The sequence below is a fragment of the Scomber scombrus genome, chromosome 17 (assembly GCF_963691925.1).
Source record: "Scomber scombrus chromosome 17, fScoSco1.1, whole genome shotgun sequence".
Classification (NCBI taxonomy): Eukaryota; Metazoa; Chordata; class Actinopteri; order Scombriformes; family Scombridae; genus Scomber; species Scomber scombrus.
Window position 1 is genome coordinate 718,837 of NC_084986.1, and position 432,500 is coordinate 1,151,336.

At 41.0% G+C, this 432,500-nt stretch overlaps 9 protein-coding genes, 2 long non-coding RNA genes and 1 pseudogene across 11 annotated transcripts in view; all 12 read left to right on the forward strand.

The window, feature by feature from the left end:
* kidins220b (kinase D-interacting substrate 220b) overlaps nucleotides 1-15,850 on the forward strand; it is a 33,006-nt gene extending 17,156 nt beyond the window's left edge. Inside the window, 15 exon segments of the mRNA XM_062436802.1 lie at nucleotides 1,600-1,889; nucleotides 2,730-2,870; nucleotides 3,695-3,938; nucleotides 4,106-4,194; nucleotides 5,013-5,157; nucleotides 5,873-6,035; nucleotides 6,114-6,292; nucleotides 7,264-7,277; nucleotides 7,279-7,500; nucleotides 8,848-8,965; nucleotides 10,410-10,447; nucleotides 12,209-12,346; nucleotides 12,439-12,537; nucleotides 12,895-13,125; nucleotides 14,478-15,850. Of these exon segments, the coding sequence (XP_062292786.1) occupies nucleotides 1,600-1,889; nucleotides 2,730-2,870; nucleotides 3,695-3,938; nucleotides 4,106-4,194; nucleotides 5,013-5,157; nucleotides 5,873-6,035; nucleotides 6,114-6,292; nucleotides 7,264-7,277; nucleotides 7,279-7,500; nucleotides 8,848-8,965; nucleotides 10,410-10,447; nucleotides 12,209-12,346; nucleotides 12,439-12,537; nucleotides 12,895-13,125; nucleotides 14,478-15,650 (3,284 nt within the window). The 3' untranslated portion in view covers nucleotides 15,651-15,850.
* A 16,583-nt stretch (nucleotides 15,851-32,433) lies between these two features.
* Nucleotides 32,434-39,507, forward strand: LOC133997985 (NLR family CARD domain-containing protein 3-like; annotated as a pseudogene).
* Nucleotides 39,508-45,976: 6,469 nt separating this feature from the next.
* LOC133997986 (NLR family CARD domain-containing protein 3-like) lies at nucleotides 45,977-53,196 on the forward strand. The gene is made up of 8 exons (XM_062437725.1): nucleotides 45,977-46,128; nucleotides 46,460-46,544; nucleotides 47,704-47,974; nucleotides 48,867-50,664; nucleotides 50,765-50,938; nucleotides 51,147-51,320; nucleotides 51,962-52,008; nucleotides 52,240-53,196. The coding sequence occupies exons 1-8, from the start codon at nucleotides 45,977-45,979 to the stop codon at nucleotides 52,788-52,790; spliced, it is 3,252 nt and encodes a 1,083-aa protein (XP_062293709.1). The 3' UTR covers nucleotides 52,791-53,196.
* An 11,733-nt stretch (nucleotides 53,197-64,929) lies between these two features.
* LOC133997281 (uncharacterized) lies at nucleotides 64,930-68,317 on the forward strand. Its single transcript, XR_009927284.1, has 3 exons — nucleotides 64,930-64,946; nucleotides 65,423-65,533; nucleotides 68,305-68,317. It is a non-coding gene; the product is annotated as an uncharacterized LOC133997281 (long non-coding RNA).
* Nucleotides 68,318-76,126: 7,809 nt separating this feature from the next.
* LOC133997239 (NLR family CARD domain-containing protein 3-like) lies at nucleotides 76,127-82,397 on the forward strand. The gene is made up of 2 exons (XM_062436812.1): nucleotides 76,127-76,388; nucleotides 80,626-82,397. Exons 1-2 carry the CDS (start codon nucleotides 76,127-76,129, stop codon nucleotides 82,395-82,397), a joined length of 2,034 nt encoding a protein of 677 aa, XP_062292796.1.
* Nucleotides 82,398-90,196: 7,799 nt separating this feature from the next.
* Nucleotides 90,197-330,547, forward strand: LOC133997987 (NLR family CARD domain-containing protein 3-like; the record flags this gene model as incomplete). The annotated part of the gene is made up of 11 exons (XM_062437726.1): nucleotides 90,197-90,208; nucleotides 90,391-90,619; nucleotides 126,154-127,954; nucleotides 128,046-128,219; nucleotides 183,759-183,932; nucleotides 184,437-184,610; nucleotides 211,368-211,414; nucleotides 231,832-232,384; nucleotides 233,434-233,480; nucleotides 234,613-235,189; nucleotides 330,469-330,547. Coding segments are annotated over 11 exons (3,867 nt in total), but the record flags the coding sequence as incomplete, so codon positions are not given.
* Nucleotides 330,548-331,689: 1,142 nt separating this feature from the next.
* Nucleotides 331,690-332,611, forward strand: LOC133997989 (stonustoxin subunit alpha-like). The gene is made up of 2 exons (XM_062437727.1): nucleotides 331,690-331,858; nucleotides 332,025-332,611. Exons 1-2 carry the CDS (start codon nucleotides 331,690-331,692, stop codon nucleotides 332,609-332,611), a joined length of 756 nt encoding a protein of 251 aa, XP_062293711.1.
* A 16,017-nt stretch (nucleotides 332,612-348,628) lies between these two features.
* Nucleotides 348,629-377,159, forward strand: LOC133997990 (NACHT, LRR and PYD domains-containing protein 1a-like; the record flags this gene model as incomplete). Its single annotated transcript, XM_062437728.1, has 12 exons — nucleotides 348,629-348,700; nucleotides 348,883-349,111; nucleotides 349,391-351,188; nucleotides 351,284-351,457; nucleotides 352,744-352,917; nucleotides 367,094-367,140; nucleotides 367,372-367,945; nucleotides 374,041-374,087; nucleotides 375,331-375,473; nucleotides 375,822-375,868; nucleotides 376,107-376,321; nucleotides 377,023-377,159. Coding segments are annotated over 12 exons (3,657 nt in total), but the record flags the coding sequence as incomplete, so codon positions are not given.
* LOC133997260 (uncharacterized) lies at nucleotides 377,160-379,722 on the forward strand. The gene is made up of 4 exons (XM_062436834.1): nucleotides 377,160-377,282; nucleotides 378,056-378,172; nucleotides 378,314-378,455; nucleotides 378,733-379,722. The coding sequence occupies exons 1-4, from the start codon at nucleotides 377,166-377,168 to the stop codon at nucleotides 379,131-379,133; spliced, it is 777 nt and encodes a 258-aa protein (XP_062292818.1). The 5' UTR covers nucleotides 377,160-377,165; the 3' UTR covers nucleotides 379,134-379,722.
* A 9,359-nt stretch (nucleotides 379,723-389,081) lies between these two features.
* On the forward strand, nucleotides 389,082-389,544 carry LOC133997282 (uncharacterized). The gene is made up of 2 exons (XR_009927285.1): nucleotides 389,082-389,135; nucleotides 389,442-389,544. It is a non-coding gene; the product is annotated as an uncharacterized LOC133997282 (long non-coding RNA).
* A 12,973-nt stretch (nucleotides 389,545-402,517) lies between these two features.
* Nucleotides 402,518-408,925, forward strand: LOC133997991 (NLR family CARD domain-containing protein 3-like; the record flags this gene model as incomplete). The annotated part of the gene is made up of 5 exons (XM_062437729.1): nucleotides 402,518-404,292; nucleotides 404,393-404,566; nucleotides 404,754-404,927; nucleotides 408,085-408,131; nucleotides 408,363-408,925. Coding segments are annotated over 5 exons (2,733 nt in total), but the record flags the coding sequence as incomplete, so codon positions are not given.
* Nucleotides 408,926-411,193: 2,268 nt separating this feature from the next.
* LOC133997247 (NACHT, LRR and PYD domains-containing protein 1b allele 5-like) lies at nucleotides 411,194-423,537 on the forward strand. The gene is made up of 9 exons (XM_062436820.1): nucleotides 411,194-411,282; nucleotides 411,941-411,987; nucleotides 413,234-413,373; nucleotides 419,663-419,709; nucleotides 419,939-420,153; nucleotides 420,855-421,114; nucleotides 421,883-421,999; nucleotides 422,141-422,282; nucleotides 422,560-423,537. Coding segments are annotated over exons 1-9 (1,371 nt in total). The 5' UTR covers nucleotides 411,194-411,280; the 3' UTR covers nucleotides 422,961-423,537.
* Nucleotides 423,538-432,500: the final 8,963 nt, after the last annotated feature.

Consider the following 432,500-nt stretch of genomic DNA (forward strand, 5'->3'; position numbering starts at 1 on the left):
AAAGAAGGAAGGGAGGAGGAAGGAAGGAAAGGAGGGAGGAAGGAAGGAAGGAAGGAAGGAAGTAGGGAATGAAAGAAAGAGAGAAGGAGGAGGGAGGGAGGAAGGACAGATGGAAGGAAGGAAGGGAGGAAGGATAGAAGGGAGGGAGGATAGAAGGAAGGACAAGAAAGAAGGAAGGAAGGTAGGACGGAGGGAGGAAGGAGGGAGGAAGGAATGAAGGACAGAGGAAAGAAGGAAGGGAGGAAGACAGGAAGGAAGGAAAGAAACGGGGATGGAGGGAGGAAAGAGAGAAGGAGTAAGGAAGGAAGGAAGGAAGGAAGGGAGGAGGGAGAAAGGAAAAGAGGAACAGTCAAAACAGACAGGGTCAATTTGACCCGAGAGGACTTTGAATTTGACTTGTATAGAGACGGAAGTCCTTTGACACCAAAACGGTCGCCCCCTGGTGGCCTTTTGATAGAATGCAGTTTTAAGTTACTTCCCCGTTGGCCTCATTTCAGAGGACCAGAACTGAGACTGAGACAGAGAGCCGCCGCCTTCCTGTCCCGCTCATAATGACTATCATCTCCAGAGGATGTGATGTCACTGTGATGTCACTGTGATGTCATGGCGTCTGTCCCCCCCTCCGCAGGTTCCTGTTCACGGATTATAACCGGCTGTCGAGCGTCGGCGGCGAGACGTCGATGGCCGAGATGATCGCGACGCTGTCGGACGCCTGCGAGAGAGAGTTCGGATTCCTCGCTACGCGACTGTTCAGAGTGTTCAAGACGGAGGAGACGCAGGGTACACACACATACACACACATATACACACTATACACACATATACACACTATACACACACACACACACACATATACACACTATACACACACATACACACACATACACACACATATACACACTATACACACTATACACACAAATATATATACACTATACACACACATATATACACACATATACACACATATATACACACATATACACACACATACACACTATACACACTATACACACAAATATATATACACTATACACACACATATATACACACATATACACACATATATACACACATATACACACACATACACACTATACACACTATACACACAAATATATATACACTATACACACACATATATACACACATATATACACACATATACACACTATACACACATATACACACACACATACACACACATATATACACACATATACACACATATACACACATATATACACACACACATATACACACATATATACACACACACATATACACACATATATACACATATACACACACATACACACACACATACACATACATATACACACACACACACAGTAACACACACACATATACACACTGTAACACACACACACACATATGCACACATACACTGTAACACGCACACACACACACATATAAACACATACACACACACGCACACACACACACATATAAACACATACACACACACGCACACACACACACACACACACACACACACACATATAAACACACACACACACACACACACACACACACACACACCAACCCCTCCCCTCTGACCCGCCTCTCTCTCCTCAGGAAAGAGGAAGTGGAAGAAGACGTGCTGCGTTCCGTCCTTCGTCCTCTTCGTCTTCGTGCTGCTCTGCCTGCTGACGGGTTTGGGTCTGCTCGCCGTGTTTAAGGTGGACGGAGACAACCGCACGGTGAACGCCGTGCTCATCGCCATCGGCAGCGTGGTCGGTCTGGCTCTGCTGCTCAACTGCAGGACGTGGTGGCAGGTCAGCGACTCGGTGCTCAACTCTCAGAGGAAGAGGCTCCACAGCGCCGCCAACAAGATGCACAAGCTCAAGAGTGAGGGCTTCATGAAGGTGAGAGGGCCGCTGGCATCAGCTGTTAGTCATCAGCTGTCAATCATCTGTTAGTCAGCTCAAGGTTCCCACCATAGACTGTATATAAAATGGACGTAACATCCGTGACGTCACCCATTGGTTTGTGGACTGCTGCTCGGAGGCCAATAGTATCGGATCTGAGCAGCGCCATCTTGAAAATTTCAGGTGCATGCTGGGAAAAATAAAAACAGGGATTCTACTTATATGGGCATCAGGAGGAGCATGAGGCGCCCTCCTGAACCTGTGAACCAATCAACCTGTCAATCACCACGTAGCCACGCCCTAATGCATACCCTGCTTTATCGTCACATATAAAATCAGGGAGGCCAAAATGTCCCAAATGAACATCATACTGCATTGAAGAAGGCTTTAAACTAGCGATTGAGACCATAAACACATTTTGAAAACGTTTACTGAGGTTAGAAATCAAGTGAGAAGTTGGTGAATTCTCCATTGACTTGTATAGAGACGGAAGTCCTTTTGACACCAAAACGGTCGCCCCCTGGTGGCCTTTTGATAGAATGCAGTTTTAAGTTACTTCCTGGTTGGCCTCATTTCAGAGGACCGGAGCTCCCCTCCTGATGCATAGTCTGTTCTTACGCTGTCTAATATTAAGGTACAGCTCTTCTATCCAGATATAAACTCTTCATGTTGCTCTCAGAGTGAAAACGTATAAACTCTGCTTTCTGTACGCTCTGCCTAAACCACGCCCACCTCCACATGAACCAATCAGATTAATCAATAATAAAATAATCATTAGTTGTAGCTATAGATGATGTCATGTTCCTCTCTGACTGTGTGTGACCTCTGACCTCCCAGGTGCTGAAGCATGAGGTGGAGCTGATGGCGAGGATGGCGAAGACCATCGACGGTTTCACTCAGCACCAGACGAGGCTGGCGGTCGTCATCGACGGACTGGACTCCTGCGAACAGGACAAAGTTCTGCAGATGCTCGACACTGTGAGACGATCCGTATTATTATATATATATAACGTTATTATAATGATCCGTATTATTATATATATATAACGTTATTATAATGATCCGTATTATTATATATATAACGTTATTATAATGATCCGTATTATTATATATATAACGTTATTATAATGATCTGTATTATTATATATATAACGTTATTATAATGTTTAAGCTTCTTGTCGGCCTCCCGGGTCAAAGTAACCCCGTCTGTTTTGACTGTTCCTCCTTTCCTCCCCTACTTCCTTCCTTCCTTTCCTTCCTCCTTTCCTTCCTTCTTCCTCCCTCCCTTCCTCCCTCCTTTCGTTCCTTCTTCCTACCTCCCTTCCTTCCTTATTCCTCCCTTCCTCCTTCCTTCCCTGCTTCCTCCCTCCCTTCCTTCCTCCCTTCCTTCCTTCCTCCCTCCCTCCTTTCCTTCCTTCCTTCCTCCCTTCCTTCATCCCTCCTTTCCTTCCTTCTTCCCTCCCTTCCTCCCCCCTTCCTTCTTTCTTCCTTCCTTCCTTCCTTCCTTCCTTCCTTCCTTCCCTCCCCCCTCCCTCCCTTCCTTCCTTCCTTCCTCCCTCCCTCCCTTCCCTCCTTCCTCCCTCCTTTCCTTCCTCCTTTCCTTCCTTCTTCCTCCCTTCCTTCCTTCATCCCTCCTTTCCTTCCTTCTTCCTCCCTTCCTCCCTCCTTTCCCTCCTTCCTTCCCTCTTTCCTTCCTTCCTTCCTCCCTTCCTCCCTCCCTCCTTCCCTCCCTTGACTCGAGGAAAACAGTAGTTATAAACTTTAACCCCGTGTTCTCTCTGGGTTCTCTGGGTTCTCTTCAGGTGCGCGTGCTGTTCTCTAAAGGTCCGTTCATCTCCATCTTCGCCAGCGATCCTCACATCATCATCAAAGCCATCAACCAGAACCTGAACAGCGTGCTGCGAGACTCCAACATCAACGGACACGACTACATGAGGAACATCGTGCACCTTCCCGTCTTCCTCAACAGCAGAGGGCTGTCCAGCGCCAGGAAGATGTGCACGGCCGCGCCCGCCAACGGGGACGCCGCCAACACCGACGGTAACAGTACGGTGGCCCCGGAGGTCAAAACACAGCAAGCATTACAGACATTACTGAGTCAAAAAACACACACATCTTATTAATATTCATTTACGAGACTGTACTGTGTGTGTTTGTGTGTGTGTGTGTGTGTGTGTGTGTGTGTATGTGTGTGTGTGTGTGTGTGTGTGCAGGTTGGCACGAGGAGTTGGACAGGAAACTGTCTCAGCACAGTTTAGGAGAACTCACAAAGTTTGGCAGCAAGACGACGCTCAACCGCCGGGTGAGTGTGTGTGTGTTACTGTGTGTGTGTGTGTGTGTGTTATTGTGTGTGTGTGTGTTACTGTGTGTGTGTGTGTGTTTCTGTGTGTGTGTTTGTGTGTGTTATTGTGTTTCTGTGTGTGTGTGTGTGTGTTTGTGTGTGGTACTGTGTGTGTGTTTGTGTGTGTTATTGTGTGTGTGTTACTGTATGTGTGTTTGTGTGTGTGTTTGTGTGTGTGTTTGTGTGTGTGTTACTGTATGTGTGTTTCTGTGTGTGTGTTTGTGTGTGTTATTGTGTTTGTGTGTGTGTGTGTGTTTGTGTGTGTGGTTGTGTGTGTGTGTGTGTGTGTTACTGTGTGTGTGTGGTACTGTGTGTGTGGTACTGTGTGTGTGTGTGGGTTACTGTGTGTGTGTTACTGTGTGTGTTTCTGTGTGTGTTTGTGTGTGTTACTGTGTTTGTGTGTGTTACTGTGTGTGTTACTGTGTGTGTGTTTGTGTGTGTTTCTGTGTGTCTGAGCTCTATTTGTGAAGCTTTAAAACACATTTACTGAATATTTACTGATGATGAGGATATGACTAATAACAGGAGTGTTTTTTATTGATTTAGATTTGCGCTGATTCTTCAATCAGTTGATCTCCTGATTATTTTGATGATTAATCAATAAACTGTTTGATCTATAAAATGTCAGAAGATGAGAAATTAAGAAACTGAAAGCAGCAAATTACAATAATGATCTGATTATTGAAATAGACTAATGGTTACAGAGTTCTATCTATCCAGCAGCAGTATGTATCAATCAATCAATGGATCAGTGTATTGATGAGGCATGCTGTGTGTAGGATACGTACCGGCGCCGGCAGGTCCAACGTAACGTGACCCGTCAGATGTCGTTCGACCTCACGAAGCTGATGGTGACGGAGGATTGGTTCAGTGACATCAGCCCCCAGACCATGAGGAGGCTGCTCAACATCGTCTCTGTCACAGGTAACGGAGGAAAGGAGAGAGGAAAGGAGGGAGGAAGGGAGGAAGGAAGGAAAGGAGGGAGGAAAGGAGGGAGGAGGGAGGGAGGAAGGAAAGGAGGGAGGAAAGGAGAGAGGAAGGGAGGGTAGGAGGGAGGGAGGAAAGGAAGGTAGGAGGGAGGGAAGGAAAGGAGGGAGGAAAGGAGGGAGGAAAGGAAGGTAGGAGGGAGGAAGGAAAGGAAGGAAGGAAAGGAGGGAGAAAAGGAGGAAGGAAAGGAAGGAGGGGAGGAAGGAAGGAGGGAGAAAGGAAAGAAGGAAGGAAAGGAAGGTAGGAGGGAGGGAGGGAGGGAGAAAGGAAAGAAAAGAAGGAAGGGAGGTAGGAGGGAGGGAGGGAGAAGGAAGGAAAGGAGGGAGGAAGGGAGGGAGGAAAGAAAAGGAGGAAGGAAGGGAGGGAGAAAGGGAGGAAGAAGGAAAGAGGGAAGGAAGGAAGGAAGGAAAGGAGGAAGGAAGGGAGGAATGAAGGAAGGAAAGGAGGGAGGAAAGAAAAGAAGGAAGGGAGGGAGAAAGGGAGGAAGAAGGAAGGAAAGGATGGTTGAAGGGAGGGAGAAAGGGAGGAAGAAGGAAGGAAAGGAGGAAGGAAGGGAGGAAAGAAAAGAAGGAAGGGAGGTAGGAAAGGAAGGAAGGGAGGGAGAAAAGGAGGAAGGAGGAAGGAGATCAGACTGACTGTAACTGTCCTGCAGGTCGTCTGCTGAGAGCCAATCAGATCAGCTTTAACTGGGACCGGCTGGCGTCGTGGATCAACCTGACGGAGCAGTGGCCCTACAGAACCTCCTGGCTCATCCTGTACCTGGAGGAGACCGACGGCGTCCCGGACCAGGCCACGCTCAAGACCATCTACGAGAGGTCAGAGGTCACACTCTGGGTTAAGGTCTAAAGGAATAAAGATCTCAGAGTATTGATCTCCGTGTGTTTTCCTCTCAGAGTGTCGAAGAACATCCCGACCACTAAAGACGTGGAGCCGCTGCTGGAGATCGACGGAGACGTTCGCAGCTTCGAGGTTTTCCTGTCGTCCAGAACTCCCGTCCTCACGGCCAGAGACATCAGAACCTTCCTGCCCTGCACCGTCAACCTGGACCCCAAACTCAGGGAGATCATAGCAGGTACTGGACTGATAGTACTGTAATACAGATGTTTCTCTCTCTCTGATCCAGATGTTTCTCTCTGATCCAGATGTTTCTCTCTCTCTGATCCAGATGTTTCTCTCTCTCTCTCATCCAGATGTTTCTCTCTCTCTCTGATCCAGATGTTTCTCTCTGATCCAGATGTTTCTCTCTCTGATCCAGATGTTTCTGTTTCTCTCTGATCCAGATGTTTCTCTCTCTCTCTCTGATCCAGATGTTTCTCTCTGATCCAGATTTTTCTCTCTCTCTGATCCAGATGTTTCTCTCTCTCTCTGTCTGATCCAGATGTTTCTCTCTCTGATCCAGCTGTTTTCTCTGATCCAGATGTTTCTCTCTCTGTCTGATCCAGATGTTTCTCTCTCTGATCCAGATGTCTGTCTCTCTCTCTCTGATCCAGATGTCTCTCTCTCTCTCTCTGATCCAGATGTTTCTCTTTGATCCTGATGTTTCTCTCTCTCTCTGATCCAGATGTTTCTCTCTCTCTCTTTGATCCAGATGTTTCTCTCTCTCTCTGTCTGATCCAGATGTTTCTCTCTCTCTCTTTGATCCAGATGTTTCTCTCTCTCTCTGTCTGATCCAGATGTTTCTCTCTCTCTGATCCAGATGTTTTGTCTCTGATCCAGATGTTTCTCTCTCTCTCTGACCCAGATGTTTCTCTCTCTCTGATCCAGATGTTTTGTCTCTGATCCAGATGTTTCTCTCTCTCTCTGATCCAGATGTTTTTCTCTCTCTGATCCAGATGTTTCTCTCTGATCCAGATGTTTCTCTCGCTCTCTGATCCAGATGTTTCTCTCTCTCTCTGATCCAGATGTTTCTCTCTCTGATCCAGATGTTTATCTCTCTCTCTCTGATCCAGATGTTTCTCTCTGATCCAGATGTTTCTCTCTCTCTCTCTGATCCAGATGTTTCTCTCTGATCCAGATGTTTCTCTCTCTCTCTCTCTGATCCAGATGTTCGTGCGGCCCCGTGAGCAGTTGAACATTGGGCCGGTGCCGTACCCGCCCCTCCCCCTGCAGGAGGCTCAGCCTCGGCCCACCTCAGTGTACAGTCAGGTGTCGTCAGCTTGTTCTCCGTCCGCCTCGTTCAGCGGCGCCTTCACTCAGCCACCAGGGGGCGGCGTCTCCCCGCAGCCGCACAGCAGCTACTACAGCGGGCTGGCCGGACCCCAGCACCCCTTCTACAACCGGGTGAGTGGGGGGGGGGGGGGGGGGGGGGGGGGGGGGGGGGGGGGGGGGGCAGAGGGGGGTAATTACAGAAACACTAAAGTACTGATGATGTGAGACTGTAAACTATTTAAAGGGAAACTCTATGAACAGGTAAGATTTACTGTTTCCATCTCCTCCTGCTTCAGTTTGACCATTTATTTCATTTTATGTTTAAATATAATTTGATTTGATTTAATTTAATTTAATTTAATTTAATTTGATTTGATTTAATTTTCGCTGTGTGCTGTTTTCATTAACCTGATCATTAAACTCTGAGCTCCCTGCAGGAACGTTGACACTAAATTAAAGCTTCAACTAACAATTAATTCATCAGAAAATAGAGAGTAATAATAATCTCTCCTTTACTGTCACAGAATATTAAAGAAACCAGAAAATATTAATATCTCAGAATCTGGAATCAGATAATTTGGAAAATGACTCAAACTACTAATCGATTATCAAAATAGTTAAAATCATTAATTCTGTTATTCTTATTAGATTAATTGACTCATTGCAACTTAACAACTTAAATCTGCATTATCACATTAACTACATTAATATAATTTTGATATTTTTTATGTTTTCAGTAAAGATGTGATGAAGTTAATTAACATATTTTAGTGACCATGTGGTTTAAATTTAACCTTCCTGTCGTCCTCCCGGGTCAAATTGACCACATCTCTGTTCCTTCTTCCTTTCCTTCCTTCCTCCCTCCTTCCTTACTCCTTTCCTTCCTTCCTTCCTTCCTTCCTTCCTCCCTCCCTCCCTCCTTACTCCTTTCCTTCCTTCCTTCCTTCCTTCCTTCCTCCTTTCCTTCATTCCTTCCTTCTTTCCTCCCTTCCTTACACCTTTCTTTCTTTCCTTCCTTCCTTCCTTCCTTACACCTTTCTTTCCTTCCTTCCTTCCTTCCTTACTCCTTTCCTTCCTTCCTTACTCCTTTCCTTCCTTCCTTTCCCCCCTCCATCCTTACTCCTTCTGTCCTTCCTTCCTTCCTTCCTTCCTTCCTTCCTTCCTCCCTCCCTCTCCTTTATCTTTCTCTCTAGGTCAGAAAATATGTAATATTTATCATTATTTAGTGGTTACACCATTTGACATGTTCAGGAGCATTCAGTCTTACTTTGGGTAAAATATAAACATATTAATGAATCGATCATCTTACTGTTATTGATCTCTGACTCGTATTCAGAGTTAAATCAGTAAATATAAAGTTCAGTGTTTCCGTCCTGCAGGGATTCACTGTGTTGTTTTAAGTTTTTGTTGTTTCATGTTGAATCATCTCCATGAACATTATTTTGGTTTTCTTACCCCCCCCCCCCCCCCCCCCTTCAGCCATATTTCCCCCACCAACACCTTTACCAGCTGCCACGCCCCCTAGTGGCCGCCTACCCATCATACTTTGCTCCACGTCCGTTCTCTAAAAGCTGCTTCCCCCGAGACGCTGCAGCTGTAAGTACGACACAGTGAAGAGTTTATATTTAACCTGAAATGTTTTAATCATGTTTCCTCCTGCAGAGTCTGAAGGATTTATAACCAAGAAGAGTTTAATGTGTTTTACCTGAGAACCAAACCTGAGCTGAGACTGAAAGAAACAAAGTGGTCAAATAAATAAAAGCATTAAAAAATACCCAAAATTTGAATTTAACAAATGAGTAAATGTTTTGTAAAATGTGTGAAAATATGCAGTAAAATTGATTAAACATTATTTAATCTTTATTTTTTTTATCTGTAAAACTTATTTTTCAACAGCATCATGTTTTATTTTCTATTTTCAAACATAGAAAAAATAATCTGATGAACAAATAAAATGTATTTAACCACTTTAGTTCATTAATTAATTATTTTTTCAATCAGTCGGTTTGTATGGAAGACGAATGATAAAGATTAAAAAATATATAAAAATTATTGTTATGTATTAAAATCATAGAATGTATATATAATGGACGTAACATCCGTGACGTCACCCATTGGTTTGTGGACTGCTGCTCGGAGGCCAATAGTATCGGATCTGAGCAGCGCCATGTTGAACATTTCAGGTGCATGCTGGGAAAAATAAAAACAGGGATTCTACTTATATGGGCATCAGGAGGAGCATGAGGCGCCCTCCTGAACCTGTGAACCAATCAACCTGTCAATCAGGACGTAGCCACGCCCTAATGCATACCCTGCTTTATCGTCACATATAAAATCAGGGAGGCCAAAATGTCCCAAATGAACATCATACTGCATTGAAGAAGGCTTTAAACTAGCGATTGAGACCATAAACACATTTTGAAAACGTTTACTGAGGTTAGAAATCAAGTGAGAAGTTGGTGAATTCTCCATTGACTTGTATAGAGACGGAAGTCCTTTGGACACCAAAACGGTCGCCCCCTGGTGGCCTTTTGATAGAATGCAGTTTTAAGTTACTTCCTGGTTGGCCTCATTGCAGAGGACCGGAGCTCCCCACCTGGTTAAAACTGAGATATTATATAAAAAGTAAAGCTGCAACTAACAATCATTTTCTTTATCATTTGGTCTCTAAAATAGTTAATTATCAGTTAGTCAATTAAATTTAATATAATAGTTGCTGATTAGTTAAAATGTCACAATTAAGAGATTCTGAATAATTTAAAATCTGTGATTCAAAAACAAACTTTTGATTCGGTTAACATTAATTTTTAGTATTTTGGCGCTGTTGGACTTCCATAGGATTTGTTTCTCACTACAGTTTAAAACCTTCAGAAAGGCTTTTATTTTCTCAAGCTTTGGGTTTCTACTTCCTTCTCGCTCTTCCTCTCCTGACGACGAGCCTCCTCTTCCTCACTTCCTCTGAGTCACAAAACGATCGTCAGTGTTTCCAGATGTTTTCTCTCCAGCTGTGTTTCATCCCTCACCTGTCTGTCTGTCTGTCTGTCTGCAGTGTAAGGGTTCGTCTTTGAAAAGGAAGCAGGTATTGACTCCTCCTCTCTGCTGACTAACTCTACTACAAATCCCAGCATGCACCTTGCCTGGACTAGCCTGTAGCCTCCGTAGATTAGCTGCTTTCATTTGACCCGTTATCTCGTTAGTTTTTTAAATGTTTGGTTTGACCTTTGAACCCTTTTCCCCCAAACACCCTCTGACACCCCCCCCCCACCTCTAACCCCTCCTCCTCTACACTGTAAAAAATCATCACTTAGAAGCTCAATTAAGTGTTAAAAAAGGTTAAATTTAGACGAGAAGAAATTACATTTTATAACAAACATCGACTAACAATTTAAAGATATTGTTGCCAAAACGAAATCTTTGATACTTTTATGTAGAGAATCTAAAAAAACTTGTTAAATAAACAGAATATATTCTAAAGTTCTTTTAAATCACAGAAGAATCTGTAACGAGCTTTAAAAGGAAACCTGAGGACTAGAGCTTGGTATCGGTGCTCGATGCCTTTTAAAGTATCGACTGATATAAATCGATACCAAGTTATATCTAAACGTCTCCCATCAAACGATGCCTGCCATCGATCCTTTTTGCACATATCTGTTTGGACTTGCTCACAGCCAATCAATAGCAAGCGTTTAATATTAATAAGTTGAAGACTTTCAAAATACATTTGTGTAAAAATCTAATCATTTAGATGTGGAGGAGTTAAAGCTTCTATTCACATGATGAGTGTCTAATAAAGATGGTATCAGTGTCACTTTAAGAGGACTTAGATTGGTGTCATAGTTTTTAAATGATACTGAGAACCAGCTTTAAACAGTAACATATGATAGGATAATAGCTCACCAATAACAGACAGAAACAACATAAGATCCATAAAATATGTAAAGTATAAATGTAAATGCAGATCAGTTCCTGTGTGTCTGTTGATTATTTTGTGGAAGACATTATTCTAAATATTCCTGGTTGTAAAGGAGTAGCGCCTCATAGAGAGAGAGCTGCTCCTCCCTTCCTTCCTCTCAGTGAACAGTGCAGTTCAGAAAGTTTGAGATCAACCAACTATTTTATTATCTTAGAGAGTTAATTTTTAGAGCGTACCAGGCTGAGAGATGAAAGATTAGAACACTCTATACAAGACTCTTATACTCAACGTCAGTAAATACCATAGACACGGATTCTACTTATATGGGCATCAGGAGGAGCATGAGGCGCCCTCCTGAACCTGTGAACCAATCAACCTGTCAATCACCACGTAGCCACGCCCTAATGCATACCCTGCTTTATCGTCACATATAAAATCAGGGAGGCCAAAATGTCCCAAATGAACATCATACTGCATTGAAGAAGGCTTTAAACTAGCGATTGAGACCATAAACACATTTTGAAAACGTTTACTGAGGTTAGAAATCAAGTGAGAAGTTGGTGAATTCTCCATTGACTTGTATAGAGACGGAAGTCCTTTTGACACCAAAACGGTCGCCCCCTGGTGGCCTTTTGATAGAATGCAGTTTTAAGTTACTTCCGTGTAGGCCTCATTTCAGAGGACCGGAACTCCCCGCCTGGATAATACAAATAAATTAAAATGATAGTTAAAGTGAGTAAGATCAGTGAATAACTTGTTTAAACTCTAATAATCACAGCAGTGTGTTTGGAGTGTGATGAGCCGGTCAACACTGTGCACGGCGGCCGCTGCCATCAGAGTGAATGAGACATTTAATGTGAAGCTCTGTGAGACTCTGATCAGCTGTTTAATGTGGAGGGAATCTAACCTGTGTGTGTTTGTGTTCAGGGTTCGGCCTCGGTGGTGTCTGGCGCTCCGTCCGTCCTGCTCAGCTCCATGGTAACGGAGACCGTGTGCGAGCGCGTGCGGCAGATCGACGGCATCGACCAGAGCATGCTGGGACAGTACACGGCCACCATCAGGAAGGTCAGAGAAAGGAAGTGGTCGTTACGTTTCACCTCGTTGGGAAGTTAATGTTTGTTTAACTTCCTGTTGACGTCTTCTTCTTCTTTTTTAAGGCGAACGTGAACGGACGAGTTTTGTCTCAGTGTAACATCGACGAGCTGAAGAAAGAGATGAGCATGAACTTTGGAGACTGGCAGCTGTTCAGAGCCACAGTGAGACACACAAATACACACACACAGTAACACACACACACACACACAGAGACAGAGACACACACACACAGACACACACACACACACACAGAGACACACAAACAACAAACACACACACACAGAGACACACAAACAACAAACACACACAAATACAGACACACACACACACACACACAGACACAGAAAACACACACAAATACACACAAACACACACACACAAACTAAATTGTAAATTGATGATTTAATTCATCAGGTAAAATGTTTGATCCTTTAAATGATGCGTTTCCTGTTGACTCAGGACATTAAAGAGTTAACGCTGTTGGAACAGATTCAGTGTGAAACGTTTCCTCTTTGCAGGTCCTGGATCTGCGTCACATAGAGAGTCAGGTGCTGCACGAGGAAGCCGCCAGTGAGACAGGAAGTGTAGTGGGCGGTCACCCGGAGGCAGGAAGGCGCGCCGTGGCTCCGCCTCACGCCGGCGCCGCCAACACGGACGGGTCACCGATGTACAGCTTCAACCTGAGCTTTGAGGAGCTGAGCAACGTCGGGCTGGACGAACCTCAGCGGCACGGGAACATGCCATGGATGGTAAACACACATCAATACTGGTTATAGTTATAGTTAGGATCCAGATTCATTTAACCCTTTAGAGACACTAAATGACTTACATTCAACATGTTAACCCTAGAGAGTTATTGGGGGATATTACATGACTTTGAATGAAAATGTTCATTTTATGTTGCAAATCAAGCTCAGTGAAGTTTCCATATATGGTTCCTGACCAACCTATGAAGTAAAACATTTACCATAAAATTTAAAAGAAACTCCACATGGTTCTACACCCTCACATAGAGACATGAGGAGGATGTTTTGGATGTTGATGGAAGTTACCAAATATAGTTAATCGCCCGTTAAAGGGTTAACTGGAACTTTATGGCGCTTTTCCACTACACAGTTCCAGCACTACTCGACTCTCCTTGGTTTTTTTTGCGTCTCCATCAGGGATAGTACCTGGTACCTGCTCCTCCATCAGGGATAGTACCTGGTACCTGCTCCTCCATCAGGGATAGTACCTGGTACCTGCTGCTCCATCAGGGATAGTACCTGGTACCTGCTGCTCCATCAGGGATAGTACCTGCTACCTGCTGCTCCTCCATCAGGAATAGTACCTGGTACCTGCTGCTCCATCAGGGATAGTACCTGGTACCTGCTCCTCCATCAGGGATAGTACCTGGTACCTGCTGCTCCATCAGGGATAGTACCTGGTACCTGCTGCTCCATCAGGGATAGTACCTGGTACCTGCTGCTCCATCAGGGATAGTACCTGGTACCTGCTGCTCCATCAGGGATAGTACCTGGTACCTGCTCCTCCATCAGGGATAGTACCTGGTACCTGCTGCTCCTCCATCAAGGATAGTGCCTGGTACCTGCTCCTCCTCCATCAGGGATAGTACCTGGTACCTGGTACTTTTTTAGTATCTGCTCTGCCGAGGTTCCAAGCGAGCCGAGCCGATACTAAATGTGACGTCAACAGACTGATTGGTCAGAGAGTCACTGGAAGAGTCATGAGCCGTCCCACACAAGAATCAAACCCGGCATTTTTAAATACCAACAACAGCGTTACAGAGATTAGTTTCTCTTCTCTTGCTTTGTGTGAGACAGAAAGCCTCATACAGCAGCAAGTACACCATCGCCTCCATGTCCTCCATTGTTTATGTGTTTGTGTCGCGTAGAAGACAACATGTTGCTATGACGACCCCGCTCACGTTGAGGAGGTACTATAGTAATGGTTCCTGGTACCAAACCGAGTCGAGTCGAGCCGAGTAGAGCTAGAACTGTATAGAGGAAAAGCGCCATTAGAAACTGAACATCAGAATCAAACTCAGATATTTGCTGCTCTTGGTGCTGAACTCAGATGTGATCTCTCCTTCTGTCCTCAGGCCGGTCCGCATCGCACCGCCAGCATGACCAGTCTGAACTCTCAGGAATCGTCCAATGACATCGTGAGGCTGACGGACAAGCAGCAGTCCGAGTACCGCGACGCCTACCAGGAGTACATCGCCCAGATGGCTCAGCTGGAGATGAGCGGCTGCGTGGGAGATAAACCGGTCCAGCCTCAGCCGGGTCAGTTCATGACATCATCGTCTGAGGACAAGAGCAAAGATGGCGGCGAGCAGGACGGACGCAAATCCTTCACCAAGAGGAGCGGCGCCAAACCGCCGGCGGACAACACTGACTTCGTCTCCAACGGCGACGGCCTGGACCCGATCACAGAGGAGGACGAGAAGGGCGACCACGGATCCTCCAAGTCTCTGCTGACCAGAAAGAGTTCAGCGGAGCGAGGCGGGTTGTTTCAGGGCGCCGCAGACCTGAAGATGAAGGCCGGCGGCGGGCTACGATACCAGAAACTGACCAGCGACGACGAGGAGTCGGAAGAGTCGGACAACGCTCCGCTGCTGAAAGACGGGAAGAAGATAACGGACATGAAACCGGCTGCCGGCTCGCTGGCGCTGAAGGGGAAGGACTACCTGTCGGACGCCATGCTGGACAAGAAGGACTCGTCGGACTCTGGCGTGCGGTCCAACGAGAGCTCGCCGAACCATTCGCTGCAGGACGAGGAGGCAGACCTGTCGCAGCTGGAGAGAGCCAATCTGATCGAGCTGGATGAGGAGAGTCTGGCCAGGAAGCGCGGTCTTCCCAGCAGCCTGAGCGGCCTGCAGGACCCGGCCGTGGCTCGCATGTCCATCTGCTCCGAGGATCAGTGCAGCCTGCTGGCGAGCAGCCCCGAGGAGAGCTGGACCTCCTCCAAGTCCTTCAACCTCAACGTCACGCCGAGCAACGTCACGCTCAACAACAACACCAACCGCCCGCCTGCAGAGAGCTCCACCTCCTCCTCCTCCAGTGATGTCATCATCCCCCCGAGCTCCGGCACCACCGGGACCACAGGGACTACCGGAACCACCGGGACCACCAGCACCAGGCCGGGGCCCAACAATGAGAACGTGCGCGTGGTTCATCTGAAGAGAGGTCTGAAGCCTGGAGACCCGCCGGAGATCTGCACCGTTTCATCTGACACCGTGACCTTCGGAGAGGAGCGGGAGAGCATCCTGTGACCTCGCCGTGACCTCACTGTGACCCCAGGAGCCGCTCCTCAAACCTTCTGAACCAATCAGACGTCAGGATTCAGATCAGACCTGAAACTGATTTTTTAAATTCGTTAAAAAAAAAAGAAAAAGAAAAATCAAACCTTTAAAAAGTTTGAGGTCACTTCCTGTTGGAATCAAATTAAAATATTTCGGACTTTAAACACTAAAACTAGTTTTATCAACATCTAAAGTCTCAGAGGAGGGGGGGGGGCTGCTGGGGGGAGTCGGTAGTTTAGTCCGTGTTGTGATGATCAGACGTAGAATCTGCATGTCGGTGTCGTGACGTAACCCTCCAGAAACTTTTTCACATCACAGATATTTTGTCACTTTATTTTTTATTTCCTGTTTTCAAAATAAAACTGGAAATAAAACATTTAAATCAGATCTGAATGAAAGTTTAACAAACAAACGTTTACATCAAAGATTTTAACCAAATCTGATCAAACTAGATGTTTTTAGCACATTTAATCACGTTTAGATATTTTATTGGTGAAATCAAACATTTATAAAAATTATGTCCTTTTCCAAAAATATGGAGTTTGCATATTTTACAAAATCTACAAAAAGCTTTTAAAAAAGCCAAAAAATGTGACGGCTGTTAAACAAACCTTCTGATTGGTCGACGAGGTTTTATAAACAAAAACAAATTAAATCATTTAGTTTCAGATCATTTAATTCATTTTTATTTTCCTTCAGTTTAAAGATTCGAACATAAAATTTATAAAAATCATCGATCGTCATCACTGGAGGTTGTTTGATGTTTTAAAATGTTAGAAGAAAAGAAACTTTAACTTTAAATGTGTTGATTGTGACAAACAGTAAAACAGTATTAAGTAGTTTGTGTTGTTTCATCGTGTAGAAACCGAAAGTAGTTTTTAGTTTTTTAAATCAAAACGAACCAATCAGTGATCGTGTTTCATCATCGAGGAGTTTCGTGGTTAAATTGAACTAAAGTTGGTAAAATTATGATTTTTATTAATAAAGTTTGACACTGAAGATCATCAGTGTGGAATAAAAAATAAAAACCAAAACAGTCGATTTATGCAAATGTCTCAATAAATTATAATAAAATTAAAAGTTTGTCTTAATGTTGGGTCTCTTTAAATAAAGTTAAATAGTCTAAACCTGCTCTGTGTGTTAAATGAGACGACTTGGTTGTGATTCGGAGCTATAAATAAAAATAATTACAGAATATTAGAACAATGTTTCTCTAAAATAATAATAATGAGACTTTTTAAAGAAAGCTGGAAATGAAACGTCATCATTCTGCAGTTTGATCCTGAATTAAAGTCACTGAGATCAATAATAAACAATCAGCTGATATTCACATTTTAAGTTATAATTAGAAGCTGAATATTTTGGTGTTTCCTGCATGAAGCTGCATGTCGATGTTTGATGTTGAAGCTCGTTAAACATCTGTAATCGTGTAACTCGTTATAACCCTAACCCTACGTCACTACAATTAATAAACTGGATGTTTAAATGTTGAAGCTGCTTCCTGTTTTTAATCTGATCATATTTATTGATCAGGTTCAGATACACAAACACTCACATTCATCATCACAAGTAGAAACACTGATTATACACAACTCTGAGTTACTGTTGATGTGTTAACATGTTAACTGTGTTTTACTGCTGAAGCTCAATAATGTAGAATTTATTTTAATATAATTATTATTCCCATGACATGAGGGGGAAATTTACGGCATTACATCAATTTATATAAAAGAACAATAAAAAGAATAAAGAACAATAAATAAGTAAAACTTTCTGAATAGGAAATAAAGAATAGTAACAGTGTTGAAAGGAATATTGGTGCAATTATACCTGAGTGATATATTTATAATGCAGTTTAATCTATAAAGTATAAAGCTGAGAAGTTTAAATTCAGTTTTATTATCATTTTGTATTTCTGTACAAAACTATTATACAGCGGTTTGATTTAACTTCTATTAAACTATTTTTATTCTGTGACACTTTGTCAGTAAACAGGTCAGATACAGTTTTAGTTTATGTGAATAAAAATAAATAATTTGTGGTAAAGAGTTTTTTTTTTTGTCAGATTAAGGTTTAAAAGCTTTGAGGAGAATTTGTAAATTAATTAAATAAAAAAGTTAAAGATCATTTCAGACATAAAAACACTGCTATGAATTCAACTATCACATTAAAACTTTGAATATTAAAACATTTTCTCCTTCATTGTAAAGTTTCATACTGGACCCCGATTGGCTGCAGACCAGCTGTGACGTCATAACCCCTGCAGGTAAATTCAGGCGTTAAACTGAGATTTAACAAAAAAGAACAAACACGTGACCGGAAGGGACCGCAAGCTTCTTCCATAAAACTACATTTAACTGTAATGACCGACTTTCTCCACCAGATGGCGCCACTGAGCTGCGGAGAGGATCTACAGCCTGAGGAACTGAAATAAAGGTTTAAATATAGACTTTAAAAACAAGTGTTTAAGGAAGGTTTCATTTTTAATGTCGCTGGTTTCCTTTAACTTCCTCCTGTCGGACTACACCGAGTCACAAAATACTGAAATAAACATTTAAATCTAATGTCGGACATTTAAATAAAAATAAACATTCCCGCGCTCCTCTAGACTTAACAGATGTTATCACATTAAAAAGATCCAGTTGTGATGATTTCCTTTTACTCTCACTGTCTTGTTTTCAGTCTGAGGTCAGTTTTAGTTAAATCTCTTCATGATGATCTATGGGGGAAATACTCGCTGTAATACCGCGACCGGCCACTGAGCGTCGCTGTTTCAATTAATATATTAAAGCCATGATGAAAGAAAGAAAACAGCTTTTACCTCCGTCTGATTCCTGAGCTGAAGGTTTAATATCTAACATTAGATTATATTCTGCAGTTTCAGTTTTACTTTTACAACATTTGGATGAAATCTATTTTATTTTAGAGACTAAAATGTAATAATTGATGTTTAAAAAAAAAGTGTCAAACACAAACCTTCACACTGCAGTGAAGCTGAAATAAAATCAGACAGATAATATGAATGAATGAATTAAATCAACACGTTTTAATGTGTAAAACTTTACAGATTAAAAGCATTTTTCTGCTGAACTTTTTTTTTTTTTTTTTTTTTTTTACAATCACAACAGGAAACTCTGCACTCCTGTCACAATAAAAGGTCAAGTGCAGGTAAAATTACTGAAAACACAAACTGCACTTCCTGCATGCTTTTCAAAATAAGACAACACCAGCAATCAGGAAACAAAAAGCAGGAAGTTTTTACTACTTGTCAAAGTAAAAGTCTGTCACATTATTGTAATTATAAATCGGCCTAATTAGAAAATTAAAAAACACATTACAGATTTTAAAGAAGCAGCAACATCGCTTCAGACTTTTACTTTGAAGCAAAGTGGAGAATTTTTCCTTTTCCTTTTATAATATATCAGCTTTGAGTCTTTCAGGATATTTCTTCAGTCTTCTCTTAGAATAAAAAGAAGAATAATCCCAACGTGCTGTTTTAGTCTCATCAGGTCTAATTAAAGAAGATTTCTCTCCTTTCCTCATCAACTCATCAGCTGTTAAAGATGGAGTCTGAGTCGATGGATCCTCGGCCTGACTGCAGGAAACACGGCCGTCTGCTCCTGAAACAAGTTTAAAGACAGAAGAATATTTAGTGTTGGAGACATTTAGGATGAGTCTGCAGAGGCCTGTTGGAGAGTTCAGACCAGGTTTTAATGTTAAAGGACAAGTTCACAGTAAACTAATGAAATGTTTTCCTCTCTGTAATCATTCCTCATGTTCATACTGACTATTAAAAGATCTGCTTCTAATGTGCTTTCAATGTAAAGTGATGGAGGACTGTATCACAGTGATTCCACACAGTCATTATAAAGTAGCTGATCAGCTTCTATTGAGCTTCATCAGTGTGAGTTATTATATCAATGATATCTGACACATTTACAGTCTGTTTAGCATCAGATTCCCTCTTAGTGTTTCCTGTTGAGCTGTGCTGTAACCATAGTAACACGAAGACTTTGCTACTAAAAACACTAACGTTCAAACATAGAAGATGAAGATTTGACTCATTTGGACGCTGAAGCTTCATTTTAGCTTCAGATCAGTCCTCACTCCTCTGATCAGACTTTTCACTAACAGTTTTATATTAAAGCTGCAGAGATTCACTGGTCAGTAAACTTTATATGTGTGTGCAGAGGGATCGTAACTTCTTTTCCTCTTTCTTTCTGTCTGTCTGTCTGTCTTCCTACTTCTTGTTCTTTCTCTCTCTTCTTCCTCCCTTTTCTCCTTTCTTTGTTTGTCTTTATTTCCCTTCTTCCCCCTTTTCTTCTTTCTTTCTTTCCTCCTACTTCTTGTTCTCTCGTATTCCTCCCCTTTCTTTCCACTCATTCAGACGACTGAAGCTTCATATTAGCTTCAGATCAACTTTTAAATCCATGTTTCCACAGAAGGAGGACTGTGGGTTTAGTCCTCCATCACTTCCATTGTAAACATGATGAAGGGATCTTCTAATGGTCAGTATGAACAGGAGGAATCATTACAGTAAACATGATGAAGGGATCTTCTAATGGTCAGTATGAACAGGAGGAATCATTACAGTAAACATGATGAAGGGATCTTCTAATGGTCAGTATGAACAGGAGGAATCATTACAGTAAACATGATGAAGGGATCTTCTAATGGTCAGTATGAACAGGAGGAATCATTACAGTAAACATGATGAAGGGATCTTCTAATGGTCAGTATGATCAGGAGGAATCATTACAGTAAACATGATGAAGGGATCTTCTAATGGTCAGTATGAACAGGAGGAATCATTACAGTAAACATGATGAAGGGATCTTCTAATGGTCAGTATGAACAGGAGGAATCATTACAGTAAACATAAACACATGCTTTAATGTTTGGAGGCTCAGAAATTAATTATGTTATTGTCTTTCTGTACTTGTGAGGACTCTAAATCTCATGTGTGTTTTCTCACCTCTTCAGTGCAGCAGAGTTTCTCTCTCTTCGTCCTCTGAGTCTTTTTTGGAGAAATCGGACTGAAGAGACAGAAAGAGTCACGAAGTCAACAAATCCTGATGCTGCAGTTAATCATCAATAAAGGAGATAAATGATCAATATTTCTTCCTCTGACTGTCTTTAACCTGCAGTCTCAGTTTCATGAGTCAAAGTTTTCTTTACGTGTCTGAAGAAATGTTTCATTAATTTTATAAATAGGTGTTTTTTTCAGACATTTAATAATAATTTTAGTTATTTTAAGCATTCACACGGGAACATTAGAGCTGATGTTAAAGCAACACTGAGTCCATATATCAGATGGAAATGCAAATGTAAAGTAAAGAAAAAAACACATACAGTATATAAATAAATAAGATGCAAATAAAAGGAGAGGAGTTCATGTAAAGCAGAACAGTTAAAGAACAAACTAAAAACTATGGAAATGTATATAAACACATTTACAATAATAAAGACAAAACTAAATAAAACATTAAAAAATATACAAAACGTAAATGTAAGAGTGATGTGATAATGTCAAAGATGTGTTAATGTGTTTCTATCTTTTAAAAGGGAGTTTTTAGGATTTATATTAAATATTATAAGAGCTGATAGAGCGCCACCACTCAGCCTATCAGTGACACCCAGTGGTCAGTCGCGGTATTACAGCTGCAGCCCCAAAAGTCATTTTCCCCCAGAGTTTTTGATGTGTGACTTTTCTTTTTTTCTGCATCTAATCTTGTAAATGTTTAATTGATCATTGATCATAATGCTGATATATATATTATATATATTTGCTTCTTTTCAGGGTTTTTCTTTTTAATGTTTTCAAAGTTTTCATAACAACCTGATGCCACAATTTAAAATTACTTTTAGTACAGTATATTTATATGACATCATAGTTCAGTGCAAAATATACATTAAAGCTGCAATGATTAATCAGTTATCAGCTACTGATTAATAGTTTTTAGTCTTTTTTAAGAGAAAAACGTTTAAATTCTCAGATTCAGCTCCTTAAATGTGAATATTTTCTGGATTCTTTAGTAAAATGGATCGTTGAGACATCTGATGACGTCATGTTGGACTTTGGGAATCTTCTATTCACATTTTTCACCATTGTATCGATCAACCAGCTGATCACCAGTATTGATGATATTGATGAGGGGAGAGACTCAGCTCAGCATGTCATTGACAGTTAATTATGTCATCTGTGGTTCTTAAACCGTGGCCCGGGGACCTCAAGGGGTCAGATTAATGAAAACAGAAGAATAAAAAGGGAAGATTTCACCGTTTTATCCTAAAAAAAAAAAAAAAAAAAAAACCCACATCAGATCTACTGACATTATTACAGCTGCAACGAATAATGATGAAAAGAAATTAATCAGCAACTTTTCATCATTTCAAGCAAAAATTCAAAATGTCTCTTGTTTCAGCTTCTCAGATGAGACAACTTGCTGAATATTATAATTTACCAAGACTTACATCATCAATCATCTTCAAACCAAGAAAAACTGAAAACAAACATTTGGAACTTAAATCCTGAAGTTTTGAAAACTGTCACAAAACATTTTTTACTAAAATATAAATAATCACAAACAGAGAAAGAGCTGCAGACCTAATCAACCATCGATACCTGATCAATACTCAGACAGCTGAGTGATCTCCTACCTGTCTGCAGGTGTGGATGTTTGTCCCGGGGCTCTGGCTGCTGTGTGGCCGGTGCAGGTACAGCTGTTGCCGGTCACAGTGGAGCTCCTCTCCCCGCTGCTCCCCGCAGGCTGCGGCCGGGCAGGTCGCCTCCAGCTCGGTCTGCAGGTCCAGGATGTAGTCGATGACGCGCTGCAGGATCTCCACCCTGCTGGCGGTCCGTCCGGCCGGCAGACCGGGAACCAGCTGCCCCAGCAGCCGGTAACACAGCCCCATGTCCTGCAGCAGGAGCACCGGGATCCTCCGCTGCACCGCACGGGTCTTATTCTGCGGGAAGCTCGCGCACCTGCCCGCACGCGGCGCGGGGCTCGCTGCTCTCATGACACCGAGCCGACACCGAGACAGAGTCCACTCATCCTCAGAGAGACAGACACTGATCCAGTAACACTTACCGAGGCTTTATTAGCTGCTGCTGCTGCACGCTGATTGGCTCACACATGACGTCACTCACCTGTTCATGAGAGCTCAGGTGGATTCAAACATAAAGAAACATGGCGGATTCACTGCAATCATAACAAACAAGAAAAAAATCAAAATATTTTTCAGAAACAGCAAAATGTAAAAAACAGATTTATCCTTTTATGTGTTTACTGCAGGAAAAATATCAACAATGTAAAAAAATAAAAAAAACTTCACCTGAGAAAACAAGACTCATTATTTTACAAATATTGTCTGGTATTTCATATTTAACACGTGTGGAAAAAAGAAAAGACGAGAAACAAATTAAAAACCCAAATAAAATGTTCACATGAAGAACTGTCTGACAGAACAGCTGACTCAATCTTTATTCATATTTAAAAATCAACGTCTGTTTTTTTTTATCTTATTAAACAAACTTTGAACAAATCCCAATAAAAATGAAATAAACTGGAATCATAACGTTTAAACAGATCTCAGCTGAACTCACATAGATCTTTGTGTTTTATATCCAACAAAACTTTAATATTCAGTTTTTATCATCAGCTTGTTTCTCTTTATTCTGATGATAAAAAACAACCTGAGACTCTTCTTCTCAGAGCTGATTTAATACAAATGTTTAAGTTTTTATTGTCCTGCTCGTCTCCTGTCCTGCAGACTCTCTGTAGGAGCTGAACTCTGAACTCTGAACTCTGAACTCTGGTTCTCTGCTGGAAGAACCAGAAACAGTGAAGAAGAAAGAAGAACTTCAGTGTCTCTGTATTAAACTGGTGCTGCTGCTCTGTATGTTGTTGCTGGATCAGTTGAATGTGTCAGTAATAAGCAGGTGAACTGAGTGACAGTCTAGACACGTTAATGTGATGCATTCAGTTTAATTACAGCTTTGTTTTTTAATTGTGAGCCCTGCAGGTCATTTCTATAAAACTCCTGCTGCTTCTTTATGTACCTTGAACTCAGAGTTTTATAGTTTTTTTCTTACTGTAAACACGTGAAGACTCAAATCACCAACGTTAGTCCGTCTCTCAACACTTTCCTCTCAGCTCCAAACTCATTTACTCAATATATAGTTTCACTTCTAAAGCTGACAGCAGATATCCTGAGGGTCCAAACAAGCTGGAAGTGTTTCTTATTTTAGGACACTTTCATATAAATGAGTTTCAATAAGAGCTGTTTTAGTTGGGAATGAATTTTAATAAACTGACTGATGTCTCTGGTCTTGGGATACAAACACATTGAACCAAAACAGGTTGATATTCAGGCCGGTCTGTTTACTCGAGGTAAAGCTTTTTTAAACTGGTTGTGAGAAAGACAAAAGAATGAATCATTGATTTCAGAAGGAAGAAGGAGGATCTCTCTCCAGTTGTTATTAAGGGTCAACAGGTCGAGGATGTCTCAGCGTCTTTCTGGACAATAAATGAAACTGTAAAAATAAGACTGAGGTGATTTTAAGGAAGAATCAGTCAAGACTCTTCCTGAGAAAACTGAGATGCTTTGACATTAATAAAAACCTTTCACACGTCTTCTATCAGAGAGTCTTTGTCCTCTTTTATGCTGTACTTTGCATCTGATAACAGAAACACAATCAACAAGCTGATAGCTTTATGATCAGCATGAACCAGGTTTACTTCAGGTCATTCTAGATGAGACAACGTTGAAGTTCGTCCTTTACATAAAGTCTTTAACAGCCTTAAAAACTCTTTCAGTGAATTCAAACTGAATGTTTTAGAAGCTCTTTTTTATCCCAGCAGCAGTCACTTAGTCACACATGCTCTGATATATTGCTTTAGATCAGGGGTCAGCTGTTAGGTTCAATGATGGGCTGTTTTTAGAGGATTTTCATTGGGGTGGGGGGCTGTTAATCGCTGCAGGTTTATATGATTATTTCTTTTAATTAATTTAAGAATAAAACAGATTTACAACACTGTTAAAGATTGTATTTAAAGGGGAAAACAGCATCAACACAGTGTTTCTCTTCTACTGCCACAAGTTGCTGAATTCACGTATTAAACTTTAATTTCTGGAAGGTTTACTGGACAGTTTGGGTTGCAGGATAAGACGTAACTAGGATATATGACAATAATTAGGATTTAAAGGAGCCTTGAATTTATTTTATTGTTTGTAGATTAATGAAAATAATGATGTTAAAGTTTTGACGTAAACTATAAAAGTCTGAATTTTGTGCCAAGTATATCTGCGGCAGGACCGAATTTGACCCAAGGGTCGCTATTGGTCCACCTCTGCTGTAGATCATGTTTCTAATGTGTTGTATTTATTGTATGTATTGTTCATATTGTTGTATGTATGAACTGTTTGGTGGCAAATGAATTTCCTCACTGAGGGATTAATAAAGCTGATCTAATCTCTAATATTCAAATGAAGAATATCTTGTTGGAAAATGGTGCAGCTGTGTTTTACAACTGCTTGTTCAGTATTACAATGTGAGTTCAGACAGTAGGAAACACTTTGACCTCTCTGCAGTTAGAGCAGCTGGACTCCTGCAGGGACTCACAGCCTCAACATTTGCAAGACAAACAACAAAAGCCGGCGGTGCTGCGTGTTGCAGACTGAGTCCTCTGTTATGAAAAGTCCTAACAGTAAAACACCTCTGTGGCTCCGTGGATTTGAATATGAGACCCTGGAGTGCTGCGGGCCGTGTTTTGCATGTTCCAGCTGTGTGTTGGTTGGATCAGAGCGACGCTGAGACCTGCTGAGCTGCAGGCCGACGCCGATCAGAGCTGAAGATAAGATGCAAAGTGTTTGATGATGTCAGAGCTGCTTCACCTGCAGCCAAGTTAGAAACCAATGTGACACCAGTTAATAACCAGTATGTGTTAATACAGGAAGTTTCTCAGTTAGAAAGGCGACTGTGGGACCAGAAAGACTTTAGAGGATGAAGTTTCTATGATTATTATAAAACGTATTATTACAAGAATCATCAACATTGTTGGACTCTGCAGAGGAAACAACATCAAACAGTTTAAACACTGTAACTAAAAGCAGATTGTTCAAATTCTGAAGGCAGTTGGCTGGAAATCACTTTAAGTGTCTTTTAGATTCTTTACATTCATACTTTGATTTCTGGGCTGGATGACTTTGTTGTATCTCTCCAGTGCTAACATTTAAATTCATGTTTATAAAGCAGAACAGTTTGTGTAAGCATAAAACACATAATGACATACATACTCCAATTATTGTCAATATTGTTTGTTACTGTACCTCTCTCCTTCTTTCTCTCTCAACACCAACCGGTCAGTTGATGCCTGAGGCTTCTTCCTGTTAAAGGGGAGTTTGTACTTGTTGCTCATGTGGGAATGTTTCGTCTCTTTGAATAAAATGTATGAGTTCAGTCTAGAGCTGCTCTATGGGTAAAGTGCCTTAAGATGACTTGTTGTTATTTGGCGCTATATAAATAAAGATTGATTGACAGCTAGCACTGGGTTCTTAATGTTGAAATACTTGAGGTCGCTCTGCTGCGTCATGCTGTCTCTGGTACATTGAGATAATTAATTTAATCAGTTTGTACTTGTTTTCTTACACAGGTCTTTAGCTGTACCTGTTGGAGGACTGGGTAAAAGACTTGCAGCACAAAAACATGAGCTGCTCAACAAACTTGAGTTTCTGTGGTCAGTTTAACAGCTTCATGAATTATAATGGACTCACTCTGCTGCATCTGTGTATTTTACTCTACACTCATCACTACTACACAGCCGAGCTGAAGCTGACCTGTGAAGAATAACAGTGTGTATGTTTCAGGTGTCAGATGACGATTCAGAAATCTTTGACTTTATACTCAGTGGCTGTTTGAAATCACTTCCTGTTTACTACACAGAGCTGTACATTTAACCTCCGTCATTTTATCTGAGTGTCTGAATGCTGAGTGTGTAAATATGTCCACTAAATTTTGCCCTCAAAGAGAAAAGTAGTGTCCATGTCATGCACACTACTGTCTGCTAACAATCACACAATGCAATGATCCACATTTTAAAGATGAGAAAACTACCGTCATGTGACTCTACAGCTGATGGTGACGACACAAAATGACAATGATTAGTTAATATCTGAAATCTTGATTTGCTGCTGAGTTAAACTATTTAGTGCAGATATATCTAAACTATTCCATAAAGGTTCATGTGCTTGCAGGTTTTCATTCCAACCAAGCAGGAGCACAACAGGTTTGACTCATTCAATCAGCTGATCTCAGTCTTCGGACAGTTGATTGGTTGGAACAAAAACCTGCAAGCACATGACCCTTTATGGAATAGTTTGGACCTCCCTGAGTTAGTGTTTATTATAAAGGGAGCAGTGAAGGAGTGAATAAAGGAGTGATTTCTGACTCAGCGTTTGGTCATGCAGTTCTGTATTTTTGTAACTAGAGGAATAAAACAGCTCTTTTATACGTAGCTTTTCTTATTTACATGTGTGCAAATATATCAAATTGTGTTTTTAATTCAGTGTTTGTCCTTACAATGTTTATGTGTGTAGATTATTTCACAAACAAAAAACACACGAGTTTAAACAGTCTGTCTGAATGAAGAATTATGACTCAGCATTATTTCTACAGCAGCAAGTGAAAATAAGTCAGGTGGTTCCAGAAGCAGGAGACATCAGACTCATGAAGTGATGAACATGTTTATTAAATAACAGAGACTAAACTGAACAGAACAAAACCGAACAAATGTCTCCTCCAGCTTCATTTTATATAAAAATGAAAATGTAAAGGTTAAAGGCTTTACTGTGCAATTTAAAGTTAACCTGTGAAAACCTGATGATGCTGATGTTAGACAAGGACTCTGAAGTTATGAGGATGTGATGGCATCAAAAACACAAACAGAGGGACAAAATGAAGGGAGCTGGAGATCTCAGGCTCTTTCGATGAATTCATGTTCCATTAGCACCATCTAGTGGACAGACAGCAGAACTACATGTGATGTGTGATTTCTCTGACACTGACTGGTTAGACTGGTTTTCACGTCACTCTGATGTTGTTTAGACTTGGACTGTGAAGTTATGAGGATGTGACAGCGTCCTCAGATCAACACAGACAGCAGGACTGACGAGGGAGAATGAGCAGCTTCTTCTCTCCCAGTGTTTCCTCTACACATGAAGGTGGAAAGTGTCTGTAAGTTGACCTGAAGTGAGTTCAGCAGGTGAGAATCCTACCAGAGAAATCTGTAAATGTCTGATGAACACCATCACTTTGATCACATTGTGTTGTATCACTGTTTGACTACAGCTCAAATGTTTCTTCATGCTGATTGGCTGTTTAATGTTTATTAGATGCTTGCTGGTATAAATGTACATGTTTTTGTTTTTAAAAAATCTAGGTTGAACTACATGTATTTTATAGAGATTTACATGTATCACTGTCAGTGATTACGATGTAAAACCAACAGCAGTCGGAATTTAATCTCTGATCAAAAGTGAAAAATGCAGAAAGTGTCATAACTGGTCAGACAGCTTTGATAAACTTGAAATGTTCATTCTCACAGAGTTTTCTAAGTAAATGACTGACATGATGTATCTATTATACTGAACAGTCATATACATGGCAGTAAAATGTGCTACTATTATTATTATGATTATTATTATTATTATTACTGTTAGCAGCAGCAGAAGTAGTAGTACCATTAGTTGTACATATGATAGTGTAATTTTTCTTGTTCGTGTTGCTGTCCATTGTCTTCTAAGCCCATCTGGGCTGGACACCAATAATCACATTTCTGTATTACTCCTCTATTTAAGTGTAATTTTAACACAGCTGAATGCCCATATGACTGTAGTCAAGCAAAGTGCTGCTCCTGCATTATATCTGTCTGTGCCATAGGGCCAAACATATTTGAAATTTGTTGTAGTGTTGCAAATTTTTGGACCTGGTCTTTGGAGTAAAAACATTTTCAATGATCAACCTTTAAAACTTCTGATATAACTGATACTCAGGAGCACAGAAAAAAGAAACAGAAGAAAAAAAGATAACATATTGGCCAACGTTAAATGATTGTTTGATGGAGCTTGTGTGCTAAACAAAGGGAGAGAGTGCTTATACTTGTATTATTAGAAATATTTATAGTAAAGACTGTGACAGAAAAAAGTTGCCCCCGCTTGGTTGGGAACCAGGACTGATGAACAGGATAGATCTGAGACTCTTTAGATTATTAGATTGTCAATTAGCACCATCTAGTGGACAGATAGCAGAACTACATCAACAGGTGTATGATTTCTCAAATGTTTCTTCATGCTGATTGGCTGTTTCAAAATATCAGTTTGATGTTTGCTGGTATTAATATTCTCCAGATTTTCTAAAGAGGTTAAACTACATTTATATTATAAAGATTTACATGTATGACTGTTAGTGATTAACAGGGAAAAACAACAGCAGTTTGATTTTAATCTCATCATCAGTGAAAAATGCAGGACGTGTCAGAACTGGTTGAACAGCTTTGGTCAACTTGACTAAAGTTCATATTTTAACTGTGTTCAATCTTCCATCTTACAACACTGAGACTGACTCTGTTGAACTGAAGCACATTTAACACAGTTCATGTCTCAACTGTCAAAGACTGCAGAATCCTTTCTAGATGGACCAGAGCCAGCTGTAAGGGGCCTTAGAGGCTGCTTAGGGCCCCTCAGTCATGGATGAATGTACAAAATCAAACTTTTAAAATATATTGACATGTGTTTGGGTGTTATAGGGCATGTGTTGTAATAATAAATAATTTAATTATATAATTTTGTACTTTGGGGTTGTAAAACAATTCTCTGATTAATCTCTTTTTAGCATATCACCAATGTCCAGATCGCCTCTTGATACTTGTGACATGTTATCACAATACAGTGTGATAGACAGCAGTGTGTGTGTGTGATGTGCAGCTGGTTGTAATGAATGAGCATGTTGTTGTGTTTGTGTGAAGGTGTTTCCTTGCTATGGATCAGTGTGAGGACAGAGAGGAGGGAGTCCCTCCCTCTAAAAGCTCTCTGTGTGGGGAACATGACAGCCAGACCAAAGCTCAGAGGTGAGATGAGGATCTCTAACTGTCCATCACTGTTCTCCACTCACATCACTCCACCATCATTATTCACACTCAAAGCTCTGTGTGTGTTGTGTTGAAGGACAAATAAGCAGCTCAGACCAGACTCTGCTGGACTCAGCCTACCTGAACCTAAGAAGTTCAGTGATGAATATAAATCTTCTGATCAGAGGTAAGAATGTAAAATCTTTGTTTCTGTTAGTTTCATCACACCTCAGAAAATGTTGAAGTCTTTGTCATGAAGTCATGAACCACTTCTCATTCTTTCTCTGTAGTGTTAAAAACATGAACTACAGCACCACATCATCAGATCTCAGTATGTTTTAAGGTTGATATGATAGTTCTGACTGATTGTCTGACTGCAGGTTTCTGCTTACTGATGTCACTGTGGTTCCACATTTCAGAGTTAATTTAATGAGCCCAGTGTTGTTAGTTCTGATGGAAATGAGACAAAACTCAGAGAATAAGACCAAACTTGTAATAAACTAGAGTTATCCTTGATGTACAAACTACAGAGTCTCACAGGGGTCAATTAGAGGAAGAAGAATATTGAGGAAATCCTCACAAAAAGATAAACAGATAAACAGTTCCTGTTTTACACTGAGACATTAAACCTCTGTTCTGGCTCGTCCTGCTCTCTGTGATCACCCAAACTGTGTTTTAACAAAGCTCAACTCATCATATATGTAGTTGTTCTTCTGTTGTACAGTATCTTAATACTCGAGCACATTGGTATTCTTGCTTCTTCATTTCATGAGGAAACATACCAACATGTTGGTCAACATAAACTTCTTCAGGGCTTTTAATGAGACACACTCTGAGAACCTGAAGTGAACAAAGGTGTGTGAACTTTGACAGGAATCTGTTGTAGAATATGAAATTCGATCACGGTTCATTTATACTTTCCCAGCAAAACTTCAGAAAAACGTCCCAAAATGGTTCAAAAATATTTCCACAGTGAAAGTTGTGCCAATGTCCAAGAGATTACCTGGATGTTCCAGCAATGTAAGAATATGTTTTTACCATCATCAACAAGAATATTTAACTATCGGTTAATGTTTCTGTTTACAGTGTTCATTCTGATATATGTTGAGATCAACAACATTAATATGTTCTGCTTTCTAAAATGGTCCAGCTGACGTCCTGGTCTGAACCAGACGTCTGTTATATGTTTTAAAAACATGTCACTTTCTAGATTCTAGGTTCTAGAAGACTAAATCATTTAACAGAAACACACTGAGTCAATACTGATGTGTAACAAAATGTTATTAGGATCAACTAAACAGTAAAAGATGATGACCAGAAGTTCAGCTTCTTGTAAATAATCTAACAGTCTAAATAGTTGAACTCTTAAGTTAGGAAGGTAGCTGTGGAAGACAGTGAATCTGGATTGAGTCTCAGGTGGGGACAGTAGTGATAGGTCAGACAGGATCAGGATTGAGTCTCAGGTGGGGACAGTAGTGATAGGTCAGACAGGATCAGGTACCTTTCTCACCATTAGCTATGACGAGGCCCAGGGCAGGACAGATAGCAGATAGTCCAGGAGAAGCTGCAGGCAGGCATCAATGAGACTCACAGCAGCAGGATGGTGAGTATGCAGCAGCAGGAAGCAACTCACTAACAGCTGGATGTGAATCTGACACAAAACTACACAACTAACACAACAAGTCCTCCACATTCAATTTAAGCAGTGCTTTGATCATGTGACTCCAGGTTTCTAATGTGGTGCCTCTATCAGCAGTAATCAGCAGGATGACATCATCATGTATCTGTTCCACATCACTGTTAATCAATAATGATGTTTGATGATGTGACAGCGCTGTGGTTGAGGTCTGGTTAGGTTTATAAAGATGATGGTTTGTGTTAAAATCATCACTGTGTTAAGGTTAGAGAAACATGTGCTGTGGGTTAAACTTACTAATTCCTAAAGTTAGGCCACCTTCATCATCATGGCAACAATAATAACCACAGGGTTAAAGGTTAGGGGACGATCGTAGTTACGCTTCTTAAAAACTGTCCCGACTCATTGTTGGAAACAGGAAACAAAGTCCAGTATTGGGTTAATGCCTCCATCCATCCCTCCTCCTCTGAATGAGGACATCTGTCCACATATATATACGTCATCTGAACTGCACCACTGCTACACCTCACTGTTACTACGGCAACTAGATGGCAGCTGTCACTCAAACAACGACAGGTTGTGTTCAGTGATGATCAGCTGTGTGGTTTTTCTTGGTCTCCACCAACATCACTGACCTGATGCTGTCCTGCTGTCAAAGGTCTCATAGCAGGAGATCATGTTTGAGCAGACTGTGTCCTGGGAAGATCAGAGATGCATCTGTGCTCTCTAAGCTAGTTAGCCAAGCTAACAATGTCAGTTTGTTGTAGCTGTGTGGATCAGTTTCTTACTGCAGGTTTATGTAGAAACACCTGATGTGTCGTAGCTGTCGTACAACAAAACACACAATCTTCAGGATCAACACTGTAGTTACACTTGTTTTATCTCTTCTCTGTTTCCATCAGGATCCATCAGCAGAGACCAGATTCTCCTGAACCCAGCTGTGTGTCCATGAAGAGTGACCGGTCTATGGGTGAACCTGTTAAATTCAAACATGGACATCAGCCTGCTGATCAGAGGTCAGACTGTAAAATGTTTGTCTGTTATTATCCAACTCTCATAAGAAGAAGTTTGGTTGATGACATTGAATTCTTGACCTCAGTGATACATAACTGTAGGAAAAACTCTAAACAGTTTTACTAACTTAGTTCGTTCCAGAACTTTCTGTTGTATTCCATGGTCTTCTTCAGTGAATGACCTCTTCCCAGTGGATACTGTGGAGTATTGTGTGTGTATTAAAGCCTGATATATCTTATTATCATGATGTTGTCCAAAAACTATTAAAACAGGTCAGTGAGCCACATCGCTGCACTGGGTGACTCACTGAGGACAGAACTTCCCAATGCAGCTTTCAGCTTGAATAGCTTGTTGTGGCTATGCACGAGATTTCTTGACAATAAAAAAATATAGAAAGTAATGACCATACCTGAACAAATCCATTATCTGATGAAGGCTATGGGATACAGTTGAGAGCTGTAGGAATGACAACAGATGTTGAATTTAGAGTATTTACCAGAGAAGAGGCATGAGAATAATTATGACTGTGTATTTATTTCCATCAGGATCCATCAGCAGAGACCAGATCCTCCTGAACCCAGCTGTGTGTCCATGAAGAGTGACCGGTCTATGGGTGAACCTGTTAAATTCCAACATGGACATCAGTCAGCTGATCAGAGGTCATACTGTAAAGTGTTTGTCTGTTATTATCCAACTCATATAAGAAGAAGTTTGATTGACTGAAACAGTTTTTACACACAATGTCCTCATAAACACAAACACACACACTCCTCCTACAAACACTTTTATGAAAACCACAAACTTTATCTGTATAACAGTGTTTAAACAGAGGTACAAAGTCTTTACAGAGACAAATGATCAGAGGTAAGACAGAACAGCCGAGTGTTTTAACTGGATTCACTGTGATAGAACACAACACCTTTAACACTGAGTGTCATTATTTATTCTGAGACTTCATCTTTTCTTCACAGAGTTCATCAGCAGAGCTCAGAGGTTCTCAGTGGTCAGTCTGTCCAGCAGCATCAAACACAGCTGGACTCCATATTTATGGTGTGTAAATGTAAAGCACAGCTACTACTGCTAACTACAACAGCCACAGACTAAATACTAAACTATCATTCTGGTCCTAACAGTCTCCATGCTGCACTCTGTAGACCAGCAGCTTTTCAGTCTGTCATTGATGATCTGATGTTGACTTCTACCAGTTACATTTACATTTGATTCTGTTCCAGCTGCTGGAGGAGAACATCAGCAGGTTTGTGAAGAACGAGCTGAAGAAGATGCAAAAGGATCTGAGTCCAGATTACCCAGAATGCTTAGAGAGTCAGAGTGAGGATGAGGAGGTGTTGGATGGTGAGGAGGAAGAGCAGAGGAGGAGCAGCAGAGAGGCATTTCTTGAGATCGCACTGCACTTCCTGAGGAGAATGAAGCAGGAGGAGCTGGCTGAGCGTCTGCAGAGCAGTAAGAGGATTTTAACAGATTTAACATGATGGAGAGGAAATGGTGGCAACATGGGAGGTTTATATTTCAAACTCTGCTGTTAATATGATACACACATCTGCATCAGATCTATGAATTCTTCTGAGCTGAAAACAGCCAGAAACTGTTTGTCCACAACTGATGAGCTGAATAGATCTCATAGTGGAGGAAAATATAAACATCTGCAGTTTAGTGTTTACATTCTACCAATTTACTGTAGAATCATCTGATTGATTTCATTTGTTGTTTGTTCATTCAGGAACCCCTGCTGAAAAGTGTCAACGTAAACTCAAGTCTAACCTGCAAAAGAAGTTCCAGTGTCTGTTTGAAGGGATCGCTAAAGCAGGAAACCCAACCCTTATGAATCAGATCTACACACCGCTCTACATCACAGAGGGAGGGACTGCAGAGGTCAATGATGAACATGAGGTCAGACAGATTGAAACAGCATCCAGGAAACCAGTCAGACCAGAAACAACAATCAGACATGAAGACATCTTTAAAGCCTCACCTGGAAGAGATGAACCAATTAGAGCAGTGATGACAAAGGGAGTGGCTGGCATTGGGAAAACAGTCTTAACACAGAAGTTCACTCTGGACTGGGCTGAAGACAAAGCCAACCAGGACATACACTTCACATTTCCATTCACTTTCAGAGAGCTGAATGTGCTGAAAGAGAAAAAGTACAGCTTGGTGGAACTTGTTCATCACTTCTTTACTGAAACCAAAGAAGCAGGAATCTGCAGGTTTGAAGAGTTCCAGCTTGTGTTCATCTTTGACGGTCTGGATGAGTGTCGACTTCCTCTGGACTTCCACAACACTGAGATCCTGACTGATGTTACAGAGTCCACCTCAGTGGATGTGCTGCTGACAAACCTCATCAGGGGGAAACTGCTTCCCACTGCTCGCCTCTGGATAACCACACGACCTGCAGCAGCCAATCAGATCCCTCCTGAGTGTGTCGGCATGGTGACAGAGGTCAGAGGGTTCACTGACGCACAGAAGGAGGAGTACTTCAGGAAGAGATTCAGAGATGAGGAGCAAGCCAGCACCATCATCTCCCACATCAAGACATCACGAAGCCTCCACAACATGTGCCACATCCCAGTCTTCTGCTGGATCACTGCTACAGTTCTGGAGGATGTGTTGAAAAGCAGAAAGAGAGGAGGGCTGCCCAAGACCCTGACTGAGATGTACATCCACTTCCTGGTAGTTCAGTCCAAAATGAAGAACGTCAAGTATGATGGAGGAGCTGAGACAGATCTACACTGGAGTCCAGAGAGCAGGAAGATGATTGAGTCTCTGGGAAAACTGGCTTTTGAGCAGCTGCAGAAAGGCAACATGATTTTCTATGAATCAGACCTGACAGAGTGTGGCATTGATATCAGAGCAGCCTCAGTGTGCTCAGGAGTGTTCACAGAGGTCTTTAAAGAGGAGAGAGGGCTGTACCAGGACAAGGTGTTCTGCTTCATCCATCTGAGCGTTCAGGAGTTTCTGGCTGCTCTTCATGTCCATCTGACATTCATCAAGTCTGGAGTCAATCTGCTGGAAGAAAAACAAACAACATCCCAGACACATTTCTACCAGAGTGCTGTGGACGAGGCCTTAAAGAGTCCAAATGGACACCTGGACTTGTTCCTCCGCTTCCTCCTGGGTCTTTCACTGCAGACCAATCAGACTCTCCTACGAGGTCTGCTGACACAGACAGGAAGTAGCTCACAGACCAACCAGAAAACAGTTGTGTACATCAAGAAGAAGATCAGTGAGAATGTGTCTGCAGAGACAAGCATCAATCTGTTCCACTGTCTGAATGAACTGAATGTTCATTCTCTAGTGGAGCAGATCCAACAGTCCCTGAGATCAGGAAGTCTCTCCACAGTTAAACTGTCTCCTGCTCAGTGGTCAGCTCTGGTCTTCATCTTACTGTCATCAGAAAAAGATCTGGACGTGTTTGACCTGAAGAAATACTCTGCTTCAGAGGAGGCTCTTCTGAGGCTGCTGCCAGTGGTCAAAGCTTCATATAAAGCTCTGTAAGTGGATGAAATAACATGAATGAATAATGTTAAATATGTTCATTTTATGAATGGCAAACATTTTGTTTAATCTGTTTTCAGTTTGAGTGGCTGTAACCTCTCAGAGAGAAGCTGTGCAGCTCTGTCCTCAGTTATCAACTCCCAGTCCTCTAGTCTGAGAGATCTGGACCTGAGTAACAACAACCTGCATGATTCAGGAGTGAAGCAGCTTTCCGCTGGACTGGAGAGTCCACACTGTACACTGGAAACTCTCAGGTCAGGATACAGGTGTTAAAAATGTCATCCTGCTTTAGGTCCGTGTTGGTAAAGATTGTAAACATCTAGTATCTAACAGATTAAAAAACATTGCATGGTCATTCTTTCTATATTTCAAGTCTGTCAAGATGTCTGATCACAGAGGAAGGCTGTACTTCTCTGGCCTCAGCTCTGAGCTCCAACCCCTCCCATCTGAGAAAGCTGGACCTGAGTAACAACAACCTCCAGGATTCAGGAGTGAAGCAGCTTTCTGCTGGACTGGAGAGTCCACACTGTACACTGAAGACTCTCAGGTCAGTATACATCATGCATAATTTCTTTGTTGCGAAAGCTGACAATAAAGCTGGTTCTGAGAGACTTCTTATGCAGATTATAGTTGCTACTTTACTTTCAGATTTATGACAGTTATCTTATCAACATCTGTAGGATGTACTTGGCACTTATATTACTACAAAACATTGTGCTATCAACATTTTCCAGTCTTTCAGGATGTCTGATCACAGAGGAAGGCTGTGCTTCTCTGACCTCAGCTCTGAGGTCCAACCCCTCCCATCTGAGAGAGCTGGACCTGAGCTACAATCATCCAGGAGACTCAGGAGAGAAGCTTTTGTCTGCTGGACTGGACACTCTCAGGTATGGACAGACTGGACACTTTCAGGTAAACAACTTTGATTCAGAACATAAATGTTGATTCATGACGTAACAATTTGAAGATCATGTGATGTGAGTGAAACCTAAGGAAAAAACAAGTGGACCTAAAGTTATTCTTTATTAAACTTTTATGATCTCACTTCACTTGTATCGTGTATCGTCACAAGATGCGCTTAAATGATTTATTTAGACAATACAATTGATGAGCATGGTTCTTCTTCTTGCTGACTGTGTTGCGGGGAGGCTTATAAGTTTACCATAACACACAGTCAGTGTGGACCCCCAAAACCTCCAATTGAAGAGATCTGAGCATGATTGAGCAGATCTAAAGATATTTAAGATGTGAATGGTGAATGGTACTGTTTTTATGTAGACGAGTCAAGACAGTTTTTTAAAATATATCGCCAGATCGCAACTTGAGTTATCTCATTACACTTTCATACAGAGCAGGTCAAGACCATCCTTTTAATTTACTCAGTGTTGTCCTATGAGCAGCACTTGGCAATGACGACAAGGAGAACGTCCCCTTTTATTGGAAAAAACCTTTAACAGAACCTGACTCTAGTTGGGCAGCCATCTGCCTGGACTGGTTGGGTTAAGAGAGAGACGGTGTCATCTGAGAAGGAAGACCAGTCTGAAAGCAGCCATGGCAGCTTGGGTCAGATTGAAGAGTTGCAAGGGTAAATGAATAATGACTATGAATTTCGAGCAGTGTTAGGAATCTAGAGCAGATGGTGTGGATAGAGACTGACACTACATTGGCAGTAAGTGGAAGCTGCTGAGGATTTTAACTAGCTCTGAGCAGTGAAATTAACTGGGATTGGATGGATACCAAGCCTGGCTGTCAGTTAGGAGTTTAGAAAAAAAGCAGAAGATGCTAAGATAAGGGAAAGGGGCACAGATAATGAAATGGTCATGGTGAAGAGATCTAACAACAGATATACATTGTACTTGTCATAAAGCAATAATGACTGGGTAGATCTCATGAACACTTGAAGATGTTCAAGAATGTTTGCAAGCAAAAGCTGCATTATCTCAGCTGGCCTTTTGGTGGAGAATGATCAATCACCAGGGAAACCCCAGTGTCAGGTTTCCCTGCTTACAATGCTTGTAATGGCAGGTGATTTTGAAGTGACGTTTTGTTAGCTGTACAAGTAACTAGCACGTCAAGAGAGATGATACTGAAATGACTTCATATCACTTTTATAAGCAACTTGCAACCTTGTGCTTGTGACACGGATGATATTGAATTTTTTTTAGATTAGTTGTATTAGTAACTTGCAACTGTGCACATGTAATGGCAGGTGACACTGAAGTGACATTAGATTAGTTGTTTTAGTAACTTGCAACCCGGTGCACATGATGATAGATGTTACTGATGTGATGTTAGATTAGTTGTGTCAGTATTTGGCACCCTGGTGTGTGTGAAGGCGAACAATGCGCCTTTAACTTAGTGACTTTAGCTTAGTTGTGTTGTAACTTGCGATGGATACACATAACATTAGACTTTATGCAGGCGACATTAGATTGATTTAATTTGTAACAAGATGTAGATGTTACTAAAGGGACAATGCTAGCTGGTGCCAGTAGCTATATATAATATTAGAGTGACGTTATAGTTGTATTGTAACTTGCGGCTGTGCCTGTCACGTCTCCAGTTTTCTGCCCTCACTGATTGAGGAGAGGAAGCCTGGGATCTATTGGGAGTTAGAGAAGTATGAGTTGAGGTTCCCAAGAGGCTGGTATGTGGTGGTACAGCTAGAAAATCATTCTGACTGTGTTTCTTCCTCCAGGGTGGACCATGGTGGAGAGCACAGGTTAAAACCTGGTCTGGAGAAGTGTAAGTGTGGATTGAATTTGTTTCATGACAACTAAACAGCACACAGTCAGTTTCTCTTTAAATACAAAGTTGGTCTTTGTGGTATTTATTCATTAAAACATTACTGACAAAATGTGTCATCATGAAACTTTATAGAAATGAACAACAGATCAGAAGTTAAACAGAGAATAAATCCATCAGGTGCGTCAGATGATAAACTGCTGCTGTGTTGTTTCTTCTTCTCTTCATCAGATTTCTGTGAACTCACACTGGACACAAACACAGCAAACAGAAAACTCAAACTGTCTGACAACAACAGGAAGATGACATATGTGGAGGAGGATCAGTCATATGATCATCCTGATCATCCAGACAGATTTGACGGCTACTATCAGCTGCTGTGTAGAAATGTTCTGACTGGTCGCTGTTACTGGGAGGTCGAGTGGAGAGGAAGAGTTAGCATATCAGTGAGTTACAGAGGAATCAGCAGGAGAGGATACAGTGAAGACTGTGTGTTTGGATATAATAATCAGTCCTGGAGTCTGATCTGTTGTAATTATGGTTACTCTGTCCGTCACAATAAGACAGAAACACACATCCCCTCCTCCACCTCCTTCTCTTTCTCTGACAGAGTAGCAGTGTATGTGGACTGTCCTGCTGGCACTCTGTCCTTCTACAGAGTCTCCTCTGACACACTGATCCACCTCCACACCTTCTACACCACATTCACTGAACCTCTGTATGCTGGGTTTGGGTTTTGTCAGTCTGGTTCCTCAGTGTCTCTGTGTCCTCTGTCTGAGTGAGAGTCTCCTCCTGTGGAGACAAACAACATCCAGACATCAAAGATGAATTTATCAGATCCATAACAGAGGGCCCAATAATATGGAAAACGTCCTTAAAAAGACGGGGTGGGATGCTGTCAAGAGGACAGTGAGAAGGCCTGAGGTGCTGGACAATATCAGTTAAAGCTGAAAGAGACACTTGCTCAAATGTGTCAAAAACATCAGGGCAAATGGGAGAGACGGCAGGATCTAATGCAGACGGCAAAAGAGAGGACCTAATATCTGAGATCTTGTCAATGAAAAACCTTAGGAAATCTTCACACAGCTTAAGTGAAGGAACAACACCATTGTGGTTACAGGGGTTTAAAAGAGTATTTAAGGTGTTGAAAAGGAACTGAGGTTTATGGCTATTAGCAGACACAAGATTGGATAAGAACAGACTCTTGGCAGTTTTAACAGCTTTCTGATACTGCAATAGACTGTTTTTTAAAATGTCCAAAGAAACGTGTAGATGATCTTTCTTCCACTTCCTCTCGGCGCGTCTACATACACGTCTTAAAGTGCGAGTGGTGTCATTAAGCCATGGCTCTGTTACTGGCTTGGGGCGTTTACACCTAAAAGGCGCCACCAAATCCAATATGTCAATGCAAGTACAATTAAAAGTGTCTAAAAGTTCATCGGGAGTAAGAGTACCATACTGATCCTCAGTATGTAGCACAGAATGATTAAAAGCTTCAGAAAAATCTGAAGCAGTGGAAGGGTTAATTGTGCGCACACGGCGGTTCGTGGCGCACCGTTTCACATGGGATAGAGGCAGTGTAATATTAAATAAAACAGCGAAGTGATCGGACATAAGTGAGTCACAAATCTCACTGACATTTAACTGCAGACCAAAAGATAATATAAGGTCCAGTGTGTGACCTTTCTCATGTGTCGGATCAGACACAGACTGAGTAAGGTTAAAAGAGTCAATGAGATTCAGAAAGTCTTTCACCAAGGGACGGGATTCGCAGCAGACATGGATATTAAAGTCCCCAACAATTAAAAACCGATCATAGTTCACTGACACTCCTGCCACAAAGTCCTTTATAAAATCCTTATTGAACTGAGGCGGACGATAGACTACAGCGCACAGGACGGGTGTAGTAAAGTCTACAATGAATGTCTGCAGCTCAAAGCTGGAGAAAGAGATCGACGGTGACAATCGACACTGAAAACTGGATTTAAATACAGATGCTACCCCTCCACCTCGGCCGGTGGTTCGGGGGGAGTTAAAAAAGAGACAGTTAGGGGGGAGCAGCTCGGAGAACTGAATAGACTCACCAACTTGAATCCACGTCTCTGTCAAAAACATGAAATCCAACTCACGACAAAAGTCTTGTTTGCTAGCGATCTAGCATTTAAGAGAGCCAGGCTAAGAGTAATCTCCTCGCGGGCCTGGGTGAGAACGCGGCGCAGAGGCCGGAGATTCCTAAGATCCACACCGCCGCTGCGGGCCCGACATCTGGGAGGGGGGACCTCCGCCGGCAGGTGAAGGCATCCAGCGGCTTGGCGGGAAGGAACAACAGGCTGGATCCAACGAAGACACAAGGGCCGCACATGAGATCCTCTGACAAGAAGGCGAGGATCGGTCCAACAGGTGGATCGTCTGAGGATCTTGAGTTTCACCAAGACACCTGCCCTCTTTCCGCGTCTTCTGGAGCGCTTCCTCCGTAGGATGACAGCCGGTGAGTGCAGCAGGTAAGCTGGCACAGACGCCAGTGGAGGAGGAAGACCCGAGGTTTGATCACCCAAATCAAAGTTTGGCAGTGTTTTTTGAGATGCTCTAATGCCAAGAAGTGCTTGGCGATCATACACAAACAGAGCAAAGGAATCTTGGCAGAGATCACAAAGTAATACAACAGCAAATATCAAACACAGCAGAGCTGGCAGACGGCAGGCCGCACATGCTGGCGCCATCTTCAGCAAGTTAAGGGCTTCAGGCCTTAACTTAATAAATCTGAATTTATTGTGCTTAGAAACACATTATGTAATGATATAACTACTCTGGATGACATTACTTTGGCCTGCAGCACCACTGTAAGGAACCTAGAAGTTCTTCTTTCTTATTTCACTCTCCCTCCCAGCCAGACAAGGCAGATGGCCGCCCACCTAGAGTCGGTTCTGTTTGAGCTTTCTTCCGGTTTAAGGAGTTTTTCCTTGCTGTTGTCACCAAGTGCTTTTAATGTGGGAATGTTGGGTCTCTATAAATTAAAGAGTCTAGATCTGCTCTATGTGAAAAGTGTCCTGTGATGAATTATTTTGTGAATTTCTTTGTAAATAAAATTGAATTGAAAATAACTTATGAAGTTATAATGAGTTATTTCATAACTATGACTTAAGTATCTATTAAATAAAGCGAAAGATCTCATAATTATGAGGACAGGCCTCAAATTTTTTCTTCAATTCAGCTCATTCAATATCCTTTTGTATTTTTCTGCTCCCAGATTTACTTCTTTTTTAATTCTTTTCTGTCTGGATGAATGAATAAAGATTCAAGATTTCTTTATTGTCATTTCACACACATGTATTTGCATACACAGGCTGAAACGAAAAGTCGTTTCTCACCAACTCCTTACAGTGCATTAAAGAAAATGGGGTAGTAAAAAAACTACATTAAAAAACAATCAAACATGTAATAAAATTAATAAAATAAAATAAAATAATTAAAAAAACCGTCATTCGTTTCCACCATTCAGACAGACATTTAGCAGCATTTTGGGTTGAGTAAAAAGTGCATGAGTGACCCTTAATAAAGTGCTACACAAAAATGGTCTTTGCCAGAAGGCTGGCTTCCAGCCATTTTTGAATAATGCAGCATGATTACTTTCAATTAATTAGTTAGACATGGATCGTAAAGTTATGAGGATGTGATGACATCCTCAGGAACAGAGTGAAGGGCCCCACCAGAGAGCTCAGGCTCTTTAGATTAATTCGTGGTCAGTTAGCACCATCTAGTGGACAGATAGCAGAACTACATCAATGGTGTGATTTCCCTGACACTGACTGGTTAGACTGGTTTTCACGTCACTCTGATGTTGTTTAGACTTGGACTGTGAAGTTATGAGGATGTGACAGTATCTTCAGATCAAATACACACAGACAGCAGGACTGACGAGGGAGAATGAGCAGCTTCTTCTCTCCCAGTGTTTCCTCTACACACGAAGTTGGAAAGTGTCTGTAAGTTGACCTGAAGTGAGTTCAGCAGGTGAGAATCCTACCAGAGAAATCTGTAAATGTCTGATGAACACCATCACTTTGATCACATTGTGTTGTATCACTGTTAGTGATTAATAGGTAACACCAAGAGCAGTTTGATTTTAATCTCCCATCATCAGTGAAAATACAGGAAGCATCAGAACTGGTCAAACAGCTTTGATCAATTTGACTGAGGGTCTTCACTGTAAAAATCTGAGTTTCACAACACAGGCTTGTGGAAGTGTGTCATGGCTCAAACAAAGGAGATTTCTGAGAACCTTAGCTGAAGAGATTCTGATACTCAGCATGCTGCAAAGGATTACAAAGCCATTTCTTAAGAGTTTGGACTCCAACAGTCGACTATCAGGTAGATTGTGTAGAAATGGGAGACATCCAACACCAGTGTTTTATCTCCCCAGGAGTGGTTGAACAACAAAGATCACACTAAAAGCAGGTGTGTAATAGTCCAGGAAGCCACAGGGACTGCAGGCTAGCATCTAGGAAACTAAAATACTTTTTTGCAGTGGCTACAGTCAACGTTCATGAGTCCACCATCAGGAGAACATTGAACATCAATGGCGTGTATGGCAGAGTTGCAAATAGAAAGCCACAACTTTCCAAAAAGAACATTCCTGCCATCTACAGTTTGCTCAAGACCGCATTTATAAGCCAGAAAGTGAATGGAAAAATGTTCTGTGGACAGATGTTTTGGTATGGCTGAGATAAAGTCCCATCCCTAATTCTACAGAAATACTGTGGAAGGACCTAAAGCAGGCAGTTAATTAAGAAGCTCACCAACGTCCCCGTTAAGACTGGTAAAATCATTATAAGCTGATGTGCAGGGATGATGGATCATTTTCCTAAATAAATAAAATAAAAAATATTTTTGTCTGGTTTCTTTAATCGGGTTCTTTATCTAGTTTTAGGACTTGTGTAAAATTCAAATCATGTTTAAGGTCATATTTAAGCAGAAATAGAGAAAATTGTAAAGTGTTCGAGCAGCACTGTACATACATACATACAAGAACCATCAATGCTAATATGGAGTATATAAATACAACCAGTGCATAAAAGACATGGGATCTACATGATATTCTTTGTGTCATGACAGGTATTTTTGTGTAGTTTTCTTTGTTATACTCACTGGATATTCACAATAACAATGCTCTGTGGCAAAGTATTACTATTTGTGTGGAGGAAGAAGATGATATTAGAAGTGCAGTTGGAGAAATGACTATATTATTGTACTAATACTTTGATGATCTTTAATCCAGTGTAGGGAAATGTAAAAACCACATTGTTCTGTTTTAAGTCATATGTCTCATCAATGTCATGCAGTGTGTACGGTGTCGATGAATTGAGTGTCTCATCTGTTAGGAAAGTAGGAACAGAAAACTGCAAAATACACATGATGATTTTAAGAAGTGGCTGTTAGAAGGAGGAACTGAATACAAGAACAGGAAGCTGTACAGGAAGGCATGACAACATGAAGGGTGGTGATGTACGTTTGCAGACGTGTTACTACACATGAGGTGTGCACGTGATGGATTGAGCACTTCTGTTAGTGGTTGTGTTGGGCGGTGGCTGAAAGTAAAACACGTATGTGTGAGCTAGTCAGTGTGTCTCTCAAAGGCTGTCAGACTGCAGAGCACGGAGTCTCAGGTATGTAATCACCTTTCTCACCTAAGACAAATTGATATTTCAGCTGTAACGATACCTGTGTTTGATGATACAATGTCAGTGACTACCTGTTATGACTTATCAGCATAATTGGGGATTGATTACAGTATTATTAGATCAGGGATTGAAGTGAGTATTTCTCTAAAATATGATTTATTGTTTAAAACTGTTTGATATTTCTACCTATAATAAGGCTTTACATAAAAGGCTGCTTATTCACAGTAGAACCATATTTTGACAGTCTGGTTGCTTTGGATTGTAAGAAAGTCTGCTGAAAGTCTGCAGTAGGATACACAAGCTTTTGTGTGTCTTATGTATCTAGAAGAGCTGGTGCTAGATTGGAGCAGCTTGGAGGGATGATCTATTAAGAGATTTGTACACTAACCTTAACTTTAACCCAACACTTACCACTGGAATAACTAAATCTGATCAGATGGGGATCACTGACTCTACATCTTTTCAAATACAGGTCTGTGGCCTGATGTGTATCAGTCTGCAACTCTTTAACTAACAAAAAATACTCAGTTTTCAGTGTGTAGTTGTGTGTGTCAAACTACACATCAGCATAACGTTGTTCTTAAAAATGCTGTAATGACAACATTTCCTGTATACAACCAAATGACGTAATAGTAACACAGCAGCCACTTTAAGGAAGTTAGCAGGAAGTTTGAAGCAACCTAATGAGCTCATATATATTTTGACACACAGTTCTGTTTGTTCTTACAATTTGTAACAAACGGCACCACCCTCTCTGTAAAATGTCTTAAAAATGAACCGTTACATTTCTGGGAAGTCAGAATAAAATGAAAGGAGCTGTAAAATAAAGCCTCGCCACAGATTTTATTCCTTCAAAGAAAAATCTGAAGTCGACACACAAGGTTAGCTGAAGCCGACATGGTGAGTGAGCTGGAAGACGTAAAGACGTGAAAGGAAAAGATTTGATCTGCCTCATGTGAGGTGCAGCAGGTCATCAGAAACATATAGGAACTGTATTCAGAAATGTATGATATTAAAATGGAGAAGGACACTTCATAAGGAGTTAAAGATGTTAACAAAGACATTAATAAATGTTTATATAACAAACATTGGGGTTTACAGAAATTGTTACCCTGAATGTTTTAAAGAGATCAAACTATAATAATTATCATTATTATTGATATGCAGTCAGTTTAAATGGTTTTACTGAAGATCATTTCATCCCACAGACTTGTTCTCTGCTGTCAGAGTGATGTCATCAGATGGTTGAGTATCGAGGGTGAGAGAGACAGCAGACGTTCAGAAGCACAGAGACACCGAGGGTTAACGTCTGCAGATGGATGAACAGGTAAGAACATCACAGCTGTTTGATGTTTTTAGTTTTTGTTGAGCTCTGAGAGGAACAAACCACTTTTTCTCAAGATTCAGGCTAGAATTTATTGTGATTCTCTCCAAGTGAACTGCAGCGCTGCACCAGAACAGAGACAGTAAAACAGGAAAAAGAATGAAACCAATAAGATTACGTCTGGCAACAATGACCTTTACAGAACTGCCAGGTCCAACCTGAAGAGAGCCATTGAGGTGGCTAAGTAAGACTACAGGCACAAAATGGGCATTTCAGTGAGGGAGACCCACGGAAGGCATGGCAAAGTATCCAGCAGCAGTGACACTTTCGTAGAGGAACTGAACCACTTCTTTGCCTGCTTTGAGGTGACCAAAACAGCCACTGGCAACCTGCTGCCTCCACCCTCAGACTTACTGTCAGCACAGAAGAGATTGCTCTGAGGCGTTAACCCCAGGAAAGCCTCTGGTCCTAATGGTATTCCAGGGAGGGCACTCCCTGCACTGACCGGCTGGCAGAGGTATTCAGCTAAATCTTTAACCTCCCTGTCTACATGTATTGTCCCCAAATGCCTTAAATCTGCCACCATCGTTCCTGTCCCGAAAAAAAACATACATCAGCAGCCTTAATGACTTCAGACCAGTAGCTCCCGACTGTGTAGATCTCCACTGTGATGAAGGGCCTGGAACATCTGTGAGGTGGCTGTTTATAGACTTCAGCTCTGAATTTAATACAATCATCCCCAGCAGAATGGAGACCAAGCTGCTGGACCTGGGTGTAAACCAGCACGCATGCAGCTGGGTTAAGGACTTTTTAACCAACCGGTCACAGATGGTCAGGCTCGGGACCCATCACTCTTCCTCCCTGACACTCAACACCAGAGCCCCACAGGGTTGTATGCTGAGTCCTCTTTTGTTGTCACTCTACACACATGACTGTACACCAACACACAGCACAAACACCATCATAAAGTTGTTTTAGATTGAATCTAATTGAATTATTGTTATTAATATCAATATAAATTGGTCGGAACTTTAAGTGAACTTTTTGTATGTTTGTGTTTATTATGTTCATATTATGTACTTCATGGAAATCAGTGAGTCTCATACAAGAACTTGAACTTGCTCACTAACAGTATGACTTTTACTCGGACGTCTTCACATTACATTCAGTCTGTCACAAGGAACAACAATCCTATCAATCCCAACAATCTCTGCTAGTGCTGTGTTGTTTTGCTATTTATAACCGCTGTTGTTCATGATTGCTTGCTTAGTGTAGTTGTACTATAGACGTTTATTAAATTAAATATTATTGATGATTTATAATTGATATTGCTAAAGTTAACAAACTCTCAATTTCCTGTGATTGTTGGCATACATACTATGATAACAGCTTGTTAATGGCAACAGTGCTTGAATTCAAATCATTACTGTTTATCTTTTAGATGTTAATGCTCCTTTTTTCACTGTTTGGTTATTGGCTCCTGACCTCAGGGTAGTGCCCCAATATTATTAATTCATAATAAGAACTGTATTGGTTTTTAATAATTATCTTTAATCATTTTAATTATTATTAACTATTGTGAATAAACAGACCTGTTCCTAACTGAGTTGCTGATGTGACAAGCTGCTGTCAAAGCCCAACCTTTCGAAGTGTTTCCTGGTATAAAATAACACACCTCTAGTGTTTCACAGATGAAAAGGTTTAATTTGTTCGTAAGAAGACTCTGTTTTATGGGATGCGTCTGTTGAATTCGTGACATCCTCAATGTTGATCTGTTGTTTTCTAAACTCAGTATAAGGTCCATTTCCAATAACAGAGGCATGTTCTATTCACTGCTGTGAAAGTTCATCGATTAATTCAAGTCACTCTCCAGAGCCACTGAAACTTTGGAAACATTTGATGGTAAACAGTGAGCAGCAGAGTGATGAGATGGGATGTGATGAACTGTATTTTTGTTTAAGGTTGAAAAGGTTTTCTTTCTTTCATACAGGGAGGAAAAACAGTGGACTCTATCCCTAAAGAGGATCTCTTCAGAACTTTACAGAATTTGGGAGAAAATGACTTTAAAACATTTAAGTGGTACCTGGAGCAGCCTGAGGTCCTGGAAGACCTCCCAACAATCCCAAAGAGTCGACTGGAGAAGGCGGACCAGTTGGACACAGTGGATCTGATGGTCCAGACCTACAGTGAAAACACTTTGCAGGTGACCAAAAAGGTTCTGGGGAAGATGAATAAGCAATGCTCACACACCATCTCTAAACGTAAGTCATGCTATGACTGTTATTATCAGTAAAAATTAAAAAATATAAAATTAAAAAATTAAAATCACATAAGGCTGACGGGTACCAGGAGGCCAGAAGGACTTAAGTTTCTCTTAGTAAAAGAAGGAAAACTGTTGTGGGATGGTTCTGAGAGATCATGGAGAAGTTGACCCGAATGAGGTTCTAGCAAGCAGTTGGAAGATATTACTTGACAGACGAAGCAATGATTTCACAATCTCCTGACCCTGACTGACACACCCTCTACAGAGGAGACTGGGCTGAAACGTTTGAGGGAAGTCTCATCCAGCTCAAGGTTACAGGTACAGGTTATTAAAGTACTCAGAGAGGTTCACAGTGGTAAGGTGCCAGAGGTGGATGAGGTTTGTTTTGATATGTTGAAGACTATGGACACTGTAATTTTGTCTTAGGTGACACACAAGACCAGATGTTGTGTTCCAATGATTTGGGATGCACATTACTCAGGCTATGCCAGAAACCAGTGTGAGAGTAGTGGAGATGTGGCTTAACCATTGTTCTGTGTTAGGTTACTCGTTACATTAAAGAAGTAATCAGAGTAGTTTAACATGTTACCTCCAACACTGGTGAGGAGAAAAATATAGTATATTTGTAAGTTGTTTGTAGGACAAAATAGTTCCTCTAGGATCCTTAGGGACAAAAATGGCCCAATTGACACCCATTATAATTATATTTTGACACCCCTACCAAAATATGACTCTTTCATGCATTCCTGTGTTCTGGGCTGTCATTTTGGAGCCCGGGCTTCAAAATTGTAGTTTTTTTTTCAACAGATAATGTCATGTAGCTGTATTTTGCCTATTACTCTTACTCTAATGTTAATCTCCCATGTATGTTGTCTCTTGCATTCATTCAGAGATTCTTGCCATGTGTCAGAATAAACTCAAATCCAACCTGAAGGAGAAATTTCAATATTTGTTGGAGAAAATCACAAAAGCAGGAAATTCAAAGCTTCTAGAACAGTTCTACACCGAGATCTACATCATACTGCAAGAAACTGGAGAAGTCAACATGGAACATGAGGTCAGACAGATTGAAACAGCATCCAGGAAACCAGACAGACCAGAAACAACAATCAGACATGAAGACATCTTTAAAGCCTCACTTGGAAGAGATAAACCAATCAGAACAGTGATGACAAAGGGGGTGGCTGGCATTGGGAAAACAGTCTTAACACAGAAGTTCACTCTGGACTGGGCTGAAGACAAAGCCAACCAGGACATACACTTCACATTTCCATTCACTTTCAGACAGCTGAATGTGCTGAAAGAGAAAAAGTACAGCTTGGTGGAACTTGTTCATCACTTCTTTACTGAAACCAAAGAAGCAGGAATCTGCAGGTTTGAAGAGTTCCAGGTTGTGTTCATCTTTGACGGTCTGGATGAGTGTCGACTTCCTCTGGACTTCCACAACAATGAGATCCTGACTGATGTTACAGAGTCCACCTCAGTGGATGTGCTGCTGACAAACCTCATCAGGGGGAAACTGCTTCCCTCTGCTCGCCTCTGGATAACCACACGACCTGCAGCAGCCAATCAGATCCCTCCTGAGTGTGTCGGCATGACAGAGGTCAGAGGGTTCACTGACCCACAGAAGGAAGAGTACTTCAGGAAGAGATTCAGAGATAAAGAGCAGGCCAGCACCATCATCTCCCACATCAAGACATCACGAAGCCTCCACATCATGTGCCACATCCCAGTGTTCTGCTGGATCACTGCTACAGTTCTGGAGGATGTGTTGAAAAGCAGAGAGGGAGGGGAGCTGCCCAAGACCCTGACTGAGATGTACATCCACTTCCTGGTGGTTCAGGCCAAACTGAAGAACGTCAAGTATGATGGAGGAACTGAGAGAGATCCACACTGGAGTCCAGAGAGCAGGGTGATGATTGAGTCTCTGGGAAAATTGGCTTTTGAGCAGCAGCAGAAAGGCAACCTGATCTTCTATGAATCAGACCTGACAGAGTGTGGCATCGATATCAGAGCAGCCTCAGTGTGCTCAGGAGTGTTCACAGAGGTCTTTAAAGAGGAGAGAGGGCTGTACCAGGACAAGGTGTTCTGCTTCGTCCATCTGAGTGTTCAGGAGTTTCTGGCTGCTCTTCATGTCCATCTGACATTCATCAAGTCTGGAGTCAGTCTGCTGGCAGAAGAACAAACAACATCCTGGTTGTCTAAAGTCTTTAAAGACAAAACTAAACTAAAACATCTCTACCAGAATGCTGTGGACGAGGCCTTAAAGAGTCCAAATGGACACCTGGACTTGTTCCTCCGCTTCCTCCTGGGGCTTTCACTGCAGACCAATCAGACTCTCCTACGAGGCCTGATGACACAGGCAGGAAGTAGCTCACAGACCAATCAGAAAACAATCAAGTACATCAAGAAGAAGATCAGTGAGAATGTGTCTGCAGAGAGAAGCATCAATCTGTTCCACTGTCTGAATGAACTGAATGATCGTTCTCTAGTGGAGGAGATCCAACTGTACCTGAGATCAGGAAGTCTCTCCACAGATAAACTGTCTCCTGCTCAGTGGTCAGCTCTGGTCTTCATCTTACTGTCATCAGAAAAAGATCTGGACGTGTTTGACCTGAAGAAATACTCTGCTTCAGAGGAGGCTCTTCTGAGGCTGCTGCCAGTGGTCAAAGCCTCCAACAAAGCTCTGTAGGTGCACACAGAACTATCCAGATTAATGTGGTTTAATCTTTGCTCAATGAAGAAAAGTAATGGATGCAACTCTTTTGTTCTGTTGATTCTTCTCCAGGCTGAGTGGCTGTAACCTCTCAAAGAGAAGCTGTGCAGCTCTGTCCTCAGTTCTCAGCTCCCAGTCCTCTAGTCTGAGAGATCTGGACCTGAGTAACAACAACCTGCAGGTTTCAGGAGTGAAGCAGCTTTCTGCTGGACTGGAGAGTCCACACTGTACACTGGAAAGTCTCAGGTCAAAAAAGCTGATTCTGACTTTATATACAGTGGATAGAGTTGATGTTTTACATTCAGATCTAATTACTGCAAATTTGTAGTATTTTGGATACAGATGTTTCATCCTGCTTTAGGTTCAAGTTAATGAATTTGTTAAACATCTGTCACATTTTTCTGCTAACATGATTATCTACAACACTGAGTTATCTTTATATTCTGAATTCCAGTCTGTCAGGATGTCTGATCACAGAGGAAGGCTGTGCTTCTCTGGCCTCAGCTCTGAGCTCCAACCCCTCCCATCTGAGAGAGCTGGACCTGAGCTACAATCATCCAGGAGACTCAGGAGAGAAGCTTTTGTCTGCTGGACTGGAGGATCCACATTGGAGGCTGGAAACTCTCAGGTATGGATGTAACAGTTTGAAGATCATATAATGTGAGTGAAACCTCTGTAAAAAAAACTAGTAAGTGGACCTAAAGTTGTTCTTTAGTTAAACTTTCATGATCTCCTGGTGTCCCTGAACTCATCAGAGGATAGTCCATCTGTTATTTTATTATTAATGTATTTACTGTTTATATAAAGAAGTTCACTTGTATCATGAACTTTATTTAGAACTTTCTAACTTTTCGTTGTTTCTTCTTATTGTGTCTTTCAACTATTATTATTATACATTCAAACCAAATGAATGAACACATGGAATAATTACAGTCAAATGTTCTTCTATATCATTGCTGCATTTATTCTCTGATAACTTTTCATATTGAAGTGATGACTGGCTCTATCCTCAGGACAACAATATAATAATAATAACAATATTTAATATAGTGATTTATCATGTGGGAGGACATATTTGTTCTTCACATCATCTTCTTCAGGTCTTTTCCTCTCAGACTTCAGTGAAAGAATCCAGCAGACAGTTGAGACAGATGAGTTTCAGCCTGTTTCTGTGTCACTCTGACAAACTAAGGAACACTGCTTCATGTTGAACAGCAGTTAGGACTCATGTTGGATAGAAAATCATTCTGACTGTGTTTCTTCCTCCAGGGTGGACCATGGTGGAGAGCACAGGTTAAAACCTGGTCTGAAGAAGTGTAAGTGTGGATTGAATTTGATTCATGACAACTAAACAGCACACAGTCAGTTTCTCTTTAAATACAAAGTTGATCTTGGTGGTATTTATTCATTAAAACATTACTGACAAAATGTGTCATCATGAAACGTTATAGAAATGAACAACAGATCAGAAGTTAAACAGAGAATACATCCATCAGGTGTGTCAGATGATAAACTGCTGCTGTGTTGTTTCTTCTTCTCTTCATCAGATTTCTGTGAACTCACACTGGACACAAACACAGTGTACAGAAACCTCAAACTGTCTGACAACAACAGGAAGGTGACATATGTGGGAGAGGATCAGACATATCCTGATCATCCAGACAGATTTGACTGCTGGCCTCAGCTGCTGTGTAGTAATGTTCTGACTGGTCGCTGTTACTGGGAGGTAGAGTGGAGAGGAAGAGTTAATCTATCAGTGACTTACAGAGGAATCAGCAGGAAAGGACACAGTAAAGACTGTTTGTTTGGATTTAACGATCAGTCCTGGAGTCTGATCTGCTCTGATGAAGTTGGTTACTCTGTCCGTCACAATAAGAGAGTAATACCCATCTCCTCCTCATCCTCCTCCTCTGTTTCTGACAGAGTAGCAGTGTATGTGAACTGTCCTGCTGGCACTCTGTCCTTCTACAGAGTCTCCTCTGACACACTGATCCACCTCCACACCTTCAACACCACATTCACTGAACCTCTGTATGCTGGGTTTGGGTCGTGGTGGTCTTATGGTTCCTCAGTGTCTCTGTGTCCTCTGTCCAAGTGAGAGTCTCCTCCTGTGGAGACAAACAGTCACACTGCTGACTGAAGACAGCTGCTGAAATCACTGTTCACTCTGTTCACCAGTGAACAATAGAAACAGGAAGTGACAGCAGCTTCCTGTGTTTAAATGTTGATGGTGGACGAGGTTTCACTCTGGTTTCATTTGGATCACTGACTGTGCTTTAATGTCAGAATATAGTTTCTATTAGAAGTAGTGAAATGATCTCCTCTGGACTGAATTGATGTGTAAAAACTGTGTTGACTCTGATATTCACTTGAGTAAAGTTTTCTTGAAGCAGCATCTAGCAGCTGTTAGTGGCTGTTAGTTATTCCATTTTATCAGGATCTTAAAGTGAAGTTTTTCCTGAAAATGTCCACCAGACATCCCAGTCTGTTTGACATCAGCTCAGTTTGTGTTCAATCATGTACCACAGTCCTTTGAAGTAGCTGAAATCTAATCTTCCATTTCTCTCTAAGATAGTTGAGAAAGCAGTCAGCCAGTTGTGGAACTTGTGAAAACTTGTGAGAGTTGTGTACCTTTCCACTTAGTAATAGTTTATCGGAGGATTATCAGTCTGGATTTAAAGCACATCATAGCACAGAGACAGCACTCTCTGTACTACTTTTGTTAGATCTTAATGCTGGTTCAAGTCCTATTTATCAGACTGATTTCGGTTTGTGTACATTAATGATAAATCCTCCATGCACACAAAAGTTAGACATGGAGTTTCACGAGGTTCAGTGCTTGGACCAATACTATTCAACCTTATATGTGCTTCCTTTATTAATATTATGGTACATCAAAGTATATACTGAGAATACAGTGTAACCTGTGCATAACCTTTATTTCGAAGCTATAACATTCCTACCAGTTGAAACCCCTCCTGTCAATTGCTTGTCCTGTAGAAATCTCTGAACTAGAGACTTCATCTTTTCCTTGCACCATTCAACCATTCTGGGTCTCTGCTCATGATGGTAGGGTTCAAGCATGCAACTTCCCTGACAGTGGGGTATTTCAAAGGGCTCTTGTCTTGCATTGTATTACCATTCTGCAGTCCCTTCTAAAAATCAAGGGCACTGAGTTCACCTATTTTGTTCTGAACAGCCAAGCAAGGAGGGATTGCACACATCATGTTAGTTATATATACGGAATGAATGTAGTCTTATTTTTATTTGCACTCATAGAACAAGAATAATGCATTACCTTAAGCACAGACTCTGCTCCCAAGCCAATGTCAGTGTGGCCTGCTGGTCATCAACGTCAAGTTTGGTCAGCTTATAGGTAGTGATGTCTTGGAGTACCTCTCTTTTGATGAAACGTCTCATCAGATTCTATAAAAGGAAAAAATAAAGTCTTGTTACTTAAGATCCTGTTAACCAGCTTTCCTATTCCACCTCACAAGGGTATTATATATAGTTATTCAATGTAGTAAACCTTCAAAAGCCCATACAGCTCAAAATAAAAATCATGTCATTTAAATGAATCAAAAATTAGATTATTACCATCATCAATTCTCTCAAGTCAAAAACGGCAAGACTGGCTGATCATTCTGGTATTTTGTCAAGAATGGACAAAATGTTCTGGATATGAAAAACTGAAGTTTGGCTAAGATCAGGTGATCTTCATTTGCTGCTTCAACGGTATCAAAAGAGGAGGTTACAAGTAACGACGTTAGTCCCAACACTGCATTTCACGTTTTCCCAATATTGTGCAGCCCTACAATAAGATTCAATGAGCTATGACAGACATTGGTATTTTGATTTGCATTAAAAACGTAGTATACTATATGAACTGAATACAAAAGGTACTGTAACCCTTGTAGTCTATATAAAACCTGTCTCTCTTCATCAAAGTTCAATCCAAATACAATTCCATGAACCACAAGTAAATAATATAGGCCTACTTACTTTGAAATGGTGCAGCAGATCCTCAGTCTTTGAATTGTGATCCAAGATAACGGGACTGGACACAGCCTGCTTCCCAAAATTGGACATGGACATCTAGTTGTTTACTTTTTGTGGACTGGTTGAAACTTTCATCGAACACAAGCACAAATGGTCCTGCATTGTTAACTGCAGAAGTCAATATGTTTTTGAAGTACGGGGCCAGTCCAAAATTTATAATGTAGCTGGTTTTGTCCTTTCCACAAGTGAAAGACTGTGATTTGCGAATCAGGAAACTTTGCCGCAAACAATTTAGAAATGCCTTCATTAGATGGCGTATTCAGACACCAGAACACCTCCGCCTGCAATGTCGCACTGGTGCCAAACACTGCTTGAAGATTGCTAGTTTTCCCTCGGTAACGGCTGCTGCTGTAATGGTCACAGTTGCTGCTGTTGTGGTGGCAGCAGGTACTTTATCAGATACTTTATCTGACGCGGCAAAATAACTAGACACTGGCTTTTACTGCCGACCGGTGGCTATCAGACTCTGCATGTGTGATTTCACTGCGTTAATACCCATTGTGCCCAGTTTGAACGTTTTTTGCGAACATTTCAAAATCCCTCTCCGACCTGACCACTAACAGGCTGCAACCATGTTTTAAAGACTTCAACCTCCAGCCACTTCTGCTGAAACTTGCAAACTTGTTGCAAATGTCCATAACACTAAGGCTACGTATTTTTTCGACAAATTATCAATTTTATATTCAAAGAAAACTGATATTTTTTCGTTCTAAATCATCTAAGATTTTTAATGCCTGTTGGAATCTAATTTAATGCTTTTTAATGCCAATTTAAGGCCTTAATTTTTGCAAAATCCATTTAATGATTTTTTTAATGCTTTTTAATATCCCGCAAAACCCCTGATAACCTAACCTTACTGACTTTTAACTTTTCTCAGAAGTTATGTTTCTCTTGTATACCAATTTTATAACACTCACACACACACTCCCCTCTGCAGCAAAATAAAATAATGTCCTTTAAACAACAAAAAAAGAAACAACTGTTGCAGGCCTGAGTCGATGCTTGGGAGGTAGAGACCTAAAACAAATGGCCGCCGTACCTGCCGAAGCAACAAACAAAATAGCATGTGCACTGGTCAAGAGTTACTCACAAGTCCTGAAGCTGATAGAGGGCAAAAGAGGGATGGAGCAGACGTGATGCTGAGAGGAGAGAGGTGGGACGTGACCGGCTGGTGGGCAACAACAGCCTCTCTATATTGACCGCAGAGTGGGAGACATCTACTCTTCCAAACGGTCCAAGGAGGGTTTCCTGCTCCTATGTCTGATAGATGTGTACGACAGTCTTTCAGTCACTTATACTTTTCACAAAAAGCTTACTTTTCATATCATGTCAAGCTTTACACACATCACCATAATAACACACACTAACTACACACTATAGTTAGTGTGTTTTATTGGTATCTGAGTGTGTGATAGGGACAAGAGAAATTGATCATTTTGTTTATTTTGATTTTTCATTATTATTTCAGTGTGGTTATACATGTAAAGCTTATTTACTTTTCATATCATGTCAAGCTTTACACACATCACCATAATAACACACACTAACTACACACTGTAGTTGGTGTGTGTTATTGGTATCTGAGTGTGTGATAGGGACAAGAGAAATGGATGACTGATAGACTACAGTATTTTCATTTTGTTTATTTTGATTTTTCATTATTATTTCTGAGTGGTTATACATGTAAAGGTGTGTGTGTGTGTGTGTGTGTGTGTGTGTGTGTGTGTGTGTGTGTGTGTGTGTGTGTGTGTGTGTGTGTATGTACCTTGTCCTTGTTTACTTTATTATAATGTGTTAGCAAGACTGCAGCTAATGGGGACCCTAATAAAACTAAACTAAACTAAACTGTAACATTAGCTGCTAGCAAAGTGAATAACTTGTGCAAATATGCTAACGCGCTATTCGCGATTAGCATCATCTCTATTTTACATGCATGAATCATGAAGAAACACTACACACATACACAGAGGTTTGTTTTTACCTGCTGCAAGTTGTATTATATCTGATACCATTGATGTGACTCTGCATCCATCCAAACATGAAACACAACACACAGCTCATGTGTCTGATAGCTCTGTTATCTCCTCTACATCTCGCCTCTATACATCTCCAACTGGCTGACATGTGAATAACAACCAGTGTGATTGAACAAATGTAAGATGGACAACTCTGTGCCCTGCAACACTACATTAAAAGACTAGACTAAACATGCTTCACAGCAACCAAACTACTTGAACTAACATGAGCTGCATCAACACAATGACAAAGATGAATTAATCTGCCTGTAGTGATTTTTAATACATTAACTATATTTAACTTTGTACTGAACTTGGTTTTATTAGAATAACTTTTTTTTTTAAACATTGAGGATTATTTATTTAATTATTTACATATTTATAAATGATCTTATGATTGACTTTAATCTTAGAATCATAATTAAATACAGATTGCAGCAATTTTTCAGTAATGAAGAATGATTACTTTAAATGAACTAGTTAGACATAAACTCTGAAGTTATGAGGATGTGATGGCTTCCTCAGATCAAACACACAGAGGAACAGAGTGAAGGGCCTCGCTCTGAATACACGGTCAGTTAGCACCATCTAGTGGACAGATAACAGAACTACATCAATTGGTGTGATTTCTCTGACACTGACTGGTTAGACTGGTTTTAACGTAGTACTGTTTAGACTTGGACTGTGAAGTTATTAGGATGTGAAAAAAAAAGTTATGAGGATGTGACGGCTTAAACTTCACCCATTAAAACATGTTGTTTTTTTCTCTTTTTCTTCAGAATGTAATATTTGATATGACTGTACTGCAGTGTTTTCACTCAAGGAAGCAGGACTTTCTTACAGTAAGTTAAAAGACAGAATTGCTTAAAAAACTAATTCATAGCAGTGACTCTGACAGCTTGGTGGAAACTCACCCAATGATATTTATGGAATAATATATTGAAACAAACAGATTTTATACATCAAACATTTATTTGAAGACAGCTCGCTGATTTATACCTTAAACAGAGGTGTGATATCAGTGATAACAGCTTCCTGTAATAGCTGAAATACTGTCTGAAGGTAAATCAACCTATCAAACACTCTTCAACCACCTCCAATAATCAACTCAAACAATGAACCGCTCACCCTAAAAACCTCAAAAACCTGCAAGATTCTGTTAAACACTGATGATAAAAACTCTCCATTCAACCCAAAACTGTGAGAAAGACGAGCTGTTACTATCGATGTTAACTATTAACACAACTGACACTAAAATACAACTGAGTTCACTTCACCCATTAAAACATGTTCTTTTTTCCTTTTTCTTCAGGATGTAATATTTGATATGACTGTACTGCAGTGTTTTCACTATATTATTGTGATGTATTTATGAGACATACTGCATATTTATGTGTTATGTGTTTTATGTTGTTTGTCTGTAATCATCTGTGTTGCTGCCACTCTGAGCCAGGACTCTCTGAAAAAGAGCTTTTTCATTTCAATGAGCTTTTCCTGCTTAAATAGAGTTTAATGTTTGTCTGCAGTGTGTATGAGGACACACATGATATAATAATGAATCATAATAATGAAGACAAAGAACTATTTATCATGTTTCGCACATATCACAGAGAACAAACATCAGACTTTATGATCCAACTGATAAAGATTTATATCTGTTAATGTTTGACTTTTGTTCCGGGTTTTTCGTTCCAGAGTTCAGAGCTGCTGTTCTGTGATCAGATTCCCTTAAAGAAGACTTCAGGTTACAGATGAATACAGAGAGTTGAGACCTTAAAAAGCTCCTGCTGTCAGTTCCATGTTTGTTCTTCTTCTGGTCGGTTTCCTGCTTGAAGCTGCTGATTCATTTCACCTTCACTCATCAGCTTGATTCAGATGATTTTCAGCATCTAAAGGTAACGTAACCAACAGTTTCATCATGTTTGTGTCAGCAGCTGTTAAAATGATCTGATAACAGTACAGATGGAAGTTATACTGATGACTTATGTTCATTGGTTGATGCATTGATGGAATGAACTAAACTACAGAAGAAATAAGAAAAGCTGAAATAAAACATCTTTATTTCACATGTCAAAGTTTTTAAATGTTTCCATGTGAAATAAAGTCATGTGATGTTTCTATAAATGGTTCAGTGAGTCTGGGAAGTTTCTGCTCTTTATATTTCTGATTGAGACGATGTTCTACACATGCAATGATCCCTTCACTAAACTGAAGAAACACTGAAAGTGTTGCTGCTGTGTTGTAGTTGTGTTTATCATGATAAACTGATGAGTGTTAGCTCTCCATCATGTGTGAGACTGTGAGTTTGTATTTTATTCATTAAAGTCAGAGCGTGAGCTTCTAATAAGGACGTTCACACATCGCGTCTCTGTGGAAATAAAACTAACTTTCTCCTCATTCACATCTTTTTTTCTTTGGCTCTTTCATCCTCTTTTACTAACCTCTTGTTAGAGTCACGCGTTCAGCCGACAGACGCCATTAACCATCGTCTCTGTTCATATCTCGTGGTCACGTCCGCCATCTTGGTTTCAGTGCTCGAATTCAAACCTTCACAGTTCATCCTGTAATGTTAATATCTCAGATGGTGACATTATAATTATGATATATTTTTTAAACATTTATTTTTTGGGGTATTTTTTTGCCTTTATTTAATAGTACATGGCATAGATGCTGACAGGAAACCGGGAGAAAAAGAGTTTGGTTATTGGCCTCAGGGTGGTGCTATTATTAATTCAAACTAATAATTTTATTGATTTCTGATAATTATCTTCAATGATTATTACTTATTGCTGATAATCAAACCTACATACATGAATATGAAGATGAACTGTGTGCATCAATAGATCAGACTCAGATCAATAAACAGTTTGATTAGCTTTCAACACAACACTGACTGTTCTGTACAGACTGATGTGATTATGTTCTGACACATTTTACATGAAATCAACTCAAACTGTTTGTTTTTCTAAAAGCTTTTCTTGTGTTGCATTAATGTCCTTGTTAGAGACGTTAGGAGACAGTATGGAGTCTCCTCCTTCATCACCTTTAAACTGCTGCACATTTTAATCAGCAGTGTCACTCAGTCAGTGAGGGACATTCACTGTCCACAGTCCAGCACAATGCAGCCTGCTTACTGATGAACTGTAATAAAAAGTCATAAATATGTTACAGTCAGAGATCTCTGACAATGTTTTAGTCTCAGAAATACTGAAATCATCTTTTCATTGATGATATTCAGTTATTTAACCAGCTGAGAGCTGCAGCAGCAGCAACATGTTTCTACTGTAGCTCTGCATTTACTGTTTAGTTTCACACATTTTACATGAACATCATGTTTACACATGTTTAATATCAAGGTTCAAAGTTCTGATAATTCAACCATATAATCCTCTGAAATAACATCCTTATTGTCCAACACTGACTAAAGGGCAGAAACATGATATGAGTATAGAAGCTCTGTTTAATGTGTTTATGGGTCAGTTTAGTTTAAGATTAATAAGATATCATAAATATAACGGTTAACTTTTATCTACAGTGATATTTATTTTATTGCATCAGTCTTTATGTGTATTCAGTAAATGATTGTTTGAAAGCCGTCATGGCTCTGACTGTGACATGTACAGTCAGGACTGTTTTTAGACAAAGACGAGCTGGTTGTTTAGCAGCTGGAAGAAACCAAAGAGGAGGAAATATTTCATATGAATGTCAGACGTCCAGTCTGCTGTTAAAGTCAGTCACTGATGTCCAATGTAAAGCTGCTCACTGCTCCCCGCAGTAAACAGCTGATACTGAGACTAAAGGCTCACTGTCCTATCATTAACTGAAACTGCTGATACTTAATAAACTAGCTGGCAGTTCATTTGTTCACCTCATCATGTAAGAATCATGTATGAGTAGCAGGTTACTTGTTCCATGTAAACATCATCATATCCTCCTCATAGATAATAATCATAACCAGGATATGGATGATATGTGTCCTCAACTCCATAAAAGAGCCTGATGATAAACAACCATCTACATCCTGAAATTAAAGGGAAATAATTGATTTTCTGAGCCAATGAAATCAAAGCATTTAGACAAAATCTAAAACTCTTCCTTATGGTAGTGCATGATGTCACTCTGGATTCAACCTGGTCGTCCCGTTTTTTCTTTATTCCTCCCAACAATGACAGACAGCTGATCAAAACATGAGATATTAGTAAAGTTATGACACAGGAATCATAAATTAATCTATTAATCAAAATGAGCACATCCCGTGAAAAAACACACAAATCATTTATTGTTAACGATTTGAAATCACTTGTTAAATGTAACCTTATTGGCCTGTCACCAATATTACTGCTCTTCTAAACCACTTCTCATCTCAGAATATTCACAGAACAATAATAAAGAGTTTGTTGAATTAATATCTCTGCACGTGGCCGAGCTTATTGTAGGAAAACTAAATGATGTTGAATGGAAACGTATTTAGAAAACGTTACCAACAAACGTTATCCACAGGAAACAACAAAACGTTGTATTCCTACAATTATGTGGGGCACTTGAAACCTACTTCATAATAAGTGATAAACTAGACATCATATACATTCACTGATCAGCGATTGTGAAAACAAAATGCATATTTCTCGCTAGAAATGTCATCAAAACACATTTTAATGCAGAAACTATCTTAAAATATTACATTTTTCACTGAGAATTAAATGAATGGCAGCCATTTTATTTGTTTTCTCAGAGAAAAACCAGAAAGTCACGTGACGTAAACGCAGTCCTATAGAAAAGAATAGAGCAGAAAAAACGTAGCCATCTCACAATTTATGAGCCCAATTTTTTGAGATGGCTACGTTTTGCACTGTGGACCAACGTAGCTGTGATACGCTTTGATGTGAGACTGGGTTGCTCTCAGAAAACGACCATAAAAACAACCTGCATACCGTACAAGTTAACTGAAACTAATGTTAAATTAATATGACAGCAATTTTCAGTTTATTGCAGGCTTAAATTTTCTCAAACAGAAAAATTAAAAACATGCCCATGAATTTCTGCTAGCAATAATATCTCACATCTCGTATAATTTTCTCAGAAACTGCACACATGACTTTTTTTTTTTTACAGTGCTTCTGTTTTAGTCACAGACTCGTTTCTCTGATCAGTTTTTTATACCCACAGTCATGAAGTTAATATGAGTTAATATCTGTTTTTTTTAAGCTGGAACTGAAAAAACACAGAATTAGTCACCAAGAACACGTCTACTAGTGATCCTCCTTCATCCTCTGGTAAACTACAATATCCTGAACCAAGGTAAGTCTCTTCTGGACAACTTTAACATCAGACTTCAACAAATATAACAAGTGTTTCTCTCTTTTTCTCATTCTCACTGGTACACACGGTGAACTCTGTTTTCTCTCTGCCATGTACTGCCCCCCCCTTCTCTCTCTACCGCATCAGCTGCAAGAACAGGCTCATTCTACAGGTGTTTACCGCCGCCCTCTGGAATTTTAGTGAAACTGCAACAATAACTAACATTTAATTGGACTGAATATCTGTTAGATTCAGGTAAATGGAAGTTACTATAACTATAACTGTAACTTTCTTATGTCTAATGTAAACAACTATAAACAAATGGACTTAAACAAGAGTTTTAAGTCTGTTTTAATTGATGGGGGTTAGACTGTGTTTATTATACACAATATTTATTATACACTGTATTTATTACACACAGTAATTACTATACAGGCAGTGCTATAACAACAACGTCTTATCAGTGCCACGGGTGCTAAGCTCCGAGGCACTCCCTCTACAGCAGTAATGCTGTATAAGGGGTGCCTCGGAGCATCTATTAATCTTGCTCCTACTTATTCTTATTCTTCTGCCAAATTTCGGCGCGTAACTCCTCCCGCAGCTTTGAGAAAACCGACAATATATACATCAAAACGTGCGGCTCGATCGGGAGATGGGTGCTATTATTTGGAATGTTCAAATTCCAATTTTCCCCAAAGTTATTCCCAAAATACCGGGAAATTTCTCCATTGAAAATGAATGGGAATTTTTTTTTTAACCACTAAATTTCACCTTTTTTCGGAGTCACCTAGCTCTCTCATACCTGCACGTAGAAATGTGATTCAAACTTTAAAACGGAGGAAAACTTGTGCTCTCTCCAAAACACCAAACTGTTTTTACATAACATGTAAACTTTTCAAACTATGAGCAGTCAAACGAGGAGTGTAAATCACTTTTTCTTCAAAGTTGGAGTGGAAGCGTCAGTTAGCTTGAGTGTGAGAAGCAGTAAAAAATAACCTTAATTTTTATTTTTAACTTGAGCTCACGGCCAAACCGTAAAAAGGAAACAAATAATTTTTGGTCAAAATGTAGACATAGGTGTTGGGATTCATAAAATGTGATGTTAACAGGCGGGGTCTGCACAAAATTTAAACGGGGGGGCCGAGACCGGCGGCAATACCTGTCTCGCTCCCCATTGACCCTAATTTATTCGTCTTTTTTTTCCAAAAGAATCTCACTCTGTCTTCGCACTGAGCTTACGCGCTCATTTTAAGGAATATCTGAATAAAATAAACACTGTCAGAATCTGCCGGCTTCTGTGTCTCTCACAGTGTTTTCGGTTTTTGGACAGGAGTTACGGTTTTCTCACAGTCTGCAATTGTTCGGGACCTTGTCAGAAGCCAAATTCTGGGGCATTTTGAGAATTTTTTCCAAGCAGATTCTCAAATCGCCGTAGCAACCGTAAAGCCTTTGCTGTCCTTAGCAACCTGTTGCTAGGCAGAAACTGAGCTACATTTTTGTGATTGGCTGATTACTGTCTGTCTGTTTTGCCAGTTAACCGAGCTAGCTCTCAGCAATAGCATCCATGTTTAGGGTAGAGGTGGTGACTTTGATTGACAGGTGACACTCAGTAGGGGGCGGGGCTTCAGCGAACTCAGCGGGAACACCCACAGCGTTTGGGAGCAGAGACCAGAGGCTGATTTTTACACAACTTTGAAGCCTAATTTCACTTATTTAGCAATTTTTTTAATCATTCACATTTGGCAGGGTGGTTAACAACACACTTTTCTGTGTAATGTCAAACTCAGAACACATATTTATTCTTACTTTACACGGACTTTATTATATATATTATTTGTGCTTAAATATGATTAACATTTACTTAATATTTTCAGGGATGTTAAGTTGAGAATAAAGTACATTACACCTGATACTGACTAGTAAGATGTACTTAATACTCGAAACCAGAATATGATCAGGGTGACTTTTGAACACTGGAAATAAATCGTGTACTCGTTCCGGCAGCAGCCCCGTGGCACTCAAAATTTCCCTGGAATTTTCTAGTTCAGTTTATTTCACTCAGTTTTATCCAGACAGCTGCTGGTTGTTTTCTTCATGTAATATTTTACTGCAGTGACAGTTAAAGATGAACAAAGATGAATATGAGCCTGTTTGTGAATCAACAGACTTTACTTACCAAACTTAAAAATCTTATCTGTTAATATATATATATATATTTTATCATTTTAGTAACCTAGTAATGGAGAGCTATTGTAATAAATTCTACTATCAGCCCTCGTTTAACACAACTTTTAGTGGGAGGGTGTGATCTCAGTGAAATCCAATTTATCAATTAGAAATATGTTTAATTACATCTGGCTCATCAGTGTCTTGAAGAATTATTTTCCAATGAAAGTATTCACATGTTATGAACCAGATGTTTAAAATTCCTCATACCTCCAAAAACAAAAGAAATCCTTTTTAAAATAATAAATGGTGTATATCCATCCAGTGACTGGTTAAGTAATTGTGTGTTTTTGTGATGAAACTACTGATTGTATATATCTGATGTCTACTTTATTCACAAGTCCAAACATATGAAGGTTTAATGTTTCATGATGAGTTTTGATTGATTTAAAGAATAAACCCTAGTCCTTTTAATTTATTCACTTTTAACTTAATTTTCTATTTGTCTATTCTGTATGCAGCTGTTCCTTTATAACAGTTTAATGATCTTGGTGTCATGATTTTTTTAATAAAAACTACTTAACTAAAAAAAACCTACAAAAAAACCTCCCACTGTCACATGTTTGTTCCTCTTTTGTTTGGTTTCCTGGTTGAAGCTGCTGATTCATTTCACCTTCACTCATCAGCTTGATTCAGATGATTTTCAGCATCTAAAGGTAACGTAACCAACTGTTTCATCATGTTTGTGTCAGCAGCTGTTAAAATGATCTGATAACAGTACAGATGGAAGTTATACTGATGACTTATGTTCATTTCTTAACTGTATTCTTAAAAAGTCTCTAATCCAATAATCTGAATTTTATGCTTTAAAATGTTTTAAACACGATTTTTTTTGACAGATTGATTCGATTATAAAGAAAATGTTACTTCTATAAAGTTATTTTAACTTCAGTTTCTCTTTTAAATGTGTGACACGGTAAAAAAACGCAGCAAATAAACTTCTCATCAGAAGTGACTGTTAGAAAGAGGAAGTGAACAGGAAGTCATGACTCCATATATGGGGGTGAAACGTGTCTGCAGACAGTAAAATGGGACTTTACATGAATGTGTACGTGACAGATTGAACTCTTGTGGTAGCTGCTGTGTTGGGTGGAGACTGAAAGTATGAAATGTTTGTGTGAGCTGTTTCCAGACTGCAGGACAGAAAAGAGTCTTAACTGGCTCCAAAGGGACCAAAGGAGGTCCAGGTTGTTGGTGCTTTGGTCCGTGGCTTTAAAGATTCCCTCCAGATCAGCTTTAAGAGGTATGTAAAATACTTTGAATAAGAATTTGTGTCTGATGTGATTTTTATACAAAACAAATCTAAATCATCTTATTAAAATCCTGAAAATGTATGTATGTATATATCGGGCTCTTAGATGGTTCCTGTTTTCGGTGCCAAACTGGTTGTGCACTCTTGACCTTATGTATGCTAACCACATTGTTGTAGTTTAAGCCAGATGTCAGAAGGATGCATCTCTGCAGGCAGTGAAATGTGACAATACATCAATGTGTACGTGACAGATTGAACTCTTGTGGTAGCTGCTGTGTGGAGACTGAAAGTATGAAATGTTTGTGTCAGCTACTGGCTCCAGTAGTCTGCAACCTGCTTTCATTTTAAGCTCTGTAATGTTTTTATAAATATAATTTAAATATGAAATCTCCATTCTTTGATAATGACTTCCTGTCCTGAACCACACAGTTAGTCTCTCAGCAGTGTAACTCATCTAGTCTAGAGCAGCAGGCTGTTTGTGACTTCATCAACAGGTCAGGTGGTTTAGAGTTGATCAGAGTTCAGCCAGCCAGTGTGTCTCAGTTCAGGAGTCACAGCCTCCAAAAACTGAGGTGTTCACATTTTTTTGTCCCTTTGTTTTCCATCACTGCAGTTCTCTTAAAGTGTGTTTGTTCAGAACAGCTGATTGTTTGTCCTCCAGCTGCTGATCAACACTCTGTTATACACACATGATAGAAATAACAGGCTGAGTACTCTGATAGTAAATACATGATCCTTTCTCATTTAGAGTGAAATAAGTCTGCATTCAAAATAAAATAAAGTGGATGGATCATATTGGGCTATGTTTTATATGCTGTAAGCACATTGTTGTGGTTTAAGTCAGATGTCTCACTAAGTTCATGCAGTTTGTCTGGTGGAGATGAAATGAGTGTCTCATCTGTTAGGAAAGAAGAAACAGAAAAGTTCACATGATGATTTTAAGAAGTGAATGTTAGAAGGAGGAACTGAATGTAAAAATAGGAAGCTGTACAAGAAGACATGACACCATATATGCATCTCTGCAGGCAGTGAAATGTGACTTTACATCAATGTGTACGTGACAGATTGAACTCCTGTGGCTGCTGTGTTGGGTGGAGACTGAAAGTGAAAACTTCTTGTGGAGTTGTTTTTTTAGAGAAACTTTCCACTTTGAGATGAATGTAAAAACAAACGTACATCATTCTGCACAGAGAAGAGAACATTTAACCAAAGGACCAACAAGAAAAACAAAATGTAAGTGGAGGGGAAGAAAAAAAAGATGATGATTAATCCAGTGTAGAAATGTGTTGAACTGATTAATTTTGCCTTTAAAGAACACGATGACCTCTTGACCTTATGTATGTTTTATATGCTGTAAGCACATTGTTGTGGTTTAAGTCAGATGTCTCACTAAGTTCATGCAGTTTTTCTGGTGGAGATAAAATGAGAGTCTCATCTGTTAGGAAAGAAGAAACAGAAAAGTTCACGTGATGATTTTAAGTAGTGGCTGTTAGAGCGGGAACTGAATGTAAGAACAGGAAGCTGTACAGAAAGACATGACACCATATATGGAGTCCTTATGTAGCTTCTTACAGGAAACGTATCTGCAGACATTGAAATGTGACTTTACATCAATGTGTATGTGACAGATTGAACTCTTGTGGTAGCTGCTGTGTTGGGTGGAGACTGAAAGTATGAAATGTTTGTGTGAGCTGTTTCCAGACTGCAGGACAGAAAAGAGTCTTAACTGGCTCCAAAGGGACCAAAGGAGGTCCAGGTTGTTGATGCTTTGGTCTTCTCCCCACTGACCAAAAACATGCAGGTTAGGTTAATCGGAGACTCTAAATTGCACGTAGGTGTAAATGTGTGCATGAATGATTGTCGGTTTACTCCATGTTAGCCCTCCAATGGACTGGCGACCTGTCCAGGGTGTACACTGCCTCTCACCCAATGACAACTGGGATTGGCTTCAGCCCCTCCGCAACCCTCTAGAGAGGATAAGCAGTTTGGAAAATAAATGAATAAAGCAGAAACTAATGTGATCTGTGGTTCAAAGTGATAACAAAGGGAGTCTGCTTTTATCTGTGCAGATGTCACTGTGCATTCAGTGTGTACTTTACTTTAAGTAGTAATGACAATAGTTTTAGTAATAGTGACAGTAGATTTAGTTGAATAGTTTTGAACAGCAGTGAAGTTGTACAACAGAAAGTCATCACACTATGAGACACACATAATAACACTTGTTATATAAATTCACTGTTGGATTTAGTCTTTTCAAACATCAGGATGCAGAATAATAGATGATAATCATGAAGAGATCAAATCATGTCTGTTATCAAACAGTCCCTCACTCCTCCAAATACAACAGATTTGACTCATCCTGCAAAACTGTTTGTATGATAGTTTTATAAAAAGTTACAGCCTTATTTTAATAACATATTGTGAACTGTTGATGTGAAAACTCTGAAAGACATTTCTTCAGTGTGTGTTCAGTTCTTTGGGGTTCTGTTTCCATCAGACAGACAACAGTGACATTAGTTTGTGGACAGATGAACATGAGTTTCCAGTGAAATCTGTCAGATTGTTTCATGTCCTCACAGAGAGTCTTGGCAGGTTCCTCCTGTGTGTTTGGAGCTGAACTCTGCTGCAAGCTTCACTGCTTTAATATCATCTTGATGCTTTTGGACTTTGACTGTGAAGTTATGAGAGTGTGACAGCGTCCTCAGATTGATGATGAAGGACTGATGAAGGAGAATCAGCTTCTCTCTGTGTTTCCTCTACAGGTGAAGGTAGAACCACTCTGTGACCACATGTGGATCTGAATTCACCTGGTGAGTATTTTCTTCTTTCTGACACACAGCTGGATGAACATATATGCATGTCATCAGTTTTTAAACACAAGTGAACTATAACTTGCTGCATATGAGCTCTGTAGTGGACACAAATACAACTGTATGAAAAGGAATCTAGTTAATGCAGTTTCTTCAACATACAGTTTATAGTCAACTAACCAGGGACATCACCATCATCTAATCATATTCATGTGTTGAAACAGACAAATGTAATAATAGAGCTTGATGCTTATTGCGTCCAAATTTTCAGTCACTAAGTCACAAAAGTTAAATCAAAATTTCAAACATTCATGTAAATGGTGTTAATAGGATCAGTGCCATCAACAGGACATCAGGAGCCAACAAGAGTAATGAAAGTATACATATAGTTGGTGTATTGATATTATGCTCCTATAGTTTGCACTATTCATATTAGTGATAATCCAGGAAGATCACAGTGAGTCTAAATATAAGCATCCTAAACAACCCACAATTTACGTCCCAAAAAGAAAGGAAATAAAAGTGATTTTGGAAGAAAATGACACGAGGAAGTTGACCCAGATATAGTATGGGATACTCTAAGAGCGCATGTTAGAGGTAAAATGATCCTCTTGCGCTCATAAAAAGAAAACGAAACAATTACGGCTAATTGCCCTTAATGAAGAATTAAAATGATAAAGTATGATAAGTATAAAGAATATTAGGAATTGAATAAATATACTATATTTACAGAAAATTGGAAAAAAAGATGGTATTTACAAAACATAAATATTATGAATTAGCTCAAAATCAGTAAAACATATATATATATATATATATATATATATATATATATATATATATATATATATATATATATATATATATATATATGTTTTAATGATGTATATATATATACACATTCACACATAGTGTCCAATATAGAATGAATAGAAACAGACTAAGAGAATATCACAGCTCATGCATGTGTATAGATCCTAGAAGAAATTAGATAGGAAAAAGTGTTCATATCAACCTGGACTCTGAGCATATGTGTTATAGACACTAATGATTAGATAATCTACAAGAGGGGTTTATTGTAAAAAAAAATCTATAATTTTATAGATATGTTTTGTGTGAAGTATTGTACTTTGCTATATTTTAAATCACATGCGTTACTGAGTAAAAAAACGATTGCTGAAAGTAAAAAAAAAAGCAAAGGGTAGTCTACAAAAGCGTTAACCAGCATGATACGATAACTTAACGTTCATGAAGTATTGCAGCTAGCTCTCATAGCGACATATAAACTCTAACAGAACACAATAAACTTGTATATCTATGGACGCACAGTAAAAGAAATGTCCATTAAAAAAGTAAATTTTTAACCAGCTACTTTTTACGTTTACTAGTTTTACTTGTAATTATGTAAAATGTCATCAAAGTAGTGGTACTTTTACTCACTAAAACTTGGAGAGTTTGCTTTAAAAACTGGCAAAATTAGCATTTAAGCTACTAGCTAGCGGGGGAGCATGTCTATGTCGCCCTACTAGCTGTCATAAAGCTACTTCCACTGCTGTGATTAACTGGTTCCCAATTCCTGTTGTTATTTCACATCGCAAATCAATGCATAGGCATAAGAGCAGACTAACTGTTGATCATAGCTTCCTAGTTAAACCAGCCAGGTCAACTAACACCAAACCTCACATCAGCAATCTAACCCTTGGGTTATTTAACATCCGTTCGCTGACCAACAAGGGACCTCTGCTCTATGATCTACTGAATGATCGTAAGTTCGACTTCTTCTGCTTGACTGAGACATGGCAGCAACCTAATGACTTCTCACACCTTAACCAAACTATTCCTCCTGGGTTTGTCTACATATCACAACCCCGTACCTCTGGCAGAGGGGGTGGCTTGGCAATACTATACAATGAAAAGTGGAAAGTGTCCTCTATTACTGTGCCTGTGTACCCTTCATTTGAGTCCATTGCTCTCCAACTCCTACCATCCTCGCCACTATTTATCGACCACCCAAGCCAAATAATGCCTTCCTACAGGACTTCTCTGCCTTCTTAACAACCTTATGTTCTGTGTCCCCAAATGTACTACTGCTGGGAGATTTTAATATTCACTTGGATAACATCAACAATGCTTTTACAAAGGACTTTACTTCATGCCTTGACAGCTTTGGAATACAGCAATATATTGACTTTCCGACACACTCCAAAGGACACATTCTTGACCTAATCTGCTGTTCTGGTGCAACCCCTCATAACTGTTGTGCCTCAGATCTGCCTATCTCAGACCACAAGTTAATATCCTGCAAAGTCAATCTAAGATTATCCAAGACTAATATGCATCGCTCTATCACATTCCGAAATATTAAGAATATTGACTTGCCGGCCCTCCTCAATGGAATTGATGACTTCCCTAGCAGAGAAAATGGATCCACCACAGATGAACTCGTATCTCACTACAATGATGGACTTCATTGACTGCTAAATACTCTTGCACCTCTGAAAAATAGGTCTGTTTATTTTACCCACTCTGCTCCTTGGTTCACACCAGCACTACACCAGCTCAAAACCAAAGGCCATCGATTGGAACCTCTATGCAAAAACCGGCCTTGCAGTTCACAAAGAAATGTATTATAATCACATACTTCAATATAAGGATGCTCTTTCTTCAGCCAAGACCACATACTACTCAACCTTAATCAGGACAGCTGATGGGAACACTAGAGCCTTATTCTCAACTCAACAATATTCTGAAACCTCCTGATGCTCTACCACCTCACTTACTCACAGTTACACAGTGTGATGCCTTCATGACCTTCTTCAATGCCAAAATTGAAAATATCCACCAGACACTGACTGCTACAAATAACTCTGCATCCTCTCTGCACTCGTGGCCTACATCTTCCTTCAGCTCTACGCTCGCCAGCTTCATACTGCCAACTGTCTCCGAAATAACTGGTCTCATTCATAAATCCAAGCCATCTACCTGCCAGTTAGACCCCGTACCTACCCACCTGGTAAAAATCTGCCTACCTGCCCTGTCCACATTAATAACTGACATCATTCATTCCTCACTGACTTCTGGTGTTGTTCCATCATCACTAAAGACTGCTGCAATAACTCAAACACTCAAGAAACCTGGCGCTGATCCGAATGATTTGAACAACTTCCGTCCTACCTCAAACCTGCCATTTTTCTCCAAAATACTAGAAAGAACTGTTGCAGCTCAGGTCCACACCCACCTGTCTGACAATAATCTCTATGAACAATTTCAGTCTGGCTTCCGTCCCCTCCACAGCAGCGAGACAGCACTAGTGAAAATCACCAATGACCTCCTGATGGCATCTGACTCTGGACTTCTCTTATCGGTACCAGATCAACCTTAGCAACACTCAACACTTTCTCCATGTCCATCAACAATTCCACTGTTCCTACATCCCCTCAGGTAAAGAGCCTGGGTGTCATCCTGGACAGCACATTATCCTTTGAAGCCCACATCAATAACGTTACTCGCTCTGCATACTTCCATCTACGGAACATCAATCGTCTCCGTCCCTCACTCTCACCAACCTGCACCGCTATCCTGGTAAACATCCTGATCACATCCCGTCTGGACTACTGTAACTCTCTCCTCTTTGGTCTTCCGCGGAATTCTCTTCACAAACTCCAGCTGGTACAGAACGCGGCCGCCCGTATCATTACCAGAACCCCCTCTATTGAACACATCACTCCTGCCCTGCAGCAACTTCATTGGCTCCCTATCAAATCCCACATTGACTTTAAGATTCTACTCCTCACTTACAAGATCCTTCCCAACCTGGCACCATCATATCTCTCTGAACTGATTCACATCTACACACCTTCCCGAACTCTCTGATCCTCCTCTGCCAACCAGCTCTTTGCCCCATCTGCCAACTTAACTACAACCATGGGGTCCAGACCCTTCAGCCGATCTGCCCCCCGCCTTTGGAACTCTCTCCCACCAGACATTTGCACTTCTGACTCTGTTTCCACCTTTAAATCCCGCCTGAAAACGCTCCTATTCAGAGTGGCATACTCTGTCTCACACTAACTATGCATCACGTTCTTGTTTATTTATTGTACTAATGCACTTTATAGTCACATTCATATTTATTTCTTTATCTTTGCACTAAATGTTACCTGATTTGTATTGTTTGATGTACTGTTGTTAAATAAAATGCATTATTATTTATTATTATTATTATGTTCCCACAGCTCTATGTTCCCACAACCTTATGTTCCCACATATCTAAGAAATTATTTAAATTTAGGCCCTATGTTCCCATATTTCTAAGAGATTATTAAAATTGAGACCCTATTTTCCCACAGCCACAGACATGTGTGGTGTCCTGGTATCTCTGTGAGGCTACGAGTGAAAGTCCCTCATGAGCAATAATTTACAAATTAAGCACTGGGGCACAACGCTGTCCTGATTGGGCTGTCTTTTTGTGCTCGCAAGATCAGGTAAACCAGGCTTTTCTCCTCATTGGGTTGACCAATCCATCTGATACGGCACATGGGCTTTGAGCATTGGCATAACCAGGGACTTATGGAGCTGAATTTTCAAATTTCACAAATTTAAAACATTTAAATGTTGTAGGTCTATCCAATCTGCTGATGCCCGACTATCATGCTGGAGACTGGGGTTTGTTTCTAACTTGGGCCATAAAGATTTACGTGCCGTAGACCCGGACGAGTGTGGGGAAAATTTTGGAGGGTGAATGTTATGGATGCAGTTGTAAAATATAACCCTAACCCTGTGGGAACATAGGGCCTAATTTTGAAAAGAAAGTTAGAAATGTGGGAACATAGAGCTGACCCCAGCTAGCGATGACCTCACAGATAACGAGGACAGCAAAACAGCGGCCTCCATGGCTGATGTAGAAAAGCTACTCACGGGAATGAGCGACTTATAGAATAGACAACCTAGGCAAGGCAGCTTTATTTATATATCGCATTTCATATCCAATGGCAACTCAATGTGCTTTACATAAAACAAACATTTAACAGTAAGAATTGGAAATAAAAAACATAAAAACATGCAATTTGAGAAATAAAAATGAAATCCAATAATAGTGAAAACATAGAAATTCAAATTTTTTTCGACCACACCACCTAACACTATCTCTCCCATAGATCCTTATCATGTACTCTACCAGATGGCCCTCTGGCTCTCTGGACTAGTTTCCTGTCCCATGATTAGCTAATCTTTCTCTTTAGACGTAGTCGACACTACGAATCCTGGATCTGTTTATTCAGCACAATCAAAGATAAAAGCCACCGTACTGTACGGTACCTTTAAGGAGTCAAAGGACTTTTAATACCTTATCTTCCCCCTAAACATGACACTACAGAATAGACGTACAAAATTAAAAAACATTAAAACCTACAATTATGTATTATTATGTAATAGTACAAATAAAATTAAAAAAACAGTAAGAATTGGAAATAAAAAACATAAAAACATGCAATTTGAGAAATAAAAATGAAACCCAATAATAGTAAAAACATGGAAATTCACATTTTTTCGACCACACGGACAACCACCTAACAAGCTACGTACAGGGTGATACCCGTCAACAACTGTAAGAAATACTCAGGTGACACCACATTCTCCTATCTTAGGCTTGATGGACTGCTGGTGAGTGGAAAAACAAAATTGCTGGCTGCTTAATCTGACCGGCAAAAGTTTCACACACTACATTCAGAAAATAAGGACATATGGTTAACATCATGAGCAGTTTATAACCAGGTAGAATGTGTTTATAGAACGTTGTGAAGGTGTTAATAATTTCTCAATAGCAGTTAAATCTGTACCTCTTAATATAGTTAATTAAATGTTAAATTGTTGGTTACACAATGGTCTCCCTCTCTGTTCAATTTTTAGTTAATTGACACCGGCCCGTTCCCCTCTGCCCCAATCCTTGCTCACTGTGTTATACTCAAACAAGATATCCCTATGGATGGGTGGATGGTATTATATCACTGTTTTTGAGGATAATGCACTTTTGTATTTGGGGGGTGATTGGGTGAATTGAAGTCATACATATATGTCTTGTACACTTCTCCTTTATGTGGAAACACTTTGAAAACCAATAAAACATATTTACATATAAATTAAAAAAAAGAGATAGATCTTTCCAGACAGCGCCAAGCAAGGCAAGGCAGACTCTGTGATCCTCGATTTGCTAGAGTAGCCAGAAGAGAATAGTTGCAGTAGGTTCAATGACACAGCTTTGACTAAATCCAGTCTCAGAGTAGCTGAGAATGCATAGTGGACTCACAGCAGAAAGACAGAGTCTCAGTCTCAGCTGCATTCAGTGGCAGGTTACAGAGTTGGATGCATGAAGCTCTAAACTAATCAGAAGAGTTCTTGGTAAACTCTTTAAAAAAGTTCAATTATACAATAAAAATACAAGATTAAAAAAATAATATATTATCATTTTTGCAGTCTTTTACTTCTTAGTTGAGTCTCTCTCAGGTCCTCTTACCTCTCAGTCACAGGAAGTATGGCCATCCTGGCTAAAGGGCTGAAGGGAACACAGAGGAAGCAGCAGTGGTCAGTAAAGCAAAAACCATGATGATGAATAGAAGCTTGTTTTAGGTTCATATTTTATTTTATCATATTAAAACTGTAACTTCATTCAGATGAATAATTTATGATTCTACATTAAACAAGTGATTCTCTCCTTGTAAAGAAAGTCAGATGTCTGTTCACATTTCTTTGTACCTCAGATAAAACTGATGAAGACCACAAACTTTTTTGAGCACTAAACAAGAAATCTGTTGGTACGAGAGCTTCTTACATGAAATCTGTTCACTATCAGCTAGAGAAAGAAACAACCCAGCGTGGCACAAATAATTATCATGACTTGACTTTGTTTATGTAGTTCAACAGAGATTATTCAGTACATTCATCTGTATCACACTGATCACTGTAAAGTCTTATGTTGAGACGTCATGTGTCATGTTGAGGTTTAGTGAGGTAGCAGCATCTGAGAAGATGTTTAAAGTGCAGATGAACAGAGAAGTTAGACAACATTTCATCAACATCTATGCCTCTCATTGAATTTTCCTGTTTTAGATAAAGGTATAAAGTAATAAAATAAGTAGTAAATTCTTACAGATTCTGCATTCCCAGATAACAAACAGTAATTATAGATATAAACTACAGTAAAACCTAAATAGATTCAGTCAGTGTTTTAAGATTTGACAAGCTGCTATCAAAGCCCAACATTAGCTTTTGAGTGTTTGCTGGTATAAAATAACACACCTGGTGTTTCACAGATGAAGAGTCAACAGATGAGATTACTGTGAAGTGTCCTGCATTTAATGTGTTTGTAAGAACAACTGTTTTCTGATGTGCTTCTGTTGAACTCATCCTCCATGTTGCCTTGTAATCTTAAACTCAGGTTGTTGTCCATTTCCAACAACAGAGGCATGTTCTACTCACTGCTCTAAAAGATTCACATATTAATTCCAGCTGCTGTAAAGGCGCTGTCAATAAAACAATTCCTGCACAGATGTACCACATTAAAAGCTTTTAACAGGTATAACCCCTCATGTTTTTGGTCGTCTTTTAATTCAAAACATCTAAAGTTAACTTAAATTTAACTGAGGGTAAAAAAGCAGAAAAGCACAAACAAAGCAGTATTTGATGGTAAACAGTGAGCAGCAGAGTGATGAGATGGGATGTGATGAACTGTATTTTTGTTTAAGGTTTAAAAGGTTTTCTTTCTTTCTGACAGGGAGGCAAAATGGCAGACTCTAACCCTAAAGAGGATCTCTTGAGAACTTTACAGAATTTGGGAGAAAATGACTTTAAAGCATTTAAGTGGTACCTGGAGCAGCCTGAGGTTCTGGAAGACCTCCCAACAATCCCAAAGAGTCGACTGGAGAAGGCAGACCGGTGCGACACAGTGGATCTGATGGTTCAGACCTACAGTGAAAACACTCTGCAGGTGACCAAAAAGGTTGTGGGGAAGATGAATAAGCAATGCTCACACACCATCTCTAAACGTAAGTCATGATTAAACTGTTATTATCAGTAAATAAATCTCACAACAGTGAGTTCCAGACACTGAATGAGATTTTCTAATTCCAAGAAAGAAAGCAGAAATATTAAATGTTTTTGATAAATGTAGTTAGGTAGGTTAGGTAAGGTAAGTTTAATTTTCCATGAATAATTTCTTATACAGATGTTCATGCAAACAAAACAAAACAAAACAAAATAAACAAAAAGAAGAGAAAAAGATATAGGATATATAAACAAAACAATTATTATGTCATCATTCTTTCTTCATCCCTTTCACTTCTTACATAACTTTCTAATGTTTTGGTTTTAAATAATTTCTTAAATGAAAACATATTTTTAATTTCTTTCAATTCAATATCACAATCATTCCATAACTTCACACCAAACACTGACACACAGCTACTTTTCATATTCTTGCCCATTTCCCCTCAGTGGATAAGAGCTAGTCCTCTTTGTGAATAACCCTTATATACAGTCTGGAAGTGTTTTACAATGAGCTTTATACATTAACTGTAATGTTTTAAAGTTAACCAAATCCATACATTTCAAATTTTGAGAGTGCACAAATAACATATTGGTGGGGTTTGTATATTCAACCTTGTTAACCAGTCTTATAGCCCTTTTTTGCAACAAAAAAAATGCAATTTGTATTAATTTAAGTATTTGTAATGTAAGGAAGACTGAGTGAGGAATACAAAATGAATAATGATTAACAATAGATTTTGATATTTTTGATGTAATGTAGTTTATGTGGAGTTTCCTGTTTAATTTATGTAATAGTGTTAACATCCTTTATTGCTTCATCCTACTGCTGAACTGATCCTCCATAATACTCACAGTCCATGATGATGTCATTAAATAAGTTATTATCTGGGTCAATATTGTTCTTGATCTCATGTCGTTTGTACTCTGTAGTGACATTAAAGTGCAACACACCCAGGTATCATGTGACATACACCTGTCACACATAACTGATGGGATACAGTAACAGGCTTGATGACATCAATGCTGGGAAATAGGACGGTGTTGTATCCTGATGCTTATATGTTATCCTGTGGAGTGATGTCTCGGTGGTTAGCACTGTTGCCTCACAGCAAGAAGGTCTTGGGTTTGATACCCGCCTGGGAACTTCCTGTGTGGAGTGTACATGTTCTACCTGTGCTTGCATGGGTTTCTTCCCATTGTCAAAAACATGTAAGTTAGGTTAATTCTTCTGTCAGTGACCAAGTTAATCACATAGAACTGGAGTTGGTCCCCAGGTGTATAGTAGCTGCCCACTGCTCCTAATACTAAGGATGGATTAAATGCAGAGATTGAATTTCATTGTACAACTGCATGTGTGACAAATAAAATACATGATTACCCTGTAAAAATCTGTCCACTACCACAATGAGGTTCAGGTATCGGAGGTTCAGTTCTGCAGTACGTCCAGATTGGCCGTGTGAACCAGCAATGAATTTAAAAAAAATCTTCGTTATATCTGTCATAACTCCCTTTTACAAATATGTATATAAAAAGTCTCGGTTGATGGATTCTTCTGATCAGTTGCCATTCTCATTGTTCTGTTTCCTATTCTGATCTGTCATTCATTTTGTTGAAATCACACTCTTTACTGCAAACATTTTCGTCATTATGAGTCTGCTGTATTTTGCGTGGATTGCTATGATAAATTAATATATGACTCCTCTTAGTTTTTTACTCACAAAGCTCTTATTGTATTATTATATTATAGCAACGTAACGAGTTTACTTGTGTAAACTCTCCACCGCTGTTTGTCTCTCTGCTACTCTACTGTGCAGGTGTGCAGTCTCTTCTCCATGACGCTTCCCATTTCTCCATCAGCTCCCTTTACGTTGTTAGCCAACTTCTGTGTATACTGCAGGAGGGATGTTCATGTTACACATGCCCTTATCCTCACAAAATATATTTAACACTTTAAAATTATTACACCCCTTAAAATCAAGAGGACTTCACGACCCCCTGTGGTTCTTTGGCGCCCGCCTGAGGGAGTCACTCATAGTTGATTTATTGAAAAAATAACTTTTGCACAGGCACAGCCTACATGTCAATTTATCTATATTTCCCTCATATGTTCCCCTGTGTGTGGAGCACACACTGAAAGGCTCAGCTCCACCTGCTGTAAACAGCTCTTTAATACAGACATCATAGCCATAAAGAGAATCTCTCATTAAACTTTTGCTTTTTAAAAGCAGCATAAAGCTGCTGCTGTGTGCTTTTAAACAGCACTCAGGTGTTTCTCATTCAGAGGTTTGAGGCTGAGCTGCAAGGTTGAGTGGAGGTGTGTGGGGAAGTTTATTAGTGCTGCTGAACGTAACCGCTGTGAAACAATCAGAAAATAACGTTTTATTGATCTGATTCACCGGCTTTCTTACTGTCAGCGCTCCCTCTCTTCATTCACTCTCTACCTCGCTCGACCACAGCTAACACATCAGCGTCCTGTAGCCACTTACTGATGGAGCAACTCTGTCCCCCATTCAGTGTCTGGACCTTTTATACAGAACAGCAGCAGAAGAGAGCAGCGCAACCATTAATGACAGCAAATTGCAGCAGAGGCTAACGTTAGCTACTCCTCTCTCCCAGCGGGTGTGGTGCTTAGTCCTCCATGTGCAGCAGACACAGACAGCGGTGAAGAGCTGTCACAACTTAACTCAGTGATTTGACGATGTAATCCACACAAAAGAAGACTCAAAATGACAAAAAGTATAGTTATTTTCATGCAAAATAAACTATATCTCGCTTGAAAGTACAGCTGCATCTCAATAAATTAGAATATCGTGGAAAAGTTAATTTATTTCCGTAATTCAATTTAAAAAGTGAAACTCATATAGCCTACTATATGGATTCATTACACACAAAGTGAAATATTTCAAGCCTTTATTTGTTTCAATCTTGATGATTATAGCTTACAGCTAATGAAAACCCCAAATTCAGTGCCTCAGAAAATTAGAATATTGTGAAAAACCCTTTGTGTGTGATGAATCTATATATTATATGAGTTTCACTTTTTAAACAGAATTACTGAAATATATAATATATTATATATATATATATATATATATATATATATATATATATATATATATATATATATATATATATATATATATATATATATATAAATAAAAACTTGACATACTACTCAGCCCTAAAATAATGTAATATTTTGTAGAATGTACAGACATGTTCAGCCACTATGAAACTGTGGCGGCACAAAATAATATATAATATATAATTGAACACTAACTTTATAATAAGGGCTCAAAAAAGCAATGCTTCACTCACATATCTACATATATGCATATATCACTTACATGCAATACCGCTATCACAAAGTTATCTGGTGAAGAAATTAAGCTTTTGTAAATACTTTAGTTATCTTACTCATCATTAACACTTTCTTTGACTGCTAGAACATTTCAAATGTAATTTTTCTTTGCTTCATATTTCCTCATTTAGGTGAGGAACTTGCCAAAGTGAGGAAGAAGTTTGTGGAGGGGGTGTCCGAAGACGTATTTAAGCAGCTCCTGGACGACGTTTTACATGATGGCATCGTGAATGAAGGAGAGAAAGACTCAATAATTGCGGAGAAAACCAGGGCAGACAAGGCGCGTGCCCTTATTGACACAGTGAGGAGGAAAGGAGATGAAGCCAGCAAGAAGTTCATTTCTCATCTTCATGTCAGAGATCCTACACTTCACAAAAACCTGGGTCTGTCTTCTGATCAACCTGTTAAGCCAGGTGAGTTGACTTATTTCACAGGAGTAGTTCACAAGAAGAACTTTATATTGAACAAGGGGGGATTTTTTAACTATTACACTGCCTGGCCAATATGAAGCTTCTCAGTTGAACGTTTGAATGTTTTGAAGGAATTCCACATCTGGCCTTAAGTTCTTCAAATGATAAAAGAGCAAGATTGTCATTTTAGAGATCAGTTACTCTGAGAGGTTCACAGTGGTAAGGTAAGAGGTGGATGACACACGTGACCAGATGTTGTGTTCCAATTATTTGGGAGGATTCAGGAGGATGTTGTGGTGTTAATGGTTGTATGATTGTTAAGTGATTTATCACAATGTGAAAAATATTTTAATCTAAGGAAATATTTTCTGATGAATCAGAAATCTGCTATCTAACTATCACAAAACTATTAGAACTTACTCTAACATTACTCTCTTGTGTATTTTGTCTCTTGCATTCATTCAGAGATTCTAGCCATGTGTCAGCATAAAGTCAAATCAAACCTCAAGGAGAAATTTCAAAATTTGTTTGAGAAAATCACAAAAGCAGGAAATTCAAAACTTCTACAAGAGTTCTTCACCGAGATCTACATACTAACGCAAGAAACTGGAGAGGTGAACATGGAACATGAGATCAGACAGATTGAAACAGCATCCAGGAAACCAGACAGACCAGGAACAACAATCAGACAAGAAGACATCTTTAAAGCCTCACCTGGAAGAGATAAACCAATCAGAACAGTGATGACAAAGGGAGTGGCTGGCATTGGGAAAACAGTCTTAACACAGAAGTTCACTCTGGACTGGGCTGAAGACAAAGCCAACCAGGACATACACTTCACATTTCCATTCACCTTCAGAGAGCTGAATGTGCTGAAAGAGAAAAAGTACAGCTTGGTGGAACTTGTTCATCTCTTCTTTACTGAAACCAAAGAAGCAGGAATCTACAGGTTTGAAGAGTTCCAGGTTGTGTTCATCTTTGACGGTCTGGATGAGTGTCGACTTCCTCTGGACTTCCACAACAATGAGATCCTGACTGATGTTACAGAGTCCACCTCAGTGGATGTGCTGCTGACAAACCTCATCAGGGGTAAACTGCTTCCCTCTGCTCGCCTCTGGATAACCACACGACCTGCAGCAGCCAATCAGATCCCTCCTGAGTGTGTCGGCATGGTGACAGAGGTCAGAGGGTTCACTGACCCACAGAAGGAGGAGTACTTCAGGAAGATATTCAGAGATGAGGAGCAGGCCAGCACCATCATCTCCCACATCAAGACATCACGAAGCCTCCACATCATGTGCCACATGCCAGTCTTCTGCTGGATCACTGCTACAGTTCTGGAGAATGCGTTGAAAAGAAGAAAGAGAAGAGAGCTGCCCAAGTCCCTGACTGAGATGTACATCCACCTCCTGGTGGTTCAGGCCAAACTGAAGAACATCAAGTATGATGGAGGAACTAAGAGAGATCCACACTGGAGTCCAGAGAACAGAACGATGATTGAGTCTCTGGGAAAACTGGCTTTTGAGCAGCTGCAGAAAGGCAACCTGATCTTCTATGAATCAGACCTGACAGAGTGTGGCATCGATATCAGAGCAGCCTCAGTGTGCTCAGGAGTGTTCACAGAGATATTTAAAGAGGAGAAAGGGCTGTACCAGGACAAGGTGTTCTGCTTCGTCCATCTGAGCATTCAGGAGTTTCTGGCTGCTCTACATGTCAATCTGACATTCATCAAGTCTGGAGTCAATCTGCTGGCAGAAGAACAAACAACATCCCAGACAGGTTTCTACCAGAGTGCTGTGGACGAGGCCTTAAAGAGTCCAAATGGACACCTGGACTTGTTCCTCCGCTTCCTCCTGGGTCTTTCACTGAAGACCAATCAGATGCTCCTACGAGGTCTGCTGACACAGACAGGAAGTAGCTCACAGACCAATCAGGAAGCAGTCGAGTACATCAAGAAGAAGATCAGTGAGAATGTGTCTGCAGAGAGAAGCATGAATCTGTTCCACTGTCTGAATGAACTGAATGATCGTTCTCTAGTGGAGGACATCCAACACTACCTGAGATCAGGAAGTCTTTCCACAGATAAACTGTCTCCTGCTCAGTGGTCAGCTCTGGTCTTCATCTTACTGTCATCAGAAAAAGATCTGGACGTGTTTGACCTGAAGAAATACTCTGCTTCAGAGGAGGCTCTTCTGAGGCTGCTGCCAGTGGTCAAAGCTTCACATAAAGCTCTGTAAGTGAATGAAGCACTGGATATTTGAACCATTTCAAATATGTTTGATTTAAAATATGATAAATAAAACGTTTTGTGTTCATTACTAATCCTTTCTTCAGGTTGAGTGACTGTAACCTCTCAGAGAGAAGTTGTGCAGCTCTGTCCTCAGTTCTCAGCTCCCAGTCCTCTAGTCTGAGAGATCTGGACCTGAGTAACAACAACCTGCAGGATTCAGGAGTGAAGCAGCTTTCTGCTGGATTGGAGAGTCCACACTGTACACTGGAAACTATCAGGTCAGGGTTAAGCATCTATAATATTATTGTACTGAACAATGACAATAAAGCTAATTCTGACTTTCTATACAGTTGACAGTTGCTCTTTCCATTCGAATTCATGTCAGATATCATGTTAATCATCTGTAGGATCCTCTTATTTATATGATTAAAAACATTGTCCCATCACCCTTTTTATATTTCCAGTCTGTCAGGATGTCTGATCACAGAGGAAGGCTGTGCTTCTCTGGCTTCAGCTCTGAGCTCCAACCCCTCCCATCTGAGAGATTTGGACCTGAGTGACAACAACCTGCAGGATTCAGGAGTGAAGCAGCTTTCTGTTGGACTGGAAAGTCCAAACTGTGAACTAGAAACCCTCAGGTCAGTATAAAGCATCTACAATTTCCCTGTCCTGAATAATGACATAGTTTGCATGCTATGTTACATTCCAATGTCTAATGTCAAATATTCTGAACATCTGTAAGGTACTTATATAATTTTAAAAAACCATTGTGTTATCAACCTTTTTATATTTCCAGTCTGTCAGGATGTCTGATCACAGAGGAAGGATGTGCTTCTCTGGCCTCAGCTCTGAGCTCCAACCCTTCCCATCTGAGAGAGCTGGACCTGAGCTACAATCATCCAGGAGACTCAGGAGAGAAGCTTCTGTCTGCTGGACTAGAGGATCCACACTGTACACTGGACACTCTCTGGTATGTGTAGAGACCTTTTAAAATGTAGATAAAATGAAAGGAAGTGTGTTTTCTTTAAACTACACATACATGTATTCAAAGGCTATATTTACCATGATCCTTTGTTTTCTTCAAACAATCAATACATCTTTATTTAGCGCCAAATCACAACAAAAATCATCTCAAGGCACTTTACACAGAGCAGGTCTAAATTGTGCTCTTTAATTTAATTTAAAGAGACCCAACATTCCAACATGAGCAGCACTTAGCGACAGTGTGCAAGGATTCCTCTGTCCTGTTTGTTGGGTATGTTCAGTATGTTATGAATGATGTAATCTAAACCAATCAGAGATCACTTTGGGGGAGGCAGACTGTAGCCACATGTGTGGGAGGAGAGCTGTGTGTGGATGTGAAGTAGAAAACTAAGAGTGAGGCTGAATAGTGTTTTTTGCTGAGGAAGGTTCCTAACTGAGTGAAATGACCCAGAAGTATCTAAATGGCATCTATGCCAAGAGCTGGTTGAATTCTCTAAATGTTAAGGAACGATGATTCAGTGCTTCCTTTCTAACCTCCTTTAGCTCAGGGTACACCTGACCATCCTTGAAAGGAAAGGAGATAATCCCGTCCCACAATTCCTTGTGGAAGCAATATTTAACACGACCAAGTGACGCAGCATTCACAAACTCAAACCATTAAACCTGCATTAAATGTCCACAGTGGTCTCTGTGTGTCCTCTGTCCAAAGCTGTGTTCAACATGTTTGATAACTGGATAAACTAATATTAGGGGGGGGGGGGGGGGGGGGGGGGGAATGTATTGATTATATGATGCATCGCGATGCGGATGTAGTCGATTCTGCATTGATTCACAAAAGTCAAGAATCGATTATTTAAACGTTAGTTATTAACTTGACGTTGACGGACGACAAAGGCGGAACCAAACAGTGAGGGCAGCGCAGCAGCAGGACAGTCTTATAGGGCGCACATGCAAGACTTCATCTGTACTTCATCTTAAAAAGAAGCGACTGCAGCATTTTTTTTATTGAATGACTAAATAATTTCCTTTAACAGAGCAGCTGACCAACAAACACTGCAGCATGAAACAACGTAAACTCTGAGGATTTGGGTACACACATTGATGATAAGCTGAACTTCACTGAAAATGTTGATGCTATGCAAACAGGCCAACCAAAGATTGTTTTTTAATTAGGAAACTAAAGGGCTTTGGCATCAGCTGTAATATTCTTGAAAGGACATATGTCAGCCTGATAGAGAGCGTCCTTAGTTACAACATCTCTGTCTGGTATGGTCACCTGACTTTATTTAACAAGAACATGCTGTCCAGCATTGTTAATATGGCAGGGAGAATTATGGGAAGACCTCAAAACACACTAGAAAACCTACACAGCACTGCAGTACACAGAAAAACTATGAAAATATTAGACAATGACACCCACCCCCTCCATTCTGAGTTCAAGCTGCTTCCCCTAGGGCGGCGCTATAGAGTACATAGAGTAATGAACCTATATTTTTGACAGAATTCATGTTTTGGTAGGTTGACATGGTGATGTGGTGATGCGAATGCTTATGTGAATGCTATGATGGAGGGTTGCAGGTGGTATGGGTGTATATTTATAGCAGCAGATGTGTAGGATCGTCCAGTGTCAGTCTGTGTTTATTCCATCACTGTCTTTTTACGTGCTGTACGTTTGTACTGCATGTTGTTTTTATTGTATGTCATTTATTTGCTGCAACTTTTCCCTATCTCCGAAACAAATTTCTCCTTGGTGGAGACCAATAAAGTAACCTAACCTAACATACGGCAAGGAAAAAAATCTACAAAGACTCTTTTATTCCAAATGCAATTTCCATGGTCAACAAACTATGGAAAGCTAGATGAAAGGGCGGTGTAGCCAAGAGCACTATAAATGGGCTGGTTGGTGCTTTCTGCCTTATACCTGATATGTATGCATATGTGTGGGGGCTGGGAGGGAGGGGGGGTACATGTGATGTGCTGTGTCCATCTCGCGGACATATGTCTATGTGTAATGGAATGAATGTGTTTATTCTATGTCCTTTGCACTTCGGACTCTGTTTCCACCTTTAAATCCCGCCTGAAAACGCACCTATTCAGAGTGGCATACTCTGTCTCACACTAACTATGCAATCACGTTCTTGTTTATTTATTGTACTGATGCACTTTATAGTCACATTCATATTTATTTTTTTATCTTTGCACTAAATGTTACCTGATTTATATTGTTTAACGACTGTTGTTGTGTTTTATGAGCCTTGTAAGGTGTCCTTGAGTGCTTTGAAAGGCACATTTAAATAAAATGCATTATTATTATTATTATTAATATATAATATAATAGTAACGTAACGTAATGTAATATAATGTGATGTAATATATTATAACATAACATAACATATTATTATAACAGAACAGAACAGAATAGCATATACTGTCGCCCATGAAGTTGGAATAAAATATTTTTTACTTCTTCCCATGAAATGATGGTGACAATGTGATTTATTCTTGATAGATAAAGTGTGAATATTCAATATCTCAAAATTATATTGATCAATCTCATTGCACCTGGTCAAAGGTGATTAGTGAAGAGGAATGTGTCTGAAAACAAAATTATTCCAACTTTATGGGCAACAGTGTATAATGTAATGTAATATAATGTATTATAATATATTATATTATAATATAATGTAATGTATTATAATATAATATAATATAATATAATATAATATAATATAATATAATATAATATAGTTTAATATAATATAATATAATATAACGTAATATAATATAATATAATATAGTTTAATATAATATAATATAATATTATATAACTTAATATAATATAATATAATATAATATAAAAACTAGTAAGTGGACCTAAAGTTGTTCTTGAGTTAAACGTCCATGATCTCCTGGTGTCCCTGAACTCATCAGAGGAGAGTCCATCTGTTATTTTACTATTGATGTATTTACTGTTTATTATAAAGTAGTTCACTTGTATCATGAACTTTATTTAGAACTTTCTAACTTGTGGTTGTTTCTTCTTATTGTGTCTTTCAACTATTATTATTATTATTATATATTCAAACCAAATGAATGAACACATGGAATAATTAGAGTCAAATGTTTTGCTGTCTTATAGCTGCATTTATTCTCTGATCACTTCAAAAATGCTCCTTTTTTCTCCTTTTGATATTGAAGTGATGACTGGCTCTATCCTCAGGACAACATGCAGAGATCAATATTTAATATAGTGATTTATCATGTGGGAGGACATATTTGTTCATCACATCTTCTTCTTCAGGTCTTTTCCTCTCAGACTTCAGTGAAAGAATCCAGCAGACAGTTGAGACAGATGAGTTTCAGCCTGTTTCTGTGTCACTCTGACAAACTGAGGAACACTGCTTCATGTTGAACAGCAGTTAGGACTCATGTTGGATAGAAAATCATTCTGACTGTGTTTCTTCCTCCAGGGTGGACCATGGTGGAGAGCACAGGTTAAAACCTGGTCTGGAGAAGTGTAAGTGTGGATTGAATTTGATTCATGACAACTAAACAGCACACAGTCAGTTTCTCTTTAAATACAAAGTTGGTCTTTGTGGTATTTATTCATTAAACCATTACTGACAAAATGTGTCATCATGAAACTTTATAGAAATGAACAACAGATCAGAAGTTAAACAGAGAATAAATCCATCAGGTGTGTCAGATGATAAACTGCTGCTGTGTTGTTGTTTCTTCTTCTCTTCCTCAGATTTCTGTGAACTCACACTGGACACAAACACAGTGAACAGAAAACTCAAACTGTCTGACAACAACAGGAAGGTGACATGTGTGGACGAGGATCAGTCATATCCTGATCATCCAGACAGATTTGACTGCTGGCAACAGCTGCTGTGTAGTAATGGTCTGACTGGTCGCTGTTACTGGGAGGTCGAGTGGAGAGGAGAGGTTGAAATATCAGTGAGTTACAAAGGAATCAACAGGAAAAGAAAGAGTGACAGTTCGTTTGGAAGGAACAATCAGTCCTGGTGCCTGTTCTGCTCTGATGAAGATGGTTGCTCTGTCTGGCACAATAACAGAGAAACATCCATCTCCTCCTCCTCCTCCTCCTCCTCCTCTGTCTCTAACAGAGTAGCAGTGTATGTGGACTGTCCTGCTGGCACTCTGTCCTTCTACAGAGTCTCCTCTGACACACTGATCCACCTCCACACCTTCTACACCACATTCACTGAACCTCTATATGCTGGGTTCTGGGTCTACTCTGATTCCTCGATGTCTCTGTGTCCTCTGTCTGAGGTGAACAGTCTCAGGTAAGAACAGACATGTCAATCAATCAATCAATCAATCTTTATTTGTATAGCGCCAAATCACAACAAAGTCATCTCAAGGCTCTTTCCACATAGAGCAGGTTTAAACCAAACTCTTCAGGTTTAATTTATAGAGACCCAACATTCCCACATGAGCAGCACTTGGTGACAGTGGAGAGAAAAAACTCCCTTTTAACAGGAAGAAACCTCAGAACCAGAACCAGACTCACAGTGGGAGAACATCTGCCTCAACCGGTTGGAGTAGAGAGGAGAGAGAGGAAGGAGAGGAGAGAGAGAGAGGAAGGAGAGGAGAGAGAAGAGAGAGAGGAAGGAGAGGAGAGAGAGGAAGGAGAGGAGAGAGAGAGGAAGGAGAGGAGAGAGAAGCACATTGAAGGTCCAGATTACCTGTGAGACTAGAAAGCACAGACAACTCCAGGGAAGAAGTTTAGCTTATTGATGCATTAATAGTACATGAATGTTAATGGATATAGATGGATAGAGAGAGAGAGAGGAGGAGAGAGGAGCTCATTGCATCATGGGAGTCCCCCGGCAGTCTAAGCCTATAGCAGCATAAACTAGGAGCTGGAACCTAACTACTAGGTTCATAAGGTTCTATGAGCTCGGAGCGCAGTGTTCTAGTAGGTTCATAAGAAGAATAGTATCGGTCCAAGCACTGAACCCTGAAGAACACTGTGTCTAACTTTTGTTTGCATGGAGGATTTATCATTAACATTTACAAACTGAAATCTATCAGATAAATACGATTTAAACCAGTTTAATGCAGTTCCTTTAATGCCAATTAAATGTTCATGTCTTTGTAACAGGATTTGATGATCAATAGTATCGAAGGCAGCACTAAGATCTAACAGGACGAGGAGAGAGAGAAGCCCATTGTCTGATGAAGTTAGGAGGTCATTTGTAACTTTTACCAGTGCAGTTTCTGTACTATGATGAGCTCTAAATCCAGACTGAAAATCCTCAAATAAGCTGTTATTATTTAGAAAGTTACACAGCTGATTAGCAACTGCTTTCTCAAGGATCTTAGCGAGAAAGGGGAGGTTAGATATAGATATAGATATAGAGGTTAGATATCGGTCTATAGTTGGCTAAAACCTCTGAATCAAGAGTTGGCTTCTTAAGAAGTGGTTTAATTACAGCTACTTTAAAGGACTGTGGTACATATCCTGCTACTAAAGACATATTGACTATGTTTTATAAAGGAGTGCTTATTCAGGGAAAAACTTCCTTAAGCAGCCTAGTTGCAATTAGGTCTAAGAGAAAGGATGCTGGTTTGGATGAAGTAATCATTGAAGTTAATTCTGCAAGGTTGATAGGAAATAAACTGTCATAAGACGAAGTTTGATTTAAAAAAACTTTTTATACTCAATTTCCTCATAAATACAAACACACACACTCCTCCTACAAACACTTTTTCTAAAAACCACAAACTTTATCTGTATAACAGTTAAGAAAACACTTACAAAGATATATAGATTGACTACTTCAGTTTTAGTTTAGTGGATATATAGATTGAATGCTCTATTTTATTTTTTGGTGCATATGTTGAGGAGTTGATTTGAGATACAATTTTCCTGAGTTCAGATTCTGTAATATTGCTAAGACATAATTTTGGAGGGCTGTTCTCGGGTGTGTCATAGTGGTTGTTTGTTGTATTTTGAATGCCCGCCCTTATATGTCTGGCTTTGCCTTGGAATAAGGTAGCAAATTCTTCACATTTCAAGGCTGATCCCTGATTCACTAAGTCAAAGGGAGTTGGACTCAGTAGTCAATGGAGGATGTGTGTCAATGAAACAAAACCTTTGTGTTTCCACTGCTCTCTGCAGTAATCCTAGAGAAGTTGGACCTCATTTCACTTTGAACAGTTTTATTATAAGTAGCGATTTTTTTCTTTCAGAATGGCACAGTGAACTTGTAGCTTTGTTTTTTCCCATGTTATTTCTGCTTTTCTATAGGATATTTTTAGATCACAGACATTCTTTTACATCCAGGGTGTGACTTCATCAATTATGTATTTTTCTCAGGATCCATCAGCAGAGACCAGATGACGTTGAACCCAGCTGTGTGTCCATGAAGAGTGACTGGTCTAATGATCAACCTGTTAACTTCAAACATGAACATCAGTCTGCTGATCAGAGGTCAGACTGTAAAATGTTTCTGTTATTATCCAACTATCATAAGAAGAAGTTAAACTGACGTAAATTGTTTTCACATACAATGTCCTCATGAATACATACAAACACTTTTCTAAAACCACAAACTTTATCTGTATAACAGTGTTTAAACAGAGGTACAAAGTCTTTACAGAGACAAATGATCAGAGGTAAGACAGAACAGCCGAGTGTTTTACCTGGATCCACTGTGATAGAACACAACACCTTTAACACTGAGTGTCATTATTTATTCTGAGACTTCATCTTTTCTTCACAGAGGTCATCAGCAGAGCTCAGAGGTTCTCAGTGGTCAGTCTGTCCAGCAGCATCAAACACAGCTGGACTCCATATTTATGGTGTGTAAATGTAAAGCACAGCTACTACTGCTAACTACAACAGCCACAGACTAAATACTAAACTACCATTCTGGTCCTAACAGTCTCCATGCTGCACTCTGTAGACCAGCAGCTTTTCAGTCTGTCACTGATGATCTGATGTTGACTTCTACCAGTTACATTTACATTTGATTCTGTTCCAGCTGCTGGAGGAGAACATCAGCAGGTTTGTGAAGAACGAGCTGAAGAAGATGCAGAAGGCTCTGAGTCCAGATTACCCAGAATGCTTAGAGAGTCAGAGTGAGGATGAGGAGGTGTTGGACGGTGAGGAGGAAGAGCAGAGGAGGAGCAACAGAGAAGCATTTGTGCAGATCACACTGCACTTCCTGAGGAGAATGAAGCAGGAAGAGCTGGCTGAGCGTCTGGAGATCAGTAAGAGGATTTTAACAAATTTAACATGATGGAGAGGAAATGGAGGCAACATGGGAGAGGTTTATATTTCAAACTCTGCTGTTAATATGATGCACACATCTGCATCAGATCTATGAATTCTTCTGAGCTGAAAACAGTCAGAAACTGTTTGTCCACAACTGATGAGTTGAATAGATTTCATAGTGAGGAAAATATAAACATCTGCAGTTTAATGTTTACATTTGTTGGGACCTCACCACGAGGGGAACCATCAAATGTTGGGTTAATAAAAATGATCAATAATGATCAAAAATAATTATTTATAATTAATAGGAAATTAAAGAATAATCAATTCTAATGATTCATTTGGGGCACCACCCGGAAACCTGGAACAATAACCAAATTGTTAAATTAGCCTCAATCAAGAATAAAATAGAAAAGTGAAGGAGTAGTCTGAGCTCTGACTATTTTGATCAGCCACTTATCACAACATATACACAATAATCACAAAACTCTTCTCTTTAAAGCTAAAACAATGTATTAACAAACTATCAATTAAAAGGTTAATCAATGTATGGTTATAAATTGTTCTACCATTATACTAATCCACAAACAATGTCAGATGTGTATGGAAGACTGAACAAATAAACAGGTGTGTGTATGTGTGTGAGAGGGGGGGTGTTCAGGAGCGACAGCTGGACAAAAATGACTTGTGGTCAACGCTCCCAAACACACCGACTCAGCAGCAACACACGTGGCTGAGGATGATGCTACTTAGCATGTAGCTTAGCTGAGCCTGTGTTGTCTCATCAACAGCGGAGTGATGAGGGATGTGAATATGTGTGTGTGTGTGGTTAGTAAGAAGAGAAGAAAGAGAGAAAGAGAAGCAGGGAAAATTGCAATCAAGAGACAGAGAGAATGGCAAGCTTTGTACACAGATAAACATGCGCACAGCGTGGCGGCTGTGTACACGTAATGTAGTTATGCAGATGACACGCAGATATACCTAGCACTGTCCCCGGATGACTACAGTCCAATACACTCAATGGGCCAGATGCAAGAATATGTTCGTATTTTTCTTCTTAAATCTGTCGTACTTTTCTCGTGAGGTGGAATTTACGAGTGAGCCACGTCGGATTCACCAAACACTCGTATCACCAGGAAACAGTCGTAAATGACCTTCGTAAACATGATGAATCCCACCTGTTCTAAATGAACGCGCGTTCCCGAGAATAGTAAATTAACATGAATGACGCCCCCAAAATACCAAATAAGGTCAGACGACCGGCAGGTTGTGGAGAAGCTCCATTCATGAAAATGGCACTAAAGACTAAAAATAAGAACTTTACGAGCTCTCAGACTGAGGTCTCAGAACGCTAATGCTCTCAGAAATAGATCAACAGAAACACAGATTATTATTTAGTGTTAGTGGAATTAAAGGTCCTGAGAAAGACAAAGAATGAGGAAAAATGACCCGTGCTGTGAACGCTGTCTCAGCTGTTGCACCATCACAGAAATAAAAACAAAAATGATTTAACATGAATTATGTCATCAGCCAGGGAGTTAAACTATTACTAAGATAAGTAATATTTCAATTAAATGAATAACAGTTATTAATAAATAGTCAGTTTATATTGTGGAAAAGTAACTGTGGACAAGTCACTTTGTAGTTTCGGCCGCTAATATTTATATTGTAAGCTTGCATTATATCATAGTTTCAATTGTCAATTTAAATGACTGATACATCTACCTAAATTGTTAAATAGCCTACTTCTTTATACTAAATAGCCTAATTATTTTACAAACAGAGTAATGTCATCATGATTATGGATTCAGAAGTGCAATTTAATGAACGGGACATAGTATACACTTTTCACCCCCTTCTCTACATCCCCTGTAGTTCACACCCATTACTCAGGGGTCTCTAAAATACTGTCAATATAATATACGCTCAGCCTGCGGATCGACATTATTCATTTCTCTGTTAAGTGGTAGTCAGCATACAGTGATGTTAAAAAGAAAATCCAAGTCAGTTGACTCTGAAGCTCAAATGCTGATGTTACACCTGCTGCCGGACTGCTGTCAGCACAGACCTGCTAACACCCGGGATGACAACGCAAGGCAAGCCGGCAGAAGAAGTTGGAGATGAGGGTACCCGTGTGGAGGTGTTATGTGTTCATTAAGTGATTATCATATCTTGCTTATAGTATATGATGTCAAACCCCCCCCCCCACGGAAAAAAATGGAGTTCCCCCAAAAAACATGATATCGTTGGCACGCTGCCATTAGACAATTAGACAGTAACAGTGATGTTTTATTGCTTTGGAGGACTGCAGGTTGGTTGTGCGTGACAGGTACGACAGGTGTGCACCACTCGTAAATTTTGTTCGTACCTAAGAGAAAATCCAAAATACGAGGAAATTGGTGAATGCGGCAAATCCTCATAAATCACTTGTACGCATGGTTTAAGAACTAATCTGTGCGTACAAGTGGTTCTTGCATCTGGCCCAATGTGTCACTGTTTAGAGCAAGTAACAAATTGGATGAACCAAAATGTCCTTCAATTAAATCAGGACAAAACTGAGGTAATTGTTTTTGGCAATAAAGAGAAGAGGATTGCTGTCAGTAAACATCTCGAGTCACTCTCTCTAAAAACTAGCGACCAAGTCCGAAACCTTGGCGTGCTGATAGACTCAGATCTGACCTTCAGCAGTCATATCAAATCAATCACCAAAACAGCTTCTATCAGCTTAAGAACATATCCAGAGTGAAGGGTTTTATGTCTCAAACAGACCAGGAGAAGTTGATTCATGCTTTCATCTCCAGTAGACTCGACTACTGTAACGGTCTTCTGACTGGACTCCCACAAAAAAGCATTAAACAACTGCAGCTCATTCAGAACGCTGCAGCTCGAGTTTTAACCAGAACAAAGAGATCAGAGCACATTACTCCAGTTCTAAAGTCTTTACACTGGCTCCCAGTCAGCTATAGAATAGATTTTAAAGTTCTGCTACTGGTCTACAAATCACTGAATGGTTTAGGTCCAGAATACATGAATGTCATGTTAGTAGAATATAAACCCAGTAGATCTACTGACTCAGGTCAGATAGTGGAGCCCAGAGTTCAGACTAAACATGGTGAAGCAGCTTTTAGCTGTTATGCTGCACACAACTGGAACAAACTACCAGCAGAACTGAAATCAGCTCCAACTGTGAACACAACATCGTCACGCTTTTCAAATGCAAATATTCTGGCTGGACTACTGTAAGATAATTCCGTGATAACTTAATTTTACTAACTCTTAAAGTAAGAGACCGAGAACAGAAGTAGTTGAACAGTCAACTGGGATCTTTATTGAAGATGCGATAAACACGGCATACGACAACCAAGACTAACGAAAACAGCTCCCGCCTCAGCCTTTCTCTAGGCTATTTATATCACTGGTTTGGCAGTTTTGGCATTATGTGTGTGCCAGGTCAAGGCGACCTGGCGTGTCCAGCTAAGATCTGGTTTCCTGTAAGCAGAACCCCTTCCAGTAATGTTGTCTCTCAAAACATCCTTTTAAGGATACGGACATGGCAAAAACTCCCTACACAGGCTTGTTGCGACATGTCCCATTTGTACATCTGTTGACCTTTGTTTTACTTGTTGTTGTCTCCCTTCACCATGATGCACACAGATCTACCACTACATAGTCCCTCCTCTTTATGATTTTATCATAAATGTCCGTAGAGATTAAGTATGATAAATCTACCTCTGTATGTGTGTGCTTGGGCGAGATATATGTCTCCGAGTGCAACCAGTGGTTCTTTAGCCTAGAGATTGGCCTGGGCGACTTCTTTAAACATGAACATGATGTACATGCAAACACGCACATGATATGGTGATATATGAACTCTTGACACAATCAGAGTCTAATACACAAGTATATTTAAAACATATCTGAACCATTAAACACACTTCTAGTTTCTGCTTTTTTCTGATGAAGGCGAAAAACCTGACTGGCTGTTGAGCACAGGAAAATTCCTCCATCGCCCCCTCCCAGTGGGCGGCCTATTTCTATTTCTTAGATTTTTGCAGATCGTTTAATATGTTATTGATGGACTAGTAACATACACACACAACACATTTCTTTAGCCAAATGTAACATACTTGTTTGGGTTATGATTCTGTTACCTATTGACTATGAAAACACTTGTTAACTGTGAAACTGCAACCTTAAAATACGGATATATATATGAGTATGGGTGTATTCTTTAAACCACAAAGTCAAACAGCAAACTTAAAATGTGAATATATGTATGATGACAAGGATACTTTATTCCATCTTTCCTTCTGAGGAGTACATCAGCTATTGTTCATTTTCCTTTAACTCACGATTCCTCATCATCATCTGAAATGTCCTTATTTTTGATGTAATCAGGAACTGGGAAAAGATCCTGATCCTCCCCCCTTTGCGTCAGAAGGATTCTGCGCGCAAATTGTTCAGGGGGCATTATACTTAGCATTTTTGCTCCTTGTATGTCTGCTGCAACGTTCAGCTTTTTGTCCATTGCTCCCATACACCAATCTCTTCAGGATAGGCACGATGCAACATGTCAACAAGAAAATCAGAATCAGTACTATCAGGGTGATTATCCCTATTTTGGCCAAAACAGCTCCATATTTTCCAAAGATTTCCTCTAGCCCATTCTACTTAATGATTCCACCCCTACCAGCATTTTCAGACATTTCAGATTTTAGCATTTCAGATTTTTCATAGCAACAGAAAATGTTCCATCAGCTGCTGTGTTATTTGAAATATACGTGCAACAGAGCGTCTTAAACATTTTACACACTCTCCCCTTTTCTGCTAACATCCAGTTTAATACTTGTCTATTCTGCCATGCCATGGTGCTGGTTTCATGCAGTTGTTGACCCAATTGCTTAAAGACCTCAGTAGTGTAGTTGACATATCTCTGTTGGTTGTAATGTATGTAGTTAATCCAATTTACATTTTTATTAATTGTTGTCCAGGGAAGTATGGACTCGTAAACCAATGTTGTTAAGAAGGTATCTTTTAGCTCGTTTGTTAACCTGCCCCTGACTATCTGGCTTAGGGACATGGTGAGTTATATATGAGAATGTTGGCATGGGTTTCAACACAGTGTGGATTGGGAATTTAGTGTTTGCATCATACTTATCTTGGACATGGTCATGCGTTGTTTCTTGGAGTGGCTGTGACTCCAATGGACGTTTAATTGGCCATGCCTCCAGAGTCGGGCTTTGGCTCCTTAGTGCAGTTTCCTTCGTCTCCAAGGTGCCTGGTGATTGCAAACACTAGGCTGCACATTACTGTCGCAAATAGCCACATAATTTTTGTCATTGTTTTTCAGTGTTATACAGCCCTTTGTCTCTGTCTGGACTTTGGTGCAGTGGTTCAGATGATACCACGTCGTGCTTCCTTCGACCTGGGCTGCTGTCGGCGTCGCTCTCACCACGGTGTACGGCCCTTCTCTCCTTGGCTCGTGCCACTTTCTTCTGAAGACTTTTACGTACACCTGGTCGCCTGGTACCACCTGTCTCTCGACGACCTGTCCGGCTTCTGGTTCCTTTGCTTTTTCCTGCAAATATATAGATCACTGGATGGCAGTTAGTTGGTTCATATATTCAGACAGTTCAATTTGCAGTTGCTCAAGGTTCGGTCCTTTATGAGGACCTTTCAAGTTTGGAGCAGGCATGGGACGTCCCGTTAGCATTTCATGCAGTGTTAGATGTGTGTTTCAGTGAGTTTGCATGCGATAGCTCATTAGTGCGAGTGGCAATGCATCCACCCAGTTAAGCTTTGTGCTAGCACAGATCCTACTAATTTTTCTTTCAGGGTTTCGTTGATTCTTTCAACAATACCTTGGCTGGCCGGGTGATACACACTTCCGAGTCTTTGTTTGTTTATTAGATACTGTAGGACTCCTTTCATTTTTTTTGGAATAAAAGCAGAACCATTATCTGAACTTATTTCTGATGGAAGGCCAAATCATAGTATGACCTCTCTGGTGAGGAATTTAATGACCATATCTGCTCCAAGAGTTTTAGATGGAGTTGCTTCAACCCGTCTGCTAAAGCGGTCGATTATCACCAGCATGTATCTTTTACCATATACCGGTTTTATCATGTCTACATACAAACATTGTTTTTTGCTCAAATTCCACATTCATTCATACTTTTTCAACCATTGCTTGCATGTATGGGGACCAATATCCTTGCTTTCCTACGATTTTCAACACTTCCCCCCTTGCACAATGCAATTGCTGAAATCAAATCGTTATCTGTTTCTTATGCTGTATAGGTGTTCCATCTGACTGTACTGGCTCAGTAAGATCTCCCAGCCAGTAGACTCTTTGCACATGCTTTTGGAAGTCCAATCCTGAAGTGTCAACGTACACTCCTTGTGGAGTGCACCAAATTTGGACTTTTAGTTTGCATTGTGCATCTCTTTTCCATAGGTTAAATGGAGTTTGACTGGACGCTAGAATTGGAATTTTTATTTCTCCTCCTTTTGTGACCAGGTGTACTGGAGCTGTTGTTGTGGTTAGCTGCTTTAATCCCGAAAGTCCTACTGTCTTGACAAATTTGCCTGACATGGGGAGGTGGGTGGCATATTCATTACTCACGCATGTGTGCGTGGCTCCAGTATCTATTAACATTGAAGTTTGCCTGTTCTCTATTTGAACCTGCAGCATTGGTTCTTTAACAGCCGCCATGGCAACTGACCCTCCCCACGAGGACCAGCAATTTGTCTCGTGTTGTTATATTGTTGTCGGTGGACATTGACACCTGGCAATGGCTGTGGGGGGGCTGTGCTGGTTGAACGGTTGGTGTATTTGTTGCCGTGGAGTTTGCTTTCCAGTTGTGACAGGTGCTCGAATTCTGCTTGAAGTTTGCAATTCATTAGATTGGAGCTGTGCCAGTCATTGTGCTTTAGCATGTTTTCCATTGTCGAGGCTCCAAGGGTTTGGGCCCACACTGTCTTTGTATCCCCCAGTGCCAACAGTTTGCCAATGGTGGCTTCCTCAAAGTCTCTGATCCACTTTGAGGCCCCATCATGAATGTCAGGGAATTTAGAGACCAGGCCCGTCAGATCAAGGGTCTGCCATGGGATATAATGTCCCTGTATATTGCCAAACGCACATGGTGAATTTTGTTGGTTTGTTTTGTTTTTACTTTTGCCAAATCAGAATTGGTGTAAGGAAATTTTTTGAAACAAAAATTGCCTTACCTTGCTTGGGCCCTGATAATGATTTTAATTATGCAGCCCATACATCAATGGAGAGAGTAGACAGGATGTCTTGCATTGAAAAGGTTTATTTACTTGATCAAGGAGAAATGAGCGAATGATCAGTACACGTTATGTTCTGATGCTCCCTTCAATTCTGAAGTTTCTCTCCTCCGGGGATAGACTTAAACCACACAGATAATGCCCAAGGTTGAGCCCTGCCCAAATATGGGCAGACCAACACATCTACAATATACAGAATGTAGTCTACTGGTCTATAGCCAAAACATTGCTTAGACCTCACTCAGGACCTTTGTCCTACATCCAACACTATATCAAACATCTGACTCCAGTTACCTTTACCCCATTCAGGGAAAACAGTCAAACACATATCTGACCCCGGCTGCTATAGCAACACTATCAGAATGCCTCCTGTTTTCCCCAAAAGGAGCAGACTCACTGCTTACCACAATCTCAAGGGGAGACAGTGTCTAAACCCAATATGTGGTGTGGCCTTGTTATGACCACAAAGCCTAGTTTGACCCAGTGCATATTAGTTATGGAAAATTCCCTAACAATCCCCTCTTATTGATCATGAGATCAATACTGACTACCCATACTCTAGGCATTACAGTGGCAAGACTACCCACGGAGTACCCCAGAACGGAAACAGCATTTACAGTACAAATCCACAATAGTCACATAAGATAAAATCAAATGGTATTGAAAACATAATTTAACATAGTAACATCATTCTGTTACAATGCATGTACCCAGGGAAAAATAAAAATGAATTTAAAAACATTTCATGAAAATCATAACATTCCCCTCTTATGTACCACATATACCTCTTCTGTCACATAACACATGAGTTCCGCCTTCCGGCCAACAAGGACAGTGGAATGAAGAACCCCTGAAACACTGAAGTATTAAAGGAGCTCAGGACGGACATCATGAGTCACATGCACCTATCTCACAGAAGCTATACTTCCCTAAAGATCCTGAAAAAGCAAACAAGAACCCTGTGCTGACTACTTCTAGTCTAGCGAGGGGCTTAAGGCCACGCCTCGATGGTATGGAGGAAACAAGACCTATGCGTTTACTCTATCACATCTCAAAAGGAAACCTTACACTTTAAAAGGTGGTACATACAGCAAAATACTCATCTCATCCCTGAAAAGGAAAAAGTTAGGGCGCGCAGGTGGTCGAGTGGTTTAGAGCGCATGCCATGTACGCAGCGGACCCCGGTTCAATTCCCGGCCGGCGGACCTTTCTGCATGTCACACCCCCCTCTCTCTCCCGTAATTTCCTGTCTCTCTACTTTCAAATAAAGGTGTCTATGCCAGAGAAAATCTTTAAAAAAAAAAAAAAAAAAAAAAAAAAAAAAAAAAGGAAAAAGTTAAATCACAATAACAATTTTAATCATTTCACACATTAATTTATGCACTGACGAGTCTTCAACCCATGTACTTAACATACAGTCAAGGGTCACCAACCATGGAGAGGTTACTAGCACTTTCGATGCATGGTGGCATGGAATCCTTCAATTTCATCCTCGTAAATCCTCTTCATCAGTTTCAGTTTTTTTCCCATTGCATTCAAATTCACATTCATGAAATCAAAATCACATACAACATTCTCTATAATCGAAACAGCGATTTGACTGTACTTCATTAAACAAAAATGATTAAAGTGATTAATAGTGTCATTTTGAATTTTCGAACACACAATAAAATCTTGAATCATTAAAACAATGGGATCCTGAAAGGAAAACAAAACACGGAGTACATGAACACACAGAAGCCTCTGAGTTTCATCTGCAGACAGCAGGTGATACGCATCTGCCTCAGTTTAACACTCAGACAAATCACACCTCCCACTATCTGACTCCCTGATTCATTAATCTAAATACTTTTGCTTACAGACCTGAGGTCTCCTCCTCCTCGTCATCATCCTCCAGGGAGAGGTCATCCAGCCCAAAACGCTGTATCCACTCCTCAAAGCCTCGAAAATCATAATATCTCATTGTCACATTATTGTTAACATTTGCATCAACAGTTGTACACACCTGGGGTGCTTGAATGACGGATTTTCTTCACCATCAGCTTAATCAGCCAACTCATACAGGCACAGAGGAGGATGAGGAGGAGAACGATGACCAGCAGTATAGTCAAAAGCTTGATCAGGCCGGACCCCCATGGCCCGAAGATACCTGAAAAACCTGAAAAATTAAACCCATGGTTAACATGTAATTCCTTTATGCCTAATGCAGTTTCATGAGCCATATCCATCACTTCAGCTATTGCATCAGAAATGTAAGAACAACATTCAGAGCCTATAATTTTACAGGTGCCACCTTGTGATTGCAAGCAGGAGGTCAAGAGCCATTCTGTTCTGCAGAACAACAGTTTTGACTTCCTGTAACTCCTTATGTTCAGCCAACATAGCTCTACTAGAGGCATTCAGGTGACTTTCCAAGACCTTAGATAAAGATGCAAGTTCCTGTTGTGACACATCAACACCATACCAGGGTAAAAGGACACTGATGACACGTTGGGAGGATGTTAACTCCCTCCTGTATCTATGCAATGGAGGATACAGCGAAGCTAATTCTTCGGCATCTACTTTTCTGATCAGGGGAATCTAATAAGCCAAACAGCAAATGCCTTGTGATTCTTCGTACGGCATGCAGGAATAAGCTTTATCACCGCAAATTAAATACACTCTCTCTGGCAGGGGAGACTGCTTTAGAGTGACATTTACTACCGTATTACAACTGCTCTGTCCTAACTCCTCCTGACCTGACCCTACTCCTCGGAAACACAATGGAACATTTTGCAGTGCATGAGTGGGCACAGGGGGCAAATAAACTGAACAGTCCCTCACGGGTGTCTTCTCTCTTTGCTGAGGCTCTGTACAGTTCCGCACCCGTACTTTAACTGACCCTATTGACAAACTACCAGCCCATGGTTGCACATAGACTAGAGCTTCAGCCAAAATAGTGGACGTGTACGGTTGAGGAACACACACCTGGTTTTCAGGAGGTTCCGAACAATTTGTTTGGGTCAGACTAACTTGGACTCTATACTCAAACCCAAGTTTCAGTATAGGTATAGTATACGGAGGAGGATTGTATGGTTAAATCCATCCGGCAAATACTGGTCATTGATACTTTGTGCAACATGTTGTGCAATGTCAGCATGTTCTTTGGTGTAACAATCACCTGCGTAATCGTTAAGTCTCGAACTTAGATCATTCCAATTAGACTTTTCATAGTCAGCTTTGGTGAATGGAATTGGGTTAAACATAGGTGAGTGGATTGACACTGGCATATTTTGACACAGCCAGCAATTACTGAAATTAAGATCACGTGCATAATCAATCATAAGACTAATAGCTGAATTTACTTTTGGCTCAACAGGCTGTTGAGCTTTGCCTTTAGTCAAGTCTTGCGCAATCTGTTCAGTCTTAGCATCATCTCGGTCTTTGGCTGACGTGAAAAAAACATAGGCCGAAACGGCTTCATCTTCATACCATGCATCAGCATTACAAGATTTAGGTTTTCCCTTTTTCTCTGGATAACTAATATCCCATAGTTTACAATCAGGGGAGGAAACCAGTTGTTGTTTAGTGAAACACCATAACTCTAGAGGTATAAGTTGAGGAACTTCGAGTGTGAATTTTACCTTCATCCTTCCAGGCTTAATTAACTCCATCTCCACCAACCTCTTATCATAGGTGGCCCACGTCCACTTTCTCTTTGTAAAGATGTCAGGTCTTGCAACATAGCAATCATTTTCTTCACATCTGTAAGTGGGACACTCAAAAACAACAGATTTCACAGTTCATTTTGTACGAGACAGAGCTGAAGGTGCTGGACCTCCAGTATTTTCTGGCTCCATTTTAGCAACATAATCACCTTGTTTTTCAGTTCCATGTGCATTTTTGTTGCTACTGAGCTTCAAAAAGTTGATTACTCCGTCCTTGCATTCAGAGTCTATTACCTGGTTTGTTTCTCCAGGGCTGTCCTGCAGAGGCTAACCCTAACCCTAACCCTAACCCTCTTCGAGGACTCTGTAACTATGACTGTATCACAAGCAGAGAAGCCTCCCTGCTCTCCATCTCCTGAAACTTCCAGACCTGTAACTTGGCCCAGCCCACCTAGCAGGAGTGAAAATATGAGTAATCGTCTGATTACCTGCCATTGACCTGCACATCCTCTCTGGCGGCTGGGGGGGCAAGTCTGCACCTTGTGGCATGAATCCATTCTGCCTTGCCTTCGACCTTTAAAGCTGTCCTGGTTGTCAGCAGCACCTGGTACGGCCCTTTCCACCTAGGACACAAAGACACTTTTTCCAAAGATTTGATTAGTACATAGTCACCCTCCTTAAAAGGATGAATTGGTTCCTCTGATGGTTTGGGGAGCCTCTTGGATACCTGCAAATGATATTTTCTCAAAATCTCTGTTAGTTTTTTCACATAGTCATTCATGAACTCATCCGTCCAGAGCAAGGTAGTTTTGTGTGGAGTTAAAGTGGGGCTTGTCCCTGTGGACATTGGCCTCCCTATCAACACTTCATGAGGACTTAGTCCTGTGGTTGCGTTTGGTGCACTTCGAATTGAATACAACACCAGAGGTAGGGCGTCAGGCCATTTCAGATCCGTCGCAAGTACCGTCATCCTTTCAACTTGCCCTGAACTTTGTGGGTGATAAGGAACATGTAACTGCCACTTGAATCCTAAGATAGCTGACAGTCCCTGTGTGATTTGTGATACAAAAGCTGGACCTCTGTCACTATCTATTCCCTGTGGCACACCGAATCTTGGAATTACTTCCCTTAGAAGACATTTTACAACAGTTCTAACATCTTCTTTCCTGGTTGGAAAGCATTCAACCCACTTTGAAAATCGATCAGTTATGACTAACAAATACTTGTAGCCTTGACAACTGGGCATATGTGCAAAATCTATTTGCATATTTACAAATGGACCTGATGGGGGTTCCAAATGGTCATGTCGCACAGTGCTGTTCTGTTTTCTGGTCTGTTGGCATATCAAGCAACTTTCAACAAGAGTTTGTGAGACCTGTGTGATACCCGGGGGAAACCATTGTGAGCGAATAACGTCATTGATCACCCCTCTTCCGACATGCGCTGGTCCGTGTGTGACACGTGCCAGTACATGTAGGAGAGCTCGAGGACAAACTGGTCGACCATCAGGGTGGAGCCACAAGCTAGACTCCGCATCAACTGTACAACCTTTTCTCAACCAAAGACTACGCTCCCTATCATCAGCGTGATTTTGCAGCATCACAACATCATTAACGGAGGGTAGCGAAAATTGATGGACAGGCTGTGTGGAGGCACACTGACGTACCATGGAGGAAGAGGAAGTTGCCGCTTGTTTGGCTGCGAAATCAGCCATTGCATTTCCTCGTGAAATAGGATCATTTTCCTGAGTGTGAGCAGTACATTTCACAATTGCAAGCTGTAACGGGCGCATAATGGCATCTAGCAGGTCATTTACCAACGCATGATGTTGTAATGGCCTGCCAGACGATGACACAAACCCTCTCATTTTCCATAACTGACCGAAATCATGAGCTACACCAAAAGCATATCGTGAATCAGTGTAGATGGTGGCAGTTTTACCAGAAGCGATAATACAGGCCCTAGTTAGGGCATATAGTTCTGCTGCCTGCGCTGAAGTGCCAGGCGGCAGAGCTCGTGCTTCTAAAACTTCCCAATCATTTACTACTGCATAGCCAGCTAGGTGAACGTTGTCGGATGGTCTGCTAGCTGAACCATCAGTGTAAAGAATAATTTCAGAGTTAGGTATTGGTGTCTGCAATAGGTCTGGCCTTGGTGATGTACACATATCAATAGTAGCAATGCAATCATGCTCATATTCGGTTGTGTCAATCAGTGGAAGGAGAGTGGCTGGATTTAGGGGGGGTGAGCGCTTTAAAGTTATGTGTGGGCTGGAAAGGATGGTTGCCTCGTAACCTGAACGTCGAGCTGCTGTCATGTGTTGAGTAGCTGATGTGATTAAAATGTGTAATACTGCATGCGGAACGTGCACGACACAGTCATGAGCCAGTACAATGGGAGCGGACTTATCAAGCAGAATAGCAACAGAGGCCACTGCTGTAAGGCAACCCGGCATACCAAGGACTACAGGTGTCAGTCGAGACGAGTAGTACGCCACAGGACGGTAGTGAGACCCATATTTCTGTACTAGAATGCCTGTAGCAAAGCCTTCTCTCTCATGTACATGTAGATGGAATGGCTGATGATAGTCTGGCAATCCTAATGCTGGAGCCATGGTGAGAGCATGCCTTAAGTTCTGAAAAGCTTTGTGCATGTCATCAGTCCATTGAACCGCAGGGGGAGCTGACTGCAGCGTGGCTGCTCACAATACACAGTCCATAGCCGCATACTCAAAAATCCAGTGTCTGCAATAGTTCGCCATTCCTAAGAATGAAAGCATGCCCTTCTTAGTTCTGGGGGGGGGGCATGTTGACCAGCAGTTTCACCCTTTCTGGTGATAGGAGGCGCTGTCCATCCTTCAGGAGGTGACCCAAATATGTAACTTCAGATCGGCAAAATTGCAGTTTGGGCAGAGATGCTCTATGTCCACACTCAGCCAACCTCTGCAGGAGCAAGATTGAATCAGTTCGACAAGCTTCCTCTGATGGAGAGGCTATCAAAAGATAATCTGCATTCTGCAAAAGTGTTGAACCCCCTGGGAGGTGGAGGTCATCCAGGTCTCTTTTTACCGCTGCTGCGTACACTGTTGGACTCTCAACATAACCCTGTGGCAAACGCCGCCATGTATACTGCATGCTATTGAACGTGAATGCAAACACATACTGGCTATCTGGATGCAACGGTATAGCGAAAAAAGTTGAACATAGATCAATGACTGTGTAGTGTTTTGATTTGCATGGTAATGAGGCTAAAATTGAATTAGTGTCTGCCACAATGGGAGCTGTGGGCACAACAATATTATTAATAGCCTGCAAATCTTGCACAAATCTCCATTCATCTGGACGATTGGGTATTGGGATGGGCAAAATGGGTGTGTTGCATGGACTGGAAGTTTGCACCAGTACATTTTGATCCAATAGAGATTGAATAACTGTTTCAATTCCAGCAATGGCTCTGTGAGGCAAGTTGTACTGTCTGATAGCTGGCAATGTGACATTTGGTTTGAGTGTGACTTTATGAGGTGGAGCCGAATTCCCAAAACCTACATGATTTTTCTGTTTTGCCCATAAAGTTAAAGGAACCTCTGACAACTCTGACGGAGGCCCATATTCTGCAGGGTGAGGTGGCTGAAACAAAACAAATGTGCTCTCTGGTAACTGAGTGTACTCACTTAATGATAACAAATACAGTTCCTCGCCCAAGTGGATTATTGTTTAGTTTTGAGAGGCTGTTACAGCTCCTCTCAGTGCTTGGCATCGAGCCACCATTTTACCAAGATGTTTTGCCTCTTTTCCAGACATGACAGCTACAGTGATGTGTGGAAATTAATCTTTAACATCAAACAGTGTATGTTGTGTGTCAGACAGTCGAATCGGAATAGTGCACCAACAATCAAACAATGCTCACCCTCCAACCCCTCTTGTTTGTTTAGGAAACCATTTGCCAATACCATATACTGCTCCAAAGGGTTAAAGGCTGCTGTGCAATGACAATTCAGGAGAGGCTTCATGGCAGACATCAATGACGCACATGCTGGTGATGTTGTGGCAATTTTATGAATGTTGGGCACTGTGAACATAGAAGACATGTTAAAATTTGGCACTGTCCAACAATACAAACAATCAACAGTGGATTGCAAAAACTGAAAAGCTTGGTCTGCTCTGTGATCAGGTAGGGTTAAAAACAACCCATCAGGGGTGCAGTGAATTGTTGCATGGAGTCCGATCCTCGGCTGCAGAAGCTGGCTCTAGGGACGTGGAATGTCACCTCTCTGGCGGGGAAGGAGCCTGAGCTGGTGCGCGAGGTTGAGAAGTTCCGGCTAGATATAGTCGGCCTCACCTCGACGCATAGCAAGGGCTCTGGAACCAGTCTTCTCGAGAGGGGTTGGACTCTCGTCCACTCTGGAGTTGCCGCTAGTGAAAGGCGCCGGGCAGGGGTGGCGATACTTATTGCCCCTCGGCTTGGTGCCTGTATGTTGGAGTTTACCCCAGGGGATGAAAGGGTAGCCTCCCTCCGCCTTCGGGTGGGGGGACGGATCCTGACTGTTGTTTGTGCCTATGGCCCAAACAGCAGTTCAGAGTATCCACCCTTTCTGGACTCCTTGGAGGGGGTGCTGGAGAGTGCTCGCTCTGGGGATTCCATCATTCTGCTGGGGGACTTCAACGCCCACGTCGGCGGCGACAGTGAGACCTGGAGGGGTGTGATTGGGAGGAACGGCCCCCCCGACCTGAACCCGAGCGGTGTTCTGTTATTGGACTTCTGTGCTCGTCACGGATTGTCCATAACAAACACCATGTTCAAGCATAAGGGTGTCCATATGTGAACTTGGCACCAGGACACCCTAGGCCGCAGTTCGATGATTGATTTTGTAGTCGTGTCGTCGGACTTGCGGCCGCATGTCTTGGACACTCGGGCGAAGAGAGGGGCGGAGCTGTCAACTGATCACCACCTGGTGGTGAGTTGGCTCCGATGGTGGGGGAGGATGCCGGTCAGACCTGGCAGGCCCAAACGTATTGTGAGGCTCTGCTGGGAACGTCTCCTGTCAGAGAGAGCTTCAACTCCCACTTCCGGGAGAACTTTGACCATGTACCGGGGTAGGCGAGGGACATTGAGTCCGAGTGGGCCATGTTCCGTGCCTCCATTGTCAAGGCGGCCGACCGGTCTTGTGGTCGCAAGGTGGTCGGTGCCTGTCGTGGCGGCAATATCCCAACCCGCTGGTGGACACCGGCGGTGAGGGATGCCGCCGGTCCTATAGGGCCTTTTTGGCCTGTGGGACTCCGGAGGCAGCAGGCAGGTACCGGCAGGCCAAGCGGGGGGCGGCTGCGGCGGTCGCTGAGGCAAAAACCCGGACATGGGAGGAGTTCGGTGAGGCCATGGAGAACGACTTCCGGACGGCTTCGAAGAGGTTCTGGATCACCATCCGGCGTCTCAGGAAGGGGAAGCAGTGCACCATCAACACTGTGTATGGTGGAGACGGTGCGCTGCTGACCTCGACTCGGGACGTTGTGGATCGGTGGAGAGAATACTTCGAAGACCTCCTCAATCCCACCGACACGCCTTCCGGTAAGGAAGCAGGGTCTGGGGACCCGGGCGAGAGCTCTCCTATCTCTGGGGCCGAGGTCGCTGAGGTAGTCAAAAAGCTCCTTGGTGGCAGGGCCCCGGGGGTGGACGAGATCCGCCCGAAGTTCCTCAAGGCCCTGGATGTTGTGGGGCTGTCATGGTTGACACGAATCTGCAACATCGCGTGGACATCGGGGGCAGTGCCTCTGGATTGGCAGACTGGGGTGGTGGTCCCTCTTTTTAAGAAGGGGGACCGGAGGGTGTGTTCCAACTATAGGGGGATCACACTCCTCAGCCTCCCTGGTAAGGTCTATTCCGGGGTACTGGAGAGGAGGGTCTGTCGGATAATCGAACCTCGGATTCAGGAGGAGCAATGTGGTTTTCGCCCGTGTCGTGGAACTGTGGACCAGCTCTACACCCCCTGCGGGATCCTTGAGGGTGCATGGGAGTTTGCCCAACCAGTCCACATGGGCTTTGGCATTCGACCGTGTCCCTCGGGGGGTCCTGTGGGGGGTTCTCCGGGAGTACGGGGTATCGGACCCCCTGATACGGGCCGTCCGTTCCCTGTAGGACCGGTGTCAGAGCTTGGTCCGCATAGCTGGTAGTAAGTCAGACTCGTTTCTGGTGGGGGTTGGACTCCGCCAGGGCTGCCCTTTGTCACCGATCCTGTTCATAATTTTGTATGGACAGGATTTCTAGGCGCAGCCAGGGCGTTGAGGGGTTCCGGTTAGGTGACCTCAGGATTGGGTCACTGCTTTTTGCAGATGATGTGGTCCTGTTGGCTTCATCAGACCGTGACCTCCAACTCTCACTGGATCGGTTCGCCGCCGAGTGTGAAGCGGCCGGGATGGGAATCAGTACCTCCAAATCCGAGTCCATGGTCCTCAGCCGGTAAAGGGTGGAGTGCACTCTCCGGGTCGGGGATGAGATCCTGCCCCAAGTGGAGGAGTTCAAGTACCTCGGGATCTTGTTCACGAGTGAGGGCTGAGCCGAAAGGCGAAGCTCTCAATTTACCAGTCGATCTTCGTTCCTACCCTCACCTACAGTCATGAGCTTTGGGTAGTGACCGAAAGAACGACATTACGGGTACAAGCGGCCGAAATGAGCTTCCTCCGTAGGGTGGCTGGGCTCTCCCTTAGAGATAGGGTGAGAAGCTCGGTCATCCGGGAGGAGCTCGGAGTAGACCGGACGCCTCCCGGGTGAGGTGTTCAGCGGTAGGAGACCCCGGGGAAGGACACGCTGGAGAGATTATGTCTCTCGGCTGGCCTGGGAACGCCTCGGGATCCCCCGGGAAGAGCTGGACGAAGTGGCTGGGGAGAGGGAAGTCTGGGATTCCCTGCTAAGGCTGCTGCCCCCGCGACCCGACCCCTGATAAGCGGAAGAAGATGGATGGATGGATGGAATTGCATAAATCGCTGAATAAATTCGGGCACACTCTCATTAGCACCTTGAGCACAGTCAACCACTTCTGAGAAATCACAACGCTTTTTATCACATTTTGTTATTGCTGTTTTAGCTTTGTTGTTCATCCATTCACTCATAGGTTTGACTGGCGGCCACCGGCCATCCAGTTGCACAGGGAAAAAAGCAAACCTCAGTTGCAGCAGGGAAAACAAACTCATCCTTACACAGAGACCAGTGAGTGTGATACGTACATTCAAGCAACATTTGCACAGCAGGCATCAGACTGTTATACACCTTACATGTTTGAGACAACCACACCCAGTACTCTTCAGCCTGCGTTATTGGATTTGGAGACTTTGTGGCCAAATCCAAAATTTCAGCAGGTGTCCATGGTTTGCAAACAGCTGTGTCTCCAATCATTATTTTAGGAGCATTTAAGAAACCTGGCTCTCTGTTAGCATTTCCTGTCTGTCTGGTAACTCTGGGTGTTGACTCTGTACTCCCAGGTTTTCTGTGTGTGCTACGGCAACGGGAACTTTTAGCACCTCTTGGAGTTTGTGCTCCTCTTGTTTTCTCAATACATTCTCCGTCTTTGTTAAATTCTGGTTCACTTTCACAGCTCTCATCTGATGCATTTGAGTTTTCAGCCTCAGTTAAGAGAGTTATCATTGGTTATTTAAGCCGGCCTTTTGATATCTTTCTTTCTGATCCTGATTTTACAATGCTATCCTTTTCTTTCGGCTTAACAGCCTGTGATTTGCTATCTCTCTTTTCCCTTTCTTCGGCCTCCAGCTTCTCTCTTTCCTGCTTGGCCCTAGCTTCTGCTAGCTCTCTCTCCTGTCTGTACCTTTCTGCAGCTTCTACTAGCTCTCTCTCCTATTTAGCCCTATCTGCAGCTTCAGCTAGCTCTATCTCCTGTCTAGCCTTATCTGCAGCGTCTGCTAGCTCTCTCTCCTGTCTAGCCCTGGAGCTTCTACTCTTTGTACCTCTATCACTGCAGCGTCATGCAGGGGAAAATCTGTATCGGCTGTAGCTTGCTGTAAGCTGGCCTGTTCATCTGTGTTACTGTGTCGGGCAGGATTTGTTTTAGTGAGCTTGGGATAGTTGGAGACTGAATTTTTTACTTTTCTGTAGCTCTAGTCCTGAAAATTCAACATCTTTCAAAGCACTTAGCAGTTCTTGCTGAGAGGGAATCTTAGCTTGATGCTTTGCCCAATTGTACATCATAGCTGTGGCACATGCACGCAAATTATCACCATGCCATTGCTTAATGTTGGTCAACTCAATAGCTCTTGTCTGCAAAGCCGCTTCCATCATAGGAATATGATGCATCTCTACATGGGCAGCAATTTTATGTACGGCAGCTTTCAACTCAGCCCAGGCTCAAACAGAGCCACGTTTCCCAAAGGACCCAGAGCAGATAGTCCGCAATCTTGATTTAAGCGAGGTAGAGCCAATTTCTATCCCAGAAAATGTCTTTTCTTACAGCTTAAACCTCATGCAGGTCCCCCTGTGCCGAGTGCAGCCCGAAGCCGCCCCCGAAACCAAAACAGCCACAATGTGGCCCTACGAGGGGTCGGAAACACCCACTCGCAGTCTGACCCTCCAACACCACACACTCTGCTATTACAACCAATCGTTGTCAATCACATTGATTCTGATACAGTATCCATGTTTTAGTAAAATGGATATTTTGTTTGAATCAATGTCAATTTATGGGCTTCCTTATTTTTGCCTTTGCTAATTTGCAAAATTAAAATCAAAAGGTTCTATTATTTTGATCTCGTCAAACACCAACATGGTAAGGCATAACATTTAAAATCAGCACTTACCAGTCTTTCTTATGTTGAGATCCAGTTCGTGACGCCATTTGATAATGATTTTAATTATGCAGCCCATACATCAATGGAGAGAGTAGACAGGATGTCTTGCATTGAAAAGGTTTATTTACTTGATGAAGGAGAAATGAGCGAATGATCAGTACACGTTATGTTCTGATGCTCCTTCAATTCTGAAGTTTCTCTCCTCCGGGGATAGACTTAAACCACACTGATAATGCCCAAGGTTGAGCCATGCCCAAATATGGGCAGACCAACACATCTACAATATACAGAATGTAGTCTACTGGTCTATAGCCAAAACATTGCTTAGACCTCACTCAGGACCTTTGTCCTACATCCAACACTATATCAAACCTCTGACTCCAGTTACCTTTACCCCATTCAGGGAAAACAGTCAAAGACATATTTGACCTCGGCTGCTATAGCAACACTATCAGAATGCCTCCTGTTTTCCCCAAAAGGAGCAGACTCACTGCTTACCACAATCTCAAGGGGAGTCAGTGTCTAAACCCAATATTTGGTGTGGCCTTGCTATGACCGCAAAGCCTAGTTTGACCCAGTGCATATTAGTTATGGAAAATTCCCTAACAGGCCCTTTCACCTGCACAGAGAGGAATGCTCCTCGGAGCCCCCACCGACCGTTGTTTCCTTTCGAAGAAATGTTCGTGATGCCAATACTGTAAGATAATTCCTTGATAACTTAACTTTACTAACTTTTAAAGTAAGAGACAGAGAACAGAAGTAGTTGAACATCCAACTGGGATCTTTATTGAAAATGCGATAAACACGGCATACAATCAACGAAGACTATCGAAAACAGCTCACAGACCCTCTCCAGGCTATTTATACTACTGGCTTGGCACATAGGCGTCCTTTTGGCGTTTTTTGTGTGCCAGGTCAAGCTGACCTGGCGTGTCCTACCAAGATCTGGTTTCCTGGAAGCCTAACACTCTCTCTTAATGATGACTTCCTAACCTCCTTTTAGGGATATGGATATGGCAAAAGCTCCCTACACAGGCTTGTTGCGACATCCCAAACTGGTACAACTATTGACCTTTTGTCTCACTTGTTGTTGTCGTCTCATTTTACTATGATGCACATATATCTGCCACTACACTACTACAGTGATATCAGTGTTTGAAATTAACATGATTCCTTAATGTCTGGTGACATATTAGGTCCATTTTATGATTACTTGGAATATATTTCTTACATACGGCTACTTTAAATCCAGGTTAAAAACACTTCTCTTCTCCTGTGCTTATGATTGAGCTCTTTCAAAGCACTTTAAATTTTAATATTTCATTTGCTCTCTATGTCCTTTTAATGATTTTAAAGCAAATCATTGTTTTATGTTGCAACCTTATATTTAATTAAAGCCGCAAGCGGCGATGGCGGGGCCTCGCTCACCCATGCCACCACGGGGCCTGAGGCATGGCGGGGCTGTGGCATGAAGCAGAAAGTGAGAAAAAACCTGGAAGGAGGCCAAAAATGCAATGTTCCGTTCATCCAGTAGGGGGCAGTCACAGGTAGTTACACATATGGTCTGGTGTGGTCTGGTGTGTTCAGGGCGGCCACTCATCAGTCATGTGAAGTTTGGAGTGAATCGGACAAAGCAAGAGGGAGTTATGAGCAGTTGATGGTTCATCCACCAGGTGGCAGTAATGGGATGCATGCAGGTGTGTTCAGGGTCAGTCCCTCATCACACATGTGAAGTTTCGTGGAAATTGGACAATGTTGATGCAAAAAATGGCACTTCCTGTTTCCACTAGGGGGCGACATGAGCGACACCCCTATCAGATGGAAGAGGTCTCCACCCTGGACCTGTGTATCAATTTTCATGATGATACGTGTTCAATAAAGCCATTAAAAAGCCAAACGTATTTTCATGGCGAGGAATTGATGGTAGCCACGCCCCCACAGGGACGCCATTACTCGTAGCTTCACAGTGTTCATAATGTAGCTTCACCAACTGGTTCTGCATGTTTTAGAAGTGGAATGAAGTTGATGGGGTCAACTATGTATTTTTCATGAATTTAAGTTAATTTCCTGTTACCACCGGGGGGCGCTATGAGTTACGCGGGAAGTTAATATATCGGGATGTTCAGGGCGGAGCCATCATCATGTCCAGGAAGTTTGAAGCTGATTGGATGAAGTATGTGGGCGTGAGAGCCACTCGTATGTACATGGCGAGCAGGCCAAAGTTAGTTGAGCCCTGGCAGACACGCCCTTTGACCTACGGATGCGCAGAGCACAACTTAAGCTCAGCTAGGTCTGGAGATGTTGCGTACCTAATTTGAACTTGATCGGGCGAACGCTGTGGGAGGAGTTAATTTTAGGCGGGAAAAATCAAAACCAAAATGGCCGACTTCCTGTTGGGTTGAGGTCATGAGGTCAAGAGGCTTTTTTGCATATGTGGGTATAATACATATGTGTACCGAATTTTGTGAGCATAGGACAAAGTTAGAAAAATTCCCTATGGGCATTTTTGGACTTTGTAGGGGGCGCTATTCCGCCATTCTGTGTCGACCATGTGCGACCACCCTAAAATATCGAATGTCGGATGAGGCCGGACGTCCGTGCAAAAGTATAAGCATTTTCGCATTTGGGAAAGAGGCGAAATTGGGGCACGAAATGTCGGAAGAATAATAATAATAATAATTAATACAACATTACAAATTCAATAGGGCTTTCGCCAGGCGACTTGCAGTCGCCGCTCGGGCCCTAATTATCTATTCTAGTATTTTATTTCTCTCTCTTTCTATTTTTCTTTACTTTGTTTTTATGTTTTATTATTTTAAGGGGGGGGGGGGGGTTTAATTGTATGTTTTAATGTTTCCATGTTTTACTATTATTGGGTTTTATTTTTATTTCTCAAATTGCATGTTTTTATGTTTTTTATTTCCAATTCTTACTGTTAAATGTTTGTTGTAACAATGTAAAGCACATTGAGTTGCCATTGTGTATGAAATGCGCTATATAAATAAAGCTGCCTTGCCTACACGTGATACCTGATGCTGACTAGCAAAGCTGTAATTCCTCTCGCTCCAGATGGCGTTAACCCACAGCAAGTTAAATTGCCAACAAAGGTAAAGACGTGATTGTTTGATCCAAAAAAAGTTACGGGCATTGTGGTCCAAAACACAAGCTTAAACAGCAATACAAAATAATACAAAACTAGTATTATACACACACTAATAACTCTGCCCAGATGACAACCTCTTACTGTAAGATGGGCTTGGTCCGTTAGGGAAAAAGAAGAATGAGCAGTCAACAATTCGTCGTCTACGGGTTCAAACGAGTGGGTCTCCCTTTGTTTCTTCTGCGAGAAAAGGGTTTAAAGAGCTGCTTTTCGTTAGCAGGCTCTTGCGGAAGTGGCGTTCATGGGAACGCGGTTGAAGTCTTCTTCTTGTCCCGAGGGTCGAAGCTTTGAAGAAATATGAGAGGAGGAATACACGTGTACGGGTGCCTTCTTAAGCCAGTCACTAACGGAGACCAACATCTTCGGTCACCTGTTGACTGGTCAAGGCGAGGCGTTACTCGGATGGCGTGTCCCCATTTGAAAGATTCCGGTGACGTCAGCGCCTGGAAGTGACGTCGGGTGTCTCACAACCAAACAGGGGCGAGGACCGAGGGATTATGGGATTTTGAGTTGTAGGGTGATTTGACCCTAGTCCGAGGGAGGGCACTTGTAATGTATACGACTCAAGGAGGAAATGGCTTGAATCAGACTGAACAGTGTTTACTAGTGCAGCTTCAACATATACAGCACAACACTTGTATTCTTATAGCACCACCTATTGGTGACTCCAGTACTACAACATAATACATGACATCTCCCTTTCTTTAAATTGTTGTTGTTGTTTTTTTCTTTTTTCTTTTACACAGTTCTTCTCAATAAAACAGGTTAGAACTTAATAGAAAACTGTTTCTGCTATTACTCCCGGTACCTAAGGAGAACTCTTATAGGTCTACCAAAACGTGAGGTTTGTGCACGATTATCAGTGCTCACAGTCTCTTTTATCACTGACGACTTTGGTGTTTGCGGTAGAGACCTTGCAGGCACTTGACTTTCTTGGTAGTCACACTGTTGTGGTTCAGTTCCTGCTGGCTGTTGTCCACTCTCCATCAGTGGCAATGAATTGTGAACACTTTCAGCAGTCTCATGTTGTGCTTGTTGTGGGGAACTTGAGGTTTCCTTGGTTTTCAGAATGTGTCTCCTGTTCCTTCTGTAGATTTGATCATTGTCAGTTTGTACAATGTACGACCTTGGCTGATCATGTCTCTTCAGTATGACAGCAGGTTGCCATGTGTTCTGCTATCTGACTCTTACTGCTAAATTCCTCCGCATCCGATCCGGAACGGCTGCGCTGCTTTCCGGCTCCGTCCTCCACCGTCCGTCAACTCCCACCGCCTCCGTCTGTGTTGCGTCTCCGCCCGGCTCCGGCAAGCAGCGGAAGGGGTGAGGACCCACGAGATCACCCGAATTCACGGATAATGGCGGGATGTACTTTCTATATAGATAACCGCAAAACCAACACATCCATTCGGAGGAGTAGTAGGGGTGCCTGAAAACCATGACTTCAGGTCTGGCTCCGCCCATTATGACGTTTTCAAGGTATAGTGCTGGGAAATATGATCCGCCATGAACACGGTGTATTTTATTTTGAAACCAGACGTTTTTTATTTTGTATTTGTGCTCGACTTCCTGTCCCGCACGATCTGCTCTGTGCTGAATTGCTGCGCCATGATCCGGCAAAAATAGAAGCTCTGCGTATGTCCGCCGGAGGCCTCCGGACTGCTGGAGCCGCTCCGCAGCTGGTGGAAGTACACACATTGACTAGAGTGAAAATGGATCGGATCCGGTGGAATTTAGGGGTTACTCTTTCTCCTTCTCCCACCACAGGGAGTTTCCTCGTTCCACGGTCAAAGTAGCGTTTCTGCTTCTTTTGTCTGTTCATCAATCTGCTCCGTACATGTCTGTACACTCCTAGCATTAACAGGTTCCTTGACACAGGTATTTTTGTCTTCAGCCTCCTTCCCATAAGCAGCTGCACAGGAGAGTAGCCGACTCCTTCCAGTGGCGTGTTTCTGTACTCCAAAAGAGCAATGTATGGGTCCTTGAGACTTTCCTGTGCTTTTTTCAGCAGATTCTTCACTGTTTGTATAGCTCTCTCGGCTTGTCCATTTGACTGTGGAACAAGTGGTAGAGTGTTTGAATTCCCAGCTGGTCGCAAAGTCTCGCATTTCTGCACTTACCAGCTGTGTCCCATTGTCAGAAAAAGGTTCATCAGGTACACCGTGTCTGGCAAAGACAGACTTAAGTGCTGTAATGATGTGCTTGCTTGTAGTACCACTTAATTTTGAAATCTCTGGGTACTTTGAGTAGTAGTCGACACACATGATGTACTCTGCATTATTGAAATGGAAGAGATCCATTCCAACTTTTGACCACGCTCTTAAAGGAACTGGATGAGGTATCAAGGGCTCTCTGGGATTGTTGTTTTTGTGTTGCAGAACATTTGTTTTGCCATTCCTGGCCAAAACAGGATGTCTCTTGCAGGTTCCTTACACTTCACAATTCCCATATGTGCCTCATGAATTTTTCAAGCATCCCCTCTCTCATCTTTGTAGGAACAACCAATTTGGAGTTTTTGAACAGTAGTCCATCAGAATATGTCAGCTCCTCTCTGAAAGTCCAGTACTTTTGAATTGTCTTTGGAACTTGGCTCCGTGACTCATGCCATCCATCCTGTACTGCCTGTCGACCAGTCTCTCAATCACTTGATGAGGAGGGAGGGACCAGACCATCTAGGGGAAGAAAGAAACACAGGAGTAGAAGGCAAGGCAGACCATCCCCTCTACCATGGAGGCCCAGGGCCGTCACATCCCCCCCCATAAAACAAAGACCCCTACTGAAAAAGGTCTTCGGTACATCAAACAGGAGCTCGAGACAATGCGTCAGCCATCACATTATCCCGACCTTTCACATGACATACCTGCAATGTATATGGCTGGAGAAACAGCAACCAGCGCATAAGCCTCTGGTTACCATTCTGCATAGTAGACAGAAAAGTCAGGGTTATGATCTGTATAAACTGTCACCGGCAATGAGGGACCAACATAAACTTCAAAAAATTTTAGTGCCCAAATCAATGCCAATGTCTCCTTATCAATAACTGAATAATTCAACTGGTGACGATTAAACTTACGTGAAAAGAAGCAAACTGGATGTTCAATTCCCCCCACCCCTTCCTGCAGGAGAACAGCCCCAGCACCAATGTTGCTTGCATCCACCTGTACCTTAAAAGGTCTGTCAAACACTGGAGCTGTAAGGACAGGAGCAGAACAAATCAGTTTCTTCACACCCGTGAAAGCCACTTGACAGTATGGAGACCAGATAAAGGGAGTATTTTTCCTCAAGAGGTTCGTCATTGGAGCCACCACAGTGGAGAAATTGCAGCAAAAACTGCGATAATACCCTACCAGCCCTAGGAACCGCATCAGTTCCTTTTTGGATGTTGGTGCAGGATATTTAGCGATCGCCTCCACCTTAGCCTGCACAGGACGAACTACCCCCTGACCTACCACCTTACCCAGATATGTCACTGTCGCTTTTGCAAATTCACACTTTGTCAAGTTCACCGTCAAATTTGCTTCAACCAACCTGTCAAACACTGCCCGCAAACGTTGAACATGGGCCTCCCAGGTGTCACTGAACACCACCACATCATCCAAATATGCTGCACACCCAGACAAACCAGCCAAAACCCTGTTCATAAGGCGCTGAAATGTTGCTGGGGCATTTCTCAGCCAAAAAGGCATTACAGAATATGAGAACAACCCCCAGGGTGTGATGAATGATGACATTTCCTTAGCCCTAGCTGTCAATGGCACCTGCCAATACCCCTTCAAAAGGTCCAGCTTAGTCACAAATTTTGCACCCCCCCACCTGATCGATGCAGTCCTCCATACGAGGCATTGGATAGACATCAGGTTTGGTGACAGCATTTACCTTTCTGAAATCTGTGCAAAATCTATCAGACCCATCTGCCTTATCTGCCAACAGGCATGGAGAAGCCCAGCTGGAGCATGCTGGCTCAGCTATTCCATGTTGTAACATACCTCCTTCTCCATCCGCTGACGCTTCCCTACAGGCATCCGGTAAGGACGTTGGCTAACAGGCCGAGCATCCCCTACTTCTATGTCATGCTCAATCAGGTTGGTAACTGAGGGAGTATCTGAGAAGAGAGACAAGTGAGAATGCAACAACTGCACCACATCTAACTGCTGAGTATCCGACAAATAACTCAACTGACTGTCCAAACAGTTCAAATACGCAGAATTGTTGAGTCTCCCTGTAAGAATAGGCTCTGATGGAACATCAAAATCCTCTGCAGGCACCACCCCAAATGTGGCTACTGGCCTCACAGACCCCAATTTGTGACTGCTGACAGAAGGCAAGACCCCCTTTTCCTTAGAGACGGAGTGAGACAAATGATAAGATTTCAATAAATTCACATGACACCACTGCACTTTCTTCCTTCTGTCTGGTGTGTATACCAAATAGTCCCTGTCTGACACACGGCTTTTCACTGTGAAAGGCCCACTAAACCTTGCCTGGAATGGGGAACCTACCACAGGCAACAAAGCCAAAACTTGATCACCTGGCTCAAACAGACGGGTTTCAGTTTTCTTATCATACGTTTCCTTCATTTTTTCCTGTGCAGTGCCAAGTTTTTTATGAGCAGTAGCACAGGCAACATGCAGTCGACAGCGAAAACCATTTACATAGTCCAAGACATTCCCTGGTGGCTCAGCAGTTTTCAGGTCATCCACCAAGACAGCTAATGGACCCCGAACAGTATGTCCAAACACAAGTTCATTTGGACTGAACCCAGTGCTCTCCTGTGACACCTCCCGTATAGCCAGCAACAACCACGGCAGGCCCTCCTCCCAATCCTGTGCCAATTCAGTACAGTAAGAACGCAACATGGACTTCAATGTCTGATGAAAACGTTCAAGGGCTCCCTGAGACTCCGGGTGGTATGCACTGGATACCTGATGCTTAACCCTCAGCTGACCCAACACCTGGGCAAAAGTGCGAGACATGAAATTACTCCCCTGGTCAGTCTGCACCACTTTAGGAATACCAAAAGTTGAAACAAAGGATGTCAATGCTTTCAGTACTGGCTTGGTTTTAATTGAGCGCAAGGGGAAAACAGCTGGATAGCGAGTACTTTTACATATCACCGTCAGTAAATATTTACTCCCCGCCTTACTTTTTGGAAGTGGACCTACACAGTCCAACAGCAGATACTCAAAGGGCTTTTCAACCACTGGAATTGGGTACAATGGAGCTGGCCTAATGTGTTGGTTGGGCTTCCCAGTCAACTGGCAGGTATTGCAAGTTTTACAGTACATCGCTACATCCCTTTTCAGACAAGGCCAAAAGAAATGGTGAAGCACTCTATCATATGTTTTTCTCACCCCAAGATGACCTGCCACTCCATCAGGTGATGTGCTCAACACCAGATCTCTGAACTTACAGGGCACCACAACCTGAACCACAGTATCCAGTTGCACCCCATTCACCACATGAGCCCATTTTCTCAACAGCAAGCCATCATTAAGAAAATAGCCACTAGGAACACCCTTGAGCTCACTTTCTGGACGGACAAACTCAAACAATTTCCTCAGTGTGGGATCTGTGTTTTGCTCTGCAATACACTCCTCCCTAGACAGTGATGGCAATGGGATAGTAAACAATTTGACCTGCCCCTTTCCCTCAGAATCCCCTGCCTGAGAAAACTGAATCTGTTCAGACCCTTGTGTCTGCGCTAGCATAGCTTTACTCCTTGCCCGTGTCACTGCACAGGAAGAAAAAACCTTAGGATACTGCCTAGCACAATCATCCGGCTGTCCAGACACCTGAGAGGGTGAACTCACATACACTAGGGGCGGACCATCTTTCCAGACCCTTGCACCAGCCAAGTCGTTCCCCAGAATAATGTCTATGCCTTGGATTGGCAACTGGGGACGCACACCCATATCTACCTCTCCACAAACAAGATCTGAGAAAAAATGAAAATGATGCACCGGAACCAACAGTGGAATCAACCCAACCCCAACTACCGGAGCTTTACTTCCAGTAGCAGTACCGGTTGAAAAAGGCAAAATGCCCTCCACAATGAGGCTCTCAGTAGCCCCAGTGTCTCGCAGAATCTTAACAGGGGTCTTGTCTTTCCCATCCAAGGACACAAAGCCCTCTGAAACAAATGGTGCATACATCTCATCAACACTTTTAGATGAAGAATTTGCTCCAGGAAGACCCGACTCAGACTCAATATTTCGTGCAGAGGACACAAGTCCAGCAGACTTCACATATACACTAGAATCTGCTGATGTCTGTCCTGTCTTACTGATTGGACACTCCCCTTTCCAGTGTCCCTTGTTTTTACATACATGGCAAACCCTAGCTGGATCAAACCTCCCATTTGTCCCTGGAACATGCCTCACTGATGGATGAACTGGTTCTTGGGCGACCCCTAGATTCCTACTAGGCCTACCCCTGAAATCATCCCTCTGCTGCTCATTTCTGTGGGCCCGACCAAAACCTGAGCCACCAGTATGTGTTAACACATACTCGTCAGCAAGAACTGCCGCTGCCGATGCTGTTTTGACCTTCCTTTCATTGATGTATGTAGCAAGATGAGCCGGCAAAGAACTCTTAAATTGTTCCAACACAATCAAGTCACAGAGATCCACATAATTGTCCACCCCAGAGGCAGAACACCAGCGAGAGAAACGGGCCAAAATATCCTGCACAAATTCAATGTGTGTTTGCTTGTCCCCTTTCTTCCAGTTTCGAAATCTCTGCCTATACGCCTCAGGAACTAATTCATATGCCTTCAGAACCGCCCCTTTAACTGTAGCATAATCGCCACCTTCAGCCGAACTAAGGGCAGAAAAAACTCTCTGGGCCTTGCCAGTGAAAACACACTGCAACATAAGAGTCCTGTGACTATCTGGCCATCCTCTACCATCTGCCACCCGCTCAAATAATGCAAAAAATGTATCTGGGTCTTTCTCATCGAACTTTGAGAGAATACGCAAGCTCTCAGCAATATCCAAACCACTACGCCCCCCTGCAGACTCACTTCTTCCTCCAGTCCACAACGATTCCTGTGCTTTACCATCTCTTATCAGCGCTAGCTTCAATTGCTCAACCTGCAATCTCTCCCTTTCCAGCGCCACTTCAGCTCTGATCTTCTCATGTTCCAATTCAAACTGTAGTCTCGCTTTCTCCCTGTTTGCCTTTTCCCTCTCCAACTGCATATACTGGTCAAAAGACAAAGTCCCACCAAAAAGCTCAGAAACTGATGGAGCCACTGGAACCTGAACCCCCTCCAAAAGCTTGGCAGACACTGCTAACCCTTCCACGATGTCCCTTAGCTCTACCTTCCGTGGCACCTGATCAGTTTTTGACCATCCCAACAATGTAGCCAAATCAAGTAGATCTGCCTTCCTAAACTGAGCTAATGTACTGCGAGCTGGTCTTTCCAAAAACTCAGAGACCAACGGATTACTATTGCCAGTGTCCATCATTAACCCTATCAAAAATACATCCAGTTAAATACCTGAACCTATTCAAAAAACAACCACAAGGCAGCCTGAGTCACACAGCACACAACCGCAGGGATGATGAGTGATAGGAGCGCCCCCTCCTAACTGCCTAGCCCGAACTTACTAACTGCTCCCTAGTCTTCATGTGTGTACTGGCGGTGGGTATTTATGCACCTACAAACCGTCTGTATTGGGGAAGGCAGATTGCCCCCAGCCAATACTTAGGGGTGCTCCCGAGCCAAATGCTGCCAGCCGCACGGACAACACACAAAAATAACAAACAGCCCTGAAAACAACAAACCAACAGCTTCTCCTTGTGAGATAACCACTGCTACAGCCTACCTGGGGGACACAAGAAAATGCTCCTGCCAGACAGAAAAATAGCCCAGCTACTCAGCTACAACCATCCCACAGCTACGCACCGCATAACCCAAACTTACCAGTCTCTTGGCGATCACATGCAGTTTAACACCATGAAAAACTAAAGCAGTCTCAAACTCTACCTGTTCCATCTAAACAAAAGAACTACTCCGGTGGGCCTCCCAACCAAAGCCAAATGATCAAACTTATCAGAAACTATAACAATTCCCAGGTTCTAACTAGACGAGCCCCCACTTGTTATGCCCAGCTCGTTTAAGAGCACAACAAAGCAGGGAGAACCACACGGCAAGAGCTCAAATGAAAGTAATTTATTAAAGTTAACAAAAATGAATCAAACAATAGTTTTAACATCGAAATAACATGAACCAAGGCTACTTCTTAACGCAATCAAACAAACAAAACTAAACATAAGGAGCCTGAAAGGCACCAGCCTTCCAGGAGGGCCAGAGAGTGAGAGAGAGACATCTTGGCACTCCAGGATTTAAAAAGGCTCCCAACAGGTGATCTCAATCACTTGATGAGGAGGGAGGGACCAGACCATCTAGGGGAAGAAAGAAACACAGGAGTAGAAGGCAAGGCATACCATCCCCTCTACCATGGAGGCCCAGGGCCGTCACAGTTCCTCATCCTCTTTTGTTGCATCTTTGAACTGCTGACACTTTTCATCTGAAAAAGGTAACTGTTGGACTACATAGCTCACATCCAACTCGTCCTCCCGTCTGACATGTGTGTGGTGTTTCAGGCTGGCTCTGCTCAGTGCATCTGCAATGTGCATTTCTTTACCAGGCTTGTATGTCACCTGTAGACTGTATTTCTGTAGCCTTATTAACATTTTCTGCAGCCTTGCTGGAGTTTTGTGGAGTGGCTTGTTGAAAATAGTCTCCAACGGTTTGTGATCTGACTCAACCTGAAGCAACCCAACCCACCAGAACTGGCGTCGACTGACAGTGTGACAGGCTTCTCCACATCATAATATTTTTAACACTGGAGTGCTACTCACAAGCTCTTTCAGTCGTGTAAAGCTCTTTTGTTGTTCACTCTCCCAATGCCAGGTGGTTTCTCCTTCCAGCAGCTTTTTGAATGGTGCAGATACTTCGGAGAGATTTGGAACACATTTGGCTAAGTACTGCACCATTCCCATGAATCTCTGTAGCTCTGTTTTGTCTTTTGGCTCAGGCAGTTCTTGTATGGCTCGCACTTTGTCCATGTCAGGTTTCAGTACGTCTTTCCTCAGCACATGTCCTATGTAGCTGATTTCAAACAAGAATGTCATCCACCACATGGACGACTCCGTCCAGTCCTTCTACATGCTGTGACAGGCATCTATGGAACACTTCTGGTGCTGAAGATATTCCAAAAGGAATTCTCTTAAACTTGTACCTTCCTGAGGGTGAGTTAAAGGTACATAGTCTGGAGCTCTCTTCATCCAACTGGATTTGCCAGTAGCCTTGGTTTGCATCCACAACTGAGAAGACCTTTGCTTTTGGCATTTCAGCCACAACCTCCTCCACAGTTTTCAGAGGATAGTGTTCTCTTTGTATTGCTTTATTTAGGTCCTGTGGGTCAAGGCATATCCTTATTTTGTTTGGTTACACAACTGTCACCATGCTGCTGACCCATTCTGTAGGCTCAGTTTGTTTTTCAATGACACCGAGGTTTTCCATCCTCTTTAATTCCTTTTCAATGTCTTTTTTTCAAGGCTACTGGGACCTTTCTAGGAGGATTAACCACTGGTGTAATAGCTGGGTTTACCTGAATATGGTGAACTACCGGAACAAAGCCCAGTCCTGTGAATAAATAATCATATTCACTCAATATGTCTGCTGTGTTTTTTCTTCCACTCCATATATCCTCTTCACCATACCAAACGCAACACTAGACTCTTTTCCCACTACTGCTTTTGTATCATGCTTTATGACTTGAAAGTCCACATTTAACTCTTTGTCCTTGTATTGGCATTTACACCGCGTTCCAAATTATTATGCAAATGATATTTTTCAGATTTTCCTAAATAGTCAATGCAAATGACAGTCAGTATAATTTTCAAGTCATCAACCGTTAGAGTAGAATTCAAATTTTATTGAACAAACCTGCACAACACAGTTTCAAAACATTTTATAGGTTGTAAAGAACTGAAAATGGTCATTTGTTGAATTTGCAGCATTAGGAGGTCATATTTACTGAAATCAAAATATATTTCAATCAAAAACATCTTAACAGGCCAAGTTACATGTTAACATAGGACCCCTTCTTTGATATCACCTTCACAATTCTTGCATCCATTGAACTTATGAGTTTCTGGACAGTTTCTGCTTGAATGTCTTTGCAGTATGTCAGAATAACCTCCCAGAGCTGCTGTTTTGATGTGAACTGGGAGGCAGTTCATAGATCTTTTGCTTGAGGATGCTCCAAAGGTTCTCAATAGGGTTGATTTCTAGGGAGGATGGGTGCCAGACCATGAGTTTCTCTCCTTTTATGCCCATAGCAGCCAATGACACACAGGTATTCTTTGCAGCATGAGATGGTGCATTGTCATGCATGCAGATGATTTTGATACGGAAGGTACGGTTCTTCTTTTTGTACCATGGAAGAAAGTGGTCAGTCAGAAACTCTATATACTTTGCTGAGGCCATTTTCACCCGTTCGGGGTTCGTAGAGGGGCCTACCAGCTCTCTCCCCATGATTCCGGCCCAAAACATGACTCCCCCACCTCCTTGTTGACGTCGCAGCCTTGTTGGGACATGGTGGCCATTCACCAACCATCCACTACTCCATCCATCTGGACCATCCAGGGTTGCACAGCAATCATCAGTAAACAAGACTGTTTGAAAATTAGTGTTCATGTATTTCTGGGCCCACTGCAACTGTTTGCTTGTGAGCATTGGTCAAGGGTGGTCGAATAGTAGGTTTATGCACAACTGCAAGCCTCTGGAGGATCCTTCACCTTGAGGTTCGCGGGACTCCAGAGGCACCAGCAGCTTCAAATACCTGTTTGCTGCTTTGTAATGGCATTTCAGCAGCTGCTCTTTTGATCCGATGAATTTGTCTGGCAGAAATCTTACTCATTATGCCTTTACCTGCACAAACCTGTCTCTGAATCAGCCACAAATCCCTTCACAGTACGATGATCACGCTTAAGTTTTCATGAAATATCTAATGTTTTCATACCTTGTCCAAGGCATTGCACTATTTGACGCTTTTCAGCAACAGAGAGATCCTTTTTCTTTCCAATATTGCTTGAAACCTGTGGCTCGCTTAATAATGTGGAACGTCCTTCTTAAGTAGTTTTCCTTTAATTGGGCTCACCTGGCAAACTAATAATCACAGGTGTCTGAGATTGATTTCAGTGATCCAAACAGCCCTGACACACAATACCATCCATGAGTTTAATTGATAAACGAAAAATTAAATGTTTATGACACTTAAATCCAATTTGCATAATCATTTGGAACGCGGTGTAATGGTCTTCTGCCCCAGTGGCTTCTCTTGTTGCCCAAGAAAGCCCACTAACTTAAAGCAAGATTTGTCCAGGTTCTTTTCACTCAATTTCAGTGCATCCAATTTGGATATTACATTATTACATTGTCCCTATGAACATGTCATCATCACTTGCTGTGTCACGTTCAATACCTTGTATTTTCCGTTGGAATTCTGTCCGTCCACAGCTCATGCACATTTTTGCATAGTGACTATTCCGGCGTCAAGAGTTGCAGGTTTGGCCAAATGCTGGGCACTTTCTTGGTCATGTTTATGCCCACATTTACCATAGTCTGCTTGTGTTTTTTCTGTCTTTGGTTGAGCTTGTGGTCTCTCCTTTTTTCCATATGTTTTTTGCTTGTATAATTTCTGAACCGGTAGTTCTGTTTCTTCATGTAACTTTTTCAGCTGAGTTTGGCTCACCTCACTAGCACGGCAAATGTCCACTGCTCTCTGTAACGTCAGCTCCGGCTCTCTCAGCAGTCTGCCTCGGATCTGGTCATTTGTGATTCCACATACAACTCTGTCTCTTATTAATGACTCAGTTAAATCTCAGAACTCGCAGTCTTTTGCCTTGTTTTTTAAATCTGTGACATACCCATCAATAGACTCTGTATTTCCTTGCGCCCTCGTGAAAAACAAATGTCTCTGGTATGTCAGGTTTTTTCGACGTTCACAGTAGTTTTTAAACAGATCTTTTAATACGTCCAGATCATCAACATCGTCGTCAAACGAAAACGTGTTGAATACCTTGATGGCGTCGTCCCCGGCAACATGGAGAAAAGTGGCGCATTTTACTTTCTCCAACTTCTCTGCTATTCCACTAGCTATGAGATATATGTTGAACTTTTGAATCCAGACTCTCCAGTTTTCAGCTAGATTACCTTCTAGGCGTTCCTGGAGGTTTTTGCAGCTCCATCGGTCCTTTTCTGGGTTCTTTTTTTATCTTTTTAATCCCACTTCTGAAACCATGTAATGTATAGGACTCAAGGAGGAGACGGCTTGAATCAGACTAAACAGTGTTTACTAGTGCAGCTTTAACATATAGAGCACAGCACATGTATTCTTACAGCACCACCTATGGGTGACTCCAGTACTACAACATAATACATGACAGCTCTCTTTCCTTTTTTTGAGAGCTGAAGACAACTCAGAGCAGGCTTTTGTCTTTTCATCTAGGCCTTAAAGGGACACTATAGGCCATGTGCTCTTAATTCAGCTCCACATTAAAATGAAGGCCCAACACATTCTACTAATTTACTGTAGAATCATCTGATTGATTTCATTTGTTGTTTGTTCATTCAGGAACTCGTGTTGCAAAGTGTCGATATAAACTGAAGTCTAACCTGCAGAAGAAGTTCCAGTGTCTGTTTGAGGGGATCGCTAAAGCAGGAAACCCAACCCTTCTGAATCAGATCTACACACCGCTCTACATCACAGAGGGAGGGACTGCAGAGGTCAATGATGAACATGAGATCAGACAGATTGAAACAGCATCCAGGAAACCAGACAGACCAGAAACAACAATCAGACAAGAAGACATCTTTAAAGCCTCACCTGGAAGAGATGAACCAATCAGAACAGTGATGACAAAGGGAGTGGCTGGCATTGGGAAAACAGTCTTAACACAGAAGTTCACTCTGGACTGGGCTGAAGACAAAGCCAACCAGGACATACACTTCACATTTCCATTCACTTTCAGAGAGCTGAATGTGGTGAAAGAGAAAAAGTACAGCTTGGTGAAACTTGTTCATCACTTCTTTACTGATACCAAAGAAGCAGAAATATGCAGGTTTGAAGAGTTCCAGGTTGTGTTCATCTTTGACGGTCTGGATGAGTGTCGACTTCCTCTGGACTTCCACAACAATGAGATCCTGACTGATGTTACAGAGTCCACCTCAGTGGATGTGCTGCTGACAAACCTCATCAGGGGGAAACTGCTTCCCTCTGCTCGCCTCTGGATAACAACACGACCTGCAGCAGCCAATCAGATACCTCCTGAGTGTGTCGGCATGGTGACAGAGGTCAGAGGGTTCACTGACCCACAGAAAGAGGAGTACTTCAGGAAGAGATTCAGAGATGAGGAGCAGGCCAGCACCATCATCTCCCACATCAAGACATCACGAAGCCTCCACATCATGTGCCACATCCCAGTCTTCTGCTGGATCACTGCTACAGTTCTGGAGGATGTGTTGAAAAGCAGAGAGGGAGGAGAGCTGCCCAAGACCCTGACTGAGATGTACATCCACTTCCTGGTGCTTCAGTCCAAACTGAAGAACATCAAGTATGATGGAGCAGCTGAGACAGATCCACACTGGAGTCCAGAGACCAGGAAGATGATTGAGTCTCTGGGAAAACTGGCTTTTGAGCAGCTGCAGAAAGGAAACCTGATCTTCTATGAATCAGACCTGACAGAGTGTGGCATCGATATCAGAGCAGCCTCAGTGTGCTCAGGAGTGTTCACAGAGATCTTTAAAGAGGAGAAAGGGCTGTACCAGGACAAGGTGTTCTGCTTCGTCCATCTGAGTGTTCAGGAGTTTCTGGCTGCTCTTCATGTCCATCTGACATTCATCAAGTCTGGAGTCAATCTGCTGGCAGAAGAACAAACAACATCCCAGAAGTTGGAAACCAAACAAGAATCTGTCGACACACGTTTCTACCAGAATGCTGTGGACGAGGCCTTAAAGAGTCCAAATGGACACCTGGACTTGTTCCTCCGCTTCCTCCTGGGTCTTTCACTGCAGACCAATCAAACTTTCCTACGAGGTCTGCTGACACAGACAGGAAGTATCTCACAGACCAATCAGGAAACAGTTGAGTACATGAAAAAGAAGATCAGTGAGAATGTGTCTGCAGAGAGAAGCATCAATCTGTTCCACTGTCTGAATGAACTGAATGATCGTTCTCTAGTGGAGGAGATCCAACAGTACCTGAGATCAGGAAGTCTTTCCACAGATAAACTGTCTCCTGCTCAGTGGTCAGCTCTGGGCTTCATCTTACTGTCATCAGAAAAAGATCTGGACGTGTTTGACCTGAAAAAATACTCTGCTTCAGAGGAGGTTCTTCTGAGGCTGCTGCCAGTGGTCAAAGCGTCCAACAAAGCTCTGTAAGTGGATGAAACAATATGAATGAATAATGTTAAATATGTTAATTTTATGAAGGGCAAAATTGTTTGTTAATCATTAATTCTTCTCCAGGCTGAGTGGCTGTAACCTCTCAGAAAGAAGCTGTGCAGCTCTGTCCTCAGTTCTCAGCTCCCAGTCCTCTAATCTGAGAGATCTGGATCTGAGTGACAACAACCTGCAGGATTCTGGAGTGAAGCAGCTTTCTGCTGGACTGGAGAGTCCACACTGTACACTGGAAACTATCAGGTCAAAAACTGATTCTGACTTTATATATAGTGGATACAGTTGATGTTTTACATTCAGATCTAATTACTGCACATTTGTAGGATTTTGGTATTTATATGATTAAAAATATTGTGTCATCGACCTTTTTATATTTCCAGTCTGTCAGGATGTCTGATCACAGAGGAAGGCTGTGCTTCTCTGGCCTCAGCTCTGAACTCCAACCCCTCCCATCTGAGAGAGCTGGACCTGAGCTACAATCATCCAGGAGACTCAGGAGAGAAGCTTTTGTCAGTTGGACTGGAGGATCCACACTGGAGACTGGACACTCTCAGGTATGGACGTAATAGTTTGAAGATCATGTGATATGAGTGAAACCTCTGTAAAAAACTAGTAAGTGGACCTAAAGTTGTTCTTGAGTTAAACTTTCATGATCTCCTGGTGTCCCTGAACTCATCAGAGGAGAGTCCATCTGTTATTTTATTATTGATGTATTTACTGTTTATTATAAAGAAGTTCACTTGTATCATGAACTTTATTTAGAACTTTTTAACTTGTGGTTGTTTCTTATTATTGTGTCTTTCAACTATTATTATTATATATTCAAACCAAATGAATGAATCAATGCATATTCACTGACAAGGACCACACAGACAACAAGATGTGTTAAACGATTTATTAAGTAAAAACAATTGATGAGCATGGTTCTTCTTCTTGAAGACTGTGTTGTGGAGAGGCTCATAAGATATCCGCCATGACTACCCGGGCAGCGTGTAATGATGATACATGGAGTACGTAGCAAAAGTGCTGGTGGGCCAGAAATGGTTATTCACCTGTCTAGATGCAGAGATGACGGATTTTTTCACAACGATAAGTTCTGGGACTTCTGGAATTTCAAGTAGTTTGTGATGATCTCCAAAGAATTCAGTAGAGATTAAACTTTGATGTAAAATGGGTATGTATGTTCAGGGCCGGCCCAAGGCATAAGCGAACTAAGCAGCTGCTTAGGGCCCTGTGACCACTAGGGGGCCCCCAAGAGCAATTAACTTAAAAAAGAAAAAAGTAATACTTTTTTTTCCATGTGTGAGTGATGATGATTCATGTATTATCAAATGTACGTTCTTGTACAAAAAAACCCCAACAATATTATGTTAACAGAGAGGCAGTAGGAAACTACTTCCTACTGCCTCTCTGCTTGAAATGTCAGAGCTGCGCTAGTAACGTGTGCAGTGCGCGCTGAGCATCCAGGAGCTAGGAGCAGGTGAATAATGTCGCAAAAAAGGACCTACCCTTCAGGGGCAGAAAAAAAGAAAAAGGAAGAGGAGGAAAAAAAAAAGATAAAGGTATGTCTTGGTAATGTAACATTTGGTGTCAAGGAGATTTTGAAAAGTTTCCTCAAATTAGGAAAGTCCCTAATTATTGTTGATATTTTGTTCCAACTACGTTAGCCTAAAGTAGCAAATTAGCAAGCTAACGTTTTTGTGTTTGTGTAATACTTTGAATAAGTTAATTCTCAGTTTTATTCTGGGCCGCTTTTTGTACGCGGTGAAATTAGCTAGCAATATGGTTTTGCATTGATTAATTAACTTAGTTAAATTATAGTTTGAGGTATGTTGTTTGCAATTGTTTGCTGCAGAGCACAGTAATTTATGTGAGTAAATAAACATATTCCTTTTACATCAACTCCCTATTATGCTCATACGTTATATAAAACTTCCCCAAAGTATTTTGGAGGAGGCACTGACTCAGGGGCAATCCACCTCCTCAGGAGCAGCCAAGGCTGATGAATCAGATGATCGAAAAACCATATATATTTAATTTCTAGTCAAATTATATCATTAACATGTAATAATATAAGATATAATCATATGACAAGGGACATGTTTTTAGACAAATGCATATTATTTCAAAACTTCTCAAGCAATTTTCAGTTGTTCCACTGACAGTTTGTTTTCTTATTACAAGCTATAGCTGTACTTTTTTATTTAGAAAATAAGTTGCATAATTTTCAAGTGTAATATGACTAAAACATGGCTAGCTTTTGTTGTTGTTGTTGTTTTTCATCTCAGGTCTATCTCTATCCTCTGCTCCATCCACTGTGCCTTCTGTGTCTTTTGCAACCTCAGCTGTACCTGGTAAGTTAACAATAAAACAGCGTTTATAATTGCTCAGTGTACTGCAGAATATTCTGAGATGAATAATTTTGTCCAAAATATTAATTTAATTTCCCTATAGGTCCTTCATCTTTGGTCATGTTGATGTTTCATCTACTTCTTCAGCGTCCAGTTTGCAGCAGGGATCAGCAGCTCCACCAGTAGACCCAGCTGAGTGTCCCTCTTTCCTGTCAGACTACTTTATATTTTATTTATAAACCATTTGTGTTTCCTTGTTTCAGGTGCCTCTGTTGATTTACATCATTCTTTAAGTGTTTGTCTGATATTTTAAAAATGTATTTTATTTAATACTGTCTGTTTTTGTACATTTGCTGTTGCAGTTCATTTAAAACAAAAAATAATAAAGCAGATTGTGTTTACAGTAAATGATTGGCTTATTTTGTTACTTTTAGTTGCCCTAGATGACATTCGGTATCCCACTTAGTACTATATCACTTTGAATATTAAGTGTAAATCAACCCCCAGGCTGCCCTTGTAGCTGAATTTGCTACTATTTCAGATTAAAAACCATAGATGGGTAATACAAGCCGGGCTGCTCTTTGAGGTTTTATGTATTGATTCTCTGTGTGGCCAGTAGGGGGAGTTGCTGACTTTGCCAAATATTAATTGAAAGATTTTTCTGTAAATTTGCAAATCTGGTGTCTACTTCCATGGCCTTAATCACTGTGGATTACAATCTAACTACAACAAAAAGTTCTCACATTTCGTGTATTCGTAATGACAGAGTAGAATAAGTAGAATATGTTTATAGTAGTGAGTGAATGATCAATAATCATTATTATTGGCAGTAATAGAGGGCCCCAAAATCTAATTTTGCTTAGGGCCCCATGGAGGCTTGGGCCGGCCCTGTGTATGTTGTACTGTAATTCGTTCTTATGTTAAGTCAACACAGTTTTTTTTAATACATCGCCAAATTGCAGCTTAAGTTATCTCATTACACTTTCATATAGAGCAGGTCAAGATCATCCTTTTAATTTACTCAACATTCCCCCATGAGCAGCACATGGCAATGAAGACAAGGAGAAACTCTCCTTTTACAGGGGGAAACCTTCAACAGAACCTGACTCTAGGTGAGCAGCCATCTGCGTTGACCGGTTTGGGTTAAGAGAGAGACAGTGTCATCTGACAGGTTCCCCTGCTTAGAATGCTTGTAATGGCTGATGATTTTGAAGTGATGTTAGGTTAGCTGTACTGGTAACTTGCATGTCAGGAGAGATGTTACTGAAGTGACTTTAGATCAATTATATAACTATTAGGTAACTTGCAACCCTGCACATGTAATGAAAGGCAATACTTAAGTGGCGTTAGATAAGTTGTCATAGTAAATTGCAACCCGGTGCACATGACAATAGATGTTACTCATGTGATGTTAGTTGCCAGTGAGTGTGAAGGGGAACAATGCTGAAGTGACTTTAGGTTAGTTGTGAGAAAACTTGAAATGGATGCACATAACATTAGACTTTATGGAAGTGACATTAGCTACCCATTAGCGACATCTACGTCTAGTGTAGTATCTAAATCATTCTGAGTACTTTGTCTTCGGAGAATGTCTGAAGTTCCAAAAAAGACTAAATCAAAAAGTCACCAGGAGTCGTCCAGCTGAATGCAGAGTTTTATTGTCGACAGAAAAACCCGGAGCCAGCATACACAGACAGAATCTATGCATATATGACACAAAGGGCCTCAACTTGGGGCTTCTTTTATACTGTCTATATTGCTGACCCTTGCAGAAAAATTTAGACCCTCTCCCTCGGTGGAGTGAGTTTCAACCAATCCGCTTCTTTCTGCCCCCAACATGCACCCACGTTCTTCGCCCCCTCTTTCACCTCAACTTGAACTCAGGTTCTTGGCGCCTATCCTAAAGACGCCCTAAAACACCTTTTATGGCTATTCCTTCCGTTTCTGTGCTAGCAGGTGTTTTGCTCTAGGGGGATTCTGGATTACATCATTCACAGCTTCAAGTTCAGTAGTTTGCCACTTACTGGGTGCTTCCCCCTATCCTCCATAGCTGGTATTAGCTGTGTGGGCAATGTTTATCACAGATGTCTTTAGGTTCAATATTACCCATTTACTGTTATTACTGCATTCTTTTCTATAGTACTAATACCAATAATAATAATAATATGAAAGTATGGTATATATAATCACATATATTGTGGTTTTCATGCTTGTCTGATTATAAGGTACTTATTCACTCACTAAATGCAGAATCACATACACCTTCGTTTAACATAATGCCTTCAAATTTGAACATCTTCAGCAAATAATAGTCAACAATCAAGTACCCTTTTAGCAGATACAACATTGCTCATTGTTAGTAATTATCACCAAATTTTACACTACACTAGTTACAAATACAATCAACTGTAACTGCTTTTTCAGTGAAAAAATCCAGTCCATAAGGTTAAATATCAACACAAATCAACAAAACAATAAAAAGATGCAATACCTAAGACTTCCCAGGAATAACTCAACTGCGATGTCAGAATTTAAAACAGTTGACCAAAAAACCATAGAGGAAACAGTTCAGCATCTAAAACCATCGACATGCTGTCTTGACACAATGCCATCAGACTTTTTAAAAACTATTGTGAACTCTGTCCAAACAGATTTGCGACAAATAATAAATAGCTCACTTCAATCAGGCACGTTTCCTAAACCCCTAAAAGTAGCTGCCATTAAGCCGCTGGATGCTTCCATGTTAACCAACTACAGACCTATCTCAAATCTTCCTTTTATAGCCAAGATCATTGAGAAAGTGGATTTTAATCAACTCAGCAATTTCTTGAACTCCAGTGGCCTTTTTGACAAATTTCAATCAGGCTACCGACCTCACCACAGTACAGAAACAGCTCTTATTAGAGTGTTAAATGACATAAGGTTAAACGTTGACTCAGGCAAGGTGTCAGTTCTGGTCCTGTTGGATCTCAGTGCTGCGTTTGACACTGTGGATCACAGTATACTGTTGAACAGGTTGTAAACTTGGGCAGGACTCAGTGGAACAGTCCTAGAATGGTTCAGGTCCTACTTGGAAGAGTTATTTTGTGACAATTGGAAGTTATGAATCCAATCGAGTGGCTATGACATGTGGAGTTCCTCAGGGGTCAGTTCTTGGACCCCTTCTGTTCAGTCTATATATGCTGCCTTTGGGTCAAATTCTGCAGAACTCTAATGTAGACTATCACAGTTATGCAGATGACACACAGATATACCTAGCACTGTCCCCGGATGACTACAGTCCAATACAGTCATTGTGTCACTGTTTAGAGCAAGTAACACATTGGATGAACCAAAATTTCCTTCAATTAAATCAGGACAAAACGGAGGTAATTGTTTTTGGCAATAAAGAGAAGAGGATTGCTGTCAGTAAACATCTGGAGTCACTCTCTCTAAAAACTAGCGACCAAGTCCGAAACCTTGGCGTTCTGATAGACTCAGATCTGACCTTCAGCAGTCATATCAAATCAATCACCAAAACAGCCTTCTATCAGCTTAAGAACATATCCAGAGTGAAGGGTTTTATGTCTCAAACAGACCAGGAGAAGTTGATTCATGCTTTCATCTCCAGTAGACTCGACTACTGTAACGGTCTTCTGACTGGACTCCCACAAAAAAGCATTAAACAACTGCAGCTCATTCAGAACGCTGCAGCTCGAGTTTTAACCAGAACAAAGAGTTCAGAGCACATTACTCCAGTTCTAAAGTCTTTACACTGGCTCCCAGTCAGCTATAGAATAGATGTTAAAATTCTGCTACTGGTCTACAAATCACTGAATGGTTTAGGTCCAGAATACATGAATGACATGTTAGTAGAATATAAACCCAGTAGAGCTCTGAGATCTACTGACTCAGGTCAGATAGTGGAGCCCAGAGTTCAGACTAAACATGGTGAAGCAGCTTTTAGCTGTTATGCTGCACACAACTGGAACAAACTACCAGCAGAACTGAAATCAGCCCCAACTGTGAATATTTTTAAACTTGCAACCCGGAGCAAATGCCTTACTGAGATGATATTAGATTAATTATATATAATTATATATACAAAAGGACGTTAGGACACATAATTTGTGTAGAGTCAGGAACTTGAGGCTGCCAGAAAATGCGATCACCACCCACCAGGCTGTGCGGGCAACAAGGCTCTGTGACATCACACTTGCCAATATATGCGGGGATCTTTGACAAAGAAGCCTGAGAGGCTTGGTGACTGTTATGCTGCTGAGTAAATAATGAAACAGTCCAACTTTAATGTAGCTACAGTTGAAGGGACTGCATTCCTGTACAGGAATCACTGGAAGTGGGCAGCAGTTCAGTTGCTGATATTGGGGTCCATTTGTGGATGTAAAGGCAGCCTTATAGAGAAGTGGATACACCGTGAGTTCAGCATGGTCGATAGAAACGGACTGTAGAGAGGCAGCTGAGGAGGGGAGAGCTGAAAACTTCATCCAGATCGAAATTTCTCCATTTGTTTGAGTTTCTGTTAATGCAATCATGCAATTAGGTGGGAAGTACAATTTATCTGTTGTGAAAATCTGAGGCAAAATGACGAAGAACTGGTGGTGGCTTAAGCTTGTTTCTGGATTGACTGTGAAAGCTTGACTGAGACTGTCTTAATGGGAAGCACAGATCACAAGAGCAAAATGAGCCTCACTAATTACAGTAAAATGTTTTGCTGCCTTAAAAGTTAATTTATTCTCTAACTTGATAAAGACTCTTTAATCTTCATCTTGAAATCTCCTTTTTTTAAATTATTGTATTGAATTCAAATCAGTCTCATTCATTCAGCCCCAAATCACAGATTTTCTGTATGACACGCTCCTCCCTCAGAGCCTCGAGCTGGAGTTTGTAAATTACACATTACAAAATGTTTGTATATTAAGAAGTTACTGTCGTTGTGCAGTGATGTTCAAAAAAACGTTCTAACTTGTTTCATATAAATTTAAAAAATGCTCCTTTTGATATTGAAGTGATGACTGGCTCTATCCTCAGGACAACATGCAGAGATCAATATTTAATATAGTGATTTATCATGTGGGAGGACATATTTGTTCATCACATCTTCTTCTTCAGGTCTTTTCCTCTCAGACTTCAGTGAAAGAATCCAGCAGACAGTTGAGACAGATGAGTTTCAGCCTGTTTCTGTGTCACTCTGACAAACTGAGGAACACTGCTTCATGTTGAACAGCAGTTAGGACTCATGTTGGATAGAAAATCATTGTGACTGTGTTTCTTCCTCCAGGGTGGACCATGGTGGAGAGCACAGGTTAAAACCTGGTCTGAAGAAGTGTAAGTGTGGATTGAATTTGATTCATGACAACTAAACAGCACACAGTCAGTTTCTCTTTAAATACAAAGTTGGTCTTTGTGGTATTTATTCATTAAAACATTACTGACAAAATGTGTCATCATGAAACTTTATAGAAATGAACAACAGATCAGAAGTTAAACAGAGAATAAATCCATCAGGTGTGTCAGATGATAAACTGCTGCTGTGTTGTTTCTTCTTCTCTTCATCAGATTACTGTGAACTCACACTGGACACAAACACAGTACACAGAAGACTCAAACTGTCTGACAACAACAGGAAGGTGACACGTGTGGAGGAGGATCAGTCATATCCTGATCATGCAGACAGATTTGACCACTGGCCTCAGCTGCTGTGTAGTAATGGTCTGACTGGTCGCTGTTACTGGGAGGTCGAGTGGAGAGGAGAGGTTGATATATCAGTGAGTTACAGAGGAATCAGCAGGAAAGGAGACGGGGATAACTGCAAGTTTGGATGGAACGATCAGTCCTGGAGTCTGACATGCTCTGATGCTCAGGGTTACTCTGTCCGTCACAATAAGAAAGAAACATCCATCCCCTCCTCCTCCTCCTCCTCCTCCTCCTCCTCCTCCTCATCCTCTGTCTCTCACAGAGTAGCAGTGTATGTGGACTGTCCTGCTGGCACTCTGTCCTTCTACAGAGTCTCCTCTGACACACTGATCCACCTCCACACCTTCTACACCACATTCAATGAACCTCTGTATGCTGGGTTTGGGTGTCAGTCATGGTGGTCTGGTTGTTCAGTGTCTCTGTGTCCTCTGTCTGAGGGAGATTCAGACTGCTGACTGAAGACAGCTGCTGAAATCACTGTTCACTCTGTTCACCAGTGAACAATAGAAACAGGAAGTGACAGCAGCTTCCTGTGTTTAAGTGTTGATGGTGGACGAGGTTTCACTCTGGTTTCATTTGGATCACTGACTGTGCTTTAATGTCAGAATATAGTTTCTATTAGAAGTAGTGAAATGATCTCCTCTGGACTGAATTGATGTGTAAAAACTGTGTTGACTCTGATATTCACTTCAGTAAAGTTTTCTTGGAGCAGCATCTAGCAGCTGTTAGTGGCTGTTAGTTATTCCATTTTATCAGGATCTTAAAGTGAAGTTTTTTCTGAAAATGTCAACCAGACATCCCAGTCTGTTTGACATCAGCTCAGTTTGTGTTCAATCATTAACATCAACGTATGTTTCTATGTGATGTCATGTGTCTGACATGTATGTATATAATAACATGTATGGGCTGCTTTCCTTTAGTTTTTCTTATTCAGAGTACATCAGTTGTTTTTTACATAATGTTTTTCTCTTTGCTGTAATTGATGTCTAATGTTATTCTACTTCTACTTTTATTACATTATTTGTGTATTTATCTAATTAGAACATTTATGAAAAAAAATTTCTCCTGCAAACATATTTTGAGATTTTAGATATATTTCTCATTTTGTGATGTTTTACAATGGTACAAGTCTTTAATTTAGTTTCTAATAATTAAATCTCCATTTTGAACTCAGAGCCACTTTAACAAACAGTTTCCCTCGAAGTGGTGAATAGCATTTTTCCGTATATTAACACATTAATATCTTCAGTGTCATGTAAACTTTATTTTAGATGGTTTTTTTTTAATTTTTTAAAATCTCCTAGAACTGTTCTGAGTCATTTGTGGGTATGTAACTGGACATTTTTAGGATATTTTACAGACGGGGTGGTGAAATAAGAAAAAGTAGTTGTTGAGGACAAACTCATTATATATTTGGTCAGTGATGGAAGAAGTATTGAGATAATTTACTTAATTCACATTTAAGAAGCTGAATCAGAAAATTTTGAAATGCTCTTCTCAAAACGATCAATCAATTATCAGAATAGATTCATTTCATTGTTGGAAACTAATCAATTTATCAATTTATCATCATTTGGTGGCTTAAACTGTTTCAGCCACCAAATGTTCTCATAACTAATCTAAATTAAACAGACTGTAGTGTGGACGAGTCTCCACTAGATGGAGCCACAGACCAGGTGACAGCCTGGTGTGTGTTAGTGTGTGTGTGTTCTTGTCTTTCTATCTTTGAGGGGACCAAAGTCTGTTGAAAACCAGCATTATGGGGACATTTCTGTGTTGTGACATTTTGGTCGATCCTCACAATTTTAAAGTGTTTGAGGCTTCAGACTTGGTTTTCAGATGAAGGTTAGAGTTAGGTTTAGAAATGTACAGGTGATGTTAAGGGTGTATGACCATTTTTCTTCTTATTATTAGAGTTTATAAAGTTTTGAATGTATTTGTTGATTTTTGTGTATATCCGTTGTTTTTGTTTTTCTTTTACTTCTTTTTGTTTCTTTGTGTTGTCGAGGCAGATGTTCTCCCACTATGAGTCTGGTTCTAAGGTTTCTTCCTGTTAAAAGGGAGTTTTTTTTTTCTCTTTAAAATTAAACCTGAAGAGTTCGGTTTAGACCTGCTCTATGCTTAAAGTGCTTTGAAATGATATTTGTTGTGATTTGGCGCTATATAAACAAAGATTGAATGATTGAGATTGATTGATTGTGCCATCCTCTATGATGTCATCACCCCCCCCCCATCCACACACCCCACACAAACGCTTACATTCACATTTTTTGTGTATAAATACTTAAATAATACTTTTCACAACCTTGAACTGTTGTATAAGAATATTTTCAGTGATTCTTAATAAATATTTTAACACTTTTCATAATGTCTGTGTCATTTTTCTTTCTTTCTTTTTGGGTTTTACACAAAATGAAAATTTGTCGTATAGCTTTGGAGGAATTCACCACGATGACGTGTTTGGTTCAGATCTTTAATAATGGAGCATTTAAAACTCACTGCTGTTCTGCGGCCTCCCCACACCGCATCAAGAGCACAAACGATTAATTAAAATCTTGTTAATACATTTGTCAAACGTATCTCACTGGTGGTGTGGTCCTTGCTCGTGAACCTGTGTTTAAATGTTGATGGTGGACGAGAATTCAATCATTAACATCAACGTATGTTTCTATGTGATGAAGTCCATGTTTGATGGGCAGCTTTGGCTGTTTTATACTTGAATAAAAATATTAATTCACTACTCATTCAGAGTACATCACTTTTTTTTCATGGTCATTGCTTTTTTTCTTTATAGATCTTACATATGTTTTTCATATCAGTTTTTTCACAGTCCTTTATTTAACATTGTCATTGTTGATCACTAATTTGCATTTAAGAAAAAAAACAAAAGAAAATTCTGTCAGGCAAAAATCGAATATGTTTACTCAAGAAACAGGACTGAGTAAACCTGTACTGAAACATCTGGCTAAAGTTTTTGGACAAACACGTAGACACAAACTCTGAAGTCCTGTTTTGATTTTGTCTGAGGATGATTAATATAGTATAGATATTTGTGTTTATATAACAATCTGTGTTTGCCTTACTTAGACTTATTAGTAGTAGTATTCTACTACCTTAAGGCTAGGCAGTGTACCACTAACATTTATTCCATCATCTGGTGCAATACTACCATCATGTTTAGTGCCACTCTGCTGGTTTATCTCTCAAAAAGCTAAAAGCTTCTATTATAAAACACTGGACCTACTACATTTCGCTTATCGCACCAACTGTTCTACAGAAGATGCAATATCAACAACAATGCACACAGTACTGACACTTACACCAGAATGCTGTACACTGACTTCAGTTCAGCATTTAATACCATCATCCCACAGAGACTAGTGGGAAAACGTTCTCTGCTTGGTCTCAATATCACCATCCATTGCTGGATTCTGGATTTCCTCACCAAAAGACAATAGAACCTCAAACACCATCACACTGAGCACCAGAACCCCTCAAAGCTGTGTGCTCAGCCCAGTGTTGTTTTAACACATGACTGTGCAGCCACATCCAGAGGAAACAAGATAATCAAATGTGTGGATGATACCACAGCAGTAGGACTCATCAGCGGAGAAGATGAAACTCCCCACAATAGGGACGAAGTTAAACACCTAGTGGGCTGGTGTAAGGAAAAAAATCTGGTGCTCAATGTTTAAGGCAGGCATGTCCAAACTACTCCACAAAGGGCCACGTGGCTGCAGGTTTTTGTTCCAACCAATCAAAAGCCCATGATTCGACCAATCATCTGTCTGAAGACTGAAATCAGCTGATTACATGAGTCAAGTCTGGTGTGCTCCTGCTTGGTTGGAATGAAAAACTGCAGCCACATGACCCTTTGTGGAATAGTTTGGACACCCCTGGTTTAAGGGGCTCGCAGTCTGTGGATGTTACGTGCTACAGTGTGTGTGGTTTCTCTGCTCCACCAGGTGCTGCCCTCTTCCTCCTGCAGGTGATTGTCACAGCTGTGACCAGTTTGTCGTCAGTTCCAGTATCCAACCAGTGCCAATGGGCTGTCTGACAGTGTGAAAGCTGTTTGTGTGTTTATGCTCATGTTCAGACAGTGATTTCTCGATAATGGATAACTTTTCACTTTTCAGTGAACAACTAAATCAGCTTCTTGTGTTTGTTTCTTGGTGATGCTTGCTTTTTGTTAATTGGGAGTGAGTTATAAATTCCCTTTTCTTAATTGTCAATAAATTATTAGCATTGTTTTTATATTTTGGTCATCCATTTGTTTTTCTCTCGGGTTATCTCAATTGTTATTCCCTCATCCCCTAAACCAGGGGTGGTGAACCATGTGCCATGGAGAGCCATGTGTATGCAGGTTTTCCTTCCAACCAAACACTTCAACAGGTGATTTCACTGATTAACAAAGCTTCAGCCCTAAACAATCTCAGGGTCGTAATAATGCAGAACATCAAGTTCCTTGGAGTGCAGATCTCAGGCCGTCTCACCTGGTTGATGAAAACCACCAAGATTGTCAAACGTGCCCAGCAGAGATTGCACTTTCTCAGGAAACTAAAACAAACTAGCGTTCTCAAAACATTCTACAGAGCCACTGTTGAGAGTGTGATGACATATTGTATCTCTGCTTGGTTCTCCAGCTGCAATATCAGTGACACCAAATCCCTGCAGAGAGAAGTCAGATGAACCGAGAAGATCCTAGGCATCCCCCTACTCTCCATCCAGGACCTCTATCACAGCTGATCCCTGCATAATACACTGAGCATTGTGAAAGATCCCTCACATCCTCTTCACAGACTGTTTGATCCTCTTCCATCAGGCTGAATTATTAATACCATCTAAGTGAGAACCACAAGACTGCAGAGAGTATCCTTCTGATAAACTGCTCTCTTTCTCTGTTTGTAGTCACCTCAAATCTTCAGGTTTCATTCACAATTCAAAACCTTTGTCTCCCAAACACAAACAAACAGTATATAAAACAACACCTTGTCTCCTCCAGCTTCCTTTCATATAAACGTGTCAGAGGTTAAAGTCCTTACTGTGGAATTTAAAGTCAACATGTGAAAACCTGATCATGCTGATGTTTTTCTCTGAGTCATGATATCTCAGGTTCAACTCTGACTAACAAACAGCAGGTCACAGCTTTGATCCACCTGTGAGCAACTTTAATCTTAGAATCATAATTCAGTTCAGATTATAGCAATTTTTCATTAATGCAGCAAGATTAGAAACGGCATACTGTCCTACTACTCGTACTAACTCTGACGCCATTTGAAGTATGTAGTGTGTTTCAACTGCGTAGTATGCGATTTAGAGTATGCAAGAAGTTCCCGGATGGTTTACTAGATTCAGCAGAAATGCTGAGTATGCATCAAGAGCTGACTACTCACACTCACATTACCCAAGATGCAACGTAACTTCTGAAAAAACCCAAAATACAAACGTCACAGATCACCATCTCGGTGGTTTCAAGTTAGCTACAGCGATTCGTGAGGCTAAATTTAGCAACACAAAGCCTTCATTTATGCATTTGAAAAGGAAACCAAACAATATATGAAAACTATTAGTGATTCAAATAATAATAAGCTGCTAAAACTCTGTGTTATGTACTTTGCTTTATATTTTATAAGTGAAACTCCTACTGGCTGCTATGTTGTTATATATTAACGACTGTGTGTTTGTATTGTTCTATTGTCTCTTTGTAATGTTTCCTATACATCAATAAAATATGTATACAAAAAAATAAAAACTTGGATACAGAGAAAAAAAGGTAGCTACAGCGAGGGTATGTTCGCTTCCTGTTCTCAAAATAAAAGCACCAATTCTATCGTTATGGTTTTCTTAATAATAAAAGGCAACGGGTGTTTTATTTTGTGAAAAATACCGGAAGTGCGTTACTCGCTACGGTTAACTTGAGTGGCTCCGAATTCGCGGGAACAAAACTTTAAACAGGTGTTATTTGGACAGATTAGCGTCACGTTGTGGATCTTAAGGGAAACTTTCTCGCCTAAAAAGTTTAGAAATGTTGATAAAGTGGTTTATTTACAGAGTTAGAGCTAAAATGAAATCAGCTTCAACCTGTTGATTTCAGCTCGGGTAGGAACGAAATGCATTGTGGGATATCGTGTAGTTTACTACAGTGTAAACGGTCTGTTTACTATTTTAGAATCATAATTCAGTTCAGATTATAGCAATTTTTCATTAATGCAGCAAAATTACTTTCAATTAACACGGACTCTGAAGTTATAAGGGTGTGACGACTTCCTTAGATCATACACAGAAACATTAAAAGGCCTCATAGAAGATTTCAGGCTCTTCAGATGGTCACATGGCTCATTAGCACCATCTAGTGGACAGATAGCAGAACTACATGTGATGTGTGATTTCTCTGACACTGACTGGTTAGACTGGTTTTCACGTCACTCTGATGTTGTTTAGACTTGGACTGTGAAGTTATGAGTCAACCAATAAACTGTCACAAATGCAATTTTCAATTTATACGGAAGATTATGAAGTCTGTCACACCAGGGTTTTTTTTCTCTTTCTTTCTTTTTTTCTTTCTTTCTTTTGTCTTTCATTAATTATTACTGTTTTTGACCCTTATTATGCCTTCACATGACTGTAAACCATGCTGTTGCTATTGCACAAACTGTGAACTGGAATGACTGATCTTTTTGTACATGTAAATTTCAATAAAGTTTTGTTAAAAAAAATAAAAATTTAAAAAATGTAAAAAACTAACAAAAAAACGTGAAGTTATGAGGATGTGACAGCGTCCTCAGATCAACACAGACAGCAGGACTGACGAGGGAGAATGAGCAGCTTCTTCTCTCCCAGTGTTTCCTCTACACATGAAGGTGGAAAGTGTCTGTAAGTTGACCTGAAGTGAGTTCAGCAGGTGAGAATCCTACCAGAGAAATCTGTAAATGTCTGATGAACACCATCACTTTGATCATTGTGTTGTATCACTGTTTGACTACAGCTCAAATGTTTCTTCATGCTGATTGGCTGTTTAAAATACCTGTTTGATGCTTGCTGGTATAAATATTGATTTTTTGTTTTAAATCCTTGAGTTTAACTGTTAAACTTCTGCCACAGTTTAAATATTTAAAGATAGATGTAAAGATTGAAAACACAAACCTTCTTTTTCTTACTAACAAACTTAAATCCCAACAGCACATTTTATTGTTTCAGGATATAACAAAGAACCTAATCTGGATATTAAAACAATTCTGAGGATTATAACAAATAACATGTAACCACTACAGTAAATAGGCTGTAAATAGTGCAGAAATATCTCACGTATAGGCCCTTTAGGAAGGATTATAAGTAAGACACAAATTCAATTCCATACACAGAAGAAAAATAATCAAGATTTCCCCTTGTGTGTTAACTTAGATATGATCAAATATAACAATAAAATAAAACAGACCAATTGAAATGGATACCTTTTTTTTTTGTTAGAGCTTTTCAAATATTAAATGTTTTGGCTCAGACTCTCTCACACAGACAGCAGTGGTGATGATGATGATGAAGATCTTCTGTCTCCTCTCTCAGAAACAACCATAAAAAACAACCTGCATACCGTACAAGTTAATTTATGTCAAATTATTTCTATTATTCAGATTAGTATGAAGACTTTACAGCAATTTTATAACCTTTTATCAGTTTATTACTGGCTTAACTTCTCAAACAGAAAAATAAAAAACATGCCCATAAATTTCTGCTAGCAATAATAATAATTTCTCTCTGCCATGTACTGCCCCCCCTTCTCTCTGTACCATCTACTGTAAGAACAGGCTCATTCTACAGGTGTTTACCGCCATCCTCTGGACTTTTAGTGAAACTGCAACAATACATTTTCTTTTACATAATTTAACTACAACTGTAACTTTCTTATGTCTAATGTAGACAACTATAAATTAAACAATAGTTTTAAGTCTGTTTTAATCGATGGGGGTTAGACTGATTTTATTATACACAATATTTATTATAAACTGTATTTATTACACACAGTAATAACTACACAGGCAGTGCTATAACAACAGCCTGTCTTATTCAGTTTATTTCACTCAGTTCTATCCAGACAGCTGCTGGTTGTTTTCTTCATGTAATATTTTACTGCAGTGACGGTTAAAGATGAACACAGATGAATATGAGCCTGTTTGTGAATCAACAGACTTTACTTACCAAACTTAAAATTCTCATCTGTTAAAATATATTGTATAATTTTAGTAACCTAGTAATGGAGAGATGTCTTGGCAGGTCTCCTTAAAAAAAAGAGGTTTTAATCTCAGGAGACTGTATAAGGGAGCGTGTCTATGTTCCCACAGCTCTATGTTCCCACAGCCACAGACAGAGATGACATGTGTACGTCTCTAAGGCTACGAGTGAAAGTCCCTCATGAGCAATAATTTACAAATTAAGCACTGGGGCGGGCACAACGCTGTCCTGATTGGGCCGTCTTTTTGTAAAATAGTTGTAAAATATAACCCTAATCCTGTGGGAACATAGAGCTGACCCCCTGTTTAACAGTGATTGGATGGAGAAAGGTATTTGGTCAGTGATTCATCTAGTAGATAGCAATGGCTGCATCTTATCATATGAGAATTTCTGTCTTAAATATAATTTAATATGTAATCATAATAACATATTTAAATCTGTAACAAAAGCTATTCCCATCTCTTTTTTGTTTTTCATTAAATAAATTGTAATAAATTCTACTATCAGCCCTCATTTAACACGACTTTTAGTGGGAGGGTGTGATATTAGTGAAATCAAATTTATCAATTAGAAATATGTTTAATTACATCTGGCCCATCAGTGTCTTGAAGAATTATTTTCCAATGAAAGTATTCACATGTTATGAACCAGATGTTTAAAATTCCTCATACCTCCAAAAACAAAAGAAATCCTTTTTAAAATATTAAATGGTGTATATCCATCCAGTGACTGGTTAAGTAATTGTGTGTTTTGTGATGAAACTACTGATCATTTATTTTTCCATTGTATGTATTCTGATGTCCAAACATATGAAGGTTTAATGTTTCATGATGAGTTTCTCTCTTATATTAAAGATCTGAAACTCATGAAAAATAAAACTGCAGTGTAACTATTTAGAATTATAGAAAAATATGATTTAAAGAATAAACCCTAGTCTTTTTAATTCATTCACTTTTAACTTAATTTTTTATTTGTCTTTTTCTGTATGCAGCTGTTCCTTTATAACAGTGTAATGATCTTGGTGTCATGATGTTTGTATGAATAAAACTCCCTGGTTAAATAAATATAAAAAAACCTCCCACTGTCACATGTTTGTTCCTCTTTTGCTTGGTTTCCTGCTTGAAGCTGCTGATTCATTTCACCTTCACTCATCAGCTTGATTCAGATGATTTTCAGCATCTAAAGGTAACGTAACCAACAGTTTCATCATGTTTGTGTCAGCAGCTGTTAAAATGATCTGATAACAGTACAGATGGAAGTTATACTGATGACTTATGTTCATTTCTTAACTGTATTCTTAAAAAGTTTCATATCCAATAATCTGAATTTTATGCTTTAAAATGTTTTAAACACGATTTTTTTTGACAGATTGATTAAATTATAAAGAAAATGTTACTTTTATAAAGTAATTTTAACTTCAGTTTCTCTTTTAAATGGGTTTTTGAAATATTTTATGATGCAGTAATAAAACGCAGCAAATAATCTTTTCTTCAGAAGTGACAGTTAGAAAGAGGAAGTGAACAGGAAGTCATGAAACCATATATGGGTGTGAAACATGTCTGTAGACAAATGTGACTTTACACCAACGTGTACGTGATGGATTGAACTCTTGTGGTAGCTGCTGTTTGTGGAGACTGAAAGTATAAAATGTTTGTGTGAGCTGTTCAAATGTTCGTGTGGCGCGTTCTCACCACTGAAGAGGGCACCACAAGGGCACCTTAGCGTGCGTTTTCAACAATCGGCCACGAGGGGGAGCGACCGCCCCCCCCCCTTGTGCACACCACTGGGTGGAGACTGAAAGTGAAAAGTTCTTGTGTAGTTGGGTTTTTTAGAGAAACTTTCCACTTTGAGATGAGTGTGAAAACAAACTTACATTATTCTGCACAGAGAACAGAACATTTAACTGAAGGAACAAGAAGAAAACATTTTTTTAAGTGGAAGGTAAGACAAAAAGATGATGATGATTAATCCAGTGTAGAAATGTGTTGAACTGATCAATTCTGCCTTCAAAGAACATGATGACCTCTTGACCTTATGTATGTTTTATATGCTGTAAGCACATTGTTGTTCTGAGTCAGATGTCTCACTAAATTCAGGCAGTTTGTCTGGTGGAAATTAAATGAGTGCCTCATCTATTAGGAAGGAAGAAACAGAAAAGTTCACATGATGATTTTAAGAAGTGAATGTTAGAAGGAGGAACCGAATGTAAAAACAGGAAGCTGAACAAGAAGACATGACACCATATATGCATCTCTGCAGGCAGTGAAATGTGACTTTACATGAATGTGTACGTGACAGATTGAACTCTTGTGGTAGCTGCTGTGTTGGGTGGAGACTGAAAGTATAAAATGTTTGTGTGAGCTGTTTTTTTCTTGTTCATTTAAACCAGACTGCGGCACAGAAGAGGCGTAATTGGCTCCAAAGGAACCAAAGGAGGTCCAGGTTGTTGGTGCTTTGGTCTGGGTTTTTGGTCTTGTCCCCACTGACCACAAACATGCAGGTTAGGTTAATCGGAGACTCTAAATTGCACGTAGGTGTAAATATGTGCATGAATGATTGTCGGTTTACTCTATGTTAGCCCTCCAATGGACTGGATCCAGGGTGTACACCGCCTCTCGCCTAATGACAGCTTGGATTGACTTCAGCCCCTCCGCAACCCTCTAGAGAGGATAAGCGGTTTGGAAAATAAATGAATAAAGCAGAATCTGATGTGATCTGTGGTTCAAAGTGATAACAAAGGGAGTCTGCTTTTATCTGTGCAGATGTCACTGAGCATGCTCAGTTTCTTGGTTCAGTGTGTACACTTAACTTTTAGTGGCAGGGATAGTAGTTTTAGTAGTTTTAGTAGTAACAGTAGTTTTAGTAGTTTTAGTAGTAACAGTAGTTTTAGTAGTTTTAGTAGTTTTAGTAGTAACAGTAGTTTTAGTAGTTTTAGTAGTTTTAGTTGTAACAGTAGTTTTAGTAGTTTTAGTAGTAACAGTAGTTTTAGTAGTTTTAGTAGTTTTAGTAGTAACAGTAGTTTTAGTAGTTTTAGTAGTTTTAGTTGTAACAGTAGTTTTAGTAGTTTTAGTAGTAACAGTAGTTTTAGTAGTTTTAGTAGTTTTAGTAGTAACAGTAGTTTTAGTAGTTTTAGTAGTTTTAGTTGTAACAGTAGTTTTAGTAGTAACAGTAGTTTTAGTAGTTTTAGTAGTTTTAGTTGTAACAGTAGTTTTAGTAGTTTTAGTAGTAACAGTAGTTTTAGTAGTAACAGTAGTTTTAGTAGTTTTAGTAGTTTTAGTAGTAACAGTAGTTTTAGTTGTAACAGTAGTTTTAGTAGTTTTAGTAGTAACAGTAGTTTTAGTAGTTTTAGTAGTTTTAGTAGTAACAGTAGTTTTAGTAGTTTTAGTAGTTTTAGTTGTAACAGTAGTGTAGCGGCCCTTGGTTCCCCAAGAAAGGAGGCGGAGAGTTCCTTACGGGTGCATGAGTTTATTTCTTTGGTGTAGCACCGTGAAAACTATGAGGGAATATACAAAAAAAACAATAAGAAAAAGTTTAACACATTTGCACTTCACATACAACTTCCCCAACAGAGATTCAAAAAGCACCCAATTTATTACTATAAAAAAAAGCAAACAAACAAAACTACATTTTATTACCCCATTACAAAATTACTAAAACCTTATTTAAGGAATAAAAATATATTGTGAACGGCATCACCCCAAAACAAAAAATAAAACAAAACACCAAAATAAAGTACTGGCCCAAACTTAAGATACACACCTTGTTCCACAAACCAAGGGGCTAATAGGAGGATGGAAGGTGCCGTCTATACTGTGTGTCACTGTCTCCTGATAACAGAACAAAACCAAACTATAAGGGAACCTGCACCAACACAAAAATTACAAATAATTAAACAAAGAAAACTCACTCAACGAGCCACGGAAATGCTTCAAACAAAGCCAGCAGCACAAACACTGAGCCAGCCAGGGGAGAACAAAGGGAGGATGGTGGTGACGCGCACAGGTGAGCGCACACACCCACAGGAAGAGCTTACAGGTAACAGTGGCCTCCTCCCTTTTATACCCCAGAAAACTGACCACTAGATGGCAGTAATACACTGACCTTTACAGGCACTTGAGTGAGAAAATAAAAAGGGGAATCAGCAGACAAGACACATGAAGGCTGAGATGGCAGCTCAAAACAATTACTATCATTTACACTCCCACCAATCATGTTATGATAAATATGTCCTCAATGAATCATACATGATTTTTTTTTTTTCTTTTTAACAAGTAATACATTTCCCTTGGGTTCAGGTTCATAACCTTTGCCATCACTGTATTGAACCACAAATGTTAACAGATTGGCATAACACTAGCAAACACCAAGTTGCTCATTCTCTAACAAGAGCACCAACTTCTGAATGGGTCTTTCGACAATTGTGAGTTTCCCTGATGATTTCCGATCTCCCACTTGCACTTTGACCTTACGCACTAGGTCATCACTCCCTTGAATGGGTTCAACCACTCGTCCCAACTGCCACTGATTTCTGGGAAGAAAATCATTCTTGATGATGACAACATCATTAACTCTAAGGTTACGCCGAGGCACATGCCACTTTTGCCTTGTAGAAATATTCAAAAGGTATTCTTTCCTCCAGCGACTCCAAAACTGTTCAATCAGATATTGCACTCGTCGCCACCGTTTTGCTGCATACATGTCTTCCTTCACAAATTTCCCTGGGGGTGGGAGAGCGACTTTGGGCTTCATCAGGATTAGATGATTAGGTGTCAAGGGCTCTAGTGATGTGGGATCATTGATGCCATCTGTATTCAGCGGGCGACTGTTAACAACGGCCATAGCTTCATAGAACAGAGTTCGAAGTGAAGCATCATCAAGTCTGCCAGGACAGAGAGAAAGAGTGGCGTTCAACACATTCTTCACAGTCCGGATTTGGCGCTCCCAAACACCACCAGCATGACTTGCCGCGGGGGCATTGAAAATGAACTCACATTGTTTATCCGCCAGTTGAGCCTCAAGTTGAGTGACATCACACTGCTTTAGTGCTTCTCTGAGCTCGTTCCTGGCTCCCACAAAGTTTGTGCCATGATCACAATGGAGTTGGCGCACAGCTCCTCTGAGGCTAATGAAACACCTTAAGGCATTCATAAATGTGTCTGTCGACAGATCTTCCAACATTTCAATGTGAACAGCTCGGGAAGAGAGGCAGGTAAAGATGAGTCCATATCTCTTATGTTCCTTGCGGGCCCTTTTGATAATGAACGGTCCAAACACATCCATACCACTATATGTGAAGGGGGCTGACACCTCGACTCGTTCGCTTGGAAGCTCAGCCATACGTTGCTCCTCTACTGGGCGTCGAAGCTTCCTACACTTCACACAATTGTATATCAGCCTGGCAACAGATTTACTCCCACCAATAAGCCAAAATCCATTGGCTCTAAGCTCCATTTGAGTTTGACATCGGCCTTGATGGCAAATCCTGTCATGGTAATGTGACAAAATGAGCTGAGTAACATGAGAGCCCTTTGGAAGGATGATTGGATGTTTTAGTTCTTGACTGAGGGATGATTGCTTTAGCCTCCCACCCACCCGAAAGAGGCCCTTATCCACAATAGGATCAAGGCGGAAAAGAGGACTGGAACTAGGGAGACTACCTCCTCTTTCAAGTGTTTTCATCTCCTGGGAAAATGCTCGCTGCTGAGCAAGCTTAATAACCACATCAGCTGCTCTCTCTTGTTCTTCCACAGTCACATGATTACCATGTCTTCGCTTGGATGCCAGCCTTTTAATTCTTGCAACAACCTTGAGAAGTTTTAACCAAGATGAAAATCGGCTCAAAGCATCGAGCATACTGTTGGAGTCACTGATGTTAGTAGTGGCTACATTCACTTGAACTGCTCTAACTTCAGGGTCACCGACCAGAAGTTCAGTGGAGTAGTTTGGTCTAGGTTTCACCTCTTGCTCCCACAGGAATTTGGGTCCTGACATCCAGCTTGTTGAGGAGATATTGGAGACATGTAGGCCTCTAGATGCATGGTCAGCTGGATTCTCTGATGTCTCAACGTAATGCCACTGACCAGGGTCTGTTTTTTCCTTAATCACTTGCAGGCGATTTGCGACAAACACATGAAATCTTCTAGCATCATTATTGATGTATGCCAGCACAACTTGAGAGTCTGTCCAAAAGAACTCCTCATCAATTTTCATTTCAAGTTCAGTTTTCAACATGACGCTCATTCTGGCAGAGATTACAGCAGCTGAAAGCTCCAGCCTCGGAATGCTCAAGATTTTTATGGGTGCCACTCTTGCTTTGGCCATCACAAGGCTGCAGTGTATTTCATTTCTGTCATTAATGTACCGTACATAGGAACATGCACCATAACCCACATTACTAGCGTCCGAGAAGTAGTGCAGTTCTGTCCTTACAATGTTGCCAAAGTTGTGTGGGTGATAGCATCTGGATATCTTTACTTCTTTCAGGTTTTGGAGGCCACCTTTCCACTCCTCCCACCGTGAATGTACATCCTCAGAAAGGGGCTCATCCCATCCCTTGCCCGTGCGACACAATTCCTGCAAAATGCACTTCCCAAGCAAGGCAAAGGGGGCGACAAAGCCTAGAGGGTCGTACAAAGAGGCGATAACTGAGAGAATACCCCGGCGAGTAGCAGGTTGGTCCCTTAAGTTGATATTAAAACTGAAGGTGTCATCTTCTATTGACCACTGAATGCCAAGTGCACATCCGACTGATGTCACATCCAAGCCAAAATCATGGGATTTAGCAGTTGTCACCCTTTCTGAGGGATCAACACAGCTGAGAACCTCTTGCCTATTTGAGTTGAACTTATGTAGGCGCAAACCTCCTCTTTTGCACAACCTTTGTGCTTCAACAATCAAGTCTTTAGCTTCCTTGATTGAACAAACACTGGTTAGGCCGTCATCCACATAAAAGTTCTTCTCGATAAAGGCTGAGGCTGAAGGATGAACAGATCTGTATTGCTGTGCTAAATACTTAAGGCCGAAGTTGGCACAACCAGGGGATGAGGCAGCACCAAAAAGATGGACGGCCATCTGGTATTCTTGGGGTTCTGTTTCCAAATCTCCATGCTCCCACCACAAAAACCTCAGATAGTTTCGAACTCTAGATGGAACAAAAAACTGATGAAACATCCTTTCAATATCACATACAACAGCCACAGCTTCCTTCCGGAAGCGACAGAGGACTCCCACCAGTGAATTAATTAAGTCTGGACCGGTCAGGAGAGTATCATTGAGGGAGACTCCACGGAACTTTGCTGAGCAATCAAAAACCACCCTTAACTTGTCTGGTTTTTGTGGGTGGTATACACCGTGATGCGGTATGTACCACACAGTATCTCTCTCAGCAGGGGGGGGGACTGGTTCAGCGTCTCCTCTGCTGATGGTTTCTTCCATAAAGGTTTTATAATGATCATGATACTGTTTATTGTTCTTCAATTTCCTCCTCAAAGATTGCAGACGGACAAGGGCCAGTCTTTTGTTATTTGGTAGTGATGGTGGAATACTGCTCTTAAAGGGGAGGGGGAGCTCATAATGTGTGTCTTCTCTCTGCTTTATGTTGTCGCTTAGGAGTTGGATGAAGCGGACATCATCTTGTGACACATACCTGTCTTCATATCCCTTCTCATTAAAGTCAGACTCAAGAATTTTAAGAACATCAGTGACTGATGGAGTTGGTATTTCCTTCGCTGCAATTCTGTGCACGAAGCTCTGGTTTCCCAGTCTGTCGAGATGGGGATTAGATGAGCCTGTTATACTCCACCCAAGCTCGGTTCTCTGTGCAAAGGGTTCGTTTCCATTACCTCTGATGACCTCCAGAGGGGCCAGTGCTAATGGACAATCATACCCAATTAGTAACCCCACTTCACAGTCTTGCAGTGGTGGAAGTTTGTCAGCTAGGTGTCTCAGGTGTGGCCACTGCAGAGCTGTCTTGGCAGTTGGAATATGAGATCTGTCCACTGGGATAAAATTCCTGGAGTAAGCCTTATGTAGCTGAATGTGGGTTTCAGAATGAATTCCTCTAATTTGCAGCCCATGGGAAATCTTGCTTGATATGATAGTGTCGACCGCTGTCATTGTGCTTAGCTTCAGTTGAACGGATGACGCGTTCACATTAAGTTCCTTGAGACAATCCTCCAAAATAAAGGTCGAGTCGCTCTGAGTGTCAAGTAAAGCATAAGTGAGCAGTTCTCTGTTTGGTTCTTTCACTGATGACAAAAATACAGGTACAATATTAGAGGTGGAGGAAGAACTTTGAGTCACGACATGGGACAATACATTGTGGATTTCCTGACTTCTGCTGTCCTCTGTGGAAGTAGAATTTTGCTCCAAAGCTGCCACAGATGCAGTTCCCCTTTCTTCATGCAGGCAAGTAGGATGACGCCGGCCGCATGTACTACATGTGTGTCACCTTTTGCAGTCCTTTATGACATGTCCCTTCCACAGACAGCCAAAACAAAGTTGGTTTTCTCGAATGAATGTCCTTTTATCTTCCATGGATTTCTCTGCGAAGGTAGGACACCTAGCTATTCCATGCATTTCGTCCTCACACACTGGGCAAGGTGGTTTTGACTTAAAATAAGTTGGTTTGTGGGTCACAGCAGGGGGGTTATTAGACTGGGCGCTTGTATTTAGAGTACTTGCTCTTTTGGGTAGTCTGTCGTCCATAGCCTTGGAGTTCATCAGGAATGGGGATGCAATGGGGTTGCATGCTATTCGGGCTTCCTTTTGTATAAAATCTGTAAAACGAGAAAAGCTTGGATAATCACCAGATGCATCCAACTCATCCACAACGATTCTACTCCATCTGTGCACAATCCAATCTGGTAACTTCTTAAGTAGTTTATGATTTTCCTCACAGTCATTTAAGATGTCTAGCCCCTTAACATGGGGCATGGCCTCAGCACAGCCCTTTAAGAAGTCTGCAAATTCTCTAAGGGCTGGAGGGTCGCTTCCACTAATTTTGGGCCATTTCAAAAGTCTATCGCGGAAGGCCTTTTGGACGATAAAGGGATTTCCATATCTTTCCTGCAACAATGCCAAGGCGCTATAATAAGCATCTTCAGAATTCCGGTAAAAGAATCCCTCCACAGCCTTGCGTGCTTCTCCTGAGAGATAATGTTTAAGATAGAGCATTTTTTCACAGGCTGGGAGGGGCTTCTGGTCAATAAGGGCCATGAAGGAGATCTTCCAGTCAATAAATTTTAAGGGGTCACCAGTGAATGTTATCAATTCAGGGGGAGACAGCCTGCTTACACTTAAAGAGCTTGCAATGGCTTGGGCTAAACTGACTGTGTCTTGACTTGTTGTTTCAGGAGAGATCTGAGAATGAAATGGAGCAGCCCGTGGGTTTAGCGAATAGCTGGACTCCACCCTTTGATGCATAGAGTGAATCTCAGCAGGCCCGCTCTCTTCTTCCTGATTCTTCACACTGCCTTCAAGATTTTTATAGGCTCTTACCCGGGCTGCTGCTACTTCCACCTCGTTTTCAGCTTCCAGCTGTCTTAACTTTAACTTCTCCTCTTCTCGTTTAAAAAGCATTTCAGCCTCCTTCTGCTTTATTTCTGCCAGCATTTTTGCTTCACTCTGCTTCCATTCATTTTCCATTTGACACAATTTTACTTGTTGAACTTGTATTTTTTGCATTGCCTTTGACTTCTCCAGTTTTACTAAAAGCTCTGCTTCAGCTTCGGCTCGTTTGCTGGAAACCATAGAGAGGGAGGAGTGGACCGAAGGTGTCTTTGTTTTCTGCATTTCCTTCGCATATCCAGATTTTACTGAGGGTTCTGCTTCAGCTTCAGTTTGTTTACTGGAGGACGCCTTTGAGATTACTGTTTCTGTGTCGGTGTATCCAAAAATGGAGCCATGTTCATTTTTATTTAATATCTCCCTTACCCTCTCCTTCTCCAGTTCATCATTAAACATGTTTTCAATAGTTCCTTTTCTTTTACAAACGAGATCACAGATCTCCATTGTGAGGGAGATGCAGGCGTCCATTTTCTTGGTAATTTCTGGGGTGGAGGTGCAGTTGCGTCTGATAGGCTCATAGAATTCACACACTGTCTCATGTTCAGTTTTTATGTTTTGTTGAATATTGTCAAGGTCGTCCAATGCGCAGAATCCCTTCAGTTTTATTCTGGAGTCTCTTGCTATTTGTTTCCAAGAGCTGTATGCTTTTATGAAGTCTTTCTCATGTTGTTTAGCCCTCTCTTCTCGCAGCTCCCGACCCCTATCTGTTAAAGTTCTTTCACGGGAGCTGGACCTGGATGATTGACCATTAATGTTGTCCATCTTTTGTGATTTGAGTGACATTTTATGAGGCTTGTTGTATTAAAGGTTTGTGTTCAAATAACTGGGCTGTGGTTCATTTAGTTCACAAGGTGATGCCTTCACACATTATTTAACAATAAAATATCATAACTTATAGCCAAATGAACACGCAACAGCTATGAGCATAAAAACTTATATTGCTCTTTACCCTTTCAACATTTTCATGTAAAGAGACATTGTAAGTGTATCATTCACGGATAAAATACATGGGCTACTGTGGCCTTTACCGTGTATTTAACTCTTAAACCCTTGAAACATTTAATTTCTACTTCGTGTTTATTCTTGACATTTAACTCAAAAACAACATTCAGTGCGTTGCTCCATTTTCTTTCTTTCTCCCGTTTCTTTATTATTTCAGTCCAGTGTCTCTTACTGCATTTGGCTGTACCTTTAGAAGATGGGTTACTGTTCATTTACTGCGTGTGTGCCAAAGTGCAGGCTGCGTGGGCTGTGTCGGCTGCTGACAAAGGACGACGAGGATGGCTCGGACGTGATGGTCAAGTTTTCACTGTAGCGGCCCTTGGTTCCCCAAGAAAGGAGGCGGAGAGTTCCTTACGGGTGCATGAGTTTATTTCTTTGGTGTAGCACCGTGAAAACTATGAGGGAATATACAAAAAAAACAATAAGAAAAAGTTTAACACATTTGCACTTCACATACAACTTCCCCAACAGAGATTCAAAAAGCACCCAATTTATTACTATAAAAAAAAGCAAACAAACAAAACTACATTTTATTACCCCATTACAAAATTACTAAAACCTTATTTAAGGAATAAAAATATATTGTGAACGGCATCACCCCAAAACAAAAAATAAAACAAAACACCAAAATAAAGTACTGGCCCAAACTTAAGATACACACCTTGTTCCACAAACCAAGGGGCTAATAGGAGGATGGAAGGTGCCGTCTATACTGTGTGTCACTGTCTCCTGATAACAGAACAAAACCAAACTATAAGGGAACCTGCACCAACACAAAAATTACAAATAATTAAACAAAGAAAACTCACTCAACGAGCCACGGAAATGCTTCAAACAAAGCCAGCAGCACAAACACTGAGCCAGCCAGGGGAGAACAAAGGGAGGATGGTGGTGACGCGCACAGGTGAGCGCACACACCCACAGGAAGAGCTTACAGGTAACAGTGGCCTCCTCCCTTTTATACCCCAGAAAACTGACCACTAGATGGCAGTAATACACTGACCTTTACAGGCACTTGAGTGAGAAAATAAAAAGGGGAATCAGCAGACAAGAAACATGAAGGCTGAGATGGCAGCTCAAAACAATTACTATCATTTACAAGTAGTTTTAGTAGTTTTAGTAGTTTTAGTAGTAACAGTAGTTTTAGTAGTTTTAGTAGTTTTAGTAGTTTTAGTAGTTTTAGTAGTTTTAGTTGTAACAGTAGTTTTAGTAGTTTTAGTAGTAACAGTAGTTTTAGTAGTTTTAGTAGTTTTAGTAGTTTTAGTAGTAACAGTAGTTTTAGTAGTAACAGTAGTTTTAGTAGTTTTAGTAGTTTTAGTAGTTTTAGTAGTAACAGTAGTTTTAGTAGTTTTAGTAGTTTTAGTAGTTTTAGTTGTAACAGTAGTTTTAGTAGTTTTAGTAGTAACAGTAGTTTTAGTAGTTTTAGTAGTTTTAGTAGTAACAGTAGTTTTAGTAGTTTTAGTAGTTTTAGTAGTAACAGTAGTTTTAGTAGTTTTAGTAGTAACAGTAGTTTTAGTAGTTTTAGTAGTAACAGTAGTTTTAGTAGTTTTAGTAGTTTTAGTTGTAACAGTAGTTTTAGTAGTAACAGTAGTTTTAGTAGTAACAGTAGTTTTAGTAGTTTTAGTAGTAACAGTAGTTTTAGTAGTTTTAGTAGTTTTAGTTGTAACAGTAGTTTTAGTAGTTTTAGTAGTTTTAGTAGTAACAGTAGTTTTAGTAGTTTTAGTAGTAACAGTAGTTTTAGTAGTTTTAGTAGTTTTAGTAGTAACAGTAGTTTTAGTAGTTTTATTAGTTTTAGTTGTAACAGTAGTTTTAGTAGTTTTAGTAGTAACAGTAGTTTTAGTAGTTTTAGTAGTAACAGTAGTTTTAGTAGTTTTAGTAGTTTTAGTAGTTTTAGTAGTTTTAGTAGTTTTAGTAGTTTTAGTAGTAACAGTAGTTTTAGTAGTTTTAGTAGTTTTAGTTGTAACAGTAGTTTTAGTAGTTTTAGTAGTTTTAGTTGTAACAGTAGTTTTAGTAGTTTTAGTAGTAACAGTAGTTTTAGTAGTTTTAGTAGTTTTAGTAGTAACAGTAGTTTTAGTAGTTTTAGTAGTAACAATAGTTTTAGTAGTTTTAGTTGTAACAGTAGTTTTAGTAGTTTTAGTAGTAACAGTAGTTTTAGTAGTTTTAGTAGTTTTAGTAGTAACAGTAGTTTTAGTAGTTTTAGTAGTTTTAGTAGTAACAGTAGTTTTAGTAGTTTTAGTAGTAACAGTAGTTTTAGTAGTAACAGTAGTTTTAGTAGTAACAGTAGTTTTAGTAGTTTTAGTAGTAACAGTAGTTTTAGTAGTTTTAGTAGTAACAGTAGTTTTAGTAGTTTTAGTAGTTTTAGTAGTAACAGTAGTTTTAGTAGTTTTAGTAGTAACAGTAGTTTTAGTAGTTTTAGTAGTAACAGTAGTTTTAGTAGTTTTAGTAGTAACAGTAGTTTTAGTAGTAACAGTAGTTTTAGTAGTAACAGTAGTTTTAGTAGTTTTAGTAGTAACAGTAGTTTTAGTAGTTTTAGTAGTTTTAGTAGTAACAGTAGTTTTAGTAGTTTTAGTAGTAACAGTAGTTTTAGTAGTAACAGTAGTTTTAGTAGTAACAGTAGTTTTAGTAGTAACAGTAGTTTTAGTAGTTTTAGTAGTTTTAGTAGTAACAGTAGTTTTAGTAGTAACAGTAGTTTTAGTAGTTTTAGTAGTTTTAGTAGTAACAGTAGTTTTAGTAGTTTTAGTAGTTTTAGTAGTTTTAGTAGTTTTAGTAGTTTTAGTTGTAACAGTAGTTTTAGTAGTTTTAGTAGTAACAGTAGTTTTAGTAGTTTTAGTAGTTTTAGTAGTTTTAGTAGTAACAGTAGTTTTAGTAGTAACAGTAGTTTTAGTAGTTTTAGTAGTTTTAGTAGTTTTAGTAGTAACAGTAGTTTTAGTAGTTTTAGTAGTTTTAGTAGTTTTAGTTGTAACAGTAGTTTTAGTAGTTTTAGTAGTAACAGTAGTTTTAGTAGTTTTAGTAGTTTTAGTAGTAACAGTAGTTTTAGTAGTTTTAGTAGTTTTAGTAGTAACAGTAGTTTTAGTAGTTTTAGTAGTAACAGTAGTTTTAGTAGTTTTAGTAGTAACAGTAGTTTTAGTAGTTTTAGTAGTTTTAGTTGTAACAGTAGTTTTAGTAGTAACAGTAGTTTTAGTAGTAACAGTAGTTTTAGTAGTAACAGTAGTTTTAGTAGTTTTAGTAGTTTTAGTTGTAACAGTAGTTTTAGTAGTTTTAGTAGTTTTAGTAGTAACAGTAGTTTTAGTAGTTTTAGTAGTAACAGTAGTTTTAGTAGTTTTAGTAGTTTTAGTAGTAACAGTAGTTTTAGTAGTTTTATTAGTTTTAGTTGTAACAGTAGTTTTAGTAGTTTTAGTAGTAACAGTAGTTTTAGTAGTTTTAGTAGTAACAGTAGTTTTAGTAGTTTTAGTAGTTTTAGTAGTTTTAGTAGTTTTAGTAGTTTTAGTAGTTTTAGTAGTAACAGTAGTTTTAGTAGTTTTAGTAGTTTTAGTTGTAACAGTAGTTTTAGTAGTTTTAGTAGTTTTAGTTGTAACAGTAGTTTTAGTAGTTTTAGTAGTAACAGTAGTTTTAGTAGTTTTAGTAGTTTTAGTAGTAACAGTAGTTTTAGTAGTTTTAGTAGTAACAATAGTTTTAGTAGTTTTAGTTGTAACAGTAGTTTTAGTAGTTTTAGTAGTTTTAGTAGTAACAGTAGTTTTAGTAGTTTTAGTAGTTTTAGTAGTAACAGTAGTTTTAGTAGTTTTAGTAGTTTTAGTAGTAACAGTAGTTTTAGTAGTTTTAGTAGTAACAGTAGTTTTAGTAGTAACAGTAGTTTTAGTAGTAACAGTAGTTTTAGTAGTAACAGTAGTTTTAGTAGTTTTAGTAGTAACAGTAGTTTTAGTAGTTTTAGTAGTTTTAGTAGTAACAGTAGTTTTAGTAGTTTTAGTAGTAACAGTAGTTTTAGTAGTTTTAGTAGTAACAGTAGTTTTAGTAGTTTTAGTAGTTTTAGTAGTTTTAGTAGTAACAGTAGTTTTAGTAGTTTTAGTAGTAACAGTAGTTTTAGTAGTTTTAGTAGTTTTAGTAGTAACAGTAGTTTTAGTAGTTTTAGTAGTAACAGTAGTTTTAGTAGTTTTAGTAGTAACAGTAGTTTTAGTAGTTTTAGTAGTAACAGTAGTTTTAGTAGTAACAGTAGTTTTAGTAGTAACAGTAGTTTTAGTAGTTTTAGTAGTAACAGTAGTTTTAGTAGTTTTAGTAGTTTTAGTAGTAACAGTAGTTTTAGTAGTTTTAGTAGTAACAGTAGTTTTAGTAGTAACAGTAGTTTTAGTAGTAACAGTAGTTTTAGTAGTTTTAGTAGTAACAGTAGTTTTAGTAGTAACAGTAGTTTTAGTAGTAACAGTAGTTTTAGTAGTTTTAGTAGTTTTAGTAGTAACAGTAGTTTTAGTAGTAACAGTAGTTTTAGTAGTTTTAGTAGTTTTAGTAGTAACAGTAGTTTTAGTAGTTTTAGTAGTAACAGTAGTTTTAGTAGTAACAGTAGTTTTAGTAGTTTTAGTAGTTTTAGTAGTAACAGTAGTTTTAGTAGTTTTAGTAGTTTTAGTAGTAACAGTAGTTTTAGTAGTTTTAGTAGTTTTAGTAGTTTTAGTAGTAACAGTAGTTTTAGTAGTTTTAGTAGTAACAGTAGTTTTAGTAGTTTTAGTAGTAACAGTAGTTTTAGTAGTTTTAGTAGTAACAGTAGTTTTAGTAGTTTTAGTAGTTTTAGTAGTTTTAGTAGTAACAGTAGTTTTAGTAGTAACAGTAGTTTTAGTAGTTTTAGTAGTTTTAGTAGTTTTAGTAGTAACAGTAGTTTTAGTAGTTTTAGTAGTAACAGTAGTTTTAGTAGTTTTAGTAGTTTTAGTAGTAACAGTAGTTTTAGTAATTTTAGTAGTAACAGTAGTTTTAGTAGTAACAGTAGTTTTAGTAGTAACAGTAGTTTTAGTAGTTTTAGTAGTAACAGTAGTTTTAGTAGTTTTAGTAGTTTTAGTAGTTTTAGTAGTAACAGTAGTTTTAGTAGTTTTAGTAGTAACAGTAGTTTTAGTAGTAACAGTAGTTTTAGTAGTTTTAGTAGTTTTAGTAGTAACAGTAGTTTTAGTAGTTTTAGTAGTTTTAGTAGTAACAGTAGTTTTAGTAGTTTTAGTAGTTTTAGTAGTAACAGTAGTTTTAGTAGTTTTAGTAGTAACAGTAGTTTTAGTAGTAACAGTAGTTTTAGTAGTTTTAGTAGTTTTAGTAGTAACAGTAGTTTTAGTAGTTTTAGTAGTTTTAGTAGTAACAGTAGTTTTAGTAGTTTTAGTAGTTTTAGTAGTTTTAGTAGTAACAGTAGTTTTAGTAGTTTTAGTAGTTTTAGTAGTAACAGTAGTTTTAGTAGTTTTAGTTGTAACAGTAGTTTTAGTAGTTTTAGTAGTTTTAGTAGTAACAGTAATTTTAGTAGTAACAGTAGTTTTAGTAGTTTTAGTTGTAACAGTAGTTTTAGTAGTAACAGTAGTTTTAGTAGTAACAGTAGTTTTAGTAGTTTTAGTAGTTTTAGTAGTAACAGTAGTTTTAGTAGTTTTAGTAGTTTTAGTAGTAACAGTAGTTTTAGTAGTTTTAGTAGTTTTAGTAGTTTTAGTAGTAACAGTAGTTTTAGTAGTTTTAGTAGTTTTAGTAGTAACAGTAATTTTAGTAGTAACAGTAGTTTTAGTAGTTTTAGTTGTAACAGTAGTTTTAGTAGTAACAGTAGTTTTAGTAGTAACAGTAGTAACAGTAGTTTTAGTAGTAACAGTAGTAACAGTAGTTTTAGTAGTAACAGTAGTTTTAGTAGTTTTAGTAGTTTTAGTAGTTTTAGTAGTAACAGTAGTTTTAGTAGTTTTAGTAGTTTTAGTAGTTTTAGTAGTTTTAGTAGTTTTAGTAGTTTTAGTAGTTTTAGTAGTAACAGTAGTTTTAGTAGTAACAGTAGTTTTAGTAGTTTTAGTAGTTTTAGTAGTAACAGTAGTTTTAGTAGTTTTAGTTGTAACAGTAGTTTTAGTAGTAACAGTAGTTTTAGTAGTTTTAGTAGTTTTAGTAGTTTTAGTAGTTTTAGTAGTTTTAGTAGTAACAGTAGTTTTAGTAGTTTTAGTAGTAACAGTAGTTTTAGTAGTTTTAGTAGTAACAGTAGTTTTAGTAGTTTTAGTAGTAACAGTAGTTTTAGTAGTTTTAGTAGTTTTAGTAGTAACAGTAGTTTTAGTAGTAACAGTACTTTTAGTAGTTTTAGTAGTTTTAGTAGTTTTAGTAGTTTTAGTAGTTTTAGTAGTAACAGTAGTTTTAGTAGTTTTAGTAGTTTTAGTAGTAACAGTAGTTTTAGTAGTTTTAGTAGTTTTAGTAGTAACAGTAGTTTTAGTAGTTTTAGTAGTAACAGTAGTTTTAGTAGTTTTAGTAGTAACAGTAGTTTTAGTAGTTTTAGTAGTAACAGTAGTTTTAGTAGTTTTAGTAGTTTTAGTAGTTTTAGTAGTAACAGTAGTTTTAGTAGTTTTAGTAGTTTTAGTAGTAACAGTAGTTTTAGTAGTTTTAGTAGTTTTAGTAGTAACAGTAGTTTTAGTAGTTTTAGTAGTAACAGTAGTTTTAGTAGTTTTAGTAGTTTTAGTAGTAACAGTAGTTTTAGTAGTAACAGTAGTTTTAGTAGTAACAGTAGTTTTAGTAGTAACAGTAGTTTTAGTAGTTTTAGTAGTTTTAGTAGTTTTAGTTGTAACAGTAGTTTTAGTAGTAACAGTAGTTTTAGTAGTTTTAGTAGTTTTAGTTGTAACAGTAGTTTTAGTAGTTTTAGTAGTTTTAGTAGTAACAGTAGTTTTAGTTGTAACAGTAGTTTTAGTAGTTTTAGTAGTAACAGTAGTTTTAGTAGTAACAGTAGTTTTAGTAGTAACAGTAGTTTTAGTAGTAACAGTAGTTTTAGTAGTTTTAGTAGTAACAGTAGTTTTAGTAGTAACAGTAGTTTTAGTAGTAACAGTAGTTTTAGTAGTAACAGTAGTTTTAGTAGTTTTAGTAGTTTTAGTAGTTTTAGTAGTAACAGTAGTTTTAGTAGTAACAGTAGTTTTAGTAGTTTTAGTAGTTTTAGTAGTAACAGTAGTTTTAGTAGTTTTAGTAGTTTTAGTAGTTTTAGTAGTAACAGTAGTTTTAGTAGTTTTAGTAGTTTTAGTAGTAACAGTAGTTTTAGTAGTAACAGTAGTTTTAGTAGTAACAGTAGTTTTAGTAGTTTTAGTAGTTTTAGTAGTAACAGTAGTTTTAGTAGTTTTAGTAGTTTTAGTAGTTTTAGTAGTTTTAGTAGTAACAGTAGTTTTAGTAGTTTTAGTAGTTTTAGTAATTTTAGTAGTTTTAGTAATTTTAGTAGTTTTAGTAGTTTTAGTTGTTTTAGTAGTTTTAGTTGTAACAGTAGTTTTAGTAGTAACAGTAGTTTTAGTAGTAACAGTAGTTTTAGTAGTTTTAGTAGTAACAGTAGTTTTAGTAGTTTTAGTAGTTTTAGTAGTAACAGTAGTTTTAGTAGTTTTAGTAGTTTTAGTAGTTTTAGTAGTAACAGTAGTTTTAGTAGTTTTAGTAGTAACAGTAGTTTTAGTAGTTTTAGTAGTTTTAGTAGTTTTAGTTGTAACAGTAGTTTTAGTAGTTTTAGTAGTAACAGTAGTTTTAGTAGTTTTAGTAGTAACAGTAGTTTTAGTAGTTTTAGTAGTAACAGTAGTTTTAGTAGTAACAGTAGTTTTAGTAGTTTTAGTAGTTTTAGTAGTTTTAGTAGTAACAGTAGTTTTAGTAGTAACAGTAGTTTTAGTAGTTTTAGTAGTTTTAGTAGTAACAGTAGTTTTAGTAGTTTTAGTAGTTTTAGTAGTTTTAGTAGTAACAGTAGTTTTAGTAGTTTTAGTAGTAACAGTAGTTTTAGTAGTTTTAGTAGTTTTAGTAGTAACAGTAGTTTTAGTAGTTTTAGTAGTAACAGTAGTTTTAGTAGTTTTAGTAGTTTTAGTAGTAACAGTAGTTTTAGTAGTTTTAGTAGTTTTAGTAGTTTTAGTAGTAACAGTAGTTTTAGTAGTTTTAGTAGTAACAGTAGTTTTAGTAGTTTTAGTAGTAACAGTAGTTTTAGTAGTTTTAGTAGTAACAGTAATTTTAGTAGTTTTAGTAGTTTTAGTAGTAACAGTAGTTTTAGTAGTTTTAGTAGTTTTAGTAGTTTTAGTAGTTTTAGTAGTAACAGTAGTTTTAGTAGTTTTAGTAGTTTTAGTAGTAACAGTAGTTTTAGTAGTTTTAGTAGTTTTAGTAGTTTTAGTAGTAACAGTAGTTTTAGTAGTTTTAGTAGTTTTAGTAGTTTTAGTAGTTTTAGTAGTAACAGTAGTTTAAGTAGTTTTAGTAGTAACAGTAGTTTTAGTAGTAACAGTAGTTTTAGTAGTTTTAGTAGTTTTAGTAGTAACAGTAGTTTTAGTAGTTTTAGTAGTTTTAGTAGTAACAGTAGTTTTAGTAGTTTTAGTAGTAACAGTAGTTTTAGTAGTAACAGTAGTTTTAGTAGTAACAGTAGTTTTAGTAGTAACAGTAGTTTTAGTAGTTTTAGTAGTTTTAGTAGTTTTAGTAGTAACAGTAGTTTTAGTAGTAACAGTAGTTTTAGTAGTTTTAGTAGTTTTAGTAGTTTTAGTAGTTTTAGTAGTTTTAGTAGTTTTAGTAGTAACAGTAGTTTTAGTAGTTTTAGTAGTTTTAGTAGTAACAGTAGTTTTAGTAGTAACAGTAGTTTTAGTAGTTTTAGTAGTTTTAGTAGTTTTAGTAGTAACAGTAGTTTTAGTAGTTTTAGTAGTTTTAGTAGTAACAGTAGTTTTAGTAGTTTTAGTAATAACAGTAGTTTTAGTAGTTTTAGTAGTTTTAGTAGTTTTAGTAGTTTTAGTAGTTTTAGTAGTAACAGTAGTTTTAGTAGTTTTAGTAGTAACAGTAGTTTTAGTAGTTTTAGTAGTTTTAGTTGTAACAGTAGTTTTAGTAGTTTTAGTAGTTTTAGTAGTTTTAGTAGTAACAGTAGTTTTAGTAGTTTTAGTTGTAACAGTAGTTTTAGTAGTTTTAGTAATTTTAGTAGTAACAGTAGTTTTAGTAGTTTTAGTAGTAACAGTAGTTTTAGTAGTTTTAGTAGTTTTAGTTGTAACAGTAGTTTTAGTAGTTTTAGTAGTAACAGTAGTTTTAGTAGTTTTAGTAGTTTTAGTAGTAACAGTAGTTTTAGTAGTTTTAGTAGTAACAGTAGTTTTAGTAGTTTTAGTAGTAACAGTAGTTTTAGTAGTTTTAGTAGTTTTAGTTGTAACAGTAGTTTTAGTAGTAACAGTAGTTTTAGTAGTTTTAGTAGTAACAGTAGTTTTAGTAGTTTTAGTAGTTTTAGTAGTTTTAGTAGTTTTAGTAGTTTTAGTAGTAACAGTAGTTTTAGTAGTTTTAGTAGTTTTAGTAGTAACAGTAGTTTTAGTAGTTTTAGTAGTAACAGTAGTTTTAGTAGTAACAGTAGTTTTAGTAGTAACAGTAGTTTTAGTAGTAACAGTAGTTTTAGTAGTTTTAGTAGTAACAGTAGTTTTAGTAGTAACAGTAGTTTTAGTAGTTTTAGTAGTTTTAGTAGTTTTAGTAGTAACAGTAGTTTTAGTAGTAACAGTAGTTTTAGTAGTTTTAGTAGTAACAGTAGTTTTAGTAGTAACAGTAGTTTTAGTAGTTTTAGTAGTTTTAGTAGTTTTAGTAGTAACAGTAGTTTTAGTAGTTTTAGTAGTTTTAGTAGTAACAGTAGTTTTAGTAGTAACAGTAGTTTTAGTAGTTTTAGTAGTTTTAGTAGTTTTAGTAGTTTTAGTAGTAACAGTAGTTTTAGTAGTAACAGTAATTTTAGTAGTAACAGTAGTTTTAGTAGTAACAGTAGTTTTAGTAGTAACAGTAGTTTTAGTAGTTTTAGTAGTAACAGTAGTTTTAGTAGTTTTAGTAGTAACAGTAATTTTAGTAGTTTTAGTAGTTTTAGTAGTAACAGTAGTTTTAGTAGTTTTAGTAGTAACAGTAGTTTTAGTAGTTTTAGTAGTAACAGTAATTTTAGTAGTTTTAGTAGTTTTAGTAGTAACAGTAGTTTTAGTAGTAACAGTAGTTTTAGTAGTTTTAGTAGTAACAGTAGTTTTAGTAGTAACAGTAGTTTTAGTAGTTTTAGTAGTAACAGTAGTTTTAGTAGTTTTAGTAGTTTTAGTAATTTTAGTAGTTTTAGTAGTTTTAGTAGTAACAGTAGTTTTAGTAGTTTTAGTAGTTTTAGTAATTTTAGTAGTTTTAGTAGTTTTAGTAGTTTTAGTAGTTTTAGTAGTTTTAGTAGTTTTAGTAGTTTTAGTTGTAACAGTAGTTTTAGTAGTTTTAGTAGTAACAGTAGTTTTAGTAGTTTTAGTAGTTTTAGTAGTTTTAGTAGTAACAGTAGTTTTAGTAGTAACAGTAGTTTTAGTAGTTTTAGTAGTTTTAGTAGTAACAGTAGTTTTAGTAGTTTTAGTAGTAACAGTAGTTTTAGTAGTAACAGTAGTTTTAGTAGTTTTAGTAGTTTTAGTAGTAACAGTAGTTTTAGTAGTAACAGTAGTTTTAGTAGTTTTAGTAGTTTTAGTAGTAACAGTAGTTTTAGTAGTAACAGTAGTTTTAGTAGTAACAGTAGTTTTAGTAGTTTTAGTAGTAACAGTAGTTTTAGTAGTAACAGTAGTTTTAGTAGTAACAGTAGTTTTAGTAGTTTTAGTAGTTTTAGTAGTAACAGTAGTTTTAGTAGTAACAGTAGTTTTAGTAGTAACAGTAATTTTAGTAGTAACAGTAGTTTTAGTAGTAACAGTAATTTTAGTAGTAACAGTAGTTTTAGTAGTTTTAGTAGTAACAGTAGTTTTAGTAGTTTTAGTAGTAACAGTAGTTTTAGTAGTTTTAGTAGTAACAGTAGTTTTAGTAGTTTTAGTAGTAACAGTAATTTTAGTAGTTTTAGTAGTTTTAGTAGTAACAGTAGTTTTAGTAGTTTTAGTAGTTTTAGTAGTAACAGTAGTTTTAGTAGTTTTAGTAGTAACAGTAGTTTTAGTAGTAACAGTAGTTTTAGTAGTTTTAGTAGTTTTAGTAGTAACAGTAGTTTTAGTAGTAACAGTAGTTTTAGTAGTTTTAGTAGTAACAGTAGTTTTAGTAGTAACAGTAGTTTTAGTAGTTTTAGTAGTAACAGTAGTTTTAGTAGTAACAGTAGTTTTAGTAGTTTTAGTAGTAACAGTAGTTTTAGTAGTAACAGTAGTTTTAGTAGTAACAGTAGTTTTAGTAGTTTTAGTAGTAACAGTAGTTTTAGTAGTTTTAGTAATTTTAGTAGTTTTAGTAGTTTTAGTAGTAACAGTAGTTTTAGTAGTAACAGTAGTTTTAGTAGTTTTAGTAGTTTTAGTAGTAACAGTAGTTTTAGTAGTAACAGTAGTTTTAGTAGTAACAGTAGTTTTAGTAGTTTTAGTAGTTTTAGTAGTTTTAGTAGTAACAGTAGTTTTAGTAGTAACAGTAGTTTTAGTAGTTTTAGTAGTTTTAGTAGTAACAGTAGTTTTAGTAGTTTTAGTAGTTTTAGTAGTTTTAGTAGTTTTAGTAGTAACAGTAGTTTTAGTAGTTTTAGTAGTTTTAGTAGTAACAGTAGTTTTAGTAGTTTTAGTAGTTTTAGTAGTTTTAGTAGTAACAGTAGTTTTAGTAGTTTTAGTAGTTTTAGTAGTAACAGTAGTTTTAGTAGTAACAGTAGTTTTAGTAGTTTTAGTAGTTTTAGTAGTAACAGTAATTTTAGTAGTTTTAGTAGTTTTAGTAGTAACAGTAGTTTTAGTAGTTTTAGTAGTTTTAGTAGTAACAGTAGTTTTAGTAGTTTTAGTAGTAACAGTAGTTTTAGTAGTTTTAGTAGTAACAGTAGTTTTAGTAGTAACAGTAGTTTTAGTAGTTTTAGTAGTTTTAGTAGTAACAGTAGTTTTAGTAGTAACAGTAGTTTTAGTAGTAACAGTAGTTTTAGTAGTTTTAGTAGTTTTAGTAGTAACAGTAGTTTTAGTAGTTTTAGTAGTAACAGTAGTTTTAGTAGTTTTAGTAGTAACAGTAGTTTTAGTAGTAACAGTAGTTTTAGTAGTTTTAGTAGTTTTAGTAGTAACAGTAGTTTTAGTAGTAACAGTAGTTTTAGTAGTAACAGTAGATTTAGTTGAATAGTTTTGAACACCAGTGAAGTTGTACAGCAGAAAGTCATCACACTGTGAGACACACATAATAACACTTGTTATATAAATTAACTGTTGGATTTAGTCTCTTCAAACATCAGGATTCAGAATAATAGATGATAATCATAAAGAGATCAAATCATGTCTGTTATCAAACAGTCCCTCACTCCTCCAAATACAACAGATTTGACTCATCCTGCAAAAATGTTTGTATGATAGTTTTATAAAAAGTTACAGCCTTATTTTAATAACATAGTGTGAACTGTTGATGTGAAAACTCTTAAAGACATTTCTTCAGTGTGTGTTCAGTTCTTTGGGGTTCTGTTTCCATCAGACAGACAACAGTGACATTAGTTTGTGGACAGATGAACATGAGTTTCCAGTGAAATCTGTCAGATTGTTTCATGTCCTCACAGAGTCTTGGCAGGTTCCTCCTGTGTGTTTGGAGCTGAACTCTGCTGCAAGCTTCACTGCTTTAATATCATCTTGATGCTTTTGGACTTTGACTGTGAAGTCATGAGAGTGTGACAGCGTCCTCAGATTGATGATGAAGGACTGATGAAGGAGAATCAGCTTCTCTCTGTGTTTCCTCTACAGGTGAAGGTAGAACCACTCTGTGACCACATGTGGATCTGAATTCACCCGGTGAGTATTTTCTTCTTTCTGACACACAGCTGGATGAACATATATGCATGTCATCAGTTTTTAAACACAAGTGAACTATAACTTGCTGCATATGAGCTCTGTAGTGCACACAAATACAACTGTATGAAAAGGAAACTAGTTAATGCAGTTTCTTCAACATACAGTCAACTAACCAGTGACATCACCATCATCTAATCATATTCATGTGTTGAAACAGACAAATGTAATAATAGAGCTTGATGCTTATTGCGTCCAAATTTTAAGTCACTAAGTCACAAAAGTTAAATCAAAATTTCAAACATTCATGTAAATGGTGTTAATAGGATCAGTGCCATCAACAGGACATCAGGAGCCAACAAGAGTAATTGAAAAATAGTGTTGGGGTGTGGGTGGTGGGAGAGTATGGATCGCTGTGGAGAGTCCGGTCAGGGCTCTGGTGGGTCTCAATAACCAGACCGTGGAGTGCAAAAAGAGTTCTTTATTTCTGCCAGATTCTTACAGAGACTTGGAGGTGTGTGGTTTCTAGAATGTACAACGATAACAGAAAAGACCACACTCAGGTAAAACATCCTCATTATACAACAAAAGGAGTAATGTGTTAACAAATATTAGCTCAAAGGTTAACCACATTAACACTCTGTTTACTACTGTAACTCAAACTAATTATATTTCACAATATCAAACTGAAACCTACTTACAGTACAAATGGACGCACACAATCCTCTTGAACTAAAAAAATAGACTTAGGACATCAAAAAACCCAACTGAAACCTCTGAAAAGCAGGTCTAATCTCTAAAACTCCCTTCTTTCTTGCTGCTAGCAAAACCGGTTCAGACTGGCTTTGTTGCAGGCAGAACAGCGACAGTGCGCCCTCTACTGGTTGGTGGTTAGCCACTCTCTGCTCAGCCCTAGACAGCCTTTTCAACAGTAATGAAAATATACATTTAGTTGGTGTATTGATATTTCTGATCATGCTCCTATAGTTTGCACTATTCATATTAGTGATAATCCAGGAAGATCACAGTCAGTCTAAATATAAGCATCCTAAACAACCCACAATTTACGTCCCAAAAAGAAAGGAAATAAAAGTGATTTTGGAAGAAAATGACACGAGGAAGTTGACCCAGGTATAGTATGGGATACTCTAAGAGCGCATGTTAGAGGTAAAATTATATCCTTTTGCACTCATGAAAAGAAAACGAAACAATTACGGCTAATAGCCCTTAATAAAGAATTAAAAGATCTTGAGACACAGAGTAAATGGGTACCAAACCAAAACCTGATGATAAGTATAAAGAATATTAGGAATTAAATAAAAACACTATATTTACAGGAAATTGGGAAAAAAGATGGTATTTACAAAACATAAATATTATGAATTAGCTCAAAATCTGTAAAACACATATATATATATATATATATATATATATATATATATATATATATATATATATATATATATATATATATATATATATATGTTTTAATGATGTATATATATATACACATTCACACATAGTGTCCAATATAGAATGAATAGAAACAGACTAAGAGAATATCACAGCTCATGCATGTGTATAGATCCTAGAAGAAATTAGATAGGAAAAAGTGTTCATATCAACCTGGACTCTGACCATATGTGTTAGAGACACTAATGATTAGATAATCTACAAGAGGGGTTTACTGTCAAAGTTATTAATTTCTAATAACCAATGTATCTTTTCAATGTCATCTGCACATAATTTTGTACAAGAAACAAAACATTTGTGACATTGGTAGCTGAAGCTTGTTGTGTGTAACACTGGGAACATCCCAAATCTCTTAAACTACATCCATATTTCCCTAACTTGCGTCTTTACCTGGTGTCTTAGTTGCACCTACTTGTAGGAGAGATTTAAGGAAACCATGTGAGGTGAAAGGAAACGAGGAAATATATTTCTAGTGTTGACGTGACGTCTGTTTCCAATTATGGTGGCAGCTGATCACAGCTGCACAGCGCATGCCCAAACTTGAGAGCTGCAGGGGTGCACTTGGTGAATTCCTGAATGATTTGCCATCCAGTATGCCTACAGGACCAAGGACAGGTGCAGTCTCAGTTTCACAACAGGTCAGGATAGGAAGTAGGGCTGCCAGGGTGCGGTTGAAACATTCAACCAGCCCATCATATAGAGGGCCTTGGGCTCAGGGTCCAGTGCCAATACTGCCACCCACGCTGATCGTTAGCCTGCCCCCACCCAATCTTATAGTCAGGAGAAGATGGAAGAGTGGTGGAGTCCTAAGATGACAGCCATCGGTTCTGGTCAGTAAACACAGTAGTTCCTCTCTGAATGGATGAGTAAGTGGCTGCAGCAGGCAATGACCTGCTAACCATACTAAGTCTCCTGCTAGATAGATAGATAGATAGATAGATAGATAGATAGATACTTTATTAATCCCCACAGGGAAATTCAGATATCCAGTAGATCACACACACAAATGCATACAAAGACCTTGAAGTTAAAAAACAAGGTAAGAGCAGATTAAAACGCAGCCTACAACTCAATAAATATGTATAACTTTATGAGATAGTTAAGAAGAGGAAAAATATTGCACATTATCCAGTATTGCAGTGGCCCGTCACTATGTAATGATGTTATTGTTGTAAACCCTGATGACTTCATGTACAAAGGAGCTCCTCAACTGCTCCGTCTTACAGCGCAGTGAGATGAGCCTCCCACTGCCAGAATTGCTCTCCTGCACTTTGAAGGTGCAGGAGGACGGACAGTGTCTCTTAGCTGTGAGCGTCAAGCACCGAGCCTGCCTTCCTCACAAGCTTATCCAGCCGCTTCACATTGCTGTCTGCCAGGCAGGTAAAACATATGCACCAGGTTTACACCTAGATATTTATAGCTTTGTAGCATCTCAGTGTCCTGTCCCTAAATGATGACAGGCTGAAGGGGGGGCTTAGTTCTGTGGAAGTCCACCACCATCTCCTTTGTTTTGGAGGTGTTCAGCAGAAGTCAGCTGGTGTTGCTCCAGACAGTTAAAGCGTCTGTGAGGTCTCTGTACTCCTGTTCATGTCCATCTCTGACTGGCATCTGTTCTGGCAATTTTATATTAAGAAGCACAAAGTCGTTCGTTGTCTTTCTGAGCGTTTATTCGGTCGCCTGCAGACGGACTCTTTGCTGTCTCAAGTGTGAGATGGCAAGAATGAGCCCAGAGCAGAGGAAGTTGTCAGATTATATACAATACATTATCTTGTAAACGGATGACCTTGTTCTTCCATCAGAACAATGTAAGCACAATAGTCACGTCATAATGTGTTGTACAATCAGGGCAATGGGGAAAAAAAGCAAAGGGTATTCTATAAAAGCGTTAACCAGCATGATACGATAACTTAACGTTCATAAAGTATTGCAGCCTGTGACAACCTGGCAGCTAGCTCTCATAGCGACATATAAACTCTAACAGAACACAATAAACTTCTATTTTTATGGACGCACAGTAAAAGAAATGTCCATTAAAAAAGTAAATTTTTAACCAGCTACTTTTTACCTTTACTAGTTTTACTTGTAATTAAGTAAAATTTCATCAAAGTAGTGGTACTTTTACTCACAAAAACTTGGAGAGTTTGCTTTAAAAACTGGCAAAATTAGCATTTAAGCTACTAACTAGCGGGGAGCATGTCTATGTCGCCCTACTAGCTGTCATAAAGCTACTTCCACTGCTGTGATTAACTGGTTCCCAATTCCTGTTGTTATTTCACATCGCAAGTCAATGCACAGGCACAGGAGCAGACTAACTGTTGATCATAGCTTCCTAGTTAATCCAGTCAGGTCAGCTAACACCAAACCTCACATCAGCAATCTAACCCTTGGGTTATTTAACATCCGTTCGCTGACTAAAAAGGGACCTCTGTTCTATGATCTACTGAATGATCGTAAGTTTGACTTCTGTTGCTTGACTGAGACATGGCAGCAACCTAATGACTTCTCACACCTTAAGCAAACTATTCCTCCTGGGTTTGTCTACACATCACAACCCCGTACCTCTGGCAGAGGGGGTGGCTTGGCAATACTATACAGTGAAAAGTGGAAAGTGTCCGCTATCACTGTGCCTGTGCACCCTTCATTTGAGTCCATTGCTCTCCAAATCAAGGGCCCAACTCCTATCATCCTCGCCACTATTTATCGGCCACCCAAGCCCAATAATACCTTCCTACCGGAATTCTCTGCCTTCTTAACAACCTCATGTTCTGTGTCCCCAAATTTACTACTGCTGGGAGATTTTAATATTCACTTGGATAACATCAACAATGCTTTTACAAGGGACTTTACTTCATGCCTTGACAGCTTTGGAATACAGCAATATATTGACTTTCCGACACACTCCAAAGGAAACATTCTTGACCTAATCTGCTGTTCTGGTGTAACCCCTCATAACTGTTGTGCCTCAGATCTGCCTATCTCAGACCACAAGTTAATATCCTGCAATGTCAATCTAAGATTATCCAAGACTAATCACTAATCACATTCCGAAACATTAAGAATATTGACCTGTCGGCCCTCTCCAATGGAATTGATGACTTCCCTAGCAGAGAAAATGGATCCACCACAGATGAACTAGTATCTCACTACAATGATGGACTTCATGGACTGCTAAATACTCTTGCACCTCTGAAAAATAGGTGTGTTTCTTTTACCCACTCTGCTCCTTGGTTTACACCAGCACTACGCCAGCTCAAAACTAAAGGCCGTCGATGTAGCGCCTCTATGTAAAAACCAGCCTTGCAATTCACAAAGAAATTTATTATGATCACATACTTCAATATAAGGATGCTCTTTCTTCAGCCAAGACCACATACTACTCAACCTTAATCATGACAGCTGATGGGAACACTAGAACCCTATTCTCAACTCTCAGCAATATTCTGAAACCTCCTGATGCTCTACCACCTCACTTACTCACAGTTACACAGTGTGATGCCTTCATGACCTTCTTCAATGCAAAAATTAAAAATATCCACCAGACACTGACTGCTACAAATAACTCTGCATCCTCTCTGCACTCTTGGCCTACATCGTCCTTCAGCTCTCCGCTCGCCAGCTTCATACTGCCAACTGTCTCCGAAATAACTGGTCTCATTCATATATCCAAGCCATCTACCTGCCAGTTAGACCCCCTACCTACCCACCTGGTAAAAATCTGCCTACCTGCCCTGTCTGCGTTAATAACTGACATCATTCAATCCCCACTGACTTCTGGTGTTGTTCCATCATCACTAAAGACTGCTGCAATAAGTCAAACACTCAAGAAACCTGGCGCCGATCCGAATGATTTGAACAACTTCCGTCCTACCTCAAACCTGCCATTTCTCTCCAAAATACTAGAAAGAACTGTTGCAGCTCAGGTCCACACCCACCTGTCTGACAACAATCTCTATGAACAATTTCAGTCTGGCTTCCGTCCCCCCCACAGCACCGAGACAGCCCTAGTGAAAATCACCAATGACCTCCTGATGGCATCTGACTCAGGACTTCTCTCATAGGTACCAGATCAACCTTAGCAACACTCAACACTTTCTCCATAGCCCATGTCTAGACAGCACATTATCTTTCGAAGCCCACATCAATAACGTTACTCGGACTGCATACTTCCATCTACGTAACATCAATCGTCTCCGTCCCTCACTTTCACCACCCTGCACCGCTATCCTGGTAAACATCCTGATCACATCCCATCTGGACTACTGTAACTCTCTCCTCTTTGGTCTTCCGCGGAAATCTCTTCACAAACTCCAGCTGGTCCAGAACGCAGCCGCTCGTATCATCACCAAAACCCCCTCTATTGAACACATCACTCCTGCCCTGCAGCAACTTCATTGGCTTCCTATCAAATCCCGCATTGACTTTAAGATTCTACTCCTCACTTACAAGATCCTTCACAACCTGGCACCATCATATCTCTCGGAACTTATTCACATCTACACACCCTCCCGAACTCTCCGATCCTCCTCTGCCAACCAGCTCTTTGCTCCATCTGCCAACTTAACTACCATCATGGGGTCAAGAGCCTTCAGTCGATCTGCCCCCCGCCTTTGGAACTCTCTCCCACCAGACATTTCCCACTTCTGACTCTGTCTCCTCCTTTAAATCCTGCCTGAAAATGCACCTGTCTCACACTGATTACACTATGTAATCACGTTCTTGTTTATTTATTGTACTAATGCACTTTATAGTCACATTCATATTTATTCTTCATCTTTGCACTAAATGTTACCTGATTTGTATTGTTTGATGTACTGTTGTTGTGTTTATGTAAGGTGTCCTTGAGTGCTTTGAAAAGCGCCTTTAAATAAAATGCATTATTATTTATTATTATTATTATTATTACGTTCCCAAATATATTCCCACGTATCTAAGAAATTATTTAAATTTAGTCTCTATGTTCCCAAACCTTTATGTTCCCACAGCACCTATGTTCCCACAGCTCTATGTTCCCACATTTCTAAGAGATTATTCAAATGTAGGCCCTATTTTCCCACAGCCACAGACATGTGGGGTGTCCTGGTACCTCTGTAAGGCTATGAGTGAAAGTCCCTCATGAGCAATAATTTACAAATTAAGTACTGGGGCGGGCACAACGCTGTCCTCATTGGGCCGTCTTTTTGTGCTCGCAAGATCAGGTAGACCAGGCTTTGTCCTCATTGGGTTACAGCCAACACATGGGCTTTGAGCATCGGCGTAACCAGGGACTTATGGAGTTGAAATTTCAAATTTCACAAATTTAAAACATTTAAATGTTGAAGTTCTATCCAATCTGCTGATGCCCGACTATCATGCTGGAGACTGGGGTTTGTTTCCCATTTGGGCCATAAAGATTTACGTGCCGTAGACCTGGATGAGTGTGGGGAAAATTTTGGAGTGTGAATGTTATGGATGCAGTTGTAAAATATAACCCTAACCCTGTGGGAACATAGGGCCTCATTTTGAAAAGAAAGTTAGAAATGTGGGAACATTTAACAGGATAGCATACCTCGCCCCTTTATAGACTGTATTCACAACTTCCAGACGAAGCAGTGAATAATGCAGCGTGCACGAGAGAAAGCCCCCCATCTTACAGAGGCTCAGATAGCCACATATATGCAGACTACAGCACGGAGGTGTCCAGAAAGAGAGCCCTTTTTCACCCCAATTAAAGCCCAACTGAAGAACACTGGTTACCACTTCAGCCCACTCTTCCCCTTTAAAGTCTGGCTGATCGTTGATGGAGCCAGGCGTAAGTTTAATATTCCTGCTGAGGCTGCTGCTGGAAAATAGACAACCTAGGCTAGGCAAGGCAAGGCAAGGCAGCTTTATTTGTATAGAGCATTTCATACACAATGGCAACTCAATGTGCTTTACATAAAACAAACATTTAACAGTAAGAATTTGAAATAAAAAACATAAAAACATGCAATTTGAGAAATAAAAATGAAACCCAATAATAGTAAAAACATGGAAATTCAAATTTTTTCGACCACACGGACAACCACCTAACAGGGTACGTACAGGGTGATACAACTGTAACCATCAACAACTGTAAGAAATACTCAGGTGACACCATATTCTCCTATCCTAGGCTTGATGGACTGCTGGTGAGTGGAAAAACAAAATTGCTGGCTGATTAATCTGACCGGCATTTAAAATCTGAACATTTCATATATGTTGCCAAAAGTTTCACACACTACATTCAGAAAATAAGGACATATGGTTAACATCATGAGCAGTTTATAACCAGGTAGAATGTGTTTATAGAACGTTGTGAAGGTGTTAATAATTTCTCAATAGCAGTTAAATCTGTACCTCTTAATATAGTTAATTAAATGTTAAATTGTTGGTTACACAATGGTCTCCCTCTCTGTTCAATTTTTAGTTAATGGACACCGGCCCCTTCCCCTCTGCCCCAATCCTTGCTCACTGTGTTATACTCAAACAAGATATCCCTATGGATGGGTGGATGGTATTATATCACTGTTTTTGATGATAATGCACTTTTGTATTTGGGGGGTGATTGGGTGAATTGAAGTCATACATATATGTCTTGTACACTTCTCCTTTATGTGGAAACACTTTGAAAACCAATAAAACATATTTACATATAAATAAAATAAAAAAGAGATAGATCTTTCCAGACAGCGCCAAGCAAGGCAAGGCAGACTCTGTGATCCTCAGTTTGCTAGAGCAGCCAGAAGAGAATAGTTGCAGTAGGTTCAATGACACAGCTTTGACTAAATCCAGTCTCAGACTAGCTGAGGATTCATAGTGTACTTACAGCAGAAAGACAGAGTCTCAGTCTCAGCTGCATTCAGTGGCAGGCTAGAGTTGGATGCATGAAGCTCTAAACTAATCAGAAGAGTTCTTGGTAAACTCTTTAAAAAAGTTCAATTATAAAATAAAAATACAAGATAAAAAAATTAATATATTTTTTATTTAATTAATATAATATATTATTCAAATGTCATCTTTGCAGTCTTTTACTTCTTAGTTGAGTCTCTCTCAGGTCCTCTTACCTCTCAGTCACAGGAAGTATGGCCATCCTGGCTAAAGGGCTGAAGGGAACACAGAGGAAGCAGCAGTGGTCAGTAAAGCAAAAACCATGATGATGAATAGAAGCTTGTTTTAGGTTCATATTTTATTTTATCATATTAAAACTGTAACTTCATTCAGATGAATACTTTATGATTCTACATTAAACAAGTGATTCTCTCCTTGTAAAGAAAGTCAGATGTCTGTTCACATTTCTTTGTACCTCAGATAAAACTGATGAAGACCACAAACTTTTTTGAGCACAAAACAAGAAATCTATTGTTTCAAGTGCTTCTTACATGAAGCTTGTTAACTATCAGCTAGAGAAAGAAACAACCCAGCGTGGCACAAATAATTATCATGACTTGACTTTGTTTATGTAGTTCAACAGAGATTATTCAGTACATTCATCTGTATCACACTGATCACTGTAAAGTCTTATGTTGAGACGTCATGTGTCATGTTGAGGTTTAGTGAGGTAGCAGCATCTGAGAAGATGTTGAAAGTGCAGATGAACAGAGAAGTTAGACAAAATGTCATCAACATCTATGCCTCTCATTGAATTTTCCTGTTTTAGATAAAGTTATAAAGTAATAAAATAAGTAGTAAATTCTTACTGATTCTGCATTCCCAGATAACAAACAGTAATTATAGATATAAACTACAGTAAAACCTAAATAGATTCAGTCAGTGTTTTAAGATTTGACAAGCTGCTGGTATAAAATAACACACCTGGTGTTTCACAGATGAAGAGTCAACAGATGAGATTACTGTGAAGTGTCCTGCATTTAATGTGTTTGTAAGAACAACTGTTTTCTGATGTGCTTCTGTTGAACTCATCCTCCATGTTGCCTTGTAATCTTAAACTCAGGTTGTTGTCCATTTCCAACAACAGAGGCATGTTCTACTCACTGCTCTAAAAGATTCACATATTAATTCCAGCTGCTGTAAAGGCGCTGTCAATAAAACAATTCCTGCACAGATGTACCACATTAAAAGCTTTTAACAGGTATAACCCCTCATGTTTTTGGTCGTCTTTTAATTCAAAACATCTAAAGTTAACTTAAATTTAACTGAGGGTAAAAAAGCAGAAAAGCACAAACAAAGCAGTATTTGATGGTAAACAGTGAGCAGCAGAGTGATGAGATGGGATGTGATGAACTGTATTTTTGTTTAAGGTTTAAAAGGTTTTCTTTCTTTCTGACAGGGAGGCAAAATGGCAGACTCTAACCCTAAAGAGGATCTCTTGAGAACTTTACAGAATTTGGGAGAAAATGACTTTAAAGCATTTAAGTGGTACCTGGAGCAGCCTGAGGTTCTGGAAGACCTCCCAACAATCCCAAAGAGTCGACTGGAGAAGGCAGACCGGTGCGACACAGTGGATCTGATGGTTCAGACCTACAGTGAAAACACTCTGCAGGTGACCAAAAAGGTTGTGGGGAAGATGAATAAGCAATGCTCACACACCATCTCTAAACGTAAGTCATGATTAAACTGTTATTATCAGTAAATAAATCTCACAACAGTGAGTTCCAGACACTGAATGAGATTTTCTAATTCCAAGAAAGAAAGCAGAAATATTAAATGTTTTTGATAAATGTAGTTAGGTAGGTTAGGTAAGGTAAGTTTAATTTTCCATGAATAATTTCTTATACAGATGTTCATGCAAACAAAACAAAACAAAACAAAATAAACAAAAAGAAGAGAAAAAGATATAGGATATATAAACAAAACAATTATTATGTCATCATTCTTTCTTCATCCCTTTCACTTCTTACATAACTTTCTAATGTTTTGGTTTTAAATAATTTCTTAAATGAAAACATATTTTTAATTTCTTTCAATTCAATATCACAATCATTCCATAACTTCACACCAAACACTGACACACAGCTACTTTTCATATTCTTGCCCATTTCCCCTCAGTGGATAAGAGCTAGTCCTCTTTGTGAATAACCCTTATATACAGTCTGGAAGTGTTTTACAATGAGCTTTATACATTAACTGTAATGTTTTAAAGTTAACCAAATCCATACATTTCAAATTTTGAGAGTGCACAAATAACATATTGGTGGGGTTTGTATATTCAACCTTGTTAACCAGTCTTATAGCCCTTTTTTGCAACAAAAAAAATGCAATTTGTATTAATTTAAGTATTTGTAATGTAAGGAAGACTGAGTGAGGAATACAAAATGAATAATGATTAACAATAGATTTTGATATTTTTGATGTAATGTAGTTTATGTGGAGTTTCCTGTTTAATTTATGTAATAGTGTTAACATCCTTTATTGCTTCATCCTACTGCTGAACTGATCCTCCATAATACTCACAGTCCATGATGATGTCATTAAATAAGTTATTATCTGGGTCAATATTGTTCTTGATCTCATGTCGTTTGTACTCTGTAGTGACATTAAAGTGCAACACACCCAGGTATCATGTGACATACACCTGTCACACATAACTGATGGGATACAGTAACAGGCTTGATGACATCAATGCTGGGAAATAGGACGGTGTTGTATCCTGATGCTTATATGTTATCCTGTGGAGTGATGTCTCGGTGGTTAGCACTGTTGCCTCACAGCAAGAAGGTCTTGGGTTTGATACCCGCCTGGGAACTTCCTGTGTGGAGTGTACATGTTCTACCTGTGCTTGCATGGGTTTCTTCCCATTGTCAAAAACATGTAAGTTAGGTTAATTCTTCTGTCAGTGACCAAGTTAATCACATAGAACTGGAGTTGGTCCCCAGGTGTATAGTAGCTGCCCACTGCTCCTAATACTAAGGATGGATTAAATGCAGAGATTGAATTTCATTGTACAACTGCATGTGTGACAAATAAAATACATGATTAGCTTGTAAAAATCTGTCCACCACCACAGTGACTTTCAGGTATCGGAGGTTCAGTTCTGCAGTACGTCCAGATTGGCCGTGTGAACCAGCAATGAATTTAAAAAAAATCTTTGTTATATCTGTCATAACTCCCTTTTACAAATATGTATATAAAAAGTCAGGGTCGATGGATTCTTCTGATCAGTGGCCATTCTCATTGTTCTGTTTCCTATTATCATTCATTTAGTTGAAATCACACTCTTTACTGTCATTATGAGTCTGCTGTATTTTGCGTGGATTGCTATGATAAATTAATATATGACTCCTCTTAGTTTTTTACTCACAAAGCTCTTATTGTATTATTATATTATAGCAACGTAACGAGTTTACTTGTGTAAACTCTCCACCGCTGTTTGTCTCTCTGCTACTCTACTGTGCAGGTGTGCAGTCTCTTCTCCATGACGCTTCCCATTTCTCCATCAGCTCCCTTTACGTTGTTAGCTAACCTCTGTGTATACTGCAGGAGGGATGTTCATGTTACACATGCCCTTATCCTCACAAAATATATTTAACACATTAAAATGATTAAACCCCTTAAAATCAAGAGGACTTCACGACCCCCTGTGGTTCTTTGGCTCCCGCCTGAGGGAGTCACTCATAGTTGATTTATTGAAAAAATAACTTGCACAGGCACAGCCTACATGTCAATTTATCTGTATTTCCCTCATATTTTCCCCTGTGTGTGGAGCACACACTGAGAGCTCAGCTCCACCTGCTGTAAACAGCTCTTTAATACAGACATCATAGCCATAAAGAGAATCTCTCATTAAACTTTTGCTTTTTAAAAGCAGCATAAAGCTGCTGTTGTGTTTTAAACAGCACTCAGGTGTTTCTCATTCAGAGGTTTGAGGCTGAGCTGCAGGGTTGAGTGGAGGTGTGTGGGGAAGTTTATTTGTGCTGTTGAACGTAACCGCTGTGAAACAATCAGAAAATAACGTTTTATTGATCTGATTCAGCGGCTTTCTTACTGTCAGCGCTCCCTCTCTTCATTCACTCTCTAGCTCGCTCAACCACAGCTAACACATCAGCGTCCTGTAGCCACTTACTGATGGAGCAACTCTGTCCCCCATTCAGTGTCTGGACCTTTTATACAGAACAGCAGCAGAAGAGAGCAGCGCAACCACTAATGACAGCAAACTGCAGAAGAGGCTAACGTTAGCTACTCCTCTCTCCCAGCGGGTGTAGAGCTGAGTCCTCCATGTGCAGCAGACACAGACAGCGGTGAAGAGTTGTCACAATTTAACTGAGTGATTTGACAATGTAATCCACACAAAAGAAGACTCAAAATGACAAAAAAAGTTGTTATTTTAATGGAAAATAAACTATATCTCGTTTGAAAGTATATTGACATATCTTAAAAACTCAATATACCACTCAACCCTAAAATAATGTTATATATTGTAGAACGTACAGACATGTTTGGCCACTATGAAACTGTGGTGGCACAAAAGAATATATAATATATATATAGTTCATTTCTCATCTTCGTGTCAGAGATCCTACACTTCACAAAAACCTGGGCCAGTGGATCTTTGGTGCCCCCCCCTCGGTTGGGAATCCCTGGTTTGAAGTATCAGTGAGACAATGAAATATGGTCCTGCAGGTCCAGGTGGAGTAACAGATTATTGTATTTAAAGGTTGATCAGAAATACACTGCACAGCTGGAAATGTGTTTTCTACACATGTGAACGTGTCTGCAGACACCTGATTGTATGATGTATGAAACCATGTTTCATGGGTAGGTCCTTTTCTAAAGTTTCACTGGCTGACAGGCATGGGTGTTGGATTACTCATGAGCCCATGTTGAGCATTTCTGTGTTTCCCCACAATATGGGGGGGGATTTGGGATGTGGAATTCAGTTGCCATCTTCAAAGCCTCCATAACAGCAGCAGAAGGCTAGATGGACTAAAACCTTTGTAGTCAAGGAAGTAAATGGACTGTACTTATATAGAACCTTTCTAGTCTTTTTGACCACTCAAACCGCTTTACACTACATCTCATTCACCCATTCACACACTGATGGCAGGGGCTACCACGCAGGGTGCCAACCTGCTCATCAGAGGAAGCTAATCATTCATACCATTCATACACTGTTGTCACAGCAACAGGAGCAATTTGGGGTTAAGTATCTTAAGTATCTATGTCCCAAGGACACATCCACATGTGGACTGTAAGAATTGAACCACCAATCTTCCAATTGGAGGACGACCGCTCTACCTCCTGAGCCACAGCCGCCCCAGTAAAACTCTGGTGCGATGGTTCTTAGAAGATAGAGAAGTTGACCCGAAAGACGTTCTGGCCAGCAGTTGGAGGACATTGCTAAGCAGAGGAGGCAATAATTTCATAATCTCCTGACCCTGACTGACACACCCTCTACAGGGGAGACTGGGCTGAAATGTTTGAGGGAAGTCTCATCCAGCTCTAGGTTACAGGTACAGGTTATTAAAGTACTCAGAGAGGTTCACAGTGGTAAGGTGCCAGAGGTGGATGAAGTGTGTTCTGATATGTTGAAGACTCTGGACATTGTTGTATTGTCTTAGGTGACACACGTGACCAGATGTTGTGCTTCAATGATTTTGGAGGCACATTGCTCAGGCTATGTCAGACACCAGTGTGAGAGTAGTGGAAAGGAGGCTTAAACCAAACCTTAAATTCAGGAAGATGCTGTGGCGTTAATGGTTGTATGATTGTATCACAAAACTATTAGAACTTACTGTAACATTAATCTCTTGTGTATGTTGTCTGTTGCATTCTTTCAGAGATTCTTGCTATGTGTCAGCACAAGGTCAAATCCAACCTGAAGGAGAAATTTCAAAATTTTAATGAGAAAATTACAAAAGCAGGAAATTCAAAACTTTTACAAGAGTTCTTCACCAATATCTTCATAGTAACGCAAGAAACTGGAGAGGTGAACATGGAACATGAGATCAGACAGATTGAAATAGCATCCAGGAAACCAGACAGACCAGAAACAACAATCAGACATGAAGACATCTTTAAAGCCTCACCTGGAAGAGATAAACCAATCAGAACAGTGATGACAAACGGAGTGGCTGGCATTGGGAAAACAGTCTTAACACAGAAGTTCACTCTGGACTGGGCTGAAGACAAAGCCAACCAGGACATACACTTCACATTTCCATTCACTTTCACAGAGCTGAATATGCTGAAAGAGAAAAAGTACAGCTTGGTGGAACTTGTTCATCACTTCTTTACTGAAACCAAAGAAGCAGGAATCTGCAGGTTTGAAGAGTTCCAGGTTGTGTTCATCTTTGACGGTCTGGATGAGTGTCGACTTCCTCTGGACTTCCGCAACAATGAGATCCTGACTGATGTTACAGAGTCCACCTCAGTGGATGTGCTGCTGACAAACCTCATCAGGGGGAAACTGCTTCCCTCTGCTCGCCTCTGGATAACCACACGGCCTGCAGCAGCCAATCAGATCCCTCCTGAGTGTGTCAGCATGGTGACAGAGGTCAGAGGGTTCACTGACCCACAGAAGGAGGAGTACTTCAGGAAAAGATTCAGAGATGAGGAGCAGGCCAGCACCATCATCTCCAACATCAAGACATCACGAAGCCTCCACATCATGTGCCACATCCCAGTCTTCTGCTGGATCACTGCTACAATTCTGGAGGATGTGTTGAAAAAAAGAAGGAGAAGAGAGCTGCTCAAGACCCTGCCCAAGACCCTGACTGTGATGTACATCCACTTACTGGTGGTTCAGTCCAAACTGAAGAACATCAAGTATCATGGAAGAACTGAGAGAGATCCACACTGGAGTCCAGAGAGCAGGAAGATGATTGAGTGTCTGGGAAAACTGGCTTTTGAGCAGCTGCAGAAAGGCAACCAGATCTTCTATGAATCAGACCTGACAGAGTGTGGCATCGATATCACAGCAGCCTCAGTGTGCTCAGGAGTGTTCACACAGGTCTTTAAAGAGGAGGGAGGGCTGTACCAGGACAAGGTGTTCTGCTTCATCCATCTGAGTGTTCAGGAGTTTCTGGCTGCTCTTCATGTCCGTCTGACATTCATCAAGTCTGAAGTCAATCTGCTGGAAGAACCAATAACATCCCAGAAGTCTGAAACTAAACAAGAATTTGCAGAGGCACGTTTCTATCAGAGTGCTGTGGACGAGGCCTTAAAGAGTCCAAATGGACACTTGGACTTGTTCCTCCGCTTCCTCCTGGGTCTTTCACTGAAGACCAATCAGACTCTCCTACGAGGTCTGCTGACACAGACAGGAAGTAGCTCACAGACCAATCAGGAAACAGTCAAGTACATCAAGAAGAAGATCAGTGAGAATCTGTCTGCAGAGAGAAGCATCAATCTGTTCCACTGTCTGAATGAACTGAATGATCGTTCTCTAGTGGAGGAGATCCAACGGTACCTGAGATCAGGAAGTCTCTCCACAGATAAACTGTCTCCTGCTCAGTGGTCAGCTCTGGTCTTCATCTTACTGTCATCAGAAAAAGATCTGAACGTGTTTGACCTGAAGAAGTACTCTTCTTCAGAGGAGGCTCTTCTGAGGCTGCTGCCAGTGGTCAAAGCTTCAAATAAAGCTCTGTAAGTGGAGGAAACACTGGATATTTGAACAATTTCAAATATATTTAATTTAAAATATGATAAATAAAACGTTATGTGTTCATTACAAACCCTTTCTTCAGGCTAAATGACTGCAACCTCTCAGAGAGAAGCTGTGCAGCTCTGTCCTCAGTTCTCAGCTCCCAGTCCTCTAGTCTGAGAGATCTGGACCTGAGTAACAACAAACTGCAGGATTCAGGAGTGAAGCAGCTTTCTGCTGGACTGGAGAGTACAAACTGTACACTGGAAACTCTCAGGTCAGGATTAAGCATCTATAATCTTGTTGTACTGAACAATGACAATAAAGCTAATTCTGACTTTCTATACAGTTGACAGTTGCTGTTTTACATTCAAATTCATGTCAGATACTCTGTATAACATCTGTGGGATCTTGGTATTTGTCCCATCAACCTTTTTATATTTCCAGTCTGTCAGGATGTCTGATCACAGAGGAAGGCTGTGCAGCTCTGGCCTCAGCTCTGAGCTCCAACCCCTCCCATCTGAGAGATCTGCACCTGAGTAACAACAACCTGCAGGATTCAGGAGTGAAGCAGCTTTCTGCTGGACTGGAGAGTCCACATTGTACACTGGAGACTCTCAGGTCAGTATAGAGCATCTAAAATTTCCCTGTCCTGAACAATGACATTGTTTGCATGCTATTTTACATTCAAATTAAGGTCAAATATTCTGAACATCTGTAAGGTACTTATATAATTTTTTTTTAAAAAACCATTGTGTTCTCAACCTTTCAATATTTCCAGTCTGTCAGGATGTCTGATCACAGAGGAAGGCTGTGCTTCTCTGGCCTCAGCTCTGAGCTCCAACCCCTCCCATCTGAGAGAGCTGGACCTGAGCTACAATCATCCAGGAGAGTCAGGAGAGAAGCTTTTGTCTGCTGGACTGGAGGATCCAAACTGGAGACTGGACACTCTCAGGTATGTATAGAAACTAACCTACTTTAGCACAGAGTACACCTAACCATCCTTTTTTGAAAGGAAAGGAGATAATCCTGTCACACAATTCCTCAGGGCAGCAATATTTAACACGACCAAGTGACGCAGCATTCACAAACTCAAACCATTAAACCCACATTAAATGTCCACAGTGGTCTCTGTGTGTCCTCTGTCCAAAGCTGTGTTCAACATGTTTGATAACTGGATAAACTAATATTAGGGTGGGGAAATTAATCAATTATACGATGCATCGCGATGCGGACGTAGTCGACTCTGCATTGATTCACAAAAGTCAAGAATCAATTATTTAAACAATACATTCTACGTCTTTGAGTCAGTTAAAAAACTGAATTTCACATGTTTTCCTGTTTTCATCTAAAATCAACAATAAGAATAACAATTAAACCAAAACCAGAAAACTACTTGTCTTTCTCTGGTATTGTTTTAGCTATATGTATATATATATATAGATAGATACATGGAGCAAGCAGGTGTTTAATAAAAGTAGTGCCTCTATTTCTATTCAGTTGTGAATGAATCAGCAACCAGGTATCATCATAGTATTGAGTCGGGAAATAAACATTTTGTCCCAGGACTATAAAATAAACACTGTCATGTATCCACCACAGATGAACTAGTATCTCACTAAAATGATGGACTTCATGGACTGCTTAATATTCTTGCACCTCTGAAAAATAGGTGTGTTTCTTTTACCCACTCTGCTCCTTGGTTTACACCAGCACTACGCCAGCTCAAAACTAAAGGCCGTCGATGTAGCGCCTTTATGTAAAAACCGGCCTTGCAGTTCACAAAGAAATGTATTATAATCACATACTTCAATACAAGGATGTTCTTTCTTCAGCCAAGACCACATACTACTCAACCTTAATCAGGACAGCTGAGGGGAACACTAGAGCCCTATTCTCAACTCTCAACAATATTCTGTAACCACCTGATGCTTTACCACCTCACTTACTCACAGTTACAGTGTGATACCTTCATGACCTTCAATGCCAAAATTGAATATATCCACCAGACACTGACTGCTACAAATAACTCTGCATCCTTTCTGCACTCTTGGCCTACATCTTCCTTCATCTCTCTGCGCGCCAGCTTCATACTGCCAACTGTCTCTGAAATAACTGGTCTCATCCATAAATCCAAGTCATCTACCTGCCAGTTAGACCCCCTACCTACCCACCTTGTAAAAGTCTGCCTACCTGCCCTGTCCTCGTTAATAACTGACATCATTCAATCCTCACTGACTTCTGGTGTTGTTCCATCATCACTAAAGACTGCTGCAATAACACCAACACTCAAGAAACCTGGCACCGATCCAAATGATTTGAACAACTTCCGTCATATCTCAAACCTGCCATTTCTCTCCAAAATACTAGAAAGAACTGTTGCAGCCCAGCTCCACACCCACCTATCCGACAATAATCTCTATGAACAATTTCAGTCTGGCTTCCGTCCCCTTCACAGCACCGAGACAGCCCTAGTGAAAATCACCAATGACCTCCTGATGGCATCTGACTCTGGACTTCTCTCCATTCTGGTTCTCCTCGACCTGAGCGCAGCTTTCGACACCGTCTCCCATGACATCCTCCTGGACAGGTTATCCTCCATTGGAATCACTGACATCCCTCTGGCTTGGTTCAGATCATATCTCTCTGGCCGCACACAGTTTGTTCAACTCAAGAACCTGAGATCCGGCTCCTCTCCAGTCTCTAGTGGTGTTCCCCAGGGCTCTGTCTTTGGCCCCCTCCTGTTCATTATTTATCTTCTGCCTCTTGGTCACATTCTCAGGAAATTTGACATACAATTCCACTGTTATGCTGATACCCAACTCTATCTTTCCACTAAGCCTAATTCCACTCTGACACCCATCGCCCTATCGGACTGCTTACTGGAAATTAAATCATGGCTCTCAGTCAACTTTCTAAAACTCAACGGCGACAAAACTGAGGTCCTCCTCATCGGTACCGGATCAACCTTAGCAACGCTCAACACTTTCTCCATGTCCATCAACAATTCCACTGTTCCTCCTCTCAGGTAAAGAGCCTGGGTGTCATCCTGGACAGCACATTATCTTCCGAAGCCCACATCAATAACGTTACTTGGACTGCATACTTCCATCTACGGAACATCAACCATCTCCGTCCCTCACTTTCACCAACCTGCACCGCTATCCTGGTAAACACCCTGATCACATCCCATCTGGACTACTGTAACTCTCTCCTCTTTGGTCTTCCGCGGAAATCTCTTCACAAACTCCATCTGGTAATACAGAACTCAGCCGCTTGTATCATAACCAGAACTCCCTCTATTGAACACATCACTCCTGCCCTGCAGCAACTTCATTGGCTCCCTATCAAATCCCGCATTGACTTTTTCTTGTCTTTAATATTTTTTATTTAGTATTTTCAATTTAAGGAAAAACAGGTTGACAACAGGCAAAAGGGAAAAACAAACAAACAAAACAAAACATGGGGGCTCCTCAGTTGATATTATTATTATATATAATGTCCAATGTCCTTAATTGTTAATGTGTAGCGTCCTCAATTGTTTTGATAAAAGCAGTCCATTTCTCCCATTTCTTGGGAAAGGTTGCTCCTCTAGTTCTGAGAGAAAAACTCATCTTTTCCATTAAACATATATCCTTCACTCTGTCCATCCACTGATTAAGGCTTGGAGACTCAGTTTTATACCAGCACTTTGTTATAGCTTTTTTACAAGCCACCAACAATATTTTACATAGATACCAGTCTATTTTAATAATCACATTCTCGTTTAAGACACGAAAATAGAGGACCATCACATTGTTAGGAATTGTGTATCCCAGAATCTTTCCCACAGTCATACATACACTACGCCAAAAAGTTAGAATTTTTGGGCATAACCAAAAGATGATCTGCATTCATGTTACCACACTACCTTCAGCACTGTTATTGTGATTGAGCTAATTTGCTTTTTATAAGAGGTGTTCTGAAAAAACGAATCAAAATTTTCCAGCCAAATATTCTCCACTTTTTTGAACTTGTAGATGAATGTTGTGCACTCCACATGGAACGCCAATTCTCCTCTGATATTTCTATGTTTAGTTCTTTCTCCCATTTTGCTTTAATGTATCCTGTGTTGTTCCCATTCTGTTTCTGCAGACCCTGATCAATTTTAGAAATTATATTTCTATTCTTCTTTTTATAGGCTTCAGTCAGGATATCTATCACTGTATTGCCCTCTCCATACAATGTTGGTTTGATTCTTTTGTCATAGTAATCTCTTATTGGCAGGTATCGGAAGAAATCTTTGTTTTCTAGTCCGAATTCCTTTTATAACTCCTTGAAACTTTTTAAGAGCCCCCTGTGGGTTAGTGTGCACACTGCTGTAATGCCCCTGTCCCACCATCGTCTGAATCCAGCATCACTGATCCATCCATCCGTCCATCTTCTTTCCGCTTATCCGGGGTCGGGTCGCGGGGGCAGCAGCCTAAGCAGGGAAACCCAGACTTCCCTTTCCCCAGCCACTTCGTCCAGCTCTTCCCGGGGGATCCCATCTAGGCCACTATATCTTTCCATCTTGCCTGATATAGAGGGCAGCATGTACAAACCAGGAATTTTACTTGAGCTGCGTAAAAGTATTGTTTCAGATTAGGCAAGGACAAGCCTCCCTCTTCTTTTTGTAGTTGAAGTGTCCTATACCTGATTCTTGGTCTCTTTCCAGCCCAGATAAATCTAGATATAAGTTTGTCCCAGTGTCTGAGCTGTGTTTCTGGAATCATCTGTGGAATGGATTGAAAAAGGTATAACAGCCTCGGTAACACATTCATTTTAATTACCTCAATTCGTGTCTCAAAATCCATGTTAAAGGTTGACCACCGCCCAATATCCGTCTTAATGTTATTATTAATGTTATTATAATTTGTTTCAAATGTTTTAGTGAGATCTTTTGTCAATATCACACCTAGATATTTAATTACTTTTGAATTCCATTTGATTTTATATTTTTCTCTAATTTCCGGCCTGGGGAATAATTCAGTGTAAGAATTTGTGTTTTTGCTATGTTTAATTTATAGCGAGTATTTACCATAGTCTTCTAATATCGACATCAGATTAGGAAAGGTCCTATCCGGGGCTTGGAGAATGACATTGTCAGCGTAGAGCCCTATGAGATGCTCCTGCTTTTCTATATGGATTCCTTTTAAGTTGTTTCTGCATCGAGGCTCACTAGTACTGCTCTCAGGCCCTGTCTTTGGATCTGATCTATTATGTGAAGGATGCGTCTAATGTTATCCTGAGTCTGCCTGCTTGTTATAAAACCTGATTGGTCTTCATCTATCAAGTCAGACATAACATTTTCGAATCTTTTGGAAATTATTGAAGTAAAGATCTTATAGTCCACATTTAGAATTGAAATGGGTCTATAGGATTCACAGAGTTCTTTATTTTTCCCTTACTTTGGTATAACTGAAATTATGGCCTCTTTCCATGAGGGGGGCAGTTTGCCTTCTGTCAGAGACAGATTGAAAGAGTTCAGGAGTAGCTGGGTTAATTCCTCCCTAAATGTTTTATACCACTTGCTGGGGAATCCGTCACTACCTGATGTTTTGTTTGATATAAATCTACTAATTGCAGCATCTAGTTCCCTTTTAGTGATGTTGGAAATTAGTTTTCTATTTTGCACCTCCCAAATAGCTGGTAAATCCAATGAGTCAAGGAATTCTTTCATTTCACACTTTCCTTTTGCCGTGGGTTGGGTATATCAATTTTCTGTAAAAACCCTTTCTATTTCTTCAGGTTCACATAGCAGTTGTTTCGTTAGGGGGTCTCTAATCTTATGTATTGTGTGAGAGGCTTGCTGGACCTTAAGTCTTCTTGTCAAATTTTGTTGTTGTGTTTTAATCTGTTGTGTGATCTGTGTTGTTTTTCTGTATACCTGCTGCAAACTAAGTGCCCTTTTGGGACAAAGAATAAAATGAATATGAAATATTTAGTTGCTTTAGAGCCTGATTCATAGTATGTTTGTTTAGTGAATCTTAGTTTTTTCTCAACCTCTTGGCTTAGGGTGACATCTGTCTGCCGTCTCACACTGATTATTTGTTGTAAAATTGGTTCATCTTTATCATTTTTATGTTGCTGTTCCAGTGTTATTAATTGTTTAACCAAATTCTTATAATCTACCTCTCTAGTCTTTTTTAGGTAAGATGCCCGCGCTATTAACCTCCCTCTCATTACAGCTTTAACCGTCTCCCATAGTATGGTAGAATCCACTGGGCTGTCCCTGTTCTCCTCTATGCAGCATTCAATCTCTTTCTTAACCTCCTCCTGTATTGTCCGGTTATTCAGCATACCCAAATTTAATCTCCATAGTGTATTTTTATTATTCTTATTTAGATGGAGATTGAGGTAAGTAATACTGTGATCGTACAGGTCCGTTACCCCTATTTCACATTCCTCTATCCTATATCTGTCTATTGTGTTCTTAAAAAAATATTCTATTCTGGAGTAAACTGAGTGTGGAGCAGAATAATGTGTGTAGTCCCTCTCTAATGGATGGAGTTCTCTCCAAACATCAAACAGACAGATGCGTCTTACTTCTTTTGTTGTTAGTTATGTCCAATTTAGCATTCAAAATCATGTTGAAGTCCCTTGCACATATTAGAATTCCTTCATTTTCCAGGGCTATGATCTCAAACAGCAATTTCAAAAACGTTCGATCAGAATTAGGTGGCACATAGACATTGACTAAAGTAACTACATTATTATCCATTTTCCCTTTTACTATTATATATCTCCCTTCTTTGTCATTTATATCTTTAATGACTTAAAAACTGACAGAGTTAGAAATTAATATGGCGACTCCTCTCTTTAGACCTTTCTTAAACGAGCTAAAACATTTTAAATCCAAATTTCCTCAGCTTATTATGTTCTTGCTGAGGTACTGTAGATGCGTTTCCTGTAATTATATCACTTGAATTTTTTCCTTTCTCATTTTTGCCATTACTTTTCCTCTTTTAATTGGATTTTTCAAGCCATTCACATTTAAGGACGCTAGTCTCACGTTGTTACACTGCATCACTTATGAGAACAAACGTCCAACGTCAGAACTTTGAAAAGGAAAATGAAGTAGCCCAGAGCTCCGATAGCCACTTTTCTTTTAGCATAGGAATGGCAGGTTAATCATTATTCTGACAATTAAAACAGGCTATATCAGAACATTCCTACCATTTTGTTTCTTTTTCCTTTTTATATTTTCTGTTCTTAATCAAAAATTCTTCGGTACTCTTGCAGCTTTTCCTTGGCTCGTACCACTGCTGATGTGTAGCTCCTCCGGGATCCCTCCTTGCTCTGCGGCCATCGGTGTCGGTGTCTTCTCTGCGAGTCCGCGTCTCTCCAATTCGTCCTTCACCTCTGTCATTGTTTCAATGTTGGTGGGGTTTTTTCAACCCATCAGTAGTTGACAGTCTGTGAAAAAGAATTTCCCTCTGGGGTTCAGTAAATATCTATCTAAATATCTCTTCTGCACTGTTGTAGGTTTGAGTTCCCGTCTCCCAATGGATCCTCATCCTGGTGAATGGCGTCTGAAACCGGACGCTTTTCTCCTTCAAGATTCTTTTAGAAGCATTGTACTCCTTTCTCTTTTGAATAACCTCTGTCACGTAGTCATGATCGAATGACAGGACTTTATTTCCCAGTTGTATTTTCTTTCTCCATACCTCTCTCAGGACTCTCTCTTTGGTAGTGAATTGCAGAAAGTTCACAATGATGGGTCTCGGCTGGGCTCCGGCTGCAGGCTTCGGTGCAAGTGACCGATGCGCTCTTTGAATTGAAGTTCACGTCTGAGCAGGTCTTGAATAAACTTGGCTGCAGACTCACCCTCTTCCCCCTCTGTAACTCCGTAGATACGGAGATTATTTCTCCTCGATCTGGACTCCAAATCGGTTAACTTATCCTGAAGAGCTTTTTGTTCTCTCAGTGAGATAATAAGAGCCTTGTTAACCTCCTGTGCCCAATATTCCAGTTTTTCAATCCGCGACTCAGCCTCATTGATCTTGCCACTCTGTAGCTGCTGTTCAGTGGCGACTTTAGCTAGTTGTTGGTTTAAATCTTGTTTGAAATCATCAAAGTCTTTTTTCACGTCGCTCCTCAGTGTTTCTCCAAATGCGCGAAGGGCATCTTTTATTTCGGTTTTCAAATCCCGTATCTCCTTGCTGATAGTTTCTAGATCCGAGCCTGTTTCCGTCTCACTTTCATCGGGGTATGTTGTTACATGGCCGCCATTTCCTTCCATTTCAAGGTCAGCCAGCTGCTGCTCCATTTCATCTGTCGCCGTGTTTTTAGTCTGAGTGAGTCGAGTTTTCCTTCCCATTCCAACTTTTCCCCGGTCACATTTACAGTTAGTGTAATTTCTAGCTCTAGCTCAAGTTTTCGGGGAGTTTTTACCCTTGACTATCGAGAGCTCTGATGCCACACAGCCTACCACTCCATGTCCAAACCGGAAGTCCCTGCATTGACTTTAAGATTCTACTTCTCACTTTCAAGATCCTTCACAACCTGGCACCATCATATCTCTCTGAACTTATTCACATCTACACACCTTCCCGAACTCTCTGATCCTCCTCTGCCAACCAGCTCTTTGCCCCATCTGCCAACTTAAATACCATAGGGTCAAGAGCCTTCAGCCGATCTGCCCCCCGCCTCAGGAACTCTCTCCCACCAGTCATTCACACTTCTGACTCTGTCTCCACTTTTAAATCCCGCCTGAAAACGCACCTATTCAGAGTGGCATACTCTGTCTCCAGGGCCGCATTAACCTAATGTTAGGCCCCGGGGCTGAGAGGTTTTGTAGGCCCTCCATCCCCTTGATTTATAGAGTCTCATTTTTAAAAAGTGAAATATTTAGGTAATCTACATCCAGTGGCGGCTGGTGACAAAAATGTTTGGGGGGGCGCAGTTTGATGGTTGGTGGTCCCAGGGTTAGTGTCAAACAAACCGTAGCACCACAAACAAAGGGAAACCAATCTAAAAACAACACAACACACTATAATGTTCACTGGTTTGTCCCAGTATGGTATCTCAGACCCACAGAAAGAGGAATAAAAAATTATAATTAGACATGATAAAATGCCCATTTCACTCACATCACCTAAAGATACCAGCAGTTAAAGCAGAGTTACCAATAAGGTAATATGCTTAAAAAGAGACACAACCTATATTTTTGTTATTGTGTCTTCAGTCCTGATTTTAATATAATATGTTAGTTGTTGCAATACCTAAACAGGACAATAGATGGCGCATTAAGCACCATACACTGCTGTGATTAAGCATAATTTATTTAACTTATTTTAATAATGAAATGTACCCCAAATCAACTGTAATAGTCAAAATTACTTCCATCATTTCTTATCCTGCATTTATGCATTTTAATTTTTCTACACTTTATAGTAATGTCTTTTATAAAGTCTTTTAACACTTTACAATATTAATAACACGAATGCAGCTACTACCTGATGTTTTGTCCTGTTGGAGCTGCTGGATGCAGCCACTGATATGGACTGAATCTATGTTCTTGTGGAGCTTGGCATAGCAGAGGTCCACATGTGGCCAGCTGCAGACAGAGCTCAGCAACGCTAAGCCTGCTAAAAACAACTTAGCTTCATGCTATTGTCTTGATGGCTGCAGCTACTTTAGTGTTTGCGTTTTTTCAGAGAGATGTTTTAGGTCTCGTTGTCCACAACCTTTCAGTGCTGACACTTTTAATGAGCAATCAGATAAAGCAATAATAGTCCGGTTCCTTATTGTCAAATTTGAACCTCGTGGGAATTTTTGGGGGATTTGCTAAACTATACATTTTTGGAAAGGTTATGGTATAAGGAGTCAGAAAATCAATGTTTGCATTTGCACAGATGTCTATGTGGTGGCCATATTGAATTAAAAAAAATGGCTGACCCAAAACTTAACATTTTAATATCTCGGCTAATATCTCGGCATGAGTAGGTAAAAAATAACCCTGTGTGGTTGTTTTCTGGCAATAAATGAAAAGTTATCATTTCATATTCCAGATGTTCTTCAACATTCACTAAAACATTTAATATTTATTGTGGGAATGATTACAAAGATTGCAACATTGCAAGCCTACTAGAATTGGTGCTGAGTTATCCACACACAAAGTAGTTCCAGTTGAAAGATTTTATTTACAGTGATGTTTTGAGCCAATGGCTCTTCCTCGGACTTGCTATATCAGAAGTGTCATCCCTTAAGAGCAGTGTTTTACAGAACATCTAACACATGCACAGTAAGTATTAAATGTGTTACACATTTCAACAACATATTTCTACATTAATCACTACAGCTAACTAAGCTAGCTAATATTACTGTATAGTGTGTATCATATGACTTTTGCTCCTCAGACTTCTGATATTGGCTAGCCTACTGAGATAGTTGTTGTGGAACACACACCATATTATATCAGCGGTGTCATCCCTCGAGAATATTGTTTTACAGAGCATCTAGTACCTGTACAGTATAGTAAGTAGCCTATTATCTTAACTTTTACCTCAGAATGTTATATTTCAACAACATATACATTTATGACTGCTGCTAACAGGTCACTAACATTACTGTGCAGTACGTAGGCCATCAGTGTCATAAATTATGATTATTTGAAAGAGTATTTTTCCCATACAAATTAGCCTTGCCTACTTTATAGTTAGAGAACACTAAATAACCAGCTAGCTGACATTAGGTACTGTATGTAGAAGCTGCATGTTCTGAAGGCAAGGACACAAAGGCTGAATCCACCAAGCAAGCAAACAGCACCCTCCTGGAAGCCTTGACAGTCATCACAGCATTCCAGAAATGGAAGGAACAGAAATCCCGGAATGCAATGTTCAAGGCCATGATGAAGTACCTACATCGTGTGGAAACAATCCTATCCTTTATAGCGGCAACTCGGAATGCTGACCTGGAACTCCATCTACAAGCTGGAGAAGCACTGAGCAAGCTGTTCTTTGCCATGGACCGCATCAAGTACAAGCAACTCTGGCCAAGATACAACGCAGACATGGTTGACTTGAGGACCAATCACCCTCAGACATGGGAGGAACTACGAACAGGCAATATATTAGTCACCAACAGTGTCATTCCCTTTGTGTCTGTTGGGGCAGACCATGCATGCGAACACCTGAACAAACTAATGAAGATTAGCTCTGGGATCATTAGCATCTCCAACAATGCCAATGCCAGACAGAGATTTTTCATTGTCCCACCAGAACTTTCTCGTCTGGCGAAAGAGTTCAAGAGTCAGTTTGACATGGAAGCTGACAGAATCACAGAGCATCATGAGCTTGGGCCAAGTGCAGTCAAGAGGGCACATGACACAATCGACAAGATCAAGGCAGCCATACTCAGCCATGGAAACCCCTTTACCACTGAAGGTGACAAACTGCACAATGTGATCACACAAGCCTACATCCCAGATGAGTATGTACAACAGATCTTGAATGCTGATGTCACTGGCCAGAAGTTGTTTGAAGACTATGTATCAGAGCGTATCAATGGAGATGTCAGCCTCTGGGCCCCTGAGAAGAAAGAGAACAACAAGATGTTCCTGTCTGGGAACAAGAAGATTACAGTGAAACTCAGAGACAATACTGTGGATCTGAAGGAGACCAAGGACCTGTTTGCAAGGCTGATGGTACTTGCCAGGTCAAACCGAGACATCAACTACAAAGAGGCCATAGGAAATTATGAATTCACTCTGACACCAAGGGCACTGTTCGCTACTGATGGAACAATTCTGCCATGCCATGACAAGTCAAAGTTAATCCATCTACTTAGGAAGCTGACAAAAGAAGATGCCACGTGAAGACCATCAGCCGCCTCAAATTGGAAGTTCTACTCACCAAGATACAGTAGATACAGGAACTCAAGACCTCACATCTACTGATCAACCCAGCCGGAAGATAGCACTGGTGGACGGTATGGTGCTTGTGCAGAAGCTGAGCAAAAAACCAGCGACTGTATCGACAGTCAAGGATCTGAGTGGCTGCTTCAATAACAGACTAATGCAACTAACAAGAGATTATGATGAAATCATCCTCGTGTTTGATACATATAGGGCAGATTCTCTGAAGAGTGCAACTACAGATAAAAGAAGACAAGGACAAGCTTCTATTCAGTATCAAGTCAGAGATGACACCAACACCAAGCACATCCCATTGAGCAGATTCCTCTCCCATGACAAGACTAAGAGTGATCTGACTGAATATCTTGCTAAAACAATTCTGGAGTACAACCAGGGATCATCCAAGCTGATCATCACATCTGCTTCTGGGCTCACACGTCCATTTCTATGGCCTCTGGTGTTGTGCAGATTGAACCACTGTGGCTAGGTCTAGGTAAAGAAAGAGCATTTACTGTGGCTGACAACACAGGAAGGTTCTCCCGCATAGGCAAGGCAACCTGGCTGCAGGTCTACCTCAAAGCAGATGAATATATTGTCAAAGCTCTGCAGATGCTTTTGGATGAAGCAGATGTGACCGAAGGAATGCTGTCAGCCCTGGAATCCTTTGTATGTGCAGCTTACTCACCCAAGGGGATCAACATCAAGGCAATCCCTCAACTGCGATGGCATCTCTGCTGCAAACATAGGGCAGAAAGTGACAAGCTGCCTCCAACACTTTGAGCTCTGAAGCAGCACATCTTGAGAGTCCATGTCCAAACAACAGTATGGGCACAGGCAGCCATTGCTCTGCAGGATCCACAGCTGGATCCTCTGCAAAATGGATACTACCAACACTCGATTGGCATGCTCAAACCAGTGACCACAGAGGTCCTCCCAGCCTCAAACGCCATCCTTGAGTTGGTTCAATGCAAGTGTAAATCTGAGTGCTCTTCTGGGAGGTGCTCCTGCAGAGCTAAGGACTTAGCCTGTACTGACATGTGTCAGTATATATATATATATATATATATATGTATAAAAACTATATATAGTCTAATTAAAAAGGTTGTGTAATCATACTGTGGTCTAAATGTGCACATCGACATCCAACTTCTAAGTTTTATGTTAGCTAATTTTAAACTCTTCAATAAAAAGATCTCTGAGTTATCTGACCAACTGCGTGTGATGTGTATAGTTTGTTTTAGTCATATTGTGTATGTATTTAAAAAAAACATGGTTTTGGAGGAACATGGAATATTAAAAGTGAACAACTTTTCATTACAATGAAGAAAACAACCACACTGGGTCATTTTTGACTCACTTATGCATCTATGGGTTAATTTGGTAAAGTCTTGAAGCTTTGCAACTAGCACCATTGGATTCCCTGACCCTGAAAATGTGGGTTTAGCAGTTAAAATCAACAGTTCAGTTTATTCAGAAGCCAAGATATAAATATTTAAAGTTTTACGTCGGCCATTTATTAAAAATTCAATATGGCCGCCACATAGACATCTGTGCAAATGTAAACATTGATTTTCTGACTCCTTATACAATAACCTTTCCAAAAATGTATAGTTTAGCAAATCCCCAAAAAATTCCGACAAAAAACTTTTATTGAACCGGACTATAAGCTACGTTTATCATAACAGCGGCGGGAGAAGCTCCGGGTCTCAGCTCGTCCTCCATCACCTGCTGCTGCTGAAGCCGGTCCGGTCTAAACTGCTTTATCCTCTTATTGTCTTCTAGTTAAAGTCTTGTGAAATTATGTTTTTGTAGAGAAATTACCAAATCTTTAATTTCCACGGCTCCACTTTAACGTCATCTCCTGAAACTACAGCTGATGGGAGGGCGTGAATGACAGCCAGAACTGTCCAATCACATTACATTAAAAGAGTTAAAACATCAACAATTATCCCCCTGAATAGTTTGCCTCCTGGTCCTCTCTCTTCCTCCCCTCCACTGCTGTGGGTGGTCCCCTGCTCCTCTCCAGCTACATCCGCCTGCGCCTCCTCTGCTCCCTCCAGTGTGTTATAGCGAGCTTCCCCCGGTGCTGGGTCCATCTTCAGCAGCTGGTTTAATAAATCCGGTGAGCTTTGGGATGCTCTTTAGTAATTCTTTTTCGCGCAACTTTTCTTAATACGTTTTTTTTTTCTTTTCTCGGCACCAATCTCAAACGTCCTCCCCTAAGTATTCCACTTAATGTCACTCAATCATAAAGGGACACACCCCAAAACTAACTATAGACATTCTGATATGTAAGCCCACGGGCCATTGGCTATGGGGCCACCCCTAATTTGGATCAATCAGCAGCCACGTAACGTGCAATTAGAGTGATTGACAGAAAACCTGACAAGTTACAAAACAATAGGACTTTGTCAGCTCATCATGACCCTGAACTGGGAGGCCCCTGGGCCTCAGCCCAGGTAAGCCTGTGCATTAAAGCGGCCTTGTCTGTCTCACACTAACTATGCAATCTATGAAGCACAGACCAGGGGCCTCACGTACAAAGACGTCCGTGGATTTCTTACTGAAACATGGCGTACGCTCAAATCCAGAAAACGTTGTACGCACAAAAAAAATCCAGATGTATGAATCTGTGCGTACGCATGAATCCAAGCACATTTCCTTTGTACATCCCAATCAACGTGGAATTGAGCGCACATGTTGGCGTACCCGACCCCTCCCTGTCCACGCCCTCATTTAAATACGCAAATCATATTTAAATGGGCCCTGCACCTGAGAGTGCCCTCTCTGCACGATCATAAAATTAAAACAAAAGAACGAGTAAGACGGGAAAAAAGAAGAACTTCACAGAAAGCAAATTGGAGACGCTACTCACTGAATTGGAGGCGCGCAAAAATGTACTCTTTGGCACGCTGTCCTCCGGCATAAACAATAAACGCAAGAGGAGTGAGTGGGAGAGTGTGTGTGAGGCTGTCAATGCTGTGGGGTCAGAATACACACACGCTGAATTGAAAAAGAAGTGGTCCAACATCAAGGTGGATGTGAAGCGGAGGACGGCTGCCCGACGCCAAAGTGTGGCCAAAACAGGCGGGGGGACAGAAAAGAGGGGTCCACCCCGTTTGAACAGAGAGTCGCCTGAGAGTGACTCTGATTACCCCCAAAGATCACACACTATTGTTGCAAATTAATGCAGAAGTGCGCAGGGGAAAAGGTGAGGCTGATTAAGACATTTCACACTTTATGCACAGGGTTATTAACATGAGTACTTTGCACACAGAGACAATCAGGGGCTTGTTAGAAAGATCTGAAGCTGTAGTTTAACCAGCAAGTCACTAACTGTAACCACTGACTAGTAACGATGCTGTGAAGAGGGGATAGTATTTGGGGGCGCACATGCTCAATGCGCATCACAGGGATTAATATTACCCATCGCGCACAGTGCCAGCTTGTCTGTTCCCAACCATGCTGTTACTCAGAATCGTGCATTGAACCAGGCCACCTCGCCACAATGTTGATTAATTGCATTTGTGCATCACATATGATCTGTACATTGATCGAATGGAAATGTTTCCTGTTGACATACAAATTCATCATGTGATGGCGCTTTTATAGCAATGTGTGTGTAAGCTCCGATTACTTTAGGAAAACCGGCTCTCGCTGCAAATTTCGCTTTAATGTTGACCTGTTCAGCTGCATTGTATGGGGATTTGATATAGACCTGGCTGACATGCGGATAATTCCGTCCCACACCGCTGGCATGGCTCGGCTCAGGTCGACTGGCAGAGTCCCAATCGGTTAGCCAGCTCCCTCTGGAATGCCCCAGTTGCTAGGAACCCCAGTGTGGTCAGCACCTGTTTGGATAAAGGCAGCGCATGGCTCCTCGCTGTGTCGCGCTCCAAGGCCGGTGGCAGCTCTGCGCACAGTTCCAGGAGGATTGCCCTCGGGAACCTAAAGCGGCTGATGAGCCAGTTGTCATCATGTGCCATTAAATCTCTGAACACACGCTCTCTTCGTATTGCACCATTTATAATGTCTTCTAATACTGCTAAAGCAGCCATTGTTGTTAACAGTATTTTCAGCACCACTTTGCGCATGCTTTTATATCCACTCATGTAATTGCAGACACGTGGGTGTGTTAATTGTTCATGTGTCTCTGATGTGCACATCACTCAGTCTGAGGACTAATTGTTTTCACATTTATTCATTATAACATTTCCCAGCATAACCTCTAAGTGTCGCCAAAGGATCAACAGCTGTAGAAACGTGCGTACGCCAGCCATGAAGTTGGCGTGAGGCACCGCACATTTCCACGGTCATTTCAATCTTGATACAGCTGAACTTTGCCGTGAAAAAGAACGTACGCCACATTTTTGTGCGTACGCACCCTTTGTACAATGCAGAGACAGGGACACAGGGATGAAGAGTTCTCAAGGTTAATCAGTCCAAAAGTCAAAAAACGGGAAATCCAATACACAGGGCAGAAGTACAAAATCACTAGGCAAACTCAGGATCCAAAAGGCAAAACTGGTCGATAACACTAGAAGATATATTGAGATTTGAACACTGGAACTCTGACAAGAAACTGACAAGACGATCTGGCACACAAAGGAAAGAGCACACCACATATATACCCTGGATAATAATGAGGCACAGGTGTAACACATTAGGGGAAGGGAGGCAAACAGGAGGAGAGGAAGCTAGACAAGACAAGGGAAAACACACCAAAATAAAACAGGAAGTAGACAAGACAAGGGAAAACACACCAAAATAAAACAGGAAGTAGACAAGACAAAAACTAAACCTACAAAAATACATTACAACACTACCTGGCCCTGACACAATCACGTTCTTGTTTATTTATGTTACTAATGCACTTTCTAGTCACATTCATATTTATTCTTTATCTTTGCACTAAATTTATATTGTTTGATGTACTGTTGTTGTGTTTTATGAGCCTTATAAGGTGTCCTTGAGTGCTTTGAAAGGCGCCTTTAAATAAAATGCATTATTATTATTATTAGTGCCACGGGTGCTAAGCTCCGAGGTACTCCCTCTACAGCAGTAAAGCCCCGAGGCATCTATTAATCTTCAACATACTTATTAATGCCAGGGGTGCTAAGCTCCGAGGCACTCCCTCAGCAGTAATACTACAGAGGAAGAGCCTCTGGGCTTTTCCCCGAGGCATCTCTTAATCTTATGTATCTTATTACGGGTGCTAAGCTCCGAGGCACTCCCTCTACAGCATTATTGCTGTAGAGGGAGTGGAAGGAGGAGGGAGCAAAGAAAGAGAGAAAGAGGGGGAGAAGGAACAGTCAAAAGAGATGGGGTCAATTTGACCCGGGAGGACGACAGGAGGATTAAAGGACGCAATCACAAACAGAAGTAGGTTAGTTCTTTATAGTATGGAAAGCCAGACAGGTCAAAACAGACTAAACCAAATCACATGTTTGGATCCAAACCAACATTGATGTGATCTACTCACAGTTCAGTGATGATGTCATAGCAGCAGAAACATCTCATTACACAATGTACTGTCTATTAATATTCACCATACTTCATTCTTCCGCCAAATTTCTGTGCGTAACTCCTCCCGCAGCGTTGAGAAAACCCCGACAATATAGACATAAAAACGTGCGGCTCGATCGGGAAAGAGGTGCTATTATTTGTGGTGTTGAAATTCCATTGGAAATGAATGGGATTTTTTTTTTTTAAACCACAGCATTTCATCTTTTTTCGGAGTCACCTAGCTCTCTCATACCTGCACGTAGAAATGTTATTCAAAGTGTAAAACGGAGGAAAACTTGCTCTGCTCTCTCCAAAAAACCAAACAGTTTTTACATAACATGTAAACTTTTCAAACTATGAGCAGTCAAACGAGGAGTGGAAATCACTTTTTCTTCAAAGTTAGAGTGGAAGCGTCAGTTAGCTTGAGTGTGAGAAGCAGTAAAAAATAACCTTAATTTTTATTTTTAACTCGAGCTCACGGCCAAACCGTGAAAAGAAGACAAATATTCTTTGGTCAAAATGTAGACATAGGTGTTGGGATTCATAAAATGTGATGTTGACAGGCGGGGTCTTCACAAAATTTAAACGGGGGGGCCGAGACCGGCAGCAATACCTGTCTTGCTCCCCATTGACTGTAATGTAATCGTCTTTTTTTTCAAAAGAATCTCACTCTGTCTTCGCACTGAGCTTACGCGAGTATCTGAATAAAATAAACACTGTCAAAATCTGCCGGCTTCTGTGTCTCTCATGGTGTTTTCATTTTGAGAATTTTTTCCAAGCAGATTCTCAAATCGCCGTAGCAACCGTAGAACCTTTGCTGTCCTTGGCAACCTGTTGCTGGGCAGAAACTGACCTACTTTTTTGTGATTGGCAAATTCCTGTCTGTCTGTTTCGCCAGTTAACCCCGCCCCCTACCGATTGACAGGTGACAATCGGTAGGGGGCGGGGCTTCAGCGAACCCAGCGGGAACGCCCACAGCGTTTGGGAGCAGAGACCAGAGGCTGATTTTTACACAACTTTGAAGCCTAATTTCACATATTTAGTGATTTTTTTATTCATTCACATTTGGCAGGGTGGTTAACAACACACTTTTCTGTGGTATGTCAAACTCAGAACACATATTTATTCTTACTTTACAGGGACTTTAATTAATTAAAATAAATATTATTTATGCTTAAATGTGATTAACATTTACTTAATATTTTCAGGGATGTTAAGTTGATAATAAAGTACATTACACTTGATACTGACTAGTAAGATGTACTTAATACTCAAAACCAGAACATGATCAGGGTGACACTGGAAATAAATCGTATACTCGTCCCGGCAGCAGTCCCGTGGCACTCAAAATTTCCCTGGAATTTTCGAGTTATTATTATTATTATTATTATTATTATTATTATTATTATTATCAATATAATATAATAGTAACGTAATGTAATATAATATAATTAATTTTAATATAACATAATATATTATATTATAACATAACATAATATAATATTACGGGTGTGACGAATCGCGTCGATATTTCTCATCAAAGTGAATTTTGTCTCACGAAGCCATAATTAAGGGGCGCACCAAAAAAAAAAAAAAGACGATCGGTTTTCTATCGATCATTCGCACGTCATGTCTTCTTTTTATAATGTCACGAGTGGAAACTAGTTGGTGAACTAACAGCTTTTACCTGTTGCGAAGATCTCAGTCAGAAGTAGGAGATGAGGAAAGGAACAGGTTGACCTCAGGTCTCTACACTGAAAGCCTGAGGTAGGAGGAACATGTAATCTAGCGCAGCTATGGAAGCCTAATGATGCAAAAAGTAAAATGAGTCACACTACCAAATAATAACACAATTTATAAACTATGTTGTTCTACTTGTGTATTTATGTGATACAGGATTTCTGTGTTAATAGCAATATGTTATAATTTGTGATAATTGGAGTCTTTATTTAATTTATATTTATATATTAGAATTGTTTATTTCCATAAATACCAAAATTATCCATCTATAAAATATTTATATGGGGAAACCTTTTACAGTGCTGAATACTGCATATGATAATTATATATTTAGAAAGTAGAAAAAAGTGATTCATTTTTGAATTCTATTAGTTAGAACATTTCAATTCAATTTCCATTTTGTGAATTTCAAATAAAAGAACAGTATGTATGTATTTCCTCATTGAAATGTTCTTAAAAATATAGTTAAAATCTCGTCTCGTGAGCTGATAATATATTATAACATAACATAACATAATATACTGTCGCCCATAAAGTTGGAATAAAATATTTTCTTCTCATGAAATGATTGTGACAATGTGATTTATTCTTGATAGTATATTGATCAATCTCATTGAACCTGGTCAAAGGTGATTAGTGATGTATATAAATAGAAAATAAAAAGAGGAATGTGTCTGAAAAAAAGAATTATTCCAACTTTATGGGCAACAGTGTAATATAATATAATATAATATAATATAATATAATATGTAATATAATATAAAAACTAGTAAGTGGACCTAAAGTTGTTCTTCAGTTAAACGTCCATGATCTCCTGGTGTCCCTGAACTCATCAGAGGAGAGTCCATCTGTTATTTTATTATTTATGTATTTACTGGTTATTATAAAGAAGTTCACTTGTATCATGAACTTTATTTAGAACTTTCTAACTTGTGGTTGTTTCTTCTTATTGTGTCTTTCAACTATTATTATTATTATTATATATTCAAACCAAATGAATGAACACATGGAATAATTACAGTCAAATGTTTTGCTGTCTTATAGCTGCATTTATTCTCTGATCACTTCAAAAATGCTCCTTTAGTCTCCTTTTGATATTGAAGTGATGACTGGCTCTATCCTCAGGACAACATGCAGAGATCAATATTTAATATAGTGATTTATCATGTGGGAGGACATATTTGTTCATCACATCTTCTTCTTCAGGTCTTTTCCTCTCAGACTTCAGTGAAAGAATCCAGCAGACAGTTGAGACAGATGAGTTTCAGCCTGTTTCTGTGTCACTCTGACAAACTGAGGAACACTGCTTCATGTTGAACAGCAGTTAGGACTCATGTTGGATAGAAAATCATTCTGACTGTGTTTCTTCCTCCAGGGTGGACCATGGTGGAGAGCACAGGTTAAAACCTGGTCTGGAGAAGTGTAAGTGTGGATTGAATTTGATTCATGACAACTAAACAGCACACAGTCAGTTTCTCTTTAAATACAAAGTTGGTCTTTGTGGTATTTATTCATTAAAACATTACTGACAAAATGTGTCATCATGAAACTTTATAGAAATGAACAACAGATCAGAAGTTAAACAGAGAATAAATCCATCAGGTGTGTCAGATGATAAACTGCTGCTGTGTTGTTTCTTCTTCTCTTCATCAGATTTCTGTGAACTCACACTGGAAACAAACACAGTACACAGAAAACTCAAACTGTCTGATAACAACAGGAAGGTGACAGATGTGAAGGAGCGTCAGTCATATCCTCATCATCCAGACAGATTTGACACCAAGCATCAGCTGCTGTGTAGTAATGGTCTGACTGGTCGCTGTTACTGGGAGGTCGAGTGGAGAAAAAAAGTTGAAATATCAGTGAGTTACAGAGGAATCAGCAGGAAAGGACGCAATAAAGACTGTTTGTTTGGAGGGAATGATCAGTCCTGGAGTCTGATCTGCTCTGATGTTCGTTACTCCGTCCATCACAATAAGACAAGAACATCCATCCCTTCCTCCTCCTCCTCCTCCTCCTCCTCTTCCTCCTCCTCCTCTTCCTCCTCCTCCTCCTCTGTCTCTAACAGAGTAGCAGTGTATGTGGACTGTCCTGCTGGCACTCTGTCCTTCTACAGAGTCTCCTCTGACACACTGATCCACCTCCACACCTTCTACACCACATTCACTGAACCTCTGTATGCTGGGTTTGGGTTTTGTCAGTCTGGTTCCTCAGTGACTCTGTGTCGTCTGTCTGAGGTGGACACTCCCAGGTAAAATTTAAGGGTTAATTTTTACAGTAAATTTAGATTTTGTTTTAGTCATTGAGTCATGTACATTGTTTTAGTTTTAGTGGACTAAATATCATTAGATTATAGATTATAGTCTATATAATATAATAAAGTGTAAAGGATAATGCTTTTTTAAAGTTAGTCTTGAATGAGTGAAGTCATTATTCCTACTAGATGAAATGAATGTTATATTTAGCTGTTATTGAATGGTAGGAAGGTTTGAATGGTTAATACCCCCCTTGCGCACGTTGGGCCGTGGCCAAGCAGAAAGGTTTCCATCAGGTGCATTTAGACGCATTCAGACCCCTTGTGAGACATTGGAGATGAAAAGTTATCAAAAACGTTCTAATTAGGGATCTGTTTGGGCGTGGCGACGCCAACAATTTCCTTCGCCATTTGATCCTTCGCCAAAAAGCAGGAAGTTCTTATAAATCCTACAGATATCGTCCGATCTACACCAAATTAATCATGCATGTAGAGGGTCCCGCCCTGAACACGTTTTTGCATCAATACTGTGTTAGCTCCATAGTGCCACCTAGAAAATTGAAAAATAATTGAGCCCTTCAATTCAGATTGACATAGATTAACGAAATTCGGTACAAATATGTATTACAAAAAAGTCTCTTGGACCCATACCCTCACTCCAACAGGAAGTCGGTCATTTTGAAAAATATGTGATTTTTTGCGATTTCCACTCCTCATATTTGAACGAACTCCTCCTGGAGATTTAATCTGGCCAACTTCAAACATTCTTCAGACATTGGAGATGAAAATGTATCAAAATCTTTTTGATTACTGGTTTGGTTGCTTCGTGGTGATGTGAGGAATTTTGCCTTTTCGCCATTAAACAGGAACTGCTGGCCAGATGGGGGTACTGCACCCCGAAGATGATTAAGAAAATTGAGCCCCTCCCTCCAGATTGACGTAGACAAAAGAAATTCGGTACACATATGTATCTTTTAAAGACGCACTAAAAAGTCTCTTGGACCAATACCCTCACTCCAACAGGAAGTCGTCCATTTTGAATCGAATTTGCGATTTTGGCGCTGTTTGTTTCCATTTGACCTGGAAGATGCGTCGCAAGAAATCTCAAATCATGAGTTCTTTCATCTGATACCACATTTGCCCAACATTTTGCCCCAACAGCTCAGTAGCGCCCCCTAATGCCTTTTCCCACTTAGTATGTACTGACAAACTCTAAAACTCACCAAATTGGACACACTCGTCAAGACTGACTCTACAGCGCCCCCTAGAATATTAAAAGTTGAAGCGAACGAAATTTAGGATTCATATATATCATGACCAAACGCACAAAAAAGCCTCTTGGACCCATACCCTAAATCCAACAGGAAGTCAGCCATGTTGGATCACAGGTGCATTTTTTCGGCCATTTTCCCCATTTCCAGGCCTCGTACTTTAACGAACTCCTCCTACAGTTTTGACTCCAGAGACTTAAGATGTATCATCCTCAGACTTTGATGATGTAAACTTTACGACAGATTTTACCTACGTTATACCAGGTGGGCGTGGCAGTCGTTTGTTTGTATAAACAAACAACTCCTTATAACTCCTCCATACATTGTTGGATGTTTATACATGCAGCGCGTGAAATGTCACACTTGGTGACGCCGTTTCAATTTCAACATCATTGGGGATGGGTGTGGCAAGGGGTCTCCATAGCGCCCCCTAACAGCAGGTCATGTGACCAAAAAACTTGTCTGATCTTCGTGAAATTTACAGGACTTATAGCACTCATGGCTAAACCCCCAAATTAATTTTTTTTAATTTTAAAATTTCGCTCTAACAGGAAGTCGGTTATGGTGCATTTCCTGCGTCAATTTTCCGATTTTCCCACATAGTTTAGAGGACTTTCCCGTCTTCACAGAATCACCAAATTGCCCACATAGGTTCACACTCAGGAGCACTTTAATTTGAGACCATAACTGCCCCTGGGCGTGGCACAACAGCTCAAAAGCGCTCCCTAATGCCTTTATCCATTTTTTACATTTTCATAACGTCCTACACTCACCAAATTGTACACATACGTCAACAGTCACACATATTGACTACTGACAAATTTTGGGATTTTTAAGTGAGAAGATGACTCCACAGCGCCCCCTGCAAGATTTCAAAGTTTAAGCCCCGCCTTCCACATTGACATAGAGAAATGAAATTGACAAGGCCTATGTATTATGTCCAGACACACTAAAAAGCCTCTTGGACCCATACCCTAAGTCCAACAGGAAGTCGGTCATCCAGGCAAAAATGCTCAATCTTAATGATTTTTTGGCCCTTCAGCCACATTCCTTTGTGCTGAGAAGTCACCCAGACTAATTTGTGGTCTTAGTTTGCCATCTAGTGGAGACATTAACCCCATCACACAATGTTCACTTAAAGGCACAGGAGCAAGTTTTGACCGCCCTGCGACTGCCGCACGCACCGACGTGCACGTACGGCGCGCTTTACAGTTGGGGGGAAAACTGGGGGGTGCGAGGGCCCTTCGACACTGCTTGCAGTTTTAATTAGGGCCTGAGCACTGACCAGTGCGAGGCCCTATTGTAATTGTAAAGATTACAAAAAAATTCCAGGGAAATTTTGAGTGCCACGGGCTGTGGCGCAATCGGAAGGCGTGCAGGTAGACGTCTTCATACGCAGGCTTTTATTTAACTTTGCACGATGTGGTGAAATATCACTGCCTGTGTCCACTATGTGGCGCTAGAGATCACCCATCAATTATATGTCATGTTGTAGTATGTGATGTGGAGAAGACATCCTGTAAATTTCATATAAATCAGATAATGTTTGTCATATGAGGCTGACTTCCTGTGTCCAGTAGGTGGCGCTAGAGATCACCCACCAATTATGTCATGCTGTAGTGTATGATGTTGAGAACACATCCTGTAAATTTCATATAAATCGGATAATGTTTGTCATATGAGGCTGACTTCCTGTGTCCAGTAGGTGGCGCTGTGTATATGACACAGTATTGATGCATAGACGTGTTATATTCCATAATAATAATTTCTAAAGATACAATAGGGCCTCGCACTGGTCAGTGCTCGGGCCCTAAATATGTGTTCTGAGTTTGACATACCACAGAAAAGTGTGTTGTCGCCAAACGTGAAATCAGGCTTCAAAGTTGTGTAAAAATCAGCCTCTATCTCTGCTCCCAAACGCTGTGGGCGTTCCCGTCGAGTTCGCTGAAGCCCCGCCTCCTACCGAGTGTCACCTGTCAATCAAAGTCACCACCTCTACCCTAAACATGGATGCTATTGCTGAGAGCCAGCTTGGTTAACTGGCAAAATAGACAGACAGGAATTAACCAATCACAAAAAAGTAGGTCAGTTTCCGCCCAGCAACAGGCTGTCAAGGACAGCAGAGGTTCTACGGTTGCTACGGCGATTTGAGAATCTACTTGGAAAAAATGCTCAAAATGCCCCAGAATTTGGCTTCTGACAAGGTCCCGAACAATTGCAAACTGTGAGAAAACCGTAACTCCTGTCCAAAAATCGAAAACACCGTGAGAGACACAGCAGCCGGCAGATTCCGACAGTATTTATTTTATTCAGATATTCCTTAAAATGAGCGCGTAAGCTCAGTGCGAAGACAGAGTGAGATTCTTTTGAAATAAAAAAAGACGATTACATTAGGGTCAATGGGGAGCGAGACAGGTATTGCCGCCGGTCTCGGCCCCCCGTTTAAATTTTGTGCAGACCCCGCCTGTCAATGTCACATTTTATGAATCCCAACACCTATGTCTACATTTTGACAAAAAGTTATTTGTCTCCTTTTTAAGGTTTGGCCGTGAGCTCGAGTTAAAAATAAAAATTAAGTTGATTTTTTACTGCTTCTCACACTCAAGCTAACTGACGCTTCCACTCTAACTTTGAAGAAAAAGTGATTTCCACTCCTCGTTTGACTGCTCATAGTTTGAAAAGTTTACATGTTATGTAAAAACAGTTTGGTGTTTTGGAGAGAGCACAAGTTTTCCTCCGTTTTAAAGTTTGAATCACATTTATACGTGCAGGTATGAGAGAGCTAGGTGACTCTGAAAAAAGGGGAAATTTTGTGGTTTTAAAAAAAAATTCCCATTCATTTTCAATGGAGAAATTTCCTGGTATTTTGGGAATAACTTTGGGAAAAATTGGAGTTTGGACATTCCAAATAATAGCACCCCATTCCCGATCAAGCAGCACGTTTACAAATAATGAATAAATAACATTCTGCCAGTAGTAATGTTTCATATGTTTCTGAGCAGCACACAGTAGATACACAGCAGGAATGTTTGTTAAATAAATATAATATAATATAATATAATATAATATAATTTGTAATATAATATAATATAATATATAAACTAGTAAGCGGACCTTGAGTTAAACTTTCATGATCTCCTGGGGCCTGTTTCAGGAAGCAGGTTTAACTAACTCTGAGTTAAAACCTTAACTCTAGGTTGACCGACTCTGAGCTGTCAAACTCAGAGTTTTGGGTTTCAGAACAGGTGATAACAGTTAGTCCAATCAACTCTGAGTCAAAGTAACTCTGAGTGAAGCTTGTGCATGAGGAGATACCAAGCCCTCATCAATGGAGCACAGATAACATGATTTACCATGGCAACAGGTGAAACAAAGGGCTCAGACCTCCTACTTCTCCCCAGTGGAGTTAGAAATATTAATGAATGCAGATGATGAGTATATACTTAAGATAAAAGTAATACAGTAGCAGCAGCAAAAGAACATGAGCTGACGTGGCAGAAAATTACCAACCGAGTCAATGTGTGAGTATTAATGAAAAAAAGTTTTGTCTCGAGTGTTCCACTTATTCAACATTTATATTCTGTGTATGTGTTTGTGTGTGACACATTTAATATTCATGCAGACCCAACAGGTACAAAACGCAGGCCTACTTGGCAGCAACTGAATATGAAATATATAAAAATATAGCTCAAACAAGTCAGGTATAATTTCATTACAAGCAATTGTGATGTTGTTTAGCCTGTCCTCATTAAACAGCATTCAGTGGTACATTCAACATGTGATATATTTCAGTACTTAGTGAAATCTTCTAAGCAAAAAAGAGAGTACATTTTTCAGCCATCCCAACACTACCAGTATCTATTTAATATTGTATATTTGAAAGCCTAAATGCCTTTATACATACAACACTAACAAAGTGTAAACGTTTCAGTGCAAGAGTCACATTTCTTTTTTTCTTTTTTTTTTAAGATTTATGTTTGGGCACTTTCACCTTAATTTAACATTAGCTGGTATAGAGGTTGACAGGAAACAGGGAGAGAAAAGGAGTGGAAAGACCTGCAGGAATCGCAGGTGCTCGCTGCAATCGAACCAGGGATACTGTCATTATGAGTCATGCGCAGTAACCACTTGGCTATCAATAACTTTCAAATATTACGTGTCTGACAGCCTGACAGACGGTTGCCTTGGTAACATGCTCAGTGTCACATATGTTACATATAAAACTACCATTGGCAAAGAAAAAAACAAAGTGCAACACAAAGAACTTGTTCTGAACTGAGAGCATGTCCACGATGTGTCGTACAGACGATACGAGGGCTGAAAATATTGTTCAGATAAATGATCAATTGTACAGAAAAAGGGAAACACTCAAACAGAACATCATCAGAGATAAAACATCCCAGCGGGGTCTGATCACCCTCTGACGGAGATTTCTGCTTCGTATTTGTGCTTCAATATTAACTAACTTTTTAAGAAATGTCTGACAGCTTCTTCAGTCTGCAGGCTTCAGTAAAAAGGAGGAGAAACTCAGGCTTAGTTGAAGAAAACCTGCCAGCGAGCAGGTTAGGTTCACGGAGTATGTTGCCAGGGTAACTGACTCGGAGTTAAGCTGAACTGCCTTTGTGAAACCGAAAAACCAGAGTTTCCCTCATCTCAGGGTTAACTTACTCAGAGTTTTCACTAAACCTGCTTTCTGAAACGGGCCCCTGGTGTCCCTGAACTCATCAGAGTATGTATTTACTGTTTATTATACAGAAGTTCACTTGTATCATGAACTTTATTTAGAACTTTCTAACTTGTGGTTGTTTCTTCTTATTGTGTCTTTCAACTATTATTATTATATATTCAAACCAAATGAATGAACACATATTTGTTCATCACATCTTCTTCTTCAGGTCTTTTCCTCTCAGACTTCAGTGAAAGAATCCAGCAGACAGTTGAGACAGATGAGTTTCAGCCTGTTTCTGTGTCACTCTGACAAACTGAGGAACACTGCTTCATGTTGAACAGCAGTTAGGACTCATGTTGGATAGAAAATCATTGTGACTGTGTTTCTTCCTCCAGGGTGGACCATGGTGGAGAGCACAGGTTAAAACCTGGTCTGAAGAAGTGTAAGTGTGGATTGAATTTGATTCATGACAACTAAACAGCACACAGTCAGTTTCTCTTTAAATACAAAGTTGGTCTTTGTGGTATTTATTCATTAAAACATTACTGACAAAATGTGTCATCATGAAACTTTATAGAAATGAACAACAGATCAGAAGTTAAACAGAGAATAAATCCATCAGGTGTGTCAGATGATAAACTGCTGCTGTGTTGTTTCTTCTTCTCTTCATCAGATTTCTGTGAACTCACACTGGACACAAACACAGTAAACAGAAACCTCAAACTGTCTGTCAACAACAGGAAGATGACATATGTAAAGGAGGTTCAGTCATATGATCATCCTGATCATTCAGACAGATTTGACTGGTGGCCTCAGCTGCTGTGTAGTAATGGTCTGACTTATCGCTGTTACTGGGAGGTCGAGTGGAGAGGAACAGTTCGTATATCAGTGACTTACAGAGGAATCAGCAGGAAAGGAAACAGTGACGACTGTTCGTTTGGAGGGACTGATCAGTCCTGGAGTCTGAATTGCTCTGATGATGATGGTCGTTACTCTGTCTGGCACAATAAGAGAGAAACATCCATCTCCTCCTCCTCTGTCTCTAACAGAGTAGCAGTGTATCTGGACCGTCCTGCTGGCACTCTGTCCTTCTACAGAGTCTCCTCTGACTCACTGATCCACCTCCACACCTTCATCACCACATTCACTGATCCTCTGTATCCTGGGTTTGCAGTCTATTCTGGTTCCTCAGTGACTCTGTGTCGTCTGTCTGAGGTGAAAACTCTCAGGTAAAAATGTTAACTAGTAGTTCAGTTTAATATCAGACACAGCGTTCATTTAGATTTAGTTTTAGTCATAATTGAGTCATGTACATTGTTTTAGTTTTAGTGGACTAAATATCATTAGATTATAGATTATCGTCTCTATAATATAATACATTGTAAAAGTTAGTCTTGAATGAGTGATGTCATTATTACTACTAGATGAAATTAATCTTGAAATTAAGCTGTTATTGAATGGTAGGAAGTAGGGGTGTGATGATACACTCAGCTCACGAGATTTTAACTATATATTTTTAAGAAAACTTCAATGAGGAAATATATGACTGTTCTTTTGTTTGAAATTCACAAAATGCAAATAATGCAGGTGCATTTTGAAATGTTTTTACTAATCATCTTGTAATTAATCACTTCAGTTCTACTTTCTAAATATATAATTATCATATGCAGTATTCAGCACTGTAAAAGGTTTCCCCATATAGATATTTTATAGATGGATAATTTTGGTATTTATGGAAATAACAACCATAAATACAAAAGTTAGATACAATCACAAATACTAAAAAGTAAATTATAGAGTAGAAACAATTCTAATATATAAATATAAATTAAAGAAAGAATCCAATTTTCACAAATTATAACATATTGCTAATAAAAAAACACACAAATAAAAGTCAATTGCACAAATCCTGTATCACATAAATACGCAAGTAGAACAACATAGTTTATAAATTGTGTTATAATTTGGTAGAGTGACTCATTTTACTTTTTGCATCATTAGGCTTCCATAGCTGCGCTAGATTCCCTGCTCCTCCTACTTCAGGCTTTCAGTGTAGAGACCTGAGGTCAACCTGTTCCTTTCCTCATCTCATACTGCTGACTGAGATCTTCTCAGCAGGTAGAAGCTGTAAAAAGGTTAATGATCCACTCGTGACATAAAAAGACATGACGTGCAAATCTTGTGGCGGCTGTGGATCAAAAGGTAGAGCGGTCGTCCTCCAATTGGAAGATTGGCGGTTCGATTCCCGGCTCCTCCAGTTCACATGTCGATATGTCCTTGAGCAAGACACTTAACTCTAAATTGCTCCTGTTGCTGTGCCAACGGTGTGTGAATGTGTATGAATGGTTAACTTCCCCCTGATGTGCAGGTTGGCACTCTGCGTGGTAGCCCCTGCCATCCGTATATGATGTGCATGAATGGGTGAGTGAGTTGTAGTGTAAAAGCGCTTTGAGTGATCGTAAAGACTAGAAAGGCGCTATATAAGTACAGTCCATTTACAAATGAGCGATAGAAAACCGATCGTCTTTTCTTTTTTTTTTGGTGCACCCCTAAGACTGTGTAAAGTGAATTTAGACAGGTTCTTCTAAACACATTAAATAGGTCATAAATGTATTTCTAAAACATTTGTAAAAAGCATTTCAACCATTTAGATTTGAATAGTGGAGCTAGGCTTAGCATAAACCCGCCCTGCTGCTGTTGAGGTATAAATACATTCAGGCACACACTACTACTGCAGTCTACAGTTAGCTGAGTTAGCCGCCGAGCTAGCCGCTGAGCTAGCAGCAGAAAGCTCTCAGACGTAGCGTCCATGTTTCTGGTAGAGGTGGTGACTTTGATTGACAGGTGACACTCGGTAGGGGGCGGGGCTTCAGCGGACTCGGCGGGAACGCCCACAGCGTTTGGGAGCAGAGACAGAGGCTGGTTTTTACACAACTTTGAAGCCTAATTTCATATATTTGGCGATGTTTTTAATCATTAACATTTGGCAGGGTGGTTAACAACACACTTTACTGTCGTATGTCAAACTCAGAACACATATTTATTCTTTCTTTACACAGACTTTAATTATAGCTTCGTGAGACAACATTCACTTTGAGAATTGCACGAGATCTCATCACACCCCTAGTAGGAAGGTTTGAATGGTTAATACACACAGACATATCTTTATTTACCTGGCTTGCCCGTAAAAGAGCATCTAAATTACAATAATCAGCTGCTAATGTTGCTTCAAGTTTGAAGTGGAGACAGATTAGAATAGAATAGAATATGCCTTTATTGTCATTGTATAAGTAGTACAAAGATATTGCAGGGGGCTCACCACAGTGTCATAGCAACATACACACAGAATAAAAAAACAATATGATATAAACATTATTGCACAGTCCCTACTATAGAATAAAAAAAATAATCAAATAAGAAAACATTATTGCATGTTGCATCCCTAATTGCATATTGTCCCATGGTTGTCAGTGTGATTGTGATTTGTTTAGTGACTGGATGGCTCTGGGGAAGGAAACTGTTCAGGAGTCTGTTTGTGTGTTGTTATGGCTCTGTAACACCTGCCTGAGGGCAATATGGGATGTGAGGAGTCTTTTAAAATGTTTTTGGCTCTGGAGAGGTATCGAGCATCTGCAACTACTTCCAGGGAGGGAAGAGGGCAGCGGATGATCTTCTGTGCTGTTTTGACTATCCTCTGTAGAGCCTTTTTCTCTGCTGCTGTGCAGCCTGCATACCAGACTGTGAGTCTGTAGGTCAAAGTGCTCTCGATAGCTGCGTGGTAGAAGGCCACCATCACTGCTCTGCTGAGGTGATTTTTCCTCATGACACATACCCCTTTTCCACCAAAGCAGTTCCAGTGCTGGTTCTGGTCCAGTGCCTAATTTGGAACCGGTTTTCCTGTTTCCACAGACAAAGAACCGGCTCTTGTCCAGAAAAAACGGTTCCAGAGTGGCGCCAGTTCTTTGCTGGACTAGAAGAAAGAACCGCTTACGCTAGGGGGCAGGGGCGGGGTTATTGAGACCAACCACAACAAACAAGACAGCGGTGAATAGAAAGGGAGTGAATTATCCCTTGAACATTCGACTGATTGTGAAAATCAGACACATTCGCGTTGTGAGTTAGCTGTGCTCTGCCGGCTAACGTTAGCTTACAACAAAGGCTAACAACCATCTCAATCCTGTTGAGCAGCACAAATACGTTATATCTGCCGTGTTTGGATGTAAGCCAGGCATTTCATACACAAGGTAAACTCAATGTGCTTCACAACAAATAATCATAACAAAATAACTAACAACACAGTGCAAATGTAAAACAAGATAAACAAGTCCAATCAATCACACACACACACCTAACCAAACACTGTCATAAAAAGAAACGTTTTTAACCTGCTTTTAAAAATGGCCACTGATGTGGCGCCTCTGACTATTTCACACAGGGTATTCCACCTGCGTGGGGTATAAACACAAAAAGCTGCCTCCCCTTCCTTAGTTTTTGTGCGAGGTATAACTACATTTCTGCTGCCTGTGGATCTGAGGGTTCTTTCTGGTGTGTAACTGATGAGCATGTCTGTGATGTACTGAGGTGCGAGGCCATTTAAAGCTTTTAAACCAGGAGGACGACTTTGAAATCAATTCTCGCCCTGATGGGCAACCAGTGCAAACATTTAAGAACGGGAGTGATGTGTTGATATTTATTTGTTCCAGTGAGAATACTTGCGGATGCATTTTGAATGAGTTGTAACCTGTGAATATTGGATTTTGGAAGGCCGGTGAAAAGGCCATTACAGTAATCTAATCTGATTGTTATGAATGCATGGATAATTTTTTCATAATCGGATTTTGACAGGAACATTTTTAATTTGGAAATATTTTTGAGATGATAGAATGCTGTTTTTGTTATGTGGTTGATATGAGTCTTGAAATCTAAATTACTGTCCATTATTATTCCCATATTTCTTGCTGTAGATTTGCTCTCTAGAGACAGACAATTGAGATGTGCTGCAATTGTCTGTCTCTAAGCTTGTGCACCAAAAATAAGTATTTCTGTTTTGTCTTTGTTTAGTTGTAAAAAGCTTTCTGTCATCCAAAGGTTCATATTGTTTATACACTGAGTGAGGGACTGTATGGGAGATAAATCATCAGGATATAGTGAAATGTAGAGTTGCGAATCATCAGCATAATTATGGTAATTAATGTTATGTTTCTGTATGACATGTGAAAGTGGCAGCATGTAAAGATTACAAAGCAGTGGACCAAGAATTGACCCTTGCGGTACCCTGCACATAATGCGCGTTTTGTTTGAGGAGAAATTACCAAGGGATACAAAAAACTCCCTGTCTTTTAGGTAGATTCTGAACCAATTTAAAACTGAGCCACATAGGCCGACCCATCTTTCAAGCCTGTCTAGTAAAATGATCAACCGTGTCGAACGCAGAACTGAGATCGAGTAGTACAAGGATGGATATTTGTTTGGAGTCTGTGTTTATATGTAGATCATTTACAACTTTGATAAGTGCTGTTTCAGTGCTGTGGTGAGGACGAAAACCTGATTGATAAATATCAAGAACGCTATTTGAGGTAAGATCATTTTTGAGCTGAATGTAAACAGTTTTTTGCTGAGGAATGGTAAATTGGAGATGGGACTGTAATTAGCAATGACACATGGATCCAGATTATGTTTCTTCAGAAGTGGTTTGATGACAACTGCTTTAAATGATGTGGGAAATATGCCTGATTGAAGCGACCAGTTAATGATGTCTAAGACCTCAGCTGGTAAGCAGTTAAAAAATCATTTTAAAAATGTAGTAGGAAGAGGATCCAGGCAGCAGGTAGAGGACCTGAGCTGACCAACAATATTACCAAGTTCTGCAAGATTTAGACAGTCAAAGTGCGACAACACAGGCGTGGAGTTCTTGGAGAAAGGAGGGAAAGGACGGACAGGTCCATTTTTTATTCCTTTGACACTAATATTTTTTATTTTATTTTTAAACAATAAAGCAAATTGCTCACACTGTTCTGTAGACAGCAATTCTGATGGGATGGTTGATTGATAAGTCTGTCAATAGTGGAGAAAAGTACTTTACTATAATTGATATTTTCATTTATGATTTTAGAAAAGAAGGACTAGCCTGTTTAATTGCGTTGTTATATTCATTCAGTTTATCCTTGTAAATGTCATGATGGACCTGAAGTTTGGTTTTTCTCCACTGTCGTTCTGCCTGGCGACACTTTCTCTTTAACTGTCTGACCGCCACTCCATTTCTCCAGGGAGCCTTTTGTTTTTCCACACATTTAGTTTTAACAGGTGCAATGTTTTCAATGTAATGACATGGCTCCCTTCCCACCGAGCAGTGGAAAAGCAAATTGGTTTCTTAGCTGGTTCGCTGTTGAACCGACTGTGAACCAGCACCAGCACTAGAACTGTACTGTTCTCCTAATGGTGTTCTCGAACCAAAATTAAACAGCTAGCCAAACTCCCTTAATGAGCAACACGAGAGTCAGGATGTAGCTTTCTAGCTCCAGGTTTAATGTAGACTCTTGTTGAGCATGTTGACATAACAAGGTGTAAAACTGAAACAACAGAAATAACATTGAATGAATTACTATATAAATCCTGAATGTACAAACAGTATGTCTACTAAAACACAACATATGAAGGCAGAATTACACAAGCTGCTTAAAATAAAGTAAATGTATCTTATACACTTCTATGGCATGATATAATGAACATGCTAGGGACACAAATCAACCAGTATCTAGACATTAATCTAATACAACATGAAATAATCCCATCAAAACTGAAATATATCCTTGCAAATAATAAATGTTACTTACAGTCAATGCTTACGATGGCTCAAATCAAAAGGATTACGACAGATGTGAGGACAGCATGTTGCTCTGCTGAGATCTTAATTACAACTGAAAACATGTGCTCCTACTTCCTGTTTCTTTTTGCTTTACTCCACATTTGGCCAGGGAGGCGCTATAACAATTCAAACATTAACTAACTGCCTGGGAGGCAGAAAAAGAACTGCTTTGGTGGAAAAGGGGTAACAGAGAAAGTGAAGGTGTTGAGATGCCTTGTTAATAGCAGCAGTTGTGTGTTCTGTCCAGGAAAGTGTGTTTGTGAAGTGAATGCTGAGGAATTCATGGCTTTGGACGATTTCCACACATTCGCCTTTTATCAATCAATCATCAATCTTTATTTGTATAGCGCCAAATCACAACAAAGTTATCTCAAGGCTCTTTACACATAGAGCAGGTTCTAAACCGAACTCTTCAGGTTTTAATTTTAAAGAGACCCAACATTCCCACATGAACAAGCACTTAGCGACAATGGCAAGAAAAAACTCCCTTTTAACAGGAAGAACCCTCAGAACCAGAACCAGATTCAAAGTGGGCGGCCATCTGCCTCGACCGGTTGGGGTAGAGGGGAGAGAGAGGAAGAATAGGAGAGAGAGAGAAGCACATAGAAAATAAACATTGAAGCTAGAAGGTCCGGGACTGGAATCTGTCATCCGGACGTCTACAGGCCCAGATTACCTGTGAGACGAGAAAGCACAGACAACTCCGGGGAAGAAGTGTAGGTTATTGAATCCATTAATAGTACATGAATGTTAATGGATATAGATGGATGGATAGAGAGAGAGAGGAGGAGAGAGGAGCTCAGTGCATCATGGAGGTAGGAGTCCCCCGGCAGTCTAAGCCTATAGCAGCATAAACTAGGAGCTGGCTAACTATAAGCTTTATCAAAAAGGAAAGTTTGAAGCCTGCTCTTAAAAGTAGAGAGGGTTCTGCCCTCCGGACCGAATCTGGGAGAAGGTTCCACAGGAGAGGAGCCTGATAACTGAAGGCTCTGCTTCCCATTCTACTTTTAGAGATACTAGGTACCACAAGTAGGCCTGCATTCTGGGAGCGCAGTGTTCTGGTAGGTACATAAGGTACTATAAGATCTTTAAGGTATGATGGAGCCTGACCATTAAGAGCTTTAAAAGTAAGGAGAAGGATTTTAAATTCTATTCTAGATTTTATGGGAAGCCAATGCAGTGAAGCTAAAATAGGAGTAATGTGATCTCTCTTTCTAGTTTTTGTCAGAACGCGTGCAGCTGCATTCTGGACCAGTTGGAGAGTCTTTAGAGATTTATTCGGGCAGCCTGATAATAATGAATTGCAATAATCCAGCCTTGAAGTAACAAATGCATGGATTAGTTTTTCAGCATCCTTTTGAGACAGGATATGTCTAATTTTTGAAATGTTACGCAGATAAAAATAGGCAGTCCTTGAAATTTGTTTTATATGGGAATTAAAGGACAGATCCTGGTCAAATATAACTCCTAGGTTCCTTACAGTAGTACTGGAGGCCAAAGTAATGCCATCCAGAGTAGTTATATAGTTTTATATATATAGTTTTTATATATATAGTTTCATGAGAAGGGGCTGGTGGTCTTCCCTGGTCTTCCTGAAGTCTGTAATCAGTTCTTTTGTTTTGTTTGTGTCGGGGTCGAGGTTGAGGTTGTTTGCAGATCACCACATGATCAATCTTTGGACTTCATTTCAATATGCTATCTCATCCCCCCTGAGATGATGCCAATGATGGTTGTGTCGTCTGCAAACTTAATTATAGTGTATGATGTGGAAGTGGTTTTGCAGTCGAATGTATAGAGGGAGTACAGCAGAGGGCATAGCACGCAACCTTTAAGGGACACCCTGTGCTGAGAGTTAGTGAGGAGGAGAGATGAGAGCCAAGTTTAACAGACTGGGGACGGTGTGTGAAAAAGTCCAGGATCCTAATGAGAATGTCCGGGATAATGGTATTAAATGCTGAGCTGTAGTCGATGAACAGCATCCGGACATATGTGTGTCTCTGTTCCAGGTGCTGCAGGGCTGTGTGAAGGGCAATGCTTATGGCATCCTCTGCGGATCTGTTATGTCTGTATGCAAACTGGTGGTTGTCGAAGGATGGAGGGAGGTTGGCTTTTGTATGCTGTGATAACAGTCTCTCTAGACATTTGTTGACAATGGGTGTGAGGGCGACAGGTCTGTAGTCGTTTAAGTTATTTATGTTGTGTTTTTTGGGTACCGGAATGATTGTAGCTGTTTCAAAGCAGGAGGGGACTGTTGCTCTGGCAAGGAAAACCTGTGCTAGTTTGTAGCTGCAGGCTTTTAGGACCTTCCCAGGTACTCCGTCTGGACCTGTGGCCTTCCTTGGGTTGACAGTTCTGAACACTTTCCTCACCTCATGTTCCTGAACTATCAGAACACAAGTCTGTAGCAGGGATGTTTGTGTGTGAGGTTGGAAATTTTACCTCAAACCGTGATTAAAAGCAGTTCAGCTCATCTACTAGGGAGGCATTGCTGAGACGGTGGCGGTTTTGCCCTCATAGTTGGAGATTTGTTTCATCCCTGCCATGTCTGTCTTGCGTTGTTATCACTGAAATGCTCCTCGATCTTCTTTGACTGCGTCCGTTTTGCCTCTCTGATGCCTCGATTCAGATTAGCCCTGCAGAGCTGTAGAGGGCCTGGTCTCCTGATTTGAAGGCCCTATCCCGAGCTCGTATGAGGTTGAAGACCTCCTTTGTAATCCATGCTTTCTGACTTGGAAAGGTCTGGACTCGTTTCTGCACTGTGAGACTGTCCACACAGCAGTTGACGTAAAAAAGGAATTTGCTGTGTATATACCTCCAGGTCGGGACGGTGGAATAAATTCAGTTCGTTGGAAACGTCCTGAAGTTGTTCGAGAGCTCCCTGGGGCCAGGTTTTAACTGTCTTTATAACAGGCTTTTTTTTCTTTCTGCCGGGAGTGTAGGCTGGTACCAAGAGCAGAGAGACATGGTCTGACAGGCCTAGATGGGGAAGTGGTACGGACCTGTGGGCATGCTTAATGTCTGAATATACATGATTGAGTATATTGCTGCCTCTGGTGGGACATTTCCGTATTGTGTAAATTTTGGAAGCACAGTTTTCAAGCAAGCTTTGTTAAAGTCCGCAGCTATGATGTGGTCCCTTCAGGGTACGCCTTTTGCGTGATGGTTTCATACAAATAACTCAGAGCTTTATTCAAGTTGGCCTGTCGGGGGATGTAAACAGCGGTGATAACTGCAGCAGAAAATTCCCTCGGTAGATAAAAGGGTCCGTTAAAGTCTCTATATCTGGCGAGCAGTGATTGTTATTGACGCGGCTCTGCGAACACCAGTCAGTGTGTGCATACATGCAGAGTCCACCTCCCCTCTTCTTGCCAGAGTTGCTGTCCCGGTCCTGTCGGTGGAGCGTGCGGCTAACTAGCTGCATGCTAGCGTCCGGTATCGATGGATGCAGCCAGGTCTCAGTTACAATAATCACACAGCAGTCCCGCACAGGCTTATTGGAGGTGATGAGGAGTTCCATTTAATCCACTTTGCGCACGATGGATCTAGCGTTGAGGAGGAACAGGCTGGGAGGCGGAGGTTTTTGCGGCTGTCTCCGTAGCCGTACTAGTAGGCCCGATCGACATCCCCATTTTTCTTTCTGTCCCTCCTCCGCCTGCCACGTTTAGCCGAGCCACCAACACTCCAGGGAGCCCCAGCCGGTCGTGTAATGTCCCGCGGGATATTGTGAGCCTGCTGTAACTCCTTTGTTACTATAGCGCTTGACTATAATCCAATGCGAATCAGTTCTTGTCGGCTAAACGTATGCTTTATAGAGCATATTTTTAATTACAGAATAAACTCCAGTGTGTCACTCTGTTATATTTAGTTGTCTGAGTCATCATCTAGTTAAAAAAAATCTGTTAATTATCCGTCTGATCAACAAAAGAAACAAACAACTTTCTTCATTTCACGAGCAAGGACCACACCACCAATGACATACGTTTGACACATTTACTAACAAGATTTGAATGAATTGTTTGTGCTCTTGATGCGGTGTGGGGAGGGCGTATGAAGGATACGCTGCAGCGAGCCGGCCAGCGAGGACCCCCAAAAACCTCCACCAAGACTGAGCGGATCTTAAGAATGGTGCGACGATAATACATGGAGAAAGTGCTAGTATAGCCGGGATATACGAAATAGGACAACATGTAGGTTACGTTAAACGTGTGAAAGGGGCTGGTCTCAGCTGGCCATTTGGCGGAGAACGATCATCCACCATAGAATCCCCAAAATTGGCTTGCATGGTTCTGTGTGATGAAGTTGCAGGAGTGGCGCTTGGGGGCAATGACATCCCGGTGTCACTGCCCGGGAGAAATCCTGGTGGTGATCCTGGTATCTCGATGAAGAGGCAGCGGGGGCACTGGTATCCCAGTGGTGGATGTCGTGGCTGAAGTAGAGTGCTGGCAGCCCTCAGTGCCAGGACCCTTTACGAGCCGGATGTCCCTGATAAAAGCTGCCTGCTGTTGAACTAGGCTAGGAGCCAAGGTTGGATTGAGTAAACAGCGGGGTCGCTGACATTAAACATCCTGGCCGAATTGAAGTGGTGGGATGGAGTGAAAAAACGGCAGGGGTTGCTGGCATCCCGGTGCCTGATGTCCCTGACCAAGAAAATGCTACGGTTGTAGTGGGAAACGGCAGGGGGTGCTTATGACGCAGATGATATAGAAGCAATTTCAGGTTAGTTATATTTGTGATAAGGTGCTTTTAACGTGGATGATACGGAGTGATGTCGGTTAGTATTTGTGGACGTTGGGCTACGGGGCTCTGTGACATAATGCGAGCCGATCTGGGCAGTGATTGGCTTTGGCGAAAACCCGGAAGCACGGTAGACCCGGTGGCTGTTGTTGCCGCTGGACTGTTGAGGCAGCTGAGGAGGGGAGAGCTGCTGCTCCAGCGGCTATGCCAGTTGCTTTCCTTGTTTTTTGCCCTCGCTCGTGGAGGAGAGGAAGCCAAAGATCTACCGGGAGTGTTACATCATGTGTTGAGGCCAACATCCGCAAACAGCAGAGAAGCCATTCTGAGGTCCCCAAACTGGACACTCTCCTCCCCCGGACTGCGCCTTCAGATCCTGTCCATGAAAATCAGGAACTGGATCAAAGACAAGGGGCATCCCTGGCGGATGCCACACACCCACTGAGACCAGGTCTGACTTAGTGCCGAGGATGCGGACACAGCTCTCGTACACAGACCGAATGGCTCACAGCAGCGACCCCGGTACCCCAACACCTCCCACAAAGTCCCCCGAGGGACAAGGTCGTGAGCCTCCAAGTCCACAAAGCACATGTAGACTGGATGAGTGAACTCCCATGCCCCCTCCAGTAACCCTGCAGGGTGAAGAGCTGGTCCACTGTTACACGGCCAGGACGGAATCCGCATTGTTCCTCCTGAATCAGAGGTTCGACAATTGGCCGGAGCCTCTTTTCCAGCACCCTGGCATAAGCTTTTCCCGGGTACTGTGATCCCCCGATAGTTGGAACACACCCCCCGTTCCCCCTTTTCAAAAATGGGGACCACCATCCCGGTCTGCCAGTCCAAGAGCACTGTCCCCGACCTCCATGCGACATTGAAGAGTGCCGCCCTGACAGGCACAGACAACCCTCATGCCGCAACTCTAAGCAGCCGCCTCCACAACTGATGTCTTTAGCATGGTCCATTCGGACTCCATGTTTTCTCCCTCCCCAGGAAGGCAGGAGAAGTCCCTCCGGAGGTGGGAGTTGAAGACCTCACGTACGGGAGCCTCCGTCAGATGTTCCCAGTTCACCCTCACTACTCGATCATTTGACAGCTCACTTCCTCTCTTCACCTTCATAGCAGTCTGTACCAGGTGCTGCAAGTTAGATTTAGACTGTGTGGAGGGATTGCCAAACCACACCATAATCTTATACCTGATGACATTCTCCATCACTGCCTGATATTTATTAACCTCTGTGAAGTACAATGATGGGTCTGAGTTCTGGTGAAGCAGGCTGAGAATGGCAGTGTCGTCAGACAATTTAAAAAACAGGTTGCCCGGGAGACTATTGGTGCAGTCGTTTGTGTAAAGGGTGAACAGGACCGGTGAGCTTGCACAGCCCTGAGGTGCACCTGTACTAATGCATTTGGATTCCGAAAGTGAGTCATTAATCCTGACATTTTGGGTTCTACCTGTTAAAAAAGAATAAAACCACTTAATAATAAAACTTATTAAAACTTTTTAATAACATTCATCTGGATCATTTTCTGTAAGAGCAGATGAGGCTGTAATGTATTGAAAGCGGAACTAAAATCAATGAACAAAAGGCGTGCACAGGCCTTGGGATCCTCCAGATGCTTAAGAGTCAGGTGGGTGATGCTATTAATTGCATCGTCTGTGCTCCTCCCCTGACTATAAGCAAACTGGAGTGGATCTATTTCAGAATTGACTTCAGATTTCAACACGGATACCATGTATTTTTCAAAGCATTTCATGACAACAGAAGTTAAAGCCATCAGTCTATAATGATTGTTTTCTGTAGGACAGGGTTTCTTTGGAATGGGAATAATGGTAGATTTTTTCCAGAGGGCAGGAACCAGATGAGAATCTGCAGACCTCTGAAACACAGGGCACCACACTGGGGTTAGCTCTGCTGGTCTTTAGGAGAAAAGCAGAGATGTCATCAGGGCCTGCAGATTTCTTTTTGCATACATGGCTGACTGGATTTTGAGGGGATCAACCACTAACCTTGAACAGGGGTCAGCAGTTGTAGTTGACTGTAGTACATTATTGCATTCCAAATAGAAGTCCCGTTTATCAAACCTGAGAAAGAAATCATTAAGTTAATTTGCTTTACTCAGCTCATCACAGCTGAGTGCTGGAGCTGTCCATGCTCTTCTGAAGTTCTGATTCCTCTTTCTGGTTTTGTCTGTTGTTTTCCACTGTTGAGCTGCCATTCGTCGTTGACCTTAAAAGTCAGAATGTTGTCAAAGTAGATTTGATTGGATTTTATATTTGTACATTAATTTGAATATATGCATATATAGGCATGAAAGGGTTAATCAGAATGTATGAGTACCTGTAGCCTCAGGCAGCTCCGATCACCTCTGCTGTGTCATTCTGTGGCAAATGTCCTCACAGCACTCCTGAAAAGTCAAGACAGTTGTTTTAAATGAGATAACCAATGGTGTGTCATCATGCATTAATGGAGTCAATATCAATTGATAATGGAATTTCTGAAAAATGTTTATATAGTCTATGACACACAGACTAAATTGTAATATAGTGGACCCAATGCATGGAAAGGTTAGGCTTTACATACTGTTATGCCCAGCTCGTTTAAGAGCACAACAAAGCAGGGAGGACCACACGGCAAGAGCTCAAATGAAAGTAATTTATTAAAGTTAACAAAATTGAATCAAACAATAGTTGTAACATCAAAAATAACATGAACCAAGGCTACTTCATAACACAACCAAACCAAACATAAGGAGCCTGAAAGGCACCAGCCTTCCAGGAGGGCCAGAGAGTGAGAGAGCGACATCTTGGCACTCCAGGATTTAAAAAGGCTCCCAACAGGTGATCTCAATCACTTGATGAGGAGGGAGGGACCAGACCATCTAGGGGAAGAGAGAAACACAGGAGTAACAGGCAAGGCAGACCATCCCCTCTACCATGGAGGCCCAGGGCCGTCACACCCCCCCCCCATAAAACGAAGACCCGTACTGAAAAAGGTCTTCGGTACATCAAACAGGAGCTCGAGACAATGCGTCAGCCATCACATTATCCCGACCTTTCACATGACATACCTCCAATGTATATGGCTGGAGAAACAGTAACCAGCGCATAAGCCTCTGGTTACCATTCTGCATAGTAGACAGAAAAGTCAAAGGGTTATGATCTGTATAAACTGTCACCGCCAATGATGGACCCACATAAACTTAAACATTTTTTAGTGCCCAAATCAATGCCATTGTCTCCTTTTCAATAACTGAATAATTCAACTGGTGACGATTAAACTTACGTGAAAAGAAGCAAACTGGATGTTCAATTCCCCCCACCCCTTCCTGCGGGAGAACAGCCCCAGCACCAATGTTGCTTGCATCCACCTGTACCTTAAAAGGTCTGTCAAACACTGGAGCTGTAAGGACAGGAGCAGAACAAATCAGTTTCTTCACACCCGTGAAAGCCACTTGACAGTATGGAGACCAGATAAAGGGAGTATTTTTCCTCAAGAGGTTCGTCATTGGAGCCACCACAGTGGAGAAATTGCAGCAAAAACTGCGATAATACCCTACCAGCCCTAGGAACCGCATCAGTTCCTTTTTGGATGTTGGTGCAGGATATTTAGCGATCGCCTCCACCTTAGCCTGCACAGGACGAACTACCCCCTGGCCTACCACCTTACCCAGATATGTCACTGTTGCTTTTGCAAATTCACACTTTGTCAAGTTCACCGTCAAATTTGCTTCAACCAACTTGTCAAACACTGCCTGCAAACGTTGAACATGGGGCCTCCCAGGTGTCACTGAACACCACCACATCATCCAAATATGCTGCACACCCAGACAAACCAGCCAAAACCCTGTTCATAAGGCGCTGTAATGTTGCTGGGGCATTTCTCAGCCCAAAAATCATTACAGAATATGAGAACAACCCCCAGGGTGTGATGAACGATGACATTTCCTTAGCCCTAGCTGTCAATGGCACCTGCCAATACCCCTTCAAAAGGTCCAGCTTAGTCACAAATTTTGCACCCCCCACCTGATCGATGCAGTCCTCCATACGAGGCATTGGATAGACATCAGGTTTGGTGACAGCATTTACCTTTCTGAAATCTGTGCAAAAGCTATCAGACCCATCTGCCTTATCTGCCAACAGGCATGGAGAAGCCCAGCTGGAGCATGCTGGCTCAGCTATTCCATGTTGTAACATGTACTCTACCTCCTTCTCCATCCGCTGACGCTTCCCTACAGGCATCCTGTAAGGACGTTGGCTAACAGGCCGAGCATCCCCTACTTCTATGTCATGCTCAATCAGGTTGGTAACTGAGGGAGTATCTGAGAAGAGAGACAAGTGAGAATGCGACAACTGCACCACATCTAATTGCTGAGTATCCGACAAATAACTCAACTGACTGTCCAAACAGTTCAAATACGCAGAATTGTTGAGTCTCCCTGTAAGAATAGGCTCTGATGGAACATCAAAATCCTCTGCAGGCACCACCCCAAATGTGGCTACTGGCCTCACAGACCCCAATTCGTGACTGCTGACAGAAGGCAAGACCCCCTTTTCCTTAGAGACGGAGTGAGACAAATGATAAGATTTCAATAAATTCACATGACACCACTGCACTTTCTTCCTTCTGTCTGGTGTATATACCAAATAGTCCCTGTCTGACACACGGCTTTTCACTGTGAAAGGCCCACTAAACCTTGCCTGGAATGGGGAACCTACCACAGGCAACAAAGCCAAAACTTGATCACCTGGCTCAAAAAGACGGGTTTCAGTTTTCTTATCATACGTTTCCTTCATTTTTTCCTGTGCAGTGCCAAGATTTTTATGAGCAGTAGCACAGGCAACATGCAGTCGACGGCGAAAACCGTTTACATAGTCCAAAACATTCCCTGGTGGCTCAGCAGTTTTCAGCTCATCCACCAAGACAGCTAATGGACCCCGAACAGTATGTCCAAACACAAGTTCATTTGGACTAAACCCAGTGCTCTCCTGTGACACCTCCCGTATAGCCAGCAACAACCACGGCAGGCCCTCCTCCCAATCCTGTGCCAATTCAGTACAGTAAGAACGCAACATGGACTTCAATGTCTGATGAAAACGTTCAAGGGCTCCCTGAGACTCCGGGTGGTATGCACTGGATACCTGATGCTTAACCCTCAGCTGTTGGGTCAGCTGGGCAAAAGTGCGAGACATGAAATTACTCCCCTGGTCAGTCTGCACCACTTTAGGAATACCAAAAGTTGAAACAAAGGATGTCAATGCTTTCAGTACTGGCTTGGTTTTAATTGAGCGCAAGGGGGAAACAGCTGGATAGCAAGTACTTTTACGCATCACCGTCAGTAAATATTTACTCCCCGCCTTACTTTTTGGAAGTGGACCTACACAGTCCAACAGCAGATACTCAAAGGGCTTTTCAACCACTGGAATTGGGTACAATGGAGCTGGCCTAATGTGTTGGTTGGACTTCCCAGTCAACTGGCAGGTATTGCAAGTTTTACAGTACATCGCTACATCCCTTTTCAGACGAGGCCAAAAGAAATGGCGAAGCACTCTATCATATGTTTTTCTCATCGAACTTCGGGAGAATACGCAAGCTCTCAGCAATATCCAAACCACTACGCACCCCTGCAGACTCACTTCTTCCTCCAGTCCACAACGATTCCTGTGCTTTACCGTCTCTTATCAGCGCTAGCTTCAATTGCTCAACCTGCAATCTCTCCCTTTCCAAGGCTACTTCAGCTCTGATCTTCTCATGTTCCAATTCAAACTGTAGTCTCTCTTTCTCCCTGTTTGCCTTTTCTCTCTCCAACTGCATATACTGGTCAAAAGACAAAGTCCCACCAAAAAGCTCAGAAACTGATGGAGCCACTGGAACCTGAACCACCTCCAAAAGCTTGGCAGACACCGCTAACCCTTCCACGATGTCCCTTAGCTCTACCTTCCGTGGCACCTGATCAGTTTTTGACCATCCCAACAATGTAGCCAAATCAAGTAGATCTGCCTTTCTAAACTGAGCTAATGTACTGCGAGCTGGTCTTTCCAAAAACTCAGAGACCAACGGATTACTATAGTCAGTGTCCATCATTAACCCTATCAAAAATACATCCAACCGAGTTAAATACCTGGACCTATTCAAAAAGCAACCACAAGGCAGCCTGAGTCACACAGCACACAACCGCAGGGATGATGAGTGATAGGAGCGCCTACAAACCGTCTGTATTGGGGAAGGCAGATTGCCCCCAGCCAATACTTAGGGGTGCTCCCGAGCCAAATGCTGCCAGCCGCACGGACAACACACAACAATAACAAACAGCCCTGAAAACAACAAACCAACAGCTTCTCCTTGTGAGATAACTGCTGCTAAAGCCTACCTGGGGGACACAAGAAAATGCTCCTGCCAGACAGAAAAATAGCCCAGCTACTCAGCTACAACCATCCCACAGCTACGTACTGCATAACCCAAACTTACCAATCTCTTGGCCACACCAATCACATACAGTTTAACACCATGAAAAACTAAAGCAGTCTCAAACTCTACCTGTTCCATCTAAACAAAAGAACTACTCCGGTGGGCCTCCCAACCAAAGCCAAATGCTCAAACTTATCAGAAACTATAACATTTCCCAGGTTCTAACTAGACGAGGCCCCACTTATTATTCCCAGCTCGTTTAAGAGCACAACAAAGCAGGGAGGACCACACGGCAAGAGCTCAAATGAAAGTAATTTATTAAAGTTAACAAAATTGAATCAAACAATAGTTGTAACATCAAAAATAACATGAACCAAGGCTACTTCATAACACAACCAAACAAACAAAACCAAACATAAGGAGCCTGAAAGGCACCAGCCTTCCAGGAGGGCCAGAGAGTGAGAGAGCGACATCTTGGCACTCCAGGATTTAAAAAGGCTCCCAACAGGTGATCTCAATCACTTGATGAGGAGGGAGGGACCAGACCATCTAGGGGAAGAGAGAAACACAGGAGTAACAGGCAAGGCAGACCATCCCCTCTACCATGGAGGCCCAGGGCCGTCACAATACATAATCACATTGTGAAGTATGATCTAGTTGCTAATGAAAACATTCTTATTTTAAAAACAAAAATCAATAATCAGTAATAATTTCTATATCTTGGTAAGGATAGGTAATGATAGATGAAAATGTGAATACTCATTACTTCAGAAAAATTTAATATTTTATGCAAGTATTGAAAAAATATATTTCCCCTTATTTTAACCGGTGTTACACCAAAATCTGCGACCGTCAGAAATGGTGACCTGTGTTGCTGGTTCTCTGCTGAAGAAGTTTATAAACCTAAACTTCACCTCAACCTCAGTGGAGACCTCACGACCCACCCTAATCTAATAAACAGTTGGAAAAGAAATGTGTTGATTGTCGATATATATACTTTATAGATATTGTGATTGTTTACTTTGCAGCTTGGCGGTTTAGTGGTAACCAACATGAATGTAGCCTCTCGTAAAAAATGAAGATCAACAATAATTGTACTTTCAGCATTATTCAACTACCAAAAAAAAGTTTTCAGGTGTCACCATCTCAGATTTATCTGCACGAAGGCATTTTGGTGTAAAACAGGCAACTGGTAGTAAGGCGCTACTACCGCCAGCGTGCTACTAACATGATCCCGGACCTTCATTCATAAATTAAAGTTTTTGTTAGGCGAGTTATTATTTAACTCTGGAGGATGTTAACCCTGAGACAAAGAGGAACATAATGCTTGAATTCATGTCACGGAAGGATGATTACATGGTTGGAAGGCTGTATGGGTGAGCAGCTAACAAACTGTAGCATTAGCTACTGTGTGGATACTGTTTTGTGGTTTCTTACCTGACTTCTCTGGAGTTTCGCCACCTTGCTTTAATGTCATGGCGGCATCGCAAGTATTTTCCAACAGTGATTTGCTCTTGTTAGGCATGTTGAAAATGTCCGTGACCGTGAAAAATGTAATCTTTTCCTCCTCTCGTTCACGCCCCTACATACAGCGTCTCTACACATTTACGTCACAGGCTGAAAAAATAGTCCCAGGTGGCTGTATCCCCAGAGTCCAAAATAAAAAGTAGAACTGCAGACTATTCATTTAACACTGAAATAGAAATTGAAGTTGACATGAAATGAAATGCCATATGCAATGGCTGACTCCCTGAACCATGGAGGGGCTGAATGTGGAATGGTTGAAAGGTGGATGGACAGACAGACGGACAAACATCCCGCTCTCCAATTATATTAGTAGGATGGATATTATATGTTGTTATGGATCAAATTAACATAAGGAAGAGATTGTCTGTCACATTTTAAACATATTTATATTTTACATAATGTGTCATCATTTCCATGTGAGCGTCTGGTTTGATATGAGTTTACTTAGTTTATTGAGTTACATCATATCAATTATTCCTGAAACATTCAACCTAATAAAACAAATCAGTATTTAAAAAACACCCTGGTCATATTCAGAGTTATTAAATAATTAATTCATAATCAGAATATCAATAAATAGCCTTCAGATACAAATAATGAATAAATAATATTCTGCCAGTAGTAATGTTTCATGTCTCTGAGCAGCACCCAGTAGATACACAGCAGGAATGTTTGTTAAATAGATATAATATAATATAATATAATATAATATAATATAATATAATATAATATATAAACTGTTTATTATAAAGAAGTTCACTTGTATCATGAACTTTATTTAGAAGTTTCTAACTTGTGGTTGTTTAAATATTGATCAGAGATTAATATTTAATATAGTGATTTATCATGTGGGAGGACATATTTGTTCACCACATCTTCTTCTTCAGGTCTTTTCCTCTCAGACTGAAAGAATCCAGCAGACAGTTGAGACAGATGAGTTTCAGCCTGTTTCTGTGTCACTCTGACAAACTGAGGAACACTGCTTCATGTTGAACAGCAGTTAGGACTCATGTTGGATAGAAAATCATTGTGACTGTGTTTCTTCCTCCAGGGTGGACCATGGTGGAGAGCACAGGTTAAAACCTGGTCTGGAGAAGTGTAAGTGTGGATTGAATTTGATTCATGACAACTAAACAGCACACAGTCAGTTTCTCTTTAAATACAAAGTTGGTCTTTGTGGTATTTATTCATTAAAACATTACTGACAAAATGTGTCATCATGAAACTTTATAGAAATGAACAACAGATAAGAAGTTAAACAGAGAATAAATCCATCAGGTGTGTCAGATGATAAACTGCTGCTGTGTTGTTTCTTCTTCTCTTCATCAGATTTCTGTGAACTCACACTGGACACAAACACAGTACACAGAAAACTCAAACTGTCTGTCAACAACAGGAAGGTGACATATGTGAAAAAGGATCAGTCATATCCTGATCATCCAGACAGATTTGACTGCTGGCCTCAGCTGCTGTGTAGTAATGGTCTGACTGGTCGCTGTTACTGGGAGGTCAAGTGGAGAGGAATAGTTCTTATATCAGTGACTTACAGAGGAATCAACAGGAAAGGAGACAGTGCTGACTGTGTGTTTGGAGGGAACGATCAGTCCTGGTGTCTGTGGTGCTCTGATGAAAATGGTTACTCTGTCTGTCACAATAACAGACAAATATCCATCTCCTCCTCCTCCTCCTCTGTCTCTAACAGAGTAGCAGTGTATGTGGACTGTCCTGCTGGCACTCTGTCCTTCTACAGAGTCTCCTCTGACACACTGATCCACCTCCACACCTTCTACACCACATTCACTGAACCTCTGTATGCTGGGTTTGTGGTCGTACCTAGTTCCTCGATGTCTCTGTGTCGTCTGTCTGAGGTGAACACTCCCAGGTAAAATTTAAGGGTTAATTTTTTACAGTAAATTTAGATTTAGTTTTAGTTCTTCATTTATCAGACACATTTTTATTTTCATGTTATTTCCTCCATTAACTGTTATTATGGATGGATATTATATGTTGTTATGGATCAAATTAACATAAGGAAGAGTTTGTCTGTCACATTTTAAACATATTTATATTTTACATAATGTGTCATCATTTCCATGTGAGCGTCTGGTTTGATATGAGTTTACTTAGTTTATTGAGTTACATCATATCAATTATACCTGAAACATTCAACCTAATAAAACAAATCAGTATTTTAAAAACACCCTGGTCATATTCAGAGTTATTAAATAATTAATTCACAATCAGAATATCAATAAATATCCTTCAGATACAAATAATGAATAAATAACATTCTGCCAGTAGTAATGTTTCAGATGTTTCTTAGCAGCACACAGTAGATACACAGCAGGAATGTTTGTTAAATAGATATAATATAATATAATATAATATAATATAATATAATATAATATAATATAATATAATATAATATAATATATAAACTGTTTATTATAAAGAAGTTCACTTGTATCATGAACTTTATTTAGAAGTTTCTAACTTGTGGTTGTTTCTTCTTATTGTGTCTTTCAACTATTATTATTATTATATATTCAAACCAAATGAATGAACACATGGAATAATTACAGTCAAATGTTTTGCTGTCTTAGAGCTGCATTTATTCTCTGATCACTTCAAAAATGCTCCTTTTGTCTCCTTTTGATATTGAAGTGATGACTGGCTCTATCCTCAGGACAACATGCAGAGATCAATATTTAATATAGTGATTTATCATGTGGGAGGACATATTTGTTCATCACATCTTCTTCTTCAGGTCTTTTCCTCTCAGACTGAAAGAATCCAGCAGACAGTTGAGACAGATGAGTTTCAGCCTGTTTCTGTGTCACTCTGACAAACTGAGGAACACTGCTTCATGTTGAACAGCAGTTAGGACTCATGTTGGATAGAAAATCATTGTGACTGTGTTTCTTCCTCCAGGGTGGACCATGGTGGAGAGCACAGGTTAAAACCTGGTCTGGAGAAGGGTAAGTGCAGTCAAGATTCACTATTTTTTCTTTTTTGTTCGACTTCCTTTTCCTCATTTCACTTCCTGCATTCTCCTTTCCTTCTCACTGATTGATTGGTTGATTATCTTGTTAAATACACCTGTACACTTGAGCCTTATTTAAAGACATCCCTCCTTTTCACTCACTCTTTCACCTTCACACAGGTGGCAGATCTGATATTGAGACTACTGCCATAATCCAGGTTATTGAAATAAACCTTTTGAGAGTAAAGTCAAGTTTCGTGGTCTTGTTTCCATGCATCCTGACTGATGCCCATCATGATAGTATAGGTCCTTTTGAACCTCCTATTTTACAGTAGAAGTGGATTGAATTTGATTCATGACAACTAAACAGCACACAGTTGATAGAGATTTTAATTATGCAGCTCATACATCAATGGAGAGAGTAGACAGGATGTCTTGCATTGAAAAGGTTTATTTACTTGATCAAGGAGAAATGAACGAATGATCAGTACACGTTATGTTCTGATGCTCCCTTCAATTCTGAAGTTTCTCTCCTCCGGGGATAGACTTTAAACCACACAGATAATGCCCAAGGTTGAGCCATGCCCAAATATGGGCAGATCCAACACATCTACAATATACAGAATGTAGTCTACTGGTCTATAGACAAAACATTGCTTAGACCTCACTCAGGACCTTTGTCCTACATCCAACACTATATCAAACCTCTGACTCCAGTTACCTTTACCCCATTCAGGGAAAACAGTCAAACACATATCTGACCTCGGTTGCTATAGCAACACTATCAGAATGCCTCCTGTTTTCCCCAAAAGGAGCAGACTCACTGCTTACCACTATCTCAAGAGGAGGCCGTGTCTAAACCCAATATTTGGTGTGGCCTTGCTATGACCGCAAAGCCTAGTTTGACCCAGTGCATATTAGTTATGGAAAATTCCCTAACAGTCAGTTTCTCTTTAAATACAAAGTTGGTCTTTGTGGTATTTATTCATTAAAACATTACTGACAAAATGTGTCATCATGAAACTTTATAGAAATGAACAACAGATCAGAAGTTAAACAGAGAATAAATCCATCAGGTGTGTCAGATGATAAACTGCTGCTGTGTTGTTTCTTCTTCTCTTCATCAGATTTCTGTGAACTCACACTGGACACAAACACAGTACACAGAAACCTCAAACTGTCTGACAACAACAGGAAGGTGACATGTGTGGAGGAGGTTCAGTCATATCCTGATCATCCAGACAGATTTAACCACTGGCCTCAGCTGCTGTGTAGTAATGGTCTGACTGGTCGCTGTTACTGGGAGGTCGAGTGGAGAGGAAGAGTTTATCTATCAGTGAGTTACAGAGGAATCAGCAGGAAAGGAAACAGTAATGACTCTTGGTTTGGAGGGAACGATCAGTCCTGGAGTCTGATCTGCTCTGATGAAGATGGTTACTCTGTCTGGCACAATAAGAGCAAAACATCCATCTCCTCCTCCTCCTCCTCCTCCTCCTCCTCCTCCTCCTCCTCTGTCTCTAACAGAGTAGCAGTGTATGTGGACTGTCCTGCTGGCACTCTGTCCTTCTACAGAGTCTCCTCTGACACACTGATCCACCTCCACACCTTCAACACCACATTCCCCAAACCTCTGTATGCTGGGTTTATGGTCTGGCTTGGTTCCTCTATGTCTCTGTGTCGTCTGTCTGAGGTGAACACTCCCAGGTAAAATTTAAGGATTATTTTTTACAGTGAATTTAGATTTAGTTTTAGTCATAATTGAGTCATGTACATTGTTTTAGTTTTAGTGGACTGAATATCATAAGATTATAGATTATAGTCTATATAATATAATGTAAAGGTTAACCCTAACCCTAACCCTTTTCTTAAAGTTAGTGTTGAATGAGTGAAGTCATTATTACTACTAGATGAAATGAATCTAATAATAATAATAATAATTAAAGCTGCAAGCAGCGATGACCGGGCCCAAGCTCCCTCGCCACGCCACTAATGAGCGAGACTTGCTGTGAAGCATCTTCCAATTCGAATGGAAACAAACAGCGCCAAAATCACAAATTCGATTCAAAATGGCCGACTTCCTGTTGGACTGAGGGTATGGGTCCAAGAGACTTTTTTGTGCGTCTTTGGATGATACATATATATACCAAATTTTGTTCATCTACGTCAATCTAGAGGGAGGGGCTCCATTTTCTTAATGTTCTACAGGGTGCAGTGCCGCCATTTGGCCAGCAGTTCCTGTTTAATGGCGAAACATCAAAATTCCTCACATCCACCACGAAGCAACCAAAGCAGTAATCAAAAAGATTTTGATAACTTTTCATCTCCAATGTGTCAAGATGATTCTGAGTGAATTTGAAGTTGGTCAGATTAAATCTCTAGGAGGAGTTCGTTCAAATACGTGGCGTGGAAATCGCCAGAATCCCACATATTTTTCAAAATGGCCGACTTCCTGTTGGAGTGAGGGTATGGGTCCAAGAGACTTTTTTGTGCGTCTTTACATAATACATATGTGTACCAAAGTTCGTTTATTTATGTCAATCTGAGTTGAGGGGCTCCATTTTTTTTGATTTTCTAGGGTGCGCTTTTGTATCCAGTAGGTGGCACTATGGAGCTAACACAGTATTGATGCATAGACGTGTTCAGGGCGGTACCCTCTACATGCGTGATTAATTTGGTGTAGATCGGACGATGTCTGTAGGAGTTATAAGGACTTCCTGCTTTTTGGCGAAGGATCAAAGGGCGAAGGAAATTGTCGGCGCCGCCACGCCCAAACCGAAACCCTAATCAGAAAGTTTTTGATAACTTTTCATCTCCAATGTCTCAAGATGTTTCTGAGTGAATTTGAAGTCGGTCGGATAAAATCCCTAGGACAAGTTCGTTAAAATACGACGTGTGGAAAACCCCAAAATCGCAAATATTTTAAAAAATGGCCGACTTCCTGTTGGAGTGACGTCATGGGTCCCATAGACTTTTTTGTGCTTCTGGACATGATACATATATATACCAAATTTCGTTCATGTACGTCAATCGGTCACATTTTTATATTCGTTAGGGGGCGCTATTGAGCCATTTTGCGACGTCCATTTTGGCGAAGCATAAAATATCAAATTTTTCGCCGCGTCTGATGTGTGCGCAAATTTTTGTGAGTTTTGGGGCACTTTTAGGCTGTCAAAAACGCGTTTGTTCCGGCAGAACTATAATAATAATCTCTACGATTACAATAGGGCCTTCGCACTGTAGTGCTTGGGCCCTAATAATGCATTATATTTAAAGGCACCTTTCAAAGCACTCATAAAACACGACAACAGTACATCACACAATAAAAATCAGGTAAATTTTAGTGCAAAAATAAAGAAATAATTAAAACTGCAAGCAGTGTCGAAGGGCCCTCGCACCCCCCCGGTTTCCCCCCAACTTTAACGCCGTACATGCACGTCGGTGCGTGCGGCAGTCGCAGGGCTGTCAAAACTGGCATGTAGATGTCTTTGCTCCTGTGCCTTTAATTGAACATTGTGTGATGGGGTTAATGTCTCCACTAGATGGCAGTCTAAGACCACAAATGAGTCTGGGTGACTTCTCAGCACAAAGGAATGTGGGTGAAGGGCCAAAAAAGCATCAAGATTGAGCATTTTTGCCTGGATGGCCGACTTCCTGTTGGACGTAGGGTATGGGTCCAAGAGGCTTTTTTGTGCGTCTGGACATAATACATAGGCGTTGTCGATTTCATTTTTTTTTGTCAATGTAGAAGGCGGGGCTTAAACTTTGAAATCTTACAGGGGGCGCTGTGGAGACATCTTCTCACTTAAAAATCCCAAACTTTGTCAGTAGTCAATCTGTGTGACTGTTGAAGTATGTGTACAATTTGGTGAGTGTAGGAGTTTGGTAAAATGTACAAAATGGATAAAGGCATTAGGGGGCGCTATTGAGCTGTTGTGCCACACCCAGGGGCAATGATGGTCTCAAATGAAAGTGCTCCTGAGTGTGAACCTATGTGGGCAATTTGGTGATTCTGTGAAGACGGGAAAGTTGTCTAAACTATGTGGGAAAAACGGAAAATTGACGCAGGAAATGCACAATAACTCACTTCCTGTTAGAGTGAAAATTTTGAAAAAAATAATTTGGGGGTTTATCCATGAGTGCTATGAGTCCTGTAAATTTCACTAAGATCAGACAAAGTTTGTGGTCACATGACCTGCTGTTAGGGGGCGCTATGGAGACCCCTTGCCACACCCATCCCCAATGATGTTGAAATTGAAACGGCGTCACCAAGTGTGACATTTCACGCGCTGCATGTATAAACATCCGACAATGTATGGAGGAGTTATAAGGAGTTGTTTGTTTATACAAACAAACGACTGCCACGCCCACCTGGTATAACGTAGGTAAAATCTGTCGTAAAGTTTACATCATCAAGGTCTGAGGATGATACAGTTCGAATCTGAAGTCTCTGGAGTGAAAACTGTAGGAAGAGTTTTTTAAAGTACGAGGCCTGAAAATGGGGATAATGGCGGAAAAAATGCACCTGTGATCCAACATGGCCGACTTCCTGTTAGAGTTACGGTATGGGTCCAAGAGGCTTTTTTGTGCGTCTGGTCATGATAGATAAGAATCCTCCTTCGTTCATGTACGTGTATGTAGAAGGCGGGGCTTCAACTTTTAATGTTCTAGGGGGCGCTGTAGAGTCATCTTGGCACTGAAAAGGTTGCGGTTATACCAAAAAATAATATTCGTGAGTCTTGACGAGTGTGTCCAATTTGGTGAGTTTTAGAGTTTGTCAGTACATACCAAGTGGGAAAAGGCATTAGGGGGCGCTACTGAGCTGTTGGGAAAAATGTTGGGCAAATGTGGTATCAGATGAAAGAGCTCATGATTTTAAACCTACGTGGCAGGTTTCATGATTTTGTGAACATCATAAAGTCCTCAAAGCGGTGTTCGAATAATGAAAATCGATGCACGCCACGCCGCGTGGGCGACTTCCTGTTTGGTAAAAAAATTCCACAAAATTAATTTCCCAATGATCCGATGAGAGCTATGACATATTTAAATTTCATGCCGATCCGAGAGGATTTGTGGTCACATGACCCGGCGTGTGGGGGCGCTAGCGAGTCCCCTTACCACGCTTGCATCCAATCACATTGAATTAAATACATTTTCACCAGCTGTGACGTGTGTGCAGAATTTCATGAGTTTTCATGTATGTTCAGGCCACCAAAAATGCGCTCAAAGTGGCAGCATAAGAACGTGAAAAATAATTAAAACTGCAAGCAGTGTCGAAGGGCCCTCGCACATCCATGCACGTCGGACTGTGGCGCAGTCGGAGGGCGCGCAGGTAGAGGTCTTCATACGCAGGAATGTCAGTGCTTGTCGCAGTCGCAGGGCATTGACAGCAGCCATGTAAAGGTCTTTGCTCCTGATGCTTCAATGGAACATTGTGTGATGGGGTTAATGTCTCCACTAGATGGCAAACCAAGAGCAGAAATGAAACAGGATAAGTTATTCATATAATGGTTAAACTTTGAAATCTTCCAGGGGGCGCTGTGGAGTCATTTTCTCACTTAAAAATCCCAAACTTTGTCAGTAGGCAATATGTGTGACTGTTGACGTATGTGTACAATTTGGTGATTCTGTGAAGACGGGAAAGTCCTCTAAACGCAGAGGGAAAAAGGGAAAATTGACGCAGGAAATGCACAATAACTCACTTCCTGTTAGAGCGAAAATTTTGAAAAAAATAATTTGGGGGTTTACCCATGAGTGCTATGAGTCCTGTAAATTTCACTAAGATCAGACAAAGTTTTTGGTCACATGACCTGCTGTTAGGGGGCGCTATGGAGGCCCCTTGCCACACCCACCCCCAATGATGTTGAAATTGAAACGGCGTCACCAAGTTTGACATTTCCCGTGCTGCATGTATAAACATCCGACAATGTATGGAGGAGTTATAAGGAGTTGTTTGTTTATACAAACAAACAACAGCCACGCCCACCTGGTATAACGTAGGAAAAATCTGTTGTCAAGTTTACATCATCAAGGTCTGATGATGATACAATGCGAATCTTAAGTCTGTGGAGTCAAAACTGCAGGAGGAGTGCGTTAAAGTACGAGGCCTGGAAAAATGCACCTGTGGCGGAAAAAATGCACCTGTGATCCAAGATGGCCGACTTCCTGTTGGACTTAGGGTATGGGTCCAAGAGGCTTTTTTGTGCGTCTGGTCATGATATATATGATTCCTAAATTTCGTTCATGTACGTGCATGTAGAAGGCGGGGCTTCAACTTTTAATGTTCTAGGGGGCGCTGTAGAGTCATTTTGGCACTTAAAAAGTTGCGGTTATACCAAAAAATAATATTCGTGAGTCTTGACAAGTGTGTCCAATTTGGTGAGTTTTAGAGCTTGTCAGTACATGCTAAGTGGGAAAAGGCATTAGGGGGCGCTACTGAGCTGTTGGGCCAAAATATTGGGCAAATGTGGTATCAGATGAAAGAGCTCATGATTTGAAACCTACGTGGCAGGTTTCATGATTCTGTGAACATCATAAAGTCCTCAAAGCGTTGTTCGAAATTGTGAAAATCGGTGCACGCCACGCCGCGTGGTCAACTTCCTGTTTGGTAAAAAAATTCCACAAAATTAATTTCCCAATGATCCGATGAGAGCTGTAACATATTTAAATTTCATGCCGATCCGAGAGGATTTGTGGTCACATGACCCGACGTTAGGGGGCGCTAGCGAGTCCCCTTACCACGCTTGCGTCCAATCACGTTAAATTAAATAAATTTTCACCAGCTGCGACGTGTGTGCAGAATTTCATGAGTTTTCATTTATGTTCAAGCCGCCAAAAATGCGATTCATGACACGGCATAAGAACGTGAATAATAATAATAATAATAATTAAAACTGCAAGCAGTGTCGAAGGGCCCTCGCACCCCCCCGTTTTCCCCCCAACTGTAACGCCGTACGTGCACGTCGGTGCGTGCGGCAGTCGCAGGGCTGTCAAAACTGGCATGTAGATGTCTTTGCTCCTTTAATTGAACATTGTGTGCAGCGGTTAATGTCTCCACTAGATGGCAAACTAAGACCACAAATGAGTCTGGGTGACTTCTCAGCACAAAGGAATGTGGGTGAAGGGCCAAAAAAGCGTCAAGATTGAGCATTTTAGCCTGGATGGCCGACTTCCTGTTGGATTTGGCTATGGGTCCAAGAGGCTTTTTAGTGCGTCTGGACATGATACATGTGTTCACCGAATTTCGTTTGTCTACGTCAATCTGAGTCGAGGGGCTTGATTTTTTAAATTTTCCAGGGGGCGCTATTAATCAATTTTTGCGTCGGCCATTTCCGCGCTCCTTAAAATATCAAAGTTGTCTCCGGATCGGACATGATTGCAAGTTTTGGTGAGTTTTGGGGCATGTTTAGGCTGTCAAAAAGGCGTACAACTATTATAATAATAAAAATCATCCAGATTGAAAATTTTTGCCTGGATGGCCGACTTCCTGTTGGACTTAGGGTATGGGTCCAAGAGGCTTTTTTGTGCGTCTGGACATAATACATAGACCTTGTCGATTTCATTTCTCTATGTCAATGTGGAAGGCGGGGCTTAAACTTTGAAATCTTCCAGGGGGCGCTGTGGAGTCATCTTCTCACTTAAAAATCCCAAACTTTGTCAGTAGTCAATCTGTGTCAATGTTGACGTATGTGTTCAATTTGGTGAGTGTAGGAGTTTGTGAAAATGTACAAAATGGATAAAGGCATTAGGGGGCGCTATTGAGCTGTTGTGCCACGCCCAGGGGCACTTATGGTCTCAAATTAAAGTGCTCCTGAGTGTGAACCTATGTGGGCAATTTGGTGATTCTGTGAAGACGGGAAAGTCCTCTAAACGCAGAGGGAAAAACGGAAAATTGACGCAGGAAATGCACAATAACTCACTTCCTGTTAGAGCGAAAAATTTGAAAAAAATAATTTGAGGGTTTACCCATGAGTGCTATGAGTCCTGTAAATTTCACGAAGATCAGACAAAGTTTGTGGTCACATGACCTGCTGTTAGGGGGCGCTATGGAGACCCCTTGCCACATCCACCCCCAATGATGTTGAAATTGAAACGGCGTCACCAGGTGTGACATTTTACGCAGTGCATGTATAAACATCCGACAATGTATGGAGGAGTTATAAGGAGTTGTTTGTTTATACAAACAAACGACTGCCACGCCCACCTGGTATAACGTAGGAAAAATCTGTCATCAAGTTTACATAATCAAGGTCTGAGGATGATACAATGCCAATCTTAAGTCTGTGGAGTCAAAACTGCAGGAGGAGTTCGTTAAAGTGCAAGGCCTGGAAATGGGGAAAATGGCGGAAAAAATGCACCTGTGATCCAAGATGGCCGACTTCCTGTTGGACTTAGGGTATGGGTCCAAGAGGCTTTTTTGTGCGTCTGGTCATGATATATATGAATCCTAAATTTCGTTCATGTACGTGCATGTAGAAGGCGGGGCTTCAACTTTTAATGTTCTAGGGGGCGCTGTAGAGTCATTTTGCAACTTAAAAGGTTGCGGTTATATCAAAAAATAATATTCGTGAGTCTTGATGAGTGTGTCCAATTTGGTGAGTTTTAGAGCTTGTCAGTACATGCTAAGTGGGAAAAGGCATTAGGGGGCGCTACTGAGCTGTTGGGGCAAAATATTGGGCAAATGTGGTATCAGATGAAAGAGCTCATGATTTGAAACCTACGTGGCAGGTTTCATGATTCTGTGAACATCATAAAGTCCTCAAAGCGGTGTTTGAAAAATGAAAATCGGTGCACGCCACGCCGTGTGGGCGACTTCCTGTTTGGTAAAAAAATTCCACAAAATGAATTTCCCAATGATCCGATGAGACCTGTGACATATGTAAATTTCATGCAGATCCGAGAAGATTTGTGGTCACATGACCCGACGTTAGGGGGCGCTAGAGAGTCCCCTAACCACGCTTGCGTCCAATCACTTTAAATTAAATAAATTTTCACCAGCTGCGACGTGTGTGCAGAATTTCATGAGTTTTCATGCATGTTCAGGCCACCAAAAATGCGCTCAAAGTGGCGGACAAAGAGCGTGAAAAATAATAATAAGAATCTTGGCAATAGCAATAGGTCCCTCACTGACTTGTCAGTGCTCGGGCCCTAATTAAAACTGCAAGCAGTGTCGAAGGGCCCTCGCACCCCCCCGTTTACCCCCCCAACTGTAACGCCGTACGTGCACGTCGGAGCGTGCGGCGGTCGCAGGGCTGTCAAAACTGGCATGTAGATGTCTTTGCTCCTGTGCCTTTAATTGAACATTGTGTGCAGCGGTTAATGTCTCCACTAGATGGCAGTCTAAGACCACAAATGAGTCTGAGTGACTTCTAAGCATAAAGGAATGTGGGTGAAGGGCCAAAAAAGCATCAATATTGAGCATTTTTGCCTGGATGGCCGACTTCCTGTTGGACTTAGGATATGGGTCCAAGAGGCTTTTTTGTGCGTCTGGACATGATACATGTGTTTCCCGAATTTTGTTTGTCTACGTCAATCTGAGTGGAGGGGCTTGATTTTTTAAATTTTCTAGGGGGCGCTATTAATCAAGTTTTGCGTCGGCCATTTCCGCGCTCCTTAAAATATCAAAGTTTTCTCCGGATCGGACATGATTGCAAGTTTTGGTGAGTTTTGGGGCATGTTTAGGCTGTCAAAAAGGCGTACAACTATAATAATAATAAAAATCATCCAGATTGAAAATTTTAGCCTGGATGGCCGACTTCCTGTTGGACTTAGGGTATGGGTCCAAGAGGCTTTTTTGTGCGTCTGGACATAATACATAGGCCTTGTCGATTTCATTTCTCTATGTCAATGTGGGAGGCGGGGCTTAAACTTTGAAATATTCAAGGGGGCGCTGTGGAGTCATCTTCTCACTTAAAAATCCCAAACTTTGTCAGTAGTCAATCTGTGTGAATGTTGACGTATGTGTTCAATTTGGTGAGTGTAGGAGTTTGTGAAAATGTACAAAATGGATAAAGGCATTAGGGGGCGCTATTGAGCTGTTGTGCCATGCCCAGGGGCAGTTATGGTCTCAAATTAAAGTGCTCCTGAGTGTGAACCTATGTGGGCAATTTGGTGATTCTGTGAAGACGGGAAAGTCCTTTAAACGCTGTTGGAAAAATGGTAAATTGACGCAGGAAATGCACAATAACCGACTTCCTGTTAGAGCAAAAATTTTGAAAAAAATAATTTGAGGGTTTACCCATGAGTGCTATGAGTCCTGTAAATTTCACTAAGATCAGACAAAGTTTGTGGTCATATGACGTGCTGTTAGGGGGCGCTATGGAGACCCTTTGCCACACCCACCCCCAATGATGTTGAAATTGAAACGGCGTCACCAAGTGTGACATTTCACGCGCTGCATGTATAAACATCAGACAATGTATGGAGGAGTTATAAGGAGTTGTTTGTTTATACAAACAAACGACTGCCACGCCCACCTGGTATAACGTAGGTAAAATCTGTCATCAAGTTTACATAATCAAGGTCTGAGGATGATATAGTTCCAATCTGAAGTCTGTGGAGTCAAAACTGCAGGAGGAGTTCGTTAAAGTACGAGGGCTGAAAAAATGCACCTGTGGCGGAAAAAATGCACCTGTGATCCAAGATGGCCGACTTCCTGTTGGACTTAGGGTATGGGTCCAAGAGGCTTTTTTGTGCGTCTGGTCATGATATATATGATTCCTAAATTTCGTTCATGTACGTGCATGTAGAAGGCGGGGCTTCAACTTTTAATGTTCTAGGGGGCGCTGTAGAGTCATTTTGGCACTTAAAAAGTTGCGGTTATACCAAAAAATAATATTCGTGAGTCTTGACAAGTGTGTCCAATTTGGTGAGTTTTAGAGCTTGTCAATACATGCTAGGTGGGAAAAGGCATTAGGGGGCGCTACTGAGCTGTTGGGCCAAAATATTGGGCAAATGTGGTATCAGATGAAAGAGCTCATGATTTGAAACCTACGTGGCAGGTTTCATGATTCTGTGAACATCATAAAGTCCTCAAAGCGTTGTTCGAAAAATGAAAATCGGTGCACGCCACGCCGCGTGGTCAACTTCCTGTTTGGTAAAAAAATTCCACAAAATTAATTTCCCAATGATCCGATGAGAGCTGTAACATATTTAAATTTCATGCCGATCCGAGAGGATTTGTGGTCACATGACCCGACGTTAGGGGGCGCTAGCGAGTCCCCTTACCACGCTTGCGTCCAATCACGTTAAATTAAATAAATTTTCACCAGCTGCGACGTCTGTGCAGAATTTCATGATTTTTCATTTTTGTTCAAGCCGCCAAAAATGCGATTCATTACACGGCATAAGAGCGTGCTTAATAATAATAATAATAAGAATCTTGGCAAAAACAATAGGTCCCTCACTGACTTGTCAGTGCTCGGGCCCTAATAATAATTAAAACTGCAAGCAGTGTCGAAGGGCCCTCGCACCCCCCCGTTTTCCCCCCAACTGTAACGCCGTACGTGCACGTCGGTGCGTGCGGCAGTCGCAGGGCTGTCAAAACTGGCATGTAGATGTCTTTGCTCCTGTGCCTTTAATTGAACATTGTGTGCAGCGGTTAATGTCTCCACTAGATGGCAAACTAAGACCAGAAATGAGTCTGGGTGACTTCTCAGCACAAAGGAATGTGGGTGAAGGGCCAAAAAAGCGTCAAGATTGAGCATTTTAGCCTGGATGGCCGACTTCCTGTTGGACTTAGGCTATGGGTCCAAGAGGCTTTTTAGTGTGTCTGGACATGATACATGTGTTCACCGAATTTCGTTTGTCTACGTCAATCTGAGTGGAGGGGCTTGATTTTTTCAATTTTCTAGGGGGCGCTATTAATCAATTTTTGCGTCGGCCATTTCCCCGCTCCTTAAAATATCAAAGTTTTCTCCGGATCGGACATGATTGCAAGTTTTGGTGAGTTTTGGGGCATGTTTAGGCTGTCAAAAAGGCGTACAACTATAATAATAATAAAAATGATCCAGATTGAACATTTTAGCCTGGATGGCCGACTTCCTGTTGGACTTAGGGTATGGGTCCAAGAGGCTTTTTTGTGCATCTGGACATAATACATAGGCCTTGTCGATTTCATTTTTCTATGTCAATGTGGAAGGCGGGGCTTAAACTTTGAAATCTTCCAGGGGGCGCTGTGGAGTCATCTTCTCACTTAAAAATCCCAAACTTTGTCAGTAGTCAATATGTGTGACTGTTGACGTATGTGTACAATTTGGTGAGTGTAGGAGTTTGTGAAAATGTACAAAATGGATAAAGGCATTAGGGGGCGCTATTGAGCTGTTGTGCCACGCCCAGAGGCAGTTATGGTCTCAAATTAAAGTGCGCCTGAGTGTGAACCTATGTGGGCAATTTGGTGATTCTGTGAAGACGGGAAAGTCCTCTAAACGCAGAGGGAAAAACGGAAAATTGACGCAGGAAATGCACAATAACTCACTTCCTGTTAGAGCGAAAAATTTGAAAAAAATAATTTGAGGGTTTACCCATGAGTGCTATGAGTCCTGTAAATTTCACGAAGATCAGACAAAGTTTGTGGTCACATGACCTGCTGTTAGGGGGCGCTATGGAGACCCCTTGCCACATCCACCCCCAATGATGTTGAAATTGAAACGGCGTCACCAGGTGTGACATTTTACGCAGTGCATGTATAAACATCCGACAATGTATGGAGGAGTTATAAGGAGTTGTTTGTTTATACAAACAAACGACTGCCACGCCCACCTGGTATAACGTAGGAAAAATCTGTCGTCAAGTTTACATCATCAAGGTCTGAGGATGATACAGTTCCAATCTGAAGTCTGTGGAGTCAAAACTGCAGGAGGAGTGCGTTAAAGTACGAGGGCTGGAAATGGGGAAAATGGCGGCAAAAATGCACCTGTGATCCAAGATGGCCGACTTCCTGTTGGACTTAGGGTATGTGTCCAAGAGGCTTTTTTGTGCGTCTGGTCATGATATATATGAATCCTAAATTTCGTTCATGTACGTGCATGTAGAAGGCGGGGCTTCAACTTTTAATGCTCTAGGGGGCGCTGTAGAGTCATATTGCCACTTAAAAGGCTGCGGTTATACAAAAAAATAATATTTGTGAGTCCTGATGAGTGTGTCCAATTTGGTGAGTTTTAGAGCTTGTCAGTACATGCTAAGTGGGAAAAGGCATTAGGGGGCGCTACTGAGCTGTTGGGGCAAAATATTGGGCAAATGTGGTATCAGATGAAAGAGCTCATGATTTGAAACCTACGTGGCAGGTTTCATGATTCTGTGAACATCATAAAGTCCTCAAAGCGGTGTTCGAAAAATGAAAATCGGTGAACGCCACGCCGCGTGGGCGACTTCCTGTTTGGTAAAAAAATTCCACAAAATTAATTTTCCAATGATCCAATGAGACCTATGACATATGTAAATTTCATGCAGATCCGAGAAGATTTGTGGTCACATGACCCGACGTGTGGGGGCGCTAGCGAGTCCCCTTACCACGCTTGCGTCCAATCACGTTAAATTAAATAAATTTTCACCAGCTGCGACGTGTGTGCAGAATTTCATGAGTTTTCATGCATGTTCAGGCCACCAAAAATGCGATTCATTACACGGCATAAGAACGTGAAAAATAATGAATTATAATAATAAGAATCCTGGCAAAAGCAATAGGTCCCTCACTGACTTGTCAGTGCTCGGGCCCTAATAATAAGAATCCTGGCAAAAGCAATAGGTCCCTCACTGACTTGTCAGTGCTCGGGCCCTAATTAAAACTGCAAGCAGTGTCGAAGGGCCCTCGCACATCCACGCACGTCGGACTGTGGCGCAGTCGGAGGGCGCGCAGGTAGGTCTTCATACGCAGGAACGTCAGTGCTTGTCGCAGTCGCAGGGCATTGACAGCAGCCATGTAAAGGTCTTTGCTCCTGCTGCTTCAATGGAACATTGTGTGAAGGGGGGTTAATGTCTCCACTAGATGGCAGACCAAGACCAGAAATGAAAGGGGATAAGGTATTCATATAATGGTTAAACTTTGAAATCTTCCAGGGGGCGCTGTGGAGTCATTTTCTCACTTAAAAATCCCAAACTTTGTCAGTAGGCAATATGTGTGACTGTTGACGTATGTGTACAATTTGGTGATTCTGTGAAGACGGGAAAGTCCTTTAAACGCTGTTGGAAAAATGGTAAATTGACGCAGGAAATGCAAAATAACTCACTTCCTGTTTGAGTGAAAAATTTGAAAAAATTAATTTGGGGGTTTACCCATAAGTGCTATGAGTCCTGTAAATTTCACGAAGATCAGACAACGTTTTTGGTCACATGACCTGCTGTTAGGGGGCGCTATGGAGACCCCTTGCCACACCCACCCCCAATGATGTTGAAATTGAAACGGCGTTACCAGGTGTGACATTTTACGCAGTGCATGTATTAACATCCGACAATGTATGGAGGAGTTATAAGGAGTTGTTTGTTTATACAAACAAACAACAGCCACGCCCACCTGGTATAACGTAGGAAAAATCTGTTGTCAAGTTTACATCATCAAGGTCTGATGATGATACAATGCGAATCTTAAGTCTGTGGAGTCAAAACTGCAGGAGGAGTGCGTTAAAGTACGAGGCCTGGAAAAATGCACCTGTGGCGGAAAAAATGCACCTGTGATCCAAGATGGCCGACTTCCTGTTGGACTTAGGGTATGGGTCCAAGAGGCTTTTTTGTGCGTCTGGTCATGATATATATGATTCCTAAATTTCGTTCATGTACGTGCATGTAGAAGGCGGGGCTTCAACTTTTAATGTTCTAGGGGGCGCTGTAGAGTCATTTTGGCACTTAAAAAGTTGCGGTTATACCAAAAAATAATATTCGTGAGTCTTGACAAGTGTGTCCAATTTGGTGAGTTTTAGAGCTTGTCAGTACATGCTAAGTGGGAAAAGGCATTAGGGGGCGCTACTGAGCTGTTGGGCCAAAATATTGGGCAAATGTGGTATCAGATGAAAGAGCTCATGATTTGAAACCTACGTGGCAGGTTTCATGATTCTGTGAACATCATAAAGTCCTCAAAGCGTTGTTCGAAATTGTGAAAATCGGTGCACGCCACGCCGCGTGGTCAACTTCCTGTTTGGTAAAAAAATTCCACAAAATTAATTTCCCAATGATCCGATGAGAGCTGTAACATATTTAAATTTCATGCCGATCCGAGAGGATTTGTGGTCACATGACCCGACGTTAGGGGGCGCTAGCGAGTCCCCTTACCACGCTTGCGTCCAATCACGTTAAATTAAATAAATTTTCACCAGCTGCGACGTGTGTGCAGAATTTCATGAGTTTTCATTTATGTTCAAGCCGCCAAAAATGCGATTCTTGACACGGCATAAGAACGTGAAAAATAATGAATAATTAAAACTGCAAGCAGTGTCGAAGGGCCCTCGCACCCCCCCGTTTACCCCCCCAATTGTAACGCCGTACATGCACGTCGGTGCGTGCGGCGGTCGCAGGGCTGTCAAAACTGGCATGTAGATGTCTTTGCTCCTGTGCCTTTAATTGAACATTGTGTGCAGCGGTTAATGTCTCCACTAGATGGCAGTCTAAGACCACAAATGAGTCTGAGTGACTTCTAAGCAATAAGGAATGTGGGTGAATGGTCAAAAAATCATTAAGATTGAGCATTTTAGCCTGGATGGCCGACTTCCTGTTGGACTTAGGCTATGGCTCCAAGAGGCTTTTTTGTGCGTCTTTACACGATACATGTGTTTCCCGAATTTGGTTTGTCTACGTCAATCTGAGTGGAGGGGCTTGATTTTTTAAATTTTCTAGGGGGCGCTATTAATCCATTTTTGCGTCGGCCATTTCCCCGCTCCTTAAAATATCAAAGTTTTCTCCGGATCGGACATGATTGCAAGTTTTGGTGAGTTTTGGGGCATGTTTAGGCTGTCAAAAAGGCGTACAACTATAATAATAATAAAAATTATCCAGATTGAACATTTTAGCCTGGATGGCCGACTTCCTGTTGGACTTAGGGTATGGGTCCAAGAGGCTTTTTTGTGCGTCTGGACATAATACATAGGCCTTGTCGATTTCATTTTTCTATGTCAATGTGGAAGGCGGGGCTTAAACTTTGAAATCTTCCAGGGGGCGCTGTGGAGTCATCTTCTCACTTAAAAATCCCAAACTTTGTCAGTTGTCAATATGTGTGACTGTTGACGTATGTGTACAATTTGGTGAGTGTAGGAGTTTGTGAAAATGTACAAAATGGATAAAGGCATTAGGGGGCGCTATTGAGCTGTTGTGCCACGCCCAGAGGCAGTTATGGTCTCAAATTAAAGTGCGCCTGAGTGTGAACCTATGTGGGCAATTTGGTGATTCTGTGAAGATGGGAAAGTCCTCTAAACGCAGAGGGAAAAACGGAAAATTGACGCAGGAAATGCACAATAACTCACTTCCTGTTAGAGAGAAAAATTTGAAAAAAATAATTTGAGGGTTTACCCATGAGTGCTATGAGTCCTGTAAATTTCACGAAGATCAGACAAAGTTTGTGGTCACATGACCTGCTGTTAGGGGGCGCTATGGAGACCCCTTGCCACATCCACCCCCAATGATGTTGAAATTGAAACGGCGTCACCAGGTGTGACATTTTACGCAGTGCATGTATAAACATCCGACAATGTATGGAGGAGTTATAAGGAGTTGTTTGTTTATACAAACAAATGACTGCCACGCCCACCTGGTATAACGTAGGAAAAATCTGTCGTCAAGTTTACATCATCAAGGTCTGAGGATGATACAGTTCTAATCTCAAGTCTGTGGAGTCAAAACTGCAGGAGGAGTTCGTTAAAGTGCAAGGCCTGGAAATGGGGAAAATGGCGGAAAAAATGCACCTGTGATCCAAGATGGCCGATTTCCTGTTGGACTTAGGGTATGGGTCCAAGAGGCTTTTTTGTGCGTCTGGTCATGATATATATGAATCCTAAATTTCGTTCATGTACGTGCATGTAGAAGGCGGGGCTTCAACTTTTAATGTTCTAGGGGGCGCTGTAGAGTCATTTTGCCACTTAAAAGGTTGCGGTTAGATCAAAAAATAATATTCGTGAGTCTTGATGAGTGTGTCCAATTTGGTGAGTTTTAGAGCTTGTCAGTACATGCTAAGTGGGAAAAGGCATTAGGGGGCGCTACTGAGCTGTTGGGGCGAAATATTGGGCAAATGTGGTATCAGATGAAAGAGCTCATGATTTGAAACCTACGTGGCAGGTTTCATGATTCTGTGAACATCGTAAAGTCCTCAAAGCGTTGTTCGAAAAATGAAAATCGGTGCACGCCACGCCGCGTGGGCGACTTCCTGTTTGGTAAAAAAATTCCACAAAATTAATTTCCCAATGATCCGATGAGAGCTGTAACATATTTAAATTTCATGCCGATCCGAGAGGATTTGTGGTCACATGACCAGACGTTAGGGGGCGCTAGCGAGTCCCCTTACCACGCTTGCGTCCAATCACGTTAAATTAAATAAATTTTCACCAGCTGCGACGTTTGTGCAGAATTTCATGAGTTTTCATTTATGTTCAAGCCGCCAAAAATGCGATTCATTACACGGCATAAGAACGTGAATAATAATAATAAGAATCCTGGCAAAAGCAATAGGTCCCTCACTGACTTGTCAGTGCTCGGGCCCTAATAATAATAAGAATCCTGGCAAAAGCAATAGGTCCCTCACTGACTTGTCAGTGCTCGGGCCCTAATTAAAACTGCAAGCAGTGTCGAAGGGCCCTCGCGCATCCACGCACGTCGGACTGTGGCGCAGTCGGAGGGCGCGCAGGTAGAGGTCTTCTTACGCAGGAACGTCAGTGCTTGTCGCAGTCGCAGGGCATTGACAGCAGCCATGTAAAGGTCTTTGCTCCTGCTGCTTTAATGGAACATTGTGTGAAGGGGGGTTAATGTCTCCACTAGATGGCAGACCAAGACCAGAAATGAAAGGGGATAAGGTATTCATATAATGGTTAAACTTTGAAATCTTCCAGGGGGCGCTGTGGAGTCATTTCCTCACTTAAAAATCCCAAACTTTGTCAGTAGGCAATATGTGTGACTGTTGACGTATGTGTACAATTTGGTGATTCTGTGAAGACGGGAAAGTCCTCTAAAGGCAGAGGGAAAAATGGAAAATTGACGCAGGAAATGCACAATAACTCACTTCTTGTAAGAGCGAAAATTTTGAAAAAAATAATTTGGGGGTTTACCCATGAGTGCTATGAGTCCTGTAAATTTCACGAAGATCAGACAAAGTTTGTGGTCACATGACCTGCTGTTAGGGGGCGCTATGGAGACCCCTTGCCACATCCACCCCCAATGATGTTGAAATTGAAACGGCTTGAACAGGTGTGACATTTTACGCACTGCATGTATAAACATCCGACAAAGTATTGAGGAGTTATAAGGAGTTGTTTGTTTATACAAACAAACGACTGCCACGCCCACCTGGTATAACGTAGGGAAAATCTGTTATCAAGTTTACATCATCAAGGTCTGAGGATGATACAGTTCGAATCTGAAGTCACTGCAGTTAAAACTGCAGGAGGAGTGCGTTATAGTACGAGGGCTGGAAATGGGGAAAATGGCGGCAAAAATTCACCTGTGATCCAAGATGGCCGACTTCCTGTTGGACTTAGGGTATGGGTCCAAGAGGCTTTTTTGTGCGTCTGGTCATGATATATATGAATCCTAAATTTCGTGCATGTACGTGCATGTAGAAGGCGGGGCTTCAACTTTTAATGTTCTAGGGGGCGCTGTAGAGTCATTTTGCCACTTAAAAAGTTGCGGTTATACCAAAAAATAATATTCGTGAGTCTTGACAAGTGTGTCCAATTTGGTGAGTTTGAGAGCTTGTCAGTACATCCTAGGTGGGAAAAGGCATTAGGGGGCGCTACTGAGCTGTTGGGGCAAAATATTAGGCAAATGTGGTATCAGATGAAAGAGCTCATGATTTGAAACCTACGTGGTAGGTTTCATGATTCTGTGAACATCATAAAGTCCTCAAAGCGGTATTCGAAAAATGAAAATCGCTGCACGCCACGCCGCGTGCACAACTTCCTGTTTGGTAAAAAACTTCCACAAAATTAATATCTACATGATCCGATGACAGCTGTAACATACTTAAATTTCATGCTGATCCGAGAGTATTTTTGGACACATGACCCGACGTTAGGGGGCGCTAGCGAGTCCCCTTACCACGCTTGCGTCCAATCACGTTGAATTAAATAAATTTACACCAGCTGCGACGTGTGTGCAGAATTTCATGAGTTTTCATGCATGTTCAGGCCACGAAAAATGCAATTCATTATGCGTCTCTTGAATAATAATAATAATTAAAACTGCAAGCAGTGTCGAAGGGCCCTCGCATATCCACGCACGTCGGACTGTGGCGCAGTCGGAGGGCGCGCAGGTAGAGGTCTTCTTACGCAGGAACGTCAGTGCTTGTCGCAGTCGCAGGGCATTGACAGCAGCCATGTAAAGGTCTTTGCTCCTGCTGCTTCAATGGAACATTGTGTGAAGGGGGGTTAATGTCTCCACTAGATGGCAGTCTAAGACCACAAATGAAAGGGGATAAGGTATTCATATAATGGTTAAACTTTGAAATCTTCCAGGGGGCGCTGTGGAGTCATTTTCTCACTTAAAAATCCCAAAATTTGTCAGTAGGCAATATGTGTGACTGTTGACGTATGTGTACAATTTGGTGATTCTGTGAAGACGGGAAAGTCCTCTAAAGGCAGAGGGAAAAATGGAAAATTGACGCAGGAAATGCACAATAACTCACTTCCTGTAAGAGCGAAAATTTTGAAAAAAATAATTTGGGGGTTTACCCAGGAGTGCTATGAGTCCTGTAAATTTCATGAAGATCAGACAAAGTTTGTGGTCACATGACCTGCTGTTAGGGGGCGCTATGGAGACCCCTAACCACGTCCACCCCCAATGATGTTGAAATTGAAACGGCTTGAACAGGTGTGACATTTTACGCGCTGCATGTATAAACATCCGACAAAGTATTGAGGAGTTATAAGGAGTTGTTTGTTTATACAAACAAACGACTGCCACGCCCACCTGGTATAACGTAGGTAAAATCTGTCATCAAGTTTACATCATCAAGGTCTGAGGATGATACAGTTCGAATCTGAAGTCTCTGGAGTCTAAACTGCAGGAGGAGTGCGTTAAAGTACGAGGGCTGAAAAAATGCACCTGTGGCAGAAAAAATGCACCTGTGATCCAAGATGGCCGACTTCCTGTTGGACTTAGGGTATGGGTCCAAGAGGCTTTTTTGTGCGTCTGGTCATGATATATATGAATCCTAAATTTAGTGCATGTACGTGCATGTAGAAGGCGGGGCTTCAACTTTTAATGTTCTAGGGGGCGCTGTAGAGTCATTTTGGCACTTAAAAAGTTGCGGTCATACCAAAAAATAATATTCGTGAGTCTTGATGAGTGTGTCCAATATGGTGAGTTTTAGAGCTTGTCAGTACATGCTAAGTGGGAAAAGGCATTAGGGGGCGCTACTGAGCTGTTGGGGCAAAATATTGGGCAAATGTGGTATCAGATGAAAGATCTCATGATTTGAAACCTACGTGGCAGGTTTCATGATTCTGTGAACATCATAAAGTCCTCAAAGCGGTGTTCGAAAAATTAAAATCGGTGCACGCCACGCCGCGTGCACAACTTCCTGTTTGGTAAAAAAATTCCACAAAATTAATTTCCGCATGATCCGATGAGAGCTGTAACATAATTAAATTTCATGCCGATCCGAGAACATTTGTGGTCACATGACCAGACGTTAGGGGGCGCTAGCGAGGCCCCTTACCAAGCTTGCGTCCAATCACGTTGAATTAAATACATTTACACCAGCTGCGACGTGTGTGCAGAATTTCATGAGCTTTCATTTATGTTCAAGCCGCCAAAAATGCGATTCATTACGCGGCACTTGAATAATAATAATAATAATAATAATAATAATAATTAAAACTGCAAGCAGTGTCGAAGGGCCCTCGCACATCCACGCACGTCGGACTGTGGCGCAGTCGGAGGGTGCGCAGGTAGGTCTTCATACGCAGGAACGTCAGTGCTTGTCGCAGTCGCAGGGCATTGACAGCAGCCATGTAAAGGTCTTTGCTCCTGCTGCTTCAATGGAACATTGTGTGATGGGGTTAATGTCTCCACTAGATGGCACACCAAGACCAGAAATGAAAGGGGATAAGGTATTCATATAATGGTTAAACTTTGAAATCTTCAATGGGGCGCTGTGGAGTCATTTTCTCACTTAAAAATCCCAAACTTTGTCAGTAGGCAATATGTGTGACTGTTGACGTATGTGTACAATTTGGTGATTCTGTGAAGACGAGAAAGTACTCTAAAGGCAGAGGGAAAAATGGAAAATTGACGCAGGAAATGCACAATAACTCACTTCCTGTAAGAGCGAAAATTTTGAAAAAAATAATTTGGGGGTTTACCCAGGAGTGCTATGAGTCCTGTAAATTTCACGAAGATCAGAAAAAGTTTGTGGTCAAATGACCTGCTGTTAGGGGGCGCTATGGAGACCCCTTGCTACACCCACCCCCAATGATGTTGAAATTGAAACGGCGTCACCAAGTGTGACATTTCACGCGCTGCATGTATAAACATCCGACAATGTATGGAGGAGTTATAAGGAGTTGTTTGTTTATACAAACAAACGACTGCCACGCCCACCTGGTATAACGTAGGTAAAATCTGTCATCAAGTTTACATAATCAAGGTCTGAGGATGATATAGTTCCAATCTGAAGTCTGTGGAGTCAAAACTGCAGGAGGAGTTCGTTAAAGTACGAGGGCTGAAAAAATGCACCTGTGGCGGAAAAAATGCACCTGTGATCCAAGATGGCCGACTTCCTGTTGGACTTAGGGTATGGGTCCAAGAGGCTTTTTTGTGCGTCTGGTCATGATATATATGATTCCTAAATTTCGTTCATGTACGTGCATGTAGAAGGCGGGGCTTCAACTTTTAATGTTCTAGGGGGCGCTGTAGAGTCATTTTGGCACTTAAAAAGTTGCGGTTATACCAAAAAATAATATTCGTGAGTCTTGACAAGTGTGTCCAATTTGGTGAGTTTTAGAGCTTGTCAGTACATGCTAAGTGGGAAAAGGCATTAGGGGGCGCTACTGAGCTGTTGGGCCAAAATATTGGGCAAATGTGGTATCAGATGAAAGAGCTCATGATTTGAAACCTACGTGGCAGGTTTCATGATTCTGTGAACATCATAAAGTCCTCAAAGCGTTGTTCGAAAAATGAAAATCGGTGCACGCCACGCCGCGTGGTCAACTTCCTGTTTGGTAAAAAAATTCCACAAAATTAATTTCCCAATGATCCGATGAGAGCTGTAACATATTTAAATTTCATGCCGATCCGAGAGGATTTGTGGTCACATGACCCGACATTAGGGGGCGCTAGCGAGTCCCCTTACCACGCTTGCGTCCAATCACATTGAATTAAATAAATTTTCACCAGCTGCGACGTGTGTGCAGAATTTCATGAGTTTTCATGTATGTTCAGGCCACCAAAAATGCGATTCATTACACGGCATAAGAGCGTGCTTAATAATAATAATAAGAATCCTGGCAAAAGCAATAGGTCCCTCACTGACTTGTCAGTGCTCGGGCCCTAATTAAAACTGCAAGCAGTGTCGAAGGGCCCTCGCACATCCACGCACGTCGGACTGTGGCGCAGTCGGAGGGCGCGCAGGTAGAGGTCTTCATACGCAGGAACGTCAGTGCTTGTCGCAGTCACAGGGCATTGACAGCAGCCATGTAAAGGTCTTTGCTCCTGCTGCTTCAATGGAACATTGTGTGAAGGGGGGTTAATGTCTCCACTAGATGGCAGTCTAAGACCAGAAATGAAAGGGGATAAGGTATTCATATAATGGTTAAACTTTGAAATCTTCCAGGGGGCGCTGTGGAGTCATTTTCTCACTTAAAAATCCCAAACTTTGTCAGTAGGCAATATGTGTGACTGTTGACGTATGTGTACAATTTGGTGATTCTGTGAAGACGGGAAAGTCCTCTAAAGCCAGAGGGAAAAATGGAAAATTGACGCAGGAAATGCACAATAACTCACTTCCTGTAAGAGCGAAAATTTTGAAAAAAATAATTTGGGGGTTTACCCAGGAGTGCTATGAGTCCTGTAAATTTCATGAAGATCAGACAAAGTTTGTGGTCACATGACCTGCTGTTAGGGGGCGCTATGGAAACCCCTTGCCACATCCACCCCCAATGATGTTGAAATTGAAACGGCTTGAACAGGTGTGACATTTTACGCACTGCATGTATAAACATCCGACAAAGTATTGAGGAGTTATAAGGAGTTGTTTGTTTATACAAACAAACGACTGCCACGCCCACCTGGTATAACGTAGGGAAAATCTGTTATCAAGTTTACATCATCAAGGTCTGAGGATGATACAGTTCTAATCTGAAGTCACTGCAGTTAAAACTGCAGGAGGAGTGCGTTATAGTACGAGGGCTGGAAATGGGGAAAATGGCGGCAAAAATTCACCTGTGATCCAAGATGGCCGACTTCCTGTTGGACTTAGGGTATGGGTCCAAGAGGCTTTTTTGTGCGTCTGGTCATGATATATATGAATCCTAAATTTCGTTCATGTACGTGCATGTAGAAGGCGGGGCTTCAACTTTTAATGTTCTAGGGGGCGCTGTAGAGTCATTTTGCCACTTAAAAGGTTGCGGTTATACCAAAAAATAATATTCGTGAGTCTTGACAAGTGTGTCCAATTTGGTGAGTTTGAGAGCTTGTCAGTACATCCTAGGTGGGAAAAGGCATTAGGGGGCGCTACTGAGCTGTTGGGGCAAAATATTGGGCAAATGTGGTATCAGATGAAAGAGCTCATGATTTGAAACCTACGTGGTAGGTTTCATGATTCTGTGAACATCATAAAGTCCTCAAAGCGGTATTCGAAAAATGAAAATCGCTGCACGCCACGCCGCGTGCACAACTTCCTGTTTGGTAAAAAACTTCCACAAAATTAATATCTACATGATCCGATGACAGCTGTAACATACTTAAATTTCATGCTGATCCGAGAGTATTTTTGGACACATGACCCGACGTTAGGGGGCGCTAGCGAGTCCCCTTACCACGCTTGCGTCCAATCACGTTGAATTAAATAAATTTACACCAGCTGCGACGTGTGTGCAGAATTTCATGAGTTTTCATGCATGTTCAGGCCACGAAAAATGCAATTCATTATGCGTCTCTTGAATAATAATAATAATAATAATTAAAACTGCAAGCAGTGTCGAAGGGCCCTCGCACCCCCCCGATTTCCCCCCAATTGTAACGCCGTATGTGCACGTCGGTGCGTGCGGCGGTCGCAGGGCTGTCAAAACTGGCATGTAGATGTCTTTGCTCCTGTTTCTTTAAGTGAACATTGTGTGATGGGGTTAATGTCTCCACTAGATGGCAGTCTAAGACCAGAAATGAGTCTGGGTGACTTCTCAGCACAAAGGAATGTGGGTGAAGGGCCAAAAAAGCATCAAGATTGAGCCTTTTTGCCTGGATGGCCGACTTCCTGTTGGACTTAGGCTATGGGTCCAAGAGGCTTTTTTGTGCGTCTGGACATGATACATGTGTCTACCGAATTTTGTTTGTCTACGTCAATCTGAGTCGAGGGGCTTGATTTTTTAATGTTTCTAGGGGGCGCTATTAATCCATTTTGCGTCAGCCATTTCCGCGCTCCTTAAAATATCAAAGTTTTCTCCGGATCGGACATGATTGCAAGTTTTGGTGAGTTTTGGGGCATGTTTAGGCTGTCAAAAAGGCGTACAACTATAATAATAATAAAAATCATCCAGATTGAACATTTTAGCCTGGATGGCCGACTTCCTGTTGGACTTAGGGTATGGGTCCAAGAGGCTTTTTCGTGCGTCTGGACATAATACATAGGCCTTGTAAATGTCATTTCTCTATGTTAATGTGGTAGGCGGGGCTTAAACTTTGAAATCTTCCAGGGGGCGCTGTGGAGTCATCTTCTCACTTAAAAATCCCAAACTTTGTCAGTAGTCAATATGTGTGACTGTTGACGTATGTGTACAATTTGGTGAGTGTAGGAGTTTGTGGAAATGTACAAAATGGATAAAGGCATTAGGGGGCGCTAGTGAGCTGTTGTGCCACGCCCAGGGGCAGTTATGGTCTCAAATTAAAGTGCTCATGAGTGTGAACCTATGTGGGCAATTTGGTGATTCTGTGAAGACGGGAAAGTCCTCTAAACGCAGTGGGAAAATGGGAAAATTGACGCAGGAAATGCGTAATAACCGACTTCCTGTTAGAGCGAAAATTTTGAAAAAATTAATTTGGGGGTTTACCCATAAGTGCTATGAGTCCTGTAAATTTCACGAAGATCAGACAAAGTTAGTGGTCACATGACCTGCTGTTAGGGGGCGCTATGGAGACCACTTGCCACACCCATCCCCAATGATGTTGAAATTTAAACGGCGTCACCAGGTGTGACATTTTACGCACTGCATGTATTAACATCCGACAATGTATGGAGGAGTTATAAGGAGTTGTTTGTTTATACAAACAAATGACTGCCACGCCCACCTGGTATAACGTAGGTAAAATCTGTCATCAAGTTTACATCATCAAGGTCTGAGGATGATACAGTTCCAATCTGAAGTCTGTGGAGTCAAAACTGCAGGAGGAGTGTGTTACAGTACGAGGCCTGGAAATGGGGAAAATGGCGGAAAAAATGCACCTGTGATCCAAGATGGCCGACTTCCTGTTGGACTTAGGGTATGGGTCCAAGAGGCTTTTTTGTGCGTCTCGTCATGATATATATGAATCCTAAATTTCGTTCATGTACGTGCATGTAGAAGGCGGGGCTTCAACTTTTAATGTTCTAGGGGGCGCTGTAGAGTCATCTTGGCACTTAAAAAGTTGCGGTTATACCAAAAAATAATATTCGTGAGTCTTGATGAGTGTGTCTAATTTGGTGAGTTTTAGAGTTTGTCAGTACATCCTAAGTGGGAAAAGGCATTAGGGGGCGCTACTGAGCTGTTGGGGCAAAATATTGGGCAAATGTGGTATCAGATGAAAGAGCTCATGATTTGAAACCTACGTGGCAGGTTTCATGATTCTGTGAACATCATAAAGTCCTCAAAGCGGTGTTCGAAGAATGAAAATCAGTGCACGCCACGCCGCGTGGTCAACTTCCTGTTTGGTAAAAAAATTCCACAAAATTAATTTCCCAATGATCCGATGAGAGCTGTAACATATTTAAATTTCATGGCGATCCGAGAGGATTTGTGGTCACATGACCCGACGTTAGGGGGCGCTAGCGAGTCCCCTTACCACGCTTGCGTCCAATCACGTTAAATTAAATAAATTTTCACCAGCTGCGACGTGTGTGCAGAATTTCATGAGTTTTCATGTATGTTCAGGCCACCAAAAATGCGATTCATTACACGGCATAAGAGCGTGCTTAATAATAATAATAAGAATCCTAGCAAAAGCAATAGGTCCCTCACTGACTTGTCAGTGCTCGGGCCCTAATAATTCCGGCAATTACAATAGGTCCCTCACTGACTTGTCAGTGCTCGGGCCCTAATAATTCCAGCAATTACAATAGGTCCCTCACTGACTTGTCAGTGCTCGGGCCCTAATTAAAACTGCAAGCAGTGTCGAAGGGCCCTCGCACCCCCCCGTTTACCCCCCCAATTGTAACGCCGTACGTGCACGTCGGTGCGTGCGGCGGTCGCAGGGCTGTCAAAACTGGCATGTAGATGTCTTTGCTCCTGTGCCTTTAATTGAACATTGTGTGCAGCGGTTAATGTCTCCACTAGATGGCAGTCTAAGACCACAAATGAGTCTGAGTGACTTCTAAGCAATAAGGAATGTGGTTGAAGGGTCAAAAAATCATTGAGATTGAGCATTTTTGCCTGGATTGCAGACTTCCTGTTGGACTTAGGCTATGGCTCCAAGAGGCTTTTTTGTGCGTCTTTACACAATACATGTGTTTCCCGAATTTGGTTTGTCTACGTCAATCTGAGTGGAGGGGCTTGATTTTTTAAATTTTCTAGGGGGCGCTATTAATCAATTTTTGCGTCGGCCATTTCCGCGCTCCTTAAAATATCAAAGTGTTCTCCGGATCGGACATGATTGCAAGTTTTGGTGAGTTTTGGGGCATGTTTAGGCTGTCAAAAAGGCGTACAACTATAATAATAATAAAAATTATCCAGATTGAAAATTTTAGCCTGGATGGCCGACTTCCTGTTGGACTTAGGGTATGGGTCCAAGAGGCTTTTTTGTGCGTCTGGACATAATACATAGGCCTTGTCGATTTCATTTTTCTATGTCAATGTGGAAGGCGGGGCTTAAACTTTGAAATATTCAAGGGGGCGCTGTGGAGTCATCTTCTCACTTAAAAATCCCAAACTTTGTCAGTAGTCAATCTGTGTGAATGTTGACGTATGTGTTCAATTTGGTGAGTGTAGGAGTTTGTGAAAATGTACAAAATGGATAAAGGCATTAGGGGGCGCTATTGAGCTGTTGTGCCACGCCCAGGGGCATTTATGGTCTCAAATTAAAGTGCTCCTGAGTGTGAACCTATGTGGGCAATTTGGTGATTCTGTGAAGACGGGAAAGTCCTTTAAACGCTGTTGGAAAAATGGTAAATTGACGCAGGAAATGCACAATAACCGACTTCGTGTTAGAGCAAAAATTTTGAAAAAAATAATTTGAGGGTTTACCCATGAGTGCTATGAGTCCTGTAAATTTCACTAAGATCAGACAAAGTTTGTGGTCACATGACGTGCTGTTAGGGGGCGCTATGGAGACCCCTTGCCACACCCATCCCCAATGATGTTGAAATTGAAACGGCGTCACCAAGTGTGACATTTCACGCGCTGCATGTATAAACATCAGACAATGTATGGAGGAGTTATAAGGAGTTGTTTGTTTATACAAACAAACGACTGCCACGCCCACCTGGTATAACGTAGGTAAAATCTGTCATCAAGTTTACATAATCAAGGTCTGAGGATGATATAGTTCCAATCTGAAGTCTGTGGAGTCAAAACTGCAGGAGGAGTTCGTTAAAGTACGAGGGCTGAAAAAATGCACCTGTGGCGGAAAAAATGCACCTGTGATCCAAGATGGCCGACTTCCTGTTGGACTTAGGGTATGGGTCCAAGAGGCTTTTTTGTGCGTCTGGTCATGATATATATGATTCCTAAATTTCGTTCATGTACGTGCATGTACAAGGCGGGGCTTCAACTTTTAATGTTCTAGGGGGCGCTGTAGAGTCATTTTGGCACTTAAAAAGTTGCGGTTATACCAAAAAATAATATTCGTGAGTCTTGACAAGTGTGTCCAATTTGGTGAGTTTTAGAGCTTGTCAGTACATGCTAAGTGGGAAAAGGCATTAGGGGGCGCTACTGAGCTGTTGGGGCAAAATATTGGGCAAATGTGGTATCAGATGAAAGAGCTCATGATTTGAAACCTACGTGGCAGGTTTCATGATTCTGTGAACATCATAAAGTCCTCAAAGCGTTGTTCGAAAAATGAAAATCGGTGCACGCCACGCCGCGTGGTCAACTTCCTGTTTGGTAAAAAAATTCCACAAAATTAATTTCCCAATGATCCGATGAGAGCTGTAACATATTTAAATTTCATGCCGATCCGAGAGGATTTGTGGTCACATGACCCGACGTTAGGGGGCGCTAGCGAGTCCCCTTACCACGCTTGCGTCCAATCACGTTAAATTAAATAAATTTTCACCAGCTGCGACGTCTGTGCAGAATTTCATGAGTTTTCATTTTTGTTCAAGCCGCCAAAAATGCGATTCATTACACGGCATAAGAGCGTGCTTAATAATAATAATAATTAAAACTGCAAGCAGTGTCGAAGGGCCCTCGCATATCCACGCACGTCGGACTGTGGCGCAGTCGGAGGGCGCGCAGGTAGAGGTCTTCTTACGCAGGAACGTCAGTGCTTGTCGCAGTCGCAGGGCATTGACAGCAGCCATGTAAAGGTCTTTGCTCCTGCTGCTTCAATGGAACATTGTGTGAAGGGGGGTTAATGTCTCCACTAGATGGCAGTCTAAGACCACAAATGAAAGGGGATAAGGTATTCATATAATGGTTAAACTTTGAAATCTTCCAGGGGGCGCTGTGGAGTCATTTTCTCACTTAAAAATCCCAAAATTTGTCAGTAGGCAATATGTGTGACTGTTGACGTTTGTGTACAATTTGGTGATTCTGTGAAGACGGGAAAGTCCTCTAAAGGCAGAGGGAAAAATGGAAAATTGACGCAGGAAATGCACAATAACTCACTTCCTGTAAGAGCGAAAATTTTGAAAAAAATAATTTGGGGGTTTACCCAGGAGTGCTATGAGTCCTGTAAATTTCATGAAGATCAGACAAAGTTTGTGGTCACATGACCTGCTGTTAGGGGGCGCTATGGAGACCCCTAACCACATCCACCCCCAATGATGTTGAAATTGAAACGGCTTGAACAGGTGTGACATTTTACGCGCTGCATGTATAAACATCCGACAAAGTATTGAGGAGTTATAAGGAGTTGTTTGTTTATACAAACAAACGACTGCCACGCCCACCTGGTATAACGTAGGTAAAATCTGTCATCAAGTTTACATCATCAAGGTCTGAGGATGATACAGTTCGAATCTGAAGTCTCTGGAGTCTAAACTGCAGGAGGAGTGCGTTAAAGTACGAGGGCTGAAAAAATGCACCTGTGGCAGAAAAAATGCACCTGTGATCCAAGATGGCCGACTTCCTGTTGGACTTAGGGTATGGGTCCAAGAGGCTTTTTTGTGCGTCTGGTCATGATATATATGAATCCTAAATTTAGTGCATGTACGTGCATGTAGAAGGCGGGGCTTCAACTTTTAATGTTCTAGGGGGCGCTGTAGAGTCATTTTGGCACTTAAAAAGTTGCGGTCATACCAAAAAATAATATTCGTGAGTCTTGATGAGTGTGTCCAATTTGGTGAGTTTTAGAGCTTGTCAGTACATGCTAAGTGGGAAAAGGCATTAGGGGGCGCTACTGAGCTGTTGGGGCAAAATATTGGGCAAATGTGGTATCAGATGAAAGATCTCATGATTTGAAACCTACGTGGCAGGTTTCATGATTCTGTGAACATCATAAAGTCCTCAAAGCGGTGTTCGAAAAATTAAAATCGGTGCACGCCACGCCGCGTGCACAACTTCCTGTTTGGTAAAAAAATTCCACAAAATTAATTTCCGCATGATCCGATGAGAACTGTAACATAATTAAATTTCATGCCGATCCGAGAACATTTGTGGTCACATGACCAGACGTTAGGGGGCGCTAGCGAGTCCCCTTACCAGGCTTGCGTCCAATCACGTTGAATTAAATACATTTACACCAGCTGCGACGTGTGTGCAGAATTTCATGAGTTTTCATTTATGTTCAAGCCGCCAAAAATGCGATTCATTACGCGGCACTTGAATAATAATAATAATAATAATAATAATAATAATTAAAACTGCAAGCAGTGTCGAAGGGCCCTCGCACATCCACGCACGTCGGACTGTGGCGCAGTCGGAGGGCGCGCAGGTAGAGGTCTTCTTACGCAGGAACGTCAGTGCTTGTCGCAGTCGCAGGACATTGACAGCAGCCATGTAAAGGTCTTTGCTCCTGCTGCTTCAATGGAACATTGTGTGAAGGGGGGTTAATGTCTCCACTAGATGGCACACCAAGACCAGAAATGAAAGGGGATAAGGTATTCATATAATGGTTAAACTTTGAAATCTTCCAGGGGGCGCTGTGGAGTCATTTTCTCACTTAAAAATCCCAAACTTTGTCAGTAGGCAATATGTGTGACTGTTGACGTATGTGTACAATTTGGTGATTCTGTGAAGACGGGAAAGTCCTCTAAAGGCAGAGGGAAAAATGGAAAATTGACGCAGAAAATGCACAATAACTCACTTCCTGTAAGAGCGAAAATTTTGAAAAAAATAATTTGGGGGTTTACCCAGGAGTGCTATGAGTCCTGTAAATTACACGAAGATCAGACAAAGTTTGTGGTCACATGACCTGCTGTTAGGGGGCGCTATGGAGACCCCTTGCCACATCCACCCCCAATGATGTTGAAATTGAAACGGCTTGAACAGGTGTGACATTTTACGCACTGCATGTATAAACATCCGACAAAGTATTGAGGAGTTATAAGGAGTTGTTTGTTTATACAAACAAACGACTGCCACGCCCACCTGGTATAACGTAGGGAAAATCTGTTATCAAGTTTACATCATCAAGGTCTGAGGATGATACAGTTCTAATCTGAAGTCACTGCAGTTAAAACTGCAGGAGGAGTGCGTTATAGTACGAGGGCTGGAAATGGGGAAAATGGCGGCAAAAATTCACCTGTGATCCAAGATGGCCGACTTCCTGTTGGACTTAGGGTATGGGTCCAAGAGGCTTTTTTGTGCGTCTGGTCATGATATATATGAATCCTAAATTTCGTTCATGTACGTGCATGTAGAAGGCGGGGCTTCAACTTTTAATGTTCTAGGGGGCGCTGTAGAGTCATTTTGCCACTTAAAAGGTTGCGGTTATACCAAAAAATAATATTCGTGAGTCTTGACAAGTGTGTCCAATTTGGTGAGTTTGAGAGCTTGTCAGTACATCCTAGGTGGGAAAAGGCATTAGGGGGCGCTACTGAGCTGTTGGGGCAAAATATTGGGCAAATGTGGTATCAGATGAAAGAGCTCATGATTTGAAACCTACGTGGCAGGTTTCATGATTCTGTGAACATCATAAAGTCCTCAAAGCGTTGTTCGAAATTGTGAAAATCGGTGCACGCCACGCCGCGTGGTCAACTTCCTGTTTGGTAAAAAAATTCCACAAAATTAATTTCCCAATGATCCGATGAGAGCTGTAACATATTTAAATTTCATGCCGATCCGAGAGGATTTGTGGTCACATGACCCGACGTTAGGGGGCGCTAGCGAGTCCCCTTACCACGCTTGCGTCCAATCACGTTAAATTAAATAAATTTTCACCAGCTGCGACGTGTGTGCAGAATTTCATGAGTTTTCATTTATGTTCAAGCCGCCAAAAATGCGATTCATGACACGGCATAAGAACGTGAATAATAATAATAATAATAATAATAATAATAATAAGAATCCTGGCAAAAGCAATAGGTCCCTCACTGACTTGTCAGTGCTCGGGCCCTAATAAGAATCTTGGCAAAAACAATAGGTCCCTCACTGACTTGTCAGTGCTCGGGCCCTAATTAAAACTGCAAGCAGTGTCGAAGGGCCCTCGCACATCCACGCACGTCGGACTGTGGCGCAGTCGGAGGGCGCGCAGGTAGAGGTCTTCATACGCAGGAACGTCAGTGCTTGTCGCAGTCACAGGGCATTGACAGCAGCCATGTAAAGGTCTTTGCTCCTGCTGCTTCAATGGAACATTGTGTGAAGGGGGGTTAATGTCTCCACTAGATGGCAGTCTAAGACCAGAAATGAAAGGGGATAAGGTATTCATATAATGGTTAAACTTTGAAATCTTCCAGGGGGCGCTGTGGAGTCATTTTCTCACTTAAAAATCCCAAACTTTGTCAGTAGGCAATATGTGTGACTGTTGACGTATGTGTACAATTTGGTGATTCTGTGAAGACGGGAAAGTCCTCTAAAGCCAGAGGGAAAAATGGAAAATTGACGCAGGAAATGCACAATAACTCACTTCCTGTAAGAGCGAAAATTTTGAAAAAAATAATTTGGGGGTTTACCCAGGAGTGCTATGAGTCCTGTAAATTTCATGAAGATCAGACAAAGTTTGTGGTCACATGACCTGCTGTTAGGGGGCGCTATGGAAACCCCTTGCCACATCCACCCCCAATGATGTTGAAATTGAAACGGCTTGAACAGGTGTGACATTTTACGCACTGCATGTATAAACATCCGACAAAGTATTGAGGAGTTATAAGGAGTTGTTTGTTTATACAAACAAACGACTGCCACGCCCACCTGGTATAACGTAGGGAAAATCTGTTATCAAGTTTACATCATCAAGGTCTGAGGATGATACAGTTCTAATCTGAAGTCACTGCAGTTAAAACTGCAGGAGGAGTGCGTTATAGTACGAGGGCTGGAAATGGGGAAAATGGCGGCAAAAATTCACCTGTGATCCAAGATGGCCGACTTCCTGTTGGACTTAGGGTATGGGTCCAAGAGGCTTTTTTGTGCGTCTGGTCATGATATATATGAATCCTAAATTTCGTTCATGTACGTGCATGTAGAAGGCGGGGCTTCAACTTTTAATGTTCTAGGGGGCGCTGTAGAGTCATTTTGCCACTTAAAAGGTTGCGGTTATACCAAAAAATAATATTCGTGAGTCTTGACAAGTGTGTCCAATTTGGTGAGTTTGAGAGCTTGTCAGTACATCCTAGGTGGGAAAAGGCATTAGGGGGCGCTACTGAGCTGTTGGGGCAAAATATTGGGCAAATGTGGTATCAGATGAAAGAGCTCATGATTTGAAACCTACGTGGTAGGTTTCATGATTCTGTGAACATCATAAAGTCCTCAAAGCGGTATTCGAAAAATGAAAATCGCTGCACGCCACGCCGCGTGCACAACTTCCTGTTTGGTAAAAAACTTCCACAAAATTAATATCTACATGATCCGATGACAGCTGTAACATACTTAAATTTCATGCTGATCCGAGAGTATTTTTGGACACATGACCCGACGTTAGGGGGCGCTAGCGAGTCCCCTTACCACGCTTGCGTCCAATCACGTTGAATTAAATAAATTTACACCAGCTGCGACGTGTGTGCAGAATTTCATGAGTTTTCATGCATGTTCAGGCCACGAAAAATGCAATTCATTATGCGTCTCTTGAATAATAATAATAATAATAATTAAAACTGCAAGCAGTGTCGAAGGGCCCTCGCACCCCCCCGATTTCCCCCCAATTGTAACGCCGTATGTGCACGTCGGTGCGTGCGGCGGTCGCAGGGCTGTCAAAACTGGCATGTAGATGTCTTTGCTCCTGTTTCTTTAAGTGAACATTGTGTGATGGGGTTAATGTCTCCACTAGATGGCAGTCTAAGACCAGAAATGAGTCTGGGTGACTTCTCAGCACAAAGGAATGTGGGTGAAGGGCCAAAAAAGCATCAAGATTGAGCCTTTTTGCCTGGATGGCCGACTTCCTGTTGGACTTAGGCTATGGGTCCAAGAGGCTTTTTTGTGCGTCTGGACATGATACATGTGTCTACCGAATTTTGTTTGTCTACGTCAATCTGAGTCGAGGGGCTTGATTTTTTAATGTTTCTAGGGGGCGCTATTAATCCATTTTGCGTCAGCCATTTCCGCGCTCCTTAAAATATCAAAGTTTTCTCCGGATCGGACATGATTGCAAGTTTTGGTGAGTTTTGGGGCATGTTTAGGCTGTCAAAAAGGCGTACAACTATAATAATAATAAAAATCATCCAGATTGAACATTTTAGCCTGGATGGCCGACTTCCTGTTGGACTTAGGGTATGGGTCCAAGAGGCTTTTTCGTGCGTCTGGACATAATACATAGGCCTTGTAAATGTCATTTCTCTATGTTAATGTGGTAGGCGGGGCTTAAACTTTGAAATCTTCCAGGGGGCGCTGTGGAGTCATCTTCTCACTTAAAAATCCCAAACTTTGTCAGTAGTCAATATGTGTGACTGTTGACGTATGTGTACAATTTGGTGAGTGTAGGAGTTTGTGGAAATGTACAAAATGGATAAAGGCATTAGGGGGCGCTAGTGAGCTGTTGTGCCACGCCCAGGGGCAGTTATGGTCTCAAATTAAAGTGCTCATGAGTGTGAACCTATGTGGGCAATTTGGTGATTCTGTGAAGACGGGAAAGTCCTCTAAACGCAGTGGGAAAATGGGAAAATTGACGCAGGAAATGCGTAATAACCGACTTCCTGTTAGAGCGAAAATTTTGAAAAAATTAATTTGGGGGTTTACCCATAAGTGCTATGAGTCCTGTAAATTTCACGAAGATCAGACAAAGTTAGTGGTCACATGACCTGCTGTTAGGGGGCGCTATGGAGACCACTTGCCACACCCATCCCCAATGATGTTGAAATTTAAACGGCGTCACCAGGTGTGACATTTTACGCACTGCATGTATTAACATCCGACAATGTATGGAGGAGTTATAAGGAGTTGTTTGTTTATACAAACAAATGACTGCCACGCCCACCTGGTATAACGTAGGTAAAATCTGTCATCAAGTTTACATCATCAAGGTCTGAGGATGATACAGTTCCAATCTGAAGTCTGTGGAGTCAAAACTGCAGGAGGAGTGTGTTACAGTACGAGGCCTGGAAATGGGGAAAATGGCGGAAAAAATGCACCTGTGATCCAAGATGGCCGACTTCCTGTTGGACTTAGGGTATGGGTCCAAGAGGCTTTTTTGTGCGTCTCGTCATGATATATATGAATCCTAAATTTCGTTCATGTACGTGCATGTAGAAGGCGGGGCTTCAACTTTTAATGTTCTAGGGGGCGCTGTAGAGTCATCTTGGCACTTAAAAAGTTGCGGTTATACCAAAAAATAATATTCGTGAGTCTTGATGAGTGTGTCTAATTTGGTGAGTTTTAGAGTTTGTCAGTACATCCTAAGTGGGAAAAGGCATTAGGGGGCGCTACTGAGCTGTTGGGGCAAAATATTGGGCAAATGTGGTATCAGATGAAAGAGCTCATGATTTGAAACCTACGTGGCAGGTTTCATGATTCTGTGAACATCATAAAGTCCTCAAAGCGGTGTTCGAAGAATGAAAATCAGTGCACGCCACGCCGCGTGGTCAACTTCCTGTTTGGTAAAAAAATTCCACAAAATTAATTTCCCAATGATCCGATGAGAGCTGTAACATATTTAAATTTCATGGCGATCCGAGAGGATTTGTGGTCACATGACCCGACGTTAGGGGGCGCTAGCGAGTCCCCTTACCACGCTTGCGTCCAATCACGTTAAATTAAATAAATTTTCACCAGCTGCGACGTGTGTGCAGAATTTCATGAGTTTTCATGTATGTTCAGGCCACCAAAAATGCGATTCATTACACGGCATAAGAGCGTGCTTAATAATAATAATAAGAATCCTAGCAAAAGCAATAGGTCCCTCACTGACTTGTCAGTGCTCGGGCCCTAATAATTCCGGCAATTACAATAGGTCCCTCACTGACTTGTCAGTGCTCGGGCCCTAATAATTCCAGCAATTACAATAGGTCCCTCACTGACTTGTCAGTGCTCGGGCCCTAATTAAAACTGCAAGCAGTGTCGAAGGGCCCTCGCACCCCCCCGTTTACCCCCCCAATTGTAACGCCGTACGTGCACGTCGGTGCGTGCGGCGGTCGCAGGGCTGTCAAAACTGGCATGTAGATGTCTTTGCTCCTGTGCCTTTAATTGAACATTGTGTGCAGCGGTTAATGTCTCCACTAGATGGCAGTCTAAGACCACAAATGAGTCTGAGTGACTTCTAAGCAATAAGGAATGTGGTTGAAGGGTCAAAAAATCATTGAGATTGAGCATTTTTGCCTGGATTGCAGACTTCCTGTTGGACTTAGGCTATGGCTCCAAGAGGCTTTTTTGTGCGTCTTTACACAATACATGTGTTTCCCGAATTTGGTTTGTCTACGTCAATCTGAGTGGAGGGGCTTGATTTTTTAAATTTTCTAGGGGGCGCTATTAATCAATTTTTGCGTCGGCCATTTCCGCGCTCCTTAAAATATCAAAGTGTTCTCCGGATCGGACATGATTGCAAGTTTTGGTGAGTTTTGGGGCATGTTTAGGCTGTCAAAAAGGCGTACAACTATAATAATAATAAAAATTATCCAGATTGAAAATTTTAGCCTGGATGGCCGACTTCCTGTTGGACTTAGGGTATGGGTCCAAGAGGCTTTTTTGTGCGTCTGGACATAATACATAGGCCTTGTCGATTTCATTTTTCTATGTCAATGTGGAAGGCGGGGCTTAAACTTTGAAATATTCAAGGGGGCGCTGTGGAGTCATCTTCTCACTTAAAAATCCCAAACTTTGTCAGTAGTCAATCTGTGTGAATGTTGACGTATGTGTTCAATTTGGTGAGTGTAGGAGTTTGTGAAAATGTACAAAATGGATAAAGGCATTAGGGGGCGCTATTGAGCTGTTGTGCCACGCCCAGGGGCATTTATGGTCTCAAATTAAAGTGCTCCTGAGTGTGAACCTATGTGGGCAATTTGGTGATTCTGTGAAGACGGGAAAGTCCTTTAAACGCTGTTGGAAAAATGGTAAATTGACGCAGGAAATGCACAATAACCGACTTCGTGTTAGAGCAAAAATTTTGAAAAAAATAATTTGAGGGTTTACCCATGAGTGCTATGAGTCCTGTAAATTTCACTAAGATCAGACAAAGTTTGTGGTCACATGACGTGCTGTTAGGGGGCGCTATGGAGACCCCTTGCCACACCCATCCCCAATGATGTTGAAATTGAAACGGCGTCACCAAGTGTGACATTTCACGCGCTGCATGTATAAACATCAGACAATGTATGGAGGAGTTATAAGGAGTTGTTTGTTTATACAAACAAACGACTGCCACGCCCACCTGGTATAACGTAGGTAAAATCTGTCATCAAGTTTACATAATCAAGGTCTGAGGATGATATAGTTCCAATCTGAAGTCTGTGGAGTCAAAACTGCAGGAGGAGTTCGTTAAAGTACGAGGGCTGAAAAAATGCACCTGTGGCGGAAAAAATGCACCTGTGATCCAAGATGGCCGACTTCCTGTTGGACTTAGGGTATGGGTCCAAGAGGCTTTTTTGTGCGTCTGGTCATGATATATATGATTCCTAAATTTCGTTCATGTACGTGCATGTACAAGGCGGGGCTTCAACTTTTAATGTTCTAGGGGGCGCTGTAGAGTCATTTTGGCACTTAAAAAGTTGCGGTTATACCAAAAAATAATATTCGTGAGTCTTGACAAGTGTGTCCAATTTGGTGAGTTTTAGAGCTTGTCAGTACATGCTAAGTGGGAAAAGGCATTAGGGGGCGCTACTGAGCTGTTGGGGCAAAATATTGGGCAAATGTGGTATCAGATGAAAGAGCTCATGATTTGAAACCTACGTGGCAGGTTTCATGATTCTGTGAACATCATAAAGTCCTCAAAGCGTTGTTCGAAAAATGAAAATCGGTGCACGCCACGCCGCGTGGTCAACTTCCTGTTTGGTAAAAAAATTCCACAAAATTAATTTCCCAATGATCCGATGAGAGCTGTAACATATTTAAATTTCATGCCGATCCGAGAGGATTTGTGGTCACATGACCCGACGTTAGGGGGCGCTAGCGAGTCCCCTTACCACGCTTGCGTCCAATCACGTTAAATTAAATAAATTTTCACCAGCTGCGACGTCTGTGCAGAATTTCATGAGTTTTCATTTTTGTTCAAGCCGCCAAAAATGCGATTCATTACACGGCATAAGAGCGTGCTTAATAATAATAATAATTAAAACTGCAAGCAGTGTCGAAGGGCCCTCGCACCCCCCCGTTTACCCCCCCAATTGTAACGCCGTACGTGCACGTCGGTGCGTGCGGCGGTCGCAGGGCTGTCAAAACTGGCATGTAGCTGTCTTTGCTCCTGTGCCTTTAATTGAACATTGTGTGCAGCTGTTAATGTCTCCACTAGATGGCAGTCTAAGACCACAAATGAGTCTGAGTGACTTCTAAGCAATAAGGAATGTGGGTGAAGGGTCAAAAAATCATTGAGATTGAGCATTTTTGCCTGGATTGCAGACTTCCTGTTGGACTTAGGCTATGGCTCCAAGAGGCTTTTTTGTGCGTCTTTACACGATACATGTGTTTCCCGAATTTGGTTTGTCTACGTCAATCTGAGTGGAGGGGCTTGATTTTTTAAATTTTCTAGGGGGCGCTATTAATCAATTTTTGCGTCGGCCATTTCCGCGCTCCTTAAAATATCAAAGTGTTCTCCGGATCGGACATGATTGCAAGTTTTGGTGAGTTTTGGGGCATGTTTAGGCTGTCAAAAAGGCGTACAACTATAATAATAATAAAAATTATCCAGATTGAAAATTTTAGCCTGGATGGCCGACTTCCTGTTGGACTTAGGGTATGGGTCCAAGAGGCTTTTTTGTGCGTCTGGACATAATACATAGGCCTTGTCGATTTCATTTTTCTATGTCAATGTGGAAGGTGGGGCTTAAACTTTGAAATATTCAAGGGGGCGCTGTGGAGTCATCTACTCTCTTAAAAATCCCAAACTTTGTCAGTAGTCAATCTGTGTGAATGTTGACGTATGTGTTCAATTTGGTGAGTGTAGGAGTTTGTGAAAATGTACAAAATGGATAAAGGCATTAGGGGGCGCTATTGAGCTGTTGTGCCACGCCCAGGGGCAGTTATGGTCTCAAATTAAAGTGCTCCTGAGTGTGAACCTATGTGGGCAATTTGGTGATTCTGTGAAGACGGGAAAGTCCTTTAAACGCTGTTGGAAAAATGGTAAATTGACGCAGGAAATGCACAATAACCGACTTCCTGCGACAATGTATGGAGGAGTTATAAGGAGTTGTTTGTTTATACAAACAAACGACTGCCACGCCCACCTGGTATAACGTAGGAAAAATCTGTCATCAAGTTTACATAATCAAGGTCTGAGGATGATACAATGCCAATCTGAAGTCTGTGGAGTCAAAACTGCAGGAGGAGTTCGTTAAAGTACGAGGGCTGAAAAAATGCACCTGTGGCGGAAAAAATGCACCTGTGATCCAAGATGGCCGACTTCCTGTTGGACTTAGGGTATGGGTCCAAGAGGCTTTTTTGTGCGTCTGGTCATGATATATATGATTCCTAAATTTCGTTCATGTACGTGCATGTAGAAGGCGGGGCTTCAACTTTTAATGTTCTAGGGGGCGCTGTAGAGTCATTTTGGCACTTAAAAAGTTGCGGTTATACCAAAAAATAATATTCGTGAGTCTTGACAAGTGTGTCCAATTTGGTGAGTTTTAGAGCTTGTCAGTACATGCTAAGTGGGAAAAGGCATTAGGGGGCGCTACTGAGCTGTTGGGCCAAAATATTGGGCAAATGTGGTATCAGATGAAAGAGCTCATGATTTGAAACCTACGTGGCAGGTTTCATGATTCTGTGAACATCATAAAGTCCTCAAAGCGTTGTTCGAAAAATGAAAATCGGTGCACGCCACGCCGCGTGGTCAACTTCCTGTTTGGTAAAAAAATTCCACAAAATTAATTTCCCAATGATCCGATGAGAGCTGTAACATATTTAAATTTCATGCCGATCCGAGAGGATTTGTGGTCACATGACCCGACGTTAGGGGGCGCTAGCGAGTCCCCTTACCACGCTTGCGTCCAATCACGTTAAATTAAATAAATTTTCACCAGCTGCGACGTCTGTGCAGAATTTCATGAGTTTTCATTTTTGTTCAAGCCGCCAAAAATGCGATTCATTACACGGCATAAGAGCGTGCTTAATAATAATAATAATTAAAACTGCAAGCAGTGTCGAAGGGCCCTCGCACCCCCCCGTTTACCCCCCCAATTGTAACGCCGTACGTGCACGTCGGTGCGTGCGGCGGTCGCAGGGCTGTCAAAACTGGCATGTAGATGTCTTTGCTCCTGTGCCTTTAATTGAACATTGTGTGCAGCTGTTAATGTCTCCACTAGATGGCAGTCTAAGACCACAAATGAGTCTGAGTGACTTCTAAGCAATAAGGAATGTGGGTGAAGGGTCAAAAAATCATTAAGATTGAGCATTTTTGCCTAGATGGCCGACTTCCTGTTGGACTTAGGCTATGGCTCCAAGAGGCTTTTTTGTGCGTCTTTACACGATACATGTGTTTCCCGAATTTGGTTTGTTTACGTCAATCTGAGTGGAGGGGCTTGATTTTTTAAATTTTCTAGGGGGCGCTATTAATCAATTTTTGCGTCGGCCATTTCCGCGCTCCTTAAAATATCAAAGTGTTCTCCGGATCGGACATGATTGCAAGTTTTGGTGAGTTTTGGGGCATGTTTAGGCTGTCAAAAAGGCGTACAACTATAATAATAATAAAAATTATCCAGATTGAAAATTTTAGCCTGGATGGCCGACTTCCTGTTGGACTTAGGGTATGGGTCCAAGAGGCTTTTTTGTGCGTCTGGACATAATACATAGGCCTTGTCGATTTCATTTTTCTATGTCAATGTGGAAGGCGGGGCTTAAACTTTGAAATCTTCAAGGGGGCGCTGTGGAGTCATCTTCTCACTTAAAAATCCCAAACTTTGTCAGTAGTCAATCTGTGTGAATGTTGACGTATGTGTTCAATTTGGTGAGTGTAGGAGTTTGTGAAAATGTACAAAATGGATAAAGGCATTAGGGGGCGCTATTGAGCTGTTGTGCCACGCCCAGAGGCAGTTAGGTCTCAAATTAAAGTGCGCCTGAGTGTGAACCTATGTGGGCAATTTGGTGATTCTGTGAAGATGGGAAAGTCCTCTAAACGCAGAGGGAAAAACGGAAAATTGACGCAGGAAATGCACAATAACTCACTTCCTGTTAGAGCGAAAAATTTGAAAAAAATAATTTGAGGGTTTACCCATGAGTGCTATGAGACCTGTAAATTTCACGAAGATCAGACAAAGTTTGTGGTCACATGACCTGCTGTTAGGGGGCGCTATGGAGATCCCTTGCCACATCCACCCCCAATGATGTTGAAATTGAAACGGCGTCACCAGGTGTGACATTTTACGCAGTGCATGTATAAACATCCGACAATGTATGGAGGAGTTATAAGGAGTTGTTTGTTTATACAAACAAACGACTGCCACGCCCACCTGGTATAACGTAGGAAAAATCTGTCGTCAAGTTTACATCATCAAGGTCTGAGGATGATACAATGCCAATCTGAAGTCTGTGGAGTCAAAACTGCAGGAGGAGTTCGTTAAAGTGCAAGGCCTGGAAATGGGGAAAATGGCGGAAAAAATGCACCTGTGATCCAAGATGGCCGACTTCCTGTTGGACTTAGGGTATGGGTCCAAGAGGCTTTTTTGTGCGTCTGGTCATGATATATATGAATCCTAAATTTCGTTCATGTACGTGCATGTAGAAGGCGGGGCTTCATTTTTTAATGTTCTAGGGGGCGCTGTAGAGTCATTTTGCCACTTAAAAGGTTGCGGTTATACCAAAAAATAATATTTGTGAGTCTTGATGAGTGTGTCCAATTTGGTGAGTTTTAGAGCTTGTCAGTACATGCTAAGTGGGAAAAGGCATTAGGGGGCGCTACTGAGCTGTTGGGGCAAAATATTGGGCAAATGTGATATCAGATGAAAGAGCTCATGATTTGAAACCTACGTGGCAGGTTTCATGATTCTGTGAACATCATAAAGTCCTCAAAGCGTTGTTCGAAAAATGAAAATCGGTGCACGCCACGCCGCGTGGGCGACTTCCTGTTTGGTAAAAAAATTCCACAAAATTAATTTCCCAATGATCCGATGAGAGCTGTAACATATTTAAATTTCATGCCGATCCCAGAGGATTTGTGGTCACATGACCCGACGTTAGGGGGCGCTAGCGAGTCCCCTTACCACGCTTGCGTCCAATCACATTAAATTAAATAAATTTTCACCAACTGCGACGTGTGTGCAGAATTTCATGAGTTTTCATTTATGTTCAAGCCGCCAAAAATGCGATTCTTGACACGGCATAAGAACGTGAAAAATAATGAATTATAATAATAAGAATCCTGGCAAAAGCAATAGGTCCCTCACTGACTTGTCAGTGCTCGGGCCCTAATAAGAATCTTGGCAAAAACAATAGGTCCCTCACTGACTTGTCAGTGCTCGGGCCCTAATTAAAACTGCAAGCAGTGTCGAAGGGCCCTCGCGCATCCACGCACGTCGGACTGTGGCGCAGTCGGAGGGCGCGCAGGTAGAGGTCTTCTTACGCAGGAACGTCAGTGCTTGTCGCAGTCGCAGGGCATTGACAGCAGCCATGTAAAGGTCTTTGCTCCTGCTGCTTCAATGGAACATTGTGTGAAGGGGGGTTAATGTCTCCACTAGATGGCAGTCTAAGACCAGAAATGAAAGGGGATAAGGTATTCATATAATGGTTAAACTTTGAAATCTTCCAGGGGGCGCTGTGGAGTCATTTTCTCACTTAAAAATCCCAAACTTTGTCAGTAGGCAATATGTGTGACTGTTGACGTATGTGTACAATTTGGTGATTCTGTGAAGACGGGAAAGTCCTCTAAAGGCAGAGGGAAAAATGGAAAATTGACGCATGAAATGCACAATAACTCACTTCCTGTAAGAGCGAAAATTTTGAAAAAAATAATTTGGGGGTTTACCCAGGAGTGCTATGAGTCCTGTAAATTTCATGAAGATCAGACAAAGTTTGTGGTCACATGACCTGCTGTTAGGGGGCGCTATGGAGACCCCTTGCCACATCCACCCCCAATGATGTTGAAATTGAAACGGCTTGAACAGGTGTGACATTTTACGCACTGCATGTATAAACATCCGACAAAGTATTGAGGAGTTATAAGGAGTTGTTTGTTTATACAAACAAACGACTGCCACGCCCACCTGGTATAACGTAGGGAAAATCTGTTATCAAGTTTACATCATCAAGGTCTGAGGATGATACAGTTCTAATCTGAAGTCACTGCAGTTAAAACTGCAGGAGGAGTGCGTTATAGTACGAGGGCTGGAAATGGGGAAAATGGCGGCAAAAATTCACCTGTGATCCAAGATGGCCGACTTCCTGTTGGACTTAGGGTATGGGTCCAAGAGGCTTTTTTGTGCGTCTGGTCATGATATATATGAATCCTAAATTTCGTTCATGTACGTGCATGTAGAAGGCGGGGCTTCAACTTTTAATGTTCTAGGGGGCGCTGTAGAGTCATTTTGCCACTTAAAAGGTTGCGGTTATACCAAAAAATAATATTCGTGAGTCTTGACAAGTGTGTCCAATTTGGTGAGTTTGAGAGCTTGTCAGTACATCCTAGGTGGGAAAAGGCATTAGGGGGCGCTACTGAGCTGTTGGGGCAAAATATTGGGCAAATGTGGTATCAGATGAAAGAGCTCATGATTTGAAACCTACGTGGTAGGTTTCATGATTCTGTGAACATCATAAAGTCCTCAAAGCGGTATTCGAAAAATGAAAATCGCTGCACGCCACGCCGCGTGCACAACTTCCTGTTTGGTAAAAAACTTCCACAAAATTAATATCTACATGATCCGATGACAGCTGTAACATACTTAAATTTCATGCTGATCCGAGAGTATTTTTGGACACATGACCCGACGTTAGGGGGCGCTAGCGAGTCCCCTTACCACGCTTGCGTCCAATCACGTTGAATTAAATAAATTTACACCAGCTGCGACGTGTGTGCAGAATTTCATGAGTTTTCATGCATGTTCAGGCCACGAAAAATGCAATTCATTATGCGTCTCTTGAATAATAATAATAATAATAATTAAAACTGCAAGCAGTGTCGAAGGGCCCTCGCACATCCACGCACGTCGGACTGTGGCGCAGTCGGAGGGCGCGCAGGTAGAGGTCTTCATACGCAGGAACGTCAGTGCTTGTCGCAGTCACAGGGCATTGACAGCAGCCATGTAAAGGTCTTTGCTCCTGCTGCTTCAATGGAACATTGTGTGAAGGGGGGTTAATGTCTCCACTAGATGGCAGTCTAAGACCAGAAATGAAAGGGGATAAGGTATTCATATAATGGTTAAACTTTGAAATCTTCCAGGGGGCGCTGTGGAGTCATTTTCTCACTTAAAAATCCCAAACTTTGTCAGTAGGCAATATGTGTGACTGTTGACGTATGTGTACAATTTGGTGATTCTGTGAAGACGGGAAAGTCCTCTAAAGCCAGAGGGAAAAATGGAAAATTGACGCAGGAAATGCACAATAACTCACTTCCTGTAAGAGCGAAAATTTTGAAAAAAATAATTTGGGGGTTTACCCAGGAGTGCTATGAGTCCTGTAAATTTCATGAAGATCAGACAAAGTTTGTGGTCACATGACCTGCTGTTAGGGGGCGCTATGGAAACCCCTTGCCACATCCACCCCCAATGATGTTGAAATTGAAACGGCTTGAACAGGTGTGACATTTTACGCACTGCATGTATAAACATCCGACAAAGTATTGAGGAGTTATAAGGAGTTGTTTGTTTATACAAACAAACGACTGCCACGCCCACCTGGTATAACGTAGGGAAAATCTGTTATCAAGTTTACATCATCAAGGTCTGAGGATGATACAGTTCTAATCTGAAGTCACTGCAGTTAAAACTGCAGGAGGAGTGCGTTATAGTACGAGGGCTGGAAATGGGGAAAATGGCGGCAAAAATTCACCTGTGATCCAAGATGGCCGACTTCCTGTTGGACTTAGGGTATGGGTCCAAGAGGCTTTTTTGTGCGTCTGGTCATGATATATATGAATCCTAAATTTCGTTCATGTACGTGCATGTAGAAGGCGGGGCTTCAACTTTTAATGTTCTAGGGGGCGCTGTAGAGTCATTTTGCCACTTAAAAGGTTGCGGTTATACCAAAAAATAATATTCGTGAGTCTTGACAAGTGTGTCCAATTTGGTGAGTTTGAGAGCTTGTCAGTACATCCTAGGTGGGAAAAGGCATTAGGGGGCGCTACTGAGCTGTTGGGGCAAAATATTGGGCAAATGTGGTATCAGATGAAAGAGCTCATGATTTGAAACCTACGTGGTAGGTTTCATGATTCTGTGAACATCATAAAGTCCTCAAAGCGGTATTCGAAAAATGAAAATCGCTGCACGCCACGCCGCGTGCACAACTTCCTGTTTGGTAAAAAACTTCCACAAAATTAATATCTACATGATCCGATGACAGCTGTAACATACTTAAATTTCATGCTGATCCGAGAGTATTTTTGGACACATGACCCGACGTTAGGGGGCGCTAGCGAGTCCCCTTACCACGCTTGCGTCCAATCACGTTGAATTAAATAAATTTACACCAGCTGCGACGTGTGTGCAGAATTTCATGAGTTTTCATGCATGTTCAGGCCACGAAAAATGCAATTCATTATGCGTCTCTTGAATAATAATAATAATTAAAACTGCAAGCAGTGTCGAAGGGCCCTCGCACATCCACGCACGTCGGACTGTGGCGCAGTCGAAGGGCGCGCAGGTAGAGGTCTTCATACGCAGGAACGTCAGTGCTTGTCGCAGTCGCAGGGCATTGACAGCAGCCATGTAAAGGTCTTTGCTCCTGCTGCTTCAATGGAACATTGTGTGAAGGGGGGTTAATGTCTCCACTAGATGGCAGTCTAAGAGCACAAATGAAAGGGGATAAGGTATTCATATAATGGTTAAACTTTGAAATCTTCCAGGGGGCGCTGTGGAGTCATTTTCTCACTTAAAAATCCCAAACTTTGTCAGTAGGCAATATGTGTGACTGTTGACGTATGTGTACAATTTGGTGATTCTGTGAAGACGGGAAAGTCCTCTAAAGGCAGAGGGAAAAATGGAAAATTGACGCAGGAAATGCACAATAACTCACTTCCTGTAAGAGCGAAAATTTTGAAAAAAATAATTTGGGGGTTTACCCAGGAGTGCTATGAGTCCTGTAAATTTCACGAAGATCAGACAAAGTTTGTGGTCACATGACCTGCTGTTAGGGGGCGCTATGGAGACCCCTTGCTACACCCACCCCCAATGATGTTGAAATTGAAACGGCGTCACCAAGTGTGACATTTCACGCGCTGCATGTATAAACATCCGACAATGTATGGAGGAGTTATAAGGAGTTGTTTGTTTATACAAACAAACGACTGCCACGCCCACCTGGTATAACGTAGGTAAAATCTGTCATCAAGTTTACATAATCAAGGTCTGAGGATGATACAGTTCTAATCTGAAGTCTCTGCAGTCAAAACTGCAGGAGGAGTGCGTTAAAGTACGAGGGCTGAAAAAATGCACCTGTGGCGGAAAAAATGCACCTGTGATCCAAGATGGCCGACTTCCTGTTGGACTTAGGGTATGGGTCCAAGAGGCTTTTTTGTGCGTCTGGTCATGATATATATGAAGCCTAAATTTCGTGCATGTACGTGCATGTAGAAGGCGGGGCTTCAACTTTTAATGTTCTAGGGGGCGCTGTAGAGTCATTTTGGCACTTAAAAGGTTGCGGTTATACCAAAAAATAATATTCATGAGTCTTGATGAGTGTGTCTAATTTGGTGAGTTTTAGAGCTTGTCAGTACATGCTAAGTGGGAAAAGGCATTAGGGGGCGCTACTGAGCTGTTGGGGCAAAATATTGGGCAAATGTGGTATCAGATGAAAGAGCTCATGATTTGAAACCTACGTGGCAGGTTTCATGATTCTGTGAACATCATAAAGTCCTCAAAGCGGTGTGCGAAATTGTGAAAATCGGTGCACGCCACGCCGCGTGGTCAACTTCCTGTTTGGTAAAAAAATTCCACAAAATTAATTTCCGTATGATCCGATGAGAGCTGTAACATATTTAAATTTCATGCCGATCAGAGAAGATTTGTGGTCACATGACCCGACGTTAGGGGGCGCTAGCGAGTCCCCTTACCACGCTTGCGTCCAATCACGTTGAATTAAATAAATTTACACCAGCTGCGACGTGTGTGCAGAATTTCATGAGTTTTCATTTATGATCAAGCCGCCAAAAATGCGATTCATTACGCGGCACTTGAATAATAATAATAATAATAATAATAATAATAATAATTCCGGCAATTACAATAGGTCCCTCACTGACTTGTCAGTGCTCGGGCCCTAATAATAATTAAAACTGCAAGCAGTGTCGAAGGGCCCTCGCACCCCCCCGTTTTCCCCCCAACTGTAACGCCGTACGTGCACGTCGGTGCGTGCGGCAGTCGCAGGGCTGTCAAAACTGGCATGTAGATGTCTTTGCTCCTGTGCCTTTAATTGAACATTGTGTGCAGCGGTTAATGTCTCCACTAGATGGCAAACTAAGACCAGAAATGAGTCTGGGTGACTTCTCAGCACAAAGGAATGTGGGTGAAGGGCCAAAAAAGCATCAAGATTGAGCATTTTGCCTGGATGGCCGACTTCCTGTTGGACTTAGGCTATGGGTCCAAGAGGCTTTTTAGTGTGTCTGGACATGATACATGTGTTCACCGAATTTCGTTTGTCTACGTCAATCTGAGTGGAGGGGCTTGATTTTTTAAATTTTCTAGGGGGCGCTATTAATCAATTTTTGCGTCGGCCATTTCCCCGCTCCTTAAAATATCAAAGTTTTCTCCGGATCGGACATGATTGCAAGTTTTGGTGAGTTTTGGGGCATGTTTAGGCTGTCAAAAAGGCGTACAACTATAATAATAATAAAAATGATCCAGATTGAACATTTTAGCCTGGATGGCCGACTTCCTGTTGGACTTAGGGTATGGGTCCAAGAGGCTTTTTTGTGCATCTGGACATAATACATAGGCCTTGTCGATTTCATTTTTCTATGTCAATGTGGAAGGCGGGGCTTAAACTTTGAAATCTTCCAGGGGGCGCTGTGGAGTCATCTTCTCACTTAAAAATCTCAAACTTTGTCAGTAGTCAATATGTGTGACTGTTGACGTATGTGTACAATTTGGTGAGTGTAGGAGTTTGGAAAAATGTACAAAATGGATAAAGGCATTAGGGGGCGCTATTGAGCTGTTGTGCCACGCCCAGGGGCAGTTATGGTCTCAAATTAAAGTGCGCCTGAGTGTGAACCTATGTGGGCAATTTGGTGATTCTGTGAAGATGGGAAAGTCCTCTAAACGCAGAGGGAAAAACGGAAAATTGACGCAGGAAATGCACAATAACTCACTTCCTGTTAGAGCGAAAAATTTGAAAAAAATAATTTGAGGGTTTACCCATGAGTGCTATGAGACCTGTAAATTTCACGAAGATCAGACAAAGTTTGTGGTCACATGACCTGCTGTTAGGGGGCGCTATGGAGACCCCTTGCCACATCCACCCCCAATGATGTTGAAATTGAAACGGCGTCACCAGGTGTGACATTTTACGCAGTGCATGTATAAACATCCGACAATGTATGGAGGAGTTATAAGGAGTTGTTTGTTTATACAAACAAACGACTGCCACGCCCACCTGGTATAACGTAGGAAAAATCTGTCGTCAAGTTTACATCATCAAGGTCTGAGGATGATACAGTTCCAATCTGAAGTCTGTGGAGTCAAAACTGCAGGAGGAGTGCGTTAAAGTACGAGGGCTGGAAATGGGGAAAATGGCGGCAAAAATGCACCTGTGATCCAAGATGGCCGACTTCCTGTTGGACTTAGGGTATGGGTCCAAGAGGCTTTTTTGTGCGTCTGGTCATGATATATATGAATCCTAAATTTCGTTCATGTACGTGCATGTAGAAGGCGGGGCTTCAACTTTTAATGCTCTAGGGGGCGCTGTAGAGTCATTTTGCCACTTAAAAGGTTGCGGTTATACAAAAAAATAATATTTGTGAGTCCTGATGAGTGTGTCCAATTTGGTGAGTTTTAGAGCTTGTCAGTACATGCTAAGTGGGAAAAGGCATTAGGGGGCGCTACTGAGCTGTTGGGGCAAAATATTGGGCAAATGTGGTATCAGATGAAAGAGCTCATGATTTGAAACCTACGTGGCAGGTTTCATGATTCTGTGAACATCATAAAGTCCTCAAAGCGGTGTTCGAAAAATGAAAATCGGTGCACGCCACGCCGCGTGGGCGACTTCCTGTTAGGTAAAAAAATTCCACAAAATTAATTTTCCAATGATCCAATGAGACCTATGACATATGTAAATTTCATGCAGATCCGAGAAGATTTGTGGTCACATGACCCGACGTTAGGGGGCGCTAGCGAGTCCCCTTACCACGCTTGCGTCCAATCACGTTAAATTAAATAAATTTTCACGAGCTGCGACATGTGTGCAGAATTTCATGAGTTTTCATGCATGTTCAGGCCACCAAAAATGCGCCCAAAGTGGCGGCATAAGAACGTGAAAAATAATAATAAGAATCCTGGCAATAGCAATAGGTCCCTCACTGACTTGTCAGTGCTCGGGCCCTAATAATTCCGGCAATTACAATAGGTCCCTCACTGACTTGTCAGTGCTCGGGCCCTAATAATTCCGGCAATTACAATAGGTCCCTCACTGACTTGTCAGTGCTCGGGCCCTAATTAAAACTGCAAGCAGTGTCGAAGGGCCCTCGCATATCCACGCACGTCGGACTGTGGCGCAGTCGGAGGGCGCGCAGGTAGAGGTCTTCTTACGCAGGAACGTCAGTGCTTGTCGCAGTCGCAGGGCATTGACAGCAGCCATGTAAAGGTCTTTGCTCCTGCTGCTTCAATGGAACATTGTGTGAAGGGGGGTTAATGTCTCCACTAGATGGCAGTCTAAGACCAGAAATGAAAGGGGATAAGGTATTCATATAATGGTTAAACTTTGAAATCTTCCAGGGGGCGCTGTGGAGTCATTTTCTCACTTAAAAATCCCAAACTTTGTCAGTAGGCAATATGTGTGACTGTTGACGTATGTGTACAATTTGGTGATTCTGTGAAGACGGGAAAGTCCTCTAAAGCCAGAGGGAAAAATGGAAAATTGACGCAGGAAATGCACAATAACTCACTTCCTGTAAGAGCGAAAATTTTGAAAAAAATAATTTGGGGGTTTACCCAGGAGTGCTATGAGTCCTGTAAATTACACGAAGATCAGACAAAGTTTGTGGTCACATGACCTGCTGTTAGGGGGCGCTATGGAGACCCCTTGCCACATCCACCCCCAATGATGTTGAAATTGAAACGGCTTGAACAGGTGTGACATTTTACGCACTGCATGTATAAACATCCGACAAAGTATTGAGGAGTTATAAGGAGTTGTTTGTTTATACAAACAAACGACTGCCACGCCCACCTGGTATAACGTAGGGAAAATCTGTTATCAAGTTTACATCATCAAGGTCTGAGGATGATACAGTTCTAATCTGAAGTCACTGCAGTTAAAACTGCAGGAGGAGTGCGTTATAGTACGAGGGCTGGAAATGGGGAAAATGGCGGCAAAAATTCACCTGTGATCCAAGATGGCCGACTTCCTGTTGGACTTAGGGTATGGGTCCAAGAGGCTTTTTTGTGCGTCTGGTCATGATATATATGAATCCTAAATTTCGTTCATGTACGTGCATGTAGAAGGCGGGGCTTCAACTTTTAATGTTCTAGGGGGCGCTGTAGAGTCATTTTGACAATTAAAAGGTTGCGGTTATACCAAAAAATAATATTCGTGAGTCTTGACAAGTGTGTCCAATTTGGTGAGTTTGAGAGCTTGTCAGTACATCCTAGGTGGGAAAAGGCATTAGGGGGCGCTACTGAGCTGTTGGGGCAAAATATTGGGCAAATGTGGTATCAGATGAAAGAGCTCATGATTTGAAACCTACGTGGTAGGTTTCATGATTCTGTGAACATCATAAAGTCCTCAAAGCGGTATTCGAAAAATGAAAATCGCTGCACGCCACGCCGCGTGCACAACTTCCTGTTTGGTAAAAAACTTCCACAAAATTAATATCTACATGATCCGATGACAGCTGTAACATACTTAAATTTCATGCTGATCCGAGAGTATTTTTGGACACATGACCCGACGTTAGGGGGCGCTAGCGAGTCCCCTTACCACGCTTGCGTCCAATCACGTTGAATTAAATAAATTTACACCAGCTGCGACGTGTGTGCAGAATTTCATGAGTTTTCATGCATGTTCAGGCCACGAAAAATGCAATTCATTATGCGTCTCTTGAATAATAATAATAATTAAAACTGCAAGCAGTGTCGAAGGGCCCTCGCACCCCCCCGGTTTCCCCCCAACTGTAACGCCGTACATGCACGTCGGTGCGTGCAGCAGTCGCAGGGCTGTCAAAACTGTCATGTTGATGTCTTTGCTCCTGTGCCTTTAAGTGAACATTGTGTGCAGCAATTAATGTCTCCACTAGATGGCAGTCTAAGACCACAAATGAGTCTGAGTGACTTCTTAGCAATAAGGAATGTGGGTGAAGGGTCAAAAAATCATTGAGATTGAGCATTTTTGCCTGGATTGCAGACTTCCTGTTTGACTTAGGCTATGGCTCCAAGAGGCTTTTTTGTGCGTCTTTACACGATACATGTGTTTCCCGAATTTGGTTTGTCTACGTCAATCTGAGTGGAGGGGCTTGATTTTTTAAATTTTCTAGGGGGCGCTATTAATCAATTTTTGCGTCGGCCATTTCCGCGCTCCTTAAAATATCAAAGTGTTCTCCGGATCGGACATGATTGCAAGTTTTGGTGAGTTTTGGGGCATGTTTAGGCTGTCAAAAAGGCGTACAACTATAATAATAATAAAAATTATCCAGATTGAAAATTTTAGCCTGGATGGCCGACTTCCTGTTGGACTTAGGGTATGGGTCCAAGAGGCTTTTTTGTGCGTCTGGACATAATACATAGGCCTTGTCGATTTCATTTTTCTATGTCAATGTGGAAGGCGGGGCTTAAACTTTGAAATCTTCCAGGGGGCGCTGTGGAGTCATCTTCTCACTTAAAAATCCCAAACTTTGTCAGTAGTCAATATGTGTGACTGTTGACGTATGTGTACAATTTGGTGAGTGTAGGAGTTTGGGAAAATGTACAAAATGGATAAAGGCATTAGGGGGCGCTATTGAGCTGTTGTGCCACGCCCAGAGGCAGTTATGGTCTCAAATTAAAGTGCGCCTGAGTGTGAACCTATGTGGGCAATTTGGTGATTCTGTGAAGATGGGAAAGTCCTCTAAACGCAGAGGGAAAAATGGAAAATTGACGCAGGAAATGCACAATAACTCACTTCCTGTTAGAGCGAAAAATTTGAAAAAAATAATTTGAGGGTTTACCCATGAGTGCTATGAGACCTGTAAATTTCACGAAGATCAGACAAAGTTTGTGGTCACATGACCTGCTGTTAGGGGGCGCTATGGAGACCCCTTGCCACATCCACCCCCAATGATGTTGAAATTGAAACGGCGTCACCAGGTGTGACATTTTACGCAGTGCATGTATAAACATCCGACAATGTATGGAGGAGTTATAAGGAGTTGTTTGTTTATACAAACAAACGACTGCCACGCCCACCTGGTATAACGTAGGAAAAATCTGTCGTCAAGTTTACATCATCAAGGTCTGAGGATGATACAATGCCAATCTGAAGTCTGTGGAGTCAAAACTGCAGGAGGAGTTCGTTAAAGTGCAAGGCCTGGAAATGGGGAAAATGGCGGAAAAAATGCACCTGTGATCCAAGATGGCCGACTTCCTGTTGGACTTAGGGTATGGGTCCAAGAGGCTTTTTTGTGCGTCTGGTCATGATATATATGAATCCTAAATTTCGTTCATGTACGTGCATGTAGAAGGCGGGGCTTCATTTTTTAATGTTCTAGGGGGCGCTGTAGAGTCATTTTGCCACTTAAAAGGTTGCGGTTATACCAAAAAATAATATTTGTGAGTCTTGATGAGTGTGTCCAATTTGGTGAGTTTTAGAGCTTGTCAGTACATGCTAAGTGGGAAAAGGCATTAGGGGGCGCTACTGAGCTGTTGGGGCAAAATATTGGGCAAATGTGATATCAGATGAAAGAGCTCATGATTTGAAACCTACGTGGCAGGTTTCATGATTCTGTGAACATCATAAAGTCCTCAAAGCGTTGTTCGAAAAATGAAAATCGGTGCACGCCACGCCGCGTGGGCGACTTCCTGTTTGGTAAAAAAATTCCACAAAATTAATTTCCCAATGATCCGATGAGAGCTGTAACATATTTAAATTTCATGCCGATCCGAGAGGATTTGTGGTCACATGACCCGACGTTAGGGGGCGCTAGCGAGTCCCCTTACCACGCTTGCGTCCAATCACATTAAATTAAATAAATTTTCACCAACTGCGACGTGTGTGCAGAATTTCATGAGTTTTCATTTATGTTCAAGCCGCCAAAAATGCGATTCTTGACACGGCATAAGAACGTGAAAAATAATGAATAATTAAAACTGCAAGCAGTGTCGAAGGGCCCTCGCACCCCCCCGTTTACCCCCCCAACTGTAACGCCGTACGTGCACGTCGGAGTGTGCGGCGGTCGCAGGGCTGTCAAAACTGGCATGTAGATGTCTTTGCTCCTGTGCCTTTAATTGAACATTGTGTGCAGCGGTTAATGTCTCCACTAGATGGCAGTCTAAGACCACAAATGAGTCTGAGTGACTTCTAAGCATAAAGGAATGTGGGTGAAGGGCCAAAAAAGCATCAATATTGAGCATTTTTGCCTGGATGGCCGACTTCCTGTTGGACTTAGGATATGGGTCCAAGAGGCTTTTTTGTGCGTCTGGACATGATACATGTGTTTCCCGAATTTTGTTTGTCTACGTCAATCTGAGTGGAGGGGCTTGATTTTTTAAATTTTCTAGGGGGCGCTATTAATCAATTTTTGCGTCGGCCATTTCCGCGCTCCTTAAAATATCAAAGTTTTCTCCGGATCGGACATGATTGCAAGTTTTGGTGAGTTTTGGGGCATGTTTAGGCTGTCAAAAAGGCGTACAACTATAATAATAATAAAAATCATCCAGATTGAAAATTTTAGCCTGGATGGCCGACTTCCTGTTGGACTTAGGGTATGGGTCCAAGAGGCTTTTTTGTGCGTCTGGACATAATACATAGGCCTTGTCGATTTCATTTCTCTATGTCAATGTGGGAGGCGGGGCTTAAACTTTGAAATATTCAAGGGGGCGCTGTGGAGTCATCTTCTCACTTAAAAATCCCAAACTTTGTCAGTAGTCAATCTGTGTGAATGTTGACGTATGTGTTCAATTTGGTGAGTGTAGGAGTTTGTGAAAATGTACAAAATGGATAAAGGCATTAGGGGGCGCTATTGAGCTGTTGTGCCACGCCCAGGGGCAGTTATGGTCTCAAATTAAAGTGCTCCTGAGTGTGAACCTATGTGGGCAATTTGGTGATTCTGTGAAGACGGGAAAGTCCTCTAAACGCAGAGGGAAAAACGGAAAATTGACGCAGGAAATGCACAATAACTCACTTCCTGTTAGAGCGAAAAATTTGAAAAAAATAATTTTAGGGTTTACCCATGAGTGCTATGAGTCCTGTAAATTTCACGAAGATCAGACAAAGTTTGTGGTCACATGACCTGCTGTTAGGGGGCGCTATGGAGAACCCTTGCCACATCCACCCCCAATGATGTTGAAATTGAAACGGCGTCACCAGGTGTGACATTTTACGCAGTGCATGTATAAACATCCGACAATGTATGGAGGAGTTATAAGGAGTTGTTTGTTTATACAAACAAACGACTGCCACGCCCACCTGGTATAACGTAGGAAAAATCTGTCGTCAAGTTTACATCATCAAGGTCTGAGGATGATACAATGCGAATCTTAAGTCTGTGGAGTCAAAACTGCAGGAGGAGTTCGTTAAAGTGCAAGGCCTGGAAATGGGGAAAATGGCGGCAAAAATGCACCTGTGATCCAAGATGGCCGACTTCCTGTTGGACTTAGGGTATGTGTCCAAGAGGCTTTTTTGTGCGTCTGGTCATGATATATATGAATCCTAAATTTCGTTCATGTACGTGCATGTAGAAGGCGGGGCTTCAACTTTTAATGCTCTAGGGGGCGCTGTAGAGTCATTTTGCCACTTAAAAGGTTGCGGTTATACAAAAAAATAATATTTGTGAGTCCTGATGAGTGTGTCCAATTTCGTGAGTTTTAGAACTTGTCAGTACATGCTAAGTGGGAAAAGGCATTAGGGGGCGCTACTGAGCTGTTGGGGCAAAATATTGGGCAAATGTGGTATCAGATGAAAGAGCTCATGATTTGAAACCTACGTGGCAGGTTTCATGATTCTGTGAACATCATAAAGTCCTCAAAGCGGTGTTCGAAAAATGAAAATCGGTGCACGCCACGCCGCGTGGGCGACTTCCTGTTTGGTAAAAAAATTCCACAAAATTAATTTTCCAATGATCCAATGAGACCTATGACATATGTAAATTTCATGCAGATCCGAGAAGATTTGTGGTCACATGACCCGACGTGTGGGGGCGCTAGCGAGTCCCCTTACCACGCTTGCGTCCAATCACGTTAAATTAAATAAATTTTCACCAGCTGCGACGTGTGTGCAGAATTTCATGAGTTTTCATGCATGTTCAGGCCATCAAAAATGCGCCCAAAGTGGCGGCATAAGAACGTGAAAAATAATAATAAGAATCCTGGCAATAGCAATAGGTCCCTCACTGACTTGTCAGTGCTCGGGCCCTAATTAAAACTGCAAGCAGTGTCGAAGGGCCCTCGCACATCCACGCACGTCGGACTGTGGCGCAGTCGGAGGGCGCGCAGGTAGAGGTCTTCATACGCAGGAACGTCAGTGCTTGTCGCAGTCACAGGGCATTGACAGCAGCCATGTAAAGGTCTTTGCTCCTGCTGCTTCAATGGAACATTGTGTGAAGGGGGGTTAATGTCTCCACTAGATGGCAGTCTAAGACCAGAAATGAAAGGGGATAAGGTATTCATATAATGGTTAAACTTTGAAATCTTCCAGGGGGCGCTGTGGAGTCATTTTCTCACTTAAAAATCCCAAACTTTGTCAGTAGGCAATATGTGTGACTGTTGACGTATGTGTACAATTTGGTGATTCTGTGAAGACGGGAAAGTCCTCTAAAGCCAGAGGGAAAAATGGAAAATTGACGCAGGAAATGCACAATAACTCACTTCCTGTAAGAGCGAAAATTTTGAAAAAAATAATTTGGGGGTTTACCCAGGAGTGCTATGAGTCCTGTAAATTTCATGAAGATCAGACAAAGTTTGTGGTCACATGACCTGCTGTTAGGGGGCGCTATGGAAACCCCTTGCCACATCCACCCCCAATGATGTTGAAATTGAAACGGCTTGAACAGGTGTGACATTTTACGCACTGCATGTATAAACATCCGACAAAGTATTGAGGAGTTATAAGGAGTTGTTTGTTTATACAAACAAACGACTGCCACGCCCACCTGGTATAACGTAGGGAAAATCTGTTATCAAGTTTACATCATCAAGGTCTGAGGATGATACAGTTCTAATCTGAAGTCACTGCAGTTAAAACTGCAGGAGGAGTGCGTTATAGTACGAGGGCTGGAAATGGGGAAAATGGCGGCAAAAATTCACCTGTGATCCAAGATGGCCGACTTCCTGTTGGACTTAGGGTATGGGTCCAAGAGGCTTTTTTGTGCGTCTGGTCATGATATATATGAATCCTAAATTTCGTTCATGTACGTGCATGTAGAAGGCGGGGCTTCAACTTTTAATGTTCTAGGGGGCGCTGTAGAGTCATTTTGCCACTTAAAAGGTTGCGGTTATACCAAAAAATAATATTCGTGAGTCTTGACAAGTGTGTCCAATTTGGTGAGTTTGAGAGCTTGTCAGTACATCCTAGGTGGGAAAAGGCATTAGGGGGCGCTACTGAGCTGTTGGGGCAAAATATTGGGCAAATGTGGTATCAGATGAAAGAGCTCATGATTTGAAACCTACGTGGTAGGTTTCATGATTCTGTGAACATCATAAAGTCCTCAAAGCGGTATTCGAAAAATGAAAATCGCTGCACGCCACGCCGCGTGCACAACTTCCTGTTTGGTAAAAAACTTCCACAAAATTAATATCTACATGATCCGATGACAGCTGTAACATACTTAAATTTCATGCTGATCCGAGAGTATTTTTGGACACATGACCCGACGTTAGGGGGCGCTAGCGAGTCCCCTTACCACGCTTGCGTCCAATCACGTTGAATTAAATAAATTTACACCAGCTGCGACGTGTGTGCAGAATTTCATGAGTTTTCATGCATGTTCAGGCCACGAAAAATGCAATTCATTATGCGTCTCTTGAATAATAATAATAATTAAAACTGCAAGCAGTGTCGAAGGGCCCTCGCACCCCCCCGGTTTCCCCCCAACTGTAACGCCGTACATGCACGTCGGTGCGTGCAGCAGTCGCAGGGCTGTCAAAACTGTCATGTTGATGTCTTTGCTCCTGTGCCTTTAAGTGAACATTGTGTGCAGCAATTAATGTCTCCACTAGATGGCAGTCTAAGACCACAAATGAGTCTGAGTGACTTCTTAGCAATAAGGAATGTGGGTGAAGGGTCAAAAAATCATTGAGATTGAGCATTTTTGCCTGGATTGCAGACTTCCTGTTTGACTTAGGCTATGGCTCCAAGAGGCTTTTTTGTGCGTCTTTACACGATACATGTGTTTCCCGAATTTGGTTTGTCTACGTCAATCTGAGTGGAGGGGCTTGATTTTTTAAATTTTCTAGGGGGCGCTATTAATCAATTTTTGCGTCGGCCATTTCCGCGCTCCTTAAAATATCAAAGTGTTCTCCGGATCGGACATGATTGCAAGTTTTGGTGAGTTTTGGGGCATGTTTAGGCTGTCAAAAAGGCGTACAACTATAATAATAATAAAAATTATCCAGATTGAAAATTTTAGCCTGGATGGCCGACTTCCTGTTGGACTTAGGGTATGGGTCCAAGAGGCTTTTTTGTGCGTCTGGACATAATACATAGGCCTTGTCGATTTCATTTTTCTATGTCAATGTGGAAGGCGGGGCTTAAACTTTGAAATCTTCCAGGGGGCGCTGTGGAGTCATCTTCTCACTTAAAAATCCCAAACTTTGTCAGTAGTCAATATGTGTGACTGTTGACGTATGTGTACAATTTGGTGAGTGTAGGAGTTTGGGAAAATGTACAAAATGGATAAAGGCATTAGGGGGCGCTATTGAGCTGTTGTGCCACGCCCAGAGGCAGTTATGGTCTCAAATTAAAGTGCGCCTGAGTGTGAACCTATGTGGGCAATTTGGTGATTCTGTGAAGATGGGAAAGTCCTCTAAACGCAGAGGGAAAAATGGAAAATTGACGCAGGAAATGCACAATAACTCACTTCCTGTTAGAGCGAAAAATTTGAAAAAAATAATTTGAGGGTTTACCCATGAGTGCTATGAGACCTGTAAATTTCACGAAGATCAGACAAAGTTTGTGGTCACATGACCTGCTGTTAGGGGGCGCTATGGAGACCCCTTGCCACATCCACCCCCAATGATGTTGAAATTGAAACGGCGTCACCAGGTGTGACATTTTACGCAGTGCATGTATAAACATCCGACAATGTATGGAGGAGTTATAAGGAGTTGTTTGTTTATACAAACAAACGACTGCCACGCCCACCTGGTATAACGTAGGAAAAATCTGTCGTCAAGTTTACATCATCAAGGTCTGAGGATGATACAATGCCAATCTGAAGTCTGTGGAGTCAAAACTGCAGGAGGAGTTCGTTAAAGTGCAAGGCCTGGAAATGGGGAAAATGGCGGAAAAAATGCACCTGTGATCCAAGATGGCCGACTTCCTGTTGGACTTAGGGTATGGGTCCAAGAGGCTTTTTTGTGCGTCTGGTCATGATATATATGAATCCTAAATTTCGTTCATGTACGTGCATGTAGAAGGCGGGGCTTCATTTTTTAATGTTCTAGGGGGCGCTGTAGAGTCATTTTGCCACTTAAAAGGTTGCGGTTATACCAAAAAATAATATTTGTGAGTCTTGATGAGTGTGTCCAATTTGGTGAGTTTTAGAGCTTGTCAGTACATGCTAAGTGGGAAAAGGCATTAGGGGGCGCTACTGAGCTGTTGGGGCAAAATATTGGGCAAATGTGATATCAGATGAAAGAGCTCATGATTTGAAACCTACGTGGCAGGTTTCATGATTCTGTGAACATCATAAAGTCCTCAAAGCGTTGTTCGAAAAATGAAAATCGGTGCACGCCACGCCGCGTGGGCGACTTCCTGTTTGGTAAAAAAATTCCACAAAATTAATTTCCCAATGATCCGATGAGAGCTGTAACATATTTAAATTTCATGCCGATCCGAGAGGATTTGTGGTCACATGACCCGACGTTAGGGGGCGCTAGCGAGTCCCCTTACCACGCTTGCGTCCAATCACATTAAATTAAATAAATTTTCACCAACTGCGACGTGTGTGCAGAATTTCATGAGTTTTCATTTATGTTCAAGCCGCCAAAAATGCGATTCTTGACACGGCATAAGAACGTGAAAAATAATGAATAATTAAAACTGCAAGCAGTGTCGAAGGGCCCTCGCACATCCACGCACGTCGGACTGTGGCGCAGTCGGAGGGCGCGCAGGTAGAGGTCTTCATACGCAGGAACGTCAGTGCTTGTCGCAGTCACAGGGCATTGACAGCAGCCATGTAAAGGTCTTTGCTCCTGCTGCTTCAATGGAACATTGTGTGAAGGGGGGTTAATGTCTCCACTAGATGGCAGTCTAAGACCAGAAATGAAAGGGGATAAGGTATTCATATAATGGTTAAACTTTGAAATCTTCCAGGGGGCGCTGTGGAGTCATTTTCTCACTTAAAAATCCCAAACTTTGTCAGTAGGCAATATGTGTGACTGTTGACGTATGTGTACAATTTGGTGATTCTGTGAAGACGGGAAAGTCCTCTAAAGCCAGAGGGAAAAATGGAAAATTGACGCAGGAAATGCACAATAACTCACTTCCTGTAAGAGCGAAAATTTTGAAAAAAATAATTTGGGGGTTTACCCAGGAGTGCTATGAGTCCTGTAAATTTCATGAAGATCAGACAAAGTTTGTGGTCACATGACCTGCTGTTAGGGGGCGCTATGGAAACCCCTTGCCACATCCACCCCCAATGATGTTGAAATTGAAACGGCTTGAACAGGTGTGACATTTTACGCACTGCATGTATAAACATCCGACAAAGTATTGAGGAGTTATAAGGAGTTGTTTGTTTATACAAACAAACGACTGCCACGCCCACCTGGTATAACGTAGGGAAAATCTGTTATCAAGTTTACATCATCAAGGTCTGAGGATGATACAGTTCTAATCTGAAGTCACTGCAGTTAAAACTGCAGGAGGAGTGCGTTATAGTACGAGGGCTGGAAATGGGGAAAATGGCGGCAAAAATTCACCTGTGATCCAAGATGGCCGACTTCCTGTTGGACTTAGGGTATGGGTCCAAGAGGCTTTTTTGTGCGTCTGGTCATGATATATATGAATCCTAAATTTCGTTCATGTACGTGCATGTAGAAGGCGGGGCTTCAACTTTTAATGTTCTAGGGGGCGCTGTAGAGTCATTTTGCCACTTAAAAGGTTGCGGTTATACCAAAAAATAATATTCGTGAGTCTTGACAAGTGTGTCCAATTTGGTGAGTTTGAGAGCTTGTCAGTACATCCTAGGTGGGAAAAGGCATTAGGGGGCGCTACTGAGCTGTTGGGGCAAAATATTGGGCAAATGTGGTATCAGATGAAAGAGCTCATGATTTGAAACCTACGTGGTAGGTTTCATGATTCTGTGAACATCATAAAGTCCTCAAAGCGGTATTCGAAAAATGAAAATCGCTGCACGCCACGCCGCGTGCACAACTTCCTGTTTGGTAAAAAACTTCCACAAAATTAATATCTACATGATCCGATGACAGCTGTAACATACTTAAATTTCATGCTGATCCGAGAGTATTTTTGGACACATGACCCGACGTTAGGGGGCGCTAGCGAGTCCCCTTACCACGCTTGCGTCCAATCACGTTGAATTAAATAAATTTACACCAGCTGCGACGTGTGTGCAGAATTTCATGAGTTTTCATGCATGTTCAGGCCACGAAAAATGCAATTCATTATGCGTCTCTTGAATAATAATAATAATTAAAACTGCAAGCAGTGTCGAAGGGCCCTCGCACCCCCCCGTTTACCTCCCCAACTGTAACGCCGTACGTGCACGTCGGTGCGTGCGGCAGTCGCAGGGCTGTCAAAACTGGCATGTAGATGTCTTTGCTCCTGTGCCTTTAATTGAACATTGTGTGCAGCGGTTAATGTCTCCACTAGATGGCAAACTAAGACCAGAAATGAGTCTGGGTGACTTCTCAGCACAAAGGAATGTGGGTGAAGGGTCAAAAAAGCATCAAGATTGAGCATTTTGCCTGGATGGCCGACTTCCTGTTGGACTTAGGCTATGGGTCCAAGAGGCTTTTTTGTGCGTCTTTACACGATACATGTGTTTCCCGAATTTGGTTTGTCTACGTCAATCTGAGTGGAGGGGCTTGAATTTTTAAATTTTCTAGGGGGCGCTATTAATCAATTTTTGCGTCGGCCATTTCCCCGCTCCTTAAAATATCAAAGTTTTCTCCGGATTGGACATGATTGCAAGTTTTGGTGAGTTTTGGGGCATGTTTAGGCTGTCAAAAAGGCGTACAACTATAATAATAATAAAAATTATCCAGATTGAACATTTTAGCCTGGATGGCCGACTTCCTGTTGGACTTAGGGTATGGGTCCAAGAGGCTTTTTTGTGCGTCTGGACATAATACATAGGCCTTGTCGATTTCATTTTTCTATGTCAATGTGGAAGGCGGGGCTTAAACTTTGAAATCTTCAAGGGGGCGCTGTGGAGTCATCTTCTCACTTAAAAATCCCAAACTTTGTCAGTAGTCAATCTGTGTGAATGTTGACGTATGTGTTCAATTTGGTGAGTGTAGGAGTTTGTGAAAATGTACAAAATGGATAAAGGCATTAGGGGGCGCTATTGAGCTGTTGTGCCAAGCCCAGGGAAAGTTATGGTCTCAAATTAAAGTGCTCCTGAGTGTGAACCTATGTGGGCAATTTGGTGATTCTGTGAAGACGGGAAAGTCCTTTAAACGCTGTTGGAAAAATGGTAAATTGACGCAGGAAATGCACAATAACCGACTTCCTGTTAGAGCAAAAATTTTGAAAAAAATAATTTGAGGGTTTACCCATGAGTGCTATGAGTCCTGTAAATTTCACTAAGATCAGACAAAGTTTGTGGTCACATGACGTGCTGTTAGGGGGCGCTATGGAGACCCCTTGCCACACCCACCCCCAATGATGTTGAAATTGAAACGGCGTCACCAAGTGTGACATTTCACGCGCTGCATGTATAAACATCCGACAATGTATGGAGGAGTTATAAGGAGTTGTTTGTTTATACAAACAAACGACTGCCACGCCCACCTGGTATAACGTAGGTAAAATCTGTCATCAAGTTTACATAATCAAGGTCTGAGGATGATATTGTTCCAATCTGAAGTCTGTGGAGTCAAAACTGCAGGAGGAGTTCGTTAAAGTACGAGGGCTGAAAAAATGCACCTGTGGCGGAAAAAATGCACCTGTGATCCAAGATGGCCGACTTCCTGTTGGACTTAGGGTATGGGTCCAAGAGGCTTTTTTGTGCGTCTGGTCATGATATATATGATTCCTAAATTTCGTTCATGTACGTGCATGTAGAAGGCGGGGCTTCAACTTTTAATGTTCTAGGGGGCGCTGTAGAGTCATTTTGGCACTTAAAAAGTTGCGGTTATACCAAAAAATAATATTCGTTAGTCTTGACAAGTGTGTCCAATTTGGTGAGTTTTAGAGCTTGTCAGTACATGCTAAGTGGGAAAAGGCATTAGGGGGCGCTACTGAGCTGTTGGGCCAAAATATTGGGCAAATGTGGTATCAGATGAAAGACCTCATGATTTGAAACCTACGTGGCAGGTTTCATGATTCTGTGAACATCATAAAGTCCTCAAAGCGTTGTTCGAAAAATGAAAATCGGTGCACGCCACGCCGCGTGGTCAACTTCCTGTTTGGTAAAAAAATTCCACAAAATTAATTTCCCAATGATCCGATGAGAGCTGTAACATATTTAAATTTCATGCCGATCCGAGAGGATTTGTGGTCACATGACCCGACGTTAGGGGGCGCTAGCGAGTCCCCTTACCACGCTTGCGTCCAATCACGTTAAATTAAATAAATTTTCACTAGCTGCGACGTCTGTGCAGAATTTCATGAGTTTTCATTTTTGTTCAAGCCGCCAAAAATGCGATTCATTACACGGCATAAGAGCGTGCTTAATAATAATAATAATAAGAATCTTGGCAAAAACAATAGGTCCCTCACTGACTTGTCAGTGCTCGGGCCCTAATTAAAACTGCAAGCAGTGTCGAAGGGCCCTCGCGCATCCACGCACGTCGGACTGTGGCACAGTCGGAGGGCGCGCAGGTAGAGGTCTTCATACGCACGAACGTCAGTGCTTGTCGCAGTCGCAGGGCATTGACAGCAGCCATGTAAAGGTCTTTGCTCCTGCTGCTCCAATGGAACATTGTGTGATGGGGTTAATGTCTCCACTAGATGGCAGACCAAGAGCAGAAATGAAACGGGATAAGGTATTCATATAATGGTTAAACTTTGAAATCTTCCAGGGGGCGCTGTGGAGTCATTTTCTCACTTAAAAATCCCAAACTTTGTCAGTAGGCAATATGTGTGACTGTTGACGTATGTGTACAATTTGGTGATTCTGTGAAGACCGGAAAGTCCTCTAAAGGCAGAGGGAAAAACGGAAAAGTGACGCAGGAAATGCACAATAACTCACTTCCTGTTAGAGTGACAATTTTGAAAAAAATAATTTGGGGGTTTACCCATGAGTGCTATGAGTCCTGTAAATTTCACTAAGATCAGACAAAGTCTTTGGTCACATGACCTGCTGTTAGGGGGCGCTATGGAGACCCCTTGCAACCCCCACCCCCAATGATGTTGAAATTGAAACGGCGTCACCAAGTGTGACATTTCACGTGATGCATGTATAAACATCCGACAATGTATTGAGGAGTTATAAGGAGTTGTTTGTTTATACAAACAAACGACTGCCACGCCCACCTGGTATAACGTAGGAAAAATCTGTCATCAAGTTTACATCATCAAGGTCTGAGGATGATACAGTTCGAATCTGAAGTCTCTGGAGTCTAAACTGCAGGAGGAGTTCGTTAAAGTGCGAGACCTGGAAATGGGGAAAATGGCGGAAAAAATGCACCTGTGATCCAAGATGGCCGACTTCCTGTTGGACTTAGGGTATGGGTCCAGGAGGCTTTTTTGTGCGTCTGGTCATGATATATATGAATCCTAAATTTCGTTCATGTATGTGCATGTAGAAGGCGGGGCTTCAACTTTTAATTTTCTAGGGGGCGCTGTAGAGTCATTTTGGCACTTAAAAGGTTGCGGTTATACCAAAAAATAATATTCATGAGTCTTGATGAGTGTGTCCAATTTGGTGAGTTTTAGAGCTTGTCAGTACATCCTAAGTGGGAAAAGGCATTAGGGGGCGCTACTGAGCTATTGGGGCAAAATATTGGGCAAATGTGGTATCAGATGAAAGAGCTCATGATTTGAAACCTACGTGGCAGGTTTCATGATTCTGTGAACATCATAAAGTCCTCAAAGCGGTGTTCGAAAAAATGAAAATCGGTGCACGCCACGCCGCGTGGACGACTTCCTGTTTGGTAAAAAAATTCCACAAAATTAATTTCCCAATGATCCGATGTGAGCTGTAACATATTTAAATTTCATGCCGATCCGAGAGGATTTGTGGTCACATGACCCGACGTTAGGGGGCGCTAGCGAGTCCCCTTACCACGCTTGCGTCCAATCACGTTAAATTAAATAAATTTTCACCAGCTGCGACGTGTGTGCAGAATTTCATGAGTTTTCATTTATGTTCAAGCCGCCAAAAATGCGCTCAAAGTGGCGGCATAAGAACGTGAAAAATAATAATAATAGGAATAATAATAATAATTCCGGCAAAAGCAATAGGTCCCTCACTGACTTGTCAGTGCTCGGGCCCTAATAATAATTAAAACTGCAAGCAGTGTCGAAGGGCCCTCGCATATCCACGCACGTCGGACTGTGGCGCAGTCGGAGGGCGCGCAGGTAGAGGTCTTCTTACGCAGGAACGTCAGTGCTTGTCGCAGTCGCAGGGCATTGACAGCAGCCATGTAAAGGTCTTTGCTCCTGCTGCTTCAATGGAACATTGTGTGAAGGGGGGTTAATGTCTCCACTAGATGGCAGTCTAAGACCACAAATGAAAGGGGATAAGGTATTCATATAATGGTTAAACTTTGAAATCTTCCAGGGGGCGCTGTGGAGTCATTTTCTCATTTAAAAATCCCAAAATTTGTCAGTAGGCAATATGTGTGACTGTTGACGTTTGTGTACAATTTGGTGATTCTGTGAAGACGGGAAAGTCCTCTAAAGGCAGAGGGAAAAATGGAAAATTGACGCAGGAAATGCACAATAACTCACTTCCTGTAAGAGCGAAAATTTTGAAAAAAATAATTTGGGGGTTTACCCAGGAGTGCTATGAGTCCTGTAAATTACACGAAGATCAGACAAAGTTTGTGGTCACATGACCTGCTGTTAGGGGGCGCTATGGAGACCCCTTGCCACATCCACCCCCAATGATGTTGAAATTGAAACGGCTTGAACAGGTGTGACATTTTACGCACTGCATGTATAAACATCCGACAAAGTATTGAGGAGTTATAAGGAGTTGTTTGTTTATACAAACAAACGACTGCCACGCCCACCTGGTATAACGTAGGGAAAATCTGTTATCAAGTTTACATCATCAAGGTCTGAGGATGATACAGTTCGAATCTGAAGTCACTGCAGTTAAAACTGCAGGAGGAGTGCGTTATAGTACGAGGGCTGGAAATGGGGAAAATGGCGGCAAAAATTCACCTGTGATCCAAGATGGCCGACTTCCTGTTGGACTTAGGGTATGGGTCCAAGAGGCTTTTTTGTGCGTCTGGTCATGATATATATGAATCCTAAATTTCGTTCATGTACGTGCATGTAGAAGGCGGGGCTTCAACTTTTAATGTTCTAGGGGGCGCTGTAGAGTCATTTTGCCACTTAAAAGGTTGCGGTTATACCAAAAAATAATATTCGTGAGTCTTGACAAGTGTGTCCAATTTGGTGAGTTTGAGAGCTTGTCAGTACATCCTAGGTGGGAAAAGGCATTAGGGGGCGCTACTGAGCTGTTGGGGCAAAATATTGGGCAAATGTGGTATCAGATGAAAGAGCTCATGATTTGAAACCTACGTGGTAGGTTTCATGATTCTGTGAACATCATAAAGTCCTCAAAGCGGTATTCGAAAAATGAAAATCGCTGCACGCCACGCCGCGTGGGCGACTTCCTGTTTGGTAAAAAACTTCCACAAAATTAATATCTACATGATCCGATGACAGCTGTAACATACTTAAATTTCATGCTGATCCGAGAGTATTTTTGGACACATGACCCGACGTTAGGGGGCGCTAGCGAGTCCCCTTACCACGCTTGCGTCCAATCACGTTGAATTAAATAAATTTACACCAGCTGCGACGTGTGTGCAGAATTTCATGAGTTTTCATGCATGTTCAGGCCACGAAAAATGCAATTCATTATGCGTCTCTTGAATAATAATAATAATAATAATTAAAACTGCAAGCAGTGTCGAAGGGCCCTCGCACCCCCCCGTTTTCCCCCCAACTGTAACGCCGTACGTGCACGTCGGTGCGTGCGGCAGTCGCAGGGCTGTCAAAACTGGCATGTAGATGTCTTTGCTCCTGTGCCTTTAATTGAACATTGTGTGCAGCGGTTAATGTCTCCACTAGATGGCAAACTAAGACCAGAAATGAGTCTGGGTGACTTCTCAGCACAAAGGAATGTGGGTGAAGGGCCAAAAAAGCGTCAAGATTGAGCATTTTAGCCTGGATGGCCGACTTCCTGTTGGACTTAGGCTATGGGTCCAAGAGGTTTTTTAGTGTGTCTGGACATGATACATGTGTTCACCGAATTTCGTTTGTCTACGTCAATCTGAGTGGAGGGGCTTGATTTTTTAAATTTTCTAGGGGGCGCTATTAATCAATTTTTGCGTCGGCCATTTCCCCGCTCCTTAAAATATCAAAGTTTTCTCCGGATCGGACATGATTGCAAGTTTTGGTGAGTTTTGGGGCATGTTTAGGCTGTCAAAAAGGCGTACAACTATAATAATAATAAAAATGATCCAGATTGAACATTTTAGCCTGGATGGCCGACTTCCTGTTGGACTTAGGGTATGGGTCCAAGAGGCTTTTTTGTGCATCTGGACATAATACATAGGCCTTGTCGATTTCATTTTTCTATGTCAATGTGGAAGGCGGGGCTTAAACTTTGAAATCTTCCAGGGGGCGCTGTGGAGTCATCTTCTCACTTAAAAATCCCAAACTTTGTCAGTAGTCAATATGTGTGACTGTTGACGTATGTGTACAATTTGGTGAGTGTAGGAGTTTGTGAAAATGTACAAAATGGATAAAGGCATTAGGGGGCGCTATTGAGCTGTTGTGCCACGCCCAGAGGCAGTTATGGTCTCAAATTAAAGTGCGCCTGAGTGTGAACCTATGTGGGCAATTTGGTGATTCTGTGAAGACGGGAAAGTCCTCTAAACGCAGAGGGAAAAACGGAAAATTGACGCAGGAAATGCACAATAACTCACTTCCTGTTAGAGCGAAAAATTTGAAAAAAATAATTTGAGGGTTTACCCATGAGTGCTATGAGTCCTGTAAATTTCACGAAGATCAGACAAAGTTTGTGGTCACATGACCTGCTGTTAGGGGGCGCTATGGAGACCCCTTGCCACATCCACCCCCAATGATGTTGAAATTGAAACGGCGTCACCAGGTGTGACATTTTACGCAGTGCATGTATAAACATCCGACAATGTATGGAGGAGTTATAAGGAGTTGTTTGTTTATACAAACAAACGACTGCCACGCCCACCTGGTATAACGTAGGAAAAATCTGTCGTCAAGTTTACATCATCAAGGTCTGAGGATGATACAGTTCCAATCTGAAGTCTGTGGAGTCAAAACTGCAGGAGGAGTGCGTTAAAGTACGAGGGCTGGAAATGGGGAAAATGGCGGCAAAAATGCACCTGTGATCCAAGATGGCCGACTTCCTGTTGGACTTAGGGTATGTGTCCAAGAGGCTTTTTTGTGCGTCTGGTCATGATATATATGAATCCTAAATTTCGTTCATGTACGTGCATGTAGAAGGCGGGGCTTCAACTTTTAATGCTCTAGGGGGCGCTGTAGAGTCATATTGCCACTTAAAAGGCTGCGGTTATACAAAAAAATAATATTTGTGAGTCCTGATGAGTGTGTCCAATTTGGTGAGTTTTAGAGCTTGTCAGTACATGCTAAGTGGGAAAAGGCATTAGGGGGCGCTACTGAGCTGTTGGGGCAAAATATTGGGCAAATGTGGTATCAGATGAAAGAGCTCATGATTTGAAACCTACGTGGCAGGTTTCATGATTCTGTGATCATCATAAAGTCCTCAAAGCGTTGTTCGAAAAATGAAAATCGGTGAACGCCACGCCGCGTGGGCGACTTCCTGTTTGGTAAAAAAATTCCACAAAATTAATTTTCCAATGATCCAATGAGACCTATGACATATGTAAATTCCATGCAGATCCGAGAAGATTTGTGGTCACATGACCCGACGTGTGGGGGCGCTAGCGAGTCCCCTTACCACGCTTGCGTCCAATCACGTTAAATTAAATAAATTTTCACCAGCTGCGACGTGTGTGCAGAATTTCATGAGTTTTCATGCATGTTCAGGCCACCAAAAATGCGATTCATTACACGGCATAAGAACGTGAAAAATAATGAATTATAATAATAAGAATCCTGGCAAAAGCAATAGGTCCCTCACTGACTTGTCAGTGCTCGGGCCCTAATAATTCCGGCAATTACAATAGGTCCCTCACTGACTTGTCAGTGCTCGGGCCCTAATTAAAACTGCAAGCAGTGTCGAAGGGCCCTCGCACATCCACGCACGTCGGACTGTGGCACAGTCGGAGGGCGCGCAGGTAGAGGTCTTCATACGCAGGAACGTCAGTGCTTGTCGCAGTCGCAGGGCATTGACAGCAGCCATGTAAAGGTCTTTGCTCCTGCTGCTCCAATGGAACATTGTGTGATGGGGTTAATGTCTCCACTAGATGGCAGACCAAGAGCAGAAATGAAACGGGATAAGGTATTCATATAATGGTTAAACTTTGAAATCTTCCAGGGGGCGCTGTGGAGTCATTTTCTCACTTAAAAATCCCAAACTTTGTCAGTAGGCAATATGTGTGACTGTTGACGTATGTGTACGTATTGGTGATTCTGTGAAGACCGGAAAGTCCTCTAAAGGCAGAGGGAAAAACGGAAAAGTGACGCAGGAAATGCACAATAACTCACTTCCTGTTAGAGCGACAATTTTGAAAAAAATAATTTGGGCGTTTACCCATGAGTGCTATGAGTCCTGTAAATTTCACTAAGATCAGACAAAGTCTTTGGTCACATGACCTGCTGTTAGGGGGCGCTATGGAGACCCCTTGCCACCCCCACCCCCAATGATGTTGAAATTGAAACGGCGTCACCAAGTGTGACATTTCACGTGATGCATGTATAAACATCCGACAATGTATTGAGGAGTTATAAGGAGTTGTTTGTTTATACAAACAAACGACTGCCACGCCCACCTGGTATAACGTAGGTAAAATCTGTTGTCAAGTTTACATCATCAAGGTCTGAGGATGATACAGTTCGAATCTGAAGTCTGTGGAGTCAAAACTGCAGGAGGAGTTCGTTAAAGTGCGAGACCTGGAAATGGGGAAAATGGCGGAAAAAATGCACCTGTGATCCAAGATGGCCGACTTCCTGTTGGACTTAGGGTATGGGTCCAGGAGGCTTTTTTGTGCGTCTGGTCATGATATATATGAATCCTAAATTTCGTTCATGTATGTGCATGTAGAAGGCGGGGCTTCAACTTTTAATTTTCTAGGGGGCGCTGTAGAGTCATTTTGGCACTTAAAAGGTTGCGGTTATACCAAAAAATAATATTCGTGAGTCTTGACGAGTGTGTCCAATTTGGTGAGTTTTAGAGCTTGTCAGTACATCCTAAGTGGGAAAAGGCATTAGGGGGCGCCACTGAGCTATTGGGGCAAAATATTGGGCAAATGTGGTATCAGATGAAAGAGCTCATGATTTGAAACCTACGTGGCAGGTTTCATGATTCTGTGAACATCATAAAGTCCTCAAAGCGGTGTTCGAAAAAATGAAAATCGGTGCACGCCACGCCGCGTGGACGACTTCCTGTTTGGTAAAAAAATTCCACAAAATTAATTTCCCAATGATCCGATGTGAGCTGTAACATATTTAAATTTCATGCCGATCCGAGAGGATTTGTGGTCACATGACCCGACGTTAGGGGGCGCTAGCGAGTCCCCTTACCACGCTTGCGTCCAATCACGTTAAATTAAATACATTTTCACCAGCTGCGACGTGTGTGCAGAATTTCATGAGTTTTCATGCATGTTCAAGCCGCCAAAAATGCGCTCAAAGTGGCGGCATAAGAACGTGAAAAATAATAATAATAGGAATAATAATAATTAAAACTGCAAGCAGTGTCGAAGGGCCCTCGCACCCCCCCGTTTACCCCCCCAACTGTAACGCTGTACGTGCACGTCGGTGCGTGCGGTGGTCGCAGGGCTGTCAAAACTGGCATGTAGATGTCTTTGCTCCTGTGCCTTTAATTGAACATTGTGTGCAGCGGTTAATGTCTCCACTAGATGGCAGTCTAAGACCACAAATGAGTCTGAGTGACTTCTAAGCATAAAGGAATGTGGGTGAAGGGCCAAAAAAGCATCAATATTGAGCATTTTTGCCTGGATGGCCGACTTCCTGTTGGACTTAGGATATGAGTCCAAGAGGCTTTTTTGTGCGTCTGGACATGATACATGTATTTACCGAATTTTGTTTGTCTACGTCAATCTGAGTCGAGGGGCTTGATTTTTTAAATTTTCTAGGGGGCGCTATTAATCAATTTTTGCGTCGGACATTTCCGCGCTCCTTAAAATATCAAAGTTTTCTCCGAGTCGGACATGATTGCAAGTTTTGGTGAGTTTTGGGGCATGTTTAGGCTGTCAAAAAGGCGTACAACTATAATAATAATAAAAATCATCCAGATTGAACATTTTAGACTGGATGGCCGACTTCCTGTTGGACTTATGGTATGGGTCCAAGAGGCTTTTTTGTGCGTCTGGACATAATACATAGGCCTTGTAAATTTCATTTCTCTATGTCAATGTGGAAGGCGGGGCTTAAACTTTGAAATCTTCCAGGGGGCGCTGTGGAGTCATCTTCTCACTTAAAAATCCCAAACTTTGTCAGTAGTCAATATGTATGACTGTTGAGGTATGTGTACAATTTGGTGAGTGTAGGAGTTTGTGAAAATGTACAAAATGGATAAAGGCATTAGGGGGCGCTATTGAGCTGTTGTGCCACGCCCAGGGGAAGTTATGGTCTCATATTAAAGTGCTCCTGAGTGTGAACCTATGTGGCCAGTTTGGTGATTCTGTGAAGACGGGAAAGTCCTCTAAACGCAGAGGGAAAAACGGAAAATTGACGCAGGAAATGCACAATAACTCACTTCCTGTTAGAGTGAAAAATTTGAAAAAATTAATTTGGGGGTTTACCCATAAGTTCTATGAGTCCTGTAAATTTCACGAAGATCAGACAACGTTTTTGGTCACATGACCTGCTGTTAGGGGGCGCTATGGAGACCCCTTGCCACACCCACCCCCAATGATGTTGAAATTGAAACGGCGTCACCAGGTGTGACATTTTACGCAGTGCATGTATAAACATCCGACAATGTATGGAGGAGTTATAAGGAGTTGTTTGTTTATACAAACAAACGACTGCCACGCCCACCTGGTATAACGTAGGAAAAATCTGTCGTCAAGTTTACATAATCAAGGTCTGAGGATGATACAGTTCCAATCTGAAGTCTGTGGAGTCAAAACTGCAGGAGGAGTTTGTTAAAGTACGAGGCCTGGAAATGGGGAAAATGGCGGCAAAAATGCACCTGTGATCCAAGATGGCCGACTTCCTGTTGGACTTAGGGTATGGGTCCAAGAGGCTTTTTTGTGCGTCTGGTCATGATATATATGAATCCTAAATTTCGTTCATGTACGTGCATGTAGAAGGCGGTGCTTCAACTTTTAATGTTCTAGGGGGCGCTGTAGAGTCATTGTAGCACTTAAAAGGTTGCGCTTATACCAAAAAATAATATTCGTCTGTCTTGACGAGTGTGTCCAATTTGGTGAGTTTTAGAGTTTGTCAGTACATGCTAAGTGGGAAAAGGCATTAGGGGGCGCTACTGAGCTGTTGGGGCAAAATATTGGGCAAATGTGGTATCAGACGAAAGAGCTCATGATTTGAAACCTACGTGGCAGGTTTCATGATTCTGTGAACAACATAAAGTCCTCAAAGCGTTGTTCGAAAAATGAAAATCGGTGCACGTCACGCCGCGTGGGCGACTTCCTGTTTGGTAAAAAAATTCCACAAAATTAATTTCCCAATTATCCGATGAGACCTATGACATATGTAAATTTCATGCAGATCCGAGAAGATTTGTGGTCACATGACCCGACGTGTGGGGGCGCTAGCGAGTCCCCTTACCACGCTTGCGTCCAATCACATTAAATTAAATAAATTTTCACCAGCTGCGACGTTTGTGCAGAATTTCATGAGTTTTCATTTATGTTCAAGCCGCCAAAAATGCGATTCATTACACGGCATAAGAACGTGAATAATAATAATAAGAATCCTGGCAAAAGCAATAGGTCCCTCACTGACTTGTCAGTGCTCGGGCCCTAATTAAAACTGCAAGCAGTGTCGAAGGGCCCTCGCACCCCCCCGGTTTCCCCCCAACTGTAACGCCGTACATGCACGTCGGTGCGTGCGGCAGTCGCAGGGCTGTCAAAACTGGCATGTAGATGTCTTTGCTCCTGTGCCTTTAAGTGAACATTGTGTGATGGGGTTAATGTCTCCACTAGATGGCAAACTAAGACCACAAATGAGTCTGGGTGACTCCTCAGCACAAAGGAATGTGGGTGAAGGGTCAAAAAAGCATCAAGATTGAGCATTTTGCCTGGATGGCCGACTTCCTGTTGGACTTAGGCTATGGGTCCAAGAGGCTTTTTTGTGCGTCTTAACACGATACATGTGTTTCCCGAATTTGGTCTGTCTACGTCAATCTGAGTGGAGGGGCTTGAATTTTTAAATTTTCTAGGGGGCGCTATTAATCAATTTTTGCGTCGGCCATTTCCGCGCTCCTTAAAATATCAAAGTTTTCACCGGATCGGACATGATTGCAAGTTTTGGTGAGTTTTGGGGCATGTTTAGGCTGTCAAAAAGGCGTACAACTATAATAATAATAAAAATGATCCAGATTGAACATTTTAGCCTGGATGGCCGACTTCCTGTTGGACTTAGGGTATGGGTCCAAGAGGCTTTTTTGTGCGTCTGGACATAATACATAGGCCTTGTCGATTTCATTTTTCTATGTCAATGTGGAAGGCGGGGCTTAAACTTTGAAATCTTCCAGGGGGCGCTGTGGAGTCATCTTCTCACTTAAAAATCCCAAACTTTGTCAGTAGTCAATATTTGTGACTGTTGACGTATGTGTACAATTTGGTGAGTGTAGGAGTTTGTGAAAATGTACAAAATGGATAAAGGCATTAGGGGGCGCTATTGAGCTGTTGTGCCACGCCCAGAGGCAGTTATGGTCTCAAATTAAAGTGCGCTTGAGTGTGAACCTATGTGGGCAATTTGGTGATTCTGTGAAGACGGGAAAGTCCTCTAAACGCAGAGGGAAAAACGGAAAATTGACGCAGGAAATGCACAATAACTCACTTCCTGTTAGAGCGAAAAATTTGAAAAAAATAATTTGAGGGTTTACCCATGAGTGCTATGAGTCCTGTAAATTTCACGAAGATCAGACAAAGTTTGTGGTCACATGACCTGCTGTTAGGGGGCGCTATGGAGACCCCTTGCCACATCCACCCCCAATGATGTTGAAATTGAAACGGCGTCACCAGGTGTGACATTTTACGCAGTGCATGTATAAACATCCGACAATGTATGGAGGAGTTATAAGGAGTTGTTTGTTTATACAAACAAACGACTGCCACGCCCACCTGGTATAACGTAGGAACAATCTGTCGTCAAGTTTACATCATCAAGGTCTGAGGATTATACAATGCCAATCTTAAGTCTGTGGAGTCAAAACTGCAGGAGGAGTTCGTTAAAGTGCAAGGCCTGGAAATGGGGAAAATGGCGGCAAAAATGCACCTGTGATCCAAGATGGCCGACTTCCTGTTGGACTTAGGGTATGTGTCCAAGAGGCTTTTTTGTGCGTCTGGTCATGATATATATGAATCCTAAATTTCGTTCATGTACGTGCATGTAGAAGGCGGGGCTTCAACTTTTAATGCTCTAGGGGGCGCTGTAGAGTCATTTTGCCACTTAAAAGGTTGCGGTTATACAAAAAAATAATATTTGTGAGTCCTGATGAGTGTGTCCAATTTCGTGAGTTTTAGAACTTGTCAGTACATGCTAAGTGGGAAAAGGCATTAGGGGGCGCTACTGAGCTGTTGGGGCAAAATATTGGGCAAATGTGGTATCAGATGAAAGAGCTCATGATTTGAAACCTACGTGGCAGGTTTCATGATTCTGTGAACATCATAAAGTCCTCAAAGCGGTGTTCGAAAAATGAAAATCGGTGCACGCCACGCCGCGTGGGCGACTTCCTGTTTGGTAAAAAAATTCCACAAAATTAATTTTCCAATGATCCAATGAGACCTATGACATATGTAAATTTCATGCAGATCCGAGAAGATTTGTGGTCACATGACCCGACGTGTGGGGGCGCTAGCGAGTCCCCTTACCACGCTTGCGTCCAATCACGTTAAATTAAATAAATTTTCACCAGCTGCGACGTGTGTGCAGAATTTCATGAGTTTTCATGCATGTTCAGGCCATCAAAAATGCGCCCAAAGTGGCGGCATAAGAACGTGAAAAATAATTAAAACTGCAAGCAGTGTCGAAGGGCCCTCGCGCATCCACGCACGTCGGACTGTGGCGCAGTCGGAGGGCGCGCAGGTAGAGGTCTTCTTACGCAGGAACATCAGTGCTTGTCGCAGTCGCAGGGCATTGACAGCAGCCATGTAAAGGTCTTTGCTCCTGCTGCTTCAATGGAACATTGTGTGAAGTGGGGTTAATGTCTCCACTAGATGGCACACCAAGACCAGAAATGAAAGGGGATAAGGTATTCATATAATGGTTAAACTTTGAAATCTTCCAGGGGGCGCTGTGGAGTCATTTTCTCACTTAAAAATCCCAAACTTTGTCAGTAGGCAATATGTGTGACTGTTGACGTATGTGTACAATTTGGTGATTCTGTGAAGACGGGAAAGTCCTCTAAAGGCAGAGGGAAAAATGGAAAATTGACGCAGGAAATGCACAATAACTCACTTCCTGTAAGAGCGAAAATTTTGAAAAAAATAATTTGGGGGTTTACCCATGAGTGCTATGAGTCCTGTAAATTTCACGAAGATCAGACAAAGTTTGTGGTCACATGACCTGCTGTTAGGGGGCGCTATGGAGACCCCTTGCCACACCCACCCCCAATGATGTTGAAATTTAAACGGCGTCACCAAGTGTGACATTTCACGCGCTGCATGTATAAACATCCGACAATGTATGGAGGAGTTATAAGGAGTTGTTTGTTTATACAAACAAACGACTGCCACGCCCACCTGGTATAACGTAGGTAAAATCTGTCATCAAGTTTACATAATCAAGGTCTGATGATGATACAGTTCGAATCTGAAGTCTCTGGAGTCTAAATTGCAGGAGGAGTTCGTTAAAGTACGAGGGCTGAAAAAATGCACCTGTGGCAGAAAAAATGCACCTGTGATCCAAGATGGCCGACTTCCTGTTGGACTTAGGGTATGGGTCCAAGAGGCTTTTTTGTGCGTCTGGTCATGATATATATGAATCCTAAATTTCGTGCATGTACGTGCATGTAGAAGGCGGGGCTTCAACTTTTAATGTTCTAGGGGGCGCTGTAGAGTCATTTTGGCACTTAAAAAGTTGCGGTCATACCAAAAAATAATATTAGTGAGTCTTGATGAGTGTGTCCAATTTGGTGAGTTTTAGAGCTTGTCAGTACATGCTAAGTGGGAAAAGGCATTAGGGGGCGCTACTGAGCTGTTGGGGCAAAATATTGGGCAAATGTGATATCAGATGAAAGAGCTCATGATTTGGAACCTACGTGGCAGGTTTCATGATTCTGTGAACATCATAAAGTACTCAAAGCGGTGTTCGAAATTGTGAAAATCGGTGCACGCCACGCCGCGTGGTCAACTTCCTGTTTGGTAAAAAAATTCCACAAAATTAATTTCCGCATGATCCGATGAGAGCTGTAACATATTTAAATTTCATGCCGATCCGAGAAGATTTGTGGTCACATGACCCGACGTTAGGGGGCGCTAGCGAGTCCCCTTACCACGCTTGCGTCCAATCACGTTGAATTAAATAAATTTACACCAGCTGCGACGTGTGTGCAGAATTTCATGAGTTTTCATTTATGTTCAAGCCGCCAAAAATGCGATTCATTACGCGGCACTTGAATAATAATAATAATAATTAAAACTGCAAGCAGTGTCGAAGGGCCCTCGCACATCCACGCACGTCGGACTGTGGCGCAGTCGGAGGGCGCGCAGGTAGGTCTTCATACGCAGGAACGTCAGTGCTTGTCGCAGTCGCAGGGCATTGACAGCAGCCATGTAAAGGTCTTTGCTCCTGCTGCTTTAATAGAACATTGTGTGCAGCGGTTAATGTCTCCACTAGATGGCAAACTAAGAGCACAAATGAAAGGGGATAAGGTATTCATATAATGGTTAAACTTTGAAATCTTCCAGGGGGCGCTGTGGAGTCATTTTCTCACTTAAAAATCCCAAACTTTGTCAGTAGGCAATATGTGTGACTGTTGACGTATGTGTACAATTTGGTGATTCTGTGAAGACCGGAAAGTCCTCTAAAGGCAGAGGGAAAAATGGAAAATTGACGCAGGAAATGCACAATAACTCACTTCCTGTAAGAGCGAAAATTTTGAAAAAAATAATTTGGGGATTTACCCATGAGTGCTATGAGTCCTGTAAATTTCACGAAGATCAGACAAAGTTTGTGGTCACATGACCTGCTGTTAGGGGGCGCTATGGAGACCCCTTGCCACACCCACCCCCAATGATGTTGAAATTGAAACGGCGTCACCAAGTGTGACATTTCACGCGCTGCATGTATAAACATCCGACAATGTATGGAGGAGTTATAAGGAGTTGTTTGTTTATACAAACAAACGACTGCCACGCCCACCTGGTATAACGTAGGTAAAATCTGTCATCAAGTTTACATCATCAAGGTCTGAGGATGATACAGTTCGAATCTGAAGTCTCTGGAGTCTAAACTGCAGGAGGAGTGCGTTAAAGTACGCGGGCTGTAAAAATGCACCTGTGGCGGAAAAAATGCACCTGTGATCCAAGATGGCCGACTTCCTGTTGGACTTAGGGTATGGGTCCAAGAGGCTTTTTTGTGCGTCTGGTCATGATATATATGAACCCTAAATTTCGTGCATGTACGTGCATGTAGAAGGCGGGGCTTCAACTTTTAATGTTCTAGGGGGCGCTGTAGAGTCATTTTGGCACTTAAAAGGTTGCGGTCATACCAAAAAATAATATTCATGAGTCTTGATGAGTGTGTCTAATTTGGTGAGTTTTAGAGCTTGTCAGTACATGCTAAGTGGGAAAAGGCATTAGGGGGCGCTATTGAGCTGTTGTGCCACGCCCAGAGGCAGTTATGGTCTCAAATTAAAGTGCTCCTGAGTGTGAACCTATGTGGGCAATTTGGTGATTCTGTGAAGACGGGAAAGTCCTTTAAACGCTGTTGGAAAAATGGTAAATTGACGCAGGAAATGCACAATAACCGACTTCCTGTTAGAGCAAAAATTTTGAAAAAAATAATTTGAGGGTTTACCCATGAGTGCTATGAGTCCTGTAAATTTCACTAAGATCAGACAAAGTTTGTGGTCACATGACGTGCTGTTAGGGGGCGCTATGGAGACCCCTTGCCACACCCACCCCCAATGATGTTGAAATTGAAACGGCGTCACCAAGTGTGACATTTCACGCGCTGCATGTATAAACATCAGACAATGTATGGAGGAGTTATAAGGAGTTGTTTGTTTATACAAACAAACGACTGCCACGCCCACCTGGTATAACGTAGGTAAAATCTGTCATCAAGTTTACATAATCAAGGTCTGAGGATGATATAGTTCCAATCTGAAGTCTGTGGAGTCAAAACTGCAGGAGGAGTTCGTTAAAGTACGAGGGCTGAAAAAATGCACCTGTGGCGGAAAAAATGCACCTGTGATCCAAGATGGCCGACTTCCTGTTGGACTTAAGGTATGGGTCCAAGAGGCTTTTTTGTGCGTCTGGTCATGATATATGTGATTCCTAAATTTCGTTCATGTACGTGCATGTAGAAGGCGGGGCTTCAACTTTTAATGTTCTAGGGGGCGCTGTAGAGTCATTTTGGCACTTAAAAAGTTGCGGTTATACCAAAAAATAATATTCGTGAGTCTTGACAAGTGTGTCCATTTTGGTGAGTTTTAGAGCTTGTCAGTACATGCTAAGTGGGAAAAGGCATTAGGGGGCGCTACTGAGCTGTTGGGCCAAAATATTGGGCAAATGTGGTATCAGATGAAAGAGCTCATGATTTGAAACCTACGTGGCAGGTTTCATGATTCTGTGAACATCATAAAGTCCTCAAAGCGTTGTTCGAAAAATGAAAATCAGTGCACGCCACGCCGCGTGGTCAACTTCCTGTTTGGTAAAAAAATTCCACAAAATTAATTTCCCAATGATCCGATGAGAGCTGTAACATATTTAAATTTCATGCCGATCCGAGAGGATTTGTGGTCACATGACCCGACGTTAGGGGGCGCTAGCGAGTCCCCTTATCACGCTTGCGTCCAATCACGTTAAATTAAATAAATTTTCACCAGCTGCGACGTCTGTGCAGAATTTCATGAGTTTTCATTTTTGTTCAAGCCGCCAAAAATGCGATTCATTACACGGCATAAGAGCGTGCTTAATAATAATAATAATAAGAATCTTGGCAAAAACAATAGGTCCCTCACTGACTTGTCAGTGCTCGGGCCCTAATAATAATAATAATTAAAACTGCAAGCAGTGTCGAAGGGCCCTCGCACATCCACGCACGTCGGACTGTGGCGCAGTCGGAGGGCGCGCAGGTAGGTCTTCATACGCAGGAACGTCAGTGCTTGTCGCAGTCGCAGGGCATTGACAGCAGCCATGTAAAGGTCTTTGCTCCTGCTGCTTCAATGGAACATTGTGTGAAGGGGGGTTAATGTCTCCACTAGATGGCAGACCAAGACCAGAAATGAAAGGGGATAAGGTATTCATATAATGGTTAAACTTTGAAATCTTCCAGGGGGCGCTGTGGAGTCATTTTCTCACTTAAAAATCCCAAACTTTGTCAGTAGGCAATATGTGTGACTGTTGACGTATGTGTACAATTTGGTGATTCTGTGAAGACGGGAAAGTCCTTTAAACGCTGTTGGAAAAATGGTAAATTGACGCAGGAAATGCAAAATAACTCACTTCCTGTTTGAGTGAAAAATTTGAAAAAATTAATTTGGGGGTTTACCCATAAGTGCTATGAGTCCTGTAAATTTCACGAAGATCAGACAACGTTTTTGGTCACATGACCTGCTGTTAGGGGGCGCTATGGAGACCCCTTGCCACACCCACCCCCAATGATGTTGAAATTGAAACGGCGTTACCAGGTGTGACATTTTACGCAGTGCATGTATTAACATCCGACAATGTATGGAGGAGTTATAAGGAGTTGTTTGTTTATACAAACAAACAACAGCCACGCCCACCTGGTATAACGTAGGAAAAATCTGTTGTCAAGTTTACATCATCAAGGTCTGATGATGATACAATGCGAATCTTAAGTCTGTGGAGTCAAAACTGCAGGAGGAGTGCGTTAAAGTACGAGGCCTGGAAAAATGCACCTGTGGCGGAAAAAATGCACCTGTGATCCAAGATGGCCGACTTCCTGTTGGACTTAGGGTATGGGTCCAAGAGGCTTTTTTGTGCGTCTGGTCATGATATATATGATTCCTAAATTTCGTTCATGTACGTGCATGTAGAAGGCGGGGCTTCAACTTTTAATGTTCTAGGGGGCGCTGTAGAGTCATTTTGGCACTTAAAAAGTTGCGGTTATACCAAAAAATAATATTCGTGAGTCTTGACAAGTGTGTCCAATTTGGTGAGTTTTAGAGCTTGTCAGTACATGCTAAGTGGGAAAAGGCATTAGGGGGCGCTACTGAGCTGTTGGGCCAAAATATTGGGCAAATGTGGTATCAGATGAAAGAGCTCATGATTTGAAACCTACGTGGCAGGTTTCATGATTCTGTGAACATCATAAAGTCCTCAAAGCGTTGTTCGAAATTGTGAAAATCGGTGCACGCCACGCCGCGTGGTCAACTTCCTGTTTGGTAAAAAAATTCCACAAAATTAATTTCCCAATAATCCGATGAGAGCTGTAACATATTTAAATTTCATGCCGATCCGAGAGGATTTGTGGTCACATGACCCGACGTTAGGGGGCGCTAGCGAGTCCCCTTACCACGCTTGCGTCCAATCACGTTAAATTAAATAAATTTTCACCAGCTGCGACGTGTGTGCAGAATTTCATGAGTATTCATTTATGTTCAAGCCGTCAAAAATGCGATTCATGACACGGCATAAGAACGTGAATAATAATAATAATAATAATAATAATAATAATAAGAATCCTGGCAAAAGCAATAGGTCCCTCACTGACTTGTCAGTGCTCGGGCCCTAATAATTCCGGCAATTACAATAGGTCCCTCACTGACTTGTCAGTGCTCGGGCCCTAATAATAAGAATCCTGGCAATAGCAATAGGTCCCTCACTGACTTGTCAGTGCTCGGGCCCTAATTAAAACTGCAAGCAGTGTCGAAGGGCCCTCGCACATCCACGCACGTCGGACTGTGGCGCAGTCGGAGGGCGCGCAGGTAGAGGTCTTCATACGCAGGAACGTCAGTGCTTGTCGCAGTCACAGGGCATTGACAGCAGCCATGTAAAGGTCTTTGCTCCTGCTGCTTCAATGGAACATTGTGTGAAGGGGGGTTAATGTCTCCACTAGATGGCAGTCTAAGACCAGAAATGAAAGGGGATAAGGTATTCATATAATGGTTAAACTTTGAAATCTTCCAGGGGGCGCTGTGGAGTCATTTTCTCACTTAAAAATCCCAAACTTTGTCAGTAGGCAATATGTGTGACTGTTGACGTATGTGTACAATTTGGTGATTCTGTGAAGACGGGAAAGTCCTCTAAAGCCAGAGGGAAAAATGGAAAATTGACGCAGGAAATGCACAATAACTCACTTCCTGTAAGAGCGAAAATTTTGAAAAAAATAATTTGGGGGTTTACCCAGGAGTGCTATGAGTCCTGTAAATTTCATGAAGATCAGACAAAGTTTGTGGTCACATGACCTGCTGTTAGGGGGCGCTATGGAAACCCCTTGCCACATCCACCCCCAATGATGTTGAAATTGAAACGGCTTGAACAGGTGTGACATTTTACGCACTGCATGTATAAACATCCGACAAAGTATTGAGGAGTTATAAGGAGTTGTTTGTTTATACAAACAAACGACTGCCACGCCCACCTGGTATAACGTAGGGAAAATCTGTTATCAAGTTTACATCATCAAGGTCTGAGGATGATACAGTTCTAATCTGAAGTCACTGCAGTTAAAACTGCAGGAGGAGTGCGTTATAGTACGAGGGCTGGAAATGGGGAAAATGGCGGCAAAAATTCACCTGTGATCCAAGATGGCCGACTTCCTGTTGGACTTAGGGTATGGGTCCAAGAGGCTTTTTTGTGCGTCTGGTCATGATATATATGAATCCTAAATTTCGTTCATGTACGTGCATGTAGAAGGCGGGGCTTCAACTTTTAATGTTCTAGGGGGCGCTGTAGAGTCATTTTGCCACTTAAAAGGTTGCGGTTATACCAAAAAATAATATTCGTGAGTCTTGACAAGTGTGTCCAATTTGGTGAGTTTGAGAGCTTGTCAGTACATCCTAGGTGGGAAAAGGCATTAGGGGGCGCTACTGAGCTGTTGGGGCAAAATATTGGGCAAATGTGGTATCAGATGAAAGAGCTCATGATTTGAAACCTACGTGGTAGGTTTCATGATTCTGTGAACATCATAAAGTCCTCAAAGCGGTATTCGAAAAATGAAAATCGCTGCACGCCACGCCGCGTGCACAACTTCCTGTTTGGTAAAAAACTTCCACAAAATTAATATCTACATGATCCGATGACAGCTGTAACATACTTAAATTTCATGCTGATCCGAGAGTATTTTTGGACACATGACCCGACGTTAGGGGGCGCTAGCGAGTCCCCTTACCACGCTTGCGTCCAATCACGTTGAATTAAATAAATTTACACCAGCTGCGACGTGTGTGCAGAATTTCATGAGTTTTCATGCATGTTCAGGCCACGAAAAATGCAATTCATTATGCGTCTCTTGAATAATAATAATAATTAAAACTGCAAGCAGTGTCGAAGGGCCCTCGCACCCCCCCGGTTTCCCCCCAACTGTAACGCCGTACGTGCACGTCGGTGCGTGCGGCAGTCGCAGGGCTGTCAAAACTGGCATGTAGATGTCTTTGCTCCTGTGCCTTTAATTGAACATTGTGTGCAGCGGTTAATGTCTCCACTAGATGGCAGTCTAAGACCACAAATGAGTCTGGGTGACTTCTCAGCACAAAGGAATGTGGGTGAAGGGCCAAAAAAGCGTCAAGATTGAGCATTTTTGCCTGGATGGCCGACTTCCTGTTGGACTTAGGCTATGGGTCCAAGAGGCTTTTTAGTGCGTCTGGACATGATACATGTGTTCACCGAATTTCGTTTGTCTACGTCAATCTGAGTCGAGGGGCTTGATTTTTTAAATTTTCTAGGGGGCGCTATTAATCAATTTTTGCGTCGGCCATTTCCGCGCTCCTTAAAATATCAAAGTTTTCTCTGGATCGGACATGATTGCAAGTTTTGGTGAGTTTTGGGGCATGTTTATGCTGTCAAAAAGGCGTACAAATATAATAATAATAAAAATCATCCAGATTGAACATTTTTGCCTGGATGGCCGACTTCCTGTTGGACTTAGGGTATGGGTCCAAGAGGCTTTTTTGTGCGTCTGGACATAATACATAGGCCTTGTCGATTTCATTTCTCTATGTCAATGTGGAAGGCGGGGCTTAAACTTTGAAATTTTCCAGGGGGCGCTGTGAAGTCATCTTCTCACTTAAAAATCCCAAACTTTGTCAGTAGTCAATCTGTGTGAATGTTGACGTATGTGTTCAATTTGGTGAGTGTAGGAGTTTGTGAAAATGTACAAAATGGATAAAGGCATTAGGGGGCGCTATTGAGCTGTTGTGCCACGCCCAGAGGCAGTTATGGTCTCAAATTAAAGTGCTCCTGAGTGTGAACCTATGTGGGCAATTTGGTGATTCTGTGAAGACGGGAAAGTCCTCTAAACGCAGAGGGAAAAACGGAAAATTGACGCAGGAAATGCACAATAACTCACTTCCTGTTAGAGCGAAAAATTTGAAAAAAATAATTTGGGGGTTTACCCATGAGTGCTATGAGTCCTGTAAATTTCACGAAGATCAGACAAAGTTTGTGGTCACATGACCTGCTGTTAGGGGGCGCTATGGAGACCCCTTGCCACATCCACCCCCAATGATGTTGAAATTGAAACGGCTTCAACAGGTGTGACATTTTACGCACTGCATGTATTAACATCCGACAATGTATGGAGGAGTTATAAGGAGTTGTTTGTTTATACAAACAAACGACTGCCACGCCCACCTGGTATAACGTAGGAAAAATCTGTCGTCAAGTTTACATCATCAAGGTCTGAGGATGATACAGTTCCAATCTGAAGTCTGTGGAGTCAAAACTGCAGGAAGAGATTGTTAAAGTACGAGGCCTGCAAATGGGGAAAATGGCGACAAAAATGCACCTGTGATCCAAGATGGCCGACTTCCTGTTGGACTTAGGGTATGGGTCCAAGAGGCTTTTTTGTGCGTCTGGTCATGATATATATGAATCCTAAATTTCGTTCATGTACGTGCATGTAGAAGGCGGGGCTTCAACTTTTAATGTTCTAGGGGGCGCTGTAGAGTCATCTTGGCACTTAAAAAGTTGCGGTTATACCAAAAAATAATATTCGTGAGTCTTGATAAGTGTGTCTAATTTGGTGAGTTTTAGAGTTTGTCAGTACATCCTAAGTGGGAAAAGGCATTAGGGGGCGCTACTGAGCTGTTGGGGCAAAATATTGGGCAAATGTGGTATCAGATGAAAGAGCTCATGATTTCAAACCTACGTGGCAGGTTTCATGATTCTGTGAACATCATAAAGTCCTCAAAGCGGTGTTCGAAGAATGAAAATCAGTGCACGCCACGCCGCGTGGTCAACTTCCTGTTTGGTAAAAAAATTCCACAAAATTAATTTCCCAATGATCCGATGAGAGCTGTAACATATTTAAATTTCATGGCGATCCGAGAGGATTTGTGGTCACATGACCCGACGTTAGGGGGCGCTAGCGAGTCCCCTTACCACGCTTGCGTCCAATCACATTAAATTAAATAAATTTTCACCAGCTGCGACGTGTGTGCAGAATTTCATGAGTTTTCATGTATGTTCAGGCCACCAAAAATGCGATTCATTACACGGCATAAGAGCGTGCTTAATAATAATAATAAGAATCCTGGCAAAAGCAATAGGTCCCTCACTGACTTGTCAGTGCTCGGGCCCTAATTAAAACTGCAAGCAGTGTCGAAGGGCCCTCGCACCCCCCCGGTTTCCCCCCAACTGTAACGCCGTACATGCACGTCGGTGCGTGCAGCAGTCGCAGGGCTGTCAAAACTGTCATGTTGATGTCTTTGCTCCTGTGCCTTTAAGTGAACATTGTGTGCAGCAATTAATGTCTCCACTAGATGGCAGTCTAAGACCACAAATGAGTCTGAGTGACTTCTTAGCAATAAGGAATGTGGGTGAAGGGTCAAAAAATCATTGAGATTGAGCATTTTTGCCTGGATTGCAGACTTCCTGTTTGACTTAGGCTATGGCTCCAAGAGGCTTTTTTGTGCGTCTTTACACGATACATGTGTTTCCCGAATTTGGTTTGTCTACGTCAATCTGAGTGGAGGGGCTTGATTTTTTAAATTTTCTAGGGGGCGCTATTAATCAATTTTTGCGTCGGCCATTTCCGCGCTCCTTAAAATATCAAAGTGTTCTCCGGATCGGACATGATTGCAAGTTTTGGTGAGTTTTGGGGCATGTTTAGGCTGTCAAAAAGGCGTACAACTATAATAATAATAAAAATTATCCAGATTGAAAATTTTAGCCTGGATGGCCGACTTCCTGTTGGACTTAGGGTATGGGTCCAAGAGGCTTTTTTGTGCGTCTGGACATAATACATAGGCCTTGTCGATTTCATTTTTCTATGTCAATGTGGAAGGCGGGGCTTAAACTTTGAAATCTTCCAGGGGGCGCTGTGGAGTCATCTTCTCACTTAAAAATCCCAAACTTTGTCAGTAGTCAATATGTGTGACTGTTGACGTATGTGTACAATTTGGTGAGTGTAGGAGTTTGGGAAAATGTACAAAATGGATAAAGGCATTAGGGGGCGCTATTGAGCTGTTGTGCCACGCCCAGAGGCAGTTATGGTCTCAAATTAAAGTGCGCCTGAGTGTGAACCTATGTGGGCAATTTGGTGATTCTGTGAAGATGGGAAAGTCCTCTAAACGCAGAGGGAAAAATGGAAAATTGACGCAGGAAATGCACAATAACTCACTTCCTGTTAGAGCGAAAAATTTGAAAAAAATAATTTGAGGGTTTACCCATGAGTGCTATGAGACCTGTAAATTTCACGAAGATCAGACAAAGTTTGTGGTCACATGACCTGCTGTTAGGGGGCGCTATGGAGACCCCTTGCCACATCCACCCCCAATGATGTTGAAATTGAAACGGCGTCACCAGGTGTGACATTTTACGCAGTGCATGTATAAACATCCGACAATGTATGGAGGAGTTATAAGGAGTTGTTTGTTTATACAAACAAACGACTGCCACGCCCACCTGGTATAACGTAGGAAAAATCTGTCGTCAAGTTTACATCATCAAGGTCTGAGGATGATACAATGCCAATCTGAAGTCTGTGGAGTCAAAACTGCAGGAGGAGTTCGTTAAAGTGCAAGGCCTGGAAATGGGGAAAATGGCGGAAAAAATGCACCTGTGATCCAAGATGGCCGACTTCCTGTTGGACTTAGGGTATGGGTCCAAGAGGCTTTTTTGTGCGTCTGGTCATGATATATATGAATCCTAAATTTCGTTCATGTACGTGCATGTAGAAGGCGGGGCTTCATTTTTTAATGTTCTAGGGGGCGCTGTAGAGTCATTTTGCCACTTAAAAGGTTGCGGTTATACCAAAAAATAATATTTGTGAGTCTTGATGAGTGTGTCCAATTTGGTGAGTTTTAGAGCTTGTCAGTACATGCTAAGTGGGAAAAGGCATTAGGGGGCGCTACTGAGCTGTTGGGGCAAAATATTGGGCAAATGTGATATCAGATGAAAGAGCTCATGATTTGAAACCTACGTGGCAGGTTTCATGATTCTGTGAACATCATAAAGTCCTCAAAGCGTTGTTCGAAAAATGAAAATCGGTGCACGCCACGCCGCGTGGGCGACTTCCTGTTTGGTAAAAAAATTCCACAAAATTAATTTCCCAATGATCCGATGAGAGCTGTAACATATTTAAATTTCATGCCGATCCGAGAGGATTTGTGGTCACATGACCCGACGTTAGGGGGCGCTAGCGAGTCCCCTTACCACGCTTGCGTCCAATCACATTAAATTAAATAAATTTTCACCAACTGCGACGTGTGTGCAGAATTTCATGAGTTTTCATTTATGTTCAAGCCGCCAAAAATGCGATTCTTGACACGGCATAAGAACGTGAAAAATAATGAATAATTAAAACTGCAAGCAGTGTCGAAGGGCCCTCGCACCCCCCCGTTTACCCCCCCAATTGTAACGCCGTACGTGCACGTCGGTGCGTGCGGCGGTCGCAGGGCTGTCAAAACTGGCATGTAGATGTCTTTGCTCCTGTGCCTTTAATTGAACATTGTGTGCAGCTGTTAATGTCTCCACTAGATGGCAGTCTAAGACCACAAATGAGTCTGAGTGACTTCTAAGCAATAAGGAATGTGGGTGAAGGGTCAAAAAATCATTAAGATTGAGCATTTTTGCCTAGATGGCCGACTTCCTGTTGGACTTAGGCTATGGCTCCAAGAGGCTTTTTTGTGCGTCTTTACACGATACATGTGTTTCCCGAATTTGGTTTGTTTACGTCAATCTGAGTGGAGGGGCTTGATTTTTTAAATTTTCTAGGGGGCGCTATTAATCAATTTTTGCGTCGGCCATTTCCGCGCTCCTTAAAATATCAAAGTGTTCTCCGGATCGGACATGATTGCAAGTTTTGGTGAGTTTTGGGGCATGTTTAGGCTGTCAAAAAGGCGTACAACTATAATAATAATAAAAATTATCCAGATTGAAAATTTTAGCCTGGATGGCCGACTTCCTGTTGGACTTAGGGTATGGGTCCAAGAGGCTTTTTTGTGCGTCTGGACATAATACATAGGCCTTGTCGATTTCATTTTTCTATGTCAATGTGGAAGGCGGGGCTTAAACTTTGAAATCTTCAAGGGGGCGCTGTGGAGTCATCTTCTCACTTAAAAATCCCAAACTTTGTCAGTAGTCAATCTGTGTGAATGTTGACGTATGTGTTCAATTTGGTGAGTGTAGGAGTTTGTGAAAATGTACAAAATGGATAAAGGCATTAGGGGGCGCTATTGAGCTGTTGTGCCACGCCCAGGGGCAGTTATGGTCTCAAATTAAAGTGTTCCTGAGTGTGAACCTATGTGGGCAATTTGGTGATTCTGTGAAGATGGGAAAGTCCTTTAAACGCTGTTGGAAAAATGGTAAATTGACGCAGGAAATGCACAATAACCGACTTCCTGTTAGAGCAAAAATTTTGAAAAAATTAATTTGGGGGTTTACCCATAAGTGCTATGAGTCCTGTAAATTTCACGAAGATCAGACAACGTTTTTGGTCACATGACCTGCTGTTAGGGGGCGCTATGGAGACCCCTTGCCACATCCACCCCCAATGATGTTGAAATTGAAACGGCGTTACCAGGTGTGACATTTTACGCACTGCATGTATTAACATCCGACAATGTATGGAGGAGTTATAAGGAGTTGTTTGTTTATACAAACAAACAACAGCCACGCCCACCTGGTATAACGTAGGAAAAATCTGTTGTCAAGTTTACATCATCAAGGTCTGATGATGATACAATGCGAATCTTAAGTCTGTGGAGTCAAAACTGCAGGAGGAGTGCGTTAAAGTACGAGGCCTGGAAAAATGCACCTGTGGCGGAAAAAATGCACCTGTGATCCAAGATGGCCGACTTCCTGTTGGACTTAGGGTATGGGTCCAAGAGGCTTTTTTGTGCGTCTGGTCATGATATATATGAATCCTAAATTTCGTTCATGTACGTGCATGTAGAAGGCGGGGCTTCAACTTTTAATGTTCTAGGGGGCGCTGTAGAGTCATTTTGGCACTAAAAAGGTTGCGGTTATACCAAAAAATAATATTCATGAGTCTTGATGAGTGTGTCCAATTTGGTGAGTTTTAGAGCTTGTCAGTACATGCTAAGTGGGAAAAGGCATTAGGGGGCGCTACTGAGCTGTTGGGGCAAAATATTGGGCAAATGTGGTATCAGATGAAAGAGCTCATGATTTGAAACCTACGTGGCAGGTTTCATGATTCTGTGAACATCATAAAGTCCTCAAAGCGGTGTTCGAAAAATGAAAATCAGTGCACGCCACGCCGCGTGGTCAACTTCCTGTTTGGTAAAAAAATTCCACAAAATTAATTTCCCAATGATCCGATAAGACCTATGACATATTTAAATTTCATGGCGATCCGAGAGGATTTGTGGTCACATGACCCGACATTAGGGGGCGCTAGCGAGTCCCCTTACCACGCTTGCGTCCAATCACATTGAATTAAATAAATTTTCACCAGCTGCGACGTGTGTGCAGAATTTCATGAGTTTTCATGTATGTTCAGGCCACCAAAAATGCGATTCATTACACGGCATAAGAGCGTGCTTAATAATAATAATAAGAATCCTGGCAAAAGCAATAGGTCCCTCACTGACTTGTCAGTGCTCGGGCCCTAATTAAAACTGCAAGCAGTGTCGAAGGGCCCTCGCACATCCACGCACGTCGGACTGTGGCGCAGTCGGAGGGCGCGCAGGTAGAGGTCTTCATACGCAGGAACGTCAGTGCTTGTCGCAGTCACAGGGCATTGACAGCAGCCATGTAAAGGTCTTTGCTCCTGCTGCTTCAATGGAACATTGTGTGAAGGGGGGTTAATGTCTCCACTAGATGGCAGTCTAAGACCAGAAATGAAAGGGGATAAGGTATTCATATAATGGTTAAACTTTGAAATCTTCCAGGGGGCGCTGTGGAGTCATTTTCTCACTTAAAAATCCCAAACTTTGTCAGTAGGCAATATGTGTGACTGTTGACGTATGTGTACAATTTGGTGATTCTGTGAAGACGGGAAAGTCCTCTAAAGCCAGAGGGAAAAATGGAAAATTGACGCAGGAAATGCACAATAACTCACTTCCTGTAAGAGCGAAAATTTTGAAAAAAATAATTTGGGGGTTTACCCAGGAGTGCTATGAGTCCTGTAAATTTCATGAAGATCAGACAAAGTTTGTGGTCACATGACCTGCTGTTAGGGGGCGCTATGGAAACCCCTTGCCACATCCACCCCCAATGATGTTGAAATTGAAACGGCTTGAACAGGTGTGACATTTTACGCACTGCATGTATAAACATCCGACAAAGTATTGAGGAGTTATAAGGAGTTGTTTGTTTATACAAACAAACGACTGCCACGCCCACCTGGTATAACGTAGGGAAAATCTGTTATCAAGTTTACATCATCAAGGTCTGAGGATGATACAGTTCTAATCTGAAGTCACTGCAGTTAAAACTGCAGGAGGAGTGCGTTATAGTACGAGGGCTGGAAATGGGGAAAATGGCGGCAAAAATTCACCTGTGATCCAAGATGGCCGACTTCCTGTTGGACTTAGGGTATGGGTCCAAGAGGCTTTTTTGTGCGTCTGGTCATGATATATATGAATCCTAAATTTCGTTCATGTACGTGCATGTAGAAGGCGGGGCTTCAACTTTTAATGTTCTAGGGGGCGCTGTAGAGTCATTTTGCCACTTAAAAGGTTGCGGTTATACCAAAAAATAATATTCGTGAGTCTTGACAAGTGTGTCCAATTTGGTGAGTTTGAGAGCTTGTCAGTACATCCTAGGTGGGAAAAGGCATTAGGGGGCGCTACTGAGCTGTTGGGGCAAAATATTGGGCAAATGTGGTATCAGATGAAAGAGCTCATGATTTGAAACCTACGTGGTAGGTTTCATGATTCTGTGAACATCATAAAGTCCTCAAAGCGGTATTCGAAAAATGAAAATCGCTGCACGCCACGCCGCGTGCACAACTTCCTGTTTGGTAAAAAACTTCCACAAAATTAATATCTACATGATCCGATGACAGCTGTAACATACTTAAATTTCATGCTGATCCGAGAGTATTTTTGGACACATGACCCGACGTTAGGGGGCGCTAGCGAGTCCCCTTACCACGCTTGCGTCCAATCACGTTGAATTAAATAAATTTACACCAGCTGCGACGTGTGTGCAGAATTTCATGAGTTTTCATGCATGTTCAGGCCACGAAAAATGCAATTCATTATGCGTCTCTTGAATAATAATAATAATAATAATTAAAACTGCAAGCAGTGTCGAAGGGCCCTCGCACCCCCCCGGTTTCCCCCCAACTGTAACGCCGTACATGCACGTCGGTGCGTGCGGCAGTCGCAGGGCTGTCAAAACTGGCATGTAGATGTCTTTGCTCCTGTGCCTTTAAGTGAACATTGTGTGATGGGGTTAATGTCTCCACTAGATGGCAAACTAAGACCACAAATGAGTCTGGGTGACTCCTCAGCACAAAGGAATGTGGGTGAAGGGTCAAAAAAGCATCAAGATTGAGCATTTTGCCTGGATGGCCGACTTCCTGTTGGACTTAGGCTATGGGTCCAAGAGGCTTTTTTGTGCGTCTTAACACGATACATGTGTTTCCCGAATTTGGTCTGTCTACGTCAATCTGAGTGGAGGGGCTTGAATTTTTAAATTTTCTAGGGGGCGCTATTAATCAATTTTTGCGTCGGCCATTTCCGCGCTCCTTAAAATATCAAAGTTTTCACCGGATCGGACATGATTGCAAGTTTTGGTGAGTTTTGGGGCATGTTTAGGCTGTCAAAAAGGCGTACAACTATAATAATAATAAAAATGATCCAGATTGAACATTTTAGCCTGGATGGCCGACTTCCTGTTGGACTTAGGGTATGGGTCCAAGAGGCTTTTTTGTGCGTCTGGACATAATACATAGGCCTTGTCGATTTCATTTTTCTATGTCAATGTGGAAGGCGGGGCTTAAACTTTGAAATCTTCCAGGGGGCGCTGTGGAGTCATCTTCTCACTTAAAAATCCCAAACTTTGTCAGTAGTCAATATTTGTGACTGTTGACGTATGTGTACAATTTGGTGAGTGTAGGAGTTTGTGAAAATGTACAAAATGGATAAAGGCATTAGGGGGCGCTATTGAGCTGTTGTGCCACGCCCAGAGGCAGTTATGGTCTCAAATTAAAGTGCGCTTGAGTGTGAACCTATGTGGGCAATTTGGTGATTCTGTGAAGACGGGAAAGTCCTCTAAACGCAGAGGGAAAAACGGAAAATTGACGCAGGAAATGCACAATAACTCACTTCCTGTTAGAGCGAAAAATTTGAAAAAAATAATTTGAGGGTTTACCCATGAGTGCTATGAGTCCTGTAAATTTCACGAAGATCAGACAAAGTTTGTGGTCACATGACCTGCTGTTAGGGGGCGCTATGGAGACCCCTTGCCACATCCACCCCCAATGATGTTGAAATTGAAACGGCGTCACCAGGTGTGACATTTTACGCAGTGCATGTATAAACATCCGACAATGTATGGAGGAGTTATAAGGAGTTGTTTGTTTATACAAACAAACGACTGCCACGCCCACCTGGTATAACGTAGGAACAATCTGTCGTCAAGTTTACATCATCAAGGTCTGAGGATGATACAATGCCAATCTTAAGTCTGTGGAGTCAAAACTGCAGGAGGAGTTCGTTAAAGTGCAAGGCCTGGAAATGGGGAAAATGGCGGCAAAAATGCACCTGTGATCCAAGATGGCCGACTTCCTGTTGGACTTAGGGTATGTGTCCAAGAGGCTTTTTTGTGCGTCTGGTCATGATATATATGAATCCTAAATTTCGTTCATGTACGTGCATGTAGAAGGCGGGGCTTCAACTTTTAATGCTCTAGGGGGCGCTGTAGAGTCATATTGCCACTTAAAAGGTTGCGGTTATACAAAAAAATAATATTTGTGAGTCCTGATGAGTGTGTCCAATTTGGTGAGTTTTAGAGCTTGTCAGTACATGCTAAGTGGGAAAAGGCATTAGGGGGCGCTACTGAGCTGTTGGGGCAAAATATTGGGCAAATGTGGTATCAGATGAAAGAGCTCATGATTTGAAACCTACGTGGCAGGTTTCATGATTCTGTGAACATCATAAAGTCCTCAAAGCGGTGTTCGAAAAATGAAAATCGGTGAACGCCACGCCGCGTGGGCGACTTCCTGTTAGGTAAAAAAATTCCACAAAATTAATTTCCCAATGATCCGATGAGACCTATGACATATGTAAATTTCATGCAGATCCGAGAAGATTTGTGGTCACATGACCCGACGTTAGGGGGCGCTAGAGAGTCCCCTTACCACGCTTGCGTCCAATCACGTTAAATTAAATAAATTTTCACCAGCTGCGACGTGTGTGCAGAATTTCATGAGTTTTCATGTATGTTCAGGCCACCAAAAATGCGCTGAAAGTGGCGGACAAAGAGCGTGAAAAATAATAATAAGAATCTTGGCAATAGCAATAGGTCCCTCACTGACTTGTCAGTGCTCGGGCCCTAATAATTCCGGCAATTACAATAGGTCCCTCACTGACTTGTCAGTGCTCGGGCCCTAATAATAATAAGAATCCTGGCAAAAGCAATAGGTCCCTCACTGACTTGTCAGTGCTCGGGCCCTAATAATAATAATTCCGGCAATTACAATAGGTCCCTCACTGACTTGTCAGTGCTCGGGCCCTAATAAGAATCTTGGCAAAAACAATAGGTCCCTCACTGACTTGTCAGTGCTCGGGCCCTAATAATAATAATTCCGGCAATTACAATAGGTCCCTCACTGACTTGTCAGTGCTCGGGCCCTAATAATAATAATAATAATAATAAGAATCCTGGCAAAAGCAATAGGTCCCTCACTGACTTGTCAGTGCTCGGGCCCTAATTAAAGCTGCAAGCAGCGATGAACGGGGCCCTCGCCCCCTAATGCACGTCAGGCTGTGGCGCAGTCGGAAGGCGCGCAGGTAGACGTCTTCATACGCAGGCTTTTATTTAACTTCGCATGATGTGGTGAAATATCACTGCCTGTGTCCACTATGTGGCGCTAGAGATCACCCACCAATTATATGTCATGTTGTAGTGTATGATGTTGAGAACACATCCTGTAAACTTCATATAAATCGGATAATGTTTGTCATATGAGGCTGACTTCCTGTGTCCAGTAGGTGGCGCTGTGTATATGACACAGTATTGATGCATCGACGTGTTTAGGGCGGTACCCTCTACATGCGTGATCAATTTGGTGTAGATCGGACGATGTATGTAGGAGTTATAAGGATTTCCTGCTTTTTGGCGAAGGATGGAATGGCGAAGGAAATTGTCGGCACCACCACGCCCAAACCGAATCCCTAATCACAAAGTTTTTGATAACTTATCATCTCCAATGTCTCAAGATGATTCTGTGAAAATTGGTGTTATAAAATCTCTAGGACAAGTTCGTTAAAGTACGAGGCGTGGAAATCGCCAAAATCGCACATATTTTTTCAAAATGGCCGACTTCCTGTTGGAGTGACGTCATGGGTACCCTAGACTTTTTTTTTGCGTCTTTACACGATACATGTGTTTACCGAATTTAGTTTGTCTACGTCTATCTGAGTCAAGGGGCTCGATTTTTTTAATTTTCGAGGGGGCGCTATTGAGCCATTTTGCCACGCCCATTTCCGCGATCCTTAAAATATCAAATTTTTCACCAGGCCTGGCTTCCATGCAGAATTTGGTGAGTTTTGGGGAACGTTTAAGGGGGGAAAAAGGCAGTGGAACTCGTAGAAAAAGTATAATAATAATTTCTACAGATACAATAGGGCCTCGCACTGGTCAGTGCTCGGGCCCTAATAATCAGCTGCTAATGTTGCTTCAAGTTTGAAGTGGAGACAGATTACAGAATAAACTCCAGTGTGTCTCTCTGTTATATTTAGTTTTCTGATTCATCATCTAGTTAAAAATCTGTTAATTATCCGTCTGATCAACGAAAGAAACATAAACAACTTTCTTCATTTATCAGACACATTTTTCTGTTCATGTTATTTCCTCCATTAACTGTTATTATGGATGGATATTATATGTTGTTATGGATTAATTAACATAAGGAAGAGTTTGTCTGTCACATTTTAAACATATTTATATTTTACATGTGTCATCATTTCCATGTGAGCGTCTGGTTTGATATGAGTTTACTTAGTTTATTGAGTTACATCATATCAATTAGTCCTGAAACATTCAACCTAATAAAACAAATCAGTATTTAAAAAACACCCTGGTCATATTCAGAGTTATTAAATAATTAATTCACAATCACAATATCAATAAATAGCCTTCAGATACAAATAATGAATAAATAACATTCTGCCAGTAGTAATGTTTCATGTCTCTGAGCAGCACACAGTAGATACAGCAGGAATGTTTGTTAAATAGATATAATATAATATAATATAATATAATATAATATAATATAATATAATATAATATAATATATTATTTAAAAACTAGTAAGTGGACCTAAAGTTGTTCTTGAGTTAAACGTCCATGATCTCCTGGTGTCCCTCATCAGAGGAGAGTCCATCTGTTATTTTATTATTGATGTATTTACTGTTTATTATAAAGAAGTTCACTTGTATCATGAACTTTATTTAGAAGTTTCTAACTTGTGGTTGTTTCTTCTTATTGTGTTTTTCAATGGTAAATGGACTGTACTTATATAGCGCCTTTCTAGTCTTTTCAACCACTCAAAGCGCTTTACACTTCACCCCATTCATACACATCATACACTGATGGCAGGAGCCACCACGCAGGGTGCCAAACTACGAATCAGGTGGAAGTTAACCATTTACACACATTCATACACCGTTGGCATAGCAACGGGAGCAATTTGGGGTTAAGTGTCCAATTGGAGGACGACCGCTCTACCTCCTGAGCCACAGCCGCCCCTATTACTATTATTATTATATATTCAAACCAAACGAATGAACACATGGAATAATTACAGTCAAATGTTTTGCTGTCTTATAGCTGCATTTATTCTCTGATCACTTCAACAATGCTCCTTTTGTCTCCTTTTGATATTGAAGTGATGACTGGCTCTATCCTCAGGACAACATGCAGAGATCAATATTTAATATAGTGATTTATCATGTGGGAGGACATATTTGTTCATCACATCTTCTTCTTCAGGTCTTTTCCTCTCAGACTTCAGTGAAAGAATCCAGCAGACAGTTGAGACAGATGAGTTTCAGCCTGTTTCTGTGTCACTCTGACAAACTGAGGAACACTGCTTCATGTTGAACAGCAGTTAGGACTCATGTTGGATAGAAAATCATTGTGACTGTGTTTCTTCCTCCAGGGTGGACCATGGTGGAGAGCAGTGGTTAAAAGGTCTGAAAAAGTGTAAGTGTGGATTTATTTTGATTCATGACAACTAAACAGCACACAGTCAGTTTCTCTTTAAATACAAAGTTGGTCTTTGTGGTATTTATTCATTAAAACATTACTGACAAAATGTGTCATCATGAAACTTTATAGAAATGAACAACAGATCAGAAGTTAAACAGAGAATAAATCCATCAGGTGTGTCAGGTGATAAACTGCTGCTGTGTTGTTTCTTCTTCTCTTCATCAGATTTCTGTGAACTCATGTAAAAAGCTCAGGCCTGATAGGTAAGAGCAAAGGCCTAAAACAATTTAAAATAAATAGAAAACACTCACAATTAAGAAATGAGGGTAAATTTACTAAAAAGGGCAGACAACGCCACCTAGGATTAATTAGCCTAGGACTCTAAAACAGGTTCTTAAAATCAGGAGGAGCAGAGCTTTAAAATAACGAAACAGATACCAGCGTGTACAAATAAGTGGGTTTATTATAAAAAGTTTCTTCAAAGATGGTTTAACCCAAGGTTTCACAGTATGCTTAGCAGTTAAAAGTCAATGAAAAGGTACTTAAATCGCCAAATATATGAAATTAGGCTTCAAGGTTGTGTAAAAATCAGCCTCTTTCTCTGCTCCCAAACGCGGCTAACTCAGCTAACTAGCTAACTGTAGACTGTAGTAGTAGTGTGCGCTGAATGTATTTATACCTCTACAGCAGCAGCAGCGGGTTTATACTAACGCGGCAGTGATTTTCAGACCCGCCCATTAAATCCAGACACAGAAATCTTGAAACACAGTTTGTGAAGCCTAGCTCCACAATTCAAATGTAAATGGTTGAAATGCTTTTCACACTTTTCTTAGAAATACATGCATGACCTTTACACGGTCTTTAAAATCCGATGGCACAGTTAGAACAGGTCTTTATATGCAGCTCCCGGCTCTGTATAGTCCTCGTGCTGCTTATGGCTGCGAGTAGGGTTTCTAAAAGACAGGTACAGACACACTTCTCAACTTTAGCTTCCAGGTACGTTAAGGCTAGTGCCGCCACAGATTAGTCAGTGTACTCACGTATTTCCCAGGTCGTAGCAGAGCTAACGACCCAGGCCGGAGTAAAACAGCGTTGGCGGACACTATTGTAGCTCTGGTCTTTCCTCAGCTGTCCACTCCTCGTCCGGGGAAACCCTTTCGTCACGACTTGGATGCTGGCTGTCGACCTTGGTTTGTTGCTCCTCTCGCTCTACCTGTCACCCGTCCTTTTCTCCTGTGTTTACCGGAGTTTTGGCCCTCCCCCAGCCACTGATAGGCTGCAGCAGTCCTGTTGTCTCTCTCAGTGGTTGTTGTCACTGTCCATCAAGCGCAGCTACGCAGGTGCAGCACATCTTCAACCACAGTAATAAAGGCAAGAAGTAATTAGGAATTAAACTCTAGCGTGCACAAATAAAATCCAGCAACAATAAAAACATGGCAATCAATAAAACCCAAGTTAAAACAAATAAAATCATGCATAATAATAAAAACATAAAAACATGCATAGACACTGCAAAGAATAAAAAACACTTCTGCCTTATTACACTCACACTGGACACAAACACAGTAAACAGAAACCTCAAACTGTCTGACAACAACAGGAAGGTGACAGATGTGAGAGAGGATCAGTCATATCCTGATCATCCAGACAGATTTGACAATTTGCTACAGCTGCTGTGTAGTAATGGTCTGACTGGTCGCTGTTACTGGGAGGTCGAGTGGAGAGGAAGAGTTAATCTATCAGTGAGTTACAGAGGAATCCACAGGAAAGGAAAGGATGATGACTGTGAGTTTGGATGTAACGATCAGTCCTGGAGACTGACGTGCTCTGATGCTCAGGGTTACTCTGTCCATCACAATAAGAGAGAAACATCCATCTCCTCCTCCTCCTCCTCCTCCTCCTCCTCCTCCGTCTCTAACAGAGTAGCAGTGTATGTGGACTGTCCTGCTGGCACTCTGTCCTTCTACAGAGTCTCCTCTGACACACTGATCCACCTCCACACCTTCAACACCACATTCACTGAACCTCTGTATGCTGGGTTTATGTTCCAGTCTTATGGTTCCTCCGTGTCTCTGTGTCCTCTGTCTGAGTGAGAGTCTCCTCCTGTGGAGACAAACAGTCACACAGCTGACTGAAGACAGCTGCTGAAATCACTGTTCACTCTGTTCACCAGTGAACAATAGAAACAGGAAGTGACAGCAGCTTCCTGTGTTTAAATGTTGATGGTGGACGAGGTTTCACTCTGGTTTCATTTGGATCACTGACTGTGCTTTAATGTTAGAATATAGTTTCTATTAGAAGTAGTGAAATGATCTCCTCTGGACTGAATTGATGTGTAAAAACTGTGTTGACTCTGATATTCACTTCAGTAAAGTTTTCTTGGAGCAGCATCTAGCAGCTGTTAGTGGCTGTTAGTTATTCCATTTTATCAGGATCTTAAAGTGAAGTTTTTCCTGAAAATGTCAACCAGACATCCCAGTCTGTTTGACATCAGCTCAGTTTGTGTTCAATCATTAACATCAACGTATGTTTCTATGTGATGTCATGTGTCTGACATGTATGTATATAATAACATGTATGCGCTGATTTCCTTTAGTTTTTCTTATTCAGAGTACATCAGTTGTTTTTGTTTTTTTTTAAACATTTTTTAACATTTTTTCTCTTTGCTGTAATTGATGTCTAATGTTATTCTACTTCTAGTTTTATTACATTATTTGTGTATTTATCTAATTAAAACATTTATGACAACATTATTCCTGCAAACATATTTACAGATGTTAGATATATTTCTCATTTTGTGATGTTTTACAATGGTAAAAGTCTTTAATTTAGTTTCTAATAATTAAATCTCCATTTTTAACTCAGAGCCACATAAACAAACAGCTTCCTTCTGAGTGGTGAAGAGTATTTTTACCTTTATTAACACATTAATATCTTCAGTGTCATGTAAACTTTATTTTAGATGTTTTTTTTTTTTGTTTTTTTTTAATCTCCTAGAACTGTTCTGAGTAATTTGCGGGTATGTAACTGGACATTTTTAGGATATTTTACAGACGGGGTGGTGAAATAAGAAAAAGTAGTTGTTGAGGACAAACTCATTATATATTTGGTCAGTGATGGAAGAAGCATTGAGATAATTTACTTAATTCACTTTTAAGAAGCTGAATCAGAAAATTTAGAAATGATCTTCTCAAAACGATCAATAAATTATCAGAATAGATTAATTTCATTGTTGGCAACTAATCAATTAATCAATTTATCATCATCTGGTGGCTTAAACAGTTTCAGCCACCAGATGTCCTCATAACTAATCTAAATTAAACAGACTGTAGTGTGTCTCCACTAGATGGAGACATAGACCAGGTGACAACCTGGTGTGTGTGTGTGTGTGTATTCTTGTCTTTCTATCTTTGAGGGGACCAATGTCTGTAGAAAACAAGCATTGTGGGGACATTTCTGTGTTGTGGGGACATTTTGGTCGATCCTCACAATTTTAAAGTGTTTGAGGCTTCAGACTTGGTTTTCAGGTGAAGGTTAGAGTTAGGTTAAGAAATGTACTCGTGATGTTAAGGGTGTATGACCATTTTTCTATCATTATTAGAGTTTATAATGTTTTGAATGCATTTGTTGAGGGATGTGTATATCAGTTGTTTTTGTTTTTCTTTTACTTCCTTTTGTTTCTTTGTGTTGTCGAGGCAGATGTTCTCCCACTATGAGTCTGGTTCTAAGGTTTCTTCCTGTTAAAAGGGAGTTTTTTTTTTCTCTTTAAAATTAAACCTGAAGAGTTCGGTTTAGACCTGCTCTATGCTTAAAGTGCTTTGAAATGATATTTGTTGTGATTTGGCGCTATATAAACAAAGATTGAATGATTGAGATTGATTGATTGTGCCATCCTCTAGGCTATGATGTCATCACTCCCCTCCCATCCACACACCCCACACAAACGCTTACATTCACATTTTTTGTGTATAAATACTTAAATAATACTTTTCACAACCTTGAACTGTTGTATAAGAATATTTTCAGTGATTCTTAATAAATATTTTAACACTTTTCATAATGTCTGTGTCATTTTTCTTTCTTTCTTTTTGGGTTTTACACAAAATGAAAATTTGTCGTATAGCTTTGGAGGAATTCACCATGATGACGTGTTTGGTTCAGATCTTTAATAATGGAGCATTTAAAACTCACTGCTGTTCTGCGGCCTCCCCACACCGCATCAAGAGCACAAACGATTAATTAAAATCTTGTTAATACATTTGTCAAACGTATCTCACTGGTGGTGTGGTCCTTGCTCGTGAACCTGTGTTTAAATGTTGATGGTGGACGAGAATTCAATCATTAACATCAACGTATGTTTCTATGTGATGAAGTCCATGTTTGATGGGCAGCTTTGGCTGTTTTATACTTGAATAAAAATATTAATTCACTACTCATTCAGAGTACATCACTTTTTTTTCATGGTCATTGCTTTTTTTCTTTATAGATCTTACATATGTTTTTCATATCAGTTTTTTCACAGTCCTTTATTTAACATTGTCATTGTTGATCACTAATTTGCATTTAAGAAAAAAAACAAAAGAAAATTCTGTCAGGCAAAAATCCAATATGTTTACTCAAGAAACAGGACTGAGTAAACCTGTACTGAAACATCTGGCTAAAGTTTTTGGACAAACACGTAGACACAAACTCTGAAGTCCAGTTTTGATTTTGTCTGAGGATGATTAATATAGTATAGATATTTGTGTTTATATAACAATCTGTGTTTGCCTTACTTAGACTTATTAGTAGTAGTATTCTACTACCTTAAGGCTAGGCAGTGTACCACTAACATTTATTCCATCATCTGGTGCAATATTACCATCATGTTTACCACTCTGCTGGTTTATCTCTCAAAAAGCTAAAAGCTTCTATTATAAAACACTGGACCTGCTACATTTCGCTTATCGCACCAACTGTTCTACAGAAGATGCAATATCAACAACAATGCACACAGTACTGACACCTACACCAGAATGCTGTACACTGACTTCAGTTCAGCATTTAATACCATCATCCCACAGAGACTAGTGGACAAACTTTCACTGCTTGGCCTTAATATCACCATCCATTGCTGGATTCTGGATTTCCTCACCAAAAGACAGCAGACAGTTCATGTTGGCAACAGAACCTCAAACACCATCACAATGAGCACCAGAACCCCTCAAGGCTGTGTGCTCAGCCCAGTGTTGTTCAGTCTGTTAACACATGACTGTGCAGCCACATCCAGAGGAAACAAGATAATCAAATGTGTGGATGATACCACAGCAGTAGGACTCATCAGCGGAGAAGATGAAACTCCCCACAATAGGGACGAAGTTAAACACCTAGTGGGCTGGTGTAAGGAAAAAAATCTGGTGCTCAATGTTTAAGGCAGGCATGTCCAAACTATTCCACAAAGGGCCACATGGCTGCAGGTTTTTGTTCCAACCAATCAAAAGCCCATGATTCGACCAATCAACTGTCTGAAGACTGAAATCAGCTGATTACATGAATCAAGTCTGGTGTGCTCCTGCTTGGTTTAATGGGTTCGCAATCTGTGGATGTTACGTGCTACAGCAGTGGTCTCCAACCCTGCTCCTGGAGAGCTACTGCCCTGCATGTTTTAGGTATCTCCTCACTCCTCACACACCTGATTCTAATAATCAACTCGTTATCAAGCCCTTTGACGAGCCTCAGCTGCTTGATAACGAGTTAGAGTGAGGAGATACCTAAAACATGCAGGGCAGTAGCTCTCCAGGAGCAGGGTTGGAGACCACTGTGCTACAGTGTGTGTGGTTTCTCTGCTCCACCAGGTGCTGCCCTCTTCCTGCTGCAGGTGATTGCCACAGCTGTGCCCAGTTTGTCATCAGTTCCAGTATCCAACCAGTGCCAGTGGGCTGTCTGAAAGCTGTTTGTGTGTTTATGCTCATGTTCAGACAGTGTTTCTCGTTAATGGATAACTTTTACTTTTCAGTGAACTAGATCAGCTTCTTGTTTTTGTTTCTTGGTGATGCTTGCTTTTTGTTAATTGGGATTGAGTTATAAATTCCCTTTTCTTAATTGTCAATAAATTCTTGGTTTTGTTTTTATATTTTGGTCATCCATTTGTTTTTCTCTCGGGTTATCTCAATTGTTATTCCCTCATCCCCTAAACAATCTTGTTTGGGTTGTAATGACATGCATATATTTTTGAAAAGGGTTGTAATAATGCAGAACATCAAGTTCCTTGGAGTGCAGATCTCAGGCCGTCTCACCTGGTTGATGAAAACCACCAAGATTGTCAAACGTGCCCAGCAGAGATTGCACTTTCTCAGTAAACTAAAACAAACTAGCGTTCTCAAAACATTCTACAGAGCCACTGTTGAGAGTGTGATGACATACTGTATCTCTGCTTGGTTCTCCAGCTGCAATATCAGTGACACCAAAGCCCTGCAGAGAGAAGTCAGATGAACCGAGAAGATCCTAGGCATCCCCCTACTCTCCATCCAGGACCTCTATCACAGCTGATGGCTGCATAATACACTGAGCATTGAGAAAGATCCCTCACATCCTCTTCACAGACTGTTTGATCCTCTTCCATCAGGCTGAATTATTAATACCATCTGAGTGAGAACCACAAGACTGCAGAGAGTATCCTTCTGATAAGACTCCTCTATTTCTCTGTTTGTAGTCACCTCAAATATTCAGGTTTCATTCACAATTCAAAACCTTTGTCTCACAAACACAAACAAACAGTATATAAAACAACACCTTGTCTCCTCCAGCTTCCTTTCATATAAACGTGTCAGAGGTTAAAGTCCTTACTGTGAAATTTAAAGTCAACATGTGAAAACCTGATCATGCTAATTTTTTTTTCTGAGTCATGATATCTCAGGTTCAACTCTGACTAACAAACAGCAGGTCACAGCTTTGATCCACCTGTGAGCAACTTTATTCTTAGAATTATAATTCAGTTCAGATTATAGCAATTTTTCATTAATGCAGCAAGATTAGAAACGGTATACTGTCCTACTACTCGTACTAACTCTGACGTCATTTGAAGTATGTTGTGTGTTTCAGCTGTTTAGTATGCGATTTAGAGTATGTGAGAAGTTCCCGGATGGTTTACTAGATTCAGCAGAAATGCAGAGTATGCATCAAGAGCTGACTACTCACACTCACATTACCCAAGATGCAACGTAACTTCTGAAAAAACCCAAAATACAAACGTCACAGATCACCACCTCAGTGGTTTCAAGTTAGCTACAGCGATTCATGAGGCTAAACTTAGCAACACAAAGCCTTCCCAGATAGCAAAGAGTCATTGAAACAATGTTGATTTTCCATCTGAATCATCAGAATGGTTGATATTGAAATCTCAATGCTAAATCAATGTTGAATATGTGATTTAGAGTATGTGAGAAGTTCCCGGATGGTTTACTAGATTCAGCAGAAATGCAGAGTATGCATCAAGAGCTGACTACTCACACTCACATTACCCAAGATGCAACGTAACTTCTAAAAAAAAAAAAAATACAAACGTCAGAGATCACCATCTCAGTGGTTTCAAGTTAGCTACAGCGATTCATAAGGCTAAATTTAGCAACACAAAGCCTTCATTTATTGCATTTGAAAAGGAAACCAAACAATATATGAAAACTATTAGTGATTCAAATAATAAGAAAGCTGCTAAAACTCATGAGTTATGTACTTTGCTTTATATTTTATAAGTGAAACCCCTACTGGCTGCTATGTTGTTATATATTAACGACTGTGTGTTTGTATTGTTCTATTGTCTCTTTGTAATGTTTCCTATACATCAATAAAATATGTATACAAAAAAATAAAAACTTGGATACAGCGGAGAAAAAAAAGTTAGCTACAGCGAGAGTATGTTCGCTTCCTGTTCTCAAAATAAAAGCACCAATTCTATCGTTATGGTTTTCTTAATAATAAAAGGCAACGGGTGTTTTATTTTGTGAATATGACCGGAAGTGCGTTACTCGCTACGGCTAACTTGAGTGGCTCCGAATTCGCAGGAACAAAACTTTAAACAGCTGTTATTTGGACAGATTAGCGTCACATAGTGGATCTAAAGAGCTACTTTCTTGCCTAAAAAGGTTAGAAATGTCGATAAAGTGGTTTATTTACAGAGTTAAAGCTAAAATGAAATCAGCTTCAACCTGTTGATTTCAGCTCGGGTAGGAACGAAATGCATTGTGGGATATCGTGTAGTTTACTACAGTGTAAACGGCCTGTTTACTATTTTAGAATCATAATTCAGTTCAGATTATAGCAATTTTTCATTAATGCAGCAAAATTACTTTCAATTAATTAGTTAGACACGGACTCTGAAGTTATAAGGGTGTGACGACTTCCTCAGATCAGACACAGAAACATTAAAAGGCCTCATAGAAGATTTCAGGCTCTTCAGATGGTCACATGGCTCATTACCACCATCTAGTGGACAGATAGCAGAACTACATGTGATGTGTGATTTCTCTGACACTGACTGGTTAGACTGGTTTTTCACGTCACTCTGATGTTGTTTAGACTTGGACTGTGAAGTTATGACTCAACCAATAAGCTGTCACAAATACAATGTTCAATTTATACGGAAGATTATGAAGTCTGCCACACCAGGGTTTTTTTTTTTTTTTTTCTCTTTCTTTCTTTTTTTCTTTCTTTTGTCTTTCATTTATTATTACTGTTTTTGACCCTTATTATGCCTTCACATGACTGTAAACCATGCTGTTGCTATTGCACAAACTGTGAACTGGAATGACTGATCTTTTTGTACATGTATATTTCAATAAAGTTTTGTTAAAAAAAATAAAAATTTAAAAAATTTAAAAAACCAAGTTAAGTTGGATGTGTTATGAGGATGTGACAGCGTCATCTAATCAAATGCACACAGACAGCAGGACTGACGAGGGAGAATGAGCAGCTTCTTCTCTCCCAGTGTTTCCTCTACACATGAAGGTGGAAAGTGTCTGTAAGTTGACCTGAAGTCAGTGTTGTTTTTGACAAGCATCTTAGATTTAGTCTTAGTCTTAGTCTTTTGGACTAAAATGCTTATTAGTTTTAGTCACATTTTAGTCACTTCTATATGTGATAGTTTTAGTCCAGTTTTAGTCGACGAAAACTCAAAAGGGTTTTAGTCTAGTTTTAGTCAACAAAAAAAAAAGAAAAAATAAGTATAGTCTTTTAACAAATTAATTTAGGTCAATAAGTATTGGAGATGGCTGTTGGGCAGTGTCACACATAAGTTGTGAAAATAGCAGCAGATCTATAAGTTCAACACATTGTAAGCTTGCAGATCTGCTATTTTCACAAATAATAAAAATAATAAAGGAATGGTTTTAGACATATAAGGTTTCCACCCAACGGCAAATTTCTGATCTAAGGATTGTGTATTAAAAATATATAAAAAAATATCCTTGTGGCGAGCCTTAAGGTGCCGCTTAAGGTTGGTCGTATTTTTTCCGCCTACTTTGTGGCCACATTTGTCACCGTGTTCCTGTTTTATTATCTGCTGGGTTATATTTAAAATACGCCCATATGTGGTCTCTACGTTTGCGACCACCGAGCCCCTGTGTTGAAACTGCCGCCACCATCATGGTCCATTGTCTGATGAGTAACAACAGTGTGACGTGTTGAGCACGTTGTGCGCTGTATGCCAGGTGGTGGGCGTGACCAAACATAGACTGTAGGCAGCAGCAGATACTTTTTAGGTTGTAATTGACACACACAATAAGGAGAAATGTCATGCATTTTAAACGTCTGACAGATCACACACTAACATTTTCGTCCATTCTCGTCTCGTCAACGAAAACTCACACACGTCTCGTCATGTTTTCGTCATCATAGAGCTATGTTTATCTCGTCACCGTCTCGTTATCGTCATGAAAAAAAGTGGCGTCAACGAAATGATTTCGTCATCGTCATCGTTGACGAAAACAACACTGCCTGAAGTGAGTTCAGCAGGTGAGAATCCTACCAGAGAAATCTGTAAATGTCTGATGAACACCATCACTTTGATCACATTGTGTTGTATCACTGTTTGACTACAGCTCAAATGTTTCTTCATGCTGATTGGCTGTTTAAAATACCTGTTTGATGCTTGCTTGTATAAATATTGATTTTTTGTTTTAAATCCTTGAGTTTAACTGTTAAACTTCTGCCACAGTTTAAATATTTAAAGATAAATGTAAAGATTGAAAACACAAACCTTCTTTTTCTTACTAACAAACTTAAATCCCAACAGCACATTTTATTGTTTCAGGATATAACAAAGAACCAAATCTGGATATTAAAACAATTCTGAGGATTATAACAAATAACATGTAACCACTACTTTTAATGAAATCAGCTGTAAATAGTGCAGAAATATCTCACGTATAGGCCCTTTAGGAAGGATTATAAGTAAGACACAAATTCAATTCCATACACAGAAGAAAAATAATCAAGATTCCCCCTTGTGTGTTAACTTAGATATGATCAAATATAACAATAAAATAAAACAGACCAATTAAAATGAAACCTTTTTTTTCAGAGCTTTTCAAATATTAACTGTTTTGGCTCAGACTCTTTCACAAAGACAGCAGTGGTGATGATGATGAAGATCTTCTGTCTCCTCTCTCAGAAAACAACCATAAAAAACAACCTGCATACCGTACAAGTTCATTTATGTCAAATTCTTTCTCGTTAGTATGCAGATTAATATGAAGACTTTACAACAATTTTCTAACCTTTTATCAGTTTATTACTGGCTTAATTTCTCAAACAGAAAAATAAAAAACATGCCCATAAATTCCTGCTAGCAATAATATCTCACATCTCGTATCATTTTCTCAGAAACTGCACACATGACTTTTTTTTCTGTTTTAGTCACACACTCGTTTCTCTGATCAGTTTTATTACACCCACAGTCATGAAGTCAATATGAGTTAATATCTGTTTTTTTAAGCTGGAACTGAAAAGAAAAAACACAGAATTATTCACCAAAAACACATCTACTAGTGATCAGGTTTTAATCTAAGGAGACTGTATAAGGGAGCGTGCCTATGTTCCCACATTTCTAAGAGATTATTCAAATTTAGGCCCTATGTTCTCACAGCCACAGACATGTGTGGTGTCCTGGTACGTCTCTAAGGCTACGAGTGAAAGTCCCTCATGAGCAATCATTTACAAATTAAGCACTGGGTTGGGCACAACGCTGTCCTGATTGGGCCGTCTTTTTGTAAAATAGTTGTAAAATATAACCCTAATCCTGTGGGAACATAGAGCTGACCCCCTGCATAACAGTGATTGGATGGAGAAAGGTATTTGGTCAGTTATTCATCTAGTAGATAGCAATGGCTGCATCTTATCATATGATAATTTCTGTCTTAAATATAATTTAATATGTAATCATAATAACATATTAAAATCTGTAACAAAAGCTATTCCCATCTCTTTTTAGTTTTTCATTAAATAAATTATAATGCTACTATCAGCCCTCATTTAACACAACTTTTAGTGGGAGGGTGTGATTTCAGTGATTTCAAAGCTATCAATTAGAAATATGTTTAATTACATCTGGCTCATCAGTGTCTTGAAGAATTATTTTCCAATGAAAGTATTCACATGTTATGAACCAGATGTTTAAAATTCCTCATACCTCCAAAAACAAAAGAAATCCTTTTTAAAATAATAAATGGTGTATATCCATCCAGTGACTGGTTAAGTAATTGTGCGTTTTGTGATGAAACTACTGATCATTTATTTTTCCATTGTATGTATTCTGATGTCCAAACATATGAAGGTTTAATGTTTCATGATGAGTTTCTCTCTTATATTAAAGCTCTGAAACTCATGAAAAATAAAACTGCAGTGTAACTATTTAGAATTATAGAAAAATATGATTTAAAGAATAAACCCTAGTCCTTTTAATTTATTCACTTTTAACTTAATTTTTTATTTGTCTTTTTCTGTATGCAGCTGTTCCTTTATAACAGTGTAATGATCTTGGTGTCATGATGTTTGTATGAATAAAGACTACTTAATTAAAACTTCCTGGTTAAATAAATATAAAAAAAACCTCCCACTGTCACATGTTTGTTCCTCTTTTGCTTGATTTCCTGCTTGAAGCTGCTGATTCATTTCACCTTCACTCATCAGCTTGATTCAGATGATTTTCAGCATCTAAAGGTAACGTAACCAACAGTTTCATCATGTTTGTGTCAGCAGCTGTTAAAATGATCTGATAACAGTACAGATGGAAGTTATACTGATGACTTATGTTCATTTCTTAACTGTATTCTTAAAAAGTCTCTAATCCAATAATCTGAATTTTATGTTTAAAATGTTTGAAACATGATCTTGACAGATTGATTCAATTATGAAGTTAACTTTACTTTTTTTAAGTAATTTTAACTTCAGTTTCGCTTTTAAATGTGTTTTTTGAAATATTTTATGACGCTGTAAAACGCAGCAAATAATCTTCTCATCAGAAGTGACAGTTAGACAGAGGAAGTGAACAGGAAGTCATGACTCCATATATGGGGGTGAAACGTGTCTGTAGGCAGAGAAACATGTGACTTGTGGTAGCTGCTGTGTTGGGTGGAGACTGAAAGTATGAAATGTTTGTGTGAGCTGTTTCCAGACTGCAGGACAGAAAAGAGTCTTAACTGGCTCCAAAGGGACCAAAGGAGGTCCAGGTTGTTGGTGCTTTGGTCCGGTCTGTGGCTTTAAGGTTAAAGATTCCCTCCAGATCAGTTTTAAGATGTGAAATAGTTTGAATAAGAATTTGTGTCTGATTTCCGTTCTTTTATACAAAACAAAGTTAAATCAACTCATTAAAATCCTGAAAATGTATGTATGTATATGGGCTCTTAGATGGTTCCTGTTTTCTGTGCCAAACTGGTTGTGCACTCTTGACCGTATGTATGTTTTCTACGCTGTAACCACATTGTTGTGGTTTAAGTCAGATGTAAGAAGGATGCATCTCTGCAGGCAGTGAAATGTGACTATACATGAATGTGTACGTGACAGATTGAACACTTGTGGTAGCTGCTGTTTGTGGCGTACACAGACTTTTTGAAGGGCAGGGACAAAAGAAAAAAAGGGCACATACAGCGCGTTCACGCCACTGAAGAGGGAACTTTAGTGTATTTTGCCAACCAGGAGGGCACTTTAGCGTGCGTTTTACAACAATTGGGCCACGAGGGTTAACCCCCCCCCACCCTTGTGCACACCACTGGGTGGAGACTGAAAGTGAAAAGTTCTTGTGTAGTTGGGTTTTTTAGAGAAACTTTCCACTTTGAGATGAATGTGAAAACAAACGTAAATCATTCTGCACAGAGAACAGAACATTTAACTGAAGGAACAAGAAGAAAACATTTTTTTAAGTGGAGGGGAAGAAAAAAAGATGATGATGATGATTATGATTAATCCAGTGTAGAAATGTGTTGAACTGATCAATTTTGCCTTCAAAGAACATGATGACCTCTTGACCTTATGTATGTTTTATATGCTGTAAGCACATTGTTCTGTTCTGAGTCAGATGTCTCACTAAGTTCATGCAGTTTGTCTGGTGGAGATGAAATGAGTCTCATCTGTTAGGAAAGAAGAAACAGAAAAGTTCAGAATAAACATGATGACCGCAATTTGATATTTAACGGGTTAGAGCGGGAACTGAATGTAAGAACAAGAAACTTTACTGGAAGTCATGACTCTGTATGTGGTGGTGAAACATGTCTGCAGACAATGAAATGTGACTTTACATCAATGTGTACGTGATGGATTGAACTCTTGTGGTAGCTGCTGTGTGGAGACTGAAAGTATGAAATGTTTGTGTCAGCTAATGGCTCCAGTAGTCTGCAACCTGCTTTCATTTTAAGCTCTGTAATGTTTTTATGAATATAATTTAAATATGAAATCTCCATTCTTGGATAATGATTTCCTGTCCTGATCCACACAGTTAGTCTCTCAGCAGTGTAACTCATCTAGACTAGAGCAGCAGGCTGTTTGTGACTTAATCAACAGGTCAGGTGGTTTAGAGATGCTCAGAGTTGATCAGAGTTCAGCCAGCCAGTGTGTCTCAGTTCAGGAGTCACAGCCTCCAAAAACTGACATGTGACAGATTGAACTCTTGTGGTAGCTGCTGTGTTGGGTGGAGACTGAAAGTATGAAATGTTTGTGTGAGCTGTTTCCAGACTGCAGGACAGAAAAGAGTCTTAACTGGCTCCAAAGGGACCAAAGGAGGTCCAGGTTGTTGGTGCTTTGGTCCGTGGCTTTAAGGTTAAAGATTCCCTCCAGATCAGTTTTAAGATGTAAAATACTTTGAATAAGAATTTGTGTCTGATGTGACTTTTATACAAAACAAAGTTAAATCATCTTATTAAAATCTACTCATTCTCACTCAGTAAAACTCTAAAATCTATCAATATGCACATTTTTCCATTTCAGAAGTTTAACAGCTGGACTCTGAGACAGACAGTTAACTTTACTTTTATAAAGTTATTTTAACTTCAGTTTCTCTTTTAAATGTGTTTTTGAAATATTTGTATGACGCAGAAACAAAAGCAGAAAACCAAACCAACATACAGGCGTCTGATAAACTTCTCATCATACAGCTGAGCATATTTATTCAGACTATATCAATGATCATTTACTATTTTCAGCAGCTCCACTAACATTGTAATGTCTGAGCTGTGCATTAAAATGCTCCGTGATGTGAGATAATGTGTTCATGCTTATGGAATCAAATTCTCCAAGGACATTTTTAATATATATATATTTATTTTTTATCAATCACTTATAACAGGTCTATAATACAACGTGTAGATAAAATTGTCCCTCTCAGCTCGTTAGGGACAAAAATGTCCCCATTGAAATTCATTATAACTACATTTTTGACCCTCCAGCCAAAAAATGACTCTTTTATACATTCCTGTGTTCTGGTCATTTTAGAAACAGGGCTTCAAAATTTTAGTTTTTAGTTTTTCACCAGATAACATGATTTAACTGTGTTTTACCTCTATGGTAGAATACAATGCAGTGTTCCTCAGTCCTGCTCGTCCTGTATTATGAAGCACAGCAGACCAAAGAACAATGTGGTTGCATCCAAAATGACCTGATGTGTTGGTATGTATGTCGGAGTGTGGTGTGTATGTGTGTATTGAAAAATAAATGTGTATGTGTGTAGCAGCTGTAAGACGGTTGCTCACAGGCTGAAGAACACCAATCACACCGGGAATCAGGATCTAGGTGTTTATTCTATAAGAGCAGCACAGGACACAGTCAGCTTACACACACACACACACACACACACACACACACACACACACACACACACACACACACACACACACACACACACACACACACACACACACACACACACACACACACACACACACACACACACGCTGCAGCAGGTTTGTCTCTGTCTCCTGCAGCGAGTCACACAATATGCAATGAGAAGGACCGTTACAGCCGTGTTTGGCGAGAAAATACAAAGGCAAAACTCATGAATATGTTAATAAAGGTCTACTGTTATGTGGACTGGGTTTTCACCCTTGTGTGCAATGGTTGGTTAATTGTGGGTATGAAGACCCACAGAGGAGGGATTATATGATGTTGTAAAAGGTTAATTCTGGTAAAAAAGTTAAGGAACAGAGAGTATGTGCAGTAATATACCTAAGAGCAAGATATCACATGGGCGTAGCGTGGGCGTGCAGGACATCGAGGACAGGTTTGGGAGCGTATGCTAGGCGTGTGGGCTAAAAGCAGGAAACATCTGTAACCGGTGATGTGTTTTGGCATATGTAAGTTTGCCTATAAAAGATGGTCTCTTTTTCTGTGCAGAATAGACGACTCCTTTTCAAGAAGTTACAAAGCTATCTAGCTAGCTATCAAAGCTGTAAGTTATCATCATGAACACAACATAGTATAGATATCCATATATAATCTGTGACAATTCACTGTTGGATTTAGTCTCTTCAAACATCAGGATGCAGGATAATAGATGATAATCATAAAGAGATCAAATCATGTCTGTTATCAAACAGTCCCTCACTCCTCCAAATACAACAGATTTGACATATTCTGCAAAAATGTTTGAATCATAGTTTTATAAAAAGTTACAACCTTATTTTAATAACATAGTGTAAACTGTTGATGTGAAAACAATGAAAGACATTTCTTCAGTGTGTGTTCAGTTCTTTGGGGTTCTGTTTCCATCAGACAGACAACAGTGACATTAGTTTGTGGACAGATGAACATGAGTTTCCAGTGAAATCTGACAGATTGTTTCATGTCCTCACAAAGAGTCTTGGCAGGTTCCTCCTGTGTGTTTGGAGCTGAACTCTGCTGCAAGCTTCACTGCTTTAATATCATCTTGATGCTTTTGGACTTTGACTGTGAAGTTATGAGAGTGTGACAGCGTCCTCAGATTGATGATGAAGGACTGATGAAGGAGAATCAGCTGCAGCTTCTCTCTGTGTTTCCTCTACAGGTGAAGGTAGAACCACTCTGTGACCACATGTGGATCTGAATTCACCTGGTGAGTATTTTCTTCTTTCTGACACACAGCTGGATGAACATATATGCATGTCATCAGTTTTTAAACACAAGTGAATTATAACTTGCTGCATATGAGCTCTGTAGTGGACAAAAATACAACTGTATGAAAAGGAATCTAGTTAATGCAGTTTCTTCAACATGTATCCACATTGGAAATCTTCCAGTAATGACTAACTGTGGCGCCATCTGGTGGTAGAATAAATAATGACAGTGTGATAAACAGCAGTGTGTGTGTGATGTGCAGCTGGTTGTAATGAATGAGCATGTTGTTGTGTTTGTGTGAAGGTGTTTCTCTGCTATGGATCAGAGTGAGGACAGAGAGGAGGGAGTCCCTCCCTCTAAAAGCTCTCTGTGTGGGGAACATGACAGCCAGACCAAAGCTCAGAGGTGAGATGAGGATCTCTAACTGTCCATCACTGTTCTCCACTCACATCACTCCACCATCATTATTCACACTCAAAGCTCTGTGTGTGTTGTGTTGAAGGACAAAGAAGCAGCACAGACCAGACTCTGATGAACTCAGCCTACCTGGACCTAAGAAGTTCAGTGATGAACATAAATCTGCTGATCAGAGGTAAGAATGTAAAATCTTTGTTTCTGTTAGTTTCCATCACACCTCAGAAAATGTTGAAGTCTTTGTCATGAAGTCATGAACCACTTCTCATTCTTTCTCTGTTGTGTTAAAAACATGAACTACAGCACCACATCATCAGATCTCAGTATGTTTTAAGGTTGATATGATAGTTCTGACTGATTGTCTGACTGCAGGTTTCTGCTTACTGATGTCACTGTGGTTCCACATTTCAGAGTTAATTTAATGAGCCCAGTGTTGTTAGTTCTGATAGAAATGAGACAAAACTCAGAGAATAAGACCAAACTCATAGCAGATCATGTTTGAGCAGACTGTGTCCTGGGAAGATCACAGATGCATCTGTGCTCTCTGAGCTAGTTAGCCAAGCTAACAATGTCAGTTTGTTGTAGCTGTGTGGATCAGTTTCTTACTGCAGGTTTATGTAGAAACACCTGATGTGTCGTAGCTGTCGTCCAACAAAACACACAATCTTCAGGATCAACACTGTAGTTACACTTGTTTTATCTCTTCTCTGTTTCCATCAGGATCCATCAGCAGAGACCAGATTCTCCTGAATCCGGCTGTGTGTCCATGAAGAGTGACCGGTCTAATGATCAAATTATTACCTTCAAACATGGACATCAGTCTGCTGATCAGAGGTCAGACTGTTAAATATTTGTCTGTTATTATCCAACTCTCATAAGAAGTTTGAGTGACTAAAACAGTTTTTACACACAATGTTCTCATAAATACAAACACACACACTCATCCTACAAACACTAAAAACCACAAACTTTATCTGTATAACAGTGTTTAAACAGATGTACAAAGTCTTAAGAGAGACAAATGATCAGAGGTCAGACAGAACAGCCGAGTGTTTTACCTGGATCCACTGGGATAGAACACAACACCTTTAACACTGAGTGTCATTATGTATTCTGAGACTTCATCTTTTCTTCACAGAGTTCATCAGCAGAGCTCAGAGGTTCTCAGTGGTCAGTCTGTCCAGCAGCATCAAACACAGCTGGACTCCATATTTATGGTGTGTAAATGTAAAACACAGCTACTACTGCTAATTACAACAGCCACATACTAAATACTAAACTACCATTCTGGTCCTAACAGTCTCCATGCTGCACTCTGTAGACCAGCAGCTTTTCAGTCTGTCACTGATGATCTGATGTTGACTTCTACCAGTTACATTTACATTTGATTCTGTTCCAGCTGCTGGAGGAGAACATCAGCAGGTTTGTGAAGAACGAGCTGAAGAAGATGCAGAAGGATCTGAGTCCAGATTACCCAGAATGCTTAGAGAATCAGAGTGAGGATGAGGAGGAGTTGGACGGTGAGGAGGAAGAACAGAGGAGGAGCAGCAGAGAGGCATTTCTGAAGATCACACTGCACTTCCTGAGGAGAATGAAGCAGGAGGAGCTGGCTGAGCGTCTGCAGAGCAGTAAGAGGATTTTAACAGATTTATCATGATGGAGAGGAAATGGAGGCAACATGGGAGAGGTTTATATTTCAAACTCTGCTGTTAATATGATGCACACATCTGCATCAGATCTATGAATTCTTCCGAGCTGAAAACAGTCAGAAACTGTTTGTCCAGAACTGATGAGCTGAATAGATTTCATAGTGGAGTAAAATATAAACATCTGCAGTTTAATGTTTACAATCTACCAATTTACTGTAGAATCATCTGATTGATTTCCTTTGTTGTTTGTTCATTCAGGAACTTTTGCTGCAGAGTGTCGACGTAAACTCAAGTCTAACCTGCAGAAGAAGTTCCAGTGTCTGTTTGAGGGGATCGCTAAAGCAGGAAACCCAACCCTTCTGAATCAGATCTACACACCGCTCTACATCACAGAGGGAGGGACTGCAGAGGTCAATGATGAACATGAGATCAGACAGATTGAAACAGCATCCAGGAAACCAGACAGACCAGAAACAACAATCAGACAAGAAGACATCTTTAAAGTATCACCTGGAAGAGATGAACCAATCAGAACAGTGATGACAAAGGGAGTGGCTGGCATTGGGAAAACAGTCTTAACACAGAAGTTCACTCTGGACTGGGCTGAAGACAAAGCCAACCAGGACATAGACTTCACATTTCCATTCACTTTCAGAGAGCTGAATGTGCTGAAAGAGAAAAAGTACAGCTTGATGGAACTTGTTCATCATTTCTTTACTGAAACCGAAACAGGAATCTGCAGGTTTGAAGAGTTCCAGGTTGTGTTCATCTTTGACGGTCTGGATGAGTGTCGACTTCCTCTGGACTTCCACAACAATGAGATCCTGACTGATGTTACAGAGTCCACCTCAGTGGATGTGCTGCTGACAAACCTCATCAGGGGGAAACTGCTTCCCTCTGCGCGCCTCTGGATAACCACACGACCTGCAGCAGCCAATAAGATCCCTCCTGAGTGTGTCGACATGGTGACAGATGTCAGAGGGTTCACTGACCCACAGAAGGAGGAGTACTTCAGGAAGAGATTCAGAGATGAGGACCAGGCCAGCACCATCATCTCCCACATCAAGACCTCACGAAGCCTCCACATCATGTGCCACATCCCAGTCTTCTGCTGGATCACTGCTACAGTTCTGGAGGATGTGTTGAAGAGCAGAGAGGGAGGAGAGCTGCCCAAGACCCTGACTGAGATGTACATCCACTTCCTGGTGCTTCAGGCCAAACTGAAGAACGTCAAGTATGATGGAGGAGCTGAGACAGATCAACACTGGAGTCCAGAGAGCAGGAAGATGATTGAGTCTCTGGGAAAACTGGCTTTTGAGCAGCTGCAGAAAGGCAACCTGATCTTCTATGAATCAGACCTGACAGAGTGTGGCATCGATATCAGAGCAGCCTCCGTGGGCTCAGGAGTGTTCACAGAGGTCTTTAAAGAGGAGAGAGGGCTGTACCAGGACAAGGTGTTCTGCTTTGTCCATCTGAGCGTTCAGGAGTTTCTGGCTGCTCTTCATGTCCACCTGACATTCATCAAGTCTGGAGTCAATCTGCTGGCAGAAGAACAAACAACATCCCAGAAGTCTGAAACTAAACAAGAATCTGCAGAGGCACGTTTCTACCAGAGTGCTGTGGACGAGGCCTTGAAGAGTCCAAATGGACACCTGGACTTGTTCCTCCGCTTCCTCCTGGGTCTTTCACTGCAGACCAATCAGACTCTCCTACGAGGTCTGCTGACACAGACAGGAAGTAGCTCACAGACCAATCAGAAAACAGTCAAGTACATCAAGATGAAGATCAGTGAGAATGTGTCTGCAGAGAGAAGCATCAATCTGTTCCACTGTCTGAATGAACTGAATGATCATTCTTTAGAGGAGGAGATCCAACAGTACCTGAGATCAGGAAGTCTCTTCATAGATAAACTGTCTCCTGCTCAGTGGTCAGCTCTGGTCTTCATCTTACTGTCATCAGAAAAAGATCTGGACGTGTTTGACTTGAAGAAATACTCTGCTTCAGAGGAGGCTCTTCTAAGGCTGCTGGAATTGGTCAAATCTTCAAATAAAGCTCTGTAAGTGGATAAAAAAACTAGATATAGGAACAATTTCAAATATTTTTAAATATGATAACTAAAACATTTTGTTTTTGTTATTAATCTTTCTCCAGGTTGAGTGGCTGTAGCCTCTCAGAGAGAAGCTGTGAGGCTCTGTCCTCAGTGCTCAGCTCCAAGTCCTCTAGTCTGAGAGATCTGGACCTGAGTAACAACAACCTGCAGAATTCAGGAGTGAAGCAGCTTTCTACTGGACTGCAGAGTCCACACTGTACACTGGTAATTCTCAGGTCAGTATAAAACATGTATAATTTCATTGTCTTGAACAATGACAATAAAGCTGATTCTGATACTTTTCATACAGTTGATACAGTTGCTGTTTTACATTCAAATAAATGTCAATTGTTCTACACAACATCTGTAGGATTGTGGTACGTATACGACCAAACACAATGTGTTATCAAACTTTTCATATTTCTAGTCTGTCAGGATGTTTAATCACAGAGGAAGGCTGTGCTTCTCTGGCCTCAGCTCTGAGCCTCAACCCCTCCCATCTGAGAAATCTAGACCTGAGTGACAACAACCTGCAGGATTCAGGAGTGAAGCAGCTTTCTACCAGACTGCAGAGTCCACTCTGTATACTGGAAACTCTCAGGTCAGGATAAAGCATCTGTAGTTTCATTGTCTTGAACAATGACAATAAAGCTGATTCTGAGACTTTATATACAGTTGATACAGTTGCTGTTTTACATTCAAATTAAAGACAAATATTATGTACAACATCTGTAGGATTCTGATATTTATATCATTAAAAAGATTGTGTTATCGACCTTTTTATATTTCCAGTCTGTCAGGATGTTTGATCACAGAGGAAGGCTGTGCTTCTCTAGCTCTAGCTCTGAGCTCCAACTCCTCCCATCTGAGAGAGCTGGACCTGAGTAACAACAACCTGCAGGATTCCGGAGTGAAGCAGCTTTCCACTGGACTGCAGAGTCCACTCTGTACACTGGAAACTCTCAGGTCAGGATAAAGCATCTATAGTTTCATTGTCTTGAACAATGACAATAAAGCTGATTCTGAGACTTTATATACAGTTGATACAGTTGCTGTTTTACATTCAAATTAAAGACAAATATTATGTACAACATCTGTAGGATTCTGATATTTATATCATTAAAAAGATTGTGTTATCGACCTTTTTATATTTCCAGTCTGTCAGGATGTTTGATCACAGAGGAAGGCTGTGCTTCTCTAGCTCTAGCTCTGAGCTCCAACTCCTCCCATCTGAGAGAGCTGGACCTGAGTAACAACAACCTGCAGGATTCCGGAGTGAAGCAGCTTTCTACTGGACTGCAGAGTCCACTCTGTACACTGGAAACTCTCAGGTCAGGATAAAGCATCTATAGTTTCATTGTCTTGAACAATGACAATAAAGCTGATTCTGAGACTTTTTATACAGTTGATACAGTTGCTGTTTTACATTCAAATTAAAGACAAATATTCTGTACAACATCTGTAGGATTCTGATATTTATATCATTAAAAACATTGTGTTATCAACCTTTTTATATTTCCAGTCTGTCAGGATGTATGATCACAGAGGAAGGCTGTGCTTCTATAGCTGTAGCTCTGAGCTCCAACCCCTCCCATCTGAGAGAGCTGGACCTGAGCAACAACAACCTGCAGGATTCGGGAGTGAAGCTTCTGTCTGCTGGACTGGAGGATCCACACTGGAGACTGGAAACTCTCAGGTATGGACAGACAGGTGGACATTAGTGTCGTAGTCAAGACCACCTAATCCAAGACCAAGTCAAGACCATTTTCGAGACCATTCCTGTAATCATAATCATGTTGCTCAACATTTAAATTATTCCTCTGCTAAAAAGAAAAGCATTATATAGGAATGTTAGTAAAATACAAACGGATGTACAGTAGGGCTGTGAGATATGATGATATACAGTCACCGGCCACTTCATTAGGTAAACCTGTGTAATCTAATTCAGTCCAATACAACAGCTCTGTTATAAATTCTTCCAGTTGTTGTTAACATTGTCAAAAATGTGTTAATTCTACTATATGTTTATTACTCAGGTCATACTAAGTGGTGGTGTACTGGGGTGCATTATGTTGACTTGTGTTCCTAATGTTTTTCCCCTCTCATGTATGTTATTAGAGTGTGCAAAACCATTTAATATAATTCACCCTAATATACCACCATCACCCACTGTGACCTCAGTAATAAACATAAAGTAGAATTATCACATTTTTGTCAGAAACTGGCTCAATACATGTGACAAAGAGGGGAGTCAAGTCAGGATTTAAGTGCCAAATTAAAATCTTTTTTTATAACTTAAACAACATAACTATCTACAAAAAGCATGAGGTGTGGAGAGTAGCGACATCAGTGGTGAATGTAGTGTGTGGATGAGTGAGGCATTTGTGTGCTGCTGTTGAATGCAAAAGAAAACGCCAAAACGAACCCAGAACCTGTAGCAGCGTGGAGCCTAGGAGAGAGAGAGAGAATGAAACCAGACTGGCATTCATCACCTTGGTAGAGGCCTAGCCAGGTGTCAGCACCTTGCCCTACCCTTCCTGACTGCCAACTCCTGCAGGAAGTGATCAACTGCATCATGGTGGGCAGAAAGGGAGGGGTCATAACACCCGCCTCCATAAGAATGAGGTTCCACCTCGTGTTATACATCGAACAATTGACAATATACAAACAATAGGTCCCAATCTGTCATGGTTAATACATTACCAATAGCTGAAAAGCAGTACTGCACTCTTTCCAAGCTGCATCCTTCAGCACATCCCTCTGTCCTCACCAACCCAGCAGCCTTGGTACCAGAGGAGCATTTTAAGGGAATGAAGAGCTGAGAGATGAGCAAAGGAGAGCATGGAAATGAGAAACAGCATGCAAAGGAATAGACAAAGGGTCCACACAGGTGCCCGACACAATGCATCTGCAATTACATTGTCAGTTGGCTGCAGGAACAACGACCACTTCATTAGCCTCTGATTAGGGTTTTGCAGTGACTTCAAAAAGGTGAGGGGGCTATGGTCAGTGTAAACTGTCAACAGAGATACCCCAGAGCCAACATAGACATCAAAATGCTGCAGAGCCCAAACAAGTGCCAAAGCCTCCTTTTCAATCACTGAATAGTTGTATTGATGCTTGTTAAATTTTCATGAGAAGAAGCTCACGGGACTGTCTACCCCCTCCGCATTCTCCTGCAACAGGACGGCCCCAACACCCACATTGCTGGCATCTACATGAAGCTTAAAGGGCTGATCAAATCTTGGTGCTGCCAACACTGGGGCTGAACACAACAAGGCTTTTACACTGTCAAATGCATTTTGACACGTTGAAGACCAAATATATTCGGAAGCGCATCAGCTCTTTCTTGGTGGTAGGGGGGGGGGACTTTTGCACTGCCATGACCTTGGCCTCCACTGGTCGAACCTGGCCTTGACCCACCACCTTCCCAATATAGGTCACAGTGGCTCTGGCAAACTCACACTTGGCAAGATTTACTGTCAAGTTGGCCCAGACCAACCTGTCAAAGAGAGCAACTATACGCTGGACATGTTCTTCCCAGGTGTCAGAATACACAATGTCATCTAGGTACACTGCACAACTGTCCAGTCCTGACACAACCCGATTCATTAGCCTTTGAAATGTTGCAGGAGCATTCCTCAAACCAAATGGCATTACGGTGTACAAATACAAGCCAGAAGGAGTTATGAAGGCTGAAATTTCCCTTGCCCTTTTGGTTAGTTGGACTTGCCAATACCCTTTGAGAAGACCAAATTTGCTCACAAATGTGTCTGAACCTACCAGATCAATGCAATCTTCCATACGAGGAAGTGGATACAGATCAGGTTTAGTGAGACTGTTCACCTAACGATTCCGAGACAAGACCAAGACCCCTAAAAATGTGGTCTCAAGACCAAGACCAATCTCGAGTACTACAACACTAGTAGTGGACACTCTCAGGTATGGACAGACAGGTGGACACTCAGACAGTGTTAAAGTTAAAGTAATGACTAACTGTGGCGCCATCTGGTGGAATAAAGAATTACAGCGTGATAGACAGCAGTGTGTGTGTGTGTGTGTGTGTGTGTGTGTGTGTGTGTGTGTGTGTGTGTGTGTGATGTGCAGCTGGTTGTAATGAATGAGCATGTTGTTGTGTTTGTGTGAAGGTGTTTCTCTGCTATGGATCAGAGTGAGGACAGAGAGGAGGGAGTCCCTCCCTCTAAAAGCTCTCTGTGTGGGGAACATGACAGCCAGACCAAAGCTCAGAGGTGAGATGAGGATCTCTAACTGTCCATCACTGTTCTCCACTCACATCACTCCACCATCATTATTCACACTCAAAGCTCTGTGTGTGTTGTGTTGAAGGACAAAGAAAAAGCACAGACCAGACTCTGCTGGACCTGGTCCTGAACCCAGCTGTGTGTCCATGAAGAGTGACGGGTTGATGGATGATCAGAGGTCAGAATATAAATTGTTTTGTCTGTTTATCTCCATTTCTCCTGAGAAGAGGTGTGATGTCTTTGTCATGGTCACTTCATTGATTCTTTACTATTGACTCTTTTTTATTAATACGTGTCATATTTGCAGATCTCAGTACAAATATCAAACTTAACTGTGTTAAAACCCACAAACAGTTGGATTCTGGTTTGAGAGACTGTAAGAACATTTAAACTCAGTACAGTTCTTCAAATCATGTGACACATTCACAGATCTCAGCATCCATCCATCATCTAAACCTTTGTATGTTCTCAGGAGCAGCAGCATATTCCAGCTCAAACCTCAACCCATTTAAACACATTGGGCCTGATTTACTAAGATCCCAAATAGTGGGTAGTAAATAGCGTGCACAGTGCAATATATTGTGTGTTTAGTTATTGTGTGTTTTGCAGGTGATCTACTAAGAATAACTGTGTAAATGAAAACAGGTGCAGACAGCAGTATTTAAATGAGGGTTTTGTGTCTGAATGGAGAGTTTGGACGAGCAGAAAGCTGCAAGCGCAAAATGAAATGTGATCAGGTTCTAGTGGAAGAGGTTAACTAATATATTGAGTTATAACATAAACTAATATTACCAGAAAACCCACATATGGGAGAGTATTAGTGAAGTCAATGCTGTTAGTAAAACCACAAATATTAACACAGGTGGAAAAACTCCTGTGTGTATTCTGTCATTGTGCCTCCGTCTCCTCGTCTCCATGGTAACAGCCAGTTAATACCTGCCCTTCAAAGGTATTATTTATAGACACAGTTACCGTCAGAAACATTACCTTCAGGTTTGGTAAATCACAATGCGTGTGCTAAATAACTTATTTGCATTTTCTCCTCCCTGTATTTTGCACACTTACACATTACATTCATTATGGCAAACTACTAATATTACATTCATTATGATAAACTACTAAATGGAAAGCGCGTACTATCTTGCACAGTTGTAAGACGCAAACCTCAGTGCGCTGCGTTAGTAGATCAGCTGCACATTTTTTGCGGGTGATGTCAAGTTTGCACACGTTTTTACACACACAGACGTTTAGTAAATCAGGCCCATTATGTCACACGAATCAAATCTGAAGAAAACAACACACTGCTCTCATGTTATCAAAATGGAAAATGGGAATATAATTTCATGTTTTCTGAAACTTGATATTTTAAATAGTAGCTCAGTTTAATATCAGAGACATCCTAGATACTGCTTTACTGGACTCTGCTGGTCACAGCATATAACTGGAAACAGAAGGTTACATAAGGACAGACAGGTGGACACTCTCATGTAAAATGTAAGGGTTAATTTTTAGATTGATTGATATAATATAATATAATATAAAAACTAGTAAAGGTGTTCTTTAGTTAAACGTCCATGATCTCCTGGTGTCCCTGAACTCATCAGAGGAGAGTCCATCTGTTATTTTATTATTGATGTATTTACTGTTTATTATAAAGAAGTTCACTTGTATCATGAACTTTATTTAGAACTTTCTAACTTGTGGTTGTTTCTTCTTATTGTGTCTTTCAACTATTATTATTATTATATATTCAAACCAAATGAATGAACACATGGAATAATTACAGTCAAATGTTTTGCTGTCTTATAGCTGCATTTATTCTCTGATCACTTCAAAAATGCTCCTTTTGTCTCCTTTTGATATTGAAGTGATGACTGGCTCTATCCTCAGGACAACATGCAGAGATCAATATTTAATATAGTGATTTATCATGTGGGAGGACATATTTGTTCATCACATCTTCTTCTTCAGGTCTTTTCCTCTCAGACTTCAGTGAAAGAATCCAGCAGACAGTTGAGACAGATGAGTTTCAGCCTGTTTCTGTGTCACTCTGACAAACTGAGGAACACTGCTTCATGTTGAACAGCAGTTAGGACTCATGTTGGATAGAAAATCATTGTGACTGTGTTTCTTCCTCCAGGGTGGACCATGGTGGAGAGCACAGGTTAAAACCTGATCTGGAGAAATGTGAGTGTGGATTGAATTTGATTCATGACAACTAAACAGCACACAGTCAGTTTCTCTTTAAATACAAAGTTGGTCTTTGTGGTATTTATTCATTAAAACATTACTGACAAAATGTGTCATCATGAAACTTTATAGAAATGAACAACAGATCAGAAGTTAAACAGAGAATAAATCCATCAGGTGTGTCAGATGATAAACTGCTGCTGTGTTGTTTCTTCTTCTCTTCATCAGATTTCTGTGAACTCACACTGGACACAAACACAGTAAACAGAAAACTCAAACTATCTGACAACAACAGGAAGGTGACATATGTGGAGGAGGATCAGTCATATCCTGATCATCCAGACAGATTTGAATACTGGGCTCAGCTGCTGTGTAGTAATGTTCTGACTGGTCGCTGTTACTGGGAGGTCAAGTGGAGAGGAGAGGTTGAAATATCAGTGAGTTACAGAAGAATCAGCAGGAAAGGAGACAGTGCTGACTGTGTGTTTGGATGGAATGATCAGTCCTGGAGACTGGACTGCTGTTATGAAAAAGGTTACTCTGTCTGGCACAATAATAGAAGAACATCCTCCTCCTCCTCCTCTGTTTCTCACAGAGTAGCAGTGTATGTGGACTCTCCTGCTGGCACTCTGTCCTTCTACAGAGTCTCCTCTGACACACTGATCCACCTCCACACCTTCAACACCACATTCACTGAACCTCTGTATGCTGGGTTCTGGGTCGGATCTGGATCCTCGATGTCTCTGTGTCATCTGTCTCAGGTGGACACTCCCAGGTAAAATTTAAGGGTTAATTTTACAGTAAATTTAGATTGAATTTCAGTCATAATTGAGTCATGTACATTGTTTTAGTTTTAGTGGTAAGTAATGCGCATGCTGCAAATTTTTATCTTATATAAAAATAAAATCTTTGAGATATACAGAGCTCTATGAGCGATGTGCCACGCTCACAGCATACCAGAACCAGGTGCTAAGAGATGGCATAGTGAAATTTGACGAACACACATCAGTAGTGTAGTATACATAGGTATTACACCTACCCACTAGAAAAAAAATCCAGAATTTACTTGCGCAATGATATGTATCAACATTAATTGCTAGACAGAGATATGTTCTGACATATACTGATATCTTTTAGCATTTTGTGACGCAAAAGCTCATCAGTCACAATGCAAGCATCAGGCTTTCTGTCACTTTCCTTCAATTAAAGGTATTCTCTGAACTATATTATATAGTAATTAGTAGTTTTATTATCTGAACTACAGTCATCTGCAACTTCATTAGGAATGTGCAATATAATTCAATCCAATACAACAGCTCTGCTATAAATTCTGCCCTTTTTTTAGAAGTTTATACATTTTCGGTTTTTGTTGACATTGCCCAAAATTCTACTTTGTTTATTACTGAGGTCATAATAAATGGTGGTGGTGTATTAGGGTGCATTACATTGCACCCTAATACACCACAATCACTAAATAATAAACATAAAGCGGAATTTTCCCCTTCTTGTCAAAAAATGTAGTATAAGCTTCATAAATGTAGAATTTATAGCAGAGCTGCTGTATTGGATTAAATTAGATTGCACAGGTTAAGCCATTGAGTATCTTATGTAGTTAAATTATTCTCTGAACTATATTTTATAGTAATTACAAGTTATATAGTATTATACAGTTAAGTAGTGATATTCAGCTTCAGTAGCATCACGTTTTTGTTGAATGCTTCACTCTCTCTCTTCAGGTCTGTTGAATGAGAAACATCTGAGTAATTTAAAATTGGCATTTTGTAACATCAGCTGATAAAACGCGCAGTACTGCAGCATTTTACACATTGCACCGTTAATATCGCCTGTTTAGTTGGAGCCGTTCATATACTCTGAGCCGGTGTTGGAATCTGAGCTATCTCTACTTGCTAAATCTTACACTATGTGTGAGCTCAGTCCGCGTGTTCGTTTAATGAAAAAATAGGAGAAGATATTCGGTCTCAGCACGCTATTTTATTTAGCAGTAAATGAATAAGGCATACAGAGCTCTGGGTCATAGCTTCCTATCCTGACTAACAACAATGTTTGTAGGTCAGTTCACGAAGTCTGACTGCCTATGCTTTTCCTGACACAGCCTTACATACAATCCAGAATGGTTGTGCAATGTGAGGTGTCGTCTCCTGGTGGGCAGTTGATCTAACTCCATCCTCCACCTTCTCATGTGTCCTTCCTGTGACCTCCTTAAGCAACGTCCAGTGTAGTGTGATAGTATGTGACTTCCATGTGACCCCCTTCCTCTGAAACTACAGCATCACAAGACATCCTGTATCTCTGAGTAAAGAACAGTAGCCCTCCTTTTGTTTCATATCTTCTCTACCTTCAGAGATAACTACTTCCTAATCATCATTATTGATAGAAGCACTGTTCTGTCTTTTAGGGTTACTTCTGCGTTGTCTAACAAAACAGGTCATAAAAAAAAAAACAGGCCAGATGTTATCTCTTCCCACTGACCATTTGTTACCAGCTGATCATGCTAATTCAGACTGAATGTTTGACCCCGATCCCTGTTAATCATAAACCTTTCAATCACACCTTAGTGTAACCTGCCTCCCGTACTTTTCTCGTCTCTTGGGTGCATTCCTCTTATATGACACACATAATACTTTCAAACTATCATACATTGTACCACATTATCAAATGAAACAAACAATAAAGTAATTAATCCCATTATCTGATATTTTAGCATTTGCCAATTCATGGCATATATCTACAATTTAGCCTGAAACTTGTTACTATAGTAACGTTACAGTTACCTGTCTGAGGATTAACGTTCATAATGTTGATCACATGGCGCTGTTTTCATTAGTTTTTTGGGCTCCGCAGGTTCCGCCTCAGATGATGTAGATTTATGTTTTAACCAGCAGTCTGTGTTTGTTTCCTTAAACTTAATATCACTGTTAGCTTGTCTGTGTTATGCTAGCGGGAGGTACAGAGAGAGCTACAGGTGTGTTCAGGGTCGAAGTCAGACAGTCGGACACAGCGGTTTCGACCAGTCGTCCTGCAGTAAACACCGCTGCAGACGTTGGTTGAACATTGCTGTGAATGTGTGCGGGAATTTAAGTGTTGGATTTGCGAGAATCAATTAAATTGTGCGCAATACCCGCAATCCCACGCTGAAATTCAGGCCCTGATCATATATATATATATATATATATATATATATATATATTTTTTTTTTTTTTTTTTTTCTAGACGTTAGTTAAGGTGGCAGGCGTGTGTTGCTTAGGCGGCTGCCTAAGCTGTAAAGTGCTGCGGGAAACCCTGATAATAGCATAATTTAATATTATGTAATAAATTATAATGTAATATAATATAATATAATATAATACAATAAAATGTAATAAATGTGTTAATTCTACTCTATGTTTATTACTCAGGTCACACTAAGTGGTGGTGTACTGAGGTGCATTATATTGCCTGGTGTTCCTCATATTTTGCTCCTCTCATGTTTGTAATAGTTTGTACAAAATATTATAAACACCATTTAATATAATGCACCCTAATATACACCATCATCCACTATGACCTCAGTCATAAAAATAAAGTAGAATCATCACTTTTTTGACAATGTTAACAGCAACTGAAAGAATTTATAGCAGAGCTGTTGTATTGGATTGAATCAGATTACACGTGTTCCTATTGAAGAGGCTTGTGAGTATATAGACGAGAGAAAAACATTTACCGTTTCATATTCTGCTGTATCGCTTATATTGTCAAATCACACTCCTTACAGCAGTATTTTTCATCATTTGGAGTCTTTATGTTGAGATTATGTTGTTAACATTGTGAGTTAAATTGTGACAACTCTCCACCTGCCTGTGTCTGCTGCTACTTTATTCCACCTCGATGTTCTGTATAAAAAGTGAGGACACTAAATGAGGGGGGGGTTTCTTCACCAATAAGCGGCTCCAGAGGTAGTCACAGAGCCAGATTTACTGACGCTGTTGTGTTAGCTGTGGTGGAGCGAGCTAGAGAGTGAATTAAGAGAGGGAGCGCTGACAGTAAGAAAGCCGGTGAAACAAATCAATAAAACGTTATTTTCTGATTGTTTCACAGTGGTTAGGTTCCACTCAACCCTGCAGCTCAGCCTCAAACCACTGAATCTGAAACAACGGTGTTATGATGTCTGTTCAACAAATTAAAAAATGACAGATGTCATTGCAGCTGTGGTCTCGACTGGTCTTGAGAAAAAAATCCTGAGTCTACCTAGTCCGAGACGCAGTAAAAATGCGGTCGATTCCGAGACAAGACCAAGAACCTAAAAATGTGTAATGACTAACTGTGGCGCCATCTGGTGGTAGAATAAAGAATGACAGTGTGATAGACAGCAGTGTGTGTGTGATGTGCAGCTGGTTGTAATGAATGAGCATGTTGTTGTGTTTGTGTGAAGGTGTTTCTCTGCTATGGATCAGAGTGAGGACAGAGAGGAGGGAGTCCCTCCCTCTAAAAGCTCTCTGTGTGGGGAACATGACAGCCAGACCAAAGCTCAGAGGTGAGATGAGGATCTCTAACTGTCCATCACTGTTCTCCACTCACATCACTCCACCATCATTATTCACACTCAAAGCTCTGTGTGTGTTGTGTTGAAGGACAAAGAAGCAGCTCAGACCAGACTCTGCTGGACCTGAACCTGAACCTGAACCTGAACCTGGACCTGAACCCAGCTGTGAGTCCATGATGAGTGACGGGTCTATGGATGATCAGAGGTCAGAATATAAAATGTTTTTTGTATGTTTCTCTCCATTTCTCCTGAGAAGAGGTGTGATGTCTTTGTTGTGATCACTTCATTGATTCTTTACTTTTGACTCTTTATTATTAATTAGTGTCACATTTGCAGATCTCAGTACAAATATCAAACCCAGAGTTAAAACCCACAAACAGTTGGATTATGGGTTGTAAGAACATTTAAACTTAGCACAGTTCTTCAAATCATGTGACACAATCACAGATCTCAGCATCCATCGATCATCTAAACCAGGGATTTTCAAAGTGTGGGACAGTGGCCCTCCCCTAAGAGAACTCAAAAGCAGCCGCGCCCCATTACAGTAACTAAATTGAGAATAGACTCAAATAGCGCTAACCTCAATTCAACAAAATAATCTGTGCAATTCCTCAAATCAAATAATGAATAATAATGAACAGATCAACGTCAGTCAGACACTTTTATCATACCTGCGCACCATGGGCAGCACTGCTTTTCATATCACTGTCTTAACATCGTGCGTAAATCCTTTCCATGACGGCAATAAACCAATTGCAAATCTTGCCACCTTATTTTGCTCACCTCTATTTTAGTGGGAACAATGAGTCTGTGTCTGTGATGCGCACAGGCGGTTGATGCGGGGATGCGCTGTAGAAAAGAATAAACGCAGATCATCATCTACCCGCAGCCGTGACCGGTACTTGCTTTTAATCATTGTCAATGCGGAAAATCCCCACTCACACAGGTAAGTGGAGGTGAAGGGGATGATCACTTTTACAGCCTTTTTGGTGAGGTGGGGGAACTCAGTCTCCACAGACAGCCAGAAGTGTGCAAGTGACACTGATCTTTTGTTTCAAGTCCATATTAGAGTTCAGCTCGACAAGGATTTCTCACCCACTGATTTGCCAAGGTCTCCTCTCCAAAATAGTCTCCAAACTGCTCACGAAACCCCTTCAAATGTGCAATGAGCACCTGTTGTACACAGTCCAGTTGCAGTCCTGTCTTCTCCACAAAATCCTCCAAGAATGGGAACATTTCCACAGAGCCCCGTTCAACACGAGCGCTGAGGTCCAGAGGTCCAACTTTCTCCTGAATGCAAAGACTTGATCGTGTGCCAAAAAGACATGGCAAGTGTTCAGTGTGTTTATCCGGTGGAAGATATCAGACAGATATGCCAGCATTGCAACCCACTTTGCGTCCTCCATATGCTTCAGCAGTGGGGAGTCGATTTCGGCGAGGAAGAGGAGGACTTCCTCGCACAGATCACACAAGCGGGTGAGGACCTTGCCCCGCGACAGCCACCGGTCCTCGGAGTGCAGGAGCAGCTGATGGAAGTGAGCCCCCATCTCATTGCAGAAAATAGAGAAGAGACGGGCGCGTGATTTAATTAGGTTTACAATTTTTACTGCAAAAAAACCTCTTGGTTGCCAAGGCCTGGCGATGGTTAATAGAGTGTGACCAATCGCTTGCACCTGTTTTACTGGACCGCTGTGGCGGCCTGTCATTGCCCTCGCACACCATCAGTACATATTCCACAACAGCTGCTCCAGTCAATATGATTTTCCTGAATGAAGTCATTCAAAGCCTTGAAGGTTTCTGCTGCTGTAGTGCGTGCCGGCAGAGGATGGCAAAACAAAGACTCCTGCTGGACACTGAGCTCTTTAATAAAGCGCACATACACCATTAGCTGTGCACAGTTAGCCACATCGGTGGACTTGTCCAACTGAATGGAGAAGAAAGGGCTCTCACGGATAGCGTCCAGCACCTGTTCCTTCACATCAGCTGCCATGTCGGAGATACGGCGCTGGATGGTGTTGTAAGACATCGGGATGGCATCCATCTTGGCAGTAGCGGCTTCGCCCATCATTACCGAACACCGAGCAGGAAGGAGAAATGTCTCACCAATGTTGTGGGGTTTCCCCGCCTTTGTAATGCGTAATGCTACGCGGTATGATGCCTCTGTTGCCTTGGTATTTACAGTACCAAATGTCTGGATGGCTTTCTTCTGTGACCACAATTCATTAAACTTCCTATCACCGGAGTTTACATGTTCGCATATTGTCGTTAGCTAGCACCGTTAGCTAGCTCGCCTCTGTGTCCATTCTCACTTTCACCTGAGGTACTAAAAATCGATCCATTTTGCCCCTCGCATAGCTTTACTTAGCTAAACAGTTGATACACTTTTTTTCCAGGTGTGTTTTTTCTCACGCTGCGCCTCCCCTGAAGTCCACTGGCGCCCCCCCTGGGAAGGCGCGCTTCACACTTCACAAAACCGCTGATCTAAACCTTTGTATGTTCTCAGGAGCAGCAGCCTATTGCAGCTCAAACCTCAACACATTTAAACAACTTATGTCACATTAGTCTATATTACAATAAGTGAGTTTACTCAGTGTTAATGTTTAGATTTTATTCCATCACATTCTCAGCTGGGACTAAAACCAGCAGAGCCTCTGTTTGGAGGAACAACAGACCTGCTCTGACTCACAATGACAACAGCAGCTAAAAAACATGACAGATAAAGAGGAGAGAGGGATGAAGAAAACAGCACACTGCTCTCATGTAATTTAAACGGAAAAATGGAAAATAGAATATGCTTTCATAACTTTAAAAGGAATAAAATGATGTTTTCTGAAACCTGATATTTTAAATAATAGCTCAGTTAAATGTCAGAAACATCCTAGATACTGCTTTACTGGACTCTGCTGGTCACAGCATATAACTGGTGGACACTCTCAAGCCCAATTTCCACTGGGTCCGTCAGCGGCACGTTACAGCTGCGCCGCGGTCACCGGAGCTGATAGGTAACACTATAATCAATGAGTATGAGTATTTCCACAGGGAGCGTGTCAGCAACGTCCCAGCAGCAGCGCTATCAATCCGCAGCATTTCTATTTTTCACGGACACGTTTCTAACTCGCGACAAGCTCAACAGAGCAGATTGCACCAGACAGGAAGTCAGACACAGAATCGGCATAATAAAACTTCCCTCCCCTTTCAAAATAAAACAATGCGCAGATCACAACCTCACATCCACATTACGTCATAACCGGTGGCCCCAGGTGAGCAGTCAATAGATCAGAGGGTCTCGTTTCACGTCCGAGAAGCAAAGAAACCAGTTGTTTCTTGTTGTTGACTTTATACACCCAGTTCGCGGGATCTCGTGGTCTCGCGATTATCGCGTGATCTCGCGGGAATACTGCTGGCTTTCAAGGCACCGCTCCGCTGCTGTAACGCTGCCGGTGTGAGTTGACGCTGGGCAGAGGACGGAGCTAAACTGTGGCGCAGCTGTAAGGTGCCACTGACGGACCCGGTGGAAATCCCGGGTAACTCCCTCTCAAAGAAAGAATCCAGCAGACAGTTGAGACAGATGAGTTTCAGCCTGTTTCTGTGTCACTCTGACAAACTGAGGAACACTGCTTCATGTTGAACAGCAGTTAGGACTCATGTTGGATAGAAAATCATTGTGACTGTGTTTCTTCCTCCAGGGTGGACCATGGTGGAGAGCACAGGTTAAAACCTGGTCTGGAGAAGTGTAAGTGTGGATTGAATTTGATTCATGACAACTAAACAGCACACAGTCAGTTTCTCTTTAAATACAAAGTTGGTCTTTGTGGTATTTATTCATTAAAACATTACTGACAAAATGTGACATCATGAAACTTTATAGAAATGAACAACAGATCAGAAGTTAAACAGAGAATAAATCCATCAGGTGTGTCAGATGATAAACTGCTGCTGTGTTGTTTCTTCTTCTCTTCATCAGATTTCTGTGAACTCACACTGGACACAAACACAGTAAACAGAAAACTCAAACTGTCTGATAACAACAGGAAGGTGACATATGTGAGAGAGGATCAGTCATATCCTGATCATCCAGACAGATTTGAGTCCTGGCTTCAGCTGCTGTGTAGTAATGGTCTGACTGGTCGCTGTTACTGGGAGGTCGAGTGGAGAGGAAGAGTTACTATAGCAGTGAGTTACAGAGGAATCAGCAGGAAAGGAGAAAGTGTTGACTGTGTGTTTGGATGGAACGATCAGTCCTGGAAATTCTTCTGCTCTGATGAAGATGGGTACTATGTCTGTCACAATAAGAGGGTAACATACATCTCCTCCTCCTCCTTCTCTGTCTCTCACAGAGTAGCAGTGTATGTGGACTGTCCTGCTGGCACTCTGTCCTTCTACAGAGTCTCCTCTGACACACTGATCCACCTCCACACCTTCAACACCACATTCACTGAACCTCTGTATGCTGGGTTTGCGTTTGACTCTGGTGCCTCAGTGACTCTGTGTCGTCTGTCTGAGGTGGACACTCCCAGGTAAAATGTTAACTAGTAGTTCAGTTTAATATCAGACACAGCGTTCATTTAGATTTAGTTTGAGTCATAATTGAGTCATGTACATTGTTTTAGTTTTAGTGGACTAAATATCATTAGATTATAGATTATAGTCTATATAATATAATAAAGTTTAAAGGATAATGCTTTTTTTTAAAAGTTAGTCTTGAATTAGTGAAGTCATTATTCCTACTAGATGAAATGAATGTTATATTTAGTTGAGACAGATGAGTTTCAGCCTGTTTCTGTGTCACTCTGACAAACTGAGGAACACTGCTTCATGTTGAACAGCAGTTAGGACTCATGTTGGATAGAAAATCATTGTGACTGTGTTTCTTCCTCCAGGGTGGACCATGGTGGAGAGCACAGGTTAAAACCTGGTCTGAAGAAGTGTAAGTGTGGATTGAATTTGATTCATGACAACTAAACAGCACACAGTCAGTTTCTCTTTAAATACAAAGTTGGTCTTTGTGGTATTTATTCATTAAAACATTACTGACAAAATGTGTCATCATGAAACTTTATAGAAATGAACAACAGATCAGAAGTTAAACAGAGAATAAATCCATCAGGTGTGTCAGATGATAAACTGCTGCTGTGTTGTTTCTTCTTCTCTTCATCAGATTTCTGTGAACTCACACTGGACACAAACACAGTGAACTATTACCTCAAACTGTCTGACAACAACAGGAAGGTGACATGTGTCGAGAAGGAGCGTCAGTCATATCCTGATCATCCAGACAGATTTGACTACTGGGCTCAGCTGCTGTGTAGTAATGGTCTGACTGGTCGCTGTTACTGGGAGGTCGAGTGGAGAGGAAAAGTTGAAATATCAGTGAGTTACAGAGGAATCAGCAGGAAAGGAAACAGTGATGACTGTGTGTTTGGAGAGAACTATCAGTCCTGGAGACTGGACTGCTCTGATGATGGTCGTTACTATGTCCGTCACAATAAGACAGAGACACACGTCTCTTCCTCCTCCTCCTCCTCCTCCTCCTCCTCCTCTGTCTCTAACAGAGTAGCAGTGTATGTGGACTGTCCTGCTGGCACTCTGTCCTTCTACAGAGTCTCCTCTGACACACTGATCCACCTCCACACCTTCAACACCACATTCACTGAACCTCTGTATGCTGGGTTTGGGTTCTGGCCTGGTTCCTCGGTGACTGTGTGTCGTCTGTCTGAGGTGAACGCTCTCAGGTAAAATGTTAACTAGTAGTTCAGTTTAATATCAGACACAGGGTTAATTTAGTTTTAGTCATAATTGAGTCATGAACATTGTTTTAGTTTTAGTGGACTAAATATCATTAGATTATAGATTATAGTCGACTATAATATAATAAAGTTTAAAGGATAAAGCTTTTTTAAAGTTAGTGTTGAATGAGTGAAGTCATTATTCCTACTAGATGAAATGAATGTTATATTGAGCTGTTATTGAATGGTAGGAAGGTTTGAATGGTTAATACACACAGACATATCTTTATTTACCTGGCTTGGCCATAAAGAGCATCTCAATAACAATAATCAGCTGCTAATGTTGCTTCAAGTTTGAAGTGGAGACAGATTACAGAATAAACTCCAGTGTGTCTCTCTGTTATATTTAGTTTTCTGATTCATCATCTAGTTAAAAATCTGTTAATTATCCGTCTGATCAACAAAAGAAACATAAACAACTTTCTTCATTTATCAGACACATTTTTCTGTTCATGTTATTTCCTCCATTAACTGTTATTATGGATGGATATTATATGTTGTTATGGATAATTAACATAAGGAAGAGTTTGTCTGTCACATTTTAAACATATTTATATTTTACATAATGTGTCATCATTTCCATGTGAGCGTCTGGTTTGATATGAGTTTACTTAGTTTATTGAGTTACATCATATCAATTATTCCTGAAACATTCAACCTAATAAAACTAATCAGTATTTAAAAAACACCCTGGTCATATTCAGAGTTATTAAATAATTAATTCACAATCAGAATGTCAATAAATAGCCTTCAGATACAAACAATGAATAAATAACATTCTGCTAGTAGTAATGTTTCATGTCTCTGAGCAGCACACAGTAGATACACAGCAGGAATGTTTGTTAAATAGATATAATATAATATAATATAATATAATATAATATAATACAATACAATTAATGAAATATAGTCCAATATAATATAATATAATGTAATACAATTTAATACAATTTAATTTAATATAATTATGATATAATGTAATGTAACATAACGTAATATATTATAATATATTATATCAGAGGTCTTCAACAGGGGGTCCGCGACCCCTAGGGGGTCCGCAGAGGTACTGCAGGGAGGTCGCGAAAGTTTTGGTTGATTAGACTTTTTTTAAATATTCCCCCTTGTCTTTAAATGCACATTAACATGAATCCAACACACTGTAGTGAACATAAATGGAGGCAGAAGAGTCTTTCAGTCAGCAATGCTCACATTCAGCGACACACAGGAGCTCTTTGAAGCTGGGCACCGGTTCATTCACAACACCTGTCCCACCAACGAGGAGGACCCGCCCCTATCGCTGCTGTGCCAATCACGAGGCCGTACCTTGCACATGTTTAAAATAAAAACATGAATATATGAACCTGTGTATTATTTTAATATCTTAGTATTGAATGCACAATAACAAGGTACATTTATACATGGCACTATAGGACCAGTTTAATATAAAACACAATTTTATACAATATATATAAGTAGGGGGTCCCCGCTCCATCTCTCCATCAGTTTGGGGGTCCTTGGCCTGGAAAACATTGAAGACCCCTGTATAATATAATATAATATAATATAATATAATATAATATAATATAATATATTATTTAAAAACTAATAAGTGGACCTAAAGTTGTTCTTTAGTTAAACGTCCATGATCTCCTGGTGTCCCTGAACTCATCAGAGGAGAGTCCATCTGTTATTTTATTATTGATGTATTTACTGTTTATTATAAAGAAGTTTCTTTCTAACTTGTGGTTGTTTCTTCTTATTTTGTCTTTCAACTATAATTATTATTATTATACATTCAAACCAAATGAATGAACACATGGAATAATTACAGTCAAATGTTTTGCTGTCTTATAGCTGCATTTATTCTCTGATCACTTCAAAAATGCTCCTTTTGTCTCCTTTTGATATTGAAGTGATGACTGGCTCTATCCTCAGGACAACATGCAGAGATCAATATTTAATATAGTGATTTATCATGTGGGAGGACATATTTGTTCATCACATCTTCTTCTTCAGGTCTTTTCCTCTCAGACTTCAGTGAAAGAATCCAGCAGACAGTTGAGACAGATGAGTTTCAGCCTGTTTCTGTGTCACTCTGACAAACTGAGGAACACTGCTTCATGTTGAACAGCAGTTAGGACTCATGTTGGATAGAAAATCATTGTGACTGTGTTTCTTCCTCCAGGGTGGACCATGGTGGAGAGCACAGGTTAAAACCTGGTCTGAAGAAGTGTAAGTGTGGATTGAATTTAATTCATGACAACTAAACAGCACACAGTCAGTTTCTCTTTCAATACAAAGTTGGTCTTTGTGGTATTTATTCATTAAAACATTACTGACAAAATGTGTCATCATGAAACTTTATAGAAATGAACAACAGATCAGAAGTTAAACAGAGAATAAATCCATCAGGTGTGTCAGATGATAAACTTCTGCTGTGTTGTTTCTTCTTCTCTTCATCAGATTTCTGTGAACTCACACTGGACACAAACACAGTACACAGAAACCTCAAACTGTCTGACAACAACAGGAAGGTGACACGTGTGAAGGAAGATCAGTCATATCCTGATCATCCAGACAGATTTGACTCCTGGTTTCAGCTGCTGTGTAGTAATGTTCTGACTGGTCGCTGTTACTGGGAGGTTGAGTGGACACAAAGACTTCGTATATCAGTGAGTTACAGAGGAATCAGCAGGAAAGGAAAAAGTCATGCCTGTTTGTTTGGATGGAACGATCAGTCCTGGAGTCTGAGATGCTCTGATGATGGTTACTGTTTCCGTCACAATAAGATAGAAACACCCATCCCCTCATCCTCCTCCTCCTCCTCCTCTGTCTCTAACAGAGTAGCAGTGTATGTGGACTGTCCTGCTGGCACTCTGTCCTTCTACAGAGTCTCCTCTGACACACTGATCCACCTCCACACCTTCAACACCACATTCACTGAACCTCTGTATGCTGGGTTTACAGTCTGCTCTGGTTCCTCAGTGTCTCTGTGTCGTCTGTCTGAGTCGGACAGCCTCAGGTAAAATATTAACTAGTAGTTCAGTTTAATATCAGACACATGGTTCATTTAGATTTAGTTTTAGTCATAATTGAGTCATGTACATTATTTAGTTTTAGTAAATAAATTCCATAACTGGATGCGTCAGCGCCTACTACAGTGGGCCGCTTTGGGTCATAGTACTGGAGCATCAGTGTTTTAACCTTCCAGAAGGCTTCTTCCTGCTGAGGGCCCCACATCCATGTCACACTTGTTTTTTAACAGTTCATTAAGAGGATGCAGTGTATCGGACAAGTGATGTATGTATCTGCCAACATAGTTCACCATACCAAGCACTCGTCTCAATTCAGTCACATTTTTAGGTGTTTCCAGGGCGGTGATGGAGGCACTCTCTGTGGGCACGGAGCGATGCCATCCTGGCTGATCACATGGCCTAAAAAGTGAAGAGAGCTCTGTCTGATATTACACTTCTGACGGTTAAGCTTCAGACCAGATCTGTGTATGGTTTTCATGACCTTTTCCAGACGGCGGTCGTGTTCTTCCATAGTGGCTCCGAAAACTTAATTATTGTCCATATAGACCACTTTTCCTTCATGGTCCTGCAACAGCTCCTGCATTTTTCTCTGGAATATCTCCAGGGCGGATGTTATTCCAAAAGGGAGCTGTTTGAAGCAGTAGCGGCCGTTTGGAGTTATGAATGTGGTCAGCTTTCAGCTTTCTTCATCCAGGGCTATTTGCCAAAACCCGCTGGCTGCATCCAGCGTGGTGTACACTGAGCTTCCAGCTAGTTTATGCAGAATGCTGTCGACAGTAGGCAGGAAAAACTTTTCTCCTTTTACTTTTTTGTTCAGTTTTGTAAGGCCTACACATATCCTTACTCTTCCAGTTGGTTTGATCACTGGCACCATAGGCGCTACCAATTCTGTGGGCTCTGTCAGGCGCTCTATTATGCCGTTCTTCTCCATCTGCTTTAACTCCTCCTCAACTCGTGGTAAGAGTGGAATAGGTATGTGGCGGGATGCTGCTACTCTGTATGGCTTGGCATCTTCTTGAAGGACTATTTTCACAAGATCGCCTTTAAGCAGTCCTAACTCTCCATACACACCCACTTCTCCGAGGTGCTGTATCAGGCCCAGGTAAGTTGCAACTGATCTGCTCAGCAAGTTGTCACCTGTAGACTTTGCAACTATCAATCTGAAATAACATTCTTTAGTTTTTCTTCCTTTTGTTACCTGAATCTTGGCCAAAAAACTGTCCCTTATGGTCCACTTTTCCTCCTGGACTGTCGATTTTTGATGTTACTGGCAGCAGCCTTGGTTTTTCACGGAGGCGGCTGAATGTTGCTTCGTTTATTATTGTGGTGTCTGCACCCGAATCAATCTTAAAGTTGACTGCAGTCCTGCATATCACCAGTGTGGTACGCCAGGGTGGTAAGCTGTCATTTTCCTAAGTCACTCCTTGGACTTGTCTGGTCCTGCATTTGACAGCAAAGTGGCCAATTTTGTGGCATTTGTTACATTCTTTATCCTTTGCTGGACACTGGTCTCTCTTATGAATGCGTCCACACCTGCTACATTTTTCTCTCTCATTAGCATTATGTCCACCTGTGGCCCCTGTGGCTTTGTTTTTCCACTTACTTATGTAAGACTTTGTCTTCACTTCATCTGCATGCCTTGCTGCTCCCGCCTCACTGTTCTGGAGCTTTACTAACTCCGAATGCCTGACCATATCTGCAGCTTTCTTTAATGTGAGATCACTGGTCATCTGCAGTTTGAGTGAAAGATCTTCATCTTTGATCCCTATGACAAGCCTGTCACGTATCTCTTCCTCTTTCTTGCTAAATTCACAGTGAGCAGCAAGCTCGTATAGATGCCTTATGTACTGTTCGACAGTCTCACCTGCCTCTTGGGTCCGTGAGTGGAAACGTGCTCTCTCAAAAATCACGTTACGCTTCGGCAGGAAATGCTCATCAAACAGTCCCAATACATAATCACAATCCTCAGCTTCATTGTCGTCCATCAAGGCAAAAGATTTGTACACTTGTTCGGCCTCTGGACCCATGGAGTATATCAGCGCACACTTGGATGTCGGCTGGCTCTTTATTGAGCTTTGTTGCGACCCGGTATCTGGAAAAACGTTGCCTCCAGTCCGGCCAGTCCTCCGGCCTGGAAAAGTTTAACTGCTCCGGCGCCGAAAACTGTGTCATTACAGACTTTCTGGCCGTGGACTCTCAGAGACTCACTGTGAAGTTTTGGCCTCAGCTCTGAAGTTCAAACCTCATCTGACACATCTGAACCTGAGTGGAAACAAACTGTCTGATTCATCAGTGAAGCGTCTGTCTGCTGGACTGGACAGTCCAAACTGTGGACTGAAAACTCTGATGTGAGTACTGTGGTGAAGTCAGTCCATAATGGTGATCCCATGAATTTGTCTAAGAGGTGATATTTAGGATGATCCAGTCAGCATCCAATCAAAGATCCAGTATTTCCAGGTACAGTGAAGGTGTGAGAGTAGAATGGAGAATGAAGGTTTAATAATAATGACATTTAAAAATGTTTATTTAAAGGGTGATTCATTTTCTTGCTTAGTCTCCCTCAAACAGCCTTTTGCTTCCAACTCTAACTGTATAATCATTTCATATGAATGGTCATTTCCCTGATGTAAGTGTCTGAAATATATCAGTGTATCTACTGTATGTGTCTAGGTTCAGACCTCAATGTGAGCAAAAACCTTAGCATCTATACATTTAACTGAAGAGGGACCTTGATTTTGTCTTTGAGGAAATTTTCTGGGTGATGTAAATTTGGGTGTAAATATTAATATTACTGAGTTACATTTGTGCTGTGGGACAAAACAAAAATCCAGATTACTCCAAACTTAATTAACTCAAAACTAGATTGGAAAGTCCAGATGATGATGAACAGCTTGGTGGTTGTGTGGAATCACAGAGTTCTCTTTAGTGAAGAGATACAGTCTGATTATTTGAACCCTCTTCATAAGCCAGTCCAGATAACTGCTGTGTTTGTATTTATTCCTGCAGGGTGGAGGACAGACGGGACAGCGCTACACCTGCCGCACATAAAGGACGTGAGTGTTGAGACTGTGACCGGTTCAGAGTGTGATTGTGATTTGACAAAATACACATCTAAAGACAACTAGTTGAGATTGTGTCTGTGGACTGAAGTGTGTTTGTGACTTTGCTCTGTCCACCAGTTTTTATTCCACTTTGAATGCACCATGGTGCGTTTGTTCACTTCTCAGGATTCAGAGTGAAAAGTGAAGTACTAGCTGGGAACACTAATCATGTGTTTGATGGTTTATCACACACTAAACACTGCATAGTTGTTTGTAATTGAAATGCAGCGTTCACATTACAAAGGAATCCAGCAGGAATGTGTTGTTGCATGTTTGGGATTCATCAACACAGTTTCTTGTTGGACGAATCTGCGTTGTGTTTCTGTTACTCGCTGAGTTGCCGGACTGCCTCCATTCAGATGAAAGAGAGATGAGAGGGCTGCGTTTTTTCATACAGGGTTAATGTCTGAATGCAGTCTGAAAAACTGTCAGGTCCATCTTTGTCAGAGCCCTAATATCGGTCTCAAGTTGGTCTTGGAAATTTCAAACATTCATTTGCACTGTGAATTAAGAACCACTGTGATCACAAAATCTTTAAAGTGAAGTTTGACTCTTACTAATTTTCTGGCAGAGAGGCTGGTAGGAGGATGTTGTTACTTTTGGACGAAACATTTCCTGTTTTTCTCTGTTTTATATCCTTCCGAAGTCAATATTTTGGGTTTTGGTGTGTTGGTCAGACAAAACAACACTAGAAAAGATATCACCTTGCACTCTAGGGGACTATGATGCACCTATTTTTATTCTGAGGATGTTGTGTTGCCTCACTGCAAGAAGTTGAATTCAGTTGAATTTCATCGATTTTCTGTGTTGAGCTTGGATTTTTCTCCTTGTGTTCAAATGTCCAAAGATGTGGAGTGATCATTTAAAATGTTGTTTAGACAGTTTGTTCCACTGTAATGACTGAAACAATGGAATCAAAATATTTGTAAATCCAGTGTAACTTTGGTTTTGGGTCTTGAAAACATGACTGTGCTTGTGGTCTTTAGTTTGTTTGTTTTTTCATTTTGACTTTATTGAAGGTTTTTCCAGTAGAGACCAATAGGAGACATGTGGAGAAAGTCTCTGTCCAGTCGTAAACTGGAACTTTGTGTTGCAGCTTTCTCTTTGTGTCTTTGCCCACTGGGCCACAAGCTTCATGTCTAGAAGTGAGTTTAACATCTGCTGTGTGTCTTCTCCTCATCCTTTAATCTCCCAGCAGATCCGTCCACATCCAACACGAACCTCGATGTGTCTGAGGACAGCAGAGACGATCAGCTGTATCCTGATGAACCAGAGAGGCTGAAGCAGCAGCAGCAGCTTGAGCGCAGAGAGAATCTGACTGGGACGAGTCACTGGCAGGTAGAATCAATACAAATCTTAATTTTTCACTTTACGTGTTTATTAATTTGTTATTGATTAGATTAATATTTTTCTCAGACTCCAAACATGATTTCCTGTCATCTGTATTATCTTCAAGCTCTCATTTCCTTTCCTCTCACTCATGTGTGAAACAACCAGCTGCAGAATGTAAAGTTAAAGAGCAACTGATCATTTATTCAGTTGGACTAGTGATAATCAAATGATGAATAAACAGTAACGACAGCAGGTGGAGTAGAAACTGAAGCAGTGAGGATCCTGTCAGCTGTACGACTGTGAGGGTGAGCTGCTCACTTTCTCTAACTCATGTTGTCACTTTCTCCATTTTAGGACTTCACACCCAAAGTTCTGACTGAGTCTGCAAACATTTCATACAGGTAACTAAAACATGAGATGCACAATATTTCAACCCTCAACCTCATCGGCTCCTTTCAGTGATGACGCTTCACTTTCACTTCATACTCCTGCAGCTGCTGCTTCACTCACATCTTATCCAGATGTTCATGTTGGTCTTTTTAAACACTGCAGCAACTTCAGTTTTTATTCATTCAAACTAAGAAAAGGCTCAATGAGCTTCTGTTTGTGTTGTGTAATCAGCTCCTCTGTGTCCTGCAGGTTCAGCTGTCCTGGTCCAGGTGTGTTCAGGTGTACTTTGACCGGACTGGTGTTTGGTACGGTTCAGGAGGCGGAGCTACAGTACAGGACTGTCCAATGGGATGAAAGCCTTCTACAACCAGCTGGCAAGATGGCTGCAGGGCCGCTGTTCAACATCCACAGTCCTGACGGTGCTGTCAGTCAGCTCCACCTGCCACACTGTGAAACCAGGGATGGTAAGATGATCATTGTGCTTTGTGAGATTTATGAAAACAATAATAAGACTCCTGTTAGCACCTCCTACAGGCTGCAGAGTTCACTACAACCACAAGATGAACAAACACTGATGATTAATCAGTTCTTTGATCTCACCAACGTTGGAGCTAAACATGTAAAGTTTATCCTGAGAGAGGACGTAGAGGAAGGGTTCATCATCTGGAGATATAAATGTGTTCATTACATTTTTGAGCAATTTTAAAGCAATACAGCGTTTGCTCAGGTTTAGAGTTATGGTAGTAAAAGGGAAACAGAACAACCCAAATGTAATTTTGCCCCGTTCAATTAAGGCCAGACTGTCCATGTGTGATTGTGATTTTGTCCAAAAAAGAAAGTTCGGGAGGCCATGTTGTCAGAATTCATTTTGGAACCATGAAAATACTAAAACCTATTTTTTAATCTGTATTCCTTATATTTTCATTTTCTCATCAACTTTATTTAATTGGCAGTTTAAACAATTTATTTAATATATCTCCTCTAGATGACTCATAGACTCACCGGCTTCCCACCCACCAACACTGACAGTTGTGTTGGATGATTTGTCCAGCCTATCAAAACTGTTTAATTCTTCACTGACCAAACTGAGAGTCCTACACAACAAGTAAAATGAGTACTAACATGTATTGAGGTTGTTGTTAGTAACATAAATGTGTTTTCACAGCTCCGCTCCCTGAGGGTCTGCTGTCTGTCGTCCACATCACTGATGATGGAATGAGCATCCTGGAGCCGCTGGAGATTACAGACACTCATGTGGTTGTGAACGTCCCTCACTTCTCTCTCCTGGGCCTCGTATGGGACGTTGTTATGAGGTTACTGAACATCGCAATTAGGGGCCAGGTTCTGCTGTTCCTCCGACCTCCGGATGATGATGATCAAATACTTGATGTATTTCTGCTGCAGGACAACATTCCTCTGAGTGAGGTAAAAGTATCTGTCATACAGTATGTGCTTACCATCAGCCTCAACTTGTTTTATACCACAGCTGATTCTAAAACAGGCTGAACAGTCAGTCCTGCTTCTCTTCTCTATACCTCTTAAACCTTTTCAAGCTGCGGTAAGAAAAGTGTGATTGTCCAATCTGAACTGGACATCTTCAGAATAATCTTTTGCTTTCGGTTTTTACTTTAGTGTTGATTTTTTTTTTTAGTTTAGTTTAGTTTTTTCAACATAATCTCTAGTCTATTATTGTCTGCCACAGTGTCACCTGTGATACCACCATCAGATGTAGTAAAATGTAATTGTGGGCTAAATTAATATAGAATTAAATATCTAGGTATTCAATATGGCAGCGTGTAAATGCCACCATGACATTTTACTTGTTATAAACTTTTCTGGTTTTAGATTTTTTTTTCAAGAAATTTTTCATATTCATGTTTTTTGTGATATTTTATCAGAATAACACTTTAAGAAACCTTTCTTGTTATAATTAACAACATATAATTGTATCTAAATGTTCAACATAGAACTGCTTCTACAGGATCTCTGGAGAGATAAAATGAGAAATCCTTTACAAACATTACAGTTTTATAAGATGCCACCGCAGTGAGGGAGACTTGTTTATTTCCACCTACAACATGTCTAGATTCCTCTCTAGATGTCCAGCATGTACAATAACAGAATATGAATAACTCAGAGAGTTCATTGTCTATCTCTCTGTGAATAATCGTCTCAATAATCATGCTGTGTTACTGAAGGTTGCCGCCCAACAAGGAGCAGCTGAGAACATTAAGATCTCTTCTGACTGTGATCTCAGCATTGGTCAAAACTACAGTGTTCACTGTGAACCTGAAGCCTCCATAATCCAGCCTGAGGTGAGTCACTTCTGATACACTTTTAATGGTAACAAACTTAATTATTATATGTTCAATTTTGGAAAATAGATTCACGATCAGAGTACAAGATAAAAACATTTACAACAGGTATGAAAATGATGCTTTGCTTCTGGTTTTCAGCGTGCACAATTTCGCACAAAGTGTGGACCAAACTTCTTCCCAACGTTTGAGGTTTTCCTCACTACAAACCAAGAGAGAATGACTTTCATGGTCCACGACCAAGAGGGGACACGAATGTGGAATCGGGTGGTGCAACTGACAGGTAAAGCTTTCACCTCATGTAAGCGTTTAGACCCCAGTTGTAAAATTATTATTGACATTACTCTAATAACAAATCAAAGATTCCACTTCTGCATTTGTCATGCAGCCTTCAGACAATGTTACAGAAGTCTGAGGGTTTTGTATTTAGGAAAGAAAAAAAGAGTATTTTAGATACATTTATCTGGATGGAAAAATACCTCCCTGTCTCCTGCCACATGAGGATTTTGTTAAACTGTTCATCATTTTTCTAAAAGGTCTTTTTTCTGGTTATCTTTCAGGTTCAAAAAGTGAAAATCTAGAGAGGAATCTCCAAGCAAGGGACATCGCCACAGTGGGTGAAAGCAGCACAGCAGAGGACTCTCCCAGCAGGAGAATCTCTCAGCAGGGGAATCACCCAGCTGAGGACATCATTCCAGCAGAGGAAAGGCTGCGCTCGATACGGACAGAGTTTGTTACCAGAGTGTCTGAACCTAATCTAGACAAGCTTCTGGATAAACTTCTTGAGTTTGGGGTTTTAAATGATGATGAAATGCAGTTAGCCAGCACAAAAACAGGAGCAAACAAAGCTCGAGATGTGATCGACATGGTGCGAAGAAAGGGAACTGAAGCCAGCTCACGTTTTATTGCTGCCCTCCATGTGGTGGATCCAAACCTTTCCAGACAGCTCAACTTAAGCTGAGTGTGAAGATGATGTATATCAGCTGACTGTTTTATGGTCTCAAATTACTTAGTTTCATCTTTAGCTGTCAGCTGAAACTAATATGAAGCTTCAGCGTCCAAATTAGTCAAATCTTCATCTTCTATGTTCGAAAGTTACAGTGTTTTTAGTAGCAAAGTCTTTGTGTTACTATGGTTACAGCACAGTTCAACAGAAACATTAAGAGGGAATCTGATGCTAAAAACACTGTAAATGTGTCAGATATCATTGATATAATAACTCACACTGATGAAGCTCAATAGAAGCTGATCAGATTTTAAATGACTGTGTGGACAAACTCACTTTACATTGAAAGCACATATGAAGGAGATCTTTTAATAGTCAGTATGAACAGGAGGAATGATTACAGAGAGGAAAACCTCTTTACTGCTCATATGGACACCTGACTGCTGGTTTAAGATAGACTTGAAACATTTTGAAACTATTCTTTAATATGTGTGTGATTATGAAGATGATACAAAGAAATTATTTAGTCCTAGTTTCATATTTTTTTATCAAAATGCAAATATATTTTTTATGTGGTGTAACTGTGTTGAATGGATAGGATCTCTGTCGCTGTGTTTTTGGTTGTGTATTTTATACTTCACATATTTATGTATTTTAAGAATTATTTTATGGAGTTTATGGGTTCTATGGATCTTTTGTAATTTATGTCTACTGTATGTCTGTTATTGGTAAGCCAAAGACAATTTTCCATCACGGTGGACAATAAACTTCTTTTCTATTCTATCAGAAAAGAAGTTTAAGACATCTGGTGGCTTAAACTGTTTCAGCCACCAGATGTCCTCATAACTAATCTAAATTAAACAGACTGTAGTGTGGACGAGTCTCCACTAGATGGAGCCACAGACCAGGTGACATCCTGGTGTGTGTGTGTGTGTGTGTGTGTTCTTGTCTTTCTATCTTTGAGGGGACCAAAGTCTGTAGAAAACCAGCATTGTGGGGACGTTTCTGTGTTGTGACATTTTGGTCGATCCTCACAATTTTAAAGTGTGTTTGAGGCTTCAGACTTGGTTTTCAGGTGAAGGTTAGAGTTAGGTTTAGAAATGTACAGGTGATGTTAAGGGTGTATGACCATTTTTCTATCATTATTAGAGTTTATAATGTTTTGAATGTATTTGTTGAGGGATGTGTATATCGGTTGTTTTTGTTTTTGTTTTACTTCTTTTTTTTTCTTTGTGTTGTCGAGGCAGATGTTCTCCCACTCTGAGTCTGGTTCTGGTTCTGAGGTTTCTTCCTGTTAAAAGGGAGTTTTTTCTCGCCACTGTCACCAAGTGCTGCTCATGTGGGAATGTTGGGTCTCTATAAATTAAACTTAAAGAGTACGGTTTAGACCTGCTCTATGCTTAAAGTGCTTTGAGATGATATTTGTTGTGATTTGGCGCTATATAAATAAAGATTGAATGATTGAGATTGATTGATTGTGCCATCCTCTAGGCTATGATGTCATCACTCCCCTCCCATCCACACACCCCACACAAACGCTTACATTCACATTTTTTGTGTATGAATACTTAAATAATACTTTTCACAACCTTGAACTGTTGTATAAGAATATTTTCAGTGATTCTTAATAAATATTTTAACACTTTTCATAATGTCTGTGTCATTTTTCTTTTTTTCTTCACACAAAATGAAATAATTTGTCGTATATCTTTGGAGAAATTCACCATGATGACGTGTTTGGTTCAGATCTTTAATAATAGAGCATTTAAAACTCACTGCTGTTCTGCGGCCTCCCCACACCACATCAAGAGCACAAACGATTAATTCAAATCTTGTTAATACATTTGTCAAACGTATCTCATTGGTGGTGTGGACCTTGCTTGTGAACCTGTGTTTAAATGTTGATGGTGGACATGATTTCACTCTGGTTTCATTTGGATCACTGACTTTGCTTTAATGTCAGAATATAGTTTCTATTAGAAGTAGTGAAATGATCTCCTCTTTTGACAGAATGCTGTACACTGACTTCAGTTCAGCATTTAATACCATCATCCCACAGAGACTAGTGGACGAACTTTCTCTGCTTGGCCTCAATATCACCATCCATTGCTGGATTCTAGATTTCCTCACCAAAAGACAGCAGACAGTTCATGTTGGCAACAGAACCTCAAACACCATCACACTGAGCACCAGAACCCCTCAAGGCTGTGTGCTCAGCCCAGTGTTGTTCAGTCTGTTAACACATGACTGTGCAGCAACATCCAGAGGAAACAAGATAATCAAATGTGTGGATGATACCACAGCAGTAGGACTCATCAGCGGAGAAGATGAAACTCCCCACAATAGGGACAAAGTTAAACACCTAGTGGGCTGGTGTTAGGAAAAAAATCTGGTGCTCAATGTTTAAGGCAGGCATGTCCAAACTATTCCACAAAGGGCCACGTGGCTGCAGGTTTTTGTTCCAACCAATCAAAAGCCCATGATTCGACCAATCAACTGTCTGAAGACTGAAATCAGCTGATTACATGAATCAAGTCTGGTGTGCTCCTGCTTGGTTTAATGGGTTCGCAATCTGTGGATGTTACGTGCTACAGTGTGTGTGGTTTCTCTGCTCCACCAGGTGCTGCCCTCTTCCTCCTGCAGGTGATTGTCACAGCTGTGACCAGTTTGTCGTCAGTTCCAGTATCCAACCAGTGCCAGTGGGCTGTCTGACAGTGTGAAAGCTGTTTGTGTGTTTATGCTCATGTTCAGACAGTGATTTCTCGATAATGGATAACTTTTACTTTTCAGTGAACAACTAAATCAGCTTCTTGTGTTTGTTTCTTGGTGATGCTTGCTTTTTGTTAATTGGGAGTGAGTTATAAATTCCCTTTTCTTAATTGTCAATAAATTCTTGGTTTTGTTTTTATATTTTGGTCATCCATTTGTTTTTCTCTCGGGTAATCTCAATTGTATTTCCCTCATCCCCTAAACCAGGGGTGGCGAACCATGTGCCATGGAGAGCAATGTGTATGCAGGTTTTCCTTCCAACCAAACACTTCAACAGGTGATTTCACTGATTAACAAAGCTTCAGCCCTAAACAATCTCAGAGTCGTAATAATGCAGAACATCAAGTTCCTTGGAGTGCAGATCTCAGGTCGTCTCACCTGGTTGATGAAAACCATCAAGATTGTCAAACGTGCCCAGCAGAGATTGCACTTTCTCAGGAAACTAAAACAAGCTAGTTTCTCAAAACATTCTACAGAGCCACTGTTGAGAGTGTGATGACATATTGTATCTCTGCTTGGTTCTCCAGCTGCAATATCAGTGACACCAAAGCCCTGCAGAGAGAAGTCAGATGAACCGAGAAGATCCTAGGCATACCCCTACTCTCCATCCAGGACCTCTATCACAGCTGATGCCTGCATAATACACTGAGCATTGTGAAAGATCCCTCACATCCTCTTCACAGACTGTTTGATCCTCTTCCATCAGGCTGAATTATTAATACCATCTGAGTGAGAACCACAAGACTGCAGAGAGTATCCTTCTGATAAACTGCTCTATTTCTCTGTTTGTAGTCACCTCAAATCTTCAGGTTTCATTCACAATTCAAAACCTTTGTCTCCCAAACACAAACAAACAGTACATAAAACAACACCTTGTCTCCTCCAGCTCCCTTTCATATGAACGTGTCAGAGGTTAAAGTCCTTACTGTGAAATTTAAAGTCAACATGTGAAAACCTGATCATGCTGATGTTTTTCTGAGTCATGATATCTCAGGTTCAACTCTGACTAACAAACAGCAGGTCACAGCTTTGATCCACCTGTGAGCAACTTTAATCTTAGAATCATAATTCAGTTCAGATTATAGCAATTTTTCATTAATGCAGCAAGATTCGAAACAGCATACTTTACTACTACTCGTACTAACTCTGACGTCATTTGAAGTATGTAGTGTGTTTCAACTGCGTAGTATGCGATTTAGAGTATGCGAGAAGTTCCCGGATGGTTTACTAGATTCAGCAGAAATGCAGAGTATGCATCAAGAGCTGACTACTCACACTCACATTACCCAAGATGCACCATAACTTCTGAAAACCCAAAATACAAACGTCACAGATCACCACCTCGGTGGTTTCAAGTTAGCTACAGCGATTCATAAGGCTAAATTTAGCAACACACGGCCTTCATTTATTGCATTTGAAAAGGAAACCAAACAATATATGAAAACTATTAGTGATTCAAATAATAAGAAAGCTGCTAAAACTCATGTGTTATGTACTTTGCTTTATATTTTATAAGTGAAACCCCTACTGGCTGCTATGTTGTTATATATTAACGACTGTGTGTTTGTATTGTTCTATTTTCTCTTTGTAATGTTTCCTATACATCAATAAAATATGTATACAAAAAAAAAAAAAAACTTGGATACAGCGGAGAAAAAAGTTAGCTACAGCGAGGGTATGTTTCGCTTCCTGTTCTCAAAATAAAAGCACCAATTCTATCGTTATTGTTTTCTTAATAATAAAAGACAACGGGTGTTTTATTTTGTGAAAATGACCGGAAGTGCATTACTCGCTACGGCTAACTTGAGTGGCTCCGAATTCGCGGGAACAAAACTTTAAACAGCTGTTATTTGGACAGATTAGCGTGACGTTGTGGATCTAAAGGGCAACTTTCTCGCATAAAAAGGTTAGACATGTCGATAAAGTGGTATATTTACAGAGTTAGAGATAAAATGAAATCTGCTTCAGCCTGCTGATTTCAGCTCGGGTAGGAACGAAATGCATTGTGGGATATCGTGTAGTTTACTACAGTGTAAACGGTCTGCTTACTATCTTAGAATCATCATTCAGTTCAGATTATAGCAATGTTTCATTAATGCAGCAAAGTTAGACACGGACTCTGAAGTTATAAGGGTGTGACGACTTCCTCAGATCAGACACAGAAACAGTAAGAGGCCTCATAGAAGATTTCAGGCTCTTCAGATGATCACATGGCTCATTACCACCATCTAGTGGACAGATAGCAGAACTACATGTGATGTGTGATTTCTCTGACACTGACTGGTTAGACTGGTTTTCACGTCACTCTGATGTTGTTTAGACTTGGACTGTGAAGTTATGAGTCAACCAATAAACTGTCACAAATGCAATTTTCAATTTATACGGAAGATTATGAAGTCTGTCACACCAGGTTTTTTTTTCTCTTTCTTTCTTTTTTTCTTTCTTTTGTCTTTCATTAATTATTACTGTTTTTGACCCTTATTATGCCTTCACATGACTGTAAACCATGCTGTTGCTATTGCACAAACTGTAAACTGGAATGACTGATCTTTTTGTACATGTACATTTCAATAAAGTTTTGTTAAAAATCAAATTAAAATTAAAAAACCCTAAAAAAAAAAACCCAAAAAACTGTGAAGTTATGAGGATGTGACAGCGTCCTCAGATCAAATGCACACAGACAGCAGGACTGACGAGGGAGAATGAGCAGCTTCTTCTCTCCCAGTGTTTCCTCTACACATGAAGGTGGAAAGTGTCTGTAAGTTGGCCTGAAGTGAGTTCAGCAGGTGAGAATCCTACCAGAGAAATCTGTAAATGTCTGATGAACACCATCACTTTGATCACATTGTGTTGTATCACTGTTTGACTACAGCTCAAATGTTTCTTCATGCTGATTGGATGTTTAAAATACCTGTTTGATGGTTGCTGGTATAAATATTGATTTTTTGTTTTAAATCCTTGAGTTTAACTGTTAAACTTCTGCCACAGTTTAAATATTTAAAGATAGATGTAAAGATTGAAAACACAAACCTTCTTTTTCTTACTAACAAACTTAAATCCCAACAGCACATTTTATTGTTTCAGGATATAACAAAGAACCAAATCTGGATATTAAAACAATTCTGAGGATTATAACAAATAACATGTAACCACTACAGTAAATAGGCTGTAAATAGTGCAGAAATATCTCACGTATAGGCCCTTTAGGAAGGATTATAAGTAAGACACAAATTCAATTCCATACACAGAAGAACAATAATCAACATTACCCCTTGTGTGTTAACTTAGATATGATGAAATATAACAATAAAATAAAATAGACCAATTGAAATGGATACCTTTTTTTTTTTAGAGCTTTTCAAATATTAACTGTTTTGGCTCAGACGCTCTCACACAGACAGCAGTGGTGATGATGATGATGAAGATCTTCTGTCTCCTCTCAGAAACAACCATAAAAAACAACCTGCATACCGTACAAGTTAATTTATGTAAAATTATTTCTATTATTCAGATTAGTATGAAGACTTTACAGCAATTTTATAACCTTTTATCAGTTTATTACTGGCTTAATTTCTCAAACAGAAAAATAAAAAACATGCCCATAAATTTCTGCTAGCAATAATAATAATTTCTCTCTGCCATGTACTGCCCCCCCTTCTCTCTCTACCATCTAGTGTAAGAACAGGCTCATTCTACAGGTGTTTACCGCCATCCTCTGGACTTTTAGTGAAACTGCAACAATAAATTTTCTTTTACATAATTTAACTACAACTGTAACTTTCTTATGTCTAATGTAGACAACTATAAATTAAACAATAGTTTTAAGTCTGTTTTAATCGATGGGGGTTAGACTGTGTTTATTATACACAATATTTATTATACACTGTATTTATTACACACAGTAATAACTACACAGGCAGTGCTATAACAACAGCCTGTCTTATTCAGTTTATTTCACTCAGTTCTATCCAGACAGCTGCTGGTTGTTTTCTTCATGTAATATTTTACTGCAGTGATGGTTAAAGATGAACACAGATGAATATGAGCCTGTTTGTGAATCAACAGACTTTACTTACCAAACTTAAAATTCTCATCTGTTAAAATTGATTGTATAATATTAGTAACCTAGTAATGGAGAGATGTCTTGGCAGGTCTCCTTAAAAAAAGAGGTTTTAATCTCAGGAGACTGTATAAGGGAGCGTGTCTATGTTCCCACAGCTCTATGTTCCCACAGCCCTATGTTCCCACAGCTCTATGTTCCCACAGCCCTATGTTCCCACAGCTCTATGTTCCCACAGCCCTATGTTCCCACAGCTCTATGTTCCCACAGCCCTATGTTCCCACAGCTCTATGTTCCCACAGCCCTACAGTATGTTCCCACAGCTCTATGTTCTCACAGCCCTACAGTATGTTCCCACAGCTCTATGTTCCCACAGCTCTATGTTCTCACAGCCCTACAGTATGTTCCCACAGCTCTATGTTCCCACAGCTCTATGTTCCCACAGCTCTATGTTCCCACAGCTCTATGTTCCCACAGCCCTACAGTATGTTCCCACAGCTCTATGTTCCCACAGCCCTACAGTATGTTCCCACAGCTCTATGTTCCCACAGCACTACAGTATGTTCCCACAGCTCTATGTTCCCACAGCCCTATGTTCCCACAGCTCTATGTTCCCACAGCCCTATGTTCCCACAGCCCTACAGTATGTTCCTACAGCTCTATGTTCCCACAGCCCTATGTTCCCCAGCTCTATGTTCCCACAGCCCTACAGTATGTTCCCACATTTCTAAGAGATTATTCAAATTTAGACCCTATGTTCCCACCACATGTGTGGTGTCCTGGTACGTCTCTAAGGCTACGAGTGAAAGTCCCTCATGAGCAATCATTTACAAATTAAGCACTGGGGCGGGCACAACGCTGTCCTGATTGGGCCGTCTTTTTGTAAAATAGTTGTAAAATATAACCCTAACCCTGTGGGAACATAAGTCCTAATTTTGAAAAAAAAGTTAGAAATGTGGGAACATAGAGCTGTGGGAACTTAGAGCTGACCCCCTGTTTAACAGTGATTGGATGGAGAAAGGTATTTGGTCAGTGATTCATCTAGTAGATAGCAATGGCTGCATCTTGTCATATGATAATTTCTGTCTTAAATATAATTTAATATGTAATCATAATAACATATTTAAATCTGTAACAAAAGCTATTCCCATCTCTTTTTTGTTTTTCATTAAATAAATTATAATCCTACTATCAGCCTTCGTTTACCACAACTTTTAGTGGGAGGGTGTGATTTCAGTGATTTCAAAGCTATCAATTAGAAATATGTTTAATTACATCTGGCCCATCAGTGTCTTGGATAATTCTTTTCCAATGAAAGTATTCACATGTTATGAACCAGATGTTTGACATTCCTCATACCTCCAAAAACAAAGGAAATCCTTTTTAAAATATTAAATGGTGTATATCCATCCAGTGACTGGTTAAGTAATTGTGTGTTTTGTGATGAAACTACTAATCATTTAGTTTTCTGATGTTTACTTTATTCACAAGTCCAAACATATGAAGGTTTAATGTTTCATGATGAGTTTCTCTCTTATATTAAAGATCTGAAACTCATGAAAAATCAAACTGCAGTGTAACTATTTAGCATTATAGAAAAATAAGATTTAAAGAATAAACCCTAGTCCTTTTAATTTATTCACTTTTAACTTAATTTTATTTAATGTTATTTAATTTTCATTTATAATGTATTTTTTATTTGTCTATTCTCTATGCAGCTGTTCATTTATAACAGTGTAATGATCTTGGTGTCATGATGTTTGTACAAATAAAAACTTTTGAATAAAAAAAAACTTCCTGAGACTTCCTTGTTAATAAAGATTTTTTAAACCCTCCCACTGTCAGTCTCATGTTGGTTCCTCTTTTGTTTGGTTTCCTGCTTGAAGCTGCCGATTAATTCTTCAGCTTGATTCAGATGATTTTCAGCATCTAAAGGTAACGTAACCAACAGTTTCATCATGTTTGTGTCAGCAGCTGTTAAAATGATCTGATAACAGTACAGATGGAAGTTATACTGATGACTTATGATCATTTCTTAACTGTATTTTGGGTTTCCGGGTTCTTAAAGTCTCCAATCCAATAATCCCAATTTTATGCTTTTTTTTGACAGATTGATTTGATTATGAAGAAAATGTTACTTCTATAAAGTTATTTTAACTTCAGTTTCGCTTTTAAATGTGTTTTTGAAATATTTTTATGATGCAGTAATAAAACGCAGCGGTGTGACAGTTAGAAAGAGGAAGTGAACAGGAAGACATGACTCCATATATGGGGGTGAAACGTGTCTTTAGCTGCTGTGTTGGGTGGAAACAGTGGCACGCACAGACTTTTTGAAGGGCAGGGGTGAAAAGAAAAAAAAGGGCACATACAGCGCGTGTTCTCGTCACTGAAGAGGGCACTTTAGTGTATTTTGCCAACCAGGAGGGCACATTAGCGTGCGTTTTTCAACACTTGTGCACACCACTGGTCTTGTCAGTCTCTTTTTCTGTGCAGAATACACGACTCCTTTTCCAGAAGTTACAAAGCTATCTAGCTAGCTATCAAAGCTAAGTTATCATCATGAACACAACATAGTATAGATATCCATATATGATCTGCGACAATTCACTGTTGGATTTAATCTCTTCAAACATCAGGATGCAGGATAATAGATGATGATCATAAAGAGATCAAATCATGTCTGTTATCAAACAGTCCATCATTCCTCCAAATACAACAGATTTGACAATCCTGCAAAAATGTTTGTATCATAGTTTAATAAAAAGTTACAGCCTTATGTTAATAACATAGTGGGAACTGATTGATGTGAAAACTCTGAAAGACATTTCTTCAGTGTGTGTTCAGTTCTTTGGGGTTCTGTTTCCATCAGACAGACAACAGTGACATTAGTTTGTGGACAGATGAACATGAGTTTCCAGTGAAATCTGTCAGATTGTTTCATGTCCTCACAGAGAGTCTTGGCAGGTTCCTCCTGTGTGTTTGGAGCTGAACTCTGCTGCAAGCTTCACTGCTTTAATATCATCTTGATGCTTTTGGACTTTGACTGTGAAGTTATGAGAGTGTGACAGCGTCCTCAGATTGATGATGAAGGACTGATGAAGGAGAATCAGCTGCAGCTTCTCTCTGTGTTTCCTCTACAGGTGAAGGTAGAACCACTCTGTGACCACATGTGGATCTGAATTCACCTGGTGAGTATTTTCTTCTTTCTGACACACAGCTGGATGAACATATATGCATGTCATCAGTTTTAAACACAAGTGAACTATAACTTGCTGCATATGAGCTCTGTAGTGGACAAAAATACAACTGTATAAAAAGGAATCTAGGTAATGCAGTTTCTTCAACGTGTATCCACAGTTGAAATCTTCCAGTAATGACTAACTGTGGCGCCACCTGGTGGTAGAATAAAGAATGACAGTGTGATAGACAGCAGTGTGTCTGTATGATGTGCAGCTGGTTGTAATGAATCAGCATGTTGTTGTGTTTGTGTGAAGGTGTTTCTCTGCTATGGATCAGAGTGAGGACAGAGAGGAGGGAGTCCCTCCCTCTAAAAGCTCTCTGTGTGGGGAACATGACAGCCAGACCAAAGCTCAGAGGTGAGATGAGGATCTCTAACTGTCCATCACTGTTCTCCACTCACATCACTCCATCATCATTATTCACACTCAAAGCTCTGTGTGTGTTGTGTTGAAGGACAAAGGAGCAGCACAGACCAGACTTTTCTGGGCCTGGACCTGAACCCAGCTGTGTGTCCATGAAGAGTGACGAGTCTATTGATGATCAGAGGTCAGAATATAAAATGTTTTTGTCTGTTTCTCTCCATTTGTCCTAAGTTGATTGATTATTTACTATTTACTCTTTATTATTAATTAATGTCACATTTGTAGATCTGATTACAAATATCAAACCCAGAATTAAAACCCAAAAACAGAATATCTAAACTGCACCACTGCTCCACCTCACTGTTACTACGGCAACTAGATGGCAGCTGTCACTCAAACTAACTACAGGTTGTTTTCAGTGACAGCTGTGTGGTTTTTCTTGGTTTCCACCAACATCACTGAGACCTGATGTTGTCCTGCCGTCAAAGGCCTCATAGCAGGAGATCATGTTTGAGCAGACTGTGTCCTGGGAAGATCACAGATGCATCTGTGCTCTCTAAGCTAGTTAGCCAAGCTAACAATGTCAGTTTGTTGTAGCTGTGTGGATCAGTTTCTTACTGCAGGTTTATGTAGAAACACCTGATGTGTCGTAGCTGTCGTCCAACAAAACACACAATCTTCAGGATCAACACTGTAGTTACACTTGTTTTATCTCTTCTCTGTTTCCATCAGGATCCATCAGCAGAGACCAGATTCTCTTGAATCCGGCTATGGGTCCACGAAGAGTGACCGGTCTATGGGTCGATTTATTAACTTCAAACATGGACATCAGTCAGCTGATCAGAGGTCAGACTGTAAACATTTGTGTCTGTTATTATCCAACTCTCATAAGAAGAAGCATTATTTCTAAGTTTTTTTAACACAAGCATGTTGTCTGTGTGTGTGTGTGTGTGTGTGTATGTGTGTGTTTGTGTATGTGTGTGTATGTGTGTATACTCCAACATTTAAGATAACAAATGCCTACATGTATAACTTAAATAAGGCACTCTTAACATATGATTTACTATGAAAATAAATTAAATAACATAACATGTCTGTAGCTGAGATTAAGTGGTTCAGGTGTGGTAGCCGTCACCAAGGGGTGTTGATCAGACACAGAGGAGGCAGAACTTCCTTTACCATTTATTAGGCGAATGTGTGTGGTCTACAGGAAACAAACATATGCAAAATCCAGAGGCAATTAGGTTACACCTTAAATGTAATCCTAACATTACATACTGTAACTGACCATGGAAATAAGACAGCAAATTCAAGGTAAGTAATGGTCTGCATATACTCTATTAAAGCAAGGACCAAAAGAAACAATATTTATGAAATAATGAATAAACTGGACTTCAGTCTCCTTCATTTGGTACGTCACATATTTAACTGAAAACATGCCTTTATGGTCTCATACACTCCAGGTGGCACTCTCTAAAGTTTGACATTCAAATTATGCATTAATCACACAATAGCACTAAACTGGATGCATGAACTGTCACCAAAATAACACTACACATTATGCATCAATTATCTGCACTCAATAAACACCAAAGTATTATTATTACTCTGTCCTGCTTACATACATAAAGTTACAGAATAATTATGCCAGAAATATAGCTTAAAGAAATAAAGGAAATGCCATAAACATTCATCCTAAACATTTCTTGGTAATATGGATTAGCTGTGAAACTTAGCTAAACACAGGCTGTAACAACTTAACAAGCTGCCTCTACATGCAGTGAAATAATTACAAATTAAACTCAAATGCAGGTAAACTTGCAATTACTTTTTTATATTCACGCACTGATATGCTCATGATCGCTGCATGATCTCAAGTCCGCACCTCAGAGTCTCTTGAACAATGTCAGATAGCAGACTGTAAAGTTAATTCTTCATCCTGCATAATTTCCACTGAATGGATGCTCTACTCGTAAACAGCAAGCTAGCCAACATTACAGCCAATACTTACATATTAAACACAAGTGCTCACTTATAAAAAGTCACACCAAAGTGTAAGTTAACATCTTAATTAACTCATTGGTTGAACAGAATGACTGGATGAGTGTTTTTAGTTCAGATCATTTTAAGATGATTTAAACTGCCATTAATTATTCAATTAGTAAATGATCAGAAACTTTGTGTTTCATTGTTTTAGCACACAGGCTGGATTAAAATAAAAGTTACAAACTAAATATTGGTCTGTAGCCTTCAAGCAAAGCAGCCCAAAAAGAGTCATTTCAAGTTGGAGGAACTGTATGAAATGTGATGATGTAACAACAAATATAACTGTGTGATTATGTGCTCTCATGTTGGTTTGCTGTCTCCAGGTAAGACTGAAACTGTAAGAGTTTCAGTGTTGGGTTAATGCCTCCATCTATCCCTCCTGCACCACTGCTCCCCATCACTGTTACTACGGCAACTAGATGGCAGCTGTCACTCAATGAAATTTTATAACATGGTTCGGAGACCACACCTCATACCTTCTCAATTTCCGTACAAGCAGTTCTTAACTCACACCCTATCCGCTCTTTCCCCACTTTGTCTCATTTCGGACATACCACGGTCATGCTCAGTCATCCGGCCCTTTTCTTCCGACAGCGCCACCATCATCAGGCAATCACCTCTCGATGTCTCCAGGGGAAGATCCTGCTCCTGGTGATCTAGAGCAGCTTCTCCCCCACCCCCCTCTCCATCCCACTTGAAGCCCAGCAGCCAAAGCCACCGGCGAAATTACCGCAACCAGGCGCCACTCCATCGGCAAATTTCCGACCGTCAACCAGCTTCGAAAATATCCGGCCGGACCATTACCGTCCGAAGCACATACTTAACCTGTTGAACATCACTTTTCACAAGTCCACTCTTCCAACTTTAAACGAACTGCAGCAAAACATCACAATCGCCCTCCACACTTCTCAGCCACTTCTGGAGTCCCGACGTCGAGTACACCACAACGCCGATGATGTCATTGCATGCTGCAGGGCCATCCTCAGCTGGTTCCATCCATTCTGTTTTTCCTAGACAGAAGGTCGGAGTTAGATGATCACTTATCCACAATCCTTGATTTAGCTTTGGGATTCGGTGGTAACGTTCTTGTTTTTATGCCTGACACATTCTCTTTGCATCCCAAGCTGCCGGAAAACTTCAACAATTCAATTATGGGACACACTGGGGCACTTCAGTCCCGAACCTATACCGCTGCGTGTTCACGGCCCGCTGTCCACTACACCGCAACTCGCGCGGCACACCATCCCACCTTGCTACAGCTAGCACACTCGCCACTTCTTTGCCTCACGCTCTAGCTTCACAAAGACGAAGCCCGACCATTTTTTGCAGCTTGCTCTGCAGCCCCCTCCATCTTTTACCCCTACACTAGCTAACACCCAGCCAACCACCCTCAGCCCTTTTCTTAAAGGTTTGGAAAAAAGAGGTAGATTGGTGCTCTACCAGGACGGGAGAATGGTCCGCAATAACTGCAGTGACCTTGCTTCCTTGTTGTCGTCGCTTCCTCCACACCTGCTACTGAAAAGCTGCTGGTCTACAGAGTGCAGCATGGGGAGTGTTAGGACCAGAATGGTAGTTTAGTATTTAGTCTGTGGCTGTTGTAGTTAGCAGTAGTAGCTGTGCTTTACATTTATACACCATAAATATGGAGTCCAGCTGTGTTTGATGCTGCTGGACAGACTGACCACTGAGAACCTCTGAGCTCTGCTGATGAACTCTGTGAAGAAAAGATGAAGTCTCAGAATAAATAATGACACTCAGTGTTAAAGGTGTTGTGTTCTATCACAGTGGATCCAGGTAAAACACTCGGCTGTTCTGATAGGATTATGGACCATCCCCATAATCCTATCCAGTGTTGGGGAACGTTACTTTTAAAAGTAACTAATTACATTACAAAGTTAATTCCATTAAAAGTAATTACAGCATTACCTTCTGAGAAAAGTAACTCAGAGTACATTTGCGTTACTGAAAATGAAAACCCCTTCGTAATTCCTTGCGCATGTAGTTTTAGTCCAGACGTCCTTTAAATATAATGACTGAACCATCGTCACACAGCCAGTGGCGGATTTAGCAATTTGGGGGCCCAAGGCGAAATTAGCTAGGGGGCCCTTCACAACGGATTCACAACAATACTTATCACCCTGTGTTTGTGTAAGTGACAGGGCAGCTACCACTGAGAGCACTGGGGTAAGGTCCTCTGTAATTTGTGACTCAACAATCCCAGAGTTTTCCCCCCAGTTTTTAATATTTAAGGGGGTATGTCCTAGATATTTAATACTACTCAGCCTGTGTACACAGTATAATGGCTTGTGCCTGTGGTGTGAGCTTTTAAAAGTTGGAAAAAATGACCCAAATGATGTCAATTTTAAAAGAGGTGTGCATTTATAAGGTCTAATGAGAGATGCTGTGGAGATACCTTATGGAAAATGTAGGTTTCTACTGATTTCAGAGTTTTATGCATACTAGGGATTAAAAGTCAGGATAAATCAGCAATATTAAATCCCTTAAAATGTGACAACATTTAGACCAACAAAGGACAAATGAGCAAAGAAGTAGTTTCCCACCAGATTCTGGCGAGAAGGCTTTGAAACTGTGTTTAAACAACTAATTCCACATTTGAAGTATTTTAAAGTATGTTATGGGGACTTGATTTCAGTATTTCAATAACACTAGCTATGGCCCTGGTAAGTAGATTAGTGGCACCAGTGAACCGATCATATGACAAGTACGTGATCATCTCAGCCTTAATTTATGTGTAACAGTTGCACGTACTTGGGTCTGTAAAAGCACAAAGAAATACCTTGCATCCACTTTCTGTCCCTCAAAGCTTATGTCAGAAACAGCCAGCCTGTGAAACAGCTGTTCTCAGTTTGCCATCAGATCTCCTGGTCTTTGGTCTTAAAACATGTCCATTTTGCATACTTAAAGAGATGCACACCCAAGAATAAAAGCCAAAGTAATTAAGTAAAGCAAACATGGACATGTGTGTAGGTGGATGAGGGGGGATATAAATTCTAATCTGTGTAATGGCATATAATTATTGTTTGTACGGGTCCTCTCTTCACTAAGTCACAACGTTGACAGTCACTGAAAACGTTGGGCCACAACGCCGGATCATCTCCGATGATGACAACACTTTCGTGGTGGTCAACAGAATCAGGACTGCTACTCACCACCTCCTCATTGTTGACATCTCTTCTGTCAGAGCTCGAGCATGACGCGGTTACTATGGTTACCTCCTCCCCTTCTGAATTAGCCGGCGCCTCCTGCTGCTCCTCGACAACCGGCGGTGTTGTCGAAACATTAAAAGATGTTGTCAACTTCGGGAGTGCATCATTTTTTGATTTCGCCTCCTCCTGCTTCCTTCTTTTGGTGGCACCACTTGGGTAGTTTCGCTTCATTTTCCAACTGTTGATATCAATTTCACCGCTCACGTAACGTCTTCCAAACTTCCCTCCACTTCCGTCACATAAGTTTGGAACTCTCGCGATCATGGCCTGGATGGAATAGTCCATTATAACACGAAATGGGAGGGGGTGTAGACGGATACTTTATTTCTTTGTATTTTAGTTTGTTGTCTTTGTTTCCGATTTAAACATACAAATTTACATTTACATTTAAAAACGCAATGGCTGGGGATCACTGAGGGCCCCGATTCCCAGCTGAATGGAGAGTGGGCAGCTGGTCTGGGGGCCCCTGCAGTTCGGGGAAGTTGGTGGGGCCCTAGGCAGTTGCCTACCTTGCCTCTATTGTAAAACCGCGTCTGCACACAGCCAAGTCTGGCCTATAATCTGTAAATCTTTACACTCAGACCTCCTCACCCGCTGTATCAGAACCCTCTGCACCGGCTACCTTTCCCCGTATACAGATAAGGTTTTAGAATCCATGTTCCTCTTAGCATTCTTTGGCTTTCTGCGCTGATCTGAGTTCAGCACTTCCTCTTCTCACTACGACCCATTGCAACACGCTGTCAGGCACAGACCAGGTGGACTCAAATGCAGAGACAGGGACACAGGGATGAAGAGTTTTTCAGTAGTTTAATCGGCCCAGAAGTCAAAAACCGGGAAATCCAAAACACAGGGCAGAAGTACAAAATCACTAGGCAAATTCGGGATCCAAAAGGCAAAACTGGTCGATACACTAAAATATATATCAAGATATGAACGCCGGAACTCTGACACGAAACTGACAAGACGATCTGGCACAGAAAGGAAAGAACACACCACATATATAGACTGGATAATAACGAGGCACAGGTGTAACACATTAGGGGAAGGGAGGCAAACAGGAGGGGAGGAAGCTAGACAAGACAAGGGAAAACACACCAAAATAAAACAGGAAGTAGACAAGACAAAAACTAAACCTACAAAAATACATTGCAACACTACCGGGCCCTGACACACGCCACCATATCCGACATATCAGTCCGCCTTCCTGACACACTCATCTTCCCCCTCAGAAAAAGCAAAACTAATCAATCTGACCAGTCACAACCCGTTTTCCTATTCCGTTCACATTCTTTCCTGAGCTCTTATGAACCCTTCATGACTACATCCAATTAAGACAAACAGCCGCGCCTCCCAACCTAATGCACTATTCATTACTGAGACAGGTACAGTAACCACATGTTTTGGTTCCACTTCCACCTACGACAAATCCTAATAAAATCAAGCCCCCAGAATCATACTGAAGTCATTCATTTCGCATCGAGCCACCTCCTCAGCTTCACGACAAGGTGTCCCGGACACCACTAAATTAAAATTCTCGGACTTTGGTCATCACCCGCTTACTGAACTTATATCCATCACGATACCACCGACTTTAAAAATGCACTCATGCGCCTGTCCTCTGGAAACCATTTTGGGGGTCAGCAACTCGGACCAGACATCGAGACAGCTCCCCCACCCAGAGTCTCATCCCGCCCCGGTTCCCTTCACACACCCAATTAGAAGACGGGTACAGCATCCTGCGCCTCCTCATCAACCCGGCACCCGGCTTCATCTTGCATCCCCACTACACTATACACCTCTCTTTTCTTCCTCCCCCTCCCTTACCCCTCATCTTTTCCCCCATCCCCTCGACCCTTACTTCTCCCTCACAACCCTACGACCCCTCGACCCTCACCCCTCATCCATATCCCTCGACCCCCTTTTCCTTCCACATAATAAATACTTAAACTCATATCTAAGTTGGCGTGGTCTTTGTTAGTGAAAACTAACTACAGGTTGTTTTCAGTGACGACCAGCTGCGTGGTTTTTCTTGGTCTCCACCAACATCACTGAGACCTGATGTTGTCCTGCTGTCAAAGGCCTCATAGCAGGAGATCATGTTTGAGCAGACTGTGTCCTGGGAAGATCAGAGATGCATCTGTGCTCTCTAAGCTAGTTAGCCAAGCTAACAATGTCAGTTTGTTGTAGCTGTGTGGATCAGTTTCTTACTGCAGGTTTATGTAGAAACACCTGATGTGTCGTAGCTGTCGTCCAACAAAACACACAATCTTCAGGATCAACACTGTAGTTACACTTGTTTTATCTCTTCTCTGTTTCCATCAGGATCCATCAGCAGAGACCAGATTCTCCTGAACCCAGCTGTGTGTCCATGAAGAGTGACTGGTCTAATGATCGACCTATTAACTTCAAACATGGACATCAGTCTGCTGATCAGAGGTCAGACTGTAAAATGTTTGTCTGTTATTATCCAACTCTTATAAGAAGAAGTTGTATTGGCTATAACAGTTTTTACACATACAGATGAAGCCCCTTGAAAGTTCCCATTCAAGCTGAAAGCCAGCTGAATGGCAGCTGACTCCCAGCCGGCTGCCAGCCGACTCAGCAACCCCCTCCTTCTCCTGGGCGTGTCTATCTTTTCCTGTAAACCCACCTATTCATTGTAATACAGGGTATGACCAGGTGATGGCGCTTCTGTCACAGAATAGCCCACATATTCTATGAATTTTTACTGGTCATCCGAACCAGTAAACTTACTTACTACCTAACATAACCCACTGACTTATTTAAATGCACGCACCACAACTTAGAAAAAATATTTTAAATTTCAAGGAAGACCATGACTGAGCAAACAATTTGCAGACACAGATACATGACTATCTTGAATAAAAAATGTGGAGTGTCTATTTGCACCCTACACGTAGCCTATAACAACGTGAAAACATGGCGGGTATTCATCTTCCACGCCAACAGAAAAGGGCGAATTTAGAAAGGTTTCATATCTTATGTTTGTTCTAAAGACATTTCTGGCGGGAAAGTTGTATTATATTTTCATAATCTTTCCTCAGTGAATGCATACAAGCGTAAGTTTGTCAGTTAGACACATCATAACGTAGGACCGGAGCGGTGGCGTAACGGGCAGCGTGTCCGTCATTAGTGCGGGAGACTTGGGTTCGAGTCTTTGCAGTAGCAGTTACTTATTGACAATGTTTTCAGCGGAAAAACTCTGCTGCATTTTCATAACTTTGTTAAGTAAATGCATACAACCCGAAAATAACTGAATTTACAACCTTCAGATTGTTATATGATGGAAATCAAATCTTGACCGATAATTCTATGGTTCTCTGCTATGTGCCATTAGTTTAATATGTGTTTAATGATGTTCGCTTGGTTAACAGGAAGTGTGTTTGCCTGTAGAGTATTTTAAGAGTGTTTTTATTGTTTAGCAGTGAAGAAAGGAAAATTAATGGGATGTTTGTGCTAGAAAGAGAAACAAAGTGTGCGTGACAGGATTTGGCAAGAGTTCATACTGCAAAAAATCGGAACACATTTTCAAATCAAAAAATTAAATAGCCTACTGACTGATTATTTTGTTATTTGTTTTGAAAAAAAGAAAGAAAAATTGCTTTTCATATTTCAATTTTAGGCTCAGATCAATTATACGAAATGGAAAAACGTAAACGACTGTATTTGATTTTAGGCAAGACAAGGCAACGCAGCTTTATTTATATGAAAATAAACATTTGACAGTGAGAAATTAGAAACAAACGTAAAAACAAGGAATTTAAAGGATGATTAACCTTTCATTTGATGCTGGTTTGAATATTCTCACACAAATTATGCCAGAGTGCTAAAGCTGAGAATGAGTAGTTCAGCGTCTGCTAATTTGTGAATTGTAGAATTGTTGAAAAATGTGCAAGCCAACCCCGGTCTATTCAGTGCATGCTGTAAGTCAGGTAAGCCCATCCACTTTATTAGCATTATCATTGCTTAACTTTTTGTTTGGGCTTAATGGGCTATTTGGTTCCATTGCCACACAAATCACGCAAGAGTGTTCATGGCCGTTGCAACTACAGTACTTTCTGAGAAGGGGTGCGGATTTGGCGGGGTGATGATGGGTTTGGGGGGATGGTTGGGAGCCTGTTCCATTGTCTTTCAAAGCGAATGCCCCCCTCCCCCCACACCTGTGCATGTCTCATGGCAAACTGTGAATCCTTTGAATTTTTCCTCCCACGGCTCTATTACGCCTGCTCTCATTATGATCAAATTATTTTAACAATTATGTTTTATAACATATTGCCAATAAAATAAAAGTATTGAACAGACTCACTGGAGCAGAGGTTAATGTTAGCTGCACGGACAGAGACGTGTTTTCTCAAGCGAGTTCAAAGTTTTATCTATTTTACTTTCTTTTGACAATGACACGCTGGATGATGATTTCGGAGGTAATCCGACAGGAGAAGGATTGTGTAAACCAGTCGGTCTCAACCGGGCTTACGATTGGCTACGAGAAAGTGACGTTTCGGGGGGTGCCTCGAGTGGGAGATCCCCCTCCATTCATAACCTGTTGTGCGCCAACGTCATTCATTTCATTTCATTTTGACTTTTGACTTTTGACTTTGTAATTACCGGATAACGGAAACCCAGTATCAGTGTCAGAATATAATAGCAGCAATAAGAAAAGAATAAAGAACAATAAATAATAAATACAAAAAAACAAACGAACAAACAAAAAACTATAAGAACAATAATAGTAAGAAATATGTAGTAAAATAGTCGTGACATTATTTACATTATTTACACCGTCCATTGAAATACTATGTATTACTGTAAATAGCGCGTCCTGTTTTGAATCACTATGTCACATGGGCTATTTCTTGGTTTGACAGTGACAATGATTTGTCAGAGGTCCTGTAAAATGTACGGTATCTTCAATTGCATCCTTCTAATGAATTAACTCAGTTTATGTCCATGGACATTATAATGAAAAGGCTAAAGGCTTAATATTAGTTTGCATCCAGCGTGCTGCGTGGACTTCATTACATCTGCTGCACCGCTGCTACCACAATTATGAAATGCTAAGTTTATTGTCAGTGACTGTGACCTTCATAAAAGTAATATTTTACAAATCTGCATTATATAAACTAACGAAATTCGTTAAAGTCATTTGGCGACTTCTAAATCATCAAACCGCTGATTATATTGCAGAAGAGAGCCATTAGGATAATTCACAACACTAGTTACAGAGAACACACCAACCCTTTATTCTTGAAATCAAAAACACTTAAACTTATAGATTTAGTTCAGTTTCAAACCGCACAAATCATGTACAAAGCAGCCAACAATCTACTTCCGGTCAACATTCAAAAACTGTTTTTTCAGAGAGAAGGGGGATATAATCTCAGGGGGGAAATGAACTTCAAGCATCCATTTGCTCGCACAACTTTAAAAACTCACTGTGTGTCGGTATGTGGGGTGAAACTGTGGAACAGGTTGTCGGGGGGGCTGAATGTCCAAGCATGAACATGTTTAAGCAGCGGTATAAGCACATGGTTTACACTAGGTACAGGGAGGAAGGAGGGTGGGACGAGCACTAGGGTTTGCACATATTATTCTCTTTATTATTTGTTTATCTGTTTAATTTATTTTATTTCTTTTGAGTCTGTATCAGACAAATATGTTTGATTATTTAGATATGGTAATAAGTAAATATAAATAACAATTAGGATTAAAATACATACATAAATAAGATATAAACACACAGGAAATAAATAAATAAATAATAAATAGTTGAATTATAAATTGGAGAAGGGGTAGGATTCAATAAGCGAATGCTTCTTCCTACTCCTTTTCAAACATGTTTAATCAATTTTGTTTTCCTTGTTTTGTGCGTTTGACTGTTGTTTTCTGTTATGTAAGATACATATATTTATATTTTTTCTTTGTTTTTGTTTTTCTACATGTTTGAAATAAAGCCTTCATTCATTCATTCATTCATTAAACTAAGTCTTACTTTTACTGGCATAAAGAGTTGAATCAGGACGTCTGCTTTTACTAGTCTTTTTTACACTAGTATCTAGTACTGCATACTACACAGGCATGACTCAGAATAACAAGCTTGCACTTTTTAATCATAGTGGGTTTTGTTAATTGATCGGCTGTGTTGTGTTTTACCGGCGCACAGCAGCTTCAATTGCATCCTTCTAATGGATTGAACTATATTGCACCCTTCATTAGATAGATAGATAGATAGATAGATAGATAGATAGATAGATAGATAGATAGATAGATATACGTTATTGATCCCAAGCTGGGAAATGATAGTGTAGCAGCAGCATTACACAGACACATAGTGACGATACAGTGACAATAACAACAACATATAGTATAAGGCTACTTTATGAAGAAGAATAGAAGTAAATACAAGTTATATTAGTGTGTAAAACTAACTCGGGTCTCCTGCACTAATACCTGCGCCTCCCTGTGGACAAATGAAGCATTGCAACTGGTTTTCACTCAGGCAGTTTAGGGGCGTTTCCAGTCGGGGCCTCATTGACACGTCATCGCATTTCCCCCCTGCTTCCATTATCGGCCAGTCAAGGACCTATCAAGGGGCGGCCAAGGAGCCATCACGGAAACAGGGGAAATTTGTAGTGGCTTCATCTGTAATGTCCTCATAAATACAAACACACACATTCCTCCTACAAACACTTTTCTAAAAACCACAAACTTTATGTGTATAACAGTTTTTAAATAGAGGTACAAAGTCTTTACAGAGACGAATGATCAGAAGTCAGACAGAACAGCCGAGTGTTTTACCTGGATCCACTGTGATAGAACACAACACCTTTAACACTGAGTGTCATTATTTATTCTGAGACTTCATCTTTTCTTCACAGAGTTCATCAGCAGAGCTCAGAGGTTCTCAGTGGTCAGTCTGTCCAGCAGCATCAAACACAGCTGGACTCCATATTTATGGTGTGTAAATGTAAAGCACAGCTACTACTGCTAACTACAACAGCCACAGACTAAATACTAAACTACCATTCTGGTCCTAACAGTCTCCATGCAGCACGCTGTAGACCAGCAGCTTTTCAGTCTGTCACTGATGATCTGATGTTGACTTCTACCAGTTACATTTACATTTGATTCTGTTCCAGCTGCTGGAGGAGAACATCAGCAGGTTTGTGAAGAACGAGCTGAAGAAGATGCAGAAGGCTCTGAGTCCAGATTACCCAGAATGCTTAGAGAGTCAGAGTGAGGATGAAGAGGTGTTGGACGGTGAGGAGGAAGAGCAGAAGAGGAGCAGCAGAGAGGCATTTCTGAAGATCACACTGCACTTCCTGAGGAGAATGAAGCAGGAGGAGCTGGCTGAGCGTCTGCAGAGCAGTAAGAGGATTTTAACAGATTTAACATGATGGAGAGGAAATGGAGGCAACATGGGAGAGGTTTATATTTCAAACTCTGCTGTTAATATGATGCACACATCTACATCAGATATATGAACTATTCTAAGCTGAAAACAGTAGAAACTGTTTGTCTACAACTGATGAGCTGAATAGATTTCACAGTGGAGGAAAATATAAACATTTGCAGTTTAATGTTTCGATCTACTAATTTACTGTAGAATCATCTGATTGATTTAATTTGTTATTTGTTCATTCAGGAATTCATGCTGCAAAGTGTCGACGTAAACTCAAGTCTAACCTGGAGAAGAAGTTCCAGTGTGTGTTTGAGGGGATCGCTAAAGCAGGAAACCCAACCCTTCTGAATCAGATCTACACACCGCTCTACATCACAGAGGGAGGGACTGCAGAGGTCAATGATGAACATGAGATCAGACAGATTGAAACAGCATCCAGGAAACCAGACAGACCAGAAACAACAATCAGACAGGAGGACATCTTTAAAGCCTCACCTGGAAGAGATGAACCAATCAGAACAGTGATGACAAAGGGAGTGGCTGGCATTGGGAAAACAGTCTTAACACAGAAGTTCACTCTAGACTGGGCTGAAGACAAAGCCAACCAGGACATACACTTCACATTTCCATTCACTTTCAGAGAGCTGAATGTGCTGAAAGAGAAAAAGTACAGCTTGGTGGAACTTGTTCATCACTTCTTTACTGAAACCAAAGAAGCAGGAATCTGCAGGTTTGAAGAGTTCCAGGTTGTGTTCATCTTTGACGGTCTGGATGAGTGTCGACTTCCTCTGGACTTCAACAACACTGAGATCCTGACTGATGTTACAGAGTCCACCTCAGTGGATGTGCTGCTGACAAACCTCATCAGGGGGAAACTGCTTCCCTCTGCTCGCCTCTGGATAACCACACGACCTGCAGCAGCCAATCAGATTCCTCCTGAGTGTGTCGGCATGGTGACAGAGATCAGAGGGTTCACTGAACCACAGAAGGAGGAGTACTTCAGGAAGAGATTCAGAGATGAAGAGCAGGCCAGCACCATCATCTCCCACATCAATACATCACGAAGCCTCCACATCATGTGCCACATCCCAGTCTTCTGCTGGATCACTGCTACAGTTCTGGAGGTTGTGTTGAAAAGCAGAGAGGGAGGGGAGCTGCCCAAGACCCTGACTGATCTGTACATCCACTTCCTGGTGGTTCAGTCCAAACTGAAGAACATCAAGTATGATGGAGGAGCCGAGACAGATCCACACTGGAGTCCAGAGAGCAGGAAGATGATTGAGTCTCTGGGAAAACTGGCTTTTGAGCAGCTGCAGAAAGGCAACCTGATCTTCTATGAATCAGACCTGACAGAGTGTGGCATCGATATCAGAGCAGCCTCGGTGTGCTCAGGAGTGTTCACACAGGTCTTTAAAGAGGAGAGAGGGCTGTACCAGGACAAGGTGTTCTGCTTCGTCCATCTGAGTGTTCAGGAGTTTCTGGCTGCTCTTCATGTCCATCTGACATTCATCAAGTCTGGAGTCAATCTGCTGGCAGAAGAACAAACAACATCCTGGTTGTCTAAAGTCTTTAAAGACAAACTTAAAACATCCCAGACACGTTTCTACCAGAGTGCTGTGGACGAGGCCTTAAAGAGTCCAAATGGACACCTGGACTTGTTCCTCCGCTTCCTCCTGGGTCTTTCACTGCAGACCAATCAGACTCTCCTACGAGGTCTGCTGACACAGACAGGAAGTAGCTCACAGACCAACCAAACAGTCGAGTACATCAAGAAGAAGATCAGTGAGAATGTGTCTGCAGAGAGAAGCATCAATCTGTTCCAATGTCTGAATGAACTGAATGATCATTCTCTATTGAATGACATCCAACAGTACCTGAGATCAGGAAGTCTCTCCACAGATAAACTGTCTTGTGCTCAGTGGTCAGCTCTGGTCTTCATCTTACTGTCATCAGAAAAAGATCTGGACGTGTTTGACCTGAAGAAATACTCTGCTTCAGAGGAGGCTCTTCTGAGGCTGCTGCCAGTGGTCAAAGCTTCAAATAAAGCTCTGTAAGTGGATGAGACACTGAATATTTGAACAATTTCAAATATGTTTAATTAAAACTATTATGAATAAAACATTTAGTGTTTGTTACTAATCTTTCTCCAGGTTGAGTGGCTGTAACCTCTCAGAGAGAAGCTGTGCAGCTCTGTCCTCAGTTCTCAGCTCCCAGTCCTCTAGTCTGAGAGATCTGGACCTGAGTAACAACAACCTGCAGGATTCAGGAGTGAAGCAACTTTCTGCTGGACTGGAGAGTCCACACTGTACACTGGAAACTCTCAGGTTAGGATTAAGCATCTTTAATCTTGTTGTACTGAACAATTACAATAAAGCTAAGTCTGACTTTTTATACAGTTGATACAGTTGGTGTTTTATATTCAAATACATGTCAAATATTCTATACAACTGTAGGATTCTGGTACTTATTTGATTAAAAAACATCATTAGATGAACTGTTGTGTGTGTTCAGTCTGTCAGGATGTCTGATCACAGAGGAAGGCTGTGCTTCTCTGGCTTCAGCTCTGAGCTCCAACCCTTCCCATCTGAGAGAGCTGGACCTGAGCTACAATCATCCAGGAGACTCAGGAGAGAAGTTGCTGTCTGCTGGACTGGAGGATCCACACTGGAGACTGGAAACTCTCTGGTATGTGTAGAGACCTTTAAAATGTAGATAAACATACAAAAATAGAGTACACCTGACCTTCCTTATGAAAGGAAAGGAGATAATCCCGTCCCACAATTCATAAACTCAAACCATTAAACCCACATTAAATGTCCACAGTAGTCTCTGTGTCCTCCGTCCAAAGCTGTGTTCAACATGTTTAATAACTGGATAAACTAATATTAGGGGTGGGGAAATATATTGATTATACAATGCATCGCAATGCAGACGTAGTCGACTCTGCATAGATTCACAAAAGTCAAGAATCAATTATTTAAACATTAGTAAATAACTTGATGTTGACGGACGACGGAAGGCGGAACCAACCAGTGAGAGCAGCGCAGCAGCAGGACAGTCTTATAGGGTGCACACAGAGAGTTCATCTGTAGTTCATCTTAAAAAGAAGCGACTGCAACATTTTTTGAATGAATAACTAAATAATTACCTTTGTGAGACGATCATGAAGTTTACTGTGAACATTTAACGCTGTCACTCATCTAACGCTAATGTTAGCGCAGCAGCTAACACAGCTGACCAACACACACTGCAACATGAAACAATGTAAACTCTGAGGAGAAGGAAATAACTCATTGTTCAGTCTGTCTCACCTTTACAACCATGCAGCTGCTCAGCGTGTTGGACAGTGATGTCTGTCAGCAGAAAAGCTGCTCTGCTGCTGGAAACATGAGAACAAACAGCTGCACTCAGTTTGTTCCTCTCATACAGGCAGCTGAGATTTATATGGAAGCCTGTTTCCGCCATTGTGATGAAAAAAGAAAATACTATCTCAAAATAATGACTTGCTAACTCGAAAAACGACTTACTAAGTCAAAACAATGAGATAGTCCTCTGCATCAGCCATGGGTTCGAGTCCAGCCTGCGCACTGTTTACTGCGTGTCTTCCCCATCTCTCTCTTCCCCCTTTCCTGTCACTCTAAGTTGTCCTATAAAATAAAAGCATAAAAGCTCCCAAAAATAGCCTACTTAAAAATAATAATTATAAGGAGAAAGTATCTCAAAAATAATGAAAAGCCTTCTTGCAATTTGTATACTTGTAGATATTGTTTGGACAACAAGCTGAAGGTGTGGTATGGGGTATTACGTGTATTTACTTGTACAAATTACAAATTGTAGTAAAATAATGTCATTTAAAAGTGTTGTAGGTTACATGATATTAACCAGATGCTGAATAAGACCGACCAGTCTTATTCTGCCAGATGCCTACTTGACATCCAACCTTAGCTATTACATATAATTTAGCTCACGTCTGGCTGAATTCCAGTAATTGCAAGTTTACATGGTGGTAAGTGCACAGATTGAGTGGGCATCTCCATGCGCTCCTTCTGTTTTGGTTTATGTGCAGCAGCCGACGTGCAAGAGGTTCGGTTAAGGTGAATATCATCAACAGGTGTGTTGATTTTTAAATACTCTCTCAGCCAGTCACATCACTGAATACATCTGAAACAGCTGTGCCAATTCCAGACTGCTCAGCAAACGCAAAGCTTTAACCGAGGAAATGTCAGGATGGTACAGAGCGTCATGACATGAACATGCATTGCAAAACCAAATGCACACACAAAATCTAATGGAGTATGATTCTCCGTCAGGAAGTTACTATAATAATGAATACAACAGAATACCGAGTTATAGTCGACCAGTCTGATGTGTGTAGAGGTCTGTATTTTTATAGCAGCCTGGTGTCACTTTCAGGGGATTTAATGCAGGTAAACACAATGAACAGCCATATCTAATGGCACTGCGCTCTGGCGCGGCACTTCTCAGGCTTTAAACTGCTGCAGGGATTTCATGAACTGAAGGGGAAGTATTTCATAGAGTATAAAGCAGCTGTGGGCAGCAGACACTGTAAGAATCACTCGTATACATTCATGGATTAGTGCCAGTAGTATTGTTTCATACAGTTGAAACCAAAAGTTTACATACACTGTATAAAAAGACATAACTTTTTTTTCTCACTGTCTGTCGTCACTATCAGACGAAACCTTTGCTGTTTTAGGTCAGTTAGGATTACAAAAATTATTTATATTTTCTAAATGCCAGAATAATGAGAGAGACAATTTTTTAGACAATTTATTACTTTCTTCAAAGTCAGAAGTTTACATACACTAAGATTACTATGCCTTTAAACAATTTGGGAAAGCCCAGATGATGATGTCATGGCTTTGGAAGCTTCTGATAGGTTAATTGACAACATTTGAGTTAATTTGAGGCACACCTGTGGATCTATTTTAAGGCACACCTCAAACAAACTGCTTCCTGTGCGTGTGACATCATTGGGAAATCAAAAGAAATCAGTCAAGATATCAGGAAAAGAATTGTGGACTTCCACAAGTCTGGTTCATCCTTGGGTACAAATTCCAGATGCCTGAAGGTGCCACGTTCATGAAGCCAACGTTCAAACATTTATATGCAAATATAAACACCATGGGAATGACCAGCCACCATACCGCTCAGGAAGGAGACGGGTTCTGTGTCCCAGAGATGAACGTACTTTGGTGCGAAATGTGCGTATCAACCCCAGAACAAAAGCAAAAAACCTTGTGAAGATGCTGGCTGAAACTGGTTCATCACTTCTGAAACAGTGAAATGAGTCCTGTACCGACATGGCCTGAAAGGCCACTCAGGAAGAAGGAAGAAGCCATTACTCCAAAAGCGACATAAAAAAGCCAGATTACAGTTTGCAAATGCACACAGAGACAAAGACCTTAATTTTTGGAGACATGTGGTCTAATGAAACTAAAATTGAACTGTTTGGCCATAACGACCATTTGGATGAAAAGGGGGAGGCTTGCAAGCCTGAGAACATCATCCCAACTGTAAAGTACGGGGATGGCAGCATCATTTTGGTGGGGTATTTTGCTGCCGGAGAGACTGGAGCACTTCACAAAATAGATGGCGGCATGAGGAAAGATCATTATGTTTCATTTTTGTTCATCACATCTTCTTCTTCAGGTCTTTTCCTCTCAGACTTCAGTGAAAGAATCCAGCAGACAGTTGAGACAGATGAGTTTCAGCCTGTTTCTGTGTCACTCTGACAAACTGAGGAACACTGCTTCATGTTGAACAGCAGTTAGGACTCATGTTGGATAGAAAATCATTGTGACTGTGTTTCTTCCTCCAGGGTGGACCATGGTGGAGAGCACAGGTTAAAACCTGGTCTGAAGAAGTGTAAGTGTGGATTTAATTTGATTCATGACAACTAAACAGCACACAGTCAGTTTCTCTTTAAATACAAAGTTGGTCTTTGTGGTATTTATTCATTAAACCATTACTGACAAAATGTGTCATCATGAAACTTTATAGAAATGAACAACAGATCAGAAGTTAAACAGAGAATATATCCATCAGGTGTGTCAGATGATAAACTGCTGCTGTGTTGTTTCTTCTTCTCTTCATCAGATTTCTGTGAACTCACACTGGACACAAACACAGTACACAGAAGACTCAAACTGTCTGGCAACAACAGGAAGGTGACATGTGTGAAGGAGGATCAGTCATATCCTGATCATCCAGACAGATTTGACTCCTGGTTTCAGCTGCTGTGTAGTAATGTTCTGACTGGTCGCTGTTACTGGGAGGTTGAGTGGACACAAAGACTTCGTATATCAGTGAGTTACAGAGGAATCAGCAGGAAAGGAAAAAGTCATGCCTGTTTGTTTGGATGGAACGATCAGTCCTGGAGTCTGAGATGCTCTGATGATGGTTACTGTTTCCGTCACAATAAGATAGAAACACCCATCCCCTCATCCTCCTCCTCCTCCTCCTCTGTCTCTAACAGAGTAGCAGTGTATGTGGACTGTCCTGCTGGCACTCTGTCCTTCTACAGAGTCTCCTCTGACACACTGATCCACCTCCACACCTTCAACACCACATTCACTGAACCTCTGTATGCTGGGTTTACAGTCTGCTCTGGTTCCTCAGTGTCTCTGTGTCGTCTGTCTGAGTCGGACAGCCTCAGGTAAAATATTAACTAGTAGTTCAGTTTAATATCAGACACATGGTTCATTTAGATTTAGTTTTAGTCATAATTGAGTCATGTACATTATTTAGTTTTAGTAAATAAATTCCATAACTGGATGCGTCAGCGCCTACTACAGTGGGCCGCTTTGGGTCATAGTACTGGAGCATCAGTGTTTTAACCTTCCAGAAGGCTTCTTCCTGCTGAGGGCCCCACATCCATGTCACACTTGTTTTTTAACAGTTCATTAAGAGGATGCAGTGTATCGGACAAGTGATGTATGTATCTGCCAACATAGTTCACCATACCAAGCACTCGTCTCAATTCAGTCACATTTTTAGGTGTTTCAAGGGCGGTGATGGAGGCACTCTCTGTGGGCACGGAGCGATGCCATCCTGGCTGATCACATGGCCTAAAAAGTGAAGAGAGCTCTGTCTGATATTACACTTCTGACGGTTAAGCTTCAGACCAGATCTGTGTATGGTTTTCATGACCTTTTCCAGACGGCGGTCGTGTTCTTCCATAGTGGCTCCGAAAACTTAATTATTGTCCATATAGACCACTTTTCCTTCATGGTCCTGCAACAGCTCCTGCATTTTTCTCTGGAATATCTCCAGGGCGGATGTTATTCCAAAAGGGAGCTGTTTGAAGCAGTAGCGGCCGTTTGGAGTTATGAATGTGGTCAGCTTTCAGCTTTCTTCATCCAGGGCTATTTGCCAAAACCCGCTGGCTGCATCCAGCGTGGTGTACACTGAGCTTCCAGCTAGTTTATGCAGAATGCTGTCGACAGTAGGCAGGAAAAACTTTTCTCCTTTTACTTTTTTGTTCAGTTTTGTAAGGCCTACACATATCCTTACTCTTCCAGTTGGTTTGATCACTGGCACCATAGGCGCTACCAATTCTGTGGGCTCTGTCAGGCGCTCTATTATGCCGTTCTTCTCCATCTGCTTTAACTCCTCCTCAACTCGTGGTAAGAGTGGAATAGGTATGTGGCGGGATGCTGCTACTCTGTATGGCTTGGCATCTTCTTGAAGGACTATTTTCACAAGATCGCCTTTAAGCAGTCCTAACTCTCCATACACACCCACTTCTCCGAGGTGCTGTATCAGGCCCAGGTAAGTTGCAACTGATCTGCTCAGCAAGTTGTCACCTGTAGACTTTGCAACTATCAATCTGAAATAACATTCTTTAGTTTTTCTTCCTTTTGTTACCTGAATCTTGGCCAAAAAACTGTCCCTTATGGTCCACTTTTCCTCCTGGACTGTCGATTTTTGATGTTACTGGCAGCAGCCTTGGTTTTTCACGGAGGCGGCTGAATGTTGCTTCGTTTATTATTGTGGTGTCTGCACCCGAATCAATCTTAAAGTTGACTGCAGTCCTGCATATCACCAGTGTGGTACGCCAGGGTGGTAAGCTGTCATTTTCCTAAGTCACTCCTTGGACTTGTCTGGTCCTGCATTTGACAGCAAAGTGGCCAATTTTGTGGCATTTGTTACATTCTTTATCCTTTGCTGGACACTGGTCTCTCTTATGAATGCGTCCACACCTGCTACATTTTTCTCTCTCATTAGCATTATGTCCACCTGTGGCCCCTGTGGCTTTGTTTTTCCACTTACTTATGTAAGACTTTGTCTTCACTTCATCTGCATGCCTTGCTGCTCCCGCCTCACTGTTCTGGAGCTTTACTAACTCCGAATGCCTGACCATATCTGCAGCTTTCTTTAATGTGAGATCACTGGTCATCTGCAGTTTGAGTGAAAGATCTTCATCTTTGATCCCTATGACAAGCCTGTCACGTATCTCTTCCTCTTTCTTGCTAAATTCACAGTGAGCAGCAAGCTCGTATAGATGCCTTATGTACTGTTCGACAGTCTCACCTGCCTCTTGGGTCCGTGAGTGGAAACGTGCTCTCTCAAAAATCACGTTACGCTTCGGCAGGAAATGCGCATCAAACAGTCCCAATACATAATCATAATCCTCAGCGTCATTGTCATCCGTCAAGGCAAAAGATTTGTACACTTGTTCGGCCTCTGGACCCATGGAGTATATCAGCGCACACTTGGATGTCGGCTGGCTCTTTATTGAGCTTTGTTGCGACCCGGTATCTGGAAAAACGTTGCCTCCAGTCCGGCCAGTCCTCCGGCCTGGAAAAGTTTAACTGCTCCGGCGCCGAAAACTGTGTCATTACAGACTTTCTGGCCGTGGACTCTCAGAGACTCACTGTGAAGTTTTGGCCTCAGCTCTGAAGTTCAAACCTCATCTGACACATCTGAACCTGAGTGGAAACAAACTGTCTGATTCATCAGTGAAGCGTCTGTCTGCTGGACTGGAGAGTCCAAACTGTGGACTGAAGACTCTGATGTGAGTACTGTGGTGAAGTCAGTCCATAATGGTGATCCCATGAATTTGTCTAAGAGGTGATATTTAGGATGATCCAGTCAGCATCCAATCAAAGATCCAGTATTTCCAGGTACAGTGAAGGTGTGAGAGTAGAATGGAGAATGAAGGTTTAATAATAATGACATTTAAAAATGTTTATTTAAAGGGTGATTCATTTTCTTGCTTAGTCTCCCTCAAACAGCCTTTTGCTTCCAACTCTAACTGTATAATCATTTCATATGAATGGTCATTTCCCTGATGTAAGTGTCTGAAATATATCAGTGTATCTACTGTATGTGTCTAGGTTCAGACCTCAATGTGAGCAAAAACCTTAGCATCTATACATTTAACTGAAGAGGGACCTTGATTTTGTCTTTGAGGAAATTTTCTGGGTGATGTAAATTTGGGTGTAAATATTAATATTACTGAGTTACATTTGTGCTGTGGGACAAAACAAAAATCCAGATTACTCCAAACTTAATTAACTCAAAACTAGATTGGAAAGTCCAGATGATGATGAACAGCTTGGTGGTTGTGTGGAATCACAGAGTTCTCTTTAGTGAAGAGATACAGTCTGATTATTTGAACCCTCTTCATAAGCCAGTCCAGATAACTGCTGTGTTTGTATTTATTCCTGCAGGGTGGAAGACAGACGGGACAGCGCTACACCTGCCGCACATAAAGGACGTGAGTGTTGAGACTGTGACCGGTTCAGAGTGTGATTGTGATTTGACAAAATACACATCTAAAGACAACTAGTTGAGATTGTGTCTGTGGACTGAAGTGTGTTTGTGACTTTGCTCTGTCCACCAGTTTTTATTCCACTTTGAATGCACCATGGTGCGTTTGTTCACTTCTCAGGATTCAGAGTGAAAAGTGAAGTACTAGCTGGGAACACTAATCATGTGTTTGATGGTTTATCACACACTAAACACTGCATAGTTGTTTGTAATTGAAATGCAGCGTTCACATTACAAAGGAATCCAGCAGGAATGTGTTGTTGCATGTTTGGGATTCATCAACACAGTTTCTTGTTGGACGAATCTGCGTTGTGTTTCTGTTACTCGCTGAGTTGCCGGACTGCCTCCATTCAGATGAAAGAGAGATGAGAGGGCTGCGTTTTTTCATACAGGGTTAATGTCTGAATGCAGTCTGAAAAACTGTCAGGTCCATCTTTGTCAGAGCCCTAATATCGGTCTCAAGTTGGTCTTGGAAATTTCAAACATTCATTTGCACTGTGAATTAAGAACCACTGTGATCACAAAATCTTTAAAGTGAAGTTTGACTCTTACTAATTTTCTGGCAGAGAGGCTGGTAGGAGGATGTTGTTACTTTTGGACGAAACATTTCCTGTTTTTCTCTGTTTTATATCCTTCCGAAGTCAATATTTTGGGTTTTGGTGTGTTGGTCAGACAAAACAACACTAGAAAAGATATCACCTTGCACTCTAGGGGACTATGATGCACCTATTTTTATTCTGAGGATGTTGTGTTGCCTCACTGCAAGAAGTTGAATTCAGTTGAATTTCATCGATTTTCTGTGTTGAGCTTGGATTTTTCTCCTTGTGTTCAAATGTCCAAAGATGTGGAGTGATCATTTAAAATGTTGTTTAGACAGTTTGTTCCACTGTAATGACTGAAACAATGGAATCAAAATATTTGTAAATCCAGTGTAACTTTGGTTTTGGGTCTTGAAAACATGACTGTGCTTGTGGTCTTTAGTTTGTTTGTTTTTTCATTTTGACTTTATTGAAGGTTTTTCCAGTAGAGACCAACAGGAGACATGTGGAGAAAGTCTCTGTCCAGTCGTAAACTGGAACTTTGTGTTGCAGCTTTCTCTTTGTGTCTTTGCCCACTGGGCCACAAGCTTCATGTCTAGAAGTGAGTTTAACATCTGCTGTGTGTCTTCTCCTCATCCTTTAATCTCCCAGCAGATCCGTCCACATCCAACACGAACCTCGATGTGTCTGAGGACAGCAGAGACGATCAGCTGTATCCTGATGATCCAGAGAGGCTGAAGCAGCAGCAGCAGCTTGAGCGCAGAGAGAATCTGACTGGGACGAGTCACTGGCAGGTAGAATCAATACAAATCTTAATTTTTCACTTTACGTGTTTATTAATTTGTTATTGATTAGATTAATATTTTTCTCAGACTCCAAACATGATTTCCTGTCATCTGTATTATCTTCAAGCTCTCATTTCCTTTCCTCTCACTCATGTGTGAAACAACCAGCTGCAGAATGTAAAGTTAAAGAGCAACTGATCGACTTCCGGTGGCGCCATGTGGGATAAGACAGCCTAAAAAGTTAGCTCTCGAAGAAACCAATTAAAACTAGCTCTTTTAAACATTATTAACAACAGAAAGCGGGTCAAAGTCAAGAAAATCTGACAACGAAAGATGACAACAGCAAAAATGATGGAGACAAGGTCTAACAAAAAGGACAATGCGAATATTGGAGTTACGGACTCGACAGCGGGAGCCACGCCGGATAAGGACACCGTCGGTGGGGAAGAAGACTCGGTAATATTGGCGGAGTTGCGCAAGTTAAGACAAGAGCACACAGAAGCGGCTATTGACAACAAGAATGCTCTAGTGAGACTAGAAACTAATCTAAAGGAGATTATGGAGAGAACTGCTTCGCTGGAGCAGCGAACAGGGGACGTGGAAGAAAGGTTGGGGGAGACGGAAGACAGAGCAGCGCGGCTGGAAAGATCAGTCGCCTTTCTTCTTCACCAAGAAGCGACGTTAGCTGCAAAATGTGACGATTTGGAGTCGAGGGCGAGACGTAACAACATACGGATACACGGTATCCCGGAGGGCTCGGAGAAAAACGACACTATAGGATTTGTGACTGACTTCATCCGCTCGTCACTACAAATCCCAGCAGCCGTGGACATCCGCATCGAAAGAGCACATCGCTCGCTGATTGCTAAACCGAAAGACGGCGTGGCCCCCCCGCGAGCCATCATAGCCCGCTTCATCGACCACCAGGTGAAAGACCGCATCATACAACAAGCATGGAAACAAAAAATAACATATGAGGGACGGACCATCTACTTTAACCAAGACTACACTACAGAGATACAGAAGAAAAGGAAACAAGTGCGGGATGTAATAAAAAAACTGAAGGAGAAAAACATAAAGGCACAGTCTCCATATCCTGCACAGCTGAAAGTGTTTCTGGAAACCGGGACTAAGACATACGCCACACTGATGGATGCTGCACCCATGCTGAAGAACGTGGGGATTTACGTGGAGGAGGACGAATGGGAGAAACTACAGAGAGTGAGGATGCAGGGCAGCTGGACGGCGGTGCCAGGACAGAAGGGGAAGAGGAGACAGCCACGCATCACAGAGGCAGATCTACAAGCTCTCATTCAATGAACTCTGAGGCTCACAGTGGTAAAGGCAAGACAACAGTCTAGAAACTAAAGGTGAAAATAAGTGCCAATCCTGAAGGGTAATACGGTCAATTTGAATATATGTCTAGTTTAATGCTTAAAGAGAATAAAAGGAGCTAGTTATGGGATTTAAGTATTACTTACAGATTAATGTCAAAATTGGTAGAGTGAGCTTAACTGAAGCTCAATTTGAGTAAGCAGCAACTTAATTACAGCTGAGGAGTTGCAGGTGCACATTGTGCTATTTCCCCAGAGAGATCTTGCCACATCTCTCTGATGATGGGACTTTTGGGAGTCATAGTGTGTTATTGTTGTATATTAGTTCAGAGGGAGATGCGTATTGTTTGCTTGTTTTTTCGCTGTGTGCCATTCTACACAGTTGTTTTGGTTTATAGGAGGAACAGAGTGGAATGCTTACATCTTAAGGTATCATGAATAGGTTGAACCTTGTTTCTTATAATGTGCATGGTTTAAATCATCCCATTAAGAGGAAGAAAATTTTGAGTCAGCTGAAGAAACTACAATGTGCAATTGCACTAATACAAGAAACTCACCTGAATGAGAACGAACATAAAAAACTGAGAAGGGATTGGGTAAACCAAGTATTTCATGCTTCATTTGGCAAGAAAAGGGGAGTGGCCATACTAATTAATAAATCCCTACCATTTTCTGCAGAGAAAGTGATTAAAGATGACATGGGAAGGTATATCATGGTGGTGGGCACAATAGGAGATGAGACTATTTCGATATTAAACATATATGCCCCAAATGAGGAAAATGAAACATTCTTTAAAAACATAGCTAATATTATTACAAGTAATGGACGAGGGACGATAATCATGGGGGGGGATTTCAATACTATACAGAATGGTAAATTAGATAGATTGCCACCAGAAAGGGGACCAAATACAAAAAAATCCAAAGTCTTAAATAATGTTATAAAAGAATTAGGTCTTATTGATCCATGGAGACATAACAATCCTAAAGGAAGAGACTTTACCTTCTATTCTAACCCACATGGTAGTTACTCAAGAATAGACTTTTTTTTTGTGTCAAAACAACAGATACACAAGATTAGAAATTGCAGTATAGAGTCAATAACTATAAGTGACCACGCCCCTATCACGCTATCTCTTGAGCTCGGCAGGGAATCCTTCTTTAGGTACTGGAGACTAAATGTGTCAATCCTATCAGACGAAAAGGTGGTCAAAGAACTTAAGCAAAATTTAAAGGAATATTTTCAAATAAATGACAATGGCGAGGTCTCACCATCAATTCTGTGGGAGGGAGGAAAAGCAGTCATAAGAGGGAAAATAATAGAAATAACATCCAGATTGAAAAGAGCTCGATTGGAACAGCAAGGAAAGCTAGAAAGCAAAATCAAAGAGTTGGAGTTACAACATAAAAGGACGTCTAACAATTCCACTCTTCTCGAATTAAAAAAAATTAGGTGTGAGTTAGATGAACTTTTAACATATAAAGCAGAAGGAGCTCTCCGTTTTATAAATCAAAGATACTATGAAATGGGCAACAGGGCAAGCCGGTTACTGGCATTTCAACTGCGAAAAGCTCAAACAAATAGAATAATCACAAAAATTAGGCATCCCAGTACCAAACTAATCACGGCAAAGCCAACAGAGATAGCGGGGGCCTTTGCAGAATTTTATAAAGATTTATATAGCGACTCAGAGTCTAACTTTATTGAAACTAAAACACAAGAATTCTTCAAAAAACTATGTTTGCCATCATTAACAGCAGAAGAAGCATCTGAAATGATAAAACCAATCTCATCACAAGAAATAGCTAACACTATAAAAACCCTTAAAAGTAACAAATCCCCAGGTACAGATGGCTTCCCAGGAGAATTTTATAAATGTTTTGCAGAAGAGATAACACCAGTATTATGTAAAGTCTTTAACTATGCTCTGTCGACAGGAAACCCCCCAGACACTTGGTCAGAAGCCATAATCTCCGTGCTACATAAGGAAGGCAAAGATCCAACTTCATGTGAGGGATATAGACCTGTCAGTTTGCTTTGTAATGATGTCAAAATATTAACAAACATACTAGCACAGAGAATGCAACAACATATAACTAAATTAATCAAACCTGATCAAACAGGGTTTATCCCGGGAAGACAGGGGGCTAACAATATCAGGAGAACATTAAATCTTATATCATGTTCGAAAAACAACCCCCAACCGACCATGCTGCTTAGCCTAGACGCACAAAAGGCGTTTGACCGCGTGAAGTGGAACTTCTTGTATCAAACATTGGAGGTTTTTGGGTTTCATTCAAAGTTTATTGACTGGGTTAAAATTGTTTATAAAAATCCCAAATCCCGGATCAGAGTAAATGGCTGTTGCTCAGACTTTTTCTACCTAAAAAGAGGAGTCAGGCAAGGAGATTGCTTGAGTCCACTGCTGTTTGCTGCAAGTATTGAACCATTAGCAGAATCAATAAGACAAAATAATAACATAAAAGGAATAAAAGATGAAGGGGGCATAGAACATAAAACATCGTTATTTGCGGACGATTTATTAACATATGTAAGTGAGCCCTCCACGTCTATACCAGCCCTACTAGACAACCTGAAAGAATACGGTGAAATATCAGGGTACTCGACGAATGAAGCCAAATCAATGGCTATGATGCTCTCAGGAAGGTTTCCAGAGGAACTTAAAGAAAAGGTCCACTTTAAATGGACAGAAAAGGGGTTTAGATACCTGGGAATAATCATTACTCCTGATACAGCACAATTATTTGAGGCTAATTATGGGAAATTGGTAACGGCGATAAAGGATGATTTGGCTAGATGGGAAGTGTTGCCCTTGACTCTGGTAGGAAGAGTGGAAACTGTGCGGATGAATATATTACCAAGAGTGTTGTTCTTATTCCAATCATTGCCTATTGGGATCTCGGGGGCCTTTCTTAAAAAATTGGACAAAATCATATCGAAATTTATTTGGCAGAATAAGAAAGCAAGAATTAAATACAAGACGCTTCTCAGCAAAAAAGAGAAGGGAGGGTTAAATTTACCTAACTTAAGAAATTACTATTGGGCAGCACAGCTCAGAGCCTTAATTATGTGGATCACTAAAGAGAAAGATTCAGTGTGGGTGGAGATGGAACAAAATGCATGTCAACATGTTTCTTTAGAATCTCTCCCATTTCAGAACGAAAAGGCTCGGAAGAAACTCAGATTGGGTAACGAGTGGATCAGGGGAACATTGAAAATATGGGCAGCAGTAAGACAGAAGCTGAAGTTGTCAAATTCGGTAAGCAGGGCTACTAAGATAGCAAAGAACCCAGACTTTATACCATCTACCATGGATTCAGGATTTAACATATGGGCGAACAAGGGGTTAATATATATTGATCAAATGTTTCAGGGACAAACATTGAAATCATTCACACAACTACAAAAAGAATTTAACTTACCAGCTAATGATTTTTACAAATTCTTGCAGCTAAGAGATTATCTACAAAAACACCAGGAATGGGAGAAAATTTGCAAGACACCATCTAAAATAGAAGAAGTGTTATGGTCATTTTCAGAAGACAAATCAAAAAAAGGGGTTATATCAAAAATTTATAAAGCTCTACAACACGAATCGAATGATAACAATTTTGATATGAAAGAAAAATGGGAGCTGGAAGCTAACATCATAATATCAGAAGAAGAGTGGGAGGAAACATTTATAGAAGGACACAAATTAACTAACAGCCCAACATGGAGGGAATTCGACTGGAAAGTGAAAATGCGCTACTTTAACACTCCGTTTATTACATCAAAATATAGCAATACATCTGATAAATGCTGGAGGGAGTGTGGAGCTGTAGGGGATTACACCCATATATTTTGGGATTGCCCCAAAATACAAGACTTCTGGGAAAATATTCAGAAGGAAATTAAACAGATTATGGGTATTAATTTCCCTATGGAACCATCATTGTATATTTTGGGTATAATTCCTGATACTATGACAGACAAGAGATCTAAATATTTGCTAAGAGTCCTGCTGCTGGTAGCAAAAAAGACCATAACAGCTGCTTGGTTGAAACCACTGCCCCCGAGCATAACACAATGGAGAGACAGGGTAAAAAATGTATTTGTCATGGAGAAAATCACAGCGAGACTACAGTTGAAAACAGTCATGTTTGATAAAAAATGGACATTATTAAAAAAAGCGATGCCAAACCTCTAATCACCTCCAATTTTATTTTATTTTATTTTATTTTATTTTCTCTCCCATTGGAGCGTTGTTTTTTACACTTGTAAAGTATTTGTACTTTGTATTGTTGTTTTCTCACATGATAAGTACTTGTAATATGTACAGTTGTTGTTTTATTTTGTAAAGTACACGTACTCGGTACTATTGTTTTCTAAAAGTATAAGTATCTGTAATATTGTTTTTCCAAATGGCAAAGCTCACGTAATCGGTACGCTTGTCTTTCTTACCTGTAAAGTACACACAATTTGCAGAGTTTTTTTTTGTTTGTTTGTTTGGTTTTTTTTTTTTAAACTTGTGATGTACCCCTACTAAGGTAACATGCCAATCAAGGCAGATTAGAGAGGAGAAATGGACTATGGAAATATGACATACAAGTACAAGAATACGGACTGATATATACAAAGAATATTCAACATGGAAAAAAAGAAAAGACTTTCAGTTTTAAGAACCTCAAGCAAGTGTAATTTTATACAATATACATCTCCTTGGTGTTTGTTAAATTTATGTATGTTTGTTTGTATGTGTCAAATAAAAAAGTAAGTTCAAAAAAAAAAAAAGAGCAACTGATCATTTATTCAGTTGGACTAGTGATAATCAAATGATGAATAAACAGTAACGACAGCAGGTGGAGTAGAAACTGAAGCAGTGAGGATCCTGTCAGCTGTACGACTGTGAGGGTGAGCTGCTCACTTTCTCTAACTCATGTTGTCACTTTCTCCATTTTAGGACTTCACACCCAAAGTTCTGACTGAGTCTGCAAACATTTCATACAGGTAACTAAAACATGAGATGCACAATATTTCAACCCTCAACCTCATCGGCTCCTTTCAGTGATGACGCTTCACTTTCACTTCATGCTGCTGCTTCACTCACATCTTATCCAGATGTTCATGTTGGTCTTTTTAAACACTGCAGCAACTTCAGTTTTTATTCATTCAAACTAAGAAAAGGCTCAATGAGCTTCTGTTTGTGTTGTGTAATCAGCTCCTCTGTGTCCTGCAGGTTCAGCTGTCCTGGTCCAGGTGTGTTCAGGTGTACTTTGACCGGACTGGTGTTTGGTACGGTTCAGGAGGCGGAGCTACAGTACAGGACTGTCCAATGGGACGAAAGCCTTCTACAACCAGCTGGCAAGATGGCTGCAGGGCCGCTGTTCAACATCCACAGTCCTGACGGTGCTGTCAGTCAGCTCCACCTGCCACACTGTGAAACCAGGGATGGTAAGATGATCATTGTGCTTTGTGAGATTTATGAAAACAATAATAAGACTCCTGTTAGCACCTCCTACAGGCTGCAGAGTTCACTACAACCACAAGATGAACAAACACTGATGATTAATCAGTTCTTTGATCTCACCAACGTTGGAGCTAAACATGTAAAGTTTATCCTGAGAGAGGACGTAGAGGAAGGGTTCATCATCTGGAGATATAAATGTGTTCATTACATTTTTGAGCAATTTTAAAGCAATACAGCATTTGCTCAGGTTTAGAGTTATGGTAGTAAAAGGGAAACAGAACAACCCAAATGTAATTTTGCCCCGTTCAATTAAGGCCAGACTGTCCATGTGTGATTGTGATTTTGTCCAAAAAAGAAAGTTCGGGAGGCCATGTTGTCAGAATTCATTTTGGAACCATGAAAATACTAAAACCTATTTTTTAATCTGTATTCCTTATATTTTCATTTTCTCATCAACTTTATTTAATTGGCAGTTTAAACAATTTATTTAATATATCTCCTCTAGATGACTCTTAGACTCACCGGCTTCCCACCCACCAACACTGACAGTTGTGTTGGATGATTTGTCCAGCCTATCAAAACTGTTTAATTCTTCACTGACCAAACTGAGAATCCTACACATCAAGTAAAATGAGTACTAACATGTATTGAGGTTGTTGTTAGTAACATAAATGTGTTTTCACAGCTCCGCTCCCTGAGGGTCTGCTGTCTGTCGTCCACATCACTGATGATGGAATGAGCATCCTGGAGCCGCTGGAGATTACAGACACTCATGTGGTTGTGAACGTCCCTCACTTCTCTCTCCTGGGCCTCGTCTGGGACGTTGTTATGAGGTTACTGAACATCGCAATTAGGGGCCAGGTTCTGCTGTTCCTCCGACCTCCGGATGATGATGATCAAATACTTGATGTATTTCTGCTGCAGGACAACATTCCTCTGAGTGAGGTAAAAGTATCTGTCATACAGTATGTGCTTACCATCAGCCTCAACTTGTTTTATAACACAGCTGATTCTAAAACAGGCTGATCAGTCAGTCCTGCTTCTCTTCTCTATACCTCTTAAACCTTTTCAAGTTGCGGTAAGAAAAGTGTGATTGTCCAATCTGAGCTGGACATCTTCAGAATAATCTTTTGCTTTCGGTTTTTACTTTAGTGTTGATTTTTTTTTTTAGTTTAGTTTAGTTTTTTCAACATAATCTCTAGTCTATTATTGTCTGCCACAGTGTCACTGTAACGACCTCAGACAGGAAGGAGGACTCAAACGTGTGATACCACCATCATAAAATGTAATTGTGGGCTAAATTAATATAGAATTAAATATCTAGGTATTCAATATGGCAGCGTGTTAATGCCACCATGACATTTTAGTTGTTATAAACTTTTCTGGTTTTAGTTTTTTGTGATATTTTATCAGAATTACATTTTAAGAAACCTTTCTTGTTATAATTAACAACATATAATTGTATCTAAATGTTCAACATAGAACTGCTTCTACAGGATCTCTGGAGAGATAAAAGGAGAAATCCTTTACAAACATTACAGTTTTATAAGATGCCACCACAGTGAGGGAGACTTGTTTATTTCCACCTACAACATGTCTAGATTCATCTCTAGATGTCCAGCATGTACAATAACAGAATATGAATAACTCAGAGAGTTCATTGTCTATCTCTCTGTGAATAAACGCCTCAATAATCATACTGTGTTACTGAAGGTTGCCGCCCAACAAGGAGCAGCTGAGAACATTAAGATCTCTTCTGACTGTGATCTCAGCATTGGTCAAAACTACAGTGTTCACTGTGAACCTGAAGCCTCCATAATCCAGCCTGAGGTGAGTCACTTCTGATACACTTTTAATGGTAACAAACTTAATTATTATATGTTCAATTTTGGAAAATAGATTCACGATCAGAGTACAAGATAAAAACATTTACAACAGGTATGAAAATGATGCTTTGCTTCTGGTTTTCAGCGTGCACAATTTCGCACAAAGTGTGGACCAAACTTCTTCCCAACGTTTGAGGTTTTCCTCACTACAAACCAAGAGAGAATGACTTTCATGGTCCACGACCAAGAGGGGACACGAATGTGGAATCGGGTGGTGCAACTGACAGGTAAAGCTTTCACCTCATGTAAGCGTTTAGACCCCAGTTGTAAAATTATTATTGACATTACTCTAATAACAAATCAAAGATTCCACTTCTGCATTTGTCATGCAGCCTTCAGACAATGTTACAGAAGTCTGAGGGTTTAGTATTTAGGAAAGAAAAAAAGAGTATTTTAGATACATTTATCTGGATGGAAAAATACCTCCCTGTCTCCTGCCACATGAGGATTTTGTTAAACTGTTCATCATTTTTCTAAAAGGTCTTTTTTCTGGTTATCTTTCAGGTTCAAAAAGTGAAAATCTAGAGAGGAATCTCCAAGCAAGGGACATCGCCACAGTGGGTGAAAGCAGCACAGCAGAGGACTCTCCCAGCAGGGGAATCTCTCAGCAGGGGAATCACCCAGCTGAGGACATCATTCCAGCAGAGGAAAGGCTGCGCTCGATACGGACAGAGTTTGTTACCAGAGTGTCTGAACCTAATCTAGACAAGCTTCTGGATAAACTTCTTGAGTTTGGGGTTTTAAATGATGATGAAATGCAGTTAGCCAGCACAAAAACAGGAGCAAACAAAGCTCGAGATGTGATCGACATGGTGCGAAGAAAGGGAACTGAAGCCAGCTCACGTTTTATTGCTGCCCTCCGTGTGGTGGATCCAAACCTTTCCAGACAGCTCAACTTAAGCTGAGTGTGAAAATGATGTATATCAGCTGACTGTTTTATGGTCTCAAATTACTTATTTTCATCTTTAGCTGTCAGCTGAAACTAATATGAAGCTTCAGCGTCCAAATTAGTCAAATCTTCATCTTCTATGTTTCGACGTGACAGTGTTTTAGTAGCAAAGTCTTTGTGTTACTATGGTTACAGCACAGTTCAACAGAAACATTAAGAGGGAATCTGATGCTAAAAACACTGTAAATGTGTCAGATATCATTGATATAATAACTCACACTGATGAAGCTCAATAGAAGCTGATTTTAGCAGATTTTAAATGACTGTGTGGACAAACTCACTTTACATTGAAAGCACATATGAAGCAGATCTTTTAATAGTCAGTATGAACAGGAGGAATTATTACAGAGAGGAAAACCTCTTTACTGCTCATATGGACACCTGACTGCTGGTTTAAGATAGACTTGAAACATTTTGAAACTATTCTTTAATATGTGTGTGATTATGAAGATGATACAAAGAAATTATTTAGTCCTAGTTTCATATTTTTTTATCAAAAAGCAAATATATTTTTTATGTGGTGTAACTGTGTTGAATGGATAGGATCTCTGTCGCTGTGTTTTTGGTTGTGTATTTTATACTTCACATATTTATGTATTTTAAGAATTATTTTATGGAGTTTATGGATTCTATGGATCTTTTGTAATTTATGTCTACTGTAGGTCTGTTATTAGTAAGCCAAAGACAATTTTCCATCACGGTGGACAATAAACTTCTTTTCTATTCTATCAGAAAAGAAGTTTAAGACATCTGGTGGCTTAAACTGTTTCAGCCACCAGATGTCCTCATAACTAGCTTAAATTAAACAGACTGTAGTGTGGATGAGTCTCCACTAGATGGAGCCACAGACCAGGTGACATCCTGGTGTGTGTGTGTGTGTGTGTGTTCTTGTCTTTGTATCTTTGAGGGGACCAAAGTCTGTAGAAAACCAGCATTGTGGGGACATTTCTGTGTTGTGACATTTTGGTCGATCCTCACAATTTTAAAGTGTGTTTGAGGCTTCAGACTTTGTTTTCAGGTGAAGGTTAGAGTTAGGTTTAGAAATGTACAGGTGATGTTAAGGGTGTATGACCATTTTACTATCATTATTAGAGTTTATAAAGTTTTTTAATGAATTTGTTGATTTTTGTGTATATCGGTTGTTTTTGTTTTTGTTTTACTTCTTTTTGTTTCTTTGTGTTGTCGAGGCAGATGTTCTCCCACTGTGAGTCTGGTTCTGGTTCTGAGGTTTCTTCCTGTTAAAAGGGAGTTTTTTCTCGCCACTGTCACCAAGTGCTGCTCATGTGGGAATGTTGGGTCTCTATAAATTAAACCTGAAGAGTTCGGTTTAGACCTGCTCTATGTGGAAAGAGCCTTGAGATGATATTTGTTGTGATTTGGCGCTAAATAAAAAAAGATTGATTGATTGATTGATTGTGCCATCCTCTATGATGTCATCACTCCCCCTCCCATCCACACACCCCACAAAAAACGCTTACATTCACATTTTTTGTGTATAAATACTTAAATAATACTTTTCACAACCTTGAACTGTTGTATAAGAATATTTTCAGTGATTCTTAATAAATATTTTAAAACTCTTCAAAATGTCTGTCATTTTTATTTTTGGGTTTTACACTAAATGAAATAATTTGTCGTATAGCTTTGGAGGAATCCACCATGATGACGTGTTTGGTTCAGATCTTTAATAATGGAGCATTTAAAACTCACTGCTGTTCTCTGTAGCAAAGCTGAGGCTCAAACCTGATTTGTCAGAAAAAGTTGAAATAATAGAAACTTATGTTTATTAAACTTATGTGCTCTCAACATCATCGTCAACATCATCAACGTCCTGAGTTTCTCTGTTTAGATACTTTCAGGAAATTAGTTTGAAAAACTGGATTGAGAGAAAAAGATCACCACAAAAGTCTTTAAAAAATGACACAAATAATTCAGATTTATGTCCTGAAGCTGCAGATTTCTTTTGTCCTCCGTGTGCTGACTAACACATCCTCAGTCTGTGGGTGACGGTGGTCCTTCCTGTTGAATTATTAAGGCGGCGCCCCCGCCTTCACCTCTGGCCAGCGCTGACATTTACACCCAGCCGTGTCACTTCAAAGCAGAGCTGAGGCCCGGCTCCTGGATCCGGTTTCACCCCGCGGTGATGCGTTCAAAGTCAGCCGGGATATTCAGCTCACACAGAAACCTGATCCAGCAGAGGAACAGGGAGGGAACACAACATGCTCTGAACTCTGACTCTATGTATCTGAGGCTTTAAAATGCTAAAACCTTCAAATAGTTTTTTCGAACACTGTATTTTGATTCTAAATTTGATCCATTTGAACACTAGAGAGCAGTAAAAGCACCATAAACTGCTTTTCTTTTAACCTGAAACTTTATGACTTTTATGAAAGTGACCAAGAAAATATAAAATTGTTGTTGCAAACTTCATATTCAAGAAAATTCCTTTAAACTATGATAGCAGTCATGTTTAAGGTAAAATCAGATCATCATTTAGTGTGATTGTTTAAACGTTGCTCTCAGAAAGCTTCATTAAAGATGAATTATCAGTTTATTAACCCTTTAATACTGTTCATATTCTATCATCACAGTTTGTTCCTCTCATAAAAAGTGTTTCTACCAAACAATGAAGCACAGATGTGTTTAGAAAGCATCAATAGTGGATCTGACTGATCAATAAATGTGATTAAACCTTGATTCATGTCTCAGAGAGCAGAGAGAGTGTATGTTTTAGCTTTTACACCACTAAACATCTCCTATCACACAATATCATGTCCTATTTTACCTCAGACATGAAAATATAACATAGCAATAATGATGGAAATGTCTCTTTCTGGTAGTTTTGAGTCTCTTTAGTCACTCCATCTCATAGTTACCATGGTAACTAGATGGCAGCTGTCACTCAAACTAACTGAAGGTTGTTTTTAGTCATTTTTATGTCTCTTTTTGGTATTTTTTAGGTTTATTTTGTCAAATTGTTTCTCTTTTAGTCATTTTTTCATCTCATTTGGTGATTAAATGTTATTTTATATGTAAAGTGTAAAATTAGCAGAAGTTTATGGAACTGTGGGGTTTATTGTATAACCATTAGAGCCATCAGTCTTCACTGCTACATCATAAAAAGAAATCCTCATAACTACTATCTTATTAAAACTATTAACTATTCACTAAAACACATGGCAATAGATACGGAGATAATCTGACCCAGAACAGCCTCAATGGACAAATATTTGGAGCATCTATACACAAGCAGAACATTTTAATATATTTTCATTTTCATGGATTTTGGACCATAATTTTGACCCTGACAGTATGTAAGGGGTTAATGACTGGTGATGTGTTCAGACATTGGGTGTAGAGACTCGTTAAGAGGAGAAACTGTGAAAGTTAGAGTATGAACAGGATGTAAAGGGTTTAATCAGTTTAAACAAACACTGAAGGTGAAACAACAACATGCAAACGTTTCTCTGGATAAATCTAATATGTAAAGGTTTTATCTACAGAGGAGAGTGGGAAGTGAGGATTGTTATCTGGCGTTCCTGCAGTTCATCAGATCAGTCCTGTTCACTTCTTCCATAAACAAAGTCAGCTGACCATCTCAGACTGAGACTGAGCAGTGGGGGCAGTAGTGGCCGAAGGGTTAGAGAAGCAAGCTTGTGACTGTAAAGTCGTGGGTTCAATCCCCAGAGACAGCAGGATACATCTGAGTGGGGGAAAGTGAAAAAGCAGCACTTGTTCTCCTTCATTACCAACACCGAGGAAACGTCTATTAACCCCAACTGCTCCAGTGGTTAGGGTCAGACTAAATAAGATACAAACAGAATAAATAAAGGATAAAAAACAACAGTATAAGTCTCAGCTACACAGAATCAAAGAGATGAGTTTGTCTCTTTACACGAGGAGGAATAAATCATCGGAGGAGAAGATGGACCAGATGTACGTGATGTTCAGTGATGATGTGGCTTCTCAAAAACTCGGCAACAAGTTAAAATCATTTCTCTGTAAAGTCCACATGTATCAGCATTTAAAATGATGTAATAGTAAAACTTCAGTCAATAGTCAATAGAGTTGATTATAAAGTGCAAGATAAAAACCAATATGTAATATTTAAAAATAAATAAGGATACTAAATTCTGTTATAAAACACATGACCATGATGCAAGTTCAAACACACCATTGTACTAGTTAAAAGTTAAAGTTAAAGAACCATTTATAAACACTTAAGAACCATTTATGGACAGACCTTATGATCTCCCTCCAACATTAGAGTTGTACAGTCTGATGGTTCGGGGTACAAAAGACTTTCTGAGGTGACATCATGGCTGCTGAGCTGCAAAGCGCTCTAACTCAGATTCACCACAGACGGGTTGTAGCTGCTGTGGCAGTCGGCCAATCACATGTTGCAATAAATCAAAGAAATCAAAGAACGCTTGGTGTTGATTGGCTGTGAGCTAGTCCATACAAATAGTCATGTTTTCAGCTCTAGGTGTAAAAAAGGATCGATTGCAGGTATCGTTTGATGGGAGACATTTGGTATCGATTTACCTTTGAAGGTACCGACTGATATAAATCTGTCCTGTGAGCGCCGCTGATGCTCGAACCTTAATCGCATCGCACATTAACGTGTTAACCACTCGCCAGAATAAAATGTTTCTATTTTATGTTTCTGCAAACCACGGATACGTAGAACCTGTACGTTTCAATGATCACATTTGAAGCTTTTCGTGTCGTTAACAAGGCGTTGAGCAGGCGGCTGTGGATCAGCAGGTAGAGCCGTCGTCCACCAGTTGGAAGATCGGTGGTTTGATTCCCGCCTCCTCCAGTCTGCATGTCCATGTGTCCTAACGGTGTATGAATGTTAGTTTCCTCCTGATGAGCAGGTTGGTACTGAATGTGACATGTAGGGTAAAAGTGCTTAGAGTCATATTATAACAACTATAAAACACTATAAGTAGAGTCTATTTACCAACGTCACATTAAAAGGCTTCCACCAGCTTTAGGTAGTGACCGAAACAATGAGATGCCGGATCCAAGCAGAGAGAGTCTGGGCTCAGCCTTAGAGGTAGGGTCAGGAGTTCAGACATCCGGGGGAGGCTAGGAGTAGAGCCGCTGCTCCTTCACATGGAAAGGAGGCAGCTGAGGTGGAGAAGGAGGTCTGAGTTTCACTGGTTGGCCCTGGATAAGAGGCAGAATGTGGATTGATGGATAAAAGGCTGTTATCAGTTGAATAATGATGATTTATGATGTGACAACACTGTGGTTATAAGGTTTGGTTACATTCAGATACAAAGACTGCTTGGTTAGGGTTCAGGATGGATCATGGCCAGAAAAAACATCTTCTAAATGTCCTAATGAAGCTTAGCGAAACTTCGGTCAGAAGACTCTAAACATACAGGCATAACTGGTAACTTCTGCCTCCTTCAAGCATGCTCATCTATTACCTAGATTTCTATGTCTAGGGCGTTATTCCAATTGTTGCTAGTCACCTGTCAATCTATCATCCTGTAGCGGTCCGTTTAAATGTGCCTCTCTCTCTCTGCTTCAGTCCTGTCATACAGCTGTTCCTGCGCCCCACCACCTCCCCATCTCCACCATTCTCTACAGGATCTGCAGTCTATTCCCATCTGCCATCTTCTCTTCAGTCTCATCAGCAATCACCAGCACCAGTGTCTGGACTTCATGGGGATCATATATATGCAGCCGTTCAGAGATGATTCCTCATAGAGTTCAAGCGCCAAAGACTTTGTCATTACTAAGATTTTGTTCATTACATATTTACAATAGATATCTTTCTATTTACTTGTCTCTTCTGATTGAAATGAAACAAGAAGTGAACAGTGGTCTCAAACACTCTTCTTCTGGTCCTTTAACCTCTCTAACCGACCACCCAACCCAACTCCTCCTGATTGGGACATGAGCTCATACTGATGTCATCTGGACTACATCACTTTCCCTTTGATATTGTAAAAATGTTGATAAATGTAGAGATTCAACGTATTCATGGTTGTTTGTCCTGAATCTTCGCCAGGTGTTCATGATACTGTGATGAAGAGTTAATTTACTGACATAGCTTTCATTCCCAGCTCTATATTTACATTCTGGGGCTCTATTGGATCATCTCTGGTACTTTTACTGCAGTAAAGAGTCTGAGTTCTTCCTCCACTGCTGCTGACTCTGTAATGTTTGTATAAATCCTCCTCGGGTCGAGTCCAGACTGAGTTGAACCTCAAACATCAGCTCTGAGCTCCTGGTTGTGTTTAGTAGCAGCTAATGACAGACTGAGCAGCTGTGCAGCTTTTTAATCCTCCCTCTCATTTCAGCCTCTTATCCTCCATCTGACTCGGCTTCCTCTCTCGGTGATTTGCATATTTTCACCGAACCTTCAACTCTGTTATCTGTGAAATGCAGCGAGGTCAGCAGCTCACAGACGTTAACGTGATAATTTAACAGAGGTCACTTTTATCTGAAGCATCTCATCAAAACAGCAGGAGTTTTATTTTTAGCCCTGAAAGTCCTCCCGGTGAGAACGATCAGCTTTTATCCTCTGCTGATGCTCAGACTTTATCTCCTTCAGGTTGCTGATTTCCTACATTCCCCATAATGCCTTTTGGCACCAGGTCACACCAGACAGCAGAGCAGCAAAATGAATCTAAAGTATTTGTGTTGAGAGTTTTAATGATGAAGTGAAGATTCATTAGTAGGGTCGTTTAAAACATGATGATACCAGTACCAATCCAAGTCCCCTTAAAGTGATACTGATACCAGCTGAGATCACCCATCATGTGAATAGAAGCATTAAAATGCCACCAGCTCCATATTCCACCATTTCCACCATTCCTCAGGTTGTAGCTGCTGTGGCAGTGAGCCAATCACATGTCACGTTAAATCAAAGAATGCTTGCTGTTGTCTGGCTGTGAGTCCATACAAACGTATTGCAGCTTTCTTTCAGTCAATACCTTTTAAGGTAAATCGATACCAAGTAGTATGGACACATCTCTCATTAAATGATACCTGCAATCAATCCTTTTTGCACCCAGAGCTAGTAAAATGTTTTACCATCAATGATACACAAAACCTCTTTTGATAACTTGAAACTCAACTCGACTCGCTCTGTTTTCTTTGCGTCTCCATCAGGGATAGTACCTGGTACCTGCTGCTCCATCAGGGATAGTACCTGGTACCTGCTGCTCCATCAGGGATAGTACCTGGTACCTGCTGCTCCATCAGGGATAGTACCTGGTACCTGCTGCTCCATCAGGGATAGTACCTGGTACCTGCTGCTCCATCAGGGATAGTACCTGGTACCTGCTGCTCCATCAGGGATAGTACCTGGTACCTGCTGCTCCATCAGGGATAGTACCTGGTACCTGCTCCTCCATCAGGGATAGTACCTGGTACCTGCTGCTCCATCAGGGATAGTACCTGGTACCTGCTGTACCATCAGGGATAGTACCTGGTACCTGCTGCTCCATCAGGGATAGTACCTGGTACCTGCTGCTCCATCAGGGATAGTACCTGGTACCTGGTACTTTTTTAGTATCTGCTCTCCCGAGGTTCCAAGCGAGCCGAGCCGATACTAAATGTGACGTCAACAGACTGCCGGCCACTGATTGGTCAGAGAGTCACTGGAAGAGTCATGAGCCGTCCCACACAAGAATCAAACCCGGCATTTTTAAATACCAACAACAGCGTTACAGAGATTTGTTTCTCTTCTCTTCCTTTGTGTGAGACAGAAAGCCTCATACAGCAGCAGGAAGGAAGGAAGGAAGGAAGGAAGGAAGGAAGGAAGGAAGGAAGGAAGGAACTTGCTTTTTTTGAGACAGAAAGCCTCATACAGCAGCAGGTACACCATCGCCTCCATGTCCTCCATTGTTTATGTGTTTGTGTCGCGTAGAAAACAAAGTCACGGCAGTTTAATGCAGCGTTGCCATGACGACCCCGCTCACGTTGAGGAGGAACTATAGTAATGGAAAAGGTTCCTGGTACCAAACCGAGCAGAGCCGAGCTAGAACTGTAGAGTGGAAAAGCTCCATTAGAGGCCAAACTGAACTTTTCTGTGACACAAACTAACACAGAGGAAACGGCCGTGATGTCACAGAGCTGAGAAACCCCACAGGCCTCAAACTGCTCCCACAATCCTCTCTGCTACCTGTCCCAGCGTGACCCGCCTCTCCTCGGTCGGCTCCCTGCTGTCGAGCTTCGAGCTGATAATTTGTTCATTTCCATAATTTGAAAAGCAGCTTCCTGTTTTACAGCCGTGGCAGCAGAGAGGAGTCACACACTGACAGGAGCTCCCACTCCTCTGTGTTCTCTCAGTACTGCTGTGACCTTTGACCTCTGCTTTCTGGCTCTCCGCAGGTAAAACTTTGTATTTTTTTTTTTTGTGTTTTTAACTCGCCGACCTCTGTGCAACCTCGTGTTTTCATTACCCAGAATGCTCGGGTTCATCTCTCTGCAATATCTGTCTCAATTATCCCGAGCAGAGTCCACAGATTTATCAGCCTGGAGACGATCCAGCTGAGAGTGAACGCTGCCTCGTCTGATCTGCTGCCAAACATCTGATCAGTGTTTCCTCTGATATCTGATTACTGTGAGCGCAGCAGCCGCTCCTCTGAAGGACTGAAGCTTTTCACAGCGTCTCTGAAAACAGCCCAAAACAACAGCATGAGAGCGCTGAGAGTGAACCAAAACAGAAAAGTAGCCGCCAGACAGATAAACAGTGAGCCAGAGTCATGACATCACTTCCTGTCTGGCTTCTGTGATGCAACAAACTCTCTGATTGAGCGTTTCTTTCATCAGTGTTTGTGAAAGCTGAAGCATGTTGCTGGAGTTTATTCTCCATATTCAAACAGCTGCTGGGATTTCAGCACATCTCCCATTAAAGGAGCAGTGTGTAGGATTTAATGGCAGCTATAGTTATGTAGTTGTAGATTGCAGCCAACCTCCCTCTGCTTTGAAGCATGAAGGAGAACCTGTTGCTCTCTCTCTGTGGAGGAGTCAACATGTCAACCTGCAGAAAGACGTCTGATAAAATAACCAGCTGCAGCTCAACATGTAAGATCTGTTTTAATATGTTTGGAGGACTTTAACATTTAGATTCATGTTTAACAGCTTTAACTGTTTCCAGTAAAGAAAACGAACAAGAAAACCTCTAGGATGAGAGGTTTGATGTGTCGGCTCCTAAATTATGGAACGATCAGCCTCAGCACGTTAAACAGACTCTTCTCTGTCTGTTTTTAAATCACTTCTTAAAACCCATCTTTCCTCCTTGGTCTTTGACACGTAGCAAGATGTTTTAATTTCTTATTTTCATTGCTTTTTATTGCGTGGCTATTATCATTTTTACTCATGTTTTACGATAATTTATTTTTTGTATTTTATATGTAATGTAATATGTATGTATGTCATTTTGGGTCTCATGTGAGCTGTTATGTCTCTGTTTTTTTTTCTTCTGTACAGCACTTTGGTTGTTTTAAAGTGCTTAACAAATAAAGTT

Excerpts from the sequence above, each read along its gene's own strand:
- LOC133997986 (XM_062437725.1), top strand. The coding sequence starts at position 45,977 with ATGGGCATTTCAGTGAGGGAGACCCACGGAAGGCATGGCAAAGTATCC. Across the intron at positions 51,321-51,961 it reads TGGAGGCTGGAAACTCTCAG|GGTGGACCATGGTGGAGAGC; the intron begins GTATGGATGTAA and ends TTCTTCCTCCAG. Across the intron at positions 52,009-52,239 it reads AAAACCTGGTCTGAAGAAGT|ATTTCTGTGAACTCACACTG; the intron begins GTAAGTGTGGAT and ends TCTCTTCATCAG.
- LOC133997247 (XM_062436820.1), top strand. Across the intron at positions 421,115-421,882 it reads ACAACATTCCTCTGAGTGAG|GTTGCCGCCCAACAAGGAGC; the intron begins GTAAAAGTATCT and ends GTGTTACTGAAG. Across the intron at positions 422,283-422,559 it reads TCGGGTGGTGCAACTGACAG|GTTCAAAAAGTGAAAATCTA; the intron begins GTAAAGCTTTCA and ends GTTATCTTTCAG.
- LOC133997260 (XM_062436834.1), top strand. The coding sequence starts at position 377,166 with ATGAGGTTACTGAACATCGCAATTAGGGGCCAGGTTCTGCTGTTCCTC. Across the intron at positions 377,283-378,055 it reads ACAACATTCCTCTGAGTGAG|GTTGCCGCCCAACAAGGAGC; the intron begins GTAAAAGTATCT and ends GTGTTACTGAAG. Across the intron at positions 378,456-378,732 it reads TCGGGTGGTGCAACTGACAG|GTTCAAAAAGTGAAAATCTA; the intron begins GTAAAGCTTTCA and ends GTTATCTTTCAG.
- LOC133997239 (XM_062436812.1), top strand. The coding sequence starts at position 76,127 with ATGGCAGACTCTAACCCTAAAGAGGATCTCTTGAGAACTTTACAGAAT. Across the intron at positions 76,389-80,625 it reads CTCACACACCATCTCTAAAC|AGATTCTAGCCATGTGTCAG; the intron begins GTAAGTCATGAT and ends GCATTCATTCAG.
- LOC133997989 (XM_062437727.1), top strand. The coding sequence starts at position 331,690 with ATGCTGGCTGTCGACCTTGGTTTGTTGCTCCTCTCGCTCTACCTGTCA. Across the intron at positions 331,859-332,024 it reads CATCAAGCGCAGCTACGCAG|ACACTGCAAAGAATAAAAAA; the intron begins GTGCAGCACATC and ends AAACATGCATAG.